The sequence below is a fragment of the Lathamus discolor genome, chromosome Z (genome assembly GCF_037157495.1).
Source record: "Lathamus discolor isolate bLatDis1 chromosome Z, bLatDis1.hap1, whole genome shotgun sequence".
Lineage (NCBI taxonomy): Eukaryota > Metazoa > Chordata > Aves > Psittaciformes > Psittacidae > Lathamus > Lathamus discolor.
In genome coordinates this window covers 2,596,527-3,023,784 of record NC_088909.1, presented here as the reverse complement: position 1 = coordinate 3,023,784, position 427,258 = coordinate 2,596,527, and the positions used below count along the sequence as shown (strand labels likewise).

The 427,258-nt window shown below is 53.8% G+C and overlaps 20 protein-coding genes across 39 annotated transcripts; 10 read left to right on the top strand and 10 right to left on the bottom strand.

Annotated features, from left to right (window-relative positions):
• Nucleotides 1–52,388: 52,388 nt before the first annotated feature.
• ZNF469 (zinc finger protein 469) lies at nt 52,389–66,880 on the top strand. The gene has a single exon (XM_065662967.1). It carries the CDS (start codon nt 52,554–52,556, stop codon nt 65,232–65,234), a length of 12,681 nt encoding a protein of 4,226 aa, XP_065519039.1. The 5' UTR covers nt 52,389–52,553; the 3' UTR covers nt 65,235–66,880.
• Nucleotides 66,881–72,577: 5,697 nt separating this feature from the next.
• Nucleotides 72,578–106,541, top strand: ZFPM1 (zinc finger protein, FOG family member 1). Of its 4 annotated transcripts, none has more exons than XM_065661545.1 (10): nt 72,578–72,856; nt 86,764–86,895; nt 89,282–89,371; nt 98,438–98,571; nt 100,663–100,765; nt 101,991–102,203; nt 102,337–102,561; nt 103,177–103,272; nt 103,420–103,563; nt 103,715–106,541. In XM_065661545.1, the coding sequence occupies exons 1-10, from the start codon at nt 72,817–72,819 to the stop codon at nt 105,961–105,963; spliced, it is 3,426 nt and encodes a 1,141-aa protein (XP_065517617.1). In that variant the 5' UTR covers nt 72,578–72,816; the 3' UTR covers nt 105,964–106,541. The 4 variants fall into 4 exon arrangements, with proteins under 4 accessions (XP_065517617.1, XP_065517618.1, XP_065517619.1 ...); XM_065661546.1 differs by lacking the exon at nt 98,438–98,571 and adding an exon at nt 88,733–88,821; XM_065661547.1 differs by lacking the exon at nt 72,578–72,856 and adding an exon at nt 75,980–76,502.
• A 1,503-nt stretch (nt 106,542–108,044) lies between these two features.
• On the bottom strand, nt 108,045–109,933 carry CIDEC (cell death inducing DFFA like effector c). The gene is made up of 5 exons (XM_065661885.1): nt 109,452–109,933; nt 109,159–109,341; nt 108,905–109,054; nt 108,560–108,744; nt 108,045–108,435 (listed from the first exon to the last, which is right to left on the bottom strand). The coding sequence occupies exons 2-5, from the start codon at nt 109,276–109,278 to the stop codon at nt 108,255–108,257; spliced, it is 636 nt and encodes a 211-aa protein (XP_065517957.1). The 5' UTR covers nt 109,279–109,341; nt 109,452–109,933; the 3' UTR covers nt 108,045–108,254.
• Nucleotides 109,934–113,504: 3,571 nt separating this feature from the next.
• Nucleotides 113,505–161,987, top strand: ZC3H18 (zinc finger CCCH-type containing 18). 4 transcript variants are annotated; one of them, XM_065662177.1, is made up of 20 exons: nt 113,505–113,532; nt 113,919–113,980; nt 122,591–123,186; nt 126,095–126,179; nt 128,782–128,930; nt 129,273–129,365; nt 129,935–130,092; nt 131,660–131,692; nt 133,266–133,383; nt 134,521–134,813; nt 145,613–145,813; nt 146,843–146,968; nt 148,482–148,583; nt 150,222–150,365; nt 152,042–152,194; nt 154,606–154,760; nt 155,378–155,574; nt 156,721–156,817; nt 159,077–159,173; nt 161,109–161,987. In XM_065662177.1, exons 3-20 carry the CDS (start codon nt 122,605–122,607, stop codon nt 161,305–161,307), a joined length of 2,982 nt encoding a protein of 993 aa, XP_065518249.1. In that variant the 5' UTR covers nt 113,505–113,532; nt 113,919–113,980; nt 122,591–122,604; the 3' UTR covers nt 161,308–161,987. The 4 variants fall into 4 exon arrangements, with proteins under 4 accessions (XP_065518249.1, XP_065518248.1, XP_065518251.1 ...); XM_065662176.1 differs by having other exon boundaries at nt 133,266–133,392; XM_065662179.1 differs by lacking the exon at nt 131,660–131,692.
• Nucleotides 161,988–163,428: 1,441 nt separating this feature from the next.
• IL17C (interleukin 17C) lies at nt 163,429–166,424 on the top strand. Its single transcript, XM_065662460.1, has 3 exons — nt 163,429–163,498; nt 165,262–165,581; nt 165,903–166,424. Exons 1-3 carry the CDS (start codon nt 163,496–163,498, stop codon nt 166,150–166,152), a joined length of 573 nt encoding a protein of 190 aa, XP_065518532.1. The 5' UTR covers nt 163,429–163,495; the 3' UTR covers nt 166,153–166,424.
• A 1,034-nt stretch (nt 166,425–167,458) lies between these two features.
• Nucleotides 167,459–171,100, bottom strand: LOC136005217 (cytochrome b-245 light chain). The gene is made up of 6 exons (XM_065662508.1): nt 170,986–171,100; nt 169,296–169,365; nt 169,035–169,109; nt 168,744–168,827; nt 168,585–168,666; nt 167,459–168,496 (listed from the first exon to the last, which is right to left on the bottom strand). The coding sequence occupies exons 1-6, from the start codon at nt 171,041–171,043 to the stop codon at nt 168,314–168,316; spliced, it is 552 nt and encodes a 183-aa protein (XP_065518580.1). The 5' UTR covers nt 171,044–171,100; the 3' UTR covers nt 167,459–168,313.
• Nucleotides 171,101–171,711: 611 nt separating this feature from the next.
• MVD (mevalonate diphosphate decarboxylase) lies at nt 171,712–175,823 on the bottom strand. Its single transcript, XM_065662507.1, has 10 exons — nt 175,757–175,823; nt 175,218–175,288; nt 175,000–175,114; nt 174,771–174,917; nt 174,494–174,693; nt 173,863–173,937; nt 173,463–173,681; nt 173,264–173,379; nt 173,075–173,183; nt 171,712–172,300 (listed from the first exon to the last, which is right to left on the bottom strand). Exons 1-10 carry the CDS (start codon nt 175,812–175,814, stop codon nt 172,220–172,222), a joined length of 1,191 nt encoding a protein of 396 aa, XP_065518579.1. The 5' UTR covers nt 175,815–175,823; the 3' UTR covers nt 171,712–172,219.
• Nucleotides 175,824–178,884: 3,061 nt separating this feature from the next.
• On the bottom strand, nt 178,885–185,905 carry RNF166 (ring finger protein 166). 4 transcript variants are annotated; one of them, XR_010608801.1, is made up of 7 exons: nt 185,733–185,905; nt 184,303–184,459; nt 183,340–183,452; nt 182,866–182,980; nt 182,220–182,327; nt 181,101–181,335; nt 178,885–180,921 (listed from the first exon to the last, which is right to left on the bottom strand). XR_010608801.1 is itself a non-coding variant. In XM_065663143.1 (6 exons), the coding sequence occupies exons 1-6, from the start codon at nt 185,903–185,905 to the stop codon at nt 181,270–181,272; spliced, it is 732 nt and encodes a 243-aa protein (XP_065519215.1). In that variant the 3' UTR covers nt 178,885–181,269. The 4 variants fall into 4 exon arrangements, 3 of the variants coding, with proteins under 3 accessions (XP_065519215.1, XP_065519216.1, XP_065519217.1); XM_065663143.1 differs by having other exon boundaries at nt 178,885–181,335; XM_065663144.1 differs by having other exon boundaries at nt 178,885–181,335; nt 183,323–183,452; nt 185,733–185,830.
• A 73-nt stretch (nt 185,906–185,978) lies between these two features.
• On the top strand, nt 185,979–189,836 carry CTU2 (cytosolic thiouridylase subunit 2). Of its 5 annotated transcripts, none has more exons than XM_065661260.1 (16): nt 185,979–186,101; nt 186,326–186,400; nt 186,940–187,018; nt 187,099–187,158; nt 187,236–187,296; nt 187,413–187,522; nt 187,616–187,902; nt 187,979–188,114; nt 188,243–188,374; nt 188,481–188,572; nt 188,656–188,747; nt 188,834–188,921; nt 188,994–189,060; nt 189,136–189,194; nt 189,358–189,440; nt 189,595–189,836. In XM_065661260.1, exons 1-16 carry the CDS (start codon nt 186,022–186,024, stop codon nt 189,819–189,821), a joined length of 1,728 nt encoding a protein of 575 aa, XP_065517332.1. In that variant the 5' UTR covers nt 185,979–186,021; the 3' UTR covers nt 189,822–189,836. The 5 variants fall into 5 exon arrangements, with proteins under 5 accessions (XP_065517332.1, XP_065517336.1, XP_065517333.1 ...); XM_065661264.1 differs by having other exon boundaries at nt 189,374–189,440; nt 189,595–189,671; XM_065661261.1 differs by lacking the exon at nt 186,326–186,400.
• On the bottom strand, nt 189,718–213,806 carry PIEZO1 (piezo type mechanosensitive ion channel component 1 (Er blood group)). Its single transcript, XM_065661265.1, has 51 exons — nt 213,621–213,806; nt 207,427–207,522; nt 205,933–206,055; nt 205,726–205,768; nt 205,472–205,631; nt 204,478–204,616; nt 204,102–204,315; nt 203,825–203,990; nt 203,523–203,627; nt 203,328–203,412; nt 203,152–203,243; nt 202,819–203,079; nt 202,634–202,745; nt 202,355–202,533; nt 202,130–202,278; nt 201,773–201,952; nt 201,585–201,697; nt 200,866–201,023; nt 200,614–200,790; nt 200,363–200,488; nt 200,086–200,286; nt 199,798–200,002; nt 199,586–199,690; nt 198,950–199,103; nt 198,225–198,468; nt 198,012–198,108; nt 197,734–197,902; nt 197,567–197,656; nt 197,365–197,453; nt 197,111–197,182; nt 196,560–196,666; nt 196,364–196,472; nt 195,977–196,063; nt 195,721–195,893; nt 195,534–195,649; nt 195,299–195,448; nt 194,959–195,217; nt 194,692–194,880; nt 194,171–194,465; nt 193,933–194,038; nt 193,700–193,847; nt 193,405–193,619; nt 193,116–193,274; nt 192,651–192,798; nt 192,363–192,551; nt 192,184–192,276; nt 191,904–192,076; nt 191,702–191,824; nt 191,540–191,619; nt 190,591–190,789; nt 189,718–190,500 (listed from the first exon to the last, which is right to left on the bottom strand). The coding sequence occupies exons 1-51, from the start codon at nt 213,682–213,684 to the stop codon at nt 190,251–190,253; spliced, it is 7,536 nt and encodes a 2,511-aa protein (XP_065517337.1). The 5' UTR covers nt 213,685–213,806; the 3' UTR covers nt 189,718–190,250.
• Nucleotides 213,807–215,659: 1,853 nt separating this feature from the next.
• On the top strand, nt 215,660–220,507 carry CDT1 (chromatin licensing and DNA replication factor 1). The gene is made up of 10 exons (XM_065661618.1): nt 215,660–216,170; nt 216,756–216,911; nt 216,990–217,204; nt 217,624–217,821; nt 217,931–218,070; nt 218,343–218,446; nt 218,733–218,921; nt 219,319–219,453; nt 219,536–219,737; nt 219,840–220,507. The coding sequence occupies exons 1-10, from the start codon at nt 215,826–215,828 to the stop codon at nt 220,001–220,003; spliced, it is 1,848 nt and encodes a 615-aa protein (XP_065517690.1). The 5' UTR covers nt 215,660–215,825; the 3' UTR covers nt 220,004–220,507.
• Nucleotides 220,508–222,035: 1,528 nt separating this feature from the next.
• APRT (adenine phosphoribosyltransferase) lies at nt 222,036–225,642 on the bottom strand. The gene is made up of 5 exons (XM_065661677.1): nt 225,527–225,642; nt 225,115–225,218; nt 224,140–224,273; nt 223,125–223,203; nt 222,036–223,003 (listed from the first exon to the last, which is right to left on the bottom strand). The coding sequence occupies exons 1-5, from the start codon at nt 225,604–225,606 to the stop codon at nt 222,861–222,863; spliced, it is 540 nt and encodes a 179-aa protein (XP_065517749.1). The 5' UTR covers nt 225,607–225,642; the 3' UTR covers nt 222,036–222,860.
• A 5,435-nt stretch (nt 225,643–231,077) lies between these two features.
• On the bottom strand, nt 231,078–279,206 carry GALNS (galactosamine (N-acetyl)-6-sulfatase). Of its 2 annotated transcripts, XM_065661675.1 has the most exons (14): nt 279,090–279,206; nt 275,502–275,625; nt 274,189–274,263; nt 273,053–273,155; nt 269,966–270,109; nt 268,599–268,665; nt 268,355–268,482; nt 267,419–267,558; nt 265,819–265,922; nt 259,591–259,727; nt 256,947–257,049; nt 248,492–248,613; nt 237,430–237,547; nt 231,078–233,783 (listed from the first exon to the last, which is right to left on the bottom strand). In XM_065661675.1, exons 1-14 carry the CDS (start codon nt 279,177–279,179, stop codon nt 233,697–233,699), a joined length of 1,542 nt encoding a protein of 513 aa, XP_065517747.1. In that variant the 5' UTR covers nt 279,180–279,206; the 3' UTR covers nt 231,078–233,696. The 2 variants fall into 2 exon arrangements, with proteins under 2 accessions (XP_065517747.1, XP_065517748.1); XM_065661676.1 differs by lacking the exon at nt 237,430–237,547.
• Nucleotides 279,207–279,211: 5 nt separating this feature from the next.
• Nucleotides 279,212–282,461, top strand: TRAPPC2L (trafficking protein particle complex subunit 2L). The gene is made up of 5 exons (XM_065661678.1): nt 279,212–279,293; nt 280,113–280,285; nt 281,300–281,387; nt 281,497–281,576; nt 282,281–282,461. Exons 1-5 carry the CDS (start codon nt 279,261–279,263, stop codon nt 282,324–282,326), a joined length of 420 nt encoding a protein of 139 aa, XP_065517750.1. The 5' UTR covers nt 279,212–279,260; the 3' UTR covers nt 282,327–282,461.
• A 1,593-nt stretch (nt 282,462–284,054) lies between these two features.
• Nucleotides 284,055–291,193, bottom strand: PABPN1L (PABPN1 like, cytoplasmic). The gene is made up of 7 exons (XM_065662792.1): nt 291,068–291,193; nt 287,951–288,241; nt 287,584–287,692; nt 287,059–287,165; nt 286,497–286,603; nt 286,305–286,392; nt 284,055–286,204 (listed from the first exon to the last, which is right to left on the bottom strand). The coding sequence occupies exons 1-7, from the start codon at nt 291,191–291,193 to the stop codon at nt 286,088–286,090; spliced, it is 945 nt and encodes a 314-aa protein (XP_065518864.1). The 3' UTR covers nt 284,055–286,087.
• Nucleotides 288,959–319,845, bottom strand: CBFA2T3 (CBFA2/RUNX1 partner transcriptional co-repressor 3). Of its 6 annotated transcripts, none has more exons than XM_065661178.1 (11): nt 319,578–319,845; nt 299,794–299,940; nt 298,364–298,441; nt 297,184–297,425; nt 296,759–296,848; nt 294,868–295,378; nt 294,671–294,756; nt 294,209–294,404; nt 293,990–294,058; nt 293,566–293,753; nt 288,959–292,830 (listed from the first exon to the last, which is right to left on the bottom strand). In XM_065661178.1, exons 1-11 carry the CDS (start codon nt 319,639–319,641, stop codon nt 292,531–292,533), a joined length of 1,971 nt encoding a protein of 656 aa, XP_065517250.1. In that variant the 5' UTR covers nt 319,642–319,845; the 3' UTR covers nt 288,959–292,530. The 6 variants fall into 6 exon arrangements, with proteins under 6 accessions (XP_065517250.1, XP_065517249.1, XP_065517254.1 ...); XM_065661177.1 differs by having other exon boundaries at nt 293,566–293,756; nt 319,578–319,844; XM_065661182.1 differs by lacking the exon at nt 319,578–319,845 and adding an exon at nt 309,846–309,984 and having other exon boundaries at nt 293,566–293,756.
• On the top strand, nt 308,080–310,304 carry LOC136005330 (nascent polypeptide-associated complex subunit alpha, muscle-specific form-like). Its single transcript, XM_065662724.1, has 3 exons — nt 308,080–308,268; nt 308,434–309,534; nt 309,651–310,304. Exons 2-3 carry the CDS (start codon nt 309,208–309,210, stop codon nt 310,302–310,304), a joined length of 981 nt encoding a protein of 326 aa, XP_065518796.1. The 5' UTR covers nt 308,080–308,268; nt 308,434–309,207.
• Nucleotides 319,846–347,960: 28,115 nt separating the features above from the next.
• On the top strand, nt 347,961–411,438 carry ACSF3 (acyl-CoA synthetase family member 3). The gene is made up of 10 exons (XM_065662222.1): nt 347,961–348,044; nt 351,227–351,943; nt 353,412–353,567; nt 363,625–363,779; nt 364,269–364,414; nt 369,707–369,819; nt 383,384–383,510; nt 407,646–407,780; nt 408,308–408,419; nt 411,156–411,438. Exons 2-10 carry the CDS (start codon nt 351,257–351,259, stop codon nt 411,271–411,273), a joined length of 1,749 nt encoding a protein of 582 aa, XP_065518294.1. The 5' UTR covers nt 347,961–348,044; nt 351,227–351,256; the 3' UTR covers nt 411,274–411,438.
• Nucleotides 411,439–416,443: 5,005 nt separating this feature from the next.
• On the top strand, nt 416,444–422,187 carry CDH15 (cadherin 15). Its single transcript, XM_065663058.1, has 14 exons — nt 416,444–416,505; nt 418,268–418,420; nt 418,591–418,746; nt 418,845–418,989; nt 419,075–419,235; nt 419,413–419,541; nt 419,630–419,815; nt 419,891–420,144; nt 420,237–420,379; nt 420,474–420,710; nt 420,786–421,025; nt 421,533–421,669; nt 421,755–421,910; nt 421,990–422,187. The coding sequence occupies exons 1-14, from the start codon at nt 416,455–416,457 to the stop codon at nt 422,185–422,187; spliced, it is 2,346 nt and encodes a 781-aa protein (XP_065519130.1). The 5' UTR covers nt 416,444–416,454.
• Nucleotides 422,188–422,587: 400 nt separating this feature from the next.
• SLC22A31 (solute carrier family 22 member 31) lies at nt 422,588–426,034 on the bottom strand. The gene is made up of 9 exons (XM_065663059.1): nt 425,430–426,034; nt 424,925–425,028; nt 424,684–424,838; nt 424,341–424,509; nt 423,987–424,126; nt 423,801–423,909; nt 423,505–423,719; nt 423,280–423,391; nt 422,588–423,187 (listed from the first exon to the last, which is right to left on the bottom strand). The coding sequence occupies exons 1-9, from the start codon at nt 425,775–425,777 to the stop codon at nt 422,839–422,841; spliced, it is 1,701 nt and encodes a 566-aa protein (XP_065519131.1). The 5' UTR covers nt 425,778–426,034; the 3' UTR covers nt 422,588–422,838.
• Nucleotides 426,035–427,258: the final 1,224 nt, after the last annotated feature.

The following is a 427,258-nucleotide window of genomic DNA, read 5'->3' as shown; positions in this document are numbered from 1 at the left end:
ACTCAGAGTCGTGACCTGCAGACCCCAACAGCACAAACTGTCCTTGGATGGAGGCTGGGGCTGTGGTTTATGCTCCTGCTCCTGTTGCCCCACAGATTTTCCTCTTGCAAAACCAGGGAGTCAGGAAATAGTTAAACCCTACAGTATTTTGATTAGCAGAGCCTTAAAGTCAGTAAAAAAGACAGTCAGAGGGAACTATCAGGAGCATGCTAATGAAGTGAAGTCATCAGCAGACACCAGAGAAGTATTCATGCCTGCTCCACGCCGGACGGGTATCGCGGATCCCAGCACGGCGCGTGCAGGTGGAGCAGAGCTCACAGGGACCCGGGGCTCGGCCGTCCCGCTGGCTTCACTCCCCTCCCTTTGGATATTGCAACGCTTTCCCTGGGATTTTTCTCTTTGTTTTTGTGCGTGCTTCACTGGAGCTTAATGATATTTCCAGCTCAGCAGGAGCTGCGGGAAGACTGGAGATAGTGCAGTGAGAGACTAGAAAGACAGCAAAGGGCAGCTCCCGGCTCCGCAGGAAAGGTGAGGGCATTCTCTTGGAAAATCCCTTGGGTTTCTCTGTGTCGCCGGTGGTTGGGCTGTGGCAATGGAAGGGTTGCGGAGAGGGGGCTGTTTCTGGGAGCACAGCAGTGTTCCCTGCTCGCTCTGCAGCTGGGAAGTATCCTGGGATGGCGATGCCCCGAGCTCCCAGGTACGGACCTCCCGGGAGAGCAGGGCTGGGAAGCGGCTGTCAGGGTGGCGAGTAACACAGAACGGAGCTGCCTTCAGCCGTCACCCTCCAGTCCCCTTTGGGAATACGTGGGCAGTTTTAATAGCATTTAAAAGTCCCGTTCTCCTCCTCCGGGTCTGCGCAAAGAAACTGTGTCAAGGTTTTCTCTTCTTTCCTCTTAGAGCCTGCGCACGTTATCAGCAGCGGCTCACAGGCTCAGCTCCTACCTTTTCTGTTGAAAACTGGCTTTTGGGGAATAATACTGAAGCTTGGGACAGAGCAAAGTCTTAGTTAAGTCATTGCTTTAAGGCTAAACACAGTAACTCGTACGCAGGCGAATCCACGCTGGAGCTGATGACTCTACAGGGCTGTTTAATTTATAAAAAGTCACACCACGAAAACATGCATTTTTGTTTCTCGTAAATGAAAGAAAAATATGCAGAGGAGGGTTTGACCCTACCCAGATCCAATTAACCCCTTCCAGATGATGAGTTCCTGGGACTGTTCCTGGGGTAAACTGAGCATATATCACTTCACAGCAGTTAGAAATGAGCTAGCAACTCATCTACTGCCTTGATCTTAGTGCTCCTATAGATCCTCACCCTGTCTTTAGGTCTGTCCCCAGATTTTGCATTTACTGTCTCATGGTAGTTTTACTTTTTCCTATTGCAGAAGTGTCCAAGCTTGTGACACTGGGAGTGTATTTCGAGGAAGAGGGGCACGCAGCTGCTGGGTTTATGTGAACTCCTGTAATACCCTGCTCCTCGTGGCAAATAATACGTCCTTAAAAGAAAATTCCCTTGGTTTTATCCATATGGAGTTTAACGTGATATCAACATTAACTGAATTTTGGGGTCATAGGGACTCCCAGATAGGTTGGTGGCACGATTACGTTTTTAATCCTGCATCAGAAGCATCGTTTCCTCATGTCACGTTATAGCTGGAAATCTAAATGAGTTCCTCCAAAAGCAACATCTCTCTGTTCAGCTGCACCCCAGCCCAAAGCAGACCCCCACAAGCCCCCATATGGGGCAGTGGATGGGCACAGGTATGTCCCTGCAGCATGTCCTAGGAAGTTTTCCCTTGGCATGAGCTCTCCGTGCATGGGAGATGCACCTTCACTCGTGTGCATTGCACAGCAAGGTGGCATCTCAGTGAGCTCCTCTCGACAGCCCACCTCTGCATCCCTGCAGCACATGGGGACATCGCACCAGCTTCTTTCTTTCCTGTTGCAAGTGTGGCTTTCCTTAAATCAGAGAACATTCAGAGAGGATTGCTTCCCTTCTTCACTCCTTGCCTGGCTCCCCACCTGCAGTGTCTTGTGTCCTGCCTTTGGTGGGACTCATGGAAGGAGCTTGAGTGCAGACAGAGGGGAACAAGCCAAGGGGAGCCTTAGTGAGGCTTCCTGGGCTCCACAACCTGCTTCTGCACAGGCTCCCCAGCCCAACCCACTGCACTGAGGGCTCAGGCTGACCTTGCCTTGATACACCCCAAACTATTTCAAATGATGAGGTGCGGATTCACCTTGTGTGCCCTCCCAGTTGCTGCCTGCTGTATTGAGACACACAAGGAAAAAGCTAAAATCACCAATTCCTCTTTTTTTTGGGGGGTGGGATTTGAGCCCCAAGTCAGTGGTGGGTCCAGGCATGGCCATGCCAGCAACGGGTGGCAAAGCCTGGCCAGTGGGAGCATGTTTCTAAACCTGGGATGCTCCTCGTCCCACCAAGGACATGGATTCATGGATCCCAAGCCGCGTTTCAGCTTGAGTTGAACCATAACCAGCTGGTTGTGCATCCAGTGTAGATGTATTAGTAACCAGTTGTGCTGTTCTGATTTCTGCTGCGGGTTTTTGGTGACTGTAGCACTCAGGAACCCAGAAGTTGGCTAGCAGGAGCTGCCCGCAGGTCCCATGGGCTTTAAAAACCCTTGGATCCTCAGCCATCCGCTTTGGCTGGCTGTCCTTGGAGGAGAAAGGTGTTAAAGGGCCCATGGCCCACTACTAAGCAACAGTTACCAACAACCTTAAGCAAATAAAATGAGTGAGATTATGAAAACAGGAGAACTGCAGCTGATTCCCAGCATCTCTGCTGTGTGAGTCAGTAGTGCATGTCTGCTGCTCCCTGCTCATTCCTAGATGACAGCATCCACACATCAAATCTGCTGGCCCTTGGAGATTAGACATCCCCTAATATTTATGACGGTTTCAAATAGCGTGTGTTTCTCTGGCTGCTGGATAGCATGAGCAAGGAGCTGGGATTTACTGGTTTCTGTCTTTGGGGCTGGTTTTGGGTGTTTTTTAATGCTTAGTTACGGGACATTTCAGATACTGTGTGTTATTTCTCGGTGCATGTTGTGCTGCAGCTTTTACCCCTTGCCAGTCAACAAGCCTTGACCATGGACCAGCTAAGAGAGAAGGAAATTCAGCTGATGAAGAGAAAGTGTTACCCCAGTGGGTTTTATGCAGATCCTTAAGATCTGAGTTGTCCAGGGAATATATCAGGGAAGTCCCCCCATAGGGGCTGGATGAGTGGTCCCTGGGAGACGCATGGGCTCCATTCAAAGGTGGGAGACCAGGAAGCACTTTTGGAGGTGCTCATCCCGCTGCTGAGGTTCAAAGGAATACCAAGGGAGCACAAAGCTAACATTTACTCTGCAAACCTTTGAAGAAAAATAAAGTGGTTTTATCCAGTGGGCTGCTTCCAAGGCAGCTTTCCCAGGATGGCCGTGCTGCTGGTGGAAGGGCTGGAAGCCATCGCTTGAGCAAAGGCATTTTACACGTGCAGGTAGATCTATTTCAGCTCTGAGCTGTTGCCCTCTCGCACTGTATAGGTAACTGTATAGCAGCCTGTCTTCCTGGGCAGACATCCGTCTGTCCAGGCTCTTCTGCAGGGGCAACCCCTGGCTCTCTTGATAAGTTGTGCTCCGTTATCTAGCAGGTTTTAGGTTTCATGTCTTGCTGTGAGGAAAAGCGCACGTGTGGTAGCTAAGCAGTCATTGCTAGGGCTGGTTTGCCATCCCATGGATTGTGCTGCAAACTGTGTTGCAGTGATGCGGGTCACTACAGAAAGGGGAGGATGTGATTTGGGGCTCTGAGCTCTGAGCTCAGCAGCACTTTCGCTGTGACCTTAGATGACTCCTGTCCCCTCTCCAAGATGGATGTTTTGCGCTGTGTGTTTTGGGTTGGCCGGCAGAACTTCACAACACCAAAGACAGGCGGAAAGTCAGGGAAATCCCTCTAAGAAGAACAATGCAGCTGCTTTTTCCAACCTGCTTTTAAACACATCCCGAGATGTGTGATGAGGTGAGAGCCCATCTCACCTCACCCTGGGAATTGCTCTCCTCACCTGCAAATTGCCATCATTTTTCATCTTCCCACTCTTTGCCATGCCTATGGATGCTCCATTGTGTTTTGAGCCTCTACCACTCCAAGACCTGCTGAGGATCCCCTTGAATCTGTGGCTGCCACCCCAGTAGCACACTCATCCTTCTCTGAACAGGCTATACTTGTTAAGAAGATGCAGCTCTTCATCCTGGTAACATCTGGAGCCCATGTCCCCTTGCTTGCCATTGTCTGGCGTTGCTGGTGACCAGAGAGCCTGGCTGGCTGCAGTGCTGAGAGCCACAAGGGCTTTGCTAAGAAACAGCATCAGCCTGCAAGAACACAGTACAGTTCTGTGACTGAACACGTCCTAGAGTGTGAGCATCCCCTTGCAAGGTCAGGGCTCGAAGGGGGTTCTCCCTGAGCTTCCACCTTTCCTTTTGAAAGATGGGGAGTATTGAGGCAGGCTCCAGGTCAGGGACAGGCACTTGGCTCAAAGAAGGGCTCAGTTCAGAGAAGGACTCCAGTAACTTCAAACTTGCTTCTTTGGAAAAGCAGAATGCAGTAGTGCAAAGTCCTTGGCAACTTCTGCTTTCGTGGGGGTGTTGGGTGGCTTCATCCAGGTCCTCCATAGGGCAGGGAGACAGGGGCATGAAGCAAGTGGTGGCCATGGGATGCTGTGCCAGCATCTGCCCCAGCACTGCCACCTCCACTCAAATGGCCCTGGTCCCCTCTGTGCCTCTGTGCTTCATCCCTTTAGGATACAGTCAAAGCAACCCTGCTGTGCACAGCATCCTGCACACCTCAGGCGCTTGCTTCCCTGCAGGATGAGGGCTTTGCTCAAGTAAGGCGCAGTCCTGCTGTCAGTGGCTCTGGAAGAGCTGTGGTGGGCATGAGCAAGATAACCTCACCACCCTGTTACCTTCCCTGCTGCTCTAGTGCCTTGAGCGCACGCAGGTCCTGGTGCTCCAGCCCAGGCAGTGCAGACACCTGCTGTGGGCGGAAGTCATCTCACAGGATGGATCTCTGCTTTGCTGCAGGAATTTCTCCCTCTGCTTGAGACATAATCTTGCGATGTTCCAGGCCCATGCGTCTTAACCACAAGTCCTGCACCTTCAGATATGGGATGATGCACCGTCCCCAAAGCATCCTCTTCACTCCCCTTGCAAGCCTAACTTTCTTGTTCATTTCAAAGCTCAAGGGAAAAATGCACTTGCAAAGGACAAACTTCTTATCCCTCTCTTTGGTTAAAAAGGATTGGAAAGAGAGGCTTTGGCTTGCGTTTGTTTTAATTAAGGTGAAGGAGAAAGCTTGGGTTCATCACAGTACCTCTCTCTTTAGATCTCAATGTCTGGGGGGGGCACACAGGGGGAATCATTTCTGACCGCAGCCGGCTCTTTGGGGCTGGAAGCTGAAGTCCTGGAGTACAACATCGCCACCTGTTTGCCGCATGCGAACATACATCAAGATAAATCCCGGCAGGATAAATCCCGCCAGGATGCGCACCAGCAGGATGCATCCCACTGTGATGAAACCCCATCGGGATGCACCACGTCGGGCAGGACCCAATCAGGATGAATCCCATCAAGATGCAGCTCCCTCGGGATATATCCCATGAGGATGCATCTCATGGGGCAGCATCTCCATCAGAATGCACCCCATCAGGATACAACCCACAGTGACGCAACCTATGTGCAGCCCTGCAGTGGTGCTCCTGATTGCAGCATGAGCAGGCTGCACAGCCAGAGGCAGGACAAGGAGGGAAAAGAAGAGGAGATGGAAGAAGAGGGGTAAGTGCCTATTTACTGATGGAGCAGAGGGGTTTCCTAGCCCATGGAGCAGTGCAAAATGCTGTGTCAGTACCACCTTTGCTGCTCCAGAGTCTTGGACCTCCTGATTTCACACATGCCCTTGCATGTCCCTGGAGCCCTTCACCACCAGACTCTTAATGAGCCTTTTTCTCTCTTATCCACATCGAGAGGTTTAAATAGGTCTCTGGACCCTGACATGGACAACACCATGTCAGTGAGATCGAGATGCCACAGACCTGTGTGTGATTGGAATGGCCTGCAAGCTGTCTGGAGCTGAGTGGCGCTCCCTTGCAGCCAGTGTAAGTGCTGCATCCCCTGGGAGGCTGCTGGAAGATGTGGTTTTCCAGCTGTGACGGCAGCTAGAGAATGCAGAGATGGAGCGAGAGGGGCTGAGCTGCTGTTGAGGGGTTCACCCTGCTTCTCACATCCTTTGAACAAAGCACCCTGGAGGGCTTTGTCTTTCCAGAATATTCACTATGGGCTTTAATTAATCCAAGGTGTGCTCTGCATCGCATTGGAGTCAGTGAAATGCAGGGTCTGTGCCCTAAAACCAGTTGCTTCTGCTGGAAACATCTCCATTTGGGAAGATGCTTTGGGGAAGAGCAGTCTGAGGCTTTGGGCTGGATGGAGGAAGAGCTGGCACTGAGCATCAGGGCACTGCGTTCACACATCTCTCTGCATTATTTTTGGTGGATTTTATTGGGTTTCAGTGGATACTTAAGAATATCTGTCAAAAGACTGAGGATTCATCACACATTGGGTTTATCCTCCTCCACTTTGCTGCTAAAAGCTGTTTCATGCCTATACAGTGATAGGGGCTATTCAAATCCTTTTCATGCCTATACCATGCTCCTGTGCTCCCCCCCTGGTTTCCACGAATAGCGTGTGCAAGGATTAAGTATCAGGCTTTTGTTTGAAAGAACCCTTCTAGGAAATGACTCATCAAGACGTTTGTATGTTTAAATTTGTGGGGATTGGAAATATTTAGATTCTGCTTATGAATATTGACATTTAATGGGAAGATCTTGAATCAAAAGCCCTGGCTGCTGTTTGCAGGAGGGAGATATGTGCACACATCACACGCATGTGCTTGCACACAAACCTCTTCTCATTTGGAAAGTGCTAATGGGAACAAGCCAACATAGATTGTTCCATTAAAGGGGATTTATAGCACAAATCTACTACTGTTTTGTCAAGACAAATAGAAATAAGTGGGCTTTTAGTGCTGGGAAAGCTGGCCCTGGGGCTGTGGGCTGTTTACTAGCAAAGGCCAGCTGCTCAGAAAGGACTACAGGGGAACAGGAGGAATAAATGGCAGAAGATAGAGACAAGAAGAACCAAGATTTGGTAAAGGAAGAAACGAGACCAAGGGTCTGGACTCCAGTCCCTTACCTACACTTTGCTAAGCGTGTTATCTCCCTGACGGTTTAGGTTGGTGAACTTGGCTGCTCCTTTCCCCCTTTGCTGTGTATTTCGAAAGCTGCCTTCTCCTCCAAAAGATGTGTCAGTGTTTATCAAAATGTAAATAACACCCTGAGTCTTGGCTGTCTTCGGCAGAGAGCTAACATTGCTGTGGGTCCAGCTGCTGAGGGATGGATGTCCCCATCCTCTGGGTGGTGGGGAGACGCTGGATTATCCCTCTCCTCTTCAGAAACATAGAATCACAGAATAGTTTGGGTTAGAAAGGACCTTAATATCATTGAGTTCCAACCCCCCTGCCATGGGCAGGGACACCTCACACTAGACCCTGCCACCCAAGGCACTGTCCAACCTGGCCTTGAGCACCACCAGGGATGGAGCATTTACCACTACTTTGGTCAGCCTGTTCCAGTGCTTCACCACCCTCACAGTAAACAGCTCCTTCCTTATATCTAACCTGAACTTCCCCTGTTTCAGTCTGAGCCCATCTCCCCTTGTCCTGTCACTACAGCCCCTGACGAAGAGTCCCTCCCCAGCATCTCTATAGGCCCCCTTCAGATACTGGAAGGCTGCTATGAGGTCCCTACGCAGCCTTCTCTTCTCCAGGCTGAACAGCCCCAACTTCCTCAGCCTGTCTTCATACGGGAGGTGCTCCAGTCCCCTGATCATCCTCGTGGCCTCCTCTAGATTTGCTCCAACAGCTCCATGTCCTTCTGTTGAGGACACCAGAACTGCACACAGCATTGCAAAGGGGGTCTCATAGATCAGAGTAAAGGGGCAGGATCATTGAAGTATAGAATAGTTCGGGTTGGAAAAGACCTTAAGATCATCCAGTTCCAACCCGCTGCCATGTGTCAGAGTCTCAGCCTTTGGGGCTGGGCTCTGGGTCTGCTCCAGGTTGACCCAGGCTGGGTGCCATGGTGGTGGAAGATGTGAGCACATTGGGCTTATGCAGCGGTATGGACATTGTGAAACATGTTTGGGGATAGATGTCCGAAAGTGGGGTCTGGTGTGATGTGGGGCTGCAGGGCTCTAGCGTCAACCTTCAGCTTCTTCAAGGGTTTTGTGTGGCTGAAATAACCTCATCTTCATTCATTTAGTATGACTTAGATTTCTTCTCCACGGTTTTGAAACTTGTTTGGAGCTTTGGCTGAAGTCATGCTCCAGATGGCTTTCCATGTGTTTCAGCTAGGCTTGGGTCTTCGTGCCAGCAGAAATAGGGCATTTCTGGGCAAAGATGCCATACTCCCACCATGCCCCTTTCCTCTTCCCACTATGAAGGTGAGAGACCTTTCTTCTCTTCTCTGAAGATATCTTCTTTCTTTCCCCAACCCCCATGCTGCATTAATTTACATATTAATATATATTAATTTATGCATATATATGATATAATTTATATATATTTCTGCATCTCCCAGCCTAGTGAAGCATCTCAAGGGGCATCTGTGGCCACAGATGCACACAACTCAACACTGTCACCCTTACACCCTCCACAGCTGATGGGTGGCCTTGGGACAGTGTGCTGGTGCTGTGGGTGATGGTTCGGGACAGGTTAGTGCCTGGCCTGTGGCGGGGCTGGAGTCAGAGGTGCGAGGTTATTGGAAGGTGCTTGTTTGTGTTGAGCATGAATACGAAATTGTTCTCCCCACGCCGGTCGTTATTATGCAAAGCCAAGTCCTAAAAAAATATTGAATTTCCTCTCCCATAATTTTAAGGAAAAACACTTATCCGGCATTAAGAAGTGATTGTGAGGTGTCCTTTCATCCCGACACACAGGGGAGCTGCCGGCACACCTCGGGGTGAGACTTCAGCCCTCTGTGTCAAGCAGGGATTGGACCCAGCACTGGGAGCAGTGGCTGCAGACCAGGACACCAACCTTGTCTTCTTCCTTGCCTTTTATTATTTCTTTCTAATGCACATGCAGTTTGAAACTCTGTGAAAAGCTTCTTTTTATTCATGTAGCTGAGCAAAATTCAGGCTGAGCTGCTGTGTCTACAGTAACACTTAAAGAGGGTCTGTGCTGCTTAGTGTGAAAGGGAGCCACGAGAGGGACTCTTCATCAGGAACTGCAGGGATAGGACAAGGGGTGGTGGGTTTAAACTGAAACAGGGGAAGTTTAGATTGGATGTAAGGAGGAAGTTCTTTACTGCGAGGGTGGTGAGGCACTGGAATGGGTTGTCCAATGAAGTAAATGCTACATCGCTGGCAGTGCTCAAGGCCAGGTTGAACAGAGCCTTGGGCAACATGGTTTAGGGTAAGGCATCCCTGCCCATGTCAGGGGGGTTGGAACTCAGTGATCTTAAGGTCCTTTCCTACCCAAACCATTCTATGATTCTATGGAAGGAGGTGCAGGGGAAAAGATTGAATGACATTAACAGAAATTTGGGAAAACTTATGGCTGCAATGACATTCGAGGATGGAACGGGACTGGACGTGATACTCCAATGCCAGGATGTCATCACATCCCCACTGCATAGCTGCTGCCAGAGCTGCACCAGTGGCAGTGCTTGAGCAGGCTCATGTCCAACCAGACACACCAGGACTGGAGAATGTCTGGGTCAAAGAGAGGTATAATAAGGAGGTGCTGTTCCCTCCTTTGTTGCTCTTATTCAATTCAAAATGAAATAGAAAAGGATTAAACTCCAGCCAGCTTTGTAGCTGGAGGGAGGAAGGACTCAGCAGTTCTCCTGCCTCTGTACGTAACACCCAGAGGTTTCATTTTGAAACGAACAAACTGGAAAATCCAAGGCTAACTCAGTCAATTGCAAGTGGAAAATGAAAATTACTCAGTCCTGCTGCAGTATCGAGCGCAGTCCATGAAAAGAGCAAGGAAAACCAGAAGGAGCAGATGCGGTGACACCCTCTGGGCATGTCCTACCTCTGGCACAGGATCCTGCATCCCAACAGCCACTCATGGTGTGCACAAGGGCTGATGCAGGTGACATGGGGAAGGGAGCAGAGAGCCTAGGTCTGGCTGAGCTCTGTCCTGGCTGGATGCTCTGTGGAATCTGTTTAACCCGAAAGGTGCAAGAAAGGCTTTAGCAAAGTGCAGCCTTCTCTAAGGTGCCTGTTTTGGCATAATCACAATCTTTATGCATCTAAATAACCAGAAAATTGAGCCCTGGAGGTTCACATCTGAAAGGTCAAAACAGTGCCGGAGCTCTGGATGAGCAGCACGTTTATACAGAGAAGGGGGCAGCCAGGAATGGGAGGACACACCGGCTGGCTCGGCTGCTCTCCGGCACCGTGCTGGCACTTCCTTCCTGGATTGCATCGAACAGGGAACATCACGCTTCGAGCAGGCATCGCACATCTTTCCAAATCAAATAGGAGCCTGCCCATGGCTCGGCGCTGGGGGAACAGAGGGCAGCCCTGGAGCAATGGGCAAAGCAGAGCCTCAGGAGTCATGCCAGCCTGATGCCACGCCACAGCGATCCCCTCTGGCTCAGCCAGTGCCACCAGCTCCGGAGGGCAGCGTTTCATTCCTGCTCGTTGCCAGGTTCTGCTCCGTTTCTCGCCCCTGGGCACGAGGTTGCAGGTTTTGGCTCAGCAGCACAGGAGGCAAGGCGAGCTTTGGTTGTTTTCATTACAGTTTAAAAGGAAGCTTTAAAGCAGACGTTCCTACACGTCCTGAGCCCAGTCCACACGTCGCAGCCGTGCCAGCACAGCCAAGAGCAAAATCCTCACGTCGGCTGATCAGCTCCCGGCTGTGGAAAGCTGGTGTCAACCCAGCATCAAGCAGAAGCTGGTGGCTCTTGTGCTGCCCTAAGGGCATCTCCCCCCAGCCCAGCTGAAGGCACCAGGGTAGCTCTGAGTACAAATACACTGCTGTTAGCAGGGATATAAGGAATAAAGGTCTAAGTTTGACTTTTTGTTGTTCCTGTAAGGTAAAGAGCAATGTGTGCTCTGAGCCAAGACCCCATGTAGTGCTTTTGGGTTGAGCTTGTGCCACTTCAAGCCGATCTAACCTTGGGGTTCCCTCCCCCTTTGCTTCTCTGAGGGGACATCACCCGTTGGGTGTACAAAACTGTTGTTCTGATCCTAGTATTGTCCTTGGTTGGTGCCATCAGTCACCACCAAATGGCTGGTGACTTGGAAGAAGCAGCAGGAATATGCTCCTGTTTAGTCTGTCTCTTGCTTTTGGAAGGAACACTTCCCTATAGCTTCTTCGTCAGATGCTTTCATGCACTGGGCTGAGCTTATGCTTTTGGCCATCAGAAACAAAGATGGTTCATGTATCCCAACCCTACACCCAGGCAGGGTGATGCTGGCCGCTTCCCACGTGCAGGGGGGATTTCGATGGGTATTATTGGCCAGCAAAGGTATCCTGGACCGAGCAGTCAACAATCTGGTGCTTTTTTGCAGTGCAAATGCGCCTCTTTGCAGGGAAAAACAGAGGATGAGAAGCCCGGCGGGGGACGGCGCGTGCCTCCTGTCCACATCTGGCCCCCTGGAAGCAATAACGCGCCACTGAGATGAGCGTCTTGTTCGCGGGAGCTGCAGATGTTTAGCAGGGAGAAATGTCTGAGATGCTTTGAGATAGGAGCCAGAAACAGATGTGGTGAGGGCACGGGGAGGATGCCAAGTGGCGCTGGGAGAGCTGTAACGGGGCAACAACCCTGTTGTGTTCTTCGTGAGCCTCCTTTGCCATTCAAAATCTGCTGAAGCCCAAAGGGTGGGCTTGCACAAAGCCCCCTGAAAGCCACGGCAGTGAGCAGGCTTGGCCTGATGGCCGCAGTGTGCAGGGAAGCACAGGAGAGGCTCTATGGTTCACCACACAGTGTGGCAGGACTCTGGCCACCAGCCCCAGCTGCTTGCCTGGCCATAAATCCACTCTCCTTTCCTCTCCCTGCCTCAGTTTCCCCATTCCCACCCTGTTTTGCTAACACCTGATCACCTGCCACAGCCATGGTGCAAGAAAGAACTATTTAAGCAACAAAAATGGATGATTTCTGCACATCTTGCACAAGCTGGGGCTTCAGGTGCAGGGTGAAGGCTCAGTCTGGGATTCCTCACTGTGTTCCTGCAATCACTGCATCACCACTGCCTGCCATTACACTGACCATGCTGAGGACCTGCAGCGAGCATGGCAGTGGTAGGGGGGCAGATGGAGCAAAGTGGCAGCACAAACACAGTCCATTAACCAAAAGTCATTTACCCATAGCTGGCCCATGGGTTCTGGGTTAGGTACAGGCACAGCATCCCTTCTCCATCCTGCAGCCAAACACATGTGCCTCAGCTTCCCCCATCTGCAAAGTGGGTACGTACCCATGATGGCCAATATGTCCCCAGCCATGCTGCTGAAACCGGGGCTGACAGTGACCTATTTACCTACGGCAGAACTTTCTGCTCCACTTATTTGACCCGGCACCTTTCTGTTTGCTTAAAGCCCGGAGCTTTTCCTCTCTGCCAAGCCGGGTGCGCGCACAGGTATGTTTGCTCTAGAGACAGACCGCTGCTCTGTGCATCTGCACCTCGGAGGAATTTGGACCCTTTCACTCTGATACCTTTGCAAAACTCACCCTGAAAAGCTTCCATGTTTTTCTTTGCCCCCTTCTCCCCATCCCTCTCAAGCTGCATCTCAGGGACAGGCAGCACCGGAGAGTAGAAAGCTGACATTGTTCTGCCCTGGAAGGCCGTCAGCATCCCAGCTCCCCGGCTCTGTAGCTGCCTCAGTCATGCATGTTTGCATATGTTAAAAATATTTAGTCCACTGCTAAAAAAAATATTATGCCCGAGATCTGGGGCCAGCTAAATATAATGCCATCTATGTGTCCGTGGTGCTGCGTGCCGGAGGCACAGAGGGGTACTATTTGCCTTCGGAACGGTCCTCGGCTGTGAGCAGGGATGCTGGGAGCAATCCTGATACTGATGGCTGCCAGGAATGCTTTTTCTTCCCCCTTGGAGAAGGATTTAGGGCAAGGAAAGCTGTTTGCTGGGGTGGGGGCTGTTGTGGTGCAGTGTGCTTCTTGTGCTGAGCATAAGCTGGAGGTACCCATTGCTGCTTGGGCTTGGGAGAAGCTTCCAGATAAGCTTGATATAAATAAGTTCAAGCCAGCTGAGAGTGTGGGAGGGAAAACATTTCCCCATAGTAATCTCCCCTGATGAGGGGCAGGAGAAAAGAGTTTGTTCTGGCCGCAGGAGGAAGACAACGGGGAGTGAGGCCACAGGATTTTTGTGCAGGAGCATTAAGGAATCATTTCCTCTGCTTTTTTTCCTTATATATTTATTTTTGGAGTGGGAATAGGAGTTGTGGGAGGGCGGCGAGGTGAAATAATCGTGGGCAGAGAGTGTGAAGGAATCTTTATACCCCATTCTTTTTTCTTTCGGGGGCTTCTTTTCCTTCCCTCTGGAAGTGTTTTGAGAGGCAGGGAAGCAAGTGGCTCCATACACTGCGGCCATTCATGGCTCAGCTGGGGGCGTGCGGGGCGCGTGGCTGGGTGGGAGGAGAATCATTTGTTCACAATGTAGAGCAGGGTAAAATGGGCTGGTTGTCTGAGCGTGGATGTAGCATAATGTATAGAAGTGCAAGCATCAATAAGTCTATTTATTAGCAGGGCCTTTTGCTGAGCGGGGCTGTGAATGAACTATACAGCTCGTACAAAAATGTAAATGTTAGTGATCCCTTAGAGACATAATTACAGGAAAAAATAAGGACAGCTTTTCAGCGTTTGGGAAGCTGGCCTCTTTCGTCTCCTTTCTCAGTGCTGATGCACATTATTTTCCCCTCCTTGGGGTGTCTGCATCCAGCACGGCACATTCCCCCACTCTGCAGCTCCTCCATTGCTCTCCCTGCCCACTAATTAAAGGAAAGTTGTGTCTCCACGTCCCACGAAACATGTTCACTGCCTGCTTTGGTGTGCAGAGCTCTTGAATTCCTCAAGCCTGGGTGCCACTGGCTCCTCTGGACCACAGTGAAAGGTTTCATTCATCCCTTCTCTGCTGCCTTCTAGAGTTACCACACCCTGGGCCTCTGCTCCGCAGCTCCTCTCTGTTTTCCTTTCATTAGCAGGATTCCCAGATTGAATGACTGTGAAGGGCTGGGAAGAGATGCTACAACCCCATTAGCATAAGGACTGTGCAAATACCTGCCCTGCGTGCGCTCCTGCCGTTTGCTGTGAGGCCTGTGGACCAAGAGAGCCAAAATCTTCGGGGTTTGGGGGTTTCTTCCTAAAGCACTACTATAAAAGCCACTCCAAGTGCTGCTCCAACTTCCCAGTTCCTCAGTTCCCCCAAGCAGAGCCTGTCTACACCCACCACAACCAAGAAAATGAGTCTTCAGCAAACTGGAAGGGGAACTACAAGCAGGACAGGCATCACTCACACTGGGAATCCCTCAGAAGATGCCTTGGGATCTTCTGGTGCTTATTTCTCTGCATCCAAGCCATGGCAGGGTGCACATAAGGACCTCACCATAGCATGTGCACGGATGGAGTACTACAGCTGAAGCCACATGGGCTCGGCTGGCCTTGCAGAAGCCTTGCCCTTCATCCCTGTGTGAGTGTGCAATGGGTCGGGGATGTTGACCAAAGGCTTAGAAGCTGGTTCAAACCTTTTATAAAAGGCAGATGGGCAGAAAAACCCATCACAGGCATGGGATGGACAGGAGCAGGTCAGCTTGTCTCCGTAGGCAGAAAGCAGTTTCAGCTGATGTCAGCTTTTCTTTGGGGAGCTGAGCTGTTAAGCAAAGGCTTCATCAGGGCAAGATTAGAGGAGAGTGAGAAAATGAGTTTTCTAGGAAATCCGTGCTGGGACACAGAGGGTCACAGAAGGGTTACAATGAGGGAATTTGCTTTGGGAAGGAAGAGCCGCCCCCTCTGCCACCCTCCAGATGAGATCAGCCCATGGCCCTGGCCTGGCTTTTTTGCTGAGCTGCTGCTTTTATGGATGAGCTAGTGAAGCAAATTAAATTCCAGTGAGTTTTTCAATGGCAAAGGGATGGGCTTTTTGGCAAAAATTATAGCAAAATGTTAGCTTTGCATTGACCATCTATTGCCCACAGTGATGTTGAACTTCATTTGGGTTTTGGCCCTTTGCAATTATTCTGTTAGTATTGGGGGCTCATCTGGAATTAAAGTTTCACTGGTTTAGTTGCCAGTTTTGGAGCTTCACAAGTGGCTCAGTCATGGTGTTTGATGGAAGCCCCTTGAGGCCAGCCAGACTCTTTGGGGATGACATCCCCATGCCTCACAGTGCTGCTGCCACTGCATTGCTCTTTGCCTCCATCTAACACTGACGGTAGTCCTCTCTCTGTTGAAGGGTTCACATTTGAGGGGTTGTGGTGGTGACCCTTCCTGTTGAGCAGATCATGTGCTTTGCTGCTATCTGACTGGATTGCCAAAACGAGTCCCATGAGTCCTTACAGCCAGGCCTGTGGCGTGGTTGCACATGGGCACTGCCAATGGGCTTGGCGTAGACACAATCTCCCTTACCTCAGTCTCTGATTTCTTGCCTGTAGTCACTTGGATTGTGGTTTTGAGGAGCCTGAAGTAAAGAGAGAGCAGACAGCAAAGATAAGCGATGCTGCCTGCAAAGTTCCCAGCCAGGAATCAGCTTCTAGCTTGTCTCTGAGACTGGGTCCTCAGCATCTTCCTTGGGACCATCCCATGCAAATGCTTGGCAAGCCAGTGTGCTCCAAAGCTGTGCCGATCAGAGTTGTGGATTCAGGTGAGGATGAGGATCAGACATCCTTGATGGGTCCTACGGACAGACCAAAAGTCTGTTTTCACCCCACCACTTCTGCAAACAGGGATTAGGTGCTTGCAAGGAGGCTGGCATGTTAAGGAGCATCCTGATGGAGCAGAGGAACTGCAAAGCTGGATTCCAACCCAGCTCATTGTAGTAGGTCTTGGCAGTGGTCCTCCAAATTGCCTGGCCTGCAACAGTGAGATGCTGAAAGCCTTTGGCTAAAAGGCAGCAAAGAAGGGAAGAAATCTGCTATATGAACTAACGTGTATAATTAATATATATTTATAACTTGGTGCCACTAAAAATAAGCATGCAGTGGTTGTACTTGGTTGAAAACATCATTTTCTTGTGTATGAGAACGGTTTCAAGCCCTCCTGTTTGTGAGTGAGTCAGATATCACCAAAGAAATTCAGTACGGGGCACTTTGCTTATGATGTCTAATGCATCAAATGCTGATGCAGTTGTCATCACCCAGGGGGGAAAAATACTGTTTCTGGGTCTAAAGGGGAATTTTGAGGCCTCCAAATGATGGGCTGGGACTAATTTTAATGTAGTCATGTATGCACTTTAAGCAACTGTTATTTGTGAGGTGCTTCATGCAGGAAGATGCACCTGGGTTTGATTTATGCTACATGAGAAGCGTCTTGGCCAAGGCAAGTAGCACAGAACTGGGGAGGGGGGGAACAAAAAGAAGTTGTTCTTCTGTCGTGCATAGTGAGATGTTTGCTCTATGACAATTATATAAGTGCTTTCATGTTAGTGGGCTCGAAACAGACCTGTGAATACAGTTTGTATTTTCAAATTCATTGTTTTGCCCTTTGAATGAGTCTTCTAAAGAAGTCCTTGACGGGGAGCCAGAGCCAGCTCACCGTTAGACTGGGTTCAGCCTGTAGTAGCTCCCTTGGCATTGGGCAATTTCCTCTGGACTTACCTTGTTAGCTAAAATGAGCCTTTTTTCCTCCTCCTGGATGTGTGTGCTCCACTGGGACTGTGTAATGTTCTGTGGGGATATTTGGATGCTAACGCTTGGCACACTGATACCCTTCTTGCTGGAATACAACATGCTATGGATGTGTGGAAGTGACCAGCTGTTCAGTGGATGGTCCAGGGTGTTTTTCCCAAGGAAAGATTGACTGCAGGGAGCCACATGTGTGTACACCTTTATTGGTTCTCTTGTGAGACCCTTCCTGGAGTACTGCATCCAGTTCTAAGACATGGAGCTGTCAGAGTGGGTCCAGAGGAGGCCATGGAGATGCTGCGAGGGCTGGAGCAGCTCTGCTCTGGAGCCAGGCTGAGAGAGCTGGGCTGGGGCAGCCTGGACAAGAGAAGGCTCCTGAAGGGGAGACCTGAGAGCAGCTCCAGTGCCTGAAGGGGCGGCAGGAAAGCTGGAGAGGGGCTTGGGACAAGGGCCTGTAGGGACAGGCCAAGGGGAATGGCTTGAACCTGCCCGAGGGGAGACTGAGCTGAGCTCTTAGGCAGAAGCTCTTCCCTGGGAGGGTGCTGAGGCGCTGGCACAGGGTGCCCAGAGAAGCTGTGGCTGCCCCATCCCTGGCAGTGCTCAAGGCCAGGTTGGACACAGGGGCTTGGAGCAAGCTGCTCCAGTGGAAGGGGTCCCTGCCCGTGGCAGGGGTTGGAACTGAATGAGCTTTTTAAGGTTCCTCACTCCACCACTCAAATCAGTCTGCGGTTCAGAGAAAAGTACAAGAGTCACCCATAATACTGGAAACCAGACCTCTTATAAACTTCTTTGATCCTAAACCTTGCAGTAAGACCGAATTTATTATTTAGTTCAAAAGCAAAAGCAGAGGTCCTGCTAAAGCCTTAGCAGTGCTGGGAGGGTGATGGGGAGAGCCAGGATGCTGGGTGCAAGGAGGGATCACTGAGCACCACATCAGCCTGGACCGGTTCACCGATGGCGGCCTGGGTTGGGAGGCTTTTAATCCAGACTTGTGTGTATAATCATTATCTGTTGTATTTCCATAGGGCATTGGATGTCATGAGAGCAAAAGCATGAGTGGGAGGTTGTGATGCCACGTGAGACATGGCATAGCTGCATCCCGGTGGTGCCAGGAAATGTTTGCTTGCTTCTTGGGCTGGAACAAAGAAGAGAGAGAAAAAGATGCTAAATTGGAGTAATTCAGAATGGCATGGGCTTTCTTGGAAACAGTGTCAGAAGCTGGGGTGGCCCCACTATTGCAGTCTGCAAAAGCCAGATTGACTTTCCAAAGGGAGTTTGCAGTCATTGCTGTAAATAAGCACATGCTCTGGAAGAGCACGGGGCTGCTCCATTCAGAGCTGCTTGGATGATCTCCAGTCCAGGGGGTTTATTGCAATTCCACTTGATTGCTGAGATTAGATGACAACTTATTCTCTGCACTCACGTTGCTCCAGGAATAATCACTGCAACGTGAAAGATGTCAATCGGTCTCATGCTACAGAAAGTGGGATTGACCTCGGAGCAGGGCTTCAAGTATTACACCCGCTGCTGTCAGAGCAGAGCAAAGCAGATAATCCTCTCGGCCTTTTATCCTTACAAATTGGGAGAATGGTGCTTGCGTTTCATTCCTCTTTGAGGATACATGAGCAGACCTGATCACAGGTTTGGGGGAAAAAGAGGCTAAATTCTCCTTCCATCAGCAGTGCTGCAGGCATCAGTTTGCCAGGGCAAGGGCCTGATCCTGCTTAGCTGCAAATCAGCCCTGGCTGCCTTGAAGGCAATGAGGTGGCTCTGGATTTACTCTGGTGTAACTGGGAGTGGGCTGGTGGTGCGGAGGATGTGTGCCTTTGATATCGTAACCTAAAACTGGCAGCTTTCCCTGCTCTGGCAGGAGTTGAGAAACATTGCCATATGAGCTGGTTTTCCAGAGAGGCCTGAAAATGCAATCCATTATCTGATATTTTGTAGGAGCTTTTTTAATTAAGGCTTTGGCTAAAGAGCTGATTAAAGAGGTGTGTGGTGGTTTTGTCCTTAGGGACTTGGCACATCCCCACGTCTGTCACCCTTCTGCAACTACAAAACTCATTTTTCCCCTCGTGTCATATTTGGAACGAGGCCTTTTTATTATTCTTTAGCCCTTTCTATCCCCCATTTATTTCTTACCCCCCTCTCCCCCTCCCAGCGGTGCAGATAAATCATTATAGTCTCCGCTCAGCTTGTCTCCTTCTCCCGTAACCCAACTTCTGTGTGCTACTGGCTGGTGCTGAGCAGAGGGGGCGTGAGCAGCGCAGCTCCGTGCCTGTGGTCAGTAATGAAGACTTCTCTTTTTATACACAGATTACGGAGGAACTGCACGGGGCCAGACGGCAGCTCTTAATTCCCCGGCTTTTGAATTTCTCAGCCCTCGAGGAGGAGAATGCAGCCTTCCCCTCCAGCTCACTTATGATGAGGTGGGTAAACACCCTTTTGTCATTTAAGGCTCGCTCCCTGGTGTCATCTAAATACGATTTTTTGTTGGGTTGAAGGATTTGGGGTAGAGAGGGGAGGGGAAGGAGAATGTGCTGTTTGCCACATGTCAGTGTTGGGGGTTTGATACCTCCAGTGATTTCCTAGGGTTTGGTGGCCTCAGCAATCCGCCTCGCTGACGGCTCCTGCGTTTTCGCCCTGCAAAGTCCCTTTAACACAACTTTTCTCCCCCCTTTTCCCTTTCTCGCTCATTCAATGACTCAACGAGGTTTGTCAGAGTTAAAAAATGATGCTCTTTCGCTGCAAAGTATTTGGGCTATTTGTGTCAGACCAGGACTCTAAAAGAGAAATCACCGCCACCCCTTTTCCCCCTCCCAGGGTAAAGCTGCCCCCGGGGTCGCAGTGGTGCTGCTCCCTGTGAAACCCACCCCCCCTACCCCCAGGGCTCCCGGCTCTGCTTTTCTCCTGTCACCGGCTGCTATGATCCCACTTCTTTCCCTGGCAAAGTGTCGTCTCTGCCCCGGAGGGGTAGGGAAGAAGGAGTTAATCCGTGTCCCCCCCAGCTCCCCACGCCGGCTTCAGCTGCAGAAAATATGAAGTGAGGATAGATCTGCTCATCTGCTGAGCAGAGAACTTGCCTTTGATGTCGGTCCTTCCTTTCCTCCTTATCCCCCCCCCCCATCCCCTTTAACCCTTCTGCCGGGGCTCGCTGCCTCCCGGGAGCACCCCTATTCCCTCGGGATGCGGACACAAGGGGACACGGCGAGGGGCTGGTATCACCCACCCGTTTGCTCCCCACTCCTTACCCTCCCTGGATGTGCATCCACGGGGAGCGCATCTCCCCAGGGAGGGACACGGGGACATCGGCAAAGACCGGGGTCGCCAACGAGTGTTAACGGGGGAGCCGGAGCCCATGGTTCTGAGACCGGTCGTGGTGGGGTTGGTTTAGTTGGGGGGGGTGGTGGAATTGTGGGGGGGGGGTGAACCTCTTTGCTTCGCCGCCGAAGAAATGCGCTGCTGCCGCTTTAAGGCAGAGTCCCTTTAAGTGACTTTCCATTTGCTGCTTTGGAGAGCTGAGAATTTGGTTTCCCAGATTTCCTTTGAATTGTGTGCAGTAGTCAGAGGGAGTTAAAAAAAATAACCCTACTGTACACTCGGGAAACCTTCAGCAGCAGCGAGACAAGGGGAAAACCTGAAATTTAGGGGGGAAAAATGAGATTCAGGGTGAAAAAGTTATCTGCTACCGTTTCCCTGTGCCTTCCTGACGCTCTTCCCTTTCTTACCCCGTGGGGAGTAAAGGAATGGGGAGGGGGGCTCCCCGTGGGACACGGGGGTAGCAGCCTGTCTGCACCCACCCACACTGTGACAGGGATGATGCTGGGGAGCATCGTCAGTTGATCATGAACTGCAGCCGTGCACCATCAGATTGGTTAGCACTTTCTTTTCCTAATGTTTGCCCTGAGAAGAGCAAAAAAGGAAAGAGGGAAAAGAGGGGGAAAGGCCCTAAATAAATAAGGAGCCTGGAAGGGGGCTGGGGAAGGCTCTGTTTCCTCAATTAGCTGGGGCTTGCCTTCTCTTCACGAACGGAAGGCAGCACGTTTTAGCCTCTGGATTTGTGGAGCTTTCTCCAAATGCCAAGTCTGGTTATACGGGGACTTGGGAGGGTTAGGTGGAGGAATCAGAGTGGAGCTTTGCTCCATTAACTCCTTCGGAGCTGAGTGGCTTTGGGAAGCTATGCCTGGCACTGCAAATAGAACTGGCAACCCCATACGGATGGAGGGGTTTGACAGCTGAGCGCTTGGGAGAGGTGATTCCTCTAGCTGGTACCTTGCTGGGTTGGGGATTTGCCTGTGCAAGGTGCACTGATGGAGTGATGCCATAGGGATGGATGGACCTTGGAATGGGTTGAATGTGTTTGTCATAGCTGTTAGTGGGTGATTCATGGGGACTGTGGTCAAAGAGCAGCTTTTGGGTTCGTGCAGAAGGTTCGGGTGTATCAGTGGCCCTTGTGCAGAGGAGGAGAGGGTGAGGATGCAGATAGCTTGCAGTGATGTGCTGGCACCTCTGCACATCACACCAGTACTGTCCCATCCGGTACCTTACCACACTGCTCCTGCGGTCAGCAAACCTTGTACAAGCAGGAATGGCCGGAATTGCTTTTGGCACTATAAAAATACGGTCTTATTTTGGGATAAATACAAGAACTGGCCGCATACCACCAGCAGCCAACAGCTTTGGGGAGAGACATCCTAACCAGGCTGGTGCAGGGAAAATGCTCTCCAGCAGAATAGTTACCTGTGCTGTAAGTCAGACAAGGTATGTGGGGAAATACCTTCACCTGTATGGGGAAAACTCTCCTGGGAGTCTAGAATTCATGTCCCAGTTTGTCCAGTCCTTGGAAAAAGGCCTTGGCTATGCATGGATGTCAGATATCTCGATGCAGCTCCTGCGTGCCTTTGCCCAGAGCCCCACTGTCCTGTGGACATTGGTCCCCATCACATCCTGCACCAGCACGGCTGTAAAGTGCCAGCAGCACAGGAGGGGCTCTCACCTCCCTGCAGCCTGCCTGTCTCACAGTCACACTAAGGCCCCTTTACCCCTCCTTGGAAGCATAAAGGGGCCTTAAAAAGGAAGCAAAGGTAACTTAAATTTAATTTACACTCACTTAGAGACCTCTTTACATGGCTAGAAGAGCATAAAGGGGCCTTAATGTAGATGGGAATCAACCTCTGAAGGTATCTGCGCCTGACTGCTGGGCATTCATTTTGCAGAAGCTCACCTCAGGCTGCAATCCAGTTTTTAATTCCTCAGCCCAGATCTGCTGACACACAGGGAACAACAGCATTGGCCCTGGTGGTGTTAGGTCTCACTTAACACGTGTGTAAGTGAAATCAGAGTCGGGCTTCCAAGGAATAACTTGCAAGGAGCAAGTCTCAATTTCTCCATCATCCACTTGGGATCAAGTGAAAGGATTTCCCAGTTTAAATTCCTGCTCCAGTACAGGAAGGGACCCTCCTCTCCCTCCTGCTAAGGGGCAGAGGGCCGGAGAAGGGAAGCTGGATGACTCATGGATGGGAAGGCGATGGTGTTCCTTGTCACTTAACACCCACTCGCGTGGATGTGGCTTCCCAGGAAGTCTGAGCCTGCCCTTGCCTTTCTGTAATAGCAAACAAAGTGAAGATTGATGCGCTGTGCACTGTGTGGAGGAAACCGCATAGTGGCTATGCACCCCAGGAGACAGCAGCGAATCACTTGGAATTTGCCTGGTCCCCTGTGAATCCCAAGTGCTGGCTGTCTGGAGCCCCTACAGCAGTCAGTGACAAAGTGCTGCTTGTTTTAAAGCTTTAAAACCAACACCGAAGGCCAGTGGAGAGCAATGGTCCACAATGTGTTTAGCAGCATCCCTCATCATACCAGGGATCCCTGTGCCACTTCTGTCACAGCTCTGGAGGAGCTGGAAGAAGCAATGTCCAATGTCCTTCCACATAGGATCCTCTAAGAAACGTGGGTACAGATGAAGTGGCCTGAGGTCTGACCCTTTCTCACCATATGCTTGCAGGGTTGCTGGCATCATCCTTCTCCACTGTGCAGTGGGATGCAGGAGTGTGCGTTTTGCTCTGCGAGAATGAGCATCCCTCCTTCTTCTGTGGTCCTGCAAATGTAGGAATGAAATCGAGCAGGGAAGGACCAGTGCTTGTGCTGTCCCTTGTGTTTTCTTTTAGTTTTTCGTCTGTTTTATTTTAATCTTTGGTTTCAAATGCATTTAACGATTACCTGCTCCTGACCTGGCCAGTCAGGGACCAGGAGCGTGGTGTACGAGTGGTTGGTGCTGGAAGAGCAGCCAGCAGGTATTCACTCTGTGTTTTGGCCTCCTTACAAGCTCGGCTTCCCCCATGCCAACCCCTACTGCCTGCAAGGCAGTGCTCTAAAGTCCATTTGGCACCTACTGCTTCCCCTCTTTGGCTTTGCTGGTCTTTTCCATCTCTGTGCTGTCCCGCAGCTCTGCCCAGTGCATGGGATGTGATGCTGGAGGCTATAGAAAGGAGCTGGACATGGTTGTGTCCCTGAGTGCAGCGCACAGCAAACTGCGGGACCCAAACCAGCTCATCCTCCCCATGCATCGATAGAGATCTCCTTCTGAAGGCATGTGAAAAATGTAGCCGCAGGCGACCATCAGTGTCCCCTTGAAAGCATCCTGGTCTATTTTGGGTTGAATCTGCTGCTTTTTAATTAAGTGGAACCGCCTGCCCCCTCCCTGTGGCCGCTCGGACAAGCAGGGTGGCAGGAGTTATTTCACGCCCCTTCCTGTCAAGCTGTCATGTTTAATTAGCACCCTCCTGCCCCAGCCCGGGTTAACACCAGGCTCCAATAACACTGGGTGCTGGCCCGGGGCTTCCCACTCAGCAACACCTACAAAATACCTCCCTGGGAGGGAAGTGCAAGGAGACCCCTGCTTTTGTGCATTGATGTTTCCTCTTAGCTGGACCATGCTGCTGCAGTCCCCCAGGTAGAAGACTGGCTTCAGACTCAGCATTGGAGGCACTCGTTAGCCCTGCAAGGAGGATGATAAACTAAAGCAGCTTCATGGCTTTGCTGCCACATCTGAAACCACAGAGTAAAGAGGTGCAAAGTGTTCCTGTGGATGTCTCCTGTTAGCATGGAGATGTTTGGGCAATGCTGATGCGTTCTTTTGCCATTGGTGGCTGGTATCACCTCTCTGGGCAGCCATAGAGTCTCCCTGGATTGAGCATCACCTAGCCCAGACAGATGCAGAAAGGTGGACCCTGAAAACCTGGGCTCTTTGGAGGAAGAAGAAGCAGGCTGAGAGCATGGATGCACATAGAGAGGATGCAGGGAGGGTCAGAGCAACCTCCCCTCCCACCAGTGGCACTGCCTTTAACCAAGTCCCCTGCCCACCCCATCAAAGCTGGGGGAATGATCTTCCTATACCAGTACCAGGATGAAGAGGATGGGAAGGAGCCCTGTGCTCTCCTGGTACTTATCAGTGGCCAGGAAACAAATTCTTCTAATTGACAGCAAACCACAGCACTTTCCAGAGCGGAGAGAAGGCCAGCGGTCCATTGGGCATGCTGTGAAACCGGAGCAGAACAACATCCAGCCCTGATGGATGGAGCTGATCTGACCTGCCTTGGCTGGCTCCGGTCCAATAGCTCACTTGTGTTTGCATTTAATTGCAAACGTAAAAAAAGCCCTTTCTTTTCACAACAACAAAGCCTTGAACCACACTTCAAAGTTGGGTTTCTGGGACAGTTGAATACCTTTTAAAAATAGCCCTCTGAGCAGTGCCAAGTGCTAAATGGATTGCAGAGGGCAGGTCCCCCACGTGGGGCTTCAAGCAGCCCAGCCAGTGCTGCTGCCTGTGACTGCTGCTGCTCCCCTGAGACCCTCTTAGAGAGGGTCCCTTCCTTCTCTTGGGCTTTTCTTCATGGGCATTGCAAACTGGGAGATGGCACGGCTGAAGCTGACAAGCAAAGCCCTTAGAGGGTGTTTAGGAAGAGTGCAGAAGTGCCCATCTGAGCTGCTACCCTCATGAAGTGCCATTCAGGAGGCTGTGATTTATCATCTGGGAAGCTATAGCTGGACTAGCCATGGCAGGATAAAGGCTGGAGGGGAAACTGAGGCAGCACTGTTTCAGACATAAGAATCCTCCCACCTTGTCCCAGTCTCTGCTGGGACTCTTCTGGCTTCCGAGGAGTGTCCATGGACTTCAGCCCAACCTTGGTCCTGCTCGTGGTTAAGCGATCTCAGAGCTAACGGCTGGGCCAGCTGTGGTTTAGGATCTTTTTACTCTAAAATAAGGAGTTTTACTCCCCTGGACATTTTTCTAAAGCATCAGTTTATTTTCTCCCTTTTTACACAGAAATCATAATCCACAGAGTGGGAAACAGGAGATCTGTTGCACAGAGAGCCCAGTTCTCACGGCGATTAACTGAGATACACACAAATCCACCCAGCAGCACTGACGTGCCCTGGCTCAGAGCATCCTCATCACTGGTCTGACCTCCTTTGGCAGTGGCGCAGGCAGGGCCCTTCCCAGGGGACTGCTGCTGCCAAGGATTTAGGAAAGGGATGCCTCCCCGAAGCCTGAACCCAGCCCAGGTTGTCCAAAGCGAAGGTGGAAGTTTTAAAGAGGAGGTTTCTTACTGTGAGGAAGCAGAAACCGCATCACTGAGGAGCCCGGATGTAGGGCTGGGAGATGAGGATTTGCTTCAAGCATTTTCTGGAGTAGCATCCATTCTCCTGCAATGCCTGATGGGCTTGTGGGAGCCTGGAAGCTGTTGATGAAGATGAGGGAGTTGTGGAGCAAGGCATTAAACATTATCTCCATTCAGCTTTCACATAAGCAATGTGAGGGTGGATGAGAGCTGGTGGGATGCCAGCATCCCGAAGCGTGCTTTGGGATTCGCATTGCCCATGTCCACAGGCCCACAGACCTTGCCAGCACCGTTCAGGTGCTTCCACTCCGAGCTGTGACCCACAGCATCACCGTTCCCATCACTCCAGAAGGTGCTGCTCCTTTCCTCCATGGAGAAACGCCGCCTGGGCTGGGGCTCATCCGTAAAGCCCTGCAATCTCAGCAGAATCAAATTGCTACCTTCTGGAGATGAAACCCAGCTCCCAGGGCAAAGGAGACTACATGTAACTCCGGGAAAAGCTCTTCGTCTCGGAAGTGTGCTTTTCTTGGACTGCTCCGCTGTATTTATGCAGGCTGGTATGTGGGGAGTAATTAGAACCTCATCCCAAGCACTTGACGAGCGTGTTTTCCATTCTAGATGCTGACAGGTCAGGCCAGCCGGCCGGCCCTCTGTGCATAAAAATGTTGACGTTTTATCTTTGCTGAAACTAAAACAAGGGCCCAGGAAGTTCTTGGACCAAAGAGAGCGATGCTGCTTATTGACAGCCTAATGGTGGCATGCGTGGTGCTGCACACGCATGTGAAAACACCAGTTCCCTGTGCCCGCACCTGACCCCAGCAGGACAGTGGGAATGGTGGGAATGGGAAAAGCCAGTGCTGGTGTGCATGTGAAGGAGCTAGGACTGTCCCTGCTGCTGGGGATGATGCAAAAGGGATGCTGAATGGAGCAGAGTGAGCAGAGCTGGGAATGTTTGCCTAGATGAGGCTGGCCAGGTTCAAGGACAAGTTCCTCCCACACAGAGCAGAGATTCAGGCAGATGCTGGAGAGTCCTCACTGCTCCAAGAGTGGAATCAGGGAGAGATGGGTGCTTTGGACCATGGGTTTCACTGAAAGACTGGTGTCTAACCTGACCTGAGAGAGACATGGGGATGCTGAGGATGCACTGGCTCTTATCTGTCTACAGCGCCTCGTAAAACCTGCAGGAAATGCCCCGGAGGCGGTTTGGGCTGACAGAGCTGGGGGAGGTTTCACAGGGAGCTCACACAGCCCGGAACAGTTCAACTAAACTGACCTTATTTCGGGTGATTCCTGAGATGGAGCTGAAAGGGGAGCCCATTGGGAACCGTTCCCTTTGCCCTCGCTTGCCACAGTCCCAGTGTCCCAGCCTGTGCTTCAGGTGTCCCTTTCCACTGCTCCAAAGCTGGAGGACACAGGGTGAGATGTCCATTTTTCAGCAAATGGATTAGTAAAGGGGAAGGGAAGGAGCACACTGGGGTGTGAGCACCCCCAAACCCTTCCAGTGCATCCTGGCAACCTGGGGAATGGGTTGCTGGATGGAGGGGATGGGCTGGAAGGAGCTGGACTGGCTGCAGCCATGGTATCACTCGCATCCCCACGTTTTGCAGCAAGCCTGCTCCCGTTCTGGGCCATCGCTCACTGCCGGAGCGTCGTGTCATGGAAGAAGGATTATTTTCCTTCTCCACGCTTGCCTTCCATGTAAACCAGCCCTACTGTGTAATGTTTCTCATTTCCTCCATGCATTGATGAAGGCTTGAAGTGAAAAGCTGCACACTTAGGCTGACCTAACCCCGAGCTAAGCCGGCAGCCGGAGGGACACAATGAGCCGGCTGTTCAGATCCCGCTGGCACCAGCTCCTTGTCTGCTCCCAACACAATGGTGTTTTCCTTGGCCAGCGTTCAGAGGCGCGGGAGGGAGATGGTGACAGGGAGGATTCCCATGTCCCCTCAGCAGAACTGCCCAGCACCGTGGTGCTGTGTCTCCAGGATGTGCCATGGAGGCCATCCTTGGTGGTGCAACCCCGTGGTACCGGTCCTTAGATGGAGCCATGGTCCTGGGGAGCAGGATGCTCCCTGCATGGAGCAGGGTGAGATAGTGCATGGCCAAGCACAGCATGGGATATTACCAGCACTGCCCCAGAGGTGTCTGTATGTGCAGGGTCCCTATCTCATACAATCTGTTGGCATCCTTTTGGAAATTAATAAGAATAATTTAGTGGTGGAACTTTACTCTTGAAATGGAAAATCTGTGCTTCCTTTGTCCATCTTCTCAGCTGACACCGATCACTGAATAGCTCCAGCATCTCACACCTGTAATTTGGGGTAATAAACCCTTTTTCCATAGTATTTTCCCCCTGGCTCTAATAGTGCAGCAAGCTGGGTGCTTCCCAGTAGCATTTCCACTAAGACCAGTTTTATTTCATATAAAGCCCTATTGAACACGTTTTGGTGGCCTCATCTCCATCTGGGATGGAGGAGCTTTTCATTGCCATGTATCATGCTGGCGACAGGGCAGTGAGGTGGGTGCAGATACAGCGCCTGGCACATCTCCTACATGTTGCTTCTCCATTAGCTCAGCAAATGATGAAGGTACAGGGGGGCATGGGCATAATGAGGGGCAGCCACCCAGCACGGCCTGGCAGAGCCTGTTACCTCTGTGTTATCTGTGGTAATTCAAGCCCTGTTTCGCCCACAAACACCGCACCTCCCGAGGAGGTGAAGGTTTTAATGACAACCTGCGAGTGTGTGGGTGAAGCAGTGGCTTGTTGTTGCCTTGAAACCTGCTCAGGGTGAGACTAGGTGAGCTGCCATCCTGATCTCACATTCCACACTGCTCCGGCAAGGATGCTGCATGCCAGGGAGCGGTGCCAGGTACCTGCCCACCGCAGCATGAGGGGCACTGCTTCAACCCCTGGTGGAAATCCAGATGGAAGCCCGAAGTCCCTATCCTGCCAGCCTCTGCATTCCTCCACCTCAACTGCAATCAAGGAATTACCACCAAGGCAATTGCAAGCAAGGAGTTACAAGGAAGGAGCTGGAAGCAAGGAATTACCACCCAGGCAATTGCAAGCAAGGAACTGCAAGCAAGGTCAGTGTTCCCCAGGGCTTCCTTGGAGGGATCCTTTCCTTCACCTTGCTCCTTTTCACTCTTCAGGATTATTCTTTCTAATCCAGATGCCTGCAGATGTTATGCTGGTTGGCGCAGCAGTAACCCAAATCGAATCTCCCATAGGAAACCCCCCGGGTCACACATGAACTGGAGCAATGAGCCTAGGGCTTGTCACGGTGCTCCCACCGGAGCAAGGCACGTTCTGCCAGGAGCTTAGGGACATGATTTAAGTCCAGTTTCAGTGCAAAACGTATGAGAATCCCATTCAAAATGCCTGCCTGGAGGGACGGTACGTGGCGGCGAAGGCTCTCCCATCACACACACAGCGGCACCGCCGCCAAAGCTGCAGGCTGAGCAATCCAAGCGGGAAGGTTTTGAGAAGCGGGGATAATTAATTTTGGAAGAGATTACGAAAGCTGTGGTGAATTCTGTGTCACTTCGAGAGCCCGGAGCAGCCTCTGGACGCTGGTGTAAAATATCTGCTTTCATTCAACCACAAACTCTCGGGGCGAGGCCAGAATCCCTCGGTGAAGCTTTTCTGGCCAGCGCGGTGCTGGAAGCCAGTGACTGGCTGATCAGAGAGAAGAGTAGTAATCTTAATTTATCACATGCTTTTCATCCCAAAGCACTTCCACAGTCCGAGCGATCTCTGCTGCCAACTGCTTGCTGCAATCCTTTCAACTACCCGAGCTGCAATGCTTCCTGGGCTGTGACGGCAGCGAGGGCTGTCAGAGGCAGGTTGCTCTGAAGAAGAATCTCTTTTTCCAGTAGAGAGAAATCCTTCCTGGGGGATGCACAAGCCAGACAGACACAGCTCCCCGGATGGGAATGGCGGCCAGGGAGAGTTTCACAATGCTGGGTTCATGACGAGGTCCTTGGGATGGTTACAGGGCTTTGCACGGCCTGGATCCGGTCGGCATCCCAATGGATTTTTCAGTGTAACATCCCTCCCACAGCTGTCAGGGTGTCTGTGCTGGCAGCCCTCGCTCACAGGAGGGGTGAGCTGGGATAACTTGCAGCATCAAAAGCTACCCCACTTTGCATGAGCAGCCATGAGATGGTGGAACTGGTGACACAAGGGCTTGGCGTGTGGGGTGCATTTCAATGTAGCCCTGCATCCCAGCCAGGATGGATTCGTATCGAGGCTGGATACACCCTTGAGGCCAAGAATGTTGGAAATCAAGGTCTTAGCCCTGTTTGCTTGTGACGGGGCTGAGCTGGGACTTTGCCTCTGCAGCTCTGGGGTTAAACAGGGCTGCACAGCCTGATGCGTGCTGCAGAAGTGGGAGATGCAGACCCCTATGTGTGCTGCAGATGTGGGAGATGCACATCCCGATGTGTGCTGCAGATACAGGAGATGCACACCCTGATGCATACTGCAGAAGTGGGAGATGCAGACCCCTATGTGTGCTGCAGATGTGGGAGATGCACATCCCTATGTGTGCTGCGAATATAGGAGATGCATGCCCTGATGCTTGCTGCAGATGTGGGAGATGCACATCCTGATGGATGCTGCAGATGTGTGATTTGCACACCCTGATGGTAGGGTCCTCTGCCTGGCCAGCCTGGACACCATCTCCCTATCGCTCCTCCCAGCCCTGGTCCCACCCGTCCATGGCCTCAGCCGCATCCAGCACCAGCCTCCTGACTCTGCAGCTTTCAAGTGCTTCTCAGGGCAGCCGCCCCCCACTTCCTCCCTGGCCTCACCGGGGACTCACATGAAAAGATCATTTATAAGACCTGACGTTTTGTTTCACTGCGAACGCCCCGGCGAGGGCCAGGCTTGAACTGCGCTTCTATTCCACACGGCTCCTATTTATTTCTCAGATGGATTAGTAAATCGCCGCTGTCACTAAACATTAGCCCGGCTGTTTCATCAGCTCTCCCTCTGCAAGCCGACAGTCTGTTAGAGCGTGGTATCCGTCAGGATGCTGCCGCCACCTCTCCCTTTCAGCACAGCTTTACTTCCAGGCTCGTCCGTGCCCCCACGCCGTCCCAAACCAGCTGTATAAATGCACACAGCAATGAGCAAAAACTAACAAAAATAACAGGCTCCCCATGTTAACAACCCTTACCTGGTTACCATTGGTAGAATAGCTGACGGAAAGCATGAGTAACGTGGAAAGGGATGATTATTGCCATTTTTCAGGCTCCGTGCGGTGGAGGGAGGGTTGGTTCAATTTGGGGTTGCACGGTAGCCCCCCTTTGAAAGGTTTCGTGCCCTCTCTCAGTTCCTAAGTAAACCTCTCGTCCCCCTGTCAGCTTTGATTTGTAACCCTACTCGTGGCATCTGGTTTTCATATGAAGGGTGGAATACAGAGGATGCTGTCTGCTTGCTTCTGCCCAGAGCTATTCATCTGGGGCCAGCTCGCCGAAAACAAACCCCAGCCGTTCCTGAAAGGCACTAATCATTGCAGAGGAGGAGGGCAGAGAAAGGAGCTGCTGTCCCTATGTGCTGCGGGATGCGAAATGAGGGGCAGGAGGAGCTCCAGCCCACCCGGGTCCAGGCTCTGCCGCATCTCCCTGCCTGCACATAGGATGGGGATCTGGCAAATGCACCCAGAACGTGAGGGCAGAAGAAAGGATGGGTTTGCAGGAGGGATTTCAGCAATGATTCATGCATATGCTTTTGTGACCCCTGGTTTGTGCCCAATGCCCTTTCTCTGTGCTCTTGTTAGGCGGATATGGTTTGAGCATCCCAAGCAGCTTCAGAGCTGCACATGGGTGCTGGTGCTGCTCCAAACGGCCAGTGTAGAGCCCACCAGTGGCACAGGGCTTGAGCAGCACCCAGTGTAGGGCACCCACAGGGTTTTGCAGGGTGTGTGGGGGTGAAATGGGATTGTTTCGAGGCCATGTGGTCAGAACCTGCTTTGTGAAACGGGCCATCTGCTTTCACCCTGACCCTCAACAGTGGTGTTTCCAAAGCCCATGGGGAAAACCGCTGCCCGCATGCAGCTTGTTCTTGTGTTCATCCACTTCGGCTTTTTATTGCATGTGGCCATTTTGCTGCTGTTTCTTGGGACTTCGAGGTTCCAAGTGGGCAGACACGGTCACTTCCCTAGAAGTGCGTTAGGAAATGCCAGACTGGCCACATTAGAGCTGCAGAGGAGGCAGAATTGTGCCTCTTTCCCTTAGCAACCACATGGGTCCAAGTGCTTTTGGAGGATCCCATAGGCAGAGTTCCCCCCATGCTGTGTTATCCTGCAGTGATCCTGGAGTGACAGCTTGTTCTCCATCCACACATGGCAGTGGCTTTTGGGCGTCTCCCAGCCTGGAGAGCCCATCCTTGAGCCATGCCCCGTGCAAGGAATTCCCAGCCTGGGTGAGGTTTGCTCACTCTCACCTTGTCATTGAAGCTGGAGGACGAGATGAGGCTGTTCTCTGGGGTGGCTTCCAGCTAAGTCCAGCTCCCAGCGCCAGCATACCAGAGCACTCATATAAAACCCAGTAGGGACCAGCCAACTGGGAGGATTGCAAAGCCCACAGGCGTGCCTGTAGCTGACATGGAAACAGCCTTAAAAAGAGGAACATCTACCTCCAGCTGCCGCGAGACACTGGGAGCAAGGGATGCTTCCAAACCCAAGCCCTGCAGGGTCATGGGTCCCCGTGCACGCTGAGTGCCCCTTTGCCCCCAGATGTGCGCCATCCCAACTGTGCTTCCAGCCTTCCCCTTCACTCCTGTCCCCTTTGGGGTGGGAGAAACCAGGAGCCACATCCCTGCATGGGGCAGAGCTGGATTAGGTGCAGGAGCAGGTTCAAACAGCACTAGAAACCTGCTACTCACCCGCTCTGCTAGCAAACCACCTTCAAACCCTGTAAAGCCATTACTGAAGCGTGCCTTGGCACCATTTGATTTTAACGGGACGGTCTGATTTTCCTGAACCAGCAGCTGATTTTCAGCAGCGAGGAATGCTCTAGAGGAAGCGATTTTATTTTCCCTTCCCTTGCTGGACTTCCTAGGACGCAGCCTTTGATCCAGACTCCTGATGTTATCAAGTTGGAAGCTGCAGCTCTTTGAAGCTGGCTTCATGTTGTGCTTGAGACTTCTGGGGGCTTTAAGCCCTCATCACAGGGTGCAGCTCTGGTACAGATCACCCCAGATTCAGACCCAAGAGCTGTGGCCACCAAGGGATGTCCAAGGGCTCAGCTGGGATCACTCACAGCCCAGGTTGGGAGCTTGCAGAAGAGACAAGATCATAGCATGCAGCCTGCTCTGGGATATTCAATGTTTCAAGGAGCCCAGGACTGTGATCTGGGTAAGATCTGGGTGTTCTGCTGCTGTTTCGAACATCTGGCCTTGCTGCTGTGACCTGAGGCAATGGAAACGGGTCATGTCCTGATTCCGGAGGAGCTGCATGACGTGGATGTTGGGATGATGTTTTTAGGGTTGCACCCATTTGGGTCATTGTAAAACTCCTTTCTGCTTTGCTTCCACATCTGCCTGCCCCAAATTTCACCCCAAAGAGGCACCCTTGCACCTTGTTTTGGGGGTGCCACGGATCCAGCTGGAAGCAACAGCATGAAGCATTCCCAAAGCAGCAACAGCGAAGGATGGGACTGGCCCCAAGCAGCCGGTGCTGGGAGCTCTGCTCACTTGTACTGGATTAACGGGAACATGGACAAGCTTGGTTCAGCTTGGAAATGAGCCCCATGTCGCTACCTAGCAGCACCCATGAGCTGTGGGTCACACAGACATCAATCAGGACATGAGGATGAATCAAGCTTCATTTGTGCAATGCTTTAAGCTGAGGTTAAAGTGTATTAAACTTAATAATGCTACTTAATAATTACTTAAGCTGTTATTGCTTGTTTGCACACTTCTATTTTTGACAGTCCAGGGCATGTTGTGCTGGGGTGCTGCACAGGCACAGATCAGGAGGGGTGTTCTGTCCCCCAGAACAACCTGAATATTATATATAATATATAATATATAATATATATAGCTGAGTATATATGCTATGTATGTTCAGACTATATAGCTGAGATGATGCAGTTTCAGAGAACAAGGAGGAGGGATTTGAGGGTGTTTGCATGAGCCTGCAAGCAGCTCTGCCCCCAGCATGGGGTGAGGTGGGTTCTGGGTGTTGGGCTGCAGGCAGGTACCCCAAAGCATAGCCAGAGAGCCCGTGAGCATCACTGGAGAGGAGGACTTGGACACGAAGACTGGCACAGGCAGCAGCAGAGAGACCAAGAGCCCCCCTGGGTCTGCCTTGAGCCTTTTTGTCCTTTTTCACCATCACTCAATTAAGAAAAGCAGGATAAAAATAGAGCTCAAAGATCAATGGGCTGTAAGGCAGGGAGGAAGTGGCCTGCATCCCTCAGCACTCAGGTTTTGGCAGCCGGAGCATCCTGGCAGGGCCTGGCAGCACCGGCAGCGAGGAAGGCAGACTGCAGGCAGGAGGGATGGCAGCACATACAGGTGTTTGCTTTCCCCTTGCTGTCCCCTCAGGGATGCTGGCTTCAGGAGGGCAGCACCACAAAGCTCTGATGGGAGCCCCCTGTGAGCCCCACAGCAGCATCCACATCCCAGCAGGACCAGGGGCCTCTTCCTGGCTTTCTGGATGCTTATCCATCAAAGCTTCTCCCAGACAGCTGCATTCTTTGGACTGGTTGCACCAGGATGATGTCCCTGAAGGGGTGGCTTGGAGCCCATCTCCAGCATCCCTATTGCAGTCATTCCCCACTGAGCCGGGTTGCTCCCTTCTGCAGAGCCGGATCCCAGTAAGCAGCCTGCTGCCTTCACGTGGCAAGGTGACAAACATAAACATAGGAGGATCTACCCAGGACAATTGGGAATGGCGTCTCCAGCCTTTGGGATTTGCCACACTGGGGAGCTCTACATATCCAGAGCTCATGAAGACCCCAAGTAGGACAGAGGAGTCCTCAGGTGCCAGGCAGGGTTTGCAGCCACCCTCTTTGGGCAGAAGACATAAAATGGGTACCCAGAGCATTCCTGCATCTTGGATCCAGCTCCAGTCTTGGCTCCAGCTCCAGCCACTGGTGAAGGATGCTCACAGCCTTCAGGTGAGGGGCATGGATGTGGGCATCCTCGTCAGCACCAAGCAGCATCCATTGGTCCAGCACCTTCCTGGGACATCAACTGCTGCAGACTGCAAACGCATCCTGTGAAAGGGCTGGAGCAGTTCAGAGAAGAAAAGTGGTCAGGATCCAAGTCTCTGACACGATAAACCCACAGCAGAGTGAGGGATGGGTATCCCAGACTTCCACATCCATTGTGCTTTCCACACCATGGCCATCATGCCACAGCCACCAGAGGCAGCCATTTGTTTGCCTATAAGGTACATCAAGGGCATGCTAGTGAGGAGCTCCAAGGAGGAGCAGCCAAGCCGGATCTGATGGTGTAAGGATGCTGAACACATGCATGAGCCCACACTACTGCTTCTTAGCACCAGACCTAAAGCCCCATGTGGTTTTCCAGGCCAGAAGATCATCATTTTTAATACCTCACAAGCAGCACCCCTGGCTTCGGGCTGAACTATTGTCCTGCAGACAGAGACGGCTCTAATTGTGCCCCTGTAAAGCAGCTCAAGCTCTTCCCTTGAGGAAGTCTCACGAGGAAGATGGAAAATAGGCCCTCAAATGCCCTAAGAATTTTCCTCTCTTCCCCCACTCCATCTTCCATTCCACCAACTTTTAAGCTCATCCAAAATCTGCAGCCCTCTGCTTCTATACATTGATGGCAGGACAGGGATGCTGCAGCTTCGCCAGCAGCGCAGGATTTCCATGGAGCTATAAGTGGAAGCAAATGGTTTAAGAGGAAATTAAATTTACAGCTCTATTTAAAAAAAAAATGCATTTTATTGCTTTGCCTGTCGTTTGGTAAAGGCAGGGAGATAAAGGAATGCTCTTGCCTTGGAGGCCGGAGGCATAAAGGAGCAATCCCACAGATCACGCAATGGCCAGCAGACGGATTTGCCCCCAGCTTCATGGAAGGCAGTGGTGAAATTCTAGGACATGGATGCTTGGAGGTGATGCTTATGGTGGGCTGTGAAGCAGGATGCTTCATACTCTTAAATATCGGCTGGATCAGGTGCCAGGTTTGGTTTGGAGGGCACTGGAGGGAGAGATGGAGCTGGATTCCTCCCAGGACTATAGGAGCATTCCTGCCTTGAGTGGATGCTGGAGGAGCGATCAGTGGCTCACTGGATTCGGCTTGCACAGCACCAGGAGCCGCAGCTTTGAGGCTGCACGTCACTGCCATCCCTGGAATGATGCTTCCCATGGCTGCCAGCCCTGAGGAGACCCACAGGAGCAGCTGGGGTGACATCGTTCCCCATTGCCTCCTTCCTCAGGGGCCCAGCATGGACCATGGGATGCTCTGGCTGCACCCAGCAAGCCCAGTTGAGGTGGACAAAGGACCTTTGCCTCTTCCAGCACCGCTGGAGCTACAAAAGCAAGTGTGAGGAGGCTCTTGGCCCTCCGGAGGAGGAACCTCCCCCGGCTCCAGCCCTCCCAGCTGTGTCAATAGAGGAGGAAGAAACAAAAGTGCTCTTTCTTCGCCTGTTGTTTTTGCAGAGGGGGACAAGCCGATGGCAGTTGCACTGTGACACTGGCTGCTGGGGACAGGCGTGTGTTGGGCTCAGCTGAGCTCTCCGCAGCCTTCTGGGAAGCACTCAACAGTGAGGTGCAATGAAGGGAAACCCAGAGGGTCTGCTTATACATAGATTTCCTTTTGCTCAGGCCTTTATTGAGAGCATATCATTGAAGGAAGGAAGGGGAGAGGCAACCTGGCCTTTCTCTGGAGTGTTTCTCAGCCCAAGGGGCATCTTTGCTGTCACCAGAGGCCAGGGTTGTTGGTTGCACATCCCTATGCTTTGCTGGGACATCTCTCCCTTCATGGCTGTTCACACTGATGAAGGTAGTACCCAGGCTCTCCACTGCATGTTTTCCATCCCTACCTCCGAGTAGCCTCCCTCACAAACTGTGTGTGCAACACAGACCAAGGGAAGGAAGACTGAGGACATCACAGGGATGTGACCAGGGTCTGGCCATGCTCTACGCTCCCCAGTGCTTTCCGGCAAGCGACCCTGCAGGCAGCCTCTGAGGTGCTTCACAAGACATCAGTGTCTCTCTCCACATTGATATCTTGCTAGAACATCACCCAGCAAGGCTGCTATTCCTCCCAAGCACACAGAGCTCAGCAGGGCTTTGAAGCAGCAGCTCATCCCTGGAAAGCCTCCTCTGCATCCTGCTGTGCTGAGATCCAGGAGCATCCCCATCAGCACTGCTCCAGTCTCATCCCAGGCACATGTAGTGATGGCCGCAGCTGCCGGCTGACCCTCTGCTGTGCTCCCTCCCTGCATCGAGCCTCTCCAGACCTGACATCAGCTGTGAAAACAAGCAGAACTGCCTTCCTGCATGGGGCAGGAGATGTGTCCAAAGCCCCTTGCCACCACCGCAGCACAGGGAGCAGAGAACTCACAGCAGTGAACATCGCAGCCTTTGATACAGGAGGATGCTTGGCCCTGTTTGCCAAGTGCTAAACATTATATATACTTCTGGGATCGAAATGATGAAATGTGAGCGTTAAGTCATTGTGCCTGCTCATTTCAAAGGCTGAAGATGCTAGACCCTGACCATGTTTTCCACCTCCAGCAGTGTAGCCAGGCTGCTGACACCAGGGATGTGCTCCAGGTTTCCCCACACATCCCTCCTCCTGTGCTGTGGCTGGATAAATCCATGGAAGCTTCTTGAAGCTTCAGGGCTGGGGAGCATCTTGGGGGTGCTTTGCTCCGGCTTAAACCTTAGGGATGAGGTAACACCTGGGGTAAGAGCAGAGGACCCGAGCTGGCTCTGCCCAAACCAGTGTGTGCCTGCTTGTGTCAGGCTGGGAGTAGATGGGTTTTGTCTTGGAGCCTTGTTTTTCCCATACACGATGATGGAGCTGGTGGTGGCACCACTCCTGCTGGGTGCTGTGAAATCCCCGATGCAAAGCCAGCCCACTGGCTGTGTGCATGTCACTTTTCTATAGGAAGCCCATCTCAACGCTCTGAGGAGGAATCACACAGTGAGGATATAAAGTGAAGTTGAGCGGAACAATTCTAATTCACGTTTTGCCTTGAAAAGCAGATTTATGTGCAACATTTGCAGGGGCAACGCGATATAAATCAGCTGCTCTCCCATGTCGTCTCCATGTGCCGCTGGTTCCCATGCGTATACCCATTTTAATCTCTGGGCTGACAGGGAGAAATCATTCCTGGCTATTCCTGAGGCCAGCCAGCGTGTATCGGGCAGGAAAAGGGGAGTCCCAGAGAAAAGGGAAGGATGTCTGTTGCTCAAAGAAAGCATCTTGCATCAAGCAGATGCATATTTGGGTGGCTCCTTCCCCATCTGGATGCTCTGTCCAAGTCTACCCACTGCTCTCAACCCCAACGTGATGGGTCACTTCGGGGCTCTTGCTGTCCCCGAATCTGCCTGGCCACATGCATTCCCGCAGCACTGATGCCCAGAGGACGCAGGAGCAGGGATTGCCAGGGAGCCGGCGTGCCTGGGTTTGCAATGTGGCTCCTGACACTCAGCTGGTTGTTGGCAACCGGAGCCAGGGAGAGGAAAACAATACGCGACTGCACTGCAATTAAACAGCCTCCTAATTGTAGCGCTACATACGGCTCTTCCGCTGCTTTCTAAGTTTGGTGGCATAATTACAGCAGCAGAGCAGAGGCAGCATCTGCATTCCCACCGCGCCAAGCCCTGCCTTCCAGGGATTTTGGATTTGACCGTATAAATCCTGGGCTGAAACCTGGCACGGAATGAAAGCGAGCAGTAACCCCTGAGTCCTGCCTGGGCTTGGCCCTGGTGAGGCAGGATGGGCAAAGCTCTCGCATCCCCTGCAGCCCCCGCCGTGCTTGCTGGCCCTGTCCCGCAGCACAGTTTCCTCTTTAGGATGTGTTTTTGCAAACCAGCTTCAAAAAAACCCACCCCAAAACAACAAAGTCTTGCTCTGGTCGATCATTGTAGCTCTCAGTTTAGAAACATGCGGTGAGGAAGATTAAAGGGTGGCTCGGAGGAAGGCAGGCTGGGTGTCAGGATGCTGGGATGTGCCGGGAGCAGACACAGGCACAAGGGAGTTGCCTTTTCACTGTGTCTCCATCTCCCCAGCTTGGCTCTTTTTCTGGCTGGGGAGGATAAATCCATGTCCCTTTGGCTGATCCTGGTGCTGGTTTGTTATTGTAGCATTGCTTGTGCAGAGTGGTTTGGTTTGGGAGCATCCCAAGGGATACTGACCGCCCCGGGGGGCAGGTGTGTTGCAGGCAGCACTGCCTGCCCTGATGAGATGGGCAGCAGTAGCCAGTGGGGCACAGGAAGATGCCCAGATCTATATTTAATTGCATATATATGTGTGTGTATATATATATATATATACATTTTATACTGCGGGTTTGAGGAATCCCAAGATAAATGCCATGTTCTGTGTTAAAAGGAGGACGCCTTGGAAGGCCGAGGAGGGAAGCTGAATCGCAGCCTGTGTTTTCGGCTGGAAAACGTGTTCCCGAATGTTTTCCATCACACAGGCGGGTTTGTGTGGGTTCACCTGGGCAGGAAGCAGCGGGGTAAAGCGATACCCCACGGGGCGCGGGCAGCCCTTCTCCAACACCCCCTTTCCCTAAACCCGATAGCAGCCGGCGGCTCCTAATGAAATAAGCAGCCACTTTACTGCTGCTCTTGCACCATGTGTGAAAATTATTAGTTTTGCTGGAAAAAGCAGGGAAAGGCTTGGGGCAGATGAGAGATGCACAAAGTTATTTTCTTTGCAGCCCCATCCTGCCTGTCTTACCCCTGCAAGTGTCTCCTGCAGCATTAAATCTCCAGGTGAAGGTTAAAAAGCCCTCTTGTTCTGTGAATTCACTGTAAAAGTATGCGGGGTTTAGTAATGTTGCATTAGCACTGGTTCCGTCGTTGCTTAATAGCTGAGGGAAATAGTTTCTGGTGTCCACTGGATTAGGTATTGTCTGGGATGCTTTCTGCGGGGAGGAAAAATAATCCTGGGGTGAGTGTGGCCTGTCGGACAGGGAATGATGTCCCGACCCCATTCCCGCATCTGCCCACCACTGGGGTCTGGAAGTAAACCACGAATGAGTTGATTTCACCCGTTTTCAGAAGCAAGGTTTAAAAAACATTAATTAATTGTCACTGTTTGGAAGAATCCAGTTTTCCAGCCAGGATGTAAAAATACCCGGGGTTTTTTCCAGACTCCCAGAGGGTCAGGGGGAAGGTTTTGTTCTTTTTCATTCCTCCTTCAGTGGCTGAAGATGAGGAAAAGGATGAGAAGCAGAGGGGAAAGCATGGACCCCTGTGATGCTGCCTGCCCTGGGCCAGGGCAACACCCAGATCCCTCCTCTCATTTCTGTCCTTTCCAGGCACTTTTTGCTTGCAGCATCACTGGGATTCAGGCCCCAGACTGGCTGCATCTGTGTTTTCCCTAAGGGAAGGGCAGCAGCATCCTTTCTTCAGACATGGTCTTCCTGAGACAGCGTCTTAAAACCTTCCTGTTCTGCCCGAAAACCATATCCTGAAGCAGAAGGGAAATTCCCAGTCCTTGCTTTGCATCTTGAAAGCATATGCTAAGGAGGGATGTTGCCCTGGACCGGTATCCAGATTAGCACAGCAAGGATGGGCTTGGACCCCATGTGCTTTTCCAACTCACGCAGCACCAGCAAAAGGAAAATATCATAAGAAATAGCATGGATCCTCTCAGTGGATTTTATCCACCTTGGAATTGCCTGACTTGTGCCCTCTCTGCTGTGGCTGGGCCCAGGGATGTGTCCCCACATCTGCCACCCAGCAGCTGGACCAGTGGGAAGAGCTGTGTCTGCCTGGAAACCCATCGGCAAAATGCTTTTCATTACTCTCCCTTTGAAGTTTCAGGCATGTGCTGGACTCATGTTCGGCACCTGCAAACAAACCTGACCCAAGCAGCTTTGATGTTTCATGGCGCAGGAGGGTCTCTGCAGCCATGTGCTGCTGTCACCATCCTGGGGAATGGCCAGAGGGAACCAGACCTGGGAGTGATGATAGAAAACAGCGTCCGGCTCCTCCTCACCCCACAAATCCGGGATGCACCAGCGGGGTGCACAAATCCATCCCTATTTTATATCATCGATGCTTTTCCACATCACGTCGCCGGAAGAGGACCAAGCCGCTCACCGCCCCAGTGCTGCCCACTACTGGCAGCCATCCGCTGCTCCCCGGGCTGCCTAACCCACCCGACTGCAACCAGCATCTTTACGAAGCAGCCGATTGAAGTTGGCCATGAATGTCCCTCTGTTCAACAGCCTTTTTATAGCTCCATGCGTTTTTCTTGGCCCCTAGCGTTTCTGCTCCCGTTGAGAACAGAGAGCATCTCTCAGCGCCAGAGTCCGCAGCCAGCCGGGGCCGGAGGGGGCTGCATCAGGGAAGCTCATTTTGGGGGTCCTGCTGTCTGAAAAGCAGCGTTCCTACCATACTTATGCACTGGCATTGGGGCAATTAGGGTGTTTTGTAGCTCAGACATGACAGAGCTTGTGGACCATCCTGTGAGGAGCTGTGGTGATGCTGGAGGCTGGTTTCCTACACCCCTGACCCTGTGCTGTGGTTTTCTGTGTGGCACATCCCTCCTGCTTCCTAAGGGCCATAAATCCCAGGGAAATGCTGTGCAGGATGCTGAAGGAGACGGCAAGCTTGATTTCAGGGAGTGGCTCCAGCCAAACCAGGTCATTCTCCATCAAAATCACAACATCCCCACTCCTGCCTCCCCTGGTTGCATCTTCCCACTGTGATGTGGTACCCACAGGTTCATTCTATTCCCACTGGTGGGAGAGGGACCTAAAGAAGGGTAAACCCCAAAATTCCTGAGCTGCCTTCCCCATTCCCTGGGATGCAGTTCCCTCCTCACAAGCATTCCCCTTCCCCTGGCCCACAAGCCATCTGCTTCCCCTTTGGCGTGGCGAGGATTGCAAGGCACTGACGCATGCTGCTGGCCGAGCCACAGGGAATTGCTCTGGAGCAGACACAAGCCAAGGGCTGGGCAGCAAGGACCTGCTCCCTGTCAGTTTTTCTGTGCCCAACCAGAGGACATCATTTGCAGAATGGAGTAAACAGGCAGTAAATTAAGGGGATGGTATTAAAATCTCTCTGGATGGGACTGATGGGGTCCTCACTTTCAGGCAGCAATGGGGAGGGATGCAGCCAGTGATGCCAGCTCACAGGGATGAGGGGGATGCCCATGGCATTGAAGCTGCAGGTCCTGGGTGGCATGTTTGGATAGGCAGAGGTAAGGTGTCCTGGGAGAGGGCAGTGCACACTGTGCTTGCCGTGGCTGAGCTGTACAGCCCTGTGATTCCACTCGTTCTGCCATGTGCCCCTCACCCAGGCATCCGGGCACAGGTACACAAACCCAGCTTGCTGCTTGAGGTCCTCCAAGGCATCAGCATAAGGGCCTGGAGGTGGCACCCAAAGCACATCCATGGAGCTCAGAACATCCCATCATGACCAGAGATCTGTGTGCTGGGGTACCCCCAGCCACAACTCCACTGGAGACCAGCCAAATGTGTTTGTCTCAGTGAGCGATGCCGCCGGTACAGAGCATCTCCCAGCCAGCCTTTGCCTGTAGCTAACACCTTGCTTTCTACCATCCAAGCCAAGCAGCGTGGCTCTTGCAGGAGCAATACGGGGTTAAAGCAAACCTCACAGTGGACGCGGTGGTGCGGGGGTCTTGTGCTGTCTGCAGGGTGTGTTGCAGCCAAGCCCTGCGTGGGGCTGCTCCCCCCTGTGCCCTGCTGTAATCAGATCCGTCCCCCACCGGGCCAGCGTTTGTGTTCAGAGCATTTTCTGAATGTTTTGCATTTGGGAAGCACACGAGGAATGTCTGCTGGGGAGGGCGAGCAGCCTGACAACCAGCGAGGCGCTGTGCCTGGCCCCGGGTGCCCCTTCTCGCTGCTCAGGTCCTGCTGCAAACCCCGCAGCTTTCCTGGTGCAAAACCGCTGAGAAACCGTTTCCACGTTCCCTCTCCCACTGGGATCAGTCCCCCCATGGAGCACCTCCTGGCCTCCATCCTTGGAATTGCAGCCAAACATCGCCTGGGTTTCACCATCCCCAGCCTTCCGCTGGCCGAACCCCGGGTCCGAAGCCGGCACCGCGCAGCGCTGCGGCTTGCGGACGCCTTTGCTTCCCTCTTCAGGAGATCTCCGTAAATTGCAGCCTCTTTGAATCGCGTTATTCCCAGAGCTGGACGCCACCAGGGATGGAGCTGCTGCAGGGGGTGGGACACCAAGTTCATGTCTACACAGAGCCACTGGCTAGTTTTATCTCCATCACTTGGCTATTATACTTAATCAGGAAAGGGGGGATATTATATATTTTTCTTAAATCCACTTTTCTTTTATACAGAGAAAATTATAATCACTTTTAATTGAAAAAAAAAAAAAAAAAGCTGATAATATTCTGAACCAAATTTCTGGAAGAGAATAATTAATAGTGCAATAAATCCCCAAAGGAAATGCTCATTAATCTTGTCTTTCAGAAGCAAATTTCAGAAGAGACCTCATTTAAAACATTGCTAATAATTATAGGAAAGTTGACAGCTTAAAAGCCCCCAAATCTAGCAGCAGTCTCCTCCTATCAGATCCTGCAGTAACTAGTTCAGGTTGGACAGGAGCATCTCCGCTCTCGGGGCTGGGGTGCTGCTGCCATTGGGTACCACCAGGACGGGTGGTATTCCCTGGAATGGTGCAAGGTGGGTTCTGGTGGATGAGGGGTTTGTGGTAGCAGGGATGGACTTGGAGGGCTCTGCCTGCGGGTTATCCCTCCAGCCTGAGCTTGGGAAGAAGCCCAGGGCAATGACAAGATCATCCGGACCAGATGCACCCAGAGCATCCGTGCTGGGGCTGTTGGCTGGGGCTGTTGGCTGGGGCTGTGATGTTCCTTGTGCTACCCATGGTCCATCTGCACCCTCGTGTAGAATGCTACTCTCTCCACCTGCCAGCACCTGGATGCACGAGGCATGTGCAATGCTGCTCCCTCCATCTGCCAGCACCTGCATGTGCATGGGCCTCTGAAGCTATTGCACCCTTTAAGCCAGAGCAGCATGGGGAGGAATAATGGGATGTCACTGCTCTCAGAAAGACCAGGCTCTGCTGGGGAAGTGGTGGTCCACCAGTCCGTCTCCTGGGGCTTGGCATGCCCAGTGTCACTGGGGATCACTGTCAGCATGAGACCTACAGGCATGTGGCCTCCCTCTGTCCTTTGCTCATGGATAGGGAGCTCACAGCATCCTGATGGATGAGTGCTGGCTTCACGCGCTCGCTGATGTGCATCCAGCTGACCCCAATTGAATCCTGTACTGTGCTAATTGCATTGAGACAATTAATTTTACTCAGTGACACACGTGTGCATGTGTCTGCCAAAAGGCAGGACTGCCCAAATGAACACGGGGCAGATTCTCATCCCCAGGCAGCCACTCTGGCAGCCCTGAGAGAGGCAGAGGAGAAAGGTTCCAAAAGGACAATGAGCTAAACGAGACTTGGGTGAAAATACCGGTGATGTGCTCATTGCTCTCAAGTTTCCTGTCCCCGTTTGACCAGGGCTGGGAGCAAGAGCGGAGGGGAAGGCGGCTTGGAGCAGGCCCAGGCTCCGCCGGGAGGAAGGAAACCTGATATTGGCCTGGGAATGGTGTCATTGACGTTGCTTTTTCTGCTGTTTTTCTTCCTTTTTGGGGGGTCATGGAAAGCTGGGAGGGAAATACGGAGTGGGGCCCTGTCCCAGGAAAGTGGGATGTGTGGGATGCAGTGATGCAGGACACCCTGGCAATGCCCAAGGCTGAGGATGGACAAGGTGTTGCTGCTGGGATCTCCTTCCCCAAAAGTCATCCTTTATCTGCATCTCTGGCAGCACACAGAATAATTTCTCCCCTTCTTCCATCAGGTCCCCTCCAGCATCCTGTGCAGACGGAGGTCAACAGACTAATTTTTGTTAAATTTCAAACAAAAGCAATCAAGAGGGAGGAAAATCCTCCCTTCTGGCTCATGTAAATCCACTCAGCTTTGATAATGAATCCGCCCAGGCCACGCAGACCTGGGGCAATGGCAAGATTTCGTCACAGCAATATTTAATACCTCTCCAAGGCCCCAGTGGAAGAGAGCACTTAATCCCACGCTTAATTTAATTTCTGTGCCGTAAAACACAGAGCGACGTGTTCATCCCAAGGCAAGGCCATGGGCCCACTCCGGCACTTTGCCCTTTTCCAAAGAAGCAGGGTAGAACCCACATTTTGGCAAAACCTTGAGCGTGGGCTGCGGAGCATCCTGCTCTGCTTGCGTCCATGCATGATGCAGGTTGGTTGCCAGGGCAGGGTGACGTGGGATATGCTGGTACCCAGAGGTCTTTGCCTATCCCAACACCCAGTGTGATACAGATCCGACCTCCTGCTTTTATCACACAGAATATCACCCAAGGAGTGAATTATGATTTTTGGGGTGGTTTTGCCCATTTACCACCCTGTTCCAGGCAGGTTCTGCTGTGTTGGAAACCTCAGGGGTTCTTCTGGTCCCCTCCTGCCTGCTCTTTGTCATCTGGAGCCATCACTTTCATTAGGCAACTGCTCTGTACCTCACTGGCCCCCTCGCCTTTTATCTGCGTTCTGTTAAATGATCTCAAATATGCGATATGATAAAGACAAACAAACACCCGTTCAATTTAGTTCACCCTAATGCCAGACTCCACTTTTCCTGAAGTAATTAAGATTAATGCAGTTGATAATTTAGGAAGTATTCTTAAATGTACCCTTCTGGCAGCATCTCACATGTAATTTTACCTTAGAAGATTTATCGGAGCACTTAGGTAACAGATAGTTCCTTAGCAAACAGGAGCATTTCTAAGGAAAATGAAAGATTAATACTTCTTAAGTAAATGTCAAAATAAGTCATTCTTTATTACAGCCCTACAAAGATGCTGCTGTCAGGCTGAGTCCCTCTGCTGATTCCTGGGCGAGATTATACCTGCCTCAGTCTCAGGACAAGAGGAGGTCTCGGATGTCCCATTGGTGTTTTAGGGAATCAGACTCTTTGAAGGGCTCTGCTCACCCATGCTAAAACACACCAGAGCCAGGCCAGCCCCTTGCTTTGGGAAGAATATGGGAGCTGATCCTGACCTTGCACAAGCACTGTCCCAGAGGATGAAGGTCCTGGCTCTGCCATTGCTCCCCCCTTAAGGATGCATAGCCCCAGCACAGATCTGCCTAGGGCAGCTCCAACATGGCAGCTCCCAGCCCTGTTCTGCACACCCCGGATGCCTTTCCCCAGTGATAGGTGAGAAGAAGCTGAGCTAAGCCTCAGGAAAGCCTCGCTGCTTTGTATTACAGCCATCTTAATTTCCTTTGGAAAAGTCCCAGATGCTGCTTGATCCGGTTGGGGATGGAGCCACAGCGAACGTCTGTAGCTGATTGTCACCCAACTCCTTTGACCGTGTACCCGGGGGATTAAGGGATTCTCTTTGCCAGGTCACGCTTATCCATCTGTCCCCTTTTACGCAGCCATTGAGCCAGGATGAGCTCCAACCATGTCTCCTCCTATGTCCTCTCCTCTCCCCACCACCCCTGCGTCCTCCTCTATGCAGTGTCCCACGGGGCATCCTCAGGGCTGTGTGGCAGGAGGATTCAGCAGGGACCCCAGGCAGGGCACAAAGATACTGATTTACAACATCCCCCCCATCTCACAGGGCGCCCAGGACCTGTTCTCCTCCACTGTTTTGCACTATAAGCCAAGGAGGAATTGGGACCGTTTGCAAGATCTGGATCCCAAGTGAAAGCTGGATTCTCACCAGCTTGGAAATCCAAAGCTGTTCAGATCCAGAAAATCAATTTTGGATCACCATGAGCAAGAAACAAACTTTCTGAATAACCTTCCAACTTTTCCTGGGGCCAGAAAAATCTGCTGGAAACAGCCTCTTGTCCTGATACAGCCAGACTAGACCATCCAGGACCATGTATCTACACATAGGGCCAGCCTTGGTCCCCAGTCCTAGCCTCCTTCCTTGGGGATGAGCAGGGACCAGGGCTGGCAAGGGAGGTGTCACATTCCTCCTGGTGAGATGCTTCCTTTGAACCAGGCCCCTTATCCTGTTTTCCTCGTTATTTGAGTGAGAAATGCGTTAATGTAAGAACAGGATTCAATGTGTCTGGATACGACCCATGCGCTTTGGGGAGCAGCCAAAGTGGGTTAAGTGCAGGCTGGACCTGGGGCTGGCAGGGAGGTAACAGCAATCCATTCAAATCCCCCTCTTTTCCCAAACTTTGGAAAAGGAGCCCTTTTCCCAACCCACCCCTAAGATGCACTGTAGGCAGGTGCTGCTTTAGCATTGTGGCCCTATCCAGTGCGGTACGGGATGGAGATGGGTGAGAGTCTGGCTGCTCCTTGGAGCTGGGCATCACAGGGACAGGCAGATCACCATGCAGCTGAGGGGCACTGAGGGTCAGGGAGGGACCCAGGCTCATTGCTGGGTGCAGGGTGCAGGATCGAACCAGGCTGGAAGCTGCCCTCAGCTGCTCTCAGCACCTGCCTGAGGCTGGCTGGTGCCTGAAGCATGCCCAGACTGTGGTTTGGGCTTTGGCCATCCTCAGTCTCCTCCTCCTCACACCGGCGAGGCCGTTTCCTGCCTCTGAGGGCCGTATCCTGACTGTGGTTACAATAAGCCCCTGCAAGGCATTGGGGTCTGCAGGACCCCAATGGGGCTCCAGTGAGTGGAGGTAGTGGCTGAGATGCAGGGGATGGAGCTGGGATGCAGGGGAGGGGGGGGCAGGACCCCACCTCCATCCATGCTTCACTTTCCTCACTCCCACAGCACCCTATGCCCAGCCAAACCCACCCACCCAGATGGACCCAACTGGGGGTGGCCATGATGGGGTGTTTTTTGGGGTGGAAACCCCTCCTTTTGGCGTCTGAGCTCTCCCCGTGCACCGCGGCGCCGGCAGCCAAGCCACAGATTCCTGACATAGTTTTCTCTTTCCTTTGCAGCCAAGAAATTCATATTTCATGGGAGGTGAAAGTGAGTCCCGGCAGTAGCTGAGCGGCGCAGGGTGCCAAGGGACGGGCCAGCTGACGGAACAGGGTCAGATGCTATTTTGGGAACCAGACACTCCACTCCTCATCCCATAGTATGCTCCAGCCGGGGGATGTCCCCAGCCCTCTCGAGCCCCGGATGCAGGGATGCTCAGGGTCCTCCCCATCTGCTTTCCTGGCCCCATAGCAGCCCAGCAGCAAGAGGCAGGATGTTTAAAGAGGTGCTGGGCTTTGAGACAGGGCCAGGTCACAAGGGGGAGAGATGATCCTAGAATGGTTTATTCACCTTGCAGGAGCTTGCCCATGCCAAGCCCCACTGGAGCAGCATCACCGACTCCCCCCCCCCCCAGCCCCTCCCCATGACTGGAGCTCCTTTCACCCAGACCTACGTGTCTCCAGCCCTATCAGGGCTTTGCTGCACCGGGCACTGTATATACAAATAGCAAGAACAGTCCCTGCCTTGCTAATCTCAACAGACGATCCAAAGAGCAGATAGGCGAGGGGAAGCATTATCGGGGCTGATTTACAGATGGAGGCTGAGTCACCGTGATTAACTGACTTTTACCCAAGGTCATGCAAGGGAGAGGCTGAGCTGAGCACTAAACCCGGCTTTCCTGCATCCCCCAGCAAGGGCCAAGCTGTACCTTGCGTCTTCTCCCACAGAGAAGGAGTTCTTCCGTCCACGCACAATGATGCTGGATGAGCGTCGGATCTGGGCGGTGGAGCTGAACCTGCCTTTCCACAGGCAGAGCTGCTGTTTCAGCCCTCTTCCTCCTTTGTTTTATCTGGTGGGGGTTTCTTGCTCGGTTTTGGGTGTATTTTGCTGTTCGCACAACCGGTTTTGTCCCTCGCTGCTGTTTCGATCAGAGCAGGGTTTTGCCCTTTGCTTCTCCTGCTGCTGCCTTGCCCATGGTGCGGGCAGGATGGTCCCCGCAATCACTATGGTGTGGTCCCAGTGTGGTGTCCCAGTTGAGATGCAAAGCTTCAGCATCCTGCTGGTGGGATTCGCAGCTCTTCTCTCTTGGGAAGCAAACACTACCAAGGCTGGGGGTGATGCAGTCAACCAGGACATGCGTGCTGGCACAGCCCTGCAGGAATGCATACTAAGGGAACTGGGAATCACTAAGGTGCTCAGTGGGCACAGCAGAGGGACACCATCAGCTCTCGAGGTGTCGGAAGCTGAGACACTTGGCTATGGGTGACAGAGAGCCAGGGCGGTGAATCACAACCCGTCTGGCATGTTGGGGCTCTGGCAGGATGGGACCTGCCCTGCAAGCAGCAGGCTGGGCTCCGCCTTGCCAGGCTCCTGCCATCACTGCTTAGCTTGTCCCTGTGTCCCCAAACCACTGCAGGGATGGTGTCGGTGGCAGTCACCATCCCTGGAAGTGCTCAAAACCATGTAGACGAGGCCCTCAGTGACATGGGTTAGTGCTGCACTTGGCAGTGCTGGGGAACGGTTGGGCTTGATGATCTTAAAGGTCTTTTCCAACATGGTTGATTCCAGCGCAGGAGGATGCTCCAGGGATGAGCAAAAGGATGAGCAAAGGGCAGGGCACACAATTACAGGTAGGGATCTCTCTCCCTGCAGCCAGGCAGCTTGGTAATAAATATAGCATGCTTTATAAAGCATAACCTTTCTTTGCCCCCATCCAATTCTTTTCACAGAATCACAGAATCACACAGAATCCCAAGGGTTGGAAGGGACCTAAAAAGATCATCTAGTCCAACCCCCCTGCAAGAGCAGGGTAACCTACAGTACATCACACAGGAACTTGTCCAGGCGGGCCTTGAATATCTCCAGTGTAGGAGACTCCACAACCCCCCTGGGCAACCTGTTCCAGTGCTCTGTCACTCTTACAGTAAAGAAGTTCTTCCTGATGTTAACGTGGAACTTCCTATGCTCCAGTTTACACCCATTGCCCCTTGTCCTATCACTGGATATCACTGAAAAAAGCCTAGCTCCATCATCCTGACACCTACCCTTTACATATTTGTAAACATTGATGAGGTCACCCCTCAGTCTCCTCTTCTCCAAGCTAAAGAGACCCAGCTCCCTCAGCCTCTCCTCATAAGGGAGATGTTCCACTCCCTTAATCATCTTTGTGGCTCTGCGCTGGACTCCTTCAAGCAATTCCCTGTCCTTCTTGAACAGAGGGGCCCAGAAACTCTTCCAGGAGCTGAAACATAAATGCACAAGAAATGGTTCCAGGGGTAACCCAAAGAGGAGCCTGGTCCTGGGCGCAGGCTAAGGAGCAAGCTGAGAGATTTAATGGTCCCTATTTTCATTTTATTCTGGGTTTCCCATCCCACAAGGGGGCAAAGACCGTGTTTGGATCCGTAAGCCCTCCGGTGATGGATGAAGGCAGCTCCCTGGGGAATATCGCTTTAAATCAACACACCCAGCCCTCTTTATCAATCGCCCCATCGGGAGCAGCACGGGCTCAGCCTTGCTGACAGGCCCCAGTGTTCTGCTCTGTGCTGCTCCCAGGGCTGCTGTGCCATCCCACCCCATGGCTTCAGGCACCAGCAGGGACCCCATGTAGAGGTGAGGGATCCCCAAACCCCAGTGTGGGGACAAGCATCAGCATTTGGGGGATTTAAACCCTAATTTACACCTTGCCTTTATCTCTGTGTTCCGTCTATCATTTGCAGGGATAAATTCATGGCCATGTCCTGCCCAGGCTCTGCCACCATCCGTGGGCATCTGACATGGCACATAGCTCTCCTACATCAGCAGGACAGTCCTGCGTGCCACTGGCTCTGCTTTCCCCATCTCCATCACCCTGCCAGCACAGGCTGTTTATTTCTCCTGGCACTCAGTTCTAATGCACCAGCAAACGCCAGCCCTTGCCAGGCAAATCCTGGAGCTCTATAGATACACAAGCGACCATTTCCTTCAAGAGAGAAAAAAAAGGGGCTCCTTTATGTGTCTGAAAGAGCAGGACTGTGATAATGTAGTAAGCGCTGGCCTTGGGTATTTTATCTTGGCGAGGCGCCTTCGCAAATTTAAACAGCAGCAAACAGGCTTTGCTGTTGTGTCTGGAGGAGGCATAAGTACCGCACTGTTTTGCAAGCAAACCGTATCTGAGCTTTGCCCGGCACGTGGAGACCGAGCACGATATCAGCCTAGGATTCATTTCACTTAGTGAGTGAGAAGGTGGGAGGAATCCGAGCCTGGCAGCTCAATTCAGAGAGGTGACCGAAGGGAGTCCCCTTGGGTTTTCCCCACTACGTGGAGCACACTTCCCTACAAGGTCCTGCAGCACCTTTGTAGGAGGAGAGGTGGGATGCAGCCGTACCTCTGCTGTCTCTGTATATACACAGTACTGCCAATGTACTTGTGCTGTAGCAGCATCAGGCAGCTCAAATCAGAGAGAGCACCCCATGGAGCCCCCATGGGCAATCCCCACTGCATAGACCTCCCCTCCATGCAAGGTCCTGCAGCATCTTTGTACAAGGAGCACTGGGATGCAGCCGTACCACTGCTGTCTCTGTATATACACAGCACTGTCAGTGCACTTGTGCTGTAGCAGCATCACGCAGTGCTGGGTGCTCGCCCTGGCTGCCGTGCACAGGCAAAGCGTCAGATGCTTCAACACAGATGAGCCGTGCACACTGCAGAGACCCCGAATAGACTCAGGTCACTCCCTTTTTCTTGCAGAAATACTCATTTCCTTCTCAGCTCGCTGCTGGGCAGGGTTGGCGAGGCTGTGCAGCGCGTGGTGACCCCGAATGGGGCTGGAGCTGTAAGAATTACACCCAGGAGAACACTAATAAGCTGAATTTCATGCTTCTTTGCAGCCAGGTCACTCCCTCCCCAGCTCCCAGCAGTACCATGCCATTGCTCCCTGCAGCAGACAGTGAAGGAGCGTTTCTAGGGAGGGAGGGGAAAGAAACCCTTTCTGTTTCCAATAGACTTTTTAAAAGAAGCTCTAAAACAGGGGTTTATTCTTCTTTTAAATATAACCTGTGTCTGAGGTGGTACTTTTTAAAAGGCCGCACTCGACTTGTGCCCTGAGGCTCTGTGCAGTAAAAGCAGCTGGTAAATTCAGGGCTCTGTTTTTATGCTTTCACCTACTTAACAGTGTCTAAAACTCCGAGGGCAATTTGCAAGTGGTGTTAAAGTTAAGGCAGAGGCAGCAGAAGCTCAAGCCCTTTCTTCCAGGGGGTTTAGAGCAACGGCTGGGTGAAGAGGCAGAGAGTGATGCACAGAGGAGAACTGTGCTAGAGCAAAAGGCTTTCACTGCACAGCCGAACCTCATCATCCCTTTGGCTGCAAGAGAGGGGATCTGGGGACATGGGGACAGAGAGCCCTTCCCAGGATGCCTCTCCCAGCTTGGCCCGACATCCCTTCCCGCTAATCCTTAGGTGGAGCTGTTCTGTCATCTTTTTCTGCTTATGTTGCTAAGAAGTAACCCAGAAATAGCTTCTCAGGGAGGAAAAAAGTGCCCAAAATGCCTCCCTCAGCAGCTTTTGCCAAAGGTGAAATGCTCCGAGCATCCTTTGAAGAGCCAAAAGCTGGAGGGCATCACCCAGGGGCTGCTTAGGGCGCTTGTGCTGCATCTTCCTCCATCCCTACCACATAGCACGAAAGAAAGGGCCAAAATCTCTCTCCCTTCTCACCACTGCCCCTTTCCCCTGTTGATGGACACCCTTTCTCTCTTATACCCTCTCCAGGTCGGAAACAATGCAGCAGAGCCCCACCAGTGTTTGGGACCCCGCGCCACCCCGGCCCTGGGGACCCGCTGCCCCTCTCACCGCCCCAGTGCCCATCAGTGGAGGACCATGCCCATGACAGAGGGACAGCAGCTCGCAGCAAGACGGGAAAACGGGGACTTTTAGCCTTTCCCCGTCCCTTGGTATCATGACTGGAGAGACCCAGCATGCTTACACCATCGGCGACATTGAGGTCGGCCCCAAAGACCCCGACAAGGACTTTGGCTTTGAAGGCTGTGGGGAGAAGGATGGGAGGGCGCTAGGTGGGGAGGGCACGTCCCCTTTTCCCACCCCTAAGGACAAGGAGCCCCACAGCCAGCGGGAAGCCGTGATCCGGCCGCAGCAGGCCGGGAAGATCGACTTCAAATCGCTCCACCGCAAACCCAAGTTTGGCAATGACGGCGCGTGGGGAGAGGACAAGGGCAGCCCCCAGTCCCCCCCGGGGAAGGGGCGATCCCGGGAGCGCAGCCGGCGCTCTGGGAAGGGCGAGCGGGGCCACCATCAGCTCTACCGGCTCAGCATCGCCGGTACCCGGCCGAACCCCACCATTGGTATCGCCTACCCCCAGCAGAAGGTGACCCCCCCAAAGGAGCCAGAGGCAAATCATGGCCCTGTGGCTGGCAGCTACCGCTTCCACGTGCCCAGCATCCCCCAGCGCGAGGCTGAGCTCCAGCAAGATGAACTCAGCTTCGGCCGCTGTTTCTCTGATGCCAGTGCCGGCCGTACCTCCACCAACTATACCTCACAGACAGCTCCCTCCCATGGCCCCAAAGGGCAGCCCCCTGCCGCCGGCATCCCCCTCAAGAGCCCCGGCACCAATGGGCAGCTACATTACCTAGAGTTTCAGGCGAACAGGGCTGACTCCTGGCCACCCCTGGAGAAGAGCTTCGCCGGTGCTAGCTATGGGATCTCGGTGCAGAAGCCCAGCTCTTTCCCCGAGGGCAGCAAAGCTGGTGCCCAAGCCCTGGGGACCTTGCCATGCCAATATCCCTTCCAGCTGCTGCATGATGCGGGGAAGGAGCCGTACCGCAGCGATGTGGGGAGCCAGGAGTACCTGGATGTGGGGCTCGCCACCAGCCAACTGCCTCACAGTGCCTTTGCCTTCCACTCCTCTTCCAGAGAGTGGCAAGAGGAGGTGCTGAGCGGCGGTTCCTATGAGAACGTGTCCCCCGAGGGCAGGCTGTATGGTTTGCCCACACCACCAACACCATTCCTGCACCCACCGCCACCGCCAGCCCCGCACCATGGCTCACTGCCATGCTGCAAGGGCAGGAGCGAGCATCCCACCGACTCCAATGGTGCTCTCTCGTCATCTGGTGCTATCGACCAAAACCCAAGCACTTTCCAAGAAAACCAAGCTGTTTTTCCGTCTAGTTTACACTCGCCTAGTATGCCAAAGCCAGTCGGTAAAAGGCAAGCCTCAGCGAAAGACAGTGTCCCCAGCCCGCGGGTGCTGGTCCAGAGCAGCCCTCTGAGAAGGAACATGCCACCAAGCCCTCTCTCCCAAGTGCACTTTCAGAGCAAAGCCTATTGCAGTTCCCCCGCGGGCAGCGCCAGCGCAGGATCCGTGCCTTTCGAGACAAGCATTCCCACTACGGCACCCACCCACCCCAGGCTTGTGCAAGCTTGGGAAGGTGCCGCTAAGGCGTTTTCTCCCATGGACCAGAACTCAGCACCTTATTCAAACCCTGTTGGAAACCAGTTCTCATTCGAGTGCCAGTCTGGCCCCGAGCAGAGGCAGCACAGGCAGAAAAATGCCAGGATGCCTTGGCAGCAAATACACCTCACTTCTGCAATGCCTGGTCAAAACAGGCTAGAGCTGTCGAGACAGATCACCAGCCAGAAGCTCCCCTTCCCTGTGGGCACGACAGAGTGGCAGGGGAATGGGAAAGCCCAGAAAGGGCCCCTTGTAAATAACTCTCCAGGGTATCACAGCAAAAAGCTCTTGTCGGGAGAGAACCTCGGGGTCCAGAGGGGAGACCCCAACTCAACAGGCACTTTCGCTTTTGAGAGTGGGAAGGAGCCAGGGTCTCCTGCCTGTGACTCGAGAAGCAAAGCCCTCTTCTACAGCATGGGTCAAGCAGGTCCTCCTCCATCAAGGAGCTCATCGGGCTCAGCACTGGTCCTACCACCATCAGCCTTGGTGGCTGCCTCCCCTTGCGAGTCCCCTCTGCCATCCCCTGTCCCCAACCCTACCTGTGGCAGCACATGCTCATCGCTCTCACCTATGTCCAGCAGCCCGCTCAACCCCAGCTTTGAAGACAGCCAAATGTCTGGAGCGCTGACCCCTTCTCCCTTCTTCCAGCACCCCTGCCATCCCAAGGACAGCAACAAAACCTTCCAGCCCTCCGACGTCCTGAGCACCAGCTCACTTCATTACCACCCCCAAGACTCCATCAAGTCCTTCCACTTCCCTCCCGATGCTCTCAAAGACAGCAACCTCCTGAAATGCGCACCAGCGAGCCCGTTCCATAAACCCAGCATGGAGGTGGCCAAGGGATGCTCGGATGGGCTGGATGGGGAGCAGCCTCCTCCACCGTACTCCTCCCATCACTTGCTGGCCAGTTCACTCAGCAGTGCTAGCCTGGACCAGCTGGACGTGCTCCTGACCTGTAAGCAGTGCGACCAGAACTACAGCAACCTCTCCTCCTTCCTGCAGCACCGCCAGTTCTGCACCTCCCATCCCAATCCACAGGGAGAGGGCAAGGATGCTTCCCTGGCAGCTGAGGGGCGGAAAGCGCTCCTTCCAGAACCTCCCAAGCCCCCCAGCCTGGGGCTCTCTCCGGACACCCAGGCACATTTGTTGGTATTAAACAAGAGCGATGACTTCTTGCTAGATGGGGATAGCAAAAGCGAGGGCAAGGAAGATGCTCTGAAGGGTGGCCTTTTCAATGGCCTTGCCAACAGCTCCTTGCCACTCACTGCCTCAGACCTGGACATTGATGATGCCAAGCTGGACAGCCTGATCACTGAAGCCCTCAATGGCCTGGGCTACCAGTCAGATAACCCAGAGATTGACAGCAGCTTCATAGATGTGTTTGCTGATGAGGAGCTGACGGGCATGAAGACGGCTGGCGGTGGGTTGTCCCACAAGGCAAAAGAAGCTCTGGCCTCGGAGAGCAAATCAAAGCAGGCAGCAGTGGAGGAGAAGGCAGGGGACCAGCCCAAGGCTGTCTATTTTTATGAAGATGGTGGGGATCAGTCAAAGAGAGGGGCAGGAAAGCAGCATCTTCACAAGGGGAGGGCAGCGCAGAGGCTGGCAACCCAGGAGCCAGATCCTGGAGTAGCAGGAGCAGAGAGGACGGCCAGGCTGCGGGCAGGCAGGAAGAACAGCATCCCACCAGCCACCACCTCCTCCAAGTCTGCCTCCAGCCAGAAACATCCCAGGAAGCTCAGCCAGGAGCCTTCAGCAAAGAGTGAGGTGGGGCCAGGCACTGGCACCAAGAGCTCCAAGCCACCCCGGTTCTCCATGAAGGACCTGAAGAAGCGGAAGCCCCGAAGTGGGACGTGGAGCAAGGAGCTCATTCACAAGATAGTGCAGCAGAAGAACAAGCTCCACAAGCTGCAGGTGAAGAGCAGCAAGCAGGCGCAGTGCCCCCAGGCCACCGAGAGGCTGACGCCAGCCACCAAAGAGGGCAGGTTTCGGGAGTACGACTATGTCTCCGACTCGGAGGATGATGGGGCTGAGTGCAGCAAGCTCCGGGGGAGGAAGAAGCACGGCACGGGATTCACTGGGAAAACCAAATACAGCTTTACCAAGAAACGTCCTGGAAGAGGGGAGAGGGTCAAAGAGAAAGACCCCACCTGGAGCTACAGCCGGAAGAAGGACAGTCAGAAAAGGGAGGCAGAGGAGCACGGTGGGGTCACAAGTCAGGAGGAGGCTGAGGAAGAGGATCGTGCCACCAGGGGCCCAAGACAGAGCAGCCAGTCATCTACTGGCAGCAAGCACAGCGGTAGCGTGCCCAGTGAGATGGGAGCCAGCCCATCCCATGCTGACGGGCCTGGCTCAGGCGGCGAGACGGGAGGCACACAGAGGAGAAGGAGCTTGGGCAGCCCGGCATGCACGCCAAGGACCCCGCTCAGCCCTCCCAGGGACAGGAGCCCAAAGAAGAGCAAGAAAAGCAAAGAAGACTTTCCCAGGGGGAGCAGGCGTTTTGGTTCAGCCAAACCTTTGCCATCGGGCTCCAGGACATGTCCCAGTGCTGAACTGGCCGTTGTTGCAATGGACTGTGCAAGTGAGAAGCCGTTAGCACAGCCCCAGGAAAGGCCCAGCACGGCCACCTCGGGCAAGAGCCCCATTGGACTCTGCAATAAGGAGGGGGCAGAAGAAGGCAAAGAAGCAGCAAAGCCCATGGGTAAGGCAGGAGAACCCACCCTGGAGGCTCAGGACTCACCTGAGCTTACCATGGTCAACCAGAGCCATCAGTTTGGCCCTTTCGCGAGTGATGGATTGAAGTACCACGCAGAAGAGCTAGTTGCTCCATCCCACAGTGGTAACGAAGCTAGTCCTAGCAATGTGAGTGCTGCCTACTCAGAAATGAGCATCTTGAAGGCACACGGGCTCAGTGAAGGTCAGAAGGACTATTCTGCACCAGTTGCCACATACGGGATGGATGCAGTGGGGATATTGCTCACTGCCAAGGTGCCCAATCCATATGTCAGCAGTGACAACACCTTTTTCGATCCCAAAGGCCTTCCTGAGCACTATGATGGCAACCTCTTCTCAAAGCCCCCAGCCCTGGGCTCCTCGCACATGGAAGACATGTACCTATGCCGAGATGACATCAACACCAGCTCCTTAGAGCAGAAGCACGCCAGCATCTCCCCTTACACCACAGAAACGTCACAGGTCAAGGTCTCCTCCCCTCTCAGCTTCGATTCCTCTTCAATATTTGGAGAGCTTCCTGTCACTGAGTTCGATCCACCGCTGTATGAAGGTGTTTCTGCAAGCAAGGATGGTTTCGTGACCGCATTTACCTGTCCTGGCAATACCCCCAGCAAGCCGCTGCCATTCGATCAACCGTATCCACCGTTCATGCCAGAGAAAGACTGGTCCCTCATGGAGGAGGTGGCTCCGATGCTGCCAGAAGACATGACTCAGTTCCACGACCTTTCAGTGGAGAAGCCACTAGCCAAGAAGTTCCCTGAGGAAGGACCTGTCCCCACCGGCCAGCTCTCCCTGCCGCTGCCGGACAGGATAACGGATTATAACGTGACTTTTATGAACAACATGTCAGACGATGAGCTGGAGATCAAGCGCTTAGTCACAGAGCTGGAGAGTCAATTGCAAACCAGCAAGATGGACCATGAGGCACCCGTTGCCCTCCAGAAACACGAGCACCACGTTGCTGCCCATCTGCGGGTACCGGCAGCTGAGCGGTTCCCACTGCCGGCTGAGCAAGGGGCAGGCCATGAGAAAGGACTGGTTTTGGCACATGAACTGGGCAGACCAAGCCTCTGTGTTGGGGAGAGGCTGGGAGGTGAGAAGCCGGCTGTCACAAGTGCCCATGGGGACTATGAGAGACCAAGGGAGCCCTGGCCCTGCCCAGTAGAGCTGGGGCCTCTGGAGGCAGGGATGTGCGTGCCAGCCCCACTCACCATGGACCATTTCTGCTCCAAAGACAGTGCTGAGCAGCTCCAGTTAACTGCAGCTGCCAAGGAAAGTGACCCTGGAAAGATGGAAAATGGATCTTCCTCCAAAGGTCTACCTGGTTCACACACGCCAAACCAAAGAGAGGCTCCCATCTACACAGACCCTGTGACTAAAAACCCTCCTGTTGCCACCAACCCCATGTTCCCCAAGACCCTGGAGGCAGTAGAAGCAACCAAAGATCCTCTGCCAACCCTTCCGTGCCAGCGTGGTGCCAAGAGCTTCCCTGCGCCAGGCAAAGCAAATGAAAGCTTCACCGACGCTGCAGAGCTGGGGAAGTTTGATGCCCATCTTCCAAACCACAAACCTGGATTTGGCTTTCAGCAGGTTCCTGCCCCAGCCTCGGATCCCACCCTTTCACCTCGCATCAAAGAGGTCCCAGATACAGAAGAAAGACCCTTAAGCAGGCCAGAGTCAGCCAAAATGGCACAAAATGCCATGGACTTCAAAGGGGATGGTGGTGGGCCTGTGTTGGTGGAAGAAAGAGAGGAGAGAAAGAGCCCCACCAGCTATCCGGGCCCTGGACCCAGAGGCAAAGCCAGCAAGCAAAAAGTGCTGCTGTTAGATATGCTGAGTGTGCCCAAGGACAGTGACTGTGACTCCCAGAAGGCATCCCAGGAGACGGCTGCCAACCCTCTGCAGCAGCTCCAGCTCTTCGTTGCCCGAACAGTGAAGAGCAATGAAGAGGAGCTGTTGATGCCGTGCTTCCCCATGCTGCTTGCTCCCAGCCACCCCTCTACCACCATCCGCATCCAGCCAGAGCAGAAAGAGAACAGTAGTGCTTTGGAAGGGGAAAATCAGACATCCTGTCCTGCCCAAGGGGAAGGGAATGTCCCCATTGAAGGCAACATGGAAAATATTGCTACCCTAGCAAAAGACACCGTGATTTTTCCTGGTGGGTGCGAGCCGGAGTCGTTCAGTTCAATAGGTTCTTTCCATGCAAAACAATCCACGTTTGCAAGGCCAGAGCTGCAAAATAATGTAACAGAGCTGCAGCACTTAGCAAATGAACACACAGAGCCGGGTGACATTAATATCCGTGCAGATGGTGTTTCCCGAGAGCGTAATGACCTCTCGCCACTCAAAAACACAGCAGTGACCTTACTGCTAGGGCAAGTAAAGAAAGCTGATCAGCTCATGGAAGAACAGGAGCAAGATAAAAACAAAGCAACCTTGGCATTTAAAGAACATGAGCAATCTCGTTTAAACTGTAGCTTGCTTGAGAAAAACACACTGGGCAGTGCAGCAGTAGAGAGGATGGAAAGGAACCAGGAAGGGCAGGGGACACAGCCTCCCACTCCCACAAATCCCACCAGCCCCCTGGGTCCCTCCAAGGATGATCTCCACCAGGATCTCTGCTTGGTGCCAGAGACAAAAACCAGCACAGTCAGTGCAAAGGTTCCTAGAGAAGGAAGTGGCAAGAAGTCCCTCAGTGGCTGTCATTACACAAGCGAATCTCTGGCCAGCCTGCCCTTGCCGACCAATTGTTCTGACCCCAAAGGCCTGAAGGGTAGTGGGGCTGAGGGAGCAGATGTCCCCGTTTTTAACCTTCACCCTTCAGATGAGGGGAAATACAGCCCATCCCTGCTTAACACATCAAGTCCACTCGTCATGATGAGGTGCCCTTCCGAGGCAAACAGCCATCACATCCATCACCCCACTGATAGCCCGGTAGAGCAAGGGATATGGAAAAGAACACCCACCTTTTCTCCCTCACTGCATCACTGTGGGACCATGCCAATAGAGGTGGTTGAAGACAGTCACCATCCTCTCCCTGATGGCATTTCGGGTAACTATAGATCACCTGAAAGAGAAGGCATGGCAAGACCTGCAGCTCTGCTGCACTCTGATGGTCTGGGGGGCTCTGCCTCGGAGATGAATGGTGCCCAGAAGGACCGCTCTCTTCCCTGCTCTGCACCTTTCAACCAAAAGGGTGTTGGTAAAGAGGCACCAGAAAGTTCTCATTTTAAAGAAAACCAAGCATGCACCATCACAGATACAGTCATTAGCTCCATTCCTCCAGAAAGCCAAGATGATCCAACGCAGCCCACAGTAGATCTTCTGCTGCTCAGAGAAAGAGAGGTAAACCTGAATCAAGAGAACAAGCTTGGAAGCTGCTCTGATGATGGAAATAAGCGTCAAAGTGAACCACAGGCTTTGTCCGATGGGTTTGTTGTTCAGCAAGGGCCAGCAGCTGTCAGTAGAGATCTTACAAGGACTGGAGATCTTGGTCCTGCTGAATTAAATGGCCATGAGTTTTCAGCAGAGATGAGACCTGGTCCTTCCAAAACCACAGAGAGTGGAGGAAAGAGTTTAGAAGGGGAGAAACCAATAAGTGATGGGGCTGGAGAAGCTGAAAGCTGTGTGATGAACAGTATGGGCCAAGGAGAGGGCAATGTACCTAACAGTACTCCAAATCCTCCCCAGAATGAACTTCACAAAGAAAAGAAGCCAAATGTGGTCCCAGTGACCTGTGACATTTGTTCAGCCACTTTCCGGTCCAAGCCTGGTCTGACCAGGCACAAAGCTGTCAAGCACCAGGTGAGGAATGGTGGCACGCCACAGCCCAGCAAGACTGCCAGGTCCACTTCGGTTCCTCCAGACAACACAACGAAAGCAGCCCCAAAGGTGCCCAGGAGGAACCTGAAGTCTTCAATCAAAGACAAAGCTGACAGCGCACAGATGCCAACCAGCAACACTGAACAGACCCCCAACAAAATATGCACAGACCTAGAGAAAGAGCCCAGCTCGCAGATGCAAGAAGTGGTGAGCAGGGTGCTCAGCGACCTCAGTGTGATCTCCTTTGAGATGTCCCAGGAGCTGCACCGCACACGTGTTCTGCAGAGGGAGATGAAGGCAAAGGGATTGCGCTCAGAGACAACAGGAGCAGACGAGGCAGAGGCTGGGAAGCTGGACTCGGGACGGCAAGCCAGGAAGGGAGAAAAGGGCAGAAGGAGCCAAAGCAAAGATCCTGGGGACGAGCATGGCAATTCTGAAAAGAAGCTGAATAGGAAAGTGAGACGAAGGAAAGCAAAGGTGTTTCCCAGCAGAAATGAGCCCGATGGTCCATGTGAGATGGAGAGGAGTGCAAGTCCTCCTGCTGCTATCCTCAGCTCCAGTCTGCCCAGGATCATGGAGGACTTGCATGAGCCAGGTGGCTGCATCACCACAGCGGGGCAAAATAGGTCCAACTCAACACAGCAGTCCCAAAAAGCTAACCAGTCCCCTTGTGCATCTGAGCTTGCAGAGGACCTGGGCAACAGGATGGTGTCTTCAAAGGAGATGACCAGCAAGGATTCAGTAACAGGCATGGTAACCTGTCCTGGGGAGGTGGAAGATTCAAATGGAGCGGAAGATATACAGGCTTGCAAGAAATGGGTTAGCAGGTTTGTGAAGCAAGTGGTAAAGGGATTGGGTAAAGTTGGCAGTGAGCAGCTTCGTGGTGCTGATGGCACAGAGGAGATGGGTGCTGAGGCAGGAGACAGTGCTTTAGTAGGCAGCAGCACTGGGAACCAGAGTGGTGCCCTGCAGGGTCCCACAGCTCCTGCTGAAGAGGGTTTGCTGCTGGAGACGTGTGATTCAGAAACAATTCCTGGGCAAGGTGCCCTGCAGACCATGCCGCAGACCAGCCCTCCTCCTGCAGAGCCAAAGCAATGGGCGAAGGCAGACATGGCACCAGGCAACGAGCATTGCATGGAGAGCGCGGCCGTCTCGGACCTCCAGAGCCTGTTTGATGATGACTCCACGTTCTCCCAGCTGTTCCCCCGGGATGACCAGTCTGTTCGGAGGAAGTGCACACGGGTGTATGGGAAGCGCAGCAAGAAACCCAAGCCCACCACGGAGGTAAGCCTCCAGCCATCGGATGCAGTTGACCTCTTCTCCATGCGACTGCCTTCTGACCTCAGCGAAACCAGCTCTTTCTGTGTCACCAGGGAGGACACTTGTGATTATGAAACCATCTCTGTTGACGATGCTTTAATGCTGAACATGTGTCACAGCAGCAAGGCGAAGAGCGGAGATGCTGCTCCCAGTGGATCTAATAGCATTGCGCCAAGGTCGGACCATGGGAAGACTGACCAAAGGAAGGAGGACATTGACCTGGAAGACAACATGCTAACCTTCTTGTGCCAAAACAGCCAAGACAACGTCCCCAGCTTGAACATCTGGGGAAGTCTGGAGAAAGAGGGAGAAAGCCTTTCTGCCGAGGACATGTTTGAGCCTCTGATGGACCTTGAGGATGAGCACTCACTCAGAGAAGTGAGCTCCAAGCCCCCTGACCTGGCTGAGGAGCCTTATGATGACAAGGCTAACGAAGGTTCAGACTCTCCTGAATTTCATACCATCGACATCGAGATGCTGAATGCAAAGCTGAAAATGAGAGACATGTGCTTCTACGGCTCTTGTGAAGATCTTCCCGGCCCTGGGGAGGACAATGACGTGAGTTTCAAGCCAAAGCCAGGCCAGCCCAGCAAGCACAAAAGTAAGCAAGAAGATGGGAAACTGGGGAAGAACCGCAGTGAGATGACCATCAAGACCAAAGACAAGCAATACAAATGCAAAGTCTGCTTCCAATGGTTCCTGACACTGGGTGAGCTGGACTTCCACAAGCTCTCCCACAACCCTTCCCCTCCACCTACCTGCTATATGTGCGTCCAGCGCAAATTCAGCTCCCGGGAGCAGCTGAGGGACCACCTGAAGGAGAAGCATGCCAAGAACAAAGCGGGTCTGTGGGCTTGCGGGATGTGCCTGAAGGAGATCTCCGACGTGTGGATGTACAACGAGCATCTCCGGGAGCACGCCACTCAGTTCGCTCGCAAGGGGCAAGCGCAGAAGTCCGTGATGGGCCTGCCAGCCTGCTTCGGTGAGGACAACGATGCTGTCACCCACTTCCTCAACACCATCATGTATCGGAAGCCCAGCAGGTCCTCCCGGCATGCAGACCCCAGCAGCAAGCATGCAGTTAGCAGGGAGAGCAAGAGCCCCAAAGAGCCGCCCCTCGAGCAAGAGGCCAAGGCAATGAAAGACCCCTTGGAAACCAATGCCAAGGTGAAGCCACCCGCACCCAGCTCCTCTAAAGCATCTGCTAGTCCATCTCCAGAGCACATGGCTAAAAGTGAAGGCACCCCTAAATCTGTCCCCATGCACCCAGACTGCAAGGATCCTTCCCGGGACTGTCATCACTGCGGCAAACAGTTCCCCAAGCCCTTCAAGCTCCAGCGGCACTTGGTCGTGCACAGTCTACAGAAGATTTACTTGTGCCACAAGTGTCCGATGTTCTACCAGGAGACCAAAGAGCTTCGAAACCACCTCAGCCAGGAGCACGGCATAGTGGAGGAGCAGGAGATCAAGCATACCACCCTGTACGCCTGTGAGCTGTGCGCAGACGTCATGCACGTTATCAAGAAGTCCTTCATCTGCAGCATGTGCAACTACACCTTTTCCAAGAAAGAGCAGTACGACCGGCACATGGAGAAGCACTTGGCAGGAAGCAACAAGACTTTCAAATTCCGAGGGGTTATGAGGCCCGGCATTGCCTCCAGGGAGAGGAGGGAGAAGGTGAAAGAGGACGGCTCCCTGCGGGAAGGCATGCCACCGAGCAAGAAGAGGAAGGTTTCTCATCGTGGAAGCTCACTCCCATCCACCTCGCCGGTCCATCTCGACCACACCAGTGACCTTCAGCTGATAGAGGCTGCAAGTCCCGGCTTGCAGGCTCGCACTGACTCCTTCCCTACATCACCCAGTGACCCAGGAGCACCCCAACCCTCAATGAAAGCAGAAGACCTGGTGAGTGACTTCTCCGACCTCCTGGAAGAGATGGAGAAATCCCAGTTTGACACGCTGCCTCCATCACACTGCCTGTCTCCATCTTTGTCTCAGGCTGCGGTGAGCAGCCCAGAGCTTGGCCATATCACTGCCCTGTCAATAGAGGAGCTGGAGAAAGGAGCGTTTGATGGGAAATCCCTTCCCTTCTTGGACTCACCTGAGTTTACCATTGATCTCGCTGGGCTGGCTTGTAACCAGGCCACAGACCAAAAGCTCTCTCCTTCACCCATGAGTGAGAAACGTGACTATGTCAAAGCACACAAAAGAACCAGTGCGGGCAACAAAGATGAATATATAGTGGATGTCCTGGAAAATCCCAACGCAGCCACTGATGCTGTGGATGGGGTTCCATTTCTCCAGCTTGATGAGAAGGCCTCAGATATTCCTTCCCCGCAGGAAGAGTCTCCACCAGCCAAGGAGACCCACAGATGGGGCAACTCCAGTGCCAGCGATGCCTCTTCTGCTTGGGAAGGCCCATCTAAGGCCACCTCTCCAGAAGCTGCTCACCACTCCTTGCCCCCGAAGGACAAGACAGCATCACCCACACTGGACAGGGCTGCCAAAGATTCAGTCCTGCAGAAGAAGATCACAAGTAGCCAGCACAGCAGTAAGGATGCTGCTGGCATGGGCAGCCCTGGCAGCAGCACCGAGGAGGGTCAGCAACCCATCTCGGGGAAGGAGAAAACCATGCTTGAGGCTAAGGACAGTAGCACTAATGCCAAGGACCAAGGTGGCAACTCAAGCAAATCCACCAGCCACCAGAGCAGGGGTGAGGCCGCCAGCAACGCCGTGAAACACAGCCACACGGAGCCAAGCAAAGCCACTGGCAAGCTTCACGCCAAGAGGAGGAAAGAGCACAAGTCCTTGAGCCACCGGGGCAGCTCTGGCTCCCGGGAGAACATGGAAGGAGATGGGAAAAAGAAAAAGACCCGGACCCCGTGCCCGGGGAGGAGCGAGAGCACCGCTGAGCTCAAACGCACCGGATGGAGTAACGCTGAAGCTTCTGCCCTCTCCCCTGGCAGGAGGGAGACGCACTGCAATAAGCTGGTACCTAAGCCCAGAACGGGCACCCAGCTGAAGAAGATGGTCTTGGACACTTATAACCAGAAGAAGGGGATGCTCCGGCACGCCAATGGGGATATGAAACGCAGGAAGGCCATTCTGGGCAAGAGCCTTCACCAAGTGTTGGCTAAGGGGCCGGAGCCATCCCCTCGTGGTTCCTTGCCCCGAGGTGCCAAGCCTGCCAGCTCAGCCAGCTACCGCACTGCCGAGTCCCAGAACAACCTGCTAAGCCAACTCTTTGGGCAAAAATTAACTAGCTTTAAAATTCCTTTAAGAAGAGATACTTCAGAATAATTTATGGAAGTGACTTATGGTGATCCCTCAGCTGCTTTCATGGGGTTTGCAAGGGAAAAAATTATCAAAGCATTAAATTCGTTTGTGTAGCATGATTTCTCTGTCTAGCTTAAATGAACTTGCACTGCAGCCTCTGTGAAATAGTTTGCTTTGTGTCTACTAATCTACTTTAATTCACCTGATTTATCATGCAAATGCTAGAACTTTGATGTTGCTGATGATTTTCATGAACTGAAATTGTAATCGCTTTGGGCAGACTGAATCGTCGAGAGCAATTGCTTTATTGCAGAAGTGCTGAGGTTATAAGGATACTTGCAAATCTCAGACCCTTTTGAGTCTGTGTCTGTGTTATCTTTGTACAAAGTACTTGAAGAGATGAACTTCATTCCGTAGACGTCTTATTCATAAGGTGCAGTACACTGTAGAAAGCAAATTATTATTTTTTTTTCTTGAAGATTTTGCACAAATAATCCCATACAATTCATTTAATTGGGAGCTGGCCTAAGAGATGATACAATTAAAAAATTAAATTAGGAATCGAGTGTCCTACATTTCGACAGCCATCCCTATGAATTTGTTTCTACATCGTCAAGAGGATAGCGAGGCAGCTCTGGGGCTGTCGGAGCCCTTCAGAGGATGCTGCCACTCTTTTGACCACTGTAGACGATGTAACCGGAGGAGAGCAAACTGCACCTTGACACTTGTGACAAACTCTGATTTTTTTTAGGGGTTTTTTTGGTATGTATGTGTGTGTGTGTGTGTGTTTTCTTTATGGGGGTTAATTTTTTTGTGCAACGACAAAACTGTGCCAATTTACCACACCAAACCGGTACTGTCCGAGTGCCCTCAACAGTATCACTTCTAAAACTATCTTACTGTATTGAGTTAGTGGCTATATAGGTATCCGCTTTTTACTATGCAGTTACTGGTGCTATTCTTCTTTTGTAATGTGAATACAGACTTCCTTGATTGAAAAATAAAAGGGAACCGTTAGGAAGTAGCAGTTACCTGTAAAAGAAAACGAAGCAGGAAAAGAAACAAATCACTTAAAAACATCCAACTTTAGGAGAGGGGGGGGAGTGGGAAAGAATCCTGTATGCTGGTACTCCGCAGTGTCGAAGAGGTTACGTCATGTTGAATGAGCACGTTATACAACCGAACTTTTGAATCCGGAAAGAAATCTCAGGTGCAAATGAGGACATGGAGGATAATTAAAAATACTATTGAAATACTCCCAAGTCAAGGAGGTGAAGTAATGCACTGATGTGATATGAACAGTCAGAGTACTTTGCGTCTGTCCTGCAATGATTTTTTTTTTGTTTTGTTTTAGATTTAAAAGGGAAAAAAAAAAAAAAAAAAAGAGGCTTTATTCTGTTAATATGTATCTTTACAATTCTTTGTATTGTATAAAAATATTGTAGGTAATTTACCTTGGGTGCAATGTGTTCTGTCAAAAGTTTTTATTTTGATATTTTGTCAGAGAAGCAGAGAGAGAGCAGGAAAACGCCGTTTTATGATGTTGTATGTGTGCTTTTAAAGTGCCTCTTTAATATTGTTAAATAAAGTATGAGATGAAAATATGGGGTGGTACTGTAAAATCATACATGATTAATCTTTTCAAATATATTCCAATATTTTCACAGAAATTCCCTGTCTGAGTGACGTTTGTGGGATGTTTCTCCTTGGTTGTGTCCCACACCCTGCAGTCCCTTCCTCCTGCGCACACATCTCCAACCAAATGATGATATTGCTAATTGACACTTGGGTGCTCTGCACGACTACATGGTGTCATGAGTGCAGGGGGATGTTGGCGCTGCTGCCATCACCTTGCAATCATTTGCAAACCAGTGGAGCTTCTCAATGATGGAGATGTTTGTGCATCTCCTCTTCCCCACTGCATGTTGCCCAAGTCCTACTCATAACATGAGTCTCTTGTCCTGGGGGGAGGAAAAAAAAGCCCAATGTGATTGTGATGTCCCAGTCTGCTCACCACTAACTGCTGATGGTAATGGCTCAGTTTGGTCATCACCAGTTGGCAAGGGTAATGGCCCAGCTTAATAATCATCAATTGGTGATGGTGATAGCAGTGGTCCAGTTTGGTCTTTATCAGTTGTTGATGGTGAAGGCCCAGTTTGATCATCACCAGTTGGTGACAATGGTGACCCAGTTTGGTCATCATCAGCTGGTGACGGTGATAGCAACGGCCCAGTTTGGTCATCACCAGAGCATAATGGTGATGGCCCAGTTTAGCCATCACCAACTGGTGATGGTGACCGGCCCAGTTTGGTTATCCCAAATTTGTCCTCAAGCTGACCTTTGCCAGCGTAGCACTGAGGTCTGAAGGTAGGATGCTGACACAAAGCCAGGCATATTATATTCTTTAATTACTGTTGCAATCATAACATTGAAACGCTGTCAATGAGAGATAGCTCGTAACTGCAGGCTAGAATCCTTGCCACTTGGGGCTTGTAACTAAAACTGCAGGATTAATTTGATTAATTGATAGAATTATTTTCCAAACTACTCTTTTGTTTATGGAGGCTTAAAATGCTTTCCGCCTGCACCCTCCTGGTGTGTTGCAGAGTGGAGATAAAGTGCCTGAAAATAATTAGTATGGCTTAATTTAGGGAAAAAAATAACCTCAAAAGAATTTTGCAGAAAATTTAAGGCAGCACATTTTACTTTGTTTTGGCAGGAAATATTATGGAGCTAGAAATGGGACTTTTATGTTTTCCCTCTACTATATTTCACCAGGGCAGCAAACCCATGAGGCAGAGGAGTATTTCATGTTATTGTAGCTCTCCCGCACTTCCAAATTCATAACACAGGCAACTGGAAATGAGGTCCCATGGGAGCCACAGGTTTGCTGCAGAGGATGGGACCTGTCCCCTAGGCCCTGGGCAGGGTGTGGGGGCATCATCCTAAAGCAGCACCCACCTTATTGCAGCACAGGCCACAAGTGATGCTCACCTTGGGTACCACTCCCTCCTGAATACTGCTCCCCGGGGTGATGCCAACATCATCCCTGCAGCTTTGAAGGCTGAAATACCTAATTCTTCCCTTTCCATTCTAAATGAGAGTGGGGTTTTTCCCCATCATCTCCCCCTACTCTCACCCACATCCCCTTCCCATGGTGCCAATGCCTGCTGAGCAGGAGACCCCCCCATCCAGCCCCTAAAGCCCCTGGGTTTGCTGAGTCCTGCATTATCCGGCAGTGCTTCTCACTTGGAAGATTGCAGGCCCCTGTCAACATAATTCCAGTGAGGAAGGCAAAGCCTGGCAGCTTCTCCTGGCTGCAGATTAACTTGCTGCTCAGCGGGTGCCAGCAGCACAGGCAGAAACCCATGGGACCGGGCACATCCAGGGGTCCAGGGGCTGCACCCCATTGGGATGCATGGCTGTGCTGCACCATCCCCACCCCAATCCACGCCCCCCACAGATGGGGGTGACCCCACAGCCGGCCCTACAGTGGCTGGTTCTGAACAGAGAGTGCCTGGCACTGCATGGAGCCCCTTAGGGGATTTCTTGGCTTCTTGTCACCACCCTCAATCCTGCTGTCTGCTCTTCAAGCGTCGTCCCCCCCCCCCCAAATCCAGCCAGCCTTTCTTCTTCAGCTGCACACCCAAGTTTCTGAGCTGGAGGTGCTTTAAGCCTCTCCATAAAGCCTGGAGGATAACGGGATCCACCATGGTTGTCACGCTGCTAGCAAGGGCTAAAGATTTATACTTTTTTTCCTTGCTCCTGAGTCAAATCTGGCCGTTCCTTGCACAGCAGGAATTTAAACCCCAGCTCCCACGTCTCTCTGGCCATATGTGTGTAATGACCACACACTCCCCCGGGCTGCTGCCTCCCTAATGCTGAATTCTCTTCAGGCAGGGGAATCCTAAGCCTGGGTTGCTGTAGGGTGTGGGGCCAGGGGTGCAGGGGGAGCTGGGGACATAACACAGGAGGGATGCACCCACCCAGGGGCTGCCATCCTGCCAGCAGTGATGCCCCTTAAGCTGCATCCCGGTTTTGCTGTCTAATCCCTGGGGGTACCAGTTCTTTGGTGAGTTAGAGCATCGTCCCCGTACTGGGTGATCACTACGGGTGGGAGGAGTAAGCATTGAGAAATGCCAGCCTTGAATCCGGGAACACCGAGCTCCAGCAGCATCCAGCATCGTGTTTGCATCGTCTCCTTTAACCCGAAACCCACCTCAGCCCCCGGGAGCCCCGAACCCCGCAGCAGCATCTCTGCAGAGGACATGCCCAAGCCGTGCCCAGGCCACAGAGAGCACCCGGCTCCCTGCAGCTGCCTGGGGCTGAGCCACCAGCAGGTGACAAGGGGCACCCAGGGCTCCGTTCTGCTGCCGGTAGGTGGCAGAGCCCTTCGGCAGCGCACCCAGCGCGCAGCCCCACCGGCCTTGGCCAGCCTGCAAATGAAGGGGCACCGAGGCGCCATTCCTCCTCCTTGAGACGAAACAATAAACACCCTAACCCACGGCCTTCAAGTGCAAAGAGCTGAGTCTGCAGCCCCCGCAGAGCTGTGCCACCGGCTGGGGCAGCCCGTGGTCCTGCGAGCAGCAAGACCCCCTTCGGGATGCTCAGCACAGCATCCAGCATCACTGCCCCTCAACCCTGAAACACAGCCGAAGCAGAGCCTTAGCTTTCCCCATTTACATTCCTCTGCCGACGCCTCCTCTCCCTGCGTCTCTAATAATATCACCCCAGATTAATTGGCACTAATACAAATGTACACAGCTCCATAAAAAGATGTCACCTCACTCACAATGGGGGAAACGGCTGCTCACGCATTATCTCTGCTCTGCAGGCGTGTAATTCACTCCTCGGGAAAACACGCTATTTATTCTGTTACCCTATAACAATCTCTCTGCAAACACAACGGGATCGGGGAGGGGGGGAACACCCAGCCATGCCGCTGTCACCAGCACCGTGCTGGTTGTCCCCATGCAGGGGCACCCATGGGTCCCACACACGGCAGGGTGGGATGCACATGGTGATGGGGCAGGGAGACGCGGGACATGGGGACATCCCCATGTTAGAGATGTGACCCTTGGCCCTTCATTGGTTGATGTAACTGCAAGTTCTCTGGCCCGGGGGGATCTAAGAGGCTTTGGGACAGTGCCAAAAAGCTAATTAAAAGGGTGATGGTAAGGAATGTGCAAGGGGAAGGACTGCAACCTGTTTCCTCCCTGCAGTGGGGCTCCCCTTCGTGGGGCAGGGCTGCACACGGGTGTTCAGCACACATCAGCTCCATCGAGGCTTTTTGGGCTCCTTACAGCAGGGGTGAGATGCATCCCCCAGGGAAGGTGTGACAACAACCAGGGTCTGTCCCCTCAGCCCCCCAGGGAATGCTGTCACTACTTCTTCTAGCACAAAGACCCAGGAAAAGCCAGCATACCCCTGCTTCGTTCCGGAGAGAGGAATTCCGGGTGCCCTATTTGTGTCTGCTGACACCCACACCTCCCGGGTCCATGCAGTTAATGGTGGTGCAGTTAATTCACATGCCCAGTGCATGAGGCGGGTGCTGCGAGCGGTGCCAGCAGGCAATGCCATGGTTGTGTCAGAGGAACTGTCTGTGATGCTGCAGTGGCCTCCAACCCTGAAACACCTGCAGCCACGCTGGGGAGGAGGGATGGAGACCTCCCAGAAGCAGCAGAGCTTTGGCTCCCATCACCCAGGCCCTGATGGAGTCAGCACCCATCACGGTTGATGCAAAGCAGAAACTGCTCAAGCCTCCTTAGGCTGGACCCTGCAAAGTCGTTGCTGGCGGATGTTTGATTTCATCCCACAGATGAGTTGTGGTGGGAAGAGAAAGGCTTTGGAAGCAGAGCTGCCTGCCCTGGGGTGTGATGGTCTCCAGGAAGGCGGTGATTCGGGGCCAAAAGAGATGAAAAACGTCAGCAGGATCATTTCAGGGGGTGACCGGTCAAGCAGGGGGAGATCAAAGCCTCATCCTCAGCAGCATCTTCCTCCCTGGATGGTTTGGGGCTTTTTTTTTTCCCCTGGAACCCTTCTTAATTCCTAACTTAATTTCATTTGACATCCTCATTGCCGGCTTGACCTCTTTACTGGCATGATGTTCTGCTTAAAACTCATTATCCCACCATTGAAACAGGAAGTTAATTAAAAAACCTTTAAACAAAAGAGCAGAAAAAAGGAGGGGAAGGGGAAAAAAAAGAGCACACCCCATGTCCAGTGATAGATGGAGAGGGGACATGGCCAAGATGCTTTGCCATGTCATGTCCCCACAGTCACCTGCTCCCTCACTGATCCAGAAATTGCATTAATAATTGGTACCATAAGCTGTCACTGCTGGCAAACCCCCCACCCTGAGCTGAGATCAGCCATGGCCAAGGGCCAGGATTGGCAGAAACGATCATTTTTCACAGAGGAATATTCCCATCACGGACCCATTTAGCCCCAATATTGCCACCTGGCTGCATGCTCATGGTGAGGACTGGCTCACACGGTTGCAATGATGCCGAAGGGGACCCCAGCATCCCAACATTGGCCCCAGTGTGTTCCCACATCCCAGGAAGGTGTCACAGTGACCCTGGAAGCTGCAAATGGGACTTCTTGGACCACTCATTTACAAACGAGTGGGATTTTAAGCTCACTTTATGGTTCCAAAGAGAGAGACTCTCATAAGAAGGTCTGGGAGGCCCCACAGGAGGCTTTGAGGACTCCCAAGGGGAGGGTTGGGAGCTCAGTGCCAGGCACTGAGGTCCCAGAAAGGGGGGGATTCGTGGACTCACTTGAATTTAGGACCTTCAAAAGCGGGTGTGAGGGCAAATTTGGACCCTAAAGTGTGGGATGGGGACACAAAAGGAGAGACTGGGATCCCAAAGGAGGGGTTTAAGGACCCCGAATGGGAGTTGGGGTCCCAAAGGAGTGGGTTGGGGACCCCAAAGGAGAGTTGGAGACCTCAAAAGAGGAGTTTGGAAAATGCAGGACGGCTTGGGGAGACCAAGGGGGGGGGGGGGGTGTGGACCCCAAAAGGAGAGTTTGGGACACGCAGAGGGGCTTGGGGACCCCAAAGTAGGGCTGGGAACCCCAACAGGGGGACGCAGGACCCTAAAGGGCCAGGGTCCCAAGTCAGGGGGCTGGGGGGCTCACGGGAGGCGTAGGGACCCCCAAGTGGTGCTGGGGTCCCCCAGGAGGGGGGGGGGGGGAGCTGTCCCCCATCCCCTCCATTGATTAGACCCCCCGTGTGATCACCGCCCCTCGCCCCGCCCCTCGCGGCGGCGGCCGCCTGCTACGCCATCCGGTGGGCGTGGCCATCGGGGGGTGCCCATAGCCTATAGGCGGCCGCGGCGGGGCCTAACCCCGCCCCCGAGGAACGTTCCGCGGGTTTAATCCTCCGCGGCGCCCCATTGATAAAATCCCGCGGCGGCAGCGGCGGCGGCTCCGCTCCGCCGAGCACAGCCCCGGCCCCGGCCCCGGCCCGGCAGCGCCGGCGGGAGGGACCGACGGAGGGCGGGCGGGCGGGCATGCGAGCAGCCGGCAGCCCGCCCGCCGCCACCCACCTGCCGCCTGCCCAGCCGCCAGCCGCAGCGCCGGGCTCGCCCCTCGCCGAGCGATGTCCAGGAGGAAACAGAGCAACCCCCGGCAGATCAAACGTGAGTCCCCGGTACCGGTGCCTCCGGGTCCCCGCTCTCCGTAATGCGCCGCTTAACTCCGTGTATGTGCCCCAGCCCCTCGGCGGCAGCTGACCCGACACCCCGGCTCTGCCTTCAACCCCGTGCCCGTTCCCGCTACCGGCCGCCCACTTTGGTCCCGTCCCCGCCGCCTCTTTCTCTCCCCGCCACCGCGGTGACTCCGGTACCGGCTCCCGATGGGGCCCCGATAAGGCTGTAAAATATTCCGTTCTGCAAGTCCCGTCCTGATAACATCGCTCTGTCGGGACGGCCTGAAATTGTGATCTTATCTCCCTCGCCTGCCTCCCATCCAGCGCTGTGAGCCGGGGCGAGGGGCTCCCCAGAAACCCCTTCTCATCTCTGTCAGCAGCCCTTCACCGCGGGCACGGCACCCTCGCCCTGCCAGGGGCTCCCCTTTCTGCACGGGGACCCCACATTCACCATCGTCCCTCTGACCGCGCTCGCCTCGACCTATCGCCCTGCCCGGTGCCCCCCCAGTGCTCCCGCTTCTCTCCCCATCCCAGGTAGGAACGGGGCTGCAACACCTCGGGCTGACGGCAGGAGGGACCACTGAGGTGTCCCACGGGACATCGGCCACCACCCAGGTTCCCCGCTTCCTATGTGCTGTCAACAGAGGGTCGTGCACCCCACGATGCAACCCGCGGGCTGGGGTCTGGTTTCGATCCATCAGGGATGTGCCGCCTGCACCGAGAAATCCTGTAAAGCGCTGGAAGTTTTTCGGTGACAGGCTTCGCTTTGGCTTTCATCCCTTCCTCTCTTGGTGTGTGTGTGTGTGTGTTTTTTCTTCTTTCCCCCTCGAGTCGATGGAAGCTGGTGATAAGAGCGAGATGGGAGGATAGGGAAGGCTGGCCACCATGTGATAATCTAGCTTTATCTTTCTCTTGAAATAATTGCAAGGCTGAGTTGCACCTACCTGTTTCCCTGCCTGGGGTGATTGCTCTGGTGATAAAGCTCAGCTAGACTTTTACCCGGGTAGAGTTAAAAATAGTCCCAGCTAGCTGCCTCCTGTATGGGGTTTTTTTTTTTTTCCTGGTGATAGTTTTCTCCTTCAGCTTTATCCAACTTCCGCGGTTTTATTTCGGCAAACAGCCCGCTGCCCTGCGATCCCTCCCTGGGTAATGCCAGCCCATTAAACCGGGAGCGTTGAGACCTAAGTGAGCGAGAGCGTTGCAGCCGCTGATGGAGGTGATAGCTGCGTGTGTGCTGGGGACGTGCTGATGGTGGGATGCCCATAAGGTCCCGGCACCCACTGGTGTGAACCACTGTGGGGGGGGGGGTAAATGTGTCTGGATGAGGCTGCGGCAGCTTGGCCGGGCGAAGGCAGCTCGTATCTCCTTCCTCTGCTGCTTTTCTGCAGAGATGTGAAGAAATGATAAAGTGGGAGGCTGATCTCAGGCCGCCGGCGATGGCCAAAAGTGATTAAAAGCTGAAAGCTTGGAACCCTTCCTGTATGTGTCAACATGAAAACAGTCATTAGAGCCGGCGAGCGTGGCGAGAGCGCCTTGCCGCTGCCTCCGACGGCTCTCCCCGCCGAGGGAAGGTATGCATGAATCAGGGCTCCGGTAACCAGACTCCTCTCATGTACAGACCGGACCTGTTTCCACAAAGTCTATCCTCCTTATCATCTCGGCTGGAGCATTAAAAACCTCCTCCAGATCGGTATCTGCTGATTTTATTTTCCTGGGTGACGCTATGTTCTCGCTTTGGCTTCATCTCTTCTGGGGTTTGGGTTCTGTGTTGGGGTGTTTTTCTTCAAGCTCGATGCGATGCACAGATAGGCTCGCAGGGGAGATCGCCGGGAGAGCGGGCGATTGCCAAGAGCGATAAGTCGAAGATCAGACACCGGACTATATTTAACCAGCTGCTTTAACCTTCTTCTTCATCTTGGCTCTTCGGGTCGCACCGATGCGGTACTGGAGGGGGACGATGCTACTGGTGATGTGGGATCCCTCTGATCCCCTCTAGAGCGCCCACTCTGCCCATGGCACGCAATGATGAGGCTTTGAAAGCCGATTACATCTATGTGGTGGCTTCCAATAGCGGAGAGCACTTATAAAACACCCAGAGCATTTATCTATCCCATTTTGCAGGCTACCTGCCCAGTGAGGACAGTTGCTTTTCACCCCCTTGTTCCATCCATGGCTCTAAACCCCAGCACCGCCCCCCCTTGCAGCAGCTGCTGCTTTATAGGGTTTGGTGGTTGAGGTTTCTTTTTTTCCTCTATTTTTTTTGCTGTCTTTTGTTCTGCTGGTAGATAGATGTGAGCGGCTGATAGAGAGCAGGAGCTGATCTCCAACCCAGATAGCCTGTTATATTTATTAACTTCAAACATGGGAGCGCGGGCACCGGGCTGATGAGCGAGGCTGCTGGCAGCTGCCTGTGCGTGCATTCGCAGCGCCGGGTCTTCGATGGGGGAAGCTGATAAGCGGGAGATTGATCTCTTCTTGCTGATGTGCCTCTCCCTCTGTTGTTGTTCTAATATATATACACTATTCTTTTTTGTTTCCCCTTCCGAAATTAGCTGGAAGTGAACAATTTTTGTAGTAGTTGCAGAGGCCTGTTTGTGGCTTTTTTTCTCTTCTTTTTTTTTTTTCCCCTTTTCTCTTTCTATTCTGCTTTCAGCTACAGTAGATCTTGAGCTCCCGATAAGCACCGAGGCCCGATCTCCATCCTGATAGAGATTGCCAGGCATGATAAGGACCACTTATCTCTCCCCACCAGACCGAAGCAGGATTCACTACAACAACAAACACAGCAAAGAGGGGCAAAAGGGCTCCAACAATTTGTTCCATTGCAAATGTGATTAATGCAGGCACTTTAATTATCTGATGGGGGGCAGCTGCATATGTGTTTTTATTTCTCAAGGTGTTTCAGGCTCTTTCTCTCCCCCATGTGCCCTGTGAAACAAGCTGGGCTGAGCAGCCAAGCTCTCCCCAGTGCCTGTTATCAGCTGCAGATGTTGCATTAGTTTGATGAGAGCTTTGACTTTCTTTTTTGATCGTTATCTCCCATTCTGCTCTGCGGAGCAAACACAAGGGCTGGGGCGGGTGACAAAAACACCATCATATTTTTGCATGTGGATTTTCTTTAATTGCTATTAGATGGTGCGAGATAGCGACAGCGATCTGCGCTGTTAAACCCTGCCGTCTCTCGATGGGGTGGTTTGGGTTGGGGTTTGTTATTTTCCCTTCTTCTTTGGCTGGTCTCTGCTCCCGTGTGGGCTCTGCAGTGATGCTGGGCAGGGGGTCAAGGTCCTGGACAGGGAGTTTGGTGCTGGTCAGGCCGTGGGAGCGTCCTTGCCGGGAGCCTGGAAAACTGCATTTCTTGTACAGATGTCGGTAGCCAGCAGAGTCTATTTTAAGCAGCGGCGTGGTGAGCCGGTGGCGTGGGATGCTCCTGGCACGCCTCCTGCTCTTCTCCCACTGCCTTTTCTCACTGAGCTGCTCCTCTCCATTCAGTCCCTGCGGGTGACTAACTGCCTCCTCTTGCTTGTTCTTTCCCCCCGCCTCCCATCACTTTGATGCTGCTCTGATTTTCCACCACTGCCAGACTCTGTGCCTCACTTTCCCCATTCAGGGATGCTCGGGGTGATGGCGTGCCTGCGGAGGTGAGTTACCCTGGGGAGCGGAGGGTTTGGTGCCTGCTACCCAGGGATGAGCTGGGTGAAGGCAGGGCCTCCCGGAACCGGTATGTTCTGCACCTCCTCAGGGGCTGTCTCAGCATCGGAGCCCCCCCATGCCCTGCTCTAAGCACCCCAAGGGTGGCATCTGTGTGTCCCATATGTCTGCTACACCCACGGGCGCTGCTTGCCAACCCCTCCCGGCTTGTGCAAGCCCCATCCTGAGGCATTTGCCAGCCCTTGCTCAGTGGCATCCTGAAGTGACGGCTCCTGGGTGCAGGCAGCAAAGCCCTGTGGCACATCTGCCCCCGCAGCAGCTCTGCCCATCCCAGCTTCCGCCAGCCTCTTGGGATGTGCCATGGGTGACATCAGAGGCTCCTGGAGGTGAGGACCCGTCGTGATCCCCACGGGGGTTGAGGGGGGATGACCCAGGATGGGCTCGTGATGCTGTGGTGGTGGTGGGGCATCCAGCAGAGCCTGCAGCCCCCTGTGGTGAGTTCTCCTGGCCATCACCAGCCTCTTCCCTTGGCAGCACCATGGGGAAGCTGTGTTTTCACTTGTTGGAGGTGATGCTGGAAGAAGTTTCTCTCCTCTTCTCTCCGATGGCCACTGGTCCAGGCGTGAGCATCCCTATGGGCCCTGTGCCTAGGAGAGGAGTTGGCACTGTGCTGGCTGATGCCCTAAGGGCACAGCTTGCCTCAGCCTTCTCCCTGGAGCAGTGGGGCCATTTGCAGGGCACTGGGCTGCCATGGGACACATCGTGCCTTTCCCACATGGGTGCTTCCCTTGGTGGGGGGCACCCTGACAGCTCGTTCTGGGCTCCTGTTCAGGGTCTATGCGCAGGGTGCCCCTTCCCACTCATCCCCATCTCAGCATCAGGCAATGAGGGTGCATGCAGGAGGCTTGGGGGGTGAGTGCCAGAGCCAGGCTGGCCATGGCAAAACGTGTTGTGCCAAGTGCCGCGGTGCACATCCCTTCCCTGCCGGCAGCCCCGTGTCAGGAAGGCAGCGCTGGCAATGGAGACTGTGGCTGCTTCCAGGACCTGTGGGTGCTGGGGTTGGGTTGAGTTGTGTCTGCTGCCACCTTGCACCCCTGGGGGACAACCCCATGTCCCCACCTGGGCACCCCGAGCAGGCATGGAGCTGCAGTGATGCCCATGCTGCAGGGTCCATCGCTGAGATCCCATGCCAGAGCAGGAATACCACCTCTGGCTGGGATTTATGGCTCTGGATCCAAGCTTGTGCAGTTAGGCAAGGTGTTGTTTTCCATTGTGAATCACGAGGCCACCTAGCAAGCTGCAGGTTCCCCTTTCACCAAGTTGAGTTGCCCAGCTTGGCACCCGGGGCTTGGGAAGAAAGCAATCCCTTCTCCATGGGTGTTGCAGCAGATTGTGCAAGGAGATACAGCGCCATGGCACAAGGATCCATGATTCCTGGAGAGGGGCAGTTCCATCCTTCCTTGAGGACCCAGTAGAGCCACCGAGCAATGGCAGCATCCCAAAGGCAACGTGGCGTTAAGTTGCAGGGCAGACAAGTCCTCCTGTGTACAGAGCATCCCTGGGGCAGCCTGTGCTGTGTGATGCTCCTTGTGCTGGCCATGGGGTTGTGGTACCTGCGTCGCTGGAAAGGTAAGGGACAACGCTGCCCAAGGCTGGAGCAGCCTGGGGACAGAGCCACTGTGCCCTGCATGGAGTTGTTGGATTTGGGATCAAACACACACATTCTGGGCAAAGGAAGAGGGTGTTTTCCATGCGTCCTGACTCGCCTGGCGCAGAAAACCCCTACATGATCTGCCTTGGAGAGCACTGGCTGAGTGACAACCTGCACAGACCATGGTGTTGCAGCCTGGTGAGAGGGATGTGAACAGCTCCAAGCATGGTCAATGCAAGGGGCAGGGAACCTTTGTGCTTTTAACATCCCTTCTTATTTAAGTAGGAAAAAGTGGAAAACTCCCCTGCCAGCCCTGCACTGCGCTCTGGATCCATGAGTCCTGTGGCTGCACCAAGGGCACGGATCCTCTTCTTCCTGAGAGGAGGAGAAATCAGCTTCCCTGTGCTGAAGAAGAGCAGGAGGCCAATATCTCCCTCGTTTTTTTCAGGGACACGTCCCATGACTGTTTTTGTTGCCTGACTCGGGGCTTTCGGACGCTGCGGCTTGGCCGGGCTGCTGTCCCGCTGCTTGTTTTATCAGGAAAGTTCAAGTGTTTCGGGGTAATACAGTTCCCTCTTCCGATGGCTGCCCGGCAAAGGCTCCGCATTGTTCCTGCAGCAACATGTTTTTTTGGGAGGGATGAAATGCCGAAAGGAATGTAACCGCTGACCTAGGGCTGCAGTGGGGTTAAGGAGTGTGTGCCTATGAGTCACTCCAGATAAGAGCCTTCCACTGCTTTTTTTGCTCCAAAATAATTCTTTATCTCCTCTTTCTCACATCAGCATATTTTCTTGACATCTCCCATTCCATAGCACGTGGAGGAAATGTGCTTCTCTAATTTGTTGATCTGATGAAATATAGATGCATTGTTTGCTCTTGTCCTTGGCAAGCCGGGGGTTGTGGCCCTGTGATTTGGGGAATGCTCTGTACGGTCGGTACATGGGGCTTTGGGAATGTGCCTTAGGGTCAGTACACAGGGCTTCAGGATGCTCAACAGAATCAGAACATGGGGCTTCGGGGAGGCTCAGTAGGTTTGGTACCCAGGGTACATAGGGCTCACCTTAGTGTTAGTACCTGGAATGCGCAGGAGGATGCTCAAGCAGGAGAGCATCACGCTCCGTGTTACCAGCTCTGGGGAGGACAGACTGCTTTCAGCTTCCCCTCCCTGCTCCAGCGGGAAGTTTGGCCGCTCACTCGCTTCTCCGTCTCCCAGCTGAGGCCTCTCATGCTACTTCCAGCTCCTATGATAATGCGGAAAGTTGAACTGGCCCCATTACTGCGCTGCGATGGTTGCCTCGATAACGCCCCGATAATGGCAGCGATAGCGGCAGCTCGGTAGCCAATGGCTCTGCTGCTCCTCCCATTAACATTCCCCACCACGGACCGGCTCGGAGCTGCCTATCTGCTCTCCATTTCCACTCCTCCGCTAGATAAGAATGGAAATACTGACTTCATAGCTCACTGATTAAAGTGTCTGGATTTCTTGATAATACACAGATAAATTATGTTTTTCAAAAAGAAGGTAGGGAAGGGAGTGTGAGGGGAGGGAAAAGCCTCCAGTCCATTTTTATTACTTTTTTTCTTTCCCCTTTTCCTTCTTTCTGGCCATGCTCTGTGGGCTGGGGGCTTTTCTGCTCCCAAATGCCCTCCCCATCCTGTGCATGGGGAGGGCATTTTCAGTGGGTGAAGAGGTTTTTGGAGCTACATGGACAGGGTGCGTTGCACATGCAGTCACATCCCTGTGCTGGGATGGAGATGCTGGGACCTGCTGCCATCACAGGGATGTTCAGCTTTGCCAGCTATGGTGATGCCACGTGGCTGTGGGATGTGGTCAGGATCCTGTCACCAAGCACCAGCAGGGGCCCAGGGATGCTCGAGAAGCATCTGCCTTTCTACACCTGAGCCTCACTGGCGCTGCTATAGGATGCTGCCCACTCCAGTGGGATGTTTTAGGACCAGCCTCATCCCACTGGCTGATCGAGGCTTAAAGATTGAGTTCCCTCACTCATCCCTATTAAAGCAAACAGGGCTTCCAGACTTTTTGGTTCCTCACACCAGAGAAGGTATCAACCACAAGAATCTTAAGTTTGTTTCATCTAAATATAAAACTAAAGAGCAAACAGTCTAAAGTTCATTTTTTAATGTGCTGCCCCATTCCAGTTGGGCTGCTCTCTTTATTTTTTTTAGGGGAACTGTGATAAAAAGCAGTGATAAAGCCAGGGCTGTTTTGTGTAGGAGTCAGTATCTGCGTTATCTATCTCCCTTTTTCACTCTCCGAGCAGCTCTGTTGTTTTTTACTCTTATCTCGCTCCACCAAAATGCCAAGAACAGGAAAAAAAAAAAAAATTAAAAAAAAGAGACAGCACAGGCACGTTTGCATGGAGCAAACTCAGCATCCATGGAGCCGGGCAGGAGCAGCCACCCTGCCTGGAGCTGGAGGAAGAGGAAGGTCGGGGTGCCGGGTAAAGGTGCAGGTGATGGAGGGGATGTGCCATAGAGGGTGCTTGTGCTGGTCCAGTGAAGGCTGTGATGTGGGGGAGCAGGTAGCAGTAGGGTTTTAGGGGACAATGCTGTCCCAGTGGGTTCTGGTAACCCTCATCTGTTGGTCTCAGTGCCAGCAGCCCACCCCTCTTCTTGCTTTCCTGGTGCTTTTCTGCTCCTGGAGCTCACCCAGCCCCTGCTCATTGCCTCACTGCTGGTTGGAGAGCCCACTGTGGTCCAGATGGCACTGGGAGCTGGCACTGGGCACCCCAGGATGCTCTGAGCAGCAGGGACACCCAAGCCAAAGCATCTTCAGTGATGGGTCTAGTGGCCCTCTGGGCCACAGCCACCACCATCCCTGTCCCCATCCCTCCGTCCTTGTCTGAGCCTGGTGCTATCATGTACTGAGAGAGCCTGAAATCTGTCCCCGTTCCTCTCCCAGCAGCGTTTGGCAGTGGGAGGTACCCGTGAGGACCTGAAGCCGCTTCCCACAGGGAGGCTCCGACGCAGCATCTCTGGGCTAATTTGTCGCTAGATTAGCAAAGAGCTTGACCTCTGTCCTCGCAGTCACCTGGTATTGGTGGGCCCTGCAGGGCTGTGCTGCTGGGTGCACATCCGTCCCCACTCACACCCATTCCTGACCGGAGCAGCTTTATTCTAGTGGGAGAAAAAGGACCGGAATCAAGGGGCTTTCACCCAGAAGACCTCCCTTTGACCAGGAGCAGCGGTAGCAATGAGCCTTGCATGTCCATGCCACCCTGCACGCTCATGCGCATTTGGAGCCTGATCTTCATGGATGGAGTTTCCTTCCGCATTATCAGGATATCCAGCTGATCCCTAAGCGCGGGCTCACACTGGTGCCCAAATCCTGTGTTAGACGTCTCAAACTGCTTTGGGATGGATGATGCCCCCAGGTCCCCCAGTAAGGACGCACTGCAGAGGGTCCCACGAGCTCCTTCAGTTTCCCTCTTGTGCTTTGAACATCATCTCCTCATCCTGTCTCTCCTGCCAGCTGGGAAGGCAGGACTGCGTTAAGCATCACATCCCCTTCTCGCAGTGCAATCTGCTCCCATCCATCTGATGTGCCAGGCCTGGGGACGGCTCTATTAGACTCTCTCCTCTCTTAAAATCTATCAGGGCGTTATCAGCCCCATCTGAAACGTAAAGTCACTTCATTGTCATTGTCCCTGTATTCTCTTTCTCATTACTTTCCTGTGCCCCCCACTCAGCCTCTATGTGTCGTGTGTGTGTGTGTGTCCCCCACAGCCGCTGTTTGATATGATGCGGGCTCTCTCGCTATTAGTATTAGTAATCGCGGCCCCTGAAGTGAAACAATCTCCTGTAATCTATCAGCGGTTTATCGGCCCTATCTGAGCGCCGGGAATGGCTGGGCTCGGCGATGGCGCCATGCTCGGCCGCTGATAAAGTTACAGAGTTCAGGCGGTGATGAATGTTAAGTAACTGCACCCCGCGCAGATAGGATATGGACTTGGCAGGGGGAGCAGCTCCGCCTGAAACCAATCTCTCCCCTATCAGCAGGGCTGCTTTTTCTCAGGCTCTGCTTCTCCACAGCTCTTTTCTTCCCCCCCTCCCCATGGTTATAACCGGGGGGGTTCCCATGGGGCGGCACTGCCCCAGATTGCGGAGGGATGCTCAAGGTGCTGTGCACCCATGGGTGCTGTGCGTTGCTGCGGGTACCACCCTGGGTGCTCTTTCGCGGTGGCTGGGATGCTGCAGGGTATGGACATGAGTGTTCCCCCATCAGTAATTGCAGCATCCCCCTCTGAGCACCTGCAGGATCTTCCCCACCATGAGAAATCACTGCAGTCCCACCACCTTCATTCCCTCTCTATACCCTTCATTCCCCTTCTGGACAAACTGGGCCTAAAGACACAATAAATGTAATAATAAATAATTATAAATACCCCCCGTGAGCAATTGCAGCATCACCCACCACCTCTGCTCCCCAACTGTCCTTTATGCCTCTCCTGGGTGAATTAGACTAAATGCTTTATAAATTTAATTATATATTATCATAAATCCCCCCCCTACGAGCAGTTGTAGCATCTCTTCTTGCAAGCAATTGCAGCATCCCACCAGCAATCATGGCATCCCGCACCACCTTAATTCCCTTGCTCTCCTTCATTCCCCTCCTGGATAAATTAGGTAAAATTTAATGATAAATTATTAAAAGTCTATCGTAAATCCACCCCTTCCACCTACCAGACCCCCAAACTTATCTCTTTTTTTACCTTGCCCTTTAACACAGGGCACTGCGGGAAGGATCAGGGCGAGTTTTATCTGGTGGTGATAGAGAAGGGCCCCATATTAGAGATAGGTACCGCTGGGGTTGGCCTCAACCGCTATCGCCTGCACGCATGGGGCTGATATTTCATGTGCTGATATCCATAGCGGGAGCCCGGCCCAGGGATGCTGCAGCTGAGCTGATAGGGCATAGGGTTGATTTCTGCTCAAGAAGGTCCGTTTTCCTCCAAAATGAGGTCCTGAGTAGGGGTCTTACGCACCAGGACCCCCTTTTATGGATAGCATTGCAATGTAATGCTGGATCCCAGTAGCATTAGCCAAGAGGAGGGGGAAAATAACCCACTGGATAACGTGACCTTTGAGGACTGGTGTCATTTCCCGGCCATTGAAACCTCATTTGCCCTCGACCGCAGTGCTTGGCATCCCTGATCCTCTGGGAACAGGCTCGGGGGTACCCGAGGTCATGGGTGAAAGCAAACATTAATACATACCAGGGAAAAATTGGGTGAGAAGAGGCGGGCTGGTGTCCCATCAGATACCAGTGGTTTTTGGATCTGCAGCCCAGGTTGCTCTCTGGGTGTTGCTTGCTGCGGGGCGGACACGGCACAACCCTGCTACAAGACCCTGGGGAATCCCCAACCTGGGCCAGGCCCCACAGAATCACTTGGGGATGGTTTTGCAACCAGTGCAAGGAAGGATCAGTAGTGGCTGTGACCCTCTCCATGGGTGTCTTTCCTTGGGGAATACCAGTTCCTTTGCCTGCTCCTGCAACGCTTTGCTTGTGGCTGCAAAATCTGGGGTGAAATAGGGAGGTTTTGGGGCAGCGGCACTGCCATGAGGAGGTGATGCCCAAGCATCTCTATCGCAAGTTGATGGATCATAGAATCATAGAATAGTTCGGGTTGGAAAGGACCTCAAGATCATCCAGTTCCAACCCCCCTGTCATGGGCAGGGACACCTCACACTGAGCCATCTCACCCAAGGCTCTGTCCAACCTGGCCTTGAAAAACAGAAATAATAAGGATGAGCATCATGGTTATGCTTCATGTGCCCTGAGACCCTCTGAGCAGCCTCCCCCCAGCTCCTTTGGGGCTTATTGCTTTATTATGGTTTATTTTTAATTGGAAGATGTATTTGGAGCCAGCACAGGGGTGATGATGAGGAGCTGGAAGGGAGAAAAAGAGATCCGCCATCATGGTGCCCACATGGTCCTGCTGAAGCCAGTGGGCCTGCCTTTGAAAGTCCTGTTCATGGGGTCGGATGTGGGCCGACGCACACCCAGGCTGCCCCAAGCCTGCGCGTGTTTTCAGTCCAGGACCCGCTTTCCGCCATGGGACCTCGTCTTCCTCTTGTTCCTCCATCTCCTGCTCCCCGCTCCAGAGCCGGTGGGAAAGTCTGGGGCTGTTGCTATTTTCTATCTGCTATCGAGGCCTCTTATCTCTTTGCTCTTGTCTGCGTGCCGGCATTCGGAGCGTCCAGGTTCTCACCCTTGGCAGCGTGGAGGAGTCCCCCCTCCTTTTGCATTTTCCATGTATTTTTTCCCTTGTGTTTACCAGCACAGCACAAGGAATGAAAGCCTTCATTTGAGTGAAATGATCAAACAGTTCCCTGGGTGATGATGAGCTTTCCTCCCACTGGGAATGCTGGCCTTAACGCCAGACCTGCATCCGCAGACCGAGCACGAGTGACAAGAGTGCATCACTGCGAGTTTTGGACAATCTTCGTAATTTTTTTGTAAAGAAGAAGGGGGGAAAAAAAAGAAAAAGACAGAAATCCTTCCTTGTTATCAAAAATAAAAAAGGAGGGAAAAGGAGGGAGGGAGAAGAGTTAATCGTCAAAGCGGAGTATCTTGGAAGGGAGCATTTTTTGGCTCTTCCCCTCTCTGTAAAGCCAGCCTCAGTAATTCAGTTTTAAAGCATGAAAAAAGGGAGTTGATGAAATTCCACTATCAGCACTGAACCAATATGCAAAATATCTCGCCGAAAATCAAATAGCTATTATGTTTTCATTTCCATTTCAGCGTATTTGCTTAATGAAGAATAGACAGATCAGGCAAGCTGAGGGAGGCTGTGTGCGGTGATAACTGTGCAGGGCTTCCAGCAATCCCGGAGAAGTGACGCTCCGCTCCCTGCTCCACACTCCCTCTCCCTCCCTGCTTTTCCCTTTTTTTTCCCCCTCCTTTTTTTTTTTTGTACCCTTTTTTATTTTTTCTGAGCTATCCAGTAGCTCATTTAACCCGCGCAGCCGGCGGCACTGGTGGCAGAGCATCCCTTGGGAATAGGCAGTGTGTTGGGAGCGGGATGCTGCAGTAGGGCCGGCTGGGTGCTGGGATGCATCCAAGGACTGTGGTGACATGGTGCTGGGATGCTGCCGGCCACCCATCATCCCTATAGGTACTCGGTGATGTTGCAGCACCTAAACTGGTTTTGTATCATTGCATCTGTATGGGGCATCCCCATCTCCGTCCTTGGTGTATTAGGGCAGGATATGGGTGGTCTGGGCACCCTGAGTGGGTACCGCATGCGATCCTGGCTCCATCCATTCCTCCCCAGCGCCATCCATCCCTCCCTGGGTCTGTCCATCCTTTCCTGGCCAGGCTGGGAGTGCCAAGCTATGGAGCAGGCGAGAGTCGGGTTAACTTTATCAGAAGCCCAAGAGCCGTGAAGGCGTGAAAGAAGAAATTAGCCTAACAATGTTTCATTTGCAGCGAGAGAAACGATTTGTTAGCTGGCGATTGTTTCTGAATATTATCAGAGCCTTTTTAATTGTGCTGGAACTGAAATTAGCAGAATTAGAATAAATTGCCTTCCCTTCTCCGGCAGCCTCTTTATTCACGCTCATTGTTGTCTGCTTTGTATAGATTATGGGCTCTTTGTTCTCCTGCTGTAAATATACATGCCTGGAGTCACAGAGAGCAGCTGAGGTCTGCAGTGGGTTTGTCATCGCGCCATTCCCCCCCTTGCCTGCACCGGGGTGGTGCCGGACGGGCACCGGGCAGCCCCCGGCACGAGCCACGCATGCCACTCGCTCTTCCTTCCTTTCTTTATTGATATCAGCATGGACGGGGATGCTGCGTTACTGTGGAAACTGCAGCATGGGCTGCCAGGGCTGTTTAGGGGGAGCTGAAGGGGTGTCCCCCATTGTGCACCCCATTTGCACCCTCCGTGTGCCCTGTGTCCCCATCCCAGCATCCCCCTGTGTGCAGGGCTGTGGGCATGGCAGGGAGATGTGTTGTGGGTCCCCTGTGAGATGAGGGGTGCTTGGAGACCATGGAGATGGTCTCTGGGGTCCCTCACCCCGTTTAGATGCGGGGGGTTCAGATGGGAAGCGCAGGGGAGCGGTGCAGCAGGCTGGGTACCTCACTATGCCATACCCATGTACCCGTGGTAGCTGGGGACCCTGCTCACCTCCCAGGCACGTGTAGGGCTCATTCTGCACAGTATGGGAATCACTGTTCCTGGGTGCGTTCAAAAACGTATAAATAAGGCCTCAGTGGCATGGTTTAGTGCTGGGGAACAGTCTGACTTGATCATCTTAAAGGTCTTTTCCCACCCGTTTGATTCTGTGTGTGAGGGGCACCAGGCATCCCTTGGGGTACACCCCCAGCAAGCCGCTGGTTCTATAAATCTCCCTCTGCAAAGGGACATGGACCCGAGGGAGAAGCTGGACCACAGGGCTGGCTGGGTATGTGGGCTCCCTTCCCTTCGCATGGCATTCAGGGCATCACCCCTCAGCCCCATGTCAGGTCAAGAAAGGGCCCTTTGCCATCATCCTGCATTTTCCAACTGGGATAACCCACTGCTGGGTGTTTTCCCATCCAGTTCTCCCACTAACCACCCCTCTGTGTTTCCCAGGTTCCTCGGCAGTGATGGAGGAAGGTGAGGATGGCCCAGCAGCAGAGAAGAGCCCCTTGGAGAGGGATGCAGCCACCTTGGACCTCGAGGGCTCTGTTGAGCATGATGCCTCCAGCCCCCCTGGCAGTGAACGTGAGTCTCAACACAGTGGCAGGGGGCTACCCATGGTGTCCCCATGACATAGGGATGAGCTCTGCTGCCGGAGCACATCGGCATCATCTCTGCAGGGTGTGAATTAGCAAACAGAGCATTCCACCCACCCATCGAGGGTGCTGGTTGAGCAAGACCCCCATCTCCCTGGGGTGCTCCATCCCTGCAGCCAGCAGCAGCACGGTGGAGTGGGCCACAGGCAAGGATGCTTGAAATCAGAGGCAGTTTGCTCACCACAATGGCTGCTGATGAGCAGCATAACCTTGTGTCTGTATCAGCACCTTTTACCCACCGTGGTGTTGAGCTGCCAGTGGTAGCGAAGAGATGGGGAGTATCCAGCGTTCTGGGTGACTTGATGTACTTAAGTATGTCCATGCTCATTGCAGGGGGTTGGATTAGATAAGCTTTGGAGGCCCCTGCCAATGCAAACTATATAATATGATTCTGTGGTTCTATAAAGTGACCTTCTTCTCCCCAAGATGAGCTCTGAAGGCCCCTTCCAATGCAAACTATGATATGATTCTATTGTTCTGTGGTTGTACAAGGTGATCTCCTTCCCCTAGGAATGCAAAGTGACCTAGTGATGTTCAGAACATCTCCTGCTGTGCAGACTGCCTCCCCAGGAGACAAAGCAGTCCTTGGGGTCCTCAGAATAGTCTGGGTTAGAAGGGACCTTCGAAGCTTATCTTGGGGAGAAGGAGATCACTTCATAGAACAACAGAATCAGAATCGTATTATAGTTTAGATTGGAAGGGACCTTCAAAGCTGATCCAGTCAAACCCCTTGCAATGAGCAGGGACATCTTCAGTTAGATGGAGACATCCAGAACTTTGAGGCTGTGATTCTGTGGTTCTATGAAGTGACGTCTTCCCCTCAAAGATAAGCTCTGAAGGCCCCTTCCACCCAAACTATGATACGATTCTATCATCCTGTGGTTCTATAAAGTGATCTCCTATACCCAGGGGTTCAGAGTGACCTCTTGGTGTCCAAAGCCACATCTCCCCGCGTGCAAACTGCCTCCCGCTGGTGCAGAGCATCCCCTGAACCCGCAGGTGGTGGCACGGATGGGGATGGAGGCACAAGGCCGTTGCTGCCTGCTTCCTGCCCTTGCCGCCTGCCTGCCGCCACGCTGTGCCATGCCCCACCCCAGAGGTGGCTGCGTTACAGGGCCGGGTTGAAACAGTCCCCAGATATCCTTTAAGTTCCTTCCTGTGGAGGTGGGGGCAAATCCTAATCAGTTCGTGTTTGCAGTGCCCTTCGAGATAACCACGGCAGGGCAAGGCTGCACCGGCTAACGCAGCCGGACGGGTCCGCAGCAGGCAACGGTGGCTCCTGGGAAGCACCGGAGCAAAGGAAAGCCTGTGTCCCCCTTCCAAACCCATTGGAGTGATGCCATGGGGATCCACACCAGGCAACGGTGGCTCTTGGGAAGCACCAGATCGAAGGGTGCCCCTTAAAACCAATGGAGCAATGCTGTGGGGATCCCAATAGCCGGGGCAGGGAGGGCTCGCAGGCAAACTTTGCTCTGCAGCAGGGAGAAGCGAGTGGCTCTTATCTGATGGGGGAGCTGGGCTGGGGGCGAGGGAGCCGGGAGCCCGGGCGCGTTGCTGCACCTGGCACTGGGCTGCCTCGATAAAGAGGTGATAGCAGAGATAACGCGGAGCAGCAATAACGGCCACTAAAGCTTTCAGCGCGATGGATAAAAATCGATATGCCAGGCACTTTGATTTATAGCCAAAAATAATAGGACTTTTATACCCAGTGATTGATTTATTTGATGTTAATCATTCCGCTTATCACCTGTATTAATAATCTCCAGTGCTGGTGACGTCACCCCTGGGTGTTCGCTCTGGCGCCGATCGATTGGGCTCCATGCTGGTTATCCGCCCGGGACGCCAAGGCAAACATGTACTTTGGGCGCTAATCTTCCACACTGTCATATGCAGATAGGCTCTATCAGCTGCATCTCCAGCAGCAGTTAATGGAGAAAATAATTGTTATCAAGTTGCTATGAATACGCCACAAATAGAGCTGTGATGGGAGCGGGGCTGAATCCGGTGACATGGGGCCCAAAGTGGGATGGGAAGGATGGATGTGGGAGGGGTTTAGGGGTGAGAGGTGGGTGCCTACCCATTGGGGATGTGCGGTGGGCCTGGCTGTCATTATGGGACAACCCATGGGGGGCTAGGACCCCGCAGGTGGGCACTAGGGCATTTGGACATGGGGATTTTGAGGGGGACCTCCCTATGCACATCCCTGAGAACATCCTGGCCCTAGGGTATCACCGGTCCAGTGGTCTCTGTCCCCATGGGATGCTCCCTCTGAAGTTCTCCACATTTGACCTGCTGCCTTCCCTCTCCTGCTGCAGATTCCAGAGACACCCCAGAGAGTTCGAAGGAGCTGGAGAAGCCAGATTCTGGAGAAAACCTGCAGGAAATGGATGTCTGGAATGGGCCAGGTAAGTCCCCAGTGTGCAGCCGGTCATCCTGCTCCTGCCCAGCTTCCTGGCTGGGACACAGGCTGGAATACCTGGAGCAGACTCCGTGCGTTCATCTCTTGCAAACCAGTATGAGGACTGGGAGCACTGGGAGCTGGGCAGGCTGTAAATACAGCACTTCTGCAGAGACGGGAGATATGAGATTATGGTTGTGGTCCCCAGATCCCCAGGGCACTTGTTTGGGACAGTAAAACCCAAGCTGGGAGCTGTGGGGATGCCATCACTTGTGGCTGGCATCGTGCTTCCCAGCACAGGGAGGGTTTGGACCCCGTCCTGCATCACTCCACGCTTGCGAGGGCACTTCACAAACATCCTGGCAACCACAAGAGCGACGCTCGAGTGGTTTGGTGATGGTTATCAAAACCCCAAGGAGTGAATAAACGCGTCTATCTCCCTCTCGGCATCTCTGCTGGCACCCTGGCAGCCCAGCAAGGCCGCGTGTGCCATGTGGGTACCCTGCGCCCTATCGCCCTGCTATCTCCAAACCACCCCGAGATGGGGTTACACTTGAGGCTCCATTGTGCAGATTGGGTTTGTGGGTGCCTGTCCGCTGCGGACAGACAGGGATGGGACAAGAGGGAGCTGAGCCCCCCAAGGGTTGATGTGCCACGTTTCGGGCCCCGTTGGTGCTGCTCCTCCCAGGGGGGATGCTGATGGACCTGGTTTTGGAGCATCCCCCCTAGAGGCAGCAGCGCGTGATGGGACGGGGTGACCCTGATGCAGGGCAGTGATCGCCTCTCAGTGATGGATGCAGCAGGGCAGGGGTGGTCCCAGCATGTCCCCAAGGCCACCAGCCTCCCGCATGGGTGATGGATAGGCACTGGGAACTGCCGGCTGCAGCACACGTGCTCCTGCAGCTGCCCAAATCCCCACGGCCCTGCAGGGAGCCGTGGCCCCGCTCCCCCTTCCCACCCCATCCGAGGGGAAGCTCTTGCCGGCCCCGCTGATATCCCGGCCCTTCCTGCGTGCCGGGCAGGAAGGAGCTGCGAGGCCTCCCCAGCTCCTTCTTATCTGCTCCCCAGCCCTTTGGCCTCTGCACTGCCGGGCCCCCTGCTCCACCGCATCCCAATAGGGATGGGGCTTCCATGGGTGACCCCATACTGAGGGGCGACAGCACTGCACAGCTCCTTATCCCAACAGCTCTATCAACCACGGGCTCCCCAAAAGGGACCACGAAGCCTTGGCTGTGACCGTGCTTCCCCCTTCCCCCTCTTCCCTCTCCAGAGCTGGTTATTTGCATTCTTTATGTAAAAGAGATTTTATTATCGCCTTCTCCCAGCCCATCTCTATTCTGGTAATTGGAGTGGTATTAATTTCTGTGTGGCTGGGAGTTGATGGCGGTCCGGCGATGCTGCAGCGATAGGGTGTTCCTTTCGCACCAACCGCCGCGATAGCCCGTCTATCAGGCGCTCTGCAGGCTCTGCACTTATCAGGGATGGAGCTGGCAAAAAGGGAAACTCTGAGCAGCCTGAATTTTCTTTTTTATCTGGCAGGATCCGCCGTATGTCAGCAGTGGCAGCTGTGAAGATGCAGCACATCGTGGTGGGGGGGGGGGACAAGCAGGCTGCTCCAGGCGCCTTTGTTCGCACCCTGAGGGGTCTCCCCTTCCTATGGCTCTTTTTTGGGGGGCTACAGGGTCACTCCCTGCTATGGCTTTGCTCTCTGGGTCTCCAAAACTGGGTACGCTGTTGTGCCAGAGGCTGGGCAGTGCGGGGATGCTGCATTCCAAGACCTTGCCATGGGGTCTCTTGGTCCCACAGGTCAGTGAGGGATAGGGAGTGTTGTTGTATTATCTTTGCAATGACCTTGCTCACTGGAGGGGGCTGCTGCTCGCACATCTGATATGCAAATCCCCAGGAGATGTGGGCTTTGATCCTCAGCTTGGGAGGCTTTACCCCTTCAGCTGGGGTGCTTGGTTCTGCTTCCTGACAGGGTCCTGGGATGGGCCATGGCCATGCCTCATGCTCATCCTCTGATGGGCTGTAGAGAGGATGTTCATCCTCCCCAGATCCCCTTCGCCACAGCCCCACCAGTGCCTCTCATCCATGCCCATCTTTCCCACTCCTTTTTGTTTGCTCTGGAGCAGGGCCAGGAGCAGAGACCTTTGGGAGCACTCGCAGCCCCTGGCTCCCATCCCAGGGCTGTCCCATCCCACCCCATCCCTGCCTGGCCAACCTCACCGATTTTCCCAGGGAGCTAAGGTGAAAAGTTCCAACAAATTCCATGAATGTGGTGTTAGGACAAGGGGGGTGGAGGAGAGCAGAGTCCTGCTGAGGGACAGGCTGCTCAACCGCTTTACGAGACACGGGAGAATCCCCACCAGGCACTGCAGCCCCAGGGAAGCCCGGATGGCACTTGCCTTTCTGCAAGGTGGGATGAAGCTTTTTGCTGTTGTCCCTGTGGGGACACTGACAGGGCCCCGAGAGGGAAGGGATGGAGCAGACAGGGCCAAACCCAGGGTTGTTCTTTGCCTTGTCCCCCAATGGCCATGTCCCACCACCCTCCCTGAAACAGCAGCAGTTGCTCCCAGGGGGTCCCTCACTCCTTTTCCTACATCAGCTTCACCATTTGGGTCTTTGCAAAGATTCCCACCTTGTTGAGCCCCATCAGAACAGAAACTCATCCCTGGCGGTGTTCAAGGCCAGGTTGGACAGAGCCTTGGGTGACATGGCTTAGTGTGAGGTGTCCCTGCCCATGGCAGGGGTTTAGAACTGGATGATCTCAAGGTCCTTTCTAACCCAAACCATTCTGTGATTCTCATCTGTTCATGGCTTTATTTAATAGATCCCAGCTATTAAATGAAGCTATTAATTAACCCATGCCTCTGGGTTAATTACAGAGCGTGGCACAGGTCCACCTCTCAGGACTGACCACGAACCCCAAACCCACCCTCACCACCAGCCCCGTGTGCGGGTATCGTGATGGCACAGACCAATCCCCTATGGCTTTTTGGGTGCATCTAATTAAAACCACGAACTTTGTCGACTCTCCCCCCGCCTCCCCCTTTGCCTTCGGTTGTGTTTATCTGCACCACGACTCCTGCCCAAATAATCTCCGTCTGCCCGGAGCATGTCTGCAAACCTCAAGGTTTATTATCGGGACGAGCAGGGCACGAGGAGGACGGCTCATCCGGATGGCCGTCCCCGAGCCGCGTCTCCTCCTTTCCCCTCTGTTTTGAGTGGGTGGCAAAAGTTATTCCAGCTATTCCTTTTTATCGCCGGCAGCCGGGCCGAGCGGGGATCGCTGTGTTTGGGTTAGATTGCTGCGGGATGGGGGGAAGATTGGGTCCAGGGGGTCTCCTGCTGCGCTGAAAACTACCCCCTGTATGGCTTGTTGGCAAAGCCAGACAATGAAGGCAGAAGGATGGAGGGTGTCCCAGTAGTGACACCTGACCTGGGTTGGGGATATGGAAGGGGACACTGTCCCTGCTGGGGTTTGTATCCCTGACATCAGTTCAGTCCCTGTGTGGGGACACTGGAAGGTGGAGGGATGGCCAGGATGGCTTGGGGATGTCGCTGAGTGGAAGGATGCTCACACCAGTCTGAAATAACTGCTGGGGTGCAGGGATGCTCAGGCTCGTTTAGGACACTGGTGTGCTCAGACCCATTTGTGGACATTGCTGGGATGCAGGGATGCTCAGGCTGCTTTGAGGACATTGCTGAGTGAAAAGATGCTCACATTCGCTTGAGGATACTGCTGGGATGCAGGGATGCTCAGGCTGCTTTGAGGACACTGCCAATGTGGGGGGACAACCAGACACAGCATGGCAGGGAAACCCCTGCATCGAGCAGCACCTGGATGATGTTGAGAGGTGCAGGCAGTGTCCCCCCCAACTCTGTCCCAGTCCTTTCCCTTGAGAAGGAGAAAAATGTCTCATGTACTTGTGGAGAGAGCCCTGAGGGCGATGCTGTCAGGGTCACTGTGGCTGACAGCCGTCAATCACTGCTGCCTTGCCGCTCTGCACTGGGCTGGAGCTGAGGACCAGTGGGGTTTGTGTGCAAAGCCAAGCTCGCACCCTGCTCCTGCCCAGTGCTGAGGAGTGACCCCCCCTTGTGGTCCCCTCCTCCTTTCCGGAGGGGATATCTACCCTCTGCATCAGCCCCAGGGGCCCCTTCACTCCCCTTCCTCCCCCTTCCCAGCTTCCTGCCCTCCCCAGCACATCCCTACCCGCTGCTTGGTACCAGCCTGGGCAGAGTCAGGGGGTCCCAGCAGCCCTGTGACTGGGGAGAGAGCAGGGACAAGGGGGTCCCTGGCACAGGGGTCCAGCCGGCCTGGGAGAGCTGGGAGTTATTCCTCCTTCCCATCCTCCCTGAGCGCTTTCTGATGTTGTTCCCAGTGCTAATTCCTGTCCCCATACCCATGGGTATGGCTCACTTTTATTACCCAGGATGGGGACCCCCTCGATGCCCCATCCCCACAGGGCTCAGCAACACCCGAAACTCAAACGTCCTGGGGTCGTTATCAGGGCACATCCTGCTGGGGCAGGGCACCCTGGCTTACATGGGGCATAAGGGAAGGGCGATCCCGGGGTGACGCATGGCAAGGCTGGTGCCAGCACCTGCCAGCTGTGCGGCACAGCTGGTGAGCGGGTGCCTGGCCCTGTTTGGGGTGCAGCACCTCCTGGGTGCCGTGGTTCCCCCTTTTCCCTGGGCGCTGGGAGGTGCAGCTCTGCTCTCCAGGGTAGGTCACAGCTCCTCCATTAACCAGGGGCAGGGTTCAGCCTGATAAAGGTTTGCTTTTGTACTCTGTCAAAAAGGAAATCAATAAATGGCAAGCGATGGGCAGGACTGATAAAGGCAGAAATCTCACCTCAGCTCCTGCCATGCCAGGGCACCAGGGTGCCCCCTCTGCACCCAAAAGCCCGGGGGGGCAGAGCCCAGCTCTCCCATAGCCATCCCCTCTCAGGCCATGGCAGCTCAGCCACAGCAACCCCAAGCTGAGCCTAAGCAGGCGCAGCCCAGCAAGGCTCGAATTGAAACCCTCCTCACTCCTTTGTCGTCCCCAAGGCTGCCCTGATTACTCGAGCACCCGGGACGGCAAAGCCGGGATAATCTCCTTAGCCCCTTTGGAGAGATTTCCCTTTGTGAGCGGAGGTGAAGAGTGGAGATGCTGCGTGTTCGCAGCTTAAGACTCTTCCCAATCGGCTCCCTCCATCTTATCGGAGCGGTGCCATCACATCATTTCACTAGTTGAGTTGTCAGGATTTATTCCTTCCGCCGTGCACTCGCTGCTTCTAAAAACAGCAGCTGGGGCGTGCGGCAGGGCCAGGGCTGCTGTGGGAGACGGGGCTGCTCCAGCTCCGCTTTCCCCTCGGGATGTTGGGTACCAATGGATGGATGGATGGATGGATGGATGGATGGGTCCATCCTCCCTCCCCATTGAGGGCTCCCATGCCATAGGGACATCCCACACATGCTGGGATGGGAGCAAAGATCCCCCGTTCATCCCTGTTCCCCTCGGGTTCATGTGGGGGCTGTACCTGGTGTTGTGGTCCCCCCCGCCAGGGCTGGCAGCTCCCAGGCCAGGCACAAAGCGCTGTATTAATAGGAGCAGCGCGCAGTGCGGCTGATGCTGGGATGTGGTCCCGTGACATCCCGATAGCAGTATTTATCCAGATAGTATCCAGGCAGCTGCAAACACTGTGGGGACCTCCAAGCCTGGATCCCTGCCGAGGGGCAGAGCCCATCATTCGGATTGGATTAAAGTCACACTGGTGCAGTTGGGGCAAAGGGGGTGCAGGAGTTGGTTGGGATGGGATGCATGGGTTTGCCCAGGGCTGGGTGAGCCCTCTCTTCTGTTTCCTATTGTTGCTCCCACAGGGAAAGCAAATGTGGGTGCATGGATGCAGCTGCGCCTCTGGGAGCATCAGGAGCAAAGGCGGGTGGCTACAGGAGCTGACCCATTCCCGATAGTGCATCCTTGCCCAGCAGCACTATTTCCCTGGCCATAAGGATGCTGTGGGTCGCCTTGCGGATGGGCTTTTCTAGACGTTCCTCACACCCTTGTCCTATGTTCACCCTGTCTTGCATGGCAGTGCCTCACATGCAGGCCTGCACAGTTCCTCCCTTCCCGGACCTCACAGCTCCAGGGGGACTCTGATGCCAGCCCTGCCTGCCCAGCCATTGATCGCCCCATGCGTGGCCGTGGTGTGATGACAGGATTAATCTTTGCTCTCCAGCACAGCTCACCCTGTTTCTCTGAAATCTCTCGATGGGGAGATAAGCCGAGGTGCAGTGTGGGGCGAGCAGGCGCTCTCAGTCCCTGGGGGCAAGGAGCAGCCCCAGCGCCCCGTGTTTCAGCAGTGGGGCAGAGCACTGGGGTCCACGCCGTGCACCTGGCTCACCGGGGGCTTTTCCCCTCCCTCCTTCCTTCCTTCCTGCTGCTTTTCTTCACGACACAAAGCAAACAGCCGCGTCCCTGCCCGGTTTGGTTAATGATCAGGGAGATAAACACGCCGCGATAACCGGGGCACTGCCTGGCTGGGACTGATGGCCAGAGGAGATACCCGGGGCGGTGTTCACCTGCCGGGGGGATCCCGCAGGAAGGCAGCACGGGAGCAGGGCCTGCGCCTGTGGACTTTGCTCCTTGCCGGGCACCCCATGGGCTGGCACCAGCAATTCCCAACTCTCCAGGCTGCAGGCAGGGGGATGCAGCTGAACCCAGTGCTGTTGGAACGTAGGGATGTGGGTCGCTTGCTTTGGGCTTTGTTACCAAGTGTGGACAATGTGCCAGGCTGTGCCATCCCGGCTTGGCATCATTTCCCCTTTCCAATGGAGAACTACAGTAATACCACGTGCTTACTTTGGAAAATCCCCCTTTTCCTCCTCTTTTTCCTCGCTGTATCAATGTGGGTGCACAGGGGCTGTGGCAGCATCCCTGTGTGGGCACAGGGACACCCATCCGGATGGAGAACCGCTCAGCACTGCTGGATGGGGTTCACCACATCACGTTTTCGGGGTGGCAGCGGTGCATTGGGCCAGTGGCCAGTGCCATGGCCAGCGGGCGCTGGTGGGGAGCGGGGCCAGCTCCGGCGGCACTATTTTTGTCCCCCTGTCTGGAACGGTTTTGTCTTTATCAGCGCCTGCGTGTTTTCTCTGCTGGGGATTGATACACAGAAGATGAAGTGCTCTGACATGGGAAGTGTCAGGCGAACGCTCTTATCTTGGAGACATGGTCTCCTGACCCAAACGCTGCTGATTACCAGTGAGACGGGGGGAAGGAGGGGCAAAAGGGGGGGGCATGGAGGGGGGGAAAGTGGCGGTTGGGCTCTGTTCCCCAAAAGCAGCCAGGCTGTACAGAGGGGAGACACCACCATTAGGAACGTGGGGCTTTGCTTCCCCGCTCCAGTGATGGGGGATGCTGGGAATGTGATGGAGGGGCTATAGGGAGCCTGGCAGCCCAGTGGCACATCAGGAATCAGCCAGGAGCAAGGTGTTGGAATCATGGAGCGATGAGCAGTGAGCAAGGGTCTGAGTGCCCTGCTCAGCCCTGAGGCCTCGGTGATGACCACATCCTGCTCACTGGCTCTGCTTCCTGCCTGCCCCCCCCCCCCCCCCGACCCCGGTCTGTCACAGGAGGGGCTGCTGCTGCCTCTTGGCATTGGTTTGTGCCAGGGAATAAATCCCACTGGCTCCTTGAAGGCCTCAGCCCTCCTCCTTGTCTTATCCTCCGATGGAACCACCGCGGGGTGCTGGGCAGGTGGATGGCAGGGATGCAGGGCAGGCAGAGCCAGCACCGTGCTCACTCCCAAACCGCCTTGATGGGGATGAAATCCTGGCTGAACAGAGCAGGGCTCCCCACGGCCAGGGCACCTTTCTGAGCATCCAGCTCCAAACCAGCACTGAGGGCTGCCAAGCTGAAGGCACTGAGGGCAGGAGGTGCTGCGGGAAGGGGAGGCAGGAGCCCTGCCTGTACCCCAGCAGGGCAGAGCTGCTGCAGGCAAAGCACATCTCATTCACCAGCATGTGTTGGAGGCTGTGGCATGGGGATGGAGGGTGGCTCAGGGATGATCCTTGAGGATCTCTAACACCTTTGCAGCCTTTTCTCCATCCCACCCCCCAGTGGGGAGCAGGTTTTGCCAAGGGGCACCAGTTGATCCCCTGGGACACAACTGGAGACACATCCCTGCTGGCACAGGGCATCCTTGGTGAGCAGAGCTAAGCTATGGGTCACGCTGGGATGCAGGTGATCTCAGGTACTGCCAACCCGTGCTCACCACCCAGACACTCACCTTAACTCACCCTATTGCTGACGGGATCCAGATGTCAGCCGGGCTAATAAACACATCAGATTTCAATCTCCGCAGCCATGGGATCGCTTTATCCTCCCTGTGCTCCCAGCTCTGAAAGCAATTTTGCCTTCAGACCAGCACACAGGACCTGAGCACCGGCTGCATCTACTTCAGTGCCCTCAGAGATGGGGCGTGGGGCTTTAGGGAGCTCTTCTCCCTGCTGTGGTGATGGGGGGAGCCCCACTTCAGCCCTGAAGCACCCTGGGGTGGTAGGAGCCTGCCTCGCTGCGGTTGGGTGCCCAGGGCCTCACTGGTGGCCTGGTGTTCAGCTCAATGTCCTTAGGGAGCATCATGGGTTTTGGGGTGCAGCATCCGGCTCCTTCTGCTATACAGCGAGGGACAGCCAGCACACATCCATCTGCGTATTGGTTACCTGCCATCTTATCTGCGCTCCAAAAGACAAAGGCACAGTTAAAACATTTTAGAGCAGCCTTCATAGCGTATTAACATGTTATCTAACCCATTAAACCAGAGGCTTATCAGATAATCAAAGCCATTAAGCCCTGAAGCTGCTTCAACTTTGGGTGCTGGGATGGGAAGTACTCCTTCCGCTCCACCACTGTGCTGTGCCCGGACCCCCTGGTGAGCAGCTGGATGCCTCCCACCCATTAGTGATACCAGGGCACCCACCAGCAGCTCCAGGCTCCACATGGGTGCCCACATCCCTGTGGAGCTGCCATGGGCTGGGGGTCTGTCTGGGGGGGCATCACAGTGATGCTGTGCGTGTCTCCCCCCAGATGAGCTGGACCAGATTGTGCAGGATGGGGAGAGGCAGGTGCGAACCCGCAGGAGCCTCCCTGAGGGCTTCTTCTGGGGACCCTTCCAGGGCAGCATCCACAGCGAGCTGTCATCACCCGGGCACAGCAACATGGTAAGGAGCACGGCTGCGGAACGGTGGTGAGGAAAGGCCTGAGGAAACAAGGGGTTTAGGGAGAGGGGTTGGTTTAGAAGGGATCGAGCTCCTCGGGATCTCCAGGTTTGGGTGTCCAGAAGGTTTCCATGCCATACGCTGCCCATCGCCCTGAGATCAGAGCATCACCGCAGGCGCGGGGATGGGATGCTGGCCGTCCCCTCCTGCACAAGCAGGCTGTGTGGTGGTACCTGTATCCTTGCAGAGGGGATGGCGTCCGGGTTTCCCACCCAAAATCTGCTCCTAAGGGACTCTGGTTGTACCAGGAAAGCGCCAGGGCTCTGCAGCACAGGAGAGGAGGCAGCGCAGGACATAGGTGGCCGTTGGTGGCAGGAGCACGACAGGGACTTGGGTCTGCACATGGGTGTGTTGGAAGCACTGGATCCTCACATCCCAGCCACATCCTTGCCCCTGTATCCCCCCGTGCCACACGCAGACAGCTCCATCCCAGGATCTTCAAGGCCAGAGAATCCCTCCCAGTCTCCATCCCCACCTCCTCCTTTCTCCCTCTTTTTTTTCCTCCCCTTTTTTTTTTAGCTCAGGCCCGTTTATCTTTGCTGAATTAAATCCTTGATTAACCCTTATCTGCCCAGTTTGCCTCCCTATCTCCTGGTTGGCGCCGTGTGTCCAGACACCCGGTACAGGATGATTGATTTCTTAAAGATATGCGCAGCTTTTTTCTGATACTTCATTTATTGTCTAAATATTTTTGCTCCCATTTCAGCAGCTCCCTTATCGAGCCCGGCTGATGATTCCCAGCCCTGTTCTTCTCCTCCATTCGCCTCCCTCCCTATCTCTGTTCGGGAAAGCGAGGAAGGAATCGCAGCCCCATCCCTGATAGAGGCTGTCGCCCTCAGGTTCCTTCGTCTTTGTTGCTGGCGGCAGGAGAAGGCATGCAAGGGGGTCTCCCCCAGATCCTGCCCAAGCTCTGCTCTTCATCCCCATGTGGGAAATCAGCTCATCCCAGTGGGAACTGGGAGCACTGGGTGGCTTTAATGGCTCTGTGGCATGGAGCATCATGGGTGCCCGTTGGTGCACTGATGGAGGAGGAGGAGGAAGGAGGAAGCCCTCCTTCCCCAGCCAGTCCCATGGGGCTCTCCCAACACATCCTTGCTCCATCAGGTGTGCCTGGGAATGCCAAGGGACCCCGGGGCTCCATGTGCTGAATGTCCCCCCACTCCATCCCTGCTCTGTCGCACCCCCCGGGGCACCCAGCCCTATAGTGATGCCCACAGAGGGGGACAGTGAGGGCACGGGGCTGTTCCGATAATGCCATCCCAGCGGATGCGGAACAGATAGGGTTTCTGATGGTTATCGTGCCGGTGCAGAGCGGAGACACTGACCTCTTTGTTCCAGGGAGAACAAGGAAGGGCTTGACGCAGGGGCTGGGGCTGCCAAAGGGAGCTGAGGCGGGCACCCTGGGGTGCTGGGAGTGCCTTTGGGATACTGGGAGCACCCTGGGGTGCTGCAGGTGCCTCCCTCCATTGGGGGTACCCATAGTTCCCAACATTGTAGAGCAAGAGCTCCACAGGGATCCATCCTCCTCTCCCACACAGAGGGGCCACCGCAGCCCCGGAGGGTGCTCAGCCCATGTGCCACCACCAGCACCCATCGCCATGCCCCATGCAGAGAGGTCCCTAAGACCCCAGCCCCATTTCCCACCTGATTCCCACACAGCAGGCGGGTTCCTGCAGTTCACACGCGTGTGCAAGCGCCTTGCACACGCGTGTGCCATGGGGTTATCATGCTCCTGGCGGCGATAAGGCCACAGCCGGCTGCCACCATCAGACTGAGTCGGAGGGCTTAGAAATATTGGGATGAATAATTAGATTTCATATCGTTACGGCAGCAGCCATCAGAGGATCAGGCAGATTAATTCTACACACACACACCCCCCCCCCAATGCTTCTTTCTGGTCATTAATATTCATTAGAGATGCAGGAGGCAGAGCAGGGTGCGGGATGGGGGAGAGCACCATGACCCCCCTAACCAAACTCAATCCTAGCCTGTTTTGGGGAGCGATGCTCACCCCACTCTCTCTGCTCTCAACAGAGCCCACCCGTGACACTGGTGCTCGGGGATGAGAGCTGCTGGCTGTCCCGCCTGCCCCTCGTGCCCGGAGAGCCCAGCGCCAACGCCGTCATCTACAGGAAGGGTTGGTACCAGTGCTGTGTGTCCCTGCACCCAGGGAGGGTTAATGGGGGGGACAGGCATGGCCATCTCAGTGCTAGGGTGGTGGAAGGGGTCCTTGTCCGCCTCCATCTGCTCCTCCACCTCCTCCGTGACCCATCACTGACCATCACTGGGGCTTGCTCCCTATCCCAGCCCTTCCTGGTTGGGATATGAGGAGGGTCCCAGTGGCTTGTGCAAGCACTAGTGCATTACTGCATGCCGCTGGGGCAGGACCCTTTGGAGAGGGTCCAGAGAAGAGCACAAAAGTGACCCAAGGGATGGAGCACCTCTCCCATGAGGAAAGGCTGAGAAAGTTGAGGTTGTTCAGACTGGAGAAGACTTCAGGGAGGCTTTATTGTGGTCTTTCAGTTCTCAAAAGAGGCTTATCTCATACGAAAGATGGGATGAGACTTTATAGCGGGGCCTGTTGTGACAGGATGAGGGGTGATGGTTTTAAACTAAAAGAGGGAGATTCAGACTGGATATAAGGAAGAAATTATTACAATGAAGGTGGTAAAACACTGCCACAGCTTGTCCAGAGAGGCTGTGGATGCTCCATCCCTACAAACAGTCAAGGCTGGGTTGGATGTGTTCTTGGGTAACCTGGTCTAGATGAAGGTGTCCCTGCTCATTGTAGGGGGTTAGAACTACATAAGCTTCAAAGGTCCCTTCTAACCCAAATTGTGATATGGTTCTATGACTCAGTGCACGCATCATATAGGTGAAAGCACTACTGCATGCAGTGGTGTAAGACTCGGTTTGGACATTACTGCATGTATGGGTGCATGTATAGGTGCATGTATTGGTGTATGTATAGGTGCATGTACAGGTGCATGTGGGTGTATGTATAGGTGCATGTATATGTGCATGTACAGGTGTATGTATAAGCGCATGTATAGGTGCATATATGGGTGTATGTATAGGTACATGTATGGGTGTATGTATAGGCACGTGTATAGGTGTATGTATAGGTGCATGTATGGGTGTATGTATAGGCGCATGTATACGTGCATGTATAGGTGCATGGTTGCAAGCACCAGCGGGAGCAGCGCTTGGCATGGGCAGACACCGCCATCTCCAGGCAGACCTGGAGGAAGCACCAGGGACAGAGGGGACAGGGGAGCCCAGGTCCATGCAGGCAGCAGCAGGATGGGGATGCCATGCTGACCATCACCCGCTTGTCCCCCATCCCTCCGTGTCCCCTCAAGATGAAGCCCTGTGGTGCCGGACGACGCGTGCCCTGCAGGAGGACGAGGTCCTGTGTGCCTTTGTGTTGGCGGAGCCGCTGGCCATCCCCAACCACCATGCAGTGACCGTGGAGCCCGGCGCCTTGCCATATCCGGCTGCACTGCACTCGGACATCCAGCTGCTGCCGCAGCAGGCGGGCATGGCCACCATCCTGGCCACGGCCATGGTCAACAGTGAGTCCTCAGGGATGCGCAGCACTGGGAATGGGGACATGGTGCAGCCCCACGGGGCCGGCACTGTGCCAGGCATCCCCAGCGTGCCATTGAAGTGATGTATGTGCCCTCCTTGTCTCTTTCCCCTCCACAGAGGATGTTTTCCCGTGCAAGGACTGCGGGATCTGGTACCGGAGCGAGCGCAACCTGCAAGCACACCTGATGTACTACTGTGCCAGCCGGCAGAGCACCGGCTCGCCTGCCCTGGAGGAGAAGACCAAGGAGACCTACCCCAATGAGCGCATCTGCCCCTTCCCTCAGTGCAAGAAGAGCTGCCCCAGCGCCAGCTCCTTGGAGATACACATGCGGAGCCACAGTGGTATGACATGGCATGGCTGCTGCAGCCTGGGGCATCAAACCACACACAGGGACCCCTGGAGCTGGTGTGGAGGGTCAGGGAGGATGTGGGGCTGCAGCATGGTGACCAGTGAACCGACTGGGTTGGACAGATCAAGTTCAACCTGTATCCCACTACTGCCACTGCCCCATGGCACTGAGGCCTCGTCTCCACGCTGTGTGAACACCCGCAGGGCCGGTGCCTGCAGCCCTGCCCTGGGCAGCCTGTTCCAATGCCTGGAACACTGGGGAAGGAATTGTTCATCTCCATTTAAATCATCTCATCTCCATCTAAACCTCCCCTGGTGCAGCTTGAGGCTGTTTGTTCTTGTCCTGTCGCTCATTACTTGGGAGAAGAGACCAGTCCCACCTCACTGCAACCTCCTGCCAGGCAGTTGTGGTTAGATGAGGTTCTTCCCCAGCTGGGTTATGGTTTGGGGCAGCTCACTTATAGGTCTTCCCCCATGTCAGCCTTGTAAAGATGGAGCGAGCATCCTGCTACCCGCAGCCGTGCCCTCCTGGCTGGCCCTGTGGGGTGTCCCCGCAGTCCCCATCCCCTTTCCCTCGGTGCTGAGGTGTCTGCCTGTCCGTCCTGCAGGAGAGCGGCCGTTCGTGTGCCTGATCTGCCTGTCCGCCTTCACCACGAAAGCCAACTGCGAGCGTCACCTCAAAGTGCACACTGACGGCCTGAACGGTGAGTGAGCGCTGCACGGCATCCCCCCAGAGGGACACCCCTGGCCCCATAGCACAGCATGGGGACAGGGACCTGCTCCCCACGGGTCTCTGCTTGCCCTGCTGAGTGCCGTCCTGCCTGCTCAGCCCAGCACTGTGTTCCCTGCAGGGGTCTGCCATAGCTGCGGCTTCATCTCCACCACGAGGGACATCCTCTACAGCCACTTGGTCACCAACCACATGATCTGCCAGCCGAGCTCCAAGGGAGAGCTGTACTCGCCGGGGACAGCCCTGGCTGCCACCAAACCCCATGGTGGGTACCACGGGGGGACACGTGTCAGTGCCACACACAGAGCCCAGCATCACTGCAAAGGGCTGCGGCCACAAGGAGGGAGGTTGGGGATGGGGTGAGCATCCCTGTGCCAGGATGCTGGGTAACACCCATGCCTCTCTCCCTTCTGCAGGGCTGAGCCAGACCAACAACGCATCCCTGCGGAAGTGCAGCGTGCCAACGTTCCTGCCCGAGGGGCTGCCAGCGCTGACACAGCACATGGTGCTGCACAGCCCCCTGCCCGCCCCACCGCCCGGCCCCGATGCCGTGCCCCCCATGGCACCACCCACTTCATCCCCTAACACCACTGCTGGCAAGCTCTCACCAGCGGTGCAGCCACAGAATGGGGAAGGGCCATCATCATTATCATCATCGTCATTGTCATCGTCATCCTCATCATCATCGTCATCCTCCTCCAGCGAGGCCATCCGCGTCAAGGTGGAGCCTGCCTGCAGCCCGGTGAGTGAGGCAGAGGTGCCCAAAAGCAGCGGTCCCAGGGAGGGGGTCAGCAGCAGCCCCAGTGCTGCCTCCCAGACCTCGTCCCCGCACAGCCTGCCCTCGGCAAAGGTCAAGTCAGAGCTTGTGAGCCCCACGCCGGGCTCCAGCCCGGTGCCCAGCGATCCGGGGACGGGGACGGGCACGGCCGGCGGCACCATCTTTGTGCCCCAGTACGTGTTCAGCCACGAAGCCGCGGTGGTGCCGCAGGCATCCGAGATCCTGGCGAAGATGTCGGAGCTGGTGCACAACCGCCTGAAGCAGGGCCACGGCAGCGGCGTGGTGCAACCCGCTGTGTACAGCAGCACACCGGCACCCAAGGGTGCCACGTGCTTCGAGTGCGACATCACCTTCAACAACATCAACAACTACTACGTGCACAAGCGCCTCTACTGCTCCAGCCGGCACCTCACCGAGGACAGCGCCGCTGGGGCACACAAGCTCAAAGTGCCCCCCGGAGCACCCAAGGGTCCTCCTACCCTTGGGATGCTGCTGTCCTTACCGCTGGGCGACGGGCAGGGGACCCCAGGAGGGAATGGGGATGCCAACCGGAATGCCACACCACCAGCCATAGTGCCAGAGGTGAAGGTAGAAGAGGGGGGTGTTACAGCGGGGACCCCCGAGGTGGAGGGCAGGTCGGGGCGGTGCAGCGAGGACAGCCAGAGCCCCAGCAGCTCAGCAGGGGATGAGGGGGATGAGGACCCCAACAAGACGCTGTGCGAGGCGTGCAACATCCACTTCAGCCGCCACGAGACCTACATGGTGCACAAGCGCTTCTACTGCGCCTCGCGCCACGACCCCCCCGTCCGCCGCCCCACAGCCCCCAAAGTGCCCCTTCCTCCCCAGCCCCTGCGCACCCGCAAGCGCCGCAAGCTCTATGAGATCCATGGAGCCGCTCATCGCCCCACTGAGCCCTCCCCGGCCCCTGACCCACCACCACCGGTCCTAGAGCCAGTGGGGGCTGCCCCATCGCCCCGCTCCAGCCCGGATGCTGATGGTCCCATTGACCTGAGCAAGAAGCCGCGGTGGCAGAGCGAACCAGCGCCGGCAGCGCTGATGCCTTTGGCTGACTACCATGAGTGCACCGCGTGCCGCATCAGCTTTAACAGCCTTGACAGCTACCTGGCACACAAGAAGTACCGGTGTCCAGCCACCCCACTGCAGCCCCGCACTCTCGAGCACCTCCAGAAGATGAAGGGGGCCATGCCTGTCCCCATCAAGGGTCAGCACAGCCCCGGCAGCCCTGGTGAGAGGGACCCCGAAGGGATGCGGGTGAGGGCAGCTCCAGCAGGGAGTCCTGGCATCCCCTACACCAGGGCAGACTCACCACAGCGTTACCCCAAGAGTCTCCTGTCCGTCCTGGGGATGAAGGGACCCCTCTCTCCTTGTCCCTACTGTCCCATCAATGGGACCATTAAGGGCGATCTCCTTGATCACTTCCGTGTTGTCCATGGGCTCTATGTGGCCAAGCCGGTGATGGCCAGGCAGCGGGTCCCTGATGCCCGGGTGCCCGGTGCCAGCAGGACACCGGAGCCCCCGCTGCCCGCGGTGTCCCCGCCGCATCCTCCTGCCCCCCATCTCCGCAGGGACAGCTCCAATGGGAGGGAGAGTCAGGATGGCAGCGCCAGCCCCCGGCCCCCCTCCTTGCCCCGGCCCCCCATTTCCCCCGGAGCCCCCGAGGGGCTGCGGGAAGCCCTCCACAAGCAACCTACACCCCCCACTTACACGGACAGGGCGGTGCAGACCCCCCCAGCCAAGGCTGCGTCCGTGTCCAACAGCAACCACAGGTACTGTCGCCTCTGCAATATCAGGTTCAGCAGCCTCTCCACCTTCATTGCCCATAAGAAGTATTACTGCTCCTCTCACGCTGCTGAGCACATCAAGTAAAGCCCTCCTCCCCCCCACCGCCATTTACCATCATCACCATTCAGGAGGGCTGCAAGGGGTTGGGGGACCTGGAACCGATGCCCAGCACCTCACTCTCGCAGGGCTCAGGGTAATCAGGACCCCTGGGAGGCTCCGCTGGGGCTGCTTCAGCATCCAGAGGTCCCTCTTGTATCCCTAGATGTCACCCCGGCATGGGGATCCTGCGTATCCTGGGTCAAAGACCCCATGGAGAGAGTGCGATGCTGGCAGGGGTCCGGTCCCCGCCTCCAGCATATGGTGCATGCGGTGCCCATATCTGTGTCCCTGCTGCAGCCTAGGCTGATGCTGCAGGGAAACTCAAGCTTAAGGTGCATGGCCTTGTCCTAGCCAGGGGGCTCTGCCCCCAAATAGACACTACAGGGGTGGGAAAGGGGATAAAGCGTGGCTGGGGTTTTCCCAGGGCACACTAAGAAGTGTGTGGGTGCCCCCACCACAAACCAGACCCTGCAATGAGACAGCACTAGAGGCAGGATGAAGCTATACTGGGAATATCCGTGTGTATAAGTGTGTATAGAAATAAATATGTCTTACGAAGCTGGGCTGGCGGCTGCATGTGAGTGTTTGTGGTTGGTGTGGGCACTGGCACCCCTGGGGTCAGGACATTGGGTGTGTAAGGAGGACATGGAGGTGGCCATGAGGATGCTGAGGGGCTGGAGCACCTCCTGTATGGAGACAGGCTGGGAATACTGGAATACTGGCTGCATGGAGACCTCAGAGCAGCTTCCAGTGTCTGAAGGGGCTACAAGGATGCTGGGGAGGGACTCTTCATCAGGGACTGTAGTGGTAGGACAAGGAGCGATGGGTTTACACTGAAACAGGGGCAGTTCAGGTTGGATATAAGGCAGAAGTCCTTTACTGTGAGTGTGGTGAGGCACTGGCACAGGGTGCCCAGGGAAGCTGTGCTTCCAAAGGGCTTGGAGCAGCCTGCTCTAATGGAAGGTGTCCCTGGACGAGCTTAAGGTCCTTTCCATTCCTAACCATTCTACGACTCTTTGTATAGCCGTGGTACAGCCTGCAGTGACGGGGCAGAGCACAGTGTCCCCGTGTCACCCCTGGAACTGCTGGTAGCACTGCCTCACCCTGGGTGTTACCTGTCTGTGCCACAGGGCGATGCAGCCACCAGCCCCTGGCTGGGCTCCAGCTGATGCTGGGCTGCAGGCTGATGGGTCATTAATTATCAGCTAATGAAGCTCCCGGGTGGGCTCTGCTGCTCTGAACCTGGTTCAGGTCTCTTCCCCATCAGCAGTTGCTGTGCTGGAGCCCCATGCCCCTGCAGTGTGGTACCTGGGTAAGCATAGCTCAGATCCCACATCCCCTGCAGTGCATCATGGAGGGATGCACATAAGCACCCCCAAAGCACAGCTTTTCTGGCCTCCCCAGGTTCTTCCCAGTACAGGAAGCAGGTCATTCCCCTCCAACGCATCCTGAGCCCAGGGCTTGCACTCAAGAGACCCAGCCTTGGCTCCCCCCTCAGGGACTTCCTTCAGCTTCCAGCTCACTATAACCCAGTGGCCCCCAGGCTGTTTTGTTTCCCATTCTGGTATCCCTGGAGCTGCGGGGTGTTTGCAGTCCCCAAGCGCAAGGCGAAGGCTGCAGCATCCCACAGGGGTTGTGCAAGGCTGGGGCACAGGGCTCTCAAGGAGACCAGGGACTAAAACCTCCATCCCAGCTCAAGAGGAACACATCCCTCTGTGCCCTGGGTGCCAGTAGCACCAAGCAGGACCACTGGCGTCTTTCATGCATTTCAATGGAGCAAGAATAGGGATTGTGCCAACAGGCACGTGTGTTTGGGGGTTCGCACCATCCCCTCCTCATGGGTTGAATGCAGTGACAGAGGTTGGTACCAGACCCTACGTGCCAACAGGGTGCTGGGGTGACAGGGAGGAGGAGGAGGAGAACGAAGGCAGCAGCTCCCTTGGGAAGCACTTGCGACAGGTCCCCTCCTTGCATGCTCTTGCAACACCACCCAGCACAGCCCTATAGTGCCAAGTAGGGCAAATGGCTGCGACACCCCCACAAGCAAAGACGAGACGAGAGAGAGCTGAAATGAGCAAAGCTTTACTTAAATAAATATATTTACAGAGCAGCAGACAATAGAAATGCGCTGGCTACAGTCAGCCAACGGAGTGCAAGGACGGACTATGGCAAGCGTCATGGCAGCCTCTATCCCCAGGCATTGACCTAGCAGGGTGCTGGGACCCCCCCCCAGCATTAGGGTAAGTGGCAAAGGAGGGGTACAGGGCACCCAATGCTCACTGCAGGGTCTTCCTGCGGGGCAGAGGGGGGAGGCTGAGGGGGGTCTGCAGTGCTGGGCTGATCTCTGCCTCCTTGGGCTCCTCCGTGGCATCCAGGAGCTGCTGCATGTAGCAGGAGGTGCCAAGCAGGACGTGGCCAGTGGCCTGCATGGTGAAGAGCGTCCAGCGCAGGGCTTCCCTGGGAAGGGAGGAAAGGGGTGAGCATCCCTCCTTGCATCCCATAGAGGGGGCTGATCCCCCGCTGCAGCATCCCCACACCCGGAGCCATCTCCTGCTCCCACCCACCCGCTTCATGCACTCACTTCATCAGCCGCTTGGCCCCGTAGCAGCGCAGGTCATAGGACATGCTGTAGGTGCCATAGAGCGTGGCTTTGACATTGAGGCAGCCCAGATCCCGGGGGTTGGTCTTGTACAGATCAAAGGTAACACGGGCAACATCAATCCTCCGAGGGGGCTTGTTGGACAGGCTGAGCTGGTATCCAGGGGTCTGAGCATGAGCAGGACCAGGGTTACCCAGTGGTACCCTCACCCTTCCAGTCCCATCTCACCCAGCATCCTGGGTACCTCCCATTGAGCATCACATTACCTTCGTGGTGCTCCCAGTGACAAACCAGGCTCTTGCCCCCCACCCCAAGGGATGCACTTACCTTGGAGACAGCCCAGGTCTGCCCCTTGCTCAGGGCCATCAGCACAGTGCCATCCTCCAGCGTCTGGAAGAAAGACTCCGTCTCCACCGCGGTGCCATCCTCATCCAGTACCAGTGAGATGGGACCAGGAGTGAGCAGGGCAGCCTGAGCCTGCAAGGATGCTGGGGGTGAGCAGGGCTGGGGGCAGCCAGCCCACCATACATCTGTGTGGACCGACAGCCCCCAGGCAGACAGACTGACACCCAGCAGCTCACCTGGCGCAGCAGCTCGGAGAGGTTCTGTGCCATGATGCCCTTGCGCAGGCTGCGGTCCCAGTTACAGACACGGAAGGGTCGGGGCCGTGAGGCCGGGCTCGACAGCAGTTGTTGGGTCATGGAGGCACTTGCCGAGACACATCTGGGATAGGGACAGAGGGACTGGAGTCTCCTGAAAGCCACCTCCACCCCCAACAAGACTCAGTGGAGAGGGGCACATCCACCCAAGAGGTGCCAAAGCAGGGAGGGTTCCTATGTCCCCCACCCCAGGATGGTGGCTCCCCAGCACTTACTTGGAGACAGGAGCAGCCAGGCGCAGGCTCAGGGACTTGGCGTAATCCATCTTCACACGGAGCACGGTTCAGCCTGTAGGGAGGAAGGATTCAGACCTAGACAGGATCTCTCTGGGTTCTCTCCACTCCAGCAGCTCCTTTCCCACTGGTTCCTCCTGTGCTCAGCTCCAGCCCAGCAGTGACCCAGCGCCCCGTCACTGCCACCTTTACGCAGGGGCTGTGCCTGCCCTTTGGCCGGGGCCAAGCTGGTGGCAGCCTCTCTGGGCAGAGTCTGCTTGCCAGCATGGCTCTTACGCAAAGCAGCACGTGGGGCCCTGAGTCAGTGCTGGAGCAAAGGTGAGGCTCAGGCACCCAGCTGCACCCTCACCCCGGCTTCTTGGGGCAGGCAACAAGCACTGGGGAGCCAGGGGCACCCAGGGCAGCAACCCCAACCCTGCTTCTCCAGGGATATCTGCAGCTAGGAGTGCACTAGGGAGAAGGTCCTGTAGACCATCCCCATCCCCATCCCCATCCCCATCCCCATCCCCATCCCCATCCCCATCCCCATCCCCATCCCCATCCCCATCCCCATCCCCATCCCCATCCCCATCCCCATCCCCATCCCCATCCCCATCCCCATCCCCATCCCCATCCCCATCCCCATCCCCATCCCCATCCCCATCCCCATCCCCACCACCAGAAGCTCTCTACTGATTTATCCCCTCCCACCCTACCATATATGTCATCTAAAGACTCCGCCCACCCGGCCCCACCCCTCTTGCCTCAGCCAATCACCTCCTGGCCTGATGCCGGGGGGGGTGGAGCGTGGTGCAGCTTCGGGGAGCGCCCTGCACCCTGGCATGGGTTGTGTTGGGTGATGGAGGGACCTTAGAGCTCCTCCAGCTCCAACCCCTGCCACGGGCAGGGACCCCTTCCACTGGAGCAGCTTGCTCCAAGCCCCTGTGTCCAACCTGGCCTTGAGCACTGCCAGGGATGGGGCAGCCACAGCTTCTCTGGGCACCCTGTGCCAGCACCTCAGCACCCTCACAGGGAAGAGCTTCTGCCTAAGAGCTCAGCTCAGTCTCCCCTCGGGCAGGTTCAAGCCATTCCCCTTGGCCTGTCCCTACAGGCCCTTGTCCAAAGCCCCTCTCCAGGTTGCCTGGAGCCCCTTTAGGTACTAGAAGGCTGAACCATAGTATCCCAGGTTGAACGGACCTCAGGGATCATCCACTCCAACCTTTCAAGCATGACCTCGACTTGATATCCCAGCACCCTGTCCAGCTGAACTCTTAATCACCAACATTAGGGAGCCCACCACTTCCCAGGGTAGATTATTCCAGTGGCTAGTTGTTCTCATTGCAAAAGGTTTCCCTCTTGTTCCCAAACGGAATCTCCCCAGGAGTAACTTGTGCCCATCACTCCTTGTCTTTTCTATATGACTCCTTGTAAAAAGGGAATCTCCTTCTTTGCAGCCACCCTTTAAATACTGGAACATGGTGACAAGGTCTCCCCTGACCCTTCTTTTCTCCAGGCTGAACAGTCCCAGCTGTGCCAGCCTTTCCTCACGTGCTGCCCAGGCCTTCGATTATCCTTGTGGTCCTTCTCTAGACCCTCTCCAGCCCATCTACATCTTCTTTGTAGAGCAGGGGCCAAATCAGAGCACCGCATTCCAGGTGTGGCCTGACAAGCACTGAGTGGGATAATGACTTCCTTATCTCTGCTGGTGATGCCCTTGTTGATGTTCTCCAGCATCCTGTTGGATTCCTTTGCCACAGCTGCTCACTGTTCATTCCTATGGAGCTTGTGTCCACCAGAACCCCCAGGACCCTTTCCCCAGAGCTGCTCCCCACCAGATCCCAGCCTGTGCTGCACTCCTGGATTGTGTTTACCCAGGTCCAAGACCTTACACTTGTCCTTGGTGAACTTCATAAGGTTCCCATTATCCCACCCTTGAAGCCAGGACATCCTGCAGGGTGGCTCTCCCTTCCCAAGTGTCTTCCCCACTTGGTTTGGTGTTATCAGCAGACTTACAGGGTACACTTCATCCCATCATCCACATCACTTATGAAGACATTGAGTGGCGTTGAGGCCAATATCAGTCGCTGGGGAGACCGCATTGGTGGCAGGTCCCCAGTTTGAGAAGGAGCTGCTCCCCACCATCCTTGTGGTGGTGCTGGTCAGCCGGTTCCCCCACACCCTGCTTGTCCCGACTCTAACACATCCGTTTCTCTAGGAGGAGCCTGTAGGAAACCGTATCAAGACCCCTGGCTGCTCTAAAACTTCTCCATGCTGAGCCAGGGTGCAGGAGCATCCTCTAGCCCAGGCGCACCAGCATCCCTCAGCTCCTGAGGCTGTCCCCAGTGAGCCCTTTCCTGGTGCCGCCAGCAGCAGCACCTCTGGGATATGGATTTGGCCCTGGGTTGGAGAGCTGGGACCCATGGGGATGTTGAGACAGTGCTGGGGTTGCCAAAGCAGGCTTGGAGCCTGGATGGATGGAGGGGACAGAGCAGCCCTGGCTCCTGGGTGAGCTCCCAGGGGGGCTGCTGTGGGGATCTGTGGGGTCCAGGACCTCGGTGCTGCTGCAGAGGATGCAAAGCAGCACAAAGCACTGAATAGCACTGGGTTTTGGGGGCTGGCCAAGGAATGTCCCAGCCATGGGGGTGTCCTGCAGGAGCAGCAGGTCAGGTCTGCACCCTGCAGGCATGAGCCACCACCTCCAGCATGTCCATGTGTGTGTGTGCATGTCCTGCATTACAGCTTGCCACGCTTACATGCCTATCCCCATGTTCATGCATGTCTGCACGGCATGTGCACACGTCTAGCTACAGGTGTCCATCAGCTTGTATGTGCGCCATGTGTGTGCATGTGCACATCCATCTCCATGAGCACCTGTACTCGTCCATGTGTGTGCACACATGTACCTCCCCCTGTGCGCACGCATGCGTGTGCCCTGCAGGTGTGCACCCCTGCATGTCTGGGCATACGCTTGAGCATCCCTCCCTGTGTACATGTGTGTGCACCCATACACATCCGTGTATACACGTGTGTGCAACCATGCATGTCTGTGCACGTGTGCGTGTGCACCCTGGGTGTCTGTGCACCCCTGTGTGTCTGCGCACCCCTGCATGTCTGTGCACACCTGTGTGCATGTGTGTCTGTGCATGTGTGCTTGTGCATGTGTGTCTGTGCACATGTGTGCATCTGTGTGTCTGCGCACCCCCACATGTCTGTTCACGTCTGTGTGCATGTGTGTCTGTGCATCCCTGTCTGTGCATGTCTGTGCACGTGTGTGCACCCCTCTGTCTGCGCACCCCCGCATGTCTGTGCCTGTGTCTGTGCACATGTGTGTGCACCCCTGCATGTGTGTGCATGTGTCTGTGCACACGTGTGTGCACCCCCGCGTGTGTGTACATGTGTCTGTGCACACGTGTGTGCACCCCCTTGTGTGGGTACATGTGTCTGTGCACACGTGTGTGCACCCCCGTGTGTGGGTACATGTGTCTGTGCACCCCTGCATGTCTGTACATGTGTGTCTGTGCACATGTGTGTGCACCCCCGCGTGTGTGTACATGTGTCTGTGCACATGTGTGTGCACCCCCGCGTGTGTGTACATGTGTCTGTGCACATGTGTGTGCACCCCCGTGTGTGGGTACATGTGTCTGTGCACCCCTGCATGTCTGTACATGTGTGTCTGTGCACACGTGTGTGCACCCCCGCATGCGTGTACATGTGTGCACATGTGTGCACGTGTGTGTGTGCACCCCCGCAGGCCCGCCCGCATTCCCCCCCTCCCCGCACCCCTTTATGCGCGTCCCCTTTAAGGTTCGGTTGGGGAGCGCGCCCGCGAGAGCGCGCGGGGGGGGTATAAGACGGCGCGCGCTCCCCCCGCCCTTCCACCTCTGCCGCCGCCTCCCTTCTTCCCGTCGCGAGGGGCCGTCGCGCGTGGATGACATCACGCCATGGCCGCCCTGCGCCGCCGCGAGTAGAGGCCCGGTCCCGTTCCGCGCCGCCGCTTCGCCGCTTCCCCGCCCCGGGCCCGTTCCCCGCCGTGTGTCCGCCAGGCCCGCAGCCGGTCCCCGCCGCCCCTGCCCGGCCCGCACAGGTGAGCTGCTGCCCGGCAGGCCGCGCTCCGCAGGCGCCGGTTGCGGCCTAGCTCTGGGGGGGCGGGCCCGACAGCCGGCGGAACCGGGGGTTTGGGGGGGGGGGGCAGCGGCAATGGAGGGGGGCCCGGTGCGGGGCCGCAGCCTGGGGGAGGGCGGAGGGGACGGAGCAGCGCACGGGGTGAGGGGCGGAATGGGGCGGGGGGGGCGGGCCCAGCGCGGGGGGGCGGCGGTGGAGGTGTGGGGCTGAGCGGGGAGCACTCGGTGGCGGGGGGGGGGGTGGTTGCAGGGAAAGGGGCAGCGTGGGGGGAGCGTTGGTTTGGGGGTGCTGTGGAAGGGGGTAACCTCTGCGGGGGGGCAGCGCTGACTGTGCCCCCTCCCCAAGCAGGAACCGCTGCAGCAACCGCAGCCTGGGGGCACTGCAGGAGGATCTCAGCCTGGCCCTGTGAGGTGAGTGGGGAGAGGGGTTGGGACCGCACGGCAGCATCTGCGCTCCAGGGGGTCTGTTCTGCCCTGCATCGCCCTGGTTATGTGCATCGCCTGCGTGACACTGGGTTGTGTTGCCTGCCTGGTACAGCAGGAGCTGTGGTGTCCTCACTGCCCGGAGCTGCTGTTGTCTCTGTGAGCACTCTGCTGCAGTGCTGCTGCAGGTGGCTTGTGTTCCCCCCAGGAGCTGTCTCAGTGGGGTTGTCTTTTCTCAGAGCTGTCCTGTCAGCCTCCATGCTAACAGCGCTTTCTTTTATTGCTGTCAATAGCTCAGCTCTTTTCAAACAACTTTTGCTGGCGCTGCTTTGGCTGTAGCAAGAGCAGCACCTCCGAGGTGTGAGTTCTCTCTCCTAGCCTTCCTAAGGTTTGCCTAGGTTAAGGAGAAGGGTTGTAGTCTAATCAAGACAGCTGATCTGCCACTCTGAGAGTACAGTTAGCCTATTGAGTGTGATTATCCACAAATCCCACAGAACACCAGTATAATCATACTTATTTTCTTTCATGGGACTGAGGCACTTTTAATGCAGAATTAGTATTTGCCTGCAGAGAGCTGCAGGAAGAGGAGAATCGGTTACGCTGTGAAAACAAACTCCAGCTGCTCATGGCACTGTTTTGTCTTCACGTTCCCTTCCCAAAGCTTGCCTGACACACAGCAGTGGTTAACATTCCAGATAGGAGCTCTTCCTTAAAAATCAGCTGCTCTAAATGGCTGTCACCAGCCGGTTCTCTTAAGCTAATACCAAAAGGCAGCTCAGTTTTCTGCATTCCTGATGGCCACTGGGTAGCTGAAGTTTGCAATGCATTCTACAAGCCAGTGCTTCCCTAAGGTACTCAGGTAAGTGTGTAGTTCACTAACCTTGTAAACAATAGTGGTTTCATTCAAAGCAAAGGACTGGGTGCTGTGCTCTTGTTCTAGGGTCTTTTCATTTTTATGTGATGGCTCTTTCCTGCATCAGGAGGAATTTTATTTCCTTTTCTTCCTGTTGTTGCTGCTCTTCCATGTTTTTTTCCACATTGAAGCTCCTGCACTTCATTTCTGCTTTGATTCTGTTTTCCAGGTCTGTCTTCCCTAAGTGTTTTTGTGCTGTGTTTCTCTTCTCACTTGTCCTGTCAGCACTATTTCCCATTCATTCTCCTCAGTTCACTTACATCCTTCACCCATCCTTGTGGCTGGATTTAGACTGTGCTCCAGAACTTTTCTGTTTTGCATTAACCCCTGGTTTTCACATATCTAAATAACAGAAGTGTTCTGATTTTGCATCAAGCTGTTTGGCCGTTAAAAAGTGGGGTTTATCCTTTCTATCACAAAGATTTCTGCCTGAAGCAAAGATGCTCTTTGCTTCTTTCCTCTGTGTCTGATCCCAGGAGCTTGGAGCTCTCTACTGGAAGGCTGCAGAAATTGTGTCTGCTCTTGGTTCTTGCCATGTGACTGGTGATTTGTAGGACTGAAGCTGATGGCTCTGTCAACCTCCGGTTAGTTTTCTGTAAGGTATTCTTTGCCTTCCTGCTAGTGGAGGCTTTGGAACTGTCTCAGCTGTTGGTTCCTATACTGTGTCCAAGGTGTATTCCTTGTTAGCTTGGAAAAATCTTTTTGTGGCACCATATAAAGGCCTAACCTTGGAGGGAGGAAAGTAATGAATGGAAATAATGCCCACCAGGAGTATTTTTTCCTTGGTGAATGTTGCAAATCATGTCTTAACTCACAGCTTTATCCTGCAGGTGATGCAGTGGGTTAGAGTAAGCTGCCATCCTTTCCATACTGGTTTCAGTTTGTGTGCTCCCAAGATACTACCTGCAGCTGCAAGTCAGTTGTTAGTTGTACACAAAGCTTAACTCTGTTGGCTTAAGTGAAGATGCGGCTCAGACCTTTCTTGAGTTCTAATTGGAAACAGCACAAAGCCATAAGAAACAGCATTTGAGCCTCCTGCCAGCAATAGTCAGTGTTGAGAGCCATGGATACAGAATGCGGTCAGTGACACACTGCCCTGCCTTGGAGTAGTGTCCAAGGTACATGTGTGACCACAGACTAAAGCTTGTTCGGCATTTCTTCCTTCTGGTTTTGTACCTTTTGATTTAAGAGAATAGAAATTGGGCTTGATCTTGAAAACAGACGTGCTGCTAAGAATTCCAGTGTTCTGACTCATGTGCCTCTTGCCCGAGGCAAATCACCTAACAGAAGTGTAATGTTAAAAATACTGCTTAAAATGCATCCAGGGATTACGTGGCAATATTGAAGTTGAGTTTTAAAAAGCATCTTAAGTAGAAAAGGGCTTTTCTTTTATTGCATTTAGTGCTGTGTCAGGGCTTCTTAATCTCAATGCTGTATTTTAAATTTAAGAGTCTTGGATATCATTAAGCTTTGGAAAAATATATTATAACATGGCCAAAGCAGATGGATTTAAGTTTCTGTAACACCTTCCCAATGTACAGTGCCATTTTACCTGTGTGAGGGGGGAAATCTGTCATTTTAAAGTTTTCCTATAAGACTATGAGATTCGGTCAGAGCAGGATGGGCCCCTTCATTGTTGCATCCAGGTCCTTGCAGGTGAGGATGGCTGTGTGAATGCCTAGCTTAGAAGGAGCATTTCTATTCTCGGGTATGCAGTGAAACACTGACAAAGTTAAGGAATAGTTAATGCATTTGTCCCTACTTTGAGAAATACCAGAGCTCAGTCTGAAACTTCAGCACTGCCTCCTGTTGCATATGTACTGTGTAACTAAAAGCCTCCTTTTTCTGCCAGACATGACTTTTTTGAGCTGCTGTGCAAGGGGAGGGAGAGAAGTGAGGGACTGCAGGGAGAAAAGACAGGTTTGCTGCAAATAATTGCTGCTGAATGTCTCCTGGGACACCATGCTGTTCTAGCCCTTTTTATCCTGCTCTTAGCTGATGCTAAGCATGTGTCTTCAGAGTGCTTCCCATCATTTCTGGATACCCAGTGACCAAAGGGTCAGACTTAGGTTTGCAAAAGCTGCCTGGTGTTCTCAGCTATAGCTGGGTGCAGCAGTGTTCTGCTTGGGCTGTGGAGCATGATGCAAAGGCACTGCTACTGAAAATGAGATGACAAAGCCCCAAGTCTCTTTTTCAAGGGATTTCTTTACTTCATATTTTTGGTAGACTGTTCTGTAATACTGCTGGCTCACAGCACTGGCAGGAACACTGCAAGCTGACAGGGACTGGCTGGGGACATGGAGATCCAGAAGGAACAACTGGAGGGAAAGTCCTGCTTAACCTAATTGATACCTGTGGTGACAGCAAGTGCTGTGTGGCTCACACCCAGGAGGGTGGCATGCGCTTACTGCAAGTGGGATGGCTGGGAAGTTGAGCTGCCAAATCTTCATTTTCTTCACTGAAAACACAAGAGCTGCTTTTTAAGGGGCTTTCCACTGAATGAGGCATGCACAAATGATTCTAGAGACAAAGACACGTTTTGGGCTGAAAGTGCACCCTATCATGCTGTCTAGTCCTGTTGCATCATTAGCCTGACAGTTTTCTTTACATTTCCAGCTCCCTGGGGGGTTTTTCCTGCTTATTTTACCTTTGCATATCATGAGGTTTGCTTTCGGATATTTCCATGCAGTATTTGCTCCAAAGCCTCTATAGAAAGGGTGTACCAACTTGTTTAGCCTGGCAAAAAGAGGGTTTTGTAAGTGTCATCTAAAATGCTCGATACCTGTTCTGAGCTAGCCTGCTCCTTCAGACATGCAGAAAATGAACGTTTGATACACTGAGGAAATGAAGTCAGTTTTTGGAATAGTGTGGCTTTGCCTGAGCTGTCGGTAATTTAAAGGTAGCTCTGAAGATCAAACTCTGAGAAGTATTACTATATACCTGGTTCTTGCCCCATTATCCTAAGCTACAAGTCAAGGAATCTCATCTATAGGTTAGATTTTTTTTCTTTCATAACTTGTTTTGAAGACAGTAATAAACGTGCTTGGTTTTAAGGTACAAAAATTCTACTCTTATGATGATGGATGAAACCTGTGGATTTCGACTCTACTGTTTCTGCTCTGTTGTGTTGCTCAGTTTGAAATACTTCTATCTAGTAATTTTTCATATCTTTTTCCTGGTATTTGTATGTGTAGTTGAATGACATTGGAAAGCAAAAAAAAAAATGTGGACACACACCCCAGGAAAATCAGGAAAATTTTGCAGGAGTCTGGAGATTTAGTATAAACTGATTTGGAGATTATTCTGAGACAGTGCTTGGAACCTGTGCTTTAAATGGAGTGAAATTTGCTACCATGCAAAGAATAAATTCACTGGAGCTAGAAAGGAAGCTTCAGTGAGTAGAGCAAGTACTCCAGTGCTTCACAAAATCCTGGCTGTGGTACTCTTGCCTTTCCTAATGTTCAACTCTTTTTTCTTTTTTTTCTTTCTACAAACCAGTGACTACAAGTAACACTGACTAGCTCAGTGATGAGGCATTCTCCCATCTCAGATCCTGCTTCTGTGATGCTGCTGTCGCCTGTAAGCTGCTTGTTTGAATGCTGTGCCTTGTTTCTTCTCTCTCCTCTCAGGCTCAGAGCCTTGGGGCTGCACAAGGCTAAGGAATGGCTGGAGGACACTTTCTTTACCTTCCCTGTTGCAGGAGGAGCTGCTGTGGCAGTGAGCTAGTGAGAGTCTAGCCTAACATTTGTATGGCTGCTAGGGCAGTATCTTGCCATCATGCAGCAGAAAGGCTGTCTAGTCCTGTTGCATCATTAGCCTGACAGCTTTCTTTAAATTTCCAGCTCCCTGTTTTTTTTTTCCTGCTTGTTTTACCTTTGCATATCATGAGGTTTGCTTTGGGATACTCCCATGCAGTTGTATGTAAGATTGAAGCAAAAATGTGGTTATTTGAGTTTTGAGGTATCTTTTTCTTGGCTGTTGGTGAATAGCCCTTGGAGACTGGCTGAACAGTGGATTTACCAAAATAACTACCAAATATTACCAAATAATATTTTATTTACCAGAATTAATTCAGCATAAAAGGTGGTGGAGGAACTCTCTGACGAGGACTTTTTGAAGTGCTTTCTGTGCACTGCATCACTGCTGGCACAGACAGAGGCACTGGGGAGGGCATAGTGCCTGTTGCTGAAGGGAAACTTGCTGTTACTTGAATCTGGGGAAATCCACACCAAAACCAGCCTGCCTATGATCGCTCTTCAACTGGGCTGTCATTTATTGTGTTTCTTATAATTTCTGTCAATGGAAATTAATAGGAAATGATTGTAACTGATGGATGCCCTGGGGTTTTATAACAGCTTTAATAGCTGCCAGTGGAGGTGAATGTTTTATACTTATCACCGCAGCTGGTGGTGAGAATCCACTCATATTTTTTCCCCCCCATCCCTCTAAAGGTCTTAGTGCCGAATGCAGGAAGGCATTTGGTTCACTTCAGTGCTATTTCTTTGGTACTGCTTGTTTGCAAGAAATCAGAAAACAAATTTCCTGAGTACATCTGCCCTTGACAACTTGTACATTTCTCCTGGCCTCTTAAGTCTGACCTTTCAGATGTAATATGCTAAGTTGTTCTGTGTGCACACAAAGTGTAACTTCTCACGCAATTAAAATCGCTGCCATAAACTTGATCTTAAAGCCAGTAATAATTTGTGCAAGCATTTATGAACTTGGCATCAACTTTTATATACCCAGTAAGAATATAATTTGTTTTGAATTGCATCCTGTGTAACTGCCCAGAGCCGTTATCACCAGAGGCAATTGCTGTCTTTTAGTTTGGATTTTAACTTTTCAGCAAAATCAAAACTTCGGTTATGAGTAAGAGCCAGCTTCAGATGTGTGGAAAAACTGGAGCAGTTGGTAGGAAACTGAAAATACGACTCTTCTGCTCAAAAGTTGTTGTGGTTTAAGCCCAGCTGGTAACTCAGAACCTCACTCACTCCCCCCATCTTCCTCCCTCCGTTCCCAGAGGGATGGGAAGGAGAACTGAGAGAACGTAACTCCCATGGGTTGAGGTAAGAGCAGTCCAGTAACTAAGGTATAACACAAACCACTACTGCTACCACCAATAATAATAATGATAAGGGAAATAACAAGGGGAGAGAATAGAACTGCTCACCACCCCCTGACCAATACCCAGCCCAACCCAGTCGGCGATCTAGCCCTTCTGGGTAACTGCCCCCAGTTTATATACTGGGCATGATGTGCTGTGGGATGGAATACTTATTTGGCTAGTTTGGGTCAGGTGTCCTGTCTCTGCTTCATCCTGGCTTCCCCTCCTCCCTGGCAGAGCATGAGGCTCAGGAAGTCCTTGGTCAGAGTAAACATTACTGAGCAACAACTAAAACCATCGGTGTTATCAGCGCTGTTCCCAGGCTGAAAGTCAAAAACACAGCACTGCACCAGCTACTAAGAAGGAGAAAAATGTCTGCTACTGCTGAACCCAGGACAAATGTTTAGATAATTCTTTATTGGTTATCAAATATCTGTGCGGGGCTTTGAAGACATAAAGTAGAGCATGGTTGTTAAGTACTTACATAAAGACTTCTTCTGGGAGTGCTTTTCATTTTGATTTTTCTCTGCAGACCTCCTATGGTATAATGAGCAGCATTTTCTTGAGTGTGACTTTCATCTTGAGATTTTGCTGCAAATACCAGCTCGGCATGTCTTCACTAGGGTGAATACAAGAGATGTTATCTCAATGGTGACAGTGCATCTGGCAGCATACAGGACGTAAATACAACAGCCCTAGTCCTCGCAAGTTCCTGAAGAAACAAATGAGTAGCATGGGTAACAACCTTGTGCCTTCCTGATTTCTAGGCACAGGTTCTTGACACACAGAAGAGATGCTGCATGTTCCCTGTGCTTACCCTCCTGCTGGATTTCAGCACAGAGATCCCCAATTCTGTGAATACCAAAATGTATTGGGGTTTATATGACGTGAAGTCTTGAATTTGCTTTGGTGGTGTTCAGTGTAGTCTGTTGTGGCTTGGTCTGCCTCCTGTCTGTTCTTGCTCTTTGATGGTAAGTAACCTTTACTGTGCAGAGCTAGTTGGAGGAGTATGGCAGGTAGAAGTGATGATGTGGGTCAAGAAAAGGTTAAGTAGCACAGAGCTGCCTGGTGTTAGAACTCTATTTCATGAAGTGTTGCTTGGTGTGCCTAAAGAAGCTACCAGGGTCTTGTAGCCTTTCTGTGTCAAGAGTTGACAGTAACAGGTAAAAATCTGGTAATTTAGGCCATGGGTTTTGTTGCACCAGCAGTAAATGTGCTTGCAAGGAGCTTGTAGCTAGGAGCAGTTGAAGTAAAACATGAAACATATTGAGATGAAGAAGTCCTATTGATTTGTAACCCTGTGGCTTTTTGTTTCCTAAATATGCTTCTGTAAGCCTTGGTTTCTCTTTAGCTTTTAATTTCTGTCTGATGGCTGCCCAAGCTTGTTCCTGTGCAGACCTTTGGGTTTGGAGGAGGAGGTAGCATATAGTTAAACGGTGAATTTAGTCCCCTGGAAAAGTGCCACCTTGAGAGAAGCCAATGCCTCTGTTGAGCCATTCTGCTGGTACAAGCAGAGAGCTGCAAGTGGCTGCTTTTATCTCTCTAAGTATTGGCTGCCTCAGTGCTGGCAAACCTGCTAGGACTCCTCTTTCTGCTTGGGCTCTTCTGAGGTAGCCAAGCACTGTGGTTATTCCTGAGGGGAGTGAGGAAGGAGGTGCCATCATTTATAAGGCTGAGTACATGCTGCAGCAAGAGACCACAGATGAAAGGTCAGAGTTCTTAATCACCAAGAGCATTTGTCTAAATGTAAACCAGTAATCTTCCTAGTAACAGACAGCTCAACCAGTTCCTTGGGTCAGGCAGTTCTAGAATTCATGGGATTTTTTTGTTTTCTGGAGTAAAACAAGCATATATATGGCTTGGGGGTTTTTCTGGCTTTGCATCATGTTTCTTCCTGTTGCATTTATTGTGCTTATTCTAAGCAGACATCTAATTTTTAACTTACTTGTATTGAGCACATGGTCATACTGAGCTTCTAGCAGAAGTGCATGGTGCAGAGAGTTATGAAGTTGATCATCTGGAGAGGAATTTTGAATCTTTTACTCTGTAAAGCAGCTGGAGATTAAGTGGCAATACATGCACTGTCTGAATTAAACCCGATTGAAAATCCAGGTGTTTTCACGATTGAATACTGCCTTTGCTTTCATATCTGTTCTGTGTGCAGTGTAAAAGGTCCTGTAAAGATACAGGCTATTTTTTCAGCATCACTATAAGTTGTGCTCCTGTATGTCTTGAGTCTGTAGGGCCATGTGCTTATACTTGAAAAATACACCTGGGACTTTCAAACTGATGTGGTGAATGCTAGAGCTTGTAGGTAAAATTCCAACCTCAAGCTCCATTGTTGTATGTGAAGGGTGGCAGACTCTTGTCTTGTCTGGAGCAATATCAGAATCAGTTTCTTATGCAGCTTAAACTCTGTATTTCCTTCTTGAAGGTACTGTGATAAACCATGTTAATGAATTCAAGCAACGTTTTTTTCTTTAGGAGGTGAAATACAAGAGTACAAATTCTGCAAGATGAACCTTCCTTGATCCCTCCCATCTTGCTCCCCATAACTTGTGTTGTTTTCTACCCTCTGCAGACTATTGGGTACTGATGGACGTTTCCAACAGCCCTGATCGAAACCCCTGCTCTCCTGATGAAGAAGACCAGCAGCTTTCTGATGAGGAAGTCCTGAAGGAATGTTGTTCAGACCGTGAACTTGGAGAGGGTGGGCAAGGCAGCATTATGGGAGAGGAGGATGCAGCCAGAAGATTGGGCCATGGTCAAGAGGAGAACCGCTCAGATGAAGAGGACCACTTAAGTGAACCTAAGTCTCACCAGTCTGACAACAATGAGCAGAGTGGGGAGCTGAAGAGCCCTGCACCTCGCAAAGGTGAGGAAGAAGACAGGACAAATGATCTTGGTGATGAAGCATCCTCCGTCACCCGTGAACTTGATGAGCATGAGTTGGACTATGATGAGGAAGTTCCTGAGGAACCAAGTGCTGCTGCTGCAGAGGAGGATGGTGAGAAAGCTGCTGGTGAGGATGATGAGGAAGAAGAGAAAGGAGATGATGCTCATGAAGATGAGAAAAAATCCAGTAGCAAAAGTGATGATGAAAAGGATGGCCAGGATCCCCTCAAGGAGAAGAAGAAAGAAGAAGATGATGGAGAAATTGATGATGGAGAAATTGATGTAAGTAGGAGCTGGTCCAAGTGGGCAGAGCCCTACAGGGAAAGACCTGTCCTCGTGTTTCTGAACTGTTTGGCTCTTAGACTGCCATGCCTCCCTTCTTTGACATGAATTAGCTGTGTTAGCTGTGTCCCCAGTGTGCAAGTAACACACTTTCTCTCTGGAGGTAAGACCATACTGCATACCAAATCCTAAACTTGGTGGGTGGAATGTCTGGTGCCATGTACTGTAGAAAAGCTTTGTGCCAAATACTGTCAGAGGCGTCACAAATAAGCTTTGTTCCCATTGAACATGGAAGGGCTCCGGTGCTTTAAGAAACTATTTTGCCTCAGCTTTTGAAGGACTTTTGAATGATGCTGACAGCAAATTACTTAGGTGTTCATAAGCTGTCTCCTTGCTTGAGGTTGAGAGGCTGGTGCTGGGGAGTGGAAGCCTGTGGCGCTGAGATGGTTGTTGGGCTTTAGGAGCGTCTGGATGCATGGAAGAGGAGCAGAAGGTGCTGGGCTCTCTGGAAGGTGCCTAACCAGGTGGCCCCTGCATGTGATTTAGAGGATATTTTTAGTTATATGCAGTCCCAGTAGCTGCTGTTTCACAGCTGAGGACAAACAGCTATTTAATAAAATCAAAGCCTGGGTTTAATTGCCTTGGTGACCAGGGCAGATAGCACTTTTTATTCATGTTTGTCTTTATGTGTTTAATACAGCTTAATACCAGTTTCCGTCTTGCAGGCAGAAGAAAACAGGGCAGAGTGATTCTAGCAGTAGAGTAGAAACCCTCCTGTGGGTTCCTGGTCTGGTGGACACCTTGCTTGAATCTGAATAGTGGGAGTGCAAAGCACTTCAAAGAGAAGTCTGGCCCAGAGGAGGCTCTGTTCTCAGCTGTTTGTACCAGAAGGTGTCCTGCACAGCTAAGCTAGGTTGTGAGAGTATCCTGGTGTCCAGACAAGAAGCAGTGCACTGTGGATGGGGTCACTGGTGGGGAGGATTCATACTGGGGAGGTGGTGTTGCCTTCCAGTCTCCATAGGTGTGTAGCTGCCCTGGCTGTGTGCTCAGGAAGCTCTCAGACCATCACAGAAGAGACCTTCCTCCCTTTTCATTCAAGAGTTGTATATTGTGTGGTTTTTTGTTTTGACAAGTTCTATTGCTTAAAAAAGGTGATGTAATTTTTCTTCATGGCCATTCTGGCAGATGATTTTCCAAAAGTTTTGTGTGTTCCTGGTTCGCTTAGGAAGAGTTCTACCGTCTTGTGAAAGAGTCCAGGCAGGGCAAGAAAAAATTCCTGGAGCCGTGACTCCACGCCTGCTTCTTGATTAAAATATGAATGCTTTCCTTTAAAGTCTAAGGCATTCTTAAGAGCGCTCTCCTTACAAAGCACAAGATGAATCTGTACTCTGGTTTTCATATATTATCTCATAACAGGGCTCCCAGCTGCCTGATTCCAAGGAGACCTCACAGAAATAAATACTTACCCTTTTGTTCAAGTACAGCATTTGCAAAGACTTCACACAGCTCCTTTGAAAGAAGCGGAGTTGAGCTGGTTATGCCATTCACACGTCACTGAATGCCATCCCCAGCTTCAGGGAGAGCTGTGAAACCTCTGCATTTTATTCTGCTTTCAGACTTCTGTCTTGGAGGGAGGGAAATATCAATGCAAATTTTAATTTGAATATATCTGTAGTACTTTAAATCCCTCCTTGTTCAGGAGAGCTCTCCTTGTATTGCCCTCAGAGGAATGCAGCGGCAGAAGCTGTTAACCCATCTCTCTAGAGATCCTCTGTTTATTTACAGCCAAGTGATGTTCTTTTCTTTCTTTCCAGCTGCTAAATTGATCAAAGCACATAACTTTCCTAATCTTTTCCATGTAGACAACTGCTGTCTCTGCCACAGGGTTGCTGTGATTGCCACGCAAAGGGGAGGCCTCCACCAGATGCTCCCTCTTCAGATGTGTTTCAGATGATGAAAACTTGTGTGGTGGTGAATGGAGGCAGAGTGAGGGAAAACCAGGGTGCCTTTTAGATTAAATAGCTAATTTCCTTGCCACATATCTCTGACAATTCTGGTCAGGTATTTGCCTTCTGCATTACCTCCCTTTTGACTTTTCAGCTGCGCCTCATGAAGCCAGGGAAGGGTTTTTTCCCCCCTTGAAAGCAAAGGCAAAGGCAGGTACTTTCAAAGTTTCAGCAACTTTCTTTTGAGGTGTTTTGTGGCTGCTGTTTCACATTCTCATCCCCTGTGGTTCTTAATCTTCAAAACAACCTGCATCTCCTAGACTTTCTTCCTGGGGCTGCTGTAGAGTTTTTTATGAGCTGATTCAGAGTTCCTGCCTAGAGCTGAGGAGTAGAAGGAAAGGTGTCAAGTTGTTGCCAGAGAGGACTGGGAGAAATATATATGACTTTACTCCTAAGAAGCTTATGTGTGAAGTTGTCACTCAGCACTGTGGGAAGCGTGTGGGAATTAGTTATTGTAATAGCAGTTGTCCTTCAGAATTGGACAGATGCTGCTGGGTTACTGCATTAATGCAGGAATACTGCTGTGCATTTTAAAACAATAGATAGAAGGAATTGGTTTGAGCTTAAATAAGGGTGACATGAGTGCTGAGCAGGGGACAGTCCAGTATATAGCAGGTAAAATGATGCAACCTGAAACCTTGATCTGTGGTGTGGCATCAGGATGTGCTTAACACCTGAAGGGTTTGACACCACTGTTGAAACACTGAAGTTGCAGCATCTTGCTGTTTGTCAAAGCACATTGTGAAGATGCTGTGGGGTATTTGCTGGAACTTTATACTGTTTTTCTCTTCTGTTTTGCTCCAGGGTGTGTTTTCAGTGACTGATATTTGACCATATTGTGAAATGTCAAGTCGCTGCAGAAAATGCACCATGTGAAATGTCAGCTTGTCTGTCTGTTCCAGGATGATGACTTGGAGGAAGGAGAAGTTAAAGACCCCAATGACAGAAAAGTGAGGCCACGTCCCACCTGCCGATTCTTCATGAAAGGTAATGACAGACTGTAATGGTGGAAGAAAACCGAAGGTGATGTAATTTTTCTTGTTTGATTTAAACCATTAAGCTGCTGTCTGCATGATAAACTCTGCCCCAGGTGTCCTCATTATCACCTTTCTGTTCCTTGGCAACCAGATGCTGAATTTACGTAGAGCCGATATGCAAAAATGGATTTGCCTTAAGTGTGGTGAGCCTGATGGAAGCAAGTAAGGGAAGACTTAGAATCAAAGAATGGTTTGGGTTGGAAGGGACCTTAAAGCTCCTCCAGCTCCAACCCCTGCCACGGGCAGGGACCCCTTCCACTGGAGCAGCTTGCTCCAAGCCCCTGTGTCCAACCTGGCCTTGAGCACTGCCAGGGATGGGGCAGCCACAGCTTCTCTGGGCACCCTGTGCCAGCGCCTCAGCACCCTCACAGGGAAGAGCTTCTGCCTAAGAGCTCAGCTCAGTCTCCCCTCGGGCAGGTTCAAGCCATTCCCCTTGGCCTGTCCCTACAGGCCCTTGTCCAGGTTTCCTGTAGCCTGTGGGAACTGCTCTAAGATCTCCCCTTAAGGAGCCTTCTCGTCTCCAGACTGACAAGCCCAGCTCTCTCAGGGTGCCTCATCTTCATGGCTTCATCTGGACTTGCTCTGACAGCTCCATGTCTTTCCTACATTGGAGGGCCTGGACTTGCAAGTGTTCTTAAAACAGCATGGGATATAACTGCCTTTTTTACTGTATTTTTTTCTGTAATTCTTAATAGGACATTCCCCAAAGTTTGGGCAAATCTGCACCAGCTATCTTAGGCTATCCTGCAATTTTGCTTTAGTTTAGAGAGCTAGCTTTTATAAAGTTTCCTTATTTAAACTGATTGCAGGTTAATAATATAATCTTACACTTCCTCCAGCTACATCTCACTTCATGTTTGCTGATTTATTTGGTTTTATTTACAATCACCCTCAAAACAGTTTATGAAAATCTGGATCAAAAGAAGGGTGGGGAGCAAGGTGGAGTCTCTTACTCCTTACGTCAGGGGTGTAATGCAGAGCAGGGAGCTGCTCAGGGGGTTTCCGGAGACGTGACCATCTCATATCACATACTCTGCTTCCTGGATGTCTTCCGGTATCAGATTTTCTCTGTGTGCTGAAACATGAAGGTGTTGGTGGTGATGATGGTGGAACAGGGAAGTCCCTCAGCCAGGAGAGCTGTTTGTTCCTGAATCCTTAGCGTGACACACGGCTCTGTGCAGCATGGAAATATTTGCCTGAGTCAAAGTTCAAGCTGCAGGATCTCCTGCCGTAGTTGCCCTTTGATTTGGTGTCAGTTCAGGTAATGTTGACACTCGCTCCTGCTTGCCCCATAAAGGCTTTACTGCCGTCAGGAAGATGAGGTGCTGCTCTTCAAGACGTTCAGATTTTAACCCTTGCTGTGTTGGAGGAGCACTCACATGGCTGCATCTATCCAGTGGTGCGAATGACCAGCTTGCAAAGCCTTCCAGCAAAGTAACTTGCTGTATAGCCACCTGGACATGAGCAGGCTCGTTACTTGTCAGGGTGATGACTCCTCTTGTCATCTCAGTAGGAATGTAAGTATTGGTGTAGGTGTCTGACAGCCCCTGCACACACTGCTTAGGCACTAAGAAGTGATGAGCCATTGACCAAAGGGATTTGTGCTCTTGTTAGGTTTGACAGTACAAAAGCATACAGTGTTACCTCTGGCAGCAGCTCGTGGTTAGTATGGGACTGACAAGGAGCATTTCCAGGTACCCAAGTGCAGTGTGAATTTCTGCTAGCCAGCACTGGGGATTCTTCATTGGGCTGAAGCTGTGTTAGTGGCCCCTTTACCCCTCAAGTCAATGTGCTAATGACAGAGCTAGCACACAACTAGCAATGACTTTGTGATGCAGTTGTCTGCTGGAGATCTGCAAGATGTCTCCTGCCTGATATTGAGCGCATTGCTGGAAGAGAAGAAAAAAGGGTTTTGTTTCTGAGGCAAGCTAAGTTAAAGTTGGGAATTAGCTTTGTATCCTGATATAGACCCGCCGAGTGTTACCATTTCTTTGGGAGTGGTACCTGAAGCTAATGAGCAGCCTCAGGTTTGTCTGCTGCACTCAACAGTGATGTCTCCTTTCCTACTTAGTGCTGGCAAGCCTGTGGATTCAGCTGGAAGGAAAGGCTTTGATATACTTCATGCCTCACCAGAGAGCTGTTCATTTTTAATGCACTGCAATGCTTTTCTTTTCTGTCAGGTTATATGCATTCATTGTTTTTTGTAAAAGGTAAAGCTCCTGACTTGGAGTGTTTGTCATTAGTAAGACTTGAAGAGCTCGTAGGCTTATTATGGCATTTGCCTAATGGTCTGTTTGCATCCATCCCTCCCTTCTTGCCATAATGAGGTTTTTGTACATTCATCCATCTGTGACTGGATCTGTTTGTCCTCTCTGAGAAGGTGTTGGGTGGTGAAGGTCTTTCCATGTGTATGAAGACAGGTAAATCCCAACAAAATTAGAGAGAAGAAAAGTCACATGTCTCAAACAGCATTATTCCTTGCTGGGTTTTAAATGCCTGTGGGGCTAAACAAATGTTTACTGTGGGGATCTAACAGAACTGTGTTTCCACAGGGCACTGTACCTGGGGCATGAACTGTCGATTTATTCACCCTGGTGTGAATGACAAAGGAAACTACTCCTTGATCTCCAAGCCTGAGCCCTTCTCCCCAAATGGAGCTCCTCCCATCGGCCCTCACCCACTGATGCCAGCCAATCCTTGGGTATGGACGTCTATTTTATGGATTTATGGCTTCTGCACATAGCTTTTGTCTCCTGTTCTGGAAGCGAAGATGATTTCGGTTGGTTTTTGTTTTGTGAGCTAGTAACTTAGGAACATAAGTCACTATCCAGTTCATCAGTTGGATGTATGATATTTTAAAAGGTTGTCTTGTAGTTGCTAGTAGAGCAGAATAATTTTCCATGTGTGTCCCAGTTTATGCCCTGCTGATATATCTCCAGAGTGTCTGAAGGTACTTTGGGGTGACTGGTTAGCAAAGCATGAGTTTGCTGCTCAAACCTAATGTCAAGTGTGTGTCTTCTTCCTCTTCTTGCCTTTCCAACAGGGAGGACCAGTTGTTGATGAAATCTTACCCCCACCCCCTCCAGACCCTCCAACAGAAAGTGCCTGGGAGAGAGGACTCCGGCACGCTAAAGAGGTAAATGCCATCCTCAGGAAGCATGCTGATGTCTCCTAAATCCAGTTGCCTGCTTCGCAGGAAGCTTTTTTTGGAGCATGTAGCTTCTTGTTCTTTCTAAGGAACTTACCTTTTGCCTTTAAAACTATTGACTGTGTCTTGTTGTATATCGCAGTTGTACAGTCAAGAGATGCTGACACCTAGGTTTGTTTTTTTTCATATGAGCATGAGCTGGGGAGAGTTTGTGGCCCTGAAGTCAAAACTTCTACAAAGCAAACCTTTCTAAGCTGGGCTAATTTCCTTTGCTTCAGTACCTGTCTCTGTAGCATGTATCAGTGTGTCTGATCATTGCAGAAAATGGGGCTAGCATGTGTGAAACTTTCCACCTGTCTGCTGCTGTTCTGAGCTGATGGAATAGTGAATTACACTTTGTACATAAAGGAAGGTCTAGTGTCTTGCACATGAGACCTGGGCAGAAGAAGGGTGTTTTAGCTGAAGGGCAGGTTTCTCCCAAGTGAAGGATTTTTAAGACTGCAGTTTCTCTGGGTCTCAGAAATGCTCTCTTTACAATGTTTTTTATATTATGGCAGGTATTAAAAAAGGCAACTATGAGAAAAGAGCAGGAGCCTGACTTTGAGGAGAAGAGGTTCACTGTGACTATTGGAGAAGACGAGCGTGAATTTGACAAAGAAAATGAGTTCTTCCGTGACTGGAATTACCGCATCACCAGAGATGTCAGAGATCCAGCGTAAGTCCTGGTTTTGCTACATGGAATAGATTGGGGGAAATGTAGTACAAGATGGCAGTTTTCAGTTAACTTCTGCAGACTGGAGGAATGCTTACCTCAAAGTGGAAACAACTTCCATTAAGCAGCATGTGCACCAGTTAAATATGAGCTGCCTCCACTCACTCCAGTTCACACTACCTTCCTTTATAGCCATCTTTAAACTTTTCTGCCTTCAATGTTGTTGGCACACTGGGCCCTCAAGGGCATTGTCTAGTTGTGCATTGTCTAGTTGTGCATTGCCTGTGTCACACCAGTGCATTCTTCCAATTGCTTTTCCTCTTGTTTTTTCTTATTCCAACCCATAAAAGTTTTAAAGCTGAAGCTGCAGAGTTGGAGTAAGGTCCAAGAGCTTTAAGACAGCAGTTGTACTGTCTCAACCATCTGGGTGTTAATTTGCAAGGGCATTGGCACAGCAACTGGTCTTGAACATCTTGACCAGTCCCAGATAAACTCTTGAGTAAGACAGTGGTCAGAGAGTAAACCCTTCAGTTGCCAGGGCATAGCCTGGGCCAAAACAGACACCCTAAACTTAAGTGCTTAGATGATTGTTTTTATAAGGAGGTGAAATGTGAAATGATGGAGACCTCAGAGACACTCCTGTTATGTCTGAGAGCAGGCAGGAGAAAGGTGCAAGGGTGAATTAGTCAGCTCTGGGAAACTTGGTTAGTGGTTCTCAAAGAAATCAAATGGAAAAAGATTTTTTGAGAGGCTTTTATTCTGCAGGATTACGCATGAATCTGTTTCTCTTGCTCATGCATCCTCTGTTATTCCTACACATACAGACTATGGAAACGCTCCCGCTCACAAAGTGTTGCAAGGCTTGTTTCTGCCTGTTTTAGAGTGAATGAGTTGCAAAAAAAACCCTCTGGAAAGGAATAAGGAGTAGGTTAAGCTTTTGTCCCTTGATTTGCTGTGGAGTACAGTTCTTTTCCCCATTTTAAATTCTGCAGCCTGAGATAAAACCGTTGCCTCATATTAATTTTTTCCTGGGTAGAAATATGTCTGTTGTATTTAACAGAACAAGGTCTTCTGTTCCTCTGAGAAGGCTCTCAGTTGCACCTGGGACATATCACGAGTGCTCTGTGGGTTGACTGTACAGTATCTTTATTTTATGACTGTATATGGAAATTATCATCAGTGTTCTGGTTGTTCTGTGCCACTGTCTCACTGATGCAGGAATTGTATTAGGTACAGAACTTTCTGTTTTTCATGCAGTCAAGGAAAATAAATGTTTTGCATGTTGCCAATGCTAAATAAGTTAACAAATGGAATTCCTGTAAATTCAAGCCATCTTTATTGTGGCATTGAAATATCTTCATTGTGTCTAAAGGCTGAAGTTATGATGCTGATGCTGCTTAAACTCCAAAAATGGTGATTTTTCTCACACACATGCACCTTATTGCACAGACTGACACCTTGCAGCAAACTAACCACTGGAATGTTAATAAATGCTTTGAGGACTGTCTTGTGACCTATGGAGATGTCTAAATAGTTCATGAATCCCTTTTTCTTTTCTGAAAAACTATAGGGAGGTGGACATCAAAGAAAACATTAACTATGGGTAAGCAGGTCTTTGATTCCAGTACTGTTGCAACTGTAAGAAAGTATGCCCTTTCCTTTTTCCGTTGTACTTTTTAAAACTTCCTAGGCCACAGACTGCTGTCTCATCTGATGTGGTGGGCAGTTTAACTGAGTGGATGTATTTGATTTTTTTGGGTGATACCAATTATTTGCCTAAGCATTTAAGCACCAAATTATCTAAATGCACAGCAGTTAATTAAACAAGTTAAATGATTGTTTAAATGAGTAAGAAGTCCACGAAAGTTACAGGAAGGGATTGGGGAGATTTGAAATTGAGTCTGTGTTTAAAAAGTAGAGTTTTCTTTTTGGTGTAGCTTGAGATTTTTTGTGTCTCTTTGGACACCTGATGTCACTGAGTCTCGACTGTTGTCTAGTTGGCATCAGGAGTTTCTTGCTGGATTAAATATCAGTATTCAGGATTAGCTGGTTTGTTTCAGACAAAAGTGGAAATCTTAAACCATTTAAAAGCACTGGAACAAAAATGCAAATAGCAGCTTGACTTGCAGGGCAGCACTTAAAGCATAGTCAGTTTTAGATTATTTAGCAGCTTTTAAAATGCAGAAGTGGGCCCTTTATTCCTCTTATGTACAAGTCAGAGTCTCATTATGGATAATCTGGAATTTGGGAGCATTTGTTTTATATCTTAGTCTGCCACTGACTCCTCTGTGGCCCTGGAAGTTTGTTTCCTGTACCCACCTCCCTGTCTTTACAATGGATGTGATATTTCCATTCCAGGTGGCTGGCAGGGATTGGATATTGTTGAGTGTGTGAATTAAGACCATTTAATAATGTTAATAGAATTCATCACATGGAGGAAACATTGCAGATTTAAGGAGGGTGGGGTTTAAATCCTTTTCTGACCCAAAAGTTACTACAGTTTTACAGTTGGGCAGCACGTGCCATGTACTTACCCGTTCATTTGTGTGCTTGGAGGGCCAGGGCCCATTTTCCCCTGGGGAATATGACCTGCAGATGCAGTTATCTTCATTGCATGGAGTAATTCCAGGTATCAGGGTAGAGCATTGCTCACCTGCCCCAAAGCTTAACTTCCCCAGTGGAATGCTCAGCCACAGCTCATGTCCTGTGCTGGTGGCAGCAGGATGCACCCATCATCTCTGATGGCAGGGTGGGTAGGAGATCACCATCCATTCCACTTCAGATGTGAGAATGCTTGAGATTAGTTCTGTGTGCATGAACAGAAAACACAGCTCAAAATCAATGAGGCAAAACATGTTCTGTTACATTTGCATACATTTGAAGTAGATACAAAAAGCATTTTTACCACATTGATTTGAAAGGCTGAGTTTCATGTTCAGCATTTTTCTTTTGTGTTTATCAAGAAAAGTTTATGCTTTTCTTTGATAAGCTTCACTTTAAAAAGCCTGTCTGTTTGGGATATGTAGAAAATAAACCACTGTGTATGGTCATGCTCTGTTGAACATGTTTTTTATTGTCAGTGCACAGTGACTAAAACCTGAGCTAGAATACGTAGCATTTCTGTGTGGCGACAAGGTGATGCTTCCCTTTCTAACCTTCCCTGTTTTTCATTGTAGGCTTGATCCCTATACAGATCCCTATTATGACTATGAAATAGAACGGTTCTGGCGTGGTGGGCAGTATGAGAATTTCAGGGTTCAGTATACAGACCCAGATCCATACCGTAACTACAGAGTAAGTAAGGTAATACCCCTTTCTGTGCTTCTCCTTTCAGCTTTCTTCTAGGTACTTCTGGTGCTTGTCATGTTTCCAGTGCAGGGTTGAAACAGGCCTTGTGATGGGCGTTCAAGATGCTTAATCTTACAGATAGTTAAATCTTCACTTAATTACTGCACAGAACACACTCTGAGTGCCAGGGGTGGGAGGACGTTCTGTTGCAGTGTGATGAAGGCAAAAGCATGTCTGAGTTGGGAAGATGGTTCCTCTTTCTGGCTGCATCTCTGTGTACCAGGCACATACAGCCACATCTGCAGCCATTCTTGGACATGTCAGGAGGGTGAGGGAGTTTCCAGGAAATAACCTTACTGTGGTTTCCTTGTTAGTTATTGGGACAGAAAGGACTGGATCTGGATAGGCGTGCTTAGTGCGCAGGCAGAGGTTCCAGCATGACTGTCCGCTGCTGGTGGAGTTCTGTGTCAGTTGATCAAGTCAGGTGAGGAAAGCCCCCAGGCAGTTGCTGAAATCCCAGATCAGTTGGTGTTGTACTGCTGTAAGTTACTGAGCTCCATGAAAATAAGGCTATGCACCCTTTCCCTCTGCTTCCTTTTGCACTTACGCAATGTGTTGTGCTTCTAAAGTAGTGGCAGAAAAACAGTAAGTCCTGCTCAGTGGGGAGCTTTCCAGTGGTATTTGTCACATCCTGTAGAAAGTGGCTTTCCTTTTGCTGAAAGACCTTGCTGTTCTGCAGAAGCAGTGCATAAACAGGAGCCTGTCCTCGCTATTGTTGCACATGCTGCACCATCAATTATTTTCATGGTGCTTGTTTGTACAGTTAATCAGCTAAACATGATTAGCAGTGAGAGTAAATACTTGTAAACATCAATGCATTTATTTAATAAGTGTAATAAGCCAAATTAATCTTTGACTGTTGCCTCTGAAAATTACAGCTGTGATGAGTATGATGTATGCTTTGTTCCTTTCCGCTTTCTGCCTGCTCAGCAAACAGTGATGGCCAGCAAGCTCCACATTTATCTGTCTCGGCGCTTTGCTCTGACATGGGAGGGTATATGTAATTCCTTGTGGTCCAGGACCTTGGTACCCGCTCTGTTAGGGGATGTTACCACACAGTGATTTCTCTTTTCTTTTTTGAAGGAAAGGGAGCGAGAACGCGAACGGGAAAGAGAGAACAGGCAACGAGAAAGGGAACGCGAGAGGGAGCGGGAGCGGGAACGGGAGCGGCGCCAGAGGGAGCGAGAACGGGAAAGGGAACGGGAGCGTGACAAGGAGCGCCAGCGGCGGAAAGAGGAGTGGGAACGGGAGCGCGAACGGGTGAAGAGAGATGAAAAAGACAGGCAGCACAGGGACCGGGACAGAGACCGGGACCGGGACAGGGAACGGGAAAAGGAGAAAGAAAAAGCCAAGCCCCGGTCCCCGCTGCTACCAAGGTAAGTGTTGGATGGAATTCAGACTTGTCGTTTTATCTGCGTTGTTTTATCTGTGGATCGTGAACCAGGGTGATGGTGATCAGAGTGGGGGAGATCGCTATTGTCCACCGCTCTTCAGTAAAGCGGTGGTTGCGAGAGGAAGGCAGTGCTTTAAATGAGCCTTGTTGGCCACTAAGTGGAGCTAAAACATCAGTAAGAGCCGAGCGTGCATGACCTGTCTGAAAGGGGAGCATCTGTCTTCTGGCCTGTAGGTATGGCGATGTTCAGCTTGTCCCTGCTCCCTCGAGGCTATAGCATGTCTTGGGATGCTGGCTGAGTCCCCAGTGCTGGGAGAGTCCTTCAGATGGTGGCAACTTTGACAAATGTTCTTTGATAACAGGCAGGGCTGGTTTGGGAGTTTGTGGATAGCAAGTGTATCTGGAGGTCTTTTAAGTTAAACTCAACAAAGAGGCTAGAAAATGTAAAAGGGTTGTATGCCTTGAAATGAGTCTGTGCTAGCTGCTATGGTGGAATGTGATGTGGATCCAGGTTTCTGCCTTGGAGTGCCCATTTTTTTCCTGAAAATCCTGGTTCTGACCTGTGTGTAAAAGTGAGCCAGGTAGACAAAAAGTCTAGGAATTTCAAAAGTGATTCCTATTCTGTTTCTCTGACAATTATTTAAGTACTGGGAATTAGTTATATTTGTAAAGCACTGCATAATTATCACTGCAGAATATAGAACTTGTGACACCAGAACTTCTCATAAGACGTGTTGTGGACGCACAAGCATGTGTATGTGTGTTGGAGCAAATTGGGGTGTGGGGAAGCTCTTTCCCAAGTCATATTTGACCTTCTCCTTCTCCCTGATGTCTGTGGTGTTTCTTGAACACTAGAGGAAGGTGTGAAACATCATGAGCATGGTGTGTTTTAACAAACAACAGTGCTAAGGCAGCCCTGAATGAGGTGCTGCATGGAATTTTGTGGTTTCAGGTGAGAGCAGGGTTTCGTCTTGAATCTGACCCTAAATTTTTGTTTGCATTACCAGAAGGAAATGTGATTTTTGATGGTGACCCTTTTTTTCCAAGAGGAATTCACAGTTTCAGAGCACTTTGGAGGTGTCTTGTGAGCACTTGGGTGCCATAGCAGAGTGGTTACAGGAGTATATTCAATTACATGCTACATTTAATTATAATCTTCACTTACAACCATTATTTATGCACCTTAATTACCACATTGCTGTCGGTTCTGCTCTTGTTCAGTTAGTGCTGGAAGAAATCTTGCTGTCCAGAGCGATGATGATGATGATGATGATGAAAGTGACATCAGCTGATGGACAGCTCAGGTTGTTAGTCATTAACAGTCACTGTGACTGGGATCACTGCAAAGTTCAGTCTGTTAATTGCTTCTTCCTTTGACACTCATGGGGCAGGGATTTGTGGGAAGCTTTTGCTGTTAGTGCTGCCCAAGGTTTTCTGGGCAGGAGTGGTGGCTGTGTTCCCCAATCCTGAATCCATCTCACCCATGTAACCATGTGTGTGAGCTGAGATACCGGATTTGTGGTGTTTGTGATATATGCTTTGTGAATACAGGTTCCCTACTTCCCTCCCATGCCCCTCTCTAACATAAGCACTGTTTAAAGGAGCTTTAAAAGCTGGTGACAAGAAGTATTTGTCATTTTTATGTTGAATAAGGAGCTAGTATTAAGCAAAAAGCTTTAAAATCTCCCAGGAAAATCTCAGGTGAGCACCTACACACAGTACCTCCTCCTAGGGAAGAATGGAATTAATGGCAGTACTTATCCCATTAAACTGAAAGCCCTGGCTGTTAAAGGCAGCTCTCCGAGTACTCTTAATGGTTCTTCAGTTCTTGCTGTTGAAACCCATATCAATGCGAACACTCTTACTGAAGCATTTACAGGTGTATGGGTGTTTGCAGAGAAAACAAAGCTGCAGAAGTAAGCTTTGAAAAAGCTTTTCAACGAAGTGAAAGCATGGGTCCACTTCTTTTCCCTTGGAGAAGACGTCTCTCATCCAGCAGCTTTTGTTTCCCTACATAGTATTCCCCAGAAGCCTCCATCACACTTGCAGTGTGATTTGGCTCTGGGCAGTGCCGTTTTGTCCCACATAACCTTTTTGGCAGGCTCCAAATTTCCTTGTGGCAGTCAGAGCTGTCTCACCTTTCCTCTGAATACCTTCATACCATGCAGCATAGGGTCAGGTTTGGGACTTTGGGATTAAACAGCTCCCAAGTTTTTTTTATGTGTAAAATGCCTGTGATTGCTTCATGCTTCCTGGACAGCAGGATGCGTGATAGTGGCGTTGCACTTGCCTATGGGTGTATTTATAGACTCTGGGCTTTCCCTAATTGCTAGATCCTAGCTTTTGGCAAGTTCGGCCTTTCCAGGCATCATATGGCAATGGATCGGGACTGGCTCTGCTCAGGTGCAGGCGGCTGCCCGTTGACATTCCTGCACCAAAGGCAGCACCGAGCCCACGTGGCCCTGCTCTTCACTTAGTAATGAGCTGGGGAGATTGGAAAACTGCTCCACAGAGGTTGTGCAACAGGCCACAAGCTTTGCCAAAGGCAGAGCTGAGGATGTCTGTAATTACAGGTAGATGCTGGTCTGTCCATCAGCTTGAAGCTTGCTCAAGTAGAGGCTGGAACAAACTGATATACAGACTGTGGATTTGAAAGGATGAAAGAAAATGAAAAGCAAATAGCCAGGAGTATGGAAACAATTTCTCCTTCCATTATATTGAAAGTAGGAAAGCTTAATCTGATCTCTAAACAACAGCAGAGCAGTTATGGGTAATAACACAGAGGACTTCCTGGCATCACTGGTTGCTACAGATGAGGAGGATTAGAATTTAACAACAAACAATGATTATAAACCCTAATGGACTTGGTGGCAAATGCTTCTCCTTGAACCTTTTAAAAGAGGCTGCAGTGTTTAGGCTTCAAGTAAGATTGTCACGTGTGGATTGGACTCTTCTTTGGAGTGTGCAGTTGCTGCTTTGTGCTTTGGGTTGTTTTTTTTTCCCTCAAGCTTAAGATGAGCACTCCAAGAAGTTTATGATCTGAGATTGCAATGCTAGTAAAATTGTTCCTCCCCCTCCTCCTCCTCCCTCCTCAGGCATCGAACACTTAAAACAAGCCAGGACACTTTATGATTGACTGGAGGGATAACTTGGCTGTCTGGCCTCGTGTTCTCCATCTCCAGAACGAGTTCTGATGCCCCAGGCTGTGACTGATTTTGCTGAGTGCAAAATTTCTGCTTTATATCTCTGTCTTGCCAGTGTAGCTCCCTGCTGTGCAAAGCATTTTGGGGATAAAGAAATGCCATGAATTGGTAGCTGAAGAAACTTAGAACGGTGCAGGATGTTCTTACCCAGGCTGCTGGGCTTCAGCTGCAAGCAAAGACCCTATCCACAGTAGTATTACTTTGCTTTAATCCTTCTGTTGTTGCATAGGTCTTTATCCTGCCGTCACTCAAGTGAATCTGATTGTTTCAGGATCACATTAAGCAACTGTCAGTGTCATGGGACCTGGTAGCAGTTGTATTTCCAAAGCAAGGGGTGTTGAGGAGTTGGACCCACTGGTGAAAGCAGCAGGCTCAGTATCATTGCCACATTTGCTTTGGTTGCACTAGGTGGTCCTCAACCATGTAAGAAGAGAAGCACTCCTGTGCTGCAGGTCTGTGGGACGGGTGTTGTTTGCTTTCCCACCTGGGTTTCCCTTGCGGGAGATGCTGTGGGCCCTGGTGAGAAGCAGCATGGCAAAATGAGCCTTTGGGTGAGATCTTTGTCCTCTACAGGCCTTGAAGCTTGTCATGAAAGCTGACCTAAAGGCCATTTCCATGCAGACAAGTTTGGTCAGAGCCCATGATAATTATGTGCCGGTGCCAAGAAGGGTGAGGGCAAGGTGGCTGTTGTCTTCAGAGATGTTCCAGAGGCTGACAGGAGGTGACAGCAGCTCTGAAGCTGCTAGGAAAGAGCAGTGTCTTGGTGAACCATGCCGTGATTATCACACACATAAGTTGTTTTTTTCTGGAAGGAAAAAGACTATTGATGGAGTGCACTTACGCAGCCATTAAAATACAAAAATAACACCTGCAGGCAGGGACACAGTGACATTTAAAGCAATGTCAGAAAGTAGCAAGTCATTAAATCCTTTGTAAAACCCTTCAAGCAAGGAGCACTGTGCTAACTTTGCAGCTTCTGTTAAGGTGTCAGTAGCCCTCAATTGTGAGATGCTATATAAAGCTGCAGACCCTGGGACAAAAGGTTATGCTATCACACTTGCGTTGTTTTTCCAGGCTAGCTCAAGTTGACTTGCAGAAGGTTGTTGTTAATCTCTGGGCTGAGCAAGTTAATAAGCAGGATAACCTGGAGTCTAAAATCAATGAATGCAAGTTACCCAGGGCTTGCAAGTTAGAAAGTGATGGAATGAGGTTGATTAGATAAAGGAGTGGCAAAAGTAAGGGAATGCAAATGGAGTGATTCATGACTCTGTATGTGTGTGATCATAAACCAACTGAACTCGTTTTTTGGAAGAATCTGTAATTCTAAGTGTTCCTGGGTCTTCGTCATCTTCTCTAACAGCTTCTGGTGCTCTCTCCATGCTGCTCTCTGGATCTGCTCCCTGTTTTTTGTGGGGGGTCTCAATGAAAGCAGCTGTTACTCAAATAGAGCTAGGTGTTTTGGTGGGCTTAGTAATAGCATCCTATCCTGTTGCGTAAAGGTGGTGTGATAAGGTGGTGGATCTTGTCTTCTTTCATGTTTCCCTGTGGAAGTAGTCTGTTTCTTAAAAGAAACCCTTTGTTTGTCCCTGTTTGTCCTGACACAGGAGGGAGAGCAGGCAGGAAAGACAACTCTGTGCTCTTCCTGGTTTCAAGTCAGGCATTGGGAAGACTCTAGAGTGCTCTGAATAGGTCTTACATCCATGCGAAGCTACCAAAGGGGAAAAGCAGCCTCTGTCAGGAGGCATAGGTTTGCTCTCAAGGTGTCTGCACCTTCCCTGGGTTGTTTCTTAGAGTGAAGAGAGTTAAGAGAAGCAAATGGCCTCAGGCTGTTTGGTTTCCCAGGCTGAAACAAGGGGGTTTGGCTCCAGCTGGAGCAGAGCTCTGGACCTCCATTGTGCAGGACAGGTCTGCTATGCTGCCTTCAGCACTGCACCGTGCAGCACTGCTCAGAAGAGGACTTCCCTGCTCCCCGCATACAGAACATGCCCTGTGCTGACACTGTGGTTCTTTGGACTCATAGTTCAGTGTGGTTCAGTATGGTAACACTGCAGTGATAAACACCGTAACTTGTTTACGTCCCTGGTTTTGGTGGTGCAGCTTCCAGCCAGAGCAATGGAACCTGTTTAGACGGCTTCACTTTCATTTCTGCTCACATTTCATCTGGTAAATTCATGATAATTAAAACTCTCCATGAAGCAAATCAGCAAAACTTTTCAAAGTTCTCCACAGAGCATTTCTATTGGCTGGAGTTTTCGTTAGTCTTCATGGTGCTTGAGGTGCTGCCTCCACTTCCACAGTAGAAGGGTTTCATAACCCTAAATCAAGATGAAGGGCATCGAGTGACTCAGATGTGGATCTCAAGGAATGTGTTTTTCTTTGGCATTTCAGAGATGGAATTACTGGAAAGATCTCCCACACTGGATTTTATTAAGATCTTGCAAAGACCGGGGCAGAATCACTGCATGCAGGTACCTCTCATTTAGAGAAGGCTCTCAAGGCGTCAAATGCTCAGCCCTTAGGGTAGATCGCATCTTGGATATGTTTATCTACCTGCTGTGATGATTTCATACTGCAGGTTCAGATTGTATCTCCACTATTTAATTTCAAAGCCTCTCCCCATCTGGCTTTGAAGAAATCTTTTTTTTTTTTTTCTTAAAGCAACTGATAACTCTTTAGATTGAAACATCTTGAGAAAAGCATATTCTCTGCTAATGCTTCACCAACATCTATTGGCACTGGCTCCAAGGTTCAGCATTTCCCATCATAGCTCCACTTAGGTGTGTTTTGGGAGCTCTTGTCCATCTCAATGTAAGTGCTTTTATTGTGCCAAGATAGGAAAAATCTTCCAGTGCACATGGACACTGCTGGGGTTTATCTTGCAGTGATTGCAGGTCCCTTTGCAGCTGCCTTGGCACATGGATCCGGTCATTCCTCGAGTCCACTTCCTCTGGAAAATTCCACTGACAGCTGCCGGTGCTGATGCAACGCTTTCCTGCAAGAAACCAAATGGCTTTTAAGTCATCGCTGGACTTTCCTCCCTCAGAAAACCAAGCTGTAACTGCTGGCCAAAACAGTAGCCCCGGAGCCAGCCTGACGTCACCCTTCACCATGAGTGATAAGGTTTGCATTACCTGTGGGAGCTGTGTCCCACGGGAGGGGGAAGGAAGGAGCCACTTTCCCCAGGAAGCTTATTTTCCCCCTCTAAGATTAGAAGTGCTTTGGCGTCATTTGCATAAGTACATGAGGAGGAAAAGTTGAGCCGTGCGGCTCTGCTTTTCCCCCTTTGCCTCCACGTCCTTGTTGAATTCAGTGACGTGCTTCAACCAGGGCTTATTTGGGAGCCTGAGCGCGTGCGGTTGGGAGCTGGCTGACCTACGCTGTGGTTTGCCGTGCCAGCTGGAGCTGCCTTTGTTCCTCCTCTCATTGCCAAAGCCATGTTCAGCTTCAGTTCTCCGCTTGATTGCTGTAATTAAATTCCAGCCAAATATGCATTAACGTGTTCGTTCTGGAAAATAAAGCATTTAGTTATTTTTAAGGTTAAAATGGGCTTCGGAAATAGCTACGCTCTGCAGACCTTGCTCGTGCCCTGGTGACGCAGGATGCAGCTCCTCGGGGCTCTGCAAGGAAATTACGGTGCTTTTGATCAGTCTGTCTTGTCAGTCTCTTACTCCCTCTCTAATTTATTTGATTTTTAAAGCCTCATGGCATGAGTTTACCTAATGAGGGTGTTAATTCTTAAATATTTGAGATGTTTCCTAAAAATTTGGTGGAAAAAGAGACCAGGATTCACACACATGCTTTGATAGCCTTTGCCAGCCACACTTTATGCATTGGGTTTGCCTCCAGCACCAGCCTGAGTAATTCTGCTGGGTCGAGGATGGTAAGCTCATTTGAAGCACCACGAGCTGATGTCCCAGCTCACCACCATGAAGCAGTCAAGCTTTTTCTCTCCTTTCCCTCCTCTGTTCGTCGTGAGTCAGTTCCTGCCTTTGTTCAGATCCTGCTGGTTGGATTTGCAGCAAACTGCTTTTGTTTTGTTCCTCTTTATGTTGAATTAAGGAGTTGAGTTGGCACCGGGAGAGCTCCAGAAAGAGCCAGATCCAGCACAAGACAGGAAGGAGAAAAATCAGTTGTAAGAATGAAAGTGAGGAGGAATCCTCCTGCTTCTCAGGATCAAACACATTGCTCAACCCACCCAGCATGCAGCACGAGGAGCAGCTATCACATTCAGTGTAGCTCTGGGCAGCCTTCCTGCCTGATCTGGGCTGGGAGCCACAGACTGGTAACTGCTGCCTCTTTCCAATGAGCTTTCCTCTACAGGCCTTAAGGTTTCCTCCACTTTCATCCCAGCAACTGCCCAGTATCAGTGTGTGGCAGTAGATGTGATTGGAACACTGACTGTATTGTGGGCTGTCAGCCTCTAACAGTCTCTCTGGTGAAACTCACAGAGGCTGTAACTGAGATATTTAGTCTAAGGTGGATGGTGAGGATCTTGGCAGTTGCTCCAGCTCACTGTCAGTTCTGACTCCTGAATTCCACTCGGGGAGACGAGCCAAATGGCATCAGATAGCAGTCATTGTGTTAAGTTGAACAAGTTTGTTTGGTGATGCTACACGTTGCGCACGCAGGTAGCTCTTGAGGAAAGACTTTGAAAATGTCCTGACACGAGCATCATCTTTCTTTCTTGGCTGTCGTATGGTAACGTATTTACTGCTGAGTCAAAAAGCCAAAGCATAACCAGAAATGAGGCTTTCTGTTGTGGTTTTCCTGGGGTAAAAACCTTTCCTCCAGAAAGTGACTTCATCAAGAGAGAATTGCATCAAACCAGGTAATAGGTGCAAGTAATGAGATTTGCTTTCCTAGTCATCTCTGCTCCAAGCTCGCGCCCAAGTTGTATTGTTCAGCCTAAGTTGTTCCCATGTGGGGCTGGAGCTGAGGTACAGCTGCTGTTGGATGTGAATTGGGCAAGTTGGGTTGTTTGGGTTTCTTTGAGAGAGACACAGAATAAATTTGGTAGGAGAGTTTTCTGTCTGAAAACTATTGTAGGAGAGAGGGGCAAGGGTGTTTGTTGGCTTTCACATGTGTCACCTTGGACACTGCAGCAAAAAGCTTCTCAGCAGGCTTTATCCAGGTATTGAGATGGAAACTGCCTGTGCCAACAGGATTTTCCCCCTGCATGTCCCAGAGCATGCAGACTGTGGTCCCTTGGGAAGCGACATTGGAGCGGGAGACAGTCGAGCGTTATTCCTCCTTGCGTGGTGTTTCTCTTCCTCCATTCTGCTCTTCTTGATGCTGGAGAAGCTGTGGCTGCCCCATCCCTGGCAGTGCTCAAGGCCAGGTTGGACACAGGGGCTTGGAGCAAGCTGCTCCAGTGGAAGGGGTCCCTGCCCGTGGCAGGGGTTGGAGCTGGAGGAGCTTTAAGGTCCCTTCCAACCCAAACCAGTCTGGGATTCTGTGATTCTGTGTTGACTGTTCCCAGCCTTATCTCCTGATTTTCACTTAGTTATTTCGATGGTACTCTAGAGGTCAAGATGGCTTCAAAATTAGTTTGTATTACATCTGCTGGAAGGAGAGCTTCACGCTGACTACAAATACTTAGTGTTATCAGAGTATAAATAATAAGTCCAGTTTATCTCAACCCCATATTCGGGGTCATGGTCTTGCTCTGTGATTAGATACTCAGATACAGTTGTGGCTATAATATTTAAACCTAAAGCAGTCTACTGCAGATTACTGTGCTGTGCTAAATAGCCTACATTAGAGCAGCACTGGAAAGGGTGATCATGCTGAGTGAAGATGCTAGTGAATAATGCTGACCCATAACCCTGCTTGGGACTCTCTCACTAGACAGTCAGCAATTTTGTGTTGCTAATACGTAAGTGTCCTGTTCTGAAGCTGGAACGAGACTTGTGGGAGAGGTGAATGTGAAAGAAGAGTTTGTCCTCCCATAAAACTGTATATACTGAGACAGATGTGGGTCAAATTACTGGACTTAATCAGCAACATAAGGAATGAGTGGGATGCTGCACTGGACTTTAAAGTCAGCATGTACAAGTTCTGGAAGAGGTGAGAGGCCATAGGAGTTCTGACTGTGTTTTAATACAGCCAGGTGAGGAGCAGATGAAACTTCTTAGTGACTAGAGAAGCCTTCAAAGGGCTGCTGATGAAGAGCTTTAATTATCCTGTTGCCTGTTGAAAAAGTGTTGTGGCGAGAAACTCGGTCCATAGGATTATTAGAAAACTTGGAGGTTACTTTTTTATCTGAAAAGGTAGAGGAAGTTGTGTGGGGAGTGGTTGCTTCAGTCCTGTGACTAATGGGGTGGTACTGGCTGAACCCAGCAATGGAAGGTGCCTTTCCTCCCCCAAATCCTCAGAGATCTCATTATTTTGAGAAGAGGAATAAAGGCGCCATTATTGGTAATTTGATGAGCACAGGAGCCTTCAGAAACCTTTCAGGAAGCACAAGCTTTGCTTAAAACCCAAGAGAGAAGGTTATAAGCAGGTAATTTAACAGTCATATGCAGGTTAGAGTGAGGGCAAGGAAAAATCCCAGGTTTTATCACCCATAGATAAGAGGTAATAAAGTCTAGGCCGGAAGAAACTTAACTCATCCTGGAATACTTAAGGAAGTACCTGATGCAGATGCTGAAAAGTTAGCCCTGAACTATTCTCAAATGGTTATAGGGGAGAAGGGAAGCCTGGGGAACCAAAGCAAAAGGGGAAATACAAGCAGAGCCCTTGAAAGGGAAGGGAGGAGATGGAGGGTATCTAGTATCATAGTTATCAACAACAGAGCACATGTTCAGTGGTGTTTGTAAGCACTTAGAGAATAATAGGGTGATAAAACAGCCATTATGAACTTCTTTATGCTTAGTTGTTGAGGTAACCCTTCCCTTTGTAAGGGTAAAAACAGATCGATGTGTCTTGGCTGTGGACTTGTGACACAGGCCCACATGATGTTTGGATAGAACTGTAGGAGCATGACTGAGGCTGAATCTCTTTTCTTAGTGCCTGCTAGTTGTTTCCAGCAGTTTGCTGTATCCAGGTAGTGTTTCAGATGCATGCTTGACGTCTGTTCTTAGTCTACCTCTGTGTAGTATTTTCAGCAGCTGCCTACCAGGTTTGGGTTGCTTCAGCTGTAGCAACTTGACATAAGTGTAGGAAGAACCAGATTTTCTATTCTGTTCCCTCTTATGTCTGTTTCTGCTCACTCCTTGGAGGCCAAAAGCCAAAGCTGAAATCAGCTGGCAGGTTGCTGCTTGGTCAGTACAACAAAGTAGTTGATAAAACTCACAGGTAGTGCTGTTTTGATGGGCTTGCAGTCACTGATTGACAAAATGATAGCTGCTCTAACACCTCATCAGTCCAGAGTGATGCTAAATATCTCACAGTGGAGGTTAAGAGATAGTATTGTTAGAAATGACGGATTTCTGAGATGTTTTCCTGGCCCTGTGTTTCTATTAGCCTTTATACACACACAAACACACACATATATATATATATATATATATATATATATATATATATATATATATATATATATATAAATTAATCCCATCTACTTCTGTCTGCTTTCCAGCCGTCAACCAGAGCCACCAAAGAAGGAGAAGGAGGCAACCACAATTACCACCGCTCAGTCCAAGAGAGCAGATGAATGGAAGGACCCCTGGCGCCGATCAAAGTCTCCCAAAAAGAAGCTTGGTGTGTCTGTGTCTCCCAGCCGTGCACGCAGGCGCCGAAAAACCTCTGCTTCTTCAGGGTCTGCTTCTGGCTCCTCAAGGTGAGTGAAGGCAAAGAGCATGTCTCATCCAAGCTGTGTTAATGCATAAGGGAATGAAGTGTGGTGTTTTCTTGTCAGTGGAAGGTGTTGAGATGTTTGGGAAAGCAGTTCAAGACTCTTGTTCTCAGTAACAGCTATAAAGATCTGCATATATAGGTAGTGAGATGGAAGTCAAGGAGTGTGTTTAACTGTGGGTGCTGTGTGGTGGTCTGTTGAAGACTAAAAATGGTCCTTGAAAAAGTCACTCTTCAGGTAAGCTAGACCTGGTTGCAGGCCACAAGGTGAGTAACTCATGTAGATGACAGCTGACCTTAGTAGGAGCAGAAAAAGCTGGAAGCTGTAAACATTGGAGCCTGTTTGCTCCAGGAGTGCTTGGGAGATGGGGAGAGCCCAGGAAGGGCAGACTGATGCTGCTGGGGAAAATGGGTTGTGGAGGCTCAACACAGCTTTAGAAGGCTGAAGTGGAGGTTGGAAGCCAACAGGTGTGAGCTTAAGGGAAATCCACCTTTCAGAAAGAAGAGCCCTGCATTTAGGGGAGTTGAGGCATAAGCTGGATCCATTTTCTTTAAATGCTTGAGCTTGAAGCTCCTGAAAAGAGGGGGAAAATGTATCAGAGAGGAATGAGGAACATGCTGAGTTGAAGATATGGATCTAAAAACCAAAGCCCTCCTGAAGCAGATAGCTTTTCTTGCTGGGATCACTGCACCTGAGATTTTTCTGTTATCTCCTGTGTGACCTAACCTATCAGGGGATCGTCAGGTGTGAAGGCATGAAAATGTGTGGAAGGAGTTCCTGAAGAGGGATGGAAAATGAGTAGCTAAAGGAGGGGAGGCCTATTCGAGAGCACAAAGATGGTAGTAATAGCTAAAAGAAAAGGGGGGATGGAGGAGAGGCTGTAGTCCTGCCAGGTCACTGTGGATAAGGCAAGTAGGTTTTGGAGCAGTGTTAGAGAACTTGGGAAGGGCAAACAGGAAACAAGACCTTGGTCTCAGTGGACTTCTTGATAGTCTTTTAATCTGTTTCTTTCAGGTCCTCTTCTCGTTCATCCACCTATTCTGGTTCAGGTTCCTCAAGATCTCGTTCCAGATCATCGTCTTACAGCTCTTACTCTAGTCGCTCTTCAAGACACAGCTCTTTCTCAGGCAGCAGGTCCAGGTAATGACTCCTTGGATGTGGAAGTAATGGTTTAGTGCTTTCTAGACACTTGCTAACAGCTGCTTGTGCTGCTGCTTAAAAGCAGATAGCCAAATCTTGAAAAATGCTCAAACTGCTTTTATGAGTGAGGGAAATACAATAGACTGCAAGGCAGCCTGCTGATTTTGTTGTTGAATGAAGCAAATACATCAGCCACCCCCTTCTCTCCCCAGTGCTCCCACCCACTGTGCTGTTGTGGCTGTGTTCTTTCCCGTGCTTGTGGTAGCTGAGCAATTGTAGGAGCCTGGCTGAGATGAACGTTTCCATCATTTGCATTTTATGATTGGAAGAAGTTACTGGCATCTCTTCTCTGTTGCACTGGAATTTCTGTTTAAAGAGGCAAATCACATTTCTTTATTAAAGCAGTTGTGTCTTGTAATAGTCTTTATACTTCAAAGTAGCAGTTCAGTGTCCCATGCTGATTAAACAGAGGCTCGTTTATTGCCCTGCCACTTCCTTGCCCCAGCAGACTGTTTTCCCAAGTCTGGAATATCCATAGTAGGAGAACTGGCTCCTTAGGCACCTCTTCAGAGCCGAAATCACACAGATGCCCAGAGTGGACCACACACGTGATGGGAGTGCACAGTGTCAGTGTTGGAGATGTGGTTTCTCCTAGGAAAGGCTCACATGGGAATTATCTTGATGCAAGCACATAGTGTTTCTGGGGAGCAGGCTGGCCTTCCCCCATCCACCGCATCTCTTGGCAGGACAGCACCAGGCAGAGGTGACACACTCCAATTAGATGCCTCTGTGGGAAGGCAGGATAGTGGAGAACACCCAAGTGTCTAACTGTTCTTCAGAAGGCAAATAGCCGAGTTGTCTGGCTTTCTGAAGTACTAGGCTGCACCAAGGGTACTTCCAGCCTTGGTGGTGGGATGAATCACTCAAACACCAGCATCTGGTGAGCTGTGTAAGTGGCTTGCTTCTTTGGTCAGTCCCAATCTTAGGAAACAGCCTTTGCCCTTTGATCTGTTGGCTTTGATATACTCTGCTTGTTTGGGGTTTTTTTTAACCCTTTTGTGCTCCAGAAGTTGTGGATACCCAGTTAGATGTATTATTGTCTTTCTCCCGAGAGTTTTCTTTTTTTGCTGCTGTAACATGGAGTTACAGGAATATAACGCAGGTCGAAATAAATCATGCTGAAATTGCAAGTCAATATCCTACTTGTTTTCCCCTTATTTCTCCCTAAGAAGAGAATACAGAGAGTATGGAGAAAGCCTCGGGTGTTGGTATAGAATATCTGAGTGCCTCTCTTGCAGTCAACCCTATTTTTGACTTTTGTTTTCTACTTTTACCACTGTTCTGGTGACAGAAGTTAGTTCTGTTGAACAGAATCGAAATATAAAACTAGGATAACCTCAGACCCACAGGAACTAGTTCCTGGAATGCAGTCTCTAGCCAGAGGAGGGGGTGATGGCTAAGTGCACCAAAAGCCGCCTGTAGTCACAGAGACTGATGTGTCCTTTCTTTCTAGGTCACGGTCCTTCTCATCTTCACCCTCTCCTTCTCCAACACCATCTCCACACAAGCCACTTGGGAAGGCTAAAGGGGACTTATTACCACCTCCTGGGAAAGGGTAAGGCTTCATTTCCATTCTGGTAGACCGGTGCAGAAGAGGCTCCAAACAGGAGCCCAGTCCCTGAGTCAGACCCTTCTGGCCTGGTTGGCAGCTTAAGGAAGAAATGGAAGGTGGAAAATATGACCTGTATAGAAGAGTGCTTAGCTTTGCATATTTAATTAAAAGATGACACTTTTACTTATTAAATCCAACTGTACAAGTAACCTTAAGTATTATATGTATACGTGAGTGTTTAAACACATGCATGATTTAATATTCAAACATTGTGTGCGCAGATATGTTTACACAGGAGCTATAAGAAAGTTTAATTCATTCCTCTACTGTGGCTTTAGTTAATGTGCAGCCTTGGAATAAAGAAATGGTTCAGCCTCATCTGCTTTTACATTTGTCACATTGATGACAAATTAAAGCAGTACTGCAGGGGTGAAATTGTTTTTGGCAGATTATCCTAGCACTCCTGCTCTTTTAAATACTTGAAGCTGTTATTTCACAAACTCCTGTAATACATAGTAAATTACGGATACGTTGGCCGTGACACACCACCACAGTGATGTCACCTCCTTCAAGGTGACCTGCAAATAGATTACACCATGGGAATGCCCCTGAATTCTCCAGAATACGGGACAATCCCCTTTGCCACACTTCTTGTACCTAATTGACCTTCCTTTGTTGTTTTTACCGCCTCAATTCAGAGGGTTCAGCCATTTCAGTACATGCTCTCTGCCTGCAGCGATGTCTTTACACCCTTCTGGTGCATATTGCAGTGCTGATTTTATGACACACGATACCAGCCAACCTGCAGTAGTATGGGGATTGTTTTCGCTGCATAACACTGCATGTGCTTAATCCTGTGCTCTTCAGGGAATAAATACAGATACTCTTAAGCACAAGAGGAGGAATTAACAGTCTCTATTTTTGTATGCAGATGGCTGCCGCCTCCCCACTTAATACTAGGTATGACATCAGTGCTGGGGATGTTGAGGAGTAACCAGCTATTAGAGCAGAGATTGGAGTGCTCTAAGCCCAGAACTGAGCAGTGCTGAAGAGCCAAAGCACAATTCACATAGTGGAGGCTAGATAAAGTCTCAAAACGGTGTGTAGCGGTCCTCTGCAGTGGTGTTACCCATCAAGCATTCCACAGGGAAACACAAGCCAAGGATGGGTCCTATGGGATCCACCTGCATACACAGGCTCTTTTGCACCCTGATCTTTGTAAGAGAGTGAAAAAGAGGATTTCTTCATAAACTGTGTGTTTGATTCTGAAACCTGACTGGCAGATTTTAAGTAGGTGTATGTGTTTTGGATGAAAATGCACAGAGTCAAATAGATAAGAAACAGTGATTCCATGCAGTCTACTTCAATAGTTAATTTACAAGTCAAATGTCTCTAAAATTGGCTGTTGTAAACTAATTTATGTCTGAAAAGGTGACTTTATTCAGAATGTGGGAAATGGATCCCTTTAGGGGAGTCTGCATTGAGTGTGGTTTGGTGATACAGCAAGTGTTTGTAGCTACAGTAACCTATATAACATTCTGTCATCAACAAACACGAGTGCATTTTGTCGCTTTTTGAGAACATTTGTGGTCTGTACCTACCGATTTTGATGAGAAAATCATGAAAATGTTCCTTTTGTAGTGAAAAACCTGTGAAGAAACTAGCTGCCCTTCCAGTCCTTCAGCCACTCACTAAAATTACAACAGCTGCACCTGAGCCAGCCAAACCTGGGGATAATCGAGAGGCAAGAAGGAAGGAACGTCAGACCAGGACTCCACCCAGGAGGTAAGAAAGCTGTGGGGTGGAGTGAGGCTTGATCTCCAGGCAGATACAGCAAATCCTGGGGTTCTCTCAGGTGTCCTGACTACAAGGGCTTTTCAGTATTAAAGGAGAAATCTGTTTCCTGGGGCAGGAAGGAAATGGGGAGAGAGGGAAGGAATTGGGGGTGATACTAGTGACTAGCCACAGCGAGTGGCTCCTGCCTCTGAAGGCTGGTTGGGGGATGAAGTAGGTGAAATACATTAAATGTGTTAAAAAGCAGGGTTTGCAGTGCAAAAAAAAGGCATGTTTCAGAGACGCTGGTTGCAGAGGCCTTGCAGCAGGAAAGGAGAGGTACGTTTGGTCTAGAGAGCAGATCTGATGTGTTGGAGTGATGAGCTCTGTGGTGATGGGTTTAGACCATTTACTCAATGTTTGCCAGTGTGCAGGGAGTATTTGTGTGGTCCTGGGAGCTGGTTCATCAGCACTCAGTAGAACCACTGGAGGAGAGGAGGGAAAACTCCACTACTTTCACTGTCCCCTATAGAGAATTTGCTGGCTCCTCTGCTCTGCTTTCTCTTCCTAGCTTCATCCTGTGTGACTAGTTGGAATGTTTCAAATGTCCTCTTCTGTCTGTCCTCTTAACTGTTTCTGTTGCCTTTCTTCTTCCTTTGCATTTGAAATGAGAGAGGCTTCTGATGGGTTTCAAGTGAGAGCACTTGTCTGTATTTAAATGTGCTTATTGGCCTTAATCCATTGTACTGTATTTGAATGGTGTCTATGTGTCTAGTCTATGGAACCAGAGGTTCGGTGCACAAGAAGTGTATAGATTACAAATGCCTGGTTTATGGGCACACAAGGAGACTGATAACATGTTATTACTGCAGTAAGGCATATGCACTTTTTGTAGAATGGAGGTTTCCATCATGAATGATGGTCTTTGTCAGTGTGTTTTGAAGATGGCTGGAAATATGGTTTCCACTAAGGTTTTCAGAAGCATTCTGAGTCAGTTCTTCATTTTGCCTGGGATTACATCTCCCATTTCTTCCCAGGAGCCAAAGAAAAGGCCTGGCCTCTGAGCAGTTATGTGTCCATGTGATGAAAACAGATCACGACAAATTATTTTCTCTAGAAACTCCATCAGTTCTAGTTCCCAGTTCCACTTAACCAAGATTCTTATTAACCAGTTAGTCTTTATTCTAGTCTTGGGGTTTGAGATTGTGCTTTTTCCATGCTTATACCCACACAAACTCCAGTGTCCTCTAATCAATTTGCTGTGCAAATGACTACAGCTCTGTTTATGTTAGTACTGGTGTGTTAGTCACCAAAAACGGGTATGATTATTTGTAAAGCCTGAAATACAAGGTAGTACCGCTGTGTAGTTGCAGTTAGCAATTTCTCATAGTAGGAAGCATTTGCTCCTGGTATCAGTACAGGATTAAGTTACTTGAGCTCATTCTGTGCCTGGCTTTCATTAGCATTATTCAGTCTTGTTTAAAACACCTGCTGTTCAGAAAACAGATGCTTCCTCAGGACTGCAAACACAAGGTTGAGAAGAACATCTGAAACAATTACACATCCAAAGCACTGATCTCATGTGTAGGACAGGACTACAGCATCATGTTCAAACTGTCCCTCAGCACTTCCTCCCAACACCATTTCACGACCTCAGTGAGGTGAGGATGCCATTTGCTGTCTTGCAGGCGGACCATCAGTGGCAGCATCAGTGGCAGTGCCAGCAGCTACAGCGGTTCCAGTTCCCGATCTAGGTCCTTGTCTCGATCTCTCTCCAGATCTCATTCCAGATCATCATCTGCCTCAGTTTCCCACTCTCCGTCTGGGTCCAGGAAGTCCAGGTACAGCCTTGGTCCTTCACAACCTTTGTTGAAGTAGGAGGAGATTATAACTGTTGTTTGCTGTTGTGGTTTTCATAGCAAAAGCTCTCAGTAGCTTCAAGTATCAGAAGCTGTAGGTAAATAGGATGTGAAACAAGATAGTTTGTGTGGTGTTACAGATCCAAAGTCCTGAATCATGACAGTTGTATGACATTGGTAGTGTCCTTGTGCCTTATTCAAGGAAATAATCTACCATGTGTACCAAGCTGCCCATTTTTTTTACTTAAATTACAAACAAAATACCTCTTTATGGCCAGGGTTGATCCCACATCCTAATTTACTTAGCAGTTAACAGTTTCAGGCTATGGAGCTTTGCTCTTCTAAACCTGTTCTGCCTCTGGTCACTGAATGTCCTTAGGGAAGATGCTTGGCCTGTCAGAAGAGGTAAGTCAGAAAATACTTAAAAGGCACAGCTAATGTTATTTTTACTTTGCTGGCAAAGCTGCATGGCCAGTTCCCTTTGTGTTTAGCCCCAAGTGAATAGTTACATGGCTGTTAGTCTGTGGGATTTGTAAACAGCTAACTCCCTCCAGTAAAGAGTGATGAAATAAACCTCTTTCAAGTCTTTCATTCATCTGTTTTGCATCTGTTCAACACAGAAATCCCTGAAACCTCACAGGCAGCCTTGGAACACACCACTTCCCTGTGACACAGTAGACCTGTAGTATAAAACTAGTGGATTAAGTAGGACTTTGGCTCTGACCAGCGGTAATTCACATATCTGAACTCTGTGAAACTCCAAGGTTTAACATCCGTGTTATTTTACGGAAATACAAACTTGTTTACTACATGCTTGTCGCGTTCATCAGATCGGACAGGGGTGATGCAAGAGGTTCAGAGAGCACTCGGGTGTGCTTGCTCTGCACTGTGCTGGGCTTGAGAAGATGGGGAAAATTCACTGCAGGTGTTCTTTGTGTGGCACTGGGGCTGTGCTTGCTGCTTTCTCAGGTGTGTGGGAAAGGGGGAAATAGTGTATGCCCAAACCAGATTTGCTGTCACAACCTCATAGCCAGGAGCTGTCCTGGAGAAGGAGTTTCTGGCTCATCCAGTTGCCATTGCAACAGTCATGGAATCTTTCAATGGTTGAGTGGCTTGGGTTGGAAGGGACCTTAAAGTTCATCCAGTTCCAACCCCTGCTGCGGGCAGGGACCCCTTCCACTGGAGCAGCTTGCTCCAAGCCCCTGTGTCCAACCTGGCCTTGAGCACTGCCAGGGATGGGGCAGCCACAGCTTCTCTGGGCACCCTGTGCCAGCGCCTCAGCACCCTCACAGGGAAGAGCTTCTGCCTAAGAGCTCATCTCAATCTCCCCTCGGGCAGGTTCAAGCCATTCCCCTTGTCCTGTACCTATAGGCCCTTGTCCAAAGGCCCTGTGCAGGTTTCTTCAGCTCCTTTGGGTTCTCGAAGGCTGCTGCTGTCTGTGTCATGGTGCCAGCAGGTAGAGACTTTGCAGCTCCTTCCAGAGCTATCCATGCTGAAGCTGCTGCAGCCTGTTCAGTCACTCCCAAGCCAGCTCTAACGAATGAGCTCGGACCCTGCTGTTAGAGCTGTCTGGAGCACAGAAGTCGGTGTGGCCTGCAGAACCTGCTGGAGAGGCTGCCTGAATATTCATGTAGTTAAAATGCGCCTGCTCCTGCGCAATGATGGCAACCCCAGGTAGCTGGGATTGCTGGAGTTGCTTCAATATAGCAAAGCTGTGGTGGTGGTGGTGTGCCCCTGAAGGGAAGTCTGTCTGATGCATAGCTCTGTATTTTTGTCTGTTACTTTTCTAAATAGAAATTCTTTAATATAATAGTTGTCTGGCACAACATTGTGAATCCGTAAGAAGATAGCCATCTTATTCACACTATTAGAAGATAGCCATCTTAAAAGCATCTCCCCTGTCATTATCAGTTATGACTTTATGCGCATCTTCAAAACAGGCAGCTGGGCTCTCCTGTACCCTGGGGAGCTGGGCAGGAGCTGTGGGCTGTAGGATTCCAGGGCTTTTAAAGCCTCCATGAAGAAATGTGTGCCAAACAACAAAAACACTGCCAGAGAACCCTTGACCTGAGCCATAGCAGTGACCTGTACATAACAGTGCACACCCTGCTTTCACTTTTTGTTTACTTGAGGAAACAGTGACCTGTTTATATATTGCCTTAATCCTGTTTATAAATAAACAGTACTTTCTAGGTTTGCATCTAACACATTTGTCATTTCTCATATTGTCTGCACCCCAGGAGGCACAGCCTTTGTCTCTTCCTGATCATTGCCTGCCTTAGCAGCTTTCTGACATCCTAGCAATGCAGGGCAACTGAGACTAAGGTGTCTGCCTCATCACTGCCTGGTTCTTGTTGCATTCATGACTGTAACGGGCTGTTGGCTTTTTCCAGGTCCCTGAGCGTGAGCAGCGTTTCCTCTGTCTCTAGTGCCTCCTCCAGCAGCAGCTCTGTACGCAGCGCCGACTCCGAAGACATGTATGCGGACTTGGCCAGTCCTGTTTCCTCAGCCAGCTCTCGATCCCCAACCCCAGCACAGCAGAGGAAAGGTTAGAGGTTCCTGGTTTGGGATTTTCTTATATGAGTGGTTCTGGGAAAAGAAGGGAGGGGAGCAGAGATCTGCATACAGCTTCCGTTGGGGTACTATAGGCTCTGAGAAGATTGTTGAGCAGAGGCTGACATTTGTGGCTGGCATAGAGTAAGGGAGCCCAGAGGCTTCATGTGAGGAGGGTATGGCCTTGGAATAGGCAGGCTTTGGAGCAAATACGCATTTGCATCCTTCCGTCCACATGTCTCTAGCTGTAAAGATGCTCTTTCCTGCCTGGGAGTTCTGCCTGATGCTCCCTTTCTTACCTTCTTCTCTTTCACCCTTGCAAGGTGATGCTAAATCTTCTGGGTAACACCAATACCATGTTGCTGCTCCTCTGTTCTTTTTAGACCGTAGCAGAGTTGGCAGCAAGGGCCTTTTGTTCTTCGTCTTTTGAAGTGTCCTCTCTGTGGAAATTCTGGTTTCCTGAATATTTTAACCTTGGGGCCACACGGTGTGCTAACTGGTGTGGTCTTTTTCAGTCCCTGGAGCATCATCCTCTTGCCCTGCCCTCTTAAGGGAGGTCAGGCAAAAGGAAACCAGTCACAAGTAACTACATCTGCTCTCTGGTTTCAACAGGAAAGTCAAAAAAAGAAGATAGCACTAAAGAGGAGAAGCGGAAACGGGATGTGCCTGGTCAGCTCCTGAAGTCAGCCAAGCCCAACCAGGGGAGCAAATTGCAGCAGCTCCCCCAGACCCAGCAGCCATCAGCCCCCCAGTCTCAACAGGGGGGCTTCAGCACTCACAAGGAGATCAAACTGACTCTCTTGAATAAGGTGAGAGGTGGGATGGCTGCGATTCCCTCCACACAGGGATCCAGGGAGCAGATGGGATGGATGCTGGGGCTCAGGGCTGGCAGGGTTGATGCTCCAGGCTCCGTGCTGTCGGGATGAGCTCAGCCGGGTAGGTCTGCAGCTGGGATTGAAGGGCGGCAGACAGAACCAGTCTGGCAGCACACACCCTGTGGTGGCTTCAGTTTGGGACTGTGTTGGCGGCTCCCCTGGGGCACATTCCTGCTGCAGCTTCAAGGGCTCTTACCCACTTTCCTGAAGGCTGCAGCCAGAGCACCAAGGCAAAGAGGCGTGCGCAGTGCAGTCCCACATGTGCCTGCTGAAAGCATGCTTCCCGCATGCTTCCCAGCAAGCTCTCCTCCCACTGCCCGCTCCGGAGCGAGCTGCTGACAAGTCATTAACTGAGTCAGGAGGTAAAAGTGGCAATTACCTCTCCTCTATGGGTTGCCCACACTTTCTGCAGGGAGTCTGCTTCTTTCCCCGCTACAACTGAGCGTGATGCCCCAGATCAGTGCATTTGGCTGAGATTGCAATCCAGATCATATGGGAGAGTTTGGCCTCTTGGGGTTTTGTGCTGGGGCAGGGTGTTGGCCCCAGTCACATGGGTAGGTTTCCTGGTGTTGAAGCATTAATGTTGTTTTTCTGACAGTCCAAATTCCCCATAGCAGTCTAAGGCTGCAGTTTTCTCTACTTCCCTGTGCTATGACGTGAGGCGCGTTTATCGAGTCTGTGAAGCATGCTCCATAGGGAGGGGTGTGCCGTGACACATAACTGCTGCCTGGCAGGGTTGTATCCTAGAAGAAGGCACAGCTCCACGTGCCTCTTTGACATTTGCCATTCTGGGTGCTGCTGGAATAAAAAAAACTGTACAAAATGATGTTATTTTCCTGACCATTATGAAAATAGCCCCAGTGCCAGAAAATGTTGCTTATTTGCTTATGGTGGTAGGGGAATTACATGGTGCCAGTGATGGCTGGGACTGGTATGCACAAAATGTTTAATAGGAGACACGCTCGCATGAGCCAGCGAGTACACACCATGGGCACCCATCACAGGAGATATCTCTGCCTGCTTCCCTCCCCAGAGGGAAGTAGCTGCTCAGCTCCATTGTCTGTTTTAATTCCATTTCAGGCAGCTGACAAAGGAAGCAGGAAGAGATACGAGCCAACAGACAAAGACAGGCCGAGCTCTCCTCCAGCCAAACGGGCGAACCTGTCGCCTGACAGAGGTGAGACATCCCAGGGGCTCCTGGCCTGGCTGGGTTCCTGCTCCACCGCTCCAGGCGGTGCTCATGCGACAAATGACCCGTGAAAGTCTGTGCTGCAAGAGTCCATGCTCTGGAGAGGTTAATTGCAGGCATGTGTCCTTCCAAAACCTCAGAGTGTGCGATTGCCACCAGATAACAACGGGTGTATTTGCTGTCCTGCTATGAAAACACGGTGCAGGTGAGACGCTCTGGTTTGTGAAGTAAGCAAGGTGAGGTCAGCCCTGGGCAGCCAAACCCGGCCTTGCCTAGCTGCCTTGTGATGCACATTGAGAGTGCCTTGGCTCCACTGTGTCTGTGTAAGTCCACTGCAGAGAGAAAAACAAGAAAGCCCTCACTTTGAAGGCACAATGTGGTCATCTCTGCTGTAACGAAATGCATCTGTCCCGCAGCAGTCTCCTGTTCTCTAGTAACATCATTGGATGTGGCTGGGGGAGTTGGAGGGTTTTCCCTTACTGTATCCCACAGTTTTCTGTGCCTCTCAGTCTTCCTGATAGAAAGGTTTGTGGCAGTGCTTAGAAAGGGAGCACAGGCTGCCAAGGCTCCAGGATGGATGTAGTAATTGGCTCAGTCACCTGTCCTGTGAAATGAGGTGATTTCCCCACCTGTGTGTGACACAACCTGATCTGCCCCGTATGTTTAGAAAGACACGGGCTTTCCAAGTGTTCTCCTGGGTCTGAATCGTCAGCAGCAGAATGAGCACCTTGGAAAACCGAGCCAGTGAGCCGTATCAAGAGGGACCTAAATGCCACACTCCAGCCTTTGCTGTCACTGCTGAACACCAAAGCCGGGGGGGAGTTGTCAGCCTGGTGTTGACGTACAAGCCAGCACTGGCACGTGATGTTGTTTTCCCTGTTGTCTCGGCTGTAGGTGTATCTTGTTGACTCTGGGTACCAGCCAGAAAAAACTTCTGTGCTAATAGCCCGGTTGCATTCAACTCCTGCAAAGGCAGCATGGAAGGGACTGGGTGAGGTTTAAGTTCACTGGGTTCTAGTTCACAACTACTGCTGAGCTGCAGACAAATGAAGGGGCCGACCTAGCAAACTGTGCTGATTTTATAGATGCATAGGTGTATCTGTAATTATACAGTTTTATTTGCTGTATGTACGTTACAAAACTATTCTAAGCAGTAGGAAGTGGGACACAAGCCCAGAAGGCAGCTCAGCCTCACCTCCCAGTGGCGAATGTACCCTTGGACTGAATTGGGACTGAGCAAGAGGCATGCTGCAGCGTGCAGTTCGCACTGGTGTCCCAGCAAAAGCTGAACCGTTTGTGCCCTGAATCTCACTTCCCTGTTCTGTCACTGTGCTGTGATCAGATCTGCAGTGTCTGTGGCTTTCTCAGTGTCAGTCTTTAGAAGCAGAGAGCTGTCCTAGCACACACAAGTGGCTGCTGCTGCAATGAGGAACTGGGCAGCTTTGCTCTCTGGAGTGCTACTGAATGCGAGGTTAGCAGCCACCAGCATCACTGTCCCAGTGCAGTACAGCAGGGTGTGTTGTTCAGCTTGTCCCTGGGACTCATGGACAGCACTGCAGGCATCAGGCTGCCTTCCAATGGTTGCCTCTTTGTGCACTGGGATAGCAGTGGTTGGGAAACCCACTGCAGCAAAGCTGGGTAATGCTGCTGCAGGACCCTGATGGGCTTCCCCCCACTGCTAAGTCCATTTGGGCAGAACATGATGGTTCAGTCTCTGCTGAACACACACACACGCGATGCTGCCTGTGGGTTTGCTGGCTCCAAAAGCAGCAGAGTTCACCCACCCATCACTCTTTAAACCGATACACCCTGTTACCTGGCCAGCCTGGAGCCAGCTTGGGTGCCACGGTGTCCATTGTGCACAAACTGGATAATGGAGCCCTGACTCTGCTTGCAAGGGCCAACCCTGCCCCGCAGGTTCGAGAGCAAAGCATGGCCTAAAAGCACCGTGGAGCAGCTTTGTTCCAGCAGCCAGAGGGTGAGGAGAGGACAGTGTGTCTCCCTGCAGGTGCTGTTTTGTACAGCTGACCATGGGGCACAGCCTTGGCTAGCTTAGCTGCTTCCCCTGGAGACAGGGTGCACAATGGTAGGTGTGTTTTCTGGCTGCTGCTGGACTTGGCCTGTTGTTGGCATGGGCTGCTGAGTCTGAAGAGAGCATCTGTACACTGTAAGGTGGTGCAGTAGGCTGGGTAGCGAGCTGTACCTTGGTGATGAGTGGGAACCTCTCAACTTTTCTCTTCCCAATAGGCTCTCGTGACAGGAAGGCAACTGGGAGACTCTCTTCACCCAAGCAAGAACGACAGAGAGGCCAGAACACGAAACCTTCTCCTGCACAGGCAGACAGGTCAGTGCCCTCTTGTTCTCATGGGTCAGGCTGGGGCTCATGCTTCTCTAGCAGCTCAGCCCCTCCTCTTGAGCAGCTCTGAGGCTCTCTGGCCATAGTTTCCAGTTGCCATGGAGGCACAACAAGAGGAAGGATGCCAGGCTCCCTGGGTGGGAGGCAGAGATGCGCAGGGGTTCATGTGGAAGCCACTGGCTAAGCTGTTCCAGCTCGGAAATGAGCAGGAGCCTGGGGGTTTTCTTGAGGTCAGTCCTAGCAAGAGGAGCCAACTGGGTAAGCTGCAAGCTCAGTTGTGCCAGTGCCTCTGCCTCTCACTAGCACTGTGTAGTGCTAATGAGGAAGAAAGTCAACCCCATCCTCCTGCTGCCACTCTCCTTGTGGCACATCGCTCAGGTGCCCTATTCCCTCTCTTCCATAGCCTGGAAGAACCTCAGCTGCTTACTCTGCTGCTGTGAGACATTAAATTGTGGCCCCTGCTTGAGACTGGGTGGTGACTGGCCCTGGCTTTGCACCTTCCCATTCCCTCCAGTGATGGGAGTCCACCTGCTGTCTAATTTCTTGGTGGCCTGCATCCACTGCTGGGAATATCCCTTTGCAAAATTGGATATGTGGCTCCAGGGTCTTTGGGCTGTGCTGCACTCACAGCCCTTTGGCTAAAGGGTTGTGGAGCACCCTATGCGGCACACGTAAAGCTTCCTTGGTCCTCCTTGCCCATAGCCAGGCAGTGCTGCTTTGCCTGTCTGTAGTGTCATCTCTCCAAGGATCTGTGAGCCAAGGGATGCAGCCCTGCCCCATGCCCCTGTCCCCAGCCTGGGGCACAAGTGAGCCTCAATTTCTGTGTATCAGAGCCTTCCCAAATCAAAACCTGTCCCTGGCTGCCACAGCCCTGTCCTCCTTCAGGCCCTGAGGTCCTGTTTTCTAGCAGTGTAGAGAAACCTCAGCCTTACCAGACCGTAGTGTGGGCCACATCCTTTGTTCTTGACCCTCACCTGCCTACTGCTGTTTGGGTTGGCAGTGTTGTGTGGTGGGTTTGGTGTTCCATTTGCCCAGACCCAAGGTAGTTAGGGATACATTGGTGCGCTCTAGGGTATCCCAGGGGTAGGTCTGTGTTTTGTTTCTGCTTGGGGCTGTTTGGGTCATGCTTGCACAGCCACACTTCTTGTAAGTGTAATATGAAAGGGTGGCATTAACAGAGGGGATGGTGACTCTCACCACTGACATCTGGCAGCAGCAGTGGTGCTTTCCCTAATGGTCCAAATCATTAGAGCCAGCCAAGGCCCACACTGTGCTCTCAGTGTGTCACCGAGCTGGTGGTGCTGCCAAACCCCAGCAGGCTTGTGCTTCCTGGTCCTGTCATCCTCCTTCCCCCATGAGAATGAGGGGAAGTAGTGGCCTATAGTGGGAAAATCCACAAGCCAATTGCCTCCAACCCGGTCATGACCCAGTCCAGGAAGAGCCACTGCTGCCGGTGGCAGGGACTGGTGGCTCCCGTCCGCCCCACTTGGGCTCAGCCACACTCCTGCAGCATCTCACAGCCCCAGAGTGCATCTCTGGGTGCTCCCCACAACTGCCACATGCACGCTAGGGCAGGAGCTGTTGGGATTTCACACCATGGCGATGCTTCAGGGCTGCTCTGCACTTAACCTGTGCTGCTTTCTCCTCTTCCCTTGTGTCCCTGCAAGCTCCCTTGTGTGTGTGAAACCCCAGTGAGCTGCTCACAACAGCCGCGAGCTGGCACAGCCCTTGGGAGCTGGGTTTAAATCTCAGGATCCCCTTGGAAGAATTGATCTTTTACTGTTTCAGCCAGTTTTCCAACCCCTGTTTCCTTCCACGGGCACTTAGAGCGATGCTTTCCACTGGAGCAGATGGCAACGGGGTGTGTATCCAGCGTGGTGTGCTGCTCCCTCTCACCACCCTCTCCAATCTCTTCCCTTCCAGGAAGCGCCAGCTCTCACCTCAGTCCAAGAGCTCCAGCAAAGTCACAAGTGTACCAGGAAAAGCCTCGGAGCCAGGCCCCGTGGGTGCCAAAGCGGGCAAATCCAGCACCCTGTCCCGACGGGAGGAGCTCCTGAAGCAGCTCAAGGCAGTGGAAGACGCCATCGCTCGCAAGCGGGCCAAAATCCCAGGGAAAGTATAGTGGGAAGCACCCTGGTGACTGTTGATCTTTTTATAACGAGTGTCAAAGCAGCCACGTTGGGATTTTGCAGTTCTGTCTTATTTTGGCTGCGATTCTTTTTAGGAGAAAAAACCAACCAAACCCACACAAAAAATACCCCCGAAACCACAAAAACCAGATTGAAGTTTTGTCAACCAAGAGACGCCTGCTCCAGGAGATGCCCCATGTAAATTATGCACAGAGGACTCCAGCCTCCCCCCGCGTTGGATGCTCTCAATGTTTCCTCTGATTCTCTCTGCCCTCTCTCCTCTCTGCTAGCCTTGAGTTGTATTCTCCTAGTTAGCCCTGCTGTGTGTTGAGTGTCTTCAGCAATGCAGTTCTATATACTGTGTAATGAGAGAGCTGAAAACTGCTGTGAACTGCTGGCAACATCACCTTCTCCCCTGCCCTTCCCCTCCAGGAACAAAAGTATATATATATTCTTGACTAAAGTCTCATTGGAAAAGCGACCTGTCTTTTATTTTGAGCAGCAGAATGTCTTAGTTGATTTCAGGAGAAGCCCTGAAGGTGTTGGGGGCATGTCTGTCTAACAGAGAGGGTCCTTTTCCTCTTGGGTTTTTATTTTCCTCCCCCTTTTATTCCCTTTTTTTTTTTTTTTTTTTTTTGAGGGATTTCCGTGAAATAAAGTATTTTGATAACCACTTCTTTTTCTTGTTCTCTGTCCTCCCGCTCCCTTGCCTTGGGGGACCTGTGCCCCCCCAGCTTCGAGGTATGTAGTTTGCCATGGTCTCCTGATCTCCCTACAGTTGCATTGATTCTGCTGACACCAAGAACAGCCCCATGGAGCTGGAATTGCTGCCATGTTGCTTAGGGGGAGTCCTGTGTCCCTTTGATGCAGGTGACACATACCCTGGACCCCCTGGTTGCCCCTGCACCCACTATGGAACCAGTATCCCACTGGTATTAGATGGTGATGGGGGGCTCTGTGGGCTGGGCTTCACTTGGTGTAATTTGGGGGTGCCTCTGGGTTTATCCAGCCTTTTCTGGGGGTTTCCCCTGTGTGCTGTGATGGGAGGTTCTGCCCTTGCTCCCAGTATGGAACCAGTACCCACTGGTATTGGATGGTAGGAGTAAAACCCCTCTGCAGGCTGGGCTTCACATGGTGTAATCTGGGGATGCCTCTGGGTTTATCCAGCCCTTTGCGGGTCCCCAGTTGTGTGCCTTGTGCCTGTCTGCTTGGGCAACGTTGCACCTTAAATATCACTGCTGAAATGGGTGCAAATCCCATGGTTTTGGTTAAAAAAAAGCAAAGAGTGGCTATGCCTGGTCCTGTAAACCTTTCACAAATTCTCAGTGCTGTTTTTCACACTGTACTGGGAGTACTGGGCTGCTATAGGGTTAAAGCCTGAGCCGTGACCCCTAATCCTTTCCCTGGTGAACCCAGTTCAGCAGGAGGTTGCTTATGGAATGATCCAGGGAAAACAACCCTCTGCTCATCCCTGGGCCAGCTCCCACTGCATCCTCCCCTTTCTTCTCATCACCATCATCCTGGCATCAAGCAGGATGATGGTGCTGGACCGGGCAGCATCAGAGGGGACAATCAAAGCCACTACCCTTTCCAGTGTTGCCCAATTTGGGATTTCTACTCCGGGAACGTGATGGTGATATCACTGTGGCGCTTACGCAATGGGGCCATGGCCTGAGGCACAGGGATCATGTCCCTATGGGTCACGGGGGGGACTGGTGGATGGGTACCCAGGGCATCCTGTGCCCGCTGCAGCGGGCACAGGATGCCCTGGGTACCCATCCACCAGTCCCCCTGCAACCCATACCCCGCATTCCCGCATCACTCCATACCCATTATAGGCAGCCAAACCAGTCAGCACCCCTTTCCCTACAGGTCTATACATGCTTTATCACACACACCAACCCCCTTCCATTCCTCATCCATCTTCCAACCAATTTTAGGGATGCCGGGACTCCATTTCCGGGCTGGAACACGCGGGATTGAGAAGGAAGTATGACAGCCTGCGGGGAGGAGGAAGGAGCTCCGGAGCTGGAGTTTCCAGGTGTGTGTACATCACCTGCCCCAGCCCTATATAAAGGAGGCAGCAGCGGAGGTGCTGCCACTCGGCCACCTGCATCCCAAGGGTTCGGAAGGGATCCCCCCCCCATACAGCATCCATCACCGTGTTCCTGTGCGCTCCTCATGGTAACAATGGGAATGGGGTGAGGTTAAAGGGAGGGAGTGTGTATTGCAGGGGGGTGAGAACACACGTGTGTGTTAAGGGATCTCCGGTTTGTTGCATGTGTAAATACACACGTGAAGCGTGTGCTTGTACATTGGCTGGTGGCTGCTGCTTTTGCACGTGTGTGTATGTGTATGCAGGGGGAATATAGTGCTCTGTATGTAAGGTGTGCACAGCCCCGGGCGCATATATAGTATACATACAATGATAAACGTACGTGGTTCTGACCAGTGTTGGCATGTAGGGAGCACAGTGCTGTATATGTATAGGGTGCTCACAGCTCCAGGCACATACACTAGTGATAAACACATATGGTTCTGACCCGTGTGTGTGTCTATGCACACTTAGAACTGTAATGCAGCTGTGTGCAGGTGTGCTGGCAACACGCGTGTTTGCACATATGCACCCATGCACGTATGATGGTGATAAGTGCATGTTTCTGGCTGGGTTGTATGTGCCCTTGGGAGGGTGATTCAGTTGCATGCAGGTGTGGTGGTAACCTGTGTGCTTGCACATACGTGTATTTGCATGTATGCATGTGTGCTGTTACCTGAGTGGGTACGTGGATGGAAGGAGTCTGTTAGGGAAGCGCGGCTCTTTGGTGTTAGGAAACCTTTCCCTGAGGAAGCTGTGAAACCCGAGCTGTGTTTTCTGATGCGGGTGAAGGAGATGAGGTTTCCATCGCTCAGATGTGCTGCAGCCTGAGACCCGTGCTCCTCCAGCCCAATGGCCTCTGCTTACAAAGGGGCGTTTGTTGACAGAGCACACAGGCTGAGACCACTGCGTGTGTGTACACACGTCTGTATGTGCATGGAAGGGTAGCAGGGGCATGTGTGTGTATGACGTGCACACTGGTGCTAATGTATGTTTTACACACACATGTTCTGGTATCTTTGTGTGTATGTGCTGATAGTGTGTATGTGTAACTACACGTGTGCTGGCACTCTCTATACACAGGGTATTCTGTGTGTGTGTATGTAAATGTATATGTGTGTGTGTGTGTACACACATGTATAGGGCTGGAGCAGCTCTGCTCTGGAGCCAGGCTGAGAGAGCTGGGCTGGGGCAGCCTGGACAAGAGAAGGCTCCTGAAGGGGAGACCTGAGAGCAGCTCCAGTGCCTAAAGGGGCTGCAGGGAACCTGGAGAGGGGCTTGGGACAAGGGCCTGTAGGGACAGGCCAAGGGGAATGGCTTGAACCTGCCCGAGGGGAGACTGAGCTGAGCTCTGAGGCAGAAGCTCTTCCCTGTGAGGGTGCTGAGGCGCTGGCACAGGGTGCCCAGAGAAGCTGTGGCTGCCCCATCCCTGGCAGTGCTCAAGGCCAGGTTGGACACAGGGGCTTGGAGCAAGCTGCTCCAGTGGAAGGGGTCCCTGCCCGTGGCAGGGGTTGGAGCTGGAGGAGCTTTAAGGTCCCTTCCCACCCAGCCAGGCTGCGCTGCCACAGTTCCATAGGTGTGTGTATGCAAACACAGATGAGAGCTGCCCCTTGGCAGCAGGGGTGCACACACGTGTCCAGGTACCGTGTGCGCGCATCCCCATGTGCTGGCGCTGCGTGTGCAGGCACACGTGTGCTGATGCTCTGCGCATCCAAACCCATGGCACTGAGGGCCCTGGGGAGGCAAGGGTGCCGTTGGTCTCTGCTCCGTGCCGCATCCCCATGGGGGCAGAGGTGGGTGGTGGGTGTCCCGCACACACGGGTTCCCCGCTCTGACCCGGTCTCTCCCGCAGGGCTGGCTCGCTGCCCTGGCCCTGCTGTGGACCCTGGTGCCGTGCCGCGGCCTGCGCCGCCCCGTGCCCCATCCGCACGTGCCGTGCTACAGCGCGGGGGACCTGCGCGACGGCGAAGCCCCCGCGCCGCTGCTGGGCCGCAGCCTGCGCTGGGACCACTACGTCCCGGTGCAGTTGGTGCCGCAGCTCGAGCGCCTGCAGGACAGCCCCGGCCACCGGCGGCACCGCCGGCACGGGGAGCACGCCTGCCCCGCGCTGCAGCTGCGCACCGGGCTGCACAGCGAGCCCCACGAGCGCTCCATCTCCCCGTGGCGGTACCGGTGAGTGAACCCCCTCATTGCGCTGTGCCTCCGGCTCCTGAGCATCCCTTCAACACCGGCATCACCTTCCCTGAGCATCCCTTGAACACCAACATCACCTTCCCTGAGCATCCCTTGAACACCAACATCACCTTCCCCGAGCATCCTTTGATCACCAGCATCAGGTTCCCCAAGCATCCCTTTAAACACCAACGTCCTTGAGCATCCCTTGAGCACCAGCATCACTTTCCCCAAGCGTGCCTCACCTACCCCTGGTCAAAGGGGATGGCTTGGGGTGCACAGGGCCTCACTGATGATGCCACCCATTCCCCCCCCACACAGCATCGATGAGGACGAGGACCGGTACCCGCGCAAGCTGGCCTTTGCCGAGTGCCTCTGCAGCGGCTGCGTGGACGTCAAGACGGGCCGGGAGACGACGTCGCTCAACTCGGTGCCCATCTACCAGACCATGATGGTGCTGCGGCGCAAGCCCTGCCCGCGCCCCGCCAGCCCCGGCCTCGTCACCTTCGAGGTGGACTACATCAGGGTGCCTGTGGGCTGCACGTGCGTCCTGCCCCGCACCGGGCGCTGAGCATCCACCCGCAGCTCCCGTGGAGCCCCATAGCGTGACCGTGTCACCGCATCCACCCCGACCCGTGCTTGTTTTAGAGCACCCCCTCAACCCCTCGCCCTGTTATTTATGTTATTTATGAGCCTTGTTGCTGGGGATCCCCTTTTTAACCCGTTATTTATTGCTGATGCCACCACCAAGGCTGCAACTCCAGGGCCAGCATCACCCAATGGTGCCCATGGCCCTGCAGCCGGACCCTGCGAGCGCTGCCCGGGGGCTCGCTGGTTATTTATTCCCCCCTCAAAAATCCTATTTATTGTCTCCTCTGTGTGTGCTATTTAATACTGGCAGCCTGCAAATAAAGGCCGACACTCCCAGTATGCTCCCTGCTCTGTTAACAGCTATGGGGGGCACACTCACGGGTGTCCCATTAGGTGATGCTCGGCATCTCCCAGCCCCACTGCACTGGGTAAAGCACAGGGGGGGATGCAGGGGAGCCCCATCCCCGTGGGGGGGGGACCAGCCCTGTGCCCGCAGCACCACCCGCAGCTGTCCCACCGCACCACGGGCCCAGCGGCCTCTGCTGGGGACACCCCGTGCCTGCAGCACCCCATTGCAGTGTGAACCCGTTACCCCTTGTTCCATCACTACAGCCCCTAATGAAGAGTCCCTCCCCAGCATCCCTATAGCCCCCTTCAGATACTGGAAGGCTGCTCTGAGGTCCCCACGCAGCCTTCTCTTCTCCAGGCTGAACAGCCCCAACTTCCTCACCCTGTCTCCATACAGGAGCTGCTCCAGCCCCTGAGCATCCTCGTGGGCTCCTCCGGCCTCGCTCCAACAGCCCCACATCCTAATGTCGAGGCCACCAGAACCCGGTGCTGCAAGTGGGGGTCTGACAGAGCAGAGCAGAGGGGCAGGATCACCCCCATGACCTGCTGCTCGCACGGACGGGGCACGTTCAGTCTCGGCATCGAGCAGCAGCGACCCCACATCGCACCCCCATCACCACTGAGTGGAGCGGGGAGGGAAATGTCCCCCCACTGCCAGCGGGGTCACCCCAGGCTTTGGGGGCTCCTCTGGGCATACCTGGGGTGCAGGCCCATGGATGACCGTTCACATCCACCCCACCATTGGGTCCATTTATGGGGGTACAGGATTATGTGTGTCCTCCCCGTGTCCCCTGTCGCGTTACCCAGGAGGGATCACACTGCACCGTGTTTGCCCATAACTGCACTGTTTGTCCTTAAACACCACTCAATGGTCCTACTAACCCCCCTCCAATCCATACCCATCAGCAGCAGCCCCTCCAGAGTGGGAAGCAGGAGCATCCAGTGTCTTTCCCTTTATTGCAACCGCACAAGTGACAAAAAGCAGCAAGAGCCAGTGTGGAGCGGAGCTGCTGATCCCCATCATGGGGAGATGGGGATCTCCTGGGGAGCTGGTGTTCCACAGGGATTTGGGGATCCCGGAGAACTGCGGCCTGCTTGGAGAGCTGGACCCCTCAGGGAGCTGAGCATCACTGGGGATTTGGGGATAGCGGGGAGCCCAGGGGGAACTGATGATCCCCAGGGATTTGGGGACCGGGGGAGCCTATGGGACCTGGAGATCCCTCATGGAGCTGAGCATCCCTGTGGATTTGGGGATCCCCAAGAGATGGGGAGCCCCTGGAAGCTGGAGATGCCTCATTGAACTGAGCATCCCTGGAGATTTGGGGATCCACAGGAGATGGGCAGCCCCTGGGATCTGGAGACCCCACATGGACCTGAGCATCCCTGGGGATTTGGGGAGCCTGTGGAAGCTCGAGATGCCTCATTGAACTGAGCATCTCTTGGGATTTGAGGATCCACAGGAGATGGGAGCCCCTCAGAGCTAGAGACCCCATAGGAGCTGAGCATCCCTGTGGATCTGAGGACTCCCCAGGAATCCCAGGGAGAACTGATGATCCTTATGGATTTGGGGATCCCAAGGAGCTGTGGACCCCCTAGGAACTGAGCATCCCTTAGGATGTGAGGATCCACAGGAGATGGGAGCCCCTGGGACCTGGATACCCCCCAGGACCCGAGCATCCCTGTGGATTTGAAGATCCCCATGAGCCGAGCACCCCATTCCCCCCCCAGCAGCCGCAGTACATTGGAAAGCAGGAGCACAAGCAGCAGCAGCAGCAGGAGGGTCCCCCCCTCCATCACTCAGCCTCCACGGGGATGGGGTTCACCTGACCCCCCACCTCCGCTGGCTGCTTCCTGCGGGCATCCGGGGGGGGCCGTGGTGGGGGGTTGCTGGGGGGCTGCTTGAGGGTGCTCCACATGTGCGGCCGCTCCCGGGGCTGCTGCTCAATGGGGCTCCACTCCTCCCCACGCACCGCGGCCTGCAAGGACGGGGTGGGGGGCATTGGGAATGGGGCTCCTCCAATGGGACCCCCCCATAAACCTGCCCCCCGTCCCCTCTGCACTCACAAGCAGGTAGATGCCACTGGCGATGCCCAAGCAGACGGTGCCCAGGATGGTGGAGAGGAGGAAGCCGGCGGGGACGGCCAGGCTGTGTGTGGACATTGGATGGGTTGGAAGGGGCTGATCGGGGGCTGCACCCCGATCCCGGCCCCATACCCCACTTACGCAGCGTGCAGGACGGCTCGGATGTAGTAATTCCTTGTGAGGGGTCCAAAGAGCTTCACCACCGCTGTCAGGTACCTCTGGCCACTGCAAAGCAACAATGGGGGGTCAGAACCCGGGGGATACCCAAAGGACCCCCATTCCATGCTGTCTGCCCATGGGATACCCCAAGGAACCCGTCCATGGGATACAGCCCTGTTCCCATCCCATCGCTCCCAACCCTGGTGTCATGTCCCTGTGTTTGGGGGGGTACCGGGACCCCCAATTACAGCGATGGGGGGGCACCCCACTTACCACCTCTCCATGGTGGAGCCCTTCTTCCTCTTGCTCCTCGGGTACTCAAGCAGGCAGACCAGGACACCTGCAGCACTGGAGGGGGGGGTCAAGGAAAGGGATGCTCGGGGGCAAGATGACTCCACAGGTACAATCCCAACCGAAAACAGGGCAGGGAAAGAAGGACTTGGGCCCCTGTTGGGCAGGGGGTGGTGTCTCCTGCTGTCCCTGCTGATCGGGGCAGGGATTTCCCACTCCCGGGCATCCTCTCCATAAGGATACATGGCATACGCCGCGAAGTACCAGCCCTTGAACTGCCCCGCCACGGCCACGATCCCACCCGTCAGCATGACTGTGGGGCAGAGCGGGGATGGTGGGTCCCTGCTGGGGACATGGCATCCCAACCCGGGATACGGCACCCCCAGCTTGGGATACGGCATTCCCACTGGGATACAGCACCCCCAACCTGGGATACGGCATCCCAATCTGGGATACACCACCCCCAATCCAGGATATAGCATCCCAACTGGGATACGGCATCCCAACCCAGAATATAGCACCACAAACCGGGATACGGCATCTCAACCTAGGATACAGCACCCCCAACCTGGGACACAGCATCCCAACCTAGAATATGGCACCCCAACCCAGGATACAGCATCCCAATCTGGGATACAGCACCCAAGCCAGCATATAACCCCTAACCTGGGATACAATACCCCAACACGGGACACACCACTGCAACCTGCAATACACCCCCCCAGTCCGGGATACAGCCCCCTAACCCAGGATACAACCCTTCAATCTGGAATACTGCCCACAACCAGGGATACAGCCTCCAAAACGCAGGATGCACCCCCCCAAACCGGGACTGTGGTCCCTGTACCCCAGCACGCGGGGAGCCCCAGGACCGAAGGGAGGGGAACCAGGGGGACCCAAGGATGGGGCTGACCCCATGGGGGAGGATTTTGGCACCGTGGCCACTGCCCGCCCCACACCCCCGTCCCCCCCCCCGTCCCCCCCCTTCCCCGAGCCTTGCCCTGTGCGGGAAGGAAGCCTTGGGGGGGGGGGGGGGGGGAAGAGGAGGAGGAGGAGGGACCGGAGGGGGCTGATGAGGAAGAGGAGGCTACCGCCCAGCGCAATCCCAACGGGACTGCACTTTGCGACCGGCCCCGCCGCCTCCTGCTTGCGCCATCCCGGAAACCCCCGGCGCAGCCCCGCTCCTGCACCCCCCAAACCCTGCACCCCAAAACCCCAGACCCTAACCCTGCAGCCCCCAAACCCTGATCCTGCACCCCCAAACCCTGATCCAAAACTCCCAAACCCCGATCCTGTACCCCCCGAACACTTCACTGCGCAAACCCAGCACCCCCCAAACCCTCCACCCCCAAACACCACCCCTAAACCCCCACATCCTAACCCTGGACCCCCCAAACCCTGCACCCCCCAAACCCTGTACCCCCAAACACCACCCCTAAACCCACAGATCCTAACCCTGGACCCCCCAAACCCTGCACCCCCCAAACATCACCCCTTAACCCCCAAACCCCTAATGCTGCACCCGGCAAACCCTGCACCCCCAAACCCTGCACCCCCCAAACCCTGATCGTAAATCCCCCAAACCCTGCACCCCCAAACCCTGATCCTGCATCCCCCAAACCCTGCACCCCCCAAACCCTGCACCCCCAAACCCCCAGACCCTAACCCTGCACCCCACAAACCCTGATCCTGCACCCTCAAACCCTGCACCCCCCAAGCCTCGCCCCTGGACCAAAAGCCCCTGCACCCCCAGACCCTAGCCCTGATCCCCCACTCCTCCGCACCCCCATCCCTGCACCCCCCAAACCCTGCACCCCCCAGACCCTGATAACCCAGACCCTGCACCCACTGCCCCTGCACCCCCCCAAACCCTACCCGCGACCCCTCACTCCTCCGCACCCCCAAACCCTGCTCCTCGCCGCCCCGCACTCACTGAGCCCGGCCGCCAGCGCCTGCTCGTTGGCCCACATGGCCCACTCGATCTGCCCCATGGCTCCCCCGAGCCCCTTCGCCTGCGCTCGGCCCGGTTCGGGTGCCCCCGATTCGCTTCGGGTGCCCCCGATTCGCTTCGGTTCCGTTCCCCGCGGCCCGACCAGGAAGGCTGATGCGCAACCAGCGCTGGCCACGCCCCTTCCCGGAAGCCACGCCCCCTTCTCGTAGACCACGCCCCCCACAGGGACCCGCTCCAGCCCCTACCCAGGGGTCACGCCAGGACACAGCGATCGTGCACCGGGGGGGCACGGGACGTGGGGGGGGATGAGGATGGTGCAGGGGGGTCCGGTCCAGGGGGACAGGATCAGCCCTATGAGGGTCACTGGGGGGAAGAGGGGCCATGTGGGGTGACGAGGGGGATGCTGAGGGCCAGGATCAGCCCCAGCAGGGATATCTGAGAGAAAGGATCAGTCCTGCAAGGGCCATGGGGAGACAGGATCAGCCCTTCAAGGGATACAGGAGGACAGCATCAGTCCTAGCAGGGACAGCAAGGGGGGAAAAGGGAACAGAAGCAGCCCTCCGATGGACATGGGGTGGACAGGCTTCCATAGCAGCCTTACAGTGTTTGAAGGGGGCTACAAGGATGCTGGGGAGGGACTCTTCATCAGGGACTGTAGTGACAGGACAAGGGGTAATGGGTTCAAACTGAAACAGGGGAAGTTTAGACTGGATCTAAGGAGGAAGTTCTTTACTGTGAGGGTGTTGAAGCACTGGAATGGGTTGCCCAGGGAGGTTGTGAGTGCTCCATCCCTGGCGGTGTTCAAGGCCAGGTTGGACAGAGCCTTGGGTGACATGGTTCAGTGTGAGGTGTCCCTGCCCATGGCAGGGGTGTTGGAACTGGATGCTCCAACTCTAACTATTCTATGACGCTATGACAGGGGAAGGACAGGGGCCCCATGGGGTGACAGAGGCTGTGCAGGGAAGACAGGATCAGCCCCAGCCTGGCAGGCAGAGCCATGAGGATGAACCAGCCCTGTCTCATGTCCCCCACCCCAGCACTGCCTGTGGAGCCTGGGCACCCCAGAACACCACTGCAGAAGCTCTATTTCCTTATAAAAGAGTAAAAACCAGACCCGGGGTCACAACCTGCCCAGGGCTGGGGACAGCTTCGCACCAGGGTGGCACCGGCAGAGCCCCCTGGCACATCATGGTTGTCCCTGGCGGTGTCACCAGGCTCAGGCTGTCCGGCGGGGCAGCCCATCTGCTCCCAGGAGGTGCTGGCTGGGGTCGTCCAGGAACTGGGGTCCAGGGCCAGGCTGTGGGGCAGGAGATGGGTTAGGGGCACCAAGGAGCTCCGCTGCCTGCAGGACAGCCCTTTGGGGCTGGGGGGACAGCTCTGGGCCCCACAGACCTCAAAAGAGCACCCCACGGGTTATGCCCATGGGAACATGTCTAAGGATGGGGACAGGGATGGGAATGGGGTCCTGTGTACCCCTGGTGATGGGGATAGTGGCTCATGCACAGCCCTGCGGATGGGGACAAGCTCTCACACACCCTCACCGGGATAGGAATTGGAACAGGGTCCTGTGCACTCTTGGGAACAGGGGTGGGGTTCTGCACACAACTCTGAGGATGGGATAGGGTCTTGTACACCCTGGGGGACAGGGATGGAGTTGTGTGCACCCCTGGAGATGGGGTGCTGCAGACACCACTGTGGATGGGGATAGGTCTCACATAATCCCATGGAGACAGGGACAGAGTCCTGTACGCCCCTGGTGACAGGGATGGGGTCACACACACACCCCTGGGGATGGGAATGGGGTCCTATGGACCCTTCAGGACAGAGATGGTGTCATGTGCATCCCTGGAGACAGAGTCTTGCAGACGCCCTGTGGATGGGGTCTCACCTAACCCAGAGATGGAAATAGGGCCCTATACACCCCTGGGGACAGGAATGGGGTCTCACACAGAACCCTGAGGACACGGATGGAATATCATGCACAACCCCAGGGGTGTGGATGGGGTCCCATACCCAGCCCTGGTGATGGGCAGACGGGCTCCCCTGCCCCACGCTCCCCCCAGCCCCATACCTTGGTGTGTAGGATGTACCGGACAGCCTCCGGCATTGGCTCAGCCACCACAGCCGCGAGCAGCTCCTCGGGCAGCGAGGCCGAGCTCACAGGGAGCCCGCGCACAAACCTGCAGCACAGCGGAGCCGTCAGCCCCTGCCACAGCCCCACCACCCTGCGCCCCACAGCGAGCCATGGCATCGCCCTTACTGGTCCCCGTTGGTGGCAGGGGGGAAGCTGCGTTTCACCACCTCCACGAACTCGGCCACGGTGTCGGCCAGCATGAAGATGACGGCGTTGGGGCCAGCATCAAAGGTGTATGCTACCTGTGGTGAGATGAGACCCAACATGGGGTGAGGGACCACAGCACCGGAGCACACCCAGAGCCCCATGGGGCCAGCGTGGGTACCTTGATGCACCCATGGTGGGCATTGAAGCGGTGTGCTAAGGCGATGATGTGCCGCGAGATGTCATTGAGGTAGAAGATGGGGGGGAAGGTGTCGAGGCAGGTGGCATGGAACTGGTTGCTGTCCTGCATGGTGAGCTTCCCAAAGCCCTCGAAGTCCCGCTCACGGATGTGCCGCACCATCAGGGCCAGGCGCTCCGGCACCACCACCTCTGCACGGTGCTGCCGTGATTGGAGCCGTGGTCACCCTAGTTTGGTGACACCCACAGCACCCTGTGGGGTTCACTCAACACCCCCCATGCTCCCTCAGTGCTCCAAAGCATGGAGAAATACCATCCTAAGGGAACCAGGACCCCAAACCCTGCCTGCAGGTAGCTGTGCTGGGCAGGATTGAGCTCCCTACCTTCAGCAAGGGGCTGGTGTCCACACTGGTCTGCATCCCTGCTGTGCTGCCAACCTGCTTCTTCTCACCACTGACCTGGGGCGGGGCAGGGGGAGCACAGACAATGGGATATAACACCCACCCATGAGCCCCCATCCCCAGCAAGGGGCACCCCCTGATCCCAAAGCCCCAAGCCCCAACAAGGGGCATCCCCTGATCCCCAAGCCCCAGCAAAGAGCATCCCCTGATCCCCAAGACCCAACAAGGGGCATCCCCAAGCCTCCAGCCCCAGCAAGAGGCATCCCCTTATCCCCTGCCCCAACAAGGGGCACCCCCTGATCCCCCCAGCCCCAGCAAGGAGCATCCCCTGAGCCCCCAGCCCCAACAAGCAGAATGCACTGATCCCGAAGCCCCAACAAGGAGCATCCCTTGATCCCCAAGCCCCAACAAGGGACACCCCCTGACTCCCCCAGTCCCAGCAAGCAGCACCCCCTGATCCCAAAACCCACCAAGGGGCATCCCCTGATCCCCTGTCCCCAGCAAGGAGCATTCCCTGATTCCCAGGATCAGCACCCACATAGTGTTGGGGTGCTCCATCATCATTGCCAGGGGGTGGTGGTTACAGCCACACACCCCGTCCCCAGCCCCTCACCACCAGGACGAGGACCCTGAGCTCGGGCCAGTGCGTTTCGGGGGCCACTTGCTGTGCGATGCTGTCCCTGCCGTCCGGCCGTTCGCCCCGCTGCCACTGCACAAAGCCCCCCAGCATGCTGCGGCAGGCACTGCCCGAGCCGCGCCGCGCCACCTCCGACAGCTCGCCCTCCACACCGTACAGCCGCGCCAGTGTGGACACTGCAGGGACAGGGACGGGGTCAGGATGGTGGGGACAGGCCTGGGATGCGGTGTCCCCCGTGTCCCGGCTCACCCACCCAGGCAGGCGTAGCCAGCAGCGGAGGATGCCAAACCGGCTGCGGTGGGGAAGTTGTTCTCGGTGGCGATGTGGACCTTGTAGGAGAGGCTGAGCGCGGCCGTGTCCTCCGTGCTGCTGCCGCGGCGCTTTCGGGCCAGGCGCCGCACTGTGAGGGACAGAGGGAGGAACTGGGGTTGCAGTGGTGAGCAGTGCTCCCCGGTAGGTGGGATGGGATGGGGGACACTCACCCTCCCGCAGGCAGGCCTGCAGCCGGGGGTGCCCCACATCCGCCTCCTCCCCATTCAGCCATAGCCGGTCCTCCATGAAGTCCCGGCTGGCAGCGGCTGTGGTGGTGGTCTTGAGCTGCAGGGAGATGGGAGGGTCAGTGCAGTTGGGGGGGTCCACAGTCCCCCTGCATGGGATGGGGGACAGAGGGGCCCGAGCCTGGTCCTGACCCCATCCCAACCTGGTCCTGGTGCAGCGTGACGCTCAGAGAGGAGTTGATGGGCAGGATGAGGTCATTGTCCCGCTTGCCCCCTGCAAGAGAGAGCACAGCACAGCTCAGCACAGGCAGGTACCGCACCACATCGCTCGGCACAGGACGAGCAGGGTCTGGAAAGCCTTTGAGACCATCAACCCCAAACATTACCCCACTGCCCCATGGCACTGAGGCCTCGTCTCCACGGTGTGTGAGCACTTGCAGGGCCGGTGCCTGCAGCCCTGCCCTGGGCAGCCTGTTCCAATGCCTGAGCACCCTCTGGGGCAGGAATTGTTCCTCAGCTCCATCTAAACCTGCCCTGGGGCAGCTTGAGGCCGGGTCCTCTTGGCCCATCCCTTGCTCCTTGGAGCAGAGCCCAGCCCCACCTCACCACAACGGACCCATGAGGTCCCCCTCAGGCCGGCACGGCCCGGCAGCGCACCTCAGCTCGCTCCCCCCCCCGACCCCGGCCCGCACCGGGTGTCCCCTCGCCGCCCCGGTGGCGGTGGCGGCCCGGCGGCACTCACAGTACTTGATGACGGCGATGTTGACGGGCGCCGTGCAGGTCACCGCGGACACCGACATCGCGCTGCGGGCGCTGCGGCCGCGCTGCGGGCGGCATCGAGCTCCGGCCCCGCACCATGCACGTCAGCGTGGCCTGCGGATGGCTTCCGCCTCGCTATTGGCTGATGCCCCAGCGCCCGGCTCCCCGTATCCAATGGCAGCGATCGGACCACGGTGAAGCTCCGCCCCACTCCGCGCCCTGCCGGCTCTGGGATCGGCGTGCCGGGGAGCCATCTTCGAGTCGGGAAGGGGCAGCGCATGCGCAGTGTCGGCAGTGCGGCGCCAGTCCCCCCCCACCAGTGCCCCTCAGTGCTTGAGTGCTCCCAGTGCCCCCCAGTGCTTCCAGTGCTCCCAATGCTCCCCAGTGCTTTCAGTACTCCCAGTGCCCCCCAGTGCTTCCAGTGCTCCCAGTGCCCCCAGTGCTGTCAGGGCTTCCAGTGCTCTCAGTGCCCCCAGTGCTTCTAGTGCTTCCAGTGCTTTCAGTGCTCCCAGTGCTCCCAGTGCCCCTCAGTGCCCCCAGTGTCCCCAGTGCCCCCAGTGCCCTCAGTGCTCCCCCAGTACTCCCAGTGCTCCCATTGCCCCCAGTGTCCCCCAGTCCTGCCAGTGCCCCCCATGCTGCCAGTGCCGCCCAGTGACCCCAGTGACTCCAGTGTCCCCAGTGCCCCCACTGTCCCCAGTGCCCCCAGTGCCCCCGAGTGCTCCCAGTGCTCCCAGTGCCCCCCAGTGCCCCCAATGTCCCCCGTGCCCCCAGTGCCCTCAGTGCTCCCTAGTGCTCCCAGTGCCACCCAGTGCCCTCAGTGCTCCCATTGCCCCCAGTGGCCCCCAGTGCTTCCAGTGCTGCCAGTGCACCCCTGTGCTGCCAGTGCCCCCCAGTGACCCCAGTGACTTCAGTGTTCCCAGTGCTCCCATTGCCTCCAGTGCCCCCACTGCCCCCAGTGCTCCCCAGTGCCCCCCAGTGCCCCCAGTGACCCCCAGTGCCCCTAGTGTTCCCTATCCCCGCAGTGTTCCCAATGCTCCCAAAAGTCCAAACCCCAGTTCTCCAGTGTTACTGCAATGTTCCCCACTCCCCCATTACCTCCAGTATCCCTGATACCCCAGCTCTCCCGGTTATCCCAGCACCGCCCCAGTGTCTCCAGTGTCCCCAATACTTCTATAGTACATCCCATCCCAATGCTCCCAGTATCTCCAGTGCTTCCCCAGTGCTCCCAGAGCCTTCAGGATCCCAGTGCCTCCAGTGCTCCCAGTGCCTTCACAGCCTCCAGTGCCCCCAGTATGCGCTGTACCCCAACATCCCAGTGCCCCTCCACTGGGCCCAGTGCCCCCAGCATCCCTCCAGTGCTCCCATTCCCCTCTCAGTGCTCCCAATGCCCTCAGTACAGCAGGGGCTGGGTGGCCCCATTCAACCCTATGGGCACCCCCAACCCGGACCCACCGCCTGTGTCACCCCCCTCCTGTGGTCACTCATTGCAGCATAAAATACCCCCAGCTCCGGGTGTTGGGGGGGATGTGGGTGACACCGTGGTGCCTCCCTGGGGGCAGGACAGGGGTCCCTGGCCCCACATCCCGGTATTTATAGGCATTTTCCATGGGTGGGAGCAGAGGACTCGGCACGCGGCTATTCCGGGATGTGGGATTCTTTCCCCTCAGCTGTGGGACCCGATTTAGCATCAGGGATGCACAAAGCAGCTTCCTCTGGCACCCACCTAATCCAGCCTGGGCCCCCCCTCCATGCCCTTGGCACAAGGGTCCCCACCACCATGTATTGGGGTAGTGGAGGCCATAGGGATGGCACTGGGAACCCCGTGGTGGGGATAGTCCCACTGTCGGCATCCAGACACTGGCCATGCCATAGGGATGCTCAGGGCCACTTGTGGGGTGTCCTTGTCCCCACCATCTCTGCCATCCCAGCCCCATTCGGTCAGGCCAGACCCCAGCATGGCACCAGGGTTCTTTTTAGAGGCCCTGCTGCATCTCCCTCCAGGCTGGGAGCTGTGGGGATGCAGGACAGGAGGAAGATGCTCTACAGAGCACATAGAGGGTCCAGCAGTGAGATTCCAGATGGATCCTGCCCCAGGGCTGGTGGGACACGATGCTGGTAGAGCAGGGAAAGCCGTGCCAGCAGTAAGGAACACATGTCCTTGGCTCCTGTGTCCCCACACCGTGTCCGTGTGTTGTGTCCCCGCAGGCACCAGTAGGTGCCATAAGGACTTTGTGCCCATTAGCACAGGGCCAGCTGCTTGCAGGTGAGGGGACAGTGCTGGGAACAGTCATGTCCACAAGTACTGCCACCACAAATGGGACCCCACTGCCTGGAGCATCCCCGTGGCATGAGGTGGGACAGGATGGAGCAGACCCTCGGCTCATGGGGACCCCCAACACCCCTTCTCCCTGCAGGCACAGGCAGACATGGTGCTGCTGGTGGCCACCATTGCATGGCCACACATCCATTCCCTCTGCTGCCGTGCCCTCCTGGCCCTGGAAGGCCTCACAGGGGCTGTTTGGGGGGCAGATAAGGGGGTTCCTCAATGTCATCAGCCCTGGCCATCGTGTCCCCAGGACTTACACTTGGGGGAACAGGAGCGCTGGGACAAGGGTGAACCCTGTACCGCTCCTAAGGGACACCAGTGACTGCTCCATGGATCGGTCCCTCCTCACTGCAGGGATTGGCTGTGCAGAGCCAGCCCATGTCCCTGGAGAACCCCGATGGGGCTCGGAGCCAGGACACCTCGCTGGGATACCCGGGGAAGGAACACCCAAAGTGGTGCCCCAGCCAGTGGCCAGGGCGGCTCCAGGGACAGGACATGGTGCCAAGCGCCCTCCCCATGTCCTGCCTTCGAGTGCCAAGGATGGCAGGACACAGAGCTGGGATGTGATGGGGGGATCCCCCCAGCAGGTTTGGCAGTGCCTGGCTCTGGGATCAAACAGCATTGCTATTAACAGGAGGAGGTGACAAGATAAGGACAAAGCTGCAAAGCCAAGCCCTGTGTTTGGGAAAGGAGAAGCCCAAGAAGCCAGGATGGGGGGCATGCACCCCACGGTCCCATCCCGCATCCCAAAGGCACAGCACTGACGGCACAAGGGAGACCAGGCGTGGATGAAACTGCCTTTACTGAGAAAAATGGTTTGCTACAAATACATTATTGATCTGGTTCTTCATCAAAAAACAGTAAAAGTTCTGGATATGCAAAAAGTCACAGGGAACACACGGACGAGCCACAGCGGCATTCCCGGCACATCCCGGCCAGAGCGGTCCCCATGGGGAGAGGCAGGAGCTGCCTGTGCAGTGCCTGCCTGCGCCTTAAAGTGCTTTACAAAAGCAGCTCTTGCTCCCCGGCTCTGGCGCTGTGGGGCAGAAAGGAAGAGGAAGGAAGGAAGAAGACAAGAGGTTAACAGTGCTGTCCCAGAGGCAGGGAGCTCCCTGCAAGTGAGAGCCAATGGAGGCTGCTCCAGGATATGAGGGTCCCAGCTAGAGATGGGACAAGGAGACCCTCGTGGGTCCCTTTGGAGATACCAGTGCTCCCCATCCCACCAGGGCCATGTCCCTGGCCAGGCAGGTACCAGCAGTGCTGGTAGGAGAAGACCCCATCCCTCCTCACTAGGGGAGCAGAGCAGCTCCAGCCCTTTCCCTGCCCTCTGCCATAGTCTCTACATGCTCCTCACAGAGGCAGCACAGGGAACTCACAGCCCCCAAACCACCCAGTACCATTCAAATCAAAGGTGAAAACCAGGACAGTATTGCTAGCGCAGAGCTGGAGCCTTGGATAAACCAAGCAGGGACATGCAGAGGGATTGCTCTCCCAAACCTCTCCCCTGCAAACCCTTGCTGGAAGGTACCGTGCATCACAGCTCCTTCACCGAGAGCCCCGGGCTGATCCAGTCAGTGGTGAGACCACAAAGGGCAGCAGGGCCCCAGTGCAAAGCTCCTCTCCCCAAGCACCAGTGAAAACCCTCCATAAGGGACATGATTTCTGCTGCATGGGGGGGCACGCTCAGGCTGGCAGCAGCACAACCAAGGCCTGCAGGTGGAGATCCCACTTCCACCCTCTCCCAGCCCAGCAGAGCAAACCCCATCAAGCAGCAGGCAGGGAGGGCAGACAAGAAGGGGACACGGAACAGGACAGGTCACCAGGATGCTATGGAGCATCTCTTGGATCAACATCTGTCCCAGTGTGCCCTATTCACAAGGAAAGGGAGATTCAATCCCTTATTTCAGGGGGACAAGATGTCCAGTGCTGGGTTAGGATCCCGCACAGGCAGACATCCCTCCTGCACACCCATCACCCACAGTCCGGCTGCTCCATAGTGAGTGCCAGCACCCCACAACTAACCTGCCTGCTCCTTCACAAACCGAAACCACACTGAGCAGTGCCGTGGAGCAAAGCCTGTGAGGGCTCAGCCGTCCCATGCCTGACCACGAGCCCTGGACAGGGTTAGCAGGTGCTGGAGAACACAAGTGATGCTGCAGCTCCTCAAAAAGACAGCCTGAAGAGGCAGCCAAAGAGGTGCTACTCTGACCCAGCCTGTTCCGCATCACAACATGCCAACAAGGGAAGGGAATGGGCCAGAAACAGCCAAAGAGGACATCCAGGCACATCCATCAGTCTGGGGTCCGGCTGCTGCCTCCCACCTGATTTCAAATCCACAGTGTGTGTTTGTGTGTTTGGGGTATTTTTTGTTTTAAAAATAGACTTTCTTAATAATGTTCCATAAAAATACTTGTCCTCAGTGTCGGATATTGCAGTGTGAAGAGTTAACAGCTTCTGTTTCTGCTCTATAAAACATGGAAAAGGCATCACGCTGATTCATGTAGAAAAATGCAAGAACTCAGTATCACAAGAGCCGGTACAAAACGGGGAAGGTGAGTTTCACTGGATGCCATTGCTGTGTACTCCTCCAAACCCATTGTCAGCATGAGCACAACCATCCTGCCCTGGGATTCAGCCTGGCCTGGACAGCAAAGGAAGCAGCACTGGGGACGGGACAGATCGATGTCTCTGGCAATAACCTTGTGGAGTTTCAAAACCCAAAGGATGCTCTGTGCCGTTTTCTTCCTTTCCACAAAGGACATGGATGACTGCAGGTTCCAACTAGGGCATTTCTGCATTAAATGCATCCAGGTTTGACGTACCTATTCAATTGCAACAGAGAGCATGAAGACAAACGGTGCCAAAAAGCATCTAATAATAAATAGATCTGGACACAGGTATATACTCTGTATATGGGTATGAAATGCCTAATGGAGGAACGATCCCATCCCTCCGGTGCTGACTCCTCTCTCCTCCCTGCATGAAGTCTCTGCTCACTCACCGGTCCAGCGCGACACAAGGACACTCCACCTTCTTAAACAAGGTGGGACGTGCACAGAGAGGAGAGGGAAGAGCAGCAGCAGCGGGTCTCCAGGGGGTTGATAAGCTCCATGCCTCCCCAGTGGGAAGGCTGAGTGTGCAAAAGGGGGTCCGATGCTCCCCAGTCACCCTCAGTTCTCGGACAGTGACAGTGCCAGGGCTGCCTGCAACGCTGCCTCCTCGTCGATGTTGTAGTCCTAAAATCAGAGAGGGGTGGTCAGAAGTGGTACAGCCAGGACACAGATTCTACATCAAGGATCAAAGAGTCCTTCCTGCTCTTTATGGTGACACCGAGCCTCCTACTCCTCTGGCACGTGGGTCCCAGGAATGCTGTGCTGTTCGGGGCATCCTTTGTGCCCACAGTCTCTCTCCAGCCTGGAATTTGCCAGCACCAGCCCTGCTCTTAGATGTGGTGGAGGGCAGGGACGAAATATGCCCATGCCAGCAGCTGTGGCCAAAGGGAAAAGCTTTCTAGCAGGGTCACAGGTTTCTCCGTCACTCCAGTTTGGGTTTATACAACACAGTGATCGCTCCCTAAGTGGGGATATTTCTCTCTAAGTATTTGGAGGTTCCTTTCCCCGACTTCTAATTGGAATGCAATAAAGGTATGACGCTGACACGACCTCCCCTCAGTCCCTGCAGCCAGGTCTGTGCAATCACACCCTCATTCCCATTCAGGAAGGGTCAGCAGCTCCCCAAGAGGGGATCCATGGACACTGCTCACCTACAGCGGCCAGACCCCCCCCAAGACTGGGCAGCTCCCCTCCCACTGCTTGTGAAGCCTCAAAGAAAAGGCCTTTGTTTTACAGCTCCTCAGGGGATGAGTTTAATGGAGCACATGGAGGAAACAGCTCATCTTCATGGTGCAGTAACATTTTCCTCCTCCTTCAGAGAGGTTTTCCAGGTGGGTCTGATGGGGATCAGCTTGAGTTCTCCCAGGGCAAAGGGGGGAGCTCAGCCCCACAGCTGTGGGGGTCTCCTGAGAGGGGCTACATGTTCCTCCCACAAAGCCTAGAGGAGGATCTGTCCCCTTCCCCTCCAGGCTGGGGAAAGATGACCCCGTTTCAGTTCAGGTACTCACCACAAAGGTGTCATAGGAGAACTTGTGCCTGTGGAGGAGGTGCTGGAGGAAGTTGGCGCTCTTGTAGCTGGGGTCCCCCCAAGGCATGGCTGAGCAGACCGGGCACACCTGCAGAAGGCAGGGACAAAAGAGAATCATGACCAATAGGCACAGACCCTTCCATCTCTTATCTCCTGAAGAGGGGAGTAGCACTCCCCCTGTTTCTGACAGAGTGTGATCTGCAGAGGATGTGCTAAAATGGGCGACCCTCACCCCCACAAGCAGATCTCTTGGTGCTCAGAGCCTCTGGCACATGGCCCAGCCTGCTTTTAGGCCACTGACAAGTTACACACACATGTGAGCACCTCTGAGACAGTGATAAGCTGCAAGTTCCCTGCCTTGGTCAACCCAGTGTGGATGGGGAGAGGAAATCCAGCACCACCCAGGTTGATAGCACATGGGGATGGAGGCAGCTCATCCTAGAGAGCCTCTTAACAAAACAAACAGGGGCAGGTCCCCACCTCCCATCAAAGGGATCTAAAACAAACTAAGCCAGCTGAAAACACAGCTCTGCATGCTGGTGGCCTCGGATGCAGCATCAGCTACGGTGTATTTGGATTTCCAGGAGTTACCCTGCACAGAACCAGCCCCTCCCAGCATCACTCACCACTTTGTTGGGGTCATTGCGGTGGTTCTCCATGCAGTGCTTCACCAGCTCCTGCTGGTCCAGGTTCCGGGCCCCACAGTACGGGCACACGAACGTCGAGCGATTGGGAATGTTGCTAAGGAGAGCAAGGGTGAGCTCAGATCCCCCAGGGAAGGACTGGATTGACTCCTTCCAAACTAAGCCAGCCACCCCCTGTGATAACCAGGCATAGCAGAAACTAGCCCAGCCCATTCCCACCCCAGCTGCAGGCTGAACCACCCTGGTTTGGTCAGTCCCTCCTCCCACTCCACACTCTGAAACACAGGGCAGACAGGGGCTGCAGGTGACAGGAGGGAAACGGTGCTGATGTTTCTCCCTCTGGTTTCCCAGAGGAAAGTAAAACCCATGTTCGGATTTTAGAGCTTGTAAGGGACCAGAGTGACAGTGCAGCCCAATAAGGAGGGATGCGTTTCCTTACCCGATACATGGCAGTACCTGGGAATAGGCTGGGATGTGGGGACAACTGGAACGAACTTGGGGCAGTTGGCCATCTGCTCCTGCACCTTCGTGCAGGACGAGACGTGTGAGCGCATCTTTGCGAGGGTCACCTGGAGCACAAGGAGGGAAGAGAGGTTCCTGTCAGCTTCCAGACAGTGCTGGAGCCTCTGCCACAGCTCAGGACAGCAGTTTTGGCCAGCCAGGGCAAACACTGGGCTGTGCAGGATGACCCACACCACTGTGGAAATGCTGCACCAGCACATTCTTCTTTGCAGGATGGAGATCTGGGGCCACATGCTCACTGCACATATCCCCAGAGGTCACACACAGCCACCTGGGCTGTGTTACTACATTAGCTCCATTTTGCTTTTCAAAGGAGGACCGGCTGACAGGCAGAAACCCCACACTGCTCTGACACTGTCGAGGACTGTCCCTGGGTCACAGCCAGGCAGTTACAAGAAGATCCCCAAAGTTAACGGGAGCCAAGAAGCGCATCAGTGGAGACACACCAGCCAGTCCCAGACCAGACTGCCCCAGGCAGGGCCAGGCCATGCTGCTGGTTCAGCTTCCCCACAGCAGCTGGGATTGCAGCACCTTAAGCAAGAGCTAAAACCTTACCCTCATTTGGAGCGGTGCTGGTTTGCCTCAGCCTCTCCTGTGTTGCAGGGAAACCTCAGCCTGCTTTTGAAGGTCCCCACTGTCTAATAATAGCTCCAGTCTGCTGACAAAGGCAGCTAGGAGAGAGTGCCTTCATCTCCACGCAGCCCCGCTTGCAAGGCTCATGGCAGCAGCAGTGGCACTATGGGGACACCAGACCTCATGTGCGCAGCATGGGGCCACACTGAAGAGGGGACACCCTGAACAGAGGCCCCCACAGTCCCAACCACCAACAGCAAGCGACCTCCAGCTATGGGACAGGCAGCATGATGGGTATGGGCAGCCTTCCCCTGTGAGCTTTACCTTCTTGCTGCAGCCTCTGCAGGGAGCCTTGTAGGATGAAAGCTGTTTTTCCACGCTGGAAGCCTTCTCCACCTTCTTGGGATCGAAGGGCATGCGGCAGAGCGGGCACAGAGGGGATGGCACTTGCAGGCAGGGCTGCAGGCACTCCCCACAAAACCTGGGGGCACAGAGAGTGGCACTGAGCAACCTGATGTAGGGAGGAGAAGGGGGACCCCAGCCCCAGGACACCCCAGGCTGCAGAGCGGCCCCAAACCCCAGGGATCAGCATCCTCACTGGGAGAACTGGGGGCCTGGGAGAGGGTGCAGGGGGGGCAGGCACTGCTGAGGCACTGAGACCTGAGGCTGGGAGTGGATTTGAACAGAGCCAAACAACAACTGGTGCTGAGCATTGAGGCCATGGAGGAATAAAGGCAGTGAGCACATCAGAGCCCGGTTCACCTCCTTTCAAGGTCTTTACGCCTGCAGCAGCACGGATGAGAAATCAAAGCAGTGGAGAGGAAGCACAGAAAGGGACCCCCAGGCACAAGGCAAAGCAGCTCCGTCCCCACGAAGTCAATGGTCACAGCATCCCCATCCCCTCCGCTGCCAGCCCAGCTCACATCACCCACAACAGGGGAATGAAATGCTGCTGCCGAGGCTCTGCTGAGGGGCAGCCACAGTGCCCCACGTCACTGCCATCACCCCATGAAGCACCCCCAGCCCCAAACGTGCTGGAGATGGGGGGGAAGAGCCAGACCATACAAGGAGAGATGGAGATGCCCCAGGGACAGGATGGAAAAGGGGGACAAGCAGACCCCTGCTTCCCAGGGCAGCGCTTCAGCCTTTCACCATGGACCGGGGGCAATGGGAGCAGTGCACAGCACCTGTGCGGTCAGGGCAGGATTGCCACCCCAGTTGGCACTGGGAGCAGGGTGTGGGGGGGCACTGGGGGCAGGAGCCAGGTGTGGGCACAGCAGGACAAGGTTTAGGTGATGCTGATGCAGTAAGACCCTCGGGTGCACACAGTGGGGGAACACCGCAGCACCCAGCTCCCCAGGAGGCCAACGGGCTCCAGGATGGGGGCAAGGCACCCGTTGCTGATGGGAGCTGCTGGGGGGCCCGGTACCGGGCTGCGGGGGGGGGGGGGGGAGATGGAGGGTGCCGGTACCGGGCTGAACGGAGAAGGAAGAATGAGGGTCCCCGCAGCAGGGTGGCAGGGGGGGGATAGGCGTCAGCTGATGGAGGTCACCGTACCGGGAGGGGGCGGTGGCATGGGGACACCGGTACCGGTGGGATGGGGCCGCGGCACCGGGACGGGACCGGTGCCGGCCGGGTCACGGGACAGAGACCCCGGACGGGTCCCGGTGCGCGGGGGGAGCGCCAAGCGGGCGCTGGGTCGGGCCGGGCCGGGGTCCCCGCCGCCGCCACCGCCGCCCCGGTCCCCGGCTCACGTGTGTCCGCATCCCGCGATGCCGACGGCGCGGTGGAACACCTCGAGGCAGATGGGGCAGCTGAACTGCGCCTCCAGCGCCTCGCCCGCGGGGCCGGCGCCCGGGGGCGGCCGCGGGGGCCCGCCCGGGGCCTGGGGCCGCTGCGCCGCCGCCACCAGCAGGCTCCGGAACATGGCGGCGGGGAGGCGGGGACGACGGCGGCGGCGGGCCTTGCGGCGCGCTGCTGCGTCATCGCCCTGCGCCGGGCCGGGCCGGGGTCGGGAGGGCCGGGACGAGGCCGGACGGGACCATGTGCGAGGCGGCGGGGGACGGCGGCGGCTGCGGAGCGGACATGGGGCCGGCGCGGCGCCGCCGGGGCGCGGCGCAGAGGTGGGAGCGCGATCCGCGGCCCGGTGCTGTCCCCGGTACCCCTTCGGTATCCCCCGCCCCCACAGTGCCCCCCCCCCCCGGGCTGCGTCCTGGTGCCCACCTCGGTAACCCCCTCCCTACCCCCCCTTGGTAAGGTCCCCGGTACCCCCGGTACCGGGCTCGCCGCCCCCCGTCCCCCGGGTGCGGTGTCCCCGGTGCGGTCGTTACCGGCCGTGTCCCCGCAGCCCCCCCCGGACCTGCATGAAGTGCCGGGAGGGCTCCGCCGCCCTCATCATCCGCGTCGGGGACCCCTTCTGCCGGTGAGGGACCGGGCGGCGGCTGCCGTGTGCGGGGAGGCGGGGCTGGGCGCAGCGGGGCTTGGGACAGGGGGTCTGTGAGGCGTTAGTGGCTGGGGAGACTGGGTCTCTGGGGCGTTACGGGTTGGGGACGTCGGTTCTTTGGGGCTTCGAGGGTTGGATGTGTTGGAGCTTGGGGACAGTGGGTCCCTGGGGTGTTACGGGTTGGGGACGTTGGGGCCCTGGGACGTTTAAAGCTGGGGACCTCAGGTCTTTGGGACGTCGAGGCTTGGGGATGTTAGGGCTTGGGGACATTTGGTGTCTGGGGTATTGCGGCCTGGGGACATTGCATCTTGAGGGTATTAATGGTTGGGGACTTTGGGTCTCTGGGATTTGGGGCTTGGGGATGTTAAGTTTTTGGGATATCCATGACTGGGCTTGGGAACATTGGGTCTGTGGGATATCAAGGCGTGGAGACAGGAGCCTCAGGGGCTTTGGGGCTCAGGGACACGGGGACCTGTGGGCTGTGGAGCACACCATGGCTTAGGGCTGCGTCCCTGCAGCGACTGCTTCCGCGAGTACTTCGTGCACAAGTTCCGCGCGATGCTGGGCAAGAGCCGCATCATCTTCCCAGGAGAGAAGGTACCGATGGGGGTGCACACGTGTGGGGCTGACCTGAGTGGTGGCAGCAGCACCGGTGACCGTCCCTCATGTCCCCATAGGTGCTGCTGGCGGTGTCAGGGGGCCCAGCCTCCAGTGCGATGCTCCGGCAGGTCCAGGAGGTGAGAATGGGGGAGATGAGAGGGTCTGGGGAGGGGGGCACGACTCAAACACCCACCTTACCCTGTGCCTCTGCCAGGGGCTCAGCCGGGAGACAGCCAAGAAGCTCCGCTTCATCCCCAGTGTCATCTACGTTGATGGTAGGGGTTAGCCCTGCTCCCCGTACAGGGTCCCCCAGTGCTGGGGGCTGTGGCCCCCCAGGGATGGGATGGGTGCTCCCTCTTCTCCTCACTGGTGCTGCCCACTTGCCTTGCAGAGGGAGCGGTGCGCGGGCAGAGCCTGGCACAGCGAGAGCAGAGCCTGGCCTGCATGGAGACCCTGCTGCAGGCAACCGGCTTCCCCTACTACCTAGTGCACTTGGAGCAGGTACACGGGTGGTGAGGGACACACACGCTGGAGTAAAGGGGTATGCTTGGCTATCCCCATACCACCCTCCCAGTGTCCATCTCTGCCCCATAGGCACTGGAGCTGCCCGCATCCATCCTGCAACCGGGGCCGGTGACACCCAGTGAGCCTGGTGTGTCCTATAAGGAGGCTGTGGAGGGCTTCATCCAGCAAGAGCGGCAGAAGGGGAACGGGGACAAGGACAGTGGCACCTCGCTGCCTGGCCCTGTCAGTGGGGAGTCACCAGAGGGTCCCCCGGCTGCCCCCCGCCTGCCTCCTGCTGCCCTCACCCAGGAGCTGCTGAAGCTCTTTGAGGCTGTGCAGACACTGACAGCAAAAGAGGAGCTGCTGCAGATGCTGCGGTGAGTGACTTATCCTGCCCGGCCCCAGCACCGGGCACAGTGCGGTGGCTCTGAGCTGGTGTTGCGTTGTCCCCAGGATCCACCTCATCCTGCAGACAGCCCGGACCAAGGGCTACACCAAGGTGATGACTGGTGAGACCTGTACCCGTGTGGCCGTCAAGCTCCTCACCAACCTGGCACTGGGTCGTGGTGCTTTCCTTGCCGTCGACACGGTGAGCAGCCCGCTGGTACCGTGTCCTCTAGCTGGGGATGTCCATTCCCACCCAGAGTGATGATGCCATGGACCCGGGTTCTGTGGCTTGGTGCTGGCATGGTCCCCCATGAAGCCACGCACCCACAGGGCTTCAAGGACAACCGCCACGGTGATGTGATGGTGGTGCGTCCCTTGCGGGAGTACATGGCCAAGGAGATTGCCTTCTACAACCATTTCTTCAATGTCCCCACCGTCATTGCACCGCCACTCCCCACCAAGGTAGGGGTGTCCCTTGGGCCGCATGGGATGGATCCCAAGCTCCCCGTCCCCGTGGTGAGGTTGGGACCCCCTCTCCCATCCCTGCCCTCTCTGTTTGCCCTCGCAGCGCCGGGATAAGCCCAGCATCCGCCATGTGGTAGAGAACTTCCTCATGGAGCTGCAGGAGGATTTCCCCTCCACCATCAGCACCGTCTACCGGTAGAGCATCCCCTCTGTGGGGGCACCATGGGGTGGTGTGGGGTCAGTGGGGTGCACCCCTCACCCCTCTGTGTTGTCTGCAGGACGGGTGAGAAGCTGAGCGCAGATCGAACCAAGCCGAGCTGCGAGTCCGAGCGCTGCCTGCTCTGCCTGTGTGCCCTGGACCTCGATGGGGGTGAATGGGGAGGGCAGTGGGGGGGATCAGGAGGTTGGGGGCACGGAGCATCCCCAGATCACACTCCTGCCCTCTGGCTCTTGCAGAGGAGGAGCTGGCCCTGGAGCCCACGCTGATCATAGATGACGCGGAGCTGGAGAAGAATGGGTGCTGCCACGACCCCCCGGCAGCAGGGTGAGCATGTGGGCAAGGGGGGGGATGCTGTGTGGGCACCCGGGCCACCGCTGAGGGTCCCTGTCCCCGCAGGGCTGAGCGCAAATCTGCCTACATCCCGCTGCTGTGCTACGGCTGCCGACTCACCTTCAAGGAGCTGGTAAGGCGTTTGGTGTACAATGGGGTGTTTTCCTTAGGAACAGGGGTCCCCATACCCACAGCTCTTCTCTTCCAGGGTCCTGTCACCACGCTGCCACCCTATGTGCGTGCTGAGGCCCAGCGCAGGATCCACAGGTAAGGGGGATGTGGGGGATCCCTTCCCTGCTATCTCAGTACCCTCCTGATGCCACATCTGTTCGTCCATCCACCCATCCATCCACCCACTATCCATCCACTATTCACCTATCCACCCATCCATCCCACATCCATCCATCCATCCACCCACCCACCCATCCAGTGTCTATCCCCTGCAGTGCAGAGATGCAGCAGCAGAATCAGGAGGTTCCACCGGAGGACAAGGAGCTTGGCAAGAGCTGAAAGGTCTGGGAACAGTGGGGGACACAGAACCCCCATCCCACTGGGGCACCAGTGGGGCAGGGTGTCAGCCCCCCATGGGCGCCCTGTAGGATGGTGGGGAGCCCCTGGGCACTGCTGGCACCCAAGTAGTTGCTTTTATACCTCATTTTGGTTACAGCTGAGGGGCAGGGAGAGCCCCCAGCCCCATTTGGGGTAGGCAAGGGTGCTGGAACCCCCAGAGCAATGGGTCCCTGGTCCCACCCTGGACCCCCACCCCCACCCCAGCTGAGCATCACTCTGGTAGGCCTCAGCTTTGTTTTATTAGATATTTGTATAAATAAACCATTTGAATTAATAATACAAAAAATAAACCAACAAAACCAACATCACGGTAAGTGTCTATAGAGTCCAGCTGGGGCTGCCAGCCCCCCCCCCTCCTAGCTAGGGGAGAGCCACAACCGAGGGCCCCCCATCCTGGGGCTGGGGGGCTATTGCTTTTGAGTTTAACCTGGTTCTGGACGGGGTTGGGGAGAGCAGGGGGGAGGCACAGGTTGGCTCCTGCCTCCCCCCTGCCCTGCAGCCAGGGGTACCCATGGGGTGGGGGGGTCCGGCTCCTGTCCCCCTCCCTGGGAAGGCACAGAGTGGGTTTCCGCAGGTCAGACGGTGCTTCAAAGCAACATAAGAAAAACATCCCCCCTAAAAGCGAGCACCGAAAGCCCCACGTCCCACTGTGTGCCCTGGCAGGATACAGCCCCAGCGTGTGGGGCTGGTTAAGGCATTGGTGGTGATGTCCTCAGGAAGGGAAAGGGGTGCAGGACTGGAGCCCCTTCCCCTTTACTCCTTCTCCCGTGTCCACTTGATCATGGTCTCGGGAGAGCGGTAGAGGAAGATGAGCTTGGCATAGAGCTCCTCCTCCAGCTCCAGCTCGCCCGTCTCCCGCACCAGGAAGATGTCCTGGCACAGCTTCAGGATGCGGTCCACGCAGGGCAGCTCCTCAAACATGATGGAGTGCGAGATCTCGCTGAAGAAACCCCGCACGAACTTCCCGATCACTAGCACGATGGAGACGTACAGCCCCATGATCCTGCAACATACAGGGACGCACGCATCCTGTAAACCCCCCTGCCCTTGGGTGCAGCTGCACCTTGCCCCCCGTGCATCCCCATCCACGTACCCGTAACCAGCCAAGAAGCCCAGGCTGGGGGGGCTGACTTTGTCGTTGAAGATGACCATGGGGAGGATGTTGCTGGTGCCGCCAGGGGCGTCCTTCAGCCGCACCACCCACCACTCCACGAAGCTGCTACCCCCTTGGCCAGCGCCTGCAAGCTCCCGTTTCAGCTGCACCTCCACGTCCAGGTAGCTGTCCTCCCCGTCTGAAGGGAGCATGCAGAGTCATAGAATGGTTTGGGTTGGAAGGCACCGCAAAGCCCATCCAGCTCCAACCCCTGCCACGGGCAGGGACCTCTTCCACTAGAGCAGCTTGCTCCAAGCCCCTGTGTCCAACCTGGCCTTGAGCACTGCCAGGGATGGGGCAGCCACAGCTTCTCTGGGCACCCTGTGCCAGCGCCTCAGCACCCTCACAGGGAAGACCTTCTGCCTTGTATCCAGCCTGAACTTCTGTTTCAGTTTGAACCCATGTCCTGTCACTGCAGTCCCTGATGAAGAGTCCCTCCCCAGCATCCTTGCAGCCCCCTTCAGACACTGGAAGCTGCTCTGAGGTCTCCATGCAGCTTCTCTGCTCCAGGCTGAACAGCCCCAACTTTCTCAGCCTGGCTCCACACAGGGGGTGCTCCAGCCCCTGATCGTCCTCGTGGCCTCCTCTGGATTTGTTTAAACAGCTCCATGTCCTTTTTATGTTGAGGCCACCAGAACTGCACCCAGTGCTGCAAATGGGGTCTCAGCAGAGCAGAGGGGCAGGATCACCTCCATGACCTGCTGCTCACAGCCCAGCACACGGGGGGGTTCTGGGCTCAGCTCACACTGCAGCAGCTCATGTTCAGTTTCTCATCAACCAACTCTCCCAAGTCCTCCTCAGGCTGTGAATCGCTTCTCCACCCAACCTGCATCTGCGTGCCCCCAGTACCGAGTACTTACAGAGGAGAACACACCACAGCAGGACCTACCTGGCAGCAGCTGCTTCACAGGGTTGGCTTCAGGGCCATTGGGTGCCCGGATGTATCTGGGGAAGAGCCTGGGGACTTCCCTGCAAGAGAGGGGGATGAGTGAGGGGGGCACCATCCCAGTGACATGGGGGCATCATCATCCTCACCCCCCAGCATACTCACACTGGGGTAGTGCGGGTGCCCTGCAGCAGCTGTGCGAGCTGCTCGCGCTGGGGTGCCCCGGGCTGCAGGTCGATGCTGTGCTTGTCGAAGGTGTGCTCCACCGTGCCCCCCTTGCCCAGGTCCCTGCGGGCAGCACAGGCTCAATGTTAAGTGCCATGGGGCGCAGGCAGCGCTGTGTGCCCCACACCGTGCCCTGCAGTACCTCTGGAAGGTCCAGGTTAGGCGGAGGGTGATGTCGGAGGAGCCGTTCTGCAGCTCCTTCCGCATCTGCTCCCGGCTTGGGGGGCTGATGCTCCAGAGCGAGCCTGAGCTGCCCTCGATGCGCGCTGTCACGATGTCCTCGTAGCCATACAGCGTGATGAACTGCATGGCAACCTGGTACGGGGGGGACGACGTGGCTCAGTACCCACCCAAGGACAGCCCAACCCCAGCAGGATGGGGCTGGGGGGGGCAGGATTCTGCCACGGGGGGGAAGGATTTACCGGCTGCCTCTCGAACTTATGGGTGAGGGCTTCATAGTCCTGTGGCGTGAAGGGCTGGATGGATTGCTGCTGGGCGCTCATAGTGAACAGCGGCTGCAGGGGGACAAGGTGCCATCAGCTGGGCAGGGGCCTCCAGCATCTGGGCTGGGTACCACAGCACCCACCCCCTGCATCCTCACCTCGTACCCCCCCAGCTTGAGGGTGACGGTGACGTCGATGGGGTGGTTCACAACGCCCACCACGGAGCGGATCAGCGACATGAAGAGCAGGGGGAACCAGATGATGGCCACAAGGAAGAGGATGATGAGGCCCCCCATGCCGTACTTGACGATCTTCTTCTTCTTCTGCCCCTTAGGCTGGGGGTATTTCTGCAGGGGGAGGACAGCACACAGTGCCAGGCGGGCTCAAGGGGACCCCAAGCAACATGGGGTTACTGGGGGGCCCTTCCCAGCATGGTGGGGACGCACCTTCTCTGTCTCACGGCTGCACTTGATGATGAAGATGTTGGCATAGATATCCTCCACACACATCCAGTTGGAGAGGGACAGTGTGGTGTCTGTCCAGACCCAGTCCATGACAGCCCGCAGCTCCACCAGGAAGGGCACGAGGCGGAACCTGCAGGGGAGCACACTCATAGAATCCTATGTAATCCTATAGAAACCTGGGTAGGGACATTCATAGAGTCTTAGAATCCTCTTTGCCCAAGAGTGGTAAAGGCTCCATCCCTGGCAGTGCTCAAGGCCAGGTTGGACACAGGGGCTTGGAGCAAGCTGCTCCAGTGGAAGGGGTCCCTGCCCATGGCAGGGGTTGGAGCTGGATGGGCTTTAAGGTCCCTTCCAACACAAACCATTCCATGATTCTATGACACAGGGAAAGGGGGCTGGTGCAGCACCCTCTGCGTGCCTGGGGGTCCACGTGGCCCCGTGCCGTACCCCTGGAAGAGGAAGAGGTTGAGGTGGTTGTATTTCTTGGTGAGGAAGTTGCCCAGGATGCGCGTCGGGTACCCGCAGCGGATCTGGTAGGCTGACAGCGAGAAGTAGATGCACTTCACAAAGTACCACAGCTGCGCCACGGTGTTGAGGCTGAACAACCTGCGGGAGGGAGGTGTCACCCCTCTGGCCACCCCCACAGCCAGGCTGGGCTTCGGGACACGACGGTGCCACCCCAGGGGCCACCCAAGGACCAGGCCGTGCCCTGGCATCCCCAGGGGATGCTTGGTACCTTTCCGTGACAGCCGGCAGGATGAAGAACATCCAGAGGTGGATGCTGAAGACCAGGATGACCTGGAAGATCAGCTTGCCCAGCACGGTCTTGCGGAGGTAGAGAGCGCGGTCAATGACCATGGTGGTGAACTGGATGAGCAGCATGACCAGGAACGCCTCCGGCACTTGGTTATCCGACAGTGAGGAGGTGATGTCGGTGGCTGCCGAGTGTTTCTGGGGATGCAGGAGAGGTCAGGATATGGCCCAGCCTGACCCTGCAGTGGGAGCCAGCCCTGTAGGTACCCCCTGCTCACCCCAAAGGCCCAGAACCCAAAGATGATGATGATAAAGTCAACCACGTCAGCTAGGAACATGAATGCGTAGACGTCGGTGGCCGCGCGGTGCTCGGTGTGCAGGATGTCCCAGAAGAACCTGCGCACCGGCTGGTACATGTTCTGTGCCCTGGAGGGACAAGGGATAAAGGGGATGGGTGACCAGGGGCTGCACCCCACATCCTGCACCCCATCCAGCACTACGGGGCACTTACATGGTGAGGAAAAAGAGCTTGACCCGAAGCCCGAACGTCTTCAGCTTCCTCTGCGCATGGCTCTGTTTTACCTCTTCCTCTTCTTCTGCTTCTTCCTTCCCAGCCTCTGCAAGTGATGCACAGCATGGGTGACAGCCAGGGTCCTGCAGGGCCACATCCTGCCCCGCAGCAGCACCCTCTGCCCGGGGGAACACCAGCCTTGCCACTCACCAGGGTGCAAAGGGGACCTGGTGCTCACCTTCCTCTAGAGCCACCTTTGGCTGCTTCTTCCGCTGCCACCTCCTCCTCCTGAAGCGGAGCTGGGCAGCTTTGGCCTCCTCATCCTGCCCCACAGCATCGCCCCCGGGCTCCAGCTCTGGCTCTGCGGCTGTGCCTGGTGCCCCTGGCTCTGCCGGCGCCTCCGTCCCTTCCTCATTCACCACCAGCAGCGGGGACTCCGTTTCCTCCTTCTTCTCCTCCTCTCCCTCATCCTCCACCCGCTCCGCCTTCTTCTTGGGGATGAGGTGCTCCTCATGGTCCCACAGCCCATAGGACTGCAGAGGATGTGGTCAGGGGGATGCGTTCTTGATGCCCCCCATCTCACAGCATCAGCTCCCATTGCACCCCAGGGTCCCAACCAGCAATGGGTACCTCGGGTGGAAACCAAGGTAGAGCCACCAAGCATCCATTGGGTGCTCTTGAGAGTCCCCATCACCCCTCCAGCTCCCGGGGATGCCCACCCAAGCAATGCCCAAGGGGATGCCATGCCCTGGGGCTCACCAGCAGCAGGGAGCGATGGAAGAAGAGCGCCAGGAGCTGCATGAGGTCATATTTGATGTAGCGGTCGGATTTCTCCAAGCCCATGATGCGGGGTGGGAAGAAGGGCTTGCCCTCATTGCGCAGCATAATGGCATAGCAGTTCCAGGGGAAGAACCCGAACTGGAAGAGGTATTTCACCACCACCATCACCTGCAGGGACACTGGGGTCAGTGGGTGACAGGCAGGAGCCGGGTGGCACCGTCCCCTTGCCAGCCACCTCCTGCCCACCTCGGTGAAGATGATGGCTGTAATCCAGAAGCGCTTGGTGGGCCGGGGGATGGAGAGCATGGCCCAGAGGAAGACGAGGATGGGCAGGAAGAGGGTGATGATGGAGGCGGTCACTATGTTGTTGAGGATGATGATGAAGTAGCAGAGCAGCTCGGAGTGCGTGGCCACACAGCGGTACACGGCCAGCAGCAGCTTCAGGAACCGGTTGTGGGACTCATAGAACCGCTCTGACTCCTCCAGCTCGGTGAAGTACAGCTGCCTGCAGGGTGCACAGGGTCGGGGGGTGAGCCAGCCCTGCTGACCCCCACATCCCCATCCCACCATCCCCATGTCCCTTTACCTGCTCCCGAGGAGCTCGCTGGCCGTCCGGCTGCGGTTCTGCGGCAGGGCCAGCAGCTCCCGAGACCCATCCATGCTCTCCTGGGACCCCAAGGTTATCACTTGCTCCTCCTGGCTGGTCACCGAGGTGTGAACAGCTCCTTGGTGCCTGCTGGGGACAGCACAGGGACAGCAATGAGCCTCCTGCCCACTAGCCCCACTGCAGCATCACCCCCAAGGGGTATCCATGCACCTGCCTGAAAGGGATGTTGCTTTGGGAGTCCATACTCCACCGCTGGCTCAGCTCCTCATGGGGCTCCTCCAGCGGCGGCAGGTACAGGTCATCCAGGACCCCGCGGTGCATGTGCTCTCCCTGCAGTGGGCTCAGTGTCACCGTGGGGCTGCCACCCCCTGTCCCCACATCCCTCCCGTCCCCGTGCTCACCGTGGCCAGGCGGCGCGTGAGGACGTATCTCTCGAGGCGCAGGACACTGGACATGTTGGCGTGCTCCCGGGTGCAGGCATCCAGCCACTGCGTCAGCCCATCCACCATGGCCCGGAACAGCAGCCACAGGAACCGCAGCGTGTTCAGCACCCGCTGCACCACGTTGCTGTGCCCTGACAAGGTGAGAAGAGAGGCTCAGAGACCCCCTCAGAGCACCCCAGCATCCCCCTGTCCTGCGGTACGGCCGCACACTCACCAGTGCCTTCCTCCTCCTCCTCCTCTTCTTCCTGGCTTTCGGCCTCTTCGGGTGCCCCCAACTCCTCCTCTCTCTCTGCACTGTCCCCTGTAAGGGTCAGACCCCCCCCAAAGGGGTAGCATCAGCCCAGTGGAGGATGGACATGAGTCCTAGCCCCTGTTGGGGTTCTCTTTCTCATCACCCCATCCTCCCCATCCAACTTAACATCGACTGCAGGCACTGAAAGGGAGCTGCACAGCCCCATGGTAGCCACCAGAGAGTCCGCACCAGGGAACCTCACTGAGCCAATGCCCCATTATGGGATGCCAACAGCTGCCAGGGCAAACAGCGAGCACAGGGCAGAGCTGACACCCCCCCCAGCCCTATTTTGGGGTGAGCCAGACCCACCTGCAGCCACATTGGCACTGGGTGCCTCCGGCTGCTGCTGCTGCTGCTCCTGTTCCTGCTGCTGCTGCAGCGCTGTCCTGGTGTTGGTCACCCAGGCTTGGTACACGAGCTGGCAGGGCAGAGGGGCTGTCAGCACCCCATGGGCACAGCCAGCACCCATAGGCACGGCCGGCCCCATCCCACCAGCCGTGCTCACCTCGAAGGCGCTGTGCCTGCTTGGCCGCGTCTCCTCCGGCACCGCCGCTGCCTCCTCCTCCTCCTCGCTGTCCGACTCGAAGAGGAAGTATTCCCCAGAATGCAGCACTGCCAGGGCGGCACCGGGTGTCACAGCACGGCCACTGCCATGGCAGGGTACAGCTGGTGCTGTGGTGGCACAGCACGGGTGATGCCCCCACACATGATGGCTCTGCTGCCATCTCCCCAGGTTCACTGCCTGGCACAGCACTGAGGACACCCCTGGGGATCCCCACTGGGGACACCAGAGCCAACGACTCACCCCCCCATCTGCAAAGCAGGGTCCCTCCAGCACCAGTGTTCAGAGATGCCAATAACCCCAACCCCATCCTGTTGCCCCCATTCCAACACCGGTCAGTGCTAGGAACCAGACCAGTCCTGGTCAGAGCCCTGCAGCCGAGCACAGGCCCGGGGGATGTGTGTGCTGTCCCCGTGCCGAAAGCACCATCGGGTGTTAGCAGTGCCCAGCGCAGGGACCCTGTGCCCCACCATGTCCCGGTGCCGGGGCAGTACCTGCAGTGTGGTCTAACCATGGCCGCCACCACCGCCGCCTCTGCTGGGAAGGCTCTGCCGGGCTGCCGGGCGCTGTGGGAGGGCAGATGGGGGGGCTGAAAACGGCTGTGCTCAGTGCCCCCAACCCGGGTACCGGGGAGAGCAGGGATGCGGGTTCACTGCAATGACCCGTGGGGCTCCATGGACCCACAGCGATGGGTTGCGGTCACCCTGCCGTGCCCATGGAGGGGTTGGGAGGACTCCCCAGCTCTTACCTGGCCTGGCCTCATCCTGCCCCTCGGTGACGTTGCGGGGCACCCGCTCCTGGTGGTACTTCTCCTGCTTGGCTCGGATCCGCTCCATCCTGCCAGCACAGGCTGCTGTGGAACGCGCATCCCCAAACCCACCCCGGGGGTACCCCCATCCTCCTCACCCTCACCCCAAGGTGGCTGCAGGACCCCCCCAAACCCCACTCACTGCCGCTTCAGCTGGGCCAGGGACTTCTTCTCGGCTAGCCGGTGGGACTGCATGCTCTTCAGGGTGCTGGCCTTGAACAGCGCTATGCCCCTGCAAGATGGGCACAGTTTGAGGGTGATGGGGGGGACACCCGTCCCCTGGCACCCCCACCGGGACCCCAGCCCCACCTGGAAGCCTGCAGGGCAGAGGCCTGGAGGTCCAGCATGACGTGCAGGAAGTAGTAGCTGAGGAAGACGCGGCGCTGGAGCAGGAGGAAGAAGAAGCAGATGCTGTCCCACATGATGCCCGCCTCCTCCACGGGCAGCGAGCAGTCGTGGTCCTTGCCTATCTCGTTGGCTGGCAGGCAGAGGTGCAGGCAGGTCAGGCAGCAGCTCAAACTTGCACCCCCAGAAGCCCACCTGGGCAGGCAGGGCATCCCCCAGACCCCCACAGGCCACCAACTCACGGTCATAGTAGCCCTTAACAGTGCAGACCAGGCTGAAGAGCTGGATCGCCCAGCAGAAGTTGTCCTGCATCTGGTGCACGAAGACGCAGGAGAGGAGCTGTGGGGAGAGAAGGCAGAGTGTGAGGTTGGCAAGGGGACAGCCCTGCCACCCATCCCCTCCTCAGGGAAGTGGCCCCAGGGGCCATTGCATGGCCGGGGACCAGCAGCCCTCACCGAGAGCATGTTCTTGGAGATGATGACGGTGATGTTGTAGAAGATGAGGCAGTCCCAGAGCACGAGGCGAGCCCGGGCTGGCTTGCGCTGCATGCCAGTGCCGAAGAGGAGGAGGTAGAAGCAGGCCAGCAGGTAGCCGAGGCCGAAGATGCTGATGCGGGTGGCCCCAGTGATGAAGACCACCACCAGGACTAACCAGAAGAGGTAGCGGAAGACCACCACCTTTGCCATGTCCAGGTAGGACCTGTGGGATGGGGCACTCAGAGCAGGGTCCCTGTTCCCAGCAGTACCCACGCTCAGCACCACTTGGGTTTGGAGTGCAGTGAAGTGCTACCAGTCAAACCAGCACAGTCTCAGTCCCTGCATCAGCCCTATCCCGGGGACAACGTCCCTTTTCCAAACCTATGGCCCATGGGGCTCCTGCACCATCACTAGGGGTGCCCTGAACCACTGTTATCTCCTTCCAACACAGCCTTCGGATGCTGCTGTCCCAGCCTTGGGGTACCACCCTAGTGGCAAGGGTCCTGTCACAGCCATTGTGGGGGGTCCTGTCCTAGCATCATCAGGATAGCTTCTCCGGCCAAAAAGGGTCCCATCCTAGGGGACCCAAGCCCTTAGAGACTGCCTGAGGGTCCTGTTACGTCCATACCCCAAGGGGTCCCATCCCATGGGCAAGTCCCCTCCCCACATCCCCAGTGCCGGGTCGCAGTGCCCTGGGCACCCACCGGCAGTGGATGAAGTTGGGTGTGGGGTTGTGGGCGTCCCGCTCCAGGTCCAGCCGGTCGGTGTTCTCACCCGCCGCCTGCAGCCACTCCTCTGTGCGCTCGGCCTCGAACACCCGCCACTGCTGCGCCACGCACATCAGCAGCATGAAGTCATCTGTGGGCACAGGACTTAGGGCAGGGGGTGCTGGGGATGGAGTAGGGGGACAGGGACCCCATGTGCAGGAGGGTGCCAGGGATGGAGTAGGGATGGAGTAGGGGACAGGGACCCCATGGGCAGGATGGTGCAGGGATGGAGTAGGGGCACAGGGGACCCCATGTGCAGGAGGGTGCCAGGGATGGAGTAGGAGGACAGGGCACCCCATGGGCAGGATGGTGCAGGGATGGAGTAGGGGCACAGGGGACCCCATGGGCAGGATGGTGCAGGGATGGAGTAGGGATGGAGTAGGGGACAGGGACCCCATGGGCAGGATGGTGCAGGGATGGAGTAGGGGACAGGGACCCCATGGGCAGGATGGTGCAGGGATGGAGTAGGGGACAGGGCACCCCATGTGCAGGAGGGTGCCAGGGATGGAGAAGGGATGTAGTAGGGGCACAGGGGACCCCACAGGCAGGAGTGTGCTGGGGGTGGATACTCACTGATGAGATGGGTGGATGTGGGGGCCACGAAGAAGTCGGGCAGGTAGAGCCACTTGATGAACGCCGAGTTTATGGGAAGATTCCGGCTCCACCGCCATGGATAGTCTGGGGGGTGACGGACATGCTCAGTGCCTGCCCCTCACAGCACCGCACAGGGCCCTCTGCCTCCCTGCCCCATGCAGAGGCCGGATGCTCCCACCCCAGCCCCTTACCCACGCAGAGGGCAGGCGGCATGCCCACACACAGCAGGTACTGGGTGATGAGGAAGATGACGAGGAAGAGGCAGTATTTGGGCCAGAGGCGGGCGATGGCCGCGCGCCGGCGCCGTGTCAGGATGACGACGAGCCAGCAGCCGTGCAGGATCACCATGAAGTTCATCCGCTGCCCGATCACATTCACCGTCATCAGGAAGCAGATCTGGGAGCGGGGAGGATGCAGGGGCTCAGCCCTGGGGTGATGCAAACGGTGGGGACCCCCCCCCCATAGGACCTGCTCCTCACCTCCAAGCCAAACTTGTAGTAGAAGTAGTTGAGGAAGTATTTGGCACAGCTGATGAGGCCCTGGTCGAGGTGCTCACGGGAGATGTCCTCAAAGATGGTCTCGGTGACAGGGGCCACCAACTGGTGCTTCTTGCGGTAGTACTCCTGGCGCCGGTACACCACGGCCTCCAACACCAGCAGCACCAGCACCAGGAGGTGGTTCTGGTGAGGAAAGGGGATGCTCAGGAGCACGGCGAGCCCCTGAGCATCCCCACAGACGGGGTGTCCCCGGGCTCACCTGGATGTAGCCCAGGCTGGGGGAACCCTTGCGGATGCCAAACCAGTTGGCAGGGTCCAGGGGGCCATAGTACAGCGTGGAATTGCTCATCTCCTCCGGGGTCAGGTTGGTGCTGTTGTACAGGGGCTGCAAACGGGGGTACCACTGGGTGTCAGCACCCTCACCCCTGCTGCCAGACCTCATCTCCAGCCAGGGACACCCCCCCACCCCGCCGCTGCCACAAGCACCCCAAGAACCGTGCAAGTGGGCACCTGGGTGCAGTTGCTGGCGTACTCGTTGGGGTCAACGATCTTGAGCTGGTAGAGCATCTTGCAGACGATGATGATGCAGGTCCAGACGGTGGAGAGGCAGGAGGCCATGTGTCGGAAGCGGCAGTAGGGCATGGCGAAGGCCCACAGCAGCACCAGCAAGAAGTTCATCAGCGATACCTGGCGCAGCGGATGCATTAGCACCATGGGGTGCCCGGCTGAGCTCCCCCAAGCCCAGTGCCCCGTGGCTGGTACCTCCTGCAGGGCCACCCATACGGCGTAGAGAGCCACCAGCTTGACCATGTGGAGCTCCAGCAGACGCACCACAAAGACCTGCCCGCGGGTCAGCATGTCCGAGAAGGTCCAACCCAGCACGATCAGGCGCTCCAGCACCAGCCCCCATTTGGAGGGCACTGTGGGGACACGGACCGTCATGGATGGGCTCAGAGGACACCCCAACACATCCTGGCCTCCTCCCCATACTTGAAGAACACCCCAATCCATTCACACAACGTCTCACACCTGAAGGACGCCCCAATCCATCTCCGTTACCCTCCCAGCTCCTTCCTGGCTCAGATGACACCCTAAATCCATCCTCATATTCTCCTGGACTTGAAGGACACTCAAATCCATTCCTGCACCTTCCTGGCTTGAAGGATGCCTCAATCTATCCCTGCAACCCCCTGCCCATTCCTGACTTGAAGCACACCCTAATCCATCCCCATACCCTCCCACACCTGGAGGACACCCCAAACCATCTCTGAACACACCTCAGACTGTTCCTGGCTTGGAAGTTACCCAAACCCATTCTTGGATCCTCACAGGAGAATACCCCAAATCCATCTCCCTACCCTGCCAGTGACTTCCTGGCTTGAAAGACGCTCCAATCCATTCCCACATCTCCCTCCAGCCCCTTCCCGGCTTGGAAGACACCCATCCCACCCCATTCTCCCCCATCCCTGCCTGGTAGGTACCCTGCGATGCAGTGTCAGTATCACCCATCCCGGTGCTGTCACCATCGCTGGTCCTGGCACTGTCAGCAGCAACCACATCCCGCAGCAGCCGGCTCCCGTGCAGCTCCTCGGGCCTGCAGGAAGGAGGGCTCAGAGCGGGGATGGGGGGCTCGGGGGTGCAGGGGGGTCACCCCAGCGCGGGGCCCTACCTGGGGATGCGGTAGGATGCTGCACTGGCAGCAGGGATGCGCTCCAGGTCCGTGAGGCGCATGAAGGGGCGGTGGAAGTAATGGAGCTGGAGGATGCAGGCCAGGAGGAAGAAACCCGGGATGAGGGTGCTGGAGAAGAGCTCCGAAACGCTGAACTGCTCCAGGCCCAGGTCACCCAGCCTGGGCAGGGAAGAAAGGGTCAGTGTGGAGCTGCATCCATCCCACCCTGCACAGGCACTGAGCTGCCATAAAGGGCTCAACCCCATTCCCCATGCCCGACACATCCCTTGGCCATGCCCTGGGGCCACTGCGGGGCTGGCAGCAGCAGGCACCCCTCGGTGGGCTCGGGACACTCACTGCTCATCCGTAAGACCCGTCAGGTTCCTCCAGTACATGGGGAAGTCCTCGAATTGGAAGGTATAGACGGCGATGAGCACCAGCATGGTGTACGCAACCACCAGCCACCAGAAGCACTTCAGCACCTTGCGCCACAGGCTGTAATACACCTGCAGGGACGGGGACATCAGCAGGGCCACACTGGGGATGGGGATGAGGACATGGATGTGTCCCTGACCCCCTTACCTGGAAGAGGGTGACGCAGAGGAGGAAGAGGAGCATGTAGACGATCTTGTAGACGACGAGGCGCCCGGCGAAGCTCACCACGATGAACATGCCGGCGCACACACAGATCCAGTACTTGGCATAGAAATTCCTCACCAGGCCCCCCAGCGCCTTCAGCACGTCCCCCTGACGGCTGCTGTCTGCGAGGCAGGAGGGGGCTGCAGGGCATGGGGGGCACCCCGGGTGCTGCCTGCACCCAGGGGATGCTCAGCCCTGGTGGGTGATGCTGGGACCCCTCACCTATGTCCGAGACGGTCACCTCTATGAGCGGGGTGGATGGGGACCTCCTCGTTAGCAGCTTCTCCTTAACGGACCGCCGCAGCAGCAGCCAGAAGGTGAGGGTGAGCAGGAGCTGCAGGGACAGGCAGTGAGCAGGGACAGCAACGTGCTGGTGGGGACAGAGATGGGGACAGCACCAGACTCACCTTAGCCCCCAGATCCAAGCAGGGGTATTTGGTGTGCACCAGCCCCAGCTGCTCGAAGCTTATGAAGCCAACACGGGTGGGCAGCTCAGAGGCCAGCTCCACGCTCCAGATGTACTGCAGGGTGCAGAGAGCGATGCCATAGAGCAGCAGGAACGGCGAGCAGAGCATGGCAAAGTGACGCCGGTTCCGCACCGTCCAGATGAGGCAGGACCAGAGCAGCAGCACGAAGGTCAGCCAGCTATGGTAGGTGATGCTCCACACCTACGGGCAGGCAGGATGCGGCCATTCGCATGGGATCAGGCCGGGGAGTGCCCCCCGTGTCCCCCCACTCACCATCATGGCGATAAGGGCGCAGACGTAGCTCTGCTTCATGATGACATGGCCCAGGGTGTGCAGGAGCAGCCACTGCGCCGGACGCTTCCTGCCTGGCCATGGGGAGGGGGACATTGAGCTGACCCCCAGCACACAGACAGGGCATGGGTTTGGGGAGGCACCAGGGACAGGCTTACCCAGCTGCGGAGAGTTGCCCATGATGTGCACAGTGCAGTTCTCAGCACCGCTGCCTGGCTTACCCGTGTTGGAGGACAGCATGGGCTGGGGGGACAGAGGGGGCTCAGAGCCACCCTGGCACCCCCAGAGCACCCCAATTCCCATTCCACCACAGCTTGGGCATCACTTGTGGGGCACAATGCCCCAAAACCCACCTTGGTGTCCTCAGCCACGCCATCGGTGTCCTTGGGCCAGCTCTCCATCTCCACCAGCTCCTTCGATAGGAACCTCGCTGCCGGCTGTGCCAGCGCCGCGGTTCTCTGCGAGGGGCAGGAGCCGGCTCAGGGCACAGCACTGATGCCACCAGGGACCCAACCCCTTGATGAGACCCTTCCCAATGCTACAGGCCCCCCACATCCTCTCCAATGGGCACCCCAGTGCCAGGGCTGGAGCACTCAGAACTGCAGAGCGCACCAGGCACCGGCACGGGGGCCAGCTCAGCCCTGCAGCCCCTCACCCTAGCATCCAGCCGGCGCAGCTTCATCAGCGTGGCCATGGTGAAGTAGAGCAGGAACAGGATGCCAGGGTTGGCGTAGACAGGCCAGGGGTGGCTGGTGTTGAGCTCCAGGACGTTGGGCTTGGAGCAGTTGAGGTATAGGACGATGTCCTTGAAGCCAAACAGCCTGTGGGGATGGAGCGGGTGGCGTTACCCTCCCAGCCATGAGCCCCACCATGAGCCAGGGTCCCGGCACAGCACCGTGCCCCACGGCACAGCACCCTCCTCGGGGACTCACCGTGCCCAGAAGGTGGGAGGCGGGTAGACCCCCTGGAAGAAGGGTGCCTGGTAGGTGAAGAGGCAGACGAGGTGGCAGGCGGTGTAGATGCAGACGATGATGCAGGTGGTGTTGAAGGCCCGGCAGCTCCTGGGGAGGTGGCAGGCCCACCACGTGCACATCCCCACGAACAGCAGGTAGTAGACACAGGAGGAGGCGGAGGGCAGCGTGATCCCTGGGGAGCAGCACCCATGGGCGGTCAATACGCAGCAGAGCATCCCCTTCGACCAAGCATCCCCCTGGACCAAGCATCCCACCCTGCACCGAGCATCACCTCCGGCAGTGTGTCCACCGAGCCTCCCCCAGCTCTCCACATGCCCCCCCATCCCATACCCACCAGCCAAGGCCAGCAGCGTGATAGCCAAGGCCTTCCCAGCCTCCCAGAGCAGCCAGTGAGCCGTCACCCGCAGCCTGGTGCTCAGCGGCGTGTCCGTGTCGGCCGTGCTGTCCTGCTGCTCCACATCCTCCTCTTCCTGCTGCCAGGAAGGAGACAGTGGTGTGAGCCCCACAAGCACCCCACCGGCTCCATGCTGCTGCTGGCCGTGCCTCAGTTTCCCCACTCCAGGGATGGATGGCTGGACGCCCTGTGGGCACGCAGCCCGGCACCTGGCTGTGTTTATCTCATTAGCTGCTTGGAAAGCTCCAAAAAGCCTCCGAAAGGCGGCTGTTTTCCTTGGCACCGGCACCCAGGTTCCCAGCACTGAGCTCCTTTCCAGGCTGGCCCCGTGCTCATGGCAAAGGCATCCGCATCGCCCGGTGCTCCGGTTACAGCCCATCCATGGCTGGAGATGGGCAGGCAAGCACACACCATGGCAGCGGGGAGCACCCCAAAAGGTGTTTGCTGAGCCAGGGGTGCCATCGGCTTGGGGTTGTGTGTGTCTGGATGACCCCAGTGCCATGAGCACTATCAGGAGGGTCCGGCACGGCACAGCACCCATCCATGCACCCTGCTGGTGAGCTCAAGCTGCGTGCCAGCACCAGCTGCCTGTCCCACTGCCCTTCCTAATCCCATGGGTTACCAAACCCAAGCGGTGGTGCCAGTCAGACCCAGGGATGCTCCCCCCACAGCCCGGTGCTGTGGGGTTGGGCTGCTTGCTGCGATCCCTACGGCAACACAGGAGCAAACACGGGCACTCCTCCGCAGCTGAGTCACCCCGGCCCATACGAGATGCTGCGATGATGTCTCATGATGATGTCCCAGCCCTGTGCCGCTGCCAAAACTGCCCCAACCCAGGCTCCCAGCCACCGGGGATGTCCCTGGGGAGGGGACGGGACCAGCCACGGTGTCCCTGGTGCGGGCTCGGCAGGATGCTGATGGGTTTGGCTCTCACCCGTTCATGGGACTCCAGGGACTCCGGTCTCCGGCTGCGGACGCTTGCAGCCTTGGGGACCAGGCGACGGCACAGGCAGAGGCAGAGGGACGAGACCAGCAGGACACCGACATCGGGTGCCACCAGACGCACCGAGTTGGGGATGTCGCTCAGCTCCAGTCTGGGCCAGGGGGAGAAGTGGGTCAGGGGAGGGCTCAGGGGTGTCCCCACCACCACTGCCAGTCCCCAGCCCCACACCGCCAGGGTACCCTTACCTGGTGACCCCGATGTGCCGGGCAAACACCTCCCATGAGCTGCCTGCAGGGAAGCAGGAAGGGATTGAGTCTGCAGACCCCCAAGGGCAGGATGTGAGACCACCCTAGTATGTGCTTCCCATGGGAGACAGCCCCACATCCACAGGGAACATCCAGGAGGGGGGTCTGTGCCCAGTGGCACAACCTGTCCCAGTGCCCCCTACTCACAGCCAGGCCCCATCATCTTGTCCACTTGGGGCAGTGTGTACAGGCATATCTGGAAAACGAGGTGTGCGAGGAGGAAGAAGATGCTGATCCCCAGGAGGGCTTTGAGGAGGCGGCTGGTGTGACCTGTGAGACATGGGCAACCCATCACCCGTCATCCGAGGTGGCCCCAGGCAGCACCAGCATCCCAGAACCCTTGGGAAGAGCTGGGAAGGGTGCAATGCAGCTGTGCCCAGAGATGCCAGGGGTCTGCCCCAGGAATGTGGTCATAGAATCATACACTCATAGAATGGTTTGTGTTGGAAGGGACCTTAAAGCCCACCCAGCTCCAACCCCTGCCACTGGAGCAGCTTGCTCCAAGCCCCTGTGTCCAACCTGGCCTTGAGCACTGCCAGGGATGGGGCAGCCACAGCTTCTCTGGGCACCCTGTGCCAGCACCTCAGCACCCTCACAGGGAACAGCTTCCTCCTTATCTCCAACCTGAACTTCCCCTGTTTCAGTTTGAACCCATCACCCCTTGTACTGTCACTACAGTCCCTGATGAAAAGCCCCTCTCCAAAGTCCTGGGCCCCACCATGTGCATGTCTCACTCTGCAGCAGCAGAGCCACAGACCACTCTTTCTACTACATTAATGGGGAAACTGAGGCACAGGCAATGCAGGAAGCTTAAGCAATGGGACCACACTCCTTCTGCTCGCCCCTGCAGCATCCCCTGACCCAGCTGGACCAAGCCTTTCCCTGGCCCCACTGCACAGAGGCCAGTGTTGGGATGCAGTTCCCATCCCCATCCCTCATGGAACATCCTGTGGGTGGGCGCCAGGGGGTCCCCCACACCACGATCCCAGTCAGACCTTCCACCAGCTGCAGCCGTGCCCCCATCCCACCGGGATTCCCGGGCCGAGCGCCCGTTTTCCTTGCCTCGGGACAGGCAGCGAGCCCACCCCAGCTGCGCACCGGCCGGGAAGGGGGGGTCAGGGCCAGAAACCTTCCCTCTGCTTGTTTGTTCCTGTAAATCTGTGTCAAGACTCAGCTCCGGAGCCGTGCGAGCCCATGAAATATTCAGAGAGCAAAGCTTTTATGCACAGCTTGTGTTACAGCACAGCTCAGCCTGGCCCAGCACCGCTACGGGCACCCACTGCCCACCACGGCGACACAAGGCCCATGCACCCACCGTGGGTGCTGCATCCCCTGTGCCCCCCATGTGTGCCCCCCATGGCCAGCAGGACGGAAGGGCTGCTCCTGGTCCATCCCTGCCCACCCGGTGGGCACAGCCCAGCCCTGAGGTTTCTGGTTAATAAGGCTGGGGCTCAAAACTGACCGTTTTGGAGTGAAAGGGCTATTAATAGCCACGCTGGGCTATAATTAACAGAGCGAGGAGCCACACTGCCTGACCAGGGGGAAACCGCAGGGGAAGGACAGCAGGTACCCGGCGGAGGGAGGCTGGCAGCAGCCTGCTGCCCACCCTGCCCTGCCTGCACCCCAGGGTGAGCCCCTTACCTGCAGTGGAGCGCTGGCTGGGCCCTGGAAACCAGGGCAGGAGCAGCAGGAAGATCAGGTACACCAGGGAGAGGACATTGAAGCGGAAGAGGCAGGCTGTGGGCAGAGGTACAGGCAGGGTTAGTGCCGGGCACAGGGAGCTGCATCCCCTCCCGTTCAGGACCCCCGATGTGAGACGCACCCCAGAGCTATGTGTAATCCCATACGTGGTCTCAACCCCCCCTCCCAGAGGTGTCCATGGGAGGAGAGGGACACGGGCAGGAGCCATGGCGGCTTACACGGGTGACACCGGGATGGGGGGACACAAGAGGTCTCAGACACGGGAGGTGATGAGATCCAGGAGCGGAATCTGCTCCTTTTCCACGCTGCTTGTGCAGGAGGCCCGCAGGGACCCCCTCCACAGCCCCTGCCCCGCACCCAGCGCTGCCCCGGGCGCGTCCCCAGCTCCTCGCCTCCCCCTCGCTTGTTTTAGCCCTAAATTACGGCTCGTTCCGTGCAGCCGTCGGGGGAGCGGGGACACACGGGACCGGGGCAGCTGCCGCCGGGGAATGCGGCGTTCCCATCGGCTCCATGCACAGCCCGAAGCGGTGACTGACACCGGCACATGCACGACCCCGGGGATGGGCACGGACACAGCGGGGCAGCCGTGAGGCCGCGGTGATGGGCACGGCCGCTGCCAGGCACGCACCGGATCGGTGCCTGGCCACAGTGGGAGGGGAGTTACTGCGGGGTGCACAGCATGGGGTGGTTTCACTGTGTGACTGTGCCCCTGCTCCAGGCAGCCCCAGGGCATTCCTCCGTCCCCTCCCATGCGGACCGGAGGGATGTGGCACCCCTGTCCCGTGTCCCCCCCACCTCAAAGCCCCGCTCTGGATAGGAGGTGGGATCCCCATGGTGCAGCATGGAGATGGGACAGCCACACGGAACCGGTGCTGCGGACCCCAGCTCTGCTTGGCCGTAGCAGGGACTTGCTCCCCTCGGCACCCCGCTTGGGAATGGGATGAGGCAGTGAGGGCCAGGAGGGCCCATGGGGCTGAAGGGGTGGCGGGGTGAAGGGGAGCCAGGCCGGGAGCCAGGGGACGTGCTCGGCCCCGCCAGCCCGGCGCGGCCCTTCCTGTGTTTACGAGGTTTCAATGGGACGGCACATCCTGGGGCGAGGGATGGGGCGGCCGCCGGGGACACGGCTCAGCCCCCGGGAGCACCCCGGGACCGGCGGTGGGGTGACGGGACGGGAGGCACCCAGGAACACGCCCGGGGCACGTCCCACGCAGCGCCCGTCGGGGATAGCGCCGGTCCCGGCTCCAGCGGAGCACGGGTGAGGGGCGCAGGGAGAGGGGGGCACCGGGCCCCGCTGTGCAGTGACCGCGGCACCCGCCGCCTCCCCGCACGCTGCCGTGCGCTGCTGGCCGCGTTTCGGCAAACCATGATCTCATGGAGCAAATATTCCCCTTCCAGCGCCAGCGCGGCCGAGAGGAGCCTTCCCGGCACGGGGGCGAGCGCTGCTTCGGCTGACGGGGGGGGAGCCAGACACCCCCACCGCGGCCACCGGCTCCTCCATGCCAGCACCGACCCCTGCCCACACCAAACCCTGTCCAAAGCAGCATCCTTTTGGGTCAGGCTGTGCCCTGTCCCAGCCATGGCCGCCCTAGGGGTGATGGTGGCACGGGGCGGGGGACACCATTGTGTTGGTGTCCTGCTGGCAGCGCCTGGGCTGGGGTCTGCATGGGAGCTGCAGGGAAGATGGGATCATGGGTACCACAGGGAGACCCATAGGCATTGCTGGGCACCGTGGGGTACACGCACTGCCGTGACAGGGTGACTTTATGCCACCGGCAACAGACCCCAGGACTAGGGACAGAGCAGGCATCGTGGTGGCAGTGGCTTGGGTCACTTGGCACTAGGAAGGGCTGGCAGCAGCTGCCTGCAAATGCAGAGCACCCCACAGCACCCTGTGGCTGAACCAGCACCCATGGGACCCTGTGGCTGTCGGATCCCCCATCACCCCAGCATGAGGCAAAGCTCCTCAGGGTGGTCAGTGCTCACTGGCTTCAACCAGCTTGTAATGGGATCTAAAAGGTGGGAAAGAAATGTGCTGATGGTGAGCAGCACCCCCAGCATGGCACAGCCCCCTTTGTGAGCACCCACGGTGCCCAGCTTTGCACCCACACCTTGGCAGGGCCGGCTGCACCGGGGTGTGGGTGCTCCGTCCTGCACAGGCAGAGGAAACCAGTTCCCTTCACTGCTGACAGCGGAGAAAGTGCCGGCGTGGGGAGAAAAACCAGTTTGGCTTGTGGGGAGAGCAGCCCCACGGCGAAACCCGCCCTCCATCCCGCACCCAGGTCCCCACCAGGCGGGAGGGTGGAGGGAGGCTGCAATGCCGTGGCACCCACTATCCCCATCCCCATGCAGGCAGCACTCATCACACGCCATGGTCTCGTCTTGGCTGCATACATGGGGCAGGATCCGGCCCCCACTGAGCGTCCCCCTAAGGTTATCCTGGATATGCATCCATTCCCCATCCCTGTGATCCTGGGAGCAGCAGCGATCGCACCACTGCTGGCAGCAGCAGCAGCACTGGAAACATGAAGGATGTTAATGTGCCGGGAGCAGGATAAATCACAGCGCTGGGCGAGATGTGCCGGTTCCCTTCACACCGGCCTTTCATCTCCCCTTGGGATCGCCTGTGGGAAGGGAAAGGGGGGCACTGGGGACTACAGCGGAAGGCAGGGACTTGGCAGCGAGGCTAAGGGCAGACAGGGAGAGCCAGCAGTGGGGTTTATCCCATTGTAGTTGGGATGCGGAAGAGTTTGAAGGGGGCTTTGGGTGCAGCCCCCTCCCAGGCACCAACCCAGGGAGAGAGCCATATCCAGCTGCATGGAGAAAGGGGGATCCCCAGACCCCACCGGCAATGAGGCAGCCCCATAACAGCATCCACCCCGCCATGCACCGCTCACAGTGCCCACACGCTGATTGGCATCAGTGCAGCCGCTGGCTCTGTGGGGACCTGCAGCCGCTCAGGATTAATTAGAGGAGCTCCTTAATTCCCTGCTATTTTCACACAGGCCCGTTACCTGCGGCCGCAGCCCTGCAGCTCTGCCAAGCCGCCTCCTGCTCACCGGCCTCAGCTGGGGCCGGGGGGACCCAAACAGGGTCCCCAGGGTGTCACTCTGCACCCAGGACCCTGCTCTCTTGCACCAGAGGCTGATGAGCCCCGGCCGCAGCATCATTCCCATCCCAGCAGCAGCGAGCCCCCGGGTGGGCAGAACCAGCCCCGTCCCCGGCTCCTGTTTCCGGGATCAGGGATCAGCCCCACCAGCCCAGCCGCCGTATCCTGTTTTTGTGGAAAGTCAACCCCACTCCCGCCTTCGCCAGGCCTTGCTCCCCAAGGAATGCCGCAGGAGCTGCCCCGGGAGGGCAGCGGGACCGGTGCCAGTGGTGCCACGGCTGCCAGGCTGGGAAACCCCAGTGGCTGGCCAGCAACACAGTGGATGCAGGGACACCCCTTCCATAGCAGCCAGGGCTGCAGCCCCTACATCAGGCACACGGTGGGGTGGCACAGCCTATGCCAAGGGGATGGAGCAGCCCTCAGGAGCCCCTGAGCCATGAGCTAAGCAGCGGGATGCCCACTGACATCCCCCTCTTGCACACCCAGACCCACGTTCCCATTGCACATCATATGGAGACATTCCCAAATCCACCATAACATCTCCCATGCACAGCCCAGTGCCATGACAATGCCCACCATATAGCAATGTCCAAACATCCGCTTCCCCACCCTCACCCGGTGGAGACCTGCTGCAGCCCTAGGAAGCCCCCACAGCATCACTGCCTCAATAGGGCAATGTGGGGGCTTTGGAAAAGGCTGGATGCCAGGGAGATGGGCACCCTGGGGAGATGATGGGCACCATGAGGGGAAGATGATGGGCAGCGTCCATGCAGGCTGCAGGCAGCCGGCCCTTTGCCTCCCATCCCCCTGTGCGCCTGGGGAGGAAACAGCAGTTATTGCTCTTGGAGACAGCGGTGGCTGCTTTCTATTTGTTTTTTTATAGGTTTTTTTTATATATTTTTTTTTCCTCCTCTATTTTATTTCCCTTCGCTTTATAAAAAGCACCTGACCGCAGGAGGCAGACGGCTGCAGCCCACACTCCTGCCAGCACTGCCTGGGTACCAGCACCCTGCGGCACCCAGGGCCAGCAGCACCCACACAGGGCCCCCCACCAGCACCCTACTACATCCTGAGGCCATGTCCTCACCTCACCCCAACTGCCCCCAGATTTGGGGGGCACCGCAGCATTAAGGGGCTGCCACCATCACCCATTGCTCCTGCGCAAGCATTGTGCTGGTTACAACCAGGATGTCACCAACCTGGGGCTCCAGAGCTGCCTGGTGCCCCATACCCTGGTACCCCATGATGTGCACTGGTGGGAAGGCACAGCAGGTTGTGCCCACCCTGCTCCATGCATTCCAGCACGGATAGAGCCGTGCGTCCCTGTGCTGGGTGGGATACGCAGCCCATGGCATGCCTGTGAGCCGCACCACGGGGGTCCATGCCATGGTCCCACCCCAAGCCATGCTGTGAGCCCCAGTCCTGCCCCTCCACTCGCCGCCAGCAAACATCCTCCGGACGCTTGGGAAGAGCCTGATTGCTGCGGAAGGAAGGGCTGCAGGCGGGTCGTGCTCGGGGCTCTTCCTCCCCCCAGGTGCAGCAGAACGAGCCTCATCCCCCCCCCCCCCCCCCGTGCCTCAGTTTCCCCTGTGTGCAGGGCGAGCCCCCCCATTGACTCCTCACCCACGAGGCTGTTTTGGACAGGAGCAGGGGGGAGCTGCACAAGCGGGACCCCAGACCCACGTCTGACCAAGCCACCTATGGGTAACGCACCGACACCTCCGGCCGTGGGACGCAGCAGGTCCCTGCCAGGACATCCCGTGCCGGAGCGGGCCAAGCAACCCTGGCGCAATTTGGGGCCAAATCAGCAGAATTGGGGCACCAGGGCCCCATGCGCCAGACCGCGCCCAGAGGCCACGTGTCGCCCCGTGCACCCATGGGACACGGCCGGCAGCTCCCGTGCCCCACCGGGGCCTGGTGCGAGCGGTTCCCGGCCACCTTCCCCTCCCCATGGCAGCCCGGTCGCGCTGTCCGCCCGTGGGCAGGGTTATAATTAACCTCCTCGCATCCTGCGCCATGCACTGAGTCACTCCTACAGCCAGCCCAGAGCAAACAGAGAAGCTTTTCCAACAGTCACCGACTTCCTCTGCCAGGGAGGCCGGCGGCACGGCCGGCACCGCGCACACCGGCCCCGTTCCCCTCAGTACCACCGGGACGCCCGTCTGGATGTGGCTCCACTCGGGTGCACGTCCCCTCGGCCCGAGTGACAGCACTCAGGTGTCCTTCCCCCTCTTCCCCACGCTGCAGGCACCCCAACACGGGGTGTGTGAGGCCGGCAGCGGCCAGCGCGCACCCGGGCACAAGGCGCACGTTGAGCAGCGCTGGTTACGGGGAGGGTTTTCCTTTACGTCTAAGTGAAGGTAAACGGAGCGTCCCCGAGCCGGGTCCCCCGAGCAGCCGGGGCTCAAAGAGCCGATTCTCGCTCTGCGCGTCCCAGGACACGGGTATTTTCCAGGCCGGTGGCCAGACGGTTGCCTCGGTGGGTGGCGCATCTGCCTTCAAACCCCACCGCTGCTTAAAGCGGGCTGGGAGCAGATCGGCAGCCACAGCCCTGCGGAGGGGAGGCTGAAGCGGCCGAGGTGGGGGCCTGGTGCCCCGCTCCACCGCACCACGACGGTACCGGGCACACGGCCGCGATAGCTGCCGGCTCCCCCCCCACACCCCGCCCCGCTCCGAGCCCTGCAGGGAGCCGGGTGCCCGGCACCCTCCTCACCCCCCTTCCACCTTGCGAGACGCAATGAAGCGAGCGGGGTTGGAACCGCGACGGCTCCGGCCCCGCTGTCCGCTCACACGCACCCGGGCGCTGCCCCACGCTGGGCTCGGTCCCGCATGGGGCTGGGGGGGGGGGGGGGGGGGGGAGCCGCGCAAAGGGGGGGTCCGCTGTGGGGCTCGAAGTTTGGGGGGGGGGGGGGAACCACCCGTCCCTCCACCGACCCGCCCGCCTCCCCCGGGGCCGGCAGCGGCTCCTGTCCGGGTGGGGAGCCCTGAGCGGGGACACAGCGCCCGGAGCACCCCCCCCGGCACTCACCGGCGAGCAGGGCGAGGGGCAGCAGCAGCCAGTACAGCCCCGCGTACAGCACCCGCCGCTCCATCCCGTCAGGCGGCGGCGGCCCGGGCCATGCCCCGCAGAGCCGAGCCGAGCCGAGCCGTTCCGCCCCGCCGGGGCTGGGCAAAGCCCCGCAGGCCGGTCCCGGAGCGCAGCGCACGGACGCGCTTTCCCCCGCCCCGCTCTCGCCGCCTTTATAAGCGGCGCCGCCCGCCCCCCTCGCGGGCTGGCCCGGCTCGGCACGGCTCGGCCCGGCACCGCTCCGCTCTGCCCGGTACGGCCCGGCCCGGCACGGCCCGCCCCGCCTAGCGCCGCCCGCCGGCACTGCAGTCGCGAGTTGGCCGGCCTCAGCCCCGACGGCAGCGGAGGGCAGGACCCCGGAGCGCAGCGCTGCGGGCGGGGAAGGGAGGAGGCGAGAGCCCGCGGACCCCGGTTACCGGTGGTGACAATGGTGGGGGGGGAATGAAAGGATCCCCGGTAGTAAAAGAAGGAGACGTGCTTCGTGTTTGCTTTTAACCAGTGAAACCGCCGGCTGGGGCCTGCATTTAGCGCTGGCGATGCCTGCATGGAGCCCTGCAGCCGGGGCACGGCGATGGGGAGCTGGGATGTGGTCCCCTGGGGGCAGCCGTGCACCCCAGGAGCAGGGTCCTGTGTCCCCAGAGCCTTGTGAAGGTCCCAGGTGTCGTCCCCCCCCCCCAGTGCATGGCCACGCACCCATGGGTGCTGGAAGGAGGGGAGCTGGGTGCCGTGGCCAGGCAGCGGGCAGCACCGGCCCCTAGCAGGAAGCATCGGCCCGTGGAATTCTCCACATTCTTTGGCTTTCCCTGTTTGTTTCTGAGCACTGAATAACCTGGCACCGGGCCCGCACGCTGCCGACCTGCTCCCCACCTGGGCGGGCGCCGCTCTCATCCCTGGGCTTCCTCTGGAATGCTCAGGGCTCTTTCCCCCACCCCACACGTGCCAAGGCCGCAGCCATGCGGACCCCAATGCCCCCGCCAGCCATAGGCAGGTTGGGCCTGAGGGCCCCCGGACGCACGCATCCAGCGGAGTGGTGCTGGACGTGGCCCCTTGTGGGAGCAGGGATGGGCTGCGAGCTCCCAAACCACCCCCAGCATCCTCAGAGCGGGGATGTGACCCCTGCGCCCGACCGCACCGGTCCTCATCGCCTGCACCCAGAGGGATTTGCTGCTGTCGGTTAACCCCTTGTCAGTGCTGAGCCGTGAAGCTCGGCATCAACCTCGCATCCATGACACCCGGGCATGGAAGTTACCACTGCAGACCCCCCCGTCCAGAGGGCATCCAGGAAGGGTGGTACCCGGCCCCTGCACCTTGCTGCCAGCTCGGCCCCACGCACCCACGGCACTGCAGCGGAACAGCACCCCAGAGCCCTGCCTTGCGCGGCCGAATCCGGCCCAGCTCCACTTCGCTGGCCTGGCCCAGGCGTTAAGGGAAATGAGAACCAAGCAGCCCTCTAAGTGCTGCGGGCACGGCCTGAGTGCACCGGGAGGCGTTTTATGGGCGAGCAAAGCTGCTCCCATGTCCGGCAGTGCCATTGGCACACGGCCACGCCATGGGGCAGGGAGATGCTGGGGCAGCGGGCAGCCCCGGAGCCCCTGCTCCCACTGCTGTCCTGGAACCATGGACGTGACGGAAGGGGCCTCAAGGGATGCCACGACCACTGCAGGGAGATGGCGGCCGGCTCTCGACCCAACACAAGCTGGAAACAAGCGGCTCCCCAGCGCCAAGCGCACTGGGGAGAGCAGACACCGGCCATGGGGCTGCCCCACAGCGGCACCACCTCAGACACCGCTTGCTCTGGTTCTGCCCCACTCCGCCATGACCAAGGTCTCCCCAGTCATGGAGGGCCGGGTGCCCTCCTCCATCCCGCACCCCCGCTACAGGCCGGAGCCCCCCGCCCCGGGGGGGGGGTGGTGGTGGGGGGTGGATCCCCATGGGCAGCAGAGCCATAAAGAGGCGCGGCGCCTTTAAGAGCCGTGTGGCGCCAATTTCTCCCCACGTGACCTCTCCCGCCCCGCGGTGGGCGGAGCTACGGCAGCGCGGGTTCCCGCCAAGCAGCGGGGTTTTGGCGCGGTAGCGGCTCCACGTGAGGGGACAGCGCGGGGACCGCACCGGACCCGCACCGGCACCGGCACCGGCACCGGCACCGGCACCGCCATCGCCATCGCCATGGCCCAGCTCCGCCTCACCGACTTCTTCACCCGCACGAAAGCGGCCGCCTCAGCCTCAGCCCCGGTGAAGAGCGGCGGCGGCCGCCGGCTGAAGGCCGCCATTGCCGGTGCCCCGGAGCCGCAGGAGGAGGAGTGCGGGGATGAGGCGCTGCTGCCCCGCTCACCGCGCACCCCGGCCCGCGGGGGGACCCCGGCGCTGCGGGGGCTGGCGGGCAGGAAGCGGAGCCGCCGTGAGATGGAAGCGGAGCCCGAGGCCGGCGCTCGGCCCGTGGGGTCGGGCGGGAGAGCGGTGCGGAAGAGGCTGGAGCTGCACGGGGATGCGGAGCCGCGGCCGGTGGCTGAGGTGGGGAGCGGCGGGGCTCGGGGGTGCTCCGCTGGTGCCGGGATGGGGCCTTGAAATGGGGATGGGCGGGGGGGGGCTGCAAACACGGGCAGCATCACTGGAGCGGCCCCCCCGTCCTGATGCAGGGACCCCCCCCCCCCAGTCCTGATGCAGGGACTCCCCCCCTCGTCCCGATGCAGGGCCCCGTCCCGTCCCGATGCAGGGACCCCCCCCCAGTCCTGATGCAGGGCCCCCCCCCGATGCAGGGACTCCCCCCCTCCCGTCCCGATGCAGGGACTCCCCCCCCCGTCCTGATGCAGGGACCCCCCCCATCCTGATGCAGGGACCCCCCTCGATGCAGGGACCCCCCCCCCAGTCCTGATGCAGGGCCCCCCCCCCCGATGCAGGGACTCCCCCAGTCCTGATGCAGAGGCCTTCCCCTCTCCTGACGGAGACATCCCTTGGGTTTGCCCCCTGACCCTAGGGTACCCTCCCTATATTGCCCCCCCCTTACCCCGAAGTGCAAGGCCATGGGGGACACCGGTGATGGGCTCCCAGGGGGTGGGTTCCCTGAGCAGCCTCTAACGCTCCTTTGTTCTCTTACAGGCCCCCAGCTCCTCGCCTGCTCATCCCCTGTCCCCACCCGCACAGGACCTGGCAGCAGAGCCCCCCACCAGCACCACGCGCTCCCCCGGCCGTGGGGAGGATGGGGCAGTGCAGCCCCGCACGGCCCCCCCGGGGACAGCCGGGCGCCTGCAGCGGGTACGAGCCCGGTCCCTGCTGTGCTCTGTGCCCCTTGCACGGTGCGAGCCTGCGCTGAGCGCATCCCTCCCCATGCAGGAGGACGTGGCCGGGCTGCAGAGCCGCCTGCGCAGGATGAAGGAGCTGCCACCGGGGACCATCCCTGCGGGGACCAGCGCCGACCTTCGGAGCCGGCTGGAGCGGGTCCGGCAGCTGGAGCTGCGGATCCGGCAGAGGAGAGCGGGCAGCGGAGGCACAACCGGAGCGCAGCCGCGCAGAGGCACCGAGGAGGCGGCTCCTGCGGCTGAGGATGGGTGAGGAGCCGCGGTGGGGATGCAGACACAGGTTGGAGGGGATCTCGGGGTGTCAGTGGCTGCCGCAGCCCCACAGTGGGTTTGTGGGGGTCTTCCCATCCCCTTGAGGGGTGTCTGGGGCTGTGGCAGCACTGAACTGGCCCTGCTGTGCGCAGAGAGCTTCTCTGAGCATGACCTGAGCCACCCTGACTGTGCCATGAGCACCGGGGCATTGACATCCCCAGGATGGGTGACGTGGCCCAGGTTGCTCAGAGGAGGGATATGAGATGGGTCTCCCCTATATAGGCTGTGAGTTCAGCCCTGTCAGCAGCGGGACCCCATCCTGGCCGGTCTCTGTCCCCATCTGCACCCTTGGGGCCATGTTCACCATACCTGGTGGCTGTTGTGTGCATGGGACCCTGACCCCTTTGCTTTCACAGCAGCGAGAAGGCCCCCGCGTACCAGCGGTTCCACACGCTCGCGCAGGACGTGCCCCCGGGGCTCACGCTGCCCTACAAGTACCGGGTGCTGGCGGAGATGTTCCGCAGCGTGGACACCATCGCCGGGATGCTCTTCAACCGCTCTGAGACCATCACCTTCGCCAAGGTCAAGCAGGGCGTGCAGGACATGATGCGCAAGTAAGTTGGCACCAGTGGGCAGCCTGTGTTGGGTCCCAGTTGAAGCTACTGGGGCCAATGCCCTGTTTTCAACCTTAGGGGTTCCTGACCTCTGTGGGTGCTGTTGCAGGCAGTTTGAGGAGCGGCACATGGGACAGATCAAGACGGTGTATCCCACCTCCTACAAGCTGCGCCAGGAGAAGAACATCCCCTCTTTTGGCATGAAGAGGTCTGACTATCAGCTCACACTGGAACCGGTGCTGGAGGAAGGTTTGTATGGCTCAGGGGGAACCCTGAGAGCTGGGGATGCACTTGGTCCAGGCTGGGATCTGTGGATCTGCAGGGATGCTCTCTGCTCTGCTATATCTGGTGCATAAGGTCCTGAAGAAAACACTTTGGGGACAAGTGGGAGGGTGATAGAGCAGGGATTTTGGCAGCAATTGAGCCTCCACAGAGGGCTTTGATCGCGTCCTTCCTGAGCTTTGGGCCCCGGCGCGGTGTCACTGAGGTGCTGGGGGTGACGCTCGTGTCTCTCCGTACAGAGGAGAAGGTGGACGGGCGCCTGCACTTGTCGGCATCGCAGCTGCTGGAGCGCAGGAAGGAATTCAACCGCAACCTGTTGAACATCGTCAAGCAGCACCACAAGGTGAGGCCCCCACACCCCCAGCACCCTCTGCTTTTGGGGCCTGGGGTTGCCTTGGTAACTAGGGTGGAAGGAGCAGGCTGGAATCCAGGCTGAAGGGTATCGCTGGTCCCTGTGGGATGCTGTTGTCAGGAAGGTGTGGATGGGGAGGATGGCAGCTGGGATCTGTCCCGGCACTGAGTTTCCTCTGAGCTGTGTTGTTGCCAACCTTGCTGGGAACAGGAGGCAATGTCCAGCTCCCCCAAACCTGACCTACGTGTGCCGTGACACAGCTCTCGCCCCTCTCCAGGCATTCCTGGCTGCCCTCAGCCCGCCCATGGTGGTGCCAGAGGAGAAGCTGATGCGCTGGCATCCCCGCTTCAACGTGGACGAGGTGCCGGACATCATCCCTGCGGAGCTGCCGCGGCCGCCGCAGGAGGACAGGCTCACCACGGCCCAGGAGGTGCTGAGCAGGGCTCAGGGGATGCTGAGCCCCAAGGTGAGTCAGGACCCGGGTCTGGCTGTGTCTGTGGACCTCAAACCAGTCATCCCTTTGGGAAGATGTTAATGGACGAGGGATGGGGGAAGGATCATTTCTGAGCAGCAAGACTGGGAGCACTGCCAGATGCAGGCAGGTGGGAGCACAGGCCTGGTTGGTGGTGCCGCAGGATGGGGTGTAGGACTGGCTTTGGGCTGGAGGAGCTGTCGGTACTGACGCTGGGGCTGGGAGGGGAGCTGAAGCATCGTGATCCGTACCGCGCACAGGCAGGGATGGGCTGGAGCGCTGGGCTGCAGTGTCAGCGGGGGTGTTGGAGGGGAAACTTCTCCTTCCTGCAGCGCGATCGGCTCCCAGCTGTAACCCAACCCCTCCTCCCTCTCCTCTTCCACATGAGCAGATGGAAAAAGCTCTTGCCAACCTGGCCTTAAGAACCGCTGAAGCCGGAGCAGGGGAACCGGTGGTTTCCAAAGCACCGGCCCCTGCCAGCACCCCCAGTGCTCTCAAAGGGGTGTCCCAGGACCTGCTCGAGAGGGTGAGTAATTCAGTCCTGGCCCTAACGCCGGGGCTGGGGGGGGACCTGCCCGTGTCTCACCCCCTCTCCTCCCGTCCCCAAGATCCGTGCGAAGGAGGCGCAGAAGCTGCAGGCGCTGATGACGCGGGATGTGCAGCAGGAGCGGCGGATCAGGATGCTGCAGCGCCTGCCGACCATGGCCCGCATCCTGCGCAACATCTTTGTGGCCGAGAAGAAGCAGGCGCTGACCATGGAGGTGGCTTGTGCCCACATGGCCGACAGCTACGATCAGCAGATGCCTCCAGGTAGGGGAAGCTGAGGGGTGATGGTTCTTGGGGAAGTGTTTGCATGGGGAAGGGGCTGTGGAGCGGAGCTCTGACCGCAGCGCCTGCTGCTTCTCTTTGCAGGGGAGATGGAGAAACACTTGCGGCTCTTGGCAGAGCTGCTGCCCGACTGGGTGGGCATCCACACCATCAGGACGGACACCTACATCAAACTGGACAAAGGGCAGGACCTTGGGATCATCACCGAGAGGCTCACCAAGGTGGTGAAGGAGGCAGAAACCCTCTGAGCCCTGCCAGGGTCGAGGTTTCCCCCGTGCAATCTCCTCTCTATGTAGCAGATCCCAGTGGGATCCGATGTGGGCTCATCCTCAGGGATGTCTGAGAACAAAGCGCCTTAACTTAATTCCTCTGCCAGGGTCCATGAGGACTGTAGCTCTCCTAACCCTCAAGCCGAAGGTTGTGCAGTCCTGCAGCCTGGGTGACGATGCAAGCGGTGGAGAGGAGCTGTAGTAACCTCTCCTCAGCTCTGTTGTATTCTCCTGAAGGTTTGATGCAGGAGGCTTCTTCCATTAACTGGGCTCTGTTGGGGTGGAGGCAGGGGTGAGAGGGTGACGAGTCAGGAAAGGAGTTAGAGAAGAAGTCACAAACGGATGTTGTTGGAGCTCTGGGCCTTGTTCTGTTTTTAAGGGAGGGAAAAACGCATCCCCAGCACCCGCTGGAAACAACTCCAGGACTTGTCAAAACACATTTGTATTAAATGTTTTAAATATAGCTGACTTGCGTTAACCCAGCGCGGAGCTCCGTGAGTTGCCTTGTCTGCGTTAGCACCGTGGCCCTCCGAGGCAATTGGCACCGGCCACGAAGGGCTTGGGTCAGCATCCAGCTCCTGGAGAAACAGTGACTGGAAAAAGTGAGCGTGGGCTTGCAGGGAGCTGAATGCAGCTTTTGTACACAGGCAGCACAAGCAGCTCCCTATGGGACAGGAGCAGGCAGGGGCAAGGGTGGGAGCAGTGGGGGGGTCCCAAGGGAAAGCCCAGGCCACTCGGCTGGAGTGGGTTGGGAAAAGGGACAAAGAGGGTGCTGATGGCTGCAGTGGTGCTGGCCTGGCCCAGTGCCCGGGTCAGGTCAGTGCTTGCACCGTGTAGGGGTGGGAGCTGCCACGTCAGGAGCACCTCGGACGGCATCCTGGTCCAGACTGCACTGGGTTGAGTGTGGGGCTTGCATGGATGGTGACTGATTGTCACTTGGCCCTCCCGGTGGGGACCAGGGAAGCTTTCCCCACACGGTTTGGAGGCTGGCAGCATCGGGCATCCCCTATAGAGCCGCCTGGGGGAGCGGGCAGACCCTGCTTGCTGTCCCGCAGGCCGGCTGGCTGGTGATGCTGGCAGGAGATACCCCTGTTTCCATGGAGGAGGGTTCTAACTCATCCCATAGGCTGGAGTGATGTGATGCTGGGCTGCTGGCCGTGCTGAATGGACCCCATTGCAGCGGGGAGCCGGGTCCAGCAGCCTGGCAGCCACACGCCTGCCCCGGGTGAGCTCACAGAGAGCTCCTGTTCTGCTGCTTGGGACTGAACCCTTCTGCCTGGCAGCCACCCTGCACAGCCCCGTCTCTATGAGCACATTGCATCAAGCGGTGCTCGCAGCCTGCCCAATGCGAAGCACCGTCCCCGCGTTCCCTGATGTCACCTCTTGGCTCTGCTCACAGCTCTGGCACGGGCAGGGCTTACACAGGGCTCGCTCCCACTGCACGCAGCTGCTTTCCACGGCTCTTTGGGGTGGATTTTTCCCTTCTCCATCTCACAGCAGGGACCCTGTCGTCGTGCCAAGGATGTGTGTGTGCGGTGCTGCCTCCCTTTGGCTCCTCGCAGGGGCTGGCTGTGAAAACCAGTGCCCTGGGGTAGGTTTGCTCCCAGGGGAATGGCGTTTCTCAGCATAAACTGAACAGCCCTGAAGTGGCTTTTCAGGAAATGGTGATAAAAATAGCTGCAATAGCCCTTGCAAGTGTAAGGGCAGGGTGTGCAGCATCCCTGTGCGCTGTGGGGGCAAGGCAAGATGAGATGCAGGGGCTTGGGCTGTGCTCCCACCAGCACTGGGCACTTCCACTGCAGCCCAGCCTGGGTGCCCTCCTCCAGCTAGAGCAGAGTGAAGATAACTGCAGCGCTGAGTCCGGGCTAGTGAAGCCTTCCAAGGATGTGGGGTGGCAAAAGGGAGCTCACATCACAGCCTTGCTGTCCACTAGGAGCCTGGATTTGGGTAAGAAAGACACTCACAAGGGTAACCAGTGGCTTCAGCTACTGCAAGAACAGCTCTGAGACAGTTTAGAAAAGAATAAAGAGTATTTATTTCACAAGTGAGTTCAGTCCCTGCTAGGACAGGGACACAGTCCCTGGTGTTTCCAGGCATGTGAAAGTGTTGGCATACTGAGTTTTAGTGACCAAACTGCACCATGCAACCAAGGAGCATCTCCAAACGCCATGTCACCCATTACACAACCTGAGTGAGAGCCGGAGCTCATGTGTAAACTAACACGTTTTATTTCTTGCCTGTGCCCAAAACACCCTGACACCAAAACATCCCAAGAACAGGCTCCAAACTGGCACTGTCCCGTCAACATCCTGGTGCCCCAAGAAGAATGCAGCAGAACAGGGACTTGCATAAGTTGCAGTAGATGGGGAATTTCTGCTAACCAAAAGGTGCCAGCCCTGGCTGGAGCTGCAGGCTTTGGTACGTGATGGACAGAAGGGAGGTGAAGAGCCCTGAGCTCGTGCATGGCCTGCATCCTCACTGCCTGTCACCCAGCTCTGGGATACTTCTCATGATGCGAATTGCTCCTAGTTTTGCAAATCCACTAAGGACTAATGGAAGACGGACAGCTTCCATCTTAGTCTCCATCCCCTAGAACAGTCAGACTGATCCTTCTTCCAAGAGGATGAACTCCAAAAAAGGATCCTTACACTCAACACACCTTAATCTGTGGCTTGGAAAATTAATAGGACTTGTGATTATATAGCAGCTGGCCAGGATGAAAATTGTAGGTTTTTTCCCCCAACACCCCTTTATGACATCAAGAGTCACTGAATAAGACCCTAAACTTCTGCACAGCTCCGAGCGTGCATTCCCTAAGGAGCAGGGATGCTCCTCCTCAGTCATACTGCAGCAGAGAGTAGAAAGGGATGGACTTGAGCTTTTCCGACCCTTTGAGGAGTTTTAACTCTATGATCACCAGGCACTCCAGCACCTCAGCCTTCAGCCTCTTCACCAGCTCACAGGCTGCATACATGGTACCTGCACAACATAGAGGTAAGAGCAGAAACATCATCACTGGCGGAGCAATGCCAAGGTAGGCTTCAAGCCCCACAGCCGCTCCCAACGCAGGTGCATGTGGGTCACACATGCTCCAACTCACCTCCAGTTGCAAGCAGGTCATCTACAATAACTACTTTCTGTCCTGCTTCCACAGCGTCGCTCTGGATTTCGAGTTCAGCCTGCAGGGTGGAAAGAGTAGCTTCATTTTAGTCTTGCCTGACAGAGAAACCCTTCACAAACTGCTAACACATGGTGGAATGCAGACACGTCTTCAGCAACATCAGCCTTAGCACTCAGCACCTAAAACCCCAAAAAACACATACTCCAGCTACAGGGGAGTGCCACGGAAATATATATAGCAGGTTAAGTGATTGCTGGGCCAACCCTCTGGCACGTCAAGAGCCTGGACATTCATCAAGTGAGTTATGGTCCCATCAGGAAGCCTTATCCCAGAGCACTTCTCCAGTGGGGAAAATCTCTTGTAATGCACTGGGCTGGAGCGCTCTGCTTTGACAGCACCACCAAACTGGATCCAAACCGTCACAGGCACGTCCTGTGTCAGATGAAGTTGTCCCATGCAGGGGTTGGCCCAACCAATCCTCATAAATAACGCCTGGGTTCAGTGTTTCTGCTGCTGGTCCCTGGCTGCCGTTAGTTACCAGCGGTAGCATGTTATTAGGATTAAACCTCTGCTCCTGAATCAGGGAGGCTGCGGTGTTACGAGGTGAGCGCTCGATTCTGAAGCCATGCAATAAAGGCATTTACTTTACAGCACTTACTGGAAGAGTGGAAAACACACTCCATGTTCATGCCCCTGAATTCAAGCCAAAGAAAGTAATTTAGCACCAACTCTTAGCACAAACCGCCCCCCAAAATCACAGCAGGGCTCACGGACACAAGCCTTGTGTCCACAGCTCAGGGATGAAGCTGCCATGCTGGAGCTCAGGGAAGCTCAGTGCTGCTCCTGAGGCTTGTGCCATGCCTGTAAGCACCAGCACTGGCTGTGAAACCCAGCCTGGGCATCCCCTGCTGGGTTTGTCACCCCATCCCTTCACTGACACCCCCAGCCCTGCATGAACCAGCCTGGAAACCCTCTTCTCCTCCCCAGGCATTACCTTGCCATACTCAAGAGCATAGGAGATGGACTCGGTTGGACCGGGAAGTTTCCCCTTTTTCCTTATCAGCACGAAGCCGATCCCCAGTCTCTGAGCCAGAGGAGGGCCTATTAGGAAGCCTCGGGAGTCCAGACCTATGGGGGAACAGAGCAGCACAAATACTCAGACCAGAGCCACTGAACTGAGGGTGTCTTTGCATGATAACCCGGGTTTATCCTCCCATGTTCAGGGAGGGTCTCAACAAGCCATTTGCTCTTAGTCACTTATTTCTGTGGTTGAAAACTCAACAGCGTGCTCCCGCACTGCCAGTGCTCACCAAGATGTGCTGCTGATGGGCTTCGGGGCACCAAAACTACCCCCCCAGCAGCCTTTTTCGCCTCCCTTGCAGCTCTTCTTGGAGATAAGCTCAGCGAAGCCCCGGTATCAGTTCAGCCACACAACCAGGGACTTTGTACTGCAGGGGGACAGGTTTTACTTATCACGAGGCACTTGGAAGAGGTTTGGTCTAGACTCCTTGAACTTTGGGCTATCGCCTAACCCAAGCACTGCCTTCCCAAGCATTTTCATTCTCGGCTGCTTTCATAGGTGTGCTGCAACACCGTTATCGCCACAGAGGCTGTTGTTGTTGGCTTTAAAAGGCCCCCTGAGAAGGAAAACATGCTGGAACAGGGCCTGCCTGCTGAGAGGACTGCGCGGGACCTCACAGGCATGGCTGGCTTCCTGCACTTCCTCCTCCCTTTTAATGATGAAAGCAATGAGTTACGAAATTGGCACTGCAGTGTCATCAGAAGGCGCCTGCCACATCTGAACCCCGTACCTCAGGAAACGACAGGATTCAGTTAAGGTGATTATAGTGCCCAAGGGCTCCAGCATTTGCTGCCGTGGTAGCAGAGGGATCTCTGCTCACTTCCTGCCTGGGCAGCCTGAGGCCGCAGTGCTCTGTGCTGGCCTCGGAGATGTTTCTTTAACACTCACCTGCAATGAAGTCGATTTTGGGGTGAGATACCCTCAAATGATCTTCCAGAAGATCAATCAGAGTCCTGAATGCCGCGGGATCCTTCAGCAGGGGGCTGATATCGCTGCAAAGAGAGGGAGAGCTGTTAGCTACATCCAGGGGCTGGGGTGGCCACCGGCTGAGCTCCTATGTGGGGGGGATGCACATCCTGCATCCTTGTGCTGCCTGGAGTGGGCAAGGAGAGGGATGGGCAGCGCGCCTCTGGCTTGGGTCCAGCCCCATCTCCCATCTGCAGCTCCATCCTCATCCCCATCCCTACTCCCATCCCCGGCTCCATCCCCATCCCCATCCCTACTCCCATCCCCGGCTCCATCCCCATCCCTATCTCCGGCTCCATCCGCATCCCCATCCCGGTCCCCGTCCCGCTCGCACCGGAAGAGCACGCCGGGCACCGGGAAGTCGGGGAAGGGCCGCACGCGGTCCCGCACCCTCCGCAGCCGCTCCTCGCTCATGGCGGCCCCGCTCTGCGCAGCACCGCACGGCGCAGGGCCCGGCGGGCGGGGCTCCGCCGGCCTCATCCCGCCCCGGCACGGTGCGGTGCGGCCCCGGGACCGAGGACCACGGGCACGGACACACGGGTCCCCCGTGCATGGAGCTGTGGTACCCGGGGACACAAAGCGTGGTACCCCGGTGCACACTGCATGGTGTCCCGTTACCCTGGAGCACGGAGCTCTGGCATCCCGGTGTCCCGTTACCCTGGAGCATGGAGCTCTTGCCTCCTGGTGCAGGGAGCACAGGCATCCCCATCACACCTGTACCCCAGGGCAGGGAGCCCTGGTACCAGGATGCACACTGCCTTAACACCAGCAGAGCACAGTGCTCTGTACCCCAGTGCAGAGGCTGGTTGTCCCAGCTGCAGGGAGCCCTGGTACCCCAGTGTGTGGAGCCTCAGTTTCCCCTCTGAAGAGTACTGTACCTGCAGTGTGTGGAGCTGTATGTCACTTGTGAATGGAGCTCTGGGACCCAGCCTGCTTTGGAAAGGAGTCCCATGGCCACCTCCATCGCCCTTCACCCCTGCCCAGTGGCTTGCACAGATAGCTTATTAGGACTACACTATTTCGTGGTTTTCTGTCCCTCATCATCCCTGTGAACTCGTGGAATGGCATTCTGTGTTTGTTAAAGCCATTGGTTTGGATTACACTCACGGGGGATGATAACACAGCCAGTCTGAGCGCCCTCAGTCCTAGACTAACAGCTCAGCAGCTCTTGGCATCATCCACCCATAGGGCAGGTCAGGGCACTCTCACACAGCTCCTATCTCCCATCTCCTAATGGGTGAATAGCCGTTTGTCCATGCAGAATCCACTGTGGGCAGCAATCCTGCATGAGTACAGATCTGCTCTTACATTAACAAACACGATTGGGACCTGGTCCAAATGCATCCAGGCACAACCTGCTGCAGAAAGCAAAGGCAGTTTTAGCATGCAAACACCCCTGCCCAAGCTTAGTGCTTGCTGCTGATAGCTGTATTGGAAACAGCTTCAGCTCCACGTGCTCCAGATAGCCCTTTGGGTCGGTATTCAAGGCATGTGCCTGCACCTATCCAGGTATCTTGCTGTGATTTGATGTGTATCCCATGGGATGGGTGCTCAGGGTTGCAGCAGCCTCATGATGAATGCTGAGCTGCTTTTGCTTATGTGTGCTGGACCAGTCACTCCCAATAGTGCTGGGGGTCCTCACTGTGGTTATTGCACAGGAGGAGTTGCTGAAAGGAGGGGAAACTGGTCCCCTCACCAGCTTCACTGTTACAGGTTCATATACGCAGCCTGGTTCACAAGACACCCAATTCTGCCCCATCCCAGCATCCAAAACGTCCTGTGTCACTGTCATTCCCAGTGCTGGGCGCAAACCCTTGGGAATCATTCACTATACACTGAATCCTCCACTGGTCTGTTTTCTCCCCAATTCATCTATTCCCAATTCACCTCTTTAACGGATGTCTGCCAGAGGTGCCAACAGAGACAAGCTGAAGGCCAGTGCAAAGGTTGCTCCCCTTCTTGTGAAGCTGTTACCAGAGTCTGCCCACTCCCTTTCACAACCATTCCCTTACAGACTAAGATTTTCCCTGAAGTCAGATTATCGCTTTGGCACCAGGAAAATCCTCTCTAGCAGCTGTTCCAGTGAGGCAACCAGGGACAAAGCACGCAGCCTTCCACTGGAACAGGGGCTTTGCAACACCCTCACTCCCCCAGATGAGCTGGAAAAGTTTCTCCTGTGACCTTACCAACCACGATAACAGACAATGAGCTATTCCAGCAACTCCTCTTCCTCCTGGTGGATGGAAGTGATGGAATTTATCTGTCTACCCATGGAAATAAGCAGCAGGTGGGAAAGGGCCCTCCTGCAGCCTGCCTGCAGCGCAAGCACCAGGCACCTCTGCCTTTTGCCTCTCGCTAATGGAGCCATAAGCTCCTTCATCACACTGTGACCCTCCTATGCAATCCCCGCTGTTACAAACAGAAGACATCACCCCATTTTTCCTCGGGGCTAGATGAGGTTCCCAGGCCCCTCATGTCAACCCCAGGCAAACCCGCAGCTCTCACCAGGACAAGCTGCTGAAGGCTCCCAGTGGTCCCTTCAGATCCAGCAGCCGGGTGAAGAAGCAGCTGGATCGATCTCTCCTCCTCTGATGCAGGATCAGGCCTCTCCCACACCATCAGTTCTGCCAGGAAGAGCATAAATATGACACCAAATCAGGCTGAATCTATGCCACGTGCCAGCTCAGGTTTATAAACCAGCATTTCTCAGATCCCTGAACTCAGAACTTCACCTCATTAATCCTCCATTTCAAAGGACGTGAATTGCATCTACCAGTACAGACTGGTTTTTAGCTTCCAAAGTAAATCAGTTTTCCCTGTAATTGTTCAACCTTTCAAACAACAGTGCTGACTCCTACTGCAATTTCCATCTGAAAAGAACTTTCCTAGGACCAATTTCCAAATGCTGATGTCAAAGGACTTCGGCTCTGGAATATCACCAGGGAGGTGCCTCGACATCCGCTCATGGCTCAGAGAGGTTTAGGGCTGCTCTGTTCCTGGTGGAGCAACCACTATCTCAGATCTGGACCCCCAAGAGGGGACCCATAGCAGGGGGACACTGACTTTGCACTCTTTTGGACACAGAGATCATTTTAAAGTGCTCTGGCATCCTGATGCAAGAGATGTCATTAGCCAGTGAACATGGAAACTGGGGGTCTAAAATCTTGAGAGCTCGCTGTAATCAGCTGAACCAGGCAATTAGAAGAGCTGTGCTGAGTATGGAAGTTTCTGTTCCGTTACGGATCTTAAAACTTCAGTGTGAAGTGGAACAAAATGCCCCAAATTTCGACATAACCCACAAGGGGAAAGGAGAACTAAAATTTCCTTTCAAATCTGCTGGAACATTTCACTTCAATTTCAGCTTTAGAAACGCCTGCACTTTAAAACCAGGTTTTTTTTAAAAAACCCAAATTTGAAATATCTTATTTCAACAGCAGAAGAATGCAGTTCCCCAGCCAGCTCCCTGGGCTCGGGACTGAAGCTTCCATCCTGAACAACGAGTTAGATTTGTCCTCCCTAGCAGGAGGACACCATTGTGAACGGGTCCTGCCCTTCCACAGCATCCTGCTTATACAGAGCCAAACCCAGCACCTCCTGTGCTGCACCAGGTTGGATCAGGCCCTTGGAGAAGACACAGAACTCCCCTCTCTCCTTAGGGCAGGAAGGGATTTTGAGTCCAATCCAGGACTAATGGATTTGGCACGCATTCCACACTGCTGGCGAATTGGCCAATGGGCTTTTCAGCCCCTATCCCTTTCAGATGGGAATTGTGCTACCAACGTATATAGTGCCCAGAAGGGTATTAAGTGACTCGGGGAGGGGCAAAGGCACAGAGAGCTGCCAGACTGGCTCTCTGGAGAAGCTGGATGGCGGAGGGTTTTCTTTCACTCCTAAGACCACAGGCTTTTGGCGAAGGATCCACCTCTATTTAGGATTTATATAATCCAAGCTAGACTTTGAGCAACAACAAAACTTCAAACGGTGGAAGGGGATATAAAGAAAACAGGCAAATGGAGATTCTTCTCGGTGTTTAAAATAGTCATTTTCCAAAGGAAAAAGGAACCTAAAACAGGATTTCAGCTCTTCCCTTACAACTGTTCTTCAAAACTCAGTTTAATTCAAAAGGCACTGCCATGTCACCTTCTCATAACAAACGAAAACCATCAAATACTACTGGAAAACAAAAGCAAAAGTCTATTTCCAAGTATTATAAGTGTTAAGAGTAATGGAAAAACAAGCCTCTCTAACCGCAAAACCATTTTTCACTGAACAAGCAGAGTTAACTCTTAAGAGAGTAAAAGAGCAAGGAGTTTGTAAAGTTCCCCAGGGCTGAGGACAACAGCAAGATCCCTGGGGAGTGATTTCTGTTCTAGTTGTGCTGAAGAGGCTGCTGGCAACTCTGCAGACAACAAACTGCCTCCCCCCAGCACCCCGATTCCAACTGTTCTCACCTTCGAAAGGTCCTTCTCCAGCTCTGAAAGTATTTCACGTGGTTACAGCAGAGATGTCCTAATTGGAAAACAAGTATTCTCCAACCTTCATTAGATCCTCATCTAATGGGCTTCGCTTTATGTTAAACTAGGAGTTCTGGAAGCCGTCCACTGCACTTGGAAAGGCTTCACTTGGCAGGTACTGAGAACTGTCAGCTTCTTCACAGCAGCTAGCATCCTGAGTCCAGCAGCTTCCTTCTCAGCAGTATTAGTTCCAGTTCCTTTAGTAAAAGCCCACTGTCATCCTCAGCCCTCACTGGAAACTCAGTCCCCAGACACCACATAAGGTTTTATTAGCAAGTACATGGGTATTGCTTGCTCTCATTCTGGTCTGAACTTGCCCATTTTCACTTTTAATACCGCGCTCCTCAGCTTCCCATTTAAAATGCAGAGGCATGTTATCTTTCATTGCTGCACTCCATACAGGTTTGCAGGGCATTAACCTTGGCTCTTAAGTGTTCGGAATTGATCTTCTGCTTTCCAGTTCCAGTGTTCAGATCCCCAAATTGTTGGTCCACAGAGACTAATTTGCCACCGAAATAATCCATTTGTCGCTGCAGGATTTTAAATCAAGGCTCCACTTTCGCAGCTGTAGACTGTAAGTGCAGTAGGACTTTTTCCATGATTATTAGTTACATCAATTTCAGAAGCTTCTCTGTGTGGAGGGTTGGATGATAACACAGCCTCAGGGGCAGAGCAGGGAGACTTGAGAGACTCAGCTAATTGGAAATTAAAGGGAAGAAAGAAATTCCTTGGACTCTTGGCCCAAGCAGGTATTAAGCTTTTAGCATTTAGCAGATGTATTTAACTATAAAGAAAGGAATGTCACGTAGAAGTAGTCTTAGGCAGACATCATCCTTCTTTTAGCTCTTACGTCTTGCAGCTTGAGAAATGAAGCCACCAACAAACAGCCTTCACTGCTGCAGGTCTCTGATGGGGCAGTGGACCCCAGCAGACCTGCTCCTCTGTGTCTGCACACACAGTCTCAGGCAGCTCCTGCAAAGCCAGTACAGCCAATTCCCCAAACTGGGCAGCTATCACATAGCCCAGCTTCAGATCAGAGTTAATTCAGCTTCAGATCATGATAATTCGTAAGGGTAGATGTGGTTACACATGCCGGCTGCTGTGAGCTGAGGGGTGTATCAGTGGGTTTGAGCTGCTCACCCCTGCGGCTGTGCTGGTGCACACAGCCACAGTACACCCCTGCCTCGGGACTGTGCTGGGCAGCCGTGTGGGCTGGGAAATTGATCCACGTTAAAAATAATACAGGGAAAAACAAAACAAGCTATTTTTAACCCAGGTCAGTCCCATGATCTGGAAGGCGTCTCTGTGAGACTGTCCCACAGCAAGGTGTCGTTCAGTTGTTTCACAGGTGTGCACAGACAACTCAGATAATGCATTTCTAATAAATTAGTTTATTTTTCTTCATTAGTTCTTCATCTCACAATTTCAAAATCTGTACATCTTTGGGAAAGGCATTGATTTCAAATTCTTCCTAGCCATCCAGCTGTAAAACTACTGTTCTTATTTAAAGCATTAGGTTCTTCACATTAAGCTTTGATCTTTTATAATAAAAGGACATGAAGCAGATAATATACAGGCATCAACAGAAGTCAATTCCCTTATAGCAGCCAGCTTTCTAGTTTACATCCAGTATCTATGCACTGAGAGATTACTTCAGTGAGGAATGAGGGCTTTGTGTGCTGGGTAACCAGACAAACACCGCATGTGCTGAGAACAGGATGGCTTGTCTGAGCAAGTTACACAGACTGTGGAAAAGCAGTATATTCACAGCTTGCTGGTTTGAAGGAGTAAAGAACGAAGTGACAGCCAGGCAGGCAGGGGACACAAGGCAGCAGGCATTCAGTACACTCACAGCGTGCCTACTGCAAAGGCAAAGAACCAAGAAACGAGTCTGGGCTAGAGCTCAGACAATGAGCTGTGGTCCTATGGTGGGATCTCTTCATAGCAGCAGGAAGAGAGACAAAGTGCTGTTGCAGTTCGTAGCAGATCTATGCCTATGTGAGGGCTGCTGGGATTTTCGGAGAGTTGTAGTGATGGACTCCCTCCTCTGGCTGGTATCTCTATCTGCTGATGCTAGAGAACTGCAGGGTCCTGACCAATTGTGGGTGAGAGAAGCACTAAAGCAGAGGTGGACCAGACCCAGCAAATGGGAAGTTACTGGTTTTGTCTGATCTCCTGTGCTGACAGACACACATGACTGCTGCAAGTTCTCCTTCCTGTCCTTCTCATACAGCATCAGTGAAGAAAAGGCTGATCAGAATCTCTCAAGACTTGAGCTATCCACACTACATCAAAACAAGGAGAAATGTTACGGATGAACTAGAAATGCCCTGATACACTTGAAGGACAATTAGGAACATCTTAAGAAATCAAGACTATAAACAAATGCCATTTTCAGATGCACAGATATTCAGAGGCTCTGCCAGCCGATGAAGTGTTGGCTGTGATTTCTGATGGGTGGAACAGTGAGAGCCGACTCAAGTGCTGTTCTTATTGCAATCTTATAGGATTATCCAGCTTCGTGAGATATACCCTAGAATTACTGTGGAGAGGATTACAGGTAACGTAAACCATGGGAACAGAGAGAATGAGCGCCTTTGGGATTACAGGGAGGGTGAGAGTAAGCAGCTGAGAAGCCTGTAGCAGGCAGGAGCACAGCAGAGCTCTCAAGAAGCAGAAGCAGAGCTCTCAAGCCAGCCTCAAGCTTTGCTTGGGAAGGAAGCTGCTGTTTACACCCTGGATTTTTCCCAAGGCAGCATAACAGCAGCAGAGAGGGCACACGTACTGTTTAAAACACTGGAGGGGTGGAAGTGGAGCATTCCTGTTTGCATTCAGTGGTGCAAACAGCATGTTTAGCTACTAGCGTACTAGCACGCTTCTAGCTACTCCCCTGAAGCTCCACAGTAACCTTGCTCAGTTTTGTTTGAGACACATTTATTAGCAATAGCCAAGAGTGTGAAACAGGCTCAGAAGCAGATGAGAAATCTGCAATGTGAAATTGTGCAAAGGATCGGCATTTACCATGAACTCTGTTTGAAGCAGTGCTACACCCAGGCTGTGGAAAGTTTGCACAAGGAGAATTCCTCAGAGAGCGTACACTGGAAACAGGGTCAAGAGTTAATGTCTGATGTAAACGGGCATTTCTGAGCCTGCAGTTGGCTGGGCCCAGATCATGAGACTAGAAGCATGACTTAAACCATATTTGGACCTGGAGTTTTTTGGAAATGAAGAAAACCCCTGAAATGAACTACTGACCCCCAGCTCCCCAAGAGCATCCTGCCCCCTGTCAATAAGGCGGTACTTACGTGAACTCTGTCTTCAGGTTTCTTTACCTAGGGGATGTTTGCCATTACAGATGAAGGAAGGCAGGGAGTTCTCCCTGGAGCCAACCCCTTACTCAGGAACAGGAGGGACCACTCAGTTGCACCCAGTGATGCACAGCAGCTGTTTGGGCCCTACAGCTGCACCCAGTACTTGCAGGTTTAGGAAGAAAGGAAAAACAAGCTGATGTCCAGAGTTCACAATGGAAATAAATGTTAAAACAACAAGTTATAGGCAAACCAAACAAGGGCAGTTTGGGCAGGGTTTTCTGGCAGCTCTAAGTTTCCTGAACATGGTCGCTGTTCAGGATCCGAATGAGTGATGATTTGAGAGAGCAGGTTGGGTGGAAGGAGTGACAGGAAAGGTGCATCCATGGCATTTCTGAGGTGATGGCAGAGTTGTGGTTGTACAGAGAGCTTTTAGAGTTGAAACAGTCTTCACTGAAAAGTTACCATTTACGGAAACAACTACAAGAGAAGACTACAGGCTAAACCCTGAGCACTAGAAATATAAACACTGGCCCTTTTGGAAGGGCAAATGATGATATCATACATACATCACACCCTTCCTGTGTAAACAGGAGTGCCAACATGAGAAGACATGCTTTGTAAACTGTATGTCCAGCTAGTTATAGCTTTTCTGTGTAGCTCTTGAGGGCTGCAGAGCAGATCAGTGAGGCCAAAAGCACTTCTTAGGATCAGACTTGGGTGGTTTCAGGCACTTCCCTAGCTTCTCACAGCCTGGAGGAGACCAATTCTGTTTAAAACAAACAAAAAACATACAGAGAGATTATTTATACCAAGTATCTGCTAAGCCCTATAACTTAAACCAACCCTCTCTCATCCTCACAAAGACGCTTTTATGTCCTGCTTGAAAAATGAAAACTCCTCTTGCAGCTGATGCTCCTGGACTTCCCAACTTCCCAACTCCAAACACTATTCAGAAAAAGCTTTAGGAAAGACTACAAATCCTTCTGCAGCAGATAATTCCCTCTTCTGGGATACAGTGGTATCTCTCCTGTACAAAGGCAGAGTGCTGTGGCTCTGGTGACCTTCCCCTCTTTCCTGTAAGTAGCATGGAGCAACCAGATCATGAATTTTTGGTGAAAACCCCAATTTTCCTGGGATCCAGAGAAGAATTACCATGTTTAGCACTAAGATATCCATGCACTTTCTTGAGGAAACAAGCAAAAAGCAACAGAAGGCCAAGGGTGTGAGCGAGATAAGAATGCCAGTATTTTAATGAGCATTCTGATGGATGAATTCATAAACAGATGGAGTCAGAGGCATTTATGAGACAACTACTCCAGTGCATGCAGACCAAAACCATTTGTCTTCCTCATTTCCATGTTTCTTGTAATACCTTTCTCCAGCATGAGTACAACAGAGCAATGACATCAGTAAGAAAATCCACTTCAAACCTCAGATTCCAAACAGATTAACAAAGGAAGGAATCTGGATAAAAGAACTTTATCGATTTCATTGGGATTTGCCATTTAAAACTGGGAACTGCAGTAATATGAATGGCAGGTTACAATTCCCATTCTGCCTCAAGAAATCTTTTGCATTCATTCTCTGTCCCTCCCTCTCTCAAGGAGACTCTCATTCATGGGAGACTCCTGCTGTCACCTATTAAAGATCAGTTCAGCTCTGACCTCTTGCCTTTCATTTTACTTATTTTTTATCCTTCAAGTAATTTATGTTTTATTGGAATCAATTTCCTATGTAGGAAAAGAAGAGCTGAACCCCACAAAAAACCTAATGGAGCAGGCTTCTATTCCACACAGCTGACAACAGATGGCAGTGAGACACCAGCTATCTCTGCAGAAGGAGCAGGCCACAGCGGGGAGCTTTAGCGGAAGGCTTCTCACTGCACGAAGGGCTCCAGACGGTTTAAGAACTACGGGTGCTGTTTCCTAAATCTGTGACTCGATTTTGAAATGCACAACCGCCGCTGGAAATTTCAGATGATTGACAGCTCTGTAGGAGCAACACAGATCCAAATAAACAAGTTAAATGTTTGTTCATTTGAGAAAAACAAAACACCAAACAAATTGGTATCTGCTTCAGTCTCGCAGCCCAAGTTGGCTTTCCTGGATCTGTGCTGTAAGTCCTGAGGACACCATGTGTGCTGCAAGTCAAACACACAGTCAAGCCAGCTCCACTGCATGGAGCAATTTCCCCTACATTTCCACAGGAGGAAAAGGCAGCAGAACTGGCTCTGTGGGAGCTTTGTCTACACTGTTGGTGGGCTATGCCACAGATGGGCCAGCAAACGTTTCCCTTGCTCAGGAGGGCTTATGCTGCCGCACTTAACATCAATCCCAAGACTGCAGCAGCTACAAAACGATGCATCTGCTTTGCTTATGTATAAATAAAGACAATTTTTCTCCTCTGTCCCAGAAAGGATATTAAATATCAAACAAATAAATGACAATTTAGAACATCCTAGAATCCCAGACTGGTTTGTGTTAAGGGTCCTTAAAGCTCATCCAGTTCCAACCCCTGCCACAGGCAGGGACCCCTTCCACTGGAGCAGCTTGCTCCAAGCCCCTGTGTCCAACCTGGCCTTGAGCACTGCCAGGGATGGGGCAGCCACAGCTTCTCTGGGTACCCTGTGCCAGCGCCTTAGCACCCTCACATTAAAGATTTTTTTCCTAATATCTAATCTAAATCTACTTTCTGTCATGCATGGTACTAGGAGGTGATATTTGTCTTTCAGCATCCTCCAAAGACAGATTTAGGGCCCAATAAACCCCATCAATACTATCACTCCAAAAAGATTTTGGATATCTTAATTCCTGGTCTCAAAAGCCAATAATTTGGTGCCTCTTTATTTTAGTTTTGTGATGAACAGGAGGAGGAAGAAGGGGCAGCTGGTGAGGAGAAAGACCTTGATGTAGTGCTGATAGAGGTGTACAATTAGTCCGTTAAGAGTTTACATAGAATAGAAAACTCATCATGTTTCCTGCTGGGATTTCTCCTGGGATCAGAATACCCTCCAGCCCATCAGGGAGGGCCAAATGATCTGCTTTGAGCTTGGCCAGGTGCTGGAGCAGTCATTAGCTGCCTCTGCTTATAGACTAGGCAGGCATGGCTGGACATTGCCACAGCGAAAGCAGAAGTGGCAGCTCATGGTCTGCAGAACTTCTATCCAACAAGACAGAGATAGAACATGGCATGCTCAGCGAGAAGATTGACCCTAGAAAGAACCTAAGAGAGGGCTGGGGTGCAGGATGAACTGCAGGACCTCCAGTTCAGCAAATTTTCCATTATGCAACCCAAAGACACTGTTGACAGACATGGGTACCAGATGTTTCCACAGCACCTAAACACACTGCACCAGGGTAGCCACAGAACAGCCTACAATTTATGAACCAATTTTGGAGTTGGAGTTAACACAGAAGAAATGCCTTTCCAGTGAAGGCCTCTGGCAGCAGCCAGGCACTGGGGAGAGTGCCTGAACCCAGAAGGTCCCAGAGGAGCACAGAACAGTGTTTCCGAAGGGAAAAGTTGAATAATGAAAGAAAACAACACAGAAACAATGGTCCTTCAAATCTTGTTCCTACTTAACATCCAAAAATAAAAAGATGTGATAAAGCTAGAAAAGATCGTTGCCTTCTGACTGCAGAGACACAGATTCATATTTTCACTGTTCTGGCTGCTTGGAGATAGACCACAGCAGCAGGTACCAACTGTTTCCTTCAGCAGGTTATTTCAGCATCAGAAAGATCTGCCTGTTACTGTTTCGTGTCAGTCTACAAGCACATCCCCTTAGACTACACAGACTCTTCTCATCTGACAACTTGACCTCCTACAAACTCTTCAGTTTCTTTCCCAGCTTCTCAGCAAACCAAGCAGCATTTGACACTAAAGCCAAACTGTAACTTTCCAACATGCAATTTGAAACAGAAAACAGAATTGAAAATGCTTGTCATCTTTCAAGCCAGAAACACTTTGGAAAAGTCAGGCATGGGTGGAATTGGAGGAGACCGAGCAAGACCAAAGGTACTCACACACGTGACTGGAAAAGAGCCACTGTCCCAGTCCCACCACTCAAGACACAGAAGATTTTTAGCTTTGCAGATGGGGATTAGAAAGGAGAAGGATCTACAGCTGTAGATAATGTCATAGATATATCTATGGAAGGAAGCCACAGAGTTTATCACAGCATGTTGATAGACTTTTCAGCTCTAACCCCACTCCCTTTGAATGAGCCTTCCTGTGCCACTGAGCTGCACAGGTAACAAACAGACCTCTCCTTCATGGAACAGCCAGGCCGCCCTTCAAATGCGTGTATCTCTCTTCCATCCTTCCCCGGCTTTAGGTGATGTTTTATAAAGCCTTTACAAAATCTATCTTAAGCTAAGGATTCTCAAACGTATTTATGCTTGAATGCTCACCATGACGGCCTTGTCACACACGTTAAGCTGTGGCTCCCCTGGCACCATGGTTACTTTGTGCTGCTGGACAATGACAGATATTTGCTCCATCGCCCTTTGGTATTCATTGCTGGCAAAACTAGAACGTGAAAAAAACACAGATATTATTAGTTGGGCTTCATACATGGCATCATTACAATGTCCACATCATGGAGCTGGGTCAGGAGACTTTCCTGGGCTGTAGTGAGAAGGAAGAGTATATAAACATGCAGTTGACACTAACTGCCCGCAGGTCCATAGGGGAATTGAAATATCTGGGCTGAGAGAGTCCAGCCTGGACAGGCCTGGAGGCTTTGGTCTGGGATGCTCAGCTCAGGGCAGCAAGGACAGCACATGGCTTGCACTCCTCAGAGAAGCACATGGCTCCTGCTGTGTCACGTCCACATGGAGCTTCAGCTCTCAAAACTGCTGGCCCCAAACGTGTTGCTTCCTAGGTGGACAAATATATTGCAAGCTAATGTTGAGTCCCAAGGGAGATCTTGTTGGCAAATGTGGTATGTACAAAGAAAGGTGCTTGCCATAGAATCATAGAATAGGTAGGGTTGAAAAGGACCTTAAGATCATCTAGTTCCAGACCCCCTGCCATGGGCAGGGACACCTCACACTAAACCATGCCACCCAAGGCTCTGTCCAACCTGGCCTTGAACACTGCCAGGGATGGAGCATTCGCAGCTTCCCTGGGCAACCTATTCCAGTGCCTCGCCACCCTAACAGTAAAGAATTTCCTCCTTATATCCAATCTAAACTTCCCCTGTTTAAGTTTTAACCCGTTACCCCTTGTCCTGTCACTACAGTCCCTGATGAAGAAGAGTCCCTCTCCAGCATCCCTACAGGCCCCCTTCAGATACTGGAAGGCTGCTCTGAGGTCTCCATGCAGCCTTCTCTTCTCCAGGCTGAACAGCCCCAACTTCCTCAGCCTGTCTTCATACGGGAGGTGCTCCAGTCCCCTGATCATCCTCGTGGCCTCCTCTGGACTTGTTCCAGCAGTTCCATGTCCTTTTTATGTTGAGGACACCAGAACTGCACACAATGCTCCAGGTGAGGTCTCACAAGAGCAGAGCAGAGGGGCAGGATCACCTCCTTCGACCTGCTGGTCACGCTCCTTTTGATGCAGCCCAGGATATGGTTGGCTTTCTGGGCTGCGAGTGCACACTGCAGCCGGCTCATGTTCATTTTCTCATTGACCAACACCCCCAAGTCCTTCTCTGCAGGGCTGCTCTGAATCTCTTCTCTGCCCGACCTGTGGCTGTGCCTGGGATTGCTCCGACCCAGGTGTAGGACCTTGAACTTGGCATGGTTAAACTTGTCCTAGAGCTGTGCCTTAAATGACTGTCATGGAAGACTTCCTAGAACACAGAACAAACCTTACCAAACACATCAGCACACAAACAACCTTGCAGGGGCTCTGCACATCCATTGTCCACTCTTTCAAGTGCTTTTCCCTAATGTGCATCACACAGAGGCATTTATTGTAGGGAAACAAAGGTAATGCCAATACTTTGTTTGTCAAGTGTTCTCAAGCTAAGGGTTTAAAATACAACCCTCAGCTAGTAAAACTTCACAATCACCAAGTGAGATGAACTAGTATTATGCAAACAGGAAGATGGAGAAGAAGAATAGAAGTGACTTGTCCAAGACAAGAATACCTCCTCCATTTCGCAACCTCCCAGGGTTCTGCCCCATCTACATTCTTCCATTACAGCTTTATTATTACAAGCTGGGACCCATCTGTCATGCTCCAAGCCTTCATACAGGGTTATAAATTATGAGATTTTTATCCATCCAATTACTCTAATAGGTACTTGTTTAAGTGGTTCAGGGTGTACTTTACTAATACTTTGAGTTTCTCTAAAATGGAGGATTACTACCCAATGATCTCATTTTGTCCATCACGTTAAGGGTCACTCAAAAAACCAGAGAGCAGCAAATTGCTTCTGATGATAAAAGAAACAATGCAGCTTGGTCCTGACCTCGGGCTCCCTTTGCTTACAGTCCAAGCTGGCCACCAGCCCCACACTCCAGCTAATTTCCTTCTTTGAAAAACAATCACATTTTGAAGCCCAGTAATGTGCCAACAGTTTCCAGTAAACCCTATAAATATCACATCTCGGCAGCCATCCAGAGAGAAGCTGATTGTGGGGATGGGCCTGAGCTTTGCTGATAGAGAACAGGAAGGGAATTTGAAATGACAAGCTTGAGCAAACTAATCTGTTGCTCTCACACCCAGCTAGCTGTATCCTGGTGGAGAGACTATCGCAGGGACCGGCTGTGTCATCTGTATGGACCACCCTGAAATTCAGACTGTTCTTGTGAGGCTCCTGAATTTCCTTGCTCCTCTCCCACCTTAGCTCTCACAGTAGTGACTGATTACTCCTGCACTGCCCCGAAGACCACTGAAAAAAGCAGATAGGCAAATGAAACTGCCAAAAACCATCTCTGACTCCCTCCCTGATGAGGACACTCAAGGCAGCAATCACTTGGCTCAGCCAGGGTTGCATCCGGTAGCACAGTGGCCTTTCAGCTTGGTGAGATTTTATCTGGAAGCCCTGTGGTTGTGTTTCAAAGCACAGCATTGCCAGCCTGCTTGAGAGAAAATAAAGGAAACAGGTTTCTGCAAGAGGCAGGAAGGGTTTAAAGCTAACCTGTGGTGACATGCAGAGGACAGCAAACACAGGAGAGCCTGCAAAAGGAGAGGAAACGCTGCAGACAAACACACTGCCTAAAACCACAGCCAAGTGCCAGGGATGCGCACAGCATGTTGGACATATGAGCTGGAGACTGGATGAAACAGGGGAAACAGAAACCCTGTAAAGCTGGTGATGGAAGTGGAGATGCAATGCAGTTTAGGGAGACACATGTATTTCAGTGTTTTAGATTTCTAATATAGCGATTGTGCCAGGATTTGAAAGCTCTTCCAAACCCGAGCTAATCACACTTTATTAAGACCCTCATATGAAGGATTAATATGAATTAATACATCTTTTAACCGATTGTTAGAGTCTAACTGATACTCTAGATATCAAATAATTTAATGCCTCCTCCTGCTGCTCTTGTAACTATCCAACGTGTTTATTTCTGTCACATACTTGTGTCATCTCTCCAGCATTTAAGATCTTCTTTTGGAAGTGGACCCATAAGATAAAATGTTTCTGCTAACTAATTAAGCTCCACAGCATCTTTGCAAATATTTAAGTGCTAAAGAGATAGCCCAATTTCATCCATTGGAACAGCTTTTCATACATCGGATTCCAAATTAACTGTAATCTGGACAGACCAGTGGAAAACATAGCTGTGCTCTGGATGACAGATAAACAATATGTTGTCATGACTGCTGCTTTTTGCTCCAAATATGCCAGTCCTGTTGCAATGAAAAAAAGTCTTTTTGCTATAATCCAAACTCCTGCATTTATCCACAGCATTGTTGCTCATTAGTAACCTAAGACACATGAATGCCACAGCATAATAAAATAGGCTTGAGTCATTTGAATCATCATCTTGCTTTAATTCCCATGTTCAGGACACTCCAGGCTTTTTCAGCTAGCTCAGCAGTGACAGGAAATCTTGGCCTAACCTCAGCTCCCGGTGTTTTTGAACTGCTCTCCCCTGCAGTTTCTACACTTTTAGATTATTTCAGCATTTAGCACAGGCTGAATGACTTCCCCAAAACATGATAGAAATGGCTTGGCTCATGTAAAGGACTCGCACTTCCCACGTAAGTACAAAGCTGGCTAAAGCTAGACAACATGTATAGATTAAGCTCCGAGTCAGACCGCTAACCTATAAACCTTGTCTCAGCAGGGCTTAAGATGCTCTTAAGCTGGCTAAACCTGTTGACGCTAGCTTAAAACATATCCGATTGCAGCCGTCTTCCTTGTGTTGAAGTACATGACAGTGATGGACCCTGAGTGCTACAAGGTGTCATTCAATACTGGAAGATCATCACAGATTGTCTTCAGATGCCTCAATGGAACACATGAACTATCTTCCTCATACATATCTGTATCAAGGCTCCATGCACAGCAGGGAACTGTGATGCCCATAGGATGCTACCAGTCTTGGAGCTGGTATTCACAGAAACTGGAATCACCCACTGAGACAAAGCCATGCCAGTGATGGGGGTTGGTCTTCCCATCTTGGCCCCATCAAGATCTCCATTCCATATTCTGATGAGCTCAGGTTTTGCTCAGACAGACCTATTTAGCTCCACAACATGCACCAACATCCAATATCCACACAGCGATTTAGAATCATAGAATCATAGAATAGGTAGGGCTGGAAAGGACCTCAAGATCATCCAGTTCCAACCCCTCTGCCATGGGCAGGGACACCTCACACTAAACCATGTCACCCAAGGCTCTGTCCAACCTGGACTAGAACACCGCCGGGGATGGTGCATTCACAACCTACCTGGGCAACCCATTCCAGTGCCTCCCCACCCTCACAGGAAAGAATTTCTTCCTTATATCCAATCAAACTTATTTGTAAAGTATTTACTGAAATTGTATAGGGGGGATTAAAACTGTCTCTGCTCCTATGCAGGAAATACATTTTGAGACAAAATCTGAAAGAAAAAAGTGCTTTTAATTTGTCTATAAAATGGGGATAATTACTTCACGGTAATCAGTCTGAGTTGTTAACAGAGCTGGGAACCTCTCTCACTCTTACATGGAGTCCCATCATTTCCCTGAATGCATATTTGCAGGATTGGGCTGCAAGTGCAGGGTTTGCCACATTCTCTGTTCCAAAAGAAGACGGTATTATCTATACAGGTGTTTGGGCATTGTCTGCATGAAGATCCAGACCTCGCTGCCCCCGGACCATGCTGTATTTTGTATTCTAGCTCAACAATCCTGCAGAAGGAGAGCTGGGAATAGCACTGGAAGAATGAGAGGGTGAGCAGGTGGTGTTGTGAGGAGTTTGCTAAAAGAGATCCCCCAGTGTACATGAAATTATTCCATGCTCAGAATGAGGGAAGAGAGTGGACAAAGTCCAGGGTCATTACACTAATTGACACTTTACCTCTGGGAAGTCTCTGGAGATCCAATCAGGGCTGGATTGTGAGAGCAGGGTCCCAGGCACAGGTGTGGCCTGTGCTTCCTTCATTTAGTGTAATTGTGCCTTGGCAATCTGCTCCCATCTCCTTCCTCACCAAACAACTCCAGTGAAACCTGCTCTGCTGTTAACCCCACCGTGCCCTACACTGAAATGCAGGTTCGGAATGAGGAGGGTTTGTCTCACACTCTGATTTTGGTGTTAGAGCTCTGGTTTAATCATGCAGTCTTCAAGTCTTTCACCTTCAGGTCTGGTGGCACCCTGAGCTGTAAGGAGAGGGAGAAGCCAATTCTCCATCATCATAAATATGTTCTCAAATAGATCAGAACTGGAGAAAATTAAAGAGCCTTTTCAGCATTGTTTTATATGTAGATCTTGATGCTTTATACTTTGTCCTGGTGATTCATGTTTGGGCACAGTGCAGTATGTGTATCCTGGGAGGAACAGGACCGTGTTATTATCAAGAGGAACCTTATAAAATAGGTATTATATACTGCACATCACAGGAACCTGACAGCAGGCTCTCAACTGCAGCTTCCGGATTTATAGCATATTCTAACAAATGCACATCAAGCTGTGGGAAGAGCAGAAAACTTGGGGTAATAATTTGTATATTTAACTTCTTTTTCCACTGGAATTATCTTAATTAAACCCATTATTTTTAATTGTGACATACACCCAGATTTGGGTAATTTGATTTTATCTGTTATCAGTGCTTTGAGGCTGCTCAGCACTGTAGTATCCAAGTCTTGATCTTGTATTATTCAGTCTTCCTCAGTTCCTCTCTTCCATTATCAAGTTCATCTGCAATTTAAAGCTGCACAATACACAAGGCAGACAACAGGTTGGGGCTCTGCTGCTGAAACTTGCAATCGCCAGAGGGACTCAGGGCCAACGTAAAACAAAGAAGGAATCAAAGAGGAAACTGAAGGGTGGCCCATATCATCATTCACCTCCCTGGTCCAGCAGCCATGGAGATAACCCTGGAGATGTGTGGGCATTGGAGCCACACAGTGGGAGTACTGATTATGCCTCTCACCTGCATGGATTCTTCAACAGCGCCCACAGCCTTCCTTGCAGCAAGGAGATGTGATCATGCTGATTGTCTACTCAGTATTGTCACGAAGGTGTAACACCCCAGCTTCAGGAATCCTGCCTTTCTGCTGGATTTCATTGCGAGCCACCACAGCATTGAGAGGAGCAGAGGGGATAAAGGCAGAGTGAGAATGTAAAGCCTCAGTCTTTGTGTGAACAGGAGACAGAAAACAACAGCTATCCATCTGATCCTCCTGCTAGTTGCTTCCATGGTTATTTCTGAGTCATAATTCAAGCAGCATGTTCTTCAGGCTACTTTCTTGAGGCTGTAAGCATTGCCTGCACCATCTCTAAGGAAGATTATGTCCACTACCAACTGTGTTTTACATTTCTGAAACTAATTCATTTGGCTTTTTACTTCGTTTTTATACAGCACCACTCTAGTCTAGACAGTTACTCATCAAAATACCTGCAAGCTCCTGGTCGCCACAATTAAGCACAAGTTACAGGTTGATCAGACAATGTGCCACAATGCAGAGTGCTGAGGATCTTGATCCATAGCTCTCCAGTTTCAGTGTTCATCAATGCTACCTTTCCTGAGGCAGCAGCTAATTCACCCCAGCAATGCAGCTGGTACCATTTCCTTCTTTTCAAGAAGATGAGGAGTCAGCATCTTCCGGGCAAGATTTTGGCTCTTTGTTATACAGTTTTTTCCCAGTTTTGCACCTCTTCTCCTTTGCCCACAGTGAGATTTCTGCCCTTATCTGTTAGGTGAGACTGGCAACTTTTCTATCAGATGCCTTCCCCTTTAGCTTCCCTTCAGGAGCTTCTTCCCTTCTTTTCTGGCTCCACAACTAGTGCAATTACCTCTCTGATGATTTCCTGGATTTTCCATCTGCTCAAAATAGGCACTTGTGAGCTCTCTTGTTAATTAATGTGTTCTAAAATCATTATGTTCACTAACCAAGCCTTATTGCTTCCATTTTCTTTCCATAAAAGTAAAATCTGTTGCCCTAAGTAAAACACAGGTATTTTGACACTCAAAATTTAGTAAACTCAGTATACAAAGCACAAACCCCCTCATAATTACACCTAAGGCGGAAACAAAATACCTCTTAGACTTAGGGAAGTGTTTCTGCTTTGTGTGCTGTGTAACACACAATCTTATTTATTCTTTAAAGTTGAGAGCTATAAAGAAAAAGGTATCTTCTATCCCACAGCCTACACAGATCCAGTCAATCCCTGGCTGACAAAAAGACACAAACAGTTCACTTCTCACTACACAAGGACCAGATAATAAGGTAAGTCTTACTTATATAAGTGCAGTTACATTGCCTTTTTTTGGCAACCAAAAGGAAGATTATTCACCAGTAACTACACTTCTTTAAAATATATTGCCCATAAATGCCCTGGTATTGCAGGTGTTATTAAAAGCACCAATCCAGATGCCAGTGTTGCCTCATCAGTACCTGCAGGCATGTTCATGCCTATGTCATCCTGCAGCCATATAAATGTCAAGCTCATCCTATGGTGACAACCTTCTCTCAACAGTAGTACCCCAGAATCCTGCAGTTTTCAGAATAGTCCCCCTCTTGCCAGGAGAAAGGGGGATAAGAACTTGGTAGTGACTGAATCTGATGCTAGGGATGAGGATGAGCATCCTGAAGGCTAACTACAGAACAGGGATCATGCTCCATTCAGTCTGTTGATGTGATGATGTAAATAAGATTCTATGATTTTATGAAATATGCCATCACCCGGGCAAGCTCAGGCAGCGTGAGGACTCATAACATGCATCTGGTACTGCTGTGAATCCCAGCTAACAAAATGCAAAGCCTGTGTGGCTGTTGGATTGCCTGGGTAAAGTTCCAGTCCAGACTGAGAAACACCAGTAACCACCTTTTTTTAAGGTGGAGAGGTAAACACAACCATGTCCCTTGGCAGAAGCTGGGGTGCCCAAAGCATCTAGCCAAAACCAGAGGGGCAATGGTAGGAAGAAACAGTCACAACCCTGTTGGGAGGGTCTGTTCCTGGAGTCAGACATGAGTAGGGATGCATGCACAGCCTTACATGAAGGGGAACAGAAGTGCAGGGTGCCATATGGCTCAGAACTGCCAGACGTGCCCTCAACATGATGAAAGGACCTGCCTGTAATTGCCTGACCAGTTTTTCCACTGCATGAAAAGTACTCCTGTGGGAGATAAGCTTTTGCTGATACAGTTTCCAGGCAGGCTCCAGGAAATCCAGTGAACTGTGTCAGGAAGAGGAAGGACTTGCCCTGCTTCACCGTGACACCCAGGGAAGTGAAAACTTTACGTGCTGTCTCTATGTCTTGAAGGACTTGCATCTTCAGTGATCCCTTTAGCAGCCAGTTCCCCAATGAAGACTGGAATGACTTGAACTGAAATCAAATCTTCAAAGAAGTCTCTCAAGTATCACATGACACTTGTGGGCAAAGTCATAACCCAATGGCATTTCAGATGAGACTGCCTGAGTTTAAGCACCCTGCAAGTCAAATGCTGCTCAGGTGACTGAGCAGACTGATTTCTAGGATGCCCTGGCTCCAAGATCCCTTGGGATATTAGAAAGAGCCCAAATATATAAGATTACATCCCTTTGGAGGTGTGTGTGATGCCTGGCCTTCGTGCATCACAGTGAAACCTCTTACTGGTGGTTTTGTATGTGACTCCAATCCAAACTAATTGAAATCAAGAGAGATGACAGATTATTTAAATAATTTTAGGGAGAAGAAAAAGTTGCATTAAAATAAGGAATAAATGAAATAAAAAATGAGCAAAAGCAGGCAGAGATGACAGTGCATCGGTGTGCAATGCTGTTCCTTCACAGCGGCAGCAATACCAACAAAATCCAGTACAGATTTAACAAAGTAAATTACATAAAAGAAGAGGGAAAGGTACCAATAAATCAGGGGTACAACACATTCTTTTCTAAATGCTTTAGCAACATAACAACGCATCAGAGGAGCCAAGCTGGTGAAAGAGCTACAATACACCCTATTCCTCCAGGCTGCAGGAGGGTGAAGAGGGGAGTGCGGCCAACACGGACTGTGAGCACACACCCAGCATGTATGGACAGACAGATGCACGCTTGGAGGAGAATGCTGGATTCCCTTCTGAGCCACATTAGTGTCGGGACTCCCAACAGGCTGTCTGCCAAGGGGGATAATTAAGCTAAATAAAAATACACAACAGTAACAGCTCCACAAATGAGGATAATTTAATTACCACATTCGATATAGGAGACCCACTTCCCATGAGTTTTCCACTGTGACCAGAAAGGAGACAATAGCAACAGAATGTGCTGCAGAAAGGAAGATTCATTTACTAAGAAGAGGCTTTTCTATTAAGGTCTGCATATTAAACAACATCCCAGCTTTCCATAATTGTGCCATAATCTTGCCATAAAATTCAATCAAAGCAACAGCTTGTGAATGTCCAAAAATCAATGGAACCGTATGAGAAATGATTGCAGATGTAACACTGGAATTTATTTCAATGCTCAGTCCATGGTGGTGGTAAGAAACATCTACGTAGCAGGAAAGCAGATGTCCTACAGACCTCTTAGGGAAGAGCTCCTCTCTCTCAAATTCAGAGGAAACACAAACACAGTTCACTTAATACTAACCATTTGTTTGGTTTTGGGAAAAAGAGGTAATTTCTATTAACTCAGCCTCCTAAAAATGAAATAGGTGGTAAACTAAACAGGGGACAGTCTCATCTGGAATCCCAACCCAGTAGCACAGTTTCACTGAGTTGAGTTTAAAAAGGCAAGAGCTGCAGATTTGCTTTATTCATTAGTGATGAAACTCAACAGAAAGCAAGAGCTAACACGGCAGGGCTTCTGGAGAGCTTTATACACTGAGTAATGCACCTCTGGAGTGCTTGTCTGTTAAGCGAGAGAGAAAGGGAAACACTTTTCCTCCCCTCCTCTCTCTAGTGAAAACACTTAGTGGACAGCACAGGCTCAGTTCTTTTCAAAGCAGTTCAGTGAGTGTATCCACTCAATTATTTAAAACAGTTGAGTAATTGAAGTCCTGTCAGCTCAGAAAAACATCTCTCTTGTGAAGCTGCTGCACAAAACCATTTCTGTGCAGGCGGTCACAGTAGTACTAGTTTTTATTTTATTTATTTCCACATTCTCCAAGTTGGAGCCATTGGTGAGGGATGATGCTGCATGCCCCTGTCTGCAGGTTTTCCCACAGGGTAAAAACTCACTAGAAGGAAGGAGAGAGGTGGGGACACCTTGGGAGCTTTTTTGGACGTGGCAGGCTTATATGTGGGCTGTGCTGGCTTATGGCTACATAAATCCTTACAGAAATGTCTCAGGTGCGTGCTGGAGATAAATATTACAATAGTAGGCATATGGGAAAATAGATTCAAGCAGCCAGGAAAGTCCAAGCATGGAACAGGACTGAACAGAATGTCCTCTTGGTACAGACCCTCTAGATAAGCTCCTTTAGCAGGGGCTAGGAGATCAGAAGGTTACCACGTCTGCCTTCCACAGATTCTAATGCAGAGAGAAAAACCACTGCAGGGTACATAAAGATCACTAGTTGTTTCTTTCCTAGTCCCAAACCACAGAGAGAATCACAGCTCCAATGCACACACTCACTAGCACCACTGCTTTATTCCACAGGTGCCCCGCACTCTGTCCTGTCCAAAAATATTCATTTTGCCTTGTCAGGGGTTGCAGGACACAGAACAAGAACAACCAGCTCAACGAGTCAAGCCCTGGACACGTGCACACCCATCTAACCTAACCACTTGAAAACCAATGTTTGTTCCTTTCTTTTTCCTGTAATGGCTTTGTGGGACAGTTTTCAAGCAGTTTACAAGAAACAGCTACCAAGGCAAATGAATTACATAAAGCAGATGCTGATAGTGCTGAGTTTTAACATCTTTGTTAACTGTCTCACCTTAATGGATACTTCTCGCCAGGGTCCCTTCCCAGGTGGAAAAGCAGTGGCAGGGTAGTGTGCTCCTCCTGTGTGTGTGTTGTCACTCCAGAGACATTCTGCCCAGGACAGAAATCGATGCCCTGCAGTGAAGACGAGAGAGGTCATCAAGGGTGAAGCAAAGGAGGGAACAAAATTACAGCTGATGCCACTTTCTTCAGCACCTTGTTCCAATATACCCACAAAATCCAGAATTATTTTAAACCAAGAATCCACTCCAGTCTGCAAAATGGATTCTGATCTGATGGGGCAAAAGAAGGTTGGCATTGCACTGGCAGAGAAGCTGAAGCAGGCCTTACATTCTTGCCTTATAAAAAAAGTACTCTGTGAAATACTCATTAAAATGAAAAGGCAAAACACAAAGAGGTGAAACCATTTAATCGTAAAAACTCTGTACATGGAAAGAATCTTCTCTCTTTGGTTTCTTACGGCTTCAAAATACACAGGGAGGGCTGGATCACTCAGCAGTTCTGAAGAGAAAGCAGCAGTCCCAGGGGAAGCATCCAGCCAGAGAAGCATCACCCTGACAGGCAACAGGACCTGCTGGCCTCCCTAACAGCTCAGCTTGCCAGCACCTGACACCATTCCTGACAGATCTCTTACACTGAATAAGGATGCAAATTTGATAAATTTTAAAGAGTTGGGTGCATTTGTTGATCCCATTCATAGCAAACTAATATGGTTTAAGCCAACAACTAACTCTATCCCAGCCGAATCCAAGACCCAAGGTAGTATAGAGGCACTCACCTGGGAATGACAATGGGGCTGAAAGAACTGTATTAAGTCTGGAGATGTTCCTGTCACTAACATTCAAGTCTATGGGGTCTGAAAATGAGATTTTCCAGCAAGTCCAGAGCAATGAGTTTTCTGCTCTGCCCTTGCCAGGCTGCATCTCCCAAAGCCTGGCCAGTTATTAGCCAGGTGTGGAGCTCCCTAATCCCTACAGCTGGCCTGCAATCCTGAGGGCTAACAGAACCTATTTAAACCCTGGGAATAGCAAAAAATGCAAAGCACTAATTTCACTAAACAGCAAATAAAGCAGGGGGCCCCATAGACCAGAAAGAACTTGCACCAAATGGACTTGTTAAAGCTCAGTTTTACATTTCCAGCTAACACGCTGCGCTCCTTACAATACCTCAAAATGCCCCGAGACACGGACAGAGACATGGAGAGAAGGTAAATGGGAATGTTTCAATGGAGGTGGGAAAGCAACTGTAGGATTTGCTTATAAACCAAACAAACTGAAAAGGCTCTCTACAGATGTTGGTGGGATTTGATTGGCAAACAATTTTCTAAAAATATCCTGTGTTTTTAATGGGCAGCTGGTCAGTGGAGCAGTTAATATTCTGCTTTTCAATAAAGCAAGAAGTTTAGAAGCCCATGAAATCCCATTTATCTGCACAGAGCTATAGATTCCTGAATCACTGACTGGAAAAATAAGAGAGTTGCTTGATAGGTTGTAGTGGCCCACCAATAATGGACTTTAAATGGATACAAAAATGATTGACCTTTCCACCTTGTGACACCACAGGCCTCTGAAACACACAGTGGAAAATAGATTATTTTTTCCCCTCAAAAGGAACAGTTAATGAAAAGGTATCAAAGCCTACACAACATTCAGATTATAATTTGGATGCAAATCAAACAAGCAATTTAATTAAGAGCCTGCTAATTGGTACAATGCTCTTTGGCTGCAAATGCTTTAGTTTGAAAGAAGATTTTAGTCTCTTGGGTATTTGTTTGTACATTGCTCTATGTACATTTTATCTTTTGTTTCCTATGAAATCCCTGTAGCTGAGGCTCCTGAACACAGCCCAGAGAATCCCAGGAAAGGAAGTGCAACAACTTGCCTGATGCCACTAGCCAAAAGCTATCTGTCTTTCTAACATAAGCACCCAATGCCCTCTTCAAAGGTACTGGGGGAAAAAATAAATAGAAAAAATAAAATCATGTCATTTTACAGCACTGATAAATAACCCTCGTAAAATGTGGCAGAAAGAACCCCTAAATTTCTACTTTCAAGTTTATCTCCACAAATAAAATCGACTATTATTATTTTTATGTACTCTGTGACTGCCAATATTCAACCTACAGAGAGCCGAAGATATTTTCTACGTGATCCTCAACAAATGAGCAAAAAATAAGAGGTAAAATTATATCCTCACAGCCCTGATCAAGGCATTGTCCTGCATCTAAGTAATACAATACAGATACAGCTAGAGTTGTCTGCTCTTCTGTCCCTTTCATAGAAAAGAGTATTTAACTTACAAATCACAACTCTGTTTAATTCTGTTTTGTAAATCAAAGCATTTTCAGTTCTCAGGATGGAAAGAGAAAAATCAGCTATCCCAGCAAACTGTAAGTCTGGGACCCCTAAGTCTGGATTGCTTTCCTTTTCTGGAGCAAAACCAGTATGAATTAAATCTGCTTGAGATTCGAGAATTAACGACAAGACAACCCACACTCTGACGCATCTGGATGATGCCTGTGGTTGCTTGGAAAGAGTGCAAATTTGGTCACGTGTGGTACTGGGAGCTGGGGCAGAATGACATCACAAGACTCCTTGTGTGCCTTGTATGGGAGATAAGGAGCTGCCCTCCAGCAATGCTACCCCTAGGCTGCAGGGCAACAGGCCTGGTGAGGAAGGAGACTCTCTTCTAGGTGATAATATTAAATCATGTCACCATTTTGGATCATTTCTTGCTTTTCATTAAACAAAACTATTTTTCGAGGTTTGCGCTGGTAAAAGCCTGAGCTGACAACATGTGCCATGGACTCCAAGAACACTGTAGGCTTTAACAATAAATGCAAATGTGCCAGGTTCTCAGCTGGAGCAAAAGCCACGTCATTCCATGGGCTGCAGAGGAGCTCACCACATTTATGCTGACAAGGGACCGGCTTCAGCTGTCCAGCACTGCCGACAAGATGGCAACTTCACCCGAAAATGAAGCTATGTTGTCAGAGAAGAGCAAAGAGATTTCTGTGCCTGCCCTCCCCATCAGGATAACAAACCCCAAACCAACTACTACTTCATCTGCTGTTATTTCCTTTAAGCTATTTATTTGTCAGATTGTTAATAACAATATGCAGGGGATCAATAGCCAGTTAAAGCACGTTCCTTGTATTTTACTCTGCACACAATCCAACGTAATTTGCATCTTTACATGTAACACTGATCAAACAAAGTAGAAAGGTCATTCCCTGTATTTAAGCAAATTCTTGGCACTTTTCTCCTCAATTATAAAAGCATGAAAGCCAAACCAGAAGATCCTATCTAGAGCAACTGTGTGCCTTCTAAGGGAGCCCATAAAGGAGCATCAGATGGCAACCAGAAATAGCTCACCCGGACTCTTCCACAGGCACAGGATTTTGCACCACTGTGCAGACCTGGTTGCTGTAGGAGAGATTCCAGCAATCCCCCACATATCCTGCACATCAGGTAAACCTTTCAGCGAGCACGTCTTTCTGCCCTTCTCCCCAGCAATCAGGTAACCTGGATTGTTTTTCCGTCCCTAAGACCTAGCAGCTATTGGTTGCACAGCTTATGCTTTAATTTCCAGAGCAAATGGACCACAGATGCTATGTCAATATAGACATGAGACAAATACAGCCGGTTGCCAGTTTGGGCTCTCGGCCAAGTGATGGAATCACCACTTGTGTTAACGTAAGCCCTCTGGCAATTCGTCACCCTGGCGCTATCCCAGATCCCTCCGACTTCACAGGCGGCTGCAGATTTTGATAGCGGTGCAGCAAATCTGGAGCCTGTCTCCTGGTCATGTCTCCTCATTCCGCCACACAAAACCCAGAGCAGCAAAACTGTATTAATATTAGAAGAATAGAACAGCGGTTAATTAAAGCCAGGAGTCTTGTTGCTTGCTGTTTGCCATAGTGTGGGTAAGTGGCTGTTCCCTCTCCTGGTGATTCCCAGCCTTCCAAACTGGGGCTCTGAATGTGACTGCCAAGCTTCAACCCTGTTGAACAAAAATTGCTTCTAATGTGTTAACTGTCTGGAAGAGACCCCAGAAGATGGGCAGACCAGCAAGCTTCCAGCAGCTCTCAAGCAGAAGCGATCAATGGCTAGCTCATATGCTCAGAGGACCACAATCAAATGTCATTATTTGTAAGGTTCTACTTGACTTCACATCCCCCTTGTAGAAAAGGCTTTATCGATCCCTTCACGTTGAGGAGAGGAGCAATCAGACAGGCTGCAGCAGGAATAACCCCTTTGGCATTTTACATTAAAACAATAGGGTCTTCTGGCAAGCACCCACACCAATCATTTAAAGACACTGGAGCTCTCTTGGAAAGCCACTGAAGACTACTAACAAGATACTGAAGTGACAGCAGAAAGGTTGGTGTTATCAGCCACTCTCCAATGAACCAAAGGGCCTTTTCCACATTTTTTTCTTAATTATTTTTTTCCCTTCTTGCATCACTGCTCTTAGAGGGCACAAGAACTATTCTCTGCTGGACAGTCTCTGTGGCAGGTAGAGAGAAGGAAATTTCCTTTCTCTTGTTAGCTCATACTCCTGGCTCTGCTACATAGCATTAAATTAGGCAATTCCTGAAGGACTTGCTAGCACTCAGATAAATCCATAAAGAATACCCATTTCTCCCCCTTCAGACTTTTTCTTCCAAACAAGGAAGATGAAATGTACCTCTCAATCCTGTGGGCCAAATAACTATAGAAGCACCAAGTCTGCATGCATCATTTGTCATGCACTTGGCAATGCAGTTCAAATTTGGTAATGAACAAGCATGACGTAAAGGCTAATAGGATAGATGATGAGAGCACCAGAGAACAGCACTTTACAGGAGACTGCCAGTAAAAGTCCTGCGTGTTATGGTGTACAAGAGAGGGATCTCCCAGGTTTATCTTTAGTTCTCACTTCTGCTCCCACACACAACACATGTGGCTATTTTTATCTCTGCTGATTTTTGATACAAGAAGTGGTCAATGATGGTGGAAATGATTACAGACTGATATCCACCCATCCTAGAGCAACAGGGACTCAGCCCTTGTGCAGGGGGAAGATTTCTCTCCCTCTACCATACTATTTTAAAATCTTTTCCTGTTTAAAATTATAAACACATTTTTTTCAAGTACAGTTTCCTTTCGTTTACCTCTGTCCCACGTATAACCTCCTGAATATCAAGAGATGTCCAAATACGTAAACACGAGCCAGCTATATGGAAGGAGTTGGAAGCCAGCTAAACAGACCCAAATGAGCATCCTATGCAATCTATGGAAAAATGTCCCACAGAGAGCCTACTCTCACTGGCTTCTTTTGAGGGAGCCTTTCCCTTTTGCCTTCAAGAAAGCAACCAGTCAAGAAGGCAAGTTACCCACATAATCAAGTTAAGCCAGCAGAAAAGACAGCATCAAGGTATCCCCCAGCACTGAGAAAGACAACAAGCAACAAGATTTTATTATGGGATTCAGATTAGAATAAGAATTGCCTGGGGAGTTAAAAAGAAACAAACAATAGGAAGAGCAGAACAGCACACTTCATCTTTGATGAATTTTAATCCCAGGCCGTAAGGTAGAGGATGCAGACCAGTAAGGGCACATTAATGTCATGGGAGCCTGAGACAACTGTTAAACCTGTTTACTGCTGGCATGGGATATTTCCAGATATTCCAAGTGCCATATGGAGAGAAGCATTCATATCCCTGTTCTGCTTTCCTAGGCTTTGCTTTCTGTAAGCTGTGTCTCTCTGGTACATTTTTATTCGTGTATACATATTTTATTACTTAACTAACTTATGCTGCCTTTAAACACATACATAGTATTCCAGTTTAAAGGCCAAAATTGCACCCAGTTTTTTCTAGCTAATTCTGAAAGACACTGGTAGTCTTAACCAGACCCAGGACAAGCACCAATTTCACATTTTCCAGTATCAGCATGAAAATGTGGTCCTGTCTGCTTTAATGGTATAATTTCATCTAAAGTCAAACAGAAATGCACAGAGTGCAAATTAAAAACACAGCAAGATTTCTTTATCAATGATTTCCCACACTGCCAATTAACAAGGGAATTTTGGAAGCGAAAGGAGTTTTGGCTAAAACATGCCATGTATCTGTCAAAATAGTGAGATACTCAACTACCCATAAAACAAACCTCTTAAAAATTGGCAGGCAGCTGTTTTGACACATCAGGCCAACTTCAGATCTCTTTCAAATGGATGCCATGCCAACGAGATACATTTGCTTATTCCAGGTCTGAGTTCAGGCCTTCAGGCATAGAGAGTTTTATATTTGAAAGTTTAATAAATCATCACGCTGGATTCACAATAAGGTGAGGACTCATGCTAAACATAATACAATTAACAAGGCCTCATTAGCTGCAGTTCTACTGGGATCAGAAATCAAAGTTATTGAAAAGCAAACCTGCCAACAGTCAGAATTCCTAATGCCACAGACATGCATGAATTTAAATAAATATGTTTTTCAAATGAAATTAGCAAACAAATTGGCCTTTTGGATTCTGGCAGGGCGACTGTAGTCCAATATCAATACAGCTGAGCACACCAGTCACTGAAAGAGGCGACTGTATTGTGAGATTACAAAACTCCTAAAACAGGACTCAGAACTGTGGAACTGTTCTGCATTCTGATTTATTTCTATTTTTAAACTTGCAAGGCTTGTAATTAATGGCTCAAGGACATGAGGAGAGTTGGAGCAAATTTTAGCCTCGGCTTCCTCTGCATGTTGTTAATGGCTAGTCAGTCCAGTAATGTGCTCCAATTTTACCCACATCAACCACATGTGATACAAGCTGCAGGAAAGCAAGTGAATTTTTAATCATGTCTCTAATGTACAGTATAATTGCTGACTTTTATCAGACAGTAGTTAAACAAAGACTTAGAAAGAAATAAATATTCCTTAATTGCACAACTGCCATTGCTCACAGTAGGAAAGCCTTTGAAATGAGTAACTGGTCCCCATTCTGATTCTATTATCATGGTTACACACATATTCAGACATGTACAAATAAGTTTAGATCAGCATAGACATTTATTTATTTCCCAGCTAGGTATGTAAGCGTGTGTATGTGCTTGTATTCCAATGGAGAACAGTTATTCATGTGTGACATTATCTCCCATGCACATGGTAAACGCATGCCTCTGAGCCCATCCATGCACCTATACACACGTACACAAGCTCCCAGTCTCTTGCACAGAGGGAAAATCCTCCATGCCGTGCCACATGTGATATATGGGTTTTACTCACATACTAACCTAGACAAATACATTATCTCATGTTAGCTGCGTAAAATTAGCATTGAGACAGAGTGCGTGATGCATTTCTAGAGCCAACTTTCCTTCTTACTCCATGTAAAACAGAAACTTTGACTCCTACAGCATTTCAGTCTTAAAAAAACAAATGCACATATTTACAGCCCTGAATGTAAATGACTCCCTTGGAGCTGATGTTTCCTTCTACCCTCAGGACATCCCAGTGAAAGAAACCATGCACTTTTATATCCACAAATGTCATCAGCACTTACTTCTGCACCTGTGATGCCTTGAGGACCCACCACAAGTTAAAAAAAAAACAAAAAAAACAAAGACATAAAAAAAATAAATCATACAAACAATCCCTCCCCAATACCAGCCGGCTGTCAAAATCGCTGAGAGCTGTGCCATAATGCATTTAGTTCATGTCTAAAGGTATAATCAGCAAGGCACATGTGTGAACCTGCCATTCAAGGAATGCCCCAGAGTTCAGTACCCAAGTCTGAGGCAAGAAGGATACAAAAGAAGAAAAATAACAGTGCTTAGCATCCAATTGTGAGAAGATCAGCCAGGAAATTACAAAAGCTGTGCCTATTCAGCAAATAAACTGTAAAACATCTTATAGTGTGATATGGGTTTGCAAAGGTGCTGATAACAGATTAAACACATGTACTCCACTGTTTTCAACAACTGCTGTTCTTTCCACTGTGTGGTTCCTGCGGCTTTCCTTTTCCCTTTCAGGACAGAAAACCAGCAAAACCACTCCTATTCCATTTAAACAGTTCAGAGCACTAGGCCTTTTATACTAGAAATGGTGAGATACATGATCAGTTCAACACTGGACTCCAAACTTTGTAAGGGCACATACAAAAGCTCGGGATTCAGCAGGGAAAGCAGCTTAATATTAAGGGGCATTAAGTGCTGATAAAAGGGACCACCCCTCTGAACAACTCAGGCTTTGCTCGTCTTCCTTTGCTTGTCTCTGATTTCGACAGAGGGGTGCTATGACATCAGTCTCCTTAGATTTTGTAGCAAACATGGTAGCTCTTAAGAGGCTGTGAATAAAAGCCTGGCTTGCAAGTGCACAGTGACATTTCCCAATGTAAAATTGTGCCTTAAAGGGTTATTTCTCCCCAGGAGAACCAATGAGACCAGGGTGCAGGTCTTTGTCCTGTTACCTTGCTATACTCCTCCCAGGAGTTGCTCCAGGTCCAGTAGTGAGCCTTGTAAAGCCCAACTCTCACTGCCATCATCTCGTTGCCACGATAATAGAATATAGGCCTGAAAAAATAGAATAAGGGCCTGAGAAAATAGAATATGGGCCTGAGAAGGAGAGCAGAGCTGCATGAGAAACACCAGTGCCACAGCAGCCTCGGTGATAAGGCAGACAAACACTTTAATGGCGTCTGACTTCCGCTCCGGCTATCAGTCAGAAACAGGCTGCCTCCTAATAGTCTCCTCTGCAAGGTTTTCAATTAACATTTCTTAGAGTGTTCATCAAGTTGAGAGCTCACACAGTGCAAGAATGAAACATTATACAGCTTGGCTGCCAGTGATTGTTAATCCTTGAACTATCAGACCCTGTTATTTCCTATAGAGCGTGCCGATTTAAACACCAAATGTCTCAGGAGCAGCGTGTGTGTGTGCCAGAGAGAAACAGGGATTCACAGACGCTGTGATGCTCAGTCTCCTCCTTACACAGCACCAAGCTATGTGCTGTTAGTGTCATGTGGAGAGGGTGGCCAGGGAGGACACCAGATGCTGGCCTGTTCTGGATGACATCTCAGAAAAAATCCATATAGAAAAACCTGGCAGCCAGACACGCTTTATTTTTAACTCTTGTCCATTTCCATCCCCTGCCCAAACCTCCCTTTGCACATCTAAACATACCAGTCAAAACTCTAACTTTTTCCCGGAGGTTTTCCTAATCAAAAATACATTTAAGAAATGCAACTCACTCCGAGCATTTGGTCTGCACCTGAATATGTGCACTACCCTTTCCCTGGGCATCCCAGCAATGTCCCTGTCTGGCTCCCCAGTAATGTGCTCTTGTTTTTTTGGGGGGAACAGTATGAAGTTTTACTGAAAGGGGCTATCTGCAGGAGAGGGGTTTGATTTGCAGGTGAAGCTCATCACCAAAGGACATCAGACTTAGTCAGTGCTTCTCTCCAGTTGTTTCAGACTGCTGACAGGAAGAGATGGTGAAGCTGTTTATCACTGTCTGTAGGGTACATACACCTTTCTTTCATTCAGAGATGCCAGTTGGCAAAAAGTACTCACTCTGGTGATACTACCTTGAAAAAATAGTCCCTAAACACAAGATCAGATTAAAATATTCACATCTGAATGACAGGAGTAGCCTTAGATGTCTTCTGTTTTAAAACTGTAGCTTCCCCTGCAGGTTCCTTGCACAAATGATGAGCCTTTCTCCTTTGTCACCAGGAGCTGCCTGTGAACAAAGGGGAAACTGCTCACTCCTGCATCCTTAATGCACCTGAAATTCCATGAAATAAAGGCAGCTTGTGAGATCTGCCAGAGTGCACAACCTGATCTAGAGCAGCCCCATTAACAAAAGCCCAAACACATACGCCACAAAGCATGACAGCCTCCTTTTTCCTTGCCATAAAACCTCACTATTTGACAAGTGTTTTTGATTGAAGGTGTAAGGTTATGGTTTCAATCAAAAAGAACTATATCTTCCCATCTTTGAAAGAGGGTTATGGCTTGTACTCAAAGTTTGGCTATTACCGATTACTTTTTTTCCCCTATTCCATTTTTCCTTTTTAAAATGAAAAGAACACAACTGCATCTCCTGGAAAGTTGTTGCGGGCTGTAGGAACCGTGACCTGGTCAGGTCTTGAGAGGGTGGGGAATGAAAACCCCTGCTGTGCCCTGAGGGACACAAACAGCACCAGTTCCAAGGGGCTGGTGACTGCAATGAATTTCTCTTTTAAAACAGAGAAGTTCAACAAACTTTCAGAAGTAAAGATGGGATAGGCTGTGTTTGAGAAACCTGCAACGCCTCATGGCAGCCCCTGGCTAAGCTCTCAGGTAACATTGTAGGCATGCTTCTTGCCTGACAGGCACAAAAGCAATTTTATGGAACAATGGCTCACACCCAACAGAGGAAAGAACTCAAGTATGTTTTCCACGCATATGTTTCCTTGCTATGTCACAGGCAAAGAATATGATTGTATTCAGACTTCACAGGCTGCCAAATTCCTCTTCAAAATCACAAGTACAAGACCTCTCTTGACCTCCGACCCTTCCAACAAGAGCACTGAGGATGTTTGCTGTCAGATCTCAGCGCCTGTACCCAACAGCTGACAGCACTCCTCTGTGCTCATAAAGATCCCAGATCTTTAACCCGAATCTATGCTTGCAAAAGCATTCACAGAAACAGAACCCTGGGAGAAGGAGGGCTTCCACATCACCACAGCCTCGCTCAAGCAGGGACTACAAAGATGCAGCGTACTCTTGCATGTTTTTCCAGTATAAATAATGCATTCTCCCCTACCCAGGCTACAGTTCTCAGGCTTTTATCTCCCCTATTGCCATATGTTGTGGCAGAGATCCCTGCTAACCCCCTGACGTTTTCACCTGTCCCCAGACTCCGCTGTATGGCAACATGCCACATGTCAGGAAATCCCACCTCTGCTCACTCCACCCGCACACAGCACAAAGCTCTGGTGCTCCCCCACCTCATGGAGCAGGAGCAAAGATGAATCAGTTCTGTTTATAAAATATTTCTGTAGAAAACTCCACACAAACAAATCTGGCATCGCTTCAGACAGGATGCAAGGGTCAGAGCTCATAACGAACCTGTCAATTAGCTTGCCCTGCAAGATGGCAGGTAAAAGGTCGATGCCGTCAATCTGTCTGTCACTGGGAGGCTGCAGTCCCGCCAGGGAGAGGCTGGTGGTGAACAGATCCATCACATTGCCCAGCTGATGACTGACCTGAAAAAAAAAACAGAGACACATTTGCAACACAACCTTCAGGAAAAGCCAAAGCGAAAGAGGCTGGTTTCCACCAAAACACAAGGCTTGCTTCCTGAGCCTCCTCTGCTGAACATCTTTTGAGGATATCTCCCTTTACAGCACTGCAGTCACCAGCAAACCCCCTATTAAAATAATAAAGGAAAGGAGATTATCCACATTTTTCCTCTTACAAGGGAGCATTTGCATTGATTACTATTTTCCCTTTCTTTCTTTTCACTTTTTACAGGAGCATGTTTTAACAGAGTTCAACTTAAATGTAGCAAATTCCATCTCATTTGTAGATTGAAAAAATCGGCACTTAAACCAAGAAAAAGTCCTTGATTTGTTCCCTCTTCAGGTCACCTCTGGAGTCCAGAATACTCTGAGAGAGTTCCCAGAAAGCATAGGGATAGATGGATAATAACAAAAAGAGCCCGATGACTTCATCTGCAAACCATTTCCAACAATTCAAGAACTGTAAAGTTGTGGTATTTTTAGAATATATTTTAATAAGGGAGAAAAACATCTGGGTTTGGCTCCAATGGAGATGTGCAAGCTTTTTTTCCTCCCCTTGTTTGGTTTTTTTTTTCCCCTTCCCCTTAATTGGAAGCCATATTCATCTCTCTGGTCTTAATTATTTATATCTTAAAAACCTAAAAATTCTGTTCCGATTCCTTCTGAATCCTTGCTCCCACCCTTCTTGTGGCATGCTACGGTTATCTGTTGTAGGATGTTTAATTAGCCGGTGACACACCAAATTAAAGCAGACACATTCAAATCAAGAGCAAAGCTGTTTTGCACCAGGATGCACCAGCACAAGACGCAACACGAGAAGAGCCTTTTCAGCTTTAGCACTTGTTCAGAAACAAGAAGCCATCTGATACAAGCCTACATCTGTAAGTACAGAAGCACGTTCTGACTGAAATCCAAGTTGTAGCAGCAGCCTTGCGAATGTCAGTGTGAACATTACCATACTGGGACTATCAAAGACTTTTTATCTCTGAATCCTCTTTCTAGTCACAAACAGACCCCCAGCCTGTCAGCTGACACTAATTATTTAAATACGACAACAAATGATAACATGATAAATTAATTTTTATGAGATGCTAGCTCTAGAGAGAGAAAACTAAAGGGAAAAAGCTATTTTTGCTGGGACATTAAGCCTTTTATTGAGAGGCTGGGATGGAAAAAAGTGAACACAAAGGAGGAATTAACAAGTTGGGTTTTCTTTTAAAAAAGAAACTGGAGAAAGCAATATACAAGAGACTAATTACGAGTTTAACATTACAATATCCCATTCCTTGATTACAGTAATTTCAAATTTTAATGGCTCCCATTCATCAAAAGGTGTTGGCAGGAACACATAATATTAAGGCTGCATGCAAGAATACTTCAGCTCTAAAAGCACAAGAGGAAACCTGACCTTGCCCAGGAAAGCAGTTGGATCAGTTGACCAAGGTCCAGGAGGTCTCAGACATTTGAAGTTAAACCTTATTTGTGGACACTGATGCAGCTGGCAGCCTGAAAGAGGCTGTGCTCAGCCTGTTCTTGGAGGCAGCAACAGATAGACATGAGCTCACAAATCTCCCCCAGAAAGGAGATGTATAGGTGAATTTCTGTCTCTGCATTGAGAAGAGGATGGGAATCTTCTGATACACTGCTGTGAAGAAGGAAACAACTAAGGCATCCAAAGGGTAACCCTGCTTCTTGCTGGGGCTGTTTGGCAAATGTGGACCACTGGGAAGAAGCAAAGGTGGATGTGTCACCTATGGGATTAGTTGTGGGACAGTGCTATATGTTCCTTGGACCATTCTCTTGCATCGGCTCTTCTCTTGTTCCTGGGTGTGCACTCAGAAAGGACATACTAAAAACCAGTGTCCCAAACCATCAGCTTATTCCTTACAGAGCAGGATAGCTTCATCAGCCATGGGCATGGGGAATGCTGTATTCCCTCTGAAGTCAGAGGGGATTACAAGTGCTCAGCATCTCAGGAAAGATGCTCAGTCCCTCGTAGGCTCATCTGCCAGCTAATTCACCCAGAACATGCCTTAGGAGAGCTGTGGGGTCAGCAGAACACCATATGCAGAGCTGGAAATCTAATAAAGAGGAGATCTGGCACATGCCTGCTCCCTGACAACTGCTACGTCAGGAGCAGGCGAGCAAACAGAGATTTTTTTGTAATTAGACCTCTCACATTTATAAGGCAAGTCCAAAAGGCACTTTTCTTGTTATCACTCCATTCCCTCGCCTCAATCTTTTGATAACAGGCAGCAAGAGGCAATCGCTGACCCGAGACTCGTGCCTCTAATATCACCCAATTTATACACTGCACTGTGACAATCCTGTGGGGCCACCATGGTCTTCTTGTACTGGCCCTTATTAACCATAACCAGATGTAGATGACTCTCTTTAATCATCCAATTACGTTTCTGGTCTCAGACAACATTTTTCCATGAAGCAGAAAAAACTTCTTAAGGAAATTAAATGCCCATGCCACAGCCACTTGGATTTATCTGTGCTCTGCAGCACCATATTGAAGAAGGGGAGGGGAAAAAAAAAAAAAAAAAAAGGTTAATATTTATATAAAACTTTGAAGTATTTTTCAGAGAAAAATAAAAAAAAAATTACCATTTTCTCCTGTCAACAGTGCTCTTTCATTCTAGTTGCCTTCCCATTTTTTTTTTTAAGAAAAGAAAAAGAAAAATCCAGAGAGGGCAACAGCCCAGAGAAAATAAATAATATATAAAAAAGAGTGAGATCAGATATTGCTCGTATCAGTGAGAAACAGCTGGTATTACACACGGAAGAACGGATTTTCCCCCCCCTCCTTCCTTTCCCTCCTTTTTAATAAACTCTCAGTATACACATAACGTCTTTAAGAAAATGAAATCCTTTTGCTGTGGGCCACGTCGCTAGAAGAAATAGTCACCGCCGCTGTTATCAGTGCTTCCAAGCTTTAACTCTGAATCAAAGGCGACAATTAATAAAGTCGCCCCCGCCAGGAATGGAAAGGAGGAGAGCTAAATATTTGAAACTGGGTGAACAAATGTCAGGGTGTTTTTAAATAAAATCCTTTTACAGTTATCACAGCGAGCAGACCTGATATCCCTGTCTAATTCAATTTCAATTTGCGCCCCATGGGAGATAGTGAAGAAAAGGTTGCAATGCTGTCTTTGGGTTGATATGTTCTTTTCTCCTTCAGGAAGCAGGCACGAGAGAGGAAGGGGAGGAGGGTGAGGGAAGAGAGGAGGAGGATTCAAATACCAACAGAATATGATGGGGTTTTTTTTCCAGCTGGATCCTTCCAGAAGGCAGATGTGATGTGGGGAATTTTGAAATGCTGATTTGTTGTGAACTCACCTGGAAAACATAGCTGAGGAGGAAACTGCAGAAAGGCTGTTTGTGTGTGAATAAATATTCCTGACGGGGGACCAGAATTTACTGAATGTTGATGCCAAGAGCAACACGCACTCCTGAGGCATCCCTCTCCTCCAAAAAACCTGCAAATCTGCCAACTGCACCAATTATCCCAACCTCTATCGATATCCTGTCAAGTGTTCACAATCCTGCCACCTAACTTCTTTGTCTAAATAAAAAGCTACTCCCTTATTTAAGCAGACAAATGTACTCTTTAATAGAAACAAAAAACTTCAACCCTATATATCAATGAGATTATTAATAAACTGCCAGATCCCATCAGCAGAATAAGCCTCCCACCCAATAACTGGATTTCAGTGGCCAGAGACAGAAGCCTTCTTTTTCTGGCTGCAGCTGTGCCAGCTGAAATGGTCGCTGGCCCTCTGCCTGCTCTCAAAAGGTCCATGGATGAAAAAGAACAACCACTGCACTGGGAGCAACCACAGCACAGGAAGGAGGAGTTGACCCTTCAGCTTTGTGCTTGGCACTCCTGAGAAGCTTTCTGCTTCCACCTAGGTTCAGGGCTCCCAAGCCTTTCTCTCCTTCAAGTCTTTTGACAAGAAAGAGCATTGAGAGACTCTGAAGCAGGTTTACCCACATTTTACAGCTACTTTGGCTACTCAGGCCTTAGGCTGACTGGTTTAAACTTGCAGTCAGGAAGATGCTGAAGCTGCAGACTGTGTAAGACACAGGAAAAAAAGCCAAAAATGAACTAGCAGACACACATTTCTTCACTTACTATGTCAGTGAAAGAGGCAATTATGAAGCAGTAACTACAAACACCCTACAGACCAACACAGTGTGCGCTATATTACACAGAAGCATTGCCAAACGTCTCACCTGTGGTCAGTGCTGCTGTGTGTACCAGCGCTGGAGCCTCGATGGCAAGAATACAAAGCAGAAAAGACATATAAGTAGCTATCATGTATTTACTTATTAGTAGCATCATACGGGATCTATCTTGGAGCCAAGCAGCACATCCTGTGGACAGAGTTCTGAACAGGCTTCTCAAGGTACCTCAGTGGAGCCCAAGAGGGCATCTGGGAGCATAACACCTGCACATGCAGACGTTTGGCAGGCAGTATTGTGAACTGGAGCCCAGGGTAGGATAGATTTAAAGTTAGCTTGTGCTTAAGTGCCAAGGATGATGATACCAGTGGTGGAGTGGGGACTTTTGGGTGCATACCTGTCCTGATAAACCTGAAGCGCACTCTCCAGCTCGTTGAGCATGCATGGGCTCACGATAGCACAGAGTAGGACAGTCCACCCACCTATGCAAACACATTTACTCTACACAGAAATGACTGTTCACAGGAATTAAAACAGCAGCTCCAACTGTGGCCTCAAGCAGGAAGCCAAGCATCACACCAGGCTACCGAGAACATTTTGCACCACATAAAGCTTCACCACTGTGCTACATGCAAAAGACTACCTGGGAGAGGGGTACCAGCCAGTTACAGTTCAAAACCAGAAAACAGAAAATAAGAAAAATTATTTCTTTACACATGTTCTTCATTATCCTCAGAGTTACTACAATGGAAAGAATTTTTAAATTTGGTATTTACTTGTCTCCATTTATAATGCATGTTTACTTTTAGCACATTATTTAGTTTGGACAAGGAAAACAAAACAGTCAGCTTCAGTTTCATGTTCTCATATGCTAGCCCAAGGCTGTTGTACTTGGCTTCCAAAGGCTTTATGGAAATGTTTAAATTTAAACAAAAAGATTGTTTTCATTTCAAATTAAAAAAAGAATAAAACATCCCTGGTAGGTTTTGTGAACCCTTTAAAAATTATGAAACCAAACTACCCTCCTGCCCTCAGATGTAGATCTAAGCTATCTGATGGCTTCCTCCTAAATGGAAGTGATAAATTATTATTATCCTGACTTAATTAAACCACTGAAAAGGAATGCAACTTAGAAAAATGTTTTATTTATTAATAGTTTGCAGTCTTAAGCACAGTGCCCAGCTAATGAAGTATCACTTTCTTCAGGGATGAGAGATGCTCACAAAGGGGAGGGAATCTGTATTATTTACTGTGAACCCTGCCTGCAGAAGAATTGATTGCATCCTTCTTTAATGAGAACTGGGACAAGAGAGGCTGGTAGTGCCACTGGAGGATTATTCTGAAGTGATCATATCTAAATTTGCGTACAGGCAGGCAAGAGCAGTAGTCTGGTATCTAGACCTCTATGAGTGGAACTTTTATCAAACACTAAAGCAAGAGCTGAGTATCAAAGCACTCGACACTTAAGGGCACAGACAGTGTGTGCAGGCAACACGCTCCTGCTCTGCACTGGGGGACACATTAGCAACGTGTCTTTATACAAGTTGTTCAAACACATAACCCACTAAAAATACTGTGGTTGAAAAGAGTAAAGGGTTTAAACAGATCATGAAGACAAACAGACCAGACCAATTGGTGCTCACAGATGTTGATCACGGACACTCTAGCTGCAAATCAGCAATAATGAACATGAATGGCATCATTCTCTGGGGGAGGCATTCAGGTCCTTATTTAGACAAGTGTCTGGACCGACACATCGGGCATGTTAAAAGCCTGAACCCAAGCCCACTGAACCCAGCAAGAACCACCCCATTCACTTCAGTTCACTTAAGACTGATCTGAATTGTTAGAAGCGGATACTCACCCCTCCTGCAGGTATATGTCCAGGCCACCAAGCAATAGCTGGCTCTCTCATGCCGCCTTCAAAGGTGGTTTGTTTGCCACACAGAAAACGACCATTGCTTCCTCCTAAAGAGAAAAAAGAAGCCATAAGCCCCACAATAAGCCAACATCATATTTCAGAGGGACACTCTAAACCAGGAAACTTCTAGGCTAGTTTTAAATGAATCTTCATTTCTGCTTGAATGCTTCTTCAAACAACAGGTCCGGAGTTGTTGTTTTGGTTTGGCTCTTTTTTTAAATATCAGTTTGTGATGAAATTCTAGGAGCGTCTTCAGCACAGGGACAAAGTGACAGTTAAACACAACTTGCTATCAACCAAACAAAGGTAAAAAACAAAAGCCAAACAAACAGAAAATAGTTCACTGGCATGTCCCTGCCCTTTAAGGATGTTAACTGCTGTTTGGAACTAAAGGAAATCTGACACTTTCAGGCAAAACAGTATTTCTTTTTTCATTATCCATGTAAAGGACTAGAGCAGTATTAGATGCAGATACAAGAGAGAGAAAAATAATTGTGCATTCCCTGAACGTTCATTCTCAGTGATAGCAACTGTTTTGCAGGAATGGTTGGGTTTTTAACCCAACCTTGTAGCTAAGCTTGCTGAGGAACAAACAGGAAGGGCTTGCAACTGACTCCAGGTCACACCAAGTCAAACACAGTGGTTCAGCTGAAATCATAACTGAGGATACTCCCTGCTCTGTGGTCCAATAACCACAAGACAGCTTGCCTCCAAACAGAAGAGAGTGGGTCATAAAATCAATATGCAATGACTCTGAGAGAAACAATCATTTAAACAAAGAAGACTTGTGAATAACAAAAATAGAATCATAGAATCATAGGTTAGGGTTGGAAAGGACTTTAAGATCATCTAGTTCTAGACCCCCTGCCATGGGCAGAGACAACTCACACTAAACCATGACACCAAAGGCTTTGTCCAACCTGGTCTTGAACACTGCCAGGGATGGAGCATTCACAACTTCCTTCGGCAACCCATTCCAACGCCTCACCACCCTTACAGTAAATAACTTCTTCTTTATATCCAATCTAAACTTCCCCTGTTTAAGTTTGAACCCGTTATCACTTGTCCTATCACTACAGTCCCTGGAGTCCCTCCCCAGCATCCTTACAGGCCTGTTATAGTTTTTCTTCTTGATACTTTTCATGTGAGCTGAAGGAGGGACTCTCCAACTCTCTGTAATTACTCAGAAAACTGAAACAGGCATTTGGCAGATGGAGAGTAAGAACCCTGCGAAGTTATTGTGCCTGGTCCTAAATAAATTGAAGAATATTCACCCCCTGACAGTGTGACACAAAGTGGAAGTGCACACATGTGAACAGCCACATTGAGTTAGGCCAAAAGTACATTTAGCCAAGGTTACCTCCTGCAACAGTGACCAGAAGTAATGAACATAACCTAACCCTAAACATAAACGTTCTGCGTTTCGAGACTTCTCCTAACTGCATAAAGGAAAACCCCAAGTACAGGTCTGTTTTCCTGCAGACACAGAGACTTTAACCTTGATTTCACAGCCCCAGCCCAGGCTTGTTCATCTGAGACTCACCTTGTTTAGGAGCTGAAATGAGAGCAGCCCCATTATCAGAGGTGAAAAATACAAAAGTGTTCTCACTGATACCCAGCTTCTGAAGATGTTTTAGGATTTTTCCAACACTATCATCAATTTCTCGCACAGCATCCCCATATCTAAGTCAAAAACGGATGCAAAACATTACAGGCAGGAAAAGAGGAAAGGTGTCACACAGCATAATACACTGCAATCAGCCACAATGCTTCTAGGCGATCTAATTGATGCCTCTGCTGCAGAAATAGTTCTCTTATGCAGCAGGTACTGTAATAAAGTTTCCCACTGCAAACCCCATGTCTCTTACCTCCAGAGAGCAGCCTTTCTTGGGTATTAAGAGTTAGAATTCGTTTAGATGTGAGCCACTCTTGGACAGAGACCAGTGACTGATACAAATTTACCTATGAAACTCTCAAATACAGGCAAAGCCACTTTGCCACAGACTTGAAGCTAATAACATACTTTTGCTTATGGATGCTGGTTTGTAACTGCACTCTCAGAAGCAAGGCCCCCAATATCTAAACAGCTTTTTGCCTCCTGTAAATTGCATTTTTCATGCCTGCTTTTCTACTTGCTGGCCTGATTTACAGGCTTTTAAAACAGGCACTAATCATACAAAAGCCTTCCAAAAATCATCTGTGCCACATACAGCACTTCATTACTCACAAAACTGGCAAAGGAGCTTAGACTCCCCCTTCTCCCCCATTTTAGTCACATGATCTTCATTTCAGATGATAGCAAAATTATTAAAGAACAATCCAAGCACAGTCCTCACTAATCTATTTCAGCATACACATACACTTTAGAGATATTATCTACGTAGTTGGATCAACATTGCTAAGGTTTTCTGTTTCTGCAGCGTGAAGTATTAATTTAAAAAAACCCAACAAAACCAACACCCACAAACCCAAGACTTACAGTCCTCTCTGACTACTCCCCAGGAACTGTTTGGAGGCATAAACAGGAGCATGGGTAGCATCAATTGCCCAGTATAAAAAGAATGGCTGCTGGCTGGCCTGCTGTTTGCTAATAAAATCGAGAGCTTCCTGTAAACAGCAATAAAAATGAATTTAATGGAATCATCCTCTGCCATCTAAATCTCTCCAAAAAAAGCAGCATAAAGTCACTGTAGCGTAAAAACTAGTGTTAAAATAGACAGTACCTGCAGGTAGATCTGAGTCAAATTGGCTTCACCCGTCTTCAGATCAATTTTGAAATCTTCATAGTATCTTACGATAAAAAGAATCAGAGAGAAAAAAAATTAATCCTAAGGAATATACAACATAAACAGGCTTTTTCTCCCTTGCCACAAAAGTAGGTGACAAACAGATCACGTGATACTCAGCAAACTCTCTTCAGATATCAAAAAGAGTAGCACCATATTTTTTTCTTTATGGGGGAAAGAAAAGAAACAGCTAGATCTGAGTTAAGGATCACTGCAAGTTTTGGACAAACCTGAGCTACCAACTTTCACTGTTAAGCTGTTAGAATAGGGGCAGAATGTTAGAATAAATGCTTACAGATCTCATGCTGTTACTCCTTCAGTAGAGAGCTGTTTGAAATGTGAATAAGATTTTTAGAAGTACAGAACAACTTCCAGGGAGATGGAGCAATCCTGGAATCAGACCTTGGGCTGCTTGGAAAATGTTATGTTAGAAGTATCTTTAGACACCAATTAAGCAAAGAAGGGCAGGGGGCAGTCCTCAAGAGAACACCAACAGAAATAAGATGATACACAAGACTCAAATGGAATGGACAAGAATGGCACAACTGCAGACTTGGAGCACAGAATTGTGTTATGCAAACAGACAGAAGTTTATTACAAACACGAAGAGAAGGAATAAAGAGGTCTTTCAGTACAGACTGGAACCAGCTTCCAAGAGAAGCAGTGGAATGACATCATCACAGGAAGCCATTAGGGTGCAATGGGATAAGCAAACATCTCTTGGAGGGAGGCACTCTAGAGCAGTCACATCCCTAGATGGTCCGTGTGCATCTTGTAGGTTGGCCTTGTTACTTAGGGCTATTAAAGATCTGGATGAAACCTTCAGGTTAGGAAGGTGGACAATCATACAAGAGAATGACCGTTTCACATATCCATTTTCTTATACCCTTTCTATACACATTCACTACCAGCAGTCATCACAGAGTATAACAGATTAAACAGGTCTTGGGCCTGACCCAGAAGGGCTGTTCACGTGTTTCATGTCTGCTTACAAGCACCTTTTCTGCACTGGTTTATTGCTGAACTGCAGGATATTCAGGGTGCTCTGCAGTAAGTATGCCAGATCACATATGAGGCAGGATATTCCCAACACTTGACATGCTATAAAGCCCTCTGCATGGGGTGAAATACCTGTAGATCACTGCCCATCCAACTGAGTCTGTAACTGATTCTGAAGCAGCTGCTGGCTTTACCAAACCCTTTTCACTGAAATGGGTTTGCTACGGTAGCACTTATCTTCCAGCACTGTAATGTCAGCAGGGGAAGCAAAGAAAATAACATTACCAGGCAAGTAGCTGAATTACCTGCCAATCATTTCCCAGTCTCTATACAGAGGGATATTGGGGAGAGCTCTGTTATCAAAAGGTCCAAAATGGCAATTTGGGGATCCAAACCATTCATCAAACCCATGCTTCAGGGGGTGGAATTGTGGCCGGTGACCCAGATGCCTAGGAACAAAAGAAACAGATGAGTTAAAATTCTGCAGTAAAAAAGCAAATAATCATCTCATCAGAACGGCATGCAAGAAAACAATCTTTGTCTAATAAGAAAAAAACCTAAGCATTTCAATCAAATAAATGCAGAGCATTTTCTTGATCATTCTCATACTTGTTGCAAGTGTGTCTGTGCAGACTCACTCCGGTGTTCACATATATCCCATTTTAGCCTACTATCTGATCTTTGTTTTCCACTGTTTCCTTCTACTGGTGTCTTCTTTCATGCCATCTTGATGAGCTGCACTGATGGACAACACCACCCAAAGCCGTTGCAAAGACACACATAATGTTTTATTTAGGGATTCTGATCGATGAGAAGTCACTTTCATACCACTAAGCTGTAAAAACACAGGGCAAAGCTCATGACATGTATCACTATACCTGCATCCCCTTTATGGAGTATTCAGGATGCCAAAATGGTACAAAGAGACCTGAATGTAAATAAGAACGAGTTCTTTATTTGCACATGTGAACATAAAACACGTTTAGCTACTGCTGATGACAGCTCTGTTCTACTACACAGCTTGAAAATTCTCCATCCTTAACTTCAAGATGCAGCTCCTCTCTAATCTCCAACTTTAATGCTGGAAATTCTAAATTTCCTTCATTTATACCATCTTGAGGACACAGAACATCCATCCTCTCTCAGTCTCTAAGGGAGATCTTTGTAGCTTAATGTCTATTTAATCATTCCAGCTTCCACTCACGAGCCTGCATTTGCAACCAGTCCATTTTATGCCATCACTTTCTGCACACTTTCTGAACATAAGGGTAATAAAATGCATTACCTGAAGTAAAACAATCCATGGTGTTATTCTGAGCTATTCCAAAATAAGTTATAACAGAAAATAATCATAATTCCAGCTATGATAATTTGGTAATGTAACTAAACCTGCAAGTCTGACCTGCAGGATTCTGTTCTTTCCTCATTTATATATATGATGATACAAAACTATTCCTCACTGTTTCTACAACAGGGGACACGAAAAATATTTTATTCTAAGAAAGTCCTAAGAGAACTTACAGAGGGAGAAACTTGAAAAAGGCATTAAATAATTTCTGAGATGCAGATTATTCTCTCCCTCTCACAACACAAAAAAAGAGATTTAATGAAACGCAACAAATTAAAAAACAGTCATGGGAAATACTTGACTTGCAAACATATAACTAAACTATGGAACTTGCTGCCACAGGACACCCTCACAAGTTTTTAGGAGAGATGTTGAAATGATATAGAAATCTAGTGCTGGAGAACTCAGATTTTTTTAAAAGCCCTAAAATTCTGTGTTTGAGACCCTAATTTAACTACTGTATTTTGCCTTTTTTCCTTTTTTAACCCCTTTCTAGGAAGCGCAAGCAGAGATGGCTGCTGTATAGGACCACTCCCTAGCCCTGCCCAGGGTAACAGGTCTTGGGTGCACAACAATAGTGCACTGCAAGTTCGTATTTAGACTGCTTATTCCTAACACCTGCAGGTTCTTCCAGATTTGCTCTTTTCCAAATAACTGCCTGGAACCAATCTGTATTTGCATTGTTTATTTCTTTTCCCTGAGTGTATGAATTTACATTTATTAGCACTGAACTGCATCTTATTGCGTTCAGCCCACTGATCCGATTCTTCACGGCCACTCTGCTGTTTGGATTTGTAGTTAATAAATAATTCACTGTCTCAGGTTAGTTTGCTTGCTTCCCTATTCCTGCAGCACTGGTGAATCCGGCCACAATTCAGACTCCCTCTTCTCTAGCTAGTTAACAAACATGTTAGAGAAATTGTACCCTATTACTTTCCTTAACAGTGTCCCCCCAGTACTTCTCCTGTCTGAACTCTCTTCATTAACGATTACTCTGTCAACTCCTCTGGTGACTATGTACTTTGGAAGTTGCTACTTAGGCATTTATGTGTTACAGCACTCTCCCAAACTGAATCAACTGGTCAGAAATCCCCAGACCCCATGGGATTCCATTACAGCCCACAAGCACGTCTGAAATTCTGATCTTACAAATGAATCAGTTTCAACTATTACATTGGTAATCCCACTGTGCTTGTTTGGTATGAGTATCTTCCAGGCTTTTTTCCCTTCTAATTCTTTGCAGACAGACAACCACAGAATGGTTTGGGTTGGAAGGGACCTTAGAGATCACATAGCTCCAACTCTCTGCCATGGGCAGAGACATCCTCCATTAAACCAGGTTGCTCAAAGCCATGACCAACCTGGCCATCACAAGACACTGATTTTTAGAAGTTCTGTATCTTCTATGAAGATTATACTGTACTTCCATGAAAGTCCATAAAGCCAAAGGACAATATTCACAGAGTATTGGATTAGACCTCCAGGTCTTTTAAAACATCTGGTATCAACCATGCCAATCAAGCTTCCTCCTATTCACCCTCACCTTCTACAATTGATAAACAATCTTAAATGTAGCCCTAGAGACGTCTGCATCTCTATTCTACACCACACACTTCTACTCCCTGAAAAGAAGCTTTCGCAATTTAGACTACTGTATTAACAAAAAAACCCAACATATAGCAAGGGCCAACGATAAAAAGCACTTAGGTGCTCAAGGCAAGTTCCAGCAGAACATGTTGGTGGTTTTTGATTGAGTCGGATGATAAGTGGATGAAAGCACACAGGGTGAAGGGTTTATAAATACAAACATACACACACATACACACATAAAAACCCCTTCAAGTCTTTGTATGAAGATACATATACTTGTAATGATAGCAAGTCAGAAATTGATCACAGTAGGGGGGGAAGATCCACCACAGATTTCAAAAGTCAGACATCTGAGCTTCTGGTTGTTCTGCTGCTCCTTCACTATACACACACACACACACACACACACACACAGACTGAGATCTCAAAGCAAGAGATCTTAAAGCAAGCTTACCATTTGCCAATGATCTTATTGATGTAGCCAGCTTTCTTCAGCAGCTCTGGAAGCAGTAATTCAGAATCTGGGATTCCTCCTACTATATCCTGTGGCGTGTATGCTGCATAAAACAAACAAAAATCTTTTCAACTCTTAACAATATTAGAAAACACAGCTCATGGCTACCCATCATCAGAAGCACTGTTACCGGATCAGAAATAGCAACTAGCTTGAAGTCCCAGCAATATAACTCCTTGGAAGTTCTCCCAGGCCATGAGATGAAGAAAATTAATTCAGAGAGATCAATAGATCTACACCCATTAGCACACCATGGCCAGCAATATAGGGGGCTGCCATCACAGAAAGAAGTTAAGATCCTTGAAAGGGGCAGGTCATAAAGAAAGCAAGTGCTGTAGGTGTGCACTGAAATTTCCTTTACTCTTGCAAATTTGCTTCCTATTTTCTAAAACTAAGGCTTTTTTCCCCTGCATCAAATGATCACTAAACTTGCTCAGATTGCAAGGGCTTAAAGAAATGATACCTCTCTCTCAGTCTGCAGTTACCTGGCCCTTGAGAATCTAAGGTGTGACTTTGGTTAGGATGGACGCATCCAAGCACTTTTACTGATCCATAGTCTGAAACAGCATGTAGCTGCTGATTCCTGCCCAAGCACATGGCATGTGTCACATCATTAAGAACATTACGGGACATTATGAACTGGTAATCTTCCCTGGAAGCACCATGGGCACAACAGTGCTGCGAAACTGCCAAGGCTGAAATGGTTAGAGAACTGGCTGCTGAATAAAACTGTAAGCAGCTTGTTCTTTACTCTGGGTGTTAACATATACCCCATGTGACTTTCTTTCACCAGACACCAATTAGACCACCCAGAGGAAATACTTCTCAGCCAGCAGAAGCAAATGGATCAACCAGTCTTGTTTATGTCTCTTAATTTGAGGAGGTTTTCTGCTTGATGAGGAGGAAGCAATAAATTTCACGCTCATTACCAGCAGTTAACATGGTAATCTTTTTGTGCCACTCTGGAAGATCCATAGGGGAAGATCACCAAGCCAAGCCTTTGTTCAAAGCAGTGCTTCCTACAAAGCACAGAGGGAAATCAAGAGAGGAAGGCAAATCAGGAGTAAAGCCCATACCGTTTCTGGCATGTGCATTCGTGGTGTAAAATCCATTCCTGACTGGAAGACGGCCTGTCAACAGTGCTGCCCTGGCTGCAAACAACAAAAAATGGTTTATTCTGAATGCATTCTCTGCTTAATGTTAACATTTCTATATTAAGGCTGAGGACAGCACGCTGACTAAAGCATGTCAGTGTCTTTTTGCCATAGACAGCTAACTAAGATCACTCATATTCGAACAGGCAGGAACTCCCCTCTCCAGTAAGCCATGGAGATAGCCCCATTCTGATAGACACCATTTAACTTATTCCAGGACAAATCTGACTGAAATTTGGCCCCTTTCTTAAATTACCCACTGCTGAAGGGTCCTTACTTTCAACAGTCAGTGTAGCAGCTCTTCTATCTCAGTAATTATAAAAGGAACATCTGACATTTATATTTAAGAGGAAATCATAACATGAACTGATTAGATGCTTAAGGCTAAGTTTTTAAGCTTGCTTGAACACAAGTCATGTAATAGTGAAAAAAGAGCTGTCCAGCTTTGACAACAGAAGTCAGGTCCTGACTGCAGGGAATGTTTAAACAGATGTTTTACTTTAAGCGTATACAGTACCACTGCTGGACTTAGCAGGACTTCAGCATATTTTAAATGCCTTTTCTCAGCAAGGACGTCATCAGCACACTGACAAATTATATCCTAAATGAAAGCCCAAACAGAAAGCTCCTGTTCCTCATCTTTGTTTCAGTTATTGGCTGCCAATCAGGTTTGAAAAAAAAAAGAAAGAGGGGAGAAAAAGAAAGAAAATAAACCCCCATCAGGGAAAAAACAATAATGATAAAAATATCTGTGACTCACAGACCCAAACGTTTCTTTTATCTCTTGTCCTTTCCCCAAGAATCTTGCAAGCCCCCAGGGTCAAAACCAGGGCACACTCTGCTGCAAGAAAGTCTCACCAAAGCCAGTGGAATCAAACTACGTACAATGTTCAGCAACAATGTAGGTAGTGCTTTGTTTATCCCAAAATAAGAAAGATGAAAAAAAATGCAATGACTGCAGTTTTTAGAATACTGCACCATAATGTTGTAAATATTCCTTTAGCTAGACTGATTTGATCACTAAAACAGTGCTTTGTATGGACTGAAGACTGTAGGTTTTCCAATCAAAACATAAATAAAAAGGGAGCAAAACGCAAGATCAAAGCACCAAATCCAAACTCTGCCCTGAGGGTAATCTCTGGTTTGGTTGCTAGTTTGTCAAATGCTGGCAAACATCCCAAACTTCTCAGAAGGTGGCACGCTTATACGTTAGTTTAAAGCTCAAGTTTACTTACATGGAGAACAGAGGGGGTTGGCAGTATAAAAATCCAGGAAAAGCATCCCTTCTGAAGCCATCTGGTCTAAGTTAGGAGTTTCCTTAGAAGGCTCTCCGAAAACTCCCAAATCACCCCAACCCATCTGTAAAAGAACACATCAAAAGATGTAAAAGTACTTTTACTCTTCCACAACAATGCTTCTGGGCCCACATAACACTGTTATTGTATCCCTTAATTTCTAAATCTTTATAGTGCTCATCTCCCTACTTAGGGAGTACTTCACAAAAGTGATAAAAATTATCTTCCCCAACCCTGTGAAGCAGGGAACTATTACACTTCTCACTGAGGAATGGGAAACCAAGGCACACATGAGATTAACTGACTTGCTAATAACCATTAAAACACTTGTAGCAGAACTGGGTAAGAACCCTAATGCCTTCCCTCTTACTCAAGTGCCGGATGACTGGCAAGCACACATGTTAGGGTGGACAAGGAATTTACATGTGATATAATCGCTGTCGTACAGCTGTGAAGTCTGACCCTTCATCCCCCTGGCTCTCTTTGCAGTGGATCCCAGGACTCCACATCAGCCTGATGAATCTGTCAATCCATCTGTGTATATGTAACTAGAAATGCAAAGGAAAGCTCTAAACTCCAAAGAAGTGCTGCAGGAAAAGGCAGGAAGCATTTTTTTGAGAAGCAAGTTCTGGAGAGAAACCTGACAGAGGCATCACGTCTTGAAACGTGGATAAACCACTGTCTCGTTTATTTGTAAGACAGTGGTTTCACCGTGCATCTTCTCCGGGCATATGAGAGGTCATATCCCAGGAGAATCATAAAATTACTATCATGCTGTCTACATTCATTGCTGAAAACTATTACTGGTAATAATACAAATAAAACTGACTTAAAACAGAAGGTTCTAGAAGGGAACAATTTAATGAGCAATTAGGCACCATGGTTGCTAGAGATTATATTATGCTTTAAAAAAGGCAATAGCTTTCTTTAGTATAGATGTGTATCAGGTGAGCAACTGATAGAGAGGGTGTAATGTACTGAGATTTTTAGAAAGCCATCTGTTTGGCCCCATTTGAGAGTCCAACATTTACACTGCAGTGGTGCAGTTTGGAAAAGAAAACTATTGGAGAGCTGCAGAGCTGGCTGCTGAGGATGGAGCAAGGAGCAAATAAACATTACAGCCTACCACTAGGATGTGGAATTAAAATGAATTCAATGGGATCAGCCCCCAATTCTCCATTCTTCAGTATCTTTATCATCAAGGAAGAAAGAAAAAAAAAAGTGTCGTGTTGCTCTAATTCGCAATCACAGAAGTTACTGAAGGATTAAAGTAAAAAAGACCATGGAGATGCATTTTTAACTAACAGATTATTAAATAAATTAATAGCTCATAGAAGCTCCAGTCAGGATCTGTACCTTATCATGTCTCACGCTGTACCAAGACTTCTAGAGTGGGATAATCACTGTCCCAAGGAGCTTTCATCGTGAATATTACAAATGCCAGCTGGGAAAGGAGGTGTGTGTGGGGGGGAATATTCCTGAATGGGGAATTGCGATGGACTGCCGAAGGCTCAGCTGGGCAGAAAAACTCGTCTTACAAGGTAATTATCTTGTACGGGGAGTGTACAAACACAATGCAAACCAGTCATGCTGAATCAGCAGAAGGAGCCAAACAGGTGATAAGAGCTTGCCCACCCTTCCAGGCACACACCCACCCTCATTTGCTTTTCAAGCAGCTTAAAACTGCACACAACAGGCTCCTACTACAAACACACCTGATGGATGACAGCAAAGTATTCAGGAGAGAAGCAAACCAGGAAGATGCCAGCAACAGGAATGTGTTGGAAAATAATATATTTCCTTCCCCAAGTGGCTAAGACCACCCCAGGTTGCAAAAGTGAAAAGACTTTTAATTGGAAATAAATCCGTGATTACTTCCATTTTTTAGTGATTTATTGCCTCCCCCCCAATTTAGAAGGCAAAAATTAGCAGAATTAGTTTTCTTCTGGTTAGGGTCTTCAAGAGGTAAGTGTGGGTTTCTAAAACATTTCCTTAAATATCTTGGGAGTTTTATTCTCCACACTTGCAGACGCACCTCATTCAGTGCTACTACAGATACCTCCATTGCTGGTATTGGAAGATATTGTCACGATTATTTTTGTAGGCTACAAAAACAAGCCTTAACTTCAGGGTGATTCTACCAAAGTTTGAAAATCACTGAGACACCCTGTTTTTCACCATACACCAGCCAGTGGAATCCTTTGCCAAGGACTGTGGAGTTCATTGCTCATCATGCTCAGTCATTATAAATGGACTAATAGATGACATTATTAGACTTGTAAGGTATGTAGGTGTTGTATGCACCAGTTCCAAAAGGCTTGTGTATGGGCTTGACTTTACAGGTCTGAGAAGTCTCACTTGTTTTCAGCAGGGCACGAAGAATAACAACAGGTTTCTGTGCAGTCTCTAGTGCAGGTCACCTCAGGAAGCTCTGTCCTGAAGGAGGGGCAGGGCAGGGGTACACCAGACCTGGCAGGGAGTTCATTTCTTCACCACTTTTTACACAAAATTAGGAAAGGAAATGAGGAAGAAAGCAACTGAGCATGAGGAAGTACTTACATGAAGTCCTTACAGGCTTATTCAGATATTCCTGCTTATTTCAACCAAACTTTTCCAGACCGCCACACATCAACCCACACCTGAATCACTGTGCTGGAGGCCTCTGACCATGAATCATGGCACAGACCCTGCTCACATGCCATCACACAGGCTGAAAATGAAGCCCTGGAAGGGATGATGTGTGAACCTGGGAACTGTGACCTAGGCTGGATCATGCCCATAAAGAACATAAAGAACACCTGGGCCCCATGCCCTTGGGTGACATGGTTTAGTGTGAGGTGTCCCTGCCCATGGCAGGGGTTTGGAACTGGATGATCTTAAGGTCCTTTCCAACCCAAACCATTCTATGATTCTCTGCACATCAAGGAGAGCTCTGCAGGAGTGAGACAGAGCTTACAGAGCACAAAGAAGCAAATAAATGCTCAAGACACACTCTCAAAACACAAGCCTCACCAGACCCAAAAGTGCCCCTCGATGTGCACTTAGGACACCCAAACCCAGAGCAGTTTGCAGGGTAAGGCTCGCGGGGAACCAACCTGATGAAACTGCACCAGCGCAGCTCCGGACCCTGCCCATGCGCCTCAGTCCTCCAGTGAGCCCAGGGACCACCGCCGGCACACCACGCACACACCACACACGCTCCCCCATACACCAGCACAACGCGTTTGACAGCAGCCGTGCCCACAAGGTGCCGGTGCTCAAACCATGTCCCCACAGGCGCCCCTCCGCCAGCCCTGGGAGCCCCCCTCACCACAGGGGCCCTGCTCAGACCCCAATGACACCCCCCCCCCGCAGCCCGCACCCCATAACCCGCACTCTATGGAGCCGAGCCCCACTTTACCTCAGCCACACCGGCACCTTCCATGGACCCAAACCCCCCTCAGCGTCACCCCCCATAAGCGACTTCCTCCCAGGGACACGGACCCCTGCTCCCACCACCGCCACAGCCCCCCCCCCGGCCCCACTCACGTCGTCCATGAGGAGCAGGACGATGTTGGGGGGCACGGCGAGGCCCAGGGCCCAGCACAGGCACAGCGGCACCAGCACCGCCTTCGCCATGGCAACCGCCGCTCCGCTCTGCGGCCGCGCATCACGTGAAGCGTGGCGCGTCACGGGACGCGCGGCGGAGGCGGGGGCAAGATGGCGGTGTGCATCGCCGTGATCGCCAAGGAGGTGGGGATGGACCTCGGGCTGTGCGGCCGGAGCAGGGGCGGGTGGAGAGGGGATGGGCATCGGGTTGTGGGGCCTCAAGGGAGGTGAGGGGAGATCTCAGGTTGTGGGGCCTGAGGGTGGCAGGGGGTCAAGTGGAGGAGTGGGGCCTGAGGAAGGGTGAGGGGAGATCTCAGGTTGTGGGGCCTGAGGGTGGCAGGGGGTCAGGGGAGCTGTAGGGCATGAGGACAGTGGAGGGGAGAGCGTGTGGGTGTGTGGTTGTGGGGCCTGAGCAGGAGCGAGGAAGGGAGCAGGGCTGAGGCCATGGGGCTGGTTGTGGGGTAGGGGTGATGGGTAGGGGCAGGGTCTCAGGTTGTGTGGCATAAGTAGGGGTGAAGGGAGTGGGGCAGAGCCGTGGTGGGTATGTGGGGGAGCAGGGCAGGCACTGGAGCTCGAGGTGAGCTGGGCAGGAGCAGGCTGGGCCCAGGGCAGTGAGTGCAGGAACAGTGTGAGGGTGCCCTGTGGTGTTCTGCTGCCAGGAGAGGAGAGGGGTTTTCCTCAGAGCGGGAGGCAGGCTCTGCTGGGGCAGGTCAAGCAGTGGGGAGGCCTGAGCCTTGTGTGGTGCCTCCCTTTTGCAACTGATTCTCCTGCTGCTGGTGTCTGGAGATCCGCACAAGTGCTACAAGGTGTGAAGGGGAGCTGTGCATGTGAAGTGCTTAAAATCGCTCACTTCTGACAGCAGCAGTTCTTTGGGTGAAAGCACTGTCGTGGCATCACTTACACAGCATCACTTATACAGCAGAGCGGCCACTCTTCCTCAGTGTAGTTTGTTCTGCTCCTCAGAACTATCCCCTGTACATCCGGAGCGTTCCGTCTGAGAACGAGCTGAAGTTCCACTACACCGTGCACACTTCGCTCGATGTCGTGGATGAAAAGATCTCTGCGATGGGCAAGGCTCTCGTAGATCAGAGGGAACTGTACCTAGGGCTCCTCTACCCCACTGAGGACTACAAGGTGTATCTTTCTAATGCCTTTTCCCATGCCATTTTGTATTTATTTGTGTATTCATATGTATTTATTTTACATGTATTATTATGCATTCATTTATGTATTTATAGAAGCCCCTTCTTTCTTGGAAGGTGCTCTGCATAGAAAGCCTCTCTTCCTAGCTGGTGCCTTATTAAAGGCGTCAGCATAAAATACATGTCCTTGTTCACTGACCAGTTTGTCCCATAGAGGTTCAGGTTTGCTGCCTTGGTCAGTTCAGAAGCTGCTTCAGCCCACCAGGCAGTGGAAAAGCGTATTTTTACCCTACATGAGGGAGTGCAATGTGTGACAAGTGTCTGGTCCAGCTAGACTTCACCTTTCACTAACTGGGTGCTTTAGTCCCTGCTTAGCTAAAACACTTGACTGCCTAGAATAAAGCTGAAACTCTAATAACACCAGTGAAAGTAGCAGGAGGATGAAGGTCTCTGGTCAAGTACCTAAATCCCGGGTGTGTGGTCCGATTTGTTTATACTCCATGGCTATATTTATAAGTCACAGAATTGATCTTTTGAGCTTTCTTCATCTTTTCCTGTGAATTCCACAATGGGAGTTATCTGCAGACGTGATTTCTGGGTTTTTATAACCTGGTTGTTCATTTTTAGAGTTTCAGATCAGCCACACTGGCTGACATTGGAACATCTCCAAATCTCCCAAAGAATAAATAAGTTGGCTGTGTCATTAAAATGGTTTCCCCAAAATAGCTAGTGGGAGGCTGACTTTCGAAATTGCAAGGCATGCTTTACTGGCCAGTGTAGGAGAAATCTTGTCCTGGAGTTATCAGAGATGGAAGAAATCAGATAGAAAAGGGATTCAGTTCCTCCAAAATAGCATCCTGCTTACCTCATCTAGTCCTAGCTAAGTGCTGGACACAGCAAGAATGTCTTGTTTCCTCTCAGCTTGTTTCTTTGAGTTTATCTCAGCCTGCATCAGTTGCTTTGCCAGGCTCTGGTGTGTTAGAAGCACTTGCCTTAACAGCTGCACAGATACGGCTACGTGACAAATTCCAGGGTGAAGTTTGTTATGGTGGTGGATTCTTCCAACACAGCACTTCGAGACAACGAGATCCGCAGTGTAAGTGCCGGACATGAGCATGACTTGCCGATCAGTGTTTTTGCTACTTATTCATAAAGTGCTGAGAAGCAAAAAAAGAAGTATTAATTAAACCACAATCTCTTTTCAGATGTTCCGAAAGCTGCACAATTCATATACAGACATAATGTGTAACCCCTTTTATAACCCTGGGGACCGAATCCATTCCAGGTGAGTTGACCATACTAATATTTGTCATCTTTCTGGAATTTGCAGCATACCCATGATGTAATAGCAGCAAGAGCATGACCCCTGTGTCTGACCAGTTCAGATGTTCATGCTCTGAGAGCCTAAATGGAGAAGAGCTGTGTTGCCTTTGGGCCATTTCTATGTAACAGAAAACCGATAGCCTCATGGCTGTCTCACTCCTACCTCAGAATTGGTGTTAGAAACAGTGATGCAAGAAAATTTGTCTCTTGGAGAGAAAAAAAAAAAATCACCTGTTTCATAGGTGACATAAATAAACATACTTGTAAGTAGAGCAGGTTAAAAAGTAAACAACTGCACTTGTTCAGGGCTTATTCTTGAGTAAGGACATGTGTAATTCCTCACCTGGGAGGGCCAGTGCCTCCCATTTCTTATCTGTAACCTCACGGGGGATTTTAGTAATGTTTGGAGCTTCTGTTGCCTGGGCAAAAACACCTTAGCTGAGGCAAGTCTGCAGCCAGGGTGAAACCCGTCCTTACTTTAGCTTAATTAAAAGTTGTTACTTAGCCAACAAAGCATAGTTAAAGAATAAAACAATGCATTCAGCTTAGGGAAAGCCATCTTGTTAACCAGCAAAAGACATTGTTAGCCATTGCCTTTGTCACAGTAGGCGTGCTGGGCAGAACTAGCTGCTTCCTCTAATATTCTGTGTTCATTCCCTTCTCTAGGGCTTTCGATAATATGGTGAACTCCATGATGATGCAGGTGTGCTGAAGCACTGCCCCTTACCCATGTGTTGAGGACATCCCCCATGTGCAGCAGTGTGCATAAAGTGATGTATATATTGTCTTCGTTCTGTGCAATATTTCAAATTTATTCTATGTAAATAAACTGGACACCTGCAAGGTCTTCATGCATTTCATCTCCAGCAAACCCGAGTATAGCACAGACATCACTGTTCAGCTTTATGCCTTCAGGCAACATGTGAGAGCCAGCTCTTCCTTCAGGAAGGTCAGCCTGTGTCAGATAGGTTTGTTCCCTGCAGAAATGCATGCAGCTGTGCTTCTGTGCAAGTCAGATGTTTCTGTAGAAATTGAGCTTTGTGTAAAAACAGCAGTTCCTGCTGTGCTGGTGATTAGAGCAAGAACAGCTGCACAAGAGGCAGCTAAGTGATTATTATTAGGTCAACCTAGATTTCAGTCAGCTGAGATGCAGAGAGTGACATTGATCCTCAGAAGTACTGGTGCTTCAGAGCAGTTCTTCTGAAGCAGGGGAAGCACATCAGCCACAGAAGTCCTTTTCCTTTTTTTCACCCCCCTTTGCTCAGAACTGTTCATTCTGACAGGAACATCACAAGCAATGCTCACTTCAAACATAGTTGGGCTTTTGTCCTGGTTTTCCTGTTAGGAGCACTCAGATCTGTATGTACTTACTCCTTTAGTTCTTGGAAAGAGAAAACTCTTCAAGTCAGCGGAAGGCTTCAGGTTTCTCTACAACCCCAGCCACTGTTTACATAACTTGAGAGAGCTCTGCCAATAGCAAACAGCTGGTCTCAAAACAGCACCTTGAACCCAATCAAACCCTACACTGATCTTGGCTTCCTGGGGAGGGTCTTTGGGTGACTCAGATTTGACAGCACCTCCTGATATTCACACTCACACCTCATTCAGGCTGGCCAAGCACACTTAACAGCTATTTCTAGCCCAGGTCAGGGAGCACAGGTAGCGCAGCTGGGATAAATCCACACAAACAGATTAAGACAGGATTGCACAGCTGCCTGGCTCATCCCAAACTAATCTCTATTAGCATCTCCTCCCCCCTGCAGCTCTCTACTGTTCTAATTAAAGACTGCCAAATCAATACCAGGTATTTGTATAGGAAAACCCCCCAAACTAGGCTAGAAAAGCTTCTTAATTGCTTGTGCAATACACTCACACTACAGAAGGCTGTGCAGCTACAGCATGTTCAGTAGAAGTAACACAGGCAGGCACAGACACCGACCAGCTACTTGGTGCTTTTTACACACCTCTACTCCAAGTTTTTCCTGCCCCACATGCGGCAGTCTATGCTTAAGCATCTAATAAGTTAAAAATCTATAAAACATAAGCTAAAAATGATAAGTAGTTGCACACCTCCAAAGGATACAAGAAGCCTGGAGAAAGCCAGGTCCGTGTTGAGTCGACTCCAGTCTCGCTGCAGATGATGTTCACACAGCAGCATAATTTATTTTAAATAAAGTGACATTTACAGTACCTTCAAACAGAGCTTCCATACATTTAAATCAAAAACAACCTCTCAGATCATCAGAAAGTGCTGAAGCCTCTCCCACCATCTAAGGCACAGCTGCACACTGCTATTCCAAAACATCTTCCTGTACATCTTCACTCTTTTCACTTCAGATTGGGAGTTCAGCATTTCCTCTAACACAACAGAATCCAAACACCCAAAAGGAATTTTTACTTAAAGCAAAAAGTTTAGAATTTACAAAGATACTAAGCTGAAAGTTTAAAGGAAAAAAAAAAAAAAAAAAGGTACTTATTCTAAGTCTGAACTTAAGGTGTAGCTCAGCTCAAGGTCAGTCTTGGCAAAAGCACAAAATCAACACAACATTAAGGGTTAAAGCCCCCAGCTTTAAAACAGACAAACAAAAGTCTTTTAGGTTTCACGGGGGGAAATCAGTGGGATCTTTACCCTGACAATGCCCCCTGAGCTGTAAAAAGCTGCTTTAGGAATCAGCCACATCGGGGTTGGAGGAATTCTAACCAAAGATTAGGGAGAGAATTACGTAATAAAATCGATTTCAGTGCAGAACTTCACTCATCTGGGCTCACACCATTCCCACCCAGGGACTCCCGAGGGGAGTAAAGAGGAAGATCAGACCGAATTTGCAACAGTGGAGATGATTTTGTGAAGCTACTACTGCTAGAAATAAAGTAGAATGAGGAGTTGGCAGCACTCTTTGATCCCTCTACCTTTGGAATAAAAGCAGGAACAGGGACAAAGGGGTTGTTGACTTCTGAAATAGGAGGGAAGGATTTTGTGACACACGGGTTTTGTTTAGGCATCAGAGAGGTAGAGGCTTCCACAGAAACAGCAAGGGGTGTTTTCCCCCCTTCCCTAGTTATTACATGTACAAGAGCAGTGGGTTAAAACCAGACCCAAACCATATAATTGGCTCCATCCTCTTCCCAAGAGGAAGGTCAGAAATCCACTAGGCTGATGAAGCTCCCCAGAGTCAGATCTAGAGCTTCAAGCTAGGGCTTTCTCCACTGATCTGGAGAAGAGAGTCTTTGGAAAGGTCTTTGGGGTTTTCTTACAAGCAAGAGAAAGCAGCATCCAGCTTCTGTGGAAAATGCTGGCAAAGCTGAAGGCGCTTCACAGGTTGAGCATCCTCATAGCAGGTTGAAGGATATTTGGACAGCTAGAAGCTAAACCAAACCTTCTAGTGCAGCCTCTGTCTACGGGATGAGAATGAGCCTTGATGGTTTGGGGCATCTCTTCCCTCCTGAGGGCGGAGTGTTCTCCGGAACAAGACTGTTCTTGATGGAAGCCCCTAAGCAAAGCTAAGGCAAGTCCCTCTGGGGTGCTGTCAGATGTGCGGATGGAGCAGACCCAGTCTTCCCTCCCGCAGCCAGGCACACGGCTGCTTCACCAGTAATCCTCACAGCTAAGCAGATGGCATTGTTCAAATTAATCTTTTTTGGCTAGGCATGTTTTTAAATCTCTCCAATCCCATTTCCTCATTTCAGCCCCGTCGGCATCACCGGGGTAGTCCAACACTTTCTGGTATATAGTAAAGCACCATCTTTGCCCGACCCCTAAAGAACAACATAAACAGCATCCTGAAGCACAGGTGCGTTGCTCAGCTGTCAGCTGTACCAAAACCAGCTCCTTCACCTCTTCAAGAGCTGGATTCACCCTTCTGACCCCGATAACCAAGACTAAACCTCCAAAGCCAAGCCCAGCTCGCACTGGTCAGGCTGGGAGTCAGTGACCACTCAAATCCCTGCAGGGACAAGGGGACAGCAGCAGGTCTCCAGGTGCTTCTTTCACCCCCAGACCTCTTCTCTGCTTCCTCCCACAGTGCCAAAGGCACTGGGGCATCAGGGAAGCTAATCCACAGTGAGCTCACAGGTGTATGAGCAGCAGCAGGAGGTGTGCTGGAGAATAGCTCCAGGCCTGCATTGGGGATGCAGGGGATACTGGGACAGCAGCATGGATGGGTTTGCTGTGCCATCACTGGGGGCTCACTTTGGTCCTTCCCCCCACAGCTGCTCACAGGCCACCCCCCCAGGCTCCTGCCAAGTGCACGGGCACAGGGATGATATTTACAGCGCACGATGGGCAGGAGATGTTTCTAGCACAGGTCTCCTGCCTGAGCCCTTCTCTTTCCTCCCACCCATTCCAGCTGCAGAGCCAAGAAGCTGAGCATGACTGGAACAAGGGGCAGCTGCCTCCAGGGGTCTTAGCCCAAATACACAAGAACTCCCCCACCTGGCCACGCACCCATATTCCCTGCCTCACGCGCTTGTGTTCTACTTTCCACAGTAGGATCCCCAATAGGCCAGGCCTGTGCAGGCTTGGAACTGGCCCTGGTAGCCACCACGGTTGGGTGTGCTGATGCCTGGCAAGTTGGTCCTTTTGGGCAGCACCTGAAAGGCAAAGGGTGGTTCAGCCAGTGCCAATGTTCAGCACAGCCTCAGGCACACAGAGCTGGGAGAAATGCATGCAGCACCCCAGGGTGCTGCTTACCTTAATCACACGGCCTCTGAACAAGCTCTCATTCAGCGTCATTGCAGCTTTCATAGAGCTCTGCTCTTCAAACTCAATGTAGGCATACCTGCAATGGGATGCGGCGAGCACAGCCCCAGGGACACCCCACTGCTCCCACAGGATGGGGAGCACAGGGCAGCACCCTGGAGACCCCAGCAGCACAGCACTGACCCTTTGGGATGCCCTGAGAACCTGTCGCAGATGATGGTCACTCTGTTGATCTTTCCACAGCAAGAGAAGAAAGACTCCAGCTCTTCTGTCGTGGCCCCATAATCCACCTGCAATGACAGTCTCAGCACCTCCAGCCAGGCCCCCATAGCCTGTGGGTCTACATTTACACACCGTCACTGAGACTAAGGACCCAGCTGACCCGTCTCACACCATCTCCTGGGGTTCAGAAGGTCCCTTCCAGCTGAATGCTCCAGCATGGAAACCCAAACCCAAGAGAGAGCTCCCCTGGCTTTGGGGGGCACAAGCAACACCATAAACCCAGCAGGTTCCAGTGGGGCATTTTGGGGAGCTGACACAACAGGCTATCTGTGAGTGGTTGAAAATCACAAGGAGATGCTGAGCCACAATCCCAGTCTGGGCTGGGCAGAAGAGAAGCATTTGGGATCAAACCAACCAGCCTTTATTGTGGGATGGATGTGCTCCTGTGTGAGGGATCTCAGGCATATGCCCAACTGGACCAGGAGCAGGGAAGATGGGGTCTGCTCCAGGCTTTCCCACTTACGTTGCTCACATAGATGGATCTCTGGTCAACCTCTGTCTTGTAACAGATTTCCTCTGAGAAGGCATCTTCAGGAACAAGGGTTGCTTGGTCCTGCTGGTGGAGGTCTGCTACCAGAACAACCACCACCGAGCTGACACACTGCAGAGCTCCTCGCGTCTCCCATCACATCCAGGCATATCAAGTCCCCACACTACTGCCTCTGCCTCCTCCATCCCCTTGCCCTCTTCAGAATACAACCCAAGCCACAGCGTAACTGCTCTGTTGAGGCTGTTGGTGCTAAACTTAATTAATTAACTGCATTAAATGTGATCAATTTACTGCAGCTTTGCCTGCACATGTAGGAGGTAAGAGTGGATACGACTTGCATTAGCACCATGCCACACCTGGGACCCCATCCCTCATCCACCTTCAATGCCCAGCCCCAGGCTGTCCAGAGAGGCACAGTCACATGCTCTGGCTCCAGCTGCCACCCTGTGCCCCAGCCATGTCCCTGGGTGGACAGCAGCACCCACGGACAGCCCATACCTGCCTCCAAGTTCCCAGCAAGGCTGCTCTCAGCTTCGAGCTGCAGCTCCCTCATCCCCCCAGCCTCCTTCTCCATCTCCTGCACTCTGGCTTTGATGGCCTGTAGCTCCTGAAACCCCAACCAAGATGTGGGTGAGCAGCACATGAACACGGATACCCTGACCCCGCTCCCCACTCTGTGCTGCACAACATGCACCTCCACCTGCAGCTGAGCACAAGGGTGGGCTGGAGACAACAGCCCGTCCCACAAAAAGGGAGTTCATCTCCCAGCTCCACTAGGGAGTAAAAGCACAGGTATTTCCTTTCCCATGCGTGCAAAGCAGCAGGCACAGGCCAGCAGGAAAGGGGAAAAGAAGGCAGGACTTGCCCCACCACAGAGCTCCCAGGCTGCAGGGAGGGAGCCGTGCTTCACCCGAAGGCAAACCCAGCCCTGTGCTCCTGGTCTGGGCTCACAGCGGTTAAACGCTCCTGCCTGCGAGCAGGAAGCTGGCCCCTGCTCCAGCCCCCAGAGCCTCAGCCCTTGGCCTTGACCCGGACCCGGACCCGGAACACGCCGCGCTGCCTCCGGGGCGCGCCGCCACGTGCGGATCTCCCGCGCAGAGCGCCTTTCGCACACCGCAGACCAATCAGGGCAGGGCACGGCGCCAGGCTCCGCCCCCTGAGGGCAGGGCGGAAGGAGCGGTCCTGTCCGTCTGCGACCCTGGGTCCGCGGGTTCGAGCCGTGGGGCGGGGGGAGCGGGCCGACAGCAGGGCACCCCAACAGGGTGCAGCATCGGCAGCAGGGCACCCCAACGGGATGCAGCGTCTGCAGCAGGGCACCCCAACAGGGTGCAGCATTGGCAGCAGGGCACCCCAACAGGGTGCAGCATTGGCAGCAGGGCACCCCAACAGGGTGCAGCATCGGCAGCAGGGCACCCCAACAGGGTGCAGCATTGGCAGCAGGGCACCCCAGCGGGATGCAGCATCTGCACCAGGCCCCAACAGAGTGCAGCATCGGCAGCAGGGCACCCCAACGGGATGCAGTGTCTGCAGCAGGGCACCCCAACAGGGTGCAGCATTGGCAGCAGGGCACCCCAACGGGATGCAGTGTCTGCAGCAGGCCCCAATAGGATGCAGCATCGGCAGCAGGGCACCCCAGCAGGGTGCATCGTCTGCAGCAGGGCACCCCAACAGGGTGCAGCATCTGCAGCAGGAAGAGAATATCCCTTTGCGTTCCTTTTGGACAACCCAGAATGCCCCTCACTATGGACACCCCTCTTCAGGGCTGGACACGGGGCAGTGACCGACCCCATGGCTACAACGACAGCCCCCCCCCCCCGGATTAGGCACGCAGGGTGCTGCCAGGGTGAATCACAGCACAAGTCCAGGCTCTGAATGATATTAAATTGTCTTTATTACACAGATACAGAGTTAAGAACAGACATAACCTGAATCATAAAGTTTACATCTTTCACAGGTCAAACATACAGTACACTTAGAGAAAGCGGGAAACAGCAAAGGGGTGGGGGGGGGGACAGCATGCCGAAGGAAAGTCCTACCACGTCATCTCTCTGGGCTGGCCCCCAAGCCCCCCAAAACCCTCCCAAACCCCCCAAAACCCATGTGTCGGGGCTGGTTTCCAGCCCCCTGTCACCCCCCATGCCCCGGTATCCCCATCCCCAGGGCTGGCAGGGTCACACAGGCAGGGCATGGGAGCAGGAAAGCCTCGAGTAAGGGGGGATGGTGGCACAGCACCTCCCTCCTGGGGCTATGGCATTCAGTGGCATCAGAGGATCCCCTGGGAATGCCACCAAGGCACCCAGGTCCTGGGACCTGGTCCGCAGTGCCTGGGACCTAGTAACAACGTGGCATCTTGTTCCCAACCTCAAACCCACCAGGAGCCAGAGTGTCACCCCAAGGAGAAGAGAGGACCCCGGTGGGCCCTAGAGGACAAGGGCATGGAGAAGCTGCAGGGGGTTATAGGGGGCTCTGGCAGTGATGGAGCAGAGCCCAGGCAGGTGTGGGACCCTGCTCCAGGGTGCCCAGGCTCACCAGGATGCAGCACTTTGGTTTCAGCGGGATTTCAGGTTGGGAACGCGAGGAAGGAGCTGGAGAGACCCTCGCGTGCTGGAGCCACCTCCTCCAGCACAGTGCTGCACCCAGCATCCTGGGGTCTGCCTCCCCGTGAGGACCAGGACCTCTATCCCCACACCACCAACACTGTCCCCAAGCTGCGATGGCGGGGAGGAAACCAAGAAGGGGATCTATGGGTGGCCATGCGTCCATGATCCAGCAGAGGACTATGCCCAGCCACCTCAACCCCCGTGTCCCCAGACTGCCCCACAGCCACCGGGGTGTCCCTATTCCCAGCTATGCTCATCTCTCTACCATCTCCCATACCCCATAAAACAACCAAAGAACATGGCTTGGGCATGGCACAGGGCACACATCACCTGGCCCCCCACATGCCCCAACACCATTTTGGAGTAAAACCCCACAGAAGCTCCAGCCAGCACCTCCCCAGCGCCGCAGCCACATCACAGCGAGGGATGTGGCTAAAAACTAACGTTTTTGGGAAATATTACACTTTAAAGCTGTCGTTCTGGTTTGGACATCTGCTAGCGCCGCCTGTCACTGCCCATCCCACCCCTCCCTCGGCTTTTGGTTTCAATGCAAGGTTCTGTTGGGTATTTTTGTTACTGAAAAAACAACAAAAGAAGGAAATAATAAGTAAGGAAAAGAAATGGAAGCAAACCAGAAGTGGGTGGAAACGAGAGCATTCCCATGGAAATTCCCTATGGAAATGCTCTCGTCCACAGTTTCCCGGCGAGGCGGAGGTAGAGAGGCAGAGCCCCGGCGCGGGGCTGGGGACACATGGGGATATGCAGGGACACGTGTGGTGGCGAAGGGCAGGGATGGGACGGACACCCGGGAGAGCAGGCGGCCTCGCAGCAGGCGCATCTGCAGAACTCTTATATATTACCTCTTCTCAGGAAACGTAAGAAAAATAGACAATATTACATATGTCACACCATAAATAAAGTGAACAGTCACTCGAGGGGCAACCCGGGAGAGCTCCCAGCCTTGGGGTGCAGAGAATCCCCTCTGGAAGGATGCACCAAGGTCTTGGGGTGCACAGAACCTGCCTGGGGGGATGCACTGAGACCCTGGAGTACACAGAAATCACCCCAGGGGATGCACTGAGACCTTGGGGTGCACGGAAACCCCGTGGGGTGTGCGCCAAGGTCTCAGGGTGCACAGAAACCACCCTATTGAATGCACTGAAACCTTGGGGTGCACAGAAACCCACAGCAGGGCTCGGTGCTGGTTGCACAGGTCCGGGAACATCACCTCGGTGGTGCCCCATGCACCAAGCTCTGCTGCAGTGGCACGGCACGGGCCCCTGGGTGACTGATAACACAACAGACCCGGCCCCGAGCTCTTCCCTCCTCCTCCTCCCCTACAGAAAACACACAGGATGGTTTTGCAAATGCGGAACAATTACATCTCCTATGGAGCACACGACTGCTGCTCGCCTCCATCCAGCCTCGCTCCCCCACACCACGGCCTCCAGCGCGCTCTCATCATCCTTCGTTTGGCAAATGTCTCGTATTATTATCGCTATCGTCATTATTATCGTTATTATCAGCATCTTTTTGGACCTCTGCAAAACACTATTTACATTCACATTAGCACACAGCACTCCTGCCCCGCACGGGGCTTCCCTCCTCTCAGCGCCGGGCGACTTTCCGTATTGCACTCCCGTCCTCTGCGCTTTGTACAACGGTGCAAGAAGCACACAACAACCGGCATCGTCCTTGGCTGCCTCCTCGGCCGGGAAGGAGGTGCTGCTCGCTTTCCTTTCCTTTCCTTCTTCCTCTTCCAAATCCATGTGAAACAAATCCAACGCGGGGTGTGGGAGCACCCTGCCAGAACAGGGCTGGGGTGGGGGGGGGGGATCCGGCTGCAGGTGACCCCAGCGGGTTCGGGAAGGGAGAAAACCAAAGTCTGTCGTTTAATCTCTGTTTTTAACTCTCTTTTTCCATGGCGGCGGCGGGCAGAGGTAGAGATGTGCCAGCTCCGGCTGCGGTTCTCAGCCACCGTCTCCCCCTCCTGCAGCTCGGGGACTTGGTTTGCTTGAAAAACACCCTTTTTTTTTTGCTTTATTGGAATGGAAACCCAGGGGCGCGTCCATCCGGCCTTGCAGGGAGGGAAGGGAGCGACGACAGAACGGAACGAACTTTGGCAGTGGAGAGACGTTTGGATCTTCCTTGGTTTTGGATTTCCTTTGGAGCAGAGGTGAGTCTGGTCTGTTCTTGGCTAGCTAGCAAGGTAGTTACAGGTGAGCGTCCGTCGCGCGGCTTGACTTGGCGTCGTCTGGTTTTTGGATTTTTCTCTTTTTTTTTTTTTCTTTTTTTTTTTTTTATTCCTTTTTTACAATTTCTTACTTAAAGCCAAAGAGTTCGACGTTTTCTTTTTTATTTCTTTATTTTTTTACAAAAAAAAAAAAAAAAAGGGGGGGAAAAAATTAAGAGAGAGATGAAGAAAAGAAGTTTCTTTCCTTCTGCAAGCGAGCCCCTTGGCAGTGCCAGTACGGGCCAGAACCAAGCTGGCCTCTCCCCATGTCACTCCATGGCGAGGCTGCAGCCACATCCCTCATCCAGAAAGCAAAAATAGGACAAAAAAAACCAAACCCCCCCAAAAAATACCCAAACCACAATCCCCCAACTGATAGAAAACCAACCAAGAAAAAAAAGAAGCCAAAACAAAGTCTGAAGAGAGAACAGAGAAGACCGGTATTTGCCTTAACTCCACTTAAAGCCCAGTTTGAGGATCCGTGAGGATTATTTGTGAAGAGCTAGAGAGGTCGTTTCGGAGGTCACACGAGTCAGGTAGCTGAGGAGATTGCATCGAGTGCAGTCCGTGTCTCTTGGAGAGCAGTGGCAGCAGCGTTGGTCCCAGCCTGGCTCAGCGGGATGCGCTCTCCACCGGAGCCGGGGTGGCTGGTGTGCCGGCACGGGACGCAGACACCGAGCCCGTCTCGCTGGGGCTGCTGGCGATGGTGGCCACTCCATCAGGCTGCCCCGGGCCCGGAGGCAGCCCCGCACCGGTGCTGGGGGCAGCGGGGGCCGGCAGCCCCTGCAGAGTCTGCCCGCAGACGTGGTGGTGCTTCTCCCAATCCTTGTGCTGGCAGAAGGAGCCACAGTAGCGGGCGGTGTTGCAGCCGCTGCAGGTCTCGCTTGCTTTGCGCCCGCAGTTCCAGCAGCTCTGCGGGGATGCAGAGTTAAACCTCGGAACTGGATTGTGCACCCGCGTCCCAGACCATGCACCCCATCATGGACCATGTGTATGCGTCCTGGACCATTCACATCATCCCGGCCTGTGCATCCCCAATCTGGACCATGCACCCCATCATGGACCATGTGTCCACATCTCAGACCATGCATCCCTATCCGCGACCATGTATCTGCATCCTAGACAATGCACATCATCGTGGCCTGTGCATCCCTATCCTGGACTACACCCCCCATCGTGGACCATGCACCCACATCCCAGGCCACGCATCCTCATCCTGGACCATGTATATCATCCTGGACCATGCACCTCCACCCAGACCATGCATGTCATTCAAGCCTGTGCATTCCCATGCTGGACCATGCTCCCCCATCCTAGACCATGCACATCATCCTGGACCACACATCCACATCCTGGACCATACACATCATCCTGGGCCATGCATCTGCATCCCAGATGATGTATGTCATCCTGTCCTATGCATCCCCATCCTAGACCATGCATCTACATCCCAGACCATACACATTGTCCTGGACCATGCATCCTCAGCCTGGACCATGCATCCCACCGCGTGGTGTTGCTGAAGCCCCTCAGTACCCACGCTTGCATGCACAGATGCTGCAAAACCTGACTGCAGAAGGACCACATCCCATATGCCCGTGCTGCCACCAACCCTGTCCCCCCCAGCTCGCCCCTGCCAGCCCCCACCTCGCTGGAGTCCTCCTGCTGATTGATGACAGTGAGGGCATCCTCAGAAGCCTGGCGCTTGGCCTCGGCCAGGGCTCGCTCCATCTTGGCTCGCTCCGTTGTGATCAGCTCATGGGCTTTCCGCTCGGCATCCGACACGGCCTTCTGCAGCTCCGACATGGCCTGGCGCTTCACCTCGTTCACGGCTTCTTCTGGAAGGAAGGCAGCAGGGCATGGCAAGGGGTGTGCGGCCACCCCAGCCCCTGCTCTGCGGTCCTCCTCTGCAGCAGTGCCATGGCGGGGCTGCAAGCATCCGCTCCCCACCGCAAACCCACCCCAAACCCCTCCAGTACCACAGGCACCCAAGTGCAGCACAGGGAGGGGATGGGGCAGAGACCCCGCTGCTTGGCACGCTGATGGATGCTGCTGCCTGCCCTGCACTCACCAGCCTTCCTCCAGATCTCCTCCGGCATGTACCCAGAGAGGGGCCGAGGTGTGAACTCCCGGTGAGCATCTGCGAAAGAGAAGAGGCGATGCCGTGAGGAGATGCTGTCCTCCGCAAACCCACCCTCCAGCAGTGCCGGACCCCCAAAGGAACAGCACCGGCACCCCAGAGATGGGCACAATCCCACTGAACGCACCCCATGGCCCCGGGGGTCAATACCTAACTGGGGTGCCTCGGAGGCGGAGGAGCTGTTGTGGGGCCGGGCGGAGGGAGGGCTGCCCTTCTTCATGTCCTCGGCATCGCTATAGCGCCGGATCCAGTGGTTGAGCTCCTCGCGGTCGGCCTCCTGGCACCGCCGCAGCACCGTCAGCGACCGGCGCGTCTTCTCCACCATGTCCATGATGCAGTTCAGCAGCTGTGGGGGGAAAGAAACGTCAAAGTGTGTGTGTGGGGGGTTCTGCTGCATGCAGCTGGGGGGGCTGCAGTGCATAGCACAGGAGTGGAGGATTCAGGCTATGCCAGGCTGTGCCAGGGCTGGGTACCACTCTGCCTGCAGAGAGCAGAGGATGCATAGGAGCAAAGCCCAAGGGGGAATGCGGTGGGGATGGAGGGCAAAGCAGGGGGAGGGAAAGCAGACACATGTGGGATGATGTAGGATACGGGGGTGGGGGCACTACATACATTGTTGAGGTGTTTCCACTCCTCTGCCCATTCCCGGTCAGTTAGCCGGTGGTCGATCACCTCCTCCTGCCGTGCCCCGTGCACTGCTGCAAGGCAAACAAAGTCAGACCCCGCAGCACCCATCATGTGCCTGGGGACCATGGGGGTCTCCAGCCCTTTGCCTGCTCCCTCAAGCCCTGGGGGATGCCAGCACTCACCGGCTGGCCGCTGGCGCTCACGGGGGTCTGGGTGCCGGTAGACATCACGGTAATGATGCGCCATGGCCATGTCCTCCAGGCGGTAGTGCTGGGGCAGCGGGGGAGCGGCCGCAGGGTGCCCCATTCCATTGGGAGGGTGGCTCAGCCCGTTGCTGGGGCTGTAGCGCTGAGCCGGGCTCATGGTGCACGGCCGCTTGCTGAGGTGCTCGGGGTGCAGAGGGTCTCGGTCCAAACCGTTCTCTTTGGTCCTGGGTGGAAAGGAGGAGGTTGGTCCCTGCCGGGCACCGGTGTCCCCGGATAAACACCCAAAGCATCCCCCCTGCTTGTACCTGTCTGGCGTCCTCCTCTTGCCGCTCTCGCCCACCTCCAGGAGCAGCTCGGAGGAGTCGATGGGAGAGGAGGCATTGGCGTCCAGCAGCAGCTGCTCGTGCTGCGCCAGGTACTGGGCCGGGGTCTGCTTGGCCATGCGGGCGCAGTGCAGCAGCTCCCGCTGCAGCAGCGGCAGGTTGGCCTGCGAGGGGATGGAGAGTCTGGTCCATGGTCCCATAAATCCCCCCCCACAGCCCAGCACCCCACTGCTCAGAGCCCCACACTGCAGCGAACGGGGTCCTGAGCACCTTACCCAGTTGGGACCCCACTTGCTGCAGTGTGCCCTGACCAGCTGGGCTGCTGGGAGGACATATGTGGCACCCCACAGGGTTCAGCCATGTGCTGGAATGGGCACAGCATCAACAGAACCCTCCTGCATCCCAGCAGGGCTGCAGAGCATCATCTCCTACTCTGTCCCCACAGCTTTCACCCTGGGGACCTGAGCACGCAGGCTGGGGAGCACCCAGCCCATCTGGCACCCATGGGACATGAGGACCAGCTATGAACTCCATATCCACCATGTCCCCCCCCAGCACTGCAGCCCCTGGGAGCACGCAGAGCAGCAGGAATCCAGCAGCAAGGACCCTTTCTGCCTGGGCGCTCTGGCTGCCAGCTCCAGGTTTCTCTTTAGGCAGTTGATCCAGAGCCAAACCCCATCTGTGAGATCTGTTAGCGCCCGAGCCGGAGCTGTCCCTCCCCTTCCCTGGCCGGAGGGGGGGAGCAGCCCCACACAGAACCCAGCCAGCCCCAGTCTGGGAAGCACGCCGAGCCCGGCTGGTTGCAGTTAGGATAATGGGAAACATCTGGAGCCTGCGGTGGGAACAGCTGGGAGCAGGGTGCCAGGGCGGCCGCCGCGCGCTTGGCAGCGGGACAGCAGGAACGGATCCCAGCCTGCCCCGGGCTATGGGGCCACCAGCGCCCACAGGGACCCTGTGAGCCAGGGTTGCACCATTCCCTGCTCCTATAGACCCCTGCTCCAGGGCAGGAGGACAAGGGGGGGTCTGCTGCCCCCCTGGCCACGTTTTGGCTCTGCTTTCCCCTGCCAGGAGCAAACGGCTCTGGCAGCGCTGCAGGCAGATTCCTGCGGGATTCATGGATCTCTGCTATAGGGGCTGGGGATGCAGAGGTGGAAAAGGGGCTTTTTTCGCACTCTTTCATTATACTGAGGGACAGGACTCTGGGGTTGAACATCTGCCAGCAGCACCGGTGCTGCCAGGCGGCAGGAGCAGGGTGACAGCGCAGAGTCAGTGCGGAATTAAAAGGCAGATACAGAAAAGGGGACTTTTAATGAATTGCAAATGGTCACCAGCTGGGCTGAACCCCTCGCTTATTGCAAACAGCCCCGGCCCCGTCTGACTCCACACGTGCAAGGAGACGGGTGTACAGGGGATGCTGTGCGTGTGCCCAGGGGGACATGGGCAGCCCCACAGGGCCAGCCCTGACCCCAAATCCACCCACTGAACCCCCTTTGCTGGTGATGCTAACCCCGGCATTGCCACATCACCCAGGCTTAGTCACCCACCTTGAGGAAGGGGATGACGAAGGGTCTCAGCGGGAAGTTGGTGGCCTCCTGGAGCTTGGCGTGGAACTCCTCGATGGTGAGTGTGGAATTCTGCAGGGACAGCCCAAGCTCAGCATCCTCTTGGAGCCCCCAGGGGAATGCTGTGCTCTTTCTCCCTGTTTATGCTCCTCTGCCATGATTCAAGGGAAAACCAGCCTCAAAGGAAAACCATTCTCATGGCTTCCAGTGCCAGCAGCTGGGACCCAGCCCTGCCCTCTGCACTGTGCTGTGCAGGTGCCAGGAGATGCTTTGCAGACAAACCCCATTTTTCCATGATTTAGGTCAATCTAGGACCCTCTTTAGCAGCATCCCCATCCCTAAAGGCGGCTGCAGGATCCCCGCATGGGACATCACCCCAGTGCTGGCCCCGTGCGCAGGGAACGTACCACGAGCCCCAGGACGAGGGTGCGCACCCGCTCCCCGATCTCGGGGGAGATGTCGTTGCCGAACTGCTGCAGCGTGGTGAGGAAACGCTTGAGCTTGGAGAGCTGCCGGGCACCGCAGGCTGGAGGGAGCTGGTGCGTGGACAGGGAGGCGGTGGAGGAGGTGGCCGGTCCGTTGCTGAACCCATTTGGGGTGGATGGGGCCCCGTTCATGGCAGTTGGTGAGTGGCTGCTCCCGTTCATCACTGTGGGAGAGAAGGGATGGGAGGTCAGAGAGGACCGCTGTGCCCTGGCATCATGGGGATAAGGCTGGCGTGGGGGGACCGGAGCATCCTGCTGGGTACCATGGGGGTGGCACACCCCTGGAGGGTCCGGGATGCTGCCGCATCCTTGAGGCCTCATCCTGGACTGGTTCCTGGTGCTGTGAGGAGCTATAGAAAGGGATATATGCTGTGAGGATGCAGTGCATGCCCTAGCGCGGCGTGGGACTCATCCTACTCCTCAGTTCTCAAGGCAGCCAAGAGAAAGGGTGCTCAGCACCCCTCCAGAAGAAGCCGCAAGCCCTTTCCACAGATCCCAGCCTGACTTGCAGGCAGCACGCTGGCACCTCCATCCCCACTGTCCCAGCCGGGAGGACAGGAGCTGCCATCCCATGCCAGGGGACGTCCCATTCCATGGCACTCTGCCCCATGCCAAGACACCCAGTGGGGCCACCTGCGGGTGCCCGGCGGCAGCGTGCCCGCCCGCTTGCTCCGTGCCAGCCCTCCATGCACACCCCACGAGCGCAGCGACCCTTCCGCAGCCAGCACAGGCGCTGGCACGCATCACCCCGTGTCCCGGCCGCGCGCGGCACCCGGGCATGCACCCCGCGGCTCCCGGGATCGCACTCACCTCGCGGTGCCGCGGTGCCCTGCCTGCCCCGGCGGGCTCCCGCGCGCTCTACGGCTCGGGCAGCGTCTGCCGCCCGCTAAAGAGGTGCCGAAAATAACCCCTTGGCCACAACTGCTTCTGTTGCCACGACAGGTGCGTTACTAAGTTAGACCCTGCACATGTCCGGGGTTTGCATCCCTGTGCCCTGCCAGGGGCTGCCGGGGGGAGCGCACGCTGCCCAAGCCCCCCTGCAGCTCCCCATGGGGGCTGCGGCTCGGGTCTCTCATGAGAGCGGATGCTTCATTTTACTTACAAAGACAGACCATCGACCATTTCAAGCAACCATGAAAACGGCCGCGAGGCAGAAACGTCGGAGGGCCAGCGTCTCGATCTGCAAGCAAAATAAAACACGCTATGATGAGAGAGCAGAGGGGGCAGCTCTCGGACGTGGTCTCAGCAGGAAATACTCCTCGATGGTGGGTGAATGCATGCCATGGGATGGAGCCGGATCCCTGCATCCCACCGCAGCCAGAGGGATGCTCGGCTGGCTGACGTCCCCGCACTTCGGGGCCAGCCCTGCATAGCCCCAGCACGGCGGCTTTACCCTGAGACCAACAACAACCAAAACACCACTGAGCTCCTGGGTGTGCTGCAGCGACGAGGCCGCTGGCATCTCTGTCCTTGCATCCTATGCCGAGCCGAACCCAGGATGCCACACTGGCCCCTGGGCTCGGATTAAACAGCGAAACCCCTCAGAGCACAAGCTGATTTCTAACTACAGAGCATCAGGCCGCGATGGCAGCGGGGCTATCACGGGGAGCACTGGGGTACGGCACCGGGGCTGCGCCTCTGGGGGTTGCTGTAAAGGTGTTTTCTCCCTGCTCTGGTTTTAAGCATGAAGCAGCTACAGCCTGATCTAGTGGGAGGTGTCCCTGTCCATGGCAGGGAATTGGAACCAGATGAGCTTTAAGGTCCTTTCCAACCCAAACCATTCCATGATCCTATGAGCAAAACCCTTGTGTGCGCACGCACAGGATACATCACAGCAGAGCTAGAGCAACTGCTCACGATCGCCACCACCACTCCTGCCAGGGGACCAGCCTTGGCCCCTGCCTGCCTGGACCCTGCCGTGTGTGTGCCTTGTCCAGCCATGTGTCAGGACAGTGTCACCAGCACGGAGACCTTTCCCGATGCAGACCCTGTGGGCATCCAGTGAGCCCACTCGCCACGGGTACAGCCAGCTGCTTGGGGCTCCCCCAGGACGATGATGCTACAGAGACTATGGACTCAGATTTTGATGTCACCACGCCGTTCCTGCCACTACAGCTGGCCGGGACAGTGCCCTGCCATTGCTGGGTGCCACACGTGGACAGGACTCACAACAGGACCAGCTCCAGTCCACAGCATCCTCCATCCATCTCTCTGCAGGAGAGAGCACCCAAGGCCATGCACTGCTCTGTGGCGGGCAGGAGACCAGGACGTCCCCATCCTCAAGCACCTTGCAGGGCACCACTGGTGATGGGCAGTGCCACTGTGCTCCCCACAGCCGCATGCATGAGCCTGGGTGTGCAGCCCAAAGACAGTCTCCAGTGCAAGGACGGGTCACACCACCCCACAGCACAGCCAGCACCGTGCAGGTCAGAGGATGCTGCCAGCCCCGGGTGCAGCGCGTGACCTGGAGGCAAAGGGAGGCAAAACCTCCCTGCCTGGCGTCACGTCCCCATCCCCGTCCCCGGTACTCACTGGTGTTTGGTGTGAAGGACGGGTGCCGTGTGGCTCCCTGCGTGACGGCTGGCGGCGGCGGAGGCATGCTGGGCGGCGTGGACCTGGACTGCGTCTTCACATCGGCCGGCGAGTCGGGCATGGTGGCGGCCCGCGTCTCCGCGTTATCTGCAGGGACAGGACATGGGGGGGTGAGCGGGTGTCCCCGGCCGGGTTGGGGGCAGAAGGGACCAACGGGGACCCCAGGCTGGCCTGGGGGTCTCTGCTAAACAGTGCAGGATGGCAGCAATCTTTGCCCCGGGCGCAGCTCAGGCAGTGGTGTCCTGCGTGCCTGCAGGCTGCTGGGGATGGTGATGGACCTCTGGTGCATCCACACAATGGTGCGGATGGTGGCCTCTGTCCAGTGTGGATGCGCTGTGGTGGGGACAGGGCAGGACATGGCTCTGCCGCTGCAGCACCCGCTCTGCCCCACACACAGGGCACACAAACAGCGTGTGTGTCTGCAAAGCCATCACTGTCACATCCCGGCATGGTCCCTCCAGTGATTACCTGCCCAGGTCTGGGGAATCCTCACTAACCCCTCGCCATCCTGGTCAGCTACACTCAGGGCTGCTGTAATCCCAGGCAGGGATTACGCACAGGCAGTAAATCATGGGTTCCCTATGGGAATGTGCCGGCACTGCGCCCTCCGGATGGCTGGCAACAGTGCAAATCCAGTGCAGGGTCTCAGCCCAGGGTGATGGTGATGGGATGGTCACTGGTGTGAGCGCTTGTGGCACAGTGATCTCTGTGCCCAAACCCGTGCACCGCTGCCACCAGCCCCAGCCAAAGAAGGAAGAGGCCCCCATGGCTGCCCCCCCAGATCCCCGCGGCGCCCCGGCACGCTCCCCACCAGGCGAGGCTGATAAACACTAACCTAATATTCATACTTAATCCACTGCAACTGTTGTGAGATTAATTGAACCCTGTAAGAGCACATTGTCCTGGCTAAATAAAACCGGGGCCTCATCCCAGGCAAGATGCTATCAGGGCTTGTGCTGCAGCCAATGCCGCACACAGAGGAGTGGGAGATGGGAGAGCTGGGAGCAAGGGCCAAAATCTTGGGTGGTCATCATTGTGGTCCCACAGTATCCTCCCAGTATGGGATCATCCCTCTCTGCCCACAGCACACCGGAATCCTGCAGATGCTTGGATGTCCATGCTCCCATTTCCCTTTCCTTGCTCTCTTCTCCCACTCCAGCCACAGGAGAAACTCCAAGACCAAGCCGCATCCCTCCCTAACAGTTTCTTTACAAGGCTTGCCAAAATAAATAGTACATTTTGAAAAACACCTTTTATTTCCCTTTTCATGGAAATGCCCATCTCCGGGCAAGGCTCTTCCAAGCCTTCCAGTTTTGGAAGCAGGATCCAGTCCTGACGGCAGAGGATGAGCCACGGTGCAGGGAGGCATTGCAAGATGCTCTCAACATCTACAAGGCTGCAACCACCCATGTGCTCAGCCCAAGGCTCTGGCTCTCCACACAACACCCATGGGGCATGGGGACAAGCTGCAGCAGCTTGGGGACAGTATGGCAGCTTGCCTGGGTGAAGCAGCCCCAAGCACAGGTTTGGCTCTGCTGCTGCTTGCAGGGAAGAGGAGGGTCCAGGCTGCAAGATGCTCACCCCTGCCTGCATCCCCATCTCTGCCTGCATCCCTGGCACCATACCTGCTCCCATCTGCATCCCTGGCATTGTCCCTGTCTGCATCCCTGTTCCCATCTGCGTCTTTAGCAGCATCCCTGCCTGCACCTCCATTCTTGTCCCCCTTGCTGTCCTGATGCTTTACGCATGCCCACTCAGAGAGGAAAACATGGATACACTCATTCTGGCATGCACATGGCTTTTCCACAGATTCCCTTCAGGAGGAAAGTTTCCACAAAGCTTGGCTGTGTTTTTTCTTGTATTTTCCTTAATTTTCCTCTCAATCCTAAATTTTCCCTGAGGTATTTGCAGTCCAAACACCACCATGAAGGCATGGGGTGAGGAATGCCCCCAAATCTGATGGATTTTCCCAATGCCCAAAGCAAACAGAACCTGGGATACCCACAGGATCTGGCCACCAACCCAGATCCCTTGCAGGATGGGGCAAGCTCTGTGGTGGGTGAGGGGGTGGTCTGGGGGCACAGTGCAGCCTCCCAGCAGCACCTCCGAACAATAATTCCCCAACACGCCTCAAACCTCACTGGAATTTCTTTTTCCTTCTCCTTTTTTTCCCTTCTTTTTTCTTCTCTTTCTTTGGGGTAATTTGTCCCAGCCGCTCGGGGCTGTGTCTGTTTTCCTCCATCTGGTTTCCATTAGGCCTGTGCAGCCCAGATGAATAAGTAATAATATAAGACTAAAAGGATTAGTATTCTCTCCTTGGCTGGTGGGAGCGGTGTCCCCCACCCTGCCTCCCGGGGCCAGCGGATGCTGGACTCCGCACACCCCCGTGTGACCCCGAGCCCCCCATTTGTCACCCCAGAGGGGTTTAACCCCCCACACACTGGCCTGGGCATGGTCACCGCTGCGGTGGCCGATGGAGCCTTGGCTTGCCCATAGCACCCAACCCCATGCTGCCCCAGCAGGGCTGCGGGGCTCAGGGTGTGCAACAGCACTGGGCACAGGCAACCCCTGAATCACAGACTTGTGGAATGGTTTGGGTGGAAGAGAGCTTAAAACTCATCCAGTCCCAACCCCCTGCCATGGGCAGGGACCCCTTCCACTGGAGCAGCTTGCTCCAAGCCCCTGTGTCCAACCTGGCCTTGAGCACTGCCAGGGATGGGGCAGCCACAGCTTCTCTGGGCACCCTGTGCCAGCGCCTCAGCACCCTCACAGGGAACAGCTTCCTTACATCCAACCTAAATCTCCCCTGTTTTGGTTTGAACCCATCACCCCTTGTCCTGTCATTACAGTCCCTAATGGAAGAGTCCTTCTCCAACATCCTTGTAGCCCCCTTCAGATACTGGAAGGCTGCTATGAAGGTGTCTGCTTGTCCGTGTGCTCCTCAGTGCTGGATGCTGAAAAGCACCAACACATGTCACTGTGCAGCTATGCACACCAGCAGGCACCAATGCACAGCATCACACAGCTGCAGGCTGTGCGACAGACCAGGATACCAACACAGGACCAGGCTCCCTGTCCTTCCCAGGCAGCCTTGGGCAGGAGACAGGGATGTGCCAGCCCTAGGAGGAGTCTGATGACTGCGGAGCACCCTGGCTGGCTGCTCTCCTCACCACCTCGGCGATGGGGATGGAGAGGGCAAGGAACTGCCCTGACTGTGGCCATCGGAAAGCTCTGGCTTCCTGCAGCCCTCCCCTGCCAAGCCAGGTGAAGCTTCCCGGGTGAGGAGAGGGTTAAAAGGGAATTAAAAGACCAGCATCCTTCATGCTCTCCAAATGGCCACAAATGAAATCCAGATGCTGGAGGCGACGTCTCCTGAAGCCAGGCTGCCTCTGAAACAAAGGCAGGCAAGCATTCCTGCTCCTCAGCTGCTGCTGCCACGGGGGCCAAGAACAACTCCCTGATAAGATGGCGAGGGACCCAGCTATCCCAGCTGGAGCATGTTAGGGAAGCGTGCAGTGCCGGTGGACAGGCAGCACCACCGGCCACGTGCATGAGCCCTGCAGAGGTGGTGGGAGCTACAGGACACCGTCATCTCCCTCCTCATCCTGATCCTGATCCACTCCCCAGGGATGCAGTGATGATGGGGGTGACAGCAGGCTCATCCCCAATTACTTGCAGAGGGATTGCGAGCAGGACAATGCTGTGGGATGCAGGAGGGATGTTCCCACTCTGGCAGCTACCAGGGACCCATCAGCAGGGTGTCCCCTATACATATTCTGGGGAGTCAGGCTAGCAGGGAAAAGCCTCAGCACTTGTCAGCATAAATGAAGCCTTTGTAAAGGAAATCCAATTAATTAAACCCTCTGCACAAGATGTAAATGAACTTGGTTTTGGCCAGCTCTAGGCACAGGGAGCTCTTGTTGCTGTGAGGGTGGCGGGACATGGACGTGCCCAGCGGTGCCAGGGCCATGCTGGCAGCAGGACCACATCGTGCTCAGGTACCTCCGCACCCAGCCCTGCCAGGCTGCTGCCTGCACTCCTGCCTGCAGGCAGTGATGCTCACAGGGATGCCCATGCCTCAGGTGGCACAGGTCTTGCTGTGCCCTGCTCCTCCAGCCAGGGGGATGGTGACAGCCTGGCCCAGTGCGGGTAACAGCGCCAAGCCAACCACCCCATGAGTCTGGGCATTGCCCCTCTGGTTAATCTGGCTGCTCAGCTGAGCAGGACCTGCCACCCGTGCACCACCACTGCAGCCCTCTGCACTAGCTGGTGAGCCAGCCTTTGTTTCCACCATCCTCACTGTGCTCATGGGCATCCTAGGATGGGTTCCATGTCACTGGCCCAGGTTGGGATGCTCCGCACCCACAGTACTGGGAGTAAAGTGGGTTTCACCATAGAATCATATAATCATGGAATACCAGGGTACAAGGGACCTCAAGTACCATCTAGTCCAACCTTTCATCCTGATTTGCTTTGCTTTCCCTGCAGCCCCACTGGGACAGCATCCCAGAGACATCCAGCACTGTTGAGGGGCGCACCATGGGCAATGCTCCTCACTCAACTCCAGGGCAGCAACAGCCAGCAGGGATCCTGCTGCCTGGTCCCCTTCCATCTCCCCCATTCTGGCAGTGACAGCACAGCTCCATGCGGGGCATTGACACAGGACCAGGCTCCCCAATGTGTGCCAAGCCCAACAAACCTAATTTCTCAAGCCACAACAAGCCACCCAAAGACCCAAACCTGCTGCCTTGCTCGGTGCTGGCAGTGCCAGCCAGCTCTCATTCCGTGCTGGCATGGCCAGGGTGGATAGGAATGGTTTTGATTTTCCTCGAAACAACAACAACAACAACAAAAGCCAAAAAGCCCTCTCTGTTTTACAAGCCTTCATTTGCTATTGTTTATGTAAACAGGTAAATTGTTTCGTATCTCAATTAAAAACATCTGCCACATAAATGAATACCAATTAACTCATCCTGTTTTTAATTACTCTGTTAATTACACACAGGCAGCAAAAAGGATGGCAGGGGAATAGGGAGAGCATGCTTACAACCCCCCCTTCCCACCTTGCTCTTGGCAAGGATCCGAAATGTGCCCAGATAATGATGGATTCAGGTGGGTGGTGGATACCGTGGCTTGTGGCCAACTCTGGCGTGGCAGCTTCATCCTGGCTGGGCCGGGTGCTGCCGGGGCGCCTTGCAGGGGTATTTCCCAGCACCCTCCCAAGAGATGCCCTGTTTCGGAAACCCTGGGTCCCATGGGACACACCAACACCACCTGCATCATCACCCGTGCTGGCAGCAACTGCCACACAACCTGGCTGGTTTTCCCAGCATCAGACCCATGTCTGCTCTCAGAACGTGTCCCATAGGAGAGAAACCTCGGAATGCCACATGGGAAGGGCAGGAGGATGCAGGAGCCTTCACACAAGCAGCATCCTCATGGACCAAGCGCATCCTTGAGGTGCCCCTGGGAGCCCTCCCACTGCCGAGGGTCAGCAGCTCTGCATGGGCACAGCAGCGCGGGGTGGATGACAGCCTCGAGCAGGGCCAGCAGCAATCGCCAAGGGACCCCGGGCGCCGCCAGCCCCTCGCCCCCCCAGCTGCGGGAAGCTTTCCAAGCGAGCAGATGGGGCAGGGAAGCGGCGGCAGCGAGGGGGAGAGCAGAAAAGGCTATTTTCTCACGCTACATATTTTACAAGTTGAACATTTTGTGCATTTCAGCCTTGCCTGTAAAAGCATCTCGGGCTCAGCACCGGGACTTGACGTTGGACCTTGTGAGTCAACAGCGGCCGGCGGCAGCATGGCCTGCCAGCACAGAGACGGGATGGGAAGGGGGGTCCCCGCCATGGAAAGGGCCAGGCTTGGGGGCTTCCCCCAACCCACTGGTGCTGCAGGAGCTGCAGGATGGGCAATGCCCCCCACCAAGCCCCGAGCTGGAGCACAGCATCTGCTGCAAATGCTGCCTGCAACATCGTGCCCCAGTGCCACCATCTGACCTGTCCCACCAGCAGCTCCCAGTGCTGCCTGCACACCCTCCCTGCTCCCCAGCAGCCTCACACTCCTGGATGCTAAATACACTGGATAAACACCATGAACAAACAGTGTCACGGCCAGCCTGGCACAACTGCACGCAGGTGGGCAGCTCAGGGGTGAGGCTGACCCCACCAGCAACTCCATCAGGAGTTGCCCTCTGCCTGGGAAACATCCATGGCTCACTGCAAACCCCCTCCCTGGTGCAAGGGCTATGGATCCATCACTCACTGCACAGCATGGCTGCGCTGGAGCAGCAACTGGTCCAACAACACATTGCCAAAGGGGCACCTCAAACCAGACCCATGTCCCTTTGGGCGCTCTTTGAGGGCAGTGAGAGGAGCTAAAATGCCCCAAACAGCCGATTCTGCAGCCACCCCACCACATGCACAGGGATGCTTGTGCCCAAAGGCGGTCCTAAGGACTGGAGTGGGGACAAGTGGCACAAGCAGCCAGCAGACTCTGGAGGCAGAGAGTGGCTGGGGAAGGAAAACATCCTCCTGCACATGCCAGTGCCTGCAGGGAGCTCCTTGCGATGTCCCTGCAGTGTGGGAATGCCGAGGCACCGCCGGCTCCCCAGGGACCCCCGGCTGGATCCTGCCCTGCAGCCGCCAGGATGGTAACAGCTCCGAGGGGTGCCGAATCCATCCGTGCATCCCCACAGCCTCCGGGCTGCTGCGTTGCTGACTCTTTGTCTGTTTGTTAACCGCGGGCTCCATTTCAAGGCGATTTTTACCCATGTGAGATTGAATCAAACATCGCAGGAAAAAAAAAAAACAAAAACAAACAAACCAAACAAAAAAAAAAAAAACATCAATGAGAATTTTGCAAAATAAACAGGAAATCCCTTGGATGTTTTCTGGAAACATTGGTCAGCATCTTCCGAAGGGAAGCTGCGTGCTCATCAAGGTGGGGTTGCCCCTGCGGAGCCTGAGCACGCTGGGAGGGAATGCACAAAACAAGCTTCAGGATGTCTAAAAATAAACTCCAAAATGGGCAATGGCACCAACGCCAGCAGAGCCTGGGCAGGGGGTCTCCCCTGTGCCACCAGCATGGTCTCACCCTATGCCGGCCATCAGGAAGCTTCCAGCTTGGGGACCCCCCTTAACCTCAGCCTGGAGGGGCAGTTTAATGCTGCCCATGGTCCAGCTTAGAAAGCACAGGTCAGGGCTACAGCATCCGACCTGCATCCCCTCGACCCCAGCGGCAGCACTGAAGCCCAGCACCCATGGGCTGTCCCTGCTCCCTCCCAGGGCTCCGGAAGCCCCGTTTGGCAGGATCAGGCCCTGATTTGCCCAAATCCTTGTGTGCACCACGACTGTGCTGATCTGCCAGGGGACAGAAGCAGTGTGGGTGTTGGTGGCAGGGCTGCTGTGTGTCCCCAAGGGACACTGCCACCACTTTGGCTTGCCTCGGGCAGCCCTGCAGTCCCTGCCTGGCTCACCAGCAATCCCCTGACCCCTGCCAAGAGAGACAATAACAGACATTTAGGGGATGCCTCTCCTCCCCGGGGGTCCCACAGCACCCCACATCGCTCTCCTGGGCAGAGCAGACGATGCTGATCTGCCTCCAGACTGTGCCGGGATTGAAGCCGGCTGCCGGCAGTGTACGGAGCCGAGAGCCCGTTTCCATTGCAAAGCCGGACACCGCGCAGCCCAGATCCTGCCCGGGGTTTTCCACACATGCAAACGTGGTTCAGAAGCAGAAACCCAGCGAAGGGACACAGGGGACATCACCAGCTCTGAGCCCCCGCCTCGCACACTGGCTGCTGGCAGCCCCCCCCCGCCCCAGACATACACCCATGCAGAGGCTGGGGGGCTGCTCGACCCTCCTAACCCAAAGCGGGGCTGAGCACCAGAGTATCTGCACATCCTGCACCCTGGAAGTTTCCAATGTGAGAGGCAAATCCTGCACCCACACGAGGCCTCAAAGCTGCCCCCCAAAATCCAGTGCCCACCCCATACCAGCACCCAGCACCACGGGAGGACAATCTCTCCCCCCCCCAACCACCTTGTCTTTTCCTCTCCACAGCCCAGCATCTGTAATCACACGTTTTCAGTCAAAACACTACCGACATCTGGCTGTCCCCAGGTAAAACCTTACCTGCCAGCACAGACAACAGCCGGGAGGCAGCAGGCAGAGAAAACCCCGTTTGCACAGCCAAGTTCACATCCGCTTGCCTCCCCAACCACAGCACAAGCAACGCTCAAGATTATCCCTGTGTGGAAACGCTCTGCGCAGGGACCTGCCCTACACACCTCCGGAGCCCTGAGCGCCTGCCCTGCGCGGCAGCTCAGACCCATGGGGCTCCCACTCAAGGACCATGGGCACCGGAGCTGTCAGCATCGTCCCTGGCTGCTGCTCCATGTTCTCTGTGGAGTTTTGGGTTTGCCCCCCTGTATCCCCGTGCCCTGTGGCATAGCAGAGCTCACCCCTCTGCGGTGCCGAGCAGACGGATGTTTGCAGAGAGTCTTCAAGTCGCTCGACAAAGGAGCGGAGAATTAATATTCCTTTTAATTAAAGGCACCAAAATGTCTTTGTTCCTGAACAGAGAGAAAACAACAGAGGGAAGAGCTCAAAAGCTCCTTTTAAGCTAGAGACGAGACCATCGCTGGATTCAAAGACACTGTCAACGTGCACGTGACCTCAAATTAAAACAACCCAAAATGAAACCCAGCAGTGGTGGCTCCTCTCCGAAAGCGAAGGGAAGTTGCGAAGTTTTCCTTGGCTAATAGGGAAAAAAGGGAAAAAAATCCAACAAAAGGTGCGTTCAACCAGAGGAGCGCTCTGCAGAATCCGAAGGCACCATCCAGTGGCAAGGGGAGTGATGGGGATTGCTGGCTGTGCCCCGGCCCAGCATCACGGAGGAGCCCGGGCGGAGAGCGGTGCCAGCCTTGCTCCATCCCTACACAGACAGCATTCCCTCGGCAAAGCCAGGCTGGAGCGAGCGGCGCAGTGCCAGCCAGCGCTGCTTAATGCAATTCTGATGGGAAAGCAAGAGCCGGACGGTGATTAATGGCTGCGAGGATCGGAAGCAGAGAGCTGGATCCCTTCCTTCCCAAATCCGCGTCCAACAAGCTGTCCCCTGTCACACAAGAGGACACCGCGCGTGTCCCCAGCACAGACCCATGTCCTCGCACGTAAGCACAGAATTACTCTGCCGTAGCTGTAACTTCACAAACCAGCCCCTGGTTTCCTCCCATAGACTCTCCCGAGTGGATCAGCTCCTCCTCGCCACGAAACGCGGCTCCATCTCTGCATCGCCGGCGGCCGGAGCGCGATATGGAGCCGGAGGGTTGGTGGTCCCAGGAGGAGGGATACAGGGATGCAAACCGCATCTCCCGCCGGGCAGAAGCCGGGACCCACGGCCGGGGGAGGGTTTAGTGAAGGGGGACACACGCACACACAGACTCGCGTGGGTCCGGCGGCGCTGGGCCGCCCCTGCTCTCGGAAAGCTACTGCGGGGTACGGGAAGGGGAGCGGCCCCCGCTGCGCAGACAGCGGGCCGGTGCCCGCTCCCCGCTGTCTGCCCTGCCCCGCGTCCCGGGAGCGGCCGAGCGTGGGGATGGAGAGACCGCGGCGGTGGGGATCGCGCTGGCTCCGGCACCGGGAGCATCCCCGTGCCCGGCGCACCGGGAGCACCCCTGACACTGTGAGAACCCCCCGGGCACCAGGAGCTTCCCCGACTCCTGCGCACCCGCAGCCTCCCCCGGGCACCGAGGGCATCCCCGTCCCGGCGCACCGCGAGCATCCCGGACTCTGCACCAGGAATCCCCCGGGCACCGGGAGCATTCCCAGCCCCTCTTCCCTGCGAGCACCCCGCTGGCACCGGGAGCCTCCGACTCCCCTGCGCACAGCGAGCATCCTCCGGGCACCGGGAGCATTCGAGCCCCTCTTCCCCGGCTGCCTTCCCGGGCACCGGCAGCCTCCCGCTCCCCGCTGCCGGCCGCGGACCGCACTTACCGTCCTGAGGTGCGGCGGAGGCGTGAGGTAAGTCCCAAGGCAGGGCCGGGCGGGACCGGCCAGAGCCGGCAGCGGCCCCCGCCGGCGGCGGCCCCGGCCCGGTTAAGGCCGGCGCAGGCGGAGCGCGGCCCCGCGGCGGCGGCTGCCCCCGGCACCTGCCCCCCGCCGCCGCTCGCCGCGCCCGGGGCCGCCGGGGGCCGCCAGCCCGGGGGTCGGGGCGCTTCCACCCTCCCCCCGGAGCGGGGGCACCGCAGGCGCGGGCGGAGGAGCCGCTCAGACCGCGGGGCCGCTTCACCCCCTGCGCGCTGCCCGGCGCCGCATCCTCCGGCGCCGCGTCGCGGCCATGGGGCGCCCGCGGCCGCGCTCCGTGCCGGGCCGGGCCCCCGCAGCGCCCGCCGCTGCCGCCGCGCCGCCCGCCCGCCCCGGAGTGAGCGCCGCCCGCCCGCGCCGCTGCCTTAGACGGCGCCGACACCGAGCCCGGCAGGGGGCGCCCCGCCGCCGCCATCGGAGCGGGGGGGCCCCCCCCCCGGAGGTGCGCGGCCGGGGGAGGGGAGCGGGAATGCGAGGGGCTGGACGGGGAAATGGGGGTGCACGGGGATACGGGGGTGCACGGAGAAATGGGGGGTGCATGGGGAAATGGGGGGTGCATGGGGATATGGGGGGTGCACGGGGATACGGGGGTGCATGGGGATATGGGGGTGCACGGAGAAATGGGGGGTGCATGGGGATATGGGGGTGCTGAACGGAGAAATGGGGGTGCGTGGGGATATGGGGGGTGCATGGGGATATGGGTGTGCATGGGGATACGGGGGTGCATGGGGATATGGGGGGTGCATGGGGATATGGGGGGTGCATGGGGATATGGGGGTGCACGGGGATATGGGGGGTGCACAGGGATATGAGGGTGCATGGGGATATGGGGGGTGCATGGGGATATGGGGGTTGCATGGGGATATGGGGGGTGCATGGGGATATGGGGGTGCACGGAGAAATGGGGGGTGCATGGGGATATGGGGGTGCTGAACGGAGAAATGGGGGTGCTGAACAGAGAAATGGGGGTGCGCGGGGATATGGGGGTTGCATGGGGATATGGGGGGTGCATGGGGATATGGGGTGTGCACGGAGAAATGGGGGGTGCATGGGGATATGGGGGTGCTGAACGGAGAAATGGGGGTGCGTGGGGATATGGGGGGTGCTGAACGGAAAAATGGGGGTGCGTGGGGATATGGGGGGTGCATGGGGATATGGGTGTGCATGGGGATACGGGGGTGCATGGGGATATGGGGGTGCATGGGGATATGGGGGGTGCATGGGGATATGGGGGGTGCATGGGGATATGGGGGGTGCACGGAGAAATGGGGGGTGCATGGGGAATTGGGGGTGCATGGAGAAATGGGGGGTGCATGGGGATATGGGGGTGCTGAACAGAGAAATGGGGGTGCGCGGGGATATGGGGGGTGCATGGGGATATGGGGGTGCACGGGGATATGGGGGGTGCATGGGGATATGGGGGGTGCACGGGGATACGGGGGGTGCATGGGGATATGGGGGTGAATGGGGATATGGGGGTGCATGGGGATATGGGGGGTGCACGGAGAAATGGGGGGTGCACGGGGATATGGGGGGTGCATGGGGAATTGGGGGTGCATGGGGATATGGGGGGTGCATGGGGATATGGGGAGTGCACGGGGATATGGGGGGTGCATGGGGATATGGGGGGTGCACGGAGAAATGGGTGGTGCATGGGGAATTGGGGGTGCACGGAGAAATGGGGGGTGCATGGGGATATGGGGGTGCTGAACAGAGAAATGGGGGTGCGCGGGGATATGGGGGGTGCATGGGGATATGGGGGTGCACGGGGATATGGGGGGTGCATGGGGATATGGGGGGTGCACGGGGATACGGGGGGTGCATGGGGATATGGGGGTGAATGGGGATATGGGGGTGCATGGGGATATGGGGGGTGCACGGAGAAATGGGGGGTGCACGGGGATATGGGGGGTGCATGGGGATATGGGGGGTGCATGGGGATACGGGGGGTGCACGGAGAAATGGGGAGTGCACGGGGATATGGGGGGTGCATGGGGATATGGGGGGTGCATGGGGATATGGGGGTGCACGGAGAAATGGGTGGTGCATGGGGATATGGGGGTGCTGAACGGAGAAATGGGGGTGCGCGGGGATATGGGGGTTGCATGGGGATATGGGGGGTGCATGGGGATATGGGGGTGCACGGGGATATGGGGGGTGCACGGGGATATGGGGTGTGCACGGAGAAATGGGGGGTGCATGGGGATATGGGGGTGCTGAACGGAGAAATGGGGGTGCGTGGGGATATGGGGGGTGCATGGGGATATGGGTGTGCATGGGGATACGGGGGTGCATGGGGATATGGGGGGTGCATGGGGATATGGGGGGTGCACGGGGATATGGGGGGTGCATGGGGATATGGGGTGCACGGGGATATGGGGGGTGCATGGGGATATGGGGGTGCATGGGGATATGGGGGGTGCACAGGGATATGGGGGGTGCACGGGGATATGGGGACCTGAACGGAGACATGGGGGCTGCACGGCACCGGGGGGCTAAACGGAGACATGGGGAGCTGTACAGCACCGGAGGGCTGCACAGGGTTATGTGGTCCCAAACAGAGACACCGAGGGATGCACAGGGTTATGGGGGCCTGCACGAGGGGAGCTGCACAGCACCGGGGAGGCTGCACAGAACCGAGGGGCTACACAGAGAAATGGGGGGCTGCAGAGAGACATGGGGGGCTGCACGCCACAGGGGGTCTCCATAGGAACAATGAGGGGCTGCACAGCACCAAGGTCTCTAAAGGGATATGGGGGGCTGCCCGGCACAGGAAGGGCTGCACGGGGCTTATGGAGCTGCACAAGGACTGGGAAGAGCATGGGACCAGTTTGGGGACCTCCTGGGGACCGGAGGGCAGTGGCGAGGGTGTACGGGGCTTGGGGGCTGCAGGAAGCTGGGAGTGCAGCGGCTTCAGCATTCACAGGGGGTTGTGGGTGCTGAAGAGTGGGGGTCAGAGGGCTGCAAAGGACCGGGAGTTGTTTGCATGGGATGAGGGGCTCTGCGAGGGAATGGGGCCAGGGCTTGTCTGGGGCCATGGGAGCAGTCAGGGGGATGGAGCTGGGACTGTCCCAGGCTGGAGTGAGGTGGGGGGACTGGGTGAGGGTGCTGCCGGCTGCGGCTGCGCTGCTTCTTTCAGTGGGAGGCAAGCAACAGCAGCAACCACACGCACAGCCACAAACCCCACAGCCCTCAAAAGCCCCCATGCCCGTCGCTGCCTGGCCTCGGGGTGCCCTCCACCCTGCTTGGCCTCACTGGGGCTCCCTGGGGTGGCTGCGTGGCTCTGGCACCACAGGAATGCCGGTGGAGCCCTTCCTCTACAGCAGCACAGGGCAATGGTGCAGGCATGCAGAGCACTGCCTGCTTTCACCCGGTCGCAGCGTGCCCTTCCTGCGTGCCCTATGCCAGACGAAGGGGGGAACATTAAAAATCGCCCCCAAGTCCTACTACGGTGTTGTCGCTTTCTTGTGCGCCGGGTAACACGAGCCCTGCTAATTTCCCTGCGCTGAAGCCCTGCCTCTTTGCGTAATTACTCTGCTTGGCAGCTGCCTTCCCTCTGCGAGTTGCTGCGCGGAGCCTTTGCCACCCGCATGGTTGGTTCTTGTGTTGCTCATCCCTTCCTGCTTGCCAGGGCTGGGCGCTGGGGACCGCGGTGGCTCTGCCAGGCTGCAGCATGGCTGCGTGGTCACGCGTTGGCATTGACCCAGTGCTCCCAACCCCGCTCTGGACCATCTCAACCTGCAGCTCTCTTTTTGCATCCCTCATTCCCAGAGGGAAGTCCACAGCGGGGATGTGGCCCTGCTGTTGCACTGCCTGTGCTGGGGGAGCATGGAGGTTTTGACAGCTCTTGTACCTGCATCACTCAGCGCTGTGTGTGTGCACTGGGCAGCATCACATACCCATCCACTTCCCACTGAGGTTCTCCGTGTTCCTGCTCTTCCCTTGTTCCCTATGCTCTCATTCCTTATAGGACCTCTCTCAAGGAGCCTCTTGCAGGTGAGTTTCATTTGCGGAGGAAATCCACAAAAATTTGTGGAGGAAATTCCACAGTGGAGGAAAATCCACCCCATACAGAGCTACACCAGCCCTGCTGTTCCCCCATGCAAATACCCCACAGGGCTCTGCTGGGATAAGCTGCAGCATCCTCAGCTCCTGGTCAACTTGGGATGCAGTTGAAGGATGCTATCAAATACCTGCTGGCTTGGCACCATCTTGCCCCATGAGCAAAGGCAGATGTAGCCAGGCACGGCTGCCCATGCACCCTGCGCTTGGGTGGCAGGGTCTGCTTCATTCCTATTCCACACACGCAGCCTGTAATTTTGGTCTATTGAAGTCATAATTCACTACTGTGAAAATAAACATTTGTGTTAGCTCGCTTTATTCAGCGGGCCTCGTCTGAATGTTAATAATTCTCTGTCGGCGTGCTTGCACGTGGCCATGGCCATTGGGACAAAGCCCCACCACCCGTGGCCATGCCCACATCCACCTCCTTGCATGCTTTGGGTAGGATCTCACCATCCTTTGCATGCTGAGCCAGGGGATTCCAAAAGAGAGATAGGGATAGAAGTACCACTGAGTGCCAAGCTGGGGATAACAAGGGAGTAAGATAACTGTACTGTAAAAACGACGTTCAGTGAAGCAGATCTGGACCCTTCCCTGCCCATGCCTGCCCCTGGTTCTGTTTGCTTGCATTGTTTTGTGCGTGCTCCAAACCTGCACCAGAGCTGAGCTGGGGGGACCCTTGGATCGCCCTCCAGCTGGCACCACGGCAGTCCCCATGGCTGTCCCCGGGCTGTCCCCATGGCTGTCCCCAGGGCTCACTCAGCCACCAGCCGGGGGGGAGCCCAGGGCTCTCCGGGTTTCTCCCCGCTGGGTGCTGGTGCTTTCCCTCCGCATTTGCATCTTCCCAGCCTTTATCTTCCTCCCAGTCTCTGTATTGCTGCAATTACAGACACTTTAAAACACAATGATCTGGCTGTTAGCGTGATGGATGACAGAACCTTTCTGTCTGGTTTAAATCATTGCCGAGAGTGAGCGAACTTCCCCGGGTTAACCCCTTCCTGCCCTTACAACGCAGATCCCTGCCCAGCCCAGGCTGGGGACTGCCAGTTGGGTGCTGCCGTGTGCTCCCGCAGCACGGTGGGTGCCTTCGATAGGGACAGAGGGGGTCCTGGCATCCCTGGGGTCAGTGTTGGTGGGGAAACATCCCCCATTCCTCATGTCCCTGGGTGCATGGGGCAGATGTGATGCAGTGGGGCGGGCAATGGGGCCAGCCCCACTTCTGCACTGGGGGGGGGGGAAACAACGGCCACGCTGGGAGATAAGTGCCTGCCAGGGCCTGATAGCCTGTACCTGGATCTGTCCCAGCCCAGGGCCTGGCAATCCTTCCTCCGGCAAATCTGGAGAGGGGCAGGATGGGGCCCCACTGGGCTCGCACCCGGCAGAGAGGGTGGAAACTCCTGTAAAGACTCGGTGCTGGTCACGCCGGTGTGTGATTGATGGCGCGGCGTGCAGTGGGGATTAACTGTACACTACGGCGATTCACACTGCCTTTGTTTTGAGGAGCCAGCATCTCCTGACGCCTGCATCCTGCCCTGTGCATCCCGCTGCTCCCACCACCATCCCCATGGGTGTCTCAGTCCCATGGGATGGTGTAGATACCATCGCCCATTACTTCTGCTCACTGATACTGGTCGACCAGTGGGGAGAATGGGATGTCCTCTGTCCCCACTGGGTGTGTGTGGCAAGAGGCTGCAATGGGGCAGGCTGGGGAGATACTGAGGACCTGCTCAAAGCAAAGGGCCTCCCCACAGCATGGCCTTTGTGCAAGAGGGAACCACCGCATCCTGGCATAGTGTGTGCCAGCAGATAAGGTGCTCACTGAGGGCAGATGAGGGCAACTGGCACCAACCCTTGCAGGAAATGGTCACCACCATGCACCATCTGGGCCCCATATCTGCCTGCGCACATGACCCCTTACCCGCTATCAGAGCCATGCACACAGGCTGGGGGCAACACACTGGTGCCATTGTTCACACTGCCCCCAGGGCAGCCCCAACCCCATGCTCCACTTGTGCCTTTGCTGTCACCACGGTGTTGAGGTCCCTTTTCACACCTCTTGGGTGCTCAGACATCAGTCCTGACCCATCACTTCTCTCCCTGTAGCTCTCACTCAGCGCCTCAGCCTGCCTCAGGCCAGCACCAACATTATCCCCCTTCTCCTGGGCTCTCCCTTGGGTCTCACAACCTGGGCTCCTGCTCAGCCCTGCAGGAGCTGATTGCTACTCAGGCTGCGCCCCTCCTTTGCAAGCCTCAGGCTCCTTAAGAAAGGGTTTATCCCACATTCCCTGTCTTGCTCTGCTGAGTCCTGGCGTTCCGGCAGCACCCATGGGCACCTGCACCTTGCCGGGGCTCCTGCCATAGCCTGGCTCGCACAGAGGCTTGTCTGGAGGCGGGGGCACTGAGCCGTGCTGCAGGTTTCCTGTGTCACCCCAGCGGGTCTGTCTGTCCGTCTGGGTTTCTCAATCTCTACCTGCTCCCTCTTGGGTGCAGAGCATCCCCGAGTGCCTCTTTGTGGTCCTCGCTGGATGTGTGAGGTCCCCAGCCCTTGGGGACAGTGTGGGGTTGGATGCTCACAAGCGGATGCAGCAATGCAAAACCCCACTTCACTGTAGGGTCCCCATTTCCTACAGGGACCTGCTTGCTCAGAGCACCCCTGTGGGAATGCTGTGCTTGGGCTGGGCTGGGCAGGGTCAGTGTGAGCATGGATGCTCCCATTGCCCAGCTGCCTGCACGGATGCAGTGGCCTGAATCTCAGTGTCTGAATCCAGAGTGCCAGGAGCCGGGCTGCAGCCCCCGGAGTTCTTCCCTTGGCATTCCTCTTGCAGGAGCCCTGGCTGCATTTCCCTGCACGTTAGTTCATCGGGGAATGCGAGGGGGAGATAAGGGGCTGGTGGGGAGCCAGTGGCCGGGGAGACGGCTCACCCGCCTGCTGGCTATCGCCCGCTGCAGCTGCATCCGCTGCGGTCACATCTGCTCGGCAGGAAGTGCTGCTCGCCAGCCTCTGATGAAAGGGGGATCCTTTGTGCCTGCCTTCCCTCTGCGCCCACCTGTGGGGGTCCCTGGAATCAGGGCCACCTCCCCTGCAGCAGCCCTGGACCCTCATTCCCTCAGCAGAACGGGGCAGCCCCTTGGCTGTCGCCACCAGGAAGCAGATCCAGGGGCTTTGTGGCTTTCCCACAACTTCCATAAAGAAAAGAGAGGAAAAAAAAAATGCATCTTCCATTAAAAGAAAAAAAACCCAAATCCTGTTTTCCTTGCTGACAGATTCGTTCCTGCTTCATGGCATTCAAAGGGAAACCAGTCCCTACTGCTTATCACCCCTGCTCACCCTGCGCCACAGGCTCGGAAAAATCACTGGCTTGGCTTAAACACCAGAAGACTCTGGGAAACGACACCATTCCTATGGGTGCTCCTAATGTTTTGAGGCTACTGGGGGCCAAGTTTACATCTTTTCTTTGCCACGGAGAGTCTGGAAAGTGTTTTAATTGCAAAGCAGATGCGGCCATGTGCTGCCCTGCCTCCGAGAACTGATGCTTTGGGGTGCACGGGGACGCTGCTGGTACCCCTGTGGCAGCGCTGTCAGCTTCATCCTTGGCCAATGGGAATTCACTGTGAGATGCTGAGCAAAACTCCCTGAGCAGCCCCAACGAGCACAGTGTGGAGAGCCATGCACCTCACTGCACTGCAGAACGTCCCTCCAGCTCCTTCGGTCCCTCCCCATGGTGCTTCTTCCCTTTGGAAGGCCAGGATCGGGCATGGTGCTGCTGAGCCTCCATGAGAGTTATGGACCTTACTCCTAATACTGCCTGGCGCATGTGAGACCTTCATGCAATGCCAAGGGCTGGGGAGATGAGAGCATCTCTCAGACCTGCCATTGCATCACAGCTGCCCTCCCTGCCCCTTGCATGGTGGGCAGCCCTGATAGGGTTAACAGTGGGTTTACATTCCCCTTCTCCCCCACAAACACGGGGTACCTGCCAGCCCTCCCCATCCCACTGCTTGCTCAGGGCTCTTTAGTGATAGGGATTTAATTAGCTTGCGTTGCACTTCCAACACCTCGCATCCCTGCAAAAATCAATCGGAGCTAGTGGGAGGTGGTGCAGCACAGCCTGCCTTCGCTCCAGCACATGGCTTTGCCCCAGGGCTGGTTTCAGAACTCCCCCCAGGGCTGAAATGTCCCATCACTGGTCTGCGATGGCACAGAGGTCAGCGCTGATCCCTGCCATGCCATGGGGATCCACAGCCTCACAGCAGAGACGTCTGGGATTTGTTACCAGGTCCAGATGCACCGCAGCAGCAGGGGATGTTGCTGCTGTCTCTGGCCACCTGCATCGTTTCCAAGTTCCCAGGCTAAAAGCAGGGCTTGTTATCAAGAGCAAAAAATGTGCCACCTCTGTTGTATTTCATTTCCCTTTCTCCACCTCTTCCCTGCCCACTGTGCATCGGAGATAACAGCTTTCCGCGCCAAAGCCAGAGCATGGGGCAGGCAACGGCCCTGCCAGCCCTATCGCTGCCTCGCCGGCCGCAAGGAAATCAGGAAGTTTGCAGAGATATTTGGCCAACAAAATAAACATTTCTCTTGCCAACAGCCTAATGGGCAGCTCAGCGAGCCCGAAGCAATCTGCACGGCTCCCATCCCTGCAGCACTCCGGACAACGGCGCCCATACTGCACCCACATGGCTCCCAGTGGGTGCCCATCGGCTGGGATGCACCCAATATTGCTGCAGGAGGCAGATCTGGGGACAAGGACCCCAGCGCAGCTCCTACCTGCATGACATGGTACAATGGGTGCAGCACCCAGAGTGCACCCAAACCCCTGTCCATGCCACATCCCCTACCTGTGAGCGGTGCCAGGGCTGGGCGGTGGGGCAGGGGACTGTGAGCAGAGCACAGTGCCGGTGGGGATAGGGCGTGAGAGGGGAAGCGAGGCAGAGGGCCAGTATTGTTCACTCAGGGCAGACAAATGCCGATGACTCAGCCAGCAGCATTTTCCTGCCCAGGCATAGGCCCAGGAGGAGCCCCCCCAGTGCTAATACAGCCCCTTGGCCAAGGCCAGGCTGTGGGGTGCCCATTGCCTTGTGCCTGGCCATGTTGGTGCCAGGGGGATGCTCCAGCACAGGGCAGCGGGATGCGCTGGCCCCATAGAGCCTCAACATTGCCATGCTGCAAGTGAACAGCTCCTGAGCAGCATGTGAGCTGCTGGCTCAAGAATGCATGAAAACACCCAGTAAACAGAGGATTGAAACCTTGTAAATAAACTGATTACTCATTATGGAAAGGTTAATTGCAGAGCAGGATGCACATGGGTCCCTGTGGTGGCAAACCCGTGGTGCCCTGCAGTATTGGTGCCATGGGGTCAGCCATGCCCCAGCTCACCACTCCTGCTGGTTGGTCCCCATTAGGGGTGCGTTGATGGGCACTGGCCATATGCTACCCTTGGGGAGCACGAGCCCACCCAATGCAAATCCCAGTGTCCAACATAAGGCTGCATTGGACACTGGGGACAGTCACCTGCACCATGGCACATGGTATGGACACAGCCACCCACCGCCTTCCCCCCATCACTGCCTTGGCCTTACCTTGTCCGGTCCTGCCCACTGCCCTGGAGGGGTGGCTGTCCAGCCTGGGGGGTCCTGTGAGCATGGCAGGGGATGGGTGTCAGCGCCCTGGCATAGCCTGCTCCAGGGTTGGTGCCGGAGCCGTGCTGGGCAGGGGGATGCTGAGCACCGGTGGGGAGCAAGGTCCTGCCCGCTCGGTGCCACGAGGGCCGCTCATGTGCCGGCTGGGGCTGCGGTGGCAGCGGAGCCGTGTCCCATGGCAAGGGGAAGGTGAACAGCTGCCGGGCAGTGATAATGCAGTGGGTGGGGGGGGCCGGGCAGCTGCGCCCGTGTCCTTCCCCAACAGGAACCATCTGCGACCAAGCCCAGCTCTGCCTTCCCTATCAGCCATTCCGGTCTGACTTTCCAACAACTTCCCCTTCGCGCCGGCTTCACTTCCTCACTGCGAGGGACCGGTGCGGTGCAGGTCAGCATGGGCAGCACCATGCAGCACGGCAAGGCAGGAGCACCATGGTGCGTGGTGCACCTTGGCATGGGCAGCATGGTGCAGCATGGCACTGTATAACCAGCATAATGTGGTTTGGTACAGTGTGGCATGGCATGGCACTGCATGGCTATCAAGTTGCAGCATGCCAGCATGACACAGCCAGCACGACGCAGCCCAGCATTGCATGGCTGGCACAAAGCAGCACAGGATGGTGCTGACAGAGTGGGAAGTGCAGTGCAGGATGGTACAACCGGCACAGCATGGCACAGGGATAGATGCAGCACAGTGTGGTGTCGCTCAGCACAACATGGTACAGCATCGCTGCTGCAGTGTGCAGCACACCACGGCCACCTCAGTGTAGCCTGGCACAACCACCATGCTGCCACACCAAGGGCTAAGCTCCCTTGCTGCATCCATGCATCCCACTGTCCCCTTGGCCTGCGGACAGCCATGGGCATGAGGATGTCCTCTGGCTGCAGCATCAGCGCTGTGCTCCTGGCACCAGCCTGGCTCCAGCATCACCTTGGCCTGCTCAGCACTTGGGATAACCCCCACATTGGGTACAGAGCCCCCAACTGCAATCCATCCCTGCACCCCCAGACCAGCCCCACCATCACCAGGGCCCGGGCTCTGCAACAGCCGCCAGCGAGAGGAAAAGCTTGTTAGAAACCCGAAAGGCGGCTCCGGGCTGCAGGTGGGAGGCAGGAAACGTGTCCTAAAAATACAGCAGCGCCGCACGGTCCCCGAAGGTGGCTGAGCAGATGGCGTGTCTCGGTGGCCACCTGCGCTCCCGCAGATGGCTCCCGGGGCTCCCCGCTTTGTGCTCCCAGCACGGGGCTCTCAAGGGGGTGCATGGGGAAGGGGCACTGGGGTGTAAGTGGGGAGGAAGGTCCCAGAGCATGGGGGTGCTGTGCTGTGAGGCACAGGCTGCGGGGTACAGATGGGTAAAGCAGGGTGTCGTCAGCAGGTTCGCTGCATCTCTGACCTCTGGGCGCACCCTGGGGCCCCAGGGGATGGTGAGCGAGGTCTGGGTGCTGCAGGGAGACAAGGGGAAGCCCCGATATGGGGCCGATGTGTAGGGGGAAAGGGCAACACAGCTACAAACCGTAGCCCCAATCCACTCAGGGCTATGCTCCTGAGGGGAGATGCTGCAGCTGCCCGCAGCAAGACTCTGCCCCAGACCTGCATCCCACATCCCAGTGATGCTGGGGGATCCCAGCTCCATCCTACCTGCACTGGAGATGCCTGTGCCCCACTGGTGTGGGCAGAGCAGCCTGGCTGTGTGGACTGAGGACTGGCAGAGGTTTCAGCAGGGTTTCCAGTTGTGTTTCACGTTCTTGCCTCTTCCCCTTTTATTTCTTGTGGGATGGGTGGCTGCAGACCCAGGCGGGCTCAGCCCATGGCTTTGTTAAGCCACCTTGGATGGGGGCCAGGGTCACCTGCAATGGGAGATGGAAGGTGTATGGGGATTAAAGGTGGCAGCTGCTCCTGGGGATTGTCCCTGGGCAGCAAGTCAAAACCTGAGGTTTCAGGTCTGGCCAGGAAAATCCCCCCCATCTGCAGCCCCATGTCCCCAGTGTCACCTGCAGCTGGAGGGTTTGCTCTGCAGACAAAGAGGAGAGCATCTGCCTGGGCAGCTGCAAGAGCCATGCATCAGTGGCACTGGGATGCTGGGGACTGGAGGTTGCCCCCTGTGGGGTCCTGGGGTCTGGGTTGACATAGAGGGAGCCCTTGGGGTCCCAGGTCTGGCTCAGCCTGTGGGGAACCCCTGGGGGCACAGGGTCCACCCCGTGGCGGGGGGAACCCCTGGGGATGTGGGGTCTGCCCCGGCACAGCTGAGCCCCCCCGCCCGCCCCCGGGGGAAGCTGCCGGCGCTCGCTGAGGGTTTCCCTGTGGGTCGGAGCCGCACGCACGCTGCGGGGCAGGAAGTGCCCCGGGCAGAGGAGAAGCGGGACGGGCTCGCACCGCCCCTGCCCTCAGAGCGAGAGGGTGCAGGAAGGCAGAAATCCCCGGGGGCACCCGCTGCCCACCCTCACACTGCACCAGCCCCCGATGGGCTCCGAAAGCTTCCCTTGGGAATGCGCCAGCGGGCACCCGCTCGACCCCGTGGCCAAGCACCCACCGCCTGCAGCACCCCTCCGCCTGCAGCACCCCTCCGCCTGCAGCACCCCTCTGCCTGCAGCATCCCTCTGCTTGCAGCACCCCTCAGCCTGCAGCATCCCTCCGCCTGCAGCACCCCATCGCTGCAGCACCCCTCCGCCTGCATCACCCCACCGCCTGCAGCACCCCTCTGCCTGCAGCACCCCTCTGCCTGCAGCACCCCTCCGCCTGCAGCACCCTTCAGCCTGCAGCATCCCTCAGCCTGCAGCACCCCTCAGCCTGCAGCACCCCTCCGCCTGCAGCACCCCTCTGCCTGCAGCACCCCTCTGCCTGCAGCACCCCTCCGCCTGCAGCACCCTTCAGCCGGCAGCATCCCTCAGCCTGCAGCACCCCTCAGCCTGCAGCACCCCTCCGCCTGCAGCACCCCTCTGCCTGCAGCATCCCTCTGCTTGCAGCACCCCTCCGCCTGCAGCACCCCTCCGCCTGCAGCACCCCTCTGCCTGAGCATCCCTCTGCTTGCAGCACCCCTCCACCTGCAGCACCCCACCGCTGCAGCACCCCTCAGCCTTCCCCTTTCCATCTGAGAGCGACGCAGCCCGGGGAAACCCGAGGTGAAAGGAAGTGGCAGCAATAACCCGTGAGCAAACCACCACCGGCAGCTGCCGAACCAAGACCAGACCATTGCCTCCCATTGCCTCCCAAAGCGGGGCTGCCTTTTGGGCTGCGGGGAGGGGGGGTGCACGGCCCTGGGTGCTGCAAGTGTGAGGCTGGGATTGGGCTTTTCTATGTGAATGCCCAAGTCTGCCCGGAATTGTGGATGCGGGAGCGAAGACAGGAGATGGGGATGGGAAGGAGAGCGGTGGCCAGGCTGGGGGGGGGGGACGGGAACCGCCGAGAGTTCGTGAAACACAAAGGCAAATTCTGTAAGGGAAAAAAAGAGAAATCAAAGGGATGTGGAGAGGGAGATAACGGGGAAGACAGAGCAGGGAGACGGAGGGAGCGGAGAGGACGTGGGCAGAGGTAGGCAGGAGCTCGGGCCGGGAGCCGGGGGAGCTGTCTGGCGCGGTCCCTATCGGCTCTCTCCATCGCGGTAGCCTAACCTCAAGTAGTTTTTCACTGAGATTGGAGTGATCAGGTAGGGCTACCCTCGCAGGCAGCTGCAGGGCTGTGAATAAGCACCTGCTTATCTCTGCCCAACGGCTGTGCGAGGCTGCAGATTGCGGGGAGGACGGGTTGCTGCTTGCCGGCTGCGATTTCCATATCAGCGCCCTGCAGCCGCCTGCACCAAATAAACACAACAGCCCCATGGACAAAAGGTTAATTATCAATTTTCAGAAAGGGAGAGAGAGGGAAGGGGAGAGAGCAGCAGAACGGCCATTGCCAGCCATGGGATGAGCAGCCCTCTCTGAACGGGTGCTGTGCTCTGTGCCCCGGGTGCGGTGTTCCTGATTATCCCTGGGGATACGCCGGCACCCTGGGGGGCTTCGGAGCAGGGGACAAGGGATGGGAACTGGGGACGGGTTGGGGATGGGGATGGGGATGGGATGGGTATCAAGATGGAGATAGAGATGGGAACAGGAAGGGTATGGAATGGGGACGGGCATAGGGATGGGCGTTAGGATGGGGATGGGCATAGGGGTGGGGATTAGAATGGGGATGGAGATGGGGATAGGGATGAGGATGGGGATGGAGATGGAGGTGGAGATGGGGATGGGGATGAGGATGGGGATGCAAGTGGAGGTGCTGACAGCAATGGGGACGGAGACGGGGATGAGCACAGCAATGGGGATGGGGGTGGAGATGGCAATAGGGATGAAGATGGGGATGTGGATGGAGGTGGGGACAGGATGTGGATGGGTCTGTGCATGCACAGTAACAGTGGGATTAAGGGTAAATGTAGGCGGAAAGGGCCTTTCATAGGCCCCCAGCTGAGCCCCGTCTGGGCAAAGGCAGGGCTGGAAGAAGCCACATCCTCCTCCTCATGGGCATGCAAGTCCCTGCCAGCTCTGCTTCCCGCAGCCACGTTTCTGCATTCAGCAGCTTCCTGCTCTTATCAGAACAGTTGCAGGCTCCCAGCTCTGCCAGGCCACAGGGCTCACGGAGAGATGGGGAGGGAAGAGGTGCCCTGATCACCCCTGCCCTGTGGGAAGGGAGAGGTGGACAGTGGCATCCCCCTGCTTGTGGGTTAGATGGGGTGAAGCCATTGGCAATCCCCATGGGCTTGTAATCCTGGTGCTTGAGGTCAGGGCTTGCCCCTCACTTCTGCCACTCAAAAGCAAGCTGTTAAATGGGGCAGGAGTCAGTGCCAAGGTGCTGGGGAATCTCCAATCCTACTGCAGCTATCCCTGAGCTGGGATGGTTTTCCAATCCAACAGTGTGGTCCTACACTGAGTACACCCCATTCAAGGAGCACAGCAGTGCTCCCAGCACACATAGGTAGACATGGAGCCCAAAAGCGCTGTACAGAGCAGCAGTCAACCTGCTGCCAGGAAGCCTTGAGCCCACATGGTGCCAGATTTAGCCACTCTCATCCTAAAAATAGCTGGGAGCAAGGAGGCTGGTCAGCTGTCTCTGCTGCCACTGGAGCGGACAGGGATGGGGTGCATGAGACTTGGGATGCACAAGACGGGGATACACAGGGCTGGAGTGCACAGAGGTGGCCCCAGCAGAGTTCAGCTGCAGGACTGTTTGGAGCCACCAACATAGAACAATGCAGCCATCCCTGTACCAGTCCATTGTCAGAGACATTAGGATGGAGATGAGATGCTCTTGGGGTTGGGACAGTCCTAATCCACCAGGGAACTAGATGTGTAGCAATGACTAAAAAAATTGGGGGTTGGTGGTATTTAGCCCTTAGGCAGGGCTTTTGTGCACTTAGGGCTTTTCAGCTATGGCTTGACTGAGGCTTGCGGGACGCTGGAAGGCAAAGAGCTGTGTTTCACCAGAGGATGTGGGGTGAGAAGCTGTGGGCAGAGCTGGGGCTCGGAGAACCACAGTGCCTGTCAGGGATTGCTGTGGTCTCTGGTGTAGCCCCATGCCCCAAGAGGGATCTGGCCTCCAGCTGGAAAAACACACTAAAAATATCAGGCTGAGTATACGGAGAGTGCAGGCGGGGTGTGAGCATCCCGGGCCGGAGCAGCCAGCCCTCCCCAGCTCCATCCCGGCCCCCCCAGCCAACCCCAGCCCAAAACACTAACCCTGGTCCCATCTGGTGTCCAACTGATGAGCACAGATGTGTTTGGGATTTCCGAGCCGGCTGGCAGCCGTTCAGACCTGTCGCAAGCTGCACCTGCTCCAGGATATTTTCCCTTCTGGATTTAATCCCATCACCCCCCACAGCAGCCCCAGGCACCCCCTGAGGGTGGACAGGCAGCAGGAGACACCCCCCCTGCCTCAAGTGACCACCCTACTTCCTTGTTCCCATCCCTGCCATAAATATGGATGTGGAAGCAGGAGAAGGGAGAATGAAACACACAAGGGGGGTGGCTGGCATGAGGGAGAAGGGCTGTGAGGAGCTGAAATCTCAGCTTCCCACAAAGAAATGCCTGGGTACGTCTCAATGAGCATCTTCAGCCACCACCACCACATAGACCCAAGCCTTCCATTGCATGTAATGACACCAAACAATGCCTTAGAACCTCACCAGTGCATTACCCAGCCCCTCAGCTCCCCCCCATTCCCCAAATTAATGTGCCATTATGATACTTTAACAAGGCTCTCCCAGATCAGATGTTGACCCTGCAATGATCGCGCAGCCCGCGGAGGGAATAAACAGCAAATCCCCTTTTAAATGAAGGCCTCGCAGAGGGATTAGGAGCAAAGAGGTGGCCTCTCCCCCCCATCCGGGGGCTGCCTGTGCAGATATGCAGGGCAGGAGGAGGCCTCGCCTGTCCGTCTGGCCCGTCTGAAGTGGTCCTGTGCGATAGGGAGTGATTAGGATTAGACACATCCAGGATGAGAGTTTTTTCACCAGATAGAGATGATAATGGGACCCATGGGGAGGATTATGGTCCCTGTCTCTCCAAGAGAGCTGCCATCTGCGTATCCATCTCTTGATGTGTCTGTTCCCCCGATGCGCCCAGCCAGACTCTTCCTCATCCATATCAGGTCCTGAGATGGCAGCTCTGACCTGTGTGGGGCTGGACCTCATTCTCCATTCCCAGGAGGGCCATGTAGGAGCAAGGGTTTGTGGCCATCTGGGATGGAAACGTGCTGTCCCGCATATGAGCACAGCACCCAGCATATCTGCATGTTCCAGGGGTGCTCAGGCATCCCCCTGCATCCCTGGGGCACCCAGCATCCTTGCACCCCCAAGGAATCCATCATCCCTGCATCTCTTGGGTGCTAAAGCATCCCTCTCTATCTCCAGAGCATGCAGCATCCTCCTGCTAATCCCTGTGGCATCCAACATCCCTGGGGTGCTCAGGCATCTCCCAAACCACCCTGCATCTCCATGGGGTACTCAGCACCCCCCTGCAGCTCAGGGAAATAGCTCCTCAGGTTATTTCTAGCACTGAGCTGTGGCTATTGCCTCCACTGAGGATCAGGGAAAGGTTCCCAGCTCCTGCCCTAAGAATATCCCAGGGTCCTGAGGTCTGCAAATCAAAGCTGGTGGCAGTACTGGGGGGCTGGGGGAATGACATCTCACAGCCTCAGGGTTGCCAAGGGTGACATGTGGGAAAGCGAAGCCAGGAACTGGGAAGAAGACAGGGTGAAAACGCAGCCAGTGTTTTATTGGGTCAATAGAAAGAGAAAAGAGGTCTACAAAAGTTGTGGTTTATGTGTATGTAAGCACTAAACCGTGGAGTCACTCTTTTCCTTGCTAAAATGAACGTGTCTCTCTTGTCTCTGCTTGGAGGCATGAGGACAGGCTGTTCTGTGCAGACAGGGGAGGGTTCCCCTGCCCACAGAGCAGCACCAGGCGCTGTGCCTGGGGACACCATCCCTACGGCCATGCACAGTGCTGGGCAGGGTGACAGAGGTTTGCTGCCCATAGCATCCTCCCTTGGGCACTGGGGCAAGCTCGGGGTGCTCATCCAACGCTGCCACCCTCCCTCAGTGTGGCATCGGGGTCACCTCCTGGTTCAGGGCCACCTCCATGCCCCTGGGGTGCTGGTGGGGGGACAGGGTGACATAGCCCTGCGACAGCACGGCGCGACGCTTGCCAGCCCCTGGCCTTTCCCATCCATCCCAGCTGCACGGGATGGGGAAAGGGTGGTGAGAACTGGACCGTTCCCATCGCTCGGCACCGCTGCTCCCCGCCAGCAGCATATTTCCCTGCTGAAGTCAGAGCCGCCCGGCAAAACACCCGGCTCCTGCCAAGCACCATTCCACAAACATTTCCTATTTGGGATGTATGAGCCCACCACGCGCTGCATCCTCGGCTGCGATGCTGTCCCTGGGGTGGCACAGGCTGAGTGCACACACATGTGCATGGTTGGTGGTGTGGGTGAGTGCACACGCGTGTGCGTGGCCGGAGAAGCCCCGTTGAAGGCTGTAGCTTCTGTGCCCCTTGTAATTGCAGAGAGAAAGAGCTGCATTTTGAAGTTTGGAGAAAACCTTAACTGAAGCCTTGGCTGCGTTAATTATATAAAAGGCAGAGTGAGCGATGGGCTTTTTATTAGTTAATGAGGATTTTCATTTTCCAGTGCAGGAGCCCTTTGATGTTCCCAGGACTAATGGCTGTTCAATTCAACTTGTTTGCTTTGCTGGTGATGGAGGGCAATGGGGAGCAGGAGCCGCTCCAGCCATGGTGCCCATGGTGGTCAGCAAATGATGCCAGCGGAGCCACTGACCACCACAGCGAGACAGCAAGGATGCAGAGAGCAGGAGCCAAAGCTTGTCCTGCTCCCAACATGGGTTTTTACGGACTATCTTTAAAACCTGTGGCAGGCTGCAACCCTCCTCCTGCAATTAGCATTTATTACAATTATTCCGCATTCATTACCGGCGGAGCCGAGCGCCAGCGCCGTGCCCCCATCTGAAAGCATTTGCAAATCTCTTTGCATCACTTTTTTCCCACTCTTGGAGGGGAAAGGGCTGCACAAACAGTTTGCTGTGAATATTCAGAGCTGGGATCGGGGAGGCGATGCCATCCGTGCCGGTCCCGCGCCCCAGCCACGTGGCTGTGCGGCTGCTCCCCAGCTGGATGATTTGTAGCACTAATCAAGACAGAGCGTACTTTGAATTTCAAATGCTGGCAGGGAAGAGCCGGGTGGGAATCTGGGCTTTGGGGAATATTCAGGAAGAAAATGGGTTTGTCCTCAGCTCCCATCACAGACCGAGCATCCCGCGTTGGGTACCAATGTGGGCCCCCTCTACCCCGTGGTACTCAAGTGGGGTCAGCCCATGTGGCACAGCCCCAGGAAACACGGCACCTATGGAAACATTCTTGGAGCGCCGATGTGCCTGGTGCTGCCCCACAGCATGGCTGGGGCTGTGCCAACGGGACTTGATGGGGTGCAATGGGGGGGTTGGTCCTGGCTGCTTGGGACACCGGTGGAAGCAGGGATGGGACCCTCTGCAGCAGCAGTGAGAGATGCTCATAGAGCTGGGGGGCAGCACGTGCTGGGGGGGGGGGGGGAACCCCACAGCTCATCTGGACCTTGGGGTCCCCCAGACCTCCACAAATGGCAGCTCGTCCTTCCAGGGGGGCCACGCTGAGTGTGGCCACCATGGGGAGGCTGGGGGGGGGCACTTCGCTGGTAATTACCCCTTGTCCTTCCCCATCACACTGCATGGGGGGAGCTGAGGGGGGACAGCTTAAGCTATCAATGGTCCTGCCTTGATGGGAATAAAATATGCACTGAAAGACATGAAAATGGAGTAAATAAAAGAGATAAAAATGGAACGATCAAGCCAGCAACTTCTCCTCTGATTAAAAGGAGGGAGCGGGGGGAGAGGGGATGCGCTGAGCCCTTGAAGAGGCAGCTGCTGCCGCAGCCGCAGCCCTGATAAAGGGGCTGAGGCAGCCTGTTTGGGAGAGATAAAGTGAAGTCCCAGCGTTTACTGTCCTCAATCCAAGCCTTACCATCAATATTAATACAGCCTGACAAACTGGCGTTTAAGATAGAATAAATATAGACTGGTTCTGCTATTACCTAGACCTTATTAATCTGCTTGGAGGCATTTAAATGCCGTTAAAAATATGGAGTTTACTCGCCGGCACTTCAATAGCTTTACAATCCATCAGCGTTTTGTTTTCCACCCTCCTCCTCTCCTTACCAAGGCGCTGGCTGTGGGTTCCCACTGTGCTGCTCCGGGCAAGGATTGGGAGCCAAGGGGAGAATCAAGGAGGGAGCTTTGCTGCAGGATGATGCTGATGGCCGGGAGGAGATTGGGCAGGGGCATAAGGGCATGGAGGCACAAATCCCTCTGAGCTGGGGAGTGGAGCATCCTGAGAGCCAGGATGATGGAAAATTTGGCTGCGTGCTCCTGACTAGCACAAACCCAGGGCTCCCATACCCGGAGTGATGCTGGTTTCCCACACAGAATCACAGCATCAACCAGGTTGGAAAAGATCTGTTAGATCGAGTCCAACCACATGCAGCAGCCAAAGCTCCAAAACAGGGGAGCAGCCCCCCCCGCAAAGCCTTCATTAGGTGGTGCCTCATCAGTGATGTCTTGAGCAGTGCTTTGGCAGCTGAACCGCATCCTGCCTCCTCTGCTCCTGGTCCCATGGCACGCGTGCTGGCTGCCATAGCACCCATGTGCTCCTCCCCTCCCAGCTCCATGAGAAAGGCACTGCCTGGTGACACCACAGCATCTTCAGGCAAGGCATCTGGAGTGCTCGGTGGGTCCCTGGCATGCTCTCCGTGTCACCTTGTTGCCTCAGCACCACAGGGTGGTAGGGGCAGCCCAGCACAGGGCAGGATCTGTGAGTGCCGGGTACATGGCACTGTACACTCTGGTATGGGGCAGGACCCACGGGTGCCACATGAATGACAGGGGCACCTTGGTATGGGGCAGGATCCATGAATGCCAGGCACATGGCTGAGTCATCGTTGTATGGGGCAGCACCCATGGGTGACAGGCTCATGGCAGGGTCATCATGGTATGCGACAGAACCTGTGGGTGCCAGGCTTGTGTCATAGTGTACTCCGGTATGGGGCAGGACCCATGGTGCCATGTGCATGTCGTGGACACCCTAGCATTGGGATAGATCCATGTGTGCAAGATGCATGTCAAGGCACACCCTGCTATGGATCCATGGGTGCCACGCACATGTGAGGGGCACCATGGTGTGGTGCGGGACCTACGGGTGCCATGTGTATGGCGTGAACACCCAGGTATGGGGCAGCACCCATGGGTGTCATGCACATGACAGCATCATCATGGTATGGGGTAGCATCCACGGGTGTCATGCACATAGCAGAGTCATTCTTGTATGGGACAAGAGCCATGGGTGGCATGTGCATGTTGTGAACACCCTGGCATAGGGCAGGACCCATGGGTGCCATGCACTTGTCAGAGTTATCATTGTATGAGGCAGCATCCCTGGGTGCCAGGCACTTGTCAGCATCATCATGATACGGGGCAGGACCCATGGGTGCCGGGCACTTGGCAGAGTCATCACTGTATGGGGCAGCATCCCTGGGTGCCAGGCCCTTGGCAGCATCACCACAGTGTGGTGCAGGACCCGTGGGTGCCAGACACATATCAGGGGCACGCTGGCACAGGGCTGGTGCGAGTGGCAGGCCATGTGGGGCGGGCAGCGCGGGGACCGGCGCTCATTACACGTGTATTATTCATCGGCAGCTTCTGTCGCCTGCCATCTGTTCCCGGCGGCGCGGCGGGCGGGCGGCAGCAGCACAACGGGGCTCACACAGCCCCGCTCCTGCTGTCACACCTGGGCTGCCACCGCGCTGCGGCCGGACAGGGTGCGCGGTGTCCCCGCTGCACCCCGGGGTGATGCTCCGTGGGGTGGCGGGCGCCTCAGGCTGTGCCATGGGTCCCCCGGGCAGCACGGAGGTAGGAAGAGAATTTGCACCCCTTTGGTCATGCCATAGGTGCCATGGCCCATGGTGCGCAGCTCTGGGCAGGATCGGGGCTCTTCCAACCAGCTCCCAGGTGCTGCTTGGTGGTGGGCCGTGCATCCATGCCTGGAGGCTTTTCCTCCTTGGAACGCAGCAGCCAAGCTTGCCTTACACCCCAAGAAGCACCTTCATCTCCCCACCTTTTAATTAAAACACTTGATGAACTATCTGATGAGAGCCCAGCGTCCCAGTGGGGTCTCCAGTGAGCTGCCTGTGCGGAAGGTGAGGCCCCAGCATGGGGGACATGCATTGTGCTCCCATCCCCTCCCCAGTGCTTTCCCTGTTTCTGCCCCTTGACTGCATCCCGCAGCTCACACGGGAGGACTGGAGAACTCGTCAGGCCAGGAGCTTGCTGCTCTAAATTGATAATTGCCAGGTTTTAATTACTCGGCAGCCAAATGACCTTTTGCATCTGCCATTGAGGCCATGAAACGTCTCCCTGAGTGGGAGCAAACACACAGCGGAGGACAGGAGGGGGCTGCCGTGCTTCCAGCTTCATCAGAACCCATGGGTGGTAGGGACAAGTCCAGGAAATGGTGCACTGAAAGCTGAGCATGGGGACCCCCAGGCCTCACACATTCCCAGCACTTCCCTTCAGTTGCAGGCAGGATACTGAGGAGCAAAGAGCTGTGCTCAGAGCCTGTTGTGCACTGCAGGGATGTGCAGCTGGAGATACCAGGGGGAAAACAAGAGCAGGGTGTCCACAAGCAAGGGGCTTTCACCATCCCCAATGTGGGATGAGTACCTCTAGGCATGGGCTGGCTTTGCCCTGGGGGAGAGCTGGTACCCTGAGCCGTGGCATGGTGCAGCATCCCTGTGGCAGAGCTGGTACCCTGAGCCCTGGCATGGTGCAGCATCCCTGTGGCAGAGCTGGTACCCTGAGCCCTGGCATGGTGCAGCATCCCTGTGGCAGAGCTGGTACCCTGAGCCCTGGCATGGTGCAGCATCCCTGTGGCAGAGCTGGTACCCTGAGCCCTGGCATGGTGCAGCATCCCTGTGGCAGAGCTGGTACCCTGAGCCCTGGCAAGATGCAGCATCCCTGGGGCAGAGCCATCCCTCTGGGCTCCAGCCCAGCACAGGCTGCAGTGGGTTGCCTTGCACATGTAGGGTCCCTGCTGCCCTTTTGCTCTCCTGGAGCAGCCTCATCCTTCCCATTTCCCCTTTCTCCTGGAAACAAAACCATCCTTTATTGTGGCAAGTCCTCTGCTGGGGCCTGCAGCTCCCCTGGAAGCACCCCATGAACCAGGCACAGCCCCTGCCTGCCCCATGCTGCCTGCACCTCTCTCCACGTGCCTCCAGCCTTCGCCTCTCGCTCCTGCGGAAAGGAGCCCTTCTCCTGGCGATAATTACTGCAAAGTTCAGTGCCGAGAGACGGGGGGAGGGCTGTATTAAAATGCATGTGCACAGCTTGGGCCTCGCAGCAGATGTTGGCATAATTAGAGAGGAAAAAATTATGAAATTAATTTGTGGTTCAATGTAAATTTTGGCGTTGGGGGGAAAGCGCGGTCCCGCTCGCCCCCCGCATGCTGCCCCCAGCACACGCTTCCTCACCGGCTGCCATTGGGACCCTGTTGTGGAGGGTATGGGGGAGCACTGAGCTCAGTGGGGGGGGGCAAGGTGATGGGTGATACCCACCATTAGAGGTGCTGGTGGTTAGCAGTGCTGCCTCCTGGCTCCATTGTGTTGGGGCATAGAGATGGGGGCCAACAGCCCAAGGAGGTGGGACCCCAGAACAGGGAGATGGGCCACCAGACTAAGGAGATGGAAGACAAGCCAAGGGAGATGGGCACTAGCCCAGGGAGATGGATCACCAGTTCCTGTAAATGAGGATGCCAAAAGAGGAGATTTGGGGAGAAAAGTCAAAAGTGAAGTCCAGCGATGGCCACGGGTTGGTATTTCTGTTGGATTCCCACAAATACACATCTGCTGATATGCTCAGTGTCCCAACCAGCTTGGGGGGCCCTTCTGCTTAGGTTGGACAGAGTTAATCCATGCAAGGACCATCCTTGTACATGTGTTGGTGGCATTCCCAGACTGCACTAGAGCAGCGCATCAGGAGCAGCCACACAAAGCTTTGCTTTCCCCCCTTGGCTTTTCCCATCTCCTGTTCTTCGGGAGCTGGAGAGGAATTAATATCTTCCACTTCCCACCATCCAGCCCCAGCCCCTGTGGAGGGGGCACAGCTTCAGGTTAATGCTCCCATTGATCGGCAGCATCCTCCGGTTGTGCTTGCTCTGTGCCGCGAAGCACTGTGGCCTATTTTGCCATTGCCATCGTGTGATGGATGTTCTATGTCTGGGTGAGCATAACCCCACCACCATCACAGGGAAATCAGGGTCAGCTCTGGCGTCTGTGCTCAGCTGGGGCAATGTGGGGAGACAGGGGCTTTGTGCTGGACCTTGCATCCCACCACTGGTTGTTTGCACTGGGGGGGGGCCCTGAATTCGTGTTTCTGATGGAGCTGCAGGAGGCTGCTCCCAAAGGTGGGGATAAGCTCAGGGGAGCTGCTGCCCAACCGAGAACACCCAAAAGCTGAATGTGTCCCCAAAGCATGGCCCCAAATGCTGGGGCAGAGAGTAAGAGCAAGCCACAGCCCCCAGCACAGCCCCAAGCACCAGCACTTTCACCCTCCTGCCCTCCCCAGCTCCATGGTGCTGGTTCCCCCGTGCAGCCCAAAGCACTGCAACCCTAGAGAGGGATGCAGGCAGCCCCTGTGGATGCTAGACCCTGACCGTGGCCACCATATCCCTTCCTCTTCCTCATCTGCTTCGCTAGGGTTGGCCCTGTGGCCTGGGAATCATTCCCATGTCCCAGTTAATCAGTGCAATGAGTGGAGATGCATCACTGCAACTTAACCAAGCAACACTGCTGGTGTTGGCAGGCTGGGCATGGTGAGGATGAACAAAGGGGGGCTCTCCATGGCCCCCACACTGGGAGTGCTGGGATCCTTTGAGCATCACTGGTGGGGAAAGAGGGATGAGGAGATCTCAGCTGAGACCCCCTGCATCCCCTTGTCCTCCGCAGCGCTGAGCAGAGCAGGCTCAACAACCAGGCACGGGCACCATGGGCACAGGCTCATCCCAGCGCCCGTGTGCTCCTGGTGTGGCTCCATCTGGCTCCATCTGCTTCCACCCAGCCTCGGCTGGACCAAATGTGGGTCGAGGCGAGCGTGGGTGACACACCGTGGTGCGGCCGGAGAGCAGCTGATCCCCCCGGGCTGCGCCGGGATTAACAAGCTGCCGCCGAGCTGGCGCGGGGATCGTCTCCTGCGAAAGGTTCCCTTGCAGGGGATTACGGATAATGCATCTGGAGCCGCACTCGCTCATCCAGGTCTGTGATTTATCTCAAAATCAAATTCTGGTAATCTCCCCTGCCATCTGGCCCCCGCGGACACGGGGATATAGAGATCCATCCCCCACGAGCATCGTCCCTGACCCACCATGGGGAGGGCAGAGTGGGCCGTGGGGTCCCTGAGGGTGGCACAGGGCACCCTGGGTGGAAGATACCCCAAGGAGCCTTTTTGGGTGCATAGGTGCCAGGATGAGGGCAGGACGCAGAGAGCTCAGCCCCTTGCAGGGATGCTCCATGTCCCTGTGTCCCCACACATCCATAGGTGCCAGGATGAGGGCAGGACGCAGAGAGCTCAGCCCCTTGCAGGGATGCTCCATGTCCCTGTGTCCCCACACATCCATAGGTGCCAGGATGAGGGCAGGACACAGAGAGCTCAGCCTCCTGCAGGGATGCTCCCCATGTCCCTGCGTCCCCACACACCCATAGGTGCCAGGATGCAGGCAGGACCCAGAATGCTCAGCCCCTTGCAGGGATGCAGGGATGCTCCGTGTCGCTGTGTCCCCACACATCTATAGGTGCCAGGACATGGGCAGGACCAGCAAGCTCAGCCCCTTGAGGAACAAAGAGGTGAGGAGGAGGAGGAGGTGACCCCTGCGCTGCCCAGGGGACATACCGGAGGCAGGGATGCCCCAGCCCCAGCAGGGAAGGCAGAAGGAGGCAGGATGCATCCTTTCCCTTGGCGGGGAGGCTGGAGGGTGGCCCGGGGGGGCCGGGTCCCCCTGCACTCCCCTCCCCGCCCTTCATTCCCAGCTCATTAAGGCTCTCCCATTATTCTGACATTTGTGCGCGTCACGTACCGGGAAGAAGTAATTTACTTAGAAGAAATTAAAAGTTCATTTTAATTGAGCGCACACTGCAGTATGCAAATGCGGGGCGCATTATGTACACTGATGCAGAGACAAAGGCTGTAATCAACAGTTAACCCTCTGCGAGCCAGCCCCACACCTCGCAGCAACACCCACACCACTCCGGCCATGCCGGAGACCCCATCCCCACATGTGGGGGTGTCCCCCAGCCATGTGGCTCCATGACCCGGTGGCATGTGTAGGGGCAGGATAAACCCCTTGAGCATCTCTGTGTGCCAGCTTGGATGCAGGAGCCAGAACGGGATGCCAGCGATGGATGCTGCTCCCCAAATAGCTGTGATGTGCTGGGATGGCTCCAAGCCAGTGAGATGGGGTGCATGGTTGTGGCAGGGACTCTCTAGGGGTGATTATGCCTTTTTGGGGAGCCCAGATGAGATGGGGATGGAGATTCAAAGCCCAACTGTGTTGGGGATGCGTGTCCAAAGGCTAAAATACGGCTCATGGCTTTGGATTTGAAGGTGGTTGCAGATGTGACGAGCCCACGATATTTGCAGCATCCTGTTGCCCAGGAGTTCCTCAGCTGCTTTTTATTTTTCTTTTAGGCTTTTCTCCCTTTTATTTTGTTTTACTTTTTTTTTTTTTTACTACCTGTCAGACCTGAGATTTTTTAATAGCAGCGCAAATAGAACTGGTTCACAGATGTGAGATGACAGCCCGCTGCAGGAGACAGACAAATTACCTCCATCCTCGCCTCAAGATGCCCACAGACTCCCAGACAAAGAGAGATGGTGGGGAGGGTGGGATGTGTAGCGAGTTGTCAGTGCTCAGAGAGGCTGCTCACATTACTCCATGGGTGCTTTGGGGGTGTGCATCGTGTCTGTGAGCATCCCATGCGCACCAATGCCATTGCAAAAGGCCTGTTGGGGATGGCATATGTGAACATCCGACATTGTATTATGAGTGGGTGATGCTAAAAAGCAAGGGGGGGTGTGGGGACAGAGGTGTTCCCTTGGAGGTGGCACACTGAGGGGTTCGGGATGCTCTTGGCATGGACCCAGCCACCCGTTTGCAGGAGGGGTGATGTTGTCGGGCATCCCTGCGCCCAGCACCCTTTGCCAAGAGTGTCAGCAACAGAGCCAGGATGGACCCTGGCACCCTGGGGTGTGGGTGATGATAGCACTTTTGACCCCAGGGCCTCATGAGAGGGCTGCACCTTGGAGCTGGTATCTCTGCCTTGGCCACCCTTTGCCTACCTGGTGCTCCCAGCAGGAAAGGCAACCAGGGTGGTCTAGTCGGAGGGAGGATTTAATTGCTGCCGTTGTAACCTTTGCATCCCATCCCATGTGCCGTCTGAGCGCCCGGCTCCGCAGCTCCAGATGGCACCCGGGAAAGAGTTAAGTCCGCTGTGATCAACAGCAAGAAGCAAGTGGTAAACAGTTTTTCTCTCCCTCTACTAAATTAATATGCAAATTCCCCCTCCCCAACTCTCTCCTCCCCCCCCCCCTCCCCCCCCCCCCCTTTGCTTCGAAATTAGCGAGGTAGAATGCTTGGGCTAATTATGCATTCAAACGAGCAGGCTTCGTTAATGTGGCACTAAGAGGAGCCTGAAAATGATTGTGAGACGATGAAATTGAAATTGGAGCACGGCACTTCTAATGCATCTGGAGTCACTCTTGCGTGCCCCAGCAGATGTAACCTGGCAGTGACCGGCAGCACCGATAACCCTGCCTGTGCCCAGGCACCCACAGCACCCACAGCACCTTCCTCCTGCTTCTTGCCTCCTGCTCTGAAACCAACTGGTTATAAGGTTTCCCAGTCACATTCCCAACCTGAGGATGGAGCGGCGCGGTGGAGCTGAGCCCTGTGCACCCAGAGCTCCCAGCTTGGGGACCTCAGTGGGCTCATGCAGGTCCTGGCTGGAGATGCTCATCCTCTGTTCTCCCATGGTCTGCAGCATTCTCCTCCCCAGGTTGAATCCTGGCCCCTGAGGCAGCCATCCAGGCCTCAGAGTGTTTGGTAAAGCTCCATGTGTACTGGTGTTTGAATGGATAAGCCTCTGGGGGGATAAACATCCTCCATTGCCTTCACATGCTCCTGGCAATGCTGAAACCCAGTGGCTGCAGAGGCGTTGCAGTGGGGTTCCCATCCTTGTCGCCACATCCCAGCAGGTCAGCAGGTTGGGTGCGTGGCAGTTGTTGGTGCATCCCAGCAAGTACCAGACTGGTGGCACATCCACATCTACCACATTGCACGGCCCAAATCATGAACTCCCATCCTCGTACTGTCCCATGACAGGGCCGGGTGGCACCATGGTGTCAGGGACCAGGTAGGGGGGGTCTCCATTCAGCAGCCTTCTCCCATGGGATTGGGGATCTGCAGAGGCAAAAGCAGGACACAAGTCTGAGGGTGACAAGCCAGGGAGATGTTTTGTGCTGGGGATATGTGGCTGCAACAAACACATGGGATGATGAGGGATTTATGGGTATCACCAGCTCAGGATGCCACCATCCTCAATCTCCCCTGGGCTAACTGCTCACTGCTGTCTGCACAGGCTTGGGTTCAGCCACACTAAGCCCAGTTTCTCATGAGACCCAGCAGCAGCCTTGACCCAGCAGCTGCAGTGAGACCAGACACCCCCCGGCAGGCAGCAGAGATGGATCTTGGTGTTAAAAATTCATCAGAGGTGTGGATTTTAGTGGAATCATGCATTAAGCACACTTCGCAGCACGGTCCCAGTAGCTGTGGCATGCTATGGTGGGCGGAAGGTGGTGAGGAAGGAAGACGGATGCTCTGGAGGAGGCTGCAGAGCCATAAGCCAGCTGCACTGTTAGTAATCAATGAGGATCTACAGACTTTAGGCACTCAACCACTAGGAATAAATAGAAGAAATAACTAGACAAGGAGATGAATAGTCCCCCACAAAGGAGGGGAAGGAAGCAGGGATGCAGACCCTGGATGAGATGGTCCCTTGGAGTGGGGTGGGAATGCTATGGTACAGTTTGGTCCAGAAGGATGCTGAGCACCCTGGAGGGATGTTAAGCATTCCAAAGGGATGCTGGACACCCTGTAGCGATGTCAAGCATCCCCGAGGGACGCTGAGTGCTTCCAAGCTCACACCTTCACAGAGGAGGCCATTAGGCTCAGAGCAAGCAGCCTTTCCCATCGTATGCATGGGCAAGGGCTGGGTTAGAGCAGCCCATGGGCTCTGCTCCGCAGTGTGCCCCAGGGCTGGGGCTGGCGTGTGGAGGGGGTTGTTTTCCCCCTCTCTCCGGTAATTTTTCCCTCTGACTATGATGCATAGCGGTGCTAATTCGGCACGTTGCCATTAATTCCAGCACAGCTGCTGCTCTCTCCCTCAAGGCATTTCGCTAATACTCAGCTTCAGAGCCTCTCAGCAAATTAACATCATTTGTTCTGCAGAACATGTTTTATTTCTACACTACATGCATAGCTTATTACTTCACCAGAAATTTGGGGTGTGCAGGAGGCAGTGCCAGCGGGCATGGCCCTCCAGAGCAAGCCCTGCTCCCCACCTTGCCATGCTTGTCCCCAGGCAGGCACAGGGACATCGTGGCACAATTGCCCATGTGCCACCTTGCACTGCCACGGCTGACCCAAACTGGAGCTGCAGGTATTTCCCCCCAGTACCGGGATGCTCCAGTGCTGTCAGTGCAGCCCAGGCTGGTGATGTGATGTGGGATGGTGGCAGTGTGCTGGATCAGTCGCTGGCTGGCATCTCCTGCATCCCCTTGGCCTGACACAACACCCTGGTGCAGAGGGATGCTCCCATGTTTATGGACAGTGGTGACAAAAGGTCCAAGTGGGCCGGGACTGGAGCATCAGGCACTCAACACCTAGAGCAGGGAGCCCCAGAGGTGGCTGTGGCAGAGATGTGTTCCCCCATTCCCAGCCAGCACAGCAAACCTGTACCCCAGCATCCTCCTGCTGCCCCCATGGCCACCCTGTGCCCACCCTTCCCTCCTTGGGTTATCAGTCAGATCCCGGAGCTGCCAGTGTGGTGTCACAAGCCCTGCAGGGTGTCCTGAGCTGGGCAGGGTATCCTGCCCACCACCAGACAAACCACACCACCCGCTGGTGATAATTTCAGGTCTTCCGCTTTGATTAAGGTTATTTAAGCTTTTTACCGAAACATAAAACCTGATTGTTTGCATAAACAACCTAATTGGATTATAGTGCACAGCATCGCTAATGCTGTGGGCTGGCTGGGTGCCGGCGGCAGCACCAGGGCCGTGCTGGCAAAGACGGCCTCCACCTCTGCCCTTGCTGGTGTGGTTTTGGCAAGGGGTGGGTGATACACCTCCGTGCACCATGTTGGGGGGTGCAGCCACTCACCACCCCTCCCAGCCATCCACAGGCCCTGCCTTGGGGTGGGTGATAGCCACGAGGGGACACCAGCATCCCCAGCGCATGGGTCTGGATGTGCCCTTGGCAATGCAAGGAGAGAGGGAATGAAGCCCCTGCTCCGGCACTGCCGGAGGGAGGAGGAAGAGGAAGGAGGAGCAGCGGAAAGGTGCTGAGCGGGAAGCGGGGGCCGGGACCCCCAGGGGGAATGGCTTTGCAGGAATGCTGCCTGCGCAGCGTTTCCATGGCTGGGAGCTGCAGAAGGCTTTCATGGCAAAAGGCGGAGAGGCTCCATGAATATTTCATTAGGAAAGCAATGTGGTGTGCTGCAGAGAACATCTGGCTGGAGTCCCTGGAGACCCCTGCCTTGTGCAGGAAGCAGGAACTGTGAAATATGGAGGAAAACGGGGGAGAGCGGGAGATGGGGGGAGCGTTCTGTAACACAGAGAGCATTCCTGCCCCAGCCCTGCAATGGGAAGTATGGGGCAGGCAAAGGGCTTTGTCCTCCAATGAATAGCGGCCCCAGGAGGTTTGAATGAGGTGGAGGGGCTGCGGTGGTGCCATTCAGCTGCTGGAGGGACCTTTTCCAATCCTTCTCCATGGGATGCTTGTGGACCAGGCTGCAGCACGGTCTGTCCCTCAAAAGCAGGGTGCTGTGTTTAATCCCAGTATCTGATGCAGGAATGGGCAGAGCTGCTCCTCCAGCTTGGATTCGTGATGCATGGGCTGGCTGTGAGGCAGTCAGGCGTGGACCAGTCTGGCCAGTGATGCTTGAGCATGGGATGGGATGGGATGGGACAGACCAGCTCCTCTTGCCTTACTCCACACCACTCCCAGGAAGATGCTGATGCCCTCAAAGTTGGATGCTGGGACCCCTGCCATGGCAGGCAATGGATGCTGCGGTCAAGTACCCTGAGGGAGGTTTGTCCTCATGGTGCTGGTGCAGCAAGAACATCCCTGGGCACAGGGGTGCTGCTGGGAACAGGCCAGGTCCTTCAGTGGTGCAGAGCAGCAGGGAAGAGCTGGGGTGATGCTGGGGATCAGCATTGCCAACATCTCTCTTCCCCTGAGTTCAGTGCCAGCTCTTTCCCCCGGTGCCAGCCAGGTTTGACGCTCGGGGTCCTGGCCAGAGTCCTTTCCCTTCACATGGGCTCCAGCAGAGCTGTGAAGCCATGGTGCTCCCAGCACACTGATGTCCACCGCTGGCTCCAGCGTTGCTCCTGTACCGACCTGGACCAGCACACAGCCACACCAGTGCTGCTGGACTGAGGCTCTGCTCTGCATCCCTCATCCCCATCCCCAAGGCTCCCAACACGCACCCGCACCCCCAACAACCCGTTGCCATGTGCCCTGTATTGTGCGGCTCATGGCCACAGGACCACGAGCTTCCCAGTGCCCCTCAATCCTCCCTTCCCTCCTCTTCCTCCCCACCACGGTGATGGGTGCGGAGGGCTCTTTGTCCACCCTCCCTTTCTCCCTTCTCTCCCAGCCACCCCTCGCCCCAGGCTCGGCTCTGCAGCAGCCCTGGTCTGGGAGCAGGGGATGGCTCCCATGTGCCAGCCCTGCCGTCAGCAGGACTCTGGCTCAAGCCGCCCCTGCCTGTGCCCTGCACAGCTCCCGGCACCGCTGCCGCCAGCAGACAAAGCCCAACCAGACAAAGCTGCGACCTCCCTCGCGGCCCCTGCGTGTGCGGCCAGGCGACGGCAAATCCCCCTTTGCAGCCATTATCCGAGCCCAGCCGGCATCCAGAGCCCGTCCCTGCCCACAGCAGGCAGCGGGTGCAGGCAGCCAGGGGCAGGCCACAGGCAGGAGCGTGGTGGGATGGCCGCGGAGGCCGCGGGCAGCCTGCACCGGGCTGAGCCGGCCGGGATGCGCAGCCCCGGCAGCGGACACATGCACGCACACGCAGCCTTTAGAACGAAGGCAAATACCTCTCTCTGCTCTGGCTCCACCGTCTGCCACCCGTTCTGCCTTGGCCATGCCGTGCCGCTGCCACGCTGCCCGTCCTCCATGTGTCTCGCGCCAGGACGGGCTGCCAGACCCTCCTCTCTTCGCCGTGGCGGGTTTTGGCCCCTCGCTGCCTGCTGGCGCCTTGGCAGCGGCAGCCTCGCCGCTCCCGCGATGGCATGTGTCCATTAGTTGTTTTTTTTCCTCTCTCCCTTTCACAATCCGTCCTCCCCAGCCTTCTCCGCCGGTGCCTCCGGAGCCGCTCACGGTGCCAGCTCGCAGGGAAATTGGCAGCAAGCGCGGCGCAGGGATCCTCCCGCAGCTGACGGAGCCCCACCAGGCGCAGGCAGCCCTTCTGCCAGCCACCAGCCTTGGCACGGGGGGCCGGGGGGCTGCTGGCGCTTGGCAGCCCTTCCCCGGCACTGCGCGCCCCAGCCACCACCGTGGCTCTGCTGCCAAAAGCCAAACAAGGGGGAGGAAAAGGGGAAAACGGCAGGGGAATGAGCTGGCTTCGCCGTGCCCGGTGGCGGGGAACCTGCCAGGGGCTCGCTGCGGGCAGCTGGGTGATGTCCTCGTCCCGCACCGAGGGCTCGGGAGCCTGGACACCGTGCTGGCATCGCATGGAGAGGCTCAGCTCCGTCCATGTCCACTCGTGCCCCCATCCCAGCCAGGAGAGCCCATGCCAGGGATGGCAAGCGCCGATGCAGATCGGCTCAGGGATGCTGCGTGGCAAGCACGGCTCCGGCAGACACACCTCTTACCCAGCATCCGTCTGCCGTGTAGGGAGGCCCGGGAAATTGGGAAGGGGAGAGCGGAGGAGGGACTTCTGGCGATGGGTGGGTGGTTTTGGGGTGCCCCCCGGCCGTTTGTCATTGCACAGCCGTGCCCGCCCCATGCCAAAACCCTGGCCCCAGCGGTGCAGTCATGCCATGGCTCCATCCTGGCCAGCCATTGGCATTGCAGCCATTCCTGCCTTTCCTGCTTTTCTTCCCCGCATTCCTGGTCTTGGTGACCTTTTGAAGGGAGAAGCTGGAATATGGCTTGAGCACCCATTGTAGCGTAGGTTCTCCCAGCACTGATGCCGTAGGAGGGTCCCCAAGGCCAAGGAACACTGGTGAGAACAGCCAGGCACAGGGCAGGAGCAGGTGCCAGCCCAGCACCATGCTCAGCTTCACCCAAAGTAAGTAACACAGAACTACTGAGAGCTGCAGGGGTGCTGGGGCTGCCCCACTGCCCTCTCCCCAGCCCTATGGCACATCTCCATGGCATGGCCTGGCAGGGGAGAGCACCGGGAGCACCAGTCGAGCAGCCATCACACAGAGACCTGCCTGCCATCGCCGTTTAACAGGTTTACCCACTAATCAGGGTTACCTTTAATGGGGTTGGCAGAAGACACCAGAAGCCTTGCATGGGGCAGGATGGGGCTGTGCATGGGTCACACTGGCCCCATCCCAGACTCCAGCTATGCTCTGGCTACGCAATGGAACTTCCCATCCTGAGAGCTGGGATGCAGCAGCTCCCAGGATGGTGCTGACAATCTGCACCATAAGAAGAGCCTGGAGTGCCCCTCTGCCCGTGCCCCCGTGCCCCGGCCTGCCTGTGTCACACGTGTGCCTGCCATTTCCTCAAATAAGCAGCTAATCTCCATCAATCATAATTTTGTGCAATTATCATAATAGGGCCATTTTGCACTTATCCTCGCCACGTGACGCAGGAGGCACTTACAGCTCTACTTCACGCCGAGTGTCTCCGAGCTGCTCCCATCCTCGGGGAGTCCCGATGGCAATTGCATCCCCTGCAAGCCCCCAGGGACAGATTTGTCCCTTACTACTGCAGTGTGGGCAGTGGCTCCAGGGGCAGATGCTCATGCGGGCAGGATGCAGGCATAGGGGGCAGTAGCAGGACCCTGTCCCCTTGGTTGTGCCCTCCAGCCACTGCAGCAGCAGCACAGGGGTTAAACCCCGAAACGGGGACAGTTAATCCGGTTTCTCCCACCATATGGAACTGGCAGTCTCCCAGTTGTGCTGATGCCATGCGTGTGGCAAGGGGCATGGCCAGCAGCCCCAGCTCTGACCCCCCGACAGCCAATGGGGAACAGATTAGGGGGGCTAGGAGGCCAGAGGGCTGTGGGTGGGAGATTAAGTACTGGCAGATGGATGGAGATCAAATGTTTCACTCCACCTTGTTTACTATTCCCTCTTCAGCAGCAGTCAGGGACCCTGGCACAGGATCTGGTTCTGTCCCGCCTTGGGTTGGGTCAGGACAAGGCTGGCGACATGGTACCCACATCCATGGGGTGTCCCAGCAGGGATGGATGGGATCTTCTCTCGCTGCTCTCCATCCTCACCCCAGGCAGTGCCATGGAAGCAGCTCCTGGTACCCCCATCCCATCCTATCACAGAACAGAGACTTGTAGCAAGCACCAGCCATGGTGCTCACCCCGAGCATTAAGCTCCCCATAACCCAGCAGTGTTTGTGGTGTTTATACCACCGTAGTAATTACTTTCTTCTTCTTTTTTTTTTTAACAAACGCGGATGTTGCCACAAGTAAACTGCAATGTAATAAAAGCTTTCTGCTGGATCCATAATTAATCAGTGAGCTGTGTAAGGCAGGGGGGAGCAAGCAGAAAACCCTCCCGCTGGCATCATCTGTGGGGCTCGTACCTAGCTGGGAGGGAGGCAGGAAGCTGTGGTGGCAGCCTGGGGACTGCTCAGTGTCCTGGGGACCACTGTAGCATCCCCATGAGCCCAGCAGGAGTCCACATGCAGGCAAGACTGCTCTGCTTTTGTGGTGTCCAGCAGCCGCAGGCACTGTGTGTTTTGCTCCCAGCTGTGATGGCACATCTGGACTGACCCCCCCTCTGATGCAGCGTCCCCACCACCCTGGTATGGAGAGCAGGGCTGGGCACTGAGCAGCCACAAACCTGCTGCATAAACCGTAACCTGCTCCACCAGCGCCTGGCCATGCTTGGCACTGCCAGAGCAGCTCCCTCCCTTCCATCCCCTGGGATGCATGGTGGCGGCCGGGTGCTGCTCGCAGCCAGGGCTGAGCATCATCTCCGGGGATGTGGCCGACTCCAGATGGCCACTGGGCACCAGGTGCCGGCGCGGCAGAGGGTGGCTCGGGGTGGACATCTGCTGCTCACACAGCCAGCTGGCCTGGCAGCCTGCGCGGCCAGGGGGGAGCAGGGCTGGTCACCCCTCGGGCTGGGTCCCTGCACAGCCTGGAGGGGCTGTAAGCACAGAGGAGCATCCTGCCTGGTGCACGCACGGTTGGCTGTCACAGCCCTGTTGCCCCCATCCTGTGCACCCTGTCCCCACCAGCGCCTGGACCACCGCAGGGATGATGTCCCTGTCTGCAGCACCCCCCAGCTGGGGTTAATCCCTGAAGCCTGCAGGGACAGGGGCTGCCGGTGGCAGATGGCAAGAGCAAAAAGGAGAATGGAAAGAGGTGGTGACAGGGCTGGGGCGGGTGGTGGTGATGGGAGCCGGGCACATCTGCACTGCAGCACATGGGCACACAGTGAGCTGGGAGCTGAGTGCTCGATGGTGTCAGGGGCTGCCCCAGAGCTGCTGGGTGTGCTGGGTCCCTCTTGCAGCAGCTCTGAATGGAGAAGCTGTGCAATGGGGAAGCATGGAAGAGGAGGGAGCTCTGCAGTGGGGAGAGAGATGCGCGGTGGGGAGCCATGCAGTAGCCCTACAACGAGAGGGAGCTGTACAACAGTCATGCAATGGGGAACTGAGCAAAGGCCATGGTGCTGTGCAACATAGAATGAGCCATGCAGTGGGAAGCAGCATCATGGGGATGAGACTGTGCAACAGTGAGGTAGCCTTGGGCAGGCACACAATGGGGTAAGTAGCTGTGCAACAGGGAGCCATGCACTGGGAAGAGAGAAATGGGGAGCTATGCATTGAGAGGATATGTGATGGGAGGGAGCTGTGGAATGGGGATGCAATGGGGAGCCAGGACAGAAAGCTGCTGTGGGGCCTCTTATCCACGCAGTGAGCTCTGCACTGGTGCCACCCGCATTGCTCTCACTCCTCGCTTACCCACCTAGAAGAGCAATTGTGTGCAACCCCTGCGGCGCCCGAACCGAGTCATCCTGCAGCACAGAGCGCACAGCACAAGCGTCCAGCTGAGCCCCATCCGAGCACAGCACCGGATGTCCCTGCAGCCAGGATGAGGAGGCTGGGATGTGCTCGGGATGGGAACACGGTACTCCTGCTGCTGGGGAGGTCTACCTGAGCTGCAGTGCGCCACCACGGTGACCCCAGCATGTCTGCGTATCCTGGGAAGTCTGTGTGTCCACAACGTCTGTGTCCCACAGTGTCTGTGTCCCACAGTGTCTCTGCCCCACAGTGTCTCTGCCCCACAGTGTCTGTGTCCCACAGTGTCTCTGCCCCACAGTGTCTCTGCCCCACAGTGTCTGTGCCCCGCAGTGTCTCTGTCCCACAGTGTCTGTGCCCCACAGTGTCTCTGCCCCACAGTGTCTCTGCCCCACAGTGTCTCTGTCCCACAGTGTCTGTGCCCCACAGTGTCTCTGCCCCACAGTGTCTGTGTCCCACAGTGTCTCTGTCCCACAGTGTCTGTGCCCCACAGTGTCTCTGTCCCACAGTGTCTGTGTCCCACAGTGTCTCTGCCCCACAGTGTCTGTGCCCCACAGTGTCTCTGCCCCACAGTGTCTGTGCCCCGCAGTGTCTGTGCCCCACAGTGTCTGTGCCCCACAGTGTCTGTGTCCCACAGTGTCTCTGCCCCACAGTGTCTGTGCCCCACAGTGTCTCTGCCCCACAGTGTCTGTGTCCCACAGTGTCTCTGCCCCACAGTGTCTGTGCCCCACAGTGTCTGTGCCCCACAGTGTCTGTGTCCCACAGTGTCTCTGCCCCACAGTGTCTGTGCCCCACAGTGTCTCTGCCCCACAGTGTCTGTGCCCCGCAGTGTCTGTGCCCCACAGTGTCTGTGCCCCACAGTGTCTGTGTCCCACAGTGTCTCTGCCCCACAGTGTCTCTGCCCCACAGTGTCTGTGCCCCACAGTGTCTCTGTCCCACAGTGTCTGTGTCCCACAGTGTCTCTGCCCCACAGTGTCTCTGCCCCACAGTGTCTCTGCCCCACAGTGTCTGTGTCCCACAGTGTCTCTGCCCCACAGTGTCTCTGCCCCACAGTGTCTGTGCCCCACAGTGTCTCTGTCCCACAGTGTCTGTGTCCCACAGTGTCTCTGCCCCACAGTGTCTCTGCCCCACAGTGTCTGTGTCCCACAGTGTCTGTGTCCCACAGTGTCTCTGCCCCACAGTGTCTGTGTCCCACAGTGTCTCTGCCCCACAGTGTCTCTGTCCCACAGTGTCTCTGCCCCACAGTGTCTGTGCCCCACAGTGTCTGTGCCCCACAGTGTCTGTGTCCCACAGTGTCTCTGCCCCACAGTGTCTGTGCCCCACAGTGTCTCTGCCCCACAGTGTCTGTGTCCCACAGTGTCTCTGCCCCACAGTGTCTGTGCCCCACAGTGTCTGTGCCCCACAGTGTCTGTGTCCCACAGTGTCTCTGCCCCACAGTGTCTGTGCCCCACAGTGTCTCTGCCCCACAGTGTCTGTGCCCCGCAGTGTCTGTGCCCCACAGTGTCTGTGCCCCACAGTGTCTCTGTCCCACAGTGTCTCTGCCCCACAGTGTCTCTGCCCCACAGTGTCTGTGCCCCACAGTGTCTGTGTCCCACAGTGTCTCTGCCCCACAGTGTCTGTGTCCCACAGTGTCTCTGCCCCACAGTGTCTCTGTCCCACAGTGTCTGTGTCCCACAGTGTCTGTGCCCCACAGTGTCTGTGTCCCACAGTGTCTGTGTCCCACAGTGTCTCTGCCCCACAGTGTCTGTGTCCCACAGTGTCTCTGCCCCACAGTGTCTGTGCCCCACAGTGTCTGTGCCCCACAGTGTCTCTGTCCCACAGTGTCTGTGCCCCACAGTGTCTGTGTCCCACAGTGTCTGTGTCCCACAGTGTCTCTGTCCCACAGTGTCTGTGTCCCACAGTGTCTCTGCCCCACAGTGTCTCTGTCCCACAGTGTCTGTGTCCCACAGTGTCTGTGTCCCGCAGTGTCTGTGTCCCACAGTGTCTGTGTCCCACAGTGTCTCTGTCCCGCAGTGCCTGTGTGTCCCGGGATGTCTGCCCGCCCCAGGACGTTCCATGGCTCCAGGCCGCGGACGGGCCCTTCCCTCCTCGCTACGAAATCCACCGGTCGCGGCTCGCGGCCAGCCCCGCCCCTGGTGGGCGGTTTGGGGCCAAATCCCCATAAAACGGGTGAGGGGCGGGGGGGTGGGGGAAACGTTGTTGCGCGGAACGCGGGGGCCGCGGGGCTGCGTTTCCGCCGGAGCGAGTTCGCGGTCGGACCAGTCCCCCCGGTGCGCGGGGCCGGTGCCGCCAGGTGAGGCCCCGGCGGTGCTGCGGGAGGCGGCGGCGGGGCGCGGGGCCGCGGGCGCTGCCTTTGGCCCCGGGGCTCCCTCCCTGCGGGCCCCGGCCGCCCGCGGGGCCTGCGACGGGGACGGGGATATTGGGGGTGTGGGGGGTGTCGCCGCCCGGTGCCTTCATTGGGCTCTAATTACAAGGGAATAAAGGGATCCTCCCGGCCGGGTGCGCAGGAGCGGGGTCGGCCGCTCGCTCCCGCTGCGTGCGGGGCCGCGGCCCCGGCCTGCCGCGGGTTGGGGGTCACGGGAGGGGGGATTCCCTGCTGGAGCTGTGAGGGGGCGGCTGGAGGGCGGCAGCGCTGTCGGGAGGAGGATGCAGTGTCCTCGGGGAGCGATGAGGGGTGGAAGCCTCGAGGCTTCCGTCTCCACCGCCCTTCCCGGCGGCTTTATGGTGCTGGGAGCTCCTCAGCTTCCGTGTCTTTAGCCGTGGGGGCCCTGGGGGATTGAGCCTTCTCCTTGAAGACCCATCTGTGCTGCCACCACCTTCTGCCCAAGGGTCCTCTATGGCAAGCCTCATATTGAGGGATGCTGTGGCAGAGTTTGTGCTGCCGGTTGTCCCTGTGCAACAGGCAGGGTGGTGTAAGCAGCCCCTGGTGCTGCCCTTTTCTGGGTGTCTATAATCTGCACGCACGCAGTCAACAGTAGTTCTCTGAGGTCCATAAATGCGCAGGCCTGGCTGAAGGTGCCGCTGTGTATTGTTCCATTAAATCTGGGCTGGTGCTGTGGGGAAAAGGGGATGATGTGATTTTTGGAAGGCGCGGGTCTGAAGCAGCAGCTAACACCTGCTCTGGAGCCATATGGGGAGCAGAGAGTACGCCAAGTGCACTTAGCCACGCTGGCCTGGAGCACGGCGTGATCCTGGCAAGCGATTGCTTCCAATTAATGCCCCTCTTAATGCCTGGGGCATTAACATCTCGCCAGTGGGCTGGCCTTGGGCAAGGGTTGGAGGAGGTGGTTTGGTTTAGGTTATGTATTGTGTTGGCTCTTCATGTTTTAGTCTCTACAGAGAAATGGAAAGATACCACGTGAGCTTTGTCGTGACCTGCTTTGTTTTTTTCCATTCTGATGGTGTATGTCATGAGTTCACATGGTTGCCACGCTCTGGGTTTAAAACCTCTCTGTCCCCACAGATGTTTCCGCATGAAATAACAAGTTTCTTTTGCAGAAGCAGAAATTGAGGTCAATATGCAAAAGAAAATACATGCAAAGCCAGCGTCTGGCTGGAGAAATGCTCTGAATCATAGAATCAGCCAGGTTGGAAAAGACCTTTAACATCATCAACTCCAACCATTACCCCAGGACAAGGTGGATGGGAGAGCCTGTGGGGCTTGCAGCTACCTCTGTGCAGGAAAAAACAGTTGCTACTGTATGTGGAGCCTGAGCTCAGTTGAGCCATGTTCATCTCTTCCCTGTGTAGCTACCAGTTGTCTATATCCTTTTGGTTCAGCTCCTCCCCATGGTGGGAAGCTGAGCTGGGATGCTGTTGGAGTTGAGCTGCTCCACTAATAGGCACTTATAAAAAGTTCTGTAAAAAGAAATATCAAGTCATTTGTGCCAGTGTCAAGGAAGCATCATGTACACTCTTGCAGTGTGAAGTTGTCATCCTTTGGCTGTCTCTTCTTGTCATAGCATCTCTCTGGGGATACTTTGGTGTTTAATAGCAGCCATTAGATAGGCCATGCAGTAAATCTCTTCCTCTCCTGCCTCAGTCCTGTGCTTTCCTCACTGCTCGCCTGTTGGTGTTGATGGCAGCCTCTGTATGCAGAGGGTGCTTGTTCTTGCTGAGCTTCCAGCCAGAGCTCCATGCTCTGTGCAGAGGGGTTGGGATTTTTCTGAGGCATCTCCTCAGTTCTCTTAATTTATCAGCTCTTCCTCTCGGCTTTGGTATACCAGTGGTCTCCCCTGCAAAGTGTTCTTGTAGTCCCTGAGGCTCCTATCTGCCTGTTACATTCTTATGGGTTTTGTGCTCTGAGTTAGCTTTTTCCCCGATGTTGCTGTGAGATGATCCAGGTGGTGTCCGATATGATGACACGAAACTTTCCCTTTGAAAGGAGAGGGATAACGAAAAGACGGTTAAAGCACAGACTGCTGGTACTTCTCACCAATTATCACAAAAGCTTTTTGTCTAGCTTCTCCCATGAGCAGATGGGTTGATGTCATTGTGCTGTCTAAGCACACAGAATGGGTGACGTTTGTGCCAGCCGATGGTCTTCCTGTGGAGCCTTTACTGGTGCTGGTACTCAGCATTCCACTTTAGAGATTTAAATGCCCCTATGCATCATGTCACTAGTCTCGCTCTGTCCAGGCTGGGGTGATGGTTGTGCTGGGCTCAGACTAAGCTCTGGCTGCCCGAGTGGAGCCTGGTGCCATGGCTGAACTTGTCCTCATGCTCTTCCCAGCTCCAGGCACGGCTGGTACTTTCACAAGTGCTGTACCAAGCCCTGAAGTCAGCGTGTGTGTGGCTGTGCTTTCCTGCTGCTGTTTGCTGGGAAAACCAGCTGCTCTGTGTGGACAGGGCTCCTGCTGCCTGTGCCTGATCGGGAGCTGTTAACCACTTGGTCTGTCACGTAAGAAAGCTTCTGAGCCGAAGCAGTGTTTGTGATGGATGACCTGTCAGGTGGGAGGCTTTCCATGCTTTCCTGTACTTAGACATGCTATAGCTTGAAGGAAAGCTCGTGCAGGAAACAATCCTCCACTGGGCTAAACCTCAGAGGCTTGGATTTTTGCTGCTTAACTCGAACCACAGAGCAAGGCTGCAGTTAACCAGAGTGGTGAAAAATGCAAACTGAGAGCTAGGTAACGTTGTAGTTATTTAATTTCTTTAAATGCTGGTCCCACTGTGTTAGAATAGCACCTCAGGTAGCCCCTACTTAGTGTCCTAGTATTACTGATAGATGAAAACGGTTTTGTAATTGAAGTAAGACTGCTTTTTAGGGACACGGAGGCTTCATAGGGAAGGGACCCTTGTCTCCTGTTCCATCTGGGTAGGGCCTAGTGCACTGGGAATGCAGCAGTCTGAAGCATAAACATTAATAATACAGTGGGTATTATTCAAATGAAGGCTGCCACTTTTCTTTTGTTGGAATAACACCCTGGGTAATTGCTGCACATACTTATCTGTTCCTATAATTGCTTTCTGCAGAATCACTTCAAAACAGGCAGTGCTGGCAGGATGCTGGTCTCCCTGCTCTTCCCCTTTCGCTGCCTCATCCGGGACTTGCCCCGTTGCAGATGGGGGCTGCATGGGCAGAAGAGGTCTGGCTGTCCCCACAGGGGTCTGCAAACTGCACGGGCATCCTGCAGCAGTGACGTTACCCCTGTCTTCACTAGGGCTTTGGCTTTTGGTGATAAAACTGCCATCATTGACCAAAACGGTGAGCACACTTACAGGGACCTTCTCAGCCAGAGTCTGCGCTTGTCCCAGGAGATCTGTAGAGTTCTGGAGTGCTCCAGCGGGGACTTAAAGGAAGAGAGGATCTCTTTTTTGTGTCCCAATGATGCCTCATATGTGGTGGCCCAGTGGGCTTCCTGGATAAGTGGGGGCATAGCAGTGCCCCTTTACAAGAAGCACCCTGCACGGGAACTGGAGTATGTGATTCAGGACTCACAGAGCGCTCTAGTCATTGCAGCAGAGGAGTATGTGGGGAAAATAGCACCTAGTGCTAAGAATCTAGGAGTCCCTGTTCTGCCACTTCTTAAGTCTCATAGTGATGGATCAGCAACACATGGACCAGTGGAGGAGGGTCCCTTGGCAGCCTGCTCCTCATGGAAAGACAGGGGAGCCATGATCATCTACACTAGTGGGACAACAGGAAGACCAAAAGGCGTCCTCAGCACCCATGAGAACGTGCAAGCTGTGGTGAGTGCTGCTTTCCCCCTGCAGAGCTCGTGGTATGTTACAGAGGCCTTGGCCTTCAGAGGTGTTTTGCTGGTTGAAAACCCCAGAGCACAACACATTTTAGCACAGCTGAATTTCTACACAGGCCTGTGGGGCTGTGTCTTGAAAGTCCTCAGCATGTTTTAAGGTGAACGCAGAAAAGTGAGGACCTAAATCTCATCCTTTTGCTATTGCTGTTCTGCCGCTGTAGCCGGGGCAGAGGGGCTCTCTCACTGCTTTCCTGGAAAGCACAAGGAGTGAGACCTGTTTTAAAAAGACTGCTTTCTTTGCAGTTTGCTTTTCTTCACTGTGACTAGGAAAGAATCTTTGCCCCTGTTTGGAATATATTAGCCCAGTACAGTACTGTGTGAAATCTGTGCATTATTCAGCTATATATCCCCAAGGCAAAAAATCCATTAGCTCTCTGAGCCAAAAGGAATTAAAAGTTTGAATGAGCCTGCTGACTACCTCACCAGTTGGTTATCACTGCCTGCAACAGATAGACTCATGCCATCAGGGGAAAAAGGGCAGGGAATACAGCATGCCTTACAGATATCTCCCAAGAGTTTACGTTGTTCTGGGTGCTCAGAAACTGCAGTGTTGGGAGTGGAATGAGAGCTTTGATGGATAGAGCCAGGGCTTGGCTATATTGGGCAAAGAATCTCTTCCCTTACAAATATGCTGATCATTTGGGAGGTGGCCTCAGCAGTCACCATCTTTTGTGCTGTCTTGCAGAAAGCCTAAAACCTGCTCCCTGCATGTGAATGACATGACTAAATTCCACTGTTCAAATGCTTTATTATTTTTAGATGCCTGGAAATAAGCTTTCCAGTTGCTAATGCTGGGCTCTGAAAGCCATTGTTTACCCAGAATCCTGAAGTTTAACACTTTAGATAATCATCCCTTCATAGCAGAGTATTTTAGAATATATATGTAATATTAGTGTATTGATAGACCAGTATTTTGTATACTAACATAAAGCCTACTACAGACAGTGATTTTCTGCTCCTATTGACTATCCCTTATAGGTGCTAAAAGCCCAGTGTTACTGGTGTCCAAATTATGTCAACACAGGTCTGAGAAAATTAGAGGGTTTATTATTATTTCTGCCAACCCTGCAAGTGCAGCAGCAGGCTAGTAATTCTGTAGACCCTGCTTAAAATCACTGTTGACTATTTCTCATCAATGAGGAAGGACTTTGATATACATGAAGACCCGTACTGACAAGATGCAGAAGGTGTTCCTCTTGTATTCTACTGTATGGTGGGAATTTTGCTTGTGCTGGCTCTGAAGGAAAGGTCTTTGTGCCCAGGCATCATTCCAGGGGGTCTGGAATTTCTGCTGCCAGCTGTGCCCAGGGGATTTAGGGCCTGGATACCTCGGGTTTTACAAAGCAGTGAGGGTCTTTCCTCCTGTCCTAACACTGGGTTGTATGTTTTTTTTTCTGCAGACCACAGGGCTGGTTGAGAAATGGGAGTGGAGGAAGGAGGATGTTATTCTGCACGTGCTGCCTTTACATCATGTCCATGGGGTGATCAATAAGCTCCTCTGTCCTCTCTGGGTGGGAGCGACATGCATCATGTTACCCGAATTCAACGCACAGATGGTAAGCCTGGAGGGATGGCGTGTTGTCTTTGAAATTCAGCAGCAAGACCCCATGCATTGTAATTAGAGCAACTTTGTAAATAAGTTCTTAAAGAATTCCAGCTTCTTTAGCCACTGGCTGCATGTGGGCCACAAACTGCCTGTTAAAAAGTGGCTTTAGTTGGACGCAGTCTGGGGTAAATGTGCTCTTCTGGAGGCTGCAACTTGTTTAAGTGTGACATACATAATCATAATGCTACATTGTCCTGTCTCATGATGCTGAGGGTCTCTGACTGAAGGTGGGCCCTTCTACGTACATACCAAGAGTATCTGCACCTAGAATAAGGTTTGTTAATTCTCTAGTACCAGGAAAGGTGGAAATACTGGATTTTTCTCTTTCTTGTTAGAGGTGTGTTGCTTGAAGATGTGCTGCTTGTTGGCATCTTTAGTAGCTTGTGTTTTTCCCTTCCAGTCATTTGTCCTTGGTGTTTTGTATTATGTTACATGACAGAACATAGGCTTTGCAGTTTATTGCAGCCCAGGTGAGAGAAGTGCTTTTACTCATCACTTGCATGGAAACATTGCTCTTTCTTTGCAGAAAGCAAGTGTTAACAGATCTGTTGTTTTAGATTCAGTGGTATGAGGGAGAGCTTGCAAATGGAGAGCTTCTTGCAGCCTGTAGGAAAGGTGGCAGAAGGGAAACCTTACTTGAATGCAATAGAGACACACTTATAATGGTGTTTTTTGGCTGAGCCAGTCCCACAGCTCTGCTTCTCAGCTTGCTGGCTGTGGTGGCAGGGAGCTGACCTAAAGAGAAGAATAAAAGGAACTAGAAATCAGGGCAACCAAAGGTAAAGTAGAACAGTTTCAAGTTACCAGTCCCTGTGGTCCAGTCCTGCTCATCTACATCTTCCAGTGTCATGTGTTGTGTGGGAGACATTGAAGTCTGCAGTGTCACTGTCAAGAGAGTGATTGGTGTTTTGGGCCTTGCTGCCACCTCATAGCGGAAAGGAAATGTGTGCTGTTGGCACAGAACTCCCTGGGAAGGTGAAAAGAGTCTGTCAGGCCTGTGCTTTGTAACTAAACTGCTGCTTTACCTGTTTATATTATCCATGTGCTGAGTGGCCTTGTCACACTGAAAGGACAAAGTGCAAAGGTGTGGGTTACACCCAGAAGACTGACTGTGCTGCTGTTGGGTGAGGGTGAGTTTGGGCTCCTGTGTGAGTCACTGCAGGACTGTTTGATTCTTCATTGCTTATTTCTGTTGCTTAGAGAAGCAACCACAGAAAATGCATGCTTCCTTTCTTGTTTCAAGATGGCCCTGACACCTCAACACCCACTTGCTGGCTGAGCACTGATCCTTCGGAGGGGAGCAGCCCCATAATCCTGGAGGGGCAGCTCTGCAGTTGCATTTCCAGAGTAAATAGATAGGATGCTGCAGTAGAAGATGGCAGGAATGTCCCGTGGCAGCTGTAGCCAGTGCTGTCTCCTTGATGGTCACTGCCAGGTTGTCTTTCCCCATCTTTAGGGTGTCACTGCAAAAGGTCCAGGTGCAGCAAGGGTTGTGTGCCCCACCAAATCTGGAGCTTGGTGATGCTGGTGATAGTGCTGGTAGCCTGGAAGCAAATCGAAGCCCTCTGGAGGGCGCGTTTCTCCACATCCTGTGCCACTGGTGATTGATTGTCCCTTACACCCTTGTGTTTTTCTCTGCTCTCTCCCGGACATCTGCAAATCAATGAGCTGACGTTGAAGGATGGGTTCAGGTGCCGGGGAGCGGGACACCCTGCCTGCCTCCTCTGATCAAAGCTCTGCCCCGGACTTGACAACCAAGGGCAGGCGGGGACAGTGCTGGAGGCATCTGGTTGATCCTGGAGGTTGAACTTGGGCAGGGAGGTCAGCATGGCAAGTGTGCCTGCCGCGGCGAGTGCTGTGCTGAGGGCTCTCAGGTGCACATGGGCTCTGAAGGATGCCATTTGGCTTTCTATTTTTTTTTTTTCTTATTCCCTTTATTTTTCCAAGGGCCTCCCCTGGGAGCTGAAAGTGGTTTGATCGACACTACAAAGAAAGCACATGAGGGTAAATAAGGCTTTCTTGTGGAGTTTAATGCAAGCTGCCTTTCAGTTCCAGTCTATTTTCACCAGCTGTTTACAAAATGCCCTTTGCTACTGAAATCAGCTTTCAGAAAAGCAGTGGAGTTTCAGTGGAGGATTTTTGCAGAAGGAGCCCGAGTCTTGCTGCGTGCTGCTTTTCTTTTCCCTTCGCTGCACCTTGAGAAAGCAGCCAATTATAGTGTGATATAAAGAAACTCGAATGGCAGCTAAAACACTTGACAGGCTGATCAAAACAAGGCTAGGAACTTACTCTCAACCTGCTGCAGACATATTTAGCCTTGAGTGATACTGGCAAAGGTTCAAGAGAAACCGCAGCAGCATGCCCAATGTGTGTTTGGTTTCTAATCACTAACACTTCATTATACAAAATAAATACTTTATTATTACAGTGTTTATTAAATTACATAATTTGTGGCGTGCCTTATAGTCATGGATGCAGATGCTGGTCTGGTTTCAGTGGTAATAATGTTCATTCTTTCCTTAGTTAAAGACATTTCGAGCCCCGGACCAAGGTTTGCTTGTTGCTCCCTGCAGTGCAGTGTTAGGAGGTGGCATCTTTCGGGCCCTTCCATCTGCTTTTGGTAGCTGTCCAAGGAAAGGTTAAAAATCAAGACTGTGGAGTAACCCCGGTGTCCTGACCAACATCCACTTTCTTACTGAAACAGCATCTGATGTCCGCAGCTGCATGCAAGCTACTGCTGAGGCCACAAGGGCTCATTAAAGTGTATTGGGATGCCTCAAGCATAAAAGTTGCTGCATAAAATCAGGCTCTTTTTATTAAATGAGGACATCCATTACTTTGCACTAGCTACTGTACATGTTATAATTCACTTTATAGCACCATCTGTTAAGACTGTCTTGCTTAAGCTTTTCGTAGCATCATTTTATTGTAAGTTATTAAAAAATATGGCTGCATCTATTAATCATTTATTAATAAAGGGTTTATAAATGGGCCCTTAATTTCCAGCGTTACAGTCTACTCGCATGTGACATGTTAATTCCTCTGGTGTGTGTACTCCTCAGGGTGCAGTGTGTCTTCCCAGGGAGCCTTTCCTGGGCTGCTGCCTGCAGTCCTGCCTGGAGACAATGGGAGCAGCACCCAGCATTCCTGCCTGTCCTTCTGGTGCTTTGGAATGCTTGGGAATGCCAGTGCTGATTGGGGTGGGGGGGGAGACATTTCAGCACTGTTGTGGGCATGTGGACTTGGAACAGGCATGAGAACAGCAGTGAGCCTGAAAGTGTGTTCCTCCCGGCAGCTGTGTGGGGCAAGGGTGGCTCTGATGTTGGTTTTGGGTGTTTTTTCTTCAAGAGTGAGAAGTGAGAGGGCAGAAACTTCCTTCAGAGCCAGAGCAGGCTCTGCAGCATAAGTATCCTTAATCCTCCAATCATTTCTTCCAAGCTGAGTTTTTACTTCTCCAGCTGCACTGTCTCTGTTTGCAGGCAGCCAGCATTTCGCAGCTGCTTCTGAACCTGTTTAAAATGCCTGCTTTTTTGCTTATGCAGGAACAGAAAATTTAAAGACGCTGCATTTGTACATTTTTTGTGCATATTGGTGGCCAGAGGAGAAGATATTAATGCCTCTGCTTAACGAAGGAGTGCAAGGTGAGCCTTCTCCTCCTGGCCTTTTGAAGGCCCCTGTGAGCATTGGGATTCGCACTGGGCATGCACTACAGCATCTGTTCCCTAGTGACTCCCTCTTTCCATCTCCCTTCCCTTCATCAGTTCAGTGATGACCGCTAAGGCTGAGCACACCCTGCAGTGTGACTGTTAGTCAATGGGAATGTCAGTGAGGTTGGAGAGATAGACCCAGGGGAAGCCAGGCATCTTCTGTGCCCATGCTCTTGCTCTGATGATCACACATTGATGGTCCCATTCCAGATGGACACCTTGTGGACAGGAGCCTTTCAGAGTGAGTCATGAGGTCGGTGTCTGCTTTGCAGGATCCTCTGCTGAAGGCTTTTGGCTGAAGTGGATCCACTCTGAGTTTGAACAGTGGGAACAGCTTCTCTTTGCCTTGGAGCACCTCTGATCTTGCCTCAAGATGTTCTAATAGCAAAAGGCTGCTTGTCAGCATTTCATATTGATAAACATGAGATCAGATCCCAGGAGGTCTTTTAGTCTTAAGTGTGGAGTAGGAAATTGAAGTGTTCAGAAACATGAAGGAAAAAAACTTGCTCTGATAAGTGTTGGGGGAAGCATATAGAAATCTCAGCTCTGTGTGACCTAGTTGTGGAGTGTTCTGCCTGCTTGGCTCTGCTGGGCAGGTTTTGAGCTGTGGTGAGCTGCCTGCAGAATGACAACACAGTCTGTGCCCTGCAACGGCTTCCATGATAAATATGCCAAGATGCAGATTTACTGCCCTGAAGTTCCGAAAGGAGCTGTTGTTTTGGTGCCAGCGTTACTGCATGTCTGACTTAAGGTGCCTCCGAGGATCAAGCCCTCTAAAAATCATACCCGGTTTTATAATGTCACACACAAAGCCATCAAAATTGTTAAGCTTATTTGGATCCTGCTTCTAAGGAGATGGGAATGATGGGTGCCCAAAGCTAGCATGTGATTTGGGACTATCTGTGAGTTTGCTGTCACCTGTGACAGCTTTTCCCCATGGTGGGAGGGTGCCCCAGACCTGATGCTTCCCAAGGATATGTATGAGGTGCTGCTCCAGGGTTGCTGCTGTGTCGTATGCTGCTGTGTCGTATACCCCTGACTTTCTTGTGAACACCAGCAGCTTATGCTACATCTGGGAGCAAACTGTTTGTCCTTGCTGCTGCTGTTGTCTGTGTGAACCAGGCTGGGTGCTGATGCTTTATACCTTTGCTGGGCTGTGCAGGGAGATCTATGGCTCAGCAGTCACTGTTGCCTCCGGGAAGGAGAAGCATGCACCGCAGTGAGCCTGTCCTCTGTATCTGTCACTTATGCAAACATCATTCTGGGCAGCTCTTTTGGTTTATTTTTAAAAGAAAAGCAAATCCAAGCAGAGGAGTCTGATCTCCAATAACCAAGCACTGCTAAGATGCTGCTGGTAGCATGCTGGGGATTGTGTCTCCCATCCAGTTTCAGCTGGAGAAAGGCAATTGTCTTTTCATCCGTTAATGGGAGGCTTCAGGGGAGTAATTTTATTTCAGACTCAAAGAGGAGTCGGTGGAGGGAGGAGTAGGTCACTGGTGAATGGATTATGTTTGATCACTTCTTGCAGACCTGGCTTTGAAAAGTTAGAGATTTTCCTTCCCGTCTCCCCAGATCTGCCGTCTGTCCTCAGCATCTGTTATGGAGTAATGTCTTTTGATGTGTGTGGGGAAATATAAAAAATGGAACCAGAGCTTGTCATATTTACTTATATTACCAGGTCCCAGGGAAAGCACTTGCTCCTTTCAGTATGCCTACAGCCTAGGAAGGGTTTAAAAGCTTCAGCCTGGAATGCAGAGGGGCCATCAAACTGCACTGATGAATAAATGATAAAAATCAGAGTCATGCAGAGCACAAACAGTTTGGGGTTATAACAGACATGAGACAAAGCCACCAAGGGCCCAGTTTCCCTTTGAAGAGAAGAATGATTCTCTGTGTATTGCTCACCAAACATCCGTGGCTCAGTTCTTAGGAGAGAGCAGAGCTCTCCCCTTGATGCTCTCCCATCTCATGTCATGCCCATCTGCCTTTGTTGGGGATAAACTGGCATCTCTTTGGTGCTCCTGCAGAGTTACAGGAGCTTTTCTGACCTCAGTGTTAGGCACAGGGTCTCACCAAGCAAGGAGCTGGTTTGATTGCTGCTCTGTTACTACTGCCTGTTGCTCTCACAGACACACAAAAAATTGCAGGCAGCACTTTTCCTCACTTGTGGTGCCACCCACATGGCAGCGATCAATGTAAAACACAAACCCATCTCCCGATCAAAAGGGAAGTAAAGGGATGATTTAACCTTGCATTAGGGGTATTGTTAGTTTTGAAAAGGTTTTAAAAAATTCAATAACAACTGAAAATGATACAATAATTTTATAGAAGAGAGGAGCTGTTGTAGCTGTCAATAGAGGTAGCAGCACGGGCTGCCTGTTATCGGCTTGTGGTCTGATGGGAAAATCTATGCTGGACTTTCACTTCCTTTTCAGCTTTTGTCTGCATCTCTTCTGGCTGCTTCTGGGAGTCCTGTATCAGGCAAAGTCTTGCATGTTTTAGTGTACAAATGGTTGTTGCCATCTTCTCTTGTTTCTTTGCATTAGAAGATGCCCGGGTGTTGATAGATTTGGTGTTTTCTGCCTAATTCATAACATTGTGCTTTTTCTCCTCTGCGCTCACATGTCTTGCTTCAGACCACCTCAGCAGATCTGGAGGCTGGTTGGGAAGGTTGCTATATGGAGTGACCATCTTTTGGAGCAGCTGCCATGTTCCTGCGTCCTTGTTCACCATCATGCTATTTGTGCGCTGGAAGGAATACGTGGGAAAAATCCTAAGCTGTGTCTCACTGGGCTTGTTTTGTACCCACTGGTGTAATTTTCTCCTTTTCTTTTTCATTTACTGATGGCAAAAACCCACTGGCCAGTCCTTGGAATTGCCCAGATACGCTTTTGTGCAGTGGGAGGGGAAGAAAATCAGGAATGTTGGGATGATGGGAAGGCTCTTGGGAACAGAAAGTCTCCCACTTCTTTTGCTGGCTCAGGCAGCCCTGTCCTGTAAGCCTGTCCTGGCCTTTTGCTGCTGTTACGGCTGGTAGGAAGCTGTTCCTATTCTTGCTTTCTTGCGATTAGAAACTTTTTGTTCCTAACCCTTAAACGGCATCTTGGTCCATCTCCTGAACATTCCATTGGAATACTGGAGCTTCCCTTGTGTCCGGTGAGTGCTTGGTGCAAAGTCCAGCAGCCCTGGCATGCAGTGCTGTGTTTGCTTCCAGAATCCATAGCTTTTTAAAAGCACTTGGAGCACTGAGATATGAGGTGAGCAAAATAAAATGAAATGATGGGCTGCCAATACCACATGTAATTGATGTGGTGACGGTGACACATGGGATAACAGAAGGGGGAGATTGATTGTGCTGTTCTAAGCATGACAGTGTCAGAGGATGCTGTGTGCTATAAGGGCAAAGCTGACCTCTTGCTATGAGCCTGTCCAAGCCCCAGGATTGATTGATTAGTCCCAGGTAACGAGACTTTCCCAGATCCTTCTCTTAAACCGTGAAGTTATAGTTATAAAACAGAAATAGCTGTCACAGCTGGCCAGGCAGTTACAAGCCCTCCGGACAGCTCAGGGGCTGCAGAGAGCCTGGGGCTGCCAGCTTTGTACCACAGCTCGGTGCTTAACACTGTTAAAACACATGGGTAAGATCCAGATTTGGCTGAGCAGGAGTGGAGCAGGTGGAGATGTTTGGCTGTCAGCACATCGCCCCGGCAGCTGGTGGCACAAATCCAAAGGCAGCTGCTTATCTTCAGGAAGGGGCTGTTGCTGGGGCGAGTTGGGCTGACACAGAAAAAGCTGCTCCTGTGTTTGGAGTGGTGGTAGTGAGGGTTTTATCTAGAGCAGGAGTTGAGCAGGCGTGTGAGGACAGGGGGCTCTGGGGTGTGAGAGAGATCTGTGTTTTGGAGTGATTGGTTTGGCATTTTTCAGATCCAAATCCATGTGAAAATAACTGCTGCATGGACAGACTGGAAGTCTGCCTGTGCTCCCGACAGCTGCTCTGGACTTGTGAAGGCCAAAACAAAAAGCACGCAGCCGGGGTCAAACAGCCCTGAGCATCTGTCTCCTTTCAATTGTTCCAGCACAGTCCTGCTCCCTGCTTGCTGTCATGCATCTCTCCATGCCCAAGGCAATGGCTCTCAGGAGCACCAGGCTGAGGAGAGTAGATCCATGTGTACCTTTCCTGGCACTGGAAAAGGTCCTTGTCGGTTCTGCTGCCTCAAATTGGAGAGATACTGGGGGACTGAAGAGAAAAGGATCTTTGCGGAACTGTGTCTGAAGAGCGATGGTCCCTACATGATTACCTAGGGGATCCCCTAGGAATAGCTTCGCCTGAGCCTTAATCATGGATCACACATGATTTAGTGGTGGAGGTGGCAGTGTGGGGTTAATGGGTAGACTTGATGATCTTAAAGATCTTTTCCAGCCTTAAAGTTTCTATGATTCTATAAAGAGGCTGAGAAAAGTATGGTAGGGTTAGATCCTTCTTCAATGCAGTTATGCCTATTCCAGCTTGTTTTATCATGCATGTAGGTGAGGTTTCTGCAAGGGAGTGTGATATTCCCTCTCTAGACATCTCACCCATTGGTCCAGGCAAGTCATGTTCCTCCTCTGCTTTCCCTGATGCTAAGGGGATCTTGTAGCACTCATGTCCTAGCTCCCAGCGTCTCCGGGTGGTTTCCACCTTGTGTATTTGTCTCATCCCATTGAGGACCATCTCCGGGCTGGGCGGTAGCATCAACTGCCTTCTGTTTGGTGGGCTGGTGCCTTTGTTGGATGTGTCCTGCTCTATTAAGAATAACAACATGGTGGTGGTGGTGTTTTTTAGGAGTTGATTGTTCTGAAGCAGTGAAGTGAGAGACGCAGGAGGAGGCAGCACTGGTGCAACCAAGTAGAAAGTAATGAAATGGAGCCTGAGTGAGGAGGACGGAGGGAAAGGGGGCAGAGTGACAGCATGAAGGAGAATCACTTGTTCACCTTCAATCAATTCCTGCCTTTTCTCGTGGTCACACGTGCCTGTGTGCAGCTGAGCGTGCACGGGCAGGGAGGGGAGAGGCGGCACGTTGTCAGGAGCTGTTAGGAAATACATTCGTCAACAACGGGGCATGGACCAGAGTGAAAGGAAGGAGGTGGCTGTCACTGTAGCCTTTTATTTATTGATGGTTTTGTTTTGTTCCTGTCTTGGGAAGAGCTCACCTAGGGGGCAGAGCGGGGAGGTGTGGAAGGAATAGGCCCAATTGCAATATTTATGGCTCTCACCCATTGCTAACTGCTCCCAGGTGGGGATGCTTGGCCAGGGCAGCAGCCAGGGTCACTTTGTCTTCACCCTTCCACCAGCAGAGCCGGCTCCTGGAATTTGCCTCCGTTTGTAGTTCCTAGAGGTTAGCAGGAGTTACAGCTGGAAAACATCTGTCCCACAGGGACCGTTCCTCTTGTGGAGAGTGTGGTTGGTGTGGTGGCTCTCCTGGATAACTGCTGTCTCCTGCTGTAGCTGCTTTACCTGCAGTTTCTGACGGATGATCTGAGCTTGCTGAGGGCATGTCTCTCTGCACCAACTCACCAGAAGATGACCATTTCCATTGCAGTGGAGTCTCACTCCCAGTTCCAGTGCCTGATCTCTCTCTTCCCAGCCCTGCCTTTTGTCTTAAAAGCATTTCTCCCTTAAAGGTTTGAGTCTGTGGGATCCTAACTGTCTTGTGTTCTTCAGATGTGGCTTAGTGTCTTTGCAAAGAATAGCTGCATGCTTGGTTAAGCTGGTGGCTTTGTGTAGCCTTTTGAAGAGCTATGCGTATTAAGGGAATTAACTGATTCTGCCACAAGTTTAAGTCTTTGTGGGCAAATTCTTGGTTGTACAACAAAATGCCATTTCCATCATCTAGTGCTCATTGTGTGTGAAAGCAGATGGGTGATCTGCTGGTGGGATGAGAGAGTTGAATATTGTGCTTTGGGCAATAAGGGCATGATGAGGGTTAGGAGCCATTGTTCTGGCCATGGATCAGGTGCACACAATGGGCTTCTGTTGTTTGTGCTTTCTAGAAGTCTCAGACAGCAGAGGTTTGACTGTTTGTGACCTGCCTATGGTGGCTTTGTTTTGGACAAGCCTGTTGTGTTCCTGTACCTCAGCATCCCCTTGAACCGTACGAAGGAGCAGTGGTGGAGCTCACTGCCCTGTGAAGCATTTGCAGAGTCCTCACTTATGAACCTCTTCAGAGGTGCTGAGGAGTCACTGACAGCGCTGACGGTCACTTCCCTCTAATCTTTACGTTGAGGTGTATTTTTATATATGTATGTTCCCTTCCTTTCTAGGTTTGGAAGAAGCTTCTAAGCTCCCAAGCTCCCCGAATCAGTGTCTTCATGGCAGTGCCCTCTATCTATGTCAAGCTAATAGAGTACTATGACAATCATTTCTCTCAGCCTCAAGTCCAGGATTTTGTGCTTGCCTTTTGCCAGGAGAACATCAGGTAGGTGAGCAATGGCCCTGTGGGCAGGGGCTCCTGGTGGCTGGCTGTCTCCATAGTGGATCTGACGAGTTTGCTTTTCAGCATCACCTCTCTGCAGTGCTGGCTGTTGTGCTTTAGTGTCTCTTTGACAAGGACAAGGGTGACATTATTTAATTATAAGCCACTCTTGCATGGTAAAGCCAGAAGGGGTCTGCGTGCTCATTATATGTGTCACCCTACATAACACAAGACTGAGGACTTTGTGCTGCAACCCAAGCTTGTACTGCAGTAGATCTTTTAGGAGGCTGTCCTATCTTAACGTAAAACCCATATCAGGCAGAGAATCTTCTGTATGTGAGGAACATCTTCGCTACTGGTTAAAAGGTTTTGAGGGCTTCTGTCTTTAAGATTTTATGCAGGCTCAGACTATATGTAACCCTGTGTTAGACTGCAACTCCCCGGAGCACAGGTAATCCTGAACACTTTCTTACATGGGGTTTCCTTGCTCAGGTTGATGGTGTCAGGCTCAGCAGCCCTGCCTGTGCCTGTCCTGGAGAAGTGGAAGAGCATCACTGGGCACACATTGCTGGAGAGGTATGGGATGACTGAGATTGGGATGGCGCTTTCTAACCCTTTGCATGGAGTCCGTGTCCCAGGTAGGAGTCTCTAGAGAGCGCACATTGTTTGGAGGCATTTGGCTGTGAAGTGTTCTTGTCTTTTTTCATCACAGAGAATAAACACCTAATCACCATTTGCCATGTTTGAGGAGCAGGCTGCTGTAGGAATGATGATGGTGGGGGAATTGGCCTTGGGAAGCCAGGTAGGGGATAGGGATGCATGGGTAGTGGCTGATGGGTTTCCCTGGGATCGCTGGTCATGGTGGATTGGCAAAGCTGTGTGTGCAGACCTTGCAGTGGTGCATGCTGACCTGAGCAGCCAGCCTGATTCTATCCAGGAGGCAGAGGCCATATTGATGCTTTATTATTCCCAAAGTCTTAGCAAGCTCAAGTACTGTGATGGGACTGCATCATCGGCTCCTGCTCTTTGGGGTTGTATTTATGTGCGGTGTTGACACAGGGTTCTCCACAAAGCAGTTCTTGTCCAACTGATCAGTACTGAATACTTAAAATAGGATGTCTGCTCACTCTTATTTTAGTGCATGTTTCTTGGCTCTTCAGGAATTAGAACTTGTCACACCTCGTTGTACACTGTGGTTCTGTTCTCTCCTTGTCTTCCCTCACTTCTCTTAGCTACACTTCATGCCTCCTCTCAATATCTGTACTTTATGTAACCTACCCAGAAATTGATCTGAAACATTCAAAATATGAAATGCCCCCACCCTCCCTTTGGTTAAAAACGTGGCCATCTGTCTACCAAGCAACCCAGCCCACCACTATGCCACCTTCTCCCCACACACTGTCTGCATATGCATGGCACCATATGCATCATCTTGGTTTCCAGTGTCTTGGGGGATCAGTGCTACCCAGGGGGCTGTCCAGGTCATCGTGGCTTCCCACAGTGCCCCATGGGATGAAGAGGCTGTACCTCTGCAGAGATTGCACAGGATGAGAAGTTATAGCTGCCCCACACTGGCTCCTCAGCTTAAGACAGGTCAGGTCTAGTGTGAAATACAATCTCTAGTTTACTTTTGCAGAGTAACTGTCATTCCCCTATCCCAGCTCAGCCAGTCTTCCCTTCCTTCAGAAGCCCCAGTCCTGCAGGCAGGAGAGAGAAGCAGGCAGGGAAACAAAATTCCCACCTGCGTGAGCTTGAGCTCTCCGTAAGCCACATGCACTGGCTGATGGTGCAGAGATCATTCGAATGTCTGTATGCCATGGCTATATTTGCTTTTCATTCGTCTTCAGGAGGAGAAATGAGTGGAGGCTCTAGAAATTTCCCAGGAGACGAGAAAAGAAGTAAGACTGAAAGTAACATAGTCAAGACAGATGCTGACACTCAGAAAGGCAGCTTCTATTTCAGAGCTTGGTGGCAGAGGTGAGCAGAGCTGGGGCAGAATCCCTGAGGGCACCAGGGTCTGCAGAGAAGGTGGGAGCAAATCCTCTCATGCAGCTACAAGCAGAGGGCCTGTGGGTAATGGCTGTCTGACTGTCATTCCAGCCACTATCTAGGCCTGCTGCAGCCCTAAGGTGGGGAGAGGAGCATCTCACAAAGGTGTGAATCAGTGAGAGACCTTCCAGAAAGGAGTCTATAATTGAATAGGCTTGATTAATTTATTTCAGGAAGTGTCAGCTGGGAAGCAGATGGGTGAAGCTGAGGCATAATTTACTGGAGCTGTGAAAAAGCTTTTGATATACTACCCCATTAGAGGCTGGGATGTAAGGACACCAGGTAGCACAGAGCGTCCAGTGAAAGAGAGTCAACTGAGAGACAAATGCAATGATGGTCTGGGAACAGAGAATGGGTAGGAGGAGGAGTTAAGTGTCTGCAGAAAAGACTTAAAATAGCACTGATAGGTGCTAGGCAGAGGTGACCTCAGACCTGCAGCCTGGCCAAAGCAATTACTATCTGTATTTTGAAAAAGGAGCTCCACAGGCATGGCATTTTACCCTGTAGGTAACTCCAGGGATCCTCACACTTGCCAGGGGATTTCTCCTGCAATGGAAGCAGCACACATCCGTCTCTACTGCTTCATGAGCCTCTGAGGAGAGATCCTGAGTCTTTCCTTGCCTTCTTCCACCCACTTGGTGGGGCTGGGGAAGGGTTGAGTCCTTGGAGCCTGCCCATGTCACCACTGGTGTCTGGCAGTGTGGCATCATTCTCCACCCACAGCACAGGTCTGAAGGGTTGTGGGCTTTAATTTCCAGAAGAAGAAAAGATGAAAGATTTGAAAGATAAATGTTTGCTTGTATATGGTTAAAACCCTGTTTAAAATGCCTCTGTTTTCACCAGCTCTCATTCTAATCCCCCTGGTGCTGTTACTGTGAAGGGAGATGAATAATTCATGGATGGAGAATGCCTCACTGGGCCTAATCACCACTTTAATTGGAGGTTTAGATCAGAGGCAGCTAATAGCTCCTACAGCGGGGACTCCGTGTATTGTTGACAGTGAGATCGTTGAGTGCCTTATCGTTGGCCTGTTTCAATTCTCCCAGGACACCACTGCACATAACAGCATCGAGGTAACCAGATACCGAAGGACACAGACTGCAGGGCCAATTAAATTTATCTAGGAAGAGCTGACAACTTTTTTAAACAGAGGAGAACTGGTGAAAGAATAATAGTGTCACTCCTTCCTGACTGCAGCCTGGCTGGTGTCGGCTGAGCTGACACCACAGGCATGCTGCCAGCATTTCTTATCATTCAAATTGGAGATAGCTGGGAGGGAGAGAGAGGGGAAAGAGCAGGGATTTCTTCCCAGTTTCCCCTTGGGATCATGGCTGGGGCCTAAAGGAAGTGAGTGCTGAGTGCAGACCCCCTCTGATCAGCCATAGACTGCAGTCTGGGTGAAGCTAGGACTTCCAGTGCTGTTCTTTAGGGAGCAGGCTCAACCTGGTGGCTTGTTGAAGTCAGCATGGCATGTGTCTTGATATGGTGGATGGGCCTTAGAAGCTCTAGTCATTGTTTTTGCATGAATTTTATTAACACTCTCGGTTCTTGTAGCTTTAATCAATGTTGTGAGCATTTTTCAGCCTTTGCAGATGTTGATTTCCAGGTTTGTCATTTTTCCTAAATACCAGAAAGCCTTTTCCAGACTGAATACAAGGAAACAGCTCTCTGCAAGGGACTTACTCTATGTGTTAGTTTTACATTAGCCAAATAGAAAATAAGTTGATGGAGCTGTATTTGTAACTGTGGCCTGAAACACTGTGAGGGGGACATGTTGTCTTCTCTGTGTCTTCAGCTTTGGCAGCACTGGGCTAATCTTTGGTATTTCATTCTCAAAGACTGAGACTGGAAGTGGGCACTAATCATTGAGTCCTATTGCCTGTGAATCAGTCATACTCCTTCATTGAGGTCAGTAGCTTCCATACAGGGAAGAAGCATCTTCCAGGAAAGTATGCATCTGATCTTGACTTGAAAGCTTGCAGAGGTGGCAAGTCTGTGAGAGCTCATGGTGGTTTGTTGCACTGGTTACTGCTCCCCTTTGAGCTTTATGAGACTGACTTTGCAGCATCTCCCTGCTGTCCCTTGCCACATTCCGCAGGCAGGTTGGAGGCTGTTCACACAAGGCATTTTTCACACTGGAGAAAATATTCCCATAGAAATCTAGAAGGTGGCTTCATAAGCTTGGCATGCAAACATTTAGAGTGTTTTCTATGCATTGTTACATGCTTTGAATCCTCCTGGAGCTTACCATGGCAGGTACCAGACTGTTTAAAATACATAAAGACCTTGGCAGGGTACCTCTAGGCATTTCTTCTGGCTCGTGTTTCTTCCTCACCCTGCTGCAGTCCTCTGTCTCTGACTCCTGGCAGTGTCTGCCCATGGAATGAGAGCAGCCCAAGTGATGCTTGTCGTAAGAGAAGGACCTGGATGCATGTTGGGTGACCTGAATGCCGAAGGCAATTTCAAGCTGAACAGACACGCATCACAGAACTGCCACGTCGCTTTCTGTTTATTTCTTGCCAGATTTGCTAATTGTTCGGGTAGTTTCACTGCAATAAAATCTCACTCCCTCATAGCCCATCTGCTCTTAGCTGATCCTGCAGGGATGCCATAAATCTGGGCTACGATGACATATCTATTTCCATGGCAACTGACCAATGTAGCAAACAAAATCATGATGTCACAGATACCACATCTCCAGGGCTTGAGCAGGAGAATGGGACCAGGATAGGGAAAATGCCACTTGAACCCAAATGCCTAAGATACAGATGACAAGGGGAAGACAGTACTGAGCTCCGGGTCCTGCACACCCTGCTCTAAGGACTTTGCAATGTCAAGCCTAGCAGACCTAGAAAACATCATCAGCTTGAGGCTCTCCAAGGGGGGGAACTGATCATCTCTTAAAATAGAGAGAACTCTTAGTGATTTAAGCTCAGATTTATGCAGTCCTCTGAGCCCCAGGTAGCTCTGTGCCCATGTCTCTCTCCCCAGTCACAGGGGATGAAAGTCCTGGGTCTCATCTTGCATTGAGAGCGCTCTCATGCTGTTGAGATACAGAGGGAAACCTGCTGAGCCAGCAGATGCCCACAACTCCTGGTTGATGCAGGGCCTTGAGCCTCTCATCAGACCAAAGTCACAAGAACAAAACTGTCCTGCGCTTTCAGATGCTCACCAAGAAAAGCATGCACTAAACCAAAGGGTGGGAATGCTGCAGGCTGCAGGTAGGGGAGCTCTGGGTCAGCAGAACCAGCTTGGAGCTTAAAAGCAGTTGTTCATGACACTGTGTCAGATTCCCTGGCTTTGAAAATTGAAACCTGTGGAAGAATGATGTGGTTTTGATCTCTGCTTTTCTCCTGTGATGTTTTATATACAGTGTATTGATGTCTCGTAAAACTGAGATAATCCCTTGCAATTCTCACACTGTTAAGCCTTTGCCTTTTCTGTCAAATCCAGGCTTTAGAGAAGCAGTGAGCCACTGTAGTAATCATTGTGGTCTTTCTTTTCACATCTTTGTGTAGGTTTCATGGTGCCTTTTTTTTTCTTTACAAAAAGACAGCTTCATTATTGGGCTACGAAGCTGTGCTGATGTCTTCAAAGACTGGCCAAGAGAGACTGCTCAGGGCTGGAGACACATTTGTTTTCCTAGGCATTTCCAACACTGCCTGCTCAGCGAACAACAGCGTATTGCACTGCAGTGACATTTGCATGCAGACATATGATGTGATCGAAGCCTTCCTGAAGGATAACCCCCTGCTAGGAAGTTCTTTAGTGCCAGCACAGTCTGCAGATGCCATTGATAGACGAGCAGCTGCTCTTTTGCATCCTTGATTTTGTTGTTTCCCAGAGGCTGTCCACTGTTTCACTGCTGTTTTCATTCATAGGTTCTGTGGGCACCCCACTGCCAGGGGTAGAAGTGCGCATTGTCACTGAGACCTTGAAGAGTGGTGCTCGTTCCTATGCCATCCATGCTCAGGGAAATGAAGACAGCACACAGGTAGTGCTCAGCCATGTTCTCTACTGCTTCACTTGTCATAGAGTCGTAGAATCAAACAGGTTGGAAAAGACCTGTAAGATCATGCAGTCCAACCGTTTCCCAGCACTGCCAAGGCCACCACTAAACCGTGTCACTGAGGGCCTCGTCTATGCAGTTTGTCTCATGAGAAGTTCTCTCCTCCTCAGCTGTTTGAAGCCTCAAGGAGTGAGGCTTGCACTACGGTTACTCCCAGGAACTTGGTGATGCTTTTAGAATGTCTCTTTTTTGTATTCTTTTTTGGGTTACTATAGCCCTGGTACTTTACAGACTGCACAAGGGTGGTCCTTGCTGCATAGATGAACAACATCTGAGAGAATAACACCCTCTGCATGGGAGTGGGAGGTGAAGGCTGTGGTATAAGCACTATGGGATAAGATGATATTGTGTCTGCTGAGGCTGTTGGTGCCCTGGAGGAAGGTGATGAGTTAAGCAGTGTCTGGCCTTTGAAAGGCAGGACAAAAAGTTGAAATCTACTGCAGAAGGTAAAAACATGGCATAGAAGGGAATTCAGGTGAACCCTACTCTGCTCCAAAGAGTCACTAGATATCTGCAGTCTGGAGGAGAGGATGAGTGATTTCTAACCTTGTGTTTATTTCACTGAGTTTGGTCAGGGGGTTAGCAGTGAGAATTGGAAGGTCAGGATTGGTGGCCTTGGGGATTGCATTCATTTCAAAACTGATCAGGGGGGAGCTCATCAGGTTTCCATGAAGGTCCAGCTGCATACCGAGCTCCAACAGCCACGTGATATCTGCACCAGCAGTTCTGCTGTCACAGAAGTCAGATGTCCATGATGGTGAAGCAGTTGAGCCCTTTTCCCCATGAACTGACCCTGTGTTGGGGTGCTGTGTGTTCCTTGCTGCAGAAGCAGCCCCCAGCCCAAAGTCCAGCCTCAGCCCGTTTCTCTCCCCACACAAATGGCTGAGCAAGGTCTGCATTCCTGCCACATCTCCTTTGCACCCTCATTGCGTTGCAGGTCATGTTGCCTCTGGCAGATCAATAGCCAGGTGATGTACGGGCTCAGCTGAGTAGATGGATGTTGTATGTGTGAGAGAAATTGCTCCAGCAGTTGTGTGCACCGTGTGGGTAGGAGACAGACAGGCGTGAGATTCAACCTGAAATATGTGGCTTCACTCATTCCTCTGGGGAAATAGCTTCATCATCTAGCAACGGACATGCCAAGGGTTCAAAAGGAGCTTCCTGGTCTGCTGCAGGGAATACCAGAGATGCTGCTGATGTAAGTACTGGTGAAAGGCTCAAGAAAGCCATTTTTCCTCCAGGTTATCTGTGCTGGCAGCTGGAGGAGCCAGTGGGACCATGAGCAGCCCCATGTGCATTGTGGTCAGGCTGCAGCAGGTTGCCTTTTGTGTCCTGATGCCAAAACAGAGCACTGCATCCCACCCCGGACATAGAAAATGAGCCCAGGGGAGAGCTGAGAGGGACTGCTCTGGCCAGGGATTGTGGTGCAGCTGAACAGTGAGCAAAGCAGGAGACCTGGGGTGGCTGCCCTGCTGCAACACTCAACACATAGGAAGCTGCTTCCTGTTTGTATCACTTCACTGGATGAGCGTTATGTCTCATGATTTTGTCCCTCATCCTGGAGTTAGTTTTTGGCCTTTTTTTTTTTTTCTACTTGTGTGGAACTGAGACATGAAATAGAATGTGTCCATTTTAATAATGATCCTATAATGCTTTTTTTACCCTAAGGGATCCCTGGGCTCTTTACGAATTAGGTCTTAGACACAAGAATCCCCATAGTGCAGCTACTTAAGGACGAAATGTGGATGTTTGTTATTATTCTGAGTTACAAGAGGAAAAAAAAAACCTAATGGGTTTTTTTTCTGCTCAGTACTCCTTCCCCTTCCTTCTGTTTGTATTGAGTGACCAGAGAAGAAGGGGAGCCCAGATGACCTGTGTCTGGTGCTGGAAGCCCACCACCCTCTGAGGTTTCTGACAGCCTAGACCTACATAACTATTTCCTCTGGCTTCAGGCTGGTTGAGTTCATAATTGGGATAGAGGAATTGCCCTTTTATCCCATCCATTTGTCACATACACTCTTCAGCCCCCAGTGCGGGCCACTAAGGTCCATACCAATGTCTCATGGTGCTCCCAGGAGCTCCCATCAGCACTAGTGTTGGCCCTATGCCCCTGGCTGATGGCTGACTTTCCGTCAGGCTATCCCTTGGGGGTTTTATGAATGTTCTGGTGAATTCTTAAGATATCACCCAGGGAGGGTGTGGGAGTGGTTGTTGGCTGAGGCATTGGTCTCTTTCTGAAAGGCTTTTCCCATCTCACCCACCTTGCCCCTTGTCCCAGCTTAACTGGGAGTTTCTGGAGGCTGAGGGAGAGAAATGGTCCCATCTGCTCTGAGTGACACTTGGCAACAGTGGCTCCTGTGCTGCTCCAGGACATCCAGGAGCAGAGTGGATCTGCTGCCTCTGTCTCTGGGACTGTCAAAAGGGCTGTGACAAAGTGGGAAAAACGGTCCCTGCTCTTAGTGTGTCTTGGCACAGACGGATGCATGGGGATGCCAGGAGTTTGGCTTCTGTCTGGTCTGTATGTGGAGTGTGACTTTCCATTGCATGGGCAGGTGGCATCCGTGGTGGCACACCTCTTATCCCAATGACAGTGTCATTTCATTGCTTCACACCTGTGGTTGCAGGCAGAAAGCCTCACCTGCTGCCTGCTCCTGCCCTGAGATGCTGCTGCTGGCACACTCTGTGCATCATGCTTGGTTAATAATTTATGTCAGAAGAGAGTACGTCAATGGAATTTATTTAAAACAAGGAGGATCTGACAGGCCGAATGCTCATCATGCTCCACCAGGCAAGAAAAGGTCTGTTTCAGATTAGCTCCTCCATGGTTAAGGGGCTGTCTCCAGGATTAGAATACCTTGTCGGTGTTCCCTGCCTTGCTTGTGCCACTGGACATGGCCTTTTCCTTGCCCCTTATGAGGAGGGATAGACGTATTTGGCATCACCTCCCTTGCAGGAGGGCTCTGAGGCTTACAGCATGTAGGTAGGTTTGTGTTGTGGTCCTGGCAAAGGCAGAGGGGTCCGGGTGGAACGACAGCAGTGGTGAGGCCAGTGCAGAAAGCATACAGCCCACTCAGCGCCCGCTCTGCCTGTGTTTGATATAAGCATCTGTAGCCCCATTGCTGCTCTGGGCATTTCTCTCTGTTTTGGCATTGATACTGTGAAAAAGTCCCAAATGTCACGTAATGGATTGCTGGAAATGAACACCTCCCGGCAGCAGGGCCGGCACAGGCAGCGCCTGCCGTCTGCTTCAGTTACACAACTTTCAGGGCAGGGATCTCTCTCTGTACACAGAAAGCACGGTGCACATCTGTGCCACTACACAGATAATAATGAAACTGCCACCCCAGAGCCCTTCCTGGCCACGGTGGGGACATGGGGCTGTGCCTGGCAGCATGTAGGACGTGGTGTGGCAGATCTGGTGGGATGCTGAGCACCCCAGTGGGAGCTGGGCTCCAAGCCATCTCTTCTCACCAGCCTCTCGGCTCCTGCTTGCAGGTGATCTCTGTGCCGGGGGGTTAGGCGCATTGTCAGGGCAATCTGTGAGGCGTTCACACCTCGGCTCCACTGTGCAGAAACCCTCGTGGCTGTGAGCAGAAAGAGCACCTGCCTTTGCCAAGGAAATCATTTGCTGTATGAAGCCTCACGAGGTCACTGCCTTCCCCGCTCGCGTTGGGCTGAGGTTTCTGCCTTCTGCTCCATCCTGACAACAGCAGACAACAGACTTTCCCCGAGCTGTTTCTTCCCCACTAACACTGTCTCTCCCATTAGATGCTGGGGCATTGCTCCGTTTCCTTTCACACCGTCACCCTTTAGACACATTTGCACGTCCTGCTGCAGTGAGATGCAAACAGGAGCTCGGCAGCATCGTGGTGGTGGCAGAGGAAGGCTGTGGGTGGTGGGAGTGGGGAGGTAGGAAGCGTTTCTGCTTTGCCATCCGGTAACTGCCTTAGCTTGCAGCAGGGGACTGCTGTAATTTGCAAAGCTGGTTTCTGGCACACCCTGAAGATCAATAATCTACTTAGCTGAAAGTTTGCTGGATCTCTGTTCTTCCCTTCATTTTCTCCTACCCCTTGATTAGAGTGCTGGATTCCTTTCATGCGTGTGCTCCAGCCCTTCGATCTTGCAGCTCTCATGAGCCTTGTGCTCCACAGCATCCAGTTTGCACAGATTTTCTAGCTGGCTCTCGTGCTGCTTCTGTAGTTATTGCTGCACCCTGGGCTGTGAGCTAGTTTCCTGACACAGACCCGTAAGCCACGAGGCTGTCAGCTGTGCCCTGCTTGAAGCTGCGCCATCACTGCCAACACCAAAAGGTGCTCCAGGCTGATGAGATCCCCTCACTGCATGGTCTGTTCCCAGCCAAGGATGCTCTGCAACACAGTGTGGGACAGGACCACCTGTGGTGGTGCAGGAGGTATCAATCCCCATTGGAGTTGCAGTGCTTGCACCCTGACCCAGCATCCCCCACCTCTCCCTCTGCAGGAGTGTGGTGACACAGAACGTGGTCCTCTAAAGAGATACTGTCCTCTGAGTGCTTGGAGAAGTGCTTCTCTTCCCATACATCCCTAGGGAGCAGAGGTGTGGAAGTGGATGTCAGGGGACAGCAGCAGCTTTGTCTGCTTTGAGTCTATTGCTCCTGTAGATGCTCACGTCCAATGCAGCCCCAAAACTTTTAACCTGCCTTAAGCAGCTGCCTGTTGAGTCCATCTGACCATACACGCAGGCTCAGTAATCCTCAGCCACAGCTCTGGATGCTTTTTCTCCTGGTCTTTTTTCTCCTTAACTTTTTGGCAGCCCAGGATCTCACTCTCCCATGCCTGACTCCAGCGCACAGGAAAGGGTTACAGCTCTCCAGCGCTGAACGTTTCAGTTCGCTTTGTTCAGTGCAATGCATATTTCATACGCTTAGCTTCCCAGCTGGCAGAGGCCTGGAAACCCTGCAAGCTGTCGGGTATTGTCTCTCTCCTTCTTTATTTGTTTGTTTGTTGGTTGGTAGGGGTTTTTTTTTGGGTTGTCATTTTTGTTGGATTTTATTTTTTTCTTCTGTTTTTTTCCAAATTGCTCACTCGCACGAAAGCCAAACCCCAGTCCTTGACAATAGGGGTCTATCAATAGATAAATGGTTTCACAGCTGTATCTAATGCAGTGCTCTAGCCAGGGCTTTTATGGTGAGTAATTTTCTCGTGCTGAGGCTGCAAAGGGAGCTGTGTGGGACGTATGGGTTGCAGGAGCTGGCAGCAGGAGGACGCTGCAGCCATGGGGTTTTCTCTCCCCCACTCTCCAAAGGTTGTAATTAGCTCGTTGTTTATCCATATGCAAGCTGTCGTCCTGGATGGGAACCGGCTCGGCTGTGGCCATCCCCTCCCAAAGCCACCAGCATCTCCTGGCCCCTCCTCCCCATGTCCCCTGTGTCTCTGCCATCTGCTAGCATCTTGCTGCTGGTTGCCAGCACCTCCACAGGGCTGCGGGCACTGGGGGCAGCTGCCACTGTCACCCTTTGTTATGACCAGAGGCCTTGGCCATTGATGCCCTGTGGAGAGGCCCAGAATGGCTCCATCTCACTCATGTTCATCCCAGATCCCCAGAGAACCAGTGGGGAGCTCATCACTGAGCTGCCAGGGTTGTATTGGAGGCTTCCTGGGTGCTTCCTTGCTGCTGCCCATGGGTGCTGTGGACTTGGGTCCAACTTTCTGGGTAGATCCTGCATGGAGGTGCTGTTGCACGTGTACCTCTTACATGTGGTTGTCTCCTCATCCATCCGGGTATTTTGAAACAGCTGGTGCGAATGTACCATGATCGTATGTGTGGCTCCTGAGGCTAGAGATAGGCACGTGCCAGGCATTCCTAGAAATGGACAGGAATGGATGCAGGTGGGGATGTGAGCACCAGGGCCAGGGAGTCCTGTCTCTGGCTGTCTCAAGCAGCCACCCTGGGTTCTTCCCTTTCTATCCTGATCAGACCTCAACTGAAAGCAGTTTGTCCTCAATACTCCTATACTTCTAGAACATCTTCTCCCAATGGTGCAATTTTTCATCTGTTTTCTTGGTTTTCATCTGTATTTTTGTCCCTGCTGCATCACAACCTCATGTACTGCTGCTTCCCATGGGTCTCTGGGTGGTGAACCTTACTCCAGTGTCTCAGTTCCATCTCCCATCAGCGGCTTGCTGCTGTAGGTGCAGGATGTGCTGTGTGGTGCTGGAGCGTCATAGGATGCCTTCATCAGGATATCAAGTCAGTAATTCTGGGTCAGACTGTTACTTGGAACCTAGGGTGAAATTCAAGTTGAGTGATGGAGAGCTGCTGGCTGGCTGACAAGGCTGGCTGGCTGGCTACCACAGGGGTTCGTTGGGATGCTTTGGGCTTCATCACCTCTACTTGGATCTTTGCCCACCTCAGGAATCTTGCCCCTCAGCTGCACAATCTCTCTCATCAGTAGCCACCTCCCAGGCAGACAGTATAGGGAATGTGTTGTTGAAGGGAGCCTGGATTATATCTGCTACTTTTCTTCTATCTGGGACATCAGTCCTCAGGTTTTCTGGCACAATCCATCTTTGGTAAATTCATGCTGCATTTTTTCCTATTTTCCATTTGCCTCAGCTTCTTCCAGAAACTCTTCCAAAGCACTCACAGTGCTGGACACTGCAGTCATATATATTCCAGTTATGATTTCTGTTTCACTGTGTTCCTCTCATCTCCTCAGTGACCTGCCCAAATAATTCAAGTTTCTCCACTTTGTTGCCCAGGCTGCTTTTCATTATTGTATAAACATTTTAACTGCTTCTCATTGATCACATCCAGTTCCTTAGTCAACTCAGTATATCTCATCCTGATATGTATATCTCCTTCCTTCTTTCTGTCTGTTCTCTGATTTAGGGGTTTTTATTGGCCATAGCTGTATTTTATTTCTTCCTGGTAGAAAAGAGGAGGAGGAGATCATGGTAACATCATGTCCCCTTGTTTCTCAGCTGAAAACTTTTCTTACCACAGGAGCAGCCTTGATCACAGATGACTGTTTCCTTGCACATTGAATTTGAATTTATCTGTCAAGAAGAACCTTCTATCAACAGGTGTTTCCTTTCTCATAGCACCCTCAAGATCTCTATTCATCTCTTTGGTGTTTTATGCTTTAATTCCTCCTTGTAGCAGGGGGAAGATTTAGGATATGTGACCTTACTATATCCTTCACCACACTGGCAGTCTTGGTTCTCTCAGCATGGGGGACAAGGGGTGGGTAGATTCCTCTCCCTCTCTGGCCCTGTCATGCTGCTTGTGGTCTTCAACCTTTTTCTGTATCCTTGCTTGTGCCAAGAGGGCCTGGGAGATCAGACTGTTTATGTATGCTATTGTGAGACATGGGATGAAAGCAGCTTTCCTGACGGCCCAGTCACTGGTTCTTATTTCTACTTGATTTTTGCACACCTGAGCCCTTCTGAGCTGTGGGTTCAACCTGACATGCTTACAACCTCCCTTCTCCCATAATACACTTGCTGGACCTCCGCTGGGTTGCAAAGGCTGTTGCTGCTGTAGCACATCTTGGGGATGTTTGCCAAAGAGGCCTGGACATGTTGGGGAGATGCTGAAGCACAGAGGCCAGAAGAAAAAGGTACAGTCTCTGCCCTAGAGTGCTTCCAGCCAAAGGGAGGAGGCACTGGCCGCCGCGGGATGGGTTAGCACAAGGAAGCAGTTAGAGCTTCTCAGGCAGTGTGATCATCTGTAGTCACAGCACATCACAGCCTTGCTGACCTGAACTTTTGAGTGAGGCTTATGAAAAACGAACTGAAGGTGGGCCACTAATTGAATCCTTGCCTGGTCCTCTGCCTGCCCCCGAGCACCAAATCAGAGCAGGCGTTGTGAGGGCACGTCAAGAGCCTTTCTCTAATGAAGAGAGCTGAGGGAGTGGGAAGATGTGCTGACATCTCGCGTCGTTTATTATCTTCTGAAGCCTGCAAACAAGAGAGATGAGAGCAGCAGCATAGGGAGTTGTTGGTGTTTCTGGAACGGTGTTACACATCTAATTTATGGTGTTAATATAGATCAAGAAGTTCTCTGTCTGTAGAACAATAGGAGAGAGGACTGACCTTTCCCAAACTTGGGATTTTGTTTCTGTGGTTCTTTTGAGATCATCTGGAGTTAATCAGTCTGTTAACTTTCAAAACTCAGTACTGCCTAAAAAGATGTACACTCACTTTTGTTTTCAGTGGAGCAACGCTTACTGTAAGTAGAGGGTTAGGTTTTTTGAAACTTGAGTTTCAGCGTTCCAGCTCCACTGTGCACCAGCCTTGCTTTTAAATTTATAACCCTCCAAAATGAAAAGTAAATTGATTGCGTTATTCCCAGCCCTTTTATAAAAGTTAACATTGCAAAAACAGATGTGAAATGTGGCCTCGTAGATTACAGCCTGGGCTTGGGGTTTGTTTGGTTGGGGGTTTTTTTTTCACTCTCTCTATGCTGTGTCCCTGAGGAACAGAAATCTGCCTTTTTCCAGCAGGAGGAAAATTGTTCTGTGTCTAAATTGCCTCCTGCTACCCTTCTGCAGGATGCTGCAGGACACGGAGCTCAGAGGAACGATAATGCTTTTACAAAACCATGCAACTTAGCAGGGAATTTTTAATTATGAATGTGCGTGAGAGTTCAGATTGCCTGGGAATTTGGTAATGCTCTAGCAAGCCTCACACCTCTAGGATATCCACTCAAATATGGCCCAGGGAGACAGTGATTAAAAGGCACTGCCAAGTGGATTATTGGTCTCCAGCTTCCTTTTAGGAAGCAGGTGAGCATATCCTTACATCCCTCATCAGCCCACCACACCAGTCCTGGACGCAGCATGATTGCCTGGTCTGGAAGCAGGGTCTGGGCGCAGCCTCAAGCTCCCATGCTTTCTCCAGGCCAGGGGGGCTGAGCTTTTGGATGCTGTGTTGGAGCAAAGCTTTGCTGTATTGCAGCACTGGCCACCAAAATCCTGAAGGGGTGAATTTGTGGTCTTTTGAGAGAGAAGGAGTGTGCCTGGAAATGGCAGGTGAGCTTTAGCAGCAGCGGGGTCGTGAGTGTGGCAGAGCATCCTGGCTCCATAGCTCGACCCTGGGTTGCAGGGTGGGATGTGGGGCCATTCTTCAGGCTTTGTTGTATAATTACATGTTTAAAGCAAACAGAAAAAAGTTACTACTCTGTGAGAACCACTAAAATGGTTCCATCACTTCCATAAACCTCACACATATAAATTATTGTCTTCTATTATTCACTTAAAAGGCTAGGTTGCTTAATTATTTTGATCACAGTAATCACTTATTTACAAGGTGGGGAAAAATGCCAAGCATTTCCAAGCTGTGGTAGAGGAGGCAGGGCTGCAGAAGCATTTCCTTCCTCCACACAGATGCTTTTGAGTATCTTGGTTGCATCAGTGGTGGTGCCCACCCCATGTATACCCCAGGCTGTTCTCTCCTGCTCTGGCAGCAGTGGTGTGATGGAAACTGGGCCGCTCAGAGCCCAGGGTGGTGGGAGCTGCAGGAGCAGGTTTGGCTGCAGGGAACTGATTCGTCATGGAGCAAGGACTGTGGAAGAGTCAGGCTGTGGCTGGGTAGGAGGGTGGAATGGGACAGAAATGTGAGTAGGGAAGAGTAGAAGGAAAATGGTACAACATCTGCAGGGCCAGAAGATGCCCCTCGCACTGTTCTGCTCCACTTCACCCCATCCGGGCTAACTGCTCTTCTGTAGATGTGCTGCCTCACGTTTCTGGGGTGCAGGAGTGGTCCCTCCTGGTAGCAGGTGCTCTGATTCACAGCCTTTACTCACCCAGAAGAGAGGTTCAGATGGTAATTTTTTGGGGGGCAGGAGGAAGAAGAGGTGTGGTAGAAGTTAAACGTGTCCCTCCAAAACCTGTTTGCCACCTGAGGAAGGTGTTTGTTTTTTTTCTGAAGAGCTTGTCTGTTGTCCTCCCAGTCCTATCAGCCCAGTAACAAGGTATTACCTCCCTTCACAGCCTCACCTTCCAGCTTTCACCCTGTGTCTTCCACATGCTTAGGAATCCACCATGCCTCCCCTGCTTCCCAGCGAAAGGCACGCCGCTGAGAGCCTACCTCCATAAAAGCCCCTAATTCCATTAAAGTCCATTACAAGCTCCTCTCCTGCTGTTCCCGGAGGCACGGGGCAGCATCCATCAGAGACCACAAGAAAACAAATGGCCACTTTGAATAGATCCCAGGGCCGCTTGCCAAGCGGGGATTCCCAGCTATTTACAAACCACCCTCACTTCCCCCTAATAGAGGTAAAATGGAAGCAGGGAAAATACACATTTTAGAATCACCCAGCTTTAGTCCTTCAAAGGATTTATTACAACCTTTTATTTTCATGCGTGGAAAATGGAATCTTATCTGGTATGCTGGCTGGTCCAGCAGAAAGCTATCAGGCAGCAACCTTCAGGGGCACACTATGCCTGGGTGTTAAAAGTTGCTCAAATGCATTAAAGCAGTTGAAAAGTGCATTAAAATATGGAGCTAGGAGAGGAGATATCTGGGCAATTAACAATCTGATGCTTTCAGCAGCTGCTTGCGACGTCGATCCAGTGCATCAACAATGGGTGCCACAGATTTGCTGCAGAAAGGAAACACACACATTGGCCATGCTGCTGCCGCCAAAATCACACTCTCAAAGCGGGTATCAGCCAGCTAGCTTGATGTATTTGGGAGTTTAGCAGGGATCAGATGCAAGGGGTTGTCGGAGATAAATGCCTCGAACCCTGAATTTTAATTTATGTTGTTTGCAAGCAGCAGAAGTTGCTGGCGCTGGGGTGGTTTGTGTCCCCTCTGCTACACCGGGGAGCAGTGGCACTGACATTCGAAGTGCAGCAAGCAAAATCCTATTAAGATAACGTCACGGCCTTTCTGTTTTACTGTTTGCAAGCCAGCCATAACATCATTAAATTACACAACAGGGAGGTGCCTGCTGCCAAGGAGCTCTGCTCGAGATAAGATGTGGGTTGAGCTGCTGCCAAAATTTGAGTTGATATGACAAGAAATTTGGAGCCGGTTCAAGGCTTGATTCACACAAAACGATGCAGCATGCAGGTAAACACTGTGCAGGATTGGTCCCTGGGGTACCTCAGCTGCTCTGAGCTGGGGCACAGTGTGGGTTGTGCAGGCGGGCACTGTGTGATGCCTGTGCAAGGCTGGGCTAGGGCTGGAGACATTCTAGTACCCAAATTTGCACCCGTTCTTGCATTCAGTGCTGACAACCAGAAGACAGAATCTGGCAGGATCTGTAGGTGAAGGTGAGGCAACCGTTTGCAGGTCCTCACCATCCTTACCTCCACCTCCCCTTTCGCAGCCCTTTTGGGGGAGTCAAAAGCAGCCTGACAACTAAAGGGACTGACTTTGGAGGCTTGCAGTGGTATAAAATGCCTGCAACTTGAGGGCAGTTTTGATAGTCAGTTGTTCCTAGCTGAGATGGTTGGATGGGATCAGGTGGGTTTGGAGGGAGGTGAGTGGGGAGGAGTTTCCCCTAAGAGGAGAGGTTTGCTGGCTGGGTTACCCAATGGGCATAATTGGAACTGAGAGTACCTGGGGCACTGGGTTACTCAGGGAAGTTGCTTATTTTGTGATGTGGGCCAGCAGGAAAAGGAGTGAGGAAAAAGAGCTGCATTGTTAAAACTGCGTACAGCCTCTGTAACAGCACTGCAGCCTTGTTTTGGCAGACCCTCAGCATCACCCACCACGTCCCTGCCACACAGGCTTTGTGCCTCCTGCCCTTTGGCTGCAGCAGGTACTGAGGCTCTGGCTCTCCTGGAGCTCAGGTTTGTCTGTGCTGTCCTGCTTGTCTGGTCTTCAGGCTCCCTCTTTCAGATCCCCTGGGGAGAATTCCCCACCTTGCCATGGCTGAGCATTAACGGCCTTTTTCTCCTGCAGCATCTTCCAGACAGTGGAGGTGATGCACAGCCAGGGCTCTGGGTGCTCAGCCCAGCCTGTGGCACATGAAGTCATTCAGGGAATTCTGCAGAAGCACCTGGGCTCTAAGTGCAGGGATCCTTCCATCACCTCATCCTCCAAAGCAGGACATCAAGAAGAAATTACCTTAACAATTGTGCCTCAAAACAAGCTTTCTAAGCATTTTCCATTAGAGAAGTTCTGTTTCCATCAAAGAGTGCACACAGAAGTGAAGCCTGCTCTGCCCTGGGATTCTGTCTGGTGTTCCAGATCTGCTGTTACCACCTCCCCTTGTGCTGTGTTTCTGGCACTGCTTACTTTCAGGGTCCCAGATGTTTCTCATCCATGTTGCAGCAGAACAAGTACAAAGAAGCTCAGAGTACCTGTTATTGGGATGTTCTCTGCAAAGGGATGGAACAATGTGTAAAAGCACATCTCACGGTGACCTCCCTTCCCAGCACTGGCTTTGCACATCTTCCCTGCGAAAGGACTTTAGGCTAGCATAAGCAGTTTGTGCCTCTCTGGTGCCTCATCTCCTAGCCTGCCTGCATCCTTACGATTATGAAGCTGTGTGTGCAGGGGAGATGAGATATCATGCCATGTCAGGCAAGTCTGTGACCTTCCTGCAATTCTTCAGTTTCCATAACAGCAGGATGTTTGTTTTGTTGCCATCGGAAACCTGCCTGTGTGGGTTTGCAGGGTCCCGTGTTGTCACTACAGACACTGCCTTCCAGTGGGCCTGAAAGGAGCAGAGTGTCCCCAGGAACGAATCCAGTGATGTTTGCTGCCACCTCAGGAAAAAAAGAATGATAGATTGACAGTTTTGGAAGGCAAACAGAGCAGACAGCAGCATGGCAGAGTCACAGGAACGTGTCAGCCCCTGTCTCACAGTGGCTGCCCTCCTTGCTGCATCACCCGGCTGTGCAGGGTAAGAGGATGGTCCTTATCCCTGAGGACACTGCATATCTCGTACATCCAGGGTGAGTGGTGGTGGTGCCTTCAGCATCAGACCAGGATCTGATCTCCCAGCTGTGGGACAGTGGGCTATGCTTCCCTTACCTAGAATTATTTCCTGGGAGAGAATCCTGATAGAGGCTGGTAGGTGCTGCAGTAGAAGCAGGGTGCAGAGAAATCTTGTGAAGCTGGTCTGCATCAGGCCATCCAGGGGTCAGAAAGGACCATCCCTTTCCCAAAAGTATTTCCTGACCCTTTTCCAAGAGTATTTCCTGCATATCTGCATATGAGACCTCTCCTCTGACCGCAGCTGGAAGACATCAGCCTGCCTGGACCGTGGTTCCAGGATGGAAGCTGTTGTTTTCATATAACACAGATGTATGTTTCCAGTGCTTTTGGATGTCAAAGGCACTTTGGTGAGTCCTTCCACCTGAGGAGAGATGTTGTGCAGGTGGGCAGGCTGCATTGGAGGTTGGGAAAGGCTGGAAAGACATGTGGCGTGGGTCCTGCTTGTCCCCTACTGCAAGGTGGGGGAACCCATGCAAGGTGGTGGAGCCGATGTGGCTGCGGGACAGCTGCTCACTGCAACTCCCCGGGATGCATTCATTGTATGCTTGTCCTAGGTGACACCAGGTCTGGAAGGACAAGAAGGGGAGCTGCTCGTGAAGGGACCCTCTGTCTTCCGCGAGTACTGGAACAGACCCAAAGAAACAGCAGACGCCTTCACACCCGATGGCTGGTTCAAAACAGGTACCGCGATGCCTCCCTGCAGCGTATGGCAAAGGGCAGCGAGGGGAGGAGGAGGCAGCAGCTATGGATCAGCCCCTTGGGTTCCTGGCTGCTGGGGGGTTTGCGGATGGGGGATCACGGCCCAGATGGGGGTGCAGGTTGGATGAACTCCAGGCTCAAGGCGGGGCTTTGCTTGTGTTGGCTGTAATTAGCCAGTTGATGGGGTATGTTTGGGGTTGCTTGCTTGTGAGCGTAATATACGATGTTTAATGTTTTTTGGGGACTTAAACTTTGCAAAATGTGATTGAATTTAACTTACACAAGGACTACATCAGTGGAAAACCCCCACTAAGCTCCAAGGAGGGGGATCCATCCTGCTTCCCCTCTTGCTTCCATCATGGTGTCTGCAAGGGAGTTTGTCCTCCTGGTCATGGCTTAGTCAAAGGATTGAAGGCATGAGCATGGGCAGTGTGGCTGCATGGGGTGGGCTGGGACCATGAGGGAGCCTTTCAAGGGACTGTCATTTGTCAGTCAGAAACTACTAATTGAAGGAATTTTGAGCTTTCTGAGGAAAAATCCCATCAGGTGTCCTCAGGTTTAGGATGAGGTTTTGAAATTGCCAGAATATTTTTTTTCAATAGTGAAAAGCCTGAGTTTTCCAAATAAAGAGACCTTTTAATTTGAAACCGAGGCTCGTTTTATTTTTATGTGATATGTTGTGGAAATGCAGAGGAAATGGTGCTTTTTCTGGGTTTTTTCAGGGTTTTCCTTTCCCTTTCAAGAGAGGGAAGAGTTTCTGAAACAGAATGTTTCCCAGGGATGGGAAAACCTCTGGTATTTGCTTCTTTCGAATAAAACTTGACCAGAAGAGAATACCCTAATAATAGTACCTATTGCAAGTGGGGCCTGTGTGTGCCATGGTGGGTATTATCAAATGTTTGCAGACAGAATAAAGATCCCATTATCCCGCGATAGCAGCCGATGCCATCAGGGCTGTCCCTACCTGGAACTGCTGTGTCTGGGACAGCAAGTTCTTGGAGGAGAATTCGTAATGGCTAATCGTGCCCATCATGCGGGGTAACAAATTCAGGAGCATACCAGGCTGAAGAGCTTTCCCAGTTGGCACAGATGTGACAGGCCATGGATAAGTTATGTGCTGCAAATTATGCCTCCCACCCTGCGCGTGCGAGCAGTCAGAGGTCCCCTCAGTCAGAGGTTCTCTGCAATATGGATTATTGGCAGGCTCTGTCCCCAGCTCCTGGGTGGTATCTCAGTGAGCAGCCTTCCTGCTGCCCCTGCCACTGGCTGGGAGCTGTTTGAGCAGTGGGGTAAAGCCAGGCTGTACTAAGCCCAGCCACCAATTAATCTTGCCAGTGCAGAAGGGGCTGATGGCTCATTTCTGCTGAACCTTAACACAGACACAGCTCTAACTTCCTCATTCCCCTCTCACTGTGTGTTAGCAGTGCCATCGTGTCAGGAGTCAGGCTGGATTTCTAATGCCTTCTGTGTAATCTTATTTATTTATGGTTCCTGAAGAAGCTGTGATTTATTATCATTGTTATTCCAAAGCAGACATGGAGCTGCCCTGCCGGCAGTGTCACCACGGGTCCCCATCCCGGTGTGTACCATGGGCTGGTACTGGAGCATCATCAGGCGATGCGCAGGGTGTGCAGGGCAATCAGCTTTAAAAATTTTTTAGTCACCACTCCTGATGAATATTTCAGATGCAAAGGAATAGCATGCATTAATTATTGCAAAGAGATGTCTTTAGGAGAAAATGATTTTGAAATTCAGTTTAATTTCATTGTAATGCGCTGCAAACAGGAAGGGAGTATGTGTGTTTAATTGGCTCTCGGGGGTAAGGCCGGGAAGATGGCATGCCTTTGTCACAGGCCATTAGTGATACAGACTGCATAATGAGAGAGTACAATCAGCTCACAGCTGCTGGCTCCTACGGGGAGAGAATGATATTAAATAGAAATCAGTATAAATTAAACTTAACCCTTTCACCAGCTGAGCAAAACTCAGAGCTGGATATAAGGGGAGAGAAGAGACAGGCAGGGGGGGCTTGGAGGGTGCCCCAGTGGCCAGGCTGCCTCCATGATGTCCCCCACAGCTGTCTAGGGGGGCTTTAAATTCTCTTCCCCCTCCTGTTCCCCCCCTCTTTGCCTTTCTCTCCTTTCCTTCCTCTCCTGACCGCTTGCTCTGTCTCTCAAGGATGTCAGGTCAATGGGGCTATTTTTTTCCCAAGCCTCATTTAGCCAGTGGTGCTGTGAGCAAGCCACATTGCCCCTCGCTTTTCACCACTGTGACAGCCTCTGGAGATCACTCAGAGGTGGCGAGGGAAACAAGGAGGTTGTGTCCCATCATAGCAACTGGGATCTATAGTGTGAATTACCCCTGATAAGCAGAGGTGGGTAATTTCGGGACAATATGGTGACTTTGGGACCATACTGGCAGAACCCAAAAGAGGCAAAGCCCAGCTGCTGCCAGGCTGTAATCTGGTTCATCTGCCATTTGCATATCTTATAGGTCAGTGTTTCAAAGGTGAGGCTGAATGCATGCACATGGTGCTCCCAAAACCCAGGCGATGGTGTTCCTGACTCCATGTTAGTGTTCCTCTCACTGCCAGACTCGTGTATGCATCCCCACCAAGTGACATGCAGGTCACCTGAAGAGGATGACAGTGTGATTGCAGGCAATGACCAGGTCCCCTGTGTCTCTGAGGACCGGGAATGTGCACTCAGCTGCGGCAGGGATGAGTTTTGGAGAGGGTAAACTTGGAATCAGTGTAGGAACTCCCCAGCTGTTATTGTTGTTAATGGTGATCCGAAAACCCAGCGGGCCACAGATGAAGAGTAATCACTGCAGAGGGAATCCCAGCATATTGCTTGTGCTGCACCTCACTGGGAGTCTGTCCCTGGAAGGGCACTGCACTGGGGTGGTACATGGAGATGGGGCACATGGGGATGGGTGTCCTGCCATTGTATTTGCCGTATCTCCGCATGCCAAACACTGACTGTGGGCTCTGTGCATACACTCCAGCTACACACACAATGCCAAGAGTCACCAGAGCTCATTCCCTCCTTTGGTTTTGTGATTGGAGTTAACCTGAAGCTGCTGCATGGGGCTCTGTGGTCTGAGTGCCAGTTCCCTTCCATACTTGTCCCCATGGCGAGGGGTGAGGCTCAAAGCTTGCAAGCTGCCTGTTAAAGTGTTCCATCAGGTATTTTTCTGGGGTGCTTCCTGCAATGCAAGGCTCACATAGGAGTCTCGAGTTTTTAAGGCTTTTGTGGCTACAGGTCATTTATTTTTCTAGTACCTTCTTCAGTCCAGTTCTTTGTTTCTGGTTGCTGTTCCTGTAAATTGAGTTATCATGGGGTTTAGTATAGGAACACAAAAAAAAAACCCAGAGCAAACACTTCCATGGCAGCTGTCATTTTCCTTTCTGATTGACAGCTCCTTTATTAAAATCCCCCTTTCTCCCGTGAAGCTGTGTCCCCCAGGTAAACAACCTCACACTGAGGATGGTCATTCCCTCCATGATAGGAGGAAAAAAGAGTGATGCAGACCCTGCTCTCTTTCTAGGGAAGTCTTGGAAAGACCAAGTGCTTAGTGCAACAACTGCAAACCTATGCTTCCTCCTGCCAGGATGAGAAGCAAACACCATGTGAGGAAGCCTCTGCAGACCCCCCTGTGCTTCTCCTTATCCCAAACGTGTGTATGTATTGTAGGGAAAAAAAAAAAGCAGACAAAAAGGCATGATGCTGCTGTGACTTTTTGATGAATTCAAGACTGTGGTTCTTCTGAGGAGCATCTGAACTCGTGGTGTTCCATAGGTGATTTACTGTTGCTCCCATCCTCTTTATTCCCTCTGATTTGCACCGTTGTCTGCCTATTCTCTCATTTCCATCTGAGTGAATCTGATTATATTTATTGTATTAATGCTGTTGACAAAGCTGCTTAGATCACAGTCCCCTCCAGCCATTTCCAGGGAGACTGCTGGGTATCCACCTGCTGTCATACATCCAAGCAGCTCCAAGCCCTCGGAGACCGAGACAGACCCGAAGGAAAAATGCCTACAGCTGTCTGTCTCCTGTCACTGCGATACCTTCCCAGCTGTCCCGTGCCCTGCGAGGTGAGAGGCAACCTCCCAGCACGCTCACGTGCTGCTGAGAAGGAAGGGTGGAAGAAATAAAGAAGAAAGGAACAAATGTTATATGATGAAGGTACTAGAATGCTGGCACAGGTTGCCCAGAGTGGTGCTCCATCCCTGGAAGCATTCAAGGCCAGGCTGGACGGGTTCTGACAGGCTGATACGGTTGAAGATGTCCCTGCTTATGGCAGTGGGGTTGCCCCTGCACTCTGGTCTCGTGAGACCCCGCTTGCAGCACTGTGTGCATTTCTGGTGTCCTCAACATAAAAAGGACATGGAGCTGTTGGAACAAGTCCAGAGGAGGCCACGAGGATGATCAGGGGCTGGAGCACCTCCCGTATGAAGACAGGCTGAGGAAGTTGGGGCTGTTGAGCCTGGAGCAGAGAAGGCTGCGTGGAGACCTTATAGCAGCTTCCAGTGTCTGGATGGGGCTGCAAGGATGCTGGGGAGGGACTCTTCATCAGGCACTGTAGTGATAGGACAAGGGGTGATGGGTTCGAACTGAAACGGGGGCAGTTCAGGTTGGATATAAGGCAGAAGCTCTTCCCCATGAGGTGCCCAGAGAAGCGGTGAATGCTCCATCCCTGGCAGACCAGGTTGGAGCAAGCTGCTCTAGTGGAAGGCGTCCCTGCTCGTGACAGGGGTTGGAACTGGATGAGCTTTAAGGTCCCTTCCAACACAAACCAGTCTGGGATTCTATGATTAGGTGACATGATTCTATGAGCAATCACTGAACAAAGCAGCAGAGAAACACCAGCTTCTGTGGTCATCCCACTGCCTAATCATCCATCCCAGCACTGAGATGCTCATGTCCTTCAGGCTCTGGTGCTGTCAGGTTGTGTTCTCTCTGTCTAGGAGACAGCTGCTGTCGGGCAGGCAGTGGTTTTGGAGCTATTAGGAAGGGGACAACAGAGGGTTTGGGATCATGATGGAGTTGCACAGAGCAGGGCTGGGCTGGGTGCTCTCTCCAGCGGAATCTGGCGATACAGTGCTGTGCACAGGGGGAGAGATAGGATCAGAAAGCAGACTTCTTCCCAAGGGAAGGCCAGCTTCCATTCACATTTACTCATACATCCAGAAAATTAGAACCTGGTGTATTCAGGGAGATTTATTTTCAATTACAGGTTAAGGCTGAGACATGAAATAGCACCGGGTCTCAAAGTAGTGCATAAATCCTGCAACAAATCCATGTATCTCAGCTCCATATAATAAGATTTTATTGATTGCTATATTGTATCTGTCAGAATAAAACTCTCTTAATGCATGCATCAGGATGGGGAAGATAGAAAGCTTGTTGGTAGTAGAATCTGATTCAAGAATCAATGCACTTTGATTAATATGTCGTTAAGAAAGTAAGAGTTATTTAACTTGTTTGATGCACATTTCAGAATGATGACTCATATCTTCTAAGTTTCTTTCTTTAAGCTGCATTGGGAGAAACAGCCGTGTAGCTGTTTTTCACATGGCTAAGTCCTGGTTTATTACTGAATTTTTTCTAGATCATTTTTCACAGGTCACAAACCCCTCAGACTCCAATTAACAATAATTCCTATGGCCCAAAAAACTTCCCGCATACTGGTGTTGAAGACCTTAGATGGAGAATGGGGTGGACTTGCTATCTCCTTATTTCTGGATGTTCTGCTGTCAAAGGAGCTCCAGGCAATAAAAAAAAAAAAAAATAAAAAAAAAGGAAAAATAGGAGGAAAGAAAGGAGTTAATCTGGAATAAGACATCATCAGGAGAAATGAGAAGCACCCATCACTTCTGGCAGGCTTTCAGATGCTGCCAAGCTTGGGCAGTCGGCAGCACGCTGAGCATCTGTCTGTGCTTGCTGAACGTGCTGTTCTCTCAGCTCAGGCCTCTCCACTGTGATCCACAAACTTGGGCAGCAAGGGCAAGCCTTGGCTTGGTGGGGAGCATCCTGCTCAGCACTGCACTTCCCATTTGGATCCAGAAACGCACCATGAAACCCCAGTTGAGAGGACAAACCCAGTGACTCAGTCTGGTTTCAGGTACCTCCTGGTGTCTGTCCTTTTCCAGCCTGTATCCAGGTAGCTCTGCTGGCACCAGCACCTTGCCATTCGCAGCCCTGTTCTTTGGAGCTTTCCACCCCACTTGTGATGGAAAAGGCAGAATCCCTGCAGTTTTCCAGCACAGAGGAATCTGGGCTTGTAGGAAACATCTTGTGCAGGCCGTCCTTGCCCAGACACAACCCATTCCTCCTATTGGGCTGGTCTCCAAGGAGAAGGGGCAGGAGAAGCAGCAATCAGTGCACACCCTGTCCCTCCAACACAGGCTTTTTCCCTGGCACTTGCTTGTCCCCAGAGACAGGCAGGTGTTTCCCTGCCAGGGGAATTGCTTACATTCGTGGGTGTAGCACTGACACCTGAAACACAAAATACTTGAGCCTGATCAAGGCAGATTATAAATAGAAATGCATCCAATTAGCATCCTAATCTGCAGGTTTTCTGTTTGTTTGCAGCATCTTTCCTAGTCGCAAACCCAGTTAATGCAAATTCTATTTTTAAATAAACGATTCCTTAATTATAACATGGTGCAGACGATGTGAGTTACCGGTTTGATAAGCCCAGGGGATGAAGCACTGGCTCCCTCCAAAGCTGGGCTGAGGTTGCTTCTTTTTGGGTCTGCCATAGCTGAAGCTTGTTGAGTCAGGCAGGAGGGCAGCACTCACCTCCTTCCTTTGCTGGCGGCTTAGAACTTAGACTCACATTCCTACGAAGGAAAGGACACCCCAAAAAGTGCCACGGGTATCCCAAGCGTCGCTTCATGTGCTGCTTTAGGATGGATATCCCACTGGATCTACAGCCCTCATTTAAGACATGTTTCTAGAAGTAAACAAGGAAGATGGCATGGTGTCCAGGGCATCAGCTGTGTGTAAAGATTCCTTTCTAATTTCAGAATGTTCCTTCTAACACCGTGGAGAGAAAATTCACTTTTTCTGCCTCCTGCCTCGGTGTTCATTTTTTCTCCTTGAGAAGACACTATTACCAGGTTTGCCCATTGGCTGGAAATCTTAAGGTCATCAGGACACGGCAAAATGAAACCCTGCATTTCCGTGGCTGCTCATGAGACTGGTGTTTTCAGCCGTTCAGAGAGTGACTTGGGATTTTTGTAGCCATAAACAAGAGCAGCTTTTGGCACTGAATTTGTTTACTCTATACAAAGCTCTGCTCTAGTTGTATCAAACATCTTAGATGCCAACCCTTCACTTGTCTGAGAACCTCTGTTACACACGGTCCACTGTTCAGAGGCATGGAGCAATTGCACCTGAATCTGTGGGATCAGCAGATACCCACATCCCCAAAATCTAGGCTGTTCATTCTCAGGTCTCTATTTGCTTTTACCTTTCCAGCTGTGCTATGGCAGCACTGCTGTTATAGCCTAAAGGGTGAGGGGCTCATTCAGGCTCTGGCTGCTGGGAGTGATGCTTCCCATCCCAGGGATTAACACAAGGCATCCGGGCTGCAGCTCCAGCTGGGTTCTGTTCTAGAGACATCAAGCTGAGCTCTGCAAGCCTGTCAGTAGATCTAGTGGGACAATTGCAAGCCAGTAAGTGGGTTAAGAGGGGAAGTGCAGGATTGAGCTCAGGATGTGGTAAAGAAAGGGGCTGAACAATCATCTTATGATACTTGGCAGAGCCCATTGGATCATTGGCACGGCTTGCTTTCAAGTGGCTACTCGTGGCTATATAAATAATGCGTCTCCTCCAGTCCAGAATTAAAATCCCACAGGGGAAGGGTCAGTATCAAATCAGCTAAGTTCCTGCATCAGTTGTGCAGGGCACAGGACCATGGTCCCATCGCAGGCACTGTCAAAGCACGGCTGGAACAGGGTCCTGGGGATTTTCACTGGTCCATGCCCGTGGTTTGGGCACTGTGAATACCATTTTTGTGGTGTCTTTGCTGTCACTGGTTGCCCCATGACCATAAGGCTTTGGAAAGCCTCTCCAGCAGGATGGATGCACGCTGCAGGGGTTGTCTGCAGCAGTGACTGAGGGGTGGATTTGTTGTACCCTGCAGAGAGCATCAGGGTATGAAAGGTAACGAGTAAGACTGAATGTTAAAGTGATCACCCAAAATCCAAACAGCATTCAGCTTTGCAGATGTCAGGCTGGCAACTCACTGCTCCAAGGGAGAGTTGTGATCTACGGACAGACTGTTTGTGCTTTGCTCTTTAGTTCCTTGCCAAGCTAAGCCTGCTGCTGCCTGGCCTCATCCCATTCAATCTACGATGCCCAGCTCTTGGGATGGAGGTTTCACTCTGGCAACAATCTGGCAGGAGCTGAACCTGCCAGTTTGCTCACTTAGAGCTTTTGTAGGAGCTTCACCTTGTAGAGGCTGCAGGGGCAGAGAGCTGCAGCCATCGGCGGGGATGCTCAAGCAGTTGCACTTTGCGTGTTGTGTTTGATGGGTCTGTGTCCTCGCTTGTTGTTTGCTGGTGGGCTTCTTTGCACTGGGAGCTTCCCCTAAAGCAGCATGCGGGTGGGAAAGGCTTCTTCATGTCTGTTCTTCAAGCTCGGGTGGTGATGGGGGTGTCTCCAGCCCTGCCACTTGCCTGTCACCGGAGATGCCCGTCTCAAGAGGATATTTGTTGCAAGCAGACCTTCCTTCCACCCTTGGCAATCTATCATTTTTCTGCCTTGTGTCCTCCGCTTTCCCTTCCTCCTCGTTTGCCGGGTTTCCCTTTGCTCGAGGCACTCTGCTGGTGCCCAGACAATCTGTTTAGCTTGCTGAACAGTTTTCGGTGTTTGATTTACATAACCCGGCGCAGCCGTAAATGGAGCAGGGTCAGGGAATCGCACAAATTGATTACAGCTCGTAGGATGAGCCGGGAAACCAGTGGCCTGGTTTCCTTCCTTCCTTAGCACAGGAAAGCAGGGGATCGCTTTTAGCAGGCGTGATCCAAGACCTTGGTGAGGGTTTTGCTGGGTATTTTACTGGGCTGGTAACAGTGCTGAACATCTCTGGCTTTGAGAGGCTCTTTGCTTTCAACAAGAGTCATCCCTCTGGGTTTCACTCAATTGAGATCACATTTACTTACGCCTAATGGTGTTTTGCTGTAAGCAAAAGTAGAGGCTGCTGTATATTTAAGCAAACAATTTAAGGCAGATGATAGCGTTCCTCACATCCCACCACTGCCTCTCTTAGTCAACAGCCTCCCTTTGTTACCTCTGCTTTATTCAGTAGTTCATCTCACTGGAGACTGGGACAGGTCACTGCATGGAAAGGAAGAGGTAGTGCACTCTTTAGCTGAGGTGTAATTGATCTCTCAGCTGTTCTGCAGAGGGCAGAAGCCAAAGCGAGGGGTTTAGCCTGATGCTTTTCTTATTACAGTTATTATTTTTAGTTACCATGCTCATCAAAGTTTCACCAGGGGCTGCCACACCTTGCAGCATTTACTTATTTATTAGTCTTTAAGTTGTCTTTTTCATCTTGTTGTCTGCAGGGATTTCTATAAATACTTAAAAGCTAATGTGAAAAAAACCCAACAAAACCAGACCTCAGCGTTTTTCACTTTTACTTACCCATTTTCTTTTCTGGCTTGTCCTCTGGGCAAGCCCATCTGCAGTAATTCTGGCTGCTGGCAGTGGTGGGGCTCCTCTGCCCAGCCTGCTTGTGTTTGTATCAGTCACCATGAGGTCCTGCTAATGTTGAGTGAACCTACAACATCTCAGCCTCCTGACTTCACAAAGCTTGGCTGGTTTATCTGCTCTTTTCTCTTAGAGGCGTATGGCACCATGGAGCAGAGTGTGCAGCTTGGGATGGCTTCGTCTGCTGCTTGTCCTTCAGGTCTGTGATGTGCTGAAGGCTTGGAGAGGCTCCTGGTCATGCTGAGCTACATGTGCAGAAGTGAGGTACAGCACCTCTGCCAAGGGTAGGCAGGACCCAGGATGCTGCCACACTTTGCCCAGGGTCTGAGTTTTGTGTTAATCTGTTTGCTGTTCTCCTCTCCTGGCTAAAACCTGTTACCCAGGGCTTTGTCTGCTGGCATATGTCATATAAGGGGGGTCTGACACCAACCCAAGGCAAGGCTGGAGCAGGGACCATATGCAGCAATCTCCAATGCCCAGAAACAACCATACAGAGATAAGCCTTTGTATTTGCTAGCCAAATCCTGCTGGCCATTTGGGCATGCTGGATAAGCCTGTTTCACGGAGGGTGGGAGAAGGTTTGACATTTGGAGGGGATGCAGTGGATGATGCTTTCGAAGCTCCCCTAATGTGTCTGCATATGTAGCTGAAGCCTCTGCCTCTGTTCATCTGTAGGTTTTAGAGAGCTGCCACCACCAGTCTTAAACCAGCCCTTTGCACCCTTGGGATGAATCCTGCATGAAGGCAGAGTGAAGCAGGATACGACCCCCAGGAGTAAACTGTTCTTGTGAGCAGAGGCAGGTCTGTGTGAGGGTATGAGCCTGCTCACAGTGGTCGGTTGGGTCAGGGTTGTAGAACTGAGCATGGCAGGGGGATTTGCACCCAACATGCTTCAGGATGATGAAGGAAAGAGGATGTGCAAGCAAGTGGTGAGAGCAGCGTGGGGTCAGTGGGAGGAATCCTGGCTTCTCACTGCTGCCCAAGAGGTGAAAGAAGCTCAAGGAACCTTCCAAAATGTGGACCTAAGGGCAAGGTATCACTGATTTATCAGCTGAGACAAGGGGTAGCTGCACTCCCCATCTGCCCAGCAGCAGGTCTCTGACTCCCCCTGTCCTTTAGCTGGAAGTAGAGTGTGGGAGAGCGCTGCTCAGGATGACTGGATTGAAATCAGACTTGTCTTATCTGCACCTTGCACCTTCCAGGTAGCTGGAGATGCTGGCAGCATTCCCTGCACCGCTCCATCTCCCGCTCCACTGGCGCAGCCACCCAGCGAGGGGAGGAGTGCCTTATTAGCACAGCTCTTTGTGAGATGCCCTTGAGTGATTAGGGTTTTTTTCCAGGTGTAAATGCCAGGGGAGGCTGTTCCAGTGCTTCACATTCTTTCATCTCGGCAGGGTTTTGCCCTTTCTCCCAGCGTGGTTCTGACAGCAGGCTCAGCGCTGCTGCCTGTGGAATACAAACAAAGTTCCCCATTACAGAGCATGACAGGAATTCATTCCAGGCTTTTTATTTTTATTTTTTTCTTTCTGGGTTTTCGCTCTTGCTGGATGCTCCAGGGGTCTCTGGAGAAGTTTTGAGAGTGGGGATTCAGTTGCTTAAACCCCTTTCTCTTAGGAGCAGGCAGCGCTCGCAGATGGGGAGGATGGCAAAGCAGCTTGAAGCTGCAATGCAATTCCCATCCGCTGACCAAGTCAGGGGAGAGGAACCAACACAGCAAGCTGTCTGCATCCCTGCATCTCGTAGTAACAGCCATTAGGGCAGTTGGAGGGTCTGTTCCCCGCTTGCTGAGCTCACAGCGCCTGCCATTAGTGCTAATGGGAGTTAGGCGCGCACACGGAGAGGCGAGGATGCCCCTGAGCTACAAATCTACTTGGCAATTTTATTATGTAAATAAATGGTGCTTGCACATACACCTGCTGCTGCTGCTGCTTGTGGTGATGTTCATGGCAAGATACGTAAACAAACAGCGATTCCGTTCTAATAGATTTATTTCCTTTCTCGTGAGCCATTAAATTACCTCCAGATTTCACGCAGGTAGAAATCTGTAGCAGCGGAGGAATCTCGCTCTGCTTCAGTGGACAGTGGCCTGCAGAGCATGACAGACACATATTACTGTCAGATGTTGTTTTGGGGGCAGGGGTACGAGCAACTGGTATTATCCTTGTTATATGGGTGTCTTTGGATGCCCTCACTTCCCCGCAGGGCTCCCATCATCTCCGGGTGGTTTGCAGTGAGGGAAACGGCAAACATCCCCGTGTCTGGAGGACATTTAGGCTGACCCAAATGCAGACCCTTGGGGCAGCTCCTCTGTCTGATCAGAGGCTGAAGGGCTCTTACCTTCCAAGGGGTTGAAGCAGAGCTTGCTCTGGACCTTGAGGAGGCTCTGGGCTGGGGTTTCCTACAAAAACGATCACCCCTCTGCAGAGCATCAGCATCGGGGCTCACCAGATTCCGCACCAATAGATAGGATCTGCAAGCAGAACAACCAGCTCTGCTCTGAGCTGACCTGCTTGGTCTCAGCCACAGGAACCTATCTCTGGGATGCAGCTGAGTCAGTGCCAGGATTGCTGCTGGTTTGAGGACCACAGTGCTGGCTCTTGTCCTGGGGCAGAGCTGGTCCGTCCAGTGGCTCTATGGGGCAGAGCTGGCTTATTGGGAAGGGTTTTGCATTGCACCCAGGAGCCCTGCAACTTGCAGGGGAGGGGAGATGGCTTCCTCATGAATAATTGGTGCATTATTAATATGCATGTGTGTTTTGAAGAAGTTTCAAACTCTCCCCCTCAGGAGCCTTTGATGCTTTATTAATGATTGCGGTGCACACCAAACCCTCGGCATGCTGCAGCGGGAGCAGCCCCGTGCCACTGCAGAACCAGCCCATTTATCTTTGGTCATTGTCTTTCATGAACCCAGGGCAGGCATTTTACTGGTCCAAGTGACTCGTAGACGAACTTGAGATGCCCCAAAGAGCCACTGTGTGTGACAGGTTCTGGAAGAAACGGCAAGCTGCTCTGTGGGAGCTCGGCAAGTCTCCCTATTGTGGCTGCACAGGGTGGAGAAGGGTGCAAAGGCAGAAGTTCAAGATATCTTCAACTTTATGCCCTGGATCAGGATTAACAGGAGCTTTCTCAGGTTCCCTTGTAGCTCAAAAGAGGATCCAAGAACCTGCAGAAACGATGTTATCAGAGGTTGGCTTTGATTAACTTTGATGCAGGAAGGCTGCCAGAAAAGCCTGGGGTGTTCCCAGTGCATTTCCCATCCAAAGGGGTCTGGAGGACAGAGGGGGAATGGAGCCTGCTTTCAGAGACTCTGTGTGCTGCAGTGCTGGGGTGGATGGGGGTGAGTGGGGAGAGATGTGTGAGCAGGGACACGTGCTGTGACACAAGCGGCCTCTGTGAAGGAGCCCAGATCCGGAATTCCAGAGGTGCTAATTACTGTTAATTAGCTACAATTTGTGCTCATAACCTCTGCTCTTCACCAAGATGGCTGACAGCAGTGACGAACATTATTCATTTCCATGCAATAAATCAAACTAAAGTTGCTTCTGTTATTTAGCCTATCATTTAGCATTTCATTAAATAGATATGTGCACATACATCATCGTTGCCGAGGCTTTGTCAATCCCTTTCAGGAGCAAGGCTGCCTCTAATCAATCCCAGCAGTGCTGTGGAGAGGCTCTGGATTACCGTGTGCCAGGTTAACATCTCACTGAGCATCCATCAGGCATTGGTAACTCATCAGCTGGTTACACACCCAGCATTCAACCAGAGTTACTAGCTCTGTTGGTGGTGCTGTTGCTCCTAAAGGGAGATGTGGGTTGGAGAGACAAGGTCTCTCTTGTGTGGATGAGGTTGGATTCAGTTGGGGGCTGACCTGCAGCTGCCTCCAAGGTCTATGTCAGAGGAAGCTTCTGCTGGGCTGGTGCTGGGCTCCATGCATCACCTCCTGCATGGAAAGATCCAAGGGACTGATAGCGCTGAGCTTGGGCTCAGGGCTGCTCTGCATCATCCTAGCTGAATCTCTTAATCCTTGCATTGCAGGCAGAGCAGAGATAGATAACAGTTTATGGGGGCATTGCTGCTGTGGACAATAGCAATTACATTGTAAGGGTGAAGCATGGTGGCAGTGCCCCACACAATAGGACATGGTGGTGGTGGTGGAGGTCGAACAGCAGTGCTGTGGTTGCACTGCGCACTGGAAAGGTCCCGTCTGTTCACTGCTGAGCTGGAGAACGTATTCACTTTCATGGTAGGCAGAAGTAAAGGAGAAGGTGTTGCATTAAAATGAGCCTGGAGCTACAAAGAGAAGCAAAATCCTGGCACTGCAGTATTTCAGTGCTTGTGGCACTGGGGAAGCTGAGCACCAATGCAGAACAGCAGCTACAGTGCTGAGCTCGGCTCCTTATGCCGAGGAGCATGGGGATGCTGAGCAGGGCTGAGCTTTCTGCCAAAGCTTTCCCAACCCATCCTTGCAGTCCAACTTGGAGTGGGCTCTCCCTTTCCTTGCACAGGACCCTGGGGTCCTGCATCTGGACCTGGGCACCTCAGGGTTCAACCTGGGCCCTGCTTTGCCACAGCATCTTCTTACCATGGCAGCAGAACCACGGCATGCTCAGAGGAGGACTCTGCCTCTTGCTGCTCCAGGGCTGCCGGGTCCAAGCAGTTAACGGGAGCAGCTCCGTGTGGCACCACACGTTGGATGCCCTTCTCCCGGTGCTCCATAAATGAATTCCCCTAGTCCATCCTAGCACACTGTATCAATCTTGTTTAATAGACTGGAAAGCTTATTGCATGGCGGCAGGTCGCAAAGAGTGTCGAGGTGATGGATTGCACCTTCCCGGAGTCGAGCGTCATTGATATATAATGAAATATTTATGATTTATTCCAGCTAATAAACTGGAGTGAAGTGTGTGATGTATGTGAGCAGATGGGGGATCTATTGATGCAGTTTTCATTGTGTGGGGGGAAGGAAAGGTTTATGTCCGTGACGGAGACGTGTCGCACAGCGTCCTGTCCCTCTGCCCATCAAGGTGGGCACTTGGCTGCAGAGAGGACGGATGATCTAATTCCTATTGATGGCCTTTAGCACTCGCCTTCTAACCATTCGTCTGTCCCACATGTCTTCCTCTGCCTTTCTCAGGCACAGGAGCCTCTGGCAGTGGGAAGAAACCATTTCTTTGGGCAATGGGCTTAGGCTGAGATCTTGTGCCCAGAGAGATAGGAACACAGGCAGTGTCACTGCCATGCGACACTCTGCAGCTTCCTGCTCCCACTGTGTTGGTGTTACCTACAAGGAAACTATTTCCATGGATTTAGAAGACCATGAGACACTGGAAAGAGCAGGAAAACTTGAAACCCATGAAAAGAAGTGCTTGTCCGTGTGAGGTGTGATGGGTACATGAAGCTCATTGCTGTAGGAGGCTTCCAAAGCTGAAAGCTTGGTGTTCAGATTGGGAAGCAGTATTTCTGTGGTCTGCTGCTGGGCTGTGTGTAACAGCCTGGGATGGACCTAGTCTGCAGGCTCAAGGGCAGGAGGACCTGCCTGCCAGCTGTGCCTCCACATCTGCCTGTAAGTGCCTATCACAAGCCTCGGCTGGGCCCCTGTGTGCCCCCATTCAGCTTTGTGTGCTGGGGAGATCTGGGACTCGCTCCTACAAAGCCCTGTGAAGGCAAAGGGGGTTTAAGGGAGTTTCGCTTTGCTCTCTAAACTAATGAAAGGATCAGGATCAGGGATCAAGGCTCTGACTCTTCACCACCTGCCCAGACCAATCCTACCTGGAAAATCAATCTCTTAATCACTCATGTGTGTCTTCTTTGCCAGAGGGTAAGCTCTGCCTCAGCCTGGGATGAAGCAGGAGTATCAAGAACCACTGTAGGGGAGCGGGAGGCTGGTAAGAGTTAATCCCAGAATAGAGCAGAGATGCACCACCGCCTGCCCACTGCTTTGGGTGTGAGCAGCCATCCAGGCATCCCACCCTATCCTACCAGCTGTTCCTGTTTCTGCCTAATTAGCCTCCGGATCAGCTTGCTTGGAGATCCTCTGCTGAAAGGCACTGGAGAAGGGCAAAGACTGATTATTCCAACTGCATCCCTGTGAGCTTCCCGGGGCTCTGCCAGCTGGGACTCTGGTGGTCCCCCCAACACGATCCTTTGGCAAGAGCAGTTCCCCAGGTACAGGCAGTGCAGAGGAATGCTCCAGCTCTTCCCCCTGGAAATGAGGGATCATTGTGCCAGGAGAGCAGTGACAGCAGGGCATTCCTTCTGGATATTGAGGGGGGGAAGCATAAAGGTTCCTGAAAGAGCAGGTATTGAGCCTGGAAGGAGTGGGGCATCGGCAGCGTTACAATAGGGCTGGGAACCATATGGGTCCCTTCTGTATCCCTGCAGGTTGGTGTCTCCTGGAGAAGTGGCTGTGAGACATCCCCGCTCCCAGAGGAGCGCTGGGCTGTGCTCTGCATGAAGCGTTTGAAAGCCAAGCCTCCAATATCTGGCGTGATTCATTAACAGCAAAAGGTGTAATTAATATTAGAGAGCGCTCAAACCGCATTCTGCTGCTGGCAGGGAAGAGCCCACCAGCATCCCTCCTGCGCCGTGCCGGCCCCAGAGACCCGGCCTGCTTCCCGCAGCTCCTCACCTCCACATTTTTCCACAGGCGCTTCTGAAACCTGTAAAAGCTGCTCCCGCAGCCAGGAAACTGTTAAAGGAGCAGCTCCAGCCTGCTGGGTCAGCAAGCACTTTGCACCAACAGCAAATCACTTAGCTGGTACCATGGGGGAAGCCCAGCCTTGCCTGAGAGCACCATTTACCAGGGTGAGGGCTGTGCCCCACGCAGGGGAGTGTTTTGCAGCATCTGATCAGGTCTCTTGAGCTCCCCATGAGAGCATTAGCTGCCACCGTAGCAGGAGGGTAAAACGATCCACTTCTGGCTTCTCAACAGAATAGATTCCCTGTCAAAGGGATGTGTTTCTCTGTATTTTCTTCTGTGCAGCGCTTGGTCTGCAAAAGCACCATGTAACTGTGGACAGGAATGGCATGGACATTTGCAGACCCTTCTGCCATTGGGTGCCCTGGGGACTTGGAGTCATGGGTGTCCCAGCTCTCCTGTCCTTCTCAAGCTGGACCAGATTTGATGATATACAAAGCTGGGCTCAGTCTTTCTCCTCTAACACCACAGCTGGTCACGATGCTGCTTCTGGTGCCTCCTGTGGGCTTCAAGCAAAGACCATGGTGTGCTTCTGTCTTCATTGCCAAGCATTACCAGTGTGGGATCTGCCTAGCTTCAATCCTGCCCAGCAGCTGCAGCTGCAGGCATCAAAATCCACTTGGTAGGATGCTACCAGGTCAGGCTGTGTTTGTGGTGTTGGTTTGCAAACCTTGCAGCACATATCCGTGAGTCCCCGTCCTGTCCTGCCTCCCATCTGCTCCGGTGGCACAGCTTGGGGAGCGCCTGCCGCATCCCTTCTGGGGAGCCTCAAACACAAAGACATAGGTGTATAAATAACGTGGGGCTGGTGACAAACCTCCCAGAAGCCAGGACAGGCCGTGTGACAGGCTGCAAGCCGGCGTGGTGCCGCCTTGCTCTCGTGTTGTAGCAGCTGAAGCTCGCACGTCGCAGCGCAGCCGACACTGTCATTGCGCGAAGCTGGTGACACGTGTTACCAAACAAGCTCTCATCTCCCCGTCCTTCCAGGCACCCGAGTGACATCTGTCCCCGGTGAGCAGCGATGTTGTGTCGAGGGTGGCAGCTCCCGTGTGTCAGCCTCCCCCCAGCACCCGTTTGCAGGGATCAGGTCTTTGTTTCACAGAGCCTGGTCAGCCAGAACCATTACAAGGGCAGCTATTGCTGTTCATTCCTTAGGCAGTCCCAGCTCTGCATCGAGCTTGGGCTGAACTCGCTGTTCCTTACGATTTACCTGAAAAGTCTCATTTTTCCCTGCGCACTTCAGAACTCTCCAAGCTGCTCAGCACTTCATTTCTCCAGCCAAAGAGCTCTCTTGGTCAATAGTTGGTTCAAATGTTTGCTCATGATAACTTTGATGTGGAAGCGTTGCTGTGTTTGCCAGGAACAAACTGACCTGTGGGTGAGGAGCTGCAAGGAGGGTTTGCTCCTGTTGCTCTGCTCTTGGCAGCAAAGAGCCTCTTGTTCAGCACGTCCCAGGAGAGCAGCTCAGGCACTGTGTTAGTCACCGGGGGCTCTCGCTGCCCTGTGAAAGAGGTTGACAAAGTAAAGGCCATAGTGGCAGGATCACAAGGGCCCTTTCGTCTTTGCAGCGAGTATTGCACAACTTGAAGAACCTCATTGCAGAAATCACTGTGGTTTCAGTTTGGAAACAAGGGCTCCACTGCAGCACATCTGCTTCTCAGAGTTCATTTGGGCAAGGCATGCAGCTACGGGATGGCCATTGACAAGGAACTGTCTATGGACAACCCTTCCCATAAGCAGACCTTACCCAAAAGCCAGCCTGCTGCCTGTTATCTTTATATATACATATATGTATATACACACATATATAGGCTGCCAGAGGACTCTTCATCGGAGACTATAGTGATGGGATAAGGGGGAATGGGTTCAAACTGCAACAGGGGAAGTTTAGATTGGATCTAAGAAGGAAGTTCTTTACTGTAAGGGTGGTGAGGTACTGGAATGGGTTGCCCAGGGAGGTTGTGAGTGCTCCATCCCTGGTGGTGTTCAAGGCCAGGTTGGACAGAGCCTTAGGTGACATGGTTCAGTGTGAGGTGTCCCTGCCCATGGCAGGGGGGCTGGAACCGGATGATCCTAAGGTCCTTTCCAACCCTAACTATTCTGTGATTCTGTGTATATATATGTGTGCATATATTTGCATGTATCTATATGCATGTATATATATATACATATATAAAAGAGGCCATGTTGGCATGTTGGATGGTGTTTTGAGCAAGCTGCTCTAGTGGAAGGTGTTCCTGCCCCTGGCAGGGGGTTGGCACTGGATGAGCTTTCAGTCCCTTCCAACCAAGCCCATCTATAGTTCCATGATTATATATATGTATGTGCAGCCCCCCCCAGCTCAGCCGCGCAGGAGCCTGTTCAGTATGCAGCTCAGCAGAGCCTTTAACATTTCGCAGAACAGATGCCCACTGAGCATCTTGAAACAAATCCAAAGGTAGCGGTGACGGCTGCTGTCAGGGAAACAATAATCCCATGGCCTCGCCAGCATCAGCTGCGCCGCAGCACCGGAGCCGAGCCACGTGCGACGGAGGCTTCTGCTGCTGCCTGCTTTGTCTCATGAAAGGAGCCCGGTTGGAGGTGGCCCGGGCAAGCAGAGGCGGGGATGTGGTGTCAGAGACCGTAATCTTCTCATCAGCCAAAATCCCCTTCCCCATGCAGCTGGCTGCTCCTACCTCCATGCTGTGGGGAGCATCGGAGCACGGGCTCAGCAGTCCTCACCCTGCTGTTGTGTGCTGCCGGGGATGCTCCTGTGCCAGAGGGCTCCTGAAACCAGAGCAGGACCGGGGCAGCTCCGGAGGCAGGACAGGCATGAGGCTGCTATCGGGAGGACAAGCTGTACCTATGGGGTGGTGGGCTCCTCTCTGCCCACAGCAGCTCCAGAGCCCTGTTCTGAGGCATTTGAAGGCTTGAACAGGGAGGAGAAGTGGCAGTTGTCCCCATTTCACGCAAGCAGAGGTGGTGGAGCAGGCTCACACAGGTATTAAACCCTTCCACGGCATCCCTCCTGTCCCTGTGCCAATGCACTGGGTGTTCCCTGGGAACACTTGTGAGCCACAGGCACGGCCAACTGGAAAAGAGGGTCAACAGAAATGTGGTTTAAAGTGCTGTCATCTCATGGGGGGAGAGATGCACAGATCCATTCCCCACCCAGAAATCCCCCCCATTGCCTCTGTTGCCCCTACCTGCCCAGGAGGTACCCACATGGGCAAAGGACTGAGGCTGTTGAGCAAGGCGCACCATGGTCTGCAGCCCGCTGGAGGTGGCAGAAACAGCCGGGGCAGGCAGAATGGATGGAGCTCAATGCCTCCATGGGCTGCCTGCAGGGGCTGGGTGGACGCCTGCACCACCAGGCACAGGGACTCATGTCGGGAGCCCCGAGGTGACAAGCACCACCCTTGCCATTGACCCTCGGTGCATTGCTAGGGTTGGAAATGATGCTCGCAGCTCTGTTCGTAGCAGCATGTGGGGGTGAGTCGTTAAGCAAACAACAGCATCCTTTTAACTAGTCTCCCTGGCCTAGGAAATCCCCGCTGGCCTGGGAGGCAGCAAGCGCTGGATGTGCCGGCGCACATGCTGTCTTGATGTGCTCGGCTGGTAGCAGATGGCGCGGGGCAGAGGGTAATGTGGCTGTCCTCAGCGGACGGCGGTCCCCTGGAGCGAGCTCTGTCCTGTCAGCTCGGGAAGTGACAGCAAGACCCTGACAGGAGAGAGGAGGCAGAAAGAAAGAGATGGGGGGAAATTACAGAGCTCGTCCCCGAAGCTCACAATAGTCACAATAATAACGCTAACCACCCGTCACGCTGTGCTGCTGACGGGGCTTGAGGGATGCGTGTGAGATGCTGTGATGGTGTTTGTGGGGAGCATGGGGGTGGAAGCTGTGTGGTGAGGAGGGGGTCTTCTCTCCGTGCCCAGTGTGTGAGACTCTTTCTCCTGCCCTTTGCTTTGTGGGGGAACATAAAGAAAGGCAACACCTTGGGAAATGATGGTGGTTGCCATGCAGGGATGGTGGTGGTGGCTATGCAGGAATGCTGGCGACAGCCATGCAGGGATGATAGTAGTGATCATTCATACACTGATGCTGGTGGTGGCTATGTGGGGATGCTGATGACAGCCACGCAGTGATGCTGGTGGTGATTGTACAGTGATGCTGGTGGTGGCCATGCAGGGATGCTGGCAGTGGCCATGCTGGGATGCTGGTGGTGGCTATGTGGGAATGCGGGTGGTGGCCATGCAGGGATGCTGGTGGTGGCCATGCAGGGATGCTGGTGGTGGCCATGCAGGGATGCTGGCAGTGGCCATGCTGGGATGCTGGTGGTGGCTATGTGGGAATGTGGGTGACGGCCGTGCAGGGATGCTGGTGGTGACCATGCAGGGATGCTGGGGGTGGCTCTACAGGGATGCTGGTGGTGGCCGTGCAGCGATGCTGGTGGTGGCCATGCAGGGATGCTGGCAGTGGCTGTGCAGGGATGTTGGCAGTGGCCATGTAGGGATGCTCACACAGGCACTGAATGCTCAGGCTGCTGCCAGCTCAGGTGTTTTGTTATGGTACAGATGTGCCCTGGAATCCCAATGCCACAAGCAAAGCACACAGAGTTCCAAGACTGGAAATGGGTTCTGAGGCCAGGCAATGCTGGGGTTTGACTATCTCACTCTGCCTGGACCCCATGTAGAGGGGGTGGGAGTGGGACAGAGACAAGACCTTGGTGACAGGCTCTGCCCTGTTAGTTCACTTTGCAGACAAGCTCCAGAGAAATCATCTTGGGCTGACACGTCCCCAACAGACTCAAGGACACAAAGGGATGTGAATGCAGTCCTTGCTCTTTGTAGGGAGAGATAAGGGGAGTGATGATTGTGCAGGTAAAGAGCCCTTCAGCTTTCACATCACAAGACCTTGGTGCAAAGAAATCTCCTGCCCCCGCATCCCGGCCGTGCCTTGGACCTGTCCCTGGGACCATTCTCCCCATCACGGGGAAGAGGAAAATGCAAATGTGGCAGCTTTCATGTGCCTAAACCCTGAAGAGCTACATGGGAACTGTGTGTCATTGAACCAGGTCTGAATTCCCTCTCTTCTCCCTGTCTTCTCTGTATGAATAAGCAGCTCCTGATCTCCCTGCCAAAAGCTCATGGCTCTTGTTCCCCCTCTGCCATGTTTTAATTAACGTTTGCTCTCCAGTCCTGTGTCAGTCACACATGCCACAGTGATACTGGACGTGGAAGGTAGTTTATCACAGCAGTAACGAATTCCTTTCAACCCAAGCAGCCAAACACCCAGAGAGCCCGAGTTTAAAACTCTCTCACAACTCTAAAATATTCCAGACAGCCTTCAGCATCCACAGGAGTGCCAAGAGACAGGCAGGCAAATACAGCACCAATTAATCATTCCCTGGCTGAACTGAGCAGGATGAGCTGCTCGGGATTCTGGCATGTGCCAGCTGAGCAGGGACGCGGCTCTTCTGGGGAGCAGCCCAAATTTCACAACTGATTCTGGTATTTCACTGCTCTGACTCTGTAAATCTCTGAGCGCTCGCTCCGGTGCAGACACCACATTGCGAGCTCTGCGGCGTGCCAGAGGTGAGCTGGAAATGGGGTTTTGTAAAGCCACGGGGCCGGGGGTGTGTGCTGCGGTACCTGGCTTGAGAAGTATGCTGGGAGCACGGCAAAGCAGCACTGATGGGGAAAAAGGGGCAGAGGGGAAAAGGGGAGCAAAGTGGGGTTCAGTGATATGAACACTGGGGGATGCTCACCTCTGCTGGGGTGACACTGAGCCCCCCAGAGAGCTGGATCCCCATCCCTGAAGGGGGGAACTGGGGTCTGCACAGTCTCTGGCCCTGGGGATGCTCTTCTCTTGGCCACCCAATGAAGTCCCCATCCCAGTGCCCTCTAGAGTGCTCCTTCCACAGCCTCTCCCCAAAGCAGAGGTCCAGCGCATCCTCCTGGCTCAGTGGGCTCCCAGCCACAGGGATGCTGGTGTCAAGGACCCCATCCTGTCCTCATTCCCCATACTTTGAACATGTGCCTGGATGGAGGGCAAGGCAAACACATGGAACTCCTGCAGCATGAGCGGTGCTGCTTCACCCTGCTTTGTTGGGAGCTGCTTTTTCCTCACTGCCAGTCTCTGTGTCACCTCCATGCTGGGGCTTTCCAGCAGGCAGTGCGATGAGTCTGTGAGTGAAGCTGCAACGGGGAGCAGGACGGGTGTGCGGACACAAAGGCAGCACATATCATTAAGGAGAGGATGGAGACTGATGTGCAGGGGAGAGCTAAGGGCCCCCCTGGTGCTACCATCAAGGCTCTGAAATGGAAATGCGAGGTCCCCAGCCCCCCCCTCTTCACCCACCGGTTGGCAAAGGCTCTATTAGCAGGATGTGAGTAATCATCTTAAGTAGCTATCAAAGTGCACCAGCTTGTTAAGCATTTAGCCAGGTTGTGCTGACATGACCTCTCTCCTCAATCTTCCCAGCGTTGGCTCAAGCAGCTAATTACTGGATCACACCTGCCACACGCCTGCGGAAAGGACAGGTCGGATCCAACATGTTGCTTAGGACAGTCTCATCTTCCCAACATCATCCCCAGCCTTCTTCTATTAGGAGTAGCTGCAGGAGAGGAGGGAAGCCCCCTTGGCAAGCAGCGGTGCTCCCAGCTGGCAGTGCCCAGGGCAAGGGCTACTCCAGGGGATGGCAGGGGCTGGTGGCTGTGGTCAGAGCACGTACATGGTGCTTTTGCTGCTGGGAAAGACCCACTGCGGGTTTCATGGGCTGCTGGAGGAGGGTGTTTCGTTACTGGGAGGAAGAGGAGGCTGGGGACTATGCGATGGGGGATGAGCAGCCCTGGTGATGGCAAGGATCCAGGAGGAATTGTGTCCCGCAGGGACAGGACAACTGAGATCCTTGTGACTGGTGATTGCCAGAAAGATGAGGAAGGGGCTGAGCTAGAGCCTGGTTGTCCTGTGGTCGATGTTGAGAGTGTGCTGGGGAAACATCCACCTGCAGCGATGGCTCCCATTTCCATTGCTTCCATACTAAATGACTTCTGGCTTCATAGCCTTATTCTTCCCTTTACCACCACAGAAAAGCAATGGCTGTCTGCTCTCTGTATGACCCTGGGAGCAGGCTGTTGTGTGGGGAAGTCTAATACCCCATCCATGGGGTCTCTGCAGAGATGCTCTCAACTGTAGGGCTAAGTGTGGCTCACAGGGAGCTGGGCTTGGTGCCTGCTGAGAGCATCACAGGCTGAGAACACTGGGGCTGTTGAGCCTGGAGAAGAGAAGCTGCCTGGAGACTCAGAGCAGCTTCCAGTGTCTGAAGGGGCTACAAGGATGCTGGGGAGGGACTCTTCATCAGGGACTGGAGTGACAGGACAAGGGGTGATGGGTTCAGACTGAAACAGGGTTGGATCTAAGGCAGAAGCTCTTCCCTGTGAGGGTGCTGAGGCGCTGGCACAGGGTGCCCAGAGAGGCTGTGGCTGCCCCATCCCTGGCAGTGCTCAAGGCCAGGTTGGACACAGGGGCTTGGAGCAAGCTGCTCCAGTGGAAGGGGTCCCTGCCTGTGGCAAGGGTTGGAACTGGATGAGCTTTAAGGTCCTTTCCAATCCAAACCATTCTGTGATCACTTGAGCATCGCATCCGTGTGTCAGGAAAAGCAAGAGAAGCAAGGGGATCGCCTCTGACAGATCCTGCTTTGCTTTTCAGGAGACACAGCAATGTACAAGGACGGTGTTTACTGGATCAAGGGCCGCACCTCAGTAGACATCATCAAAAATGGGGGATTCAAAATCAGCGCTCTGGAGGTGGAGCGTCATCTGCTTGCGCACCCGCACATCACAGGTACGCTCCCTGTGTGCTGAGGAGGAACGGGGGGTGTGAGCCCAGATGTAGGGACAGCCCTGGCTCTGTGGGTGCAGACATGAGGCTGCCCGAGGGCTGATGATGCCTGGAGGCTCTTTTCCAACCACCTCATTAGTGGGGCTGGGCCCCGCTGTTGTCTCCTGGGGCTGAAGCCTGCGGCTGGGTGCTGAGTCAGCAGCAGCTCCCATCTGATTTTGGAAATGAGACTATAATTAAATCTGTCCTACCCTTGTGTGCGACCCTGCACGAGGGGATAGCATCAGTGCCCCCAGCTCCACACCATCCTCCTCCCTGTTGACTCTTAAATACCTCAAACCATCGAGCTTCCTGCCTTTCCCTAGGTGAAAAGCCCTGTTCTTGTGTCAGCACAAAAGCACCCAGTGTTTTCCTGTGCTAACACCCCATGGAATTTTCCTCCAAGCACTGCAGGGCTGAACCCCTCTTCTACCCTACCCTGACCCCCAAATTCACTCGGGTTTCTCAGGCTCTCTCTGATCTCTGTGCAGATGTGGCTGTGATCGGACCTCCGGACATGGTGTGGGGCCAGCGAGTCAGTGCTGTTGTGCAGCTGCGCAAGGGGGAGATGCTCTCTGTGAAGGACCTGAAGGACTGGGCCAGGTAAGATGCCACAGAGCAGTGCATGGTGAGCAGCATGGCACGGGGAGAGCAGGCCCAAAGCTCGCAGCATCCTCATCAGAGGCAGGTCAGCGGTGGGATGAAGGGATGGCCAGCAGTGACACAGTGCCTCAGGCTCTGGGGATGGAGAAGAGACCACAGTTCCAGCCAGGTCCGGAAGCACGCGAGATAAGGGAAGTAAATGAGCCTCCTTCTTACCCCAAAAGTGCCTTGATAAACAGCACGCATGGTGCAGCCAAGTGGCTCCTACCCTGCAGCCCTGAGCCCAGACACTGGCAGATGGCACGGAGCAACCACCGGAGCAGGGGAAGCTTCGTGTTTTCTCAGCAGCAAGAACATTTGCTCAGCTTTTCCCCAGTGCTGCTGTGACTGCTCCCTCCTGCTTCCTACCTGCTGGAAGCCAGCCCAGCCCCAGCAAACCCCAGAGACCTCTCCCGTAGAGTTTAGAGAGTGTGGGAGACACCAAAGCTCCTTGATCTCACTTGAAGCCGTCACAGTACCAATGAGCATGGCACAAAGCAGCCACCTGCAAGGGTTCGGTGTGAAAACCTTCACCTCCTCATTCAAATCAGTCAGGGAGCAGCCAGTGCCAAAGTTCTGGGCGTCACTCATGGGAGCATAAGCAGGCGGGAGCCAGGAAGCAGAATCAGTGGGTTTATCACTAATATTCCATTAGCAAAATATTTAATAGCAGATCCTTTTCCTGGCGGCTCCCTCCTTCAGGCTGCAGATATTTTTGGTGCTATTTTGCAAGCGGCAGGAGCACTTGTTTCATCAGGGGCTGCGCAGCAGCCAATTAAAGATTTCCCCTGGATTTGCAAAAATCACAGTTGGGGGACTGTGATTTAGCAAATGCAAGGAGGATGCTGGCTGGCCGCTGCTGCTCTGATTAAACAGTTACGTACTGGGGGAAGAGAAGCAAACAAAGAAACCAAAGCCATAGGAATGGCTGCGGGGGCAGGTGGGGGCAAGCCCCCGCCAGGGTGTCCCTGCACTGCGCACACACCTCACTCCTTGGGCTGCTGGTTACCTGGGACTCCCACTCCATGGAGTGCAGCCCATGGCTTATGCTGGATCTCAGTCATCCCAGCCTGGTTTGTGTTGAAGGGACCTTAAAGCTGATCCAGTTCCAACCCCTGCCAGGGCAGGGATGCTGTCCACTAGAGCAGCTTGCTCCAAGCCCCTGTGTCCAACCTGGCCTTGAGCACTGCCAGGGATGGGGCAGCCACAGCTTCTCTGGGCACCCTGTGCCAGCGCCTCAGCACCCTCATAGTGATGAAGCTGATGAATTTCCTTTATGTTCTGCCCCTTCTTAGCCAGAGTCAGCCTGTCCTGGTCCATACAGGGTCTAGTGCTCTGGGGTTCTCCATCCAGGACCCTGCTCAGCCTCAGCACAGGGCAAGAGTCATAGAGAGCAGGGAAGGGATGCTTCACCGTGCTGCATGTTGGCTACTCATTCCTAAGCCTCCTGGCAGGAACACTGGTGACCCCAGCAGATCCCGTCATCCATCACCCATGGCTGTGCTTAGTGGGTCACCCAGGTGTCCCTGGCACAGACCAAGGGGTTGCACTCAGCCCCTCATGTGCTTCCCTTCTGGGGTGTTCCCCTTGTCCCTGCATGTCTCTCTCCATCACTATCCCCAGCTCTATGGATAGACATGACCCTGTTTTCCCCATGCAGAGCAAGGGCAGGTGCCCTTGAAAGAACAGCCCCCGGAGGGCCGAGGGGTGTCTGCCTACCCGGCTGCTGCTCCCTGCCCAGCGCTGGCTCCAGGCACCGCTCCGGCTCCCCGCTCCTGCCTCTCCCTCTCACCCTGTCTCTCCCCTTTATTTTTTATGTCACTTAACATTCGCTTGGCCCCTTTTCTCGCACTCCCTGGCAGGAGACACATGTCCCTCTTCAGAGTGATTCATTTTGCAGCTTTTGCCTCCAATCGTGCTTCCCGGCGACAGGCGCCATCCTGAGTTAGAGGCATCCATATGGCAGGGGGTGCTGGTGGCAGGGGGAGGAGGGCTGGGCGATGGTTGAAGGGCTCAGCAGACTTGGCATCTCGCATTAGAACCAGTGCCAGGATGCTGCCGGAGCTGGGCACAGCCCCAGGTTGGTGACACACAGGCAGCAGAAGGCAGGAGAGCCCCCCCTCTGTGTTCTGCAAAGGGCACAGGGACGATGCTCAGTGCTGAGACTCCCCCCCAGTGTAGGAAGAACCCCCGCCATGGGCTGGAGCACACAACTGTGAGTCACTGGCAGGTCACCAGCACATGTACCTGGGGACGTGACCCACCTGCAGTCTTGGTCCTCAGGGACTGGCACCAGGAACACGTGGGGTCCAGCATCCATCTGCATGGAAAGTATGCTGCACACACAGTTTTCCGATGCCATCCCTTAGCAGTGGGGCTGAGTACAGCAGATAGAGCTTGGGTACCAGTAACAGGGCACATTGCCAGCCCAAAACACAGCAATCAAAATCGTAGAATCAACCAGGTTGAAAAAAACCTTTAAGATTACCAAGTCCAACCTTTACCCCAGGACCACTAAGTCCATCTCTAGATGAGCCAGGTCCACCTGTGGCTGGGGCAGCTCAGTTGTACCCCATGACAGGCTGCAGGACACAGGGTCCCAGATCAAATCCTCCACATGTCCAGTGGCGTTTGTGAGGGCTCGGGATGGGCTGGAAGTGCTCCTCCTTGGTTCCACACCGCACTTGTGCATTGCAGGGACATCATGGCACCGTACGCCATCCCGACCGAGCTGATCGTGGTGGAGGAGATCCCGCGCAACCAGATGGGAAAAGTCAACAAGAAGGAGCTCCTGCAGCGCTTTTACCCAGCCTAGTGCACGGCCTGGGGCCAGGACTGGGAGCCTGGGGAGTTTGGTCCTCAGACACATCCATTCTCTCTCCACAAAGGCACTCACAAGGTGCCAGCAGTGATTAGCAGATGTAGGTCTGGGCTCACTGCAGTCTGGTCCATGAATAAAGTCCAATGAAAGTAGGATTCATCCCATATAGTCTCTTTGGCTGAACTGAGCCAGAGCTGCAGGGCCACCTTGCTCATGGGTACTGGTCCCTATTGCCATTACAGCTCTTCCTCGGGCCACGCACAACTCATCCCCGGATAGAAGGACTCTTTAAAGTAAACTCCTGCCTTCAGACAGCTGTGGGGATGCCTGGTGATTTTGCATCTTCTCTGCCCTTTCCCACGGACTCAGCAACATAGTTTATAGAGAGGAAGAGCGCCAGAGAGCGAGCGGGTTATAGAATCACAGCATCGTAGAATAGTTTGGGTTAGAAAGGACCTTAACATCATCCAGTTCCAACCCGCCTGTCGCTGGTGGGATCCTGCTCTCCGCAGGATGCCCCATCCTCTGCCGCAGATGAGTACCATCCACCTCCCTGCTGCATCAAGCACTGCCTGCATTTCCCAGCAGACATGAAGAATGAGTACAAACCCACAAGTAACTACCGGCCGTGTGTAACATCCCAGTGCATCCCCCACACAGGAGGTCCCACATGGAGCGACAGCAGAGGTGCCAGCACCTCGGGGACAGTGGTCGTTCCTCCACCTGCGACATACATCCTATAACAGAGAGGGAAAGACTGGGGCAGGGATAGCTTCAAGGGGCTTGCAGTGACCCCCATGTGATAAGAGAGCCTTGAAGCATCAAATCATATGCAGAGAGCCCAGGAAGATGGGGAGGAAGACTGTGGCCAGGCAGGTGCTGGAGATGGGCTCGGTTTTGGGCATACTGGTCCAGCACAGTGTGAGGGCAGAGCTGGGCAGGGTGTGGAAAGCACTGGGGAGCTGGTGCAGCATGAATGACGCTGCATGTGTGCTCACACGTGTGTCTGTGTGTGTGCTGGCACCAGTACCCACATCTGAAGGTCACTGATGTCCTAGAGGACAGGCAGTGTGGATAAACCCTGCCTTTATACACAGGATTTTGTCCCATTTGACTTCATGTGTGAGCTGCTGGCCACATTGCAGTGGGCAGTGAGGGTCAATAACATCAGCAGGGAATGGTGGCCATGGGGACAGTGCATTGGGGAGGCAGCATGTCAGCAGGATGCTGCTCTGGTCCTGTCAGTGCCAAGGGGCTGACAGGGAGCTCAAGATTTCCTCATCAGCTGATATGGCCCTGGAAGCACCGGGGAGGACAAGAGGAACAGGGAGCAAAGGTGATAGCATCAAATCCCTTTGTGAGGGTCAGTGGAGCCCTGAACATCAGGGTGGACAGTTAGTGAATGTGGAGAGGGCATGGAGAGGACGGCTGGGCAGTGGGAGCAGGGATGGGACAGGGATGGTGAAAAGGGGAAGAGGATGTGGATGGAGACTTCTCCACTGCCATCCCTCCACCCCAGCCAACCTGCATGGACAGGTCCAGCCATGTCCATGCGCATCCGGGTACCCTGCCCACAGCAGCATCCACCAGCTCAGTGCCAGCTCCTGGATTTTGGTACCTCGGGTTCAGAAGGGGTCAGGACAGGACCCCAGGTACCACCAGGGACACACAGAGCTCACGCAGCCGTACCTCACTGTCCCACAGCACCCAGCATGTCCCTTCACCACAGTGCGTGGAGCCGAGCACCAGCAGCCCTCACCGGTCTGTGGGAGGGACCGAGCGGATCCTTTGTTAAAACATCAACGATGCAGTAAATTTTTTAACTTACCGAATAGATCAATATCAAATTATCATGTCTCACATTCATAACTCTTAAGCAAGCAACAATGGAGAGAGACAAGGTCACTGGAGAATAAATAGCAGCAAAAGCTCTTAATGATCTATCATTCTCGACAACCCCAGGCACCCAGCACCAGCCCGGTGACAAGATCATTAATAAAACTCTGCAGGAACGCTATCGATTGCTTTGATGGATGATCGCAGGTAGCAAATACTGTAAAACACCTGGCTGTCACACACTGAAAGCAGTAGCTTGACTCGCACCTCAGCGCAGGGACCTGGCTGTGCCACGTTTTCTCCTTGGTGGCCAGGAGGCTGGTCCCCCCACTTTGGAGCTGCCATCCGTGCTGGACCCCGTGATCCCCACCTCCACTTCCTCAGCACTATTTGTCCCTATAGATAGGGATGTTAATTAGAAGCCTCATTAAAGCACCTGGGTATGGTGCCCCAGAGCCCACGCTGGGAGCTGAGGTTGCCAGAGATGGGTTTTGGTGACCTGTGGCGTTGGGTGAACCCAGAGAGCTGCTCTATCCCTTCACCGCTGGATGCAGCCCCAGGACACCAACACAGCCAGGACCTCAGGGACAGATGGGGGTCCTCAAGGCATGGGCTCTGCTCTGCATCCACCAGGGACACAGGGGGTGCTGCCTGCATCCCCCCCACAGCTCCAGGTGCTTCGCTTGCGAGCCACGTCCGCATTGACGGTCTGATCATATGTACACAACCATTCAATTACCCCGTAATGGCTACAGGCTATTAAGCCATCAATCTCCTTCATTAAGGCCTGCCAGGCCTGTCCCCACACCGTGCAATAAAACCATTAAAACAACAACAACAACCCAAAGTAGCATCTTTAATGCTTGGTTCTAACACCCTCCCCACTGCTGATGCCGGCCATCTCCTGCTGCCTGCAGCCAGCCCTGGGGCACCCAGGGACCTGCTCGCCTCAAGTGAGGTATTGCCTTGCTGGGGGGTCCCCAGGGACCCCCCCACACACACCTCCGTGCTCCCCTCAGCTGCTCCCAGCAGCTTCCCCTGCCCCAGGCTCAGCATGCTGGAACCTGCTCTTGCGCTTTATAGCTGACATTATCTTTTATTGCCATATAAAAAACAAAGCTCCAGTGGCTTTATGGCTGCTGTGCCGGCGTTTGGCACCTCGCTGCTCGGCTCTGTGCTCCTGGCTGCTCAGCGTTACCCATCACTGGGCCTAGTGGGGATAGGGCAGTGCCCAGATGCCCCAGGCCCTGCACTGGGGTCACAACTGGTCGCACTGCATCCACAATGGGACCATGAGTGGTCCCGGCACCTACGGTGGAGGTCTCAACACCTGCAGTTCTTGCACTGAACCAGCCAGATCCAGGGGTGTCAGGTGGGAAGGGGGGACCTGGCCATGGGGAGTCATAGGCCATGGCTGTCACAGCTTGGACCCAGCATCTGTGGGACCTCCAATCCCTGCACCCCAGTGGGAGCTCCGTTTGCAGGGAAAGAGAGGGGAGCAGGGGATGTTGGTGCAGTGCAGCCAGAGCAGTGCCACGGGCACCAGGCATCTCCTATGGCCAGCAGCACCAGCAGGACCAGCACCACGAGCTGGGGCTGGCGCCTTGTCAGAGCCTGTCACATCTGCCACTGCCGTGCCCTCACGCCGCGGTGCCGATGGCAGGGAACATCTGCTCGGCCGCCCCGCTGCCACGGCGCGTTAGGGTCAGGGGCAGACACCAAGACCCCCGGCCAGCGCTGGCGGTGCAGCTCCTCACCGTGACACTGATGCAAGGCGGCAGGGAGAGCAGGGCAGACAGATAGGATCAGACAGACAGACAGACAGGCAACCGAGTGCCACTGCCTGCGCCAGGGCCCAGCCATGCCGTGGGTCACTGGCGCCCCAAGCTCACCCGGTCATGGTGCGGGTCCATGCCCCTGGGGACACCGACAGCCCCACCACTGCTGTTCAGCTTCTGGGGGTGGGCAGGAGACGTCCTGCTCCCGTGTCCCGCATCCCTCGTCCCTTTTCCCGTGCTTTGTACCCTACCCCTCGCTCGGGGAGCCCCGAACGATGCCGCACGGGGGGGCACCGACGGCACCTATTTCCGACGAGAGGCGCGGTGCCGGGCGGGCGGGTGCCCACAGCAGCCAAGCGGGGACCCGGCGATGCCGCCCGTGTCCCCTTAACGCCGCCCGTCCCCGTGCCAGGCCGAGGGCTCGGTCCCGTCCCGACCCCTCCACCGCCCCGGGGGTGCTGCCCCTCAGCCCTGCGGCAGCCCCAGGGGCCCGGGGCCGGCGGCCGGGGAGCGCTCCCCGCTGTGGCACCGCGGGAAGCGGGGACCGCCGGTGTCGGTGCCGGTGGCCGGGACGATGCTGCCACCTGGTGCCGCGGCCTCGCGGTGCCGCCGGGACCGGCCCCGGCGCTGGGGGTCGAGGGGGGCAGCATCGGGACTGGCAACGGGGGTCAGCGACAGAACCGGGACCGGCCCCAGGGACCGGGGGGGGGGGGGGGTGGGGTGCAGCGCCGGGAGCGGCAGCGAGAGTCGGGACAGGACCGGAACCAGCGCCGGGGCTATCAGCGGGGTTCAGGGGCAGCACCGGGACCGGCCCCGGGGGTCGAGGATAGAGCTGGGAATAGCCCCTGGGCTCGGGGCCAGCACCGGGATGTGCCCCGGGTGTGAGGGGGCAGCACCGGGACCGGCCCCGAGGGAATCAGGGAGCAGCAGGGCCCGGGGCCTCGCTGTGGCTCCGGGAGCATCCCAGGCCCAGCTCCGTCCCGTCTGAACCCGCCGGGACCGGGACACCGCGGGACTTGGCCGTTCCTCTCCCGAGCCCGCACCGGCCCCGACCCCGCTGCCAGCACGGGCGACCCCGGCCCCGTAGGGGACCAACGGCGGTGGCCGAAGCGACTCTCCAAGATGTGGAGCTCTGCGGAGCGGGGCGGGCAGAACCCCCCGTCCCGATCGCGATCCCGATCCCGGTCCCGGTGCCGGTCCCGCCGTGGCAGGGACAGCGGGGCCGGGTCTCCCCCTCCAGCCCGCCCCGTCGAGGCATCCCCGGGGTGCGCCCTGCGACAGCTGCCGCGTTCCCCCCGCCCTGCCCCGGGGGCCGCTTCCCCCTCGGCCCCCCGGCCCCAGCCCCGGGCTGCGGGTCCCCGTCGTCCGTCCCCCCCCCCCCGGGTCCCTCCCCGCTCCCGCCCCGTCGGGCCCCTCGGCGGGTGCAGGCTGGCGGCCGGGGGCGGCGGGGCAGGTGCCGGTGCGGGGGGGCCCGGCCCGCCACAGCACATGTGCTGTCACTCAGCCAGCCCCGCCGTTATTTTAGCTCGGGGCTGGCGGCCGGACTGCGCCCCGCTCCGCCATGGGCCCCCCTCTCCTGCTCGCCTGCCTGCTCGCCCCGCTCTGCGCTCGGGTAAGGGGTGCGGGAAGGGGGGGGGGGAGATGGGGATGGGGATGGGGTAGAATGGGGACCCCCACTCCATGGCCCAGGAGGGCCGGATGGGATGGGGAGACTGGATGCGGTGCTGGGGGGCGGCTGGACAGCAGACCCCGCGGAGGCACATCCTCTGGGGCAGTGGGGATGGAGATGGGGGCTACGGGGGCTTGGTGCCCCTCTTGAGGCATTTTCTACCCCACAGATGGCAGTGGCAGAGGGGGGCCTGCGGCTCCGGCACACTGCCCGCCTTTGTGCGCTGGGAGAAGGGATTTGAGGCAGGGTTAGGCACTCACAAACACCCCACTCCCCTTTTTGCCACCCCACCTATCATCCCAGACCCCTCTGCACCCCCCCGTCCATGCACGTCTCTCCAGAGCCCCTCACCATGGTCTCAAGCCTGAGCCACATGGAGCCGTTGGGGTTCTGGCCTGGACACCATGGCCGGGTGCTCAGGGCAGGGAAAGGAAAAGGCACACGCAGCGCAGTCGCCCCCTCCCCATTGCCCCCCACAACCCTCCCCATCTCCCCGAGCTCCCGTGACCTCCTGGGGAAGGGGGGGTCTCCTGGGGAGGGCAGAGGGGGAGCTGGAAGCCATGGGGCAGCTCCCGCAGCAGCCTCGGAACAAGCCCTTTGTCCTGCCCAGCCCTGGCAGGCAGCCCCTGCCCTGCACAGGACCCCTCTGCCACCAGGGACCCCCAGCTCAGACCCCCCTGCCCCGGCACAGTGCACACAGGGGGACCCAGGGCACCCAGTGCACCCCAGCACCCAGCGCTGTAACCCAGCGCAGATGCAGGTGGGTGCAGATGTGGACGCAAGGCACGATGCTGCCCAGATGTGCTCCCTCCCCACGGAGGGGATGGTGTGGGGACGGTGTGGGTCCCGGGGGCCAGGACAAGGATGCACCCTGACAGTGATGCATGGAGCTGGGGCCGGGAGGGGGGGGGGGATAGGCTGCATGCCCCGCTCCCTTCTCCTCTTCCAGCCCCCATCTCTGTGCCCCCACGCCTGCTCCCCACAGCTCTGGATCCCCGTGTCACCCACCAATTCCCTGACCCCTCCAGCTCAGTCCCTCACAGCCCCTGAAACCCATGCAAGCCCTCACAACTTGGTGACCCGGATTCCAGCCTCCTCACCCCAATAGCTCCTGCTCCCCAGTCTCCATTCCTAATCTCCCCCACCTCACAGCCCCCACCTCCACCCCAGCACCACAGCTGCCTGTACCCCACAGCTCCCTGTGCCCCACAGCACCCCTGTGCCCCACAGCACCCCTGTGCCCCAGCCAGACCACCCCTGCAGCCTAAACCGACCCCTGACCCTTCCACCATGTCCATGCAGTGACCATGACCTGGGCTGGGGTGCCACTGCCAGCCCCCATTGCAAGGGTCTCATGGGGCACTGCCCAGCCGTGGCGTGGGGCCGTGCCCAGTGCACAGCCGGGATCACTCGTGAGGCAAGTCCCTGTGGGACACCCCTCACCATCACATCAGGATGTCAGGGGACCACTGACACAAAGCCCCCAGAGGACCTGTGTGACCTCCCTGCTCCCCAAGAACCAACCCCATCACTGCGCACCCCATCACCGTTAACCACGTCACCGTGCACCCGTCACTGTGCATTCCATCCCTATTCACCCCAGTGCTGTGCACCTCAGAACCATGCAAGTCCCTGCTCAGGGCCCCAGCACCGCACCCCACATGGGAGGTTTCAGGGTCACCGGCAGCACCGTGTCCCCCCGCAGGGTGCCAGCCCAGCCCAGCCGGGGGTCACAGTCCTGGGCAGCCCCCAGGCCTGGCAGCAGCACGAGGCTCCAAGGCGGGTGAAGAGGGCCTGGGTGATCCCTCCCATCAGCGTCTCGGAGAACCACAAGCGCATCCCACACCTCCTGGTGCAGGTAGGAGCCCCCCCCAACTTCCAGGCTGTGGGGGACACCCTGGGCAGGAGGACTGCATTGGGGCACCCCAGGAAGGAGGATGTGGCATGGGGGGAGACTCAGGGCAGAGGGGGACCCCAGGCCGGGGACAGACCCCACAGCCCCAGGACCATCGGCCCTGCTTCCCCCAGATCAAGTCGGACAAGCAACAGCCTGGGGGGGTGATCTACAGCATCAAGGGGCCCGGGGTGGATGAGGAGCCCCTGGGCATCTTCTCCATTGACAAGTTCAGCGGGAAGGTGTTCCTCAACGCCATGCTGGACCGGGAGGAGAACGACCGCTTCAGGGTAAGGATGCTGCCTGCCTGCCCACACTCCCCTTGCCCAGCCCCGCAACCACCCCCAGCCCCGCAACCAGCCCCAATTGACCTGTTCTATGCCCACAGCTGAAAGCCTTCGCGCTGGACCTGGGTGGTGTGACACTGGAGGACCCCACCGACCTGGAGATCATCGTGGTGGACCAGAACGACAACCGGCCGCTCTTCCGGCAGGATGTGTTCACAGGGCGCGTGGTGGAGGGTGCTGAGCCAGGTCAGACCAGCTGGGGGGTGCTGGGGAAGAGGAGGATGAACCAGCCTCAATGCTGGCACCTACCATGGTGCTCCTGTGGCCGCAGGGACCTGCGTGATGACAGTGGATGCCACCGATGCTGATGACCCCGACACGGACAACGCAGTGGTGCGGTACTCCATCCTGGAGCAGGGTGCTGGGGGCATGTTCAGCATCAATGCAACCACCGGCGAGATTTGCACCGCACGGCCTGGCCTTGACCGTGAGGTACTGGGCATGGGTGGCACCAGGGGGGCATCGGGGTGGCACTGGGACTGTGGACTGGGAGATGGTGGAACCACAGCTCCATCCCTGAGCAGACCCAGGCATGGGGATGCGATGGCTGGCCTCTGGGCTCCTTGAGGGGCTGAAGAGGCTCAGCACCGGCCCCCTCCTTCCCTGCAGACCATGGGGGTGTACAACCTGACGGTGCAGGCAGCTGACATGTCCGGGGATGGGCTCACCACCACCGCCATGGCCGTCATCTACCTGGAGGACATCAACGACAACCCCCCCGAGTTCACCAAGGAGGAGGTAGTGGCTGGGGCAGGGTGGGTTAACACGCAGGGGGACAGCAGCACCCCAAGGGAGCAGACACCATCCCCACACCGCTCCCCCCCAGTTCTCCATGGAGGTGGAGGAGCAGGCGGCCGGCGTGGACGTGGGCAGGGTGTTCGTGCACGACAAGGACCTGGCCGGCTCGCCCAACTGGCTGGCCAAATTCACCATCCTGGAGGGCGACCCCGAGGGCGCCTTCGCCATCCGCACCGACCCCCACACCAACGACGGCGTGCTCTCCGTGGCCAAGGTGGGCGCAGGGCAGCCGGGTGGGTCGGGATGGGGGGTCCCATGGCTCGGGCTGACCCTCGGCCCCTCTCTGCAGCCACTGGACCACGAGGTGCGGGACCGCTTCGAGCTGACGGTGTCGGTGCAGAACGAGCGGCCGCTGGAGCCCACGGCTCCTGCCAGCCCCCGGGCTCTGGCCACCATGCGGGTGCGGGTGCGGGATGTCAATGAGGCACCCGTGTTCCGGGAGAACCCGCGGCGGATCAGCGTGCTGGAGGGGACCCCCCCGGGCACCCCCGTCACCACCTACACTGCCAGCGACCCCGACACGCGCCAGCTCCAGACCCTCACGTGAGCCCCAGCCCATGGGTTCCGGCACCCTTTTAGTCATTTGTGGGTGTTCTGGGGGGTGTCATCATCCCCCCCCCCCTCTGCACCCACAGCTACACGCTGCTCTATGACCCGGCGGACTGGCTGCGGCTGGACCCCCACACCGGCACCATCCGCACCAAGCGGGAGCTGCTGCACCCCTCCGCCTTCCTGCAGGGCGGCTGGTACATCGCGCTGGTCCTCGCCCGCGATGACGGTGAGGGGACCCCTCCCCACAACGCCACGTCCCCCCCCCCCCATAACCCCCGCTCCATCCATCCGGCCCTGACCTCCGCTCTCTGTGCCCGCAGCCGAGCCCCCGCTCTCGGCCACCGGCACCCTCTCCATCGAGATCCTGGAGGTGAACGACCACGCTCCGGTGCTGCAGCCGCCGGCAGCGCTGCTCTGCGGGCGGCCGGGACGCGGCGGGACCCTGCTCCTGGGGGCCACGGACGATGACCGCCCCCCCCACGGCGCCCCCTTCCACTTCCAGCTCAGCCCCCAGCACCCGCAGCTCGCCCGCAACTGGAGCATCTCCCGCTTTAATGGTAAAGGGGCTCCGCGGGCGCTGCTGCATCGGGGGCGCTGGGGGACCCCCGCTCAGCCCCGCTGCCTGCCCGCAGTGACCCACGCCGTGCTGGCCGTGCTGGCGGAGCTGCCGGAGGGGCTCTACTCGCTCCCGCTGCTGGTGCGGGACTCGGGGACCCCCCCGCGGGAGCAGCAGCAGCTCCTGAACGTCTCCGTGTGCCACTGCGGCCGGGAGGGCACCTGCGAGGACAGTGCCCTGGCTGCCGCCGCTGCCGGGGCCGGCATCACCCTCGGGGCTCTCGTGATCATCCTCGGCAGCAGCGTCCTGCTCCTTGGTGAGTGAGACCCCCCCACCCCTCCATCCGCCCCCACCCCGCACCCCAGCCCTGCGCTCTTCCATGCAGTGCTGGTCCTGGACACCCATCCCGAACCCTACCAGCGCAATCCGTCACCTCTCACCCCATCATGGTCCTGGCCTCCCCACCCAGTCCCTGCCCATCGTGGTCCAGAGCACCCCAACCTCTCCCTCCCACAGTCCCCATCACCCCATCCTGGTCTAGAACAACCCAATCTCTCCCTGTCCACATCTGTCATCACCCCGTCCTATTCCAGAACAACCCATCCTACTCATGCCCCTCAGCACTGCCCCCCAGCAACCCCTTCTCACCTCTTCTAAGACACCCCCAACCCTTTCCCTCTTCACCCATCCCACCCCGTTGCTCCCAAATCCCTTCCTGCATCCCCATCCCACTCCCCCAGCCCCACCACCACCACTCTCCTCACCCCCTGTCCCACTGGCTCTGGCTCCCCCGGCCTGGCACCCATGGGCGCTGTGCCCGCAGTGCTGGTGGGGCTGGGGGCCGCCCGGGTGCGCGGGCGCCGGCGGGCTCTGCGCAAGGGGCTGCTGCAGCGCTCGAGGGACGACCTCCGCGACAACATCCTCAACTACGACGAGCAGGGTGGGGGCGAGGAGGACCAGGTCAGCAGGACCCGGGGACACCCCCGGGGTTGTGGGGGGGGCCATCCCGGCCCCGCACCGCTGCTGACCCCGTCCATGTCCGCAGGATGCCTACGACATCAACCAGCTCCGGCACCCCGAGCTCTTCTCGGCCCGGGTGAAGCCGCCGCTGCGCAGGGACGCCCCGCTCAGCTCCACCACCCCCCTGGCCCCCCGCAAGCTGCCCAGCGGCCCCTCTGACATCGAGGACTTCATCAATGAGGTGGGCACAGGGCTCAGCGCCCCATCTTGCCCCCAGCACCCATCCTCAGTGGGGTGACGGTGCTCCTCTGTCCCCGCAGGGGCTGGAGGCGGCTGATAGCGACCCCAGTGTGCCCCCCTATGACACGGCCCTCATCTATGACTACGAGGGCTCAGGCTCCGTCGCCAGCCCCCTCAGCTCCATTGTCTCCAGCCTGACAGACGAGGACCAGGACTACGACTACCTGACCGAGTGGGGGCCACGCTTCCGGCGCCTGGCTGACCTCTATGGGCAGTAGCAGGGATCGGGGGGGGGGCTGGGGATGGGGTCACCCCACTGTCCACTGAGGGGCTGGGATGGGGAACCAGCAGTGGGGATCTTGCACACGTATGTGCACAGGATGCCCAGCTGCAGCAGCTTTGCATATGGACACGCACAAGATGCAGGGGCTTTGCACGTGCGTGTGCACCAAGAGAGGCCTCAGTGCAGGGGTTCGCACACCTGCACACACCATGGACCCCATGCCCAGCAAACCCCAGGAAGGCAGAAGCTGGGGACATGGGCAGCCCTGTGGAGGGGAATGCCCCGGGGATAAGCCCCATAGAGCTGGGGACCCCCATTGCCCCCATAATAAAGATCCCAGAGAAGGGGCCGGTGGCAGGGGCACTGTGTGGGGCCCCAATCTCACCAGCCGCCCATAGAAACAAGGCACTTTTATTGGCAGCCTGCGAGCCCCTGGTGCAAGCACTTTGCGGGGGTATCACCCCTGCCCCAGGACTCCCAGCAAAGCTCTTCCTCAGGCAGGATCCACCTCCACCGTGGGGTTGGTGAGCTGCTCCCCCTATCACGTGTCCCAGTGCATCCCATCATCCCCATGAGCACCCAAAGATGGGGGGTCCCAGCACTGTGTTCAGCAGTGGGGAGACACCCATATGGGGTGGGGGCACGGCTATATCTCACTGGGAGTGACCATGGAGCCCTTCATCGATGTGGTGGAGGTGGTGAGGTTGGAGTAGTTGTGTTGGCTGCCCGGGGTGGTGAGCAGGGGCACGCGGTCCTCGCGGGGTGGCTGGTGGAAGAGCGGGGACCGGTGCTGCCTCTCACCATCCTCCAGGGACTGGGGTAGGCTGTGGCCCTGGCTCTCTGGCAGCAGCATGATGCTGAGGATGCTGAGGATGGTGAAGGAGGCGAAGACAATGTGGTGCAGAAAGAAGCCACGGCTGTTGGGGATGGCGGTGATGGGGGCTGCTGCCTTGCCCACGAAGCTGGCACCCACAATGAGGCCTAGACTGGCACCTCTGTGGTGTGGAAATGCACTTAGAAGGGATGCAGGGGACCCTGCCCGGGTCACCCCGGGGTAGCACGAGGGACGTGGCAGCTCCCTCCTTACCTGACCACAGTGGGGAGGACCTCGCTGGCAAAGAAGATGCCAAGCATGGTGACAGCATGTGATGTGGTGATGCCAACCACAGACAGGGTCAGGACAATGCACTCCAGCAAGTCTGGGCGAGGGGGAAAAGCACCATTAGTGGTCACATCCTGCACACAGCCCACCCGAAGCATCCTGTTCTCAACCTCGGCCGGGAGAGCGGGGGAGCCCTGTGCCCATCCTTACACTGGGTGAGGGCCAGCAGCAGGAGGGAGCAGATGCCGGTGAGGACAGTGCAGAGCAGGAGGATGGCTCGGCGCCCGAAGCGCTCGGCTGTGAGGAAGACGAAGAGGCAGGCGGTGGCCTCGGTGCCCACCAGTGTGAAGTAGGACGAGAAGAAGTGGGGCAGGTGCGGGGCCAGGTTGCGGGCGAAGCAGTGGCGGATGCCGGAGCCGATGAACCTGTGGGACAGCGGGATCAGGGGGGCTGTGGCAGGACCCCCTCACCGCCCCCCCCCCCCCAGGCACCTTTCCCCTGCTCACGCTGCGAAGCCGAGGATGACGCTGTTCTTCCAGATGACCCGGGTGCTGAAGATCTCGCAGACAGCGTGGTACCGGGGCTGCGGGGACCCCTCGGACAGGGACTGCAGCTCTGCAGCGACACGGGGACACGGGTTAGGGCCGGCACCATCCCACCACCACCACCTCGGCCCTGGGGAGGGCACGCACCGGCGCAGAGGCTCTGCTGGTGGCAGGAGCTGGGGTCGGAGCCGCTGCCCTTGGCCAGCGCCTGCAGGGTCTTCCTGGCCCTGTCCAGCTGCCGAGTGGCCAGCAGCCAGCGCGGGGACTCCAGCAGCAGCACCGGGCACCTGAGACAAGAGGGTTGGAGTCACGGCCCCCCCCATCCCTGACCCCTTCCCGGCCGCAAAGCGGCACAGCCCAGAAACCCTCGAGTTGGAGCCTGGGCAAACATTTACCCGGGGCGGCTGGAGAGCCCCGGGCAGCCTTTGATCACCCGGGCAGGGTGCGCTGCGTGGGGCACTGCTCCGGGCACTGCTCAGTGCCCCCCCCCCCGGTCCTTACCACCAGAAGGCAGCCAGCAGAGCCAGGATCATGGTGACAGCGCCCTGCAGCACCCGCCAGTCCCGGCACAGCACGGCCAGCCCCGGCAGCAGCAGCTCGCCGGCGATCCAGAAGAAGCTGGCCACTACGGTCACCCTTAGCCGGTGTGGGGGGTCACACATCTCCACGCCTGGAGGGGGACGAGGGGCGCACCGTGGGTGCCACGGCCATGGGGTGGCCTGCACCCCACGGCATCTGGCACCCCGGAGCGTCCCGCAGCCCGGAGCGTCCCGCACCCCGGCGCGTCCAGAACCACGCAGCACCCTCTGTGCTCGGGCACCATGGACCGCGTCGCAACACTCACGCCCAACGTAGAGGGAGAGGAAGGCTCCTGCCAGGGCGGCTCCGAAGAGCAGCCGGGCCACGAGCACCATGGTGAAGTCCGCGGCCAGGGCCACGCAGACTCCCAGCGGCACTGCCAGCACCAGCGACACCACGAAGGCGCTTCTGCGGCCGAACCTGCCGGGGGACGGGGCTGTGAGCGCGGCCGGGGCCGGGACCCGTGCGCTGGGTGGGGAGGGGACACCCCGGGGACCCCCGGGTACCTATCGCAGGCCAGGCCGGCGGTGATGCTGCCCAGCGTCCAGCCCAGCAAGTGCGTGGTCTGCTCCAGGGGCACCTTCCAACGGGAGTGGCACACCAGATCCCACTGCGGAGAGCGCGGACACGGCGGGGACATCAGCACGGCGGTGCCCATAGAACCGCCCCCCCCAACACCTCCGCTGCCCGCAGGGCTGGGGCGGGTGAAGCCCCGTGAGTTACGGGGGGGGCGTTTTGCTTTTGCCCCCTCCCCGCAAGCAGAAACGTGGGTCCAGAGGCGATGGGACGGTGCGGACGGTCCGCACTTCCCCGTCCCCTCTATCCCGCAGAGCCCTTCCACGGGGGTCCCGTCGAGCACCCTCATGGTGTCGTGTGTCCCGTGTCCCCCCCCGGGAAGCAAACTCCGCCCACACCCCAGGCCGCTCCCCCTGCGCACCCAGCGCTTTGCTGGGACCCCCCCCCCCCTTCACCCCGCCGTGCCCCCAAGCCCCCCCCCCCGCGGCCCCGTACCTGTGTGACGAGGTTGGAGCGCAGGCCGGCGGCAGGAAGGGCATAGTGCCAGCCGCGCGTGCAGGGCCCGGTGCCGTTGGGCTGCGCGGGGCCGGCGGCGGGGCCGCGGTACCGGTAGAGCTGGCAGGGGCTCCAGCCGCCGCGGAGGCGCGGGACGGCGGCGCGGAGCAGCGCGGCTCCCGCCAGACGGCGCAGCGGCGGCGGCAGCAGAGCGGCGTCCGGGCGGCAGCGATGGGGGGGGGCGGCCCCCAGGGCCCACCCCAGCGCCCACGCCAGGGCCAGGGCCAAGCACGGAGCCCACCCCCCCGCGGCCAACCGGCCCCGCGGCCGCCAGCCCTCAGACGCCATCGGCCGTCGCGGCAGGCGCACGGCCAGAGCGCAGGGCCCGCGCCGGGCAGCGCTGCCAGGTGAGGCTGGCGCTGGGGCAGAGCGAGCACCACGGGGACGGCCTGGCCCAGCCGGACATAGACCCGCCCTCGCGGCACCACCGCTACCGCAGCCCGGGGCTCTGCCTCGGGACGGGCAGCCCCGGAAGCTCCGGTTCCACCCTCCAGGACCGGGCCTGCCCACAGCTGGACCTCACACTCGATACCCCCTCCCCACGGCCCCCTTGCTCCCCCGGCCCGGTTCACACTCACGCCCCCTCTCTGCTCGATTCGGTTCTCCGGAGCCTGTCCGCCGCCCTCCCACCTCGGTGCGGTATCCCCTGAACTCAGGTCGTCCCCCCCACAGCCTGATCCACCTCCTCCCGGGGCAGCCCGGTTCACCCCCAGGGCCGGGCAGTGCCCCGCCAAGCCCCGTTCGCAACCACGGCCCGGTTCGCCGCCCTCCAGCCTGAGCTCCCCTCCTCTCCTTCAAGCTGAGATCACGCCTCACCCTCTATGATGCTCCGAGCCAGGAGCCCCTCGGCACCGCGGATGCCAGGACACAGCCGCGCACACCCACAGATGCTCCTGGGTGCACCTAGGAGGCTGGTGGGGTCTGGTCCCTCCCCTGGGAAGGTGGGGTCAGCGCTCCCCTCGCATCCAGTACCGGCGAAGCCGTCAACAAGCCTTTTGTTTTTCCCTCCTCAGGAATTATTTAACAATCACTGTCCCTGAAGGCCAGCCGTGGAGCGCCGCCGCTGCAGAATCATATCTGTGTTTGCTTTTGGCCTCGCTTTGTGGGAGCCGACAGCCAAAGGGGTGATAGGGCTGCGGCGGCACAAAGTAATGCTGAACAGGGACATCCAGGTTGACGATAAGGAAGCTCTTCCCTGTGAGGGTGCTGAGGCGCTGGCACAGGGTGCCCAGAGAAGCTGTGGCTGCCCCATCCCTGGCAGTGCTCAAGGCCAGGTTGGACACAGGGGCTTGGAGCAAGCTGCTCCAGTGGAAGGGGTCCCTGCCCGTGGCAGGGGTTGGAGCTGGAGGAGCCTTAAGGTCCCCTCAACCCAACCAACCCAAACCAGTTTGTGCTGCTGTGCAGGGCAGATGGGGACAGCACCACATGGTGCTCCTGGCTGTGCTGCCCAACACCAGCCTCACACGGGTGAATTGAGCCAGCACCGGTCCCTCAACCCGCTTCTGAGGGTCAGTATTAGAACAGGAGGTGGCAGGAGTGTGGTGGTGGCTGCAGCAGCACCCTGGGAGTCCAGCAGGCCTCATCCCCGGGCACAGAGGCAGCATCCCAGAGGAAGCACTGCTGCCTGCAAGCCCTGCTGCAGGCTCCAGGGCTCCAGCTTGCTCTGGGTGCTGGGAAGCCACCTCCTTGCCTGGGGAGGAAGGACAATGCTGATGTGGTGTTAAAAGTGAGCATGTAGAGACCCCCTTCAGCATGGCCCCACAGGTCAA

What these genes read in the sequence shown, in the direction of transcription:
- ZFPM1 (XM_065661545.1), top strand. Translation starts at nt 72,817, where the DNA reads ATGTCCAGGAGGAAACAGAGCAACCCCCGGCAGATCAAAC. An exon ending in CGCCGTCATCTACAGGAAGG is followed by an intron (nt 100,766 to 101,990) that starts GTTGGTACCAGT and finishes TGTCCCCTCAAG; the next exon opens with ATGAAGCCCTGTGGTGCCGG. An exon ending in GGCCACGGCCATGGTCAACA is followed by an intron (nt 102,204 to 102,336) that starts GTGAGTCCTCAG and finishes TCCCCTCCACAG; the next exon opens with AGGATGTTTTCCCGTGCAAG.
- SLC22A31 (XM_065663059.1), bottom strand. Translation starts at nt 425,777, where the DNA reads ATGGCGTCTGAGGGCTGGCGGCCGCGGGGCCGGTTGGCCGCGGGGGGG. An exon ending in CCTCTCCCTCTACGTTGGGC is followed by an intron (nt 424,510 to 424,683) that starts GTGAGTGTTGCG and finishes GTCCCCCTCCAG; the next exon opens with GCGTGGAGATGTGTGACCCC. An exon ending in GTCATCCTCGGCTTCGCAGC is followed by an intron (nt 423,720 to 423,800) that starts GTGAGCAGGGGA and finishes GCTGTCCCACAG; the next exon opens with GTTCATCGGCTCCGGCATCC.
- ZC3H18 (XM_065662176.1), top strand. Translation starts at nt 122,605, where the DNA reads ATGGACGTTTCCAACAGCCCTGATCGAAACCCCTGCTCTCCTGATGAA. An exon ending in AAAGAAAACATTAACTATGG is followed by an intron (nt 131,693 to 133,265) that starts GTAAGCAGGTCT and finishes TTTTCATTGTAG; the next exon opens with GCTTGATCCCTATACAGATC. An exon ending in CGGTCCCCGCTGCTACCAAG is followed by an intron (nt 134,814 to 145,612) that starts GTAAGTGTTGGA and finishes TCTGCTTTCCAG; the next exon opens with CCGTCAACCAGAGCCACCAA.
- LOC136005330 (XM_065662724.1), top strand. Translation starts at nt 309,208, where the DNA reads ATGCAAACCGCATCTCCCGCCGGGCAGAAGCCGGGACCCACGGCCGGG. An exon ending in CCGGGAGCACCCCTGACACT is followed by an intron (nt 309,535 to 309,650) that starts GTGAGAACCCCC and finishes ACTCTGCACCAG; the next exon opens with GAATCCCCCGGGCACCGGGA.
- CTU2 (XM_065661260.1), top strand. Translation starts at nt 186,022, where the DNA reads ATGTGCGAGGCGGCGGGGGACGGCGGCGGCTGCGGAGCGGACATGGGG. An exon ending in GTCGGGGACCCCTTCTGCCG is followed by an intron (nt 186,401 to 186,939) that starts GTGAGGGACCGG and finishes GCGTCCCTGCAG; the next exon opens with CGACTGCTTCCGCGAGTACT. An exon ending in CTTTCCTTGCCGTCGACACG is followed by an intron (nt 188,115 to 188,242) that starts GTGAGCAGCCCG and finishes ACGCACCCACAG; the next exon opens with GGCTTCAAGGACAACCGCCA.
- CDT1 (XM_065661618.1), top strand. Translation starts at nt 215,826, where the DNA reads ATGGCCCAGCTCCGCCTCACCGACTTCTTCACCCGCACGAAAGCGGCC. An exon ending in CAGCCGGGCGCCTGCAGCGG is followed by an intron (nt 216,912 to 216,989) that starts GTACGAGCCCGG and finishes CTCCCCATGCAG; the next exon opens with GAGGACGTGGCCGGGCTGCA. An exon ending in GTGCAGGACATGATGCGCAA is followed by an intron (nt 217,822 to 217,930) that starts GTAAGTTGGCAC and finishes GTGCTGTTGCAG; the next exon opens with GCAGTTTGAGGAGCGGCACA.
- ACSF3 (XM_065662222.1), top strand. Translation starts at nt 351,257, where the DNA reads ATGCTGGTCTCCCTGCTCTTCCCCTTTCGCTGCCTCATCCGGGACTTG. An exon ending in ATGAGAACGTGCAAGCTGTG is followed by an intron (nt 351,944 to 353,411) that starts GTGAGTGCTGCT and finishes TTTTTTCTGCAG; the next exon opens with ACCACAGGGCTGGTTGAGAA. An exon ending in CGATGGCTGGTTCAAAACAG is followed by an intron (nt 383,511 to 407,645) that starts GTACCGCGATGC and finishes TTTGCTTTTCAG; the next exon opens with GAGACACAGCAATGTACAAG.
- IL17C (XM_065662460.1), top strand. An exon ending in ATCTCCCCGTGGCGGTACCG is followed by an intron (nt 165,582 to 165,902) that starts GTGAGTGAACCC and finishes CCCCCCACACAG; the next exon opens with CATCGATGAGGACGAGGACC.
- TRAPPC2L (XM_065661678.1), top strand. Translation starts at nt 279,261, where the DNA reads ATGGCGGTGTGCATCGCCGTGATCGCCAAGGAG. An exon ending in TCGCCGTGATCGCCAAGGAG is followed by an intron (nt 279,294 to 280,112) that starts GTGGGGATGGAC and finishes TCTGCTCCTCAG; the next exon opens with AACTATCCCCTGTACATCCG. An exon ending in GGGGACCGAATCCATTCCAG is followed by an intron (nt 281,577 to 282,280) that starts GTGAGTTGACCA and finishes TCCCTTCTCTAG; the next exon opens with GGCTTTCGATAATATGGTGA.
- CBFA2T3 (XM_065661177.1), bottom strand. Translation starts at nt 319,641, where the DNA reads ATGCTCACAGGACCCCCCAGGCTGGACAGCCACCCCTCCAGGGCAGTG. An exon ending in CCCTCGTCCTGGGGCTCGTG is followed by an intron (nt 296,849 to 297,183) that starts GTACGTTCCCTG and finishes CTGTCCCTGCAG; the next exon opens with AATTCCACACTCACCATCGA. An exon ending in TGAGCGCCAGCGGCCAGCCG is followed by an intron (nt 294,757 to 294,867) that starts GTGAGTGCTGGC and finishes TTTGCCTTGCAG; the next exon opens with CAGTGCACGGGGCACGGCAG.
- APRT (XM_065661677.1), bottom strand. Translation starts at nt 225,606, where the DNA reads ATGAGCGAGGAGCGGCTGCGGAGGGTGCGGGACCGCGTGCGGCCCTTC. An exon ending in GTGCCCGGCGTGCTCTTCCG is followed by an intron (nt 225,219 to 225,526) that starts GTGCGAGCGGGA and finishes CTCTCTTTGCAG; the next exon opens with CGATATCAGCCCCCTGCTGA. An exon ending in CAAAATCGACTTCATTGCAG is followed by an intron (nt 224,274 to 225,114) that starts GTGAGTGTTAAA and finishes GTTCCCCCATAG; the next exon opens with GTCTGGACTCCCGAGGCTTC.
- GALNS (XM_065661675.1), bottom strand. Translation starts at nt 279,179, where the DNA reads ATGGCGAAGGCGGTGCTGGTGCCGCTGTGCCTGTGCTGGGCCCTGGGC. An exon ending in GGGAGTAGTCAGAGAGGACT is followed by an intron (nt 267,559 to 268,354) that starts GTAAGTCTTGGG and finishes TTTTTGACTTAG; the next exon opens with ATATGGGGATGCTGTGCGAG. An exon ending in GGCGAGAAGTATCCATTAAG is followed by an intron (nt 237,548 to 248,491) that starts GTGAGACAGTTA and finishes TTCACGTTCTAG; the next exon opens with TTTTGCCAGCAATGAATACC.
- CDH15 (XM_065663058.1), top strand. Translation starts at nt 416,455, where the DNA reads ATGGGCCCCCCTCTCCTGCTCGCCTGCCTGCTCGCCCCGCTCTGCGCT. An exon ending in TCCCACACCTCCTGGTGCAG is followed by an intron (nt 418,421 to 418,590) that starts GTAGGAGCCCCC and finishes TGCTTCCCCCAG; the next exon opens with ATCAAGTCGGACAAGCAACA. An exon ending in GGTGGAGGGTGCTGAGCCAG is followed by an intron (nt 418,990 to 419,074) that starts GTCAGACCAGCT and finishes CTGTGGCCGCAG; the next exon opens with GGACCTGCGTGATGACAGTG.
- RNF166 (XM_065663143.1), bottom strand. Translation starts at nt 185,905, where the DNA reads ATGTTCCGGAGCCTGCTGGTGGCGGCGGCGCAGCGGCCCCAGGCCCCG. An exon ending in GCAGAGGCTGCAGCAAGAAG is followed by an intron (nt 183,453 to 184,302) that starts GTAAAGCTCACA and finishes CTTGTGCTCCAG; the next exon opens with GTGACCCTCGCAAAGATGCG. An exon ending in GCAATGACCCCAACAAAGTG is followed by an intron (nt 182,328 to 182,865) that starts GTGAGTGATGCT and finishes TGCCTTCTGCAG; the next exon opens with GTGTGCCCGGTCTGCTCAGC.
- CIDEC (XM_065661885.1), bottom strand. Translation starts at nt 109,278, where the DNA reads ATGACCCAACAACTGCTGTCGAGCCCGGCCTCACGGCCCCGACCCTTC. An exon ending in TCTCCGAGCTGCTGCGCCAG is followed by an intron (nt 109,055 to 109,158) that starts GTGAGCTGCTGG and finishes GCATCCTTGCAG; the next exon opens with GCTCAGGCTGCCCTGCTCAC. An exon ending in GGGGCCAAGCGGCTGATGAA is followed by an intron (nt 108,436 to 108,559) that starts GTGAGTGCATGA and finishes CTCCCTTCCCAG; the next exon opens with GGAAGCCCTGCGCTGGACGC.
- ZNF469 (XM_065662967.1), top strand. Translation starts at nt 52,554, where the DNA reads ATGACTGGAGAGACCCAGCATGCTTACACCATCGGCGACATTGAGGTC.
- LOC136005217 (XM_065662508.1), bottom strand. Translation starts at nt 171,043, where the DNA reads ATGGGGCAGATCGAGTGGGCCATGTGGGCCAACGAGCAGGCGCTGGCG. An exon ending in GGCGCTGGCGGCCGGGCTCA is followed by an intron (nt 169,366 to 170,985) that starts GTGAGTGCGGGG and finishes TCTGCCCCACAG; the next exon opens with TCATGCTGACGGGTGGGATC. An exon ending in GGCTCCACCATGGAGAGGTG is followed by an intron (nt 168,828 to 169,034) that starts GTAAGTGGGGTG and finishes GTTGCTTTGCAG; the next exon opens with TGGCCAGAGGTACCTGACAG.
- MVD (XM_065662507.1), bottom strand. Translation starts at nt 175,814, where the DNA reads ATGTCGGTGTCCGCGGTGACCTGCACGGCGCCCGTCAACATCGCCGTC. An exon ending in CATCGCCGTCATCAAGTACT is followed by an intron (nt 175,289 to 175,756) that starts GTGAGTGCCGCC and finishes TCTCTCTTGCAG; the next exon opens with GGGGCAAGCGGGACAATGAC. An exon ending in TCAGGGTCCTCGTCCTGGTG is followed by an intron (nt 173,938 to 174,493) that starts GTGAGGGGCTGG and finishes GCCCCGCCCCAG; the next exon opens with GTCAGTGGTGAGAAGAAGCA.
- PABPN1L (XM_065662792.1), bottom strand. Translation starts at nt 291,193, where the DNA reads ATGACGATAGCGATAATAATACGAGACATTTGCCAAACGAAGGATGAT. An exon ending in CCTGGGAGCTCTGTGGTGGG is followed by an intron (nt 287,693 to 287,950) that starts GCAAGTCCTGCC and finishes TTGGGGTTTCAG; the next exon opens with GAGCTACAGGCCATCAAAGC. An exon ending in GATCCATCTATGTGAGCAAC is followed by an intron (nt 286,604 to 287,058) that starts GTAAGTGGGAAA and finishes CTGTCATTGCAG; the next exon opens with GTGGATTATGGGGCCACGAC.
- PIEZO1 (XM_065661265.1), bottom strand. Translation starts at nt 213,684, where the DNA reads ATGGAGCGGCGGGTGCTGTACGCGGGGCTGTACTGGCTGCTGCTGCCC. An exon ending in TCTCCAAGAACATGCTCTCG is followed by an intron (nt 198,109 to 198,224) that starts GTGAGGGCTGCT and finishes CTCTCCCCACAG; the next exon opens with CTCCTCTCCTGCGTCTTCGT. An exon ending in TCAAGCTGGGGGGGTACGAG is followed by an intron (nt 192,277 to 192,362) that starts GTGAGGATGCAG and finishes GTCCCCCTGCAG; the next exon opens with CCGCTGTTCACTATGAGCGC.